This window comes from Schistocerca gregaria, chromosome 1 (assembly GCF_023897955.1).
Source record: "Schistocerca gregaria isolate iqSchGreg1 chromosome 1, iqSchGreg1.2, whole genome shotgun sequence".
NCBI lineage: Eukaryota > Metazoa > Arthropoda > Insecta > Orthoptera > Acrididae > Schistocerca > Schistocerca gregaria.
In genome coordinates, this window is record NC_064920.1 from 189,504,713 (window position 1) to 189,973,652 (window position 468,940).

Sequence of the window (468,940 nt, forward strand, 5' to 3'; positions counted from 1 at the left end):
AAACAATGAAGATGCAACATTTCTTTGCACAATTCTACCACCTGCTTTAGTCCCTCTAGGAACACACACATTTGGTTAAATAAAAAGTTCATTTGCTATATCAAACCCTAGATAGCCGAGACTCATCATGAAGTATTATGGAAAAGTCATAGAGCCAAAGTAAAATCACATACAAACAAAATTTAAAAATGTCTATTGTGGAATCTTTAATTTTAGTGTGGTAGAATCTAAACAGAATGTAGGTGGTTTGTGAAGTGAAGCTGCTGACTGTTCAAACTTGAGTAGCTGCCATTACCATCTCCCCAAAGCATTTTCTTGCATGAGATTTGTCATTACCATATAATAGTTAGACTAGTTTTTCCTATTGCAAACTGCAGATTGAAATGCCAGTATCCAAGAGAGAAAAATTGGTGTGAATATATGATGTGAGGGCATTCTATACAATGCTAAGCCCCCCCCCCCCCCCCCACACACACAGTGTCAGTTAAGTAAAAGCTCCAGAAATGTCAGAAATTAGACATTTTTTCTGAACACAAAGTAGTCTTCATCAGTACGATAATGTGTTTATGAGAGAAGACATTCATCATGGGAAAAGTACAATTGTAATGTACAGAGAATTGATGTAGCCAGTGGAAAAAAAATATGAAAATAAGTGTCATTGGAAATTTATTCATAGCCTGATGAGCAACACAACACACACACTATAGAAAAGTTCACAAGAATAACAAATAAGTACACCGGAAGTGGTATAAATATCGTACCACAGAAGGTTACATGTAAAGCTGCAACCAGTTTTCACAATAGCTGATTAATATGTACATGGCCATAAATTATAACACATTTAAACACACACTGAGAAGTTTAATACCACGTCAGTATGTGATACATTGAAAAATATATAAATTTTAGTAGGTTTTTCGAGGCCTATTGGTGCAACTGAAACTCTCACTGAAGCTACTGCTTCTGTCTTACACACACACACACACACACACACACACACACACACACACTCACACACTCACTTCCTTTTCTTCTTTCTGAAATGGTAAAGAAAACAAACTTAACAATCAAATACCTATATGAAGCAAATAACCTTGCATTTCTTGTTGCTTAACAACACAAAATTATCTAACATCTCAATTACATACCAAACATTGGCTGTGGGCTATTTCAAACCAGCTCTGATTGTTGCTGGGCATTCCTTAGTTCACATAAAAAGCCGCAACAATTTGTTTTTACATTTACATTTGAAGGCACACAAAGCACAATACAGTAAAACAGGAATCATTAAAGAGAAAAAAATCTATGACAAATATAGACATTTGCTCTTTTTCATAAACATATAGCTCAGGAAATGCTCAGACAGACTGTAGACAAAAATATAACAATAAACAAACAGCAACTCCAGTTATACTTTGGCATCAAACACTATTACTAGAAGAACACTGTCAAGAAAATACAAATCTCTGAGGGCTGGGACAAGTATTGCCCCATTTAAAAAAGTGCAGGGATAAAACAAATTTTATGTTAATGTAGTTGAACTTAATGCATATGTACCACTCGTTTCTTAACATAACAATGACAATGTTTCATGAGAAGACACACACATTAAGAAATCTGTCACATTACTAATCAATAACTTACTGAGGTAAGATTCAAGAAGAATCTAGTGACAAATTAGTTCCTATTTTCGATAAATTACAGTTGATACTACCTATACATAAGCTACAATGACTACGTTACCAAACAATTTTTTGCTCTTTCCAACAGTGACTGTAAATTTTATAGAAACACACAATTCATTACAAACATTTCTTTGAATAACCACATGAATTCTTGAACAGCAGAAATCACTGGTGACAAAACAGTGTTCTCAAATGGAAAAATATAACTGGGTTCTTTGAGCTTCTCATTCAAGGACAAACAAGAACAGTTCTATATTTGATTTTCTGGCTGTATGTGGGCAATACTTCAGCAACAATTTACACTTAAAAAGGCACAACACTCATTAATTGTAACTGTACTGTGTATATACTGAATGGATGAGAATCAATTCTTCAAAAGACAGATTCAACAAACGCACACACATTAATCATACATTCCATATTCTGACTCAGGCTCAGAAATTTCTGCAATATCACTATCATCTATCTGTATAATCTTTTTTCTACGAATTACTTTTATATCACCTGCTACTTTTGGAACTGTACATATATTTTCATTCAACTTCACAACTTCAACATAATTGCCACTTTTTGTCTTGAGTTCATATTTATGATTGTCAACTAACCTAACTTGTGGTTCGTAGTTAACAAGTTCTATATCTGAATCACTTGAGCTCACTACTACACTTATATTTTCTTCAATATCCGTAATAGTATTATATGTAATGGCAGGCTGTTCTTTGGGCATTTGCAAAGATGCTGATTCTGTTTGAAGTGGGGACTGCTGCTCTTGTTGTGGAGCTGTTTCTGCAGATGTTACACTACTTACACTTCTGGTGGTGTCGCTGAGATGCAAACCGGTGACCTCTGAGGGCTGGTCTGGTATGCTCTCAATATCAACTGAAATCTCCTCGTCTTCATCATCTTCATCAGAACCTTTGTTCACAACTGTACTGCATGTTGAGCATTCCCAAACAGGCCTTTTTGTCTTAAGATTACCACAGATTTTGTGTGTTCCTTGAGAGCCACAGTATCTGCACAATATTATTTCCCACATTTTTCCTTTCACATTAACTGAACGTGACTTTGCCCTACATATCTTAGCATCACAACGAGCATAAGTCTGAAGCAGCTCTTCATAAGCATTTGGAACTAGTTCCCAAGAGGCATCTCGTTCCGGGACAAATATGCCATATAATTTCATTGTTTCTTCAAAAATTGGCTTATTACAACACAACGGACATTTAAAAAAGTAGCCACTACTGAGAGCTAGTTTCTGTAAACAGTTTTTGTGAAACCACATATTGCAGCAAGGAGCCCAAATTGTTTCTGGGGACGGTTTTGGTATCAAATCATCAGAACATATAGAACAGGTGACATTATCAGTTTGAAATTTCTTCAAAGCCAATGCATCAACTTTCTGAACGATTCTGTGCTTGTCACAAAAGGATCTGAATGCTCCAAAGAATTGGTGAAATGACGACTGTTTCAATCCACAAGGTAGGTGAAAAACTTTGTGGCATTTTGGCGTCCCACAGTATATCGAGGCACCTCTTTTTTTACAATAGCTGCAAGTAACGTTTTTCACACGTCGCACTTCTTTCTTAATGTCATCTAGCAAGAAACCCCGAATGCCTTCATCGTCTTCTCCATTCTGCCGTATGTGCGTGGTCAGTAGCAAACAGAAGTAATGCGTGGCGACAGTTTCCATTTCAAGAAACTCACCGTAACGAATTTCGTCATCAACTACGGAATTGCAAAAGCAACATCTCTCTTTTCTTATCTTGCCCATTGTTCTTACAAACTGTCACATTGATACTACATTTACGCACTTCGCGGTTACCCCATTCACATGCTTACTTTTGTAAACAACAACAAAACGTCTGACAGTGCAACCACCAATGGCAACCAGTTGTTCCCGATCACGTAAGAGCTGACTGTAGCATAAATACGTACTTCCCGTAAACAAAATTTAGAACGACAGTCTTAAATTGCATAATTTGCAAATTTAGGATCAGTATACGATAATTTTGTGTGATTAACAGAATATGGAGAACTTCATAAAACAACTAGACCAACAAAATCGTGACGAGTTAAGCCCTTCTTCCACAGGCAACGAAAACTTGCACAGAAGCGACCAGTCAACTGGCGTGCGGAAACACACTACTGGATTCACTTTCATACCACATGCCCAGACAGAATAGTTAATAAACTTACTGGCCACATGCACCTCCCTCACCATCACGTAATTGTGACCTCACACGTTGAATAACATTGTCAAGTCGTTGCTATAGTTCAATTTCTGAAATAATATCAAAATTGATTTCCAGTCAGCAATGTTTCTACAATCAACCCTACGTGCACTAAATAATTATATTCGGGAAAATTATGTATACTCACAGGTAGAAATCTGTATATGCTTTTATTCATAACTTAGCATTAATTAAGTTTTTAAAAAAATCTTTCTTCGCGGCCGTTCCCATATTTTCTGAGCAACATAATTCTTCTTAACATTTCTGTTTTTGTAGTAATTTACTGAAACATCCCTAAGTGATGGCAACGATTTACATATTTCTGTGCACTGTAATAATAATGCTCTTTTGTCTTGTTTTGAACTCATTTTCCACACAACAACAACAAAAGTACCGGTAAGCTAACCTACGTCCTTGGTCTGTCACGGATATTGTCGGTACTGCCCACAGACGCCTCAATATTATCAGGCAGCACATTATATTTCCAAAAGTTTTGATATTTTCAATTTCACTAATAGAAGGTCAATATTATTACGCATACTAGAAATATTGTCGCAATTATTGATCGTTTATGGGCCGCTTACAACGAGTATAATACAACTGGCGTTCGCCACAAATAAAGCGATGAAATACGGCGTGAACGTAAACATAAGGCTACTCTACAGGTCACTCTATTAACACAAACTTTATTTGTCACTCTTATTAATTAACTTAACCAACTCACCACCAAATCATCACCTCTCAATCTAACCTATACTACAGCTCTATTTGTCATGTCAACGATATCGACCAGTTTCAGCCAAACGCCAGTTAAACTGGAGTGACTTTAGCGATCAATTTGTCTAGGAGCAAGTGGTGGGCGGTGGATCTGGCGTTATTCTACTTTTGTTCGTTCGACAACATAGGTCGCGAAAAGTGGGTTTGTGTGTATGAATAGGTAATGTCATCTCAAGGAAACAGGATTTTATCTTTAACTATTAAGAAAATGTATTGAAAGTGGGATAACTTCGTTAATCCTTAGCATAGAAATCTCATTATAGCCTTCAGTAATTTCTTGTAACTACTTATTTGTAATAAAGTTACACAGTATGGTTCAAAGCAACATAATATACTACAGAAGTATTATAACTAAGCACAGGCACTTGCTGAATTTTATGTTATTGGTGAACAGTTTAGATTGTAAAGTTAGGCTTATTTTAATTTCATAACACAATGATAATAACTATTTCCTTTAGTGGAAATATAATAATTATTTGTGCTTCTAAAGTGTAAGAGCTAATTTTCATCTAATTAAAAGCCCACGTAGAACACTCATCATTCAGTGATTGTGCCAGTTAGAACACTATCATATTTAAATGGGATTTTCAGTAGGTCAAGAGTAGCTTTAAATATCTGAAGACACTAGTGAATTACTTATTTCAACTTTGTGGTAATAGTTAGACTCAGTGACTCAACCAAAAATATATTATAATTGTACTTAAATAAAATACCTTTGCAATATTGACTGGTTTGCAGGAATGTGAACCACAGCAAGTCTATTGCCTTGGTTACAATGCTATTGGGATACAATGAAGCAGAATGAGAACAGATCTATCTAGTGACAGTTGCTGTAGTTCTTGGATGATAGTGCAAGAGGTTCAGATGGCCAATAAGTTAAACAGCTTTTAACTTTTCTGCTCATCAAGGGATCTGGCATGATAGTGAGCCAGCAGAATGTATCCGCAGGCTAGTCGAATGGCTGGTGTGTAGGTTGGCAGATGAATGTGCAACTTTTCATTGCCACTTGAAATGGTAATTAAAGGTAATATTTACAACAGATTTGCCTGTCATCTGAAAAACTGGAAGATGTAGGTAACAGTACACTAATAAATAGGAGATCCTCTCATGAAACTAAAAACATGTCTTGAACTTGATACTTACAACAGTAAGTTTATGTAAGTCTGCATGATTTCGTGGCCATTGTCACTGAAGTTAAAATCTTCTGGGTTATTAGGCTGCGTCAGGTGAAACACGACACTGCCTAATAAACCGAGAAGATTTTAACTGCAGTCAACAGCAAGTTTGTCAGTTACAGTTTATTATTCCTATAATTTTTAGGACTATTGGATATCAGTACTGAATATGACCTATGCTCAATAAACCACGCTGAGGAAGTCATTACAGCTGATGAAATATCACATTCTTTATAGTATCACTATTCGAATTCTAATTGTGTTTCTAAGACAGGAGTAGTAGTTTAACTGTTTCAGATCATTGTGTGAGAGGAAGGAATCATATTTTCGATTCAATATTATCCAAAGTAAATATAAAATATTTTTATGGTTACATTCACATTTTATGATTTTTACTTGCTTGTGTCTGATGCTCACACAGAAAATGTTAGTCCAAAAATACAATACAAATCTAAGCACAGTCAACAATGCCCTTGCAATCAGTTTGCAGTAAGTCTGTTAATGATTTACGTAGGGCTAGTATTACAGTGTCATGTTTCTTTGTCAAACAAAGTTGACATGTCTAATACTGATGTAAAAGAAATTCGATAGAGAAATAGGGAACTTCTTCAAATATTGCCTTTCATGAAGGAAATGTCATCAAATCCAGGGGATTGCTGTGAATTTAATCATAAATTCTTTCGTCTTCTATTCATTGCACTGTTAAATTAACAGCTCGGAGTGCTGGCACTGCTACAGGTATTTGATGCCTGCAGTGTGTTTGTAAATATAGCTACAAAATGTAGTTGACATGTTCCTTCGACTCTTGCTTTGACTTGGGAAGCGGGTAAGTAAGGGGCACAACACATGCCATTGATCATATGCTGGTAGGCAGATGGAAAACGCTGCAGGCATCTTCAAATCAACACTCGCAGCTACAACCATCTACCTCTACATTTGGAACCATCTAGACAACTTTACAGCAAGCCAGAGTAGAGGAGAAGTAAATACTCTCAAATAAAAAGAAGAATTTTAGCTTTCCATTCTACTTTATCTATTTTTGAACTTTGGATGCCACAAGTTAAAATGTGGTTACATTTGTGGTTGTTGGAACAATAATTCTATTAGTTAAATTATTCAAAAATGAAAACAGTTCTTATTGCCCATATTGTGTGTGCTAAACATTTATTTACCTTGAGGTATTCCTCCTTCATTGCTTTATAAATCTCTTCACACATTTCTTGAATTATTTTGGTCTGTGGTATTGGAGTGCTGTATTTTAAGCTAGAATAGCTCTCTCCTGTAGTAAGAAATCATAGTGTTGTGGTGAGCCTGTCTTGTTCACATGTAGCATTTCTGAACTGAGTATTCTGTTTTGTACTATGAGGAGCCCCTTCGCTGGGCAAATATTGAAATACACTTTCATCCATTTGTAAGTAATTCATATACTTACATCTCCCAAAAAAAATGCTGAATACTTTTCTTCTCTCGACATAAAACTAACGACTTCGCCCAAGTATGTTTCCTTTTTTTCTGCTGTTTCTCTTCCAAATGCACACACAATGCCATTGTGATACAAGCAACTGCAGTGCATAGTAACGAAGTGTTGTTGTCCACCACCTTGAACATTAAAGAAACATATGATGACAGTGTTATACCTCTTTTTAACGACATATCGAAGATCTTTGTCAAACTATTTTGACAAATATTTGTTCATAATTCATTGTTGTTGTTGTGCTCTTCAGTCCTGAGACTGGTTTGATGAAGCTCTCCATGCTGTTCTATCCTGCTACAACCAACATCCTTCTGAATCTGCTTAGTGTATTCATCTAATGGTGTCCCTCTGCGATTTTTACCCTCCACGCTGCCCTCCAATACTAAACTGGTGATCCCTTGGTGCCTCAGAACATGTCCTACGAACAGATCCCTTCTTCTAGTCAAGTTGTGCTACAAACTTCTTTCTCCCCAATCCTATTCAATACTTCCTCATTAGTTGTGTGATTTACCCATCTAATCTTCAACATTCTTCTGTAGCACCACATTTCGAAAGTTTCTATTCTCTTCTTGTCCAAACTATTTATCGTCCATGTTTCACTTCCATACATGGCTACATGCCATACAAATACTTTCAGAAACGACTTCCTGACACTTAAACCTATACTCGATGTTAACAAATTTCTCTTCTTCAGAAATGCTTTCCTTGTCGTTGTCAGTCTACATTTTATATCCTCTCTACTTCGACCAACATCCGTTATTTTGCTCCCCACATAGCAAAACTCCTTTACTACTTTAAGTGTCTCACTTCCTAATCTAATTCCCTCAGCATCACCCGACTTTATTCGACTACATTCCATTACCCTCGTTTCGCTTTTGTTGATGTTCATCTTACATCCTCCTATCAAGACACTATCCATTCCGTTCAACTGCTCTTCCAAGTCCTTTGCTGTTTCTGACATAATTACAATGTCATCGGCGAACCTCAAAGTTTTTATTTCTTCTCCTTGGATTTTAATACCTACTCCGAATTTTTCTTTTGTTTCCTTTACTGCTTGCTCAATATACAGGTTGAATAACATCGGGGAGAGACTACAACCCTGTCTCACTCCCTTCCCAACCACTGCTTCCCTTTCATGTCCCTCGACTCTTATAACTGCCATCTGGTTTCTGTACAAATTGTAAATAGCCTTTCGCTCCCTGTATTTTACCCCTGCCACCTACAGAATTTGAAAGAGAGTATTCCAGTCAACATTGTCAAAAGCTTTCTCTAAGTCTACAAATGCTAGAAACGTAGGATTGGCTTTCCTTAATCTAGCTTCTAAGATAAGTCGTAGGGTCAGTATTGCCTCACGTGTTCCAATATTTCCACGGAATCCAAACTGATCTTCCCCAAGGTCAGCTTTGACTAGTTTTTCCATTCGTGTGTAAAGAATTCACGTTGGTATTTTGCAGCCGTGACTTATTAAACTGATAGTTCAGTAATTTTCACATCTGTCAACACCTGCTTTCTTTGGGATTGTAATTATTATATTCTTCTTGAAATCTGAGGGTACTTCGCATGTCTTATACACCTTGCTCACCAGATGGTAGAGTTTTGTCAGGACTAGCTATCCCAAGGCTGTCAGTAGTTATAATGAAATGTTGTCTAATCCTGGAGCTTTGTTTCGACTCATCTTCATCTACATCCTCTTCCATTTCCATAATATTGTCCTCAAGTATATCGCCCTTGTATAGACCCTCTCTATACTCCTTCCACCTTTCTGCTTGCCCTTCTTTGCTTAGAACTGGGTTTCCATCTGAGCTCTTGATATTCATACAAGTGGCGCTCTTTTCTCCAAAGGTCTCTTTAATTTTCCTGAAGGCAGTACCTATCTTACCCCTAGGTAGATAAGCCTCTACATTCTTACATTTGTCCTCTAGCCATCCCTGCTTAGCCATTTTGCACTTCCTGTCGATCTCATTTTTGAGATTTCTGTATTCCTTTTAGCCTGCTTCATTTACTGCATTTTTATATTTTCTCCTTTCATCAATTAAATTCGACATTTTTTCTGTTGCCCACGGATTTCTACTAGCCCTCGTATTTTTAACTTTCATTGTCAAGGAAATATGATAATGTAATACCAGCCTAAGTAATACTTTTCTGTAACAATATATGGTTGCATGAGTAGTCTGCATTTACTTGCACAGTATTCTCAATATGTACTTCACTCTGTTATCTGAAACACAAACACAAATATTTTGCATTAAAAAAAATTCTCGTCCGAATAGATAGTAATTTTCAACTACAAAGTTCTGACGGTTGAAGGTGAAAACTGTAGTTATATGCAGAGCTATGACAAAACTCAGCCATTGTCAAAGAGAAATTGTTTTATGTTGTTGGTTGAGGTAGGCCAATGAAGTTTATGCGTCCAGACCATACCAATTGTCAGGGATCATCTTATGCCGACTCAACTATAGCCCAGTTGAGATTTGTACCTCTTCTCTTCCCCCTCTTCTCCCCCTGTGCCTCCAGTAAGTCTCTGCATAGTATAAAACTAAAAAAGTATATGCCCTTCCCTTGAGCTTACCTCATTTTTGAAAATATTTGCACAAAATTTCTGAATGATAGAGAGAGAGAGAGAGAGAGAGAGAGAGAGAGAGAGAGAGAGAGAGAGAGAGAGAGAGAGAGAGAGAGATTGACAACTTGTGGCTAGTGTGAGAGTGATAGCCTGTACATCAGTGTAAGGTGTTTGACACCTACTCCATCTACTGTCACTGCTTCTGCTCCTGCAGAGATTGAAACCAGGACACAAATGTACTCTCGCTCTCTCTTTCCCTCCATTTCTCTTTCTAACAAAGTTATCCAGGAACTGTTTTATTAAAAGGCAGTCACCTTACAAATGCTTTGTTTCCTTAGTTTGTATGAATTTTCCACTAGATATGGGGACAAACATCTGTTTTTTTTTGTAGTTTTGTGCTGTGGAAACCTCCTGTCACACACCATGACATGTAATCTTGCAGCAGGCATGTTCTTTGATTGGTCTCATGAAATGCTTTAATTTTGAGTATCTCAGTAGACAAACTAGGAGTGTAGCCTTTCTCAAAATTGCCCCGTGTTTACTAATTTCAACAAAACCACTAACTTTGGCTTCAGCTTCTTGTGGATATGTCGTCTTGATTTTATTATACACAGTGCACAAAATACTATTATTTTCCATGTTAACAGGTCTTACATGAATTGATGTGGGTTGTATGTAAATTTGCACCATATCAATCCATTTGAAACAACCCTGAGCAGCGAAACATTTGAAGACGTTTCTTTAAGGTTTCTCTTGAATCGTTCGACAAATGAAGCATTCATGATCGAAAATGCTGAGTGGTGATTCATCTTTTGTTTATTCCGTCGCTTCATTGAATGAGTATTGTAAAATTAATTACCTGTCTTCTTGTAAATGATTTGGAATGTTATTACTTCCTTGTAAATTTTTCTAAGTGCATCTGCAACCTCAGCACCACTTTCAGTCGTTAGAGCAGTGACATATGCATATCTGAAATACACATCAATGACTGTTAATAAACATTTGTAACCTGAACCGTATTTGGCATATGGAATGTGGTAAACCATACTGTTGTGATAAAGGTCATCAGTTCCTTGAAGATAACGATTCTGCTTGGATAAAGTTCTCATGCTGAAGATGCAGTTCCCCTTAAGCTATTTCAGCTTTAATACTGATTATAATAAAGTCAGTTACAAGATCAAGCTATCATAGGAATGAAGTAGTTCTTTATGAAATACGTTACAGATAGAGAATAAACAAAAAACAGTTAAAAATACTCTAGTTACAAATATTATTGTTAAAACATTAGATTCTTTTCAGTGTTAAAAACATTATATTTCTTTCATTATTTAACAACAGGTTTCACTCCTCTCATAGACATAAAAATAAAAATTTTATGAAACCAGTGTTACATTTCTTTCATTGTTCGACAACAAGCTCAGTTTGCTCATTGGCACAAAAACAGTTAAATTTCTTTTATTGCTCAACAAAAAGTTCCTTTGCAATCATTGGGATCATATAGCAAATCTCACAAGTGACAATCATGTCACCGCCATTCCAACAACTTCACATTTAACTCACCGATCACTGCTTTGTATCTGTCAACACACATTTTTGATCTGAATGCAGAAAGTGAGGGGCAGCCCTCGTCCTTAGTATTACACACATCATATTCTGGCCACCCATATACAATAAACTTCACTTTCTTGAAACCCTTCATGTAGACAAGCGACTAAGGGGGAATAAATGTTTGTACACCATTCAGCACAGTTGAGTCCATACTATGATGATGGTGATTTTTCAATAACTAATTTGCACAAGTTTGAAACCGCCAGAAGCAACCATGCTACTACGAGCACCACCGAACATTCGAAATGCATTTCGCTTCTCAAGAAATCGATTGTTTGTGGTATGGAATCCTTGGAAATAAAGAAGACTTGTTACATGGTTCTGGAAAACAAAGAAAATGTAGCATTGAGCAATTTCAAGCTAAAAAAATCCCAAGTGTGATAGATGTTTCTCTCTAACCTTGTGTAAAAAGTCTGCATCCTGCGATATGGTCACAACTGCAATCTGACTATCAGCTTATATATAGAGTCCAAATGCATCCACAGTCAAGAAGTGTATTACCCTTGGGAATCAAATAAGTTTCTGGCAGAAAAGAAAAAATACCAGTGAGCAACTCATCCAAAATGAGACACTCTTCCTAAGCATGAGAGAAGTGTCTCCTCTCACATTGAGTAATGTATCTGACAAATCACTGATCAGTTGTGGTTGCCAAGGGTTGTTACATTGTCTAAAGATCCAAGATGGCCACATGTCCAACCACATGATTATGAAGTCACTTCCAATCAAGTAACTGCAAGACACCTTCCATATATAAAGCATTAAATCCCCCTGTTTCCCAGTTGGTTGAAGGGGTCCTATCTATAACAGAATTATGAACAACCAGGTGCTATGTTAACGGATTTTTTGAGAATGGTGTTGTTGCATGCATTTCAGTTCTTATGTCAATGACAGGCGATTTCAGTAGTTCGTTATCTTTTTGTGAAAGAACGATGCTTGTGGAACTCTGTATGGCTCATGAACGAATTTCTTCTTAGTTCTCTCTCTCTCTCTCTCTCTCTCTCTCTCCCTCTCTCTCTCTCTCTCTCTCTCTCTCTCTCTCTCTCTCTCTCTCTCTCTCTCTCTCTCTCTCTCTCTCTCTCTCTCTCTCTCTCCAGAAAACAGTGATTGAAAGCTGCAGTATATTTCATACACTTTTTCAGTGTTCTTTGTGCTAAAATCGACTAAATAGTTATCTTCAGGATATATAGATGAAGTCAGATATACCTTAAACTCATTCGTGTCTATTTTTGTGATGACAGTTAAATTTCTGTTTGTTTGAAAAATTAAAATTATGTATTTTCCAGCCTTGAATGTGGCATTGAATTTAACTTTCCATTACCACGCAGGAATCCCTGGTGCAACAAATTCAGTTAAATCCCAATGATGATTTCTTAAGATATTCCATAATGTCGTTCGCTCTTCCTCAGACACTTACGTTTCTGGCATTCCCCAGTAAATTAATTCATATCAAATTTTCAAATTTTCTGTGACAATACATTAATTGTTTTTTGGTGCAAATTGGTACAAGTTCATGGCAAGTATTGAAAGTAATTTTCAGTTAATTCTGTGATATCCAAGTGCCATACTGAGCAGGATACAGAAATCGAAACATCCATCACCAGCAACTAATTCTTTTAGTTCATTTCTTGTTCCATACCCAGCACTCTTAATAGTGATTCACATATTGGGGTAAAAGAATAATATCCTTTCATTAGCACTACAATTTCTGGATTGTACATATGATCAATTGTGTAGCTTTTCAGATGATAGAGTATTTTCGAAAATGAGCGAAGAGCGAAATTTTTACACAAGTGAATGTCTGCTGTTCTGATTCTTTGACATATCTTTCTTCGATATGCGGACGATTCTTGCATGGGAATAGGTTGCAAATGGTTTTTACTATTGATATTTGAATTGAATTATAAAGTCGTCAGTGAGTTTTTTTTCTCTCTCATTCAGTATGTAATTAATATCGTTTTAGTTTTTTTGTTCTTCACCTTCTTCATTTAACACAATGTCGAACTAAAGGTCGCACCAAATGATGCTAATATTTAGAACACTATGTGTCCAAGTGATATAGTGTTTGACGATTTAGAGGAGTCAAGATATCATCCATATTCTTCTCGTCTTCTTCGTTCTGATCATTTTTTCTCTGTGGATACAACATGCTGTCTGAATATGATGCCCATTACGTTTCCTTAAATTTAATCAAAGAATTGTTTCTTCACTATCGACATTCATAAGCTATCTATCTTGTTTGTTATACTTAACTCTGAAACATATTTTACCATGAATATCAGTCCACAATCTTATATCCAGGTGGCGCTGGATGTCAAAACTGATGTAAGTGGTGTGCAGAAGCAGCGTTGTTTAACGAACTTCCAGAAATGTTTCAGTGAATGTTTACAATGTAAACATTCTCAATGTTTATTAGATCTTCTACTGTTGTATGTTTTTATTCTCAATGAAATGTAATAGTGAGCCTATGATATTATTCAGCTTAAAGTCAACATGTAAATCACTCCACATCTCACATCATTTGAGAGTTTTATTTTAACTAACGTTTTATGTGACATAGCTTTCTTTCTTTGTCTCCACATCACCCTATCAGTCTATGATTCTGTCTCCTGCAACAAGACGAAAATAATGTCAATAAGATCATAAGTTTCATGTTTCAAAGTAATTTTGTCGAGAATATTCACATCATCTGTCTTATTACAATAGTAAAAATCACCGTTTCTTGATTTAATAGCATGCAGATGAGTAAGGTAATTTCATAAGTATAATGATACAGATTTAGCGTGGAGATAAAGACAACAGTTACAGTTGAGCATTTACCAGATAGGTTAAATGTTAGACCAAGCTTGATGATATCACTTGTGATACCACGAGTATGAGTTTCCTGATTTATCTACAGTTCTATAACTATACACAAAAGTGAGCAGATCTCGAAATTTTAGATAAATGAGGCACTTTTCAGTTATAAACTGTTGTATGGTTTTGAAATACTTCACTATTGTGAAAAGAGGCAGTAAAGTGTCGAAGACATAGAAGTAATATACAACATTACCTTTCATCTTCTAACATTTCCTATATGAACCAGGTTCATTTTCTGTCTGGTATATAACAATGAAATTCTCACATTTGTTTGTGATTCTGGCTAACATATAACTCATTCTCACATAAAGACATCTAAAAAATGGTATTTCGAATTTTTAACATAATATTCTAAGTCAATATTCGTAAGAACTTTTGTTGGAAGAATGTTCAAGGAAAACGTTTTGTTTCCATCGAATTCAGTCAATTTTTCATATACTGTCCCCTTCAAGGCAAAATATGTAAATGACATTTTTATGCTTACAGAGCTTATGATAAATCATTAGGAATTTGTATCAACTGATAAAAATTTCAACAGCATAGACCATTATTTGGTTTGAACTGGACTACCATATACACCATGATGTTGGACAAGAATTTTAGCTGCCCATTGAAAATGTCATGTGAACTTTGATAATATTGTAATTGACAGTACTACTGCTTAACAATGAATCAGTTTACATGTCTAGAGCATTAAAGATGTTACAAAAGTGTGGTGTGAAATATCAAAATGTTCTGAAAGTGAACAGAGTTCAGAGCATAAGAACATATATAATATAAGTACTAGAGCAATGGGAAAGAGCTGTGATTATGCAAACTTAGAGGAGAATGTCTTTATGATTTTCATGCTCGATAATGAACTGCTGAATATTATACTGAATACCAAAATTATCTACAGTAACCAGCAACAATTGTTAATACAACATTGAAGCTATCCAGTGGCGATTAAGAAGGAGAAATAATGGTGCTACTCAAGTTACAATCCTGTAGAACTGTTATGAGGAAGTACAACATTTTCCAGTCGCCACATCAATAATTTTCCTTGAAGATAGACAAGAAGGCAGTTATACTCCAGCGTACAGTATTGATAATCTGATCTGGATACTACCCAGTGACAAGAGAGATGAGGAAAGCAGTGAAACAAAAACAATATTACAACCCAGTTATGAGGGAATACAGGTGATCAACATGTTCTAGCCTTCACAAACAACAAACCTGCGAGAATGTGGACCAAGAGGAGAGAAGTGTAAACAAGACATAGTTAACAATAACAGAATGTCATAATTTAAACGAAAGAAGTTAAGCAAATGAAGTGTATAGAAAGAAGAAAAACAAATGGGAAAACAACTCCTTGTTATGGGAGAAGATGCCAAAATGATAGGCATATCAGTTAGCGATGAAAGCAGAAAATTATTCTTTAATGAGTAGCTATTATAAACTTATGTTTTATGAACTAAAGAAAAACTGGCTGTTAAACTGCATGGCTATGGGAAAAGGTCAAAGAAAAAAACTAAAGCTCAAATAAGGAGTACAACAGTGTATAAAGTTATGGTAAATAAGATACAAGAATAGGTGTGCCAGCAGGTTTTGGTGAAAAGCTTATACATTAGCTAGACGACTTTCAGAAATACTATTAAAAACGCTGTGAGTACACATGAGGTAAAACTAGATGGTCAGGGAGGCATATACCTGAAAATAGGACCGCGAAGGCTGAATATAAACAAGTAAAAATCTTTTATTGATAGCTTTCCTGTGGTACTCTCTCATTACTGCAGAAAAAGTCTACAATATTGTACTTATCTTTTGAAATTGGCAATTTTACTTATCTTGAAAGACTTTACATTGCTGATTGTAAGGAAAAGAACATTCAACCATCCAAGCAAGGTATTTCTCGTAGTACCTTCACAAAATATGATTTCGGTTTTCATATACCACGAAAGATAAATGCAACCTTTCTGAGAAAGTCAAACCAAATCGAAATAAACATTTGGAACGAAATTTGAGATTAAACAATGATATGCATAGAGAAGAAGTTTAAGAATATCAACATATGTCTGTGACCGATAAAAAAAGGAGATAAAAATTTTCTCTGTGCATCAGTTAACTTTCAGCGAGTGTTGAATGTACACCATGGCAGAAGCATACTGCCTTAATTTTCGAGAAAAATATCTGTACGCAATTTTACTGCGTATAAAAGTAGTACAAGGGATGGATTATATTATATTTGGGATGAAAAGCAAAGGAAAAAAGAGTAAAATGAATTCAGCATAGCCTTCATGCTTTATCCAGAACTTATTGACTGTAATATGCCGCATACTGTAACCATTTCTCTTCATTGTGACAATGGCATCAAACAGACCAAAACCAAGCGAGTCCTTGTCATATAGCATACATTTCTAAAATAGTGTAAACATGTAAAACAAATCAATACAATCTATGTTATTAGTGAGTATACTTAAATACTTGCATTTTCCATTGTGGCACAGGTTTCCCTGCACCGTCACTAGTAATTTCCTTTCCTGTTCCACTCATAAATATTGCGAGAGAAAAACGACTTTCTATATGCTTCCATACGAGTCCCAGTTTGTCACCTTTCTTTGTGGTCCTTATGGGCAGTGTATGTTGGTGGCTGTAGAATTGTGTGGCAGTCTGCTTCAAATGCCGGTTCTCTAAATTTTCTCGATAGTATTTCTCGAAAAGAATGTCGCCTTTCCTCCAGGGATCCTATTTGAGTTCCCAAATCATCTCCATAACACTTATGTTTGAGCCTACCGGGAACAAATGTAGCAGTCCACCTCTACATTGTTTAGTCTTCTTCGATCTGACCTGGTTCAGAACGAGCGAGTTGGCGTAGTGATTAACACACTAGACTGGTATTCGGGAGGACGACGGTTCAGAGCCGCGTTCGGCCATCCTTATTTAGGTTTTCAGTGATTTCCCTAAATCACTTCAGGCAAATGCTGGGATAGTTCCTTTGCAAAGGCACTACCGATTTTCTTCCCCATCCTTCCCTAATCTGATGGGACCGATGACTTCGTTGTTTGCTCGCCGCCTCCAAACCAGCCAACCAACCGACCTGGTACAGATCCCGAAAATTCGAGCAGTATTTAAGAATAGGTCGCACCAGCGTCCTATATATGGTCTCCTTTACAAGCGAACCACTATTTGCTAAAATTCTCCCGATATATCAAACTTGACCATTCGCTTTCCCATCACAGTTTTCACATGTTCGTTCAATTTCATACCACTTTGCAACTTTATGGTCAGATATTTAAATGAGTTGACTATGTCAAGTAGGACACTGATAATACTGGATCCGAAAATTACAGTTTCTTCTTCATACTCATCTGCATCAACTTACATTTTTCCACATTTAGAGCTAGCTGCATTAATCGTACCAACTAACAATTTTGTCTAAGTCGTCTTGTACTTTCCTACAGGCACTCGACTTCGACACATTAACGTACACCACAGCATCGTCAGCAAACAACCGCAGATTACTGCCCACGCTGTCTGGCAAAACATTTATGTATATGGAGAACAACAGCGGTCCTATCACACTTTGTTTCTGATGAACACTCGCCATCGAGGACAACATCCTGAGTTCTATTACTTAAGAAGTCTTGGAGACACTCAGATATTTGTGAACTTATTCCATATGCCCATACCTTCTTTAACAGCCTGCAAGGAGCCCGTATCAAATGCTTTCTGGAAATATAGAAATATGGAATCTGCGTGTTGTCCTTGATCTAAAGTTCGCAGTATATCATGTGAGAAGAGTGCAAGCTGAGTTTCACGTGAGCGATGCTTTCTAAAACCATGCTGATTCGTGAACATAAGCTTCTCAGTTTCAAGAAAGTCTAATATTCTCGAACTGAGAATATGTTCAAGGATTATGCAACAGACAGAAATTAGGTAGATTGGCCTGTAATTTTGAGGGTCCGTTATTTTGGCCTTCTTATACGTTGGAGTCACCTGCGCCTTTTGACAGCTAATTGGGACTTCGTGTTGGGCGAGATTCACAATAAATACAGGGTAGGTAAGGGGACAATTTCATAGGGCACTCTTTGTAGAACCTGGTGAATTATGTGCTTTCAAATCTTTAAGTTGTTTCCCTACACCAGGGATGCTTGTTACTACACTACTGGCCATTGAAATTGCTACACCACGATGAAGACGTGCTACAGACGCGAAATTTAACCGATAGGAAGAAGATGCAGTGACATGCAAATGATTAGCTTTTCAGAACATTCACACAAGTTGGACTCCGGTGGCGACACCTACAACGTGCTGTCATGAGGAAAGTTTCCAACCGATTTCTCATACACAAATTGTTGTGTTGGCAGAAGAGCCAACACGGTGTTACAAGAGGAGGCCGAAATGTACGCATTTTAGCTCACGCAGGCTGGCGTGAGGAGGGAAGAACTATACTGACATGAAGGTCTGGAACATGAGAAGGAATGAGAATTCAGAAAGCGGACGTAATTAGTTTCATACTTAACTTTAATCCATTAATGATGAACGTCGCTCTTGACGGTACATGATTCACAATTGTGTTATAGTAACTGAATATGGCGCTCTTGCTAGATCGTAGCAAGTGACGTAGCTGAGAGCTATGCTAAACTGTCGTCTCGGCAAATGATAGCGTATGTAGACAGTGATCTATAGCTAGCAAAGTCGGTTGTACAACTGGGGCGAGTGCTAGGGAGTCTCTCTAGACTAGACCCGCCGTGTGACGGCGCTCGGTCTGCAATCACTGATAGTGGCGACACGCGGGTCAGACGTATACTAACGGACTGCGGCCGATTTAAAGGCTACCACCTAGCAAGTGTGGTGTCTGGCGGTGACACCACACAAACAGCACTTGACCGGCGTTGCCTGGTGAAACGGTGTTGTGATGCCTCGTGTAAGGAGGAGAAATGCGTACCATCACGTTTCCGACTCTGATAAAGGTCGGATTATAGCCTGTCTCGATTGCGGTTTATCGTATCGCGACATTGCTGCTCGCGTTGGTCGAGATCCAATGACTGTTAGCAGAATATGGAATCCGTGGGTTCAGGAGGGTAATACGGAACGCCGTGTCGGATCCCAACGGCCTCGTATCACTAACAGTCGAGATGACAGGCATCTTATCTGCATGGCTGTAACGGATCGTGCAGCCACGTCTCGATCCCTGAGTCAACAGATGGGGACGTTTGCAAGACAACAACCATCTGCACGAACAGTTCGACGACGTTTGCAGCAGCATGGACTATCATCTCGGAGACCATGGCTGTGGTTACTCTTGACGCTGCATCACAGACAGGAGCGCCTGCGATGGTGTACTCAACGACGAACCTCGGTGCACGAATGGCAAAACGTCATTTTTTCGGATGAATCCAGGTTCTGTTTACAGCATCATGATGGTCGCATCCGTGTTTGGCGACATCTCGTTGAACGCGCATTGCAAGCGTGTATTCGTCATCGCCATACTGGCGTATCACCCGGCGTGGTGGTACGGGGTGCCATTGGTTACAAGTCTCGGTCACCTCTTGTTCACATTTACGGCAGTTTGAACAGTGGACGTTACATTTCAGATGTGTTCGACCCGTGGCTCCACCCTTCACTCGATCCCTGCGATACCCTACATTTCAGCAGGATAATTCATGAGCACATGTTGCAGGTCGTGTACGGGCCTTTCTGGACACAGAAAATGTTCGAATGCTGCCCTGGCCAGCACATTCTCCAGACCTCTCACCAACTGAGAACGTCTGCTCAATGGTGGCCGAGCAACTGGCTCGACACAATACGCCAGTCACTACTCTTGATGATCTGTGGTATCGTGTTGAAGCTGCATGGCCAGCTGTACCTGTACACGCCATCCTAGTTCTTTTTGACTCAATGCCCAGGCGTAACAAGGCCGTTATTCGGCCAGAGGTGGTTGTTCTGGGTACTGATTTCTAAGGATCTATGCACCCAAATTAAGTGAAAATGTAATCACATGTCAGTTCTGGTATAATAAATTTGTCCAATGAATACCCGTTTATCATCTGCATTTCTTTTTGGTGTAGCAATTTTAATGGCCAGTTGTGTATGTTGTCCACATAGAAGTCTTTGCTATGGTCAATTGACGATACGTTTGCACGATTATTGCGTGTGAATGATTTCCTGAACATAAAACTTAAAACTTCATCTTTCGTTTCACTGTACTCAACTACCACATCAGAGTAGACAACTAAAAACTGAATGGAAGCCTTAGACTAGCTTAGCGATTAGGCGCAGAATTTTCTCAGATTCTTTGCCAGACCTTTTACTAAGGTGTGACGTTGGTAGATGTAATATGCTTCACACACAGATCTTTCACAAACTTACGAATCTCTACTAACCTCTGTTTGTTGTCATTCGTGGCTTCCCTCTTGAACTTCTCATCATCTTTCGAATTTCTTTATTAAAGTATGGTCGTTTTTTTCCACGCTTTATCCACTTACTAGGCACATAACTCTCCAGACCACGATTTACTTTCAGCTTAAACTTTGCCCATAATTCCTCTACATCTACCTAGCTTGAACTAGGTGATGCCCATTCACTAAATGAGATGAGACAATTGCTTATCTGCTTTGTCTAGCACGAACACTCTCCTAATATTGTTGCTGATTTATTAAATTTTGGAAGTATAGTTGCTATAGCGACGTCATGGTCGCTAATCCGAGTTTCTATAATGAAATCGTCGACAGAGACTGGCCTATTTGTAGCTGCAAGTTCTAAGATATTTCCACTGCACATGGGCTGCTGAGCTAACTGCTCAGTACATGTTTCAGAAAATGTGTTCAAAAGTCTGTACCCCCCACAATGAATCCATAGACATCTCAGTCTATATTCAGTAGGTCAAAGTAGCTTCCAACTTACACTCCTGGAAATTGAAATAAGAACACCGTGAACTGATTGTCCCAGGAAGGGGAAACTTTATTGACACATTCCTGGGGTCAGATACGTCACATGATCACACTGACAGAACCACAGGCACATAGACACAGGCAACAGAGCATGCACAATGTCGGCACTAGTATAGTGAATATCCACCTTTCGCAGCAATGCAGGCTGCTATTCTCCCATGGAGACGAACGTAGAGATGCTGGAGGTAGTCCTGTGGAACGGCTTGCCATGCCATTTCCACCTGGCGCCTCAGTTGGACCAGCGTTCGTGCTGGACGTGCAGACCGCGTGAGACGACGCTTCATCCAGTCCCAAACATGCTCAATGGGGGACAGATCCGGAGATCTTGCTGGCCAGGGTAGTTGACTTACACCTTCTAGAGCACGTTGGGTGGCACGAGATACATGCGGACGTGCATTGTCCTGTTGGAACAGCAAGTTCCCTTGCCGGTCTAGGAATGGTAGAATGATGGGTTCGATGACGGTTTGGATGTATCGTGCACTATTCAGTGTCCCCTCGACGATCACCAGAGGTGTACGGCCAGTGTAGTAGATCGCTCCCCACACCATGATGTCGGGTGTTGGCCCTGTGTGCCTCGGTCGTATGCAGTCCTGATTGTGGCGCTCACCTGCACGGCGCCAAACACGCATACGAGCATCATTGGCACCAAGGCAGAAGCTACTCTCATCGCTGAAGACGACACGTCTCCATTCGTCCCTCCATTCACGCCTGTCACGACACCACTGGAGGCGGGCTGTACGATGTTGGGGCGTGAGCGGAAGACGGCCTAACGGTGTGCGGAACCGTAGCCCAGCTTCATGGAGACGGTTGCGAATGGTCCTCGCCGATACCCCAGGAGCAACAGTGTCCCTAATTTGCTGGGAAGTGGCGGTGCGGTCCCCTACGGCACTGCATAGGATCCTGCGGTCTTGGCGTGCATCCGTGCGTCGCTGCGGTCCGGTCCCAGGTTGACGGGCACGTGCACCTTCCGCCGACCACTGGCGACAACATCGATGTACTGTGGAGACCTCACGCCCCACGTGTTGAGCAATTCGGCGGTACGTCCACCCGGCCTCCCGCATGCCCACTATACGCCCTCGCTCAAAGTCCGTCAACTGCACATACGGTTCACGTCCACGCTGTCGCGCCATGCTACCAGTGTTAAAGACTGCGATGGAGGTCCGTATGCCACGGCAAACTGGCTGACACTGACGGCGGCAGTGCACAAATGCTGCGCAGCTAGCGCCATTCGACGGCCAACACCGCGGTTCCTGGTGAGTCCGCTGTGCCGTGCGTGTGATCATTGCTTGTACAGCCCTCTCGCAGTGTCCGGAGCAAGTATGGTGGGTCTGACACACCGGTGTCAGTGTGTTCTTTTTTCCATTTCCAGGAGTGTATATCGTAAGGTGTCAGACAAATCAAACACCTTCTATGAAAACCCTGACATGGTAAGCAAATCCAACAGTATGTCACATAGCTCTGGATAAATCCTGACATTAAATGAACCAAAGTAATACGATCAACGAGTGAGCAAATGGAATACCACAGACTAACACAAGAACGTCTAAATGCATGTCATACCTTTCCACTGTGAAACAGACGCAGTTCTGAGGGGAGAAACAAGAACAGAAGCCGAGAGCAGAATCGTGTAAGGGACGGACACCCACGTCGCTAACTGACCGCCAAAACCAAGCCCCAGCCCATGCACCTCGCCTTCCGAGATGGCGAGGTGCATGGAGCTGTGCCTCCTGCCGCCTCCTGACGCTACCTAAACACCGACAAGGTAATGAACGCACGCGATGCTGCATTTTTGAGTGCATAAGGCTTCACTCAGAACTGCAGAAGTCTCATCTGTTACATCCCCTTTTTACGTAATACTAGTGTCGATCATCAATTAAATCTCATGGTGTTCACATTTGCTACTTGAAGTAAAAATCTGAAACGCGATGATTTTTCTGTTCTATAGTTATTGAGAAGCCACATCAGCCACTGTAATTTACGACAAGTTATATAAGTAATTAAAGATAACTGAGGGTCACTGTAGACCATTTTGATAGTGTTCGCATTTATGAAACTTAAGTTAAATCTAGTTTATAGATGTGATATGGCATAGGTCATCCTTCGATCCATTGTAGAACTTGGAAACCCATTCAGTGAATAATGTTCACATTTTTGTTGAACGCAGTTGATTTTTATCATCCTGTATAAAAATATTTCCTTTTATCAATAGTACAACTTATAAACAATGTTTTGTGAGTAGAATAAAATTTCCAATGGTAAACTTAACTGATTTTTCGACATTGTTTTACCAGCTAACTAACAATAGGAGAGCCTTCAACCACCCCTTCTACTAAATTTAGTAGTGTTAAGATTCTTTTATAGGAAGTGCAGTGGAGCTGACGCTGAAATCATTAACAGGTCCGAGGTTCAAATTAGTCAATTCCCTAATAAACACGCTCAGAGCGTCGTTGCGCGAAAGTGGTAAGGAGACACGACTTAGAACAGACACCACCCAGAATGTTAGAATTGGGTGTGTACGCACTAATGACGATTGATATTCTTTGAATGACTCTAAAATTGTCACAGCGGAATTGAGTGGCTGGTAAAAACTTCCAGTAATTAACTCTGTTTCATCTACACCTGTTATGCATGACTAGATAACTTCACTGTCACACTCAACTTCGACCTCAGTAGAGACAACACTTTTGTCAGCTGCAATGAACACTCTCTCTCCTATGGCCTCTAATACATCTTTCGATGTATGTTCCATGACTCACTAAATATCTCAGAGCTTTTAACCTTGGGTTTCAGCCAGCTCTCTGTCCCAAAAAAAGTCTAAATTCGAGAACTTTCCTGAAGGACAGTAAATTCGAGACCTTAATTAAGAATACTTCATCAGTTTACTGATAAAATTATGGCAGTCGAAATTTCTTTATTCTAAACGTCGTTCGATTTCCCTCGCTGTATATGGACTGGCAAGTGTTCATCAGAGCACCTCAAGCTAACGTATGGCCCAAAAAACCCTCATGTGCACTCCACAAGTACTCTGCTACCTAAGTAGCCACTTCCCCTGACCGATCAAGGGGAGTCCTACAAATCCCAGCACAATAACACAGTCCTAGAGATCTGCAGCCAAGGCCATGACAGAATCGACGAAGCCTTTGGCTGAGATGCTCCACTCAGATCCAAACTGAAGGACCCCGATCAATTCTGGAAACAGTACTACTTGCACTCCAAGTGCAAGGAGAGCAATCTTCACCACCTCTGCCAGCAGCCTGTGTGAACCGAGGATGGCTGAACACTATGTGCCTAAGGGGCTCCATAATGTGCCTATTATTGGAGCTCCCAATAACTAATAAATTCCTCCCCCCCCCCCATGTGCCTGCTCTGTCTCTGCTGAAGGAGCGGCCACCTGTCCACACAGAGGCTGAATGAGTGAGGCCAGGCAGCCAAACGCCACATTGGCGCTCTGCCTCGAGCGACGCAAATCCCTTATCACCCACCACTAACCCTGCTGTGAGGGCAGAACAATCAAGTCGGGTGCATTAGGAGGTGTCTTGGAAGCCAAGCCTGCCACCGCTACACCCTCAGACAGGAGCCTGAAGGTTACTGACTGTAGCCAAAAGTGCATTCAGCTATTGGTGAACAGCAGCCAGCTCCTTCTGCATCTGCACACAATTTACACACATCCAACCATCCGAGGAAGACTAAGTGAAGAGGTAAACTATAAGAGAAAACAGAATCCTAAATATGCAACTTGCTACCCTCCTGATGTATCACCAATGGACACTGGTGCGATAATGAGCTATGTAGCTGGCTGCTCAGTAAGCAACTACTGCGCTACAGTGTGAATGAATTTACACTTACAAAAACGCGAGATTAAAAGTCTTAAGCAAAAAACAAACATGAAATTTAATAAATACGACATCTCGAAAACACAGAAAAATGTAAACACTTAACTTACTTCTCTGTAGATGTGTATCAACCGAGGGTTGGAGACTGACCCTCTACAACTGATTCGTTTATCTTTAAGAAGATAATTTATGCACCATCTCCATGGCCAGTGGTTATCTCTTTGTCAAGACATGCAGCTAAACCATACAAGGTCACCTCTCTCTCTTACAATGATATTGATGACTGAGCTACATTTGAAGGAGAATGTAAGTGCATATCAAACGATTCAATATCTGCCTGTAGAAGATGATAAGTCTGTTGGTGAAGAAGTGGCTGTAAGTCATCATCTAAATGGAGGCAGAAATTTGAATACCTTTGCCTGTTTCAGGCATAAGTAGTCTCAATGAGCAAAAACTCCAAATCATTGTTTGTCAAATAAAGTTATGTAAATGGATTAGTAAGTGAATTTATTGTTGGAGTGTGTAAAGCTGTTAGAGTGAAGAAATGTTAGTCTTCAAGACTTTTTGCAATAGTTTCTACGGATATCCTAAAATTCATTGACTTCAGTAAACTGTATCTTAAACATAAATGGCTGTTGATTCTAAGGTCATTTAATAAAATAGTAACCATCAGTTTACTACACTTTTAACCAATTTAAACTGTTGTATCAAAAGATTTGTGCACATTTACTTCAAACATGCAAACACACATATTATACAAGTGTATCAGCACTTATTTGATGATATGGAGACATATTGTTTGGTTTTCATTGCTTTCTTAGTTTACGCTACTCTGCCTAGATATAATTCGTTCATTTCATATAGGGCTGTTGTTTCGATTGTGTGATTATGTCCTTGCATCTCAACTGACTGTTTGTGAGTAGCTTCTGCACTATTAACTGCCTTAGCAGCGACCACTACTCCACCATATAATCCTCCAAGTGCTGATAAGGCAGCAAATATTGGAACCAGAGGTAATAGTCAATAGGGAGTTGGGTATCATATGCTCTCTGGAAATCAATTTTGCTTTTTGAAGAACACATCAAGCGATTTCACAATCCATTCATACAGCTGCTTGGACCCTACTATCTGCCTTCATACACTTTAGACTACTTTGAACTGTTTTAATTTTTCTGTTCACTTTATTCTCTGCAGGCTTCCCTGTCTCCATCTTTTTCATACGCATGTGCATTTTAACTTCAGTTTTAATTGCACAAGTCCCTGCTCAAACAGCAATTTTTTCACTGAATGTTGTGTCTATTGTCTTTATGCCACTCTCTTTCAGTCAGAATCTGATCTGCTTGCTGTCTGTCCGACGAACTGTCTGGAGGATTGCATAACCAACGTCATGTTCCTTGCTCAGCGCTTCTAATGGGTTGATTGCAGCATCACGCCTTTTAAGGAGAACTCCACCTTGCTTCCTGTTCTTTTTGGTCATTGTGCGAATCCCACCTCACAAGTGATGTTCAAGAATTTAGACAGTGCTTTTATGTATTCGTTAGTGGAAGTCAGAAGAACCCTCAGTGCGCCTGAAGATGTGATTCAAGAAGCATGCACTTCAGGTGTCCATTAGTCCTATTACTGAAGAAATCACACAATCACAAACATCGCGATCTATTTTCATATACAGTTAGGTGCAATTAAGAATGTGTAGATATATATTTCAAATCGCTTCAGCAATGTGAGTATAAATTTCTAGAATGTGTCTAAAAATTTGAATGGAGTTCTATATTTTACAATTTCAAGTAAGGAGCAGGTAATATCATCCGATGGAGTGTTGCCACTTTCGATTTTATTTTCGATGATATTGATTGTGATAAGCAATATCTCATGAAGGCATAGTTGTCTATGGGTCACCATAATGGGATAGACAGCTTTTATCTATGTCAGACATATTTAAAAATTTCAAAACAATTAATAAGAGGCAGCACTAATGTAATTATCCTTTTTCAAACAAGATGAACATAATCTGTAATCTGTTAATGAAGATATGACTTTTAATGCATTGCTCAAAATGTGTAAGTGAGCATGGAATGACAATGCATGTAATTTTCTGCTTATAGGCAGAAATGGTTACTTAGGGTTGGGAACTATTGTATGAATTTTGGAAACTATAGTTGTATTTCAGATCATCTGCTAGACATGGACTGAGGTATAAATAGAGATATTTGCTTATATTCAGTTCAGATTTTAATTGGACATTGTGGCTGTCGACATGTCTCTCAGTCCATTAGACGAAAGATTAGTGTTACAACTCAGATGTTGCTGCAAAAAAGGCAAGCTGAAGCTGAGTCCATACTGGAAACATAATATAGACCTGTTTTTCATCCATTAGAGAGATTGTGGCAGCTATTCTGAAAGGAGAAGACAACCTAGAACAAGAAAATGGGTTCAAAAACAAACAAAATATTTATGGAAGCAAAAAAGAATGAATAAGAAGAAGGTGAAGGAAATTGGTTCGAAAACATAACAAAAGGTTTATGGAAGCAAAAAAGAAATAATAAGAAGAAGGTGACTACAATGGGGAAGTTGGTGGTGTAAATGAAGAAAAACCATGAAAGGAAATTATACCAAAGGTATGGCAGCACAATTTTTAATAAACGAATAGACAAAACACATTATATTCTACATGCCATCAATTTTGATCCAATAGCAAAAGTTGTGATAATCTGTGACTCACAGACAGACATCAGACGAGATTTGCAATATAATATATTGAGGAATGAGGGTATGGCATAATCCTTTATTTAAAATTTGACCTTGTGAAAGGAGCTACACGGCACAAGATCTCGAAAAATTGTGGTAGAATTCCAAGGACTTCTAATGCCCTTAAACAAAACTTTTTTTCTCCTTCAGAGGTCATAAATATCTCAATAACATTGATTGCTTTAGAAAAAAGTGGTGGTGAATTATTATTGACAGGTGACAATGATATATTGTTTTGGCAAATAAAATGGACTTGAAATTTGTGATTAGAAGACAGCTTCCTCTGATTCATCAGTTCATATTGATTTTAATTACTGTTATGATCCATTTGAATTGGTGGAATAATTAGTATTATTGCTAGCTTCAAAAGCAGCAGGTAATAATTTAAGCAATGATGAAATAATCTCTATTGTAGAAGAGCTTTGATAAGCATAGATTATTGCTTGAAGTCTATGGTAGCTGTAGAAAATACGGTAAAGACATCGAATGAAGAATGAGAACAGTCGGCCGGTGTGGCCGAGTGATTCTAGGTGCTTCATCTGGAACCACTCGACCGCTATGGCCCAGGTTCGAATCCTGCTATCATAGCTACTCTTCATGTGCATCGATACCAAATAGGGATGTGAAAACTCTTGCGAGTGAGAGAATACCCGGCGGAGTCAAGGATTTTCTCTGCCTCGTGATGACTGGGTGTTGTGTCATGTCCTTAGGTTAGTTAGGTTAAGTAGTTTTGAGTTTTAGATGTTAAGCCCCATAGTGCCTAGAGCCATTTGAACCATTTTAAATGAGAAAAGTCAATGAGTTGAAAGATATACAGGAAAAGTACGTTTTATGGATTTGGAAGCAGTTCACACAACTATTGCATGAGATTTCACATACCGAATAGCACCCAATGGATGTTGGGAAAAGATAGCGAGAAATTGTATTTGATTTCAGAGGAGAACTGAAGATATAGACCTTATTGTAGAGCTAATGTTACATCTGCATAACAGTTTGCAACGTCTGAGGTAACATCCTGCTGCACATTTGTCTTATTGCAGAGCAGGCTGTCAAATGCTGACATGTGTTGTGTCATGTGGGACATGCGGTGGCTTGGATTATTACATATGACATAGCAAAGAACAACTTTTTATCCCCAAAATTGCGCTGAGCCACATCACAGCGATGTAGATTTCCTTGAGTATGAATATCTATTTTCTGTTGCGGAGATATAACACTCACTTCTGAGATTAAGTTTCCTTGATTATGCAAGTGTCAGACATTACATTCGTCCAAGGTTATGTTCCACGAGTAATCTGACTAATTACTTTTTTTTGGTCCATTGGAAATTGCTGACTCAGTGTGATGGTGTGTTATATAATAGGACACACAACCCAGATTAGAAAATACGATAGTTTCAACATTACTATAACTACATACAACACAGATATTCTTTTCATATATGAATTCTTAGATAACTTGCATTATTCTATTATTATTGGCAATCCTTAAAAACACATGCAGCAAATATTGTTTTCACCTGTTTGTTTTCAATAAATCTAAATAATAAGTTTCAGAATTTCATTTAATCACACTGTAAATAGCTGTAACGTAATATTTTTCTAAAGCAAATCAGTTATGGTTATTGTTTCAGAATAGCAAATAGCGTTTCTAAATTTCTCAAACATTGATCTTTGGAGAGTTTTGGACAGTATGTCTACTAATTGTTCTTCTGTGCTAAAATACTTTATCCCAAACAAACTTTTTCTTTACTGTTCACTAACACAGTGAAATTTCAAATCTATATGTGTGTTTCATCTAATTAACTGTCCTTGTTCAGTTAGTTGGATATCACTTTGATTATCTACAGGAAGAATGATGTCCAGTTCTCTTCTGGATACCTCTTGTTTTGAGGTCTTGATGTGCTTTATTTCTCTGATGCGTTTGGCTGCTAAAATGTATTCTGCTTCAATTGAAGAAGTAGCTGTCACACTTCGCTTCTTGGAACATCAGCTATTGGGAGCGCCGCTATAAAGAACAATGTATGCATTATACTTCCTGTCTCTTAAATCTTGTGCATGACTGACATCACAAGAGACACTTAGATGAATAGTGTCATCTTCTTCTTCTTTCTTCTTACAGAAAAGGCCATAGTTCTTAATATCTTGTACATTTCAGTAATTCCTTTTCTTAGGGTCTTCCATGAAGTGGCACTCATAATTGACTATAAATGCAAGAACTGGTCTGATTTTACATGACAAATACAGAAGACTTACCATTCCTTCATGATACGGGAATGTGATGTGTTCATCTTCCTGATTTTCTTCAGTTGTCTTCCCTCTGGAACTAATGGAGCTTTCATGGCCTTACAGTCAGTGATATTGTATTTTTCTATTACTTTCTTCCCATATAGTTCTTGATGTAGAAATATTCCATCCTCCACCTCCAACATTTGTATTCCTATGTACATATCCAGATTTTTTAGCACAACCACTTTAAAATTATTCTACAGTTTCTTCAGCATACTTTCGATTCTCTCCAAGTCTTTTCCTATTATAATTCCATTATCAGCATGTATAGCTATGTACATTTCTTCACTTACATTTTATGCACTGATCTGACTTGAAATGAATTAATCCTTCTATTAGAAAATCTGTCAGAGCTTTATTCCATCTGGATGAAGCTTGTTGAAGTCCATTCAGAGCTATCCTCAAAACAATAATTTTCTCCAGCTTCTTTGTCACCTTTATGTGTATTTGTCAAAATCTCTTCATCAGTTTGCCATACAGAAACGCTGTTTTTAAGTCAAACACACTGATATGGAAATTTTTCTCTACTGCCAGAGCTACCAACCGCCTTAATGAACGTATTTTCGCTACTAAGCTGAACAATTCCTTGAAATGTATACCCTTTTCTTGTTGGCGATCTCTGGTATCCAGTATGACGTTATATCAGCCATCACCATCTTTGATTTTAAAGAGCCATCTACTTTTTATGATCTTTTTCCCTTTTGCCTCCTCTGGATTGACCAACCTTGATGTGTCATTCTTTTCAAGAGATTTATTTTCTTCTCCTATGGCTTTTAGCCAATTTTCTGTCACTGGGCCATTAATATATTCTTCATATGCAAGTAAAACTATTTTATAATCATTATATTTTAATTCTATCCCAAAGGCTGTAGTTTCTTGTGCCTTAGTTGCATGCTCTTTTTCTGGATTTTCTGCTCCTTTATTTTCTTAGTCTTGAATTTCATTTACTTGATGGTTAGTGTCATTTGATAGTTCACCAATAAGGATTCTCTGTAGAGTTTCTTTTGTCATTCTCTGTTCAAATTCTTCTCTTTGCATCAAATAGTATGTAGCCATTTGGAACATTACCTCTTTCATTTAGTTTCTTCAAGCAGTGTTAGTGTCATTTGATAGTTCACCAATAAGGAATCTCTGTAGAGTTTCTTTTGTCATTCTCTGTTCAAATTCTTCTCTCTGCATCAAATAGTATGTAGCCATTTGGAGCATTACCGACAAAAATGTATGGATTACCTCTTTCATTTAGTTTCTTCAAGCAGCCCAGACTTCTGGTAAAAATTCTTAATCCAAAACTTTGAAATCTTGACAGATGTGGTCTTTTACAAAACCACTTTTCTGCACATGCAGTACTTTGATTGATAGTTGGTCACTTGTTGTTCAAGTATTTATCTGTTAGCATTACCTGTCCCCAGAGTTCTTTCTTCAGTTTGCTATATAGTATCATAACTGTTGCCTTATTCCTTATTTTCAGATTTATTCCCTCTTCTTTTTCACTGATTTGAGAACTATAAGGAACACTGTAGTATGGCACAATTTCTTTTCCTTCACACCAGTTCTTTAAATCATGGCTGCTCTGTTCACCACCTTTATCACATATTATTTTTATACACTTCCAGATTGAACTGATTTTCAGTTTCTAATTTATATATTCTTATGAATCTCTGACTAGTATCTTAAGAAAAAGACTACACAAAAATCAGTGAAATGATCTAATACTGTCATGTAGTATATGTATACAGTACATTTTGGGGGGTTCTACCTCTCTACAGATGCCAGCATGTAGTATTTCAAAGGGTCTTCTAGCTCTATGTCTCACAGCAGAAAATGACATCATTGTTAGTTTAGTCCTCACACAAGCTTCACACAATTTTCCTGCTGATCATAAACTGTTAGGAACGTCAACACACATTCTCATGATCTTTGATGTGCAGCTTATGCCTAGATGATCTAGTTTCTCATGCCATTCTTGTTTTTCTTCTTGTTCCAGTAGATGTGTTGTGTTGGGGCTTACGGGCGCTCAACATCGAGGTCATCAGCGCCCTTTGTGCCAGTAGAGATTGCCTTCCTAATGTAATGTTCACTTCATATAATCCATTTCTTGTTTTGTGTCCTTTCAAAACGAGTACTTTGTCTTTATAGATTTGAACAGAATATTTAATAAATGCAACTGTACAATCATTTCTAGTGATAGCGTTCACAGACCTCAGATTTCTACTCACTTGAGAGACATATATAAAAATCTCTAAGACAACAATTACCACCTGCAACAGTGCCTGTTGCTACTACATTCACTGACCTACCTTGTTTGGCGACTTTCACAACACTATCATAATCCTTTAAATTTGTTAATTCATCCACTTCGTTAGACATATTTGCTGTGCCTCCACATTCAACAACCATGACTGTATTTTCTTTCTTATTGGTTTCTTGTGAAACCTTTTGTTTGTATCTGTACTGATGTGTTGTTTACTATTTTCTTGAGTGACTAAATGTTCTTTAAGGATTGCAGAAGTGAAAAATAATATTTTTATGTTATATTTGTTCTTAAGATACAATTTTATTCTTTGTGGTTTGCTATTTTGCAGTGGGGACATGGCTTGAAACATTTCGATTTCGATTCTTGAATTTGATTTTTATTTTCAAATTAGGAATCTTCTTCTTTGTGATTATTTTTCTTTTATACAGAAGAGTGTTTTTTTCTCAGGCTTGTTGCATTCTCTTGCAAAACGTCCATGTCCTCCACTCTTGTTACAAATTAGACCATTTCTTTAATTTTTGTGACAACGAACATCAAGGGAAATACTCTCTTCTTGATTATGATAATGTAGTCGTTCCTTTTCTCTTATGAGTCTTACAATTACATTTTCCATACTCTCCTCACCACCAGGAGACGAGTCCCATCCTAGAGAAAAATGTTTGAATCCATCTGGCAAAATATACAGTATCTTCGGTATTATCATACTATCTGTCATCTTCTCTCACTGAAGTTGATTCGGTTCAAATGTTATATTCTTCACTGCAGTTACATTACTAGCCATGTCTCTAGTTTCATCATACTAGAAACTATAAAATTCTTGGAGCAACTGCTGAGTGTTTTGAGAAGTGTCTCTCTTATATATTGCTTTAAGTTTGTCATACATAGATTTGGAAGTTTTACAACATGGTACATGTGGCATTATCTCTTTATCAGTTGTGTTCATTATATAACGTTTCGTCTTGGTGTCCCATTGCTGCCATTTGTTTTTGTTTTCTATAGTTTCCGAATTTTCTAGTGCTTCAGTTCTGTCCAAAATTTCACAGAGATCTTGTTTATGAAATAATATTCCAATTCCAACATCACACAAGCTGAATATACTGCTGTCTTTAGCACTTATACATTGTGAAGATCTTCGTTTTCTTTAAATATCTTGTAAGTGAATTTTATTTTATCTTATTTTTATTTTATTGCTTTTCATTCAGAACATGAGGCCCATAATTTGCTGAGTTTTTTAGTATTTTGGGTTCACTTTATTGGAAACATGGTAAGACACACTACACAGATTACAAACTACATAAGCTACTACATTGCTATAACAATCAACCACACAGATATTCTTTTCCCATACAAACTCTTAAATAATGCATGTTATTATTTTTATCATTGCCAACCCTTAAAAACACACCCAAAAATTGTTTTTTACTCGTTCTTCAACACTTCCAGTAGCACTGGAGAAGAGACCATCCATTATTGAATGCAATAAGTGTCAAGAATAAATGTGAAGTGATGTTGCTGGTAAATCTGAAAGAGCATAAAATATAACTCCATTAAGATTCTTTGTTATGAAGGCTAGGGAACTTCACTTTCTCAATAGTGGTGCTGTGTGCATGATTTATCATGGAAGAGTCGACCACATGGGCACAGTTAATTTCATAACTATTGATAACTGTTTTGTTCATATGTGCCTGGTAGAAAAGAAGCTATTTTTGTAAAAAATGTCAGTTTCTATGCACAAAGTATCAGAAGTGGAACTATAAGGAATATTAATTTTTTGATTTCTAAAAGAAGATCGCTGTGGCTAATTGCTTAATTTGCAACAGTGTTTAGTTCTCACATGTAAAGTAGTTGGTTTTGGTTGTGGTGTAATTGCATGATCAGAAATGATTGTAAGGATAATACACTTGCTTAAGGGAGAGATCTTTACAGATACAGAGTACTTTGTTGCTTATGAAGCATAGGATAGGTATACAAGTATTTATAACACTGAGTTGTCTCTATTTCAGTATGAGTAACTGATTAATTGTTACAATAAGGATATATTGTTAATATTTGGATACAGTTTGTCTGAAAAATATGATTTAGGGCCACTTAAGTTTTATTAAGGGATATACTGCAGTCAAAAGTTATCTATCTAATGGAGATAAGTCAAATATTTCCTCAAATTCTAACAACCTACTATTTACAGTAGATGATATACTAAAAGTTATTAAGACGATGATTTGCATTATTATGTTTTCATTGTGTGTGAGCCAGTATAATATGTCGAATGATATGTGTTACGAGTTCAAGTTAACTACTGAGTGAGGTGGCACAGTGATTAGTACGCTGGATTCGCATTTTGGAGGACAACAGATCAAATTCACATTCAACCATCCTGATTTAGGCGTTTAGTGGTTTCTCAAGCCGCTTTAAACAAGTGATGTGACAGTTCCTCTGAAAGGGCATAATTGATTTCTTCCCTGTCCTTGAAATATTTTGAGCTTGTACTCCATGTCTAACAATATCAATACTGACGGGACAATAAATCCTAATATTTCTTTCTTCGAAGCTGACTGTTATTTATTGCATCAAAAATTTTTGCAATAAAATTTTTATCTTGATTATTCTTTGTTTGGTGTTTTTTTGCTTCAATCTCTCTGTAGTATATTATATTGGTGGTGATGATGTGGAAGTCATTATTTGATGTGTGGCCACACGTATGAAATACAATTTTATGACGAGACAGACATGAAATGAGAGCGACTGAAAGAGATATCAAATTTACTGTGATGTGTAACTTATAGAGATGACAATGAGACAGATGTGGAAGTATTTTGTGTACATATGTGGGATGAAATTTAATGATGAAACAGAAGTGGAAAAAGGGAGATAGATAGATAAACAGACAGATAGATAGACAGACAGACAGACAGACAGAAAGATAGATAGATAGATAGAGAGAGAGAGAGAGAGAGAGAGAGAGAGAGAGAGAGAGAGAGAGAGAGACAGAAAGAGTGACAGGGACAGGAAACTTACAGAGCTGTGTAAATCAGAGAGATGATGATGGGACAGATATCGCAACGTTTTGTGCACACATATAGGAAGAAATGTAATGACAAGACGACACAGTATTTACAGACATGGAACTTTATGCAATGTGTGTGTACGATGACACAATTTCTTGGAAATTTCTTTGAATACTTCGGCAGTTCTAGGGAAACTTTCATCACTCAATCGGAACTACTACACATTTTCGAGCTATACACCACATTAAAGTATTTGCGGGATTGGCTGCCACATTTTAATATGACACTTAGGTTTATGAGAGAGGAGGAAAGAGAAAGGGGGAGAGGACATACTATGAAGCGCAACTAAGATAGTTTCACTATCTAGGATCTTTAAATTTCCTAATAACACCACCATCTAGCATTTTCCAAGTTTCCCCCCATGATCATCTTGGATTTTTTGGTGTCTGCAGCGCCAACTAGCAGGAGAAATTTGAACTGTGACCAAGAGGGTCCCTGAAAATGTACTACTGATATAAAATGAAAAATTATGATGGTGACTCACTCAACAGTCTGTTAACAGTATTTTTGTATGAGTCATAGAAAAAGCTTGTCTCAGTACCTCTTTAGTAACAAAAGGTATTTCTGTGGTGTCTAAATCACTACCTCCATAAGAATTGACTACTGGAAACGAACTTTAAATTGTTTCAGAAGTGCACATTCATGACCTATGAAAGATTTAGCAGTATGCTTCATTAATCTGTTTGCATGTCAAATCATAGAATCTTGCAATTATTGAAAAACTGTAAAATACATTGAATTTAAGTAATTTTATTTTGGAAGGTTAAGAAAATATTTACGAAAGGCCAGAATGATAGCCTAAGAGATTCAAACTGTGAGAAGGCACAGGGCAGCAAATGTAGCTTGGTTGAAGTGTAAAACTTTCGTGTGTAGGAAACATGATACATTTCAGCATGTTGTTTGCAAACCATCATTTGCGGTAAAGTAGTGATTGAGACTCCACACCATGCCACAGAGTCAATATGGAGTTTGATATGCTCAGGCTGGCAAATAGACAGTTCCCTGTGGTTACACAGATGGTGGAATCAGAGTGAACAATGGGTGTGCCCACCAGTAGGATCCTCCACTTAAATATGTGCATGCTCTCACTTACTGAAACTTTCCTACTTTCACTCGATGTGTTCAGACCATGGCTGCAGATATAGTGTTTGATAATTGCTTGTTTTACACATTCTCTTTCAGTATTCATTCTGGACTGATCTCAGACACTGAGGAAGAGTTTGTTGTGTGTTGGACTTTGTTTCTATAGAGCCTTTCACTAAGTGTACTTAATTATCACTGAACACTCGGAACTTCTATTTTTTTCATAGTCACTCCATCAACATGTGTTGAGTGATATAGTACTTTTGTTACAGAGCAAAGAATGAAAAAGTTATAAATTATTAGTACAGACCACTGAAGGATGGATGAGGTAATGTTTGTGCAATGCAGACAGAAATTTGTTGAAGCATTTAAGTCGATTTGAAGTCATTGCAGTGGATATTTTGAATGGCTGGAGGTGGAGAATGGACACAACATAGCAAAACATAAACCTATTGGAATCATTGTGCATAACATAAGTTGAAATGATGTTTATGTTGGCACCAACCCATCCACAAGCGCAGGGCATGAATGATATACTGGTGAAGCTGTATAGTTGTAGAAGTCCACAAGCACAGGACATAGATGACTTACTGATGAGGCTATATATCGAATGTCATATAGTTATAGAAGGGATTGTGATTTCAATGTCAGCACTGACCCACAAGATCCAGCTGATGACATGCTGGTGAAACTGCATATGAGCTATTGCTGTATGATTGGAGATGCGAGTATTGAAATTTATAAGACATTTCTAGAAAGACAGTATTTACTCACTGTATTTACAGTAAAGGTGGCATCTTGGTTTACACAGAGACAAGTTCTCTCACTGTAAGAGACTTCTTGCTGGTCACAGGTCGGTTGGCGTTATGATGTTCTATCTGCATACAGGAACCTCATTCAGATGTACTGAAAATCACACACCATGGTAGGCATTGCCTTTTTTAGATTATAAAAAATCCTGTGATGAAATAAGAATAAACTATTTACAGTGACATTATTGGAAGATGCATTCAGAGAAACCTTACACTGGTGAAGGTAAAATATACCTTCATGCAGTAAATTGCCATTTGAAGAATGCTGCAACAGGTGTGCTCATTATCACTCATTTTATTCGCTTACAGAAGGAGTGCAAAGAAATATCCACTCTACCTCACACCTTTCTTTTTTAAGAATTAATATAGTTGTCCACGCATTTGCAGATGATACGCATGTCACAGTTAACAATGTGTAAGATGTAGGATACCATTCAAAATTATGAGAAAAGTTGTGTGATGTGACTCAGTACGAAAAAATCCATAGTAATAACTATGAGAGAAGATGAACTTATTAGACAAGATCGTTTGTAAACAAACTTTACTGACGATTGCAGGGTTTTATAAGTATGGTTATCATCTTCAGATGTATGAATACATTCATACACAGTGAATTTATTCAGAGACAAAATTAAGTATAACAGCAGGTGCATTACAGTAGCAAAGTTGTGTTACAACACATCTCACTAAAAGGTTATCACATGTCTCCTAGGCCAACAAGTATTCTTTCAAAAACATTGCTGGGTATGTGAGGGAAGAGTTGAACGACCCATTGGCGAGTCAGAGTTGAAATTATAATATACAGAGCAATATGCCAAATGCTGATATCCCATGCCACACATTACTGTTTTCTTTATTGCAGCAATGGCAGTGCTAGCCTGGCAGGTGCAGGCTGCTACTGGCCAGAAAACTGACAGGTGTCACTGATAGGTGTCACTAGTGTATTCATGTACTTCTTACTAAAAGTTATACATGTATTTTAAGCTCAACATGGTTTCTGTTAAGCATCGATAAAAGATTGATAAGCACATTTTCTTTAATATTAATACAAAATAGTTATTAAAGTGGAAGCTAACAATTATTCATATTACATTAACATGCACAAGTGCACTTGAGTAGAATCTGCTTTACAACTTGGTGCAGTTTTGAGAAATAGATATACAATAAATTTCTCTATGTAGTTTATAATTTATAAAAATCTGCAGATATAATTGTAAAATTATTAAAATTATGAAAGAATGTGGAAGTAAAGCTTCAAGAGGGGCTTCTGCTGTGTCACCTGGATATCAGTCTATGTTGTGGATGACAAAGTATGTAATTATCATGTATGCAAATAATAAAACAATCACTATGATAGTCGGCCACACACTTATTTCATATAGCAACAAGAGTTAGACGATGTGATCACCTACATCAGAGTCTCAATGTGTCGCTGCAGTGTGTTGTTAGTGCTCAACTACTAAAAATATAGGCTTACTATGATTATATGATTGGATAGGATAAAGTCAGTGAGTTAAGAACATGTTAAACAAGCATGAAAAACAAAAACTCTAAGTAGTGACACTGTGACACTGTGACACTGTGACACTGTGACAAAATGCTTGTTTATTGTGTCCTGTTAAGGTATTCTTCTATGAGCTGTATTTATCTTCATTGCCCACAATTTCCATCACTATTAGTTGGCACAGAAGAAAATCCAATGTCCAAAAAATGCTGAGTGTGGAGAATGTGTCACTTGATGTCTACATATGTAAAGATACCTCCATACCTTGTGAGAGCACATTATCTTGATAGAGTAGTAAATGTTCTTTGCAATTTAGTTACATATTCCCACCACTAATGATTTCAGGCCACAGATCAGGCCACAGATTTGACTCTGATATTGGTGGTCACATCATCTAATTGTTGTTACAATGTGAATTAAGTTTGTTATGCACTATCACTGTAATTATTTTATTATTTTCAAGGATAGTAATTAATTAGGTTGTCATCTGCAGTGTAAATTTCTATCCATGTGTCATAGTGGATGCCCACCTTGTACCTTGTGCATATTTTTATACTTTTAATAATTTTACAAGTATGTCCATAGATTTTTATATATTACAAAATCTTGTCCTACAGCAATTTATTGTAGATATGTTTCTGGAAATTGCACCAACTTGTAAAGCAGCGTCTACATAGGTACACTTGTGCAAATGGACATAAGAAGAATAATTTTTAGCTTCTGTTTTAATAACTATTTTACAATAATGGGAAAAAGAGTGTCTTCTAATCTTTTTTGACACTAAGAGAAATCATGGTGTAATTAAAATACATAAATAATTTTTAGTAAGAAGTTCATGAATACACTAGCACCATGTGTTAGTATCAAGTGTCAGTTTTCCTGGCATTTGGCAAATTACTCAGTATGTTGTGGTTTTACTCTTCACTTGTTGATGCACTTTTCATTTCATCCCTCACATACCTAGCAAGACTATCTATACAGCTGGTATAGGGGGACATGTAATAACATTTTAGTGAGGTATGTTGTAATAGATCTTGTCTCTTGTAATGGACCTGCTATTGTACTTAATTTTATTTCTATATAAACTCACAATGTTTGAATGCATTCACAGATCTGAAGATGGTGACCATTCTTATTGAAACCAGTAATTGACAACAAAGGTTGTTTACAAACAACCTTGGCTAAGAATATCACCTTCTCTCAAGTAATTGATAGAGATTTCCCCTTACAAAATGAGTAAACTAATTTAATATTAAATTTGGTCATGTGTCCTGATGCTATAACCTCCTTGGAGCTACATCACATTACTGTACAAAAGCAGATAATGCTAAATATCAGTCTGCATACACAGTGTACATGGTTAATGAACTGGATGGATGGACCAGGTTAGTTCAAGCAGTAAACAGGTAAAATCAGACAAGGACAATAATTGGGGCATTTCTCACATTTGTATTTCATAATAAATTTTGTTTTGGTTGTAATATGTTATGCACATGTAAGACAGGTCAACAGTACATTCAGATATAAACACTACATATATATGATAATATTAATAGAATTTATCACAAGTGATTGCAGTGAACAGTACATGGTAAGTTAATATGACTGCTAGTTTTACTTTACAAAATTCCACTTTCCTCAGTAAAGATTTCATTTACAGAATAGAAATTGCGAACCAGAAATAATTGTGAACCAGATATAATGTTAGCTTTTCATTAAATAAACTTTCTTTCTTTACAAGCTTTATGTTGCTAGAAAACTGATTGTATAATAGTTCACCTTTATGAAGGAACTCTTCTGACAGGCAAATGTTGTGACATGGGGGACATGAATGTTTTAGCAGTTTCTTGCTTCATGATTATACACAGAGCTGTTTTGCAAATATGAATTGTAGGTTACTAAGTATTCTGTTAGATAGACTGTTGTCATTTATGTACATATGTATGGAAGGTTCAGTGTCTTTTGTGTAGAGTAAAAAAAAATCAATATAAATCTTGTCTCTTTATATTCTGTATGATTCTGATAGCTCAATTCTAGATTTTGAATATGGTTCAAGTAGACAGTGCATTCCCCTAGAATGTTGTTAATTATCTGATATGTGACTGGAGATTTGCATGATATGCCTGTACTCTTTTACCGATTGTATTCAGTATCTGTAGTACTGAACGCATAGATGGACGATTAGCTATAAGAACTTGAACATGCTAGATTTTAGGTAACTTTGCATATATATTTCTAGGAATTTTACCCCAACAACTTATAAAGTTTTGTTATTTAATATCAATGTCGCTTTTTGTGGGATATTTGAAAGTTATGGTTACATTTTTTCAGTGTTAATTATAACTTAGTTTTTGAAACAAGTATGTCAGATCTGTCAGTGGTGTGTCCACTGGTAACAGAAAGTGTTTAGATCTAATCATATAATTAAAATGCTGTTGTCATGTGCAAATAGAACTTTCTGTTTGGCATTAACACTGTGACTGATATAATGTGCAAACAAGGGAATACATGTTGGACCTGATGTCGACCTGTGAGGACACTATATTTGATTATAGTTTTTATTGTGAATATGTCGTTTTTCTTAAACTATTTCTAGTGATTACGCCTTGCTCAAGAACAATGTTTTCTTGCCAGTTAGTAAGAAATGATTTTCCATTCCTTTGGAGTACTTCTAACTCCGTTTATCCCCCAATTTATTTAGTAAAGTACCATGACATGTTATTTCATATGCTTTGAACAGTTTCAAAATTATTCCAGTACCCATTACATTTTCATCTATAGCTTTTAGGATAGTATGCAGGTATTCATAAACAGCAAAAATAGTTGACAACTTCTTTGATGAGCTCCTTGTAAATATGAGCTACTTATATGTCATCTGTTCCAGAAACATAGACACTCTGTCAGGTTTGCAGCTTGCATTGGTGTGTGTATTTGGAGATTGAAACCTGTTTTGGATATAATCATTTACTCTTTTGATAAAGTACTCATTAAAATATTAACTACTGAATTCCATCAGATATTTGTCCATTTTGCGATTTAGGATATTACATTTTGCCATAGGCTTTGTGCTTATGTCTCACCTGGTATGTTCAATGTGACATACATCTCTTGTGATTTGTAGATGTGCTCGTCTTGTGACGTTACATATGTGTAGACGAGCTATTTGGCTGTTTAGAGTTGGTACTGAGGAGAGGTGAATTTGCATACTTGGCTGGGTGTGAGCTGATTGGACAATGATGCCATGTAGCTGTTGCAGGTGATCTCAGGTACAAAGGTAGTCAGTGCAGGACAGATATGAATAATCTCATACCATGAGGACAGTGGTTGCATACATGGCATACGTTCAGCAAGTATAGCAATAATGGAAGCATTTACAACAGTCTAAAACATGGCTCACATATAACAGTTAGAAACCCAATAATAAATGACAGTGCCATAGTAGAGCAAATATGAATATACTTGGAGTTTGAGGGAAATCAGGCACTTCCAATGAAATAACAATATTCCCAATAATTTATAGGAATGAATATTTTCACTGTGAATATTAAAATTAGTAACTTTTAAATGTTTGATGTGATTTCAATAAACAACATATTAGATGATACACTGCACGATAGCTTATCATCTTAGAAGGCTATACACCTCTATCTCTTCTCTATGTTTTGAGATCTTCTTCATTATGCAAAAGTTTGTCAGAACATCTTATTCTCTGCAATAACACTGTAACTGAATGCTTATTATCTTGTTCTACTCATGTAGTAATTTATGGAATATATCATTATGTTGCCAGTAACTTTATTGAAATGTAGAATAAAGGCGATAGTAAAAACCGTTGTATTTTAAAAATGGTTAATGACATGTACAAGCTGGCACCCCCAATCAACAGAGCTCTAAAAGACGCTTCTATCAAGCACCACCAATCAACAGAGCGCCGAAAGACGTTTCTATGAAGCAAGCTACAGCTATTGTCTAACAAATATTTAACAACATTTTCCTATCATGTAATCTAATCACAAGTGTGGGAAAAATATTTATTTGTGGCCAAACTATTATTTATACTTATTGTAAATGATCTGAATGAGACCAAATATTAATAACATTCCATTTATTACATTTTGTTATAATATGTTAGTTTAATGCAGAATGTGGTGAAAGTAAATCAAAGCAAGTCTTTAGAATCTGAGATACTAGTAGCCAACAGAATGAAGGCAGTAAAGGATCATATGGAGAAGATGGCAGGAGAAAGGAAAATGTTGCATCATGGTTAATATAGGACAATTAAGCAAAAAATTGATGAGCACATTTTGGTGAAGGCCAAGGAAAAATTAAGGGAGATAGCTAGAGAAATTAGAAAGCTATTTGTCCTATGTTTTTGAGCATTTTTTTGTCACAGAATAGGTTCAGGTACCATGTATCTCAAAAATCTTTGGGGTTACGAAATGTGTCAGGGCTGAGATTGTACATAGGGTAATGAAAGTGATGATTTGTGTATATAAGTGTATTTTCTGTTTAGTATTTAAGAATTGTGGGGTTATTTCTATGTAGTTTATGGATAATTAATGTTGATTTCAAGATGCGTATGGTGATATATTGAGGTAAGATTTTAGTGCAAGGCATGAGTAACTATTGGCTGCATGAATCTGAAGTGCAAAGGTCTGCAGACCCTAAGTACTTCATTATTTGCAAAAGTGAGAAATATAATTTTGTAGTTTATATGACAAGATTTGAAGGAGGTGGAAATTTCAAGACGTTATTTTAAAGTTTTACACAAGTTTTGGATGGGTTTCTGAGGTAATGTATGTAGTTTATTAAAATAACTGTTCTCACAAACTTTGGTGCATAGAGGTCATGAGATTTCATTAAAGTGTAATTGTTTGTAGTACAGGAAAATGTAGTTATGTGCAAAGTATAAGCAGTCTTTACTGGGGTATATTTCAGTGATTTTATTTTATAATATATGTTATTTTGAAAGAATCTTAAGTAGGTTAATATTTGTAAAATTTTGTGGGAATAAGTTCTGTGCAAATTTCGTGAGGATAAATTTTGTGGATAAATAATTTACTTGTGCAAATAGGAATGAATTACTGATGATTCTGACGTGTAGCTTATCTGCTGGCTGAAAAAGAAAGTAAAATGGGAGACTTTGTTACAGAATTGTTTCAGTTTAAAAGTTTTTTGACTAGATGCTGGAAAAATTTTGGGATTAAAAAGTGTTAGTTGATGTTTCTGTTGTTGAACAAATTTCCTGTCACAAAAGACAGGTTTTCTAGATGGAACATAGACAGAGTATGAAAAATGTCGAATAAATCAAGTGTATATTGTCAAAGCTATAAATTAGTGTTTGCACTGCTACCCTGTTTAGTAAATGTATGGATTCCATTGGAGAGGGCGGTCACTGCTTGAACTATTGGGTGTTAGGAAGTCATATGGCTACTGGTAACTATACCACAGGCATATTTATACAGCTGTTGTCCTTCAACCATGACAGTGGTGCAGATTCATCTATTTTTTGATCGCAGTATGAGATTAAGCAGAGGCAGCTGGCTTGTAAGTGATTAAAAAATCGCTGCCAGAAGATCAGTCACATCCTATGTAAAAAAAAGAAAGAAAGGATGCTATAGTGAAGTGCAACAACAAAACTGCAAAAGTTAAAGTTATTTTCAAATGAGCATAACAGGATTAAAATCTCGTTTTTGAAATTTTCTTAAAGCTTTCTGTTTGATGTTTAGTTGGGCATTTAATTAATATAAATAATTTTTGTTACATTTAGATTCAAATATGGTCAAAATATGTATGAAAACATATCCTATGAGATTCATACTTCTTCATACACCATCTCAAAGTTAGATTATTGATATGGCATGTATGTAGTGTATACTATTTGTTATGTCGTGTATAATATGCAAAATTTTGGTGCAACTTAATGTGCCAAGTTACCAAGCTAATGTGGCAAATTAATTGAAAATGTGTAATGTTTCTTACATTTAGTCAAGCAATTTTGCTGTCTCAAGTTGGTATTGAGGAGAGGTGAGTTAGTGTGCTTGACAGAATGCAATTGGTGGGACAGGGCTGACTTAGACAACAGTTAATTCCATGACTTGAAAGAGGATATCACATCAAAGGCAGCATTTTAGGCGTCTATAATATGGCTATGCAAAACACTTACAAACCCAATAATAAATCACAAAGCCATAGTAGAACAAATCTGAATACACACGCAGTCTCAGAGAAACGAGGTATATCCAATGAAACAATAAAATTTTCAATATCTCAAAAGATACAAAAGTTAATAATTTATAGTGACTGAATATTTTTACAGTGGATCTTAATATTAATAACCTCTAAATGGTACATCCGGTTTCAACAAACAATATCTCAAATCATAGCATTGAACTATAGTTTATCATCCTTGAAATGTAAACATTTGTTCTGTTTTGTTTATTGACTTATTATGATTTGATATCTTCTTCATTTCACAAAAGTTTGGAAAATAGCTTATTCTCTGCAATAACACAGTAAGTGAATGCAGGATGACATGCTTCATATCTTGTACTACCTGTGCAGTAATTTATGGAGTGTTTCATTATTTTGCCAGTACTTTATTTAAATGTTACTTACAGCTGATATTAAAAACCATTGCAAATTAAAAGTGATCAATCACATGCACAAGATGGCACCACTAGTCAACAGAACACCAAAATTTGTTTCTACAAGCCAGCTGAAGCTTATTGTCTAACTAATATTTATCAACATTTGACAATTATTTCATTTAAACGCACAAATGAGAGAATTTCTTGTTTATTTATTTTCAAAGTATTATTTATCCTATTGTAAATGGTATGAGTGAGACCAAATGTTAATAAATTTCCATTTATTAAATATTGTAACAACATGCTAGTTTAATGCATATGTCAGTCTGGTTAAGACAAAGCAAGTCTTTAGATCTTACAAATACTGTTTATTTTAGTGCAGAAGACCTTGAGCCAATAAGAAATCTGCAGTGGCAGAATGCAGAACTGAGCAGGGTGCTGGAGATGGTCACCCAGTTCTGAGAGCTGGAAAAACGCAGGCCTGCCTGAGGTAACTTGCGGTATTCATTTAAAAGGTAATATATTTGGATGAGAAATGGCTGCTCGAGTACTTTATCTTTCAAGGGGACTTTCACAACTTCTAAACGTGTTCCAGTTTGAACTCCGATCTTTTCCACTAGGATTATGGAACTAAGAATTGTCAGGACATGCGTTTCTACTCTTTATCTCATGTCTGTAGATATGTAGGTTGTGAAGTCTATATTATTTTGAGCTGACGAATATTTCGTGTTTTGTGATCATGGTATGGGTCTTAGTTTTTGATTGAATAAACTAAACATTATTCTATATAATCGTCTAGTGTCGTCATATCAGTTGAGAGAAGAAAATTATTTTATTAATCTTTCACATTCAATACATCAGATTATTTTATTAATTCGCAATTCTAGCCAATACATAGACAATTTGATTGCTGGATTACAGGTACAAATATTTTCGACACATTCCCCTACACAAACGAAGATTTATATGATGTACTCCATTCCCCTGTCGCATCTTGGGTATGAAATAGAGATTTCATTTTCATAACTAAGGTGATTCTAAGTATGGAAAGCACTGCAATCCCAGTGTATACATATGCTTGACAGATGTCCTGTTTACAGAGTTAGTGGCGCCGTGACATGTAATTTCACATGTCAGACGCTGCTGCTATACGTTTATCTGTTTCCTTGTAAGAAGTATTCTCAGTTACTAACGATCCTTTTATAAGGTACTGATGCGAGCACAGTATAATTTCTGAAAAATGATCAGATGTGAACAGTGGACACTATATATCTCTGGAAAGCAAGTATCACACATAATCGATATTTTAAGGAAGCAGTTTTTTATTTTACAATTTCTTCCACAGTTTATCGTAGAGAAACCTACAAGAAGGATGTATGTTATGCGCTGGAAATATATTTTTTAAATTGGAAAATTAACAGCGCTGTATTCCACACAACTGATGGGGAGGAAACTCAAGCGATCCAACATTATAGCTAGTTTTAAGTGCGGAACTGTGTAGCCTTAGGACTGTGTGTGTTTATGTTCTCTCTAACCAGTACCTTCACAGTACTAATCCCAAACACGAGAACAATACATTAGAATTAATAGCATAGTTGATTTACATAAAAATACTTCGAACTCCATCTACCTGGAGCTCCAACATGCATAAAAAGCAGACGTTCCTTGTTCTTCTTAACTGTCTGCTATTACATCACAACACTTTCAAATATGTTACTATACACCGATAAGGGGTGCTAACCTCCTCGACAGGGGCGCATGAGGAGAAACCTTGTGTACTTGGATGGGCGATGACTCGGCTAGCTCCATTCATTCATGAGACGCGGAATGTAGCGGTCTACTTCTTGTCTGCTACAGATTAGATCGGAAACGGTGCTGCAGGATGGCCTGGTTAAAGGCAGTTATAGGGTCTTTCAGTCTCTAATTTTATCCCAAGACTGCGAGAATGCTCTATGACTTCTACCTGCATAGAAATAGATCGTAAATTATGCTAGAAATTTGTAGAGCACTTTCTGGTACACGTCAATGATGTATGTGTTAAAGAATTAACAATGAATGGACATACTGCATTGTCATCTATCTACATCCGCAATGGTGCTAGCAAAGTAAAAGTAGAGGAGGGGCGTTTTAGCGATGACACTGAAATTGGGAAACATGCCTTCACATCACTAGTCGGTGATGAAATCACTGTAAAATTGTTGAAATTGTTCGCACTGTCAACTTTAATGCTTATTACTACAGTACATGATGGCGTTTTTTCCATCCCATCCATCCACTGGTACACTGTTGATTACCACATAATGACTGACTGATATCGTTCGTTTGAGATGGAGAAGGATTCTTGGTTTAGGATAGTACCTTTTGGGGATGAGTAGAACCGATACAGTGATCACATACATGACTGCAATATGAGGAATCAATCGAAATGGAACACAGTGATCAGCTTCCCGTACCTGTGACAAATGAATTTAAGGGTAGAGGCCGTCGATCACCTTCGGACAGCAGTTTGGAAACGCTCCACAAAACCGCCAAAATCTTCTAGTTTCCTTATGTTGTGACTGTCTTCTATTTTAAATCATCCAGTATAAGTTCGTGTGTTGTGGTAGCAACAGCAACAACATGATTTACACCACACGATGTCATGGTCTAAGGCGCTGCAGTCATGGACTGTGCGGCTGGACAAATGTATGGCAGCGTACAAGGTGTGTTACTTCACGAAAAAAACGACACAGGGTCACAGGGAGCTCTCATGCAACTAATAGTATAGTTTGTGGAATATGGTTCAAATGGTTCAAATGGCCCTGAGCACTATGGGACTTAACATCTGAGGTCATCAGACCCCTAAACTTAGAACTACTTAAACCTAACTAACCTAAGGACATCACACACATCCATGCCCGAGGCAGGACTCGAACCTGCGACCGTAGCGGTAGCGCGGATCCAGATTGAAGCGCCTAGAACCGCTAGGCCACAACGGCCGGCGTGGAATATGGTCAACCTCCTACAGTACAGTCGTTGACACTTAAAACTGATCTGTGCAATCGACTTCGGTCACAGGCCACCTGCTGAAATATTTGTTTTCGATATATGGGAAGAGAGAGATGCGGTAAAAATCTTGTTGAGTTCTCTATCAGATGAAGTTAGCAGAGCTTTTATAGTTCGTAATTTTTCTCTGTTGGATGGTACGGAAGAACGATGATAGAATGTTGGGGTGATAGGCATGAATGGACCGTGAGGGATGTGGATCTGCTTTGGACTGCAGTACCTGTGTGATGTTGAGTCTTCCTAATTTTTGCCTGTAACTGTTCACACTGTCTTTATACTACCTCTTGTTGCAGGAGTGGATTTAGTTCTGCACCGACCTTACACACCATACATGGTTGGCGGAACTACAACAACATGTTACCATGGCCCTGTCGTACTAACTCATTTTAGCCTGTTTCTATATGGACTGCAGAATGTGGTAGATATAGCTTTCTCTGGCTTCTACTCAGTTCCGACTTAAATTGGAACAATCAGATGCGCAAAGCTGCAGGTATGGTAGCGCAGAGTCTGAGGGGCATTTGAAAGATGCATAGGGACTATCTAAAATTTTACTGTAGCAGATAGGTTCGAAAAGGTGACTCGTTGCAAGGTATGAGAGTGCCAGAAATATGATTCACTAGTGGCTGTAACGCTTAAAAGACTTATCCATAGGATCCAGCGCAGGTATGTGGCTGAACAGAAAGAGTTGATTGCAAATTGCAGATAGAATTTCTATCGGAAAGTGTAGCACTAGCGATCTGAAAAGCCTGAGTACATTTCTGGCGACCTCAATCAGCACACCATCTGCTATTTGTGATCCTTCTCAATCAACCATCGCCTATAAGCTGCTGGCTATATCGCAGAACTTCTTACATGGCATCAAGACTGAATGAGTTAGAAGTAGTGGAGAAATATCTAGTGGTGGCATGAGGGAGTTGCAAATACCGGCTTCATACCGCGTTCCTTAGCCGAATCACTTTCTAAATTATGTGATTTTATTACGAGCTTGCACCGTCTGTCACGTGTAACCACACTTTAGATCTGTTAATATACAATCCGGCGATCACCGTCCATATTGAGTGCCACAGTTCTTGTTTGGGAAAACCGCTTCATTCGGTGGTAATGCCATACAATGATTTATAAGGCTTGTATAGTTTTTAATGTGGATGTCATTAGCGATACTTGTGAGCATCTGTAGAACCAAGACCGCTTGTCACAGTAACATAGTCGTTGCGATCGTGTTTTTAGCATCTGGTGGCTTGTAAGACGATTACGTCTCTCTTTCTAAGACCCTGTGGTACTACTCGGCAGAAAAACTTATAAGACATGTTCACCCTTCGCTGATTTCCGCTCAGTATTTTTTCGTATAACCAGCAGTCAGTTATTGGCTAAGTATTATACTTAGTAGCAGTGGGTGCGTGATAGGTTCACCTTGAGCATTGAGCTTATGACGTATTTGTGTGTTCCGTCTTGTGCAAAGAAAATGATTAAGTCCTGTTGTAAGGATAGGTATGGATTTTACATGGAATACTGCGATAGCCACAAAAGGAATGAAAGATTTTTCTGTTTACTTGGAAATTATGTAAATCATAAGAATGGTACACATATCTCTGTTTCCAGAGCCACATTCGTCAGCAGGTGATATTTTTGATACTTCACTCATTGTCGAATGCCATCTAATCGAGGTCGCAATCGTAATATTTAATTGTAAGTATAGCTATCAAATATGTATGTATCTGGTCACCTAGTATGATTCTGTCTAGGGGTGTGTAGCGCGCAGCGATTGTGGCCTGTGGCGGGAATGCTTAACTTTTCTGGCTAATGGCAGGAGCTGTCCGAATGTGGAGACCTGTTGGGGTGTAGGAATGTACCTGACCTAATTGTGACGTCCTTTAGACAGCTGAATGGCGAACTAATACTCAGTATGTGCTGGGGAGCCTTCGTGATCACATGTGTTCTTCGTGGAAATTTGAGAAGAATCAATATGTACCTGTTTGCGCTTTACCATTATTCCTTCCCATGTAAATTGTCTGACTGCTTCTGCACATTTCCTGTCTTTATTTGGTTGAGTGAACTTCGATTATGATATGCGCATCTAGCAGATGAAAGATGGTGGAAGACACATTTGCTGGTTCTCTAGATATGAGAGACCTTAGTTGACTTTGTAAGTTATAAGGATGATTTGGAAATATCAGTTACCTCTATTTTTTTTCGAGTTTGCAAGTACAGATCTTAACAGACAGGGTAAGTTTCTAGTTACTCTGTGCTTTACAGCATGCTCCACCTCGCTAAAGTTTCAGGTTTCTAAAGTAATAATTTCCAGTCTATACCTTCGGATTATACTGTGCAAGCAATCGGTACCATACTGCTATGTGCTTGATATCGAAAAGTATCGCGAAAATGGTTTGATATTTTGGTAAACCATATGAAAATACATACGTTATTGTAGTCCCAGAGTCTGGAGATGGGTGTAGCAAGCAAGCAGATAGGTGCCAGAAAGAGAAACACGTTTGTGCCGATTGGGAACCGACCCAGCCCTTCTACAACAGTCGTTGCGGTATATGTACGATTGGTAAATGGTCGATAGCTATATGCAGGATGCAGAAGTGGTGATTTTGTATGGCACAGGATATGAATTGTGTTTATAATACATTGATGTGATACGTGGAGATCGCTTTCTCGCTGAAATATTCAAGCTTCCGTCATCAGTGGCAGAGCATTGTAATTGAAGAAGTGTCTTTCTGTATTTGACAATCTGAGGGCCACTTTTGGAAGGTTAACTGTCAGTGCAATATAGCGATCTGTACAAAATAATTTTGCCTCTGAAAGTCATGTCTGCAGGAAAAAAAGGCGGACAGTGCTTACACACCGGGGCAGCATCAGTAATTTGGCGGGTAAATTCAGTAAGAGACAATCAGAATGCTCCATTCATTCACAAGACATTCTTTGTGCTGGGACATAAGAGCCTCTATGTAGCAGTGAGAACGTTTGGCATTTTGGTGATGTTTGTTGAAAGCAGGACTTCACGATCTGCAGGAAGGGTAACATGCGATGGACAGGGTGCCACGTTAGGACCATCAGGATAAATGCATTCGGGGTTACTGTGGGCTATTTTCGTAAACAGGTTCTGTTAGGACAAGAATTTCCATGCATACAAGCTGCGATATCACGAAGGCTCCTACTAAAGCGACCGATGACTGTTTCTGTGACACTTTATGAATTCCAAGAAGGGGCTGATATTTAATGGATGGGCTCTGTCGTTAGGAGTTTCAGGAAGAATGCAGCCCCTATTATTATGGGCTAAACAGTTCCTGAGAGCGTTGCAAAAGGTTTCTGTAGCGTGACCAGAGTGAGACATGGCTGTTATTTACATAGACATGTGATGTCAGTAAACCACTGACAGCCTTTTGTCTGCACTTGCGATGGAGAGTAGTTAGTCACAAATCTCTCACTTGGCAAATACGCCTTTGCTGGACCACAGGTACAAAAGCTGTGTGTCAGCCGTGGTAAACACGTGCATCGCTAGACGCATCTCATGTGTCCTGTTAGGATCACTAGGAACAATGCATCCTGTGCTATTCTCGGAACCACTGCAAAAGATTTCTATAGCTCATCCAGAGGGAGGCTTGGCTGTTATTTACATAGACATGTGACGCCACTATACCACTAACAACGTTTTAGTTGCACTTGATGTGGTGAGTTTCTTAGCAATTAGGTCTTCACTGGACCACAGGCACAAAAGCATCGCCCCAGCAACGGCAAACACGTGTGTGTGGCCCAGAGGTGTCTCGCAGGCTGGACTGATGTGAATGCCTTGGGGCTCTGTACAGAACAGTACGCTGATATGTCGTGGTTGACGATAGTTCGAAAGCATTTTTGCGTGCAATGAGTGTGCACTGCACTATTTTGGGTTGTTTAGGTGTTGTTAGCGTGTTTGCAGAGCGTTATACATGCATTATTTTTTGACAATTTTGCGTGAGTGAAAGTGTCTGTTGCATTATTATGTGATCATGTCTGTAGGCTGTACAATGCATTATTTCTACAGTTTATAATTTGTGAATGTTTTGGCAGAGCCTTTTACAAACATTATTTTGACAATTTACGAGTTGTTTTCGTGTCTGTACATCAGTGTACTCCTTTTTTTTCTTAATCTACGAGTAGTTTGCAGGTCTGTAGGGTGTGCAATGAATTATTTCGACAGTAAACGATTGGAAAGCGTGTTTGCAAAGCATTATACATGCATTATTTTTTACAAATTACGAGATGCTTTCGTGTCTGCATGTCAGTGTACTGCATCATTTCGGTGATTTGCGAGTAGTTTGCGGGTATGTAGGCTATTTACTTTGAATCCAAGCATGCCATGGCGAGTGTATTGTATCAGCATAATATATATATATATATATATATATATATATATATATAGTATGAGAAATCTATCCCTAATAAATTGTTCCAACTTCCCACTGAAAAAATAAATAAAAGTACACTCCTTCCTGTCTCCGGCAGCTGGACACAGACAGTCCTTTTCCCGCCAAATTCCCCAGACCATCATGGGACGACATTGCCCTCTGGTGGCAGTACTATGTACCACGTCAGTTGGACTCTGGACCTCGAAGTGAACACACTGCATGGAGCTACTGCCTATGACAACTTAAATTGTTTAAATAAATACTGCATGCAAAATAATGACCATGTCCATCCTATCCAGCAGCCCAGCACAGGCTGAATCCTTTTCTCATCAGTTCCAAGGAAGTGGTGGTGCTCAGATGACTTAGGTTAGTGGAAGTAGCCCAAGCGACCTACTTTCCCTCCATTTTCTTAGGTTAGTGGAGGTAGCCCAAGTGACCTTTCTTCTGCCAAAATTTGAACTTCCCGCCATTTTCTTGGGAAGGGGTGAGAAGGGAGGGGGAAGGAGGAGGGAGGGGGATAGGTTAGTGGAGGTAGCTCAGTTGACCTATTTTCCTGCAAAAATTTGAAATTCCCACCATGACTTCATTGTGACACTGTCACTTCTATCGCTACCATCTAGGATCCGCCATTTTAAATAAATTCGGCAACAATGCAGATTCGGGGCGCTCCGCCCTTGCCACCCTACTCCTGTTTACCCGAGTTCCTGTCAAAGACTGTATAGATCTGCTCTCCCAGTTATTTGATAGTGCAGTTGTCGAACTGTTTAAGCCCACACTAACACTGTCGTATTTCATGTATGGCGGGCAGTATTTCGCGCAGTTGAACAGCATGGCGAAGGGAAGTCCGTTAGCTCGTTCTATAGCCAGCCTTTTATGGACAAATCTGAAGACATCGCCTTGAACACAGCTCTAGCTAAGCCAAGTTGATTTTATCATTACATTGACGACACATTTTCATCTGGCCCCATGGAAACTGGGAGAACTATTAGAACACCTTAACGCCATACACGACCTCATCAGCTTTACGATAGAGGTAGAGGCAGATGATGCATTGCCCTTCCTTGATGTCCTCGTTCGTCGAAAGCCCAATAGGTACTTGAGCCATAGTGTCTACGGTACACGAAACCTTCACACACGGATCAGTTTCTGCACACCCCCAGCCACTACCATCCACCACAAAAACATAGCGCACTGAAAAGCTTCGTCCATTGTACTAAAGTAGTGTTAGATGGCAAAAACCTGCCACTAGTACTAAGCCACCTTGGAAGAGTCTTCCAGGAAATTGGCTACAACCACCGCCATGTTAACAGTCCATTGCTGGTAAGACGCTCGGAGAAAACCCCACAGCCTTTCTGTTGCGCAGAGTTGGGAAAGATTAGGCATTTCGTCAGTGTCCGAGCCCCCATCAATGATACGTCAGCTTACGAGTCTTATGATGGTCTATCTAGGGCTCAGAACGCCTGGAGTGCACAAGATGCCATGCCAGTGTGCTGCTGCTATGTAGGGCAAAAGGTATGCGCTGTGGAGCAATGCCAGACGGGACACGAGAGGTGCTTATATCTACGATATCCTGAAAAATCTATCGTGCCAGAACATGCTTTAGAAAATCGACACCGTTTTATATTCGAAGAAACATCTGTCATTATGTTGGAATAGCGTTGTAAGGGAGGCTATAAAAATAAAAACATCTGAAAAACCGTCAATAAAAGCGGCGGTTTGCAGCTTAGAACATTCTGGGACCCGGTATCACGAGGCTGAAGCTCGCGCGATGGACACAGGCCTAAAACTTTGCCTTATATGGCGAGGAAGCGAGCGTCAGTGATGTCACAGCCAGCAGCGCGGCTGTGTAGAAGTGAAGTCATGCCGACACGGCAGAACGGCAGTCGTTTACGAATTGATAATGGTAGAGGAGAGCTCTGCCGAAAGCATGTGGGATTTTAACCATATGACGCAGCTGGAAGCCCGAGAAGATTTTATCAAGGTCCATTATTTTCAGTAACTAATATCTAATGGTTTATTTTCTCCCAAAAAACTGAACAGTGCTTCTGAAAGGGTAGTGCCCAGAGCATGTGTTACATGGTTAAATTGCCTCTGGCAGTACCAACGGAGAGCTCAGGAAGCTGAAAAAGTGTTTGATTCCAGACACGAACTTAGTATTTCATATGAATAAAAGAGCTATTTACTTGAACTTTCTTTTCATTTGGAGTATTTGAAACTGATGATACAGCTTTCACATGCAGACCTGAAATGCTGATGTACTGGAAGGAGGATTACCTCATATTTCTAAACAGAATCTGTCAGCTCGGGAGAAGACATTCTTTCCTGTATACTCAAAACCATGAACAACACTTGGTGAGATTTCCACTGTCATAAAAAGATTTCTGTGAAGCCGTAAAGTGACTGAGTCTGGTTGGTACCTTCAGAACATATAACATTCTTCCGCTGTTCTGTCAAATACAGTTTTCACACAATGCTATTAATCTGGTAAATCAGAGAAGCGTTGGGCGTTGTCACATTCTTAAATAAAGGCAACTGTAACATTTATGACCATTTTATTGGTATACATGCTAAATGGTTTTGCAGCTAAATATTTCACTGCTATTTTGTTTAAATGATTCAAATCTATTTCTGAGTTATTTATTGTGAATTGTAGTTGTTTTCTGAATATCCATAGTTGCAATCGACATCGTCTTCAGATCTAATTACATAAAAGAAAAAGCAAGAAATAGCGAAATTTTTGTTCTTAACCACCTGAATATAGAGAAGGTACTTTTCCAGACCTAAGACGTAGAACGCTTTTCCAATAAAAAGCTGAGCATTTTCACCATTTTGTTAAATTAACAGCATCTGCAATGACGTGGTTGAATGTTTTGTTTATTGTCATAACACGTTGGAATCACTTTCAGCTATTCACATACTGAAAATTCTTGAACCTTTTCTCTTTGCTCTATATTTTCTGTGCTATATGATACGTGCTAAAAGATAATTTGCGTGTTAAATTTACATATCGCGTACATGAAGAACTTAACAATATACTCAAACTCCACAAAACCTTTGTTGCCAAGAACTGGTCTGGAGCACTGAACTACCTTGTGCCAAGGCAGCAGAGAGGTCCTTCACTACAACGACCACGAACTATGAAGTAAGAAGACTTGTTACAAAGGCGAGTGTACTTGTACAGTACACAGACATTGCAAAATACAGCTGCCGCTACTTCTGAAGAGCGAAGTTGAGGCACCTTTCAGCTATGGCAGAATAACCAGAAAAGCTGGTTGCACGGAGAAAGCAGGCGAAGTGAAGACACTATTGCTTCATGGTGGAAAGTGAGCACTTCGACGTCGATCATGGTGGGTGCTACGGTCTGAATACGGTCCCTCCTGTGCCGTATTCCGCAGTTGAATGTGGGCAACTTACCTGGACGTGACGGTCCCTGTCAGCTATTGCCTTCCTGCTGTCATCAACGTGTGACGCTGCCCACGTGTTCTGATGCACTATGGGACTTAACTACTGTGGTCATCAGTCCCCTAGAACTTAGAACTACTTAAAGCTAACTAACCTAAGGACATCACACATCACCCAACCATCACGAGGCAGAGATAATCCCTGCCCCCGCCGGGAATCGAACCCGGGAACCCGGGCGAGGGAAGCGAGAACGCTACCGCACGACCACGAGATGCGGGCTTGCAATGTCAGTTGCTGCCATTCATTGAAAGATCCTTTGTCTGCAACATTACTGCCATCTCTGGCTTCTGATTTGAAGTTTGGTGAGGGTTTTTTATATTTGTGGTGGTATTTTTGTTCGTGCTTGTGTACGACCATGGTGCCTAAGAATTTGCGGTCATGGTCTGAGATACCATATGGACCTGTAAACTTGACGTATTTTGGAGGGAATTATTCAGAGTACTGTTTATGACTAGTGAGATGTCAGCATTGTAATTTGCTGGGACAAAAATTGTTACGTTTACAGGTAGTGCAAGCTATGTGTGAGACTTGCTGATATTATTGGCATGAGGCACCAATGCTCACAGTGCCGGTGGGCTATAATCCGTCACAACAATTAGTGTCGTTTTATTATACCTTTTTCGAAGTGTTCGTTGTAGCCGTCTTAGCTTTGTTTTTGTGTGATGTATTTTAAGTATACAGTATTTTTAGACAGGGGTTGAAGGAACGCCAGAAACACAAGCAATGACGACGTAGGAAGCAGCTCAAATTTTTGTGAAACAGATGACTGAACTGCCGAAGAAGAACGCCATGTAACAAAGGCAGGTAGCCACTTTAATGTCGTCTCAGTGTTCCTTGTTGCTGTCCTTGCTTTGTTGTTGTGTGATGTATTTTAAGTATAATGTTTTGAGACGGAGTTTGCAGAAATACCAGCAAAAAATGGTTCAAATGGCTCTAAGCACTATGGGACTTAACATCTGAGGTCATCAGTCCCCAACTGTCTCGGATGATAGAGGCAAAAGCTTCATCCAGTGTGCTCGTCTCTTCTGTGGATCCCACTGCAGCTAGTCTCATGACACTTTTTTCAGCGTAAAACTACTGAGGATGTGTGTGTGTGAAATCTTATGGCAAATTAACTGCTAAGGTCTGCAGTCCCTAAGCTTACACACTACTTAACCTAAATCATCCTAAGCACAAACACACACATCCGTGCCCGAGGGAGGACTCGAACCTCCGCCGGGATCAGCCGCAAAGTCCATAACTGCAGCGCCCTAGTCCGCTCGGCTAATCCCGCGCGGCTACTGAGGACGTGTCAACCCTTATTAACAACCTGGAAGCTGCTGCTTTCGGGGTAGCTTGTCAGATGAAGTACTTTGGCGCATGACCAAATTTCGCTTAGCGAGTGAGGCAAAGGCGTATAAGTGTCATGGGGGCTGAAGAAATAGCTCACATTTGAACAGCTTAAGAAGGAATTCGGTACTGCAAATAGAATAGTGCTACATTATTCAGAGAACAACTTACCGGGATGTCCAAGAAAAGAAACGATTCGGTGGAAGGATTCTTATATAGCATGATAGTAGGGCAAGGAGAGTTCTGGCTAGAAAATTGTTAATTTTAGCACTTTTTTTCCTGTGTCAGCACCCGATGTCAGATTAAAGTCGAGGCAACTTCAAAAGTTATATTCGAGGTCACCTCCCCTCCTATCCTCCCCTCCTACAGTCCATTCCTTCCCTTCTTCTCCCCTTCTGTTTCACCCATTTTGTTCTTGGCAAATTGCATATCAATGTCATCATGCTCTTGGTCAGTCACCACAGGTCCCCACCGCTCTCGGACAAGTTGTTCTCAGCCAGTAGGAATCAAGTCCCTTCTCCGCGCCCCCTTTGCTATCATAAAAATTTAGGTGCCTCTCATTCTAGGTCTACACATTACAGTTAAAGGATAACCATGAAGTCTCAATATCAGGGACTAGCCTACTGCCTACAGCCAGAATAAGAAGCAGAAGAAGACTGTTAGATATGAAAGCAATTATTTGCCCATCAATTATGCATTATACTATTAGTATCATTGATAATAACCATTTATTAATATATTCGTTTATACTTACTTTTCATTAATTTCTTTTCAGCAGCGTAATGGTCCTTGATCTGATACTAGCAGAATTGTAGGACCAGGACATTTTGGTGTTCGATGTACAACCGTGTGCATTGCTGCAGTAGCAGCAGTCCACAGGCCGTCCTCTTGATTTATCGTGCCCGGTACGGCCACCACAGCAGTCGCTGCCGAAGTCGTCAGCTAACCGAACCTCAGTTGAATGCCAACATAATACTGCTATTCACCAATACATATAATTTGACTGGCAGTGGGTATAAACATGTAAATACTGGCTTAGTACTCGACAGTTACTTGAAGTGGGAAATGTTCAATAAGTTGGGGTTAGAGTACAGTATTCATGGCAGGAATGGGATTATCTATGGAGCTGGAAGGGGTATGAAGTGAAGGAAATGACAGAATACCAACTATTCAATACATCTATTAACATCCACACGTTTGAACAAAAAGTTTCAATAGTCAGTATGAGCGGTGGTTGACTTACATTCAGGGTACAAACATATTTTCATAAAAAATTCAAGTTCTGTGAATGTGGGTGATCTACACTGTAGACCCAAAGAAACTGGTACATCTGCCTAATATCGTGTAGACCCCTGAAAACACGCAGAGGTGCCGAAACACGATTTGGCATGGACTCGAATAACTTCTGAAGTAGTGCTGGAAGGAACTGATACGGTGAATCCCGCAGGGCTGCCCAGAAATCCGTAAGAGGGGGTGGAGATCTATTCTGAACAGCACGTTGCAAGGCATCCCAGATATGCTCAGTAATATGTCTTGGAAGTTTGGTGGCCAGAGGAAGTGTTTAAACTTAGGAAAGTGTTACTGGAGCTACTCCTGGACGTATGGGGCGACGCGTTGTCCTGATGGAATGTCCCAAGTCCGTCGGAATGCACAATGGACGTGAATGGATGCAGGTGGTCAGACAGGATGCTTACGTACGTGTCACCTGTCAGAGTCGTCTCTAGATGTATCAGGAGTCCCATATCACTCCAACTGCACACGCCCCACACCATTACAGAGTCCCCACCAGCTTGAACAGTCTTCCTCTGACATGCAGAGTCAATGGATTCATAGGCTGTGTCCATACCCGTACACGTTCGTTCGCTCCATACAATTTGAAGAGAGACTCGTCCAACCAGGCAATATGTTTCCAGTCATTGACAACCCAATGTCGGAGTTGACGGGCCCAGTTGTGCAGTCATAAAGGGTATACGAGTGGGCCTTCGGCTCCGAAAGGCCATATAGCTGATGTTTCTTTGAATGGTTCGCACGCTGACACTTGTTGATGGCCCGGCACTGAAATCTGTAGCAATTTGCGCAAGGGTTGCACTTCTGTCACGTTGAACGATTCTCATCAGTCATCGATGGTCCCGTTCTTGCAGGATCTTTTTCCGGCCGCAGCGATGCAGGAGATTTGGTGTTTAATCGGGTTCCTGATATTCACGGTACACTCGTGAAATGGTCGTACAGGAAAATCCCCACTTCAGATCCCTACCTCGGACATGCTGTGTCCCATCGTTCGTGCGTCTACTATAGCACCACGTTCAGTTTCACTTAAAACTTGATAACCTGCCGTTGTAGCAGCAGTAATCGATCTAACAACTGCGCCAGACACTTGTTGTCGTATATAGACGTTGCCTACCGCAGCGCCGTGTTCTGGCTCTTTACATGTCTCTGCATTTGAATACACATGCCTATACCAGTTTCTTTGGCGCTTCAGTGTATAATGTACTGTACATTAGTGATAGCGACGGAAAGGCTGTGACGTTGGTGTCCTCTCGCTTCCCACGCCCGGGTTCCCTGTTTCGATTCCCGGCGGGGTCAGGGATTTTCTCTGCCTCGTGATGACTGGGTGTTGTGTGATGTCCTTAGGTTAGTTAGGTTTAAGTAGTTCTAAGTTCCAGGGGACTGATGACCATAGATGTTAAGTCCCATAGAGCTCAGAGCCATTTGAACCATTTTGAACGTTGGTGTCTGTATGTCAGAGGTACATACTGTGACTTTTTGAATTATTTGCCGCGAATAGTTTTGTACAAATCAATTAGAACAGTGCGTAAAAGCTTGTGTTCACCATGTGCCAAGTGTACAAGTGTAGATCTAGTAGGAATAACGTCCGTAGAATTTCAAATCATGGACAGAGTACCTATGTATGTTATTGCACCTATAGGTTTACATGTTATACAGGCAGAACAGAAGGCCTGTAGAAAAGAGCTGTTCACTAAATATTGGAGAATATGATGACTGGAAAGGAACTGGCCAGTGTATGTATATAAATGAAACAAAGCATTTTCTATAAAACTGTAAGGAGTAAAAAAAAAGTTCATCATGGTTAGTAAGGTATTTGATTCCCAACCAACCAACTTACTCAGCTGTGGTGATTACAAATATTACTATTATTATTAAGAAAGAAATAACATATTTTGAAAAAATAATTTATTTATTTTGTCTTACGTTTTAAAACCCTCCTAATGTAGTTTAGGAGGAGGAGGAGCATCAATCAGACTTTATGCAATAATATCATAATTTTCATTGCAGGACTCGTATTAGAAAGAAGCGCATCACTCTTAAACAGTAGAGGCAGTCAGCTTAATCTGTATGAAATACCAGATAATAAAAATAAAATATGTGTGAGAAACACATAATAGTCAATAGCATTTGAACTATGACACCTTTTGTAAGATTCCTATACATAACTAAAAGTACTTTACCCACTTATCTATATTTCAGCCACTTGAACAGGTAATAAGCAGTAATATGGTCCTCTCTTTCTTTTTCCTTGTCGAAACCATAATTGTTCAGCTGAATCACCATGACGTGCTTGGGTATAACTAATTTCAGAGTATCGAAGAGCGAGTTAATTGATATGTTCACTTGTCTTACGCTACAAATCAGTAATTTAATGCTCTCTTTTTGAAAGCTAAGTATCTTCCAGCAAAAGGAACCATCACACTATGGGCAATCCAAATACCTAATCTGCAACACACGCAAATTATTTGTTTGGCCTTTTGATCCTTGGTAACGGGAGTGGGATAGGTGGCTAGGTACATAAAGTGTTTTGTTAAGAATTTTTTCCCGGAAACCGTGTTCATGACGGGGAAATAGTCAAAAATTTCTTGCCTATTTTGCATTTCTTCATAGTGGCAACACTCACAGCAACCACAAGTGCGGCCTCTAATGAAACACTTCGTAACTGAGTAATTCTGCAACAACACACTGATAGGTGGCAGTGAAGTTAACATGTACGAGACTTCAGCTACAGCCGATGATTGGCCGCAGCAAGAGGCTCACATTATTCACATGCACCACATTCCAGGTGAAACTGGCCTTGTTAACGAAGAGTAGAATTATTTGGAGAAACACATTATATTTGTACGCTATCACGCAATGACATAACGTAGAAGCAGAGTGAAAAAGAATTCTATAATAAGCGAAAATTTCCTAATTTGATTTACTTATTAGAAACATGTTGCGACTGAAGCAACTTCCGATGCAAGCTCTAAAGTCTTTCATCAGAAACAGAACAACGAGAGATTTATTGCAGCTGATGTCTGCTTGTTCAAAATGGTTCAAATGTCTCTGAGCACTATGGGACTTAACATCTGTGGTTATCAGTCCCCTTGAACTTAAAACTACTTAAACCTAACTAACCTAAGGACATCACACACATCCATGCCCGAGGCAGGATTCGAACCTGCGACCGTAGCAGTCGCACGGTTCCGGACTGCGCGCCTAGAACCGCACGGCCACACTGGCCGGCGCCTGCATGTTCATACATACTGTGCCAGCCACTGTACCGTGTACAGCGTAGGGTACCATGTGCCACTACTAGTTATTTCCTTTCCTAATCCACCCGCAAATGGAGAAAGGGTGCAAAACCAGTCTATACGCCTCCATATGATACGAAGTGTTCTGCAGTCAGTCACAGACAGGTGTTTTACAATTTTTTTCAATAGTCTTTTACGGAAAGAAAGTAATGTTCCCCTAGGAATTCCCATTTGAGTTCTCGGATCTACTGGTAACGGATCTAACAGCAAGCCTCTGAACTGCTTTGATGTCTTGCTGTAATCTGACCTCGTGGGGATCCCAAACACTCCAACAGTACTCGAGAATGGATCACCAACAAGTGTTCTATATGTAGTCTCCTTTGTATATGAACTACACTTTCCTAAGACCCTTCCAATAAATCAAAGCCATCATTCTATAGTAGTGGAGTTATGATGCTATGATGACAAAATGAGCCGGCCGCGGTGGTCTAGCGGTTCTAAGCGCGCAGTCCGGAACCGCGCGACTGCTACGGTCGCAGGTTCGAATCCTGCCTCGGGCACGGATGTGTGTGATGTCCTTAGGTTAGTCAGGTTTAAGTAGTTCTAAGTTCTAGGGGACTGATGACCACAGATGTTAAGTCCCATAGTGCTCAAAGCCATTTGAACCATTTGATGACGAAATGACAAAGGACCCATTGTTCTGCTTATGTAAACAGATCGGAAACTTTCCTAGGTGTCCATATGTAAACAAACTGCTCACTTTGTCCCTTGTTTTGTTTTTTTAGGGTGTAATTAATGGGCTATAACAGTCACTATAATTACCAAAATTTATAATGAAGGAGGTGACCTAGTAGTGCGCTTGCACTCATGTTTACCCAAATGTTTAGTTTTACACTAAAATGATAATTGTCGTCATAATGATGATAATTTATGAGCTAAAAATGGTGTAGAGTGCTCCTATTGGTCCTTCCCCACCACCACATTGGCTACATAGTCCATATCTCACGGGAGCGGTCGTAACAATAGCAGCAGCAGCAGCAATTAATTCCAGCGATACTCGCAAATTTCCAACAGGGTATTGCACCCAATGGTATTTGCAGTTTTGAGGATTCGTTTTTACAGTTTCTGGCAGAATATTGCGTCCAAGCGTATTTTCTCTAAGGTACGATTTCGTTGCTGTTCCTACAGCTTTTTCCAGTTTTTTTAAGAAGATGCACTTAAACACGGTTTTCGTGGCTACTTTGCCGATTTTCCCCACTTTTTGAGTAGAAACATGTAACTATGTTTTTCGTGATTATTTTACCGATTTTCTCCACTTTTCAAGAAGACACACATAAATACGGTCTGGAATTGTTTAACAGCTACCTTCGCTGTGTATATGGTGCAAGCGCACTAACGTATGACGCTGTTTACAGATATAGAGCCATTCGTAGCTATTCTATCGATTTTCGCACTCTTTTCAAGACGATGCATACACACAAAGGACATCAGCAGATTGCCCCTACGTTTGTGCTGCTGCTAGAACCACAACCAAGGATAGGAAATAGAGAGTTACACAGTGTATTTCTTAGTCCAGTCAAAGTAGACAAAGCAGTAACGTTCGCGACGTTATGCGTGAAAAATACGAAAACATCGTGCATAAAAATACAAAGACATTAAGAAAAAATCAATGTATATCTAAGTAATTTTGTAAGTACTGAAATGCTAAGTAAATTACGTCACAGACTCTAGATACGAAGCCATACTTATAGAAACGAAAAGAACTCCACGTATCTTTTTGTTTTAACAGAAGAAAACTATTTCACCTTTTCTTGCAATACTTTTGCACCTTTTTTTCGACCTGCTATTGTACAATGAGCATGTTGCATTTCACTGTGTTCACACTTGTCTTGAATATGTCTACGTCTACGTCTATGTCTACGTCTAATACGTCTACAGTATTTATTTCATAATACTTGACCTGTTTAATTTCTGTATCGGTGAAAATAATTTTTTAATGATCTCTGGTTTTTTTTTTCTGAGAGCGTAAAGAAAAGATTGAGGCAAATTGTTTGGTGGTACACCAACTGGACACGCTATTCGTTCTTTCGTTATTTGTCTTCTATGTAAGAATTTTGTTAGGTTGATCAGTCAATTACCAATTAGCAGTAACCTCATCAATCGCTTGATGTCTGTGGCCCAATGAGATAATACAGACGGTGAACAGAAATTCTATGTTAGTGTCTATTATAAGGTATTTAATCACCATTTACCTTTATCTAAATATTTGGATCTGATTCATTGATATTGGTGGTTTCTCTTTCTAGTTGCAATATTGTGGTTCTAAGAAACTTCTTTGGATTCATTTCTGCTTCCTGCCGTTATTTACTGAGAAAACTTTGATTTCATACATCTAGATTCTTAAATAAGAGAGAAAGAAAAATGCTTCAAATGGTACAACGTTTGAATTTTCACTGTATATGACTACAAAAAGTATTTTTTGGTTGCTAGTAACATGGATGACGCGCATGCATCGAAGCAATAAAATTGATTTGAAGCCAATTGTAGTTGATGTACAATCAGCGTTATGGAAAAAACGAATCCGCAGAACATCGCAATAGGGTAAGGACACCATCGTTCTATGCTTACATTTTACGTCGCAGTTCATGGTTTCTTTTACATTTATAAGTTTCAGATTATTTAAATGTAAAAGATTAGTATCTGTAAAGTCCTAAGAAGAGTAGCACGTTTGGTATTATCCAGAAATAGGTGAGAGAGCGTCACGGATATAATAAGGGATTTGGGGCGGACATCATTAAAACAACGGCGTTTTGCGTTGCAGCACGATCTTCTCACGAAATTTCATTCACCAGCTTTCTACTCCGAATACGAAAATATTTAATTAATGCTGACCTACATACGGAGAATCCATCATCATAGTAAAATAACAGAAACCAGAATTCGCGTAGAAAGATATAGGTGTTTGTTTTCACTGCGCACTGTTAGAGAGTGGAATAATAGAGGATTACTGTGAAGGTGGTTCGATGAACCCTTTGACAGACACTTAAGTTTGCTTTGCAGAGTATCCATGTAGATGTAGATGTGTTGTAAAATGGAAGTCGTATGCAACATGACATCTATTAACCAGTGTGCGAAAAAGATCGATGGAAGTTGTCTGTCTCAAGTTTCAACTAGAGGAATAAGTTAATTTTGCTGCACACTGTAATACTGAAGTTTATGAATGTGGCATATGACAACCGATTTTAATAATCTCTCTCTTTCATAGTATGATTACATTTGGAAAATAATAAGAATGAATAAGAAGGAGAATATAAATATTGATGTGAATGACGATGCAACAAACTTGACGATCCAGCAATTCAAAATGTGGATTCTGATTATGTAGAGACTGAGTCAAATATGCAATTAGAATCAGCTGAGCAGATTCCACAAACGAATGCTTCTCATAGACACATTTAAAGAACTATTTACCAAATTTGGTAACATAATGCTTGACAGTTTTCAGAACTTGGGAAAGAAACAGATCGATCACATGAAAGCTAATTTTAATGAGTTAATAACAAATTTTGATCTGATAGCCCAGGAAAATAAAAATGAAAATTTTGTCATAAAAGTTGAATAAAATACGATTTCACTTGTTCTGATTGTTCTTTAGACACTCCTTCTAAAGTTGTATTAACCTGAATGTCGGAATTACAGATCACATTACTAAATACCACTGACCATTGATCACTTATCAGTGTTATTTAATATCGTGACCCCAAAACAAAGCATCAAAGTGCGGAATTCTGTTCACCAGAAAATTCCAGACTCGCTTCCTGTCTCGGTCTTTCTCAAGGGCCCACTCCCAGATCATCTCTGTGAACCAACGTCCCGAGAGATGTGGACAGAGGTTTGAGTTCCTCCTCAGAATACAGTATTCCTATTGGCTAATGCTGGAGACAAAGAGAGAGCTGATGCACTTTTGATATTAAAAGTAGAGTGATATAAGCCATATACATTGCCGTTTCAAATTAATAGTTTAACAATTTACAGGAGTCAAACTGATCACTTAAGACACTCACCTCGACCGTGATCCTTCTTCGTGTGTATGTGTGTGTGTGTGTGTGTGTGTGTGTGTGTGTGTGTTGACTCCTAAGGGACCAAACTGCTGAGGGCATCAGTCCACAGACTTTCACACTACATAAACAAATTTAACTAACTTATGCAAAGAACAACACATACAACCAAGCCCAAAAGAGGACTGGAACCTTTGGTGGGAGGGGACGCGGAATCTGTGACATGGCGCCTCAAACCGATCGGCCAATCTGCGCAGCAGTCCTTCTTCGTAGTGAAATGTACTTTCAACGTTTGAGTATCACACACAAGCGTTATGCAAAGCAAGTAGTGAAATTTCCAACACAAACAGATCGTAGTGCTAAACATATCCGATGACATTGATGCATCAATGTTTGAAAGCATCAACACCCTACTTCACCTCAATGTTCTAGTAAAAATATTAGATGAAAAAAAATCCGATGACATGGATGCACCAACGTTTGAAAGCATCAACACCCTACTCCACCTCAATGTTCCAGTAAACATATTTGATGAAAAAAATCCTTCTGGTCACACAAACTAGCGACCACTGTCTACCACACAGCCCCCGTCTGCGCAGGGTGGGAGAAAGACCCATACTTGAATGCATGCGTGCACACAATACAGCTATAGATAACAGTAAGTTGATCAATCACGAGCTAGACGTCGCCATTGGGGCTTTTAAAAGTAATGCAGGATTCCTAAATTGTGTCTCTCTGCTACATTCGGAAGGAGGGAGGAAGTGTACAATACAACAGAGACAACAGCAAATACCACTGCAAGACTGGGGCCACAGCAATGTACTGATAAACACTAAACATGACGGACATAAACCACGATCCACTCCATAGCAATAGGCTGTCAAGGCTAAATGTCAGAGATCGCCATTAGTCACGAATCTGATGTCATGATAGGGTTTTTTCAAGCACAATAGAATTTCTAAATTGGTTATCTCCATTCAGAAGAAGGGAGGAAGGTTCTGCTGCATGACAGGATAGAGACAACAGCAAATGCTACTGCAAGGCAGAATCCACTGCAATGTATTGAGAAGAACTAAACACAATACACTTAAACCACGATCCAATCCATAATAGTAGAATTTCATGACTAGATGTCAGAGATAGCTGAAAACACTCACACAGCCCACGCGCTCTTGACTCGAGATCCACATGCAGTATGCCTGCCCCATGAACATCGCCAGTACTACGTAAAGAGGTTGGTGAAAATTACTACCATGGCCAGCCACAGCCGCAGTTGTGGACACATGCACATGCCAGAGTACAGGTGTCCTTGAGCTCAGGAGACTAAAACTGGTATTCATGTAGGGTACCTTCCATAGGATCATATTCAAATCATCAAACTTGTTTGTTACCAGTGGCATGCTGAAGGCCTGAGATGATGTTGTCAGTGTGGACACAACTGGGTGAAGGAAGCCCTAGGTTATCTCCAATGGAGTAGACTGCCTGGAATTTCCCTGCTATAGGCGTTGTCCTGTAAGTGCTAAAAAAAGATTTTAAGTGCATCATTATTTGAGACACGTTTTATGATTGCCTTCACTTTCTCTTTAAATGCTTATACCATTTGTTCTAGATCTCCGTTGGACTGCAGATGGAATGGTACTGTGAAAAGATGCTGTACCACATTATGTTCAAAGAACTAAGAGTGAACTGTAGACCATTATTTGATATTTTTCCTTTGGAAACCATGAACGGCAAAAATTTGTATGAGATCTATGGGTATTCCATCTGCAGTTGTGGAATACATTGACACATATACTACAAATTAGAATATGTGCCAACTACTGAATATCAGTTTCAAAAATGACCCTGTGCAATTTGTATGTTTATGTTTCCATAGTCCTGATGATGGCTGTGAGGAGAATACGTTGTGTGATACTCAGCTCATTCATTTCATGAGCATACTAAGTGTTAAGTACCTGCATTGACAGCTGACAAATATATATGGTGTCTCACTAGCATTTTCATTTTGGTTATTTCCCAATGTGCCACAAGGACAGCTCTTTTATCTGGAATGCTCTAGGTATTTCGACTTGTAGATATATTTGCTCAGTTTGTAAAAGCTTTACACCATGTTGTCTAAACAGTCTTTTCTTTAGGGAGTCTGTTACTACAGGCCATCTATGTAGCCACCTTTTATTTACCATTACAAAATTTTGCATTCATTAGGATCTGACTTTGCGTGAACTGCAACAGTGGCTACAGTGAATAAAAATTGTCTTATGGCAATGACTAATTCTGAGTCTAGTTTGAAAGCTATTACTTTTTGTTAATCAGATCTCATGTGTGGACTGCTGGGAGTCAAATTAAAGTGTTGGCGTTTGCATAGTGGGTTGTATATTATATCATACTAGATATTTCCCTGTGACTTGGCCCACATATGCATTCAACAAATATATTGAACACACCCATGCGTCCCCTTATCTGTGAGCACCTCTTCCTCCCTCTGTCTGCACACCTCAGCCTCACCATTCAGGGTAGCCACACAGTGTGAGGCATCTCGCCATGGTTCATCCAGTTCCCCCCATCGGAGGTTCGAATCCTCTCTCGGGCAAAGGGGTGTGTGTTGTTCTTAGCGTAAGTTAGATTAAGTAATGTGTAAGGGACCGATAACATCAGCAGTTTGGTTCCATAGGAACTTACCACAAATTTCCAATTATCTCAGTCTCCTATCTCTATCTGTCTCACAAATATCTCTTCAACTCCTCCCCCAACCCCACATTTGACCATTTCCACATTTCCACCACTCTCCTCTCTACCATACATTCCTCCCTCTCCCTCTGACCATATGCTCCATTTTCATCTATACTTCCCCCTCTTCCTTTCCTATCTGCCAAGTACCCCTCTGTCAGCTGCTGTGCCCGAGCTGTTCTAGGCGCTTCAGACCAAAACCATGGGGCTGCTATGGTCACAGGCTCGGATCCTGCCTTGGGCATGGGTGTGTGTGATGTCCTTACGTTAGGTTTAGTTAGTTCTTAGTCTAGGGGACTGATGACCTCAGGTGTTAAGTCTATAGTGCTTAGAGCCAATTGAAACGTTTCTTTGAACTACCCCACTACACCTGTCACCTGCCTCATGTGTCTCCATCTCCTCCCATATCTCTACCTATTTTCTCCTCCCTCTTGTTCTGCTCATCCCTTCATCTACTTATCTCAACCTGTGCTTAATCATGCTCATCGCTTCTTGCCCCTGACATGTAGGCTGTCCTGCAAAGCAGATTGACTTGGGATGCCAATACTGTTCCCACACAACATACCTGTTGTGCAGGACAGCCTGTATGTCAGAAGCTGGAGAATAACGTGTTTGTGCCTGCTCGAGCTAGGAGGCCACAAGCCCCATAGTGCTAATACTCATGAGGGCTATTGTCTCTGTGACAAGTTTGGGTTTAATCAATCCAGGGGTTTGGGAGGAGATTCCAACATTCTGCTATAGGGCAAGAAGAACAATGTCCTTCATTGGAGACTTTTGCCAGTCTTGTTTAAGCAGTGGGCTACAGGAGCCAAACAGCGGTAGCCAGGGTTATTGTTCGATTACTAGCTGAAATTTCACATTACACAAATATGTGTGGAATTTACTTAATTTTGTTTTGTGCATGCATCTGTTACGTGAGCTTAACGTCTTTCAGATAAATGCTTTGGGTGTTCTGAACTACAGCGTCTCTGTGGGATAGAACAGCATCAATTTTGTATTGTGAAGCACCCACAGCTACGTATAATAAATGTACTGGGCATGACGCCAATTGAAGGATGTGCTTCAAATTGTGCAACACCTTTCCTCATTCCATTTTGCTTCTCTCTTTGTAAGTCCGTCTAGTTGGTGCACACTTTCAGCAAGGGTTTATTATTTAAATTTCATCCCATAACATATTTTTCCTTTCTCTCTTTCCAGCTCTGTCTTGTCATTAAATTTCGTTAACACGTGGCCTACATTGCTTTGTGCTACATAGCTGTTCTCAGGGCCTACACTATTCAGCTATCTGTTAGCATTGTGGTATCAGAGGTCACATTAGCAGTGTTTGCAAGTCATGCTCCACACAGCAGAACAGACATCCAGTTGACATCAAATATGCAACGCTTAATAGCATAGCCACATATTGTTCATCCTACAAGTACCGTCAGTATTGTAGTGGAGAAGCAGTGCATTAAATTACGACTACAGTAGATCCGGAAATTACTAATTCACTTAAATTAGGACACTAAATATTCCCACATTTCTATGATTTATGCATTAGTAATACATTAGTAATTAATTTATGGATGCTTGCAATATAATCATGTTTAAACTAGATACTAGTTTCCATCATGTTTAATAAATCGTAATACCCATATTTCTTTACGGTGTCTACTATTTCGATGGGTTTTCACGAAAGTAACAGCGTACAGTGGAAATTAAATGTGTGTAAAAAAGGTCTAACAATCGAAGTATTTTATAAGATTGTATCCAGAAAAATTTCAGCCTTGGTCAGTAATTCAACTAAAGCAGAGTATATTGGTATTTGGATTAAATGCATTCAAGCAGTTTGTCTTTTCAATCACTAAGAATATCCGGTTGGCATCATTGAAATTCCTTTCCAAGGAATCAAAGTGTTATATACAAAATACTCAGAATCATTTTCTCCAGATTGGAAGTATGCAGCAGACACTGAAGTGAAACCCACTTGCAACAAGATGTGATACTTTATTTCATAGGAGCCTTCACTTTTCAAATGTGCTATGAGAAGCAGTTGTCACCCCTGTTTCTGAAAGCCACTGGGTTACAATAGATATCATAAGGAAACCATACTGTTTCCTAAGATTATGTAGTAATTTCAGAGCTCTAGCTATTCATACATTTCTAATTAATCACACAGAAGATCTCTTTCCAGCTCTGTCTTGTCATTAAATTTCGTTAACACGTGGCCTACATTGCTTTGTGCTACATAGCTGTTCTCAGGGCCTACACTATTCAGCTATCTGTTAGCATTGTGGTATCAGAGGTCATATTAGCAGTGTTTGCAAGTCATGCTCCACACAGCAGAACAGACATCCAGTTGACATCAAATATGCAACGCTTAATAGCATAGCCACAAATTGTTCATCCTACAAGTACCGTCAGTATTGTAGTGGAGAAGTAGTGCATTAAATTAAGACTACAGTAGATCCGGAAATTACTAATTCACTTAAATTAGGACACTAAATATTCCCACATTTCTATGATTCATGCATTAGTAATACATTAGTAATTAATTTATGGATGCTTGCAATATAATCATGTTTAAACTAGATAATGAGGTGGTACAGTGTTCACAGAGTTACATGCAGTGCGTGTGTGTCATTACAACAATAGCATACCATGTAATGGCACTCAGACTGTTAATTGACCATCGCTCCCACTGGCACTCATTCTCCACTGTGAGTATCATTGTCCATTGACCATAGTTGTCCACTGACCATTACTGTGGGTCACTTTGTTACAATTTCGTGTAACCTGAGTGAGTTTGTCACAGTTTTGTCTGATGCCTATCTGGTACTGGATACAGTATGGAAGGCATTTTGTTGCAATCTGGGACAATTTATTACAGTTATGGCAGAATTTTTTACAGTTTCTATGGCATTTTGATACAGTTTGGCGAGCAAGTTGACGTAGTTATGGGGCAAGGGAAGTTAATACAGGTTCAGGGGGACAAGTTGATACAGTTTTGAGGGAATGTTCATACAGTTTAGGGGCAGTGAGACACTTTTAGGGGTAAGTCACACAGATTTGTCGGAGGCAAGTTGATACTGATATAGCTCTAGGGGCCAAATTGATCCAGTTTTGGAGGATTGGAGGGGGGGGGGAGAGGGGAAATGTATACATTTTGTGTATTGTTTCTGCAAAGGCAAATAAGTCTAGATCATTAGCTTTCATCAGTCCTGTGCAACGGCCTTGCCATAGTGGTAACACCGGTTCCCGTCAGATCATTGAAGTTAAGCGTTGTCGGGCTGGGCTAACACTTGGATGAGTGACCATCCAGTCTGCTGGGCGCTGTTGGCAAGCAGGGTGCACTCAGCCCTTGTGAGACAAACTGAGGAGCTACTTGATTGAGAAGTAGCGGCTCTGGTCTTGGAAACTGAAATACGGCCGGGAGAGTGGTGCTGACCACATGCTCCTCCATATCTGCATCCAGTGGCGCCTATTGGCTGAGGATGACATGGCGGCAGGTCTGTACCATTGGGCCTTCGTGGCCTGTTCGTCAAGAGTTTAGTTTTAGTTTTAGTCCCCTGCAGCTATTTGTATGCTTCTATATATATATATATATATATATATATATATATATATATATATATATATATATATATATATATATGTGTGTGTGTGCAAATCGGTATGCCATTTTACACAAATATCGTTTTCTTCTTTTTCAAGTAGAGGTTACACAGTCTCAAACTAGTGACCATTTTTGCACATAATTGTAATATTATGCTGAATAAATACATAGGTATATATGTGTATTTAATTTTACGAAAGTATGTTTGACTTCCACAGAAATAATGCATAACTGACTTTCAGCTGAGGTCTGCGTAAATTTTTACTACATATTTCCGAACTTGGCGTCATTTTCATATAACTGATCGTCTCATTGTATACCACATTGTGACCGGTTGGATGGGAGAATAAGTCGCTGGAAAGGGAATACAAAGAACAACTGAGCTTGTTCTGTGATCTTGGATTTCTTTTTAAATTTTAGCTTTTACAATTGGGTTAGTTTTCCCACTTTGGATTTTGATTGGCTGTTTAGCTTTAATGGCTCTAAAATGCTACGACGTGACTGCCTGAAGAGAGGACTACTGGGTTAGCTCCATTGTACTGGATTTTGACTGGCTGTTTCATTTTAACACATCCTAAGAGAGTAGGCTGTGATTGGCTACAAATGGTAAGGGAGGAGAAAGGAGAGGGAACATATCTTAACTATGTATTTGATTAGGAAGATGTCATCGCTGATAAGAAGAGCCTGACTCGTCTCAACATAAGTAGGTCAATGACCAAGGTCAGGTGAAATCACTAAATATATTGCTATTACGGCGGGAAAATCTACATAGTATTTGCTAGGTTAGAATTTTAACGGTGTTAGAAAAGAGAATATGACTCATGTAATGCAGATTTAAAAGGTCTCACTTGCCATTCTGAATTTGTTTGCTTGAATGACAAGTGTAAAACACATATTCAGACTTATTAATTAGAGACTGAATCATTAGATATTCACAAGCTAAGGAGGTCAATTGTGAACTCTGAAACGTTATGGTCCCACATTAGACATTAGAGTAAGTGCTTAAAATAGATGAGACTTTCGATGCAACACCGGAGGCAGACAGATATTGGCACACATATTTCGACTTGTCAACACCGACCTCACATAAGGAATAAAGCAAAACTAGTGCGAAAAGAAGGAAACATTAGGTGACTCGGTCTCCTCCAGTAAACATGGCAGTGCCTGGTGAACAGGCCTCCTCAAACAAAAGCACTCTGAGTACGGCTCCACCTCCACTGATTCCGAACGATTGCTGAGAGTTCATAATGTGGCTTAAGAATAAAGTAGCTTAGGAGTCACACTGTCGTCATTAACGTATGTGTCTGCATTGTTTTGTGCAACATGGCTGTTCTCAGTGCCCACATTGTTCAGGTAACTGTTACCATTGCAGTATCAGAGGTCATATTAACAGTGGTTGTAAGTCACCTCTCACACAGTGGAATAGATATAAACAGGCGTACACGGCAAATCTGCAACAATACATAGCTTAGCCTTATGTCGCTCGTTTAACAAGAATAGTCAACGTCGCAGCAGCGAAGCTTTTAATTAATACTATAGTGCATCCGAAAATTGGAAACCATTTACGTTGGAGGACAAAATATTTCAACGTCTCTATGATTTATACACTACAATAAGTCACACATCTTCCTGCTGACATCCAAGGAACTGTAGGAGTTGTTGGACAATGTCCCTTCCATAGAATGGTATGTACAGGATTGTCGAACATGATGATTTTGTTGGTACTGATGGGGGAAGCATAATGTTGCATCAACATACAGACGCAAATGTTTCAACACGGTACTCTAACTGGTCAACGTTGTTGTGACACTGTACTCCTTCTCCGTGTGCATCTATTTAGGACTACGTGCGACCCTGAGTTCATTTTTATGGATGACATAGCCGGACCTCATTGAACAGCGCTAGTGGAGGAGAGCTTGGAACGAGTGGATATTTGACGAATAGACTGCCTTGTCTGTTCCCCCAGCTTAAGTCCCACTGAGCGTGTGGGAGCTGTGTTGCAGCACATCCCCACGCTCCAGTGACCGTCCAGTGGTTGTCAACTGCACTGGTGGACGAATGGAATGCCCCATCACAACAACTCCTTGTGGTCAACACGGGAGCTCATGGACCACTATCATTCGAGGTATTCCGAACTTCAATATTCAATTGTTTACTAGGGCCTGCGCCGTTGTTACTAACTGTTGGTCGGGACATACGATTATTTCCACGTATCTTGAAAAATTCCCTGCAGGTCCAGCAGGCGTTTTCCTGAAAGAACCTTAGACATCAGTCCCGAGCAAGTGAAACCGAGCTTATTCTTTAGGTAACTTCGGCTTTGTTCAAGGAATTGTGTAAGCTGTTATGTGCGAAGAAACTGAGGACGTGTTCTCTACATCCTCAAGATAATGGGAGAGTGAAAGGATATATAGAACTACAGGGGAGATGATAGGACACTATGTGGGCGCACACCATGCCAATTGTGATGTTTATTTAAGGTAGGTGATCTCAGTGTAAAACTCAAGACAGAAAATGCATATAGGATTGTCACCATATGAGGTAGTACATGATCGTAAGATGCCGTTGCTATTCTATATTTAAAAAACAATTAGACAGGAGAATCGATTAAAGAATTTTCGAGAGTGATAAAGTTGATAAGGAACAGGGTTCACAAGGCTAACACAAGGGCTCTGGAAAAGCAAGAGGAAGCCATGAACCGCACAGAAAGGATACGGTACTGCAAGGTTGGTCAATAAGTTATGTTATCAACTTATTATGCTCTGAAGTGAAAGATGAAGAAGTTTTTTGCAAGGTATCAAGGGGCATAGGAAGTTGTTTTAACTTTTTAGCCAGTGAATGGTAAGATTCAGTTGCTGACTGGGACGAAAACTACACACGTGGAACGTTTGAAACCGTGTCAGGCAGTCCGTAAGTTATCACCAAGAATTAGGGAGACATACCGGAAAAGAAAAGCGAAAGCGATGGTGCGGAGGAGCGAACGAGAGGTTGTAGACGAACCAATGATAAGAAGTCCATTTGGGTTAAGACTCAGAAGGTAAGCGAAGAATTATGTTTTAAGTGTGTTAGGTATAAGTATGGCAGGTTGTATAGTGTAGGTGATAAGAGCTGCTGCAGGACAGCAGGGGATTTTAGGGGAAGGAAAGGGTAATAGCTATCCCTGTCCTCAGAAGACTAGATGATGCGGGTCAAAGCCATGCTACTGGTTGTCATCGGAGTACAAGCAATGTGAAATATGCACCTGGAAGGGGGAATGCTGTTCATAAAACAAGAAAATGTGGTGATAACCAGAGACTGGTGAGTGATGCAGATGGTGTTTAAAGCATGGGAGATGCGGAACGAGTCGAGACGACTAGAGGAATCGTTAGGCAGTTTCCGACAGAGAATTATGGAATTCTTAAAGGAGATACAGAAGCATGTATGAGCATACTTGGGACTTACGAGAAGTTGAGAGAATGGATGAAACCGGTTCTGGGGATTATACTGCATACAAAAAGGAGGAGAGTTTGCGTCGATAAGGAAGGGGGGGCGACTTCTGAATACTGTGTTTGGGATGGTTAACGAAGAGGACTCTAGGAAGGATGAATGATACGGTCGAAGTAGAGAAACAATGGATAAAAGGCAACAACGTAGCGAATGCGTGGCAACCCACGCAAATCACAAGTTTGGAGAAGGTTGTTTTAAACAATACTCGGTTACTACGCCAGCTGACTGGGGAGTAATGAACTACGCGAAAACTGGGGAGGAAACGATGAACCAGAACATTAGAGGTTAGAAACTGAAGGAAAAGTATTGGATAAGGAAACAGTGGTAACGAAGTGGCTACAGTCTTTCGAAAATATGAACGGGAAACACGCAGAGAGGTATCAGAGTTGAGGGAAGCTAAGCAGAAAACAGTGCGAGAACGACTAGAGTAAAAGTGTGTCATTGGATCAGTACCTAGAGGGACTACGTAAAATAAGAAATGAACTAGGGTTGGTTTTTGAACCTAGTAATAAACATTTACCTTTTTTATTTTAAGATCGCCACGGTAGAGGCAAGAACTGTTGGAGAAAAGGTGTACATTTCAGTTCCCTTTTCAGTAGCAGGGAAGCAGGCATATACCAATGTTACGTAGTCCATGAGTATCCCATTAAGCAGGAGATGCTGAAATCGTTCGTCAGGGTAAATATGCAGCGGCCGTTGTTAATTGCAGAAAAGAGCAGGCATTCTGAAATGGACGAAGCGGAGTCGCAGAAGTGCTGCAGTAGTGAAGTTTTGGTTTGTTGGAACAGGGTGGTTAGAAAAAGTCAGAACTCCTCTGCAGTGAAGTTGCTACAGGATTAGAAAACGGAAAACGTTTGCAGGACAGAGGTGATTAGTTATGAGTTGTACTTCTAGCAGGTTGAGACACACTGACTGTACTGAAGTTTCAATGAAGTAATACTAGTATTCAATTGTTTCGAAAAGGAGTCACTCACGACGGCGGCGAGGTTAGAACTGTATAGCAGTGTTATGTTAAGGAACGGGACATCGTGTGAAATAGTGGGACCTACTTTATATCTATATATCTCAATTTCAGGAATAACCTATCTAAGCAATTCGCAGCCTCGATTGTGTTGGCCAGAGGAACCCATGGAGTGTTAACAGCTACAATTGGACTATATTGAAGCATACTTTAGGACCCAAGTTAAGTAAGTCCAGTGACAAAAATCATTAAAGAATAGGACGGGGGAATCTCTGTGGTGGCGTTGGTACAGCATATGAGTCGGTAAGGGGAGAATCAGTTCCAGAGGGAAGCAACATAGACATTACAAGGTGCCACAGCGACACTTAGTCTGCTAAGCGTAATCCTTGTTTGGATGTACAAGAAACCAAACAAAATACGAAGTTCAGATCCAGCCGCTGTTCAAATCCCAGTGGACTGGATTCCTTGAGCCTAGGAGGCAGAACAGGAAACTGTAAGTTGAGCTAAAAGTAACTAACGGAACCTAGGATAAGTAGCGCTTAAGACAACTTGATGTTAAAAGTAAAATGAACAGGGAACGGACCGGAGCCAATTAGGCAAGCCGACAAGGAACTTGTCACTCTAGATAAGGATAATCTAGTTTAAGGGGGGTAGGACGTCAAACGGCCGACTTGGAGCAGGAGAGGCACCACAAGACATTTAATTTCCACTATCTATACTTTTACAAGTAAATTCATAAAATTTTTTCAACATGACCAGGAAGGATTCAGGATTCACACTCGTAGGAGCGGAAGTTCAAAAACATCACAAAATATGTTTTTTACATGTGAAATTTCATCATTTTTTTACTTACTATTGGTTGCATTTGTTGCTATAGGTACACTTTTCTTCATAAGTAAGAGAGACTGTTCGATGAATTTTGCACAGCATAAAAACCATACTCACAGGTATCTGAAACTCTAGAATTTATTTAATTTATGGAAAAATGAATGAGCTGTTACGTTTTAAACTTTATGTTTAGAAAAAAATCAAATTTTGTAGTTAATTATCTCAATTTTTACCACAGTTTTTAATAGATTTGGAAAATTCTAGAGTTTCATGCACCTGTACGTATGGTTTGTATGCTGTGCAAAATTCATCAAAGAATCTCTCTTACTTGTGATGAAAAATGTACCTGTAGCAACAAATGCAGCCAACAGTAAGTGAAAAAATGATGAAATTTCATATCTAAAAAAAAATTATTTCGTTATGTTTTTGCAGTTCCACTGCTATGAGCGTGAATCCTGAATCCTTTGTAGAATTATTTGTAAAAGTATAGACAGTAGAAAATAAAATGTCCTGTGGTGCCTCTCCTGCTCCAAGTCGACCCATTTGAAGTCCTAACCCCTTAAGGCCACCCGACGGACCAGATCTTGTTACGGAGGGAGGCACTGTAATACATTGGCCGTATTCAGCGAGAAAGATGCAAAGTAGGAAGCAGGTTGCAGTAGCACCAGCTGCTGAATATTGCCTTGAAAAATATAACACAGACATCGTTGCGGGCGAGATGGCCTGGCGAGAAGGGAAACTGCTGACCCGCGTTGCCTAGGAGGAAAAAGATGGAAGCCTTCCCACACCGGCAGCTATAGAAGTGTTTCGTTTACGTCCGTAAGGCGTAGCAAAGCTAAAAAAAGCGCAGACCGAAAGCATATAAATACCTTGCCATTTTGTACTAAAGTCTTTTGAAAGTAAATGTAGCTTCATATTGGGTTTAGCAGCATGGGACAGCGGCTGGTTGATGTAGTATTGTACCAACAGCCCGTATTTGGGTACGGTTTTAGTAGGAACTTCTCTCTTTAGTTCGGATATCTGCTGAACCAGGTACGAATATTGGTGCCTTGTCTTACACACGCTTGAGTGGTGCTTGGTACCACTCATGAGACAGTTCTGAAGATGATCTGACTGGAATATCAAAACTGGTTGCCTAATAAAACACTCAAAATAACGGCTGTTGGTACAAGTACTATTAAATTTTTAGAGTCACTTGTGTTAGTATCGCAGCTGTACCGCTACAGGACTTGCTGTCGCCTGGTGTGCAACACGAGGGATGCAAGATGCACCACCGCACACGTGGCGACAACCAGCCGTAGCCGCTGGAACCCGGAGTTATCGTTGGCGGAAGCAGTCACGCGTCACTGCTCAGCCTACGCCGCGCTGTGTCAGCATTGCTGGAGGACACACACACACACACACACACACACAGGAGGCTACGTAATGCCGCAGACGCACTGTCGCCTCTCATGAAGCACTGCGGGAAGTCGCAATGAAGTAGTTTGGAATTCCTGGCTTTTTTGATTGGCGCTGCGTGGTACCTCTTGCACCTTCCTGAATCCAGATCTCTTCTATTAAAAGAAATTATTTTATATTAGCATCTTTATGCTCCCACTTTCAAGAAAATAGTACCTTTAAATAAATGTAAAGATCCTCAATTAAAGGAGCACTATTGCTGGTGGCACATGGTCTGTATTGATATGGACAAAAAAGAAATCATGTTCAAACACAACAAGCGAAAACTAATAGAGAAACTCCACCACTCGAAATAAGAAACACTCCTGAACATTTAGTGAAATTACTGAAACGATTTCCTAACAAAAGATAAGTATCTGCCCTTAATAACCAAAATTGAAATAATATTATAGCATGTTCCAAGGAACATTCATGCTGAGCCACAGAAACTATAATGTCATCTGCCATTATAAAAAGCCAACCATTAGCAGTTCTTTTTGCTAAGGGAGTAATGGAGGACCTCTTGCCAGTAGTTTGGTGGGGAAAAGTTCTGACTCGCAAAGAAACAATTTTGCCAGAATTCTCTGAGAAGATTAATAAGATTGGCACTACACTTCCAGAAAGCACAAGAAATCCTCTGTTCCCCTCACTGGAGTGTTCGTATACACACACCAACACATTAATAAGTGCAGAGATTATTCTTGGGTGTGGCATAAATGACGAGAGGATGACGATTATTACACAAAATAAAAATATTACGCACCACGTGTATTCACTGTCTAAGGGACTACGCTACACACAAAAATCATCTATTCAATATACAGGATGACAATTATTGAACTATATGAACTAAATCGTCATAACTTCTGAAAGGTTTGCTCTAGCACATTCAAACTGCACGGTTGGCCAACCACGGAGCATGGTGGGAATTAGTATGGTTTGGTTTAGCGACGAAATTCAAATTTATTTGGATTGGTTCTTCAATAAGTAAAATTGGCACTTCTGGGGAACTGAGAATCCGCATTTCGCGGTCGGGAAGTCTCTTCACGCCGGCCGGTGTGGCCGTACGGTTCTAAGCGCTTCAGTCTGCAACCGCGTGACCGCTACGGTCGCAGGTTCGAATCCTGCCTCGGGCATGGATGTGTGTGATGTCCTTAGGTTAGTTAGGTTTAAGTAGTTCTAAGTTCTAGGGGACTGATGACCACAGATGTTAAGTCCCATTGTGCTCAGAGCCATTTGAACCATTTGAGGTCTCTTCACCCTCAACGGGTGACTATGTGGTGTGCAATATCCAGTCACAGAATAATCGGTGAGATATTCCTTGATAGCACTGTGACTACCGAACGGTAAGTGAAAGTTTTGAAAGATGATTTCATCCACATTATCCAAAGTGACACTGATTTCGACAAGATGTGGTTTATGCAAGACGGAGGTTGACCCTATCGAAGCAGGAGAGTGTTTGATGTCCTGGAGGAGCATTTCGGGGGGCAACATTAAAGACAGGTGTACAGCAATAACCCACAAACCATTGCTGAGCAGAAAACAGCCATTCAGGAGGTCATCGACAGCAGCGATGTTTCGACGTTGCAGCAGGTCAAGCACAATTTCGCCATTCGTTTGCGCTATGTCTTCGCCAATGGCGGCAGGCATATCGAACGTGTCATAACATAAATCTGAATGTCTGTAGTGACGTTTACATGTTGAATAAAGTGTGCTCACGCCATAGTTTGCAACTAATTTACTTTTTTTCATATAGAACATAGTTCAATAAATGTCATTCTGTAATATCGAAGTTACCTGCCAATATATTACGATAAAAAATGAAAGGGGGCTTAGTTAGCCACCTATCAATACATCTAATAGAGTCTGTTATACGTATTTTGCTTCACGTTACCTTCCATTAAGAAGGCTGTTGCACTCAGCGACTGTTATATTGACTTGTAAATAGTAGATTTCAGCTATCAGTCGTCCTTTTTAAATTTCATTGGCAGATCTAGATTTCAGCTAGAAACTAGCCACCCTCAAAGCACTATAATTTTTGATCATTGTTTGTAATGCCTGTTGGTCGGGCTTCATCCACAGTTCATTGAATACTAGTATTTAGTGAACTGTGGATGAAGCATCCATAAGACTCTTAAGACCTACCGTAGATGTCGTTAAATTTAGAAAGAATCAACCTATTTGCTCCATTTGCCTAAGCACTAATTAGAAATACAAGGAAAATGGTTATAATCAAAAGTTGAAAAAATATCCCTTTACAACAGTGGTTCTTAACCTTTCTGAAACCATTACCCTGAGTACAGTCAGTTATTAGGCATTGTCGCCGTCCCCATCCAGCCATCGTCATCAACATTAGAGCCTAACTAAACATCTGAATAAAAAATAATTTTCTTTCAAGACTTCAGAACGACGGAAGGTAAATAAAATTTAGTTTGTAAGTGTTGTGTTAAACTACGAACTAATGAGTCAGTAAGATAATTTCAACTGCTTATTTCAGAAAACATGTTTTTATAAAACCGATGAAGCACTTCTCAACGCTTATAAGTGCTTCCTTCAACTTAATGTCAGAGACGAAACCTAGCAATCCACGTAGATGGTTCATGTTGTTGTTGTTGTGGTCTTCAGTCCTGTGACTGGTCTGATGCAGCTCTCCGTGCTAATCTATCCTGTGCAAGCTTGTACCTACTGCAACCTACATCCTTCTGAATCTGTTTAGTGTATTCATCTCTCGGTCTCCCTCAACGATTTTTACCCTCCACGCTGCCCTCCAATGCTAAATATGTGATCCCTTGATGCCTCATGACATTTCCTACCATCCGATCCCTTCTTCTAGTCAAGTTGTGCCACAAACTTCTCTTCTCCACAATTCTATCCAATACCTCATCATTAGTTACGTGATCTACCCACCTAATCTTCAATATTCTTCTGTAGCACCACATTTCGAAAGCTTCTATTCTCTTCTTGTCCAAACTATTTATTGTCCATGTTTCACTTCCATACATGGCTACACTCCATACAAATACTTTTCAGAAACGACGTCCTGACACTTAAATCTATACTCGATGTTAACAAATTTCTCTTCTTCAGAAACGCTTTCCTTGCCATTGCCAGACTAAATTTTATGTCCTCTCTACTTCGGCCATCATCAGTTAATTTGCTCCCCAAATAGCAAACCTCCTTTACTACTTTAAGTGTCTCAGTTCCTAATCTAATTCCCTCAGCATCACCCGACTTAATTCGACTACATTCCATTATCCTCGTTTTGCATTTGTTGATGTTCATCTTATATCCTCCTTTCAAGAGACTGTCCATTCCATTCATCTGCTCTTCCAAGTCCTTTGCTGTCTCTGACAGAATTACAATGTCATCGGCGAACCTCAAAGTTTTTATTTCTTCTCCATGGGTTTTAATACCTACTCCAAATTTTTCCTTTGTTTCCTTCACTGCTTGCTCAATATACAGATTGAATAACATCGGGGACAGGCTACAACCCTGTCTCACTCCCTTCCCAACCACTGCTTCCCTTTCATGCCCCTCGACTCTTATAACTGCCATCTGGTTTCAGTACAAATTGTAAATAGCCTATCGCTACCTGTATTTTACCCCTGCCACCTTTAGAATTTGAAAGAGAGTATTCCAGTCAACATTGTCGAAAGCTTTCTCTAAGTCTACAAATGCTAGAAACGTAGGTTTGCCTTTCCTTAATCTTTCTTCTAAGATAAGTTGTAAGGTCAGTATTGCCTCACGTGTTCCACCATTTCTACGGTATCCAAACGGATCTTCCCCGAGGTCGGCTTTTACTAGTTTTTCCATTCGTCTGTAAAGAACTCGCGTTAGTATTTTGCAGCTGTGACTTATTAAACTGATAGTTCGGTAATTTTCACATCTGTCAACACCTGATTTCTTTGGGATTGGAATTATTATATTCTTCTTGAAGTCTGAGGGTATTTCGCCTGTCTCACACATCTTGCTCACCAGATGGTAGAGTTTTGTTAGGACTGGCTCTCCCAAGGCCGTCAGTAGTTCTAATGGAATGTTATCTACTCCCGGGGCCTTGTTTCGACTCAGGTCTTTCAGTGCTCTGTCAAACTCTTCACGCAGTATCGTAGCTCCCATTTCATCTTCATCTACATTCTCTTCCATTTCCATAATATTGTCCTCAAGTACATCGCCCTTGTATAGACCCTCTATATACTCCTTTCACCTTTCTGCTTTCTGCTCTTTGCTTAGAACTGGGTTTCCATCTGAGCTCTTGATATTCATACAAGTGGCTCTCTTTTCTCCAAAGGTCTCTTTAATTTTCCTGTAGGCAGTATCTATCTTACCCCTAGTGAGATAAGCCTCCACATCCTTACATTTGTCCTCTAGCCATGGTTAATACTAGCTACAAAATATTGTTCCCCCGTCCCACTTCTCTCCCTAGCGACACTTGCATCACCCACACCCACCACAGCCATGTTAAAACGTGTGCATTTGTACTTATTGTTTGTAAATCACTCGGTTGCTGGACTTCTTGCTTCTGAAGCGGCTGAAATTGGAAGGCTTCAGCTTGCCATTGCTTCCTGTCTGACTACTGTCGCAAGTAAGAATAATAAAACTGAGTGGCTCCTACGTCAGTATAGTAACCATTACATATTTACTGTTGTGTTGTGCTGTCAATCAGTTCGTTAATCTGTTGCGAAGTGAATTACGAAGCAAATTACAGTACATTGCGGGAACTGTCTGCAATTCGGGGAAGGCATTTTCATTATACACTGAAGAGCCAAAGAAACTGGTACACCTGGCTAATAGAGCCCGTGCGAGCACGCAGAAATGCCGCAACACGACGTGGGATGGACTCGACTAATGTCTGAAGTAGTGCTGGAGGGATCTGACACCATGAATCCTGCAAGGCTGTCCATAAATTTGTAAGAGTGCGTGGGGATGGAGATCTCTTCTGAACAGCACTTTGTACGGCATCCCAAATTTGCTCAATAATGTTCATGTCTGGCGAGTTTGGTGGCCATCGAAAGTGTTTAAACTCAGAAGAGTGGAATATTCTGTAGCAATTCTGGACGTGTCGCATTGTTCCGGTGGAATTACGCAAGTCCGTTGGAATGCACAGTGGACATGAATCGATGCAGATGATCAGACAGAATGCTTACGTACGTGTCACCTGTCAGAGTCGTATCTTGACGTATCAGGGTTCCCATATCACTCCAGCTGCACACGCTCCACACCATTACAGAGCCTCCACCAATTTTAACTGTCCCCTCGTGACATGCAGGGTCCATCGAGTCATGCTGTTGTCTCCTTACCCGTACACGTCCATTCGCTCGATACAATTTGAAACGTGACTCGTCCGACCAGGTAACATGTTTCCAGTCATCAACAGTCCAATGCCTAAACCTTTCTGTCGTGCAGTCATCGACGGTACACGAGTGGGTCTTCGACTCCGAAATCCAATTTCGATGATGTTTCATTGAATCGTTCGCACTCTTGATACTTGTTGACGGCCCAGCACTGAAATTTGCGGCATTTTGCGGAAGGGTTGCACTTTTGTCACATTGAACGATTCTCTTCTGTTATCGTTTGACCCGTTCTTGCAGGATGTTTTTGCGGCTGCAGCGATGTCGGAGATTTGACGTTTTAGCGGATTCCTGATATTCACGGTACTCTCGTGAAATGGTCGTATGGGAAAATCGCCACGTCAGCGCTACCTCGGAGAAGCTGTGTCCCATCGTTCACGCACCAACTACAAATCGACATTCAAGCGTACTCAGATCTTGATAACCTGCCATTGTAGCAGCAGTAACCGATCTAACAACTGCGACAGACACTTCTTGTCTTATGTATAGGCGTTGCCGACTTCAGCGCCGTATTATGCCTGTTTCCATATTTATGTATGCGCAGGCGTGTACCAGTTTCTTTGGCGCTTTAGTGTATATTCAAGCATTTGCAGATAAATCAGGCGTTGCCCAGGTATGTATTTACGGTTTTCATGGAACTTCGTAGACAATGAATTTATTTTGTTGACTTATAAAGCTTCTGTGCACACAACGATTGAAGTAGTATGAGTAGGGACATGAAGGAAGACCCTGTTTGCTTCACTAACATTAGACAGAGCCACGTAGAGCTGACTGTATCAAAAGCAACTAACACTAAGATCCATGCCCCATAACATGAAGCGTCCGACGTGCTTTGTTTATGGCCTTGGCGTAATACACTGAGGTGACAAAAGTCATGAGGTAGTGATATGCAAATATACAGATGGCACTGGTATTGCGTACACAAGGCGAAAAATGGTAGCGCATTTATACTCAGGTGATTAATGTGAAATGATTCCGATGTGATTATAGTCGCACGGTGGCAATTAACAGACTTTAAATGCGAAGCGGTAGTTGGAGCAGGACGCATGGGGCATTCCGTTTCGAAATTCGTTATGGAAGTCAATATTGCGAAATCCTCAGTATCAAGAGGTGCCGAAAATACCAAATTTCAGATATTGCCTCTCACCGTGGATAATGCAGTGATCGACGGCCTTCAGCTTACGACCGAGAGCAGCGGCATTTCAAAAAATGGTTCAAATGGCTCTGAGCACTATGGGACGTAACATCTGAGGTCATCAGTCCCCTAGAACGTAGAACTGCTTAAACCTAACAAACCTAAGGACATCACACACATCCATTCTCGAGGCAGGATTTGAACCTGCGACCGTAGCGGTCGCGCGGTTCCACACTGAAACGTCTAGAACCGTTCGGCCACAGCGGCCGGCGCTCCATAATGGTGTGAGCTGTGTTTACATGGACCGGTTTCTATCTTCGAGCTGAATCGATCATTGACTGGAAATGGACGCCTGTAAAGGCAACATGGCTCAATATTTTTGCGGGGAACTTCCAACTACTTGTTGAGTCCACGGCACGTCGAGTTGCTGCACTACGCCGGAAAAAAGAAGGTCTGACACGATATTAGGAGGTATCTCATGACTTCCGTCATCTGAATGTGTAAGCTCACAAAGAAATTGAAATCGTAAATGGTTTTGAATAATCAGGATTCGGATTATACAAACTCGCTAACCTGCGCCGCTTCTCGTCAGAATTTCCACTTCTATGATGTTATGTGGGAAAGATGTAACTTCGAGCCTCTGTCCGTAAAGAGTTGTGAGGAACGATATAAAACTCTCGAACAGAGTCAAGACGCACCTTTCTTTTAGATACAGTTTCCAAAGAAGGAGATAAAGTTGGATGTTGTCAAACCGCAGCAAGTCTCGCGTCACGATCGTCATTGGACTCTTGGAGACCACATAGTCAAAAATGGCTCTGAGCACTATGGGACTTAACTACTGTGGTCATCAGTCCCCTAGAACTTAGAACTACTTAAAGCTAACTAACCTCAGGACATCACACACATCCATGCCCAAGGCAGGATTCGAACCTGCGACCGTAGCAGTCGCGTGGTTCTGGACTGCGCGCCTAGAACCGCTAGACCACCGCGGCCGGCACCACATAGTCCTCAGTCTTTTAGCCGTTCTGATGTACTACAAAGTACTCGACCGTTTTCTAGGATTTTTTGTTCGTAAACAAAATGAAATCAAAATGTAACGAGCAGATATCCAAATCACAAATGAATCTTAATAAATTAGTTTTACCTAGCGAAGTATAAAAATAAAAACCTGTCAAAAGAAGTAAAGCAATGTCATGAAATTGAAAATACGCAGAGAAAAATGAATAAATCTGTCTACCCCAGCCAAGTAAATTTGCTACTGGTTTGTATTTGTAAAGGTAAGATTATGGCACTTAATTCGGTCACTGGCGTAAACTTCCGAAAATACATCTGTCAATTCTTAAAAAGTTTCAGCTCCATGTACTGGTTCTTTGGTGTACTACGAAAGAAACCTCACCATCCACTGGTTCTTTGGTGTACTGCGCCGTGATGATTAAACATCCGAACTATTAGCTGAGGAGACGATTTTAGTAAAATCTGTAAATTACGATATATATATTTTTGTGTTACGATTTTGGTAAAATAAATCCTATACGTTGTCCCAAACTACTCTCAAGTTACCCGTGAAACCCCACGAAAATTTGTGTGGTAGATTTTAAGATTAGCATGTTCGAGCAGACAAACAGACAGACATGACGGTCTTAGATAAAACTCGAAATCTTTTTTCCTTATCCTATTTGTATGAAATAAAACCTAAATGTTGGCCTAGACTACATTTAAGTTTCCTGTAAGAGGACCAAGAAAATTTGTGTAGTATTTCTAGAGATTAGCATGCTCAAAGAGACAGATATGACAATTCTGCAGTTTCAGTATTAACCTCATTTTTTTATACAGTGACACAAATGTTTGCATATATGTAATTGGCTATTGTATTTAGATTTCAAGATAATTTACTTGTATTTACTCATTTTGTATGTTGTCTAGATTGTATATCTTGAGGATTTACAACTCTGTACTTTCATGTAATCGTACATCACCAAAAGTGTGATACAATTTGCTGCCATTATATTTTATTTCTCATGTACTTATACTTCCATAACTATCTGCTGGTGTTCATACTTACTTTTCTAAGTTCTTTTTTAAAACCACTAACCATTTTCCCAGTCATTGGCTGTATCCTCGGTGTAATTTCATGCTATCGTGTGCCCACCCACCTGTGCCAAGGCTAGGCTTCATCGTTACAGTCTTTTTGTCCACTTATTCAGTGTTTACATACTGAATTCTATGGGTCATTAATTTGTTTGATGTTTTATGGTGATAAACCTAATTGTTTTAGTGATTATAAGTTTATTCTGTAGTTAGATCAACCCTTTCATTAATATATGAGGTGTGGTAGCCTTGCTTCATACTTAATTTAGTTTTCCTTGAATAAGATGTTTCTTCTGTGTTATACTGTTTTTCTCAAATTTGCATTGATTCGCTTCCCTGTAGGTCACCAAGGATCATACTTATAGCATCTTAGGAAATGCTAAACTGCTCAACCGAAACATCACATCCAAAAATCCTGTGAATTTCGTCTTCATTAATCTTTCATAAAAATACGTTTCCATTGGAATTTTACAACAGAATTCCTACAATTGTATTGAAAAATTTTTTATACTAATAGACATTTTCGTTTTTTCTTTTCTTTTCTCTCTCAAAAACTTGAATTAAATCTTCCCGGTTTTCAAGCTTCATCAAATCGAACAAAAATCTCAAGCCTTTGATTTCCACCTCTGGCATCGTCGTCAGGAGTAAAACCACTGACTGTTGGGGTCATTGTTTTTCTTTAGTGTAATTTCACTCCCCTGCAGGAGAAAGGCAGGGCGGGAGATGAAGAGGGAAGGCAAGGCAGGAAGGAGTGCCAGGAGGGGGAAAGCTGCTCAGGGGAAAGGAGGGGGAGGAGAGGCAGGCAGGAGGAAGGTGGGGTTAGAGGGCTGGCAGCGGGACAATCCACCACTCTTCAACCAATTGGCTTCAAAAAATACAGAAGGGTGAATACATAAAAAGGGGGATAAAAAGGGGGATCTAAAAAACACAGTAAATGGAGATGATGGGAGTTAAAATATACACTAAGCTGGGAGCATACACTGGGGGACAGTTAAAGAGTCGACATAAAATTAAAAGAACACAGCTGGCAAATCAAAGTGCACTTAAAAATCACTGGAGGCAAACACAAGTTAAAAGTTGAAACTGGAAACGACAGAGCACTCATGAAGAATAAAAACCCGCTGGTAGGGACCTGCAGAGGGACTGGAGGCTGGAGAAGAGGGAAAAAGAGGGGAGGAAGGTGTGGTGGGAGGCTGGATGGTGGGAGGAAGAGGAAAAGAGGGGGCAATAGGCAGGAGACATGCAGGGTGGGAGATGAAGAGGGAAGGGAAGGCAGGAGGGAGTGCAGTACACTCTACTGAGTGTATACCCCTGGTTCCTGTTAAAATTGTTGCTGTTCATTCTGATCTCGGCCGCCTCTTTCGAAAAGGAAACCCGCTACGTTGACGCATGAGCCAAGACTCTCGTGTTTTCAAACGGTATTTAGTGTTTGTTTTTCAGGCAGTGCTCGGTACAACGCTCTGAAACTGTGTGAATTGCCTGACCTACATAAATGCTGCCGCATTCTCAAGGAACACTATACACCCAGTGAACACGAAGAGATACATCGTCTTTAACAGGGGGCAACATATCTTATATCTTGGGGGCGGGCCACAACACTCCTCTCAGTCCATGTCTCTGTTGTACGTATCCTAAGTTGCTGCCCGTTGCCCCAAAGCAGCTGGTTTGGCCTCTTCAACCGATTCGCAAGGCCCCTTCTTCGCTGGCAACTGAAAGCGTCTGCAATGTTTCTATTGCTGTAACTGTTCTCTCTGAACATTTGTTTCAAGTGCTCCATTTAAGACTGTAGATGGTCGTCGTCAGAAACAACTTTTCCTCTGTGTATTAACATGTTAAGGACCGCTTTCTTGTGTACAGGCCGGTGAAAAGTATAACCGTTCAAGTACCGATCAGTGTGCATTGGTTGCCTGTATACTGAATGACCAAGCTGGCCTCTTGGCATCCAGAAACGGTAGCTTGGCATCCTTCTCCATCTCGAAGGTTAATTTAATGTTGGGAATCACGCAATTCATGTGATCGATGAACTGCTGCAGTGCGTTTTCACCGTGAGGCCGTATCAAGAAGCTGTCATCGATGTACCTTGTCAACGCCGCCAAGTTCAGAACTGCTCCTCAAAGAAATTCGCGACAGCCGGAGACGGAGGTGAGTCCATCGCCGTGCTATCCCTCATTTCATAATATTCGTCATGGTACAAGAAGAACGTTGCTGTTAGAACACGACGGCACAATTTGACGATTCCAAGTGGGAACTGCTGGTCTAAAGATTCACATGCCTTGTACTGGCACTATTACGTCGTTTCGGCCTGTTGCCATTTTCTTCAGTGTTTCAGCAAATGTCTGCGAGTTTACAACATGGTGTGTTCACAATGTTCCAGTTTTGGTGGTAACAATTCTACGAGATGTTTTGCCTGTCTGTAGGTGGGCGAGCTGATTGTACTCAACTCTCGAAGACATCTCTCTCAGCAGTGTTCCACCTTATTACTGTATCCACATAAAATTTTATCGCTTTTACTTTCTACTAGAAACTATACATAAACAATATTAAAGAACTCTTATTGTCGCAGCTTTGGCGTTCTTTTTCACAAAAAACTAAACTACACAAAAATATTATAATAGACATGGAGATGAAGGATTTCCTTATCTCGACGGCGACTGGAGCATTCGAAGGTTAGTAACATATGGAAGTGATTCAGCCATCAATAGCCTGACCGTGCACTGTGTGACATCAGACTTCCCCAGGTTGCTTATATCAGTGAATTCTGATTCTCCTTCTCTTATCTCTACCAACAGCATACAGGACAGGTACATATTCCAAGAAATAGCACTGACTAGTAATCCAGTTTTACATAATAAAAACCTGAAAGGAATAACAACGCCTAACTAGACTTATTACTTGGCAATTTTTCCATAAACATGCTACTTTATTTTCGTAATACGTCACCTTATCTGCGACAGTATATAATAAATCCTAACTACATTCAGAGGTTGTCAGCATTTCCATAGATAGGTACGTTATTTTTATATGTCATATTACGGAGACAATCACTGAGCTTCACTGAAACTCTAATACATATTGTATACGTGTTTTGCTCTGACAATGGCTGGGTGTCTTACGAACTATGCAGACTTACTGAGAGGACACGGGAGTTTATTGGTTAAATATTTTTTTACAGGAAAGGAAAAGAATTCACCAATAAAAGATATCATTGCCCTCTCTTGGCGGTCGGAGACAAATTCGATTATGCTTCAGTATAATGTGTTAGCTACAATTATTTTCAATAACCTATAACTTACTTGTCATCATGATTTACTTTCACGAAGTGTGGAACAATGTTTGTGAATAATGTGCATATGCGTGTACACATAGATCAATAGTTAAAAACATTCATCATCGCTATGCTATTGCTTTTCATTTGGAATAAAATGTTTCCACATTTAAGATGTGTTACGTCTCAGAAGGCTAAGTAAAGATTCTGCCGCCTGTTTAATCGTTTGTATTACGTAAGCGTGTATTTCTGAAAGTGCATGACCTCTCTTATAGTCGTCATATATTATGGTATAAATCTTGAAATTGTACGAAATATTTCATGCCTCATTTGTGATCTTTGTATCGCTAATGCTGTATTTTTACTTACCAGCTGTGTATATTCTCCCTATTACTTGACTTCGGAAGCCACATCAATGTAGACCTCAATCTCCATCACGTAACTGGCCGATTTATACATAACCAGAAAAAATCTCCACAATGACAGCTTCTGTCTCTATGGCTGACTTATCTGCGCCTAATAAATCTCCTAAACGCTATAAACATCATAGGCAGGACCATCCCTCGCCTATGAATATCACCAGAACTCAAATGGGTGAAATACACTTCGCCTGATAAACTCTCGTTATACAGCATACCATTGCTCGCATCTAATACAACCTTCACTTTACTATGACTACAAGATGTAACACTCTTTGTCACGATCTCTGTAAATTATTATTACTTCGTGGTTTCTTTATGACGCCCTGACCACTTACCTTCTTTGTTATCCACCACTTCTGCTGATATGAACTTATAGAAGACTGTACAATACTGCGTGTAGTCAGTGTAGTTTGTTTGTTAAAAGTCTTCATGACCATGAATTGTCCGCGAACGGGGTCCCGGATTCGATTCCCTGCGGGGTCAGGGATTTTCTCTGCCTCGAGATGACTGGGCGTTGTGTGTCTTTCATCATTATTTCATCCTCATTCACTCGCAAGTCGCCGTAGTGGCGTTAAAGAACTTGTGGAGCGGCGGCCGAATCGCCCCGCGAGGGATCTCCCGGCCACCGATGAGATCAGCTCATTATTACCATGAATTAAATTTCTTAACGTGCTAGTTTGCTAACATATTGTTTCAACTGAAGCATTTGTATAACTGTTAACTATGAAAAGATTGTTTCATTGTATTGTCTGACTCATAAATATATCAACTTCACTTCAGTCTATTGATGGTTGTATTTGCTACTAATACGAAGTTAATGTGTGTTCTCCTAACCAAAAAGTTCATTTGCTAGTTGCATTTCAGTAGTATCTGGTCTAGAACTACAACTTGTTTCAAACCTTTGTGTACATTTCATTTGGTCACTGCAGGACATCTTTATTTATTAACATAATATTGTCACATATCAATAATGTTACACCATGTTCATGTAATATTTACTTTGGCAAATCATATAATGTCATATCAGGTGAACATTTCGTACTGTTTACTCACCACGACTTATCTTGGTTATTTCTTTTAAACTTATTGTAGAGTTCATTACTCCCTTTCTCATCGCTAATAGACAATAATAACGAAGAAGATAAGTTTTGTCCTGAGTGCAAGAAGAGGAAGAACCAGTAATATGAAACGAAAATAAAATAACATTGTCTGTTAACCTGGGCACCTGATATCTGTCGGTTACATGGAATTACAATGATTATGTGTCTTCTGAGATTATTATTCATGATACTTAAATATCAAATTTACTATGTATACTTGTTTCCATGAGCTGCTCTAGTAATCCTGTTAGGCCCTTCATATTTTTCATAATTGTTTAAAATTTCTGTGTTGAATTTAGATGACCTATGTTTTGACCTAATAAGAACCAGATCACCAAATTGATCTTTTATTTTTTTAATCCTCTTATTATGTTGATCCCTTCTCTTTGTAGCCTAGTCTTTTACTCTGATTAACGCTAATACATTCTCTCTTTCCATTCAGTTACATGTCTTCTCTACTCAGAAAATGTACTAACAGTTCAATTCCTGTGGTGCTATATGTGTGGTAGAATGTAGACCACCATGTATGATGTTTCTTCACGCAATAACTTTTAAATAACTTGTTCAGTTCACTCATTATCCTTGCCAATGGACTGTGGGTGATATTTGGGAAGTAAATTGGTTTTATATCTAATTCTTGCAACATGTTCTTCGAGCACTATGAAGTAAACTCTGTTATTAAACTCTCTAGTTTTTCAGTTTTCGTAATATAATCTTTCTCAGTGGTTTTGGGATCCGCATTTCCAGTGCATCTTCTAGTCCATATAATTTCACATGCTTTGACAACAAGTCCAAAACTACAAAAACATACTTGTACTCCCCTTGTTACACACTTTACAGCAGTTAAAGTGCATTCTCTTTTCCAAATTGAATTTAACAGCCTTCTTTAAGTTGATCCATACATTTTTTGGTAGCAAAATGTGCGTGAATCTTACAGATTTTTCAACTGTTTGTTCTGACCACTACACTTCCCACTGCTGTTTACTGGGATTTGCTCTACGATATAGTAGTCCTTCAGGTTTAACATTATATTTTCTAACTTTTTCATTAGTCACGCTATTCCATTCTGCTTTAAACATTTTTATTATGTCATCTCTATTCTGGTCCCTCCTCATGTTCTTTAGCGAATTCTTTAACCTATCTTCATATTTTACTTTTGTGTCCTGTCTCACTGAATTCCACGTTATCAATGCCCATCGACGGTCTGGAACAAGTGTTTGCTACCTTGTCATTTTCTCCTGGTAGATACTTAGTTGTAAAGTCATATTCCTGTAGATATCCATCACATTAATCAACTGTCCGTTGCTTGACTACTTGCAAATTTGTGATAGAAACTGATTAAACAGAAAATTGCTTTTATTTGATTTTTCCTAGGGAGGGAAGAACCCCAGACTGCTTCTAACTTTTCTGGGTCTGAGCTGATGAAATCAACCTACATGATGTATCAAAGAAATTAACTTTCTCTCTTTCCAAATTCTGAGTTGTCAGTCTTTCAAGTTCTTCACATGAATTAATATGCTATTTATATACACTATAATTTCGTTGAAAAGTTCATCTCCTAATACCTGATCCAACATACAAAAGAAAACTCCTGTAGAAATTTTAAGGCAAATGACATGATCGTAAAATGATAATTTCTTCCTTCATAAACAAATGCAGTGAGTGCACTTTCTGCAACTTTCAGCTGGAGTAACTTGCTAGGAAATGCCATTTAAGTCTATGTTGCTTAAAATTTCAGTGACATTAAACTTATTACACAAGATCATCTAACGCTTCTGGTGCGTCCATCTACAATATTATTAATTGGTTAATGGTTCTAGTATTAAATATAACATACACTGATTCATCTTTCTTCTGTACTATGATGGTATGGTTGCAGTACTTACTCCATGAATGCTCAATAACTCTCCATTCTACCATTCTTTTTATTTCTTTGCCCGCTGCATCCCTCCTATTGATTGGCGACTCCATGGAGTGCTGTGTGCACAACGACCATATACGTGAAATTAGAAGGAACGTCAGCTTTGGCGGTAATATTGATGGTTTGTTGATAGAAAAATCGATTTTCAATCACATAGTGATCATCTTTAGTGCTGTGATGTACAAATTAAACTCACAGGCACTGATATCAAGCTATTATCAGTAACCAAAGCTAAGAAACGATCACAATAACTCGTTTCTTAGCTTTGGTTACTGATAACAACTTGATACCAGTACCTACGAGTTTAATTTGTACACCACAGCACTGAAGATGATCACTATGTGATTGAAAATCGATTTTTCTATCAATAAATCATCAATATTACCGCCAAAGCTGACCTTTCTTCTAATAGCATCCCTCATTGTTAATGGCGTGATGTAAAGTTTAATTTTGAATGCATCATTGTACTTAACTTGAAAACAATACATCTTCATGCAGCATCTGGTTTATCTGAAAATGGTTTATGATATTTAAGCACCATCTCTTCCAACTCGCTGGCTTCATCTTTACTTACTTTTTCGATGCTTCCGACACTTTCTTCAATATTTACGTCTATTCTGACTTCTTGGCTTGTGCCGTCCTCTCATGCATGTTCACGTTTTCGTCCAAACCAAGATTGAAACACATTTGTTCTCTCATAACACTATTGGTATTACCTTGCATGGTCACATTTCGTTCGAATCTGAACACATTTTCATTCTCACTTTCTATTATTGTCTTTTATGCTCTCAGTGAAATCTATCGTTGCCCTGTTTGCTATTAGCCGCATTCCTCAAATTAAACTGACACATAGAATTTATAGAAACTATTTTGTCTTGCAGTTCAAACTGTAAAGAAATTTTGCTTTTTTATAACACTTACTTTAGGTCACAGACACTGTAATTACTTTAAATACTTGTACCAATACTTATGTAATCTTCACACCCTTCTTTATTACTCACCTTTGATAAGCATTTTTTGTTTTCCCTCTGCCCTTCTAATAACGATATCAAAATTAACATCACTTCTGGTGCTAGATTTTGATTATGTTCCTCAACATTTTTCGCTTCTGGCAAAGTATCACCTGGTAAAGTATTATAACAATCTGTGCATATCTCCTGCCAATTCATTTGAAATGTCGATGTCAGATTCTGTGTCTTCAGCGTTTTCATTTAAATCGACCATCTCAATGTGGTCAGGTAAAACAGTATCTTCATTGTCTTTGCTGCCAGCTATAACAGTATACATTTTAATGCATATTATGTCTAACTTCGTTATTTGTTTCGTAGCTGATGCAAAGGATCTTCTCCGATACAGTTTTCATCCACTTCTTCCCTATTTCTACGACGATACCTTCCTTCCCCTTCACTTACGATTTTTAATAACCTAAACGATCAGTAGAGGCCCTGCACCTCTTGAAAGGCCATCCTAGCTAGTGCTGTCTTTCCTGCGGTCAGTGGAACTGTGATATCATCCTGTATTGTCTGAAGAGCTTTTAGTAAAGGTCGAAAATGTGAAGTACTAATGACGTGGCTACCATGTGTTACACAGCAAGAGAGGCAGTGTTTGGTTTGGGTCTGATCGCAGGGAGTCTGCTCTGGAGTTCAATACAGGACTATTCCTGGATGTGTCCGAGCTTAACTTACCTAGTAACAAAAGACATAGCCTCCTTCGCTGACAAGAAGGACCCCATGATGTTTCGTCAAACATACTTGAAAGGTATTGACTGGGACAGCATATTTATTTAATGGAATAGATGACGGTTGCCTATTATAACATGCCAACACTTAACCTCAGATGGTTCATTTTTTGGACAAGTATGGTGAAAAGCAAACATTTCGGAATATGGGTAAGGCACCTCATATCCGACCAGAATCTCAGACAAAATATCCTCATGAAAAAAATGGTTTAAATGGCTCTAAGTACTATGGGACTTAGCATCTGAGGTCATCAGTCCGCTAGACTTAGAACTACTTAAACCTAACTAAGGACATCACTCACATCCATGCCAGAGGCAGGATTCGAACCTGCGATCACAGCAGCAGCGCGGTTCTGGAGTGAAGCACCTAGAACCGCTCGGCCACAGCGGCCGGCTTATCCTCATGAGCCAAATATCTCTGACCATCTGGTTAATAGCGTGTTGGTAGTGGATTCGAAAAGTGCTTGGTAAGTTTCTGCACGTAGCTGACACCAGATGTCTACGCACAGGTACCGCAATTCCCGTAAATTAGGTGGCTTTGTCGGCGCGGATGTACACCCGATAACGTCCCGGAAGTGTTTTATTGGTTCGAATCATACAAATTTGGTGGCCAAGACGTGAGTTCACTGTCAAGCTCCTCAAGTCACTGTAACACGATTCTCACCTTATGCTACGCACAGTTGTTATGCTGAAAGATGCCATCGCTGGCGGGGAAGACATGAAGCATGAACGGATGCAGGTGATCTGCAATAATATTCACATAATCCACGGCTGTCTGATGCCCTCGATTGCGACCGCCAGTCTCATGGAATCCCAGATGAATGTCCCCCTTAGCATAGTACTGCGCCGCGCGGGATTAGCCGAGCGGTCTGTGGCGCTGTAATCATGGACTGTGCGGCTGGCTCCGGCGGAAGTTCGAGTCCTCCCTCGGGCATGGGCGTGTGTGTTTGTCCTTAGGATAATTGAGGTTAAGTAGTGTGTAAGCTTAGGGACTGATGACCTTAGTAGTTAAGTCACATAAGATTTCACACATTTTCACACATCATACTGCTCCATCAGGATGCGTGCGTGGCGTAGTGCATGTTTCGATCACCTGTTCACCTTGATGACCATCAACCTGTTTCCATTGTTTCACGGTTCTATCTCGAAGATACCGTGGCCACTGGAATCGTAATTGACTATGTATTTGGGTCACATAGAAAACTGCATGGGTCGTCTACTTTCTCAGCAATGTGTCCTGGAGCCTTGCGTTTCCATCAGCCTTATAGCCTCTTGTCAGGTCAGGCGACAGATCACCGACAATGCGGGCAAGATCCGAGCTCCACGTTCTGTCGACATAGAACATCGTCTCGCGTTTTCGTTGTTCCCCCGCCCTTCGACCACTTTCCATAGATGTTCAAGGCAGGAGTACGCGAATAGCTGACGAGCTTTGTCGTTCCGAGATGCTCATTCCAAGGCGCCTCTCGATAAAAATCTGTAGTTTGTCAGAGTTGCTTTTGTCAACGGGTTTCCCCTTTCGCGTAGCGTACCTTCGCTAGAATGTGTCCCCATTCCCTTGTCTTCCGCCTGGACACAGTCATTACTTGTTGCATCTCGTGCTGTTGACGCCACCGGGCGGTATTCAATCATGGTCTCACAGTCGGCTGTGGTCATAATGTTTTCGATCGTCAGTACTCTTCGAATGCTGCCTGATGGCTCGTTGCTCCTCGTTCTGCTGATAGCAACTTTAGAAGAAAAAAGCAGTTCATCTCATTTGTACCTGATAAGACACCGTCGTTTACCAAATAACAAACCGTTGGATGTGCCGTATTGCTCCTTAGGGTAATGCCTTCCTTGTGATATTAATTATTCCAAATGATGATGCTCCTTTTAGTACTTTTCAAACTATTATTTAAGGCAGAAAATGCATTCACTGTCCAGAACTAGGTCTCAATTAATAAATGGGGTGACGTTTCGACGGTGTCACTCTCTGGTGAAAAAGATGAGAAGGCTCTCATAGAAACGTTACGTAATTTGACGAACTCAATCGGCTGGCAATCCAAATTTAGCTCAGCTCCCTGAGAAACATTGTGGGATCATATCCACTTTTTAATGTTTTTAATGCAGGATATAAGGGGTAAAAGGACAGTTATGTTTATTTGTGGTACCTTAACGTATACACACATTAGTGTCTGCTTGTATTTTCTATGCATCGAACAGTCAACCCACAAACACGCCACAAACTTCCTGGCGTGCTGTTTTCTGCTTGGCTGTAAATGCACCATTAAGTGGATTGTGCTGGTCAGTGTAGACTTACCGTTTTGCGTTCACCTGTTCACACTTCAACAGCTGGCAGCTGCTCAGAGGAAAATAAGCGTTAAAGGCTTGCTCTTGAAACATTTACGGGGGTACTAACCGACCTAAAAACATAGTACTCCTAATTATTAGATTGCAAACGAAGTAAATTCGGACGTAATGTTGTTCAGTAGACCGCCCTAATTCACCAACAGAAATATCAGCACTTATACCTATTACACGCTGTATATTCCACATTACGTCTAGTTTCCACCACACCGTATGCATAACTGATGCTTTTGTGAGATTTTCCCTCGATTTATGACTCTATTGTTAAAAACACCATGTCAGTTCACTTGAACGTTTTATGTCAGGTGTGCTGGTATTTCTCATCACGGTTACGGTTACGGTGGACTGCATTAAAAGAAGGTTTGCATGTTCGACTTCTGAATTTACTACGATGGAATGATGCCTTCGTATGCAGTGTAGTTGGTTTCAAGTTACCGATCTGTCATAAATATGCGCAAGTTTGAAGTTGCAGCACATCGGGATGCTTTTTAAGGCAAGGAGTGGTCACCACACAGCAATGGAAAGGACAGTGGAAAGGATGATAATAAATCTCGAGATACGATGAATACACCGATAAGAAGCAGTTTTTCTTTAATAAAAGCTATGAATGGTGGCTTACAAGAAAAATTAGTTGGCGTACGATGTAAGGAAGTCCTTGTAGATGGTTACATTCGTCAGCACTAATACAGGTTCTTTTTCTGCCATGTGAAGCCATGAGACTATTCCTGTGAGGGAATCGCCGATCATAGCACCGCTGCCGTGATCGCCCTGCAAGTGAAATAAGGGTTTAGCCAATATTATTTCAGTCGCACAGATCGGAGCAGCAGTTAATGGATAGTCATAACAAACGTATTATCGTATGCTTAGTATGCTTCGGTGAAAATTCTTATATTTTACGAAGTCGTTACCAGCCGTAGCAACAGGAAGTACTATGCAGCACTCAATATACTTGACGAAGTGATATATAAGCAGTCGAATCCAAAGTACTAGCGACTTTTTGTACGATGAATGACTTTCAGTTTGAAAACGGAGTAAAACAGCGGTTTTTAGAAACGCTAAGGAGGTAAGAAGATTCTCATTCAAATTTTGAAGGACGTTCTTCTCTAGTGGAAGAACTTGTAGGGTGTGTGTGGAACGTATCGCTGCTTAGTTGGAAACACTCCCAAACTTCAGTTTTAATCTAAAACAACAACAGGCATAATAAAGGACAGTTTGTTTAGAGAAGTTTTTCAGCGCGTTCTTTTATTCTGTCATCTATTCGCACTGTGATCAGCTTTCTGACCTGTTCCTGGAAATTCCTGATCTTGTCTCGAGAAATTGGCCTGCCTACAATTTCTACTTCAGTGGCGTTAATTTGTTCTAGGTCATTTTTCACTTTCGTTAACCAGCTGATTTACGTTTTGGCATTTCTGTCGAGGTAGTCAAATATTGTTTTTATTCAGTATTTTCGGTTTCGTCCGGACCAAGTGACTATCAGAAAACTAGATTTTCCTTTTACTGAGAGTATCAGATAGTTTTTTAATATGGGTGTAGATTTAGTAATTATTTCTTCTCAACCACGCACTCCGAACTTTTCTTGGACTGCGTATTTTCCGTAGGACCTTCCTTTCCTTTCTTTCCAACTTTTTAACTTTTCCCTTTTTGTTGAGGATTGAAAATTCCGCTGCATAAAGCCACTCCGGTTTCACGGCAGCGTTGTAGTGTTGGATTGTTGTTTTTACTGAGAGTGGTTTTTACTGTAAAAGTCCTTCGTGAATTGACAAGCGATTTTCCTTTTTTTGTGGTGTGTATTTGTTTACTTCTTTATCTTGGCCGTTTGGCTAAGAAGCCCCCTGAGTACTTCAATTTATTCACTCTGGTGAGTCTACCTTATCTTGTGGTTAGGAATTTTGAAGCATTTTTAATGTTGTTGTGAATTCTGTCTCTCGAAAGAATACGGTAATCCAGCCTTTTCCGCTGTCTCCTTCAACAGGTTGATTTTCTCAGTTGCTGTATCGGCGATTCCGGAAAATACTCCTGACATCTCCAAAATCTAGACAGTTGGGTTTGGCGTTGGCATTCGAGTTTTTATATCCCAGTCTGTGTTTTTTGACTCCTTCCTGTTCACACTTCAACAGCTGGCAGCTGCTCAGAGGAAAATAAGCGTTAAAGGCTTGCTATTGAAACATTTACGGGGGTACTAACCGACCTAAAAGCATAGTACTCCTAATTATTAGATTGCAAACGAAGTAAATTCGGACCTAATGTTGTTCAGTAGACCACCCTAATTCACCAACCGAAGTCTAAGATTCCATTCCTTATATCTGATCCAAAATGCAGTTAAAGAACAATGGGGAGAGGCGGTTACCTCGAATTAAACCAGTTCTTAGTTCGTATAGTACCGAAATTTCTCCATGGAATTTTATTCTGAACTTCGTTCTGTCAGTGTTTCTATAATTATTTCCAATGCTTTTTATTTGCGGCGAATCTTTGTAGTGTGTCGAAGAGTCTTGTTTGTCTACTGAGTTGCAGCATTTCTTGAAGTCTACAAACGTCCTAACAGCATTTTTGCTTCTTAGGCAATGAACGATGGACTCTGCTGTTGGTGGGGAGGCGTTCTTGCCTCAGCACCAATACAGGTAGCAGTACCGTAGGTGTAACCACGTAGCAAGGTGTCTGTTGAGAGGACAGAGAAACGTATGGTCCTTGACGAGGGACAGCAGCCTTTTCAGCAGCTGAAAGGGCAACAATCTTGGTGATTGTCTAATCTGGCCTTGTAACTACAATCAAAACGGCCTTGCAGCTCTGGTACTGCGGGCGGCTGAAAGCAAAGGGAAACTACAGCGATATTTTTTTCAATTGGGCATGCAGTTCTACTGTATAGTTAAATCATGATGGAATCCTCTTGGAAACTATGTTCCGAAGGTAAAGTGGTCCCCTGTTCGGATCTCCGGGCAGGACTATTCAAGACGATTTAGTCATAAGGATAAAAAGCTGTTGTTTTATGGATCGGAGAGTGGAAAGTTAGATCCCTTAATCGGTCGGGTAAGTTGGAAAAATTTAAAAAGGGAAACACAGGAGATAGGCGAAATAATGTGAACAGTGGTATTAACGGGACGGTTGTGTTTGACGGTCAACAATGCAGGTAAGTCGGGCTGGACTCTGCGTGTCCAGTACGCACTAGGCATCAATGCATGTTGTTTACGAGTATTTGCATTCAGAGGCTGAGGTCGACGTGCAATGAAAGACCTAACAGAGTTCCAAAGAGGAGAAGTTTGTGAGGTCCGATTAGCTGGAGCATAAGTAACAAAGACAGCCAACTTATTGAATGTTTCAAGAGCAACTGTTCAAACAAGGACAGACATCATCTTGTAAACGTAATAGTGGGCGCAGATCAAATCTAAATGACAGCGATCGTCGTGCGCTAACACGAATTATGACAAAACAACACATAACTACGGTGGCTAAAGTGTCTGCAGAGCTCAATAGCCATCTTTGAGACCCCGTATCTATCGAAACAGTCCACCGAAAACTGCATAAAGCGAATATTAATGGACGAGCTCCTATACCGAAACCATTAGTGATGTTAACCAACGCAAAGAAGCGTAAAACATGGTGTTAGGAGCATAAATCCTGGACGGATGATGGAAACAAGTCATAATGTCCGACCAGTCAACGTTTTCGTTACTTCCAACATCGGACCGGGTTTACGTCTGGAGAACGCTAAACGAAGCCTCCAGTCCTGAGAGTTTGATTACAACAATTAAGCATGGAGGTGGAAGTGCGATGGTGTGGGCAGCCATGTCATGGTATTTTGCTGGTTCCATCATTACTGTCAAAGGCCATGTCACAGATAATGATTATGTGAACGTCTTAGGTGATCAGGTACTCCCCACGTTTCAAATGTTGTTCGCCAACAATGATGCTACATTTCAGGACGATAATACGCCCATTCACACAGCCAGGGCAGTACAATCGTTGTATAAGGAGCATGAAACTAAACTCAAGCGACTTCCCTGACCAGCACAGACCCCGGATTTGAACATCATGGAACCCTTTTGGGCGGTATTGGAGTGCAGACTACATAGCAGATTTCTGCTTCCCTCGTCACTACAGCATTTATGAGAGGCTCTGATAGAAGAGTGGCGTAACATTCCACTGGACGATTGTACAATGATTATATGCCAGTACTCTAAGAAGAATCGCAGCTGTATTACGGGCAAACGGGGGTCCAACCCCTTATTAACAAACCATTCCCAACTAAGTACAAGTGTTCAGATTATTTTGTCTATCTCCTGTAGAAAGGTTAAAGTTCAATAGAGTGAGAATTAGTGAAGTTCGGTGATAAGAGGAAGAGGACGTCTGGTCAGGTGAATACAGGATTATAAATACAAAATCACATAGGAATAATGCAGGAGTAGATTTAATAATGAATAAGAAAATAGGAATGCGGGTAAGTTACTATGAACAGCATAATGAACGCATTATCGTAGCAGAGATATATACGAAACTCGCACCCACCACTGTAGTGCAAGTTCATTCGTCCACTAGCTTCGCAGATAATGAAGAAATTAAAGAAACTTATGATGAGATAAAAGAAATTATTCAGAGAATTAAGTGAGACGAAAATTTAACTGTGATGGGGTAGTAAAAAGAGAAGAAGGAAAAATCGTAGGTGAATATGGACTGGGCAGGAAGGAATTAAAGAGGAAGCCGCCTAGTAGAATCCTGCACAGAGCATAATTTAATAATCGCTAATGCTTGCTTTAAGAAGTATGAAACGAAGCTATATACTTAGAAGAGATGTGAACGCACTAAAAGATTTCAGATTGATTACGAAATAGTAAGACAGAAATTTCGGAAACTGATTGTAAATTGTAAGATATGTCCAGGCCAGTGGTGGACTCTGTTAGGAACTGAAGATTAAAAGTGAAGAAATTGCAAAAAGATAGGAAATGAAGGAAATGGGGCTTGGATAAGTTTGGAGAACTTGAGATTGTGGAGAGTTACAGAGGGAGAATTAGGAAACGACTGATACGAAAATGGGTAGCTTTAGGGGATAAAATCGACAAGACAGCAGATGATCAAATAGGTAAAGGACAAGACCATTATAAATCATTGGATGACACATGGATTATTGAATTTAATTGATGAAAGTAGAAAATTTTAAAATGCAGTAAATGAAACTGATGAAAGGGAATAGAAACATCTAAAAATGAGATTGACCGGAAGTATAAAATGGCTAAGCAAGAATGTCTAGAGGAAAGCTGTAAGGATTTAGAAGTATATATCACTAGGGGGAAGATCGCCTCCAGAAAAATTAGAGAGGCCTTTCTAAAAAAGAGAAGCAGTTGTATGAACATCAAGAGCTCAGATGGAAATCAGTCCTAAGCAAAGAAGGGAAATTGGTAGATGGAGATCCGTAGGAAGATACGATACTGTGAGAAGACTTTGACGAAGTTTGGATGTGGTTTTCTGATGACTTTGTAATTCCATCAGCAAGGGACTTGAAAAAGCAGTTGAACGAAATGGACAGTGTCTTGAGAGGTACATATAAGATGAACAAGAATAATGGAATGTAGACGAATTAAATCAGGTGATGCTGAGAGAATTAAGTTAGGAAACGAGACACATGAAGTAGTAGATGAATTTTGCTATTTGAGCAGCAAAGTAACTGATGATGGAAGAAGTAGAGAGGATATAAAATGATATAATGTAGGCTATCAGTGGGAGGAAAAGCAGTTCTGAAGAATAGAATGTTGTTGATATCGAATGCACCAGAGTGTCCTGAAAAATGTAGACACTCTTTGATAGTTAATATTTTTGGAACAAAATGACATATCATTGCAGTTCTGCGAGCTATTGTAGTCCATTGTTCTCTCAGCACTTCTTGGCCTGCGTTTTCGAGCAGTTGACATTGTATTGATGAATAAAGTAATATTGTTGTCAGAGCAATGTAGGGCCTTATTGAAGTGGCACCGGAAGTACTCAAACGTGATGGACGTACAACGGCAACTGCGTAATTTGTGCAGAACTCAGCTACCAAGGCGTATAACAATTTATAGTGTTCTGCATAAATTTGAAACTGACGATACTGTTCACACTGTGCATAAGGAAAGGTTTGGTCGACCAAAAACATCAACAAGTCCAGCTTCCAGCGATAGTTTGTCGCACTTTAGGAATCTATGATGCTGGGTGCACGTGAAAGCAGCGTTAGCCAACAAAGAATATTACGAGTTCTGAAAGCTGCGAAATGAAAAGTGTACATTCCAAGATCGCTGCACGCTATGAACGAAGACAACCCGGACTGAAGGATGGAGTACTGCGTATGGCTTGAAGGCATGCTTCGCGAACGATTTGCAGGGAGGGTGGTTATCTGGTCTGACGGTTCGCAATTCAAACTAAACGGTACTGCGTGTACTGGGCTTCTGAAAATCCACACGGTCACCTGGACAAGCACGTTAAACTACCGGTTGTTAACATGTGGTGTGGTCTGTCATTGCCCTGTTTGATTGGCCCATTCTTCTCTGAAGATACCGTACCGTAACTGGTGAAGTGTGTATTCACATGCTGCAAACATCGATTTTACCTGCCACCCGAGAGATACTTGAGACTGAAAGTTTTTACCTACAAGAAGATGGCGCTCCGCCTCGCTACCACAGATTTGTCAGAGCGTACTTGGATGAAAATATGTCTGGACGATGGATAGGTCGAAGACGAGCTGCTGAGTACCCACCCAACACTAACATCCATAGTTCTGTCAGCGGTTCACCGACGTCGACATTGTTTGGCTACTAATGGGGCTCCCTTTGAACCTTTCCATCTGTGCAAGAACTGCAAAGGTATGTCATTACGTTCCATGAATATTGATTCTCAAAGAGAGTCTACATTTCTTTGGACCTCTCTGAAGATTTAAGTGTTCGGAAGTCTTCTCTGAAAGTATCTGTCTGGACTGTAGTCATGTTGGTAAGTGAAACATAGAGGTAAAATATTTAAACAAGAAGAGGATTCAAGCTTCTGAAAGTTGATGCTACAGAATAATGCTAAAGATTAGATAGGTAGATCACATGGCTAATAAGGAGGTAATGTGTAGAACTGGAGAAAAAAGAAATTTGTGGGACAATCTGAGAAGAAGGAGGTATCCGTTGATTGGACACTTCCTGAGACGTCAAGGGTTCACCAGCTCAGTATTGGAAGAAAGTATGTGTGTGTGTGTGTGAGTGTGTGTGTGTGTGTGTGTGTGTGTGTGTGTGTGTGTGGGTGGGTGGGTGGGTGGGCGGAGGGGAGGGGGGTGTGCTGTGGTAGGGGGCGAATTATAGTCGTAGAGGGAGACCAAGGGGTCAATACAGTAAACAGATCAAGAAGAATGTAGACAGCAGTACTTATATAGAGATGAAGAGGCTTGCACAGGGCAGAGTAGCACGGAGAGGTGCATCAAACCAGTCTTCGGACTGAAGGCCACACAAAAGGCAATAATTCTCTACGATCAGATTGAAATTCATTACCCATTCTATACAGGACTGGCTATTTCTAAATCCCCCGTTGCGTTCACCGAGCTGGTGGTCTAATTGTTCTTCCAAATACTTTAGAGAGGATTGGATAAGATTCTGAACGTAACAGCTACCATGGAGATTTGTCTGTAGTTTTCAAAATCTGCCTTACTTATTCTTTTTCTGTAAAAGATGTGTCAAAGCGAATTTCCATTGCTCTGGAATTTTTTTAATCTCCTAGATTTCGCCCAAAGGTTTCTGAAGTTTTTTCGTCATGTCGTCACTGGCATTTTTACACATTTCCACCACAGTTGAGTCTTCTCCAGAAGACTTGCTATTTTTGAGTTCTTAGACTACATTCTGAATTTCAGATTTATCCGGAAACCTGGAAAAACGTCGTAAGATTCTACTTCGTCTAAGCTGAGGTACTGACGGGGTCTCTGTCGTCCGCACAGGGAAAGAAGATGCCAGACGGAGATTCATCAGAAGAATCTTCAGGGAATTAGTCCGCCAACAAAGGAAGTAGCTTACATAAATCTCTTTCCACCAATACTTGACTATTGCTAGTCAGTATGGAATCTGTACCAAAAATGATTCACAGGGGAAACAGAAAAGATCCAAAGAGGCGTGGCACGCTTCTCTGCAAATGTTCAAATGTGTGTGAGCTCCTAAGGGACCAAACGTTTCATTACAATTTCATTTAGTAACAAAGAAATGGTCGCGGAGATTATCGACCAAGTAGAGTGGCAGACGTAGCAGGACACGTTATGGGTCACAGCGTGGTTTACTCTTAAAGTTGCGACAACGTACGTTCCTAGAAGAGTCAATAAATGTGTTGCTTCCCCCTACGTATGTCTAAAGAAAAGTCCGCGAAGATAAAATCAGTGAGATTCGAGTCCACTTGCACTCGTTCTTCGTGCAGGTCTTTCACGAAAGGAACAGGAAATGGGAGACGTGACAGAGATACACATTTATCCTCCGCCACACACCACAAGCTGAGGAAACCGCTACAACGGTTCCCGTGCTGACAGACTGTGCTGCTCCAAACGCCATCCACACAGGTAGTGTGGATACGTTTCGTACAGTAAACAAACCCATTTACCCATTTCATCATTCAAGGTTCGGCATTATTGTGCGATACCGCATGGTCGAGCAGCTGTCATTGTCGAGTTCTGACTCGTGTTGGTAAACTTTTCTCGCTCTTACACGATGGTTAACATGATATTTTAGTGAACAACCAACATTCAGATGCCTTATCTCAATGAGAAACACACCGCGCTATCATCAAAACGAACTCCTTATCTGCTTTGTGCAGTTGCTCTGAAATCGTTTTGGCCTGCAACCGTTTGCGCCTCGCAGTTGAAAGCTGGCAACTATTTTGCGATACCTGCAAATCTGCGATGAGGAGGGGAGCGAAGAATGAGGGAAAAGCCTATAGGAAATCAAAAGAGACCTCACTGCGAGACGGAACAAAACGGTAAGCAAAATAAAGGCAGTCTGTTCGAAACTTCTCATGTGTGACATTGACACCTGCTGCAAAGTGACATTCGGTATCATATAGCTCAACTCTTTGGCATGTTGTCCACGACATGGTCGAAACATTGCTGTTTAAGTGTTTCGCATCGCCTCCCTGTGGTTATCCAGGGCGTTAAGAGCATTCCTACGATGACGTACTGCATGTTTTAACAAATGTCAAACACACTCAATCCGCCTGATGTCAGTAAATATCGCAGCCCATTCCATTCAGTTAATTTTGCTTTTCGGAGGAAGTTGTACACGAGACGGGAATAGCTTACTGGTGCACTATCGTCCTGAAAGATGAACCCATCGCCGAAATGTTAGGGCTGGAGAATAGTTTGGAGGATCCTGTCCCAATGCTATACAGCCATTAAATTACTCTTGATTTCGATAAGCGGTGAGAGACGTTGATAAAAGGTTCTCGCCCAAAACATGATTGGCCCATCTCCATATTGAAACACTGTGGTCGCCTCCACACTCTCCGAAGATATTAAATGTGAGACATATCTTGTCATCATCGATGAAGAGAAACCATGGCCACTGATACATGTTCTATTCCAGGTGCTATTCAGTCCACCATCTTCACAGGTCACAGTGTTGGCGGAACTCTACCGCTGGAGATGGTAATGATCTGTATGGATCGTCACAGGTCTCCCAATTACATCCAGAAAAGCGGTGTACAGTTCTATTGCATTGTCCTTTGTGCACCTGTGAGCCGCAAGTTACAGACAGTATTCATGAGCTGGAAATGTTTTCTCTGGGCTACATAAACGGCTCTTCTTCAACGTGTTCTGCGGCATCTTGTCTTGCTTCCCACTGAACACAGGGAGCTCCATAATGTGGAGCACGTACTTTGTTTTGCACCACAGTTTAAAATGTTATTATTAGTATAACTGACACTACACTGTTCACTGTTAGCACACTAGTAGCGATGGTTTCACAAAACCATCTAAGTGTAAAATGCCTGCATTTCGCACATTTATTCATGTGTGAGATTAATTCGTTTCGAAAATTTATATCTTAACATTTTATATAGAATTTAAACGTGCTGTTCGTGCTGCTTCCCAGTTATCTGAGTGACTGTGAGCTGTGTGTTGATTAGAATCGATACCTGCGCTCATAAAATTTTTCTGCTCTTCGTATCTTACCGACCCGTTGGTTGGTTGGTTGGTTTTTGGGGAAGGAGACCAGACAGCGAGGTCATCGGTCTCATCGGATTGGAAAACGACGGGGAAGGAAGTCGGCCGTGTCCTTTGAAAGGAACCATCTCGGCATTTGCCTGGAGCGATTTAGGGAAATCACGGAAAACCTAAATCAGGATGGCTGGACGCGGGATTGAACCGTCGTTCTCCCGAAAGCGAGTCCAGTGTCTAACCACTACTCCACCTCGGTCGGTCCCGTTCGTTGACGTCACGCGAGAGACCACATACCGAGATGTTGTGCGTGCATGTGTGCTCCCTCCTAACCTTAGTGTTTGTTCACTGTTTTGTATAGCATACCTGACAGTTGCAGTGGGTTGGACGTGGCAGCTCGGCGGGACTACCTCAACCTATAACATAACCGTGATTTCTCTACGGGAACCCCTCAGTATTCTCAGAGCTCTATAGACGACCAGTGTTTCGGCTTGCAGCCGTTAGCGCTTCGTTGCTCACAGCTAGCTGCAAGCTATCAGTGGTCGTCTTAGATCGTCTCGACTACAGGGATTCTCAATGAGAAAGGAGGAATTATGGATGGCTATGGAAATTGTGCCTACTTTGTCTTCGTGGTCGCGGGTTTGTGTCTTCAGAGTCGGCACGTCTCCTGTTTCTACGGTTTTGTTTTATTAGGCTTGACATGGTCAAGAATATGGAATAGCGATGTTAATTTTTAATATGGCTTTTATTTGTCTAGATCGAGAGTTTATAAAATGATGTTAACGGTTTCGAATGTGCTAGCACGCGTCTTTAAATGTAAATCAGACAGAAAAAATATTGTTCATAAAAAGTTCTATCTGCTTACAGTTGTTGTTGTTGTCTTCAGTCCTGAGACTGGTTTGATTCAGCTCTCCATGCTACTCTATCCTATACAAGCTTCTTCATGTCCCAGTACTTACTGCACCTACATCCTTCCGAATCTGCTTAGTGTATTCATCTCTTGGTCCCCCTCTACGATTTTTGCCCTCCACGCTGCCCTCCAATGCTAAATTTGTGATCCCATCATCTCCTACCAACCTGTCCCTTCTTCTTGTCAAGTTCTGCCACAAACTCCTCTTCTTCCCAATTCTATTCAATTCCTCCTCATTAGTTATGTGATCTACCCATCTAATCTTCAGCATTCTTCTGTAGCACCACATTTCAAAAGCTTCAATTCTCTTCTTGTCCAAAATATTTATCGTCCATGTTTCACTTCCATACATAGCTACACGCATACAAATACTTTCAGAAACAACTTCCTTACACTTTAATCTATACTCGATGTTAACAAATTTCTCTTCTTCAGAAACGCTTTTCTTGGCATTGCCAGTCTACATTTTATATCCTCTCTACTTCGGCCATCATCAGTTATTTTGCTCTCCAAATAGCAGAACTCCTTTACTACTTTAAGTGTCTCATTTCCTAATCTAATTTCACATCTGTCAACACCTGCTTTCTTTGGGATTGGAATTATTATATTCTTCTTGAAGTCTGAGGGTACTTCACCTGTCTCATACATCTTGCTCACCAGATGGTAGAGTTTTGTCAAGACTGTTTCTTCCAAAGGCCATCAGTAGTTCCAATGGAATGTTGTCTATTCCCGGGACCTTGTTTCGACTCAGGTCTTTTAGTGCTCTGTCAAACTCTTCACACAGTATCGTGTTTCCCATTTCATCTTCATCTACATCCTCTTCAGTTTCCATAATATTGCCCTCAAGTACATCGCCCTTGTACAGACCCTCTATATACTCCTTCCACCTTTCTGCTTTCCGTTCTTTGCTTGGAACTGGGTTTCCATCTGAGCTCTTGATATTCATACAAGTGGCTCTCTTTTCTCCAAAGGTCTCTTTAATTTTCCTGTAGGCAGTATCTATATTAGCCCTAGTGAGATAAGCCTCTACATCCTAACATTTGTCCTCTAGCTATCCCTGCTTAGCCATTTTGCACTTCCTGTCGATGTCATTTTTGAGACGTTTGTATTCCTTTTTGCCTTGTTCATTTACTGCGTTTTATACTTTCTCCTTTCACCAATTAAATTCAATATTTCTTCTGTCACCCAAGGATTTCTACTAGCCTGCGTCTTTTTACCTACTTGATCCTCTGCTGCCTTCACTACTTCATCCCTGACAGCTACCCATTCGTCTTCTACTGTATTTCTTTCCCCCATTCCTTTCAAATGTTCCCTCATGCTCTCCCTGAAACTCTGTACAACCTCTGGTTTAGTCAGATTATCCAGGTCCCATCTCCTTAAATTCCCACCTTTTTGCGTTTCTTCAGTTTTAATCTACAGTTCATAACCAATAGATTGTGGTCAGAGTCCACACCTGCCCCTGGAAATGTCTTACAATTTAAAATCTGGTTCCTAAATCTCTGTCTTACCATTATATAATGTATCTGATACCTTCTAGTATCTCCAGGATTCTTCCATGTATACAACCTTCTTTTATGATTCTTGCAACAAGTGTTAGCTATGATTAAGTTATGCTCTGTGCAAAATTCCACCAGATGGCTTCCTCTTTCATTTCTCTCCCCCAATCCTTATTTATCCACTATGTTTCCTTCTCTCCTTTTTCCTATTTTCGAATTCAAGTCACCCATGACTATTAAATTTTCGTCTCCTTTCACTACCTGAATAATTTCTTTTATCTCATCATACATTTCTTCAATTTCTTCATCATCTGCAGAGCCAGTTGGCATATAAACTTGTACCACTGTAGTAGGCATGGGCTTCGTGTCTATCTTGGCCACAATAATGCGTTCACTATGCTGTTTGTAGTAGCTGACAAGCACTCCTATTTTTTTTATTCATTATTAATGCTACTCCTGCGTTAACCCTATTTGGTTTTGTATTTATCACCCTGTATTCACCTGACCAAAAGTCTTGTTCCTCGTGCCACCGAACTTTACTAATTCCCACTATAGCTGACTTTGACCTATCCATTTCCCTTTCTAAATTTTCTAATCTACCTGCCCGATTAAGGGATCTGACATTCCACGCTCTGATCCGTAGAACGCCAGTTTTCTTTCTCCTGATAACGACGTCCTCCTGAGTAGTCCCCGCCCGGAGATCCGAATGGGGGACTATTTTACCTCCGGAATATTTTACCCAAGAGGACGCCATCATCATTTAATCATACAGTAAGCTGCATGTCCTCGGGAAAAAATTACGGCTGTAGTTTCCCCTTGCTTTCAGCCATTCGCAGTACCAGCACAGCAAGGCCGTTATGGTTAGTGTTACAAGGCCAGATCAGTCAATCATCCGGACTGTTGCCCCTGCAACTACTGAAAAGGATGCTGCTCCTCTTCAGGAACTACACGTTTGTCTGACCTCTCAACAGATACCCGTCCGTTGTGGTTGCACCTACGATACGGCCATCTGTATCGCTGAGGCACACAAGCCTCCCCACCAACGGCATGGTCCGTGGTTCATGGGGGTAGGCTACTTGAAATACAATATACAAAAAAAAAAGGAAAGCGACAAAGGATATACCATCAAGTATTGTTACAGGGTGTAGCCTGCCACATGTTCATTCAAGTACTTTTTCATAAAAGTTGTTTTTTTACTCAGGTAATGAAATGTGTTTGGTTGTTGCAAGTGGAATGTATGAAGCCTTCAACAGTCTTATACAAAAACCACTTCACAACACCCAAAGAAATTCTGCTTATAAGGTTGATAGTGGCACCAAAGTTAGTATCCTGATGCTCATTGATGACTCATGATTGGATCTGAGGATAGGAAAGCAAAAGATGGTAAGCTGAATTTTATTTCCAAATTATTCTTTACTAATAATGATTCAAGAGTACTGTCACAGAATAATTCTTGTACTACGGCAAAGATGAGACATATAAGCCTTTTACAGTGGTTTTGCTTCCGTAGGTGTTGGACACAAATACTGAATGCGCCTCCTACACCCCATTTCTGTTGTCCACTTCTTCCTCCCTCTGTCTGTCCACTTCATCATCCCGCCTCTACTGTCTACTTCCTCCTTACCACTCTCCCTGTCTCTTCATCTCCTCCTCTCCCTCTGATTGTCCATTTTCTTCAAACTCCCCTCTATAACTCTATCTTGCTGCAACTTCCTTTTGACCATATTCTCTACTTCCACTTCCTCCTGTTTCTTTTCCATCTGCGCACTACCCCACTAAACCTTCTGCACACCTCAAACATCTCCCACATCTCCTTCTCCGCCCCTCACTCTGTCCACATGCTCCTCTCCTCACTCTATCATCCCCTATATCCTTCTCAACATCCACCCAGCCATGCTCATCGTCACATGGAGCCTCTGTAGCCCTTGCAGTACAGTTCAATAAAGCAATCTGATATTCCTCCAACAACACACCTGTAATGCAGGTCAGGCTATCTACCATGGGCTTGAAACTAATTTATTCGTTCCTGGCATACAGACATCCATGTAAAACAGGCTGATAAAGAGGGCCGATACTACTTCAACACAAAATGCATATCATGCAGGCTTCCTACATCTTAGGGTTCAGAAAAAAACTTTCTTGTCCCTTAGCCCTGCAGAGCAGGTAGAGTTGGAAGGTCGATACTGTTCTCACAAGCATGCCTGTCATACAGGGCAGCCTACAGCCCAGGGGCTGGAAAAAACCCATTGTTGCTTGTATGTTCACTTGTATTGGAGGTAGGAGGATATAATTCCACAGTCCTGACTGATATCCTGGAGGCCTGCTGTTTCTGTGTAAAATTTGCTTGAAAATGGTTCACGGGCTTGGGAAATATCCACGTAATTCACATATACAATCTGCTTTATACAGGGTGGTCCGTTGATAGTGACTGGGCCAAATATCTCACGAAATAAGCATCAAACGAAAAATTACAAAGATCGAAACTCGTCTAGCTTGAAGGGGGAAGGAAACCAGATGGCGCTATGGTTGGCCCGCTAGATGGCGCTGCCACAGGTAAAACGGATATCAACTGTGTTTTTTAAATAGGAACCCCTATTTTGTATTACATATTCGTGTAGTACGTAAAGAAATATGAACGTATAAGTTGGACCACTTTTTTCGTTTTGTGGTAGATGGCGCTGTAATAGGCACAAACATGGCTCACAATTTTAGACGAACCGTTGTTAACAGGTAGGTTTTTAAAATTAAAATACAGAATGTAGGTACGTTTGAAAATTTTATTTCGGTTGTTCCAATGTGATACATGTACCTTTGTGAATTTTCCATTTCTGAGAACATATGCTGTTACAGCGTGATTACCTGTAAATACCACATTAATGCAATAAATGCTCAAAATGGTTTCCGTCAACCTGAATGCATTTGGCAATACGTGTAACGACATTCCTCTCAACAGCGAGTAGTTCGCCTTCCGTAATGTTCGCACATGCATTGACAATGCGCTGACGCATGTTGTCAGGCGTTGTCGGTGGATCACGATAGCAAATATCCTTCAACTTTCCCCACAGAAAGAAACTCGGGGACGTCAGATCCGCTGAACGTGCGGGCCATGGTATGGTGCTTCGATGACCAATCCACCTGTCATGAAATATGGTATTCAATACCGCTACAATCGCACACGAGCTATGTGCCGGACATCCATCATGTTGGAAGTACATCGCCATTCTATCATGCAGTGAAACATCTTGTAGTAACATCGGCAGAACATTACTTAGGAAATCAGCATGCATTGCACCATTTAGATTGCCACCAATAAAATGGGGGCCAATTATAGTTCCTCCCATAATGCCTCACCATACATTAACCCGCCAAGGTCGCTGATGTTCCACTTGTCGCAGCCATCGTGGATTTTCCGTTGCCCAATAGTGCATTTACGTTAGCGCTGTTGGTGAATGACGCTTCGTCGCTAAATAGAACGCGTGCAAAAAATCTATCATCGTCCCGTGATTTCTCTTGTGCGAACTGTACACGACCTCTCAAAGTCGTTGCCATGCAATTCCTGGTGCATAGAAATATGGTACGGGTGCAATCGAAGTGGATGTAGCATTCTCAATAACGACGTTTTTGAGATTCCCGATTCTCGCGCAATTTGTCTGCTACTGATATGCAGATTAGCAGCAACAGTAGCTACAACACCTACTTGGGCACCGGCATTTGTTGAAGATCGTGGTTGACGTTTCACATGTGGCTGTACACTTTCTGTTTCCTTAAATAACGTAACTATCCGGGATACCGAGCAGCATACATAGCACACGTCCGTAAGGCATTTTGATCACAATAGCCATACATCAACACGATATCGACCTTTTCCGCAATTGATAAACGGTCCATTTTAACACGGTTAATGTATCACGAAGCAAATTTCGTCCGCTAGATGGTGCTGCCATAGGTCAAACGGATATGAAATGCGTTTTTTAAAAATAGGAACCCCCATTTTTTATTACCTATTCGTGTAGTACGTAAAGAGATATGAATGTCTTAGTTGGACCATATTTTTCACTTTGTGATAAATGGCGCTGTAAGACATGTGATAGGCACTGTGGTCGGAGAAACTAACTGACCATATTTCTCAACTAGTAACTTGACTTATAAAGTCCTTATGTTCATGTTCGTAATTCTGGGAAAAATAGGGTAAGCTATAGGGAAATATGAGTAATATGCAATATGTATAAGAACCCATAGGGAATAGTGTGACTGGAAGACCAAGAACGTAGGGCTCAGATTAAAAAGGGTGTAAGACAGGGATGTAATCGTTCGTCCCTGCCTTTCATCTATACATCAAATAAGTAATGATGGCAATAAAAGAACGGTTGTGGAGCGGGATTAAAATTAAAGGTGAAAGGATATCGGTTATAAGATTCGCTGATGATATTTCTATTCTCAATGGAAGTGAAGAATAATTACGGGATGCGTTGAAGGGAATCATCAGTCTAATTAGTACAGAATACTGACGGAGAGTAAACCAAAGAGAGGAAGATAAAGAAAAAGAGCAAAACAGACAACAGCGAGAAACTTAACGTCAGAATTGGGGATCATAAAGTAGCGAAGTTAAGGAATTCTGTTATCTAGGCAGAGCAAGGAGAACATAAAAAGGAGGCTAGTACTGACAGAAAGTGCATTTCTGGCAAGGGAAGTCTACTAGTATGAAACATAGGCCTTAATTTGAGGAAGAAATTTCTGAGAATGAACGTAGGGGAGTGAAACACGGAATGTGTGAAAACCGGAACGTAAGAGAATCGAAGCATTTGGGACGTGGTGCTACAGACGACTGTTGAAAATTAGGTGGACTGCTAAGGTCAGGAATGATGAGGTTCTCAGCAGAATCGGAAAGGAAAGGAATCCATTGAAAACATAGACAAAGGGAAAGGATTATAGGACATCTGTTAAGGTATCAGGAAATAACTACCATGGAACTAGAGAGAGCTGTAGAGCATATAAACTGTAGAGGAAGACGGAGAAGACAGCGATTGGAATATATCGAGCAAATAGTTGAGGACGTAGGTTGCAGAGCTACTCTGAGATGAAAATAAGGGTTGACACAGGGGAGAAACTTGTGGCGGGCCGCATCGAACCAGTCACAAAAAAAAAAGACCTGCTGAGAAAATCAAGATAACGATCACATTGATGTGAAATATTATCAATTTTTTGTAGTTGTGAATGACTATTATAGATAATGCTCCTTGAGTTAACATCTGACTGGCATGGAGTCTTTAAAGCTACCATTACCTCCATCATGTTAAAGTAAATCAACACTGATAGTTATAATATTCACGACATTGATATCTTGCTTTCTTCTTAAACTTATCATCCTAACAAGGCAATAACCACTCCGTCTCCTTTAGTTGCCTTTTCCAGTCAACATGAATTGAAGCAGGACTGCTGAAAGTGATGTGTTCTGATAGTTACCCGTAGAACTATTACAAATTTGTGGCTTTTCTTTCTTTCTTTCCCTTAAAATAATCATATGTTTTAAACTTATGTTGAAATTTTTGTGTAAAAATTAAATTATCTTCATCTATTATCTTAATTTTTTTTCTTTTCCTTTATATAATGGCGTTTCTCCTTGATATGACAATAGGGATTTCACAATTCAGTTTTTTTTCTACGCACTCTAAGATTTCATTTTCATTATCTTCATCACCATCCTAGTCATCATTAGCCATTTGACATCCACTGCTGGATAAAGGGCTGCTACGTACATTTCCGTACATTGTGTTCTTCAGTGTTGTACATTCACGTTTTTCAACCATCTTCTGTGTGATCATGTCCTCACTTTTTTCTTATTTCCTTGAATATGATAACATCCTTGGTCTATCTTCTGTCTATTTTTCTGGCTACATGTCCTGCCAGTCTCTATATAATTTCCGTCACATTCATAAAAAAGTAGTCCATTCCAGACTTTTCCCAGATCGCTCTGTTTGTTCTCCTGTCTTTCCAGCAACTCTCCACATTTAGTTTTCAGTCATCATGAATTGAAATTGGATTGCTAACAGTGGTGAAAAAACATCTGCACAGTATCTTTCATTTGGTAGCTTTACGTACAACTTTCTGCTTATTAATGATTCAGTAAATATGGCAGTGTGACGCAACTAGGTTAGAGCGTTCTGACAATCAGTTGTCTGTGACTATTAGACATTTGTGGCTTTTCTTCCTTTCTCTCCTTTGAAATTGTCCATGTCTTTCAAACAACTGTTAAAAGTTTTGTACAAAAATTTCAACAAACTTCATGTTTTAGTTTAGTTTTTCTTCTTTTTCACTTGGTCCAACAATAGGAAAGTTCACAACTAATTTATTTTAGTATGCGCTGCAGGCCTGCCACATTCATCCTAGTCATCACCATCATAGTCATTGTGGTGTCACCGGCAGACACCACACTTGCTAGGTGGTAGCCTTTAAATCGGCCGCGGTCCGGTAGTATACGTCGGACCCGCGTGTCACCACTATCAGTGATTGCAGACCGAGCGCCGCCACACGGCAGGTCTAGAGAGACTTCCTAGCACTCGCCCCAGTTGTACAGCCGACTTTGCTAGCGATGGTTCACTGTCTACATACGCTCTCATTTGCAGAGATGACAGTTTAGCATAGCCTTCAGCTACGTCATTTGGAACGACCTAGCAAGGCGCCATATTCAGTTACTATAAGAATGTATTCTGAACAGATGTTGTGAATCATGTACCGTCAAGGGCGACGTTCATCATTAATGGATTAAAGTTAAGTATCAAACTAATTTCGTCCGCTTTCTGAATTCTCATTCCTTGTCATGTTCCAGACCTGACGTCAGTATAGTACTTCCCGCCTCACGCCAGCCTGCTGAGCTAAAACGCGTGCATTTCGGCCTCGAATCGTAACACAGTGTTGGCTCTTCTGCCAACACAACAGTCGTCCTTGGACATTTGACATCCACTACTCGATAAAAGTCTCCTTTGCACACTATCGTACGCAGTGGTCTTCAGTTCTTTACATCCATAGTACGCTTTCTACTGTTCTTCTTTTTGATCATCTTCTCGGTTTTCTTCTTGTCTCTCCTACCCATTTGCCTGGGTACATGTCTTGCTCGCTTGCATATAATTTTCGTTGCGCAGTTGTCCGCTCCAGTCTTTACCCAGGTCTCTCAGTTTGTTCTCCTGTCCCAGTAATTCCCCACATTCAGGTTTCTATTGTTCACTGGACAACCACAACTTCAAACATGCCATTTCATTCATGTAAATATGTTACCTTTGAAAACACTCTTTAGTCGACCTCTCCCGTTTACTGTTTTCTTTAAATATTTATACAGGTATTGCTATCAGCTCTTCTAAATGCACATACGATATTTCATAATAGTTTATGTTCTCAATACATATGATTACGTTGTTAATACATATGAATACAATGTTAATACCTGTTATTTTACTTTCAGTGTGCAGAGAATGCGTTATTTTAACCTTAATACAACTGACTTTCAATGCTGTTTTATTAGATTTGTTCCTTAGCTGTTGCTATTTGTCTGAACTAGAAAAAGGGCAGTACACTTCCGTCAGAAAACGTAGGTGGTTCTGATACGTACCATTAACTTATATTCATTATTTTTTCCCTCTTTTAGGTCTGAAACTCCTGATAAAGTCCAATGGAAGCTGTAACAGTGATGTATATATTCATCGGCAGTGACTGTCGTTTTTCCCAGGCGTTATTAATACGGAATATGTTGGCAGTGAGTCCAAAGCTTTCACTGAAACCTATGAATTCTAAACAAAGTGGTGTTGCTAATTCGTGTTCATTGATCAGTTTCGTTCACGACTTCGAAATGTGGCACTGTGCTTATCCAATTCGGAAACCTACTTGTTGCTTCGGTTGACCAAAGCCCAAAGTTTTTGATTCTATGCGGCAGGTGATAATTTTAATAAATATATTGTGTGTGTAGAAGAAATACAGTTCTATAGCTTTTGGGCCTTGCCTGCCTCCTTTCTCGTGAAGCGGAATGGTTACAACGTTGCGCTGTTTTAGGGTATTGACGTAGTCTCACAGCTCTCTGCATGGGTGCCTACACGATAGTTTGTACAGAGGGGGAGTGGAGGAGGGTGCAAGAGCTGGGGATATAGAGTGTTTTGAATGTTTTGGAAGACGGATGGCGTCTTATAAGTAACTGTAAAAATCTTCTAGTTCCGAGTCCTTTGAAAACCTGTGTAATATCGGCTTTTAAATGATTTTCTTGAAAGAAAGGCACCTCACTACATTTTCTTCGTTTCACTGAGGGCTGGATGGGTAGAGGAAAAGAGGGTGGTCCCTTCTTACCCCAATGATTTCCACAGAACTGATTGCACTCCAAACTGTGACCTTATAACGTGACGTTATAATAGTGGAGTGGTCTCTCGTGGATTTCCCCAGGATTCACATAATTCTAATAACGCAAATTCCGTTTATTAGCACATCCAGAAATTTAAGGTCGAGAACACTGTTTAGAGGGGGGATTTGATTTGGAGTACGCTTAGCACACTGTACTGCCACTACACACTGGTTTTCGGAAAAATAAGTTTCGACAGCAAAAGCACGTTGTTCGTTCGACCACGCCATGTTTGCAACTAATGACGATATCAACATAAACATCCACTGCCACTTTGAGCTTGGAGCTCATCCACCCTCTTCCACTGCTCCCTCTTTTTTCGCAGTAACAGCTTAAAATTAGGGGTAATTCTTTGCACCAACCTGTACAATACTGAAGCACTCTCGTGGCCGTTCTAATTCGCAGAGAGAAATGCAGATCTAATTATTTACATATCCACAGATGGTAGGTAAGTGCACGAAGTTACATTGACATCCGTCAATGTGTTCTGGGTCCTTAATTTTTTGTCAGACAGTGTATGTAAAATAGTTTCACTCCAACTATGATGATCAGTCAAACAGATTATCCAGTATAGGAAGAATTAAACACCAGTCAGACCTTAGCCCTGAATATTTTCTTCGAGAAACAGTTTTGAGCCACAATGACGTGACAACCGTTTCATGATTGTGACTCTTCAGACTTTCCCGGCTGATATGTTGTAAATAGTCTTCACGGGTGTGCCGCCGGATGAAGTTGTGCAAATCCCACACTATTTCTTCGGAGCAACTGTCCGACATCATCTGGTTGTTGAACCTCGCTGGTGGCTAGGTACGACTGACAAGATCCGCATGTCGACGCCGCTGTATGTAGAGCACGCGCGTGAAGATTGCGCAGGCGCGGAAACCACTCATGCGCAAAAATTTTCTGATAAATGGCGCCAGACTCAAACGCCCTCTGCCGGGAGACGCAGAGCGGCCGTTCTGCGCGTGCGCTGACGTTGTGTTTACTAACAGTTATGACGGGTCTACTCTCGAAAGCTCTTTGCTTTCTCGTCGTGATTTAACAGCAGCCAATGCAGCGTTCCAGGCTGTACTCAATTGAAATCCCGCATAAGGTTATCAGCTGTACGGTTATGTATTGCCTCCTTAACGACGCAATCCCAGAGAGAGGATGCTGGGGATAAAACTTCCGTCTTTTCATAAATCATGTAATGTCCTGTGTTCAGACAGTGTTCTGCAATTGCCGACTTCTCCAGTAAGCGTAGGCGTGTATGACGCTGATGTTCATCGCAACGTTCTTGTACTGTGCGACATGTCTGACCTATATATGCCGCCCCACACTGACAAGGAATCTCGTACACACCACGTTTCCTCAGACCGAGACCATCCTTACCCGAACCTAACAGGTTCCTCAGTTTTGCAGATGGTCGGAAAACACACCTGATGTCATATCTTTCGAGGACTCTTCCGATTCTTGACGACATTGCACCAAAGTACGGCAAGAAGGCCAAGGTGGTGGGTGTCTTCGTATCTTCATTCCGCTCCATAGATTGAACTCGCTTGGGCCTGAATGCATTACGTATTTGTCTCTCAGAAAAACCGTTTTGACGGAAGACTGTCTCACTCGGCAGGCTTTCAGAGTCAGATGCCACACGGGCTCTATGAACTAGCGTACGTAATGCACTACCGCACTGTGCTGGATGGTGGCAGCCTGTGGCCTACAAATATAGATCTGTATGCGTTGGCTTCCGGTATACGCTGTGTCCCAAGGTTCCATCTGCTTTCCTTCGTACCAAAACATCAAGAAAAGGTTGAGTGCCATCTTTTTCCACTTCCATAGTGAAGTTAATATTCGGATGGAGCGAATTTAAATGTTGAAGAAGCGTAAGTAGAGTATCCAGTCCATGTGGCCACACCACAAACGTATCGTCAACATACCGCAGAAAACAAGAGGGTTTGAGGGTGGCTGACTGTAGTGCTTTATCTTCAAAGTCCTCCATAAAATAATTTGCACACCACAGGAGAAAGAGGGCTCCCATGGCGACACCGTCCACTTGTTCAAAATATTGGTGTTGAAATAAGAAGTATGTTGAAGTAAGCACATGTTTAAATAGTGCCACTACGTCCTCCTCAAACTTGTTACTGATGAACTCTAAAGAGTTTCATGATTTCATGTAAATTCTTCGAACACTAAGTTTATACGACATTACTTACCAGACAACTACGACCTTCTCCTTCCACTAGAGTGGCACATATGCAGCGGCTGTCGAGGTCGGGGATATAGTCGAGACATTGACTATGAGGAATGATTTTTGCCGTTGCATAATGCAGAACGTCTCCAGCAGGAAGATGGTCTTGAAGTGTCCCCCACCCGGTGACGAAGACAATGAGGTCGTCTGCAGAAAACAGACGTTCAGTGACATATGTTTTACTTGTCTCTTGCTACTTAACTAAAAATAATTACACCTACCCGTTGGTGTGATCTCCAAGTTAATTGGCTGAATATACACGTTCATAACAAAAGGAGAATACACAATGAACACTGCTACATCGTTGCGAGGAATATTGCTGTAAAAAAGATGAAAAGAAATTTATTTATTTATTGTCGTCCTCATTTTTGTATCAAGAAAGCTGTCTTTATGCTACACTAACGAAGGACAGTATTCTTATGTTCCTTGTTCTTTCTCTCTCCTGTTACTCATTTGTTACAGATGACATCAATGAAAAACTTTTACACGTTTCACTTCTAAAAGTTTAGATGATGATGTGTGCTATAAATTATATTATTTTTAAGAGTCACAGAGTATATTTCAGAGGAGCTATTCCACTAAGACGGGTATAGTGCTCCTGTATGCCATATAATACTATTTCAAAATATAAAATGCGTAAAAGTCCCCTTGCACAGTTTATACACTCCTGGAAATTGAAATAAGAACACCGTGAATTCATTGTCCCACGAAGGGGAAACTTTATTGACACATTCCTGGGGTCAGATACATCACATGATCACACTGACAGAACCACAGGCACAGACACAGGCAACAGAGCATGCACAATGTCGGCACTAGTACAGTGTATATCCAAATTTCGCAGCAATGCAGGTTGCTATTCTCCCATGGAGACGATCGTAGAGATGCTGGATGTAGTCCTGTGGAACGGCTTGCCATGCCATTTCCACCTGGCGCTTCAGTAGGACCAGCGTTCTTGCTGGACGTGCAGACCGCGTGAGACGACGCTTCATCCAGTCCCAAACATGCTCAATGGGGGACAGATCCGGAGATCTTGCTGGCCAGGGTAGTTGACTTACACCTTCTAGAGCACTTTGGGTGGCACGGGATACATGCGGACGTGCATTGTCCTGTTGGAACAGCAAGTTCCCTTGCCGGTCTAGGAATGGTAGAACGATGGGTTCGATGACGGTTTGGATGTACCGTGCACTATTCAGTGTCCCCTCGACGATCACCAGAGGTGAACGGCCAGTGTAGGAGATCACTCCCCACACCATGATGCCGGGTGTTGGCCCTGTGTGCCTCGGTCGTATGCAGTCCTGATTGTGACGCTCATCTGCACGGCGCCAAACACGCATACGACCATCATTGGCACCAAGGCAGAAGCGACTCTCATCGCTGAAGACGACACGTCTCCATTCGTCCCTCCATTCACGCCTGTCGCGACACCACTGGAGGCGGGCTGCACGATGTTGGGGCGTGAGCGGAAGACGGCCTAACGGTGTGCGGGACCGTAGCCCAACTTCATGGAGACGGTTGCGAATGGTCTTCGCCGATACCCCAGGAGCAACAGTGTCCCTAATTTGCTGGGAAGTGGCGGTGCGGTCCCCTACGGCACTGCATAGGATCCTACGGTCTTGGCGTGCATCCGTGCATCGCTGCGGTCCGGTCCCAGGTCGACGGGCACGTGCACCTTCCGCCGACCACTAGCGACAACATCGATGTACTGTGGAGACCTCACGCCCCACGTGTTGAGCAATTCGGCGGTACGTCCAACCGGCCTCCCGCATGCCCACTATACGCCCTCGCTCAAAGTCCTTCAACTGCACATACGGTTCACGTCCACGCTGTCGCGGCATGCTACCAGTGTTAAAGACTGCGATGGAGCTCCGTATGCCACGGCAAACTGGCTGACACTGACGGCGGCGGTGCACAAATGCTGCGCAGCTAGCGCCATTCGACGGCCAACACCGCGGTTCCTGGTGTGTCCGCTGTGCCGTGCGTGTGATCATTGCTTGTACAGCCCTCTCGCAGCGTCCGGAGCAAGTATGGTGGGTCTGACACACCGGTATCAATGTGTTCTTTTTTCCATTTCCAGGAGTGTATATCTGTGATATTTGATGTTACTTTGTAAGTGGAAAGTGAAGGTTAGAAAAACTTACTGTCTTCTCAGACAGAAACTTCTAATAAGGTACAATTCTGGACCATTGAATAATAACCTGCCACTTACGCAATTGCGTTAAATAGAAATGGCACTTCAAACAGAAAATATTAAACGGAACCTAAAGCAAAATACGAGGGCGTGATGAAAAGTAATGCTACTGAATTTTTTATGTGAAAACTCTTAAATTATTTTAATTAAAATGCTATTAACACTCTACATCTTTATTCTTCATGCCTACATATTTATTTTTCAACATAGTTACCCTGGCAATGTACACATTTCTTCTATCGATGCATCAGCGCCGCGCGGGATTAGCCGAGCGGTTTCAGGGGCTGCAGTCATGGACTGTGCGGCTGGTCCCGGCGGAGGTTCGAGTCCTCCCTAGGGCATGGGTGTGTGTGTTTGTCTTTAGGATAATTTAGGTTAAGTAGTGTGTAAGCTTAGGGGCTGATGACGTTAGCAGTTAAGTCTCATAAGATTTCACACACATTTGAACATTTGATAGACCAGCTTGGTGATACCGTCACTGTAGGATATTTGATTTTGTTGACGGAGCACAACCTAACCTCTGCGTGCAGCGCTTCATCACTATCTAAGTGAAGTCCTCTGAGGTGCTCTTCAAGTTTTTGAAACAGATGAAATGCGGATGGGACCAAGTCGGGACTGAATGGAGGATGATCGATCACAATGAACTGACCAGTCAGACAGGATATCCGACGTAGGAATCGTTACACACCAGTCAAACCTTAACCCTTACTGTTCCAGCCCTCGTGTGTAGTCTTCCTTTGTCATGCTGAAGGAGAAGATGCTCCATGTGTGGACGAATTCTTCGGTCTCTAAACTCGATTACAGCATGTTGTTGCTTACGCACCAACATAATTACGTTACACACCGCCGTATTACATGCAAACATGCAGACGTGGAGAATAAAGATGTGAAATTTCAATGACGTTAGTTTTATTTAAAACCCCTTAAGACTTTTCACATATAAACTTTGGAGACATTACTTTTCAGCATAGTCTTGTAATAATTGCCAGAAAATTTTGTAATTAATGACTCGATAATCTGAACACTTTATTTCCAGGCATTAAGAGTATTCAGGTATCTTGTATTATAAGTACCATGTTGAGCCTGTACGACTCGCTATTTAAATTCTTTGAAGACATTTTGACTATTTTTAGACCGTGACTGTCTCAAGAAATATGTAAAGGTTTTTTATTTTAAATTACCGCTACCAGTCACAAACTTTGTCAACTATTGTATTACTTATTTATTTAGTGACATGTTTCGAGGGTTAAACCTCATTTTCAGGATAAATGGCATTACTTGTCCACTGCACTACAGAACTGTTTGTGATCGTCTTTCCAAGTTACTGCTATATTAGTGACAATTTGTGAACAGTGACCAAGAGAGCCACGGAAATGGATACAGCGCAACACATCACAGCGAGACTGCCACGCCAGAAGAACAACGATGACCACAGCATTTACGAAAAGAATATGTAATATCAGTATGACCTTACTATAAAGTTGTATTGTAATGCCATTTAACCTGAAGATGAGGTTTAACCCTCGAAACATGACGCTAAGTAAATAGGTAATGCAATAGTTGACAAAGTTTGTGACTGTTAGCGGTAATTAAAAAAAAAAACTTTATAAATTTAAATTTTTGTTTTTGTTTGTTGAAACCACTCGCCTTCTCAGTACTCGCCGCGGTGTCAGTATCGATATCGGATTGGAGTCTCTGGTCGCAGCATATCTTTGGGGAGCTGCTTCCCGCGCGCCGCAAGGCGGAGAGAACGAGGAAGAAGGGGCTTGCTGTGAGTTAGCTCTGAACTGTGCGTGAGGAGCGACGTCCGTGTCAGAGGGCAGGGCCGCTAGGTCGGTGGTCCCCGCAGAAACAGTGAGAACCCAATACGTTGACCTCGATGGTGAGTGTTCATCGGAGGTGAGGGTTTCATCTGGAGTGCCCCAGGGAAGTGTGGTAGGTCCGCTGTTGTTTTCTATCTACATAAATGATCTTTTGGATATGGTGGATAGGAATGTGCAACTGTTTGCTGATGATGCTGTGGTGTACGGGAAGGTGTCGTCGTTGAGGGACTGTAGGAGGACACAAAATGACTTGGACAGTATTTGTGATTGGTGTAAAGAGTGGCAGCTAATTCTAAATATAGATAAATTTAAATTAATGCAGATGAATAGGAAAAAGAATCCTGTAATGTTTGAATACTCCATTAGTAGTGTAGCGCTTGGCACAGTCACGTCGATTAAATATTTGGGCGTAACATTGCAAAGCGATATGAAGTGGGACAAGCATGTAATGCAAGTTGTGGGGAAAGCGGATGGTCGTCTTTGGTTCATTGGTAGAATTTTCGGAAGATGTGGTTCATCTGTAAAGGAGACCACTTATAAAACACTAATACGATCTATTCTTGAGTACTGATCGAGCGTTTGGGATCCCTATCCGGTCGGATTGAGGGAGGACACAGAAATAATTCAGAGGTGGGCTGCTAGATTTGTTACTGGTAGGTTTGATAATCACGCGAGTGTTACGGAAATGCTTCAGGAACTCGGGTGGGAGTCTCTAGAAGAAAGGAGGCGTTCTTTTCGTGAATCGCTACTGAGGAAATTTAGAGAACCAGCATTTGAGCCTGACTGCAGTACAGTTTTACTGCCGCCAACTAACATTTCGTGGAAAGACCACAAAGATAAGATAAGAGAGATTAGGGTTTGTACAGAGGCATATAGGCAGTCATTTTTCCCTCGTTCTGTTTGGGAGTGGAACAGGGAGGAAATATGATAATTGTGGTGCGAGGTACCCTTCACCACGCACCGTATGGTGGATCGCGGAGTATGTATGTATATATAGATGTAGAACGCCGTGGGCTCGAAGATCCTAGTGTGGAGGGCCGGCGTCGTCCCGATGGCGATCATCGTGTGGTCATTCAAGGGCTGAAAAGTGATTTCTTGGTTCTGCCCTTGGATGCCGACGTAGAATTAGGGCAAGTCTGGTGTACGAGGTGCACATAAGAATTCTAAAAAGGTGCCCGTTGGTGGCGCGTCTATAAGACTTGTGAGTGGTGTAAGCTTTGCTTCGGTACTGCACTCTCCAGTTAGAACGCTGCTTGGGAGGAGAGCGTTGATATCGGCATTGTCATCTATTTAGCTGCTTTAAAGTAAATGACAGGTTTGGATCGAAGGTGGAACCAAGTGAAGGACCGAATCATTGCTTGTCTTATTAAGAAACCTAAGTCGGCCCCAGCGTGTTAAACTCTGTTATCTACAGTTTTAACGAGTAATTGACACTCTTTTAGTGTCCACGTGTGGACTTTGGAAGTACTGTTAAGTATTTGTAGTAGGGGAATGATTGACTGTGGAGCTTCTCTGACGCTTATGGACCTTGTTAGTTGCAGATCACGTCTTATGGTCACCGATAATATTTTCGTAATTTAGCTTGGGATGTCGCTCTGTGGTTTGGTGTGGCCCTCCAAACAGCTTAAAGTCCCAAATATTTTCTTACTGCCTCGCTGAGATTGCCTTGCAACAGTTGTTGACTTGTCTCTTGTGTACTCCACCGTACTGGTTGTTGGTGCGGTGCGGTACAGTCGAAGTGTTCAGTAGAACCGCATCTATTCTCTCCCCCGTTTGAAGATTGCGAGCCGCATCCACATCGACGTATAATCCCAGTATGCAATTTGTGTAAGTTGGTTGCGCCCTGTTAACGTTTTGTACGTCGTAGAAGATCTTTCCCGTGCGGCATGTGTTCCTGAAGGAGAGCATGGTGCACAACAGCGCATGGCCACGACGAAATATAAAGTTATGTACTATACATTTTTTTAACGGATGTAGGCACTGAGATTAAGAGTTGATTTTTGTGTCTTTTTACTTATTTTGAAAGGAAAATATTACATACCTGTTTAATTATAACACCTATGCTTAGTTGTCATAATGCTAGGTGTAGTATGCATCACATGTAGGGATGGTTTATGGTGTAAAGTGTTTAAAATGAAGGAAAATATTTTGTGATGCGGTGCGCATCGTAGGGACTACGGGGTTTAAGTGTACGTTAATAGTAATCACATTTTTTTGCATTTAAGGTATTTTTGCGAAAAATTTTGTGATCAATATTTCAGTGCCTTTAGAGATCACATGTGATGTCTAGGAAAATTTTGGTACTGCCATGTGGCGTTAGAATCTTTTATTTAACCTTGAATTATGCAATTTGCATTTTTTTCCGTTGCTTGGAAAGGGATTTTGAGTTTTAAGCGTTCTAAATTGATTCTGAGAGCTGTTCTTTGATCGGTTAAAATAATACTTCAGGAAAATTCATTAACAAATTATAATGGGTATCTTGTTGTTAATGATCACGAGTGTTCACTTACTATTTTAAAAACAGGTTATGAAGTTAATAAAGTTGCAAAATTTTACAAGTAAAAAAAAGGCTTTTATTCGAGACAGGGTGCCTGCCTGTACCCCCTCCACCCCCCCCCCCCCCCACTCCTCCTCCACACACACACACACACACACACACACACACACACACAGACAACTTCCATGTATTCAAGGCATTAGCCTTCAGGCGTTGTCTGATGTTTTCCCCCGTATCTATCCCAGCTAATCCCCGCAGGGCCATGTCACATGTTACTAATAAACGTAACATATCAACAAACGTCACCTTGTGTAGTAGGCGTTCTGTAATTTTGGGAATTTTATTTCCAAGAACGTATATGAAATGATACTCCTTCATGACGAACCCATCAAATTTTGGAAATTTGTGGTTAAGTTCTATGGGACCAAACTCGTGAGGGCATCTGTCCCTAAGTTTACACACTACTTAATCTAACTAAAACTATCTTACGCTAAGGACTAAACACACACACCCATGCCCGAGGGAGGACTCGAACTTCCGATAGGGGGAGCCGCGCAAACCGTGACAAGGTGACCTACACCACAGCTTCCACCCCGCGGCGTATCCAACAAAAATAAATACCATAAAGACTTTTAAAGACAGGTTAATATGTCACGTATTATATTCTGGGCCCAATATTGGTGAAGTGAAAGGAATTTTCTAAGCGTTACGGACGTAGGAATATCGATATTATTGTGAAAAAAAAATTCCAGAAGAAAACTTAGCTTTGGGATGTTGAGATCGTGTGATAGAACCTTTATTGTTAATGAGATAAATAAATCGCTTTCACAAATCAAACATTTGATTTTTTAAATTTTTTGCTCCTACAAGTGAGTCTCTTGGAATATTGATCTTAAGTACAGAAAGAGTTCTGTAAAATTGTTGCAGAATTCAAAGACTAACAAGTAGCAACTGACCATTAGTATACGGAGCCGGGAGAGATGTAATTTACTGGAAGAGAGCTGACGTCGTTCGATTATAATCTGGCCCTGAACCACTTTAGTCAATCTGTTCGACTAAAGTCACTAAAAGAGATTTAAGACTGAGCTATCATACAAATTCAGAAGGAGTTAAAGTTTACGCAGAACTGCGATTCGACGCAAACAATGTTGAGGAGATGTAACCATTTCATAGAGAAAACATTCGTCAGATCCATTATAGAATGTTGGTTGTTACTTAGTCTCCAAACCTGATAGAACTGTCATAAGAAGTAAGGTAAAGCAAGACAGTAATTTATTTCCTATAGACGGCAGAAATGTTAGAGGCGGATCTTTAGCTTGAATTGGACAAGGGTGATTAAGGAAATCGGCCATTCCCTTTTTAGAGAAAAAACTCTGCTTTTGGGTTACGCATTTAGGAAAATCATGTAAATACAAAATCTGGATGACTGGACAGAGGTTTGCACCTCATTCATCGCGAAAGAGATCTGACGTCGTAAGTACAGCGCCACGTCTACACGTGGAACAGCACATTGCATTTGTTTAGATTTCACGATGCAGTGGAATTTTCTATTTGGTTTGACACAACGTTGCTGTGCTGTAGTTTCACATTTTTTGCACATGAATAGCTTCCAGAAACGTCAGATGCATTTTTACGATAGAATTTACGTTCATCCCAGTACTGTATTATCTCTCTCTGTTGCCCTCTCCCTTATGTGTTGGCTCCTTTCACTCTTCTAGCATCTCGTTGGTATCATACTACGTAACATGCACAGTGAAACTCACTTGAGTACGTAATAATTTCGATGTGGAATTTGGTCAACCACTCTTCGTTTCTGCTGTGCTGGTTCAGGGACGTTTCGGTTCACGACTCCGGCGATGGCCTGGAAAATATAATTAAATTACTGAATGGAAATACCCAAAGAAATATTAACATTGCTTAGCGCGGCAAATTCTAAAATTATCTTTCTTCTCCTTAAACGGATTTAGATTTGCAGAAGGATATGTGAAAAAAGCTAGTTTTTGTTCAAAGCAAAATTTGAGTGAGCGAGGGAATAAGCGAATGTATCTTTGTTACCGATGTTTGCATAAATGCATTGTCAATAATTGCTGATAAAAATAATCAGCCTTGCGCGGGGTACCAAGGCAGATGATAGCAAGAGGAGAAACCGCAACAACGTCACTGACGGTGAAACACTTACTTGACAGTCACATGGCGAATGGTAACGTTTCTCAAACAGCAATGAAGTTAGGCTGAGATATCAATGAAGACGCTAACAGGTATTAGTCAGAGATATAGTGATCTCAATTGATCGGTGGAAAACTACATTACTTTGCAATTAATAACTGGACTCATGGCCATTGCTGACGCACAAAACATGTTACATGAGTATGTACGAATAATGAGTCTGTATTGCACTGTTCATGTTGTTAATATCTTGAACTAGAAAAATGAGTCGATAGGTATTTAGAACAGAAAGGAGTGCATCTGTAAGATTGATTATCCTGTCTCCCTATTAGATAAAGCCATAGAAACATGACGTTATGATACAGAGAGTACCGCTGACATATGAAGATAAAAGAGAGGGCTTAGTGCTGATCCCTGAGGTACTCCTCAGAGATTTCGCTTCCAAAGCAATGTTTCGTTTCCCATTGGTTCCTGTTCTTTGTAAAAATCGAATCACACGATATGGAAAATGAAATTTCAAAGCTGACAGTATAGAGCCTTCAACAAGTGTAAATGTCTCTCTTAGCTGTTGCAGTTGTTTATAGCTTGCTTTCTGTCGCCTGTTACCGTAACTGCTCTGCTTTTAAGACTATGTTCCTAATGAAAGCGCGATTAATAACTGTCATTGATGTTTCTGCTCACGAACAAAGTTACATTAGATAACGTTTTATTATCAAATTGTAATGAAGTTCAGTACTATTTTGTGACGTATTCTTAATAAATTTCAATGGTTCTTTCTTACTGTGTTTCCAAATTTCTGTTTCAGTTTCAGCGTAAATGGCAACCTCTACTGAACTGTAAGTGTTCTGTTGTACCATGGGTGTCTGAGTTGGTTTAGTAGTAACATTCAGTTATTACAATAGCAGCATTTTTCATTAGTGTTTCTTTCGGTATTGTCTCATCTCGATGTACAGGTTTGTCGTAAAGTGTAGGTGCGATTATCAGTATTTATTTTACAAAACTATAGAACGTACGTATTTGTGGTTTGTGACAAATGAAAGTGGAAGTCATCAAGTTTGTTTGGATATAGTTGTTGCTGTTAGAAGCTGAGTAGGAAGTACTACATTCCCTGTTTTTGTGATAAAAGCGTCATACGAGGAGAAGGCGCAGTGTGATCTGCGGCATCACATGGCAGAATCTCCAATTACTGATCAGCGAAATTTTCGAGGACAATACGGAAAAGAAGCACCTGACGGAAGGTGTGTTGTTGCGTGGTACATGAAGTTTAGACAGACCGGCAGTACGTTAGATTTTCCATGAACACGGCGTCTTTCAGTCAGTGATCAAAGTGTCGGAGCTGCGTAACACGCTTCCTTACGAAGCCCTTCCAAACCCACTAGACACGCGTCTCGTGAATTAGGGATTCCTAGAGCCCAGAATGCAAAGAAAGCCACACAACTGGCTACACCTGCATGCACATAAGATCCAGATAAGGCACACGTTACAACTAGACAATGGTACTAGTCGAGCATCTTTTGCGACTGAGATATTGGCTCGAATAAACAGCAGCAACAAGTATCTTCAAAAAATTTGTTTTTCAGACAAGGCTACTTTCCATATATCAGGTTAACAAGTTCAGTGTGAGGATACGGGAAAGACCACACGTCATAAATTACCCAACAATGGATGCATAGTGCGGTGCGGTGAAATTTACAACAGAATCATTAGCCCTTTCTTTTTTGTAGACAAGTTGCTAACAGCTAATATCTATCTGGATACTATAGAACTGAGGGACTTGAAGCTTGATGTAATTTTTCAAGTAGATGGTGCACCATCGCATTGGTGACTGCATGTTAGTAATTTTCGTAGTGAAACATTTCCTGACAGATGATTTGGGCGCGATGGTCTCACTGCTTGGCCTGCTAGATCACCAGAGATGACGCCTTTAGATTACCTTTCGTGGAACTTAGTGTAGGACGGGGTTTGTGCAACATTAATACCTGATATGGATGCTTTAAAAAGAAGGATAGACAGGTGGTGTTGCTGGTGTACATAAGGAACTTTGTGGACTTTTGGCCGTTACCAAATCAACCTATAGAACAAAGTGTACGTGTTACAATTAACATACACAATACATAAGGTAAGTCAAAGTACAAGTACGTTTGACAAGACGATTACACATCACGTAAGACCCACGATAACACCATGATGTATGTACGCTGGTCACATTGCTTGTATGAGTATCTAAATGCAATTTACTATTTTCTCACGACTGTCCAGTGTTGTTTGCAGCAAGACAGTGTTACGTGAGCATAGAACATAATTAGGTAAACTGAGGTAGTGAGCGCTGAAGGGAGTGCGGTACGCGACGGTTTTTTGTTTTATTTTACAAAACTACAAAATAACGGTTACATACAAAATTAAGTAATATTTGTTTCAGGTTGATGTTAAAATAAACACACTATAAAAGACGCACGTACGAAAGAAATCTTGTGAACACGTACGCATCACATCTCATAGCACTGCCAGTGGTCAGTCAATATAACACAAAAATTATTGTAGCTTACATATGGGGTACACAGTTCCAATCTTCTGTCGAAAAAACTGAAATATCTAAGTCACAATACAAAAGACAGCATGTACAAAAATAATTTTAGGAACGCTTCCGCGTTATACATTGTAGCGCCACCAGTGGCCAAGTAATACAACAATAAATGAAACTAATATCATGGTACACAGTCCAACGTCTTTAATAAGATGTCCAAGATCACTTAAGCAAGAGCACAATAAAGCTCCATTATATTTTTTTACTAAAAATAGAACATTACAATGCTTACAGTACCGTACGAACCTAAATTAATTAAACACCTATAAAAATATAGCAAAATAGCTTACGAACCTTACACTAGCACTGGAACATATTTAAATGGCAGCGCGCCACTCTCCAGTCTGTTAGAAAAACTCTGCTATTCCCTGCATTCGTCCAGAATTTTGTGAGAGGTTCACCGAAAAGACGTTGAAATCTTCGTCCCTTAACAGCAAAATACCTTCCATTAACTGAGGGTGGTGTTGTAGTGATTAGACACTAGAGTTATATTCGTGAGGACGGCTGTTTAGATTTTCCTTTTACAGCCATTTAGGTTTTTCCTTGATTTTCCTTAATCGTTTAAAGTAAATACAGACGATTTCCTTCCCAAATCCGACCTTCTAAGCCGTCTATAACGATCTATTCTTCGACGACATGTTAAACCTTAATGATCCATTGTTAATTTAACATTCCATTCAGCATCTCTCTGTGTATAGTCCTTTGGTTCGTTTTAACCCTATCGTGCAGTATTTGTGGTTTGTTTGGAAGTTTCTTTTCAGAGACTGCATTCCGTGTTCTGAAATTTAGAAATCTATAAAGTTCTTGGCCAACTATTCCCCTAAATCTAACCCACAATTACTCTAAATGCTCAAGCACGGAGCTCAGCGCTCCGAAATATTTCTTGGGATGTAACTTGCTGAAAAATGGTTTGCACTGTCGTCATTATTTCCATAGTTTTGGTTGGAAAATAGCTGCATACAGTAACATGTGTAATGGAGGTAGAAGTAAACATATTTTTGTGTGTTTCTGCAGTGACCCCAATCGGATCATTTCCAGCAAACGTAGTGGCGGAATTGTCACCTTATGGTATAAAGGATTGCCAGCATCAAAAGTTGGACACCGATTTGACGAAAAACAGAATCCCAAAGACAATGCAACGTAACGGAAAGCTGTAATTTAGCAGGCAGCTGACATGGCTCTGTCAACCCAGGCAGTATGCAACCGTCTGGATACGATCATTTGACTTCTACAAGTACAGTACGGAGAGCAGCACAAACCGACATGGCCCGCGGTACGAGAATATGGGCAAAACGTAACCTGTAAAGGAACCTGGATCAGTGGTTTTCAGTTCGTCAATGAAGAAGTCAGGATTTTTCGGACATTTGATTGCAACCTTAGAAAAGTGCGGACGTAGCACATCATTGCACTTCTCAGGCATCCAGTCCCACGGGTTTAGTGGAGAGGTGGGTCAATCAAATTTTGGGTCAGTATTATGCATGAATGTTGGACGTTGTGGTGGTAATTTGTGGTCTGTGCAGAGCAATAAGAGGACCATCGCTTTTCAAAACGATTATGAGCCAGTATATAGCACCCACATTATGGTCAACACCATCCAGCAAGGAGGAATCAACCCCAAGTGGTATCTGATAACACGAACCACACCTAGTACGCTTGAGACCAGTTGAAGCTCGGTGTATCGCCACAGTGACCATTTTCACACACTGGGTGACCTCAGGAAGGCAGCAGTCGAAGAGAGAGACAGGCTGCAGTAGCAACGTCCAGACAAATTCGTGGACAGCATACCAAGGAGGATCTACGCATTTTACAATGCGGGTGGACCAACACTATACTGAATGTCGCCCAGCATCACATTGTGTACTATCGAACAGACTGCCTTTATGGTCATTGTTCGCACTCACACGCACTTGGTGCCAATCTTATTTAAGCAGTTTAGTCACCATCGTGGACGTTTACCACGAAATGAAGGTCTGAGTGAGCGTATAAGGGAAAAACTGACAAATGAAAAAACACGAATCAGTGCTGGAAAAATGGCTATATTCAGCTATGTTGCATACATCTGTGCATTTCAACGCTTAATATTGTTGCCCTTTCTTTTGCATGTTCAGCACGCAACATTTTGCATTCGGTGGTTGGTAGTTGCTGGTTTCTTTTTTCCTTTCCTTTTTGTCTTTTTTTTTTTTTGACTCTTCAACCTTTTGACTGGATTGATTCGGCCCGCCACAAATTCCTCTGCTGTGTAAACCTCTTTATCTCAGAGTAACACTTGCAGTCTACGTTCTCAATTATTTGCTGGATGTATTATAATCCCTGTCTTTCTCTACTGTTTTTACCCTCTACATCTCTATCTACTACTATGGAAGTTACTCCTTGATGTCTCAACAATGTCTAACCATACTGTCGCTTTTTCTTGTCACTGTCTTCACTATATTCCTTTCCTCGCCGATTGTCCTGAGAACCTCCTCATTTCTTACCTAATCAGTCCACCTAATTTTCGACATTCGTCTGTAATTCCACATCCCAAATGCTTCGATTCTCTTCTTTTCTGTTTTTCCCACAGTCCATGTTTCACTATCATACAACGCTGTGCTCCAAACGCACATTCTCAGAAATTTCTTCCGCAAATTAAGGCCATGTTTGTACCAGTAGACTTCGCATGGCCAGGAACGCCCTCTTTGCCAGTGCTAGTGTCCTTTTTATGTCCTCCTTAGTGCGACAGCCGCCCGTTATTTTGCTGCCTAGGTAGCAGAATTCGTTATACTTCGTGACCATTAATCTTGATGTTGAGTTTCTCGCTGTTCTCGTTTCTGCTACTCGTCATTACACTCGCGTTTCTTCAATTTATTCTCAATCCATATTCTCTTCTCAGTAGACTTTTCAAACGATTTAGCACATCCTGCAATTATTCTTCACTTTCACTAGGGATAGAAATGCCGTCAGCGAATCTTATCATTGATCCTTTCACCTTAATTTTAATCCCTCCCTTGAACCTTCTTTTATAATCGTCATTGGTTCTTCTATTTATACAGGGTGGTCCATTGATTGTGACCGGGCCATATATCTCACGAAATAAGCGACAAACGAAAAAACTACAAAGAACTAGTCTAGCTTGAAGGGGGAAACCAGATGGCGCTATGGTTGGCCCGCTAGATGGCGCTGCCATAGGTCAAACGCATATCAACTGCGTTTTATTAAATAGGAACCCCCATTTTTTATTACATATTCGTGTAGTATGTTTTAGTTGAACCACATTTTTCGCTTTGTGATAGATGGCGCTGTAATAGTCACAAACGTATGGCTCACAATTTTACACGAACGGTTGGTAACAGGTAGGTTTTTAAAATTAAAATTCAGAACGTAGGTACGTTTGAACATTTTATTTCTGTTGTTCCAATGTGATACATGTACCTTTGTGAATTTATCATTTCTGAGAACACATGATGTTACAGCGTGATTACTTGTAAATACCACATTAATGCAATAAATCCTCAAAATCATGTCCGTCAACTTCAATGTATTTGGTAATACGTGTAACGACATTCCTCTCAACAGCGAATAGTTGGCCTTCCGTAATGTTCGCACATGCATTGACGATGCGCAGGCGCATGTTGTCAGGCGTTGTCGATGGCTCACGATAGCAAATATCCTTCAACTTTCCCCACAGAAAGGAATCCGGGGCGTCATATCCGGTGAACGTGCGGGCCATGGTAAGGTGCTTCGACGATCAATCCACCTGTCAAGGAAATATGCTATTCAATAGCGCTTTAACCGCCCAGGAGCTATGTGGCGGACATACATCATGTTGGAAGTACATCGCCATTCTGTCATGCAGTGAAACATGACGTAGGAAATCAGCATACATTGCACGATTTAGATTGCCATCGATAAAATGGGGGCCAATTATCCTTCCTACCATAATGCCGCACCATACATTAACCCGCCTAAGTCGCGGATGTTCCACTTGTCGCAGTCGTCGTGGATTTTCCGTTGCCCAGTAGTGAATATTATGCCGGTTTAGGTTACCACTGTTGGTGAATGGCACTTCGTCACTAAATACAAGGCGTGCAAAAAATATGTCATCGTCCCGTAATTTCTCCTGTGTCCAGTGCTAGAATTGTACACGACGTTCAGAGTCGTCGCCATGTAATTCCTGGTGCATAAGAAATATGGTACGGGCGCAATCGATGTTGATGTAGCATTCTCAACACCGATGTTTTTGAGAATCCCGATTCTCGCGCAATTTGTCTGCTGCTGGTGTGCGGATTGGCCGCGACAGCAGCTAAAACACCTACTTGGGCATCATCATTTGTTGCAGGTCGTGGTTGACATTTCACACGTGTCTGAACACTTCCTGTTTCCTTAAATAACGTAACTATCCGGCAAACGTTCCGACCACATGGATGATGTCCAGGATACCGAGTAGCATACATAACACAAACCCGTTGGGCATTTTGATCACAATAGCCATACATCAACACGATATCGACCTTTTCCGCAATTGATAAAAGAGCCATTTTAACAAGGGTAATGTATTACGCAGCAAATACCGTCCGCACTGGCGGAATGTTGCGTCATACCACGTACTTATGCGTTTGTGACTATTACAGCGCCATCTATCACAAAGCGAAAAAAGTGGTCCAACTAAAACATTGATATTTATTTACGTACTACAAGAATATGTAATAAAAATGGGGGTTCCTATTTAAAAATCGCAGTTGATATCCGTTTGACCTTTGGCAGCGCCATGTAGCGGGTCAACCATAGCGCCATCTGCTTTCCCCCTTCAAGCTAGACAAGTTTCGTTCTTTGTAGTTTTTTCGTTTGATGCTTATTTCGTGAGATATTTGGCCCGGTCACGATCAATGGACCACCCTGTATACTGAACAGTGGCGATGACAGACTACATCCCTGGCTTACACTCTTTTTAATTAGAGCACTTCGTTCTTCGTCTCCCATTCTGATTGTTCGCTGTCGGTTCTAATACAAATTGTGTATTACCCCGCTATTCCGATACCTTACACCTATTTTTCTCAGAAATTCGGACTTACTGCACCATTTTACATTGCCCTATGAACATGTCTTGATTTTTCTTTAGACTTGCTTCCATTCTCAACTGCAACGTCATCTGATCGTCGTCGAACACATCCTCAGTTTTTACCATTCCTCTGAATATTGCTCTTGTCCGCAACTTGGACGCATGAGTGTTAAGCTAATTGTACGACAATTCTCGCACTTGTCAGCTCTTGCAGTCTTCGAAAATTATGGGGATGACGTTTTTCCGAAAGTTAGATGGTATATCGCCAGACTCATACATTCTACACACCAACGTGAATAGTCGTTTTGTTGCCACTACCCTCAATTATTTTAGAAATTCTAGGAATGTTACCTATCCCGTCAGTGTTATAAATCTTCCAAAGCTCTTTTAAATTCAGATTCTGGTACTGAATCCCCTGTTTCCTCCATGTCCATTGCTGTTTCTTCTCCTATCACGTCATCAGACATGTCTTTCCTCTCATAGAGGCCTACAATGTACTCTTTCCACCAATCCGCTCTCTCCATTGTATTTAACTGTTGGATTCCCAGTGAACTTTTAATGTTACCGGCCTTGCTTTTAATTTCGCCCCAGGTAGTTTTGAGTTTCCTATATGCTGGATCAGTCCTTCCGTCAATAATTACTTTTCGATATCTTCACATTTTTCCTGCAGCCATTTCACCTTAGCTTCCCTGCGCTTTCTATTTATTGCATTCCTAAGTGACTTGTATATCCATAATTCCGAATTTACCTGTACATTTTTGTACTTTCTTCTTTCATCGATCAGCTGAAGCTTTTCTTGTGTATCTTCGCAGTTACCTTCTTTGTACTTAGGTTTTTCTTTCAAATTTGTGTGACTGCCCTTTTTAGAGATTTTCATTCCTCTTCAACTGATCTTCCTACTGAGCTATTCTTTATCGCAGTATCCAAAATCTTAGAGAATTTCAAGCCTGTCCTTATTACTTCCCTAACCCACTTCTTTGCGCGTTGATCTTTCCTGACAAGTTTTTTAAACTTGAAATCTTCATCACTACTGAATTGTGATCTGAGTCCATATCTGCTCATAGCTACGGCTTACAATCCAATATCTGCTTCTGGAATCTCTGCCTGATTGAAATGGCTCTAAGCACTATAGGACTTAACATCTGAGGTCATCAGTCCCCAAACTTAGAACTACTTAAATCTAACTAACCTAAGGATATCTCAAACATCCATGCCCGAGGCGGGATTCAAACCTGCGACAGTAAGAGCAGCAATTCCTTTATTCCACAACCTACTTCGTCCTTCACAACCGAAGCTATTTCGGAATGAACCAAGTCAATTTTTGAATTCACGCTCCCCACATCGGTATTAACAGAATAGGTTTTGGATCCCCTATCGCTTTTAACAAATCAAATTTGGATCCCAATCATCTTATCATTTGTATTAATTGCGACAACATGTCTCCCCCAAATTCATCTCCCTTGCCTGCTTTCGGACTATTTGCCCTAGTAAATTCACCGCCGATCATGCTCTCCCGCTCCGACTTCGGCCTAAGCTGCTCGCTAGTATTTTCGGACCGACACAAACTGGCCGACTGCTTAATATAAGAGACGTCTAATATTGGCGATTGAACTACAGAATCATGCATAATCTCGCTATCAGCGCAGGTACTTAGCTTTGTCGTGCTGGACCCTTTTGCCATGATATCACCCCGGCCGGGGTGGCCAAGCGGTTCTAGGCGCTACAGTCTGTAACCGCGCGACCGCTACGGTCGCAGGTTCGAATCCTGCCTAGGGCATGGATGTGTGTGATATGCATGGAGTTGTGTGATATCCTTAGGTTAGTTAGGTTGAAGTAGTTCTGAGTTCTAGGGGACTGATGACCTTAGAAGTTAAGTCTCACAGTGCTCAGAGCCATGATATTGCTGCCGATGTTTCAGTTGAAGCCGATGGTGAAGATCTCGTAGCCTCTGCTGTGGCACTGCAACCGCCGCTGAGCAATGAATCGCCGTTGAAGATGCCGCTGCTGGCTGGAACCACTTACGTTCAATGTTGCCCCTTCTTCCGCGTTATTATAATTTTTTTGTCACTCCTAACCAGTCATAAGCTTGGTGCAGACAACTGCTGCTAAATTCGTAGCTCAGAGCTCCCACGGGAACTGAATAAACTCCCACAGACTTGGGACCTAGATCACAGAATATCGTTAACTGTGAGAATTACAATTGTAATTTCACAACTGTTAAAGAAGCCTAATATTCAGTCCTCAACCGTTTCCACATTTAACTTTTGCGAGAGGTCCTGCCTATCGAAGTTCAGATAATATTTTGGAAACACTTTGCAGAATTCAAGTCCAATTCTAAACTTTCCACAGATCATATTCCGCAACTAACACTTTCCAAAATCCAGTCCTGTTCCAACACTTTGCGAGATTCTTATCCCTCAACTAACACTTTCCAAATCCCCATCCCAGGCGAACCCTCATCTGCGAGCTAACATCCCAACAATGTTCAGGCTGACATATAGTTCCTCTTCGTTGAAATGTCTTGGCTCGAACTCGTCTAGGGGTTGAACCGCAAGTGCCTCATTACACGCCCTAAATTAGACAGTTGTGACCCTGGCCGATGACATGTTTGCGAAACACAAGGTTAATATAACATATAACAACAGTAATAATAATATCGGGAACTAAATTAACGACGCATAAATAATGTAGGCCACACAGTTGCGATCTGGTTAGAGAAAGCAAACTAATAGTGAGAGTGGTCGTGTTTAGAATTACTATTACACTCGGGCACACATCCATTTCACACAGTTCGATCATTCACAGTCTCGTCGCAAATTACAAGTCCAATACTCCACAAGTTAACCGCGCGAAAAGTTAGAGTTCACACCAGGTGAGATGCTACTCACTGCTCAGAGACTAAGTTCTGCTATACTACACAATGCGAAATTATCTGAGTCGTTTCAGTTCCTTACTGCCTAAAACCGACCGTCCGGTTTCACTTCTACACCAGCACTTTACTGTCTACTTTCACATCTGCACCAGCTCTGTACTGTCCGCTTTCACATCTGCACCAGAACTGAGCTGTCCACTTTCACATCTGCACCAGCTCTGTACTGTCCGCTTTCACATCTGCACCAGAACTGAGCTGTCCACTTTCACATCTGCACCAGCTCTGTACGGTCCGCTTTCATATCTGCACCAGCTCTGTACTGTCCACTTTCACATCAGCACCAGCTCTGTACTCTTCGCTTTCACATCTGCGCCAGCTCTGTACTGTCCGCTTTCACATCTGCACCAGAATTGAGCTGTCCACTTTCACATCTGCACCAGCTCTGTACTGTCCACTTTCACATCTGCACCAGCTCTGTACTGTCCACTTTCACATCTGCACCAGCACTTTACTGTCCGCTTTCACATCTGCATCAGAATTGAGCTGTCCACTTTCACATCTGTACCAGCTCTGTACTGTCTACTTTCACATCTGCACCAGCTCTGTACTGTCCACTTTCACATCTGCACCAGCTCTGTACTGTCCACTTTCACATCTGCACCAGCTCTGTACTGTCCACTTTCACATCTGCACCAGCTCTGTACTGTCCACTTTCACATCTACACCAGCTCTGTACTGTCCGCTTTCACATCTTCACCAGAATTGAGCTGTCCACTTTCACATCTGCACCAGCTCTGTACTGTCCGCTTTCACATCTGCACCAGAATTGAGCTGTCCACTTTCGCGTCCACACCAGCTCTGTCTCTCTACCTGCCCCCGGCAGCGTTTCCCGCGCGCCGAATATCTTCGCTTAACTGACTAGTGCAGTTCCCTTTACTGAAGCCGTCCATCTGCTATAGTTAATTCTACATTATTTTACATTTTAACATATTTAAATAATCAGTTTGACCCACTTTCATGTTCTAAATAAAGTAACAATAACATTCATTACATAATAAACGTTAAATTCTTTTACACAAAACCGAGACAATTTCCTTCTTAGCTCTGAATGTCAGAGCCAGTAGCCTTGCACGGTTGTGGTTTCTGATAAATAAATAAAGATCCAAAGTAATTATTATGCACTAAACTTTACAACAAATATTCTATTACCTTATGATTCCGTAATGTTTCATGCTGCCATCGTTCGATGTATTTTGTGTGTAGGAAATGATAATCTGATTCTTAACTGAGAATACTTATGATTTAAATTTACTATATCTTTCCAACAAATAAAGTTACAGAGTTGATATTTACAACATTTGTCATTTTAATGATGCGCTTCTATATGGAATGTCGATCGCTAAGATCGACCAGTGCGTTTCTATTTTAGCATTCAGGTCTTTGTTTCAAAACTTAATAATTTCACTTTAACAGTAAATCCTAAACTATTGTAGATATGATCAATATTCAAGTTTTATTGGGATCACCAGGAAAATTTATAAAGGATGGTAGATTAAAATTACTGTGGCAGCATTCCCTGAAGTACCACAGAATTGAATGGTTTTCATAAATGCCTTTATGGCCTATCTTAGGTCCGCCGTATTTAACACTGCTGCGTCTCTCTGGCCACAAACAGGTTCTACGGGATTTCTCTATGACGTAGGTTCTCGTCTGTCTCACACGCACACTACAGCGTTAGGCCTTAATCAGCGTAATAGACGCCTTTGAATTTTCCGATCTCGTGGCTAATCTGCGCTCTTTGTGGCACACGGTCCTGGACGACAGGGCTCTGTTCACAATTCCTGAAGGCTGACTCTTTCGGCCATATATTTAAATGAGAGCGAAATGCTTGTTAACTCACAATGTGTGAGGAGCTCATAGTGCCTTCCCTTCTATGGTTTCTGTTTCAAAAACTATGTGAGTAAAGCTTTATCGTTTGATATTTATTCTATACGTCACACGCTAGTTTGAATGATTTACTTCTGATGAAGGCACTCATAGCAGTGCCCAAACCTAGATCAAAATACTAGTTTTTTGCTACCGAGGGCTGTTTATGATTTAATTTTACTTTGTAAATGGTCACTGACCGTGCAGCCATGTTCAAAGTTTTCTAAATCGTATTGCAATTTGTTTTGATCTTCGATTGATTTTACTAGACGATGAACGACAGCATCATCCGGAAACAACCTAAGACGGCTGCTCGGATTGTCTCCTACATCGTTTATATCAATAACGAACAGCAGAGGACCTTTTGGGGAACACCAGAAATCACTTCTGTTTTACTCGATGATTTATCGTCAGTTACTACAAACCATGACCTCTCTGGCAGGAAATAACGAATCCAATCACATAACTCAGACAGTCTTTCATAAGCACGCAATTTTAAGCCGCTTGTGTGGTACAGTGTCAAAAGCCTTCTGGAAATCCAGAAATACGGAACAATTTGAAATCCTTGTCAATAGCACTCAGAGTTTGGTGTGAGTAAAGAGACAGTTACGTTTCACAAGAACGATGTTTCCTAAATCCTTGTTGAGGTGTGTCAATGGACAGTTCACCTCGACGTACAGTTCACGTCGAGGTAATTCATGATTTTCGAACACAATAAATGTTCCACAATCCCGCTGCATATTGATGTTAATGATATGGACCTATAATTTGGTAAATTACTCCTACTACTTTTCTTGAATACTGGTGTGACCTGTGCAACTCTCCAGTCTTTGGGTATGGATCTTTCGACGAGGGGGAGGTTGAATGTAATTGTTAAGTATCAAGTTATTGGATCAGCACACTCTGAAAGGAACCTAATTGGTATACTGTTTGGACCGGAAGACTTGATTTTATTAAGTGATTTAATTTGCTTCACGACTCCGAGGATATCTACTTCTAAGTTATTCAAATCGGTAGCTGTCCTTCATTCGAATTCTGAAATGTTTACTTCGTCTTACTTAAGTACCGTAGATGTTATGAAGCTACTTTCGAGAGTGTTGTTTAATTGAGTTTTTATAATCACAGGGAAAGAAACACCGGTAGGATGTCTGTTTTACGTCAGATGTATCCGAAAAGTAGGGACCGTTTTCTTATATTTAGATGTTGGACTTTCAGAACGAAGTTGCATAAATGCAGCGCCATCTTTTGGTTATTTATGAAGCCACAGAAGTCATTGCTTTGTTTCGGAGGTCGTTAATCCGTGGCGAAAAGCAAACCAGAATTGCGGTGAAAATCGGTTTCTCTCGCCAGTTGCAAATTGTATGCTGTAATTCGAATTCTGTGAGCAGCTGCTCAGATTCGTGAGTTGCGTCTGTCAACTTTACGAGAGTTGTGAGCGAAGGAAAGGTTAGGCTTGGTGTTGACACTTTAAGAATGGCAGAAGTTTGCGAATGACGAAGAAGGGAGTGGCATACCTAGTATCCAGAGCAATAAAACGCTGCAACCAATGGGCTAAAAACGGTGATCTGCCTTACAATTGACGACTGTTGATCTCATAGGTTTTCTCGTGTTGGGACGCACCACTATTCACATGATAATCATGGAAAAGCTCAGATCTCGCAAACTGCGTGCAAGGAATACCCAGGAAACGCTTACTGGTTGTCACAACGAACAATGTAAAGCGGATTAGCGTTTTTGTAGGGCTAAGATGGAGATCATTTGTTGTCCCAATTTGTTGCTATCAAAGAAACAGTGATACCTTACACCAACGCAGAATCCAAACAACATTCGATGCAGTAGCGTCATTCTGATTCCGAAAACCTACAACATTCAAGCAAACTGCTTACTATAGTCGAAAAAATGATGGCTACCGTTATCAAGAGCGGTCGTTCTTTAGCATTACGTATTAAGCTAATCACAGAAGCTTATGAGTAATTTCGAAGTGGAGCAGAAAGCTGTAATACGATCTGGCGTATGTGTTGATCCGATTCTTGTACTCACCCAGTAGCGGCCGTGCGACTGCCTCATACAGTGCGCTGCAGTCACTATGATTTGAGACGCGATAAGCGAACCACTGCAGACAAATTGTTTGTTGTCTTTCTCAATCAACTCCAAGGATACTACGTACCGGTACCTCCCTAAAGGAAAATAGAAATAATTCTTAGGAATTGCATAGAGTTGTGGAACTATTATAAATCGAATACCTACTAGCCTAATTACAGGTTAGACTTAGTGGAAACATCACAGCGACACAAAAATTATCTATTTTTGGAGATTTTGTCTCATCCTGTATAAAAAAGAACATCATTCAAGAAAAAATGTGTCATACTTACTGTATATTCCGAACTTCTGGGAATGCTTTAAGTAGTGATATAAAGTATTTTGGTGGATCAATACGAGGTGTGGTCGTATCAACGATATACGTTGGGTCACAACACTTGCTTTTTAGTTTTAATGCTAGGTAATAAGCTTATATTAAATGAAGCCTAATTTTACAAAAAAAAAAAAAAATATATAAAGCGCGAGCGGGCTCGCGCGTGCGTGTGTGTGTGTGTTTTTGTGTGTTTGTTGTTACACGAGGGACACAGCAACTAAGCGACACCCGATGTGTGCTCCATGCCGCCGTTGGATAAGCAGCTGCCTGCAGAAAGTCGTATACTCCTAGCTCACTTACTTGTTACATAGTTTAATTCTTAATTTATTTGGGTGTTTTTGGTACTTGCATTGTTAATTCATAAATTTCGGGCGTATTATAGTATTTGAGAGTTGTAGCATCGCGTTTTAGTACCTGAATAGTGTAAAATCGCGTAGTCTCCTTCCGTCGCCGAGCAGTGTGTTAGCAGTGCGCAAGTAGCAGCATTACTGCATTTACTAGGCAATCTTGTATTTTAATAACCGTTTAAATTTTGTGACGAATTGTTTGTACTCTCTGCAGATGAGTTCAGACGTTCTTTGCACAACAGTTTTTAGGATGAATAGGGACTGCAACTGCTGTGTTCGGATGCAGGTTGAGTTGGCATCCCTTCGCTCCCAGCTTCAGGCAGTGTTGGCTTCGGTCACACAGCTTGAGGCTGTTGCCAATGGGCATCACTGTGGGGGTCCGGATGGGGGTTTGTCGGGGACGGCCAGCTCGTCCCACGCATCCCCCGATCGGACTACGACTTGGCTACCCGGGATACTGCCCACATTGAGACTGATCCCTCACCTGTTGTAGAGTGGGAGGTCGTCTCGAGGTGTGGCAGGGGGCGAAAGACATTCCGGAGGACAGAACGGAAGGCCTCTCCAGTTTGTCTGACGAACAGGTTTCAGGCTCTGTCTCCTGCTGATACTGATGTTCGGCTGGAGATGTCTGCTTGTCCTGTTCCAGAGGTTGCCCCTCAGTCTGCAAGATCCGGGCAGTCGCAGAGGGTAGTTGGGAGCTCCAATGTCAGGCGCGTAATGGGGCCCCTTAGGGATATAGCAGCAAGAGAGGGGAAGAAAACCAATGTGCACTCCGTGTGCATACTGGGGGGAGTCATTCCAGATGTGGAAAGGGTCCTTCCGGTTGCCATGAAGGGTACAGGGTGCACCCATCTGCAGATGGTCGCTCATGTCGGCACCAATGATGTGTATCGCTATGGATCGGAGGAAATCCTCTCTGGCTTCCGGAAGCTATCTCATTTGCTGAAGACTGCCAGTCTCGCTAGCGGGATGAAAGCAGAGCTCACCATCTGCAACATCGTCGACAGGACTGACTGCGGACCTATGGTACAGAGCCGAGTGGAGAGTCTGAATCAGAGGCTGAGACGGTTCTACGACCGTGTGGGCTGCAGATTCCTCGACTTGCGCCATAGGGTGGTGTGGTTTTGGGTTCCACTGGATAGGTCGGGAGTCCACTACACGCAGCAAGCGGCTACACGGGTAGCAGGGGTTGTGTGGCGTGGACTGGGCGGTTTTTTAGGTTAGATGGCCTCGGGCAAGTACAGAATGGGCAACAGCTTCAAAGGGTGTGGGGCAAAGTCAGGACATGTGGGGACGAAGCAGCAATCGGTATTGTAATTGTTAACTGTCGAAGCTGCATTGGTAAAGTACCGGAACTTCAAGCGCTGATAGAAAGCACCGAAGCTGAAATCGTTATAGGTACAGAAAGCTGGCTGAAGCCAGAGATAAATTCTGCCGAAATTTTTACAAAGGCACAGACGGTGTTTAGAAAGGATAGACTGCATGCAACCGGTGATGACGTGTTTGTCGCTGTTGGTAGTAGTTTATCCTGTAGTGAAGTAGAAGTGGATAGTTCCTGTGAATTATTATGGGTGGAAGTTACACTCAACAACCGAGCTAGGTTAATAAGTGGCTCCTTTTACCGACCTCCCGACTCAGCAGCATTAGTGGCAGAACAACTGAGAGAAAATTTGGAATACATTTCACATAAATGTTCTCAGCATGTTATAGTCTTAGGTGGAGATTTCAATTTACCAGATATAGACTGGGACACTCAGATATTTAGGATGGGTGGTAGGGACAGAGCATCGAGTGACATTATACGAGTGCACTATCCGAAAATTACCTCGAGCAATTAAACAGAGAACCGACTCGTGGAGATAACATCTTGGACCTACTGATAACAGACAGTCCCGAACTTTTCGACTCTATAAGTGCAGAACAGGGAATCAGTGATCATAAGGCCGTTGCAGCATCCCTGAATATGGAAGTTAATAGGAATATAAAAAAGGGAGGAAGGTTTATCTGTTCAGCAAGAGTAATAGAAGGCAGATTTCAGACTACCTAACAGATCGAAACGAAAATTTCTGTTCCGACACTGACAATGCTGAGTGTTTATGGAAAAAGTTCAATGCAATCGTAAAATGCGTTTTAGACAGGTAAGTGCCGAATAAAACTGTGAGGGACGGGAAAAACCCACCGTGGTTCAACAACAGAGTTAGGAAACTACTGCGAAAGCAAGTTTAAACGCAGCCAAAACCTCTTAGACATACAGAAGCTAAACGATGACAAAGTTAGCGTAAGGAGGGCTAAGCGTGAAGCGTTCAGTGAATTCTAAAGTAAAATTGTATGTACCGACTTGACAGAAAATCCTAGGAAGTTCTAGTCTGACGAAACAGCATATCCAGACACTCCGGGATGATGATGCCATTGAAACAGAGGATGACACGCGTAAAGCTGAAATACTAAACACTTTTTTCCATAGCTGTTTCACAGAGGAAGACCGCACTGCAAGTTCCTTCTCTAAATCCTCGCACAAACGAAAAAATGGCTGACATCGAAATAAGTGTCGAAGAAATAGAAAAACAACTGGAATCAGTCAACAGAGGAAAGTCCACAGAGTACGCTAAAGACCTTGCCCCCTTCTAACAGCCGTGTACCGCAAGTCTCTAGAGGAACGGAAGGTTCCAAATGATTGGAAAAGAGCGTAGGTAGTTCCACTCTTCAAGAAGGGTCGTCGAGCACATGCGCAAAACTACAGACCTATATCTCTGACGTCGATCTGTTGCAGAATTTTAGCACATATCTTTTGCTCGAGTATCATGTCGTTTTTGGAAACCCAGAATCTACTCTGTAGGAATCAACATGGGTTCCGGAAACAGCGATCGTGTGAGACCCAACTCGCTTTATTTGTTAATGAAACCCAGAAAATATTAGATACAGGTAGATGCTATTTTCCTTGACTTCCGGAAGGCGTTCGATAGAGTTCCGCACTGTCGCCTGATAAACAAAGTAAGAGCCTACGGTATATCAGACCAGTTGTGTGGCTGGATTGAAGAGTTTTTAGCAAACAGAACACAGTATGGTGTTATCAATGGAGATACGTCTACAGACGTTAAAGAAACCTCTGGCGTGCCACAGGGGAGTGTTATGGGACCATTGCTTTTCACAATATATATAAATGACCTAGTAGATAGTGTCGGAAGTTCCATGCGGCTTTTCGCGGATGATGCTGTAGTATACAGAGAAGTTGCAACATTAGAAAATTGTAGCGAAATGCAGGAAGATCTGCAGCGGATAGGCATTTGGTGCAGGGAGTGGCAACTGACCCTTAACATAGACATATGTAATGTATTGCGAATACATAGAAAGAAGGATCCTTTATTGTATGATTATATGATAGCGGAACATACACTGGTAGCAGTTACTTCTGTAAAATATCTGGGAGTATGCGTGTGGAACGATTTTAAGCGGAATGATCATATAAAATTAATTGTTGGTAAGGCGGGTACCAGGTTGAGATTCATTGGGAGAGTCTTAGAAAATGTAGTCCATCAACAAAGGAGGTGGCTTACAAAACACTCGTTCAACCTATGCTTGAGTATTGCTCATCAGTGTGGGATCCAAACCAGATCGGGTTGACGGAGGAGATAGAGAAGATCCAAAGAAGAGCGGCGCGTTGCTAAGCGTGATAGCGTTTCGGAGATGTTTAGTAAACTCAAGTGGCAGACTCTGCAAGAGAGGCGCTCTGCATCGCGGTGTAGCTTGCTGTCCAGGTTTCGAGAGGGTGCGTTTCTGGATGAGGTATCGAATATATTGCTTCCCCCGACTTATACCTCCCGAGGAGATCACGAATGTAAAATTAGAGAGATTCGAGCGCGCACGGAGGCTTTCAGACAGTCGTTCTTCCCGCGAACCATACGCGACTGGAACAGAAAAGGGAGGTAATTACAGTGGCACATAAAGTGCCCTCCGCCACACACCGTTGGGTGGCTTGCGGAGTATAAATGTAGATGTAGATGTAACCTTCACCAGTGCGCCTGGGTTGACGTCGCCAGGGATAATCTTGATCGAATCGACGGCCGAGCATATGAGGACGTTGCACAAAGCTAATGTTCTTAAACAACGTAAAATGAAAAAAAAGTGCGTATAGTAAGTTGGACTGGTCAAGATCTATATTAGCCACCATGCCTTTAATATACCAAATGATTAATTTCCAATTCTTGCACTGCGAAATAATGTACAATACTCTGTGCAATAAAACCGCTTGAAGAGTTCACGCGAAGGAAATATATTGTTGTAATGAATTTCGTCTCCTACTCGAAGACATTTGGAGAACTTTTTATTAAACGGATCATGATAATGACTGGAAATATAAGAGTTAAAATCGCAACTGATTACGATACTAAAAAGTTGATATACAATCGTCTCTACCGTTCCAGTGTAGGGACTGCAAGAATTTAACTATGAATATTGTTATTTGGGAATTACAGGAACACGAAAGGAACTGATAAGGTGATGATATTGAGCATGAAATCAAAATTATGTAAGTCATCTATATAAATAGACGTGTTTTTCTTATGAGAGAGGCATCGCAGTTAGAAGTTATCTTTAACTTCCAAACATGAGTTTAGCAATAAATATTTGGAAGTTTATGAAAAGATGTGTCAACGTATTGCATTTTTGTGAACGTTAATCTCATTTATCAAATCTAAAGAATTCGTCCGGTGTACGTTGTTGGAATAATAATCTGGATTGACTGGAATGTACTGTAAGTAGTTCCTGTATCAGCTAGTAATTGTACGCTAAGAGGCGGTAGTTGCTGGTTGACATAATAACGAAAACAACTAACCGAACTAGACGCCGCTTTTTGGATGACAAAATTGTATTAAACATGTATAGTATCCCGAGCTACTTGCGTGAACGTGCAGACATAGTGATGCAAAGTACATAAACCGTTAAATATTCTTTGACGTTACTTTTTCTGTGACTGCTTCTTGCTTCTTATTGACTAATGTAACTAGCGGTGCCAATAGCACACATCTTGTAATTAATATATACGCGGAGTAAATCCGTATTTGAGCAGACTACCTCAAATGTTTATTGCCCACGGTTCGGCCGCAAGAGCGGGAAAGAGCCTGCCTGAAATTCTTGGTGTGTCAGTGCCTTACGGTCTTCAGAGCGGAGTAGCAAATTAATAAAGTTGAGAGGCGATACCAATCTCACGCTCTCACAGCTAACTCAAAAATGCGACTGCTCATGAAAAAAGTTAAAAGAACTGTAGAATTAAATTGGCGGCGTGGCAGTGTGTATGTGTAAATAATTTCCGAGATCTCTTCTTTCATTCGAGTCACCGGCGCTTCTGCAGTCACCGCAGCCGCCTATTGGCACGGCCATCACGAATGACATTCGCGACTGACATCTGCAGTGCTGTTGTCGACTAATGGCACATTCTGTTTCATGGGCTAGCTTCACAGAACTCTGCAACAGCGTATACGATGTTGTTTTTGTTGTTGTGGTCTTCAGTCCTAAGACTGGTTTGATGCAGCTCTCCATGCTACTCTATCCTGTGCTAGCTTCTTCATCTTCCAGTACCTACTGCAACCTACATCCTTCTGAATCTGCTTAGTGTAGTCATCTCTTGGTCTCCCTCTACGATTTTTACCCTCAACGCTGCCCTCCAATACTAAATGGGTGATCTCTTGATGCCGCAGAACATGTCCTACCAACCATTCTCTTCTTCTGGTCAAGTTGTGCCAGAAACTTCTCTTCTCCCCAATCCTATTCAATACCTCCTGATCAGTAATGTGATTTACCCATCTAATTTTCAGCATTCTTCTGTAGCACCACATTTCGAAAGCTTCTATTCGCTTCTTGTCCAAACTATTTATCGTCCATGTTTCACTTCCATACATGGCTACACTCCATACAAATACTTTCAGAAATGACTTCCTGACACTTAAATCTATACTCGATGTTAACAAATTTACCTTCTTCAGAAACGCTTTCCTTGCCATTGCCAGTCTACATTTTATATCCTCTCAAACTTCGACCATCATCAGTTATTGTGCTCCCCACAAAGCAGAACCCCTTTACTACTTTAAGTGTCTCATTTCCTAATCTAATTCCCTCAGCATCACCCCATTTAATTCGACTACATTCCATTATCCTCGTTTTGCTTTTGTTGATGTTCATCCTTTCAAGACACTGTCCATTCCGTTCAACAGCTCTTCCAAGTCCTTTGCTGTCTCTGACAGAATTACAATGTCATCGGCGAACCTCAAAGTTTTTATTTCTTCTCCATGGATTTTAATACCTACTCCGAATTTTTCTTTTGTTCCCTTCACTGCTTGCTCAATATACAGATTGAATAACATCGAGGAGAGACTACAACCCTGTCTCACTCCCTTCCCAACCACTGCTTCCCTTTCATGTCCCTCTACTCTTATAACTGCCATCTGGTTTCTGTACTAATTGTAAATAGCCTTTCGCTCCCTGTATTTTACCCCTGCCACCTTCAGAATTTAAAAGAGAGTATTCCAGTCAACATTGTGAAAAGCTTTCTCTAAGTCTACAAATTCTAGAAACGTAGGTTCGCCCTTCCTTAATCTAGCTTCTAAGATAAGTCGTAGGGTCAGTATTGCCTCACGTGTTCCAACATTTCTACGGAATCCAAACTGATCTGCCCCGAGGTCGGCTTCTACTAGTTTTTCCATTCGTCTGTAAAGAATTTGCGTTAGTATTTTGCAGCTGTGACTTATTAAACTGATAGTTCGGTAATTTTCACATCTGTCATCACCTGCTTTCTTTGAGATTGGAATTCTTATATTCTTCTTGAAGTCTGAGGGTATTTCGCTTGTCTCGTACATCTTGCTCACCAGATGGTAGAGTTTTGTCAGGACTAGCTCTCCCAAGGCCGTCAGTAGTTCCAATGGAATGTTGTCTACTCTGAGGACCTTATTTCGACTCAGGTCTGCCAAACTCTTCACGCAGTATCGTATCTCCCATTTCATCTTCATCTATATCCTCTTCCATTTCCATAATATTGTCCTCAAGTACATCGCCCTTGTATAGACCCTCTATATACTCCTTCCACCTTTCTGTTTTCCCTTCTTTGCTTAGAACTGGGTTTCCATCTGAGTTCTTGATGTTCATACAAGTGGTTCTCTTATCTCCAAAGGTGTCTTTAATTTTCCTGTAGGCAGTATCTATCTTACCCCTAGTGAGATAAGCTTCTACATCCTTACATTTGTCCTCTTGCCATCCCTGCTTAGGCATTTTGCACTTCCTGTCGATCTCATTTTTGAGACGTCTGTATTCATTTTTGCCTGCTTCATTTACTGCATTTTTATATTTTCTCCTTTCATCAATTATATCCAGTATTTCTTTTGTTACCCAAGGATTTCTACTAGCCCTCGTCTTTATACCTACTTGATCCTCTGCTGCATTCACTACTTCATCTCTCAAAGCCTATACGATAGACAACTAAAAAAAGGTGTATGGGAATCGATTTTCCTAATTTCTACATTATAATGACTTTTTATTTTTTCATACTTGATGTCCACTGTATAAAGAAACTTGTAAGGCGTGAGACGCCTACACTTCAAGTAACTTTGTAACTGGCGCTTCTGCGAACAGAGAGTTAGGGGCCAGGTGGCAGCGAAGAGTAGTTCTTCCTCGGGCCCGACGTGGTTGCTGCGCTGTTCGTTCATCAGGTACTATGCGCGGGCCAGGAGAAATAGCAGTAGTTCGTAGGCCCGTTAGCTGCCGGCGGCGTTATACCCTGAACAGCCAGTACTGGTCTGCTTCCCGCACCAAACCTGTGACGGCTGATGCGTCTCGCTAGAGCCTGGTTAACATTAGGCCAGTAATGTAGTCAGTAGCAATTGATTCAGTAGCTCTACTTAACAGCTGGCAAGATTTGGTGGCAGTCAAGCGTTGGCTGTTGTCGACTGTGCACTGCAACGTGATTCAGAGAGCGAGAGTTATCAAGCTGTACATAATAGACTGAGCCAAACTGTATTAGCAGGCTAATGGAGTTTACTGTGGACACGGGAAACATCCAGACAGGAACAATCGTTAATGACAATTGGAGGAACCAGCCGCAGCCCCGTGGAGTTCAGTCAGTATCAAGAACTTTACTCCACCATGGATTAGAAAGCTCCCGTACTATTCGGGAACTGTACGCTGATTACTTTGAGGGAGAAGGATCGATCCCTAAGCTATCACGCATCATTTCCTAGCAGACAACGTGTAGACAATTTCAATGAATACTGAAGTAGGTTTCCAACTCCTTGCACACTTATTTTAAAGCCTAAACAATAAAAATGCATGCTAAATAATGTTTTACTAAATTGTCTTCACTTTATGTAATTTCCGTATTCAAGTTTCTGAGACGCTTATCCAGTCTCTTAACCTATTTAACATTTGGCACAAACACTGCTTCAGCGTCTATCCCAACCGATTTTGGTCGTGCACTGTTTTCAATTCTTGGAATTGGGTGGCTCTGTCAGGAATATGCAATGTGATAATTAGCTTGTTGTTCAGAATCTAAAAATAGACAATAATGCTGACCTGATGCTTTCAATTTTCTGTTCTGTGACTGCGGATGGTTTGGTTCCTTCATTTTTGCACTGTGAATATTTCACGTCCCGCAAGCGCTCCTGTTCTACATAATGAGAAGTAAACATAATCGCTGTATCGCCACTTTAACGAGCCATGTTGCTGCTGCACAAGAAACAGGTGATCCAATCGAGAGAGCATAATGAATACAGATAACGACGCGCGCAACTACACAGGTGTTCACACGTGTCCAGTGGCGCGCCAGTGCTAGGTGATCTGGGGTGGGGTAGCCACTTGATCGTCTACTATCCTCCTTACTGGTGCGGGTCGACTAAACTTTAAACCAAATTCACTAAATCACTCACCAATTGACTAAATTAATAGAATTACTGGCGTAATGTGAACCAGCCTGCTAGTAGAGGCAGCGTAAGAAAATCCCTGAAAACTCGCAACGCTGATGTCAGTAACCATCTACAGAGCAGTAACAACGCGGAGACATTGCCATAGAGATATTTACAAAATCGCGTTACGTTACCGATCTGCAAAGCTACCGTGCCCAGCCGACTGCAACTGTCGTGGATCGACTTACGCCGACTCAACTGAAGTACTTGGTTACTTGTCTGCACACGCGTGTGTACAGCCGCTGTTCCGTCACTTCCTCTTACATCTCTGACAGAGGCACCTCGTGGCGCTAACATTCGAAATAAAACTGACCCAGGCGATATTTATAAGACTGACACGTAAGTGATCCTTGTTAATGAATCTGCTGACTGACTAACCATAAGAGCCTCTGACTAGCAATTGATTCTATGAAAACCGCACGTCAATAGCACTTCTGTTTCCGGAACATTTGGGGTCAAGTCTTAGGTGATTCACTCTGTACATTCTTCAATCGGATACATCGTCTGGAAAACTTACAGAAATAAAGACGAAATTAGCATTAATTATAAAATGGGATTAAAATGTAACTAGATACTGTGATGTTTAGCGCATTTGGGAAAATCTAGAAGGATAAAGGAATATAGGATGAGTGATGTAGCGGAATGTGAAGAGCAAAGGTTTGCAGAAACTGTAAGCTCAAAAGGCAGCATTGCTGAAACAAGTACTCAGGTAGTAAGTAACGGAGGTAAAACTACCGAAATTGAAAATGCAAACTGATATATGCACGAGATGTTCCAGGCTCTTAAGAACAAATGAGAAGCACTTAACCGGTGTCCTAAGATAAGGGAAACTGACGATTCAATAAACAGTAAACTTGAAGGAGAAGAACAAAGCTTGTTATGGGGCTACTAAAAGTAGGATTGGTGAAATAAGTAATGATATGAAGGAGACTAACCAAGCTTCTAGCAACAGATTTGATGAAATTCTGAAGGATATCAAGGTGAATGACGAAACATTTTGTTGGAATATTAACATTAAATTTGAAAAATTGGAGACTGTTATTACTGCCGGCCGCGGTGGTCTCGCGGTTCTAGGGGCGCAGTCTGGAACCACGCGACTGCTACGGTCGCAGGTTCGAATCCTGCCTCGGGCATGGATGTGTGAGATGTCCTTAGGTTAGTTAGGTTTAAGTAGTTCTAAGTTCTAGGGGACTGATGACTACAGCTGTTAAGTCCCATAGTGCTCAGAGCCATTTGTTATTACTGAACAATTACATGAATGTGCCAAGGTTATTACCAAAAATTTTAAACAATTAAATGGAAGTATTACTGTTTTCATGGAAGGACAGAAGTTAATAAACAAAATATTGGTAAATAGAATGTGTGGGAATGAAAATCTTCAGGTAGAACATGATAAAGATACCAATGAAAATGAGACTCATGAATACTTTGTAAACTACCGTTAGTGAGTAGACTGAACACTATTGAAAGACGTGTCCGGACATTTGCCACACCGGACATTTGCCACGATTTTACCTGCTCCGAAGGGTTGGGTCTCTTGTCTCCTCCCCCGTCCCCCCCTTCTCCTCCTCCTCCTCCTTCTCCTCCTCACCCCCCCCCCCCCCCCTGCCCCAATTTACTTTCGACGTTCCTAACGTGACCATCAGTATGGAAGTAATTACAACGAACAAGGGCAGGCCTCCTGCTCATTACAAAGGTTACGCGTATGTTAAACAGAGGGAATCTGAAGAAGGCGTTGTTACATGGATGTGCTTACGCCGAAAAGTGGATCATTGCAAGGGAATGCTGCTTTCGAGGATCGGAGAAGTGTTGAACGTATTAGAACATCTCTGTGGACCACCTGACGATGCGGCTCTGAAAGTGAGAAAGCAAGTGGAAATGGCGAAGAGAAGGTCTCGAGAAGAAACTACACAGTTATTGGAGATATTCGCGGATGAAATAAGAAATCTACATAATAAAGTATATGACTTTGTTTCAGTGATGCCTAATTCAGAACCTATGAAGAGAACCATGCGTAGTCGATGGTGTTAAGAGCGGGGGAACCAACAAGAGCCTAAAAACTCTTATGAAATTGATCTTCATGAAGATCTATTAAAAATGGGAGATGGCAGTAGTTTCCTTCTGGAAGACGATAGATTAGAGGTGGGAATAATGATTTTTAGTGGAAGCAAAGGAAAAGAAACTTTAAAAACATGTTCCCATTTTTTTATGGATGGAACATTTAAGAGATGCAACAAGCATACACGTAGACTTAGGAGGCTCCTATTGAAGAAACAAACATTTTTCCTACTGTATTTGCACTGCTCCGTAATAAGAAGAAAGACATATATGTTCGTCTGTTTCGTCTGATAAAACAGGCAGTCTCTGAACGGTGCCCTAAACAAGTAAAGGCAGCTGCGATATCGGCCATTCGTCAAGTTTTTCCCACAACTGAAATAAATGGATTATATTTCCATATGAAGAAGAGTTTATGGAGAAGAATTCGAGCTCTCGGTCTAACTGAGGAGTTCCGCTAGAACAAGGATTTAAGACTTCGCGTCAGCATGTGTGCAGCGTTGGCAGTTGTAAACCTGGAGGACGTAAGCAAAGGTTGGATTGAGATTCATGCAGAAGCTCCTGATAACGGAAGGTTCTCTCAATTTTTTGACTACTTTGTGGATAACTGGCTAGAGAATGAGGATATCGCAATAGAAATGTGTGACTGTTACGGAAAAAGGGGCCGAATGACGAATGCTGTTGAAGGGTGGCACAACAAAATAAATAGTATTATTGGAAACCCTCACTCTAGAATCATCTATTTGGTGGGGTGCTTGAAAAAGAAAGCAGAGCTCACAAACTGAATGTACATGAAATTGGAAATGAACCTTGAATGTAAGAAGAGGGAGAGAATTGTAAAGAATTGTGAAGGGATTGGCAGCATTAGGCGTTGCTTGAAAGCCATTGAACATATTCAGAAACTGGACTGAAATACGTTAAAAATAATGTATTAAAAACAATGAAGACTACTGAGTCCTCGCAGATTACTGAGATAAAATTATTAAAACATTGAAGCAGCATTATCAGACCTAATATTAAGTTGTAATTGTAAACAGAGTGTACATTAGTTCAGCGTGTTTAGGCTTATTTTACACACGCCAGAATGGTAAATGATCATTTATTATTTTCACGGTCCAAAGGCTGTGCAAAGTGTGGTGAGAATCAGCCTTTATGTAAAAATTAAAAAGTGTTTCAAGCCTCTCAAAAGTATCCCTATTACTGTCACGTTAAGATAACTTTTTTCTACCTTCCAATATTGTGGCCATACTATTAAATAATTGTGACTTCTAAAATAATTTTCTGAAGCTTCAGAATCGCAACTATCACCTAAAATGTCATGGTTTGTTAAACTGATAGTATACGCTTTTGTAAAAAAAAAAATGGGAACTGAACCTTTGAATTTCACCTAAATTGACATCCCAAAACTGATCTGATCCTAAGGTTGACAGTTTTGACACCTCAAATATTTTTTTAATCTAAGTTTAGCTGCAAACATTTATAGTAGATGTAAATCTACTTATGTACATTTAGGTATAGTCCTTCAAAAATTAAAATTTCTTACTAAATTGTTGATTATCTTTAAACAGGTCAATAAAAGCAAGTGGCTTACTACTGAAAATTAATTGTTACTAAAGAACATCAGAAACAAATGTATTAGACCTACTTTTTTTATACATTAGAGACTATTTGATCATTTCCTCTGTCACTGACAGTGTAATTCCAGTTGCTTTGCAACACCAGGGATATCTACTTCTAAATTATGTTTTCAGCTGTTCTCATTTCGAATTCTGGAGTATTTACTTCGTCTTCTTTGGTGAAGGAATTTCGGAAAATGCATTTACTAACTCCACTTTAGTGGCACTGTCATCAGTAACATTACCGTCGCTGTCGCGCAGTAAAGGTACTTACGGAGTCTTTCCGCTGGTTTACTTAAAATGGGAGCAGTATCTCTTTGGATTTTCCGCCATATTTCTAGAGCGAGTTTCGTTGTGGTAACTATTAAATGCATCTCGCATTGAAATCCGCACCAAATTTCGAGCTTCAGTAAAACTTCACCAATCTTCGAGATTTTGCGTTCGTCTAAATTATACGTGCCTTTTGCCGTGCTCCTGCAACAGCTTTCGGTCGTGTTTTGTGTACCATGGGGAATCAGTTCCGTCTCTTATTAATTTATTTGGTATGAATATCTCTAGTGCTGTTGATACTATTTCTTTGAACTTAAGCCACATATGGTCTTCATTTACATAGTTTGGAAGGATTGGAGACTATCTCTTAGAAAGACGTCACCCGAATTTTTAGCTGCTTTTATAAATAGATATATTTCGCGTTTAGTTTTGGTGAATTTCTTTGTTTAGGAACTGAACTTCGCTACGACTGCGTGTTCACTAATGCCTGTATCCGTCGTGATGCTCAGGATTATTTGTGGCTGAGAGGTCAAGTGTGTTTTCGTAACCATTTACAATTTGAATGGCCTCTTCAACTAATTGTTAAAAATTATTTACAGTAGGGTATGAAAATGTATTTTTGTCAACATGCGGAAGGTAGATTGAAGTAAATGCCAACTATAATTGTATGAGTAGGGTACCTATTTGTGATGAGACTCAAGTTTTCTTGGAACTGTTCAGCAACTGTTTCATATGAGACAGGGGATCGGTAAAAGGAGCCAGTTATTAATTTATTCCGGTTGTCGAATATAACCTTTGCCCATACTAAGTCACAGGAACTATCTGCTTCAAAGTCGATTGTGAGCTTACATTATTTTTCCTTAAGTTGTCCTTCTTGTTTCTGTTGCAGTGCAGATAATTAAAATTACGGCTTTTCCCTCCAGAATCTAAGATGCTTCCTCTGTGACTCTCTAAATGACAGAGCTAAACAATGTAGAACAACAACATACGTTACAATCTTAGCATTCTGTATTACTTCATTTCCTTATTTGTAACATTTTAAAATTGTAAGTCGACTTTAGATGACATGTCAATCATAGATGTTCTTATCTCTATTCAGTGAACGTGTTTTCAGTTACGTTTTGAACATTGTACCGCTACACTTTATTAACTAATGTTTTTAGAGAGTAAATTAATATGGAGTATGTTGTTCTTCTTTTCAAACATTCACACACCCCTTTATTTTTCCCTATTGTCTTTTGGATATGCAGTTGTAGTAATAAAAGTAGGCACAAATGCAGTGATCAAAAAGAGATGACTGGCGTACATTCGCATTCGCATTACGTCGTTCCTTTTTTGTTGCTCCCATGCCGATGGACTGTTCCTATCCCAATTAGTAAGCGTGAAAGGAAGCTACCTTACAGACAGAGGAATCTATATGTAAACTTGGCAGAACTAATGACATACTGACATAATCGTCGGTATTACTTTCGTTTCGCAAAAGTTATAAATATTTCGATTCCCGAAAAGAAGCTCTGTATTTGGCCAAGATGTCGAAGAAGAAGGTCCCTTACATACTGGTTGTATCGAGTAAGATGTGGAGACGGCGGTTTGAAAGCGGACAGAGGTAGTTCGGGGAAGGCCATCCCTTACCTGAGGGATCGCTACTCAAGCTACCTGGTCAAGGGGCAAGTGTGGCAAATGTCCGGGGTGGCAAATGTCCGGCGTGGCAAATGTCCGGCGTGGCAAATGTCCGGCGTGGCAAATGTCCGGCGTGGCAAATGTCCGGCGTGGCAAATGTCCGGCGTGGCAAATGTCCGGCGTGGCAAATGTCCGGCGTGGCAAATGTCCGGCGTGGCAAATGTCCGGCGTGGCAAATGTCCGGCGTGGCAAATGTCCGGCGTGGCAAATGTCCGGCGTGGCAAATGTCCGGCGTGGCAAATGTCCAGCATTCATTGAAAGGTAGTCTCTAATGTAAATAATGCATTAGTCCTAGATAAAACAGTTCAGCACACGTTATCTGTAAAAGCAGATCGTGCTAAGAGATTTGTTGGTAATGCAAAGGAAGGGTTTGAGAAGATAAATGACGTTGAGCATGCGATCAGTGATTTTAATAACATAGACAAGGTAAATAAACAGCTAAATTCAAAGCTGAAATATAGGACTGCAGGAAATAATAGCGGAAATGTTATCAATAAAGACAATTGTCTGAAACTAGGTATTCATTACTAAACGGGAAGTACCCAACACTGCAAATCATAGAAAGAAAATTGGTGATAGTTAGAAACCCTGCTTCAAGTGGTTTTCATGGTAGTAGATAAAACAGTGTTTACGGCCGAGCTAAAATGCGTGGTAATTCACGTCTGCATGATAATTATATAATGATTGTGATAGTGAGAACCTTATTTGGTGTTAAAAATTTCACCATGATGATGAAAAATGAAATGTTGTGTGGGTAGGGCCTCCCGTCGGGTAGTCCGGTCGACTTGTGCAGGTCTTTTTCGTTAAGGCCAATTCGGCGACCCGCGTGTCGATGAGGATGAATTGATGACGAAGACAACACGACACCTATTCCCCGAGCGGAGAAAATTTCCGACCCTGCGAGGAATCGAACCCGAGCCCTCGCATGGCATTCTGCCGCCCTAACCACTTTTTCTTTTTTCTCTTTCCTTTGTTAATCTCGTTTTGTTCTATATTGCTCGTTGAATCATTGAATTTATTCGGAGTGGACGTCTGATGACTGAGTATTTTTTAATTACAGAGGGCAGGTAACCCTCTGACCGAACACCCTGAGACGCCGTACCGGCACTGCTCAGCTATGGAGGCGTACACCAGAATAGATGATGTAATGATGGTAAATGAGACAAAGATTAAAATAAAGTTTGCAGTTCTTATTAGTTTAGCAAAGAATCACGAATTGACGCTATGTGAAACTGATGGGTGAATGTTTCCAATGGGAAAGAAAACAAATAGGAGAGAAAAAATATGAGAATAAAGAGAATTATCAGCTTGTAATTAATGTTGAAGATTACGCTTTCAGATAATAGCCATCCTTGAACTAGAGCAAATTATACGCCATTTTAGGAGGAATTTATGGGCAAATAATAGAAAGAAAGAGAAAAAGAAAGAAAGAAAGAGAGAGAGAGAGAGAGATAGAGAGAGAGTACCTGTATTACCAGTATAGACGTTTGAGGCCGTATGTGGCGTTGGAGGTAACAGTGGAAAAAAAAAAAAAAGTGCTATTAGAAATGAGGAATCAAGAAAAAGTGTTGAGAGTTAGTGACATAACGGTGGAAGATCGATGTATAAGTTATGTAGGTTGGTAGGCCAAGCTGATGCCGGAGGTTCTGAGAAAGGTATTATGACCACGACGGTAAGTGGTACAAAGGCTAAAATGAAGTTTGCAGTTACTATCAGTTTCGCAAAGAATCATAGAACTGATGCTACACAAAACTGATGCGTGGATGTTTCCAGAGGGAAACCAACAAGCATGGCATTACCTTACAGAAAAGAAACAATAGTCAGATAAATAGTGGAACAACAGTGTCCAAGTGTCAGCAAGGTTTGAAGTAAAGGAAAAAAAGTAATAGCAAAGCTGTAAAATTAGAAGTAAAGAATTTTCTTTTGAGATGTAAGAGCGTATTTTGGAAGAAAATAAGTTTAATTAAAGATGATGAAAAGCCACCCAATAGTAATGACGGGATAGAGAATTGTCACGAGATTTTTAAAGGCCAATGAGTAGTAATTAGAAGTGTAACATCATAATTTTAGTCGGTAAAAAGTGTATAACGTTGCAGATAATAAACAATATTGCGGTCATTAGCGGAAAGCCGCTTGGCTATGATGACACGAATATCATGTAATGGAAGAAGCACCTGATTTGTGGACAAGTAAATGTTAGAGAATCTGTAATGATGCGTGTTTTTAAATGTTCGTAAATACGCACAAAAGACTGCCACTATTCAGTGGGCATATTACTATGAATGAACTGTCGGAGTATAGCATAGATTACACTACTTGAAGAAGTGGTAGTGGACGAATTAAATATTCCATGTGTACTGTACATATGTGTCAGGATCAGCGATGAGTCGAAATAATAGGCATCATAAGCCATATTTTGTGTTCCTGTAATGGTAGGTAGCTAAACAGTGTTCGTAAGGATTCCTGTCAAGCGGTACCTGGTTCACATAAAAACGTGACTGCACTGTTTTTCTTCGAATGTGTAGAGTAATGTAAAAATTGAAATTTAATTAATGATAATTATCAAAAATTTAGCAAACTAGAGTTACTGCAATTTTGTGTAATATACAAATCGAAAAAAAAATTAAATAATTTTCTGTGCTGAAAGAGCAGCTCCTTTTGGTACTGTCTTAGAGAATTGGTTTAAAACAGTGGATAGCGTATGTTGATCCCAATGTATTTGTTGTTTATTAAACTAAAACTGTTAATGAATGTTAGTATTGCGAGAGCATGGCAAGTAGCATCTTTTTATGAAATGAATTTTACCATCAGCTGCTCAGTTGTCCCATTATTCATCTACCGGTTCGGTTGTTAACCATCACCCAGGATTTAGGGTACAACAGATTAGTTTAAAGCATCCCATATTCCTTTGAAGGTGAACAATATCGTAATTACCCAGTGAAATTGTACAAGCACCTGACATAATTTGTTTGAGGATACTCACAGTTATATCTCATGTCGAACAGAAAGACATCACAGCCAGGATCTGAATATTGTCTAAGTGTCATAAAAGATGTTCTACTACATTTCTACTATGCACTGAACTATTTATATCAGAAAGCGAATGAAGATTATTATTCTACTGACAACGTATCAATAGTTCCTGCAGCTGTACGAAGTGTCCTACAGATTTCTCTTCGCTCGGCATTTGGATGCAATCTAGATCTGTCCTCCGCCTAACCAATACTCTCGATTTCTCGTATTTTTTAGGTTTCATGTACCCAACTGTCATCCGGAATCATTTTATGGTGTTTATTAACAAATGCACCGTAACAGCATCCCAAAATTTATTTAAAGTATTAGAGATGATCAAAAAGCGTCCGTTTGAGGGCATTGTTGCTGCATTTATGCAACCCAGCGCCACTCCAGTGCGTACATACAGGGCGGCTGAAGAACTTGCATGGGTGTTGTGGGGTAGGTTATGCCGATAAATAATTATTAAGAAAAAATTCGATACATGGCAACGTTCCGAGTTAATTAGCATTGGGGTCAGCCAATCAGATCGTTGTGCTCAAATTCAAGCCGCCCACCAGATACAGTTACTGTCAGTTGTTCTCATAGCGAAGATAATAGCGCACGAGACTGTTCAGCCTTTGGCAAGGGTTCGATCCTTACTACCTTCCTAAGTCAAATTTTTGTATCGCTTTCTTGTTCGGTTTTAGGAATCCAAACGAAGGAAAACGTTTGGTGTCAACATCTCAGGCGGATAACTTGAATTTTAACGCGCAACGGCATGATAGGCTAACTGCAGTGTTAATTAACTCGAAATCGGCGCAACTTATCGAATTGTTTCCTTAGCAATTATTTCTCAGCACAAACTATCCTGCAATAGCCTCGCACGCTTTTCGTGGCTATCTAAGCGTCGATTCGCGAAGTGGATCCAGAAAAGGGTTAACTTTTTCAGTCTCAAGAGGGAAGAAGCGATCAGTTGTACTGTACGTCCCCTACGGACTTGGGGCTAGATTGAGAAATATCTGTGAAGATCCAGTACCACAGAGGTATCTTGCTTAGTGTCGTATCAGTAATGACTTCAACAGGTTCCTATTGTAGTGGATGTGTTCTGTTGAAACGATGAGGATGTTCCGTTATTCAGTATTCCTTTTCTCATATTCCGTTTATGAGTATGCAAGTCCCCCCTAAGACTACTGAGACCAGTTTTAGTCACGTGGAGCCATAATACCCGACTCATCTCTCAGTTTTAAGTATACCACTATCCTAATAAAGTCTCAAAGAAACTGTACTACTATAGTAAGAATCCTGTAATTCCCGGCATGAAAACAAAATTTTCTCACTGAAAAATCGTTCTTTAGTCTTTTTAGTACATTTGCATTAAAAGTCCCAGTATCACCTTGTATTGGGATTTGCCGTTACTTATCAAACTTCATAATTGTTCTTAGATGTATTTTATCTCTTCATCAGAGCATGAACGTATTTTTGAACTGACATGAATATTTTTGTCTGGGATTCCATCAGTATGTGCATTTTTAAAAATTTTCTTTTTAACAAGTAGGCATATGATGAATTTCTTCCGTCTTCTGTTCCTTTGCAATAACGTACATGACGCGAATTTAAATCTATTTAGTTTCTGTTTTCTTGCCTTTCGCTGCTCTTTTGTTGCTTCTGCAATGTACCATATGCTGTTCTCGAAGGCTTCTTCCAGCTCCATTAGCATGTATTAACATGTGGTACGTATATGAAAGTTCTGCTGTTGAGGTGAGAGTGCAGATGTGGAAGTATTATACTGAGAGCCACTAAGAAAGAAAGAAACTGCCAGTAAATATGGAACAAGAAGAAATGAGTCTTAGTTTGGGGACACTAGGGATACAATACTGAAATCATAGTTGGAGAAGGATTAGAAAAACTTTCTATCAAACTAGGCAGAAGGGAGACATAATATTGCAACATAATTTATTAAGCTATTCGTGGAAGTGACAGTCAAATGATTAATCGAATTAGTGTATATAATCTGTGAGACCGGTGACTTACTACTGAACTTTCGGCGGAACATCGTTCACACAATCCTAAAGATAGTAAGCGTATAAAAATGAAAGAACTATGATCTGTCGTCTCGATAGTTTGTGCGTTGAAGTTTCGGACCAGATAAATACAGAAAATAGTGAAAAATGAATCACAGAGTATCCGTTATATGATTTTCAGTTAGATTAAAAAAATTTGAGGACACATAAAATCAAGACTTAAGAAAACTACAGATACGTCCACAGGGATTGTTGACTTGTAAAAACTCTTTTTGAAAATGTAGAATGGCACAACGTGTTCGATATCCCCAGAAAAATACGGTGTAGGAAAAGACGGGTAGCACAGAATAGTCATAAGGATCAATAGGGAACAGTTAGAATTGAAGAGCAAGAGAGAATTAGTCAGATTAAAAAAAATGTTACGGCAGTGAAGGATATAAAAGTAAGTTTCTGGGATCCATGGATTATAATTCGTTGAGACATGATGTTAACAATAAGATTCGTTGATGACGTTGCACTTCTCTATGAAATTGACTTTTACAGGGTACGATGAAATGAACAATCTACTGAACACAGAATATGAAATGAGACAAAATCATAGAAAGATGGACGTATTAAACAGTACTGGAAAAGAGAGAAGCATCAAACTTAGTATCAAAGCTGGAGAGCACGAAGTAGACAAGGCGAAGGAGTTCAACCAACTTGGACACATGATAACGCTCGAAGCACTAGGCAAGGAGAACATAAGAAGCAGATTAGTGGTAGCAAAGGGATCATTCTTTGCCTAAAATTGTGTTACTATAAAAAATAGACCACAGTTTGAGAGATAAATGTCTACTAAAGGTAACACAGTTCCTGTAAATTATGGGCTGATGTTTCGTGGGTCCGGAGATGGCGCTCGATAGTGTCCAAGATGCGATCCATCAGGTTTGGTGGAGAAGACATCAATGTGAGTTTACCATCATGTTCACCATAATGTTCCTCCATTCTGGCCTTGTGGAATATGCAGTCGCCATTGAGGAAGACATGAAAATGGTTCACCTTAGTAGTCTAAAGCTATTATGACGCCTTAGCGTACTATCATAGGTCTCATGGAAATCCAGCTGAATGTTACTCACAGCACAGTACTGTCTCCACCGGCGTGTGTCAATAGTAGGCTGCATATCTCAGGCAGCCGTTCACATGGATGATGGCACATCTGGACACGACCATAGCTCTGATGTAACAAGAAAGGTGATTCATCCGACCAAGGGACACATTTCCATTGATGCGAGGTTCAATCTCACACCCGATGCAGTCTGGCTGTGTTGAAGAGGCAACATTGTAGCACATAGGAGAAGTCTGTTGCGGAGAACCAAGTTCAACAACGTATGGTGACCCATGTGCTTTATTCACTTGTACCCCCAGCCAGTCGTCTTATCTGCCACAGATCACCACTGCCCTACTCGTAGTTTACAGATCAGGCAAGTCTCAGACCACTATGTTCTGTGATGAAGCTTGCGCGTCCAACACAGTATCGCGTGCATGTGGCTTTGCTGTCTTTGATCCACTTTCTGTGTTGACGAAAGTAGACAGTGGATAGCTGACCAACTGTTTTTCCTCATTTATCGCATCATTGATAGAATGCTAGCTCATTCGTTTCTGCTCAGATATTTTGATTGGTAGCTGAGGGCAGTGTACTGAACAACTTTCTATCAGTACTTCATGTACAGACTAATAACTGTGGATATTAGGAGTAGTATGTTTTTAGGTTGGTTAGCGCTTCCGAGTACAAAATGGTTCAAATGGCTCTGAACACTATGGGACTTAACATCTGAGGTCCTCAGTCCCCTAGAACTTAGAACTAGAACTACTTAAACCTAACTAACCTAAGGACATCACTCACATCCATGCCCGAGGCAGGATTCGAACCTGCGACCGTAGCAGTCGCGCGGTTCTGGACTGCGCGCCTTTGTGGGCGAGCGGTTCTAGGCACTACAGTCTGGAACCGCGCGACCGCTACGGTGGGTTCCACGAATGCTCACAGCGGACCACAAGATTCAAAGAAAGGCCATTTCATATGAACTGTTGGAGAGTTTTGAGACTGAAGGAGAGGCCCTCCTGTCATGAATCGTCACGGGGGGACTAAAGCTGCGTGCACCACTTTGCACTGGAAACCAAAACGCAGGCCCTGGAGTGGCGTCATCCTCATCCACCACAAAAGAAGAAATTCAAGACAAGTCATGATGACGATTTTCTGGGATTGTGATGACGTAACTCTCGTGGATGTGATTCCAAGAGGGTCAATCATCAGTTCAGAGGCATAAGTGGAGACTAAATAAACTGATGAATCGTTTCCAACGTGTTCCATCGGACAGGAATCAAGTGGAAATCTTGCTCCAACACGATAATGCAAGCCCACACACAAGTCTGAGAACGAAATTGGGCCGGACTTCATGCCTCATCCGCCATACAGTCCAGATCTGGCACCCTGAGACTTTCATCACTTTGGACCGCTTAAAGACTCTCTGCAGGGAACAGACTTTGAAGATGACGAGAGTGTCAGTCATGCCGTGAAAATATGTCCACGCCTACTGGACAAAAGCTTTTACCAGCACGTAATACATGCTCTTCCAAAACGTTGGCGTACGGCTATAGAACTTGATGGAGACTACGTAAAAAAAATAGGACTTGGACAAGACATAATGATGTATAGTGTAACATAAAATGTTCTGAGAAAAAATGTGTGATATTACTTATTGAACGAGCCACGCATGTGAGGTGCTTGTGGAAAGACTGTTCGACGCAGAGAAAAAACAATCTACACACAGAAGTTAACGCCGATGATCACAATATCTGCACTTACACCTCTAACATCCTTTATACTTTCCTAGCTGCGTCGCATGTCTACGATCAAAATGTTTTCGCTCGTGTTCGGATAGAAGTGCTAATGATCACAAATTTACTTCATCTCTCTTTAGCAACTGCTTACGGCAAAATAACTACCGGTGTAGTTTTGAAGAGTTACAGTTCGAAGTGTTTCTTAGTTCTGAGCGACTGAGAGGACTCATGATGAACAGGTAAACCCGATTGCTCGCAAAAACTTACCCGGTCGCGCAGGCTGACCTCCGATTTCTTCACACTTTGTCTGCGATTGCAGCTGCTGCTGACCGGACGTATTACCCGCTGTTGTGAAGAAAGGCCAAAGTTAGTCTCCTGTTTCTGAAAACACTTTAGAATGTAAGATTACTATCGTGTAAATGGATTTAACTTTAGTGAACAGGAAATGAAGGCACGAGCTCAGATCAGGAAAAAACTCAATGTAATTGGGAAATACCATCACGAGATGACAGCTCTTGGCATCTGCGGACATAACGCCATGTTAACTTCGATTTTATTTTAAAATGTGGTTTCTGTTGGCGGTGTTATACTCCAGTGATCCAATGAGATTATTCTGAACAGGCGTTTTGTGGCTAAGGCACCGGCAATCCAAGTCCTAAGACTCGGGGTCTTCCGTTTAAAATATTTGCCAGCGCCATAATCGTTAGGAGGAGCTGACGCCACTGTTGCTCGTCAGCTTGCCCGACATTGGTTACGCTACGCATCCGTTAGTTATGAAGTCATATATTTTTACACGACAAATTGCACTTGTGTTGCTACATGTTTTGTCTCTCTAATAAAGACATTCTATTGAACGTCAGCTATGAAAATCTTCATACATTTATATACACGTATACTACAAGGCAATGGGTAATTCGGGTGTATCGAATTAAGTGGAAACTAATTGAATGCGGACGAAATAATTGTCTAAACATAACTTATATGAAAAGAATTAGTTGGGTTTCAAACGTGTTTCAGGCAACGTACTGTGGATGGCAGTGTTTAGATTAATCAGTTAGGCATTCGTTGACTTATTTGTACGACATATCGTAAGTAGGTGGAGAATACAGGCTAATTTTACCCACTTCATATGTAAAACTGTGCCATGGACTAAGGAGGAAAAACTTACGCAGCGGGCAACGTCAGCCTACTGTTGCGTCCATTCACCACAGACGTGGCGCTACATCGGGGCTCACAGCAGTGTCTGGTGCTGCCACACTGGACTGACTACGATAATGACCATTGGCTTTGACATAACGACCATTGGCTTTTACATGGCATCGAGCTTCATGACACCTACTGCAAACGTATCCCATCCTTGCCTGATCTCTAAAAGATAGCAAGGAATCCATTACTGCTCTTACTACCCCTCTAGACTATAGAAGAGGCTTTTTCCTGTAGCACTTGCCTTGGAACGTTTCTCCCCTTGGCCTTAAACCCACTGGGCTACCTTTGCTTTTTGGCAACTTCTATATTCTACATGGGTGCGCATTAATGGGTAATCCTACTCAAATGTACAGACAAACAGCCTCACATCCTGTGACATTCTCAATTTGAAAATAACAATATGCAAGTGACAGTAGATCTATTGAGATGGTCACGTTGTTGATGTAGATGTGAAGGAGCTCCACCCACAAAAAACTATCGTCATCAGCAAAGCTGGGCCCTACTATGATTTCCAACCTGTACCAGTCATCGCCATACTTACGACGTAGGTACGTTTGCTGTCTCTGGGCCGTGAAACATAGACCACCATCTGGCTGCCTGAGTCCTGAGTTGCCAGCACGTGCTGACGCCTCCTTGGACTGGATCAAGCCACGAGTTCCAATCGGCCCAGCAGCAGCCACCGTCCATCGAAACTTTCCAACTTGCAGTACTGTACTTATTGCCCACACACTCCTTGCTAGACTTTGTTGCCTAGTCCCAACTACCAACCGGCTAGCCATCGCTCACCATTTACTGTCTGCCTGTTGCAGATACACTGATCTACGTTCATGTATCATTGTCAGTAAAGAGGTTAGCAACAAAATAGCTGCCTACGTTGTTGGCACCTCCAGCAGAGAACAGCTCACTCACACTTTCCTGTAGCAACAGCCCATTTCAATTCGTAGCTAGTGGTCACCACTATGACGCAGACATTCAATGTCTGGCGCCTCATGACAGTGATTGAATGTTCAAATGTCGTTGCTGTGTTGTACACCAACTGGGAGAGCGAACACTGAGGTGAAAAATGTCATCAGATACCTCTTAATATCGTGTCAGACCTCCTTTTACCTGGTGTAGTGCAGCAACTAGATGTGGAATTGACTGAGCAAGTTATTGTAAGTGCCCTGCAGAAATATTGAGCCACGCTGTCCTACAGCGGTCCATCATTGCGAAAGTGTTGCCGGTGCAGGATTTTGTGCACGAAGTGACCTCATGATTATGTCCCTTAAATGTACGATGGGATTCGTACCGGGTGATCCTGGTGGTTAAATCAGTGGCTTTAACTGTCCAGAATGTTCTTCAAACCAATCGTGAGCAATTGTGACCTAGTAACGTTGCACATTGTCATCCACAGAAGTTCCTTTGTTATTTTGGAACGTGAAGTCCATGAATGGCTGCAAATGCTCTCTAAGTAACCCAACAAGCATTTCCAGTCAACGGTAAGTTTTACTGCTGGATCCAGTACAGTCCATGTAAACACAGCCCACACCATTACGGAGCTACCACCACCTTGCACAGTGCCTTGTTAACAACCGCATCAATGGGTCTGTAGGTTCTACGCCACGCTCTGTCTTTCGAATCAGCTCTTACCAGTAGAAATCGGGACTCATATGACCAGGCCACTGTTTTACAGTCTTCTGGGGTCCAACCGATACGGTCAAGAGCCCAGGAGAGGCACTGCAGGTGACCTGTACCTGCTGTTTTGCCATTTTTCATTGCAGCTATGGCAGGCTTAACTTCTTCGATTATAATGGTTGGTCCTTTCTCGTCGTCACATACAGTGTTGAGTGATTCAAGTTACAGAGTTTCTGGTTTGCGATCTGTGGTGTCACCGCCAGACACCACACTTGCTAGGTGGTAGTCTTTAAATCGGCCACGGTCCGGTAGTATACGTCGGACCCACGTGTCGCCATTATCAGTGATTGCAGACCGAGCGCCGCCACACGGCAGGTATGGTGTAGAGACTCCTTAGCACTCACCCCAGTTGGAAAGCCTACTTTGCTAGCGATGGTTCACTGTCTACATACGCTCTCATTTGCCGAGACGACAGTTTAGCACAGCCTTCAACTACGTCATTTGCTACGACCTAGCAAGGCGCCATATTCAGTTACTATTCTGAACAGATAATATTGTGAATCATGTACTGTCAAGAGCGGCATTCATCATTAATGGATTAAAGTTAAGTACCAAACTAATTACGTCCGCTTTCTGAATTCTAATTCCTTGTCATGTTCCAGACCTCACGCTAGACTGCGTGAGATAAAACGCGTGCATTTCGGCCTCCTTATTAACACGGTTGGCTCTCTTGCCAAACACTACATTGGCGACGAGGCAAAACCGCGTTCTTATCGATATTGCACTGGTTTACTTGTGTAATGGCTTCGCCACAATCTCCAGATGTACTGTCCGAATTTTATCGCTTACAGAATCAGCAGACGCAGGCCTTACTGGATGCCCTTGGACAGCTCCTCCAGGGTCAACGTGCGATGCAGCCGCTTCACCGCTAACGCAGCCACAACACGCTGTTGCACCCACTTTTCGACCTTTTGATGCTGCACTGGAAAGCTGGACGGAGTGGTCACGCCAATTTGGTTTCCATCTCGCCGCCTACAGAATTCAAGGTAATGAGCGGCAGCCTTTTCTGCTTTCATCCGTCGGAGTGACCACGTACCGTGTGATAGTCAAATTATTTCCCCGACGCGACGTAGCAACTCTGCCCTACGAAGAAATTTTGTCTGCATTATATGCATATTTCAAGGAATCAGTCAATGTACACTCCTGGAAATGGAAAAAAGAACACATTGACACCGGTGTGTCAGACCCACCATACTTGCTCCGGACACTGCGAGAGGGCTGTACAAGCAATGATCACACGCACGGCACAGCGGACACACTAGGAACCGCGGTGTTGGCCGTCGAATGGCGCTAGCTGCGCAGCATTTGTGCACCGCCGCCGTCAGTGTCAGCCAGTTTGCCGTGGCATACGGAACTCCATCGCAGTCTTTAACACTGGTAGCATGCCGCGACAGCGTGGACGTGAACCGTATGTGCAGTTGACGGACTTTGAGCGAGGGCGTATAGTGGGCATGTGGGAGGCTGGGTGGACGTACCGCTGAATTGCTCAACACGTGAGGCGTGAGGTCTCCACAGTACATCGATGTTGTCGCCAGTGGTCGGCGGAAGGTGCACGTGCCCGTCGACCTGGGACCGGACCGCAGCGACGCACGGATGCACGCCAAGACCGTAGGATCCTACGCAGTGCCGTAGGAGACCGCACCGCCACTTCCCAGCAAATTAGGGACACTGTTGCTCCTGGGGTATCGGCGAGGACCATTCGCAACCGTCTCCATGAAGCTGGGCTACGGTCCCGCACACCGTTAGGCCGTCTTTCGCTCACGCCCCAACATCGTGCAGCCCGCCTCTAGTGGTGTTGCGACAGGCGTGAATGGAGGGACGAATGGAGACGTGTCGTCTTCAGCGATGAGAGTCGCTTCTGCCTTGGTGCCAATGATGGTCGTATGCGTGTTTGGCGCCGTGCAGGTGAGCGCCACAATCAGGACTGCATACGACCGAGGAACACAGGGCCAACACCCGGCATCATGGTGTGGGGAGCGATCTCCTACACTGGCCGTACACCTCTGGTGATCGTCGAGGGGACACTGAATAGTGCACGGTACATCCAAACCGTCATCGAACCCATCGTTCTACCATTCCTAGACCGGCAAGGGAACTTGCTGTTCCAACAGGACAATGCACGTCCGCCTGTATCCCGTGCCACCCAACGTGCTCTAGAAGGTGTAAGTCAACTACCCTGGCCAGCAAGATCTCCGGATCTGTCCCCCATTGAGCATGTTTGGGACTGGATGAAGCGTCGTCTCACGCGGTCTGCACGTCCAGCACGAACGCTGGTCCAACTGAGGCGCCAGGTGGAAATGGCATGGCAAGCCGTTCCACAGGGCTACATCCAGCATCTCTACGATCGTCTCCATGGGAGAATAGCAGCCTGCATTGCTGCGAAAGGTGGATATACACTGTACTTGTGCCGACATTGTGCATGCTCTGTTGCCTGTGTCTATGTGCCTGTGGTTCTGTCAGTGTGATCATGTGATGTATCTGACCCCAGGAATGTGTCAATAAAGTTTCCCCTTCCTGGGACAATGAATTCACGGTGTTCTTATTTCAATTTCCAGGAGTGTTGTTGCGAAAAGGTATACATTCTTTCGTACAAAACGTACGGCAGGTCAGACTAATCGGGAGTGGGTTGCAACCTTGCAAGGCCTTACTAGGGATTGTGCTTTTGAGTGTCAATGTGGACTCCCTTATTCAGATACTATGGCACGTGATGCAATTGCACAGAACGTTTCTGGTGTTCGTATAAGGGAACAGATTTTGAAATTAGTAAATCCCTCGCTTCAACAAGTGATGGACATATTGGATCGGCAGGACACACTTGACTTTGCTCAGGAATCATTTGAAACTTCGCCAGCAGTGCGTCAGGTTAACCGGCCCGCCGGGCGAGCTACACGGAGCAGTAAACAGCCCTCGCGCCCGGCCGCGCCGCTGCCGCCAGGCTCTCAGCCACGTGTGCCGCGCAGGCAAGCAAATGCAGTGATCAAATCATGCCCGCGGTGTGCTACTAAACATTCGCGTGAGAATTGCCCATCACGCCAAGCTATTTGCTTTTATTGTAATAAAAAAGGACATGTTCAGAGTGTTTGCCAGAAAAAGCTCAGATCGGAAGCTCAAAACCGTTCCAGGCCCTTTGCTTCGCGCCGGAATCGGAATCGAAACAAGCATACTCAGGCTCGCGAAACTTCGCCCATGGAAATTCATGTAGTTCATTCCACTCCACCCAGTGCCACACTCTCTAACAGTGACTGTGTTCGTCCCAAAAATAATGTGCGTCGACATCGCCGGAACTCCCGTCAATTCGCAAGTGATTATGTACCAGTGTCAGTTCACGTTGCACGAGACAGTCGCTCTTGTCGTCAGCAGGACAAACTTTTTGTAGACTTGGACATTAACGCCAAAGTGATACCATTCCTGCTCGATACAGGAGCTGCAGTTTCACTGATCAATCAAGACACTTACAAACTGCTGGGCACACCTCCTTTGCGCGCCGCAAATGTTAAATTACGTAGCTATTCAGGACAAAAGATCCCTGTGTTAGGACAGTGCAGCCTTCTTGCAACATAAAAAGGACAAGCAAAACTTGTCATTTTACGTCCTTCGTTCTTCTTCTGCAGTGAACTTGTTTGGTTTCGATTTATTTCAGTTGTTTAACTTGTCTATAGTAAATCAGGTCGTATCAGTGAACCAGACTGTGCCTTCAGACAGTGTTTCTCGTCTATGTGAAGAATTTGCAGACATCTTTGCACCGGGCCTCGGTTGCGCTAAGAACTATAAAGCACATTTGGAACTGAAAGAAAACGCGCAACCGAAATTTTTCAGAGCGCGCAATGTTCCCCACGCATTGCGTGATGAGGTCGCAAAAACATTACATGATTTGGAATCACAAGGTGTAATTGAACGTGTGCAGGCTTCTCTCTGGGCATCACCCTTAGTAATTTTGCCAAAATCTTCCGGAAAATTGAGACTTTGTGCGGACTTCAATGCAACAGTGAATCCGCAACTAGTGATTGCAACTTTTCCTTTACCCCGCCCGGAAGATCTTTTTGACAAACTGTGTCCGGGTAAATATTTTTCGAAGTTGGACCTAGCAGATGCCTACTTGCAAATACCGGTGGACGAAGAATCCCAGCTCGTTTTGGTGGTTAACACGCATCTTGGGTTATATCGATTCAAACGACTGCCATTCGAGTGTGCATCCGCCCCTGCATTGTTTCAGCAATATCTACAAACTGTTTGTGCGTCGGTCCCTACCGCAGCAAATTATCTGGACGATATTTTGATCTCCGGAAAGACGGAAGAAGAACATTTGGCCAATCTCAGAACATTATTTCAGGTCTTGCGACAAAATGGTCTTCGCTTGCGAAAGGACAAATGTGTGTTTTTTGCTCGGGACTTACCATACCTGGGACATGTACTCAATGACCAAGGCATACATCCCAGTCCCACGCACCTTCGTGCCATACACGACATGCCGTCGCCGCAGAATTTGAAGCAGCTACAGAGTGTGCTGGGAAAAATCAACTATTATAATAAATACGTGCCGCATGCCTCTTCCATTTCAGCTCCGCTTCATCGCTTACGCCGTAAGGGTGTTCCGTTCGTCTGGACGACGGAATGCGAACGCGCCTTTCGCCAGTTGAAATCGGCGTTGCTTTCCAATACTTGCCTTACGCCATTCGATCCCCAGAAGCTCCTTTTGTTGATGGTGGATGCATCGGATTTCGGGATCGGTGCTGTGCTTGCGCACAAAGATGGATCACACGACCGCCCTATTGCCTTTGCGTCCAAATTGCTCTCGTCTGCGCAAAGAAATTATTCACAGATCGAGAAAGAAGCATTGGCTCTCGTATTTGGTGTTACAAAGTTTCATGATTTCTTGTACGGTCGTCACTTTACCATAATCACAGACCACAAACCTTTGACATCGCTTTTTCATCCGACCAAGCCTGTACCTCCACGTACAGCGCAGAAATTCATTCGCTGGTCTATTTTCCTCTCGCAGTACCGCTACGACATCTTGTATCGGTCCACTGTTAAGCACGGAAACGCCGATGCGTTGTCCCGCTTGCCTGTTGCTGAGGATAGGGCATTCGATTCCTCCGAACTTGCTTGCATGTTCATTGATGCGGAAACCGATGACGTGGTCGAATCGTTTCCGATTGATTTTCGTCGTATAGCTACAGCCACAGCTACCGACCCTGTCCTTGCTCCCTTTCTGCGATTTGTTGCTACGCAATGGCCCTTGTCAAAGTCACGGATTGGGGACCCGTTGGTTCACCGATATTTTGCTCACAACGAGGGACTTTTTGTACGGCGTGGTGATTAGCTGTTGCGTTCTGATAATGATCAGTCCAGGGTCGTGGTACCACGTTCGTTACAGTCCTGTCTTACAGCTTCGCCACCAAGGACATTAGGGTATAGTGAGAAAGAAACAACTTGCTCGTCAGCACTGTACTTGGTTCGGAATCGATGCTGCGATTACGAATATGTGCCCTTCTTGCAGGGTGTGTGCCGAACAACAATCAGCACCACAGCGGAAATTCTTTGCATAGCCAAAAGCCACTTCCCCTTGACAACGCTTACACATCGATTTTGCTGGTCCATTCTGGAATGCTCGATGGTTGGTTGTGGTAGATTCATTCAGAAATTTTCCTTTTGTTGTCCGGATGTCTTCCACGACGTCATCTGCCACCATCCAAGCGTTAACTGCTATCTTTTGCATTGAAGGTCTTCCACAGACTATTGTTTCCGACAATGGCCCACAATTCATGTCCGCAGAATTTCAGTCATTCTGCAAGGCCAATGGCATTCAACATCTGACGTCCGCGCCGTTTTCGCCACAGTCAAACGGTGCCGCTGAACGATTGGTCAGTACTTTCAAGTCACAGATGTTGAAGTTGAAAGAGTCGCATTCTCGGGAGGACGCGTTATTGCTCTTTTTGTCCTCGTATCCATCTCAGCCCCGAGACGGTCGCTCGCCGGCTGAGTTGCTCCACGGTCGTCATCATCGAACCTTGATGTCTTTGCTACATCAACCGCATCAGGTTCCTGTGCCGCGGCAGACATCTGCTTTTGCTCCAGGCGACGTTGTCTACTATCGCCACTATCGAGGTTCACGGCGTTGGCTCGAAGGGCACATACTTCGCTGCCTCGGCCGCGCTATGTATCTGGTTTTGGGGGCCTCTGGTGAGGTGCGTCGGCATCTCAATCAGCTGCTCCTCTGTCGTCACACGGGATCTGCCGCTCGCCGTCTGCTTTCAGCGACGGTGCCGTCCGGTCAGCGCCCCGGGGACCCATCTACTGGCTCGCCTCAGCCCAAGGTGTTACCGACGCTACCTTCCATTTTGCCCCTATGGCGGCGCGCCGCCGCCGCCGTCGCCGCCGCCGCCTGTTCTCCCGCCGGCGACGCCCGCGGTGGACGCACCGCTGCAGCCGTCGGGCGGCTCCCTGGGTCACGCGCCGCCGATCGCTTCCCGGGACCAGTTGCCCTCCGACACGGAACTCCTGCCCGCTCCGGACCATATGTCGTCTTCGCCCGTCAGGTGCCCCGGCCCGATGGAGGTCGACCCTTCGGCCCCTCCTGTCTCTCTACGGGCGCATACATCTACATCTACATGACTACTCTGCAATTCACATTTAAGTGCTTGGCAGAGGGTTCATCGAACCACAATCATACTATCTCTCTACTATTCCACTCCCGAATAGCGAGCGGGAAAAACGAACACCTAAACCTTTCTGTTCGAGCTCTGATTTCTCTTATTTTATTTTGATGATCATTCCTACCTATGTAGGTTGGGCTCAACAAAATATTTTCGCATTCGGAAGAGAAAGTTGGTGACTGAAATTTCGTAAAAAGGTCTCGCCGCGACGAAAAACGTCTATGCTGTAATGACTTCCATCCCAACTCGTGTATCATATCTGCCACACTCTCTCCCCTATAACGTGATAATACAAAACGAGCTGCCCTTTTTTGCACCCTTTCGATGTCCTCCGTCAATCCCACCTGGTAAAGGATCCCACACCGCGCAGCAATATTCTAACAGAGGACGAACGAGTGTAGTGTAAGCTGTCTCTTTAGTGGACTTGTTGCATCTTCTAAGTGTCCTGCCAATGAAACGCAACCTTTGGCTCGCCTTCCCGACAATATTATCTATGTGGTCCTTCCAACTGAAGTTGTTCGTAATTTTAACACCCAGGTACTTAGTTGAATTGACAGCCTTGAGGATTGTACTATTTATCGAGTAATCGAATTCCAACGGATTTCTTTTGGAACTCATGTGGATCATCTCACACTTTTCGTTATTTAGCGTCAACTGCCACCTGACACACCATACAGCAATCTTTTCTAAATCGCTTTGCAACTGATACTGGTCTTCGGTTGACCTTACTAGACGGTAAATTACAGCATCATCTGCGAACAGTCTAAGAGAACTGCCCAGGTTGTCACCCAGGTCATTTATGTAGATCAGGAACAGTAGAGGTCCCAGGACGCTTCCCTGGGGAACACCTGATACACCGCATGTTGGCGTGCACCCTGGAGCAGGTTTTCAGGCGTTTCCTAGCTCCCCGCGGTTCGAATGGCAGGGTGCGGGTGGCACAGCCTCGCCTGTTGTTAGGTTCCCCACCTCGTCGCATACATCAACATGCGGTCCTCCCCACGGCGGGCGGAAGACTTATGCCACAACCGTACGCCGATTTGCGGGGGAGGAATGTGGTGTCACCGCCAGACACCACACTTGCTAGGTGGTAGCCTTTAAATCGGCCGTGGTCCGGCAGTAGACGTCGGACCAGCTTGTCACCACTATCAGTGATTGCAGACCGAGCGCCTCCACACGGCAGGTCTAGAGAGACTTCCTAGCACTCGACCGAGTTGGAGAGCTGACTTTGCTAGCTATGGTTCACTGACTTCTACGCTCTCATTTGCCGAGACGATAGTTAGCATAGCCTTCAGCTACATCATTTGCTACGACCTAGCAAGGCGCCAGTATCCGTACTATTGATATTGTGAATCATGTACCATAAAGACCGACGTTCGTCATTAAAGGATTAAAGTTAAGTAGTCCTCCAGTTAAGTCCGTTTTTCTCAATTCTAATTCCCTTGTCATGTTCCAGACCTCACGCTAGCCTGCGTGAGATTAAACGCGTGCATTTCGGCCTCCTTTACTAACACGGTTGGCTCTCCTGCCAACCACAACACGATCTGTGTCATGTACCTCTTTTAGATATTCTTCCCATCTCTGGAGGACATCGTCACACTACCTCTTCGTCTTTACTCAAAATTTCCATAGCAACACTTCTTGCTCTTTTTTCATCCCATGTCATAGTCTTTACTCTGTTGTAAGTAAGTCTTCCCTTCCTGCCCAGTTCTTCAATTGCATCAAATTACTCTTTTAGCCATTTTTTCCTAGCCTGCTCTGTTTCTCTTCACAGTTCATTATTTAACCTTCGGTACATCTTTCTTGCATCTTGAGTGTTCTTGTTTCTAAATTCTCTTCTCTCCCCTATCTTCGAAATCGTTTCTTGTGTGACCCATGGTTTTTTTGCCCTTTTCACTTTTACTAATCCTTTTTTTTTTGCTATCCTGCTTTAATGATTCCTTCTTTCATCATATTCCAGTACTCACTGAATTATCAGGTGGTTTTTTGTCTCTTAATGTGTTTAGAAACTCAAGTGAGAGCATTTATGTAATTTTTTCTTTGTGGGATTTTATCTTCTCTAGATCCCCCTTCTTCACCATGGTCGCTTTCTTCAGTTTTTTCATTCTTATTTCTATGCCCCACCATATGAACCATAGACCTTGCCATTAGTGGGGAGGCTTGCGTGAGTCAGCGATACAGATAACCGTACCGTAGGTGCAACCACAACGGAGGGGTATCTGTAGAGAGGCCAGACAAACGTGTGGTTTCTGAAGAGGGGCAGCAGCCTTTTCAGTAGTTGCAGGGGCGACAGTCTGGATGATTGACTGATCGGGCCTTGTAACAATAACCAAAACAGCCTTGCTGTGCTGGTACTGCGAACGGCTGAAAGCAAGGGGAAACTACAGCCATAATTTTTCCCAAGGGCATGCAGCTTTACCGTATGGTTAAATGAAGATGGTGTCCTCTTGGGTAAAATATTCCGGAGGTAAAATAGTCCCCCATTAGGATGTCCGGGCGAGGACTACTCAGGAGGACGTTGTTATCGGGAGAAAGAAAACTGGCGTTCTACGGATCAGAGCGTGGAATGTCTGATCCCTTAATCGGGCAGGTAGGATAGAAAATTTAAAAAGGGAAATGGATAGGTTAATGTTAGATATAGTGGGAATTAGCGAAGTTCGGTGGCCTGAAGAACAAGACTTTTGATCAGGTGAGTACAGGGTTACAAATACAAAATCAAATAGGGGCAATGTAGGAGTAGGTTTAATAATAAGATAAAAAAGTAGGAATGCGGGCAAGCTACTACAAACAGCATAGTGAACGCATTATTGTGGCCAAGATAGATACGAAGCCCACACCTACTACAGTAGTACAAGTTTATATGCCAACTAGCTCTGCAGATGACGAAGAAATTGAAGAAATGTATGATCAAATAAAAGAAATTATTCAGATAGTGAAGGGTGATGATAATTTATTAGTCATGGGTGACTGGAATTCGATAGTAGGAAAACGGAGAGAAGGAAACGTAGTAGGTGAATACGTATTGGGGGGAAAAATGAAAGAGAAAACCGCCTGGTAGAATTTTGCACAGAGCATAACTTAATCATAGCTACCACTTGGTTCAAGAGTCATAAAAAGAAAATTGTATACATGGAAGAAGCCTGGAGATACTGACAGGTTTCAGATAGGTTACATAATGGTAAGACAGAGATTTAGGAACGAGGTTTTAAATTGTAAGAGACTTCCAGGGGCAGATGTGGACTCTGACCACAATCTATTGGTTATGGATTGTAGATTAAAACTGAAGAAACTGCAAAAACGTGGGGATTTAATGAGATGGGACCTGGATAAACTGAAAGAACCAGAGGTTTTAGAGAGTTTCAGAGAGAACATTAGGGAACGATTGACAACAATGGGGGAAAGAAATACAGTAGAAGAAGAATGGGTAGCTGTGAGGGATGAAGTAGTGAAGGCAGCAGAGGATCAAAGACGAGGGCTAGTAGAAATCCTTGGGTGACAGAAGAAATGTTGAATTTAATTAATGAAAGAAAAAATATAATAATGCAGTAAATGAAGCAGGCAAAAAGGAATACAAACGTCTCAAAAGTGAGATCGACAGGAAGTGCAAAATGGATGAGCAGGCATGGCTAGAGGACAATTGTAAGGATGTAGAGGCTTATCTCACTAGGGGTAAGATAGATACTACCAACAGGAAAATTAAAGAGACCTTCAGAGAAAAGGGAACCACCCTTATCAATATCAAGAGCTCAAATGGGAACGCGGTTCTCACCAAAGAAGGGGCAGCAGAAAGGTGGAAGGAGTATATAGAGTGTCCATACAAGGGCGATGTACTTCAGGGCAATATTACGGAAATGGAAGAGGATGTATATGAAGATGAAATTCGAGATATGATACGGCGCGAAGAGTTTGGCAGAGCACTGAAAGATCTAAGTCGAAATAAGGCTCCGGGAGTCGACAACATCCCATTAGAACTTCTGACAGCCTTGGAAGAGCCAGTCCTGACAAAACTCTACCATCTGGTAAGCAAAATGTATGAGACAAGCGAAATACCCTCAGACTTCAAGAAGAATATAATAATTCCAATCCCAAAGAAAGCAGGTGACGACAGATGTAAAAATTACCGAACTATCAGGTTAATAAGCCACGGCTGCAAAATACTAACACGAATTCTTTACAGACGATTTGAAAAACTGGTAGAAGCCGACCTCGGGGAAGATCAGTTTGGATTGCGTAGAAATGTTGGACCACGTGAGGCAATACTGACCTACGACTTATCTTAGAGAATAGATTAAAGAAAGGAAAACCTACGTTTCTAGCATTTGTAGACTTGGAGAAAGCTTGTGACAATGTTGACTGGAATACTCTCTTTCAAATTCTGAAGGCGGCAGGGGTAAAATACAGGGAGCGAAAAGCTATTTACAATTTGTATAGAAACCAGATGGCAGTTATAAAGAGTCGAGGGACATGAAAGGGAGGCGGTGGTTGGGAAGGGAGTGAGACAGGGTTATAGCCTCTCCCCAATGTTATTCAATCTGTATATTGAGCAAGCAGTAAAGGAAAGAAAAGAAAAATTCGGAGTTGGAATTAAAATCCATGGAGAAGAAATAAAAACTTTGAGGTTCGCCGATTACATTGTAGTTCTGTCAGAGACAGCAAAGGACTTGGAAGAACAGTAGAACGGAATGGACCGTATCATGAAAGGAGGGTGTAAGATGAGCCTCGACAAAAGAAAAACGAGGATAATGGAATGTAGTCTAATTAAGTTGGGTGATGCTGAGGGAATTAGGTTAGGAAATGAGACACTTAAAGTAGTAAACGACTTATGCTATTTGAGGAGGAAATAACTGATGGTGGTCGAAGTAGAGAGGATATAAAATGTAGACTGGCAATGGTAAGGAAAGCGTTTCTGAAGAAGAGAATCTTGTTAACATCGAGTATAGATTTAAGTATGAGGAAGTCGTTTCTGAAATTATATGTATGGAGTGTAGCCATGTATGGAAGTGAAACGTGGACGATAACTAGTTTGGACAAGAAGAGAATAGAAGCTTTCGAAATGTGGTTCTACAGAAGAAAGCTGAAGATTAGGTGGTTAGATCACATAACTAATGAGGAGGTATTGAATATAATTGGAGAGAAGAGAAGTCTGTGGCACAACTTGACTAGAAGAAGGGATCGGTTGGTAGGACATGGTCTGATGCATCAAGGGATCACCAATTTAGTATTGGAGGGCAGCGTAGAGGGTAAAAATCGTAGATGGAGACCTCGAGATGAATACACTAAGCAGTTTCAGAAGGATGTAGGCTGCAGTACGTACTGGGAGATGAAGCAGCTTGCACAGAATAGAGTGGCATGGAGAGCTGCATCAAACCAGTCTCAGAAACGAAGACCACAACGACAATTCCTATGTCTGCCATAAGTAAGTTGTGGTCGCTATTAATATCTGCATCTGGTAATGTGTGCAGTTTCTTGATTCCATTCCTGTATCTTTCTTCTATCAGTATAAAATCGATTTGGTTTCTGTGTTTATCCCCTGATGATTTCCATATGTAGAGCCTCCTATTGTGGTTCTTGAACCTTGTATTTGCAACTATCAGCTGCCTTTCCTTGCAGAAATCAATTAGTCATTCACCTCTATCATTTCTGTCTCCAAGACCATGACTGCCTACTACGTTCCCCTCTTTCCCTTTTCCCACAATGGCGTTCCTGTCTCCCATTACTATTTTGCAGCATTTTTTATTTTCGTCCATTAGTCTCTCTATTACATCGTACGTTTCCTCTACAATTTGGTCATCATTTTCTGAAGTTGGCATATATACCTGGACAATCAGTAAATCTTTTTCTGTGCCTTTCAGCCATACACAAATAACCCAGTCATTTGCATAGTCCACATATTCCACACTTCAGCCAATTCCTTTGTCATAGTCATTCTTACTCCATTCATTCCTTTTACTTCTCCTACTGAGAAGTACAATACATATTCATCTGACTGTAACTATCCACATCCATTCCATTTTACTTCAGCGACTCCTACGAGGTCCATATGATTCTTTTCCATCCCTCTTTTAAGGTTTTCTAATTTTCCTGCTTGTAGTAGAGTTCTAACATTCCAGGTATAAATTCTCGTTTTGATTTTTTGCCTCCTTTCAAGTTGTTTGTCCCCCCCCCCCCCTGTCCTGGGAGGTCCGAATGGGGAACTATTTTACCTCCGGATACTAATTTAAATTAGTAGGAAGCCATTTTTGTGCATAAAAATGAGACTAGATTATGCAGGGACTATGCAGGGAAGATTGTCTGTGGTGGTACTCCGTTGCCTTCATCAGTTCTGGAGGCGGCCCGTAACATGGGATACAGACACCTTTCGCAGCCGCCCACTCTGGGTCAGACTCTGCATGAGAAGTATAGGTTGCAAAATGAAAGACCCCTAGCCCTCGAAACCTAATAGCGTCAGGGTCGGAAAAGAACAAGAGCTGGCCGAGGGTGGCCAGATAGGAAAGGTAAAACTGAGGAGCCTGCCATAAGTAAGTGGAAGCAATGCGAGGACTCAGAAAGGGGCTCCGTGGTCGCCAGCCACGTACTCACTAGGTGTGAGTCACATCAGATGATGTGCAATACTAATGCAAATTTCTACAACGTGTGAGGGAATTGCAACACAAAAATGAGAACAAATGCCCTGAAATTTCACAGATTATGTACGTGACAATGTTCAGATGATTGCACACCTGTACATTGTCTTTCGCTGCTAGAGTTGCAATATGCTGTAGGAGTAATAGTAGTGATTACACTTGTTGACTGGAGATGTTTCTGGGAATAAATTTCTCTTACTTCCGACAGTGAACAAAAATTTTTTGGTTCCACAAGTTTGAGTCGATGAAGACTACCTTGAGGTATTCAGAAAAAAATTGAGAGCCAAATACATCTAATGGAAAGTCTACATTTTAAAACAATAACAAATGCCATAATGAAATGTACTTCTCACATACAAGTGAAAAAATTGAGAATAGCGGCCGAGCGCTTCTAGGCGCTACAATCAGGAATGGTGCAACCGCTAGGGTCCTACGAGTGGGTGATGTGGCTTCTCAATAACTATATAACAGAAAAATCCTCGCGTTTCAGATTTTTACTTCAAGTGGCAAATGTTCGAGTTTTGCCTCGGGCATGGATGATGTTTGTGATGTCCTTAGGTTAGTTGTAAGGTGTCAGGCAAATCCAACACCTGCCATGAAAACGTTGACATGATAAGCAAATCCAGTAGTATGTCACATAGATCCGAATAAATCGTGCCATTAAATTAAACAAAGTAATACGAGTAACGAATGAGCAAATGGAATACCACAGACTAACACAAGAATGCCTACATGCATGTCATACCTTCCCACCGTGAGACAGACGCAGTTCTGAGGGCAGAAACGAGAACAGAAGCCGAGAGCAGAACCGTGTTAAGCGAGAAGGCCCTACGATAAGGGACGGACACCCACGTGCCAGCTAATCGCTATGACCGCCCCAGACGCAAGTTTTAGTGTGAGACTTTTTCGCGTCTCTGTTACGTCAAGGACCACAACCCAGCTTAAGGTTAACATTGAGACCCTGATTGGTCAGATGAAAACACAGCCAGATAGTATTTTTAAACCAACTTCGGTAAATTGTAGTAAGGAGAAGTTAAGAGAGAGTTGCTTTCGAGACGGCAAGGTGAGCGGAGCTGTGCTGCCCGCCGCTCCCTGACGAACACCGTCAAGGTAATGAACACACGTGATGCTGCATAACAGCGCATAAAGCTTCACTCAGAACTGCAGAAGTCTCATCTGTTACACCCCCTTTTTGCGTAATTCTAGTGTCGATCGTGAATTAAAGCTCATGGTGTTCACATTTGCCACTTGAAGTAAAAATCTGAAACGTGATGATTTTTCTGTTATATAGTTATTGAGAAGACACATCAGCCACTGCAATTTACGACAAGTTAGATAAGTAATTAAAGATAATTGAGGGTCACTGTTGACCATTTTGATAGTTTTCTCTTTTGTGAAACTTAATTTAAACCTAGATTATAGATGTGATATGGCATAAGTCATCCTTCGATCCATTGTAGAACTTGGAAACCCACTCAGGGAATATTCGTTCACATTTTTGTTGAACGTAATTTGGTTTTTACCATCCTGTATTAAAACATTTCCTTTTATCAATAGTGCAATTTATAAATAATGTTTTGTGAGTAGAATAAAATTTCCAGTGGTAAACTTAACTGCTTTTTTGACGTTATTTTACCAGCTAACTAAAAATAGGAAGGCCTTGAACCCCTTCCACTAAATTTAGTTAGTATTAAGGTACTGTTACAGGGAGTGCAGTGGAGCTGACGCTGAAATCATTAAGTATTTGGTTATATCATCGCTAGTCTCACTGAACTCTTCTGAATTCTACATGTCATGTGTGGTCTGTCGTCTCCTTACCAGCAACAGGTCCCAGGTTCAAACTAGTCAATTCCCTAAAAAACACGCTCAGAGCGTCGTTGCGCGAAAGTGGTAGGGAGACACGATATAGAACAAACAGACACCACACAGAATGTTAGATAGTTAGGGGACTGATGACCTCAGAAGTCCCATAGTGCTCAGAGCCATTTGAACCACTGAGAATGTGACGTGGCATGCCTATTTTAAAACTTGTCCTAATACAATAAAGCCATAGTGGCATCGTGAGACACACATAACACAATACACAGTATCAACTTACCAGCGCCTCAGATATTTAAAATATAGAGTACACTAGGCCACAGGGGCAATGGGGTCACCCTGTTAAGAGCGCTACTGTTCACAACTAACTGAGTTATCGTAGCTACAAAAATACGTCAGTTCCATAATCTCGTCAAATATCGCTACTGCATATCTCCACAAGTTCGGCAGTTATGCTGAAATGGAGCAACAGAATCCATTTCATAAGCATTAAGTCTGTCTGGAGCTTTAGCGTGCTGGCAGCACCTGGTCTTCCTGCTATTTTACGCTACCAGAGCAACATAGAGCCTCCAGAGAAGAGAAGAGCACCTGTGTCTTTTTATTTTCCCTTGCACAGGCCTTTCTTTTCCTACCTTACACTGTGTGAGTGAGTAAATGGTAGAATTCGACTGTTTTGAAATTCGCTCCAGTAGGTCCAGATCTATCATTGCGCAGTGACTCGTAGTGCCAACTTAACTTGTTGGTGGGCAATGCTGAAACCAGAAAGGTTGGTCAGCGGTCTAGGACGATAGTTCGTTTTTGCATGCCACACGTGGACAGCGGGAATGGGAATTTCACTTTCCCCTGCAAGAGAAGAGAACACTATCAGTCAAGGGAAGTGTAGATTACTCTACCGTTGGGCCTCGTAAGATGCAGACACTTAAAGTGCTTCCCTGGTATCGTGAAATAGGTATTCGGTTAATTTAAATTGAGATTACAGTTAATTATTTTCATTTCTTTGCAAAGACTGGGCAACTGTTCTGCGTTCCTTTTTATTTCAATTTTCTCGTGTAAATTTGTGCTGAATGTAATTTTGTGTGACCCACTTTCTATTGTTAGGGAAGCTGTTGAGCTAGTACTCTCGTAGATATGATGTTAGAGGATAATGAGCAGCTATATTTGCAGTGCATTGTATCTCCGCGGGTTTCGAGGGAATCTTCTTTGTGACTTGTTGACATAATTTGGCCTTCAGCCGATCAGTCGCCTTTAATTTAAGATTCTTGATCAATAGCCTTGCTTAAACGATAGAATTTTAAGCCCTGAGTATAGTGAGTACTTACAAGCATGTGTAATTTTTACTTGTTTCGCGTTTTCTAAATTTACTGGAGTTTGGCTAATTCTGGCTTTCAGCTGATAATGCGGTATTTACATAAAGATCCTTACTTAAATGATAGAATTTTAAGTCCTGAGTGCTTCACTCTTGAATGGTTTCCGACATTAGATGGGACGCAGAGGATGTCGGCAGCGATGAAATTGTGTACCAAAATTGTATATGTACAAAAGTACACGGCTTATCTGGATGCCACAAATGAATACCATCTATGTGCACAGATTAAACAGTTTGAGCATGCAGCACTACTCTTGTGGGAACGGCAATTGAAGATGCAGTTTGTTTGTAGCCATTTACGTGACGAGGTTGCTGAACAAATGAGATTACTTATGCGTGATTGTACTTCCTACTAGAAGATCTACATTGCGATTTTAGCTGAGCTTTAGCCAAGACATCATGTCGAACTAAGCATATTACAGATGCGAAGTTATTATGTGACTGACTACCGTGATTCCATCTTATTGTATAAAGAGGTGGTGAAAACGAACCAATAGTTACGATGCTTAGTATCATCCATCAGAATTAATTGTAAATGTCTGACGAAACTGGCAAATTGCGCAAGGAGATTATCATCGAGGATCAGCACATTCAAGATGTTAATTTATTCTAATCACTGCTACAGGAGTTTGGCTATGACAGAAAAGTCCATGGGGGACAAAAGGGTTTAGATGCCCCTCAATAGCGACATAATTAAGAATGGGATAATCAGTGGCAGTACTCAGATTATGAAAGGGATAATGGGTGGAAATACTCTCCATCCAACCAGCACAAAGCATGTGGGGATGGAGCATTGGGCACAATGAGCGGTGTATGCATCAGAAATACAGTAAGCGTTGCCAGAGTTAACAGAACTCGAGACCTTCAAATGATGATGTACGCCCACATGACATGGAAATTGATGGCCCAGATCTGCATAACAACGGACATCATTAAGCGAGGAACAAAAGTAATAAGGAATGACTAGCCATAGAGGTGACAAATCATGAAGATAATGTGGAGCCGAATGTAAAAGGCGCGACGACATTTTATATCATCTTTGAGGAGATTTGGGAGATCTTGTTGAAGGAGAATGAGGAAGTGAGCACTAATACGTAAGTCATTGTAAATGTAAGTATTGAAAGTGTAATAGTTCAATGTATCTTAGACATGGGGCGGCAAGCCTCTGTGATAAGAGAAGATGTATTTCTTAAGTGGGTGTAAAAGAAGTTTGGCTGGTTTTGCGATACAGAAGACTGATACATCCGAGCAACTCCAGGGAAAAGGGTGGATGTTAAAAGTGAGACGCGGATTGAATTTTAGTGCCAGTCGTATGTTCAAAGTACAAACATTCTTGTGGCGCCAGAAGACGTGAGGAAAGCGGAGAAGCCACAAGGAAGTCGTCCAAATTGCGATTGTACACAAACAGGCAGAAAACTGAAGATGGGGACAAAGGGACCAGTTTCCAAAAAATCTGACAGTCTGTTTTATTGAAAGTACACTGAGTGCCAATGAAACACAAATATTTGTGTAATAATTTTGTTCTGTATCTACTGCTGGTCCTTTGAGTGTGTGTCAGAATGCGGTCGAATTGTAAACGCTCCAGTCAACAACATTTCGTGGTCCGTCACCTTGAACATAGCCCATGAAGCCTGCAATATTTCTGTATAATGTGTGTGATTGCTTGTGTGTTCGATCACCTCTACGTGAGTATAAGAGTCCATCATATTACCTCTAGTATTACGTGCATATCGTCATTGGATAAATCCTCCCCGGTAGGGGGATAAGTGGTTCTGGTTATTATGGCTTAAAATAACGTTGAAGAATATGTGGAAATAATCCATTCCAAAGACAGTGAGTTTGGTCGAGGCTGAATGTTGTGCTGTGGAAGACTTCTGAGCGATATGGATGCAGCATTATTTCTCACAGAACATTGAAGATCCTCTGGTTATTACGAGTGTCGACGTCGATGAATTAGAAGAAGTAAGAAAAATGGGTCCTACGAAAGGTAGAGGCTGTAGGCTCCCAGAGAGCACCATGCTGATGTAGACGTAGGAAGCGAAAGTTTTTTATTGGAGCTTTATTTGCCGACCGCTAGCGAAAGCTCTATGCTTGCCATGCTGTTCATACTCTGAGGGAGACGCAACAAGAAAAATGGTTAAAATGGCTCTGAGCACTATTGGACTTAACTTCTGAGGTCATCAGTCCCCTAGAACTTAGAACTACTTAAACCTAACTAATCTAAGGACAGCACACACATCCATGCCCGAGGAAGGATTCGAACCTGCGACCGTAGTGGTCGCGCGGTTCCAGACTGTAGCGTCTAGAACCGCTCTGCCACTCCAGCCGGCCAAACAAGAAAATAAGATTGAAATGCAAGTATGTGGGATGAGGAGAATTAATTTTACAGAGAGAATACTTTAAATTAAATCTATTGTTGTTGATGATGTAGATTAATAGTGTGTTGTGATTTTGTTTTTCCACGTTTTTCTGCTATAGAACTCGAGATACAGGGAAACCACTGAGCAATATTATTGAGAAGAACGATGTAGATGATGATGATGATGGCGATCGTGAATAAGAATTTTCTGTATGATGGTGTAGAAACAAGGAGAATACTCAAATTGGTAAGAGGGACTCTGATGCAAGAGGTAATGATACGGAGATCCACTACAATCCTGGTGTAAAGTAATCAGCTTTATGTGCTGAATTTCACTGGCAAGAAGAAAAAACCACTAGAAGTGTTGAAACTGAAGTAAATAATATGCATGTGAGATTTTTCACCATGTCCATTTATATTTAAACTGTGAACTGTATACTAATGTTTAGATTATAGCTGATCTTACACTGTGGCGAGAAGTAAGGTATCTGTTCCTTGGCCCATGAAGACCGACATGTCATGAAGATCTATGACGTCACAAGTCTTTATGAGGAAGAAGTAGCAACTGAAAAGAGAAAATTTGGGCGTGGCAGAAGGTTTGGTACAGGAGCCGCATGTGATAAAATAGTGTGGGGCAGACTAATCAGTTACGAATAGTTTCTGGCACAATAGGTTTCATGTGGTTCAGTACTTGAGCAAATGTCAACAGTGGTGAGTAGAGGGACTTCCACAGTTGCAGTGGTGATGTAGTTTGATAAAATAGCGGTAGCAGGAGTTGGGACCTACCCCTTCCTCAGTCCTCGTTCTATTAATTGAAGACAACTTGCTGACAACCACATCGACCTACCAATTGTAGCGTCCTTTTCATATACACTTGGCCAATGACTAGATATTATAGTGTTTATGTATTTATCGAGGAGTATGGAAGGTTTTTATAAAAAGAGCGGCAGTGTGCGGGTGTCGGAGAGGCGAAGGACCTCCTGTGACGATGACCGACTATAATAACTTGGGCGTGAAAAATGCATGGGCCACTCCTCTTCGCAGTCTGGGGACATATATAGCCAGCGGATTCTCTGGCCGTCTTTCGTTAGCTAACGTCAGTGCCTGCCGCAGATGGGGAGTGGGTCACGTCACATTCCGGGGAGACGCGCTGACGTCACGCACGTGCGGTCAGTGGTGCTGTGGCTGCAACAGATGGGGAACCGTCGCAACAGACGAGCTGTCATCAGACGAGTAGCGGACCCCACGGCGAAGCCCTACCCTCTCGTTGGTTTTGGAACGAGTGTCGTCGTATGTACTGACAGTATCTGAGACTGCACACGCTACTCTCGTATCATTTGGTGGGTGCGATGATCAGTGGCAGCCTTGTGTCCAAAAAAGACAAGTTGCTTGCCTGGCGTGCTCAGCACTATGTCCATCAATGAGAGGTTAGTAAGTCTTTACCTTGCCATCTACACTACTGGCCATTAAAAGTCGCTACATCACGAAGATGACGTGCTACAGACGCGAAATTTAACCGACAAGAAGAAGATGCTGTGATATGCAAATGACAACCTTTTCAGAGCATTCACACAGGGTTGGCGCCGGTGATGACACCTACAATGTGCTGACATGAGGAAAGTTTCAAACCGATTTCTCATACAAAAACAGCAGTTGACCGATGTTGTCTGGTGAAACGTTGTTGTGATGCCTCGTGTAAGGAGGAGAAATGCGTGCGTCGGATTGCAGACTATCGCGATTGCGGTTTATCGTATCGCGACATAGCTGCTCTCGTTGGTCGAGATCCAATGACTGTTAGCAGAATATGGAATCGGTGGGTTCAGGAGGGTAATACGGAACGCCGTGCTGGATCCCAACGGCCTCGTATACTATCAGTCAAGATGACAAGCATCTTATCCGCATGGCAGTAACGGATCGTCCAGCCACGTCTCGATCCCTAAGTCAACAGATGGGGACGTTTTCAAGACAAAAACCATCTGCACGAACAGTTAGACGACGTTTGCAGCAGCATGGACTATCTGCTCGGAGACCATGGCTGCGTTTACCCTTGACGCTGTATCACAGACAGGAGCGCCTGCGATGGTGTACTCAACGACGAACCTGGGTGTACGAATGGCAAAACGTCATTTTTTGGTTACACATATCGGTCACCTCTTTTTCGCATTGACGGCACTTCTAACAATGGACGTTACATTTCAGATGTGTTACGACCCGTGGTCCTACCCTTCATTCGATCCCTGCGAAACCCTACACTTCAGCAGGATAATGTACGACCGCATATTGCAGGTCCTGTACGGGCCTTTCTGCATACAGAAAATGTTCGTCTGCTGCCCTGGCCAGCACATTCTCCAGATCTCTCACCAACTGAAAACGTCTGGTCAATGGTAGCTGAGCGACTGGCTCGTCACGATACTACTCTTGATGAACTGTGGTATCGTGTTGAAGCTGCATGGGTAGCTGTACCTGTATACACCATCCAAGCTCTGCTTGACTCAATGCCCAGGCGTATCAAGGGCGTTATTACGGTCTGAAATGGTTGTTCTGGGTACTGATTTCTCAGGATCTATGCATCCAAATTGCGTGAAAATGTAATCACATGTCAGTTCTAGTATAATATATTGGTCCAATGAATACCCGTTTATCATCTGCATTTCTGCTTGGTGTAGCAATTTTAATGGCCAGTAGTGTACGTCGAGCGGTAGGTGTTAACTGATATGTGTTACACTGTCAGCTGACTTCATGATGGCCAAGTTTTGCCTGTCACAATCATTTCCGAGTTTTGACAAGCCCATGTAATGCTTCTTGGAGCCACACTGCGACAAGATCCCAGAGCCCCATCGACGTTATGGTCCACCGGAGCACTAAGGAAAGCCACACGCCAAAAATGTTGATATAAAGAGGTCAGTGCAAGGTGCTATGCAGTCTTCGAGATGACACTTGAAACCTGAAGCGAGAGGCAGAGGCGACTTATGCTGCCAAGGACTACTACTGGGTCACCATAGGAAACATAATGTGAAGTGTTCCTTTCCCTCAGACCCAGCCGCCCAGAAAATAGTGCTCGCTTTACCGAAATAATGTGAAATCAGCCGTAACATCGTGTGGAGGTTGTTTTTGCACATATAGGAGTATGAAATAACTTATTCTGGAAATATTATTGTCCAGCAAGTGGTGTACTAAATGTGTAAGTATCTTTCATTGCTATCATGTGGATTTGTAATTGAAATGTATTATAGATATTTAAGTACTTTTGAACGTCTATTATACGCAAATTATTGTCATTGAGATCTAGCTGGCACTGTATTTCAAATAAGTAACACTCTGTCTCGTGCCAAATTGTAAGTGGGTGCCAGCAGAAGGGCTAAACTTGTCAGCTATGCATTTAGCAAATGTTTTGATAATATTTTTTGACTATAGCACTATAACGGTGAGTCATTCGAATCTTTTGATATACGCATTTCTTTTAAATATTGAAGTTTATTGTGTATATCTCAGCTAAACAACTGACACTACCACAATACAATTTTTCCTCATAGAGTGGTGTAGAAATTTTTGTATTATTTCTTTATGTCATTTCAGCAGGATAATGCACGACCTGTACGGGGCTTTCTGGATACAGAAAATGTTCGACTGCTGCCCCGGCCAGCACATTCTCCAGACCTCTCACCAACTAAAAACCTCTGGTCAATGGGGGGCGAGCAACTGGCTCGTCACAATACGCCAGTCACTACTGATGAACTGTGGTATCGTGCTGAAGGTGAATGGGCAGCTGTACCTGTACACGCCATCCAAGCTCTGTTTGAGTCAATGCCCAGGCGTATCAAGGTCGTTATTACAGCCAGAGGTAGTTGTTCTGGGAACTGATTTCTCAGGATATATGCACACAAATTGCGTGAAAATGTAATCACATGTCAGTTCTAGTAATATATATTTGTCCAATGAATACCCGTTTGTCATCTGCATTTCTTCTTGGTGTAGCAATTTTAATGGCCAGTAATGTATTACAGTGATTACTCGATGTTCAGTGTATTACCAACGTTCTGCAGAAAGCCATTGCGCTGATTTTCTACCTGCTACAAAAATTTAATGATTTGTGAAACATGAAGGCACCATGAGAATATTGCAGTGCATGTTGACAGGAACTAAACAACTCATTTGATTACAGGTGAACCTTTCAGAATGTGAATGTTTAATCCAGAACAGTGTGCGGTGAATATCAGAATATATCAAAAATATTACAAGAATAAGAGACTGTCAATTCAAATGCACCACTCCTATGTAGTACAGACGTGTAAAGGTTGGCAATGTATCGAGAGGACGACCATAGTGCGGGAACACAGGTGGAACGTGGTCATACTTCAGTAGCTGCATACATATTAGATGCAACGGTTTTACAACAGGCAACAAGAAATAAGTTTTCTTACTCCTCAGGTGCCTGCTATCTCTTTGATACCGGCCGACACAGTCAGCCAGCGTTGTGAGTCGTAGCGTTCAATCACAGTCTGGGTGTTCTTCAAAAGTTCACTTTCAAATCCGAAAGGATTTGAACCATTCGTAAGTACGTCATATGCGTATTGCTTCTGTTTCATTCGTTTGTATTGCTATTGAAGACAGTCCTCTGAAGGCTGGCGCGCCGACGTACGTAATGGTGCCCTAACAAGGGAACCTCCACATCGCACCCCCCTCAGATTTAGTTATAAGTTGGCACAGTGGATAGGCCTTGAGAAACTGAACACAGATCAATCGAGAAAACAGGAAGAAGTTGTGTGGAACTATGAAAAAAAAGCAAAATATACAAACTGAGTAGTCCATGTGCAAGGTAGGCAACATCAAGGAGGACGTGAGCTCAGAAGCGCCATGGTCTCGCGGTTAGCTTGAGCAGCTGTGTAACGAGAGGTCCTTGGTTCAAGTCTTCCCTCGAGTGAAAAGTTTACGTTCTTTATTTTCGCAAAGGTATGATCTGTCCGTTCGTTCATTGACGTCTCTGTTCACTGTAAGTTTAGGGTCTGTGTTTTGCGACCGCACTGCAAAACTGTGCGATTAGTAGACGAAAGGACATGCCCCTCCAATGGGAACCGAAAACATTTCGTCGCAAGGTCATAGGGTAACCGATTCCTCAACAGGAAAATACGTCTGATATATTCTATACGACACAGGTGACGGCATGTCCGTCTCATGACAGGAATATGTTGTCGACCAACGTAACTTGTACACTAGGCGAATGGGTAAATAGATTCTTCTACCTTGCCCGATTTAGCTTTTCTTGTGGATGTGATAATCACTTCCAAAAAAGTAATGAAAACATAAGAGTTTGTCACGTAAACTGCAACAAATGACTGCAACAGTTTCACAGTCGCAGTTTTCCCTGTGCTCTGTCAAAACATATGTTTTTAACGTTTTCAAATTTTTCTTTATGTAGACCGTCAAGTGCTGCATATGTCGAAGCAAATCTCAATATGTCCTGGAATTTTGGAGAGAGAGGTTGATTATGTTTGAGTGCCTGAACTTTTCACTCGAGGGAAGACTCGAACCAAGGACCTCTCGTTCAGCAGCTGCTCACGCTAACCACGGAACCACGCCGCTCCTGAGCTGACAGTATGCTTGATTTGCCTATCTTGCGCATGTACTACTCAGTTTATATGTTTTGCTTATTTTTTCATAGTTCCATACAACTTCTTCCTCTTTTCTCAATTGATCTGTGTTCAGTTTTTCAAGGCCTATTCACTGTGCCAAATTATAACTAAATCTGAGGGGGGTGCGATGGGGAGGTTCCCTTGTAAGAAGTGCGCGTCATGACAAAAGCACCACCACCCAGACGACGGCGTACGCCACATACACATTACAGCTAATGAACATAAATACAGTTAAGTATTAATCCTCTTATCCTCCATTGCTTCAGTATATTTAATTAAACTCTTGTATTGTTTTCCTCGTTAAAAGAATCAATAGAATCATACGCCTGTCTACTACTCTTCCCCCATACTCCATCCATCCATCCATCTCACATCTTTTCAAATACTGAATGTAGAAGTTATGTTACTCTAATGAATGTAACTATAAAATGTGCTTAAACACCAGTGAATAGACAGAAGGAGAAGGAATACTTCACTCCGGCTGCAGATTCCCGATCTCTACCTGTTACTGGCCTTAGTGCAGTTAACAACACGACGAAACAGCTGGCATAAAGCTCCTTTCGTTTTGTCATTGCGCAGGTATTTACTGTTGTGGTTGGCAAGAGAACCAACACCGTTACCACAGGAGGCCGAAATGCACGCGTGTTAGCTCACGCAGGCTGGCGTGAGGTCTGGAACATGGCAAGGGAATTAGCTGGTGGAATACTGAACTTTAATCCATTAATGACGAACGTCGCTCTTGACGATACATGGTTTACAATATCAATAGTAACTGATAATGGCGCCTTGCTAGGACGTAGCAAATGACGTAGCTGAAGGCTATGCTAACTATCGTCTCGGAAAATGAGAGCGTAGAAGTCAGTGAACCATCGCTAGCAAAGTCGGCTGTACTACTGAGGCGAGTGCTAGGAAGTCTCTCTAGACCTGCCGTGTGGCGGCGCTCGGTCTGCAATCACTGATAGTGGCGACACGCGGGTCCGACGTATACTAACAGACCGCAGCCGATTTAAAGGCTACCACCTAGCAAGTGTGGTGTCTGGCTGTTAAACCACATTTACTTGGCAGTTTTTATAGATTATCCAATTATTCTTGATTGATCTTTTCATCTGTTAGCAGCCCGACTGGTGGAATCCAGTTATGGTATTATGAAATACTTATGTGATTGTACTGTCAAAATCGTATATATATTTTAATCTCCGTGGGCAGATAATATTATTTTTCTAAAATATCCTTGGCCGATGACCAGATATCTTATCAGCTCTGTATGTACAACGCCTTATGGCTCCTCTCAACAGCTCTCTTCGTAGATGCACATGATCGCCCTTTTTATCACGGCCTATCAGATAGGTGTCGAACCATTCATCTAAATTTGGAGGTGCATAATGTATTAACGTGTGTTCTGCTAATTGTCTACAATAGAATACCAACGATTGGTGGTTATAGTAGTTGCAGCTGACGGATGGTGTAAACAGATGTTCAAATGGTTCAAATGGCTCGGAGCACTATGGCACTTAACATATGAGGTCATCAGTCCTCTAGAACTTAGAACTACTTAATTCTAATTAACCTAACGACATCACGCACATCCATGCCCGAGGCAGGATTCGAACCTGTGACCGTAGCAGTCGCGCAGTTCCGGACTGAAGCGCCTAGAACGGCTCGGCCACCACTGCCGGCCTAAACAGATGTACAGTGAAATAAGAGCTCACGTGATTCTTACCTCTTTCAGCATCACCGTCTTCTTCAGATGACACTACAGACGGGACACATTCCATGCCATTTTCTGTGTGAAAGCAAATCTCGCCGCTTTTCTTTTTCCTTCCGAACGGGCAGACGCACAGTTCGTTTGAACAGCTGCAGCTTTTAGCATCTGCGTTGAAGAAAATGCATTACTTCTCTTGGTGAGTCGTAAAAAATACAGCTAAACTCAATCACCACTGTTCTATGGCAGTACAGGATACTTGCAAATTATTTCTATGCCTATTTTACAATAAAGCTTAGCATAAAGGGGTCTACAGAGGGTAGCGTATGATTGTAGGTTTCAATCACAGGAAAGCCTCAGCACATTTTGAAAACCCCCTTTGCTAAGCTCTTAAAATAGACACAAATTATCTTATGAAACCTTTCAGGGTGTGAGTACCCCAGCGCGAACTGTATATAACTCAATGTTCGGACCAATTACTGACGTGCTGGATCCCTGTGATGCTGGCGCTCCCACGAAATGTAGCGCTCGCTAGGTCTGTGCGCGTCAGGGAAAGGTTACTAAGAGGTTATTTGTAGTCTAATCTGCAATTAGCAACAGTCGTAACGCTAAGCTGTGGATGCAGGATCATAATAGCATCAACTTTTCTAATAACTTACATAACTATCAAATGAAGGATGCGAGTAAAAATGTGTCATTAATTGAGAACAAAAATAAAATTCGAGTCACCACAGGTGGGTTACACACCTGAAAAAGATTTGGTCTTGGTCAATCTTTCGTGCTATAAAAAATTACATTAAGTTAGTACAGAATGAAACTTGGAAAAACTGCGCAGTATCACGTATAATTCCAAATTAGGAGGCTAGAATAAGGGCACAAGTGCCATAACTTCCCTTGTCAAGTTATAACGAAAATTACATTACGCCGGACCAAGGAATGAGTGAATATTTTTTCCTGTATTGTTGTAAAAAGTGAAGAGTATGTTTCCCGCCACAGGCCTATGTTCTATTTTAATCTACAGACATCTTACTGTTTACTGAACCCCACGTGATTACACTGAAATTTAACTACCCTGAAGTGCCAAAGAGTGTAACCACTAGAATTCAAAACGAGAGATATGTGAACAGACAGAACACAGCGCTGCTGTCAGCAACACCTATATAAGACAACAAGTGTTTGGCGCAGTTGTTAGATCAGTTTCTACTGCTACAATGACAGGTTATCAACATTTAACTTAGTTTGAACGTGGTGTGATAGTCGGCACACGAGCGACGGGACACAGCATCTACGAGGTAGCGATGAAGTGGCGATTTTTCAGTACGACCATTTCACGAGGGTACCGGTACAGGAATCCGAATCGTTCAACGTGACAGAAGTACAACCCTTCCGTACATTGCTGCAGATTTCAGTGCTGGGCCATCAACAAATGTGAGCGTGCGAACCATTCAACGAAACACCGTCGTTGCGGGCTTTCGGAGCCGAAGGACCACTCTTGTACCCTTCATGACTGCACGACACAAAGCTTTACTCCTCGCCTGAGCCCGTCAACACCGACATTGGACTATTGATGACTGGAAAGATGTTGCGTGGTCCAACGAGCCTCGTTTCAGATTGTATCTAGCAGATGGGCGTGTATGTGTATGGAGACAACCTCATGAACCAATGGACCCTGCATGTCAGCATGGGACTGTTCAAGCTGGTGGAGACTCTGTAATGGTATGGGGCGTGGTGCAGTTGGAGTGATTTGGGACCCCTGATACGTCTAGATACGACTCTGACTGGTGACACGTACGTAAGCATCCCGTATGATCACCGGCATAAATTAACGTCCATTGTGAATTGCCACGCGCTCGGACAATTCCAACAGGATAGTGCGACACGCCATACGTCTGGAATTGCTACAGAGTGGCTCCAGGAAGACTCTTCTGAGTTTCAAAGCATCCGCTGGCCACCAAACTCCCCAGATATGAACATCATTTAGCATGTCTGGAATGCCCTGCAACGCGCTGTTCAGAAGAGATCACCCCCCTTACGGATTTATGGACAGCCCTGCAGGATTCATGCACTACTTCACACGTTAGTCCAGTCCATGCAACCTCGCCGTGCGGCGCTTTTGCGTGCTCGCTGGGACCCTACACGACATTAGGCAGGTGTACCAGTTTCTTTGGCTCTTCAGTGCGTATCTTCCAAACTCTCACGCGACAGCCTCCTTACCATACCTGAATCCGTGTCTGCAGCAGCAGGAAACGTACAGCGACAGCAGGCTTGCCCGCTGCTGATCAGCAAGCAACGTATCGAAGCCACTTCCTAAATGACGTCCGCCTACGCACGCCCTCTATGCGGTCAGTTGGATTCGGCAGTTCTTCCCAGCAAAACGGCTGAGTACGACTTTAAACTTGATGAACTAAGGCTCATCGAAAACTCTGTCATCCAAAGAAACGAGTGAACATGAAGTGTTGGCGCCAAGTGTTAACTTTTGGAATCGGAGTTGGAGAGTTTTCACTAGTTGGACAAGAGTGTGAAGTTGTCTAAGTCTCGGACCACAGTGTCCTTCCTGCCCATGTCACCAACAGATACGCAGATGGCAAATGTGGTTCCCAATTAAAATGTCCATAAAACTGTTTTATCTTCCACCAGTGTGGCAACCGTATGGGGACCAATCAGACGAGTTCTTACAAAAAAGCATATTCGCTCCCAAAATTTTCCACTATTCCATTTAAACACACAGTCGCAAGTACGCTTCACCTCTTCCTAAGTGGTGTAAGTGGTGTCCTATTTCCACGAGGGTGAGGAATTTTGGTAGACAGCAGCCACTCGCGCCAGGGTGCCGGCTTTACTGCACTTAGGATCCCCATCTGTTTATCTCGAACTCAGGACTGCACTGTACTCCCCTATCTTCCAAACACAGATGCCAAAGTGCGGCTATTGTATTCGTCGATGAGGTCCTCACAAATAAAACGAAAACAAATTGTGACTGCCTGTTTCCGTACGGCTACCTACGGGCCTTCTACCTCAATGGTCAGGACACTCACAAGGAGCTCGGAACATACGCCATTTACTTCAGCTCAGGAGACGAACACTACTTCTGCCAAGAATACCAGGAACTCACGCAGCTCAGTAAAATAAAGAAATTAAAGGGAAAGATGAAATGAAAACTAAATTAAAACCAATTTCTTCAGTTTCTAAGACAGTCATTATGGGATGGAATAACGAATTTGGTATCAGAGTTACCATAGTATAATTCGAATTTACTGTCCTATTGCGTGAAAGGACGAAGTTTCAAGTGACCGACGCCTTACAAGTTTTGTTTATAATCACCTACAGAGTTTTAGAAGACGTCTGCACGATAATACAAGATATGCAGGAAAATTATACTTATCGATGAACAGACCATTCCTGCAAGTTTCGATTCGTTATACGTGTCAGGGTATAGATGAACTAGGGGACAAGCGTGTCAGAACTTGTACATAAATCGTTCGCTCCATATTGGTGCATCGAAATAATTTGTGCCTGCAGGCAGCCAAATCAATGAAGAGATTTCCAAAGCGGCACGCACATATTAACTTTTGCCGCAGCACATGGATGCCAGTTTGAGAGGTGATCTATCCACTGATATGTACCTATTTTCTGTATGTCTTTTAGGCTTTGCTCGATCGTCTTCTGAATCCCCTGAGTTCCTTTGGAATAACCCTGTACTTACAATCAGCATTAATAATCTGGAAATGCACTTCATTCCGCTCCCTACTATTGCACTAGCGAACGTCAAGACAAAATTGGACCAAATATAGCATGTACGGAAGCATTTAAGCAGTAATTTTCCTCCAATACCATGTGAGATGGTACAGGAGAGAAACCATTAAGTACCTTACTATGTTCCCTCCGCCATGAACTTCAAAGAAGTTTGCAGAATACGTACGTAGATGTAGAGTTGTAGCAGATAACCCTTGCTTCCTTCCCCGCACAAGGCCAGCCTCTATGTGAGTTAAAGCAACAAACGACAGATAACGCCACTTTCAGATGACAAAATATTGCCACGGATATAGGTGCAGAAAAATTTATAGTCCTATAAGAAAAGCTTTTCACGTTGCCAGCCTAGATACTTTTCCATATCTTATAGTCATCGGTTCTTTTTCCAGCTAGTAGAGTGTGGCGTTACAGACTCGTAACTCGTAACTTTCATTAAATCTATAGGCATTGTTTGAGGAGCTTCAAGCCCATGGTCTGCGTTTCTGGACCAATAAGAGATTTTTCGAACAAGTTGTAAAACACCTGGGGCAGATACTGAAGTACGCCTCTGAAAGACTGTGACGAATGGAATTAATAACTAGCTAGTCCACAAGCAATTACAAAATTTACAATCCTTCTTAGGCAAAATTAGTTATTATGCAAAACTAATACCTCGGGCTCAAACCTCCTATCTGCTTAATAAATTAAGAAAACTGACATTACATTTTTATTGTCAAAAGCGTACTAGAATGTCTTTCTTAGGCTTGAAAGTGCCTTACAATAGACTCTGTCCTGTGATGTTCACATTTTAACAGAATTCACATCTCTTATTGTCACGTAAGAATCCCGACAGGAGAGAGTGGGTTAATGGGTTTTCGTTCGAAATATCAATGGTGTAACGACGAAACTACTAACAAACTGAGAAGGACTCAATGTCCGCCATACATCGTGTTAGATAATTCCGTCTTCATTTGTATGAAACCATCTTTATTTTGAACATCGATCATAAATCGCTAATTTCACAGTTTGATCCCCATTGTAAGCTTCTTCATAACACAAGACTATATTTCTCCTTAGACTCCAGTTAGTGACACAGCCTCTATACATCTACATACTACTCCGCAATCCACCATACGGTTGGTGGCGGAGGGTACCTCGTACCACAACTAGCATTTTCTCTGCCTGTTCCACTCCCAAACAGAACGAGGGAAAAATGACTGCCTATATGCCTCTGTACGAGTCCTAATCTCTCTTATCTTATATTTGGGGTCTTTCCGTGAAATGTAAGTTGGCGGCAGTAAAATTGTACTGCAGTCAGTCTCAAATGCTGGCTCTCTAAATTTCCTCAGTAGCGATTCATGAAAAGAACGCCTCCTTTCCTCTAGAGACTCCCACACGAGTTCCTGAAGCATTTCCGTAACACTCGCGTGATGATCAAACTTACCAGTAACAAATCTAGCAGCCCGCCTCTGAATTGCTTCTATGTCCTCCCTCAATTCGACCTGATAGGGATCCCAAACGCTCGAACAGTACTCAAGAATATGTCGTATTAGTGTTTTATAAGCGATCTTCTTTATAGATGAACCACATCTTCCCAAAATTTTACCAATGTACCGAAGACGACTATCCGCCTTCCCCACAACTTCCATTACATACCTGTCCCACTTCATATCGCTCTGCAGTTTTACGCCCAAATATGTAATCGATATGACTGTGTCAAGCGCTATAGTACTAATGGAGTATTCAAACATTACAGGATTCTTTTTCCTATTCATCTGCATTAATTTACGTTTATCTATATTTAGAGTTAGCTGCCATTCTTTACACCAATCACAAATCCTGTCCAAGTCATCTTGTATCCTCCTACAGTCACTCAACGACGACACTTTCCCGTACAGCACAGCATTATCAGCAAACAGCCGCACATTGCTATCCACCCTATCCAAAAGACCATTTAGGTAGACAGAAAACAACAGTGGACCTACCACACTTACCCCGGAGGAACTCCAGATGATACCCTCACCTCCGATGAACACTCGCCATCGAGGACAATGTACTGGGTTCTATTACTTAAGAAGTCTTCGGGCCACTCACACATTTGGGAACCAATCCCATATGCTCGTACCTTACTTAGGAGTCTGCAGTGGGGCATCGAGTCAAACGCTTTCCGGAAGGCTAGGAATATGGCATTCATCTGATACCCTTCATCTACGGATCGCAAGTTATCATGTGAAAAAATGGCGAGTAGCGTTTCGCAGGAGCGATGCTTCCTAAAGCCGTGCTGATGGATGGACAGCAACTTCTCTGTCTCAAGGAAATTCATTATATTCGAACTGAGAGTATGTTCGAGAATCCTGCAACAAACCCATGTTATGGAAGAGTTCTTAATCACAATACGCAGAGTATTGACAGGAAAGAGGCCATGAATTGCTGCTTTGTAGGGTAATGTCTGCTGTGTAGTGAAGTTGGCCAGAATCTTTGTCAATGAGCTGACATGGCGTAGACACCGCCTTAAAGTAACGGACTGTGTCCTTTTGTTAGCTACAGACAACTCTCGACGCCAGGAAGTGACTCTGCTCATGCTCTGAACTTGGTGCATTCAAAAGATTGGAGGATGTGCGGGAACAAGACTAGTCCGATGTCACGTTCATTGGCTCCGAGTTGGCGCCACCATAGAGAACATGGCTCAGAAGTGCCAAGCCTACGTCCACAGCCAGGCGGTCTCTGTGTACCGTCTCAACTCCTGTCTTTGCCTTTAGTAGTCCTGACCAGAAATGTGCGTCGATTTCGCTGTGATATTCCAGAGAGTAACTTTATTTGCTAGTTGCCGAGGCCCTTCCCAACTTTCTAAATATGACAGGATGGTACTACAACAATGTCAGTTATCATTCATGCTCTGTCCGCCATATTCGCAATAGAAAGAGCGCATGCAACGATATATTCTGACAATGGCCGTCAATTGAAGACATCTGCGCTACTGGACGTCGTCAGAACTAACGAAACAGCAGAGTTCGCCGTTGCTCCCACTCTGCGTAAAAGTGTGATGTGGAGTGGCTAGTCAGAACATTCAAACCGCAGGTGCACAACTCTGGGAAATGGGTCACCAACATTCCTCACAATATACCAACTCAACTGAGTAAACGTACAAGGTATGATCGAAGTATTACAAGGACACTGACCACGTACCGCCTTCTGTCTGTTGCGTCAGATTCAGCGCGCCCACTGTCTATGAACACAGTCTTCTTATCACGTCGCCCCACTTGTATGAGCTCGAACTTTCGATCGGATCAGCAAGGAGGACGAAGCCGTCTTAATCAGCAACAGGGGACGACAGTTATTTGAAATGACGGCCAATCATGAGCAGCTCTAGCTACAGCAAGCAGCCAGTCTCCCTTGACGCCCTCTCCCATCTACCACAGCTCACTGAGCTCCAAAACCACGACAACACAGCTGGACAACTAGTCTACCTACCACCGTTATGGGTTCTGCCTCCGCTTTGGGCTAAAACATGGAGTTGACAAGCAGCAGTGGAACTGCTGTCAAGCCCTAAGCCTCTTCTGGCTCTCACCAACAGAAGTAATGATAAGCCCATGAAGATGCCACAATTGCCTCTTCTGGTGCACTTCTAGTCTCCACTCCCCTGTGGGTAGGCGTTAATAGCGCACCGTAGACATATGAAGACATGGTACTGCCAACCACGGGATTACCACACAAACTGGACAATAACTGCAACGATATCTCACGGGAGCTTTCACAGATGAAGTGCGAAACTGGCCAGCTTCAGTCCCACGGGCCAACCAACGCGGCAAGGTATTTGCAATCTAAATTCAAATGGCTCTGAGCACTATGAGACCTGAGGTCATCAGTCCCCTAGAACTTAGAACTACTTAAACCTAACTAACCTAAGGACATCACACACATCCATGTCCTAGGCAGGATTCGCACCTGCGACCGTAGCGGTCGAGCGGTTCTAGACTGAAGCGCCCAGAACCGCTCGGTCACACCGGCCTCCCACTTGCAATCTAACAGTGATTCAGATTCTCTACCCATTCTGAGTATCGGTTCGGACGGCTTCGGTCTGGATATACATCAAGATGATAGACAGTTCCGTGTAATACGCAGGTGTCACAGTCGGTGATATACAGCTGCTAATACCAGCACTCTCTTATTTAAGAAGTCTTCGTCTGCATGCTATATGATTAATTTAGTTTTTCAGATTGGATTACTCTCTCAATGGTTTTATCACGCTTTATGAGAATCTTTGATGAATTATGTACTTCGTTTGTGCTCATCTATTCGTCATGTGAAGGCTGTTGTATCTGACCACAAGAAAATGCCTGTTTGTTACACCAGTATCTGTGTCACCATCTCAGAGTTCAAATGGTTCAAATGGCTCTGAGCACTATGGGACTTAACATCAGTGGCCATCAGTCCCCTAGAACTTAGAACTACTTAAATCTAACTAACCTAAGGACATCACACACATCCATGCCCGAGGCAGGATTCGAACTTGCGACCGTAGCAGTCGCGCGGTTCCGGACTGAGCGCCTAGAACAGCTCTGCCATCGCGGCCGGCCATCTCAGAGTGTCTTAGTGAACTTCGTGCATGGTATTATTATAATGTTATGTCCGAATAGGACAGGAGAATTATAAAGGCTACATCTACATCCACATTTTCATTTACATACTCTACAATCCACAATACCGTGGATAGTCATTTCCTTTCCTTTTCCACTCAGAAAGAAAGCGAGGGAAAAATGGCTGTCTGTATGCATCTGTATGATTCATTTTCTTTCGTCTTTGTGGTCTTTACACGATATGTACATTGACGGCAGTAGAGTTTATATCTACATCTACATCATACTCCGCAATCCATCTAAAAGTGTTTGGCGGAGGCTACTTTTTGTACTACCAACTGAGCCCTCCAGTCCTGTTCTTCTCGCGAATAGCATGTGGGAAAAACGATTGGCGGTAAGCCTCTGTATTGGCTCTAATTTCTAAAATTTTCTCCTCATGGCCTATACGAGAGACGTATGTAGGGGGAATTAAAATGTTGTCTGACTCTTCCCGGAAAGTGCTCAATCGAAATTTCAGTAGTAAATCTCTCCGTGATGCAAAACGCCTCTCTTGTAACGTCGCCGCATGGTTTGAGGCGCCATGTGACTGATTGTGCGACCTCTCCCGCCGGAGGTTCGAGTCCTCCCTCAGGCATGGGTGTTTGTGTTGTTCTTCGGATAGTTTAGGTTAAGTTAGTTTAACTAGCGTTTAAGTCTAGGGACCGATGACCTCAGTAGTTTGGTCCCTTAGGATTTCACACACATTTCTTGTAACATCTGAAAACTGAGTTTGATGAGCATTTCCGCAACGCTCTCGGGCCGACTAAACCATCCCGAGACGAAACGTGCAGCTCTTCGTTTGATCTTCCTTGTCAATTCTATCGGTCCTATCTGGTAGGCATCCCAGATGGATGAACAATGATGAAGAATGGGTCTAACAAGGGCCTTATAAGCCACTTCCTTCGCGGATGAGTTACATTTCCTTAAGATTCTTCCTATGAATATGAGTCTGGCATCTGCTTTTCATGCTATTAGTCTTATTTGGTCATTCCACGTAAGGCCAGCCCGGATATTTACTCCTAGATATTTTACGGCAGATACTGTTCGCAGCTGTTTGTCATCAATAGTGTAGGTATATAGCAGTGGATTTCTTTTCCTGTATGTGGACAACGTGTTACATTTATTTACGGCCAGGGTCAACTGCCACAGCCTGCACCATTTTTAAATTCACTGGGGATCCTTCTGGAGATCGTTACCATTTTCCGGCGTTGCTACTTTGTTACAGAAAACCGCATCATCTCCATACAGCCTTAGGGAGCACCCGACGCTCCATAATAGATCATTTCTATGTATTGTAAGCAGTAATGGTCTTATCAGACTTCCTTGGGATACACCGAAAATTACCTTTACATCTGTCGATTTTGTTCCGTTAAGAGCGACGTATTGAATTCTGTCTGCAAAGAACTGTTGAATCCAGTCGCAAATCTGTTCCCATACTCGATAATCTCGCTTTTTCAGTAAACGGCAGTGCAAGACTGTGTCAAATATCTTTCTGAAGTCAAGAAACACGGCATCAACCTGAGCGCCATTGTCTACATCACTGTGGATCTTATGGAACAGAGCGAGCTGAGAGTCGCAAGATCTCTGTGTGTGGAACCCATGTTGATTTTAATAGAGGAGATTTTCCTTCTACAAAAACGTCATAATTTTTGAGGATAAAACATTCTCCATAATTTTACAAAAAATTGGCGCCAACGAAATAGGTCCTACGGCACTTCTTAAAGAATGGGCATGACGTGCATTTTCATCCAGTCGCTAGGTATCCTTTGTCGCCCAAGCAATCTTCGATAAATTCTACATGAGGAACAAGTTCTCTCACATAATCTTTGTAGAATCTTATTGGTATCTCGTCAGGTCCTGACGCCTTTCCACTGAATTCAGAATTTCGTCCTTCTCTCTGTCATCTTCCGTTTCGGTGCCAGTATGATCACTGAGTGAACGAATAGATGATTGTGACCCACTTACTGATATTACATACGACCAAAATATCATAGGGTTTTTACTCAGAACGGTTGACAAAGTTTTAGTCTCAAAGTCATTGAACTCTTCTCTCATTGACCTCCGTAACCTTATTTTCGTTTCGTTCAGCTTTTGTTTGTTGCCTACGTTTTTATTTCTCTTGAGTCTGAGGTGAATTTTTCTTTGTTTACGTAGCAGTTTTCTAACGCGGCTACTATATCATAGTGCCTGTTTCCCATCCCTTAAGATCTTGCTCGGAACATATCTGTCTAGGGCATATTACACGATTCCTTCGAATTTTTTTTCCACATCCTCGTCCTGATCAGGAATATTTGATGCTAACCGCTCAGATATTCTGAAATTTGTGTCCTTTCACCTTCGCTAAGCAAAAATATTTTTCTGCATTTCTTAACATACTTTGTCAGACCCGTTATCCTAAATGCTATCACAGTCTAATGATCACTGATACCTTCCTCTAAGTTAACTGATTCGATAATTTCAGGTCTTTTTGTTGCCAGTGAGTCTAAGACGTTACCCTCACGAGTTGATTCTCCAACTACCTGCTCAAAGTATCGTCGGTATGATGACATCATGATCACTAATACGTGTCTCTATACTGGCACCGTCGATAAAATGAGGCCAATTTGGAGCAATAAAGTCTAAAATATTTCCATTGCGTGTGGTCTCACGAACATGCTCTCACGAAAGTTTTCAGAGAATTTGTACAAAAGCACTCCACAAGACTGCCTGTCCGTGCACCGTGCAATGAATCCATAGACGTCCCAGTCTATAGACGATAGGCCTACGTCGCCTCCAACTAATATTGAATTATCTGATTATTTCTGCGCTACTGAACGAAAGCTCTCTTTGTTACTTGTGAAAGCCGCAGGATCGATAGTTCCTTAAGTCGTCGACACAGGACGAATTAGCTAACGTTGACGTGGCTTTCTATGAGTCTTGTCACTTCCTGCTATTTCATGTTGAGGAGCTATTCCATCACGTGGAACACAAAATGAGTAATGAGATACTGCGACAACGTGCCACGTAAGGCAACAATAGGGAACAAGAACGCCCCCTACGTCATAATCAGAAAGGAAGACGCTAACTGCATTTGTCGTGTTCAGTAGAAGTCTACTTTCGCTGGGTTTTATGTTATATGTTACACCCAGGAATTTAAGCTGTTCCTAAGCACCAGCACATTGAATGTCTCGAGGACAAATCGTCGCTGGTAAGATTTCTTGTAATAAGATGACGGGAAACATTATGTTGCTGGTTAAAGAGTTCTTGTATTTAGTTATTTTCGCATTGTAACTCGCATTTAATATGAGAATAAACGGTTTTAAGGGGACAACCCATTGAAGATTCGTGAAAACGTGTCGTTCTTGTTAGGATTTGTCGTAATTAAATGTCAGTTAATAACATTTTGGCAGTTAAAGCCTTTAGAAGACTGTAACATAAATTAGGAGGCTAATGGTATCAAAGTTACAGCGTAGCCTAGTTGGATGAGGCGTCACATTACGGAATCGTTCTTTTCCACCACATATTTTCTAAAATACTGTGGGACTTTGCTCTGTGAGATTTGAGTTTGTTCGATTTGGTAATCTTTTATAAGCTGATGTCCTTACAGAGTGTGCAAGTATCTTTGATTATTGTCTTATTATGCATTGACAGATATTGTAGTTTTTATTTATGTGTACCACAGACAGAAAAAATATAACTAATGTATGTTCAAGAGAGGGAATGTGCGTTTTAGTAAAGCTAATGTAGGAATTTTCACGCGTCCATTTTCGGGAACCAACCAAATGGTTTGCGAACCAAATAAAGCCGACAACTGCTGCTGGGGTTCTCTGAAAGCTCAAAATTGCGTTAACCAAATCGTCCCGTGTGCCGGCGACACTGTGTCGCGTGTTGTAGGATAGCCCGTCTGCGTGCAAGTCAACGTTAGCTGCCTCGTGTCGCGTGACGACGACTTTATCTTTGTCTAACTCCACCGAACGTGTTTACGTTCTGCACCCGCAGGAGGCAGCCGGCGCTTTGCTTCAGCGGGTCAGACTCTCGTGGCGAGCCGTGTGTGGGAGTTTGTCCAGAAACCAGTAAAGGGCTAGAAGCGCTACACTGTCACATGATCCTTTGTTCTAGTCGAATGGGAAAGTTATAACTTCAAAATTTCTTCCAGACCTGGCGGTTAACTTTGAGAAGCACCTTAAGAAGGAATTTAACCAAAGGGGATCAATTTTGGGCGTACAAAATCGAGCGTTGTGAAACCGTTACTCTATGAAGATCACGGATTAAAGGATTATTTCGTGAGGGTTTCATGCTAGAACGCTTTCTGCAGGGCTCACTGGAAAATTGTTACTGGACATTCAATTATTATTGTTTTCCATGGGTAAGATTTCATATGATGAATTGTGTTATTATTTTTGAAATTACCTCACCTGCGGACCTTTTATAATCATTTTGTTTTTCTTGAGTTATATGACAATTTCGGAAGTGTCAACGCAGAGCAGCGTTTCTATAATGCTTAACCATATCTCTTGTGTACAAATGTTTCAAGGCATATACTAGAGCCTGTTGAAAAGCAATGCTTCCGAATTCTGCACTTTGAACTAATACACATTCAGGTATCACTTGTCATCCGAATTACTCGGTAGACTTTCCCACTTCGCTGACGAAAGTTGCAAACCTCTGCCGCTAGAGGGCTCCAAATGTAACATGACGGTGTGTAATGTAACTATACTGTGGAGTCGCATTAACGTGACCACCTGTCGAAAACCTGAATAACTACCTCAGTCAGTGTGGTTCTGGGTGGTACCGACAGGGATGATGCGGAGTCATGCCGACTGCAGTGATCTGGCCAGATGCGTTAAGTGCCTTGGTTGAGGATTCACCGCGCGAAGAGCCCGATCGAAGTGGTCCCGCATTCTCGATTGGGCTTAAATCCTGGGAGTTTGATAGCCAGGGGAGTACAGTAAATGCCTCTTGGTGCTCTTCAAAGGCCGGCCAGGGTGGCCGAGCGGTTCTAGGCACCACAGTCTGGAACCGCGCGACCGCTACGGTCGCAGGTTCGAATCCTACCTCGGGCATGGATGTGTGTGATGTCCTTAGGTTAGTTAGGTTTAAGAAGGCCAAAGTTCTAGGGGGTTGATGACCTCAGAAGTTAAGTCTCATAGTGCTCAGGGCCATGTTTTGCTCTTCAAAGCACAGAGATACGATGCAAGCTGTGTGACACGTTTCATTTTCCTAGTGGTAGATACCTTCGTGTCAAGGGAAAGCAAACCGATGATAGGGGTGGACGTGATCCCTAACCTGTGTTTATCCACTGTGCCTTCCAGAATGCGAGATCACTAAGACGGTGCCACGAAAACATTGTCCAGACTATAACAATCCCTTCTCCGGCCTGGACAGTTCCGACCAACCTTGCTGGGTGTTTGCTTTTGGATGATGGTTCAAATGGCTCTGAGCACCATGGGGCTTAACTTCTGAGGTCATCAGTCCCCTAGAACTTAGAACTACTTAAACCTAACTAACCTAAGGACATCACACACATCCATGCCCGAGGCAGGATTCGAACCTGTGACCGTAGTGGTCGCGCGGTTCCAGATTGTAGCTCCTAGAACAGCTCGGCCACCCCGGCCAGCTTTTAGATGCCTCACTATGTAAATGTCAATCATCTGAGAAAGCCATCTGCTGCCACTCAGCGGTCATTCAGTTGCGGTATTGGCGTGCAAATTCCAGCCTTCTTCTCCTATGAACAGCAGTCAGCGTGGCCGCATGAACAAGGTGCCTCCGCTAGTGGCCCATACGCTGAACGCTAGTTGAGGAAACACTGTTGGTAGTCCTTTGGTTCATCTGGTGATGAGTTGCTCAACAGCTGTACGTCTATTTGCCTCTACACATCTCCACGGCCTTCGTTCACCCCTGTCATCAGAGCCCATGGTGCATCAAAGTTGCCTCAGCGCAGATTTTGAATAGATTCATTTTGCCAAGCAAGGTGCACTTTAACCGCAGCGGCAGATTAACATCTTACAAACTCAGCCGTTTCGAAAATGCCCCAGTCTTGGCCCAAAAGTCGACGATCAGGCCCTTCTGGACATCAGGTAACCGTTTCCGCTGCATTACGACAGTGTCTGCACCGTTTCCGCTCCCCCCTCCCACCCCCCCCCCCACCCCCGCCCGCCACCGCATGCTTTATATACCCTGCACGGCTGGTGCTGCCATCTTGCCGTCCGTGAGTGGTTAGTTGCACGTTGAGGTCGAACATGGGAGATGGTCATATTGATCTAACCGGGCCGTATACGTCGGTGCTCAAGAAACAGCGTGCTGTAGTCGAGTTTCGAATTCGAAGATTCCCTCCAAACTTGGAACATCATCTTCTTCAGCATGACAATGCCAGACCATACCTGAGCGCTGCGATATCTGAGTCAATCCGACTCCTTAGGTTCACTGACACCGACCATCCCCTAATATAGTCTAGAATTTGGCCCATCCCAAACTTAAAGAAAGTCTCTGAGGACTTCACTTTGATAATCATGAAGCGGTGCAAGCAGAGGAAAGGTAGTGTCTAAGTCAACAATTAAACAATCTACAGTGATGGTATCAACGAACCGGTCTTTCGTCACTTGAAATATGTCTCAACTGTGTGGAGAAAAAAAATGTAGATATGTAGAATAAGGCGGTATCATTTTAATGTTTTTCCTTAAAAAGCTTTAAGAGTTTCCACACAAGAAATTAAGCGACATTACTTTTCCGCACGCCCTCGTAATTGGTACATCCTTTGTTTTGGTAACCACATTTTATCAGCTCTTTAAGCTGGAGTTTTAACGTTCTAAGCGTCCATTTTTAATTGTGTTCTTTTTTCTCTCTCTTATGCTTCTGCATTACCTGTTAGTTATTAATATTTTTCCAAGACTCCGCTGGGCTGGTTATGTAAATGCCAGTGAACCAGAAGTATATCTTCAGTTTTATGAAGTAAAAGTTGTTAAATACAGCACTAACTAAAAACCTTTTTATTGTTTCTTAAGCTTACACATACCGATTAACTTGAATGAAGTGAATGTTGTTTTGTGACTCAATATGTGCGATTGTTTTCCAATCGATTGTATTCTTGTTGTCTTGGGTCCAAGCCTAAGGTAATAAAACCTTGCGCTAACATCCCCGCCAAGATTATTCCTAGCACCTTACCCTATACTAGCTTCATAATTATCATTTTGAATGACCCTAAGACTGTCACGGCGGACTAGAGAGGCCCCTAAAAACATCTAACAATTAACTTGATTTCACCTACACCTGTTATATTCATCCAGATAACATCACTGTCAAACGCAAATTCGACCTCTACAGACACAATATTTTTGTAATCTGCAATCAACGCTCCTCGTAGCTTGTCGTCCGCCTTTCCGATATACGCTCAATGATTCGCTGAATATTTCAGAACTTATACTTCTGGTTTCAGCCAGCTGTCGGTTCCGATAATGATCTGAGCGCGACAAATATCCATAGTGGTATGGATTTCCTTCCTCTTTCGTGCTTCTCCTCTTCATTTGAGTGACGTAGTTTGTTTGCTGATCGCTTCCTCCACTGAACTGTGGCATCCTTCATACTCCATAGACGCAGAGCCACGTAGTGAATTAATATCAGAAATCTCCCTCCACACTTCTATCCATGAAGCCACAAGAGTACAATAATTTGTGACTTATTACTCTATTCTTAGATTTGTAAGAGATCATTCTCCGACACTGTATGTTCGCTGAAGTCAGTCGAAACCATAAATCATGAAACGGAATTGGTATTTTGCTCATCATTCTGATGATTAATCTACATCTATTTTAGTTCGTCTTTAGTTTCTTTGTGCAGTTCTGAGTAACTATTGTGAATCTAACAACCCACTGGGCACTTGTAGCTAGTGAGATGGCATAAGACTGGCAAATTATGATCAATTAAATAGATGCAGTTACATTTTGGCCAAGCAAAGAAAAATATGTTTTAATCACCTTCTTAAATTAAGATTTTGTCATTGCTGTTCTTAACGACTTTTGTACACAAACAAAAACTTTGAAATCAGAAAGGATGTGGGTAGAAGCTAATGGAGGAAATAGTAATTTCTGCGTTTATGGAGTTCAGAGCAGTGTAGGATAGATATGATTGTCCTCTGTTCAGAGAACGAGAAAGGTGAACTGGGGCTCTAACAAATATTGATCTATAGCGGCAGAAATAAGGATTAGGTCTGATTTTATCCGTATTGGTTGATGGCTAAGGGTTATAAATGCATAGCCGCATGTTCTCCGTTCACTTCCACAGATTGGTGGTCAGCTTGTTTGGTTCCTGTGAGGAGGAGCAAGGTTCGATTCCCGGTACTGCCTGGGATATTTCCTTGGACTGGAACGCGGTGCACTCAGCCTCTTCATGACAGGTGAATGACAGGAATCAGCTCCAAGGTAAAGAAAGCCGACAACCGCCAGGAGAGAGGTGTGTGATCCCATGCACCTCCATAATGCACCCCCTAAGGCCTTTTTAAGAGGATGACATGGTGGCCGGTCTGTATCGATTGGCAAAACTGGAATTTTATTTTCTTGCCATTGTTCTCCAGTTTTTGTCAAGACCGGTGTAAGGAGTACGTCAGAACTCTCCATTACATTGAAAACAATATAGCCATTTTCACAGACGAACATGGGTTATATTTGTTGTAGCTACGTTACACCGGTTTTACATACACTCCTGGAAATTGAAATAAGAAGACCGTGAATTCATTGTCCCAGGAAGGGGAAACTTTATTGACACATTCCTGGGGTCAGATACATCACATGATCACACTGACAGAACCAAAGGCACATAGACACAGGCAACAGAGCATGCACAATGTCGGCACTAGTACAGTGTATATCCACCTTTCGCAGCAATGAAGGCTGCTATTTTCCCATGGAGACGATAGTAGAGATGCTGGATGTTGTCCTGTGGAACGGCTTGCCATGCCATTTCCACCTGGCGCCTCAGTTGGACCAGCGTTCGTGCTGGACGTGCAGACCGCGTGAGACGACGCTTCATCCAGTCCCAAACATGCTCAATGGGGGACAGATCCGGAGATCTTGCTGGCCAGGATAGGTGACTTACACCTTCTAGAGCACATTGGGTGGCACGGGATACATGCGGACGTGCATTGTCCTGTTGGAACAGCAAGTTCCCTTGCCGGTCTAGGAATGGTAGAACGATGGGTTCGATGACGGTTTGGATGTACCGTGCACTATTCAGTGTCCCCTCGACGATCACCAGAGGTGTACGGTCAGTGTAGGAGATCGCTCCCCACACCATGATGCCGTGTGTTGGCCCTGTGTGCCTCGGTCGTATGCAGTCCGGATTGTGGCGCTCACCTGCACGGCGCCAAACACGCATACGACCATCATTGGCACCAAGGCAGAAGCGACTCTCATCGCTGAAGACGACACGTCTCCATTCGTCCCTCCATTCACGCCTGTCGCGACACCACTGGAGGCGGGCTGCACGAAGTGGGGGCGTGAGAGGAAGACGGCCTAACGGTGTGCGGGACCGTAGCCCAGACGGTTGCGAATGGTCCTCGCCGATACCCCAGGAGCAACAGTGTCCCTAATTTGCTGGGAAGTGGCGGTGCGGTCCCCTACGGCACTGCGTAGGATCCTACGGTCTTGGCGTGCGTCGCCGCTGTCCGGTCCCAGGTCGACGGGCACGTGCACCTTCCGCCGGCCACTGGCGACAACATCGATGTACTGTGGACACCTTACGCCCCACGTGTTGAGCAATTGGGCGGTACGTCCACCCGGCCTCCCGCATGCCCACTATACGCCCTCGCTCAAAGTCCGTCAGCTGCACATACGGTTCACGTCCACGCTGTCGCGGCATGCTACCAGTGTTAAAGACTGCGATGGAGCTCCGTATGCCATGGCAAACTGGCTGACACTGACGGCGGCGGTGCACAAATGCTGCGCAGCTAGCACCATTCGACGGCCAACACCGCGGTTCCTGGTGTGCCCGCTATGCCGTGCGTGTGATCATTGCTTGTACAGCCCTCTCGCAGTGTCCGGAGCAAGTATGGTGGGTCTGACACACCGGTGTCAATGTGTTCTTTTTTCCATTTCCAGGAGTGTATAGACTAATAGGAGCGGGCTTAGGGTGCCGAGAAGAAGGGCGTAATGTGTCAACTCCCGGCCTTTCCTGGCGTCTCGTGCCGGTCGCTTTTCCGGCATTTGGAGGATGGGTTCTGTTCTGCAGAGTGGCAATAATGGTTCGGTCTCTATCCGGTCTGGCTTAATTGGTGGTGGTCTGGACCGACTGTGCTGTTTCGAAGGGCGATTTCCATAGGACAGTCCGTGCTTTTTTACGCCTTTTAGGAAAGAAACCTGAGAAAGTCCGGGCATTAAGCAGCATCTTACAGCAAGTACTACGAGCGTTAGCAGGAAATAATCAGCTGAAATGCCTTAAACCTGCTTTGGAGACTGAGTAGTTGAAATGCCACAAGTTTAAAACAAATTCGTGGAGTGATTATGCAGCTCGCGAGAACTGGAGTAAGTTAGAAATCTCTCGAAGGTAGGATGGAAGTCATGTGTGATGGAGCTGAGCTTTTAAAAGTGTTACGTATATGATAATGGCCAAAGGAGAAGGATATATAATGAAGATTGTCAATGACAAGAAACGCGTTTCTGAAGAGAAATTTGTCAACATAGTACATACATTTAAGTGTTTGGAAGTCTCTTTTGAAGATATATGTCATAGCCTTCTTGGATACTATGTTGGCCACACCAATCGCAATCTGACTTTGGCTTTGCCAGTCAGCGTTCTCTGTCTTCCTCGCTCCATTTAATCTTCTCCAGTTAGTCCCATCTCACACATGTTGTCTCTGATCTCGTCAATCCATCTTAGCCGTGGTCTTCCCCTTGGTCTGTTACCTCTAGTGTTCTGGTGACCTGGCGCATTGGGGTCCATACCATTTCAGTCTCCTCTCTTTAATCACAGCCACAATGTCCAGTTATTTACACAGTTTCTGCAATTTGCAGTTTCTCTTTTTCCTCCAGTCGTCCCCACCCTTCACCGATCCAAAAATCTCTCTCAGAACAGCATTCTCAAATGTAAGGAGTTTTCTTTCTATCCTCTGTGACGGAGTCCAGGTCTCTGATCCATATACTATGACAGGTTGTATTATTGTCCTGTAGATCCTAATATTCATTGATTTCGATAGAAGCTGCAACTTCAATAGCTTTCCTTGTGCAAACCATGACGTGTTTTCTGCTTCAATTCTTGCCATTATTTCCAGGTCTATCTCATTCCTTGCACTGAGTAATGTCTCATAATATTTGAACTTTTACCCTTCAAAGATTTCATCATCCACATCTAAAAGTCAGTCATCGTTCCTCTCTCAGCTCACTTATTCACATTCATCTTCAAGCCTGCTCTCATTTCCCCTTCTATTAACACTCCTGCAATCCGAACCAGATCTTGTTTATTTTGTGGAAGCGAAATGTGCACGATATGAGTGTTGAGAAGAGCTGAACAGAATATTTTGAGATGTAGTGCTACAGAAGAATGCTGAATATTGTGGGGTTAGATCGTGTAACTATTGGGGAGGCAAAAAATAGAACTGAGGAGAAAACAAATTTGTCGCACAGCATGACTGAAAGAAGCGGACGGTTGATAGGGTACCTTTTGAGACATCAAGGGATCATCAGTTTAGTGCTCGTAGTACTGGAGGGAAGTGGGGAGCGGTGTTGGTAAAAATTGTAGAGGGAGACCGAGAGACGAATACAGTAAGCAGCTTCAGATGAATGTAGTTTGCATTACTTAATTTCAGATGGAAGCTTGTTCCAACAACAACGTGTATGAATTCGGGGTTGACTGATCCTCATTGATCAACAAGTTGTTCTTCTGCTACGGAAAACTGAGAAAGTTGGCAAGTGCGTGTTCTGTGCACCTGTTTTCTGGTTTTTGTGAGAAAGAGTGCAATTTAATGGCCGAGCATATGGTAAGTGGATAGAGGCTTCATGTGTGAGCATGGAGACATCGGACAGCTGGAGATAGTATTCGATAACAACGAGGTAAACTTGGCAATTTCTTTCTAGCACACTTTCTGTGTCCTCCTCTTTAAATGTAGGCTGTTATCCTGTATTATTTCTGGAAGACATGCTACCAAGTGGTTGGAGAGGTATGGTGATAGATGGCGGTGCTAGTTTTACTGCGCGACGAACCGATCTGAGAGATTTTTGAAGTCAGTTGCTTTACGCAGTCCATTGAGTGATTGTACAGGAGGAGTGACAATTTTAAAACTGCAGCGCAGGTGAAAGCTAGGTTGGTGACCTTTAATTGAACTTGTTTTTCATTTGTAGCGAGGCAAAGAATTAATCGAGTCCGTCGACAAACGTTCCGGCGGAAGTCTATGGAGTAACTCGTCCCATAATTTGTTTCGAGCACCGCTTGGAGCTTAGAGTGCTTCGTTTGAGGCCGCCAGACACTGTGAAGAGAGGACAAAAAGCAGATTTATAAAACTGAGACGAGAAACCTCGAGCTTTACATAAAAATGAAGAAAAGGATGGAGAACCTGATCTACAGTAGACGAAGTTGGACAACAAGCTAAAAACCCTCAATCTATTTACGCAGGCGATCTGGAAATACACACAGAAAACCATTATATCGACCTTGAGTTGTATTTTGAATGTACTGTGTACGAAGACGGAAAGCTAAGTCTACTGAAGCTTTTGTTGTTATGATCGCTCTCAGAATGCACGTGTCAGTCGTATCTAATTGTGCAGCGGAAAGATTTTTTTAAAGAGATTAAGAGCCACGTCCGAACTACTGCCTTGCAAGGAACACACAAAAACATTATGAAAGCGAAGTTGTATGCAAGATTAATTATGATGACACGGCTGTTGACATTTCTGAAATCAAGAGTAGATGAATGGATTTATACACGTAATCCTAACTTTCTAAGCTAAAGTTAATATCCGTGATTTCACAGCCATATATGTTTACTTCCTTCAGTTTCAGGGAATAAACCGCACCGGTCTCATTTCTTTAGTTACTATTCTAAGGCGAAAATGGTTATTTCGGTTCTTTCCTACGTATTCCACGTGAAACCACGTAATTCGAATTCGTTACTTCCATCGGTCTGATATACTTTTAGTTTCCACAAAAGGAAGATAATTCTAGGCAGAAAAATAACTTTCCAGCATGGAGTCCATGATTTGTTACTTTTAATTAATTACTTTCTCATTACTTTTTTCGAAATATGCAATCTTAAATATGTAGGGCAGAGAAAAACGTGAGAGAACTAAAAAAGTACGTCTGTCCCTCATTGTTGCTGCTCTCGGGCAGAGCTTCGCAAGAGATAAACATGAAAGCTGACAGGGACTCTGGACAAGGAAACGTTTCGGAATGTAAGATTTTCAAGCATAATTGCGAGTAAGATCAGAAAAAAATGTGTCAGATAAATTTTATTGGTGATGCGAAGAAATAGCTTCCTCTTGCTGAACTTTCTGTTGAAGTTACCCGTAGGCGTGGCAACTGCGCTGGGGAAAACAAAAACCACTTTGTTGATAGTTTCGGCAGTGGGTTGTGAACAGTAGTGGAACTAACAGTGTTAATCACAAGCATTGGCTAAGTGGACATGCTTTTAACGAATGTAATCAAGTTTTTGGGTAATTTAGAAAGTGAAATTGACTCTGCCCGACAAATTTATGTCACAGGACATTGGTGACAGATAATTCCTTAAGCTTTCAAAAATTGTTTTGTCGTGGGAACGGAAAAGGCAGACTTTAAAACATGTGAAACTGTAAAATCGTACATTAAGAGCACACTGAAAGGCAGACATAACAAACATTGGATGCTTTTCAACAAAGGAGAACAAACCCGTTTTATTTATTCCGTGAACACAACACTCATTTTAAGAACATCTGCCAGCTAGCAGAGTATGACAGAAAGTCGTGAATTGTTTTCGAGGCACACTGAGTCGGAAAGGTCGGTTCTTCACGGATGTAACGTTTCGTATTATTGTACTAATTTTTGTGATAATATTTAAGAAATCTGGTTTTCCTTTGTATTGTTGTATTATCTGAGCCGTGGTAAACAGCTTGAAGTGCGCGCCGCAGTGCGTAGTGTGAAGCAGTCGCCCTCAATTTCGGACGGTGGCGCCGCTGCGGCAATCGTAGCTTTGGTGTCTCCCTCTGGTGGGAAAAGGGAAAGGTTGTCTGCTCACGCGCATTTAAGGGGCGCTATGAGCTCGCCAGTCGGTCAGTCTGGGCCAGTCTGTCGTCCACAGCTTGCTAGTCTGTCTCTCATCCGCATTTGTTAGGCAGTTAGTGTCTGTCTGTCGTTCGCATCAACCTCTAAAGCCGGCAAAATGAGAGTCTTTCCACTCCGCCTGTAAGAGAACTCAGCGAGTGGTCGCCCGGTCGGGGCTGAGTTCCTGCATCTGAGTCTGCGCGCCAGGTCGACAGTCTGCTCGAGTTTGCTCAGGCAATGGTCTTGGTGGTTGGATCGATCGGTTGGTCGGTCGCGCACTGAGACACAAGATGACTTGTCCGTCTTGAGCGTCAGCGCATGTGAGGTCGCCACGTGAGTCCAGTGGGCCGCGGCGTATAGCGAGGGGTAGTGGCTTCGCGGTCGACACGAGAGCAACAGGAGTCAAACCACGACATCAGTCTGGCCGGTGCGAGCTGCGACGCCGTGAGACGGGAAATCGGCGCGCCTTCCTGCGTCCGTTGAAGCGGCTGGCAGCGGACCGTTCCGGAGAGCGATTTGGGGGGTGCTGCGCCAGGTCTTTTCGAGAAATCGCTGTTTATTAGAAGTTAAATGATTCGTGATATGTTGTTTGATTTACTCTTGTCAAATTCTACTTGTTTTCTTGGTGAGGTCACCAGCCTTTTGCTTTGGGGTCGTCCCACCATTCTTTCTCCATTTGCCCACCTGCGGGAAGGTAGTTGTATAAAAATTGGGTGGCCCGTTTTTCCCTTGTGGAGTAGGGCGGGTTAGAGCAACCTGCGGCTCGGTTTGTTCGGTAATCTCCCCTATCAATCTACCGTACTTTAGTAGCTGTCTCTGTCATGTTTGGCTACGGTCGCAGGTTCGAATCCTGCCTCGGGCATGGATGTGTGTGATGTCCTTAGGTTAGTTCGGTTTAAGTAGTTCTAAGTTCTAGGGGACTTATGACCACAGCAGTTGAGTCCCATAGTGCTCAGAGCCATTTTTTGTCATGTTTGTCGGATTTGCTGTGTTAACGAATTTATTGCTTGGAGTGTAACGGCCTAATACCTGAAATATGTTGTGATCTTTGGAAACTTTGATATTACTGCCTATGATCTTGAGAGGCGGTATCTGTGTACTGTAGAGCATCTTATATAGTGTTTGGCCAACCTTGTAGAATTTTATATAAGATTGCATTTCATGGGCTTTTATTTAAATGATCATTTTAGTATATAAAGTTGCCACCGTTTCACCGTAAGACTTTTATTTGAAGTTAAAATCAAGGTGCACCTTCGGTGGCAAGGTGAATATTTTAATTGTTAATGTTTGTAGCATTTCCACCCCTCCTGCAGGGGGTACATAGTTTGTGTGCTTGTGTAAATTATTAAAACTATTAGTTTAAAGTCATCTGGTGTGTTGCAGATTTGCACCAGTGTAGTCTTTCAGAGGCTGTTGTGAGCACTCGTAACTACGGCCGTGTCAAAAGGGAGCGGCAAGGTTCTCTGACTGAAAGCTCATACAGTCAAAACTTGTTTCTTTCTGCCTCTGAATAAATTTTCACTTTGATATTTACAGGGTGCTTTTGATTATAATTTTAAATCTGTTTCTTTTAAAAACTGCTTGTAGGTACTATTTAAGTGAATAAACTTCCCATTTGTTAAATGGAATTTGGTTATGACTTCATCAGGTACTCCCTGGCAACTACTTCCATGCTTACATAGTGTGATTAGTGTGATTTAATGTGTTAATGTTCTTGATGATTCGCTAATAAATAAAATAAATTCTTAAGAATATTCCTCGAAAATAAATCACGGTTCATTATCATTTAGAACATAGGTGAAGGTAAATGCAACACCTTAATTAGAAAGCCCCTGTGTAGTACACGTCTAGTGAAAATGTCTTACAATCAGTCATCGAATAAGTACAGTGGAAACTGCATTACATAGATCAGTCAGTCAGCATGTCTCTCACTCAACTTTGCTCCTAATTTTCTCAAAACGCCGTGGAGGGCAGTTACCTCCCTTGATTTCTACGTGCCTCTATTAATACTGTAAGTTTGTTACTTCATTTTATGAATTAATGTACTAACATTCTAATACACAACTAGACCTGGCGCAATTTTCAAAATGTAACTTCTGTACATGAACCTTCTGTCGGATCATAATAGCTGGATTATAAGACTTGCACGAGTTTCAGCTTATCTTCATTTATTTACCGACACCAGCCTGGCGGCTACTTCATTCTGACTAACGTCACGTTACTTCAGCTGGGATATTTTACAACAGTTTCGACAAGATCCATGTATTTCAGTTTTTATGAAATTAGTAATGTGGAATGTGAGGTGCATGTGTTTTTCAAATATAACAAAATTAAAATCACCAAAAATTCATGTACCAACAAATATATGGTGCAACTGCGAACATGAACACTGTAAGTATCTGTTTATGCGTGTGAAGCAGAATGTAGTTTCGAAAGGTGGTATTTTCCGCAGTTGCACCTAGCATCTGTGAATACCTGCCAGCATTGTTAAAATTATTCAAAACAGCTGGCAACAATCTGTTTGAACATGTAGTTCTAGTCCCACACCCAAAAATCCGATCCATTTTCTCTATTCTGAAGTTGTGAAAAAGCGCCTTCTGGATTCAGGATGTCTATGCTCTAATTTCATCATCTAGTAGATCCACCTCAACTATGAAATATAATACGTATACCATTCAGTAAGTTACATTTCGTTAGGCATGTGACAAGCAAATTCTCACTTCAAAATATGTCTTGCTTCGGTACTGGCTAAGTCTCTTACACTAAGGACAGTAAGATAGCAAAAGTGGAGGAAGAAGCTAGCAGCAGTAGAAGAAAAACGTTACACAATGAAGCAGCAACGGAGTATCGCGAAAAGAAGAAAAGTGGAGCAACACTGGCTGAAAAGGAAGAGCAATGGAAAAAGCACTACACAAGAGAAACGTTGTCAGTGAGAAGGAGAAAAACCTAAAAAGCAGCAACAAGACACTGATGTTCTTAAAATTTCTCCTCAAACTTTCGGAAAATGAGTTTGCAGAGCTAAGAATGTCCATCAATAAACAAGCAGTGGTCCTACAGAAAATTTAAGCAAATTGTCAACATCAACAAAAAGAAAGAAATGGTTGTCGGTGAAACGAGGCTGAAAGAAAGATGCGACAAGACTGTTCATGGTATCTGCGATCTGATTAAGATCTTACACTGAAGCGCCAAATAAACTGGTACAGGCATATATGTTCAAATGCAGGTGCATGTAAACAGGCAGAATACGGTGCTGCGGTCGGCAACGCCTATGTAAGACGACATGTGTCTGTCGCAGTTATTAGTTCGGTTACTGCTGCTACAGTGGCAGGTTATCAAGATTTAAGTGAGCTTGAACGTGGTGTTATAGTTGATGCACAAGCGATTCGACACAGCATCTCTGAGGTAGCGATGATGTGGGGATTTTTCCCGTACGACCAATTCACGAAAGTACCGTCAATATTAGATATCTGGTGAATGATCAAATATCAGTCATCGATGCGACCGGAAAAAAATCCTGCAAGAACGGGACCAACGACGACTGACGAGAATCGTTCAACGTGACAGAAGTGTAACCCACCCCCACCATGCCACAGATTTTAATGCTGGGCCATCAACAAGTGTCAGCATGCGAACCATTCAACGAAACATCATCGATAAGGGCTTCTAGAGCCGAAGAGCCTCTCATGTATCATTGATGACTGCACGACACGAAGCTTTATACCTTGATTGGTCACGTCAACGCCAACATTGGACTGTTGATGACTGGGATCTCGACCCTTCATACTGTTATGGATTTATGGACAGTTCTGCGGATTCATGGTCTCAATACCCTCCAGCACTCCTTCAAGATGTTCATCGAGTCCATGCCAAGCCGTGTTGTGGCACTTTTGTGTGCTCGGGGAGCCCTTACCAATATTAGGAAGGTGTGCCAGTTTCTTTGCCTCTGCAGTGTATATGATCATGATGATCATAGCATGATCATGACGATGATAACTGGATGTTCCCTGGCAGGAAGGATGCCAAATACATAGAAGATTGTAATGCAGGAAGCGTACATCAACATGATGTAACTGTGTAGACAGGAGTAGCTACACATATGCAGATATAGGACTTTTGTTCTTATCGACCACCTGACGTACTTCATACAAAAGAGAAAGATTCAAATGGCTCTGAGCACTATGGGACTTAACTTCTGAGGTCATAAGAACCCTATAACTTAGAACTACTTAAACCTAACTAACCTAAGGACATCACACACATCCATGCCTGAAGCAGGATTCGAACCTGCGGCCATAGCGGTCGCGCGGTTCCAGACTGAAGCGCCTAGAACCGATCGGCCTCACCGGCCGGCAAAAGAGAAAAATCCGGAGGTTTGCGTGTGCTTAGCTCATGAAAATGTGCAGTTATTTGGGAATAAACTTTCTTGCAAGTACTATCATTTGCTAGCCGCGCGGTCTAACGCGCTGCTTCCCGAGCGGGAAGGCGTGCTGGCCCTCGGCACGATTAGTGTCGAGGTCCGGTGTGCCGGCCAGCCTGTGGATGGTTTTTAAGGTGGTTTTCCATTGGCCTCGGCGAATGCGGGCTGTTTCCCCTTATTCAGCCTCAGTTACATTATGTCGGCGATTGCTACGCAAACACTGGCTCCACGTATGCATACACCATAATTATTCTACCATGTAAACATTTCGGGTTACACTCGTCACAATAACCCTTAGTTCGGTGTAGGGCGGCGGTGGGGTGGGTGGACTGCTGTGGCCTGTTGTGGGGTTGTGAACCACTGAGGGCTACGGCGGGACGAAGCCTCTCCGTCGTTTGTAGGTCCCCAGTTCAATGTAAACGCACAATACACACTATCATTTACACGCATTGCAGATGCACTGTTTGCTGAAACATTTTACGTATCAGATATGAACTACACAGAGCGCGAATGCCAAACTGCGGAGTAGACAAATTTCTTTCTGAAGGTGATGTTACCAAAGACAGTGGGTCTGTGGAAAATAGGCTGCAACAAAAAATAACTCAGTTCATGATCACCACAGAAACATGTGCACTTTTAAAAAGGATGACACATTTCCCTGGCCATGCCTTTAGCAGCGTTGAAACCATAGAAAACTTTGTGTACTGAACAAAAATCTGAAGGTTGGTGAAATATTATGCATTCTGATTTATCAGATAATTATGTCATCAGGTTTCTCAAGGAAATAATGCCAGCCCACTAAGATTCTGAAACTATCATATTATTTACATCTGTGGTATACTGTATAGACTGCAACATGTTTGGAGTAATAACCGGGACTGCTTTATTGTTGATTTATTGGCAATTGTATATTTTTTTTTAGAAGTATCGTCCATTCACGGTACTGTTCCCACTGCCGACGTGCCACAGCCGGCCTGTGTTCCTTGTCATAAGTGGTTAACATCAGTGAAGATCTGATAACAGGCCACGCCTGCAGCGACGACATGAAGTGTGGAGAAAAAGCCACACGCACGATATTTCAGTGTCTCTGTTGGTTGGAATTACGATGCAATGCTCCTTTAGTCATGCATGCATGACGTAGGAGGAGCATCGTGGCGACTATAGCCAATATGAAATACATTAAATGTATTCGCAGTTGCGGATATGGACAACCATCAGCTGTGTAATGGAATGACGACAATGAAAATTTATGCCGTACCAGGACTCAAAATCCTTATTTCCTGCTTATCGCGAGCAGTCGCATTACCATTTTTTAATTTTTTCTTTATTTTTTTCAGGATTTTGCGCTTTACCCGAGCGGATGCCTTAATCGTTTACTTTTATTTTTTATTTATTTATTTTTCAGGCAAGTGCTCTTAATAGGAACAATAGAAAACAAAAATAAAACCACCTTTTGTTGGTATTACAAAATGAGATTAACAGTTTCTTTGTATATATATATATATATATAACCTGAAAGGATAACTACACTCATGCTCATAAATTAAGGATAATGCTGATACATGGTGAAACAACACTCTGGTGGGCGGATTGCGGGTTTAAATCATCTCGAGGTATGACCATGCGGTGCATTTGACCCGCGGTCGTCGCACGGTGGCGCTGGCAGCAGTCCACATACACAGAGGTGTGATGCTGCATGTCAAAGTACGGTGCAGCGAGTAAGTGTGCAGACGTTTCCAGACGTGCTAATGGTGACTGTGTGTTGAAAATGGCCCAAAGAACACATATTGATGACGTTATGAGGGGTAGAATAAAAGGGCGACTGGAGGCTGCTCAGACACAGCAGGTCGTAGCACGGGCCCTCCGTGTGCCCCAAAGTGTAATCTCAGGATTATGGCAACGATTCCAGCAGACTGGAAACGTGTCCAGGCGCTACAGTACGGGACGTCCACGGTGTGCAGCATCACAATAAGACCGATATCTCACCATCAGTGCCCGCAGACTGACACGGAGTACTGCAGGTAGCCTTGCTCGGGACGTAACCGCAGTTTTGAACAACACAATCACTGCAATATCGTATTTGCTCGCCGACACTGGAACAACGGCTTTCAATTGAAATGTCTTCCCGCTAAGGGAATATACATAACGTATGTACAAATACAAGTTGCAGATAAATAGTTACCGAGTAATGGAAGTTTGGTCTGGACTGGAGCGAGAATTTTGGGTTCGAGTCCCAGAATTTTCATTGTCATCTCACTATACAGCTGATGGTGCCAACCTCGTGTGAATGCTCTGTAAAGCACATCACAGCATCTTCTTCCTGTCGGTTAAATTTCGCGTCTGTAGCACGTCATCTTCATGGTATAACATTTTTAATGGCCAGTAGTGTAGTTTTGGTACATGTGCGGTCCACCTAATGAAGGCAGACCAATTCATTAACCTCCACGCTCTCTTGACCTCAACCCTCTTGACTTTCATTTATTGGGGCATTTGAAAGCTCTTGTCTATGCAACCCCGGTACCAAATGTAGAGACTCTTCGTGCTCGTATTGTGGACGGCTGTGATACGATACGCCATTCTCCAGGGCTGCATCAGCGCATCAGGGTTTCCATGCGGCGGAGGGTGGATGCATGTATCCTCGCTAACGGAGGACATTTTGAACGTTTCCTGTAACAAAGTGTTTGAAGTCACGCTGGTACGTTCTGTTGCTGTGTGTTTCCATTCCATGATTAAAGTGATTTGAAGAGAAGTAATAAAACACGCAAAGTAAGCGTTTCGGATACATGTCCACATAAGATATTTCCTTTCTTTGTGCGTGAGGAATGTTTCCTGAAAGTCTGGCCGAACCTTTTTGTAACACCCTGTAGATGTGGCCACTAGACAAGAGACGATTTGCAATGTATGTTGAGTACCAAGCAAGAGACACACAACAGATGCCACGAGAGGTCAGCAGGCTCCAGATGGTGCTCACAAAGCCAGACCTCTTCTGCTTCAGCGTCCTTCCTACAGTGCGTCTTACATATCCGCCGATAGCGTGGACAGCTACCATAGGGAGCACTGTCAACTGCAGATGTCATTGCTTCCACCTTGTGCTGGCAGACATGGAAATCCTTCTGTTGAGAGACACCAAAACAGGACATTCCATGGACACTGACAACTCTGCACCAGCAATTCCAGTTCAGTGAGTGCATTCAGGTCAGTACTGTAGAGACTACCTTCTGACTTGGCAGTCGTTATTTATGGAGAACTAAGATCGTTAACAGAATGTCTGCACATGTCATACAGTTAGTGACAACAACGTAGACTGCCAAGATGAGCAACGTTATTTAGATATCATCGTACTAGGTTTGGGACGTAAAGTGCCGTACATTAAACTGTACCAAAAGTAAGTACTCTTTTGTTAATGTACTCCTAATAAATATTCTTATGTATTAATGTACTGCCACGTTTCTGGCATAGTGCACACAGCCAGACAAGTGATTATAGCTATTTAATACAATGGCAACCCTTAAGGAATTATAGCGGGCAATCATTTTTCTTCTAGTGTAGATATTTGGGAGGAGTGGATAGTAGCACTCAGTTGCAACATTCACAACATAAGGACAAAACTTTCGTATTATTGACAATTTTCGACAGTCATCATTTTGATGATGAAGAAAAACTTTAAAGACTGTGTTGAATAAAAAGAAAGAATACTGGAGACACAAAAAATGCTAATCAGGACAAATGTTTATTTTACTTTTTTGTTATAATGCTTGAGTTTTTACATTCATTTTTGTAGCAATACTGCGTGTCTTTATTCTATGACTGCTATAGTGTATGATTGCTAATCCGTTTCCTTTCCAGGAAGATATCTGTGAAAGTTGTACTCTGTTTTGAGCATATTTTTTCAGACGTAGCCCATCTCGAGCACGTCCTACAACTAACGCTGAATTCACTAAAATAACAGCCAACAAACCAGGAGCTGTTGGTGATCCACTCCGCCCGACTTGAACACGAGAACGATCGCCATCGGAAACAACCACTGCAGTTACAGATAGCGCCCCCGCCGATTCCGTCATTCAGTTGAAAAGTAGAGTCCTGGAACAACCATAACCAGTGGCGGGAGCTGTTTTACCTCATGCAACAGAGTTCAGGTGATGTGGAACGAAAATAAAAAATTGAAGAATCTTAGGAAATGTAACTCATCCACGAAGGAAGTGGTTTATAAGGCGCTTGTTCGCCCCATTCTTAAGTATTGTTCATCTATCTGGGATCTCTATCAGCTAGGGCTGATAGAGGAGATAGAGAAAATCCAACGAAGAGCGGCGCGTTTCGTCACGGGATCGTTTAGCTGACAAGAGAGCGTTACGGAGATGCTAAACAAACTCCACTGGGAGACGTTTTAAAAGAGACGTAGTGCATCACAAAGAGATTTACTACTGAAATTTCGGGGCAACACTTTTCAGGAGGAGTCAGAGAACATATTACTTCCCCAAGCATACATCTCGCTTATTTACCACGAGGAGAGAATTCGAGAAATTACAGCCTATACAGAGGGTTATCGACAATCATTCTTCCCACGCAATATTCTCGAGTGGAACAGGGTTGGAGGGATCAGATAGTGGTCCCTAAAGTACCCTCCGCCACACACCATTAGGTGGCTTGTGGAGTATGATGTAGATGTGGATACGTTTTACATATGCAGATTGCATTGTTCTGAAACGTCTTCAAAAACTGTCACCTACTTGTGAACCAGTGACTCTCTCAGATTCTGATGTTAAAGAATTGCTTGACGAATATTTCGAATCACAAGTTCATGTTACTGCTGCCCGACAGAGATTTCTTCAGTGTTTCAGGAAGTCAAATCAAAGCTATACAGCGTGATTCAAAAATGGTTCAAATGGCTCTGAGCACTATGGAACTTAACATTTGAGGTCATCAGTCCCCTAGAACTTAAAACTACTTAAACTAACCTAAGGACATCACATACATCAATGCCAGAGGCAGGATTCGAACCTGCGACCGTGGTGGTCGCGCGGTTCCAGACTGAAGCGCCTAGAACCACTCGCCCACATTGGCCGACTATACAGGGGGACTCACTATTGCCCCTTGAATAACGCTGAAAGTATGATACTAGCTGAGAAGTTTATGGGACAAATGTTGAATGGGACAACGGGGGCCATAATATCACGTTGGTATTTTGTTGCTAGGTGGGTTTGTGTCAGATATATGAAGGTCAACTTTGTGTTCTTGAATGGGATGCTATAGTTTGCTACTTATTTTCTGATGCCGGCTGTCGAGACATTACAGCCCCCGTTGTCCCATGCAACTTCCGTCCCTCAAACCTTTCAGCTATCATACTTTCGGAGTTATGCTGGGAGGCAATAGTTAGTGACTCACCCTGTACATGAGCGAATTACTCCGTTACAGGGCCTAACTCGAAAATGTAAATTTTACTGTCAAACTTATCAACTTTTCAAATCTTATGCATTCTCAATAATTCGTAACATGCTTTTCATGCACTCTCCTAACTATTAAAGAAGAACCTGCTCACTCTAACAAAGCCGTCTTTAGAAGATTGTTTGCCACTGATTTGGACATACACTGAAGCAATACAGTGGGACGATGCTGAGGCATTGATTATATGTCACCAGTGGCATGGCCAAGAGACCAGCGTTGCCAGACTCAGTAAAAACAGGGTGCGAACGCTGCTTGACTGAAACAGTGGGAAAACAGGTTTAAAGTTCTCAACTACAATCTCGTTCACGTCGTGGCGTAAACCACTAAAGAGATGATTAGTTCTATCACAACGCACGTTACAATTACTCCAAAAAGAAAAAAAAGCAGCAGGTACTGAAGCATATGACAACGGTTAACAGTAAAAAGTCACGTACTCCCCATAGCGAATAAATGCAAATTCAAAATTTTTCAAAGACGAAACATCACATTAATGCCATCTTTGCTGGTAATAACAAGTCGTTAACTATTACTATGACTCTTAGACTTAAGAAAGTGCCGGTCTATTTTGAAACTAACAGTGGCTCTTCAATTCCGCTCGTCAACATGCAGACGTATCGAAATCTAAAAATGCCAAAGTTAACAGACTTTCCAAGTTCGCGGTTCATTTATAGCAGTCGGGAGATTGTAAAAAAAGGACAATTCTTAATGAATGTTGGGTTGTAACATTTTAAAAAGTAGGTTATATTCATTCCAGTGAAGCAGCGAATTTATTACGACATTATGTCTTCTATGCTTCAGACTTCAGCATTGACGATGGAACAAATAAAATTCAAACTTATATTCTGAATGGAAAGTAAAATCATCTGTTGAAAAAATGTATCTTTCCCGAAGGAAACGCAGTGTCAGAGACTAAAAGGCACACATTACACTGAAGCTGAATGCAGTACCGATATTTTTCAAAGTGTACAACATATTTTTGTGTTCAGCGATACAGTGAAGCAGGAACTCGACCATCTTGAATAGAACGAGATTAACGAAGGCACAACCAGGAGCAAATGACAAATGCCCGCCATAGTCGTACAGAAAACCAATGGCTCACTTCAGATCTGCGGAGATTTCAAAGGGATGGTTAGTTCTCAATTTATTTATTAATATTCTATTCCCAGGCCGGAACTGATGTCAAAATTAACTGGTGATGTGTACTTTGCTAAGCTGGATCGTAAGAAGCATAAGTTCAAATCCATTTGGACGAAGGCACACGATTTATAGTGATAAATGCTCCGTTTAATCTATACCAGCGATACTCAAAGTGAAGACCTGGGACACCCGACGCCTCTGCGAGGACTCCTCCAAAATTTCGACTTATGGAACAAAGCACATCAAGGCTTGTCAAATACTGAAACAAATAACTCTTATAAATATCAAGTGAACGCTGGTTTTATAAAACGTATTCTTTCCCCCCAGTGTGTAACAGTGGTGACACAATACTTGTCACTGCTCACGCCCCCTCAGGTGGCTCAGCATTTAGTTGCTGGGTACGGGCTTGGCGACCCCGGAGTCCCTGCGCTGGGGACTGGGAAGCGCCACCAGTCCTCAATACCGTAAGCTCTGACCGTGCTTCAACGACCACCGTAAGGCACGAGAGTGGAACGTTGTACAGTAAAGAGCCCGGGGATCTTGGCTTAACTGCCTGGGTCGTGAGGAAAAAAAAAACCTCAATCTCAAGGTGTGCTCCGCGCCAAGGAGACGCACGGGTGTTGAGGTAGAACAGTTGCTAGTGGGCGACTGGCGACCTCTGGGGAACCTGCCGCCCCCCGCCCCCCCCCCCCGGTTGTATTAGGCTTACCCAGGCAAGCGGGGCTCTATCTGGGTGGACATTCCTTCTCCTAGCTACTCGTGGGACCATCATGAAACGAAATATGAATAGTGCGCAAGCACGAATCTCTAAGAAAGGAAAGTTCAATGCTTCAGAGTATGACCCCCAATCGTTCCCTTCAATGTCCACACCAGGGAAGGAACGGCAGTCTAAATTACCTGGTGAGACATATTATCCTCGATTTCTGGTTTGCAGCCGAACAGATGCAGACTCATTACTGACCACAAAGACTCAGTTTTTTTGTGGAAAATTTAAAGGACAAGTTTGGAGAAGTTGAGGGCATTCCTAAAATGTGGTCTGGAGCAGTCCTCACACAGACAGCATCCCCAGCACAGTCACGAGCATTGCTTGCTTCTGACAAGCTCGGTGATGTTGCAGTCTCCATTATGTCGCATAAGAGCCTCAATATGGTTTAGGGACTTATATTTCATCGTGACCTGTTGTTGCAGTCTGACGACGAGCGTCGTGCAAATCTGGAACGCCGCAGTGTCCACTTTGTACGACGTGTCTTCAGGGGCTTAAAGATAGTAGGGTCACCACCAGAGCGTTCATCTTGGTTTTCGAGGGAGACACCCTGCCCGAGAAGGTCAAGGTGATGAAATATCGATGTGATGTTAAGCCTTACGTCCCTCCACCCATGTGCTGCTTTAAGTGCTGGAGGTTTGGACATATGTCATCGAGATGTGACGCCAACCCTACCTGTCGGGATTGCGGACGTGCCACTCACCCCAACGTACCGTGTTTGCCGCTCCCTGTTTGTGCCAACTGCAGGCAGAAACATTCACCTTGCTCCTCAGACTGCACGGTTTATCAAAAAGAACGGAAGATTATTGAATATAAGACCTTGGACAGGCTCACTTACACAGAGGGTAAATGCAAGTACGACCGACTTCACCCTCTGCGCATTTCATCGATGTTTGTTGCAGCAGCTTCGATGTCGCCGTCCCTGGTGACGAGCCCCCAAGCTCAGCTGCTTTTTGTGGGCCCTCTAGCCCATCCGTCTATTCCTGCCCCCCAGGTAGTTGCCGGCCGGAGTGGCCGAGCGGTTCTAGGCGCTACAGTCTGGAACCGCGCAACCTCTATGGTCGCAGGTTCGAATCCTGGCTCAGGCAAGGATGTGTGTGATGTCCTTAGGTTAGTTAGGTTTAAGTAGTTCTAAGCTCTAGGGGACTAATGACCACAGAAGTTAAGTCCCATAGCGCTCAGAGCCATTTTGAACCCAGGTAGTTATCAACTTCAGGAGTAACAAACAACCGTTCCTTCTTTGGGGACTTCAGTCCCCACCTCTGCACTGGAGGAGTACCCCCCTCGCGTGGAAGGTATCGCTTGGTGCCCTCACTTCCACGGTTACTGCCCCTCCAGACGTCAGCCAGTGGCTGAAAAAGCCACCACAGGCCCGTAGGGCTTCCAGGTCTTCCTCGGTCCATGAGACTTGGTCGGAAAAGCCCACCCAGCCTGATAAACCGAGGGACAAACGGGACCCTACCAAAAAGAAGAAAAAGCAAAAGGAGAAGGGAATAGAGACAGAAAAGGAGTTCACCAGTACACCTGAAGATGATGTGGAGCATCTAGCGTCCCCTCAGGAGCTAGATGTTGCTCGACCCACAGTTCTTATGGAAGCTGATCAGGCTACTTCTCAATCGGTGGCGGCGAGTGCTTCTAAGGCGTAACCTATACCCCCCCCCCCATCTTTTTTCATGTCTTCACAGTCGGATATCATTATCCTTCAATGGAATTGCCGTGGTTTTTTCCACCATCTTGCTGAGTTGAAACAGCTTTTGTGACTTTTCCCTGCCACTTGTCTGGCCCTACAGGAAACCTGGTTTCCTGTTAGGCGGACCCCCTGCTCTGTGGCAACTGGGGTTACTATAAGAACCATGTAGAATACCACAGGGTGTCTGGCGGTGTCTGTGTTTATGTTCTTGCCACTGTTCCTAGTGCCTCAGTGCAACTTCACACGGCTCTCGAGGCTATGGCTGTTAGAATTCGGGCAGGAATTTAGCTTACCATCTGTTCACTCTACCTTCCCCCAGATGAGGTTGTCCCTCTTGCCGACCTAGCTGACTTGTTTTCCCAGCTCCCCCTGCCAATCACCTTTTGAGGAACTTTAATGCCTACCACCTTTTTATGGGGTGGGGCCTAGATCTCGGGCCAGGGTAGGAACGTTGAGGTTCAAAAATGGCTCTGAGTACTATGGGACTTAACTGCTGAGGTCATCAGTCCCTTGGAACTTAGAACTAATTAAATCTAACTAACCTATGGACATCACACACATCCATGCCCGAGGCAGGATTCGAACCTGCGACCGTAGCGGTCGCACAGTTCCAGAATGTAGCACCTAGAACTGCTTGGCCACTCCGGCTGGCGGAACATTGAGGCTCTCTTGGCACAGCAGGACATTTTCCTTCTTAACACTGGTGCTCCCACATATTTTAGCTTGACTCATGGCACATACTCGGCCATTGACCTCTCTCTTAGTAGCCCAGGTCTTCTTCCATACCTCATCTGGAGGGTCCACGAAGACCTTTCTATCCTGGTTTCTCTTTTTTAATCCCAACCCCCTGACCAGCTGCCACAATGGTCTTTGCGTGGAGCTGATTGGGCAGCCTACACCTCAGCTACTATGACCATTGCTCCACTTCCTGGTGACATTGATTTGGCTGCGGACCAGGTCACTATGGCCATTGTTTCTGCTGCCGAGGCAACTGTCCCCTGTTCATCAAGTATCCTAAGGTGTAAATCAGCCCCTTGATGGATACCAGGGATTGCAGAAGCGATCTGGGACCACCAGCGAGCCCTACAACGACACCGGTATCATTCTTCCCTAGAGAACCTGGTTGCCTTTAAATGGCTGTCGGCCTGGGCTCAGCGGATAATCTGGCGGAGCAAACAGGACTGTTGAGAACGATATGTTACCACCTTAGGTTCTCGCACCTCCCTATCTCAGGTGTGGTTACAGGTTCGGGGCATTTTTGGCATTCGCCCTCCTTTGTCTGCCCCTTGCCCTTCTCTTCGGGGTACACTTTGTACTGACCTAATCACCATCGCTGAACAGCTGGCAGAGTACTTTGCTCATATTCCCGCGACAGCAGCCTACAACGCAGAATTACGCGCCATTAAAGAGCAGGCTGAGCGTACGCTGTTGTCGTTTCGCATGCACCGTTGGGAAAGATACAACACCCCGCTTAGTGAATGGGAGTTCCAAAGTGCCCTTACAGCTTGCCCCGATACCTCTCCAGGTCCAGACCGAATTCAGAACCAGTTCCTTCGCCATCTTTTGGTGCACTGTCAGGGTGAATTACTCGCCCTGTTTAACTGCATCTGGATGGAGAGCGTTTTCCCAACTCGTTGGCAGGATAGCGTTACCATCTCGATGGTGAAACCTGGTGCAGATCCGCTGATGGTTGATAGCTATCGCCCTATCAGCGTTACCAATGTTATGTGCAAACTCCTAGAACGGATGGTGAGTCAGCGGCTCATGTGGATCCTTGAAGCTCAGGGCCTCCTAGCCTAGCAACAGGGGGGCTCCGATCAGGGCCACTCAGCGATGTACAATTTAGTCTCTCTAGAGTCGGCAATTCGTGCAGCTTTTACTCGGCGAGAACATCTAGTGGCTGTTTTCTTTGATATTCTGAAGGTGTACGATACCACCTGGCCCCATCATATCCTTGCTACGCTGCACGAATGGGACTTACGGGGTACACTTCCGATTTTTCTACGGAATTTCCTCTCCAATCGCTCCTTTCGGGTACGAGTTGGTACATATTTTAGCTCTGCTCATATTCAGGAGAACGGCGTCCCGCAGGGCTCAGTTCTCAGTGTTCCCCTCTTTTTGGTGGCGATTAATGGTCTGTTCCTCTCTATATACTGATGACTTTTGTCTTTATTACAGTTCCCCAAGCATCAGTGCCCCTGTGTGGCAGCTGTAGGGAGCTATCCGCAAGGCACATTTTTGGGCATCCAATCATGGTTTTCAGTTCAAGACCTGAGTGATGCATTTCTGTCATCGTCGCATGGTTCACCTCCATCCAGAACTCTAACTTGCCAATGAACTCCTTCACATTGAGGAGATGCATCACTTCCTTGGCATGCTCTTTGATGCTCAGCTCACTTGGACACCTTATCATCATGAGGTTAAAGAATGCTGCTGGCGGCACCTCAACATCTTTCGGTGCCTCAGCCACACCGTTTGGGGGGCTGTACGAACAAACCTTGTACAGCTCTACGAGACGGAGCTCGACTACGGGAGCGTGGTGTACGACTCAGCACCACCTTCAACGTTGCAGACCTTCGACCCGATTCCAAATTGTGGCGTCAGACTGGCGACAGGTGCCTTCCACACTAGTCCGGTGACTAGCCTTCTTGTAGAAGATGGAATCCCTCCCCTACGATTCCGCTGACAACAGTTGATTGCGTCATACATCACCCACGTCCATGCCTCGCCCTACCACCCAAACTGCAGGCTTCTTTTTCCATTTTCTGCACTCCTCACAACAGCGGCCTAGGTCGGGTCTCCCGATCGCGGTCCGCATTCATCCCCTTCTCTCGAGTCCTTTCCTCTTCCTCCATCCTTCTGGCCCTCTTCTACCCCTTTTTGGTCCCTCCCTCGCTTGTGGCTTTGCTTGGATTTGTCCTGCGACTCCAAGTCCTCCGTTCCACCCGCCAGTCTTCGTCAACAATTCCTGGCTCTTCTTGCCTCATTTCGCGATGCAGATGCAGTCTACACCGATTGTTCTGTGGGCAATGGAAGAACTGGGTTTGCTTTCATCCACGACGACTACGTTGAGCAGCATTCCCTACATTGTGGAAACAGTGTTTTCACTGCGGAGCTGGTTGCTCTTTATCGTGCACTCACTCACCTTTCCTCCTGCCGTGGGGAGTCATTTGTCATATGCAGTGACTCCCTGAGTGGATTGCAAGCACTCGACCAGTGTTTATCTTGGGACCCTATGGCTCGCGATTTTCAAGATGCTAATTTTTGCTCTCGCTTAGTGTGGTCGTTCAGCGACATTTGCGTGGATCCCGGGCCACATTGGCATTCCAGGAAACGAACGTGTCGATCGGTTGGCCAAGCAGGTCACCATTTAGCCACTCCTGGAGCTTGGTCTCGTGGAAAGAGACCTACATCGATAGGTCCGTGATGTCTGGAGCTCTGAATGATCTGTCTTGAACACGCCAAATAAGCTCTGCATGGTCAAGTCGTCCACGGCCGTATTGAACTCATCTTTGAGGGGCACGTGTAGAGACTCAGTTGTTCTCTGCTGTCTCCGAATTGGACATATGTGGTTGACCCACAGCTATCTCCTTCGTCGTGAGAACTCACCCAAGTGTCACTGTGATGCAGGGCTGACAGTGGTCCATCTTCTGGAGTACTGCTCCCTTTTAGCCCCCTTGCGGCAGTCTTTTAGTTTACCAGCTGCACTTCCTTTAACTCTAGGTGACGATGTCTCTATAGCTGACTCAGTTTTACGTTTTATCCGTGCAGCTGGGTTTTATCACTCGCTCTAGTGTGGGTGCTCTTACATGATTTCTCAGGCTACACCCACTCCAGCGACTTTTAATTGTGACGTAGATACCAACATAGTGTCTTTTGTGGTAACACAGTTGTGTTGGTTCCTCTACCAACGCTTTCCAGCTGGAGGTGCTTCATTTGTAGTTGAGAGGTTGACCTTTTATCTGATCCATCAACCACTATAGTCTGTTTTACTTTAGTCAACTATTTGCTCTGCTCCTTTTATGTGTCCTCTATTTTGTGTTATTCCGGTGTTCATTTTAGCTCTGTACCCGTTGGTGTTCCCTCCCTCTGAGTGCAGAGGTTACGCTTTTCCTGTATAGGCCTTTTACAAGTATGTCTGTCTGGAACTGGGGACTGATGACCTCGATGTTTAGCCTCCATCAAATCCAAAACCAACCACCCCACTACTCTCACATGCAGGGGACGTGCGAATGCTCTCTCTCTATCTCTATCTCTATCTCTATCTCTGTCTCTTTGTGTGTGTGTGTGTGTGTGTGTGTGTGTGTTTGAATGATGAAGGAATTTTCGCTGCTTCTCATGTGCTACCTGCTTCTCAGTTAAGAAAGCTAACTATCCACAGTAAGGGTGGACACTTGTTACGAAACATACTTCCCCCACATTACTCCTCTCCATTGTGGCACTTGCTTTACCTGCGCACTGTAATTACATTTAAAATCAACAAAGTGCAAATGTAAGCAATATATTTGTTGTTCACAAATCATTTGATTGCTGTACTCCTAACTTATAAACTGGCAGAAATTGGAAAAGTTCAGGCTGTTAATGCTTTATGTCTGAACACAGCCAATGATACTAATACTAATAATAACAATACTATGTACAACATTATAGTAGCCCTTATGTAGTTACTGCAGTGTCATACTGTCAATTAATTCATTTGTCTGTCTCGAAGCGAGTAATGAAGCAATTTATGAACTACAGCAGCTACTATCTACAACTTCCAACTTGGAGAAGACATATTCTTGAGATATGTAACATTTGTTACGAATCTTCAGTGATGTACGGGACAGAGCATAATATATGCACATAGTGGATGGACTTTGTGAGGAACCTCTAATCCCTGTTGCATTAATGCTACTATTTGAGGAACATAAATTATTCATAATTTATGTAACCAGTATTAGAATCTTACAAAACTGTGACAATAGTATTTACCTTCTGAAAATAATTTACTGACTGAAACAGAATCAAATCGTTTAGTTTTTACCCCACAGAACATTTCATTTTACCTCTCAGTGGGTAACTATCCACTGGTTGGGAACCACTGCCTTAAAGCCTTTGTAACAAACTCTTGGGTGAGAAACTCAAAGGTTGTTCATCTAACTCGAAAAGTTCCTCTAAATATTTCCAGGCACAGACATCTATGTAATAAAACTCTCGGAGACCTGGTTCATGCCAAGAATTCCTACCAGTTCCGTAAATCTAGACATCAACTTCTTTTCAAGACACGACAGATATAACAGATGAGGGACACACATAAACATTAATGAAGATAAACAAGAGAAATACATGTTCAGAGAGAGCAAATCTGTTAACAAAAAGTAAATAATCTGTGGTTTTTACAAACTTCGTATAGGAGGCAAGTTGGACTTTTTCAAAACTCCGCTCTTCTCTCTCGGACCAATATACACTCCTGGAAATGGAAAAAAGAACACATTGACACCGGTGTGTCAGACCCACCATACTTGCTCCGGACACTGCGAGAGGGCTGTACAAGCAATGATCACACGCACAGCACAGCGGACACACCAGGAACCGCGGTGTTGACCGTCGAATGGCGCTAGCTGCGCAGCATTTGTGCACCGCCGCCGTCAGTGTCAGCCAGTTTGCCGTGGCATACGGAGCTCCATCGCAGTCTTTAACACTGGTAGCATGCCGCGACAGCGTGGACGTGAACCATATGTGCAGTTGACGGACTTTGAGCGAGGGCGTATAGTGGGGATGCGGGAGGCCGGGTGGACGTACCGCCGAATTGCTCAACACGTGGGGCATGAGGTCTCCACAGAACATCGATGTTGTCGCCAGTGGTCGGCGGAAGGTGCACGTGCCCGTCGACCTGGTTCCGGACCGCAGCGACGCACGGATGCACGCCAAGACAGTAGGATCCTACGCAGTGCCGTAGGGGACCGCACCGCCACTTCCCAGCAAATTAGGGACACTGTTTCTCCTGGTGTATCGGCGAGGACCATTCGCAACCGTCTCTATGAAGCTGGGCTACGGTCCCGCACACCGTTAGGCCGTCTTCCGCTCACGCCCCAACATCGTGCAGCCCGCCTCCAGTGGTGTCGCGGCAGGCGTGAATGGAGGGACGAATGAAGACGTGTCGTCTTCAGCGATGAGAGTCGCTTCTGCCTTGGTGCCAATGATGGCCGTATGCGTGTTTGGCGCCATGCAGGTGAGCGCCACAATCAGGACTGCATACGACCGAGGCACACAGGGCCAACACCCGGCATCATGGTGTGGTCAGCGATCTCCTACACTGGCCGTACACCTCTGGTGATCGTCGAGGGAACACTGAATAGTGCACGGTACATCCAAACCGTCATTGAACCCATCGTTCTACCATTCCTAGACCGGCAAGGGAACTTGCTGTCCCAACAGGACAATGCACGTCCGCATGTATCCCGTGCCACCCAACGTGCTCTAGAAGGTGTAAGTCAACTAGCCTGGCCAGCAAGATCTCCGGATCTGTCCCCCATTGAGCATGTTTGGGACTGGATGAAGCGTCGTCTCACGCGGTCTGCACGTCCAGCAGGAACGCTGGTCCAACTGAGGCGCCTGGTGGAAATGGCATGGCAAGCCGTTCCACAGGAATACATCCAGCATCTCTACGATCATCTCCATGGGAGAATAGCAGCCTGCATTGCTGCGAAAGGTGGATATACACTGTACTAGTGCCGACATTGTGCATGCTCTGTTGCCTGTGTCTATGTGCCTGTGGTTCTGTCAGTGTGATCATGTGATGTATCTGACCCCAGGAATGTGTCAATAAAGTTTCCCCTTCCTGGGACAATGAATTCACGGTGTTCTTATTTCAATTTCCAAAAGTGTAATTATAGCCAGTGACACTAATATAACTTATTCTGTACAACACTCCCTGCAGTGTGAAATCTAGGTGACTTCTTTCTACTCCAAATTTTATCTTACTTCAGCCTACACTTACTTTTCACATGGCTATTAGTCACACTATTAAAGATATATTTGCAAACAAACACCCAATCAGAGTAATTCGTACTTCTCAGATATCGGCGCCTGGTGCGTCTGCCCCCAGCATAGTTTTCATGACATAATTACTAGAATATACGAGAAAGAAACCTCAATCGAGTACATACAGAAACGTTGAACGCAAAAACATATCTGAACTGACAGCTGAGGCTCAGCAAATAGTTAGGGAGACGACCTCCACTCCTTTGCTGCAAATAAGTGACAAACTTTGTGAATTTACCCACAAACTGACTCAACTTTACGACATATAAACTCCCCTAAAGACCGAAAAAGCGAATAGGAAACATACACCTTGGCTGAATATCAGAGATACTGTGCCTCGGGAATTCAGATTATGCCCTATAACAGAAAATCATGGTGCTTACCAGCAGAAGTGAAATAGAGGCTGATAAGCTGTGGGAAATGCTGAACTGACAACAGATAAAGGTCACCTATCCTATAAAAAACCCTCGTATTCTTGGTATACGTAATTGCTGTAGCATATGTCATTGTCCCAACCGATGATTTGAACTGGTACTTCTCATCACCTACAACCACAATTAAACCTAAAACGAAACAATGATTTGTTGATCGCTACACGGATATTAGCGACGGTAGGAGAGAACAATTCTGTCTTAAGCATGCATATCAAATCACAGTCCAAATGATGAAGCGTATCATTGGCCCACTCCTGACCAATATAACAGATATCTTCAATCACTCCTCGACCACAAGCATTTTTCCCGGTACTTGGAAACAAGGGTTTATCGAACTACTACCCAAAAACAATGTTACTACAGCACCCTCTGATTACCGACCTATATGCATTCTTCCAGCTCAGTCCAAAGCCTTAGAATATATAGTACGCTGTCAGAAAATCGAACATTTAACTGATAATCAGCATTCCGAAAACATAACAATAAAATATCTGCTTTACTAAAAGTGACAGATACGACGTTGCAGGTTGATTGGTGTGAAAAACGTACAACTTAAGTTTAATTTTAATGTTGATAAATTTAATTCGAAGTAATTTTTTCAAGATGACTGTCTTAAAAAAATGGTTCAAATGGCCCTAAGCACTATGGGACTTCACATCTGTGGTCATAAGTCCCCTAGACTTAGAACTACTTAAACCTAACTTAGGACATCACACACAGCCATGCCCGAGGCAGGATTCGAACCTGCGACCGTGGTAGCATCGCTGTTCAAGACTCAAGCGACTAGAACCGCTCGGCCACAGCGGCCGGGGACTGTATTCACATAATGTGTGTGTGCCGGGTATGGATATGAGTGGTCGCCTTAACATTTTTTTTACTTGTACAGTTTCGCGCTTCGAGGGGTAAAGAAAATCCCTAAACAACAAAAACAAAATTAAAGCATAAATACAACGCAAAAGCCCCCTACTAGCGGAACAAACATTAGACATTACGCCCGTGGCTATTAGTGAAAAGGTGTCTGCAGATCCTTCTAACATACCATTGGGGCCAGATTCTTCTCCACGAACAAAATATCTGCATGATTCTGTCATTTGTTATGGTCCATAAAATTGAGACACAGATAGTTCGCTGTCAGAAAATCAAACATTTAACTAATATCAATCAGCTTCTCGTAATCGGCACACCCCAATTGTAAGGAGCGTCCAAGAAGATGTTACTCAGATGACTACCGAAATGTTCGGACTAGCATTTGTGGCGTTGGAGAGGAATGAATCATTGCAATAGGAAGGTCCAAAAATCAAGCAAGTATTTGTCACCACCCCAGTAGCGGTGCAGTATGATCAGACCCTTGAACCACATCACTACATGCATCTTAGTATGTCGATAAAATGTCATATCTGGGATAAGGAAGAATGTGAGGATCTCTGCAGTTGGGATCATGCACTAAATGAGGGCCAACACCAGTCTTATCAACCTCCACAACCCCACGACAGACCAAAATTCCATACGATGTTCATTCATATTAACCAAATGGTATTGGAGATACAAAGGAGAATATGCCCTATATATGGAATGGAGTCTCTGGCGATTCATATATTTGTAGTTTACCAAATATCAGGCAACTTTAGCGTCTGAACCGAGCAGAGTGTCATACAATAAACGTCAGACCACCAGCCAAGTAACTATGTGCAGCTTTCTATAGGATTTTGGGGATGGCCTCTCATCACATGACAATAAAAATCATTGGCCCTCTGCAGCTGCTCACTCAGCATTCAGCGCCGACGTAACTGAAGCCCATAATAAAACTCCTTAAGGTGACATAGTGTCGGCGAAATATGCGCCAAAGTAACTGGTGGTTTGTGAGAGGTGGCAGCCAATTCTTCAATCAGATTTCGCAGAGGCTGCGCTGGCAGTGAGTCCACATCATCATTGTGGCGACATATACAGCAGCTGCTATAACTCACTCATTGACCATTCCGAGACCGCCCGCTATAGTAGGGGGGGGGGGGGGGGTGAGTGTATCATATCACATTTTGATGATCATTCCCCATTGGTGATGTAACCAAAGACTGCTTGTAAACTGCATGCTGTTGTCTTTGGCACTGGGAGGACCATAGCCACATGGGAAATCCTAGGTGCCAGGTAGACACTGACATAATCAGACCACTGGATCATGTTCAAATACCACAGCAAGTTGCTACAGACATCCGTATGTAAGCCTGTTAGAAAATGATTATAGGAAAGGTGTGTCATACATCAACCACTACATCTAAAGATGACCCACAAACATTAGACGATATCCCAGACATATCATCATATTGCAGAAGGCGTATGACGGTGTTAATGAAGGACGGAAGGAGGGCCAGCTGCCGCAATACCTTCTCGAGATAATCGTCATGGCCTATCCTATCATTCTTTGACATTGGGGGCCCATACACACTACATGCCTCTGCCAGTGTGATGACTGCAGTTGCTAACAAGATAGGTCTGGTCCACGGAGACTGCTTGGGACCGGCCACTCTGAATTTTTCAGTTCAATAAACTTTACCGACAGCCGTAACCTTTAAGATGTTTTATTTTATTTCATTTCGAAACCAACCAGTTTAGGCAATTCATTTTGCGATCTCGAAGCCCCTGCATAATAAAAGAGTATACATGTAGCAATATAAGTGTGTAAAAATCAAGTTTAGAAGTGACAGGTAATCATAACACCGCTTAAGCTTAAAAATGAGAAAAGTATAGGCGTTAAGTCAATGTCTACATCCAGCACAATAAACTAAAATATGTGTATATACTTGTTCGCAGCATTAAACCGAACCTCAATGTATATCCGGCAAAAAAACTAAAACATATGTACATGCGAAGGGCTTATTTTAATAGTGTTACAAGTCCATTACCTCCACTGTTCTGCCTATAATTCTTCTGAAATTAATGATCCAAACAAACAGAAACAGAGGTTCATTTCTAGCGAGAAGCCATATGCTTGAATATTTCTGGTATCTCAACTGCAGATTTTTCAGCGCTCATTTAACTTTAGGACTCTGTATCTCAAAATGAACAAAAATGGACTTGTAGTACTATTAAAATAAGCCCTTCATAATTGTCAGGCATACAACTATTTAACATCACAGATTTTCTAGGAAACAAGTCAATTCTTTAAGAAGATCAGCACAAGACAGCGAACAAGGAAGAGCTCTGTAGAAACTAAGCTCATCTTTTTTTTAATAATAAAATCCTATCAAATTCTTTTAGATGAGGAATCGACTAGTATATATAATCTTCATTTAAAGTTAAATGTTACACAGTAAGCTACGAAATACAATAGTATGGATATTTACAGCCTATCCAATGTCACGCATGGTAAGACAAGTAGTTGGCACAGCATCAAAAATAAAATGACGCAAAACCCAACGGCAGTCGGTATATTAAGAGAAAATATCATGCATAGCGAACACTAAGAATATTCACAACTATCTTGTGGCCTAGGTTGTGCAGTAAATCGGAATAAAACACATGATTGGTTGCCTTTATATCAATTAACATGTCAACATTACCACAGCGAAATAAATCAACAAGAAAGTGAAATCCAACTTAAGCAAGCCGAGTCCTCTAAGTTCACAACCGAGAGTATCATACAATTTCACTGGGTGTATAAGGAAATGCCTAACATGACCTATCTATAGATGCCAAACCATCTAAATACTAAGCAAGTTTTGTCGCATTAGGGAATGTGGGTACGGAAAAATAATAAAAGGTAAATGAGTGTGCGAAGACCCCCATATTGTCATAGTTGAACCCCATAAAGCGAGCATCATAATCTTTTTCCATGAACACCAAAATTCATCTCTAGTTAGAACATCATAATATTATCCCTAAACTGTAAGGAGAAGTAAGGACAACACTGAGATGCTGATACACTAACACGGTCCTAATCATACTCATCAGGTGTAGTCAAGACATACCGAATTCCCACAAGTGAATTGGGGAATGTGTCGGTTTGGGTCTAAAAAAACAACTGGCTTAAACGTGGTAGCTGACAGTAGGTAACACTAGTTCCCATTCTAAGGAAGCATTAAATGCTTCATTGCCCTAAGTATAAAAGTAGCGTATCAGATACCAATAAACTAAGAACTTGGTCACTAATAAACATATGCTTCCTGCCACAGGAGTAGACTGCTATACCGGATACAAAAAGTTGCAGAAAACAAAATCTACGATTTTATAGGAAGGTAACGTGTACTAAGCTTCAGGTAAACAATCAATGCGTTATAGTAAGGTTGAACAATTATATTCATGCTAGGAATCTTCGACAACAAAATATAGGACACGAACTGTATATTGTCTTAAACATAATGATGAAACTTGTAAGAGCTTAAAAAATGTAGAGGTACATAAATAATACTAAGCAAAATTTACTGCAATAGGCCAAAAATTAGGTATGACTTGACCCTGCCGTGCCAAAATCAGTATGGGTTATTCTAGCTGAAATGGTATTATAGTTATGACAGAGATCGGCCCACTGGAATCCAGTGGGTCGCTATCAAACTATATATCTCACTCGAATTGCCGAAACTGCTTGCTTTCGAAATAAAATAAAATATCTTAAAGCGTACAGCTGTTGGTAAAGTTTATTGAATTGAAAAGTACGTACTAGTCGCTGTACCCAGACCAACAGAGACACTGAATGTGGGCAGCCAAAATCCTCATAGATATCTTGAAGTCGTTGTTGAGCAACATAAGGGGTTGGTAATGGTGAACCCTTCTTCTGGCAGATGGTTTGGGAAGCAATATAGGGAAGCCATTAACAAAGGTGGGTGGAATCTGCATTGCAGGGATCATCAGTTCTTGGTACATCATAGCCCACTGGGGCATCACAACATCGTGGAATGTAGAAGAATATCAGGACACCATCTGGCGATTTGTTCACTGCCCATTGTGGAGGGTGTCACCGATGTTCTCCATCATTATGGGGTCGAAGAGGGTTGCTGCATCTCTATCGAGAGCATGAGGCACAAGCAGAAGACTTCATGGATCTCTGCAGCTGTGTGGTCTTCTGTGACACGGAACAGCCAGTAATGATCGTAGAAGGCGTTGGAAGCATCCTTTTGGACTGACAGGCGCCAGCCATCTGACATATCCAGCCTGAGGATCAATGCTCTTCGAAGTATGTAATATGATGCAGGGCTGGTGGTTTACCTCCAATCCAGTCCTGACTATGTATGCGCGCTAGTGTCCCCTCGAGATGGCATCGCGTAATCATAGTGATTCTGTTGCAATTTTTCAACCTCAGCCTGGGGTCCTGGTGATAGCAGATGGACATATATCTCGCATAGTAGCATAAGATGATATGCTATGTTTGGTTTTGCCAACACATATCCTCTTGACTACAGTGTATCATTAAGCACGACAGAGCCTTTTGTGCAATCGAGCTACCACTACATCATGGAAAGAAACATCAGATACCACCTCTCACAGCTACATCTCCCTTATCTTCTCCCGACACTATGAACCCTCAAAGAGGCTGCCATTCAGCTTCCATGAGCTCCTACTCCGGTATATCCTCAGTATTGGGAGGGAGGTCGTGCAAAGGTAGGTATCATGGCAAGTAAAGAACGCTGGCCGTATCTCAGCTTCAAGCGTCTTTGCCGTTAATCCCTGTGAGATGTAGACATAGTCAAGACGACCCGCTGACTGTCCAGTTATATATGTGTGTCCTTGTCTGGTACTGTGAATAGTCTGTCAGGTATCGATGAAGCAAGGATCTTGCACCACCCGTTGCAGTTCCTGGCACGTGTTAAGGTGTGGCATTCGATCCTGTGCCGAAAAGACACAACTGAAGTCGCGCCCTAGGATGATATGATTGTAGTGTACCTTTAATAAGAGCGTGACATGATCCACATGAAACTTTGAATGGTCTCTCCTCATTCCATTCTGGAGGGAGATGTACACATTCCTAATGCCCTGATATATGACAGAAAGTCCCCTTAGTGACTGGAGGTAGGTCATATCATCGATCATGATCTTTTCCTTCACAAGAGTGACTGTACTTCTGTCCACAACGTATTGTGAAACATCTGCAGCTAGACCTTGGAAATGACGGTATTGAGGCTGACGGTGGCAATCCAGTAGGCCTGTCTAGAAGAACGGGACAGAGGGCAGCATTGCTGGTGCCTTTTGGGAGAGGTTGAAGTAAGAAGCCTGAAGAAGATCACAGTTCGAAAACGGTTCCCGCTTATATACTTCAGCATTTAATGGGCGTGATGTGAAGCAACTGAAACTGCTCTAGCTACGGCAGCAGATGTCACGTCTTCGACATCATCAAAGCACACAGTCGGATTTGTGCAATAATCATCCTTCCGAATTAATGGGGTGGCACAAGGCTGCAGCACGTCTGTAAAGCGTTATGAAACTGAATCAGTCTGCTTTACACTATTCGGAAGCATCCCGCTGTGTCATGCCACTTGCAAATCCACTACCGGTCGAATCCATTCAGGGGGACCGACGATCATTCGTCGTGCCGGCAAAGGTCACCACTGTCGAGATCTTAATCCTCTGCATACGTCATCCGGCAGTTATCGGACAGAGCCAAGTCGTCTTCATCAGAGACAAAAGCGTCAGTCCTCACCACCAAGTCTGCAGTGGCTGACCTCTCCTGTGGGGCTCTTCCCCCTTTGTGGTGCAAGACCAGTGCTTGGGGGGTGATTTGCAGTGTGTATTGTCCATGTATAGTGCTCTGCTCCCACATTGGGGGACACTCATTCTTGATTGGAAATGAAGTTCTGTCGAGAGCCGGACGTCAGATGGTACAGATTCAATGATTCCCACATATGTCAATGGGAGCACCATTGGACTGGATGACATCTCCTCCTCCACCAGCGGCGGTTGCGTGATCTGATATTGTATACAGCTTGATCTACTGATTCAGTTTCATAACGCTTTACAGGCGTGCTGCAGCCTTGTGCCACCCCATTAATTCGGACAGTTGTAAATTATGATGGCACAGCATCCGCCGACATTCAGTAGGGGGAGACATGTTAAGTAAGTTCTATTCACACGTGGTTCACCCTGTTCAGATCTGCATACATGGTGAAGTGTATCGATTTTTCCGCCAAATGGCTTATCTCACTGCCATAGTGTTTCAACGCTGCTATCACCATCTCTGCTGTCACTTTAGACGGCAGCTCGCACACACAAGCCATCCTCTGGCCGAGACCTACATTTACCACTTCCACGGGGCCAATGCGTCCATCAGACTGTCTCAATTAAAGATCGCTCATCCTTTCACAAGCTGCGTCGCTCACCAGTTTCGAGGCGACCATGCCACTCACGATGGAGAGGTGATTATTCTAGTTCATGATAATCGACGCGAATGTCGTCTCGAAGAAGCTGTTCAATTTCCAACGCTTTTGTTCGCCCGTATTGAAATCCTTTTAAAGCCATTGTCCTATTTAAAGCCAATTTTGACTTCTTTCTTCTTCCCCATCAAAATTTAAAACTAACCAGTCAAGCTGATGGTCGTCTTCTTGGAGATTTATTCTAATAAGCAAAGCTTTGGAGGAATTTTTGATATTAACGTAGATCTATTTATCCTTCGGTTCCGCCTTCCAGAAACATTGTTAGTGCGGTGGTTCCTTCCACTGCAGTTCCTTATATCACTTGGCTTACTCTTCTCAGAAATAACCGCGTACGTCGTGATGCTTTTGGTTGTCAGACGTGTCTTCCTGAATAGACAGCCAACCGTCATCCAGTATTCCAGAAGAAAATATGCTAGAACTTAACACATTCTTATGTAACAGTGAGGTTCTTTGCTTTCCTCATAAGGAGGAACAAGTCAGCAACACTGAACTTGTGTTCCACAAACGAAAATGGCAACTAATGATCTTCGTTTCAGGTGATACAGACGATAGCAGTTTCGAAGTTCATCATGACAGAAGCAGGGTTCGAAGCATGCATGTAGGTTTTAATAGTTAAATAAAAGGATTATCTGTTCCTCTTTTTCTTCGGTGCCACATGATTTACAGCTGGAATAATATTTGTTTCCTCCCAAGAAGTGGTTAGATGGGTGTAAAGTATAAACGCATAAACAGAAATCCAAACTCTTTGTTCGAGCTTTTGAACGTTCCATCCGCAAAGAATTATTCACAGCTTGATGGACATTAAAAAAATAAAAAAGTAAATGTTGCCATCATTAAACAGTAAATTGATTTCTTCAAAAAACATTCCTCCAAAATCAGTCGGAACTTGCCCAGGTCCCATGTGTTTTCTCATAATGCGATGCACTTATTATGCATGCATGACCAAAGGAACAGGCACTGCGGTGACTACAGCTGTTATAAATAAATGAAATGTAATAACATTTGCTAATCCGAACAAACATCAGATGTTTAACGGAATGGTGACAGCGAAAATTTTTGCCGACGCAGATTTGCCGCTATATCCGAGTCGCCACCTTAATCGATTTGCATATCCCTGCGTGACTCACAGCTTGCGTCACAATCTCTTCTCGTAAAAACATTACGTACTACCTGTATAGGGCCGACCGATGTGGCCGAGCGGTTCTAGGCGCTTCAGGCTGGAGTCGCACGACCGCTACGGACACAGGTTCGTGTATGTGATGTGTGTGTGACATCGTGTATGTGATGCCCTTAGGTTAGTTAGGTTTAAGTAGTTCTAAGTACTATGGGACTGATGACCTCAGATTTTAAGTCGCATAGTGGTAGGACCCATATGAACCACCTATACAGGGGAGGGCATGTTAACTGAATTCGCTGCCTGGTATTGGCGGATAGATTGCAGTACCTGTGTCATGAATAAGAACAATGCTATTTCCTTCAGAGATGCGTACATGCAGTTGACGAATTCGTTAGTTGGTCAACAGCTCCCATTTCGGCAGCACCCCATCAGAGCACTGTGTTTCGTTTGTGAGTTGTAACTACCGTCTAATACACTACCGGCCATTAAAATTTCTACACCAAGAAGAAATGCAGAAGATAAACGGGTATTCATTGGGCAAATATATTATACTAGAACTGATATGTGATTACATTATCACACAATTTGGGTGCATAGATTCTGTAAAATCAGTATCCAGAACAACCACCTCTGGCCATAATAACGGCCTTGATACGCCTGGGCATAGAGTCGAACAGAACTTGGATGGCGGGTACAGGTACAGCTTGCCCATGCAGCTTCAACACGGTACCACAGATCAAGAGTAGTGACTGGCGTATTGCGACGAGCCAGTTGCTCGGCCACCATTTACCAGACGTTTTCAATTGGTGATAGATCTGGAGAATGTGCTGGCCAGGGCAGCAGTCGAACATTTTCTGTATCCAGAAAGGCTCGTACAAGACCTGCAACCTGCGGTCGGGAATTGTCCTGCTGAAATGTAGGGTTTTCGCCGGGATCGAATGAAGGGTAGAGACACGGGTCGTAACACATCTGAAATGTAACGGCCACTGCTCAAAGTGCCATCAATACCAACAAGAGGTGACCGAGACGTGTAACCAATGGCAACCCATACCACCACGCTGGGAGATACGCCAGTATGGCGATGACGAATACACGCTTTCAATGCGCGTTCACCGCGATGTCACCAAACACGGATACGACCATCCTGATGCTGCGAACAGAACCTGGATTCATCCGAAAAAATGACGTTTTGCCAATCGTGCACCCAGGTTCGTCGTTAAGTACACCATCGCAGGCGATCCTGTCTGTGATGCAGAGTCAGGGGTAACCGCAGCCATGGTCTCCGAGCTGATAGTCCATGCTGCTGCTAACGTCACGAACTGTTCGTTCAGATAGTTGTTGTCTTCCAAACGTCCCCATCTGTTGACTCAGGGATCGAGACATGGTTGCACGATCCGTTACAGCCATGTGGATAAGATGCCTGTCATCTCGACTGCTAGTGATACGAGGCCGTTGGGATCCAGCACGGCGTTCCGTATTACCCGCCTGAACCCACCGATTAAATATTCTGCTGACAGTCATCGGATCTCGACCAACGTGAGCAGCAATGTCCACGATGGGCTACAATCCGACCTTTATCAAAGGCGGAAACGTGATGGTACGCACTTCCCCTCCTTACACGAGGCATCCCAACGTATCACCAGGCAACGCCGGTCAACTGCTGTTTGTGTATGAGAAATCGGTTGGAAACTTTCCTCATGTCAGCACGTTTTAGGTGTCGCCACCGGCGCCAACCGTGTGTGAATGCTCTAAAAAGCGAACCATTTAAATATCACAGCATCTTCTTCCTGTCCGTTAAATTTCGCGTCTGTAGCACGTCATCTTCGTGGTGTAGTAATTTTAATGGCCAGTAGTGTAAGTAGAAGCGAATTAATTTTTATTTACTGTGTGCACTATAGTCTAAATTCTTAAATTTCTTGCATGTTTGTATATTTAGTACCCAGCGTTTTCATAGCACTGTAGTGTATATTTCCGTATTTTGTATCACGATCGGCTTTTGTTATCGTGTGAACAACCAGCTACAGCTACAGAAGTCGTCAGTTGGGTGGCAGCTCCAGTTTCTGCAAATGCAACATGTATGTACCTATAGCTCTGCAATTCAGTAACTATCTAATCTAAGGATCCTCGTCTTTAGTATGAATATGGACTGTGATTGCTGTGTTCATTGTGAGCTATTTGGTGATCCTACACTCGGAACTCCAGGTGGTGTTGACTTCGATCACACCGCTTGAGGCTGTTGCTGAAGGGCATCGCTGTGGGGGTTGGACATGGGGATGCAAGGTATGCGTAGCACGTACATCGTGTCTACTGATCGGTCCACCTCTCACCTGTAGTCAAGTGTGAGGCTGTTTCTGCCTGTGTCAGGCAGTGAGAGATTTCCCAAGGGGCCCATGAAGAAGCCTCTCCGTCTAACGAACAGGTGTCAGGCGCTATTTGTGGCTGACACTGATGCTGAGCCAGATGCAGTCGCTTGCCCTGTTTCACAGGAAGTGTCACAGCATATAAGGTTTGAATACGTCCAGGAATTAGGATAACTCGTAGCTGGGAACTTCTGCAAGGCTCTATAGACATGTGACTGCCAAGGAGGGGACGAAACCCAATGTGAAATCTGTGTACATGTTGGGTGGAATGATTTCAGATGTGGAACAGGTGTTTCCAGATGCCAAGCCATGCCCTGCAGCAACCAACTGCAGGTGGTGGTTCATGTTGATGTTTACAGTGTGTTTCACTTTGTACTGGAAGAGATTCCCTTTGGTTTCGGGAGACTAGCTGAACTGGTAAGGACCGCCACTTCTGCTTGCGTGATGAAGGCATTGTTGACAGGACCGACTGCAGATCCTTGGTGCAAAGTTTAAGTAAGGGATCTGAATCAGCGGTTCAGACGAGTCTGTGACAGTCTGGTTGAAAATTTCGTGTTCCGTTTAACAGGGATCCACTACACACAGGAAGCGCCTACATGGGTGGTGGAGGTTTTATGGCGTCGATAGGGCGGTAATTTAGGTTAGAGGATCTCGGTAAAGTAGAGAAACTGCTTCAGTCTCAAAGGGCGTAAGACATTCAAAGGAGGAGTATAGACATACGAACCGCCAGTATTGTGGCTACAAATTGTCGCAGCTGAAAGCCCCACGCGCTAATAGAACTTACGCTTAAATCGTTGTAAGTACCGAAAGCTGACTAAAGCTGGAGACAAATTCAGCCGAAATTTTTACCAAGAACTTAACAGCATTCAGAAATGATAGATTAAATACAGTGGGTCGCAGCGTGTTTGCACTCTGTTAGAAGTAGTTTATCTTCTAGCGAAATTGATGTAGATACTTCTTGTAAATTACTATGGGTAGACAACCAGAATAAAATTAATAATTGGTTCCTTTTACCACACCACCAACTCAGATGATTCAGTTGCTGTACCGTTCAAAGTGAACTTGTATCATTCCAAATAGATACTTCACTCATACAGCTATAGCTGGTGCTGACTTCAATCTACCCTCAATATTACGTCCAAATTACACGTTCAAATCCGGTGGTAGGTACAAAATATTGTCAGAAACTGTTCTAAATGTTTTCTCCGTAAATTATTTTGACCATTTAGTTCAGGAGTCCGCTGGAAGAGCAAATAGTTGCGAACACATCCTTGACCTCTTAAAAAATAATCTTAGAAAAATAGATGATGTCGTGACGGATAGAGGGATTATTATCCACAAGATCGTTGTAGCGAGACTGACCACCACAACATCGAACTCCACCAAAAATAAACGGAAAATCTATGTATTTGAAAAAAGCAGGTAAAAATTTGCTTGTCGCTGTGTAAGAGGTAGTCCTTCCCCACTATGTGAGTGCAAACCAAGTCTGGCTTGAGCTGAAGCAAACAGTATCGGCGGAAATTGATAGACTTACACCGAATAAGTCAATAAATGATGATACTGATCACCCATGGTACACGAAACAGATCAAGAACTCTGTTGTAGAAACAACGAAAAACGTGTCAAATTTAAAAAACCATAAAAGTTGGTGATATTTTACCGAAGCTCGAAACTTAAGGCGGACGTCAATGCGAGATGCTTTTAATAGCCTCCACAACGAAATTCTCCCTCAAAATCTGACAGAAAATCCATACATATTGCTGTCGTACGTAAAGCACACACGCGGCAAGACACAGCTCACTGTACGATACCAATGGTAAAATTATTTATGATAGGGCACTGTAGCTGAGTTATTAAACACAGTTTTACGAAATTCCTTCACCAATGAATGCAAAGTCAATATTCCAGAATTCGAATCAAGAACAGCTGCCGACTTGAGTAACTTAAGAGCAGATAACCCAGATGTAACGAAGCAGTTTAAATCATTTAACAAAGGTAAGTGTTCTGGTCCACACAGTATACCAATGAGGTTCGTTTCAGAGTATGTTGATAACTCCATGCTTGGCAATCGTATATGTATTAGGAGTGATAAACAAGTGTTCGTTCGAAGGGTGTACAGTCCAGAATCGGTATACCTACCAGGCAGAATCACCGTGAAGATTGAGGCATTCATCCCACCGGTAAATCAAGTTGAAGATACCCCTTAGGTAAAACACTGTGTCCTACTGAGTGCAGAAGTCCGTAACTGTCTGGTGTACATTCTTGTCCGACAGGAATCGTCGACCACTCAAGGTCTGTTTTAAGGAACAAAAGGTGTGATAATCTTATGAGAAGAGATCAAGACTTTGAGGGGAATTCTAAGTGTCTCCAAGTTGAGCTGACGTTTACTTCCGCGTTGCATTTAAGGTATGGGGTGTCTTTTGCGGATCGCGATCAGTCCGGAGTTGGCGCACCGTTCGTCAAAGGTGGTTTACGACAGACATTCTGCACTCGTACACAATCTTCGTTCTCTGATGGATGTCTACCATTGTTTTTCCTCTTGCAGCCAAGAAAATAACAGCACTTGGGTCCTGATTGGACACATTTGGTAATAACGTCGCCGTAGTTCACGTTTAGCACACGCCTGTCGGAAAGACACGAATGTCACACTGATACCATGGCTACATGTCGGTGCTTACATGCCGTCAACAGAGTCGCTCTACGTTGCATATACGCTACAGCAATGCCCTCAAATGTAGACCTTTTGTTCACCTCGTATACAACCACCCCCTTTGATGCGAACGAAAAGCCTCATTATTAACACGAAATAGTGAGTCATATAAACAGAAGATCTCAAATTGATTCATTATTACAGAGATATAGAAGACTTCTAATTCTGTTCCTTCCAACTTTTAACCTAAGGGTCTAGACAAAATCGCTGAACAGTTGTGAGGCACTGCAGCAGAACACTGAGTAATGTTTATGAACCAAGATTAGACTGAGGATAGAAGTGAATGAACACAGTGTAAATAGTGAATCAGTCGCATTTTGTGGTGTTTGTGAAGTGAACTGTATTTTTGACCTCTTGGTTGAATTCGGGGGTGAATTCTTTTTCTACGAGGGAGGAATTGTAAAGGACAAAGGGTTATTGTTAGGAAATATGGTGCGAAATTGTGATTCAGGACGTTCCAGTGCGCGATGCGCCAGCCTCACGGCAGAAGGCGGACGAAGGCTGGCGGGCGCGTTATGAGGGTGACACAGTTTTGCAACGAGCGTCGGTATGTGTGTTCGTGCACGGGCAGCCATCAACAGCCAGAACGCAGCATTATCAGAATTACGCAGGCGCGGGCCACGTGTGGCGCGGTTGCGTTAGCCAACTCATCGAGAACGTTCTAATAAACACGGCGCCACGTAACCGGCGGATTCAGCAGCGGTCTGCATCAGAGGTGGGCGTCGGCATTCGGTTCGACAGATAGGGGGTTCGGTCGTTGGGCGTCGTCGTCATCAGTGACGCTGTCTCCGAGGACCGGCCGGCGGAGGGCGTTGCCCGCTGGTGCACCGGCGGCTCCCGGAGTCGTCACGAGCCGCTGCGTCTGCAGGAGGCGCGCTAGGCCGGGCCTCGTGCTGCTAACCTCCTACCGCCTGCGCAGCCGCCGACCGAGCACGGCGTCGCGTTCCCCAGGCTGCGTACATCAGCTCGTGTCCACCACGACACGAGCGGTGGGGCTGAGCTACCGGAAAATGTATTGGAAGAACCAACTATAACGAGGAAGATTGCTGAAAACAGCCACCTGCTTCTACTCAGCCACGCCCTGCAACCCCAACCACGTCACCCGCTCCGGCCATCCTATTACACAACTAATGAAATGGCGTGCCTATGGAGTATTGCCTCAGTTGTGCAACGGGATTCGTGACATCGTCAGAAAGATCACAGTATATAGTAATCGTCCGATAATCATCGAGTGAAACAGAAGTGATATCTGGCATTCCTCAAGCAAGTCTTATATTCTCTGCTGTTTCTGATTTATATAAGCTATTTAGAACAAAACGTGTGGAGCCCTCTAGACTGTTTGAAGAGGATGCTGTCATTTTCCACCTAGTAAAGTCATCAGAAGATCAAATTCAACTGAAAAAAGTCTTAGATACGATATGTGTATGTTGGGAAAATTGCAGTTATCTCTGAGTAAGGATTAGTGTGAGATCATCCACATGACTACTAAAAGATATCCGTTAAATTTCGATTACACAACGAACCAGACAAATCTACAGGCTGTCAGCTCATCAGAATACACAGGAATTACAATTTCTAACAATTATCATAGAGCCAAGTTGCGGGGATTCGTGTAGGAATCCGATGTTGTATCACAGGTTTTGCAACGAGCCCTGAGAAAATAACAAATCCCAAAAGTCCAGTGACAACTTCCCCATTTACACTCTTTCTGTTCCTTCTAGATGCTCCATCTTTGCATGTAATGCAGTTTCAACCGTGACCAGAGTCTGATCAGTACGCACAATTGCCATTTACCAGTCAGCCCCTCTGGTTTATCCAGATTAGCTACTAACAATCCACTGGTCAACTTCACCTTATCGGTGCCAAAGTTATCTTTATTTATGGGCACCACTTTCTGATCACATCTTCCTTGTACTTGTACAATGCTTCTACTCATAAAGAATCATGTTCTGTCCAATACGTCATGTTCTGTAAGTGGTCTGCCACATATAACTTACCTCTGCCTTGCGATACATTATTATGGGAATTAAGCCTTAGCAATGTTCGTAGTTCAAGATTTTCACACTTGAGACAAAGAAATATTGCGACAGTACTTCTCTGTAGAAAGCTTCCCCTAGCTGGAATGTTGTCCCTCTGGGGGTAACCGTATGTTGCCTGAGGCCAGTTATGGAATCAGAAAGTAGAAACATAGGATCTTATAGTAACTTCCTCTTACACGAGGCAAGACTTCTACATTTTTCTTAAAATGCTTTGCCCCAACATGAGAAACTGCTATTGCCGAACCCAAAGTTTTCACATTACAACAGCAACACCACGCAAACTATAGTGTGGCCGCCTTTGTGGTTGCCTCTCATGTTTAGCACTTGTCTACTTCCCACTTGCTTGCTCTTATGTCCCCTAAAATCGCGTTGCTGGCATCTGTCACATCATACCACCTATTACATTAAAGCTGTTGACATTGTCTCTGAACATGCTCTGTTCGTCAACAACTATAGCACTCTACGCTAACAGAAAAGAAACTCGCCTTTTACGTATTCCTGTTGTATATTAATTTCCTCAAATTCTGTAGCCAGCTGGGCAGTAGAGTCTAAATTCATTCGTACAGGTGTCATAACCATTCTGGACATATGCAGTTGCATGTCCCTTCAAACGGCATCCAGTTTCGTATGTTTGGCTTCCTGGAGCATGACTATATTCACTGCATCAGGAGACCTTGCTCGAACTCCTTAAAGGTTAAACGTCTGTGTGTTTATTAACTCCCAACCCCCGGAATACCTGACATAGATTTTTGCGTCTACTAAGAACGGTAAGTTTGCTATTTACAGTAACTGCTCTTGCGTCCAATCTCCAATCTTAGCTTTTAGTTGTAGATCATATAGCTGTAGAGCTATAAACCATTCTCAGTTGCTTAACCACGATCATTCCTTCTAGAACAACCATCAAGAACATTCCTTACCAAAATTTGGTTCCAGCATCTTTAACCGCAAACACGAAACTTTTTTCTGTGTTGATGTGAAACTGAAAAACAGCCCAAGTATTCTCACACTGTTATGACATAAAGCTTTTTTAGTGACTATTTTCGCTCTTAAGTTTATGAGTTTCGTTCAATAAACTAAATCAGACCATTATAAACGGGAAATATTCTAATGCAAATGAAATATAACTTATAACACTGCGATGGAAGTCTGTCTTAAAAACACAAATACTATTCATAATGCGACCACCCCCCCACTCCACATGGCCTGTGTCTATATAAAGAATGAGTCATATGCAAGGAACATGTCAGAACTACCATATAAGTGCGAGAACCTGCTGTGAGTGTACACACATAAGAAACCCGCTTCGCAAAGAACCAAGTCTGTATTAAAAAAAAAAAAGATACAAAAGAAGGACTTCCACAATTATTTCCATCGGATAATGAACCAGTGTTGCTAGAAGCCTGATGATGCAGAAGATTTCTTTATTGACTGTCAGCCTGGAAGGGTGATCAGAGATGTAATAAAAAGCTGCTGGTGAAGTATCTGCGTCACTGGTGATATTCGAGAAAACAGCTACGGCAGATTCCAATTCATATATGCTACCTTGATATCGCACCTTAGGTGAGAATCATTCAGAATATTTAATGACATGAAAATAACAATCAATTTAGCATGAAAGCACTGTGCCACTCTAGGAAGTAACTCAACAGTTATAAAGTTGCCAGACATGCTCTGTGGAGCTGGAGAGTCTCAATTACACAGGAGCTTGAAGAATACATTTATACAGGCGAAATATTTGCGGAGCTTGCTTGCACCTGAGCAAAAATTGTATTTAAAACATATGGAACATGCAGCAATCGAACAGGGGTCCGAAGAACAGGCCAATGAGTTTTATTCTTATTTTGGTAACAAGGGTTATTGCTAGAACTTTGCTCTTTTTATGATAATGGCCTTTTGCCCTCCATGAGCCATGGATCCTGCCAAGGTGGCGAGGACTACATGTATCAGTGAGGCGGACAGCCAAGCTGTAGGTACAAACACAATGGATAAGTATCTTTGGAGAGGACACACTATCCTACACTTTCCGAAGAGGGGCAACATCCTATTCAGTAGTTGCATGAGTAACAGCACGGATGAATGACTGATCTCGCTTGTAAATTAGCCAACACACATAATCTACTCTGTAGGAATCACCATGGGTTTCGAAAAAGACGGTCGTGTGAAACCCAGCTCGCGCTATTCGTCCACGAGACTCAGAGGGCCATAGACACGGGTTCACAGGTAGATGCCGTGTTTCTTGACTTCCGCAAGTCGTTTGACACAGTTCCCCACAGTCGTTTAATGAACAAAGTAAGAGCATATGGACTATCAGAGCAATTGTGTGATTGGATTGAGGAGTTCCTAGATAACAGAACGCAGCATGTCATTCTCAATGGAGAGAAGTCTTCCGAAGTAAGAGTGATTTCAGGTGTGACGCAGGGGAGTGTCATAGGACCGTTGCTATTCACAATATACATAAATGACCTTGTGGATGACATCGGAAGTTCACTGAGGCTTTTTGCAGATGATGCTGTGGTGTATCGAGAGGTTGCAACAATGGAAAATTGTACTGAAATGCAGGAGGAACTGTAGAGAATTGACGCATGGTGCAGGGAATGGCGACTGAATCTCAAAGTAGACAAGTGTAATGTGCTGCGAATAAATAGAAAGAAAGATCCCTTATCATTTAGCTACAAAATAGCAGGTCAGCAACTGGAAGCAAGTAATTCCATAAATTACCTGGGAGTACGCATTAGGAGTGATTTAAAATGGAATGATCATATAAAGTTGATCGTCGGTAAAGCAGATGCCAGATTGAGATTCATTGGAAGAATCCTGAGGAAATGCAATCCGAAAACAAAGGAAGTAGGTTACAGTACGCTTGTTCGCCCACTGTTTGAATACTACTCAACAGTGTAGGATCCGTACCAGATAGGGTTGATAGAAGAGATAGAGAAGATCCAATGGAAAGCAGCGTGCTTCGTTACAGGATCATTTAGTAATCGCGAAAGCGTCACGGAGATGTAGATAAACTCCAGTGGAAGACTCTGCAGGAGAGACGCTCAGTAGCTCGGTACGGGCTTTTGTTAAAGTTTCGAGAACATACCTTTACCGAAGAGTCAAGCAGTATATTGCTCCCTTCTACGTATATTTCGCGAAGAGACCATGAAGATAAAATCAGAGAGATTAGAGCCCACACAGAAGCATACCGACAATCCTTCTTTCCACGAACAATACGAGACTGGAATAGAAGGGAGAACCAATAGAGGTACTCAGGGTACCCTCCGCCACACACCGTCAGGTGGCTTGCGGAGTATGGATGTAGATGTAGATGTAGATGTAGAACGTGGTCTAACTCTGCTGGTAGTGTGCATGGAAACAAGATGGAATTGCAGCCATTATATTTTCTGAAGGCATACAGCTATCCTGTATGGCTTAATGGTGATGGAGTCCTTTCGGGTAAAATATTGTCCAAGTAAAATAGTCCCCCATTTGGATCTTTTGTTGGGGACTACTCAGGATGAATTCGCCACCTGGAATAACAAAACTGGTATTCTAAACTTCAGAGTGTGGAATAGGCATCCTTTTATTGAGTAGGTAGGTTAGAGAATATAAGAAAGGAAATGGGTAAGCTGAAGTTAGGTACAGTGGAATTAACGAATGGCTTTGGTAGGAAGAACAGCAGACGATTAAGCTGTAAAAAAAAAGTGGTTGTAGACACTGAAGGGTTTCAGAATGATTCTATAATGGTAAGAAACGGATTTCGAAAAGAGATTTTAAACTGTAAGACATTTCCAGGGGCAGATGTGGACTCTGTCACCGGCTGGCCCTGGTAGATCGCATTGGGCCCCATAGAAGATACTGAATTTAAATAACTAAAGGGGAAAATATAAAAATGAAGGAAATGAATCAGGCGAAAGAAACAGGCGTCCAAAAATGAGACTGACAAAAAGTGCAAAAGAGCGAAACAGGAAAAGCTAGAGGCTGTTGAAGAATGCGTTATTAGGCTGAAAATAGATTAAAAACACCTTGTAGAAAAGAGAAGCGCCATATGAATATCAAAAGTTTGGATGACAACCCAGCATTAAACAACGAAGGGAAAGCTTACAAGTGGATGGAATGCGCAGAAGGTCTATACAAGGAAAAATGAAGGCAATATTAAACAAAGGCAGGAGGAAATAAATGAAGGTGAATAGGAGATATGACACAGTGGGGGGAATTAGACAGAACACTGAAAGGCTTAACTAGAAACCAGGCTGCTGTAATAGATAACATTCACTCAGATTTAATGAGTTCCTTGGGAAAGACAGACATGAAAAAATTCTTCCGCCTTGTTTGCGTTATTTATTAGACAGGCAAAATACCCTCAGACTTCAAGAAGAAAAATATGGGAGGTGATACCAACAGTAAAACTATCAGACGATCAGTTTAGTAAGCTATGGTTGTAAAATATTAACAAGAATAATATACACAAGAACGGAAAAAAACTAGTTTTAGCCGATATCAGGGAAGATCAGTTTTCGCTCCAGAGAAATGTAGGAACACGCAAATTAGTACTGACCCTATGAAATATTTTAGAAGACTGATTAAACAAAGACAAACATGCTTTTAATATCTTTTGTAGATTTTGCGACTGCTTTTATGAACATTGACTGGACTACAGTTTTTCAACTACTACAGTAGGGATAAAATAAAGAGAGCAAAAGTGGAGTTGCAAGAATTGAAGGATATGAAAGTTAAACAATTGTTGAGAAGGCAGTGAGATAGGGTTGCAGCCTTACCCCAATGTTATTCAATCTGTATGTTGAGCAAGTAATAGAGAGAACTGAGGACAGATCTGGAAATTAAAGGTCAGCGAGAAGAAATAAAAACTTTAAGTTTTGCGAAAGACATTGTTATTCTGTCAGAGACAGCAAACGACTTAGAAATTTAGTTGACCGTAATGGATAGTGTCTTGAATAAAAAGTGTAATATGAATATTAAAAAAAGTCAAACGAAGTTAATGGAATGTAGTCAGACTTTGTTAGATGATGGTAAGGCAGCAGAATAGCAAATATAAATTTAATTGTTACTAAATATTTTCAAGGTGTGGAAATGTTCCTTCTGTTTAGTTATGCATCGTTATCTTATTGTATCTCTCTTCCTCTGTTTCCTTCTATCTATGCTAGAGCGTGCCGGACTTGTGTGTGTGGCCAAGTCGCGTCATTGACATGTGTTTGCCTGCTTGATACATTGCTCAGAAGGATTGAATTTAAGTGGCCAGCCCAACGTTTAGTTAAATGATCTAATGATTATCATGTTAATATTGGGCAACGGATAATGTGGGGGAGGGCTCAAACAACCAAATGGGTAAGTCAGTAAAGACCACGCTCTATCAAGATCTGTAAGGACACCAATTTGTTGGCAACATTGCTCTCTCATAGGACTGGGGTTTTTAATGGTCATTAAATTCATAACATTGCTCTCGATACAGGACTGGGTTTGTAATGACCATTAAATCCATGACATCCAGTTTATAGATCATTTATTGTCTAGATCCCAGAAATTTTACAAACTTAATAGGACATTTATTGTCTATATTCCCCAAAACATTACAAATTTAATTATTGCAGCAAACAAGATCAAGTCAAATATCTTCTATTTTTGTCTCACACTGAATGTGCTTAAACTAACAGGCATTTCGTTTCTGCTTAAGCTCTGGGAAAGAGGATGGGACTACGTTGCTGCCCTTGTGGTCCATCTACTAGACAGCGATCGAAATTCGCACCCAAGATTACTACTAGGACCGAATAACAAAAATCCTCTTTGGCGGAAAAACGGGGAACAAAGCAGACACAAACATCTCCCATATTCACAAAAGAACGCAAATTCTTAAAAATAAAACATCCTGTCAAATATCGCACTCGCAAATAATCAATTAACAGCACACATAAGCATCTTCACCTTAATTAATTTCCAAGAACGAACTGTAGCTCGCTATTAGTGCAATTCAGCACCATGTGGGTGACCGACACCAACAGTTAATTTCTTTGTACTCACTCTTCTGTTTGTTCCTTGCTTTCCGTACTATACAATCACTGACACTCTCAACCTATTCTTTATCAAAGTAGTTAGGATGTGCTGCTTGCAAATGGGGGTTAAGGAGGAACCGTGAACAAAATTTATGAGACAGCCTAGAAAAATTTTACGTCACACGCTTAGAACCTTAAGTATGTCACACACGCATCTTCCACCAGGTTTCACACGGAATCGTCATCCAAAATTACTCATCAGCCGTTACGACCACGTGTTAACTAGGTGGGGTGAGGCCCCATGTTACTTTAACATTGCAAAAAAAGTGCTGCTTCTGAAAGTGAAACTATACGATTTTTTTTAGAGCTATTGCTGCTCTTGTGTGCTGAAAGCACCAAGTGATTTCAGCGCTATAAAGGGATAACGCAAGCCCCATGCTCGCCTCTGCAAAAAGAAACCCTAACTGAAAACTTCAACTGTAAAGGCAAAATTTCTAAAAAAAAATGAATGAATAGTCGGTACGACACGCTAACCGTTTCAATCCTGAAAAAGAGCCGATTAGTAACAATGTAAAACATAATACCTCGTCCCAAGATGAAACTGGCGGCAAAGACGGAGATTGCCCTCGATTCCGTCCGCTCAGTTCAGCCGCTACCCCAAGAGTGACCATCATGGCGGCCCTCAACGGCCGTTCCCATACATGGAGGGGAGGGGTACGTGTTACCAACCTCAGACTGCCCCATGGCAAACAGGTGCATCATCTCTGTCTTTACTCCACGCTTAGGTTGCCCAAACTTAATCAACCCAAGGCAACGTAGTAGGATTAGGGAAAGGAAGTGCTTTTATGTAATTATGAACTGAATTAAATAAACAGGTAGTGTACTTCTTCACTCGAGATATCATACTATTTAAACTAAAAAGAATGTTGAACGTATATTCAATATAATGCAACAAAAAACTAATTGTAAGAAGATGGAACAAACTGTTCCCTCTCAGTGTTTGTCTGGAATGCAGCCTTTTGTGGAAGTGAAACGTGGACAATGAGCACTTCAGACAAGAAGATTGTAGCTTATGAAATGTTGTGCTACAGAAGAATGCCACGGATAGGATTAGTAGATATAGTAACTAAGGCGGAGATAAAGAATCGAACTGGGAAAAAAGATCACAAAAAGTAACTAAAAGAAACGACAAAAAAACACACCCAGAAGCAACAGGAAATAGTCAAATCGGATAATGGAGGGAAGTGTGGAGGGTAAGAATTGTAGACGGTGACCAAAACATGAACTCAGGAAGCAGATCCGATGGATACAGATTGCAGTAGTTACGCAGAGATGAAGAGGCTTGCATAGGATAATCTAGTGATGAGAGCTACATCAAACCAGTCTTAAGACTGAGGTCCAAAAGAACAACAAAACAAACAATGGGGTTTGGTCAGTGAAGAAAATGCACATAACACAGGCACATGTATACATAGGCGACATAGAAGGAATGACTATTTTACCCAAGTTGACTCTGTGTGACATTTGTGCTGTTTGTGGTCGAATGGTTCATTATATGCGATCCTCTTTTAATGCAACTGTTGACATATCGTTAGCAACGACCTGTCAGGGAAAGTATTTTGAATACTCTTATGTAATTTATCTCTATGTGGAGTACTTTTATAACAAATGGTTGAACAGTTAAAATCACTTACAATTAAAATTAAAGAAACGAAATTAATAAGTAGGCAAATGAGCTGTGTAGTAAAAATTCCGATGACATGAAGCATTACTTACCTGGTTGACGGTGAACGACTGAATCGTCCCCTTCCTTGACTGGCAAACATGACTTGAGTTCACCGTTGACCCAACAGGCTTTTATTATTCGGCTGCTGGAGAAAAACGATGGGAAAGGACAGGTGCAGACGCCGCCACCACATACGCACTCAAGCCGTACATTACCTGTAGATATCATTATAGCGGTTAACATATTACGTAAGTTTGAGGATCAGTGGTTGGTGCTTGGAAACTGAAAGACGCAACAAGAGCTGGGACGTGACAAGTACATGTATGATTTACTAGAAGAAAATTCAATGTGACAAAAAAATTAATTCCAGTAAGTCCAACTAAGTTTTCTTGTAAAGCGCTATGTCAGAGGGGAAATGAAAGTGAGACGGAGAGGAAAAGAGAGGTGAACAGGAAAAGAAAGAGAATAGTGAGGGATAGGAGAAGAAAGAGAGAAAGTCTTTATCCTCACCGTCAAGAGATGTTATCGACAGCGGATTTGAGGCACTGCAAATGGCTTAAGTCAAGCGCCGCCAGGAGCACGACCGCTGGGTCTCGTAGTCTCGGCCGACACCCGCTTGGCGCTAGGCGAGTGGCTGCAGTACCGCCTTGTGTAGTGCAGAAAATTCGTAGTTACAAACCATGTCTAGCTTCCATACGTACACCGACCCTGTCCGCCACCTTGAATTGCTGGCAGTCGCTCTGCTCCCGACGAACAGCTTATGTGTTCGTATCAAGAACGGACCCTTTAGTGGCCACGAGAGATTACTCAGTCGTCTTTGCAGTCCAGATTATAACAACCAATTATGGATCGCATGGTTATAGATCTGCACCAACAGCTCTTCACTCCAGTAACAACAGTTTGCGGCCCAAGAGCAGCAGCACAATGAACGGCAGACCATTCTCCTCCAGCTCCTTTCTCAGCAGCAACAATCACATCACTTGGTAGCCACAGCTACGTTTCCATTGCGGTTACCTGCCTTCAACCAGTAGTCATAGAGCTGGGAAGCATATCTCCGCCGTTTCGAAATGTACTGTTTTGCTTATAGCGTTGCTGCTTTGCTTTTATTTTCTAGTCGTCGTTTGTACAAAGTGGTTCAGAAATAGCAGACGCTCTCGTACGCTATTGATTTGTATTTGGGTCTGTTAACCCAATACCACCGTCAGCAGATACACTTGTCACGACAAGGGTCTACTCTAGTCTTCACCGTGTGTGGAATTTCACGAGCCAGAACTATAAAGTTTCGTATGGGCAACCATTGCTTCGAGATATGGCGCTCTGTTGACAGGGAGGCCCCCACCTACGGCTTTGAAAACGATGGTAATGTTTGTTAAGAGCTCTTTTTTCTTTTTTAGTCGTCAGTCTTGTGACTAGTTTGATGCGGCCCGTTGCGTTTCCCTCTCCTGTGCCATCCTCTTCATCTCAGAGTACCACTTGCAACCCTCTTCCACAGTTATGTGCTTGACGTATTCCAATCTCTGTCTTCCTCTACCGTTTTTATTCCCTTCCGCTCTCTCTTGTACCAAGGAAGCTATTCCCTGATGTATTAACAGATGTCATATGATCTGTGCCTTCTTCTTGTCAACGATTTCCATATATTCCTTTCCTCTCCAGCAACAGCCTGGCAGCAGTGGATACAGCGTTTCCCGTCAGATCAAGGAAGTTAAGCGCTGTCGGGCGTGGCCGGCACTTGGATGGGTGACCATCCGGGCCGCCATGTGCTGTTGCCATTTTTCGGGGTACACTCAGCCTCGTGATGCCAATTGAGGAGCTACTCGGCCCAATAGTAGCGGCTCCGGTCAAAGAAAACCATCGTAGCGACCGGGAGAACGGTGTGCTGACCTCACGCCCCTCCTGTCCGCATCCTCAGCGGAGGATGACATGGCGGTCGGATGGTCCCCATGGGCCACTTGTTGCCTGAAGAAGGAGTGCTTTCCTCTCCGATTCTGCGGAGAATCTCCTCATTCCTCCCCTTATCAGTCCACCTAACATTCGTCTGTAGCACCATAACTCAAATGCTTCTTCGATTCTCTTCGTTTCCTGTTCTCGCACTGTCCATGTTTCACTACCATACGATGTTGAGCTTCAAACTTATATTCTCAGATATTTCTTCCTCAAAATAAGGCTTATGGACTTCCTGGAATTTTTTTTTGGCACATTTATTTTCCTTCTAGTGAATCGTACATGTACTTCTCACGTCACAACACTTGTCACGTACATCCCCAGAAATTTATTCCTCAAATTAAGGCTTATGTTTGATAATAGTAGACTTCTCATGGCCAGGAATGCCCTTTTGACATCGATTATTTTTGATGTCCTTCTCGCTCTGTGTGTCATAGGTTATTTTGCTGCCTAGGTAGCAGAATTCCTTAAGTTCATCTACTTCGTGACCGTCAATCTTGATATCAAGTGTCTCGCTTCTCTCATTTATGTTACTTCTCATTACTTTCATCTTTCTTCGATTTACTCTCAATTTATATTCTTTACTCATTACACTGTTCATTCCAATCAGCAGATCCTGCAATTCTTATTCGCCAACAATGAGGATAGCAATGTCATCAGCGAATCTTTTCATAGAAATCCTCTCACACTGAATATTTAATTCCAGTCTGAACCCTTCCTTTATTTCCATCATTACTTCTTCTATGTATAGAGTGGACAGTTCCAGTGAGAGACTACGTCCCTGTCTTACACCCTCTTCAATCCGATCACTTCGCTCTTGTTCTTCCACCTTTATTATTCCCTCATACTTGAATATTAGCCGTCTCTCCCTGTAGCTTACCCCTATTTTCCTCAGAATTTCGAACACCTTGCACTATTTGACACTGGCCAGTAAATCCTATGAAAGTGTTTTGATTTTTCTTTAGTCTTGCTGCAAATATCAACCTCAATGTCAGAACTGCTGCTCTGCCGCTTTTACCTTTTCTAAAGCCAAATTGATCGTTATCTGGCAATCCTCAATTTTATTTTCTATTCTTCTGTGTATTATTCTTGTCAGCAACTTGAATGCATGAGCTGCTAAGTTCACTGTGCGATAATTCTCACACTTTCCGGCTCTTGCAGTCTTCGGCAGTTTGTCGATGAAGCCTTTCCGTCAGTCAGATGGTGTATCGCCAGTTCCATGTATTCTACACACCTACGTGAATAGTCGTTTTGTTGCCACTTCCCCTAATGATTTTAGAAATTCTGATGGCATTATATCTGTCACTTCTGCCTTATTTGATCATAAGTCTTCCGAAGCTCTTTTAAATTCCGATTCTAGTACTGGATCCTCTGTCTGTTCTACAGGGTGTTACAAAAAGGTACTGCCAAACTTTCAGGAAACATTCCTCACACACAAATAAATAAAAGATGTTATGTGGACATGTGTCCGGAAACGCTTAATTTACATGTTAGAGCTCATTTTAGTTTTGTCAGTATGTACAGTACCTCCTCGATTCACCGCCAGTTGGCCCAATTGAAGGAAGGTAATGTTGACTTCGGTGCTTGTGTTGACATGCGACTCATTGCTCTACAGTACTAGCATCAAGCACATCAGTACGTAGCATCAACAGGTTAGTGTTCATCACGAACGTGCTATTGCACTCAGTGCAATGTTTACAAATGCGGAGTTGGCAGATGCCCATTTGATGTTTGGATTAGCACGGGGCAATAGCCGTGGCGCGGTACGTTTGTATCGAGACAGATTTCCAGAACGAAGGTGTCCCGACAGGAAGACGTTCGAAGTAATTGATCGGCGTCTTAGGGAGCACTGAACATTCCAGCCTATGACTCGCGACTGGGGAAGACCTAGAACGACGAGGACACCTGCAATGGACCAGACAATTCTTCTTCCAGTTGACGATAACCCTAATGTCAGTGTCAGAGAAGTTGCTGCTGTACAAGGTAACGTTGACCACGTCACTGTACGGAGAGTACTACGGGAGAACCAGTTGTTTCCGTACCATGTACAGCGTGTGGAGGCACTATCAGCAGCTGATTGGCCTCCACGGGTACACTTCTGCGAATAGTTCATCCAACAATGTGTCAATCCTCATTTCAGTGCAAATGTTCTCTTTGCGGATGAGGCTTCATTCCAACGTGATCAGATTGTAAATTTTCACAATCAACATGTGTGGGCTGACGAGAATCCGCAAGCAATTGTCCAATCACGTCATCAACACAGATTTTCTGTGAACGTTTGGGCAGGCATTGTTGGTGATGTCTTGATTGAGTTCCATGTTCTTCCACATACGTTCAATGGAGCACGTTATCATGATTTCATACGGGATCCTCTACCTGTGCAGCTAGAACATGCGCCTTTACAAGTACGACACATCATGTGGTTCATGCACGATGGAGTTCCTGCCCATTTCAGTCGAAGTGTTCATACGCTTCTCAAGAACAGATTCGGTGACCGATGGATTGGTAGAGATGGACCAATTCCATGGCCTCCACGCTCTCCTGACTACAACCCTCTTGACTTTCATTTATGGGGGCATTTGAAAGCTCTTGTCTACGCAATCCCGGTACCAAATGTAGAGACTCTTCGTGCTCGTACTGTGGACGGCTGTGATACAATACGCCATTCTCCAGGGCTGCATCAGCGCATCAGGGGTTCCATGTGACGGAGGGTGGATGCATGTACCCTCGATAACGGAGGACATTTTGAACATTTCCTGTATCAAAGTGTTTGTAGTCACGCTGGTACATTCTGTTGCTGTGTGTTTGTATTCCATGATTATTGTGATTTGTAATAAAATGAGCTCTAACATGGAATGTAAGCGTTTCCGGACACATGTCCACATAACATATTTTCTTTCTTTGTGTGTGACGAATGTTTCCTGAAAATTTGGCCGTATCTTTTTGTAACACCCTGTATGTCGATTCCTGTCTCTTCTTCTATAACTTCATACAGGCCTTCCCCTCAAAGAGGCCTTCAATGTACTCTTTCCGCCTATCCGTTCTCTCTCCTCTGCATTTAACATTGGAATTCCCATTGTGCTTGTAATGTTATTACCATTGCTTTTAATTTCACCTAAGGTTGTTTTATCTTTTCTGTACATTGAGTGAGTCCTTCCCACAACCATTCGGTTTCGATTTCTTCACATTTTTCATGCAGGCGTTTCACCTTAGCATCCCTGCACTTCCTATTTACTACATTATTATGCGACTCGTATTTCTGTGTTCCCGAATTTCCCTTAACATTTTTTTACTTCCTTCTTTCACAGAACAACTGAAGTATTTCTTCTGTTACCAGTGGTTTCTTGGTATTTACCTTCTTTGTAAATACATTTTTTTTCAACTTCTGAGATTGCCGTTTTTCCAGATATGTCCATTCCTCCTCAACTCAGCTACTTACTGAGCTATTCGATATAGCAGTATCTACAGCCTTAGAGAACTTCAAGCGATTCAGTGCACAAAGAAGTGGGATACGGAAGGCCCGAAGAATGAAGAGTTACGCTTTCTGACTAGTCTCTTAAATTTCATCCTACTCTTCATCGCTACTAATTTGCCATCTGAGTCTGTGTCTGCTCCTGGGTAAGCCTTACAATACAGTATATGAGTTTGGAATATGTGCCTGACCATGAAGTAAACTAAGTGAAATATTCCCGTATTTCCCGGCCTTGTCCAAGTATAGTTTCTCCTCTTCTGATGCTTGCACAGAGCATTTCTCATTACTATCTGAAATTTATTGCGTAATTCAATTAGTCTTTCTCCTCTCTCGTTCCTAGTTGCTGCTGTTGTGGTCTTCAGTCCAGAGACTGGTTTGATGCAGCTCTCCATGCTACTCTATCCTGTGCAAGCTTCTTCATCTCTCAGTACCTACCGCAACCTACATCCTTCTGAATCTGTTTAGTGTATTCCTCTCTTGGTCTCCCTCTACGATTTTTACCCTCCACACTGCCCTCCAATGCTAAATTGGTGATCACTTGAAGCCTCAGAATATGCCCTACCAACCGATCCCTTCTTCTGGTCAAGTTGTGCCACAAACTCCTCTTCTCCCTAATTCTATTCAATACCTCCTCATTAGTTTTTTGATCTACCCATCTAATCTTCAGCATTCTTCTGTAGCACCACATTTCAAAGGCTTCTATCCTCTTCTTGTCTAAACTATTTATCGTCCTCGTTTTACTTCCATACATGGCTACATTCCATACAAATACTTTAAGAAAAGACTTGCTGACCCTTAAATCTATACTCGATGTTAACAAATTTCTCTTCTTTAGAAACACTTTCCTTGCCATTGCCAGTTTACATTTTATATCCTCTCTACTTCGACCATCATCAATTATTTTGCTACCCAAATAGCAAACGTCATTTACTACTTTCAGCGTCTCAGTTCCTAATCACCCGATTGAATTCGACTACATTCCATTATTCGCGTTTTGCTTTTGTTGATGTTTACCTTATATCCTTCTTTCAAGACACTGACCATTCCGTTCAGCTGTTCTTCCAGGTCCTTTGCTGTCTCTGACAGAATTACAATGTCATCGGCGAACCTCAAAGTTTTTATTTTTTCTCCATGGATTTTAATTCCAACTCCGAATTTTTCTTTTCTTTCCTTTACTGCTTGCTCAATATACAGATTGAATAACATCAGGGAGAGGCTACAACCCTGTCTCACTCCCTTCCCAACCACTGCTTCCCTTTCATGTCCCTCGACTCTTATAACTGCCATCTGGTATCTGTAAAAATTGTAAATAGCCTTTCGCTCCCTGCGTTTTACCCCTGCCACCTTCAGGATTTGAAAGAGTGTATTCCAGTCAACATTGTCAAAAGCTTTCTCTGAGTCTACAAATGCTAGAAACGTAGGTTTGCCTTTCCTTAATCTATTTTCTAAGATAAGTCGTAAGGTCAGTATTGCCTCACGTGTTCGAACATTTCTAATGAATCCAAACTGATCTTCCCCGAGGTCGGCTTCTACCAGTTTTTCCATTCCAATGTAAAGAATTCGTGTTAGTATTTTTCAGCCATGGCTTATTAAACTGATAGTTAGGTAATTTTCACATCTGTGACCATCTGATTTCTTTGGGATTGGAATTATTATATTCTTGTTGAAGTCTGAGGGTATTTCACCTATCTCATACATCTTGCTCACTAGATGGTATGGTTTTGTTAGGCCTGGCTCTCCCAAGGCTGTCAGTAGTTGTAATGGAAAGTTGTCTACTCCTGGGGCCTTGTTTCGATTTAGGTCTTTCAGTGCTCTGTCAAACTCTTCACGCAGTATCATATCTTCTAATTCCTCTTCATCTCCTTAAATCACTAGGTTACACACTGGTGAGGTGGCGCAGTTGTTAGCACACTGGACTCGCATTCACGACGACAGTTCAATGGGGCATCCGACCATCCTGATTTAGGTTTTCCACGGTTTCCCTAAATCGCTTCAGGCAAATGCTAGGATGGTTTCTTTGATAGGGCACAGCTGACTTACTTTCCCATCGTTTCCTAACCTGATGAGACCAATGACCTAGCAGTTTGGTCTCCTCCCCCAAATCAACCCCAACCCCAACTAGAGTACAGCAAAAATTGCAACAAATTGCCCTATCACCATTCCACAAAACTGTAACATATAGCCACTGTCAAAGCAAAAATGTGAAAAATTACACCACACACTGCTATATTACATCAAAATAACTCTGCATCGCCATTGTTGCACAAGATTTTTAAAAAAACTGGCCCTTATATCACTGAATAACCAGTTAAGACTTGTGCTGGCTAACTGTGACTTACTCCAGCAAGTATAAGTGAATAGTCAGGAAGTTGAGGCTTCATTAGGTTTGATTCCATTCGAATAATTGTGTCCCTTGACTACGATTTAATACAAGAAAAAAAGAGTTAAGTACCGGTCGTACTACGATTTGTATTTTATTGCATATCTAGATTTTAACTAACAGCATAGCTATGATCCCTGCTACAAATTCAAAAATAACATAGGAATTAAACATTGCAAAACCTCACTAACCAAGAACCATGTGACTGTTGTATAAAACGCAAATTGCATAATTACATTCCATTATAGGCAGTCATGGAGATTCAATATTGTTGTAACGACAGATATGCCAATATAACTTTGGAATGCACAAGTATCAGTCAAACTGAGGCTGCTCTTTACAGACCCATAAATCTCAGTTACACCATGTTTCATTGCATGCACCCTCTATTTCCATAATCCATATATAAAAGTAAGGTGAGCTAATATTTTTTATAAATAAGAATAATATGTATTCACATATTACTTACAGTGAAATATAATTTTGTCTGGAGACATATGTATTAAAACAAGTATTGTGAGAAATATTTCACTGCATTCAGTCCATTATTATGAAGTACATTAAAATATATAAAAAAGCTTTGTATTCCACAAAATATTGAAACAGGAGAAACAAACTGGCATAAACATGAAAACTGTTTATTCCTTACTTTACTTTATTATTTAAAATATAATATATAATCACCAATAAGAATGTATGCAGACACTATTTAATGAAATTCTGAATAAGTGTCACTGCTGTTAAGCAGGCGAGAAATACAACAAAATGTTTTAATATGTCTTTTTAGCAAATTTTAAAAAACACAAACAGGCTACATTGACTTAAGAAGCTACATTATAATGTGTACAGACTGTAAATATTGCAAAGACAACTTACATTTTTAGTTGTAAAGATGATATTACGACTGATGCTGATCTTCTTTCTGTCTTAAGTAGATACATGTCAAGATAAGTTTCAACAAGCAAAACACTTCAGTGATATCCATTAAGTCATATGCACACGTCAGTACTCTATTTGTGATGTCACATGTAACACTCACTTTACTATGATGTGATTATAATGTCACATACAGGTCACTGACCATATCCATGTGATGTCACAATCCAAGTGGAACATTACATATTGACTGGCTGTTTCATTTTAATTTCTGGTCACCTACTGCATTGATTGTGATGTCATGTGGGTAAGGTCAGTGAACTGTGAGATATGATACTATGATGTCATAATACAGGGGACTTAACATTTACTACTGACATACGCAAGTGATGCCACAAATCTGACTAAGAATGTTGAAACAGATATAGACTTGCTGGTATTAGTAATTCTCATCTTGTTGACCAATCGCTTTTCTTTGGAACAAGTCACAGCTTTCCAGAGGATGTATCAACTAGCTTATTTGGCGATGTTTCAGACAATTTCTTATAATTTTGTGCAACAGTGGTGACATATGGGAAACGTTTCTGTATTCTAGCGATATATGGGGTAATTTCTTACAACTTTTTTTCAGTTTCATGTGACCATGATGCTTTATGGGCAATTTGTTGGAATTTTGCTGTAACATATTAATGTATGCAATAATTTGTTGTCATTTTAACTGTAATACAGGGATGTATGCACAAACTGGTACGTTTCTATTGTAGCATTGACGATGTATGAGAAAATATCTTACAATTTTATTTGATGCATATCTGTAACCAAATATGTATTGAGGGCTATCCAGTAGCTGATACCCACTGGAAAGTGATGACACATTCACTGTCAGCTTCTGATATGATCACCCTACTTGATATCCAGTAGCTCACTCACACTGTCAGGTTGTGGTACATATGCTGTCAGTTTCTAGTGTTATAGCACACTTACAACATTCAGGGTGTTAAAATAAAGTTTTAAAATGCGGTAGCTGACATCCACTGCTGTCAGTTTCTGGTGTTACAATACTGTTTTAGGATATCAAGATATTACTCATAAAATTCTAGAGACAATGACTTCATTAAGATGTAGTGTAACTGGTAAAAGGCCAAGGAGAGTGCATCTAACATATCTCATTATATCAAAAACTGTCATGAAAAAAGATATTATACTACTATTACTTCTACTATTAGCGCTTCTATCACTCTAGCGTTTGATAAAAATTCAGAATGTGCGAAAAATGGTAAAAACCAAATGATTTTCCCATCCATTGAGAAAAGAACAAGGCAGGCCTACAAAAGTGTGGAACCCACATGGTTTTGGAAACATAGTGATATATAGCGCATTTTGTCACGTTTTCATATAACATGAGGTAGTTTGATACGGTTTTTCTATTACATGGTGATGTATGGAGGGCAAGATGCCAGGTACCCTCTACTGTCTATAATATGGTATAACTGACATAGTAGAAGGATGTTTCTAAGTTGCAGGACTCAGAGATTTTACAGGCAATGTGTCCATGTGCTAGGGATATTTTGGGTGATAGGATAGCAAGAGCCTTAGTGTAAGTGTGTATGTTAGCGAGACTTCACCAATAACTGTGTAAAAGAGCGGTGTTTACTCATGAAGTGGAAAGTTAATAGTGTCATATTTCTGGCTTGAATAAACAAGAATTGAACAATTTGGAGAAGATAACAGATTTCATATTGCAATGTACTCATTTTGTGTACTGGTTATAGAAGTAGAGGTGGCAGCTTCAATTTTTGTAAAAGGCATTAAACTAGATGATAGGTCATGAATAACATTCATGTGGACTTCTTGTGCCTTTGGGATTTAGAAGATGAAATGTATCAGACTGTGGGATTTTGGTATGTAGACTAAGGTAGAGTGTGTGATCCTCTTATGAATGGGTGTCTTTACGTTAGCATGACACCAAGTGTTTCCCTGTCACAAGTGTTTTAGTATGTATTATATACTGTATGTCCAAAAGGGAAATGGATAGCTTAAAGTTAGGTGTAGTGACGATTAGTTGGGTGGCAGGTGGGAACAGAACTTCTGGTCAAGGGATGTAAGTACAAATCAAAAAGGGGTAATGCAGGAGTAGGTTTAATAATGAATAAAAGATAGGAATGGAGATAAGCTTCTGTGAACGGCATAGCGAACGCATTATTACAGTCAAGATAGACACGAAGACCACAACACTACAATAGTTCAACATTATATGCCAAATGGCTCCGCAGCTGAGGAGGAGGTTGAGGAAATGTCTGATGAGATAAAAGAAATTATTCAGGTAGTTAAGGGAGACGAGAATTTAATAGTTATGGGTGGCTGGAATTCGACAATAGGAAAAGGTAGAGAAGGAAAAGTATTAGATGGATATGGTCTGGGGGAAAGGAATGAAGCCTGCTAGTAGAATTTTGCACAAAGCTTAATTTAATCATAGATAACACTTGGTTTACGAATCATAAAAGATGGTCATGCATGTGGAAGAGACCAGGAGACACCTGAAGTTTTCAGATTGATTATACAATGGTAAGACAGAGATTCCGGAACCAGGTTTTAAACTGTAAGACATTTCCAGGGGAATATGTGGACTCTGACCACAATTTATTGATTATGAATTCCAGATCAAAGCTGAAATACTGCAAAAAGGCAGGATTTCAAAGAGATGGGACCTGAATAAACTGAAAGAACCAGAGGTTGTAGAGAGTTTCAGAGAGAGCATTGAGAACCACTTACAAGAACAGGGGAAATAAATACAGTAGAAGAAGGATGGGTAGCTTTGAGAGATGAAATAGTGAAGGCAGCAGAGGATCAAGTGGTTAAAAAGACGAAAGCTAGTAGAAATTCTTGGGTAACACAAGAGATATTGAATTTAATCGATGAAAGGAGAAATTACAGAAATGCAAGAAATGAAGCAGGTGAAAGGCAATATAAACGTCCAAAAATGAGATCAACAGGAAGTGCAAAATGGCTAAGCAGTAATGGCTAGAGAACAAATGTAAGGATGTAGAAGCATATATCACTAGCGGTAAGGTGTATTCCGTCTACAGGAAAATGAAAGAGACCTTTGGAAAAAAGAGAACCACCTGTATGAATATCAAGAGCTCTGATGGAACACTAGTCCTAAGCAAAGAAGGGAAAGTAGAAAGGTGGAATGAGTATATAGAGGCTATATACAAGGGCGATGTACCTGATGGCAATATTATTTAAGTGGAAGACGACATAGATGAAGATGAGAAGGGAGATAAGATACTGTGCGAAGAATTTGTCAAAGAACCGAAAGACCAAAGTCGAAACAAGGCCACAGGAATAGACAACATTCCGTTGGAGCTACTGATAGACTTGGGAGAGCCAGCTATGACAAAACTCTTCCTCTTCGTGAGCAACATGTATGAGACAGGCGAAGAATCCTCACACTTCGAGAAGAATATAATAATTCCAAATCCAAAACTAAGTCACAGTTTCAAAATACTAAACGAATCATTTACAGAAGAATGGAAAACCTGGTAGAAGCCTACCTCAGGGAAGATCAGTTTTGATTCTCGAGAAATGTAGGAACACACGAAGCAATATCGACTCCGTGACTTCTCACAGCAGATAGGTTAAGGAAAGGCAAACCTACAGGGAGAGAAAGACTATTTACAATTTGTGCAAAAACCAGATGGGTGTTGTAAGAACTGAGAGGCACGAAAAGGGAAGGAATGGTTGAGAAGGGAGTGAGACAGGAAGACAGCCTATCCCCAGTGTTATTCAGTCTGTATACTCAGAAAGCAGTGAAGAAAGTGAAAGAAAAATTTGAATTAATAATTAAAACCCAGGGAGAAAAAATAAAACCTTTGAGGTTTCCTGATGACGTTGTAAATCTTCCAGAGACACCAAAGGACTTGGAAGAGCAGTTGAACGGAATGCAACGTGTCTTGAAAAAGAGGATATAAAATGAACATCAACAAAAGCAAAACGATTGTAATGGAATGTAGTAGAATTAAGGACACAGGAATTAGATTAGGAAATGAGACACTTAAAGTAGTAGATGAGGTTAGCTACCTGGGAAGCAAAATAACTCATGATGGTCGAAGTAGGGAGGATATAAAATGTCGACTGGCAATGGGAAGACAAACGTTTCAGTACAAGAGAAATTTGTTAACATAGAGTGTAGATTAAAGTGTGAGGAAGTCCTTTCTGAAAGATTTTTGTTCGGAGTGTAGCCATCCATGTAAGTGAAAGGCGGACAGCAAATGTCATTCTCAATGTAGAGAAGTCTTCCGAAGTAAGAGTGATTTCACGTGTGCACGCAGGGGAGTGTCGCAGGACCGATGCTATTAACAATATATATACATGACCTTGTGGATAACATCAGAAGTTCACTGAGGCTTTTTGCGGATGATGCTGCTGTATATCGAGACGTTGTAACAATAGAAAATTGTACTGAAATGCAGCAGGATCTGCAATGAATTGACTAATGGTGCAGGGAATGGCAATCGAATCTCAATATAGACAAGTGTAATGTGCTGCGAATACATAGAAAGAAAGATCCTTTATCATTTAGCTACAATATAGCAGGTCAGCAACTGGAAGCAGTTCATTCCATAAATTATCTGGGAGTAGGCATTAGGAGTGATTTAAAATAGAATGACCATATAATTGAAGCTGGTCTACGAAAACTGGTATTTGCTTTCTCAGTCAGAAATTAAAAAAAAAATTTTCCAGCAATTTTTGAAATTCAGTCCCTGAGGAGATAAAATGGAGAATTTTTTTGAAAATAAATCATTATTAAAGAACTACTAAAGCGGTTTCAAAACCACAGCAATGAAAATTAGTACCTGACTTTTCGGACTTTTACGTATTTTTGGAAATTCAACCCCTTCAGTGAGTGAAATAAGGGATGGAACGTTTTGTGAAATTATTCATTGCAATAGCGTTTACGAAGCTAAATCTATGAAAATTGGTATTTGGCATCTCTGGTAAAAATAAAAAAATACGTGTTCTGTTGTTTTCGTAAATTCAAATCCCAAGAGCGTGAAACAGGCGATTAAAAATTTTAAGAAAATATTCACTATACTAAAAAAAGTTAAATCCATGAACGTTGGTATTTCAATTCTTGGTTAGATGTAAGAAATGTGTGTTAGAGGTTGGAAGTTTCTATGGAAATTTTACCGCAGAAACGCAAAAGGCATGATTAACAAAAATATTGGACTCCAATTACCAGAATCGCATTGTAGTTACAAGTATATTCGGAAAAGACCATACTTTAGAAACCATAATTAGCGTGAAAAGTTTACAAGATGTTGCAATTTATGAACTAAACCAAAGAAATCTATTTAAAAATGACCACGACAATCTTTGTCAGAATTGCATGGAAAGGAATGGCTCAACGATAAATTTTCAGTAGGCTATGATTATAAAATTATTTGTGACGTAATTGCCACACAAACGTGACCGAAGCAGCAGGCGCTAAGCTGGTACTCTATACCTGAACAAGCGGTACAGTACACGTGTTTTTAGCAGAAAAATATTTTCGATCATGCAAGTGATTTCACAGCGGTTGTAATTTCCTCAGTCTCATGATTTATTTTTAATTGTCTTTTTTTAAAATGATTATACAGTGGGGATGCTGCCTTCCTAACTCGCCCTCTCGTTCTTCTCGTATTAATGGTAGTGGTGGTGGTTATGGTGGTTAGTGTTTAACGTCCCGTCGACAACGAGATCATTAGAGACGGAGCGCAAGCTCGGGTTAGGGAAGGATGGGGAAGGAAATCGGCCGTGCCCTTTCAGAGGAACCATCCCGGCATTTGCATGAAACGAGTTAGGGAAATCACAGAAAACGTAAATCAGGATGGCTTGAGACGGGATTGACACGTCGTCCTCCCGAATGCGGGTCCAGTGTGCTAACCACTGCGCCACCTCGCTCGGTCTCTCGTATTAGGTAAGGAAACTTAACACGGTGTTGTGTTAAGTATACAATAAACATTACAACTTCCGTCTAAGAAGATGAACGTCGTATTTAGTTATTTGAATCCCATAATGAAGGGCCCTTTGAACAACTTCTGTAACTTGACTCATTTTTCTTGATGTACTAATATTTTGTAAAAACCCTGTATTGTAAAACAAACGAAAAAGTTGTAAACTCAGAGCCCTTATTCGCCTTCAGAATGAATTCCATTGGCTACAATTGTCTTATGGTAATGTTCAGAGATTTGGTGCATCTTATTAGTGAAAGCTTGGGAAAGGATGATGTGTTAGCGGCATTCAAGATTTTCTGTATAGGGAAATATGAAGCAGACAGCTGTAAATGCGACCGCAATGGGTGCCTACCATACTGCTGGTGGAAAACTGGCAAATGGTCTCAAGTTTATTTACGACCATAATACACTACTGGCCATTAAAATTGCTACACCACGAAGATGACGTGCTACAGTTGCAAAATGTAACCAACAGGAAGAAGATGCTGTGATATGCAAATGATTAGCTTTTCAGAGCATTCACACAAGGTTGGCGCTGGTGCGATACCTAAAACGTGCTGACATGAGGAAAGTTTCCAACCGATTTCTCGTACACAAACAGCAGTTAACCGGTGTTGCCTGGTGAAACGTTGTTGTGATGCCTCCTGTAAGGAGGGGAAATGCGTACCATCACGTTTCCGAGTTTGATATTTGATAAAGGTCGGATTGTAGACTATCGCGATTGCGGTTTATCGTATCGCGACGTTGCTGCTCGGCTTGGTCGAGATCCAATGACAACAGAATATGAAATCGGTGGTTTCAGGAGGGTAATACGGAAAGAAGTGCTGGAACCCAACGGCTTCGTATCACTAGCAGTTGAGATGACAGGCACCTTATCCGCATGGCTGTAACGGATCGTGCAGCCACGTCTCGATCCTTGAGGCAACAGATGGGGACGTTTGCAAGACAACAACCATCTGCACGAACAGTTTGACGACGTTTACAGCAGCATGGACTATCAATCAGCTCCCAGATCATAGCTTCGGTTACCCTTGACGCTGCATCACAGACAGAAACGCCTGTGATGTTGTACTCAACGACGAACCTGGGTGCTCAAATAAGAAAGCCATTTTTTCGGATTAATCCAGGTTCTGTTTACAGCATCATGATGGTCGCATCCGTGTTTGGCGACATTGGGGTTGAACGCACATTGGAAGCGTGTATTCGTCTTCGCCATACTGGTGTATCACCCGGCGTGGTGGTCTGGGGTGCTATTTGTTACATGTCTCGGTCACCTCTTGTTGGCATTGACGTCACCTTGAAGGGTGGACGCTACATTTCAGATGTGTTGCGACCAGTGGCTATACCCTTCATTTAAGCATTTCAGCATGATAATGCACGACCGCATGTTCCATGTCCTGTACGGGCCTCTCTGGATACAGAAAATGTTCGACTGCTGCCCTGGCCAGCACATTCTCCAGATCTCTCACCAAATGGAAAAGTCTGGCGAATGATGGCCGAGAAACTGGCTCGTCACAATACGACAGTCACTACGCTTGATGAACTGTGGTATCGTGTTTCAAGCTGCATGGGCAGCTGTACCTGTACACACCATCCAAGCTCTGTCTGACTCAATGCCCAGGCGCATCAAGGCCGTTATTACGGCGAGAGGTGGTTGTTCTGGGTACTGATTTCTCAGGACATATGCACCCAAATTGTGTGAAAATGTGATCACATGTCAATTCTAGTATAATATATTTGTCCAATGAGTAACCGTTTATCATCTACATTTCTCCTTGGTGTAGCAATTTTAATGGCCAGTAGTGTAGGTAGTTTGCTGATGTGGACATCTTTGTCATCAAGTATGCTGATGTGACAAACTTAATGACGGAAGTAAGATCCGCATGATGTGTCACTACCAAATAACATAGCTCGATCTTGGCCCATACACTGAAAGAACTGCTACAATGTACTGCAAAAGGTTACCGAAAAAATATATAAAAAGACGAACAGGAATGACACTTTTATTCAAAGATAATAATTACATTAACGTCACCACGGTTTATGATGATCCACTGGAAATAAGAAATGCGGGACATGGATGTGTTTTTTTTTTCACGGACACAATAGCATGCTCTGTAACGTGCTCCCATACTGGCCACAAGTTTGGTAGGATTTCTTATGGTAGGACAGTTGGCAAGTCCTGGATGGTCGTTGGTGCATGTGGATGCGCTGTAGTACGTGTCGCTAACACATTCTACACATGCTCGATGAGATTTAAGTCGGGAGGAAGGGCAGGGCAGGCCATTCGCTGGGTGTCCTTTTGATTCCAAGAGCTCGTCCACCTGCACTTTTCGATTCTGTCATCCTTAAAAAATGAAGTAAAGGCCGAATCCTACCTTGAAAGGCACTCACCTGGAAGGCATAGTGTCACAATAACTTTGACTGGCGCATGTACCGAGTTCAAAGATCTGGACGTCAGTTCGCCCATTCAGTATTGTGCCTCCCCACATCATAGCACCTGCACCACGAAAACGATCATGTTCGACAGTGTTCAGGGTTCATCACGTATTCTCACGGCTCGACGTATGAGAGTACGTCCAGAATCAATACTCACACTCAATCTGATCATCCGAGATCATTTCGCGACCCCAACTGTCGTTGGGCGAGTCCTGATGCTGTCAGCACTATCACGGCAAACGGTGCAGTCGATGTGCAGGTGTCAACGGACAACCATCCCCACGCTGTCTCTGTCCCATTGTGGAGGGTGAAATTGCTTGCCTTGGTGTCCTGTTAAAAGTGGTTAAAACTGGAGGCCTGTTTGATGTGACTCCCTTCATGCCTGTAGCACAGTGTAGCCCTCTTTTACTGCCGCAGTTCACCGTCATGAACGATCTCCTAACCTCCGGGAAACGTGCTCTGGGTTTGGAACGCTCCCAATGAACGTGGAACAATGCTATGAGGAGTAGGAAACTCCTGGGCCCTGCAGTCGTCGCACTTCGTCCTCTTTCCAGTTTTCCGATGCTTCCTTCCCGTGTGAGGTCATACAGATGTGTTGTAACGAGAATATCGCTACAATGCACCACATCTGCTCACAGATTGACGCACACCTTCGATTCACGCTGACGTCGCACTATCTGACGTCCAACTTTCTGTGCAAGGTTGGAAAACCTCCTGCAACATGCTCCCACATTTTGTTGATCCCAACGAGTAGTCAGAGTTTAAAAGAGCTTTGGAGGATTTCAGATAAGATCAGGCAGAAAGGACAGATAACATTCCATGACAATTTCCAAAATTGGCAACAAAACGACAACTCACGTTGGTGTGTTGAATATATGAGTCTGGCGACATACCATCTGACTTTGTGAAAAGTATCATCTACACGATTACGAAGACTGCAAGAGCTGACAAGTGCGCGAATTATCGCACAATCAGCTTAACAGCTCAAGCATCCACGTTGCTGACGAGAATAATATACACAAGAATGGAAAGGAAAATTGAGGATGTGTTAGATGCTGATCAGTTTGGGTTTAGGAAAGATAAAGGCACAAGGGAGTCAATTCTGACGTCGCGGTTGATAATGGAAGCAAGAATAAAGAAAAATCAAGACACATTCAAAGAGTTTGTTGGCCTGGAAAAAGCGTTCGACAATGTAAAATTGTGAAAGATGTTCGAAATTCTGAGAAAAATAGGGGTAATTTATAGGGAGAGACAGGTAACACAATATGTACAAGAACCAAGAGGGAATGTGAGCCGTGTTCATTCCGTTTATTGTCTGTCATCTTCTCTTACGGTACTGCCGCCTTGTTTTCTTATTCCATTTACTGTCGTCGCTATCTTCCTGTCTGACCTGCCCGTGAGTGACAGCAGCAGCCCTTGTCGATAAGTGCACTGTCGCACCATCTCTGGAGCGACCAATAGTACCTCCGGGTCGTCGTGTGTTTGGAGTTGAGTTGGTAGCTCAGTCGGGGCACAACAGCAGTGTGTCGGCGGCGGAGCGCCACTGAGGTGCGGACAGCAGTGCTCGCCGACCGCTGGCGACACACATGAACTGTCCGACGGAAGGAGATTGGAGCGGGACGAGCGTTGGTTGGTCGTTCGTTTGGTCGTTTCATCGGGTGACGTGTATTTGGTCTTTTGACCGTTTTTGGGCCTCGTCACTTGGTCAACCTGCCGGACGTGGATCGGTTCCTTCCTTGCGCAGAGATGTCGTGGTCAACGGGCAAGAGTTACCTCTATATGGATGGGTCCAAGGCAGGGTTCCCGGGTTGCCATGTCTCCGAGTTCCGAACGGACATGGAGTTGAGTCGGGTTGGAGCTGAAGTCAGCTTAGAACAGCCAAGACTCGCCCGACCGTTGCTGACACAAGTAACTCAAGTGGAAACCACCTGGGTTGGTCGTTTGGTCGGTTGTCTCATCGGACAACGTATATTTGATCGCCGACCGCTCGTGGAAACTCTCTTCGTCTTTGTTGTTCCACAGTGATTGCTTTCACGATTGTTCGGGTTCTTGTGCAAGTGTGTTTACGTGGGACCGTGTGTAGTTTCTGTGATTTCCACTGAGCAGATGAATGCTGCCTGTGTACTGGAGTAGTCAGTCAGTCAGTTGAAGTAGAGAAGCGAGGAAGCGAGTGTATCGGGTGGAAGGGAATTGATTAGGCAGTTGGTTGGTTCCTCAGCCTTCCCTAGGTCGTGTTGCCACACGATTGTTCAGTGTTATGCTTGGCTGCCTATGTCATGTAAACTATGGTTAGGGGTCCCCCCCCCCCCCCCCCCCAGGGCGACCCTCTGAACACTTCTGAGCACCACTGTTTGTTTGTGATTGTCATTTTATTTGGTCGCAGGTACTGTGCCAGACCTTCAGCCGTGTATTAATATTGTCTGCTTTATGTTTAGTATATGGCCTTCAGCTGAACTTCATAACTTTAATATTAGGACCTCAGCCGTGTTTCACTTAAAATTGTTGTTGCTCTGTATTTAGGCCTCCAGCCGCGTTTGTTTTAGAATATGTGGTTTCAGTATGTAAATCCTTGGCTGTAAGGTTTCTCTTTAATTATCTTGAATTCTTGAAATGGCCTTCAGTCATGTTCTGTAAATGTTTATCTTAAGGTTTGTAACACCACAATAGGTGTCGTTACATGACTAAAAATGAGTGCAAAAACAAATCTCCATACTACCTGACATACAATATTGTAAAATTAAATGAATCTTTATGCAACTAATTGAAATGGTTCAAATGGCTCTGAGCACTATGGGACTTAACTTCTAAGGACATCTCTCCCCTAGAAGTTGTTCTTGTTGTTGTCTTCAGTTCTGAGACTGGTTTGATGCAGCTCTCCATGCTACTCTATCCTGTGCAAGCTTTTTCATCTCCCAGTACCTACTGCAACCTACATCCTTCTGAATCTGCTTAGTGTATTCATCTCTTAGTCCCTCTACGATTTTTACCCTCCATGCTGCCCTCCAATGCTACATTTGTGATCCCTTGATGCCTCAGAACATGTCCTACCAACCGGTCCCTTCTTCTTGTCAAGTTGTGCCACAAACTCCTCCCCAATTTTATTCAGTACCTTCTCATTAGTTATGTGATTTAACCATCATCATTCCTCTGTAGTACCACATTTCGAAAGTTTCTGTTCTCTTCTCTCCAAACTATTTATCGTCCATGTTTCACTTCCATACATGGCTACACTCCATACAAATACTTTCAGAAACGACTTCCTGACACTTAAATCTATACTCGATGTTAACAAATTTCTCTTCTTCAGAAACGCTTTCCTTGCCATTACCAGTCTTCATTTTATATTCTCTCTACTTCGATCATCATCAGTTATTTTGCTCCCCAAATAACAAAACTCCTTTACTACTTTAAGTGTCTCATTTCCTAATCTAATTCCCTCAGCATCACCTGACTTAATTCGACTACATTCCATTATCCTCGTTTTTCTTTTGTTGATGTTCATCTTATATACTACTTTCAAGACACTGTCCATTCCGTTCAACAGCTCTTCCAAGTCCTTTGCTGTCTCTGACAGAATTACAATGTCATCGGCGAACCTTAACGTTTTTATTCCTTCTCCATGGACTTTAATACCTACTCCGAATTTTTCTTTTGTTTCTTTTACTGCTTGCTCAATATACAGATTGAATAACATCGGGGAGAGACTACAACCCTGTCTCACTCCCTTCCCAACCGCTGCTTCCCTTTCATGCCCCTCGACTCTTATAACTCCCATCTGGATTCTGTACAAACTGTAAATAGCCTTTCGCTCCCTGTATTTTACAGCTGCCACCTTAAGAATTTGAAAGAGAGTAGTCCACTCAACATTGTCAAAAGCTTTCTCTAAGTCTACAAATGCTAGAAATGTAGGTTTACCTTTCCTTAGTCTATTTTCCAAGATAAGTCGTAAGGTCAGTATTGCCTCAAGTGTTCCAACATTTCTACGGAATGCAAACTGATCTTCGCCGAGGTCGGCTTCTACCAGTTTTTCCATTCGTCTGTAAAGAATTCGCGTTAGTATTTTGTAGCTGTGACTTATTAAACTGATAGTTCGGTAATTTTCACATCTGTCAACACCTGCTTTCTTTGGGATTAGAACCGAGAACTTAGAACTACTTAAACCTAACTAACCTAAGGACATCACACACATCCATGCCCGAGGCAGGATTCGAACCTGCGACCGTAGCAGTCGCGCGGTTCCAGACTGTAGCGCCTAGAACCACTCGGCCACCCCGGCCGGCGCAACTAATTAATCTCTGCTCCGACAAGTGCATGCCTGTGAAAACAATATTGGTCGACATATTTCTTTTCAGTCTTATGAGCACGTCCCGTATCCTGATTTCCATTTCTCACACTTCCTGAAAGTATGTGGACAAGTGTGAATGAATTAAATGAAGTAGCAGACGGACCAGAGAAGTGATGAGGTTCCTAATCTTCTACCAGATTAAACGGAGTCGGTGGAAGGCAGAGAGCTGGAACAGGAGGGCTTGGCCAAAGATGAGTATAGAAGAAACGTTTTTCGTAGTAGAGGTTGGTCATGGGCCTCCCCCACCACCTCGGGCAGTTCGAATAAGGCTCCACGCGAGGGTTAGAAGTATGGGTTCGGAAGACAGGTAAGCGATCAGAAGTTCCTTCAGAACGTCTGCGTCGAACGAAGTACGTAAACGTATTTGAATGTGTTAATAATTTTTAATTTCAACAATTGCTTCTCCTAGCTATTTTGAATTACCATTTAGGTTCTGGTTATAATTTTGGGTCAGTTAATCAGTGGCGTAATAAAATGATTTTTGTGAGTCACGACCACGCGGTCCCTAGATTCAAATCGTAGCCCAAGCCTTAACAATTTCGGCTTGCCATGTTATTTCATTTGTGGTGGACTTTTAAATTATCAGTAAAATTGTATCGAGCGTAGATATGGCAAAGAATTAATCGATTTGATTCGAAGCTCTTCACGTAAAGGTATGCAGCCACCAAAAACCTGCTTGATACCAACCACGAGGTACATACAACACTTCTTACAAAAATGCTGTTAACATTTTGTTCGGCATGTGGATTTAATGCACGTGTTTGTGTTTAGAAACTGAGCAATGACCATTTGCTCTCCAGATCTCCCCCACCCACAGGACTCGCTAGATTAAGGCGAACGAGAGGTCATAGGTTCGTTTATATAAATGTGTCAATAATGTATTGTCTATCTATTAAATACAAAAGACTACTGTTATCATGCGAAATATTAGCCAAAATAAATATTTCGTCATTTGAAGCTATTTCTGTGCTCGTTTAATCTATCCATCTTCAATAAGTCTGAAAATAGAGTCACATTTGCTTCATTGATGATTATGCTACTAAAATACGTAGTTCTTGGCACAAGTGTAGCTAACGGGATGTAGTTTTCTCTGACTTCCCCATAATAATTCATATTGTTATCCGTTGCTCCCTTTACAAGACTTAATCTGTGAAGGGATTGTTCCGTAAAATTTAGATGGGCCTAAACCTCTCTTCAAACAACGGGCAAAGCTATTCAGAATACCTTACGTTACGTTACAGGTTGTATTTAATTATACTTGAGTAATTGTTTAGGCTTTCAGCCGACGAGATACTTTAAGTTTTCTTAACATATTTTCTGTTGTATTGTGTAAAAGCGTATTTTTAAAGCATCTCTTTTATTATATAAAGAAAAATTTTTTATTCGTCCTTCAGCCGATGAATTAACTTGAATTTTCCTTAATATGGCCTTTAGCCGGAATTTGTAAATGCTTGGCTTTTAAAGAATTCCTTAGCCGATCTGAAATATTATTTCGGCCTCTATCCAAGAAGATACTGTAATTTTGCTTAAGTAAGGCCTTCAGCCGTTACTTTAAATCCTGCTGTCTTAAAAGCAATCGTTCAAACTTATTCTGAAGAAGTTACTTGGGCCCTCAGCCGTGAACTGATCTTTGTTGTTTTAAGGAGAAAACTGTGCATTGGTCTGAGCAATAAAGTTGTGTGTGTTCTTGTATAACTATCAGTAATTAAAGTTGGCCCCTTTCCACAACCTGATCCGCTTTATCTTGCGAAAGCAGATTTTAGAATTGCAAGCGTGGACGACCAATTTAAAAGTGCGTAAGAGAAGGTTGTAGTCTTTCACCCCTACTGTTCAATCTGTACATCGAAGAAGCAAAGAAAGTTTTAGGCGTGGAATAAATATTCAAGGTGAAAGGATATCAATGATACGATTCGTTGATGACATTGCTAATTTGAGTGAAAGTGAAGAAGAATTACATGATATGCTGAATGGAATGAACAGTCCAATAAATCAGAATATGGCTTGAGAGTAAATAGAAGAAAGGGTAAGGTAATGAGAAGTAGACGAATGAGACCATCGGGAAACTTAACAACAGGACTGATGGTCACGAAATAGACAAAATTAAGGAATTCTGCTACCTAGGCAGTAAAGTAACCCATGACGGGCCGAGCAAGGAGGACATAAAATGGGACCAGCACTGAAAAAAAGGACATTTCTGGCCAAGAGTCCACTACTACCAAACATAGGTCTCAATTTAAGGAAGAAATTTCTGAGAACTTACAGTTGGAGCACAGCATTGTTTGGTATTGAAACATGGACTGTGGGAAACCCGGAACAGAAGATGATCTAAGCATATGAGATGAGATGCTGCAGACGATCATTAGGTGGACTTATAAGATATGAGGAGGCTCTGCGCAGAATCAGGGAAGAAATAACTGTGTGGAAAACATGGACAAGGAGAAGGGACGGGTTGATAGGACATCTGTTAAGACATCAGGGAGTTACTTTCATGGTGATAGAGGGAACTGGAGAGGGAAAAATCTCTAGAGAGAGACAGAGATTGGAATACATCCGCAAATAATTGAGGGTGTAGATTGCAAGTGCTGCTCTGAGATGAAGAGTTTCGCACAGGAGAGGAACTTGTGGCCGGCCACATCAGACCAGTCAGAAGACTGATGTCTCAAAAAAAACGAAGGTGAGTATGTTACGTATCTAGCTTGTCCTTAAGTTTTACAGAGCAGTGTATGTAAGTAATCATTTGTAAATTCAAAACATTTTTCTTCCTGTAGCATTGCAGATAGAAAAACGCATTTCGTTTAGTGAAGAATTTTAATTATGATAGTATATACAGGGTGTTACAAAAAGGTACGGCCAAACTTTCAGGAAACATTCCCCACACACAAAGACAAAAAATATGTTATGTGGACATGTGTACAGAAACGCTTACATTCCATGTTAGAGCTTTACTTCTCTTCAAATCACATTAATCATGGAATGGAAACACATGGCAACAGAACTTACCAGCGTGACTTCAAACACTTTGTTACAGGAAATGTTCAAAATGTCCTCCGTTAGCGAGGATACATGCATCCACCCTCCGTCGCATGGAATCCCTGATGCGCTGATGCAGCCCTCCAGAATGGCGTATTGTATCACAGTCGTCCACAATACGAGCACGAAGAGTCTCTACATTTGGTACCGGGGCTACGTAGACAAGAACTTTCAAATGCCCCCATAAATGAAGGTCAAGAGGGTTGAGTCAGGAGAGCGCGGAGGCCATGGAATTGGTCCGCCTCTACCAATCCATCGGTCACCGAACCTTTTGTTGAGAAGCGTACGAACACTTCGACTGAATGTGCAGGAGCTCCATCGTGCATGAACCAAATGTTGTGTCGTACTTTTAAAGCACATGTTCTAGCAGCAGTATGAAATCATGATAACGTGCTCCATTGAGCGTAGGTGGATGAACATGGGGCCCAATCAAGACATCACCAACAATGCCTGCTCAAACGTTCACAGAAACTCTGTACTGATGACGTGATTGCGCAATTACGCTCGGATTCTCGTCAGCCCACACATGTTGATTATGAAAATTTACAATTTTATCACGTTGGAACGATGCCTCATCCGTAAAGAGAACATTTGCACTGAAATCAGGATTGTCACATTGTTGGATGAACCATTCGCAGAAGTGTACCCGTTAAGGCCAATCAGCTGCTGATAGTGCCTCCACACGCTGTACATGGTACGGAAACAACTGGTTCTCCCGTAACACTCTCCATACAGTGACGTGGTCAACGTTACCTTGTACAGCAGCAACTTCTCTGACGCTGACATCAGGGTCATCGTCAACTGCACGAAGAATTGCCTGGTCCATTGCACGTGTTCTCGTCGTTCTACGTCTTCCCCAGTCACGAGTCATAGGCTGGAATATTCCGTGCTCCCTAAGACGCCGATCAATTGCTTCGAGCGTCTTCCTGTTGGGACACCTTTGTTCTGGAAATCTGTCTCGATACAAACGTGCCGCGCCACGGCTATTGCCCCGTGCTAATCCATACATCAAATCGACATCTGCCAACTCCGCATTTGTAAACATTGCACTGACTGCAAAACTACGTTCGTGATGAACACTAACCTGTTGATGCTACGTACTGATGTGCTTGATGCTAGTACCGTAGAGAAATGAGTCGCACATCAACACAAGCACCGAAGTCAACATTACCTTCCTTCAATTTGGCCAACTGGCGGTGAATCGAGGAAGTACAGTACATACTGACGAAACTAAAATGAGCTCTAACATGGAAATTAAGCGTTCTGAACACATGTCCACATAACCTCTTTTCTTTATTTGTATGTGAGGAATATTTCCTGAAAGTTTGGCCGTACCTTTTTGTAACACCCTTGATAGAATGAATAACAAATTCCTGTTGTAAAAGTTGTTGCTACTTTAACGTATATGTAAATCGCCACCTCCGTTGTTTTTCATAAAATAGTTAGTGCGTCATAAATTACGTATTTTTGTACGTAATTTATTCAGAATTAGGCAGATTGTAAAATATTCTCTCATGTTAAGTACATCTTTTCCATAAGCAAGGAGAGCATGTAAATCGATACATTACACTGGATAATAATATATTTTCTTGTTTACTTCTCCTGTCGAGTGTCGCTGTACATCCAGGTGAGTTTACCGCTGTCTGATGCCGCAGCACTTGCGTACAAGGCGCGGCTTTGCGGTTTCTGGTGTACTCGTGCCATGAGTGGTCATTTCCTTCGGCTCGGCTTTTCTTGTAGCGTTTGTGTGTAGTTACTGGCGATAAATCACGAAGCCCGGTACAAACTTACGTTCTACGAAAGCGGTTTTGATAAGTGTCAATGCACTCTATAAAGGCTCAGGCACTTGTGGTCATTGAAATTTGAAGAAAGATATTTCAGTATTCTACACTCCTGGAAATGGAAAGAAGAACACATTGACACCGGTGTGTCAGACCCACCATACTTGCTCCGGACACTGCGAGAGGGCTGTACAAGCAATGATCACACGCACGGCACAGCGGACACACCAGGAACCGCGGTGTTGGCTGTCGAATGGCGCTAGCTGCGCAGCATTTGTGCACCGCCGCCATCAGTGTCAGCCAGTTTGCCGTGGCATACGGAGCTCCATCGCAGTCTTTAACACTGGTAGCATGCCGCGACAGCGTGGACGTGAACCGTATGTGCAGTTGACGGACTTTGAGCCAGGGCGTATAGTGGGCATGCGGGAGGCCGGGTGGACGTACCGCCGAATTGCTCAACACGTGGGGCGTGAGATCTCCACAGTACATCGATGTTGTCGCCAGTGGTCGGCGGAAGGTGCACGTGCCCGTCGACCTGGGACCGGACCGCAGCGACGCACGGATGCACGCCAAGACCGTAGGATCCTACGCAGTGCCGTAGGGGACCGCACCGCCACTTCCCAGCAAATTAGGGACACTGTTGCTCCTGGGGTATCGGCGAGGACCATTCGCAACCGTCTCCATGAAGCTGGGCTACGGTCCCGCACACCGTTAGGCCGTCTTCCGCTCACGCCCCAACATCGTGCAGCCCGCCTCCAGTGGTGTCGCGACAGGCGTGAATGGAGGGACGAATGGAGACGTGTCGTCTTCAGCGATGAGAGTCGCTTCTGCCTTGGTGCCAATGATGGTCGTATGCGTGTTTGGCGCCGTGCAGGTGAGCGCCACAATCAGGACTGCAAACGACCGAGGCACACAGGGCCAACACCCGGCATCGTGGTGTGGGGAGCGATCTCCTACACTGGCCGTACACCTCTGGTGATCGTCGAGGGGACACTGAATAGTGCACGGTACATCCAAACCGTCATCGAACCCATCGTTCTACCATTCCTAGACCGGTAAGGGAACTTGCCTTTCCAACAGGACAATGCACGTCCGCATGTATCCCGTGCCACCCAACGTGCTCTAGAAGGTGTAAGTCAACTACCCTGGCCAGCAAGATCTCCGGATCTGTCCCCCATTGAGCATGTTTGGGACTGGATGAAGCGTCGTCTCACGCGGTCTGCACGTCCAGCACGAACGCTGGTCCAACTGAGGCGCCAGATGGAAATGGCATGGCATGCCGTTCCACAGGACTACATCCAGCATCTCTACGATCGTCTCCATGGGAGAATAGCAGCCTGCATTGCTGCGAAAGATGGATATACACTGTACTAGTGCCGACATTGTGCATCATCTATTGCCTGTGTCTATGTGCCTGTGGTTCTGTCAGTGTGATCATGTGATGTATCTGACCCCAGGAATGTGTCAATAAAGTTTCCCCTTCCTGGGACAATGAATTCAAGGTGTTCTTATTTCAATTTCCAGGAGTGAATTTTACAGTGATACCTACGTAAGTTAACATGTCATTGTTATACGTTATTCTACAGTCACCTGATCATGTTCAACAGATGCAACTGGTAGTGAAAAATAAAGCACTTTCTAAACAATTTCAATGGTGGTGATTTACATGTATGTTACTGATCAAACATTTTTATGAAATAATCGGCATATCGAAGTTTCCTTGTGCATGCTAGTCAATCTGTGCGAATAAATCAGAAACAGATTACGCTCCAGTTCTAATTTTCGTAAAGAATGACGTCTCTACTATTGTTAATCGTAGTCCGTGTATTATGGAAAAATGTGGGCAAACTGTCATGGTACTCACGATTCTTATCGTCCTTGCGCAGAATTTCGGCATTAGCGCAGGCGGTGCCGTCGTTTGATTTCAGGCAGATCTGTGTGCCTTCCTCTATATCTCGAAAGTGGCAGATGAACCGTGTTCTCGAGCTGGTGCATCCTTGTTGTCTGGCTGTGGGGATGTAAACCTATTAATTGGTGGAGTGGACGCAACGACTCGTTAATAACTAAGGTTAAACTAAATTTCACGGTGCTTAGGTACTAGAGGATACTGTCCTGCCCACAAACCCGATGCTGTCGTCACTGCATCAGGAATATGTCCTGTGACAGCACTTTAAGACATGTAGCCATCTTCCTGGTCGAAAGGCCGTTAGTTGTTCTTTCTAATACGCAACTTCTTTAATTATTTATTTAGCGTATCGTATAAATTACACAACACAAATACGTAAAAATAACATGAATATCGACACATGAGAGAGTTAAAATAGAAAGATAAAAGTATTAAGATTAGAACTTAGTTTACAAACAAATAAGTTGCATAACTAGAAATCCCAATTTAGATCTGTCTGTAGCTTCTAAAACGACACTTAACTCCAGTAGATAACCTCGACGTGCGCACTTGTGCACAGCTTTTTGGAAGTGGAACAGTTACATGAAATATTCTCCACAGAGCTCCACTTACGAAAACGTCCCCTTATATCCCATGACACCTTAAGCGGTAGTTGTGACATACTGTTAGAGTTCCATGGCTAAACATTTCTTGGGGTTCTCCAAAACTTTTTCTCCAGTTGCCATCTTCTGGTAAACTGTAGAAGTTCTGGTTGTTTCTGCTTCCCTCATTGGTGATCGTCTTGATTTGAGCTGTTACTTCAGAATGATAGTTTCCCTCGATCAGTAGGAAGTTGCAGGTTACTGGAAATTCTTTTGTGCTGTCTAACGAAGACACCTGTTCTTCCGAGTTGTGGTGGAGTGATTGCAGACAGTGTAGATGCCGCTGAATTGGCTTGGATTTGATCGTTCCCGTCATCACCCTCATTGTCCCATTGAGATGAACGTTAGTCAGTGTGGGTTAGTGGCTACTTAACCAGACTATCGTAGTGGAGTAGATGAGGCCAAGAAAGTGGATGTACAGAAGTTGAGCCGCATATTTTCTGTGTAATTTCTCACTCGTAATCAGACTTAAGTTCAAATCCGAAAGCATTATCGTAAATGAAATGTAACGCTTATCACTGCAAGAACCTTTTTTTTTTTTTTACTAACGTTAACTTACACCAACAACAGAGCTGACTTCTTGGCTGGAGGGTGCAGCTATTCATACAAACATCGAATATTTCAGAAAGCTAGTATTTAAACAGACATCGAGTATTACAGAATATACAGATATTACAAATATAAAACATTTCAAGAACCTTTCAGAAATCATAAATACCTAACATCAAGTAACTGAGGGTGGTTGAGTTCAACTGGCGAACCATCACACGCCAGCCACTCTTCCACCCTACACGCAGCATAGCTGGCGACATTGCCCCCTCTGCGGGAGACAGCGGTCCGTTTTTACAGTTCTCACTGGAGGCAAATATAGCACCTTAAATCTACATTTTGTCAATGTATCGCGACCTGGTCGTGTTATTACACACTCTTCACTATGAGGAGCATCGAAGGTAGTCACTACAGTCGTGGCTTCGCTATCGTCGAGAGGGTCTTCAGTTTTCTTGAAGCCCCCACCCCCTCTCCATCGTCCAGCTGGGCCTCTGGTCTGTAATAAGGTTTCACGCGGAGGACATGGACGACTTTTTGCCAGTTTTACTGCTAAAGGTCATAATCCTCGGCTTCATCTTCAGCTCCAACAAGCAACAAAAGATATCATACGGCCCCACGTATCATTGTAATAACTTTCCCGCACAGGCGTAAAAATTCATACTAGGTCTCCCAGGCTGTGTCTCACTGGCCGGTCCTCAGCATTACTGCGCTTTCTGCCTCTCTCTTCGGCGTCCAGGGTCTGTACGCGAGCCAGCTCACTTGCTACTTCGGTCCGGGCGAATAGGTGTTTCACATAGTCACACTGAGCCTGGTTGAAATGGGAACAGTGCATTCGTTGTCGTTTCTGCCTTACCACCGTGGAATAGGAACTGCGTAAAAAGGGGAATACGTCTGATGTCAACAACTACCGCCTAATCTCTCTTCTTACTGCCTTATAAAAAAAAAAAGTAATGTATCATAGAGTAGCTTCACACCTTTGTAAAAATAAAGTTTTAACAAAATGTCAGTTTGGTTTCCAGAAAGGGTTTTCAACGGAAAATGCTATATATACTTTCACTAATGAAATATTAAATGCTCTGAGTAAGTGGAAGTCACACATTTGGATTTTTGTGATCTCTCAAAGCCTTTTGATTGTGTAAACCGAGGAATACTTCTAGATAAGCTCAAGTACTGTGGTATGAATGGGACAGCGCTAAAATGGTTTAAATCATACCTAACTGGAAGAGTGCAGAAAGTTGAAATAAGCAGTTCACATAACATGCAAAAAAAAAACCTGGTGATTTCTCAAACAGGAGAACAATCAAGAATGGGGTGCCGCAAATTTCGGTCTTGGGTCCTCTGCTGTTCTTAATATATATTGACTTGCCATTCTATATTCAGGAAGATGCAAAGCTGGTACTTCTTGCCGGTGATACGAGTATAGCTATCACACCCAACAGACAAGAATTAACTGGTGAAATTGTAAACAATGTTTTTCAGAAAATCATTAAGTGGTTCTCTGCAAATGGGCTCTCATTAAACTTTGACAAAACACAGTGTATACAGTTCCACACAGTAAATGGAATGGCGCCATTAATAAATATAGAATTAGATCAGAAATTGGTACCTAAGGTAGAATATTCAAAATTTCTAGGTGTATGCATTGATGATCTGATGAAACGTTTGAGTTCAGCTACTTATGCTATTAGGGTCATTGCAAATTTTGGCGATATACCTCTCAGTAAATTCGCTTAGCACGCCTATTTTCATCCCCTGATTTCATATGGCATCATATTCTGGGGTAAGTCATCATTGAGTAAAAGAGTGTTCATTGCACAAAAGCGTGTAATCAGAATATTTGCTGGAGCTCATCCAAGATCATCCTGCAGACACTTATAGAAAGAGCTAGGGATCTTCACTGTAGCCTCACAGTATATATATATATATATATATATATATATATATATATATATATATATATATATATAATTATTCACTTATGAAATTTGTTATTAACAATCCGAACGAATTCAAAAGTAATATCAGTGCACATGACTACAACACTAGGAGAAAGGATGATCTTCACTACTCAAGGTTAAATCTAACTTTGGCTCAGAAGGGAGTAAATTATGCTGCCACAAAAGTCTTTGGTCACTTACCTAATAGCTTCAAAAGTCTGACAGACAGCCATATAGCATTTAAAAGGAAATGAAAATAATTTATTAATGGCAACTCCTTCTACTCATAAGATGAATTTTTGGATATAGTGAGTGGGTAATTTCCCCAACCCCCACAAAAAAATTAAAAAAAAGTATTGTCATGTAATATTTTGTGTAATGTAATATCTTGTATAGACACCTTTTATTAACCTGACACATTCCACTCATTACGAAGTGTCGTATTCATGATCTATGGAACAAGTAAGATCCTTCGTCTGTGGAGAGCACGCAGTCATCGTCTTGTGGTTGACGTCGCAAAGTGAAGTTACCTCTGCTTGATATGGGGTGCTCTGTTGTTCAAAATGATGTAACTTTACATTTCCGAAGATTTGACAGTCGACAGAGACTTTTATAACAGCATGGCAGGTGAGGTATTTCTTTTTATTACATTATAGGCTACTTAAACACACCGTCTCAAACAAATTATTCAAATCAACGGCAGTCTTGTACCTACATGTTGGCAGCTTGCGGTACGAAACTGTTGTGGTTGCATCTGTATTTTGCGATGTGTCATCTCCGTCGTTGCGGGGACGTCTACCATGTTCCGATGGAGCATCGTTACTGCCGGTGTGGACTGCAGCAATACGCCGGCCCACGTCATTCTATTTCTCATTCCTTGGTTGGCAAGCCACAACATAAGGTCGCTTTTTCCATTCTGGTGCTCCTGTTACGATCGACATGCACGCGTATTGGCTGTTCGTCTGAGGTAACTGTCGATCTCAGTTTCCTTCGCTGCGTTGCTTCTATAACTTCTGTCACAACCGTTCGTAGTGCATTAGACCAGGGTTAACTGGAAAAGTAAAGCGCTAATCCAAGCCTGTTCAAATGGTTCAAATGGCTCTAAGCAATGTGGGACTTAACATCTGAGGTCATCAGTCCCCTAGACTAAGAACTACTTAAACCTAACTGACCTAAGAAGATCACACACATCCATGCCCGAGGCGGGATTCGAACCTGCGACCGTAGATGCAGCGCGGTCCCGGACTGAAGCGCTTAGAACCGCTCGGCCACAGCGGCCGGCCCCAATCCTGTGTTGAAAGGGCGTCGGCGGTATTTCCCAGGATTTGCCACTCTGTTTCACAATGCAGTATCTCCTTGACACTGAGTTGTCCGCAGCGATTCAGCTGCTGACGATCAGTATGAGTAACATCGGCATGCAGTGAACCTCCCAGATGTATTCTTGCGCGCCTGCTTCACCACAGGCATTATCAGTTTCTCTTTGACCAATGCGATGGCAGTAGATGACGTAGGGCCTACAACCTATCGAGAAATGGGTCAGACTTCTGGGGGACTTAAGGTCCGTCATTCCCAAGCTCTGTTTTATATTTTGGAGAAAACTATTCTTGTGCCTCGCTGTTTTGGCATCATCCCATTGTTACTGCCACAGGAGGAAGCGGTCGTGAATTTGTTGCTTGTGGCTAGTATTCCTCTTAAATTCAGTACTCATTAATGTTGTTTTCTCTTCATCCAAGTCTTCGTCAGATTTTTTTTCTCCTCTGGAGGTTGACTGGATATATTCCAAGTATTCCCCGTAGCACAACGCACAAGACAGTACGAGAAGCTCCCGTCAGTCGAAGAAGTAGTATGCGTTGGAACCTGTTAACTGTACATTCTGGTGTTGTGAACAGACGTCTGTGTGCCCAAAATCTCCCTCTGTATTCCATGATAGAAGTTAAGGATGGCGTTCTGATACGTTCTTATTGATTGCATTCTTAGTTTATAGTCGCAAATGGTTAGAGTAATACTTCCTTTCATCACGTTCCTACTCTTTTCCTTGTATCTTAAACGTATGCAACATAATTTTGTTTCTCGTACAAGAGGACGCGAAGGTAGCTAGTGACGAATTTTCTATTTCTGAAACTGTTGTTTACTTTCATAAATGTGTGTCTTTAAAGTTTCCGTTTTAACAAAATATACGTGGTCTTTTTAGGTACAATAGATAATTTAACGCCTTGGCACTACTGATGTAATTATTGTATGTCTGTGCAACATCCTTCTTCAAGGTCACTTCTGGAGCTTTACTTCACATCGTTCTTCAAGTCGTCGGTATACACAGTTATCCTACGCCGCTTCGTTATCCTTCAGCATCCCTAATATCGGGTCGAATACCGGAACCCAAAAGGCGAGGCCACTTATGGGTCCTTGTAGGCAGCCTTTCGACATTACTTTTGTAACCGTCTCTCCTGGGAACGGTGGAGTTGCTCCTCTGTTTTCACAGTAATTCTGAAAAACAGTTGTACAGCGCTCGAGGGCAAGCCCTGGCGATTTTCATCATTATGGCTACAACATAGCCGGCCGGTGTGGCCGTGCAGTTCTAGACGCTACAGTCTGGAACCGGGCGACCGCTACGGTCGCAGGTTCGTATCCTGCCTCGGGCATGGATCTGTGTGATGTCCTTAGGTTAGTCAGGTTTAATTAGTTCTAAGATCTAGGCGACTGATGACCTCAGAGGTTAAGTCGCATAGTGCTCAGAACCATTTGCTACAACATATTTTTGCAGAGTGTTTTTTTACTACTCTCATTACCCCATTTACAGCACCTTCTGTTGGCTTCCCATACCTGAATCCATATTTTGTGGAATTCATTCCAAGAATAAGTCTCCTGTAGTCTATCGCATAGCAGCTTCTCCCTCACTTTACCTAAGGTAATGAAAGCCATATTGGTCTGTAGGATTTTTCAGTTAGGTGATCCTCAGCTTCACCCAGTGATACCATGTACAAATTACCAAGGACGACAAAATTGGCAACTGAATTATAAGTTCTGTCAGTCACTGGTGAAGGTTGTGAAGGAGTCAGTGAACCCAATGGAGCATGCTTGCTGAGGCACGCCTCCAACAACTCGGCAGCACGAGCACTCTCTACCGTTGCAGTATGGGATGGCTGGCAGCCGCCATTCAACCCACTAGTATTTGCTGCATCTTTGCTTCATGACAACGTGCAGGCGAGGCCCCATCGCAGCTTTGACACTATCGTTCATGCTGTGATACAGGTAGCCTTATCCTTGTTGCTATTGTATGATCTTTTTTTCGCTGCATTGTTTGTAATGAGCCATTGTATGCTTACAGAAAAACAAGTTAGGTCAGTCTTCTGTTTATCACGTTAACTTGTTAGCTAAATATTTCTGCTCCTGCCCAGCTTCCCTACAACAAAGGTGATTGGACCAATCTATAGCTCACCTCTCCTTACCGTTGTTTACGAATTCGGACACAACACCCGCTTTTTCGAAATAATCACATTTGCTTCTGGCATATATTTATTCTTCCTCCCTGCAAAACACGTGTTATAGAATTGGCATTAACATAAAATTACGTGCAAATGAAGGGACATAGAACCTCGGTAGGGATGCAATCAGGGTCAGTTGACTTATTTCTTTCAAGTTTCAAGATTTCTTTCCTCACCGTCACTCCCGAAAATGAAAAAAAAGAAAAGGAAATCCCATCTCAACTGTATGATTCCCTACTTTCGTTCTGCAATTCTCTGTGTTCAAAAAGATCATTCCCTGCAGTGTCGTATGGAAAGAGAGTGTCCATCATAAATTGTGCAGATTGTTGTCAGGTTCTGTCATGCTGCCGTTAGCTCAGTTTACAGTTGATGAAACGTCGGAGATGTAAAATTTTGATAGAAGATCTTATATGGTGTTCCTCGCGAGTCAAGATATAGTTTCTGTGCAATGAATTGGTTCCAGAGCTGTGTCATGCCTGCAGCAGGCTTGCTTTAAATTTCTGATTAAGGTCTCTATATCTCCTATATGGTGTTCCTCGCGAGTCAAGACATAGTTTCTGTGCAATGAATTGGTTCCAGAGCTGTGTCATGCCTGCAGCAGGCTTGCTTTAAATTTCTGATTAAGGTCTCTATATCTGCCCTGCCTGCGAGATCTTTTTTCCAGGATATGGGCTTTCTGGTAGAATTTTCTTGATCTTCTAACTTCTGTTGTCACTGTTTGGAGATCTTCGTTCCATGGTACTTGCGAACTTCTGCCCATTTGCCTTAAGTGCAGTGTTTCATCTTTTATGGCTCCTTCTAATACAGTGACAAGTTCCTGAGCTATTATGCCCACATTGTCATCTGCTTCCACCATGTCCATATACCGGAAAATGCTTCTCAGATGGTTCCAAACTGTATTCCTTATATTTTATCATGTCCTTAATTTGTTTAATGCATCGGCATCTCTGAGTCCAGTTTTGCAAGAGTCAAGTATAAAGACTAGAACGTTGTGGTAACTTGTAGTGAGATCTGTTCCATGAGTTAGTCAGCGAAATTATCCATTGACTACCGTTTGAAGATTTCAGGGAACCTCACGAAGAGGTCAGTTTCAGCTCGGTGAAATGGCGCTGTTACTTGTGGGATTGGTACCAGATGCTCTGGAGGTAAATGAGGCATGTACTTCCACAGATGCCCCTTGTGTACAATCACTTTTGCATATCATGGTGTCTTCTGAGCCTCAGTGGCCATCTTGCCAATCGACACAATTGATCGATCGTTCAGGCTAATCAACCAGCATGGTCGTCCATCACAATAGTGAATGGTTTGCAAAATAAATAAGCGCTGAACTTTTTGATGACAGGAAAAACAGTAAGGCATTCTTTGATGCTCTTGAGTAGTTCATCTCGGACTTGGAGAGAACTCTGGAAACATTAGCAGTCACCTTTTCAGCATCTCACTGCATGTAGATGAGAACTGCACCTATACCGTAACTGCTAGAATTTGTGTGAACTGTCTCTTTGTAGAATGCTAGGGCTCGATAAGCTGTTAGCACCTCCTTAAGGAGAATGAAAGATCTTCCCTACATCTCGATCTAGTAAAATTTGATGCATTCCTGCACTAGTCCTTTCCAGGGACGTTCCTTGGTACAGACAGTCTTAGTTATTTCTTCCGATTCTTTTCTATTGAACGATGCCGTGAAACTGTTAGAACACTGGACTCGTATTCGGGTGGATGACCGTTTAAGTCCGTGTCCAGCCATTCAGATTTAGAGTTTCCTGACTTCACTAAATCCTTAAGGTAAATAATGGGGGCACGGCCTATTTCCTTCTCAGTCCCGCCCCGATAAGAACCTGAGCTGCGTCTGTAGTTACCTCGCTGTCGATGGGACGTAAAACCCGATGTTCCGATTTTTCTTTGTTGTATTTCTTCGATGCGATGGCGCAACTCGATAAATTTAGAGGTTATTGTGACATCCTTTACCAGAAGGGCTTGGTACATGTGTTAGTCACTAGTACCGAGCGAGATAGCGCAGTGGTTAGTAAACTGGACTCGCATCTGGCAGGACGACGCTTCACATCCCCGTCGGGTCAGATAGATTCACGTTTTCCGTGGTTTCCCTAAATCGCTTAAGGCAAATGTCGGCTTGGTTCCTGTAAAAGTGCTCGGCCGCTTCTCCTTCTACGTCCTTCCCTAATACGAGCTTGTACTCCGTCTCTAATGACCTCATTGTCGGCGGGACGTTAAACACTAACCTCCTTCTCCTACTACTCCTACTCCAGCCCTTTCTTGAAGTGTAAAATTTGTTAGCCTCTGTCATATTTGGATTCATAAGATGGCGAAGGGCTGAAACATTCCATATGTAAGACTGTGGTGTTTTCGCACGACGCTGGGACAAGTTCTCCGATTGTACACACATCAAAAAAAGTTTTGCATCACCCTGGTTGCCAGAACTCCTGAAGATAGACGTTGAATGTGGATATTGTATCACAGACACAGTCCCTTAGACTGTTCAGAGATGTCACTAAACCCGCCAAAAGATGTAAACAACCATGTATGAGCAGAGCCTATTAGACAGAGAGAGTCCGACAGCCGAACATTTCCAGTCATTCCACCAGGAAGGAGGTACACGGCTCGTGTTGTCTGTAGTTCAGCCATGCCTAGACGGTCAATACCGCGGTGCGAGGGTGTGCGCATTGTTATTTTGTGCCAGGAAAGTCTCTCAACAAGGGAAGCATCCAGGTGTCTTGGAGTGAACCAAAGCGATGTTGTCCGGAAATGGAGCAGATACAGAGAGAGAGAGAGGAAATGTCGATGAAATGCCTCGCACAGGCCGCCCAAGGGCTATTACTGCAGTGGATGACCGCTACCTAAGGATTATGGCTCGGAAGAACCCTGACAGTAACGCCACCATGTTGAATAATCCTTTTCGTGCAGCCATAGAACGTCGTGTTACGACTCAAACTGTGAGCAGTAGGCTGCATGATGCGCAACTTCACTTTCGACGTCCTTGCCGAGGTCCATCTTTCCAACCACGACACCATGCAGTGCGGTGCAGATGGGCCCAACAACATCCCGAATGGACCGCTCAGGATTGGCATCACGCCCTCTTCACCGATGAGTGTCGCATCTACCTTCAACCAGACAATTGTCGGAGACGTGTTTGGAGGCAACCCGGTCAGGCCTTACACACACTGTCCAGCGGTTGCAGCAATGTGGAGGTTGCCTGCTGTTTTGAGGTGGTTTTATCTGGGGCATATGTACGCTGCTGGTGGACATGGAAGCCACCGTAACGGCTGTGCAATACGAGTATGCCATCCTCCGACCTATAGTGACACCATATCTTCAGAATATTGGCGAGGTATTCGTATTCATGGACGACAATTCGCGCATATTGTGAATGACTTCCTTCAGGATAACGACATCGCTCGGGTACAGTGGCGAGCATGTTCTCCAGACATGAACCTGTCGAACAGGCCTCGGATGGATTGAAAAGGGCTGTTTACGGACGACGTGACTGACCAACCACTCTGAGGGATCTACCCCCAATCGCCGTTGAGGACTGGGACAATCTGGACTAACAGTGCCTTGATGAACTTGTGGATAGTAAGCCCGACGAATACAGGCATGCATCAAGAGGACGTGCTACTGGACCACCACCTCTGTAAGTCTCACTGTATGGTGGTACAACATGCAATGTGTGGTTTCATGAGCAATAAAAAGGGTGGATAGGATGTTTATGTTGATCTCTATGCCAATTTTCTGTACAGGTTCCGGAACTCTTGGAACCAAGGTGGTGCAAGACTTTTTTTTGATGTGTGTACTTGCGCCAAGCTGACTTTCTGCTGACTGTCGCCATATATTTTCTTCAGTCCGGCACAGAATTTATCCCACCAATTGAACTTGTCTTCATTGTTCTCGAACCTCTACTGGGCTGTGTCGTCCTAGTAAAATAACACATTTTCCAACCACATGACATCTCGCTTATATTTTGCGATTCGGTCGAATAGTTTCATTCGATACTGAACAACATCTCCGCAGAACACTGATGGATGCCTGATTTGCAGCTTACTTACTGTTTGCTCCTGAATATGCGGACCGTGGGAACGATGTACTGCTTGTATTTCGGTTACTGGGCGTATAGGCGATGGGTTTTAAGTTGTCAAATTCGGGCCGCGTTGCTATATGTTTCGGAGTGCCCGCCGTCTCCACCAAACAAGGTCACATCGTAATCGTTCTCAACGCAAATTCGAAAGCAGGACCAAGAGCGAAATATAACGCTTAGCACTGAAAGCGTATTTACTGGAAACACCAACTTACAGGCAGAACAGGAAGAGTGTTACTATATACAGGAATATCGAATATTCCATAATTCTAGTATTTACAAAAATAGCGAATATATAAAAACTTACAAACATTACGAACGTAAGATGTCTCGAAGCAAAATGTGCTATCTAGAGTAGCTTCAATGTTCTTGTGCTTCGATAATATGGTCTGACAGCGGCAGATTTCGACTGACATGTGGCATTGGCGGTCAGCTGGCCTTTCGTGAAGGGAGGAAAGAGAGACTTCACTTTTACTGACCCTGGTGGTTGGTGGGTTTCCCCGTGTGTATTTCAGAACTAAATGGTCTCATAAGATCCTTTGCCGTTTTATTTACAAATGTTTGAACATCTTACCCCTTCCCTTCCCCCGCCCCCCTCCCCGGGATCACGTCACAGGGGGGCTGAAAAAGCATAAGCACCCTTTCTTGATTCGAATCATGTTTAGATTTCGTCGAATGGCTTCGAACAATCTCTAGTGTTTCAACATTGCACACGAGAGCAAAAACTGTGATCGAGCTGTCCTCGTAAGGCATGCGATCACATTCAATGGTGTTGCATCCCAAGTACGTCCTTATAGAACACTTCGAGTTGCATGGGGCGGGTGGGGGGGAGGGGAGGGGTGTCAGCAGCGTCAATGATTATTAGGAACATCTGGACTATCCCCCTAATACATTAACATGTTTTACTTTTTTTGAAGTTGTATGTCCAGAAGTACCAGCTTACCCGTTCCACTGATTGATGTTATACGTTGCGGACTTTTCTGGGCTACTGAAGTGTCTTCTTTGCATACAGATCACTTGTACGATGTCTGATGCTCCGCCATGAATACCTCGTTAGTGCAGTTGCCGCCACAGCATTTTCGTTGACAGCATGTTCTCGAGATGAATATTAAGTACACAAGTTATATATCGCCACACTGGTGATGGTGATTTTAGAAGAAATTATGGTCCTCTTCCATCCCCCCTCCCCCCCCCCCCCTCCAACCACTTCCTCTTTATATTCTCCATTTATCTTTCTCCCACTGTTATGTTCGCCAGGCTACGATTCAGCATCTCCGTTGCACGCTACAAAGACATTGTGCAGGGTGTCCCTTAGCTACGTGGTGTAAACAATACAGATGACAAATGAGCGCTCTGAAGTAAGGAACTAACAGACAGAAATAAGTATTTATATTTTTATTCACATAAAAATCATACTTCGTAATAATTAATTAATTTGCTGAAACATGCCGATAAAACCGGTTGAACCGTATTTGGCAATACAAAACTGTATAGCATTAATTTTAAGCGCAGATGCTATGAACGTCATAGTATGGCATGATTGGAATCTTTAAAACTAGTCTTAAAAGGTTCGGGTGCTAAGAACCCCGACTTTGCGCGCCCTAAAGCTGAACTAAAGCAAAATGCATCTATCAGTTTTGCACAATATATTTTTATTTATTTATTTATTTTTTTTTGGGTCCTCAGTCTACTGACTGGTTTGATGCGGCCCGCCACGAATTCCTTTCCTGTGCTAACCTCTTCATCTCAGAGTAGCACTTGCAACCTACGTCCTCAATTATTTGCTTGACGTGTTCCAGTCTCTGTCTTCCTCTACAGTTTTTGCCCTCTACAGCTCCCTCTAGTACCATGGAAGTCATTCCCTCATGTCTTAGCAGATGTCCTATCATCCTGTCCCTTCTCCTTATCAGTGTTTTCCACATATTCTTTCCTCTCCGATTCTGCGTAGAATCTCCTCATTCCTTATCTTATCAGTCCACCTAAATTTCAACATTCGTCTATAGCACCACATCTCAAATGCTTCGATTCTCTTCTGTTCCGGTTTTCCCACAGTCCATGTTTCACTACCATACAATGCTGTACTCCAGACGTACATCCTCAGAAATTTCTTCCTCAAATTAAGGCCGGTATTTGATATTAGTAGACTTCTCTTGGCCAGAAATGCCTTTTTTGCCATAGCGAGTCTGCTTTTGATGTCCTCCTTGCTCCGTCCGTCATTGGTTATTTTACTGCCTAGGTAGCAGAATTCCTTAACTTCATCGACTTTGTGACCATCAATCCTGATGTTCAGTTTCTCGCTGTTCGCATTTCTACTACTTCTCATTACCTTCGTCTTTCTCCGATTTACTCTCAAACCATACTGTCTACTCATTAGACTGTTCATTCCGTTCAGCAGATCATTTAATTCTTCTTCACTTTCACTCAGGATAGCAATGTCATCAGCGAATCGTATCATTGATATCCTTTCACCTTGTATTTTAATTCCACTCCTGAACCTTTCTTTTATTTCCATCATTGCTTCCTCGATGTACAGATTGAAGAGTAGGGGTGAAAGGCTACAGTCTTGTCTTACACCCTTCTTAATACGAGCACTTCGTTCTTGATCATCCACTCTTATTATTCCCTCTTGGTTGTTGTACATATTGTATATGACCGTCTCTCCCCTACTTTTTTCAGAATCTCGAACCCTTTTATATTGTCGAACGCATATTCCAGGTCGACAAATCCTATGAACGTGTCTTGATTTTTCTTTAGCCTTGCTTCCATTATTAGCCGTAACGTCAGAATTGCCTCTCTCGTGCCTTTACTTTTTCTAAAGCCAAACTGATCGTCACCTAGCGCTTTCTCAATTTTCTTTTCCATTCTTCTGTATATTATTCTTGTAATCAGCTTCGATGCATGAGCTGTTAAGCTGACTGTGCGGTAATTCTCGCACTTGTTATATCTTGCCGTCTTCGGAATTGTGTGGATGATGCTTTTCCGAAAGTCAGATGGTATGTCGCCAGACTCATATATTCTACACACCAACGTGAATAGTCGTTTTGTTGCAACTTCCCCTAATGATTTTAGAAATTCTGATGGAATGGTATCTATCCCTTCTGCCTTATTTGACCGTAAGTCCTCCAAAGTTCTTTTAAATTCCGATTCTAGTACTGGATCCCCTATCTCTTCGAAATCGACTCCTGTTTCTTCTTCTATCACATCAGACAAATCTTCACCCTCATAGACCCTTTCAATGTATTCTTTCCACCTATCTGCTCTCTCCTCTGCATTTAACAGTGGAATTCCTATTGCACTCTTAATGTTACCACCGTTGCTTTTAATGTCACCAAAGGTTGTTTTGACTTTCCTGTATGCTGAGTCTGTCCTTCCGACAATCATATCTTTTTAGATGTCTTCACATTTTTCCTGCAGCCATTTCGTCTTAGCTTCCCTGCACTTCCTATTTATTTCATTCCTCAGCGACTTGTATTTCTGTATTCCTGATTTTCCCGGAACATGTTTGTACTTCCCCCTTTCATCAATCAACTGAAGTATTTCTTCTGTTACCCATGGTTTCTTCGCAGCTCCTTCTTTCAACCTCTGTTTTCCTTCCCAACTTCTGTGATGGCCCTTTTTAGAGATGTCCATTCCTCTTCAACTGTGATGCCTACTGCGCTATTCCGTATGCTGTAACTATAGCGTTAGAGAACTTCAAACGTATCTCGTCATTCCTTAGAACTTCCGTATCCCACTTCTTAGCGTATTGATTCTTCCTGACTAATGTCTTGAAATTCAGCCTACTCTTCGTCACTACTATATTGTGATATGAGTCTGTATCTGCTCCTGGGTACGCCTTACCATCCAATCTCTGATTTCGGATTCTCTGTCAGACCAAAATGTAATCTAATTGAAATCTTCCCCTATCTCCCGGCCTTTTCCAAGTATACCTCCTCCTCTTGTGATTCTTGAACAGGGTATTCGCTATTACTAGCTGAAACGTGTTACAGAACTCAATTAGTCTTTCTCCTCTTTCATTCCTTGTCCCAAGCCCATATTCTCCTGTAACCTTTTCTTCTACTCCTTCCCCTACAACTGCATTCCAGTCGCCCATGACTATTAGATTTTCGTCCTCTTTTACATACTGCATTACCCTTTCAATATCCTCATACACTTTCTCTATCTGTTCATCTTCAGCTTGCGACGTCGGCATGTATACCTGAACTATCGTTGTCGGTGTTGGTCTGCTGTCGATTCTGATTACAACAACGCGGTCACTGAACTGTTCACAGTAACACACCCTCTGCCCTACCTTCCTATTCATAACGAATCCTACACCTGTTATACCATTTTCTGCTGCTGTTGATATTACCCGATACTCATCTGACCAGAAATCCTTGTCTTCCTTCCACTTCACTTCTCTGACCCCTACTATATCTAGATTGAGCCTTTGCATTTCCCTTTTCAGATTTTCTAGTTTCCCTACCACGTTCAAGCTTCTGACATTCCACGCCCCGACTCGTAGAACATTATCCTTTCGTTGATTATTCATTCTTTTTCTCATTGTAACCTCCCCCTCGGCAGTCCCCTTCCGGAGATCCGAATGGGGGACTATTCCGGAATCTTTTGCCAATGGAGAGATCATCATGACACTTCTTCAACTACAGGCCACATGTCCTGTGGATACACGTTACGTGTCTTTAATGCAGTGGTTTCCATTGCCTTCTGAATCCTCATGTCGTTGATCAATGCTGATTCTTCCGCCTTTAGGGGCAATTTCTCACCCCTAGGACAAGAGAGTGCCCTGAACCTCTATCCGCTCCTCCGCTCTCTTTGACAAGGCCGTTGGCAGAATGAGACTGACTTCTTATGCCGGAAGTCTTCGGCCGCCAATGTTGATTATTTATCAAAATTTAGGCAGTGGCGGGGATCGAACCCGGGACCGAAGAAGTTTTGAATATGAATCAAAGACGCTACCCCTAGACCATGGGTACCCTAAAAAACATTAATGAATTTATTTTTAAAAGCCAAAAATGCAAGCATAACATTAACAGATGTCCTCCAGAACTGAGAAGACTAAATTTCAATAGCAGAACTGATAGTAAACACCTCAAAACGGCCACAATATAAAATCACTTCCTTTTAGTAAAGAGTATAACATGACGTAAAAATACATTTGCATTACAAAAAGCAAAACTTATTATCTAATGAATATATCACCAATATCAAGAATCGGCTATTGGCAGGAATTACCTAAACGCCATTGCCTTCGAAGTAGCCAACATGAGTCACAAATGTGGTTTAACTATATTATGATAGAGGAGGTGACAGAGGCAACGCCAGTAGCAATAATTCCTCCTTATCTACTAACATAGGACCGTGGTTGCCGCTATCACAGAACTAGAAACCTACATTAAAAATTTCAAACATGGTACACAGACATCTTTAACTAGACCACAGTTAACAAGAGATACAATCACCTATCCTGTAACACAGCCACAACTCGTTAATTATTTAGTAAAAATTAAACATACCACAAATGCAGGAAAGTACGAATGTTATGCAGGAAACTTTGACTTAACTACTGGGGCATAAAATTTTCCTTTAGGTTTTTATTATTAGTAGATGCTCGAGCTGAAGCTCGTGATATTAGCCAGCAGGTAACTAAAGACATGCCCCAGAAGTAAGATAGATGAAACAATTTTCACTGTCTATATGCCATTTGCTACTGGCCATTAAAATTGCTACGCCACGAAGATGTGCTACAGACGCGAAATTGAACCGACAGAATGAAGATGCTGTGATATGCAAATAATTAGCTTTTCAGAGCATTCACACAAGGTTGGCGCCGGTGGCGACACCTACAACATGCTGATATGGGGAACGTTTCCAACCGATTTCTCATACAAAAACAGCATTTGACTGGCGTTTGATAAAAGTCGGATTGTCGCCTGTCGCGATTGCGGTTTATCGTATCGCGACATTACTGCTCGCGTTGGTCGAGATCCGATGACTGTTAGAAGAATATGGAATCGGTGGGTTCAGGAGGGTAATATGGAACGCCGTGCTGGATTCGAACGGCCTCGTATCACTAGCAGTTGAGAGGACAGGCATCTTATCCGCATGGTTGTAACGAATCGTGCAGCCACGTGTCGATCCCTGAGCCAAAAGATGGGGACGTTTGCAAGACAACTACCATCTGCACGAACAGTTCGACGATGTTTGCAGCAGCATGGACTATCAGCTCGGAGACATGACTGCGGTTACTCGCGACGCTGCATCACAGACAGGAGCGCCGGCGATGGTGTACTCAAGGACAAACCTGGGTGCACGAATGGCAAAACTTCATTTTTTCGGATGAATCCAGGTTCTGTTTACAGCATCATGATGGTCGCATCGGTGTTCGGTGACATCGCGGTGAATGCACATTGGAAGCGTGTATTCGTCATCGCTATATTGGCGTATCACTCGGCGTGATGGTATGGGGTGCCATTGGTTACACGTCTCGGTCACCTCTTGTTCACATTGACGGTGCTTTGACAGTGGACGTTACTTTTCAGATGTGTTACGACCCGTGGCTCTACCCTTCATTCGATCCCTGCGAAACCCTTGTGTTCAGCAGGATAATGCACGACCGCATGTTGCAGGTCCTGTACGGGCCTTTCTGGATACTGAAAATGTTCGACTGCTGCCCTGGCCCGCACATTCTCCATATCTCTCACCAACTGAAAACGTCTGGTCAATGGGGGTCAAGCAACTGGCTCGTCACAATAAGCGGGTCACTACTCTTGAACTTCGGTATGTTGTTGAAGCTGCATGGGCAGCTGTACCTGTACACGCCATCCAAGCTCTGTTTGACTCAATGCCCAGGCCGTTATTATGGCCAGAGGTGTTCGTTCTGGGTACTGATTTATCAGGATCTATGCACCCAAATTGTGTGAAAATGTAATCACATGTCAGTTCTAGTATAATATATTTGTCCAATGAATACCCATTTAACATCTGCATTTCTTCTCGGTGTAGCAATTTTAATGGCGAGTACTGTAAAATCCGTTTGGAATTTTGATAGCCACAACCCAGAAACACTGATGGATCTGAACTCATGTAGTACCAGGCAAAACCTTCGAAAGTAACACATTTATATGTTTAATAACGGGCAACCAAGATACGGATTCCAAATAGCCACAACGCGACACCAAGTGATGTGCACACTAATCGGACGCTCACCGTTATTGCTCATTAAATCCAGCGCCCACTGACAAACGCTCGCTTAGAGAGCGCCGAGAGAAAGGTGTAGAGAAGATTACTCGTAGTCGGAAATCCAAGGGTATCGTCCAGCAGATACCACCGCGTCCAGTACTTACAAATGTCAGACCAGACTACAACTCAGTATCACAGTGGACACAAATTGGTTGCAACTTCAGTAGAAGAGAACACGCCGAATACTGTGCGTTCTGCCGACGTAGCTTTTAACGAGCCACGTTCACGGCAGCGACCAACACTCGGCCCCGCCAGACCCGCAGTGGTCAAAGGCACCACTTTTGCCAACGAGCCACGGCAGACGCTTGTCGACAACTCGCCGCCTCACTTGCGCTCTTAGTCGCTCGTGTCACCCTCTCTTCTTCTCCAGGTCGCTACAGCCCTTCACTACCCTCTACTCCGACCTGCCCTCTACCGACGACAGTAGCGGAAATTACGCGAAATTAAACGCGGGCGCACAGCATACTAACCATAAGACCTACGACACGTTAATGTTACATTTTTAGTGTTAAAATGTTAATAACATGTGTGTTCTAGTATCTACATAATGTAAATACATTCTTTGTAACCATGGACATCTTATCTCACTAACGTTATAAAAGACTTGGTTCATAGATCGATAACCACCCCCACCGTCACCTAACTTGGCCTCACCATTGACCGTCACCTCACCTGGATCCCTCATCTGCGCTCCATCCAATCCAAAGCCCACAACCACCTCCGACTCCTCAAACTCCTCTCTGGCCGGACATGAGGGTTGCACCCCTCTACCATCCTCCACACCTACAAATCATTAATCTGTCCCATCCTCTGTTATGCCAGTCCTGCCTAGATATCTGCCCCCCCCCCCCCCCCCAAATTCTGTAAGTCCCTCCAGATCTTTGAGCGTCATGCACTCCGCCTCGCCTTCCGTATACGCTTCCCGTCCCCCATGCGGATCCTCTATGATCTCATTCCTTTCCTCCATCTGCTCCTATTCCTCGAACATATCCACATCCTCTACACCTCCCGCCGCCTTGATCCCCCTCACCTGCTGGTTGCTCCTCTTATCTCCCATCCCTGCCCCCTGCCACATCTTTACTGTTGTGTCCCCCCTACCCTCCATCTCTACACCCTACATCTCCTTTCCCAAGGTGGCTCCCATCAACTCCCCCTCCCGGATGATGCCCTATCTCCCTCCATTTATCCCTCCTATCAACTCTGATCCTCACTCCCCCTCCTTTCCTCTGTCCTTTTCCTGGGCTACTTCTCCCCCCTCCCATCATTCTTTTTCTCCACCTCCCCTCTCTCTGCCCCCTTCTCTCCCCCAAGTCCTTTTGCATTTCCCTCCTCTCATTCGCTCTCGCGTCTGCCCTGTCCCTCCCCCCCTTTATGAGTCCTCTCCCTCCTTGGTTCACCCCCTTTTCGTTTTTTTTCCTTCCTCCCTCCTTGTTCTTCCCCCTCCTCCAGCCCCCCCCCCCCCCCCCCCATCTGCCTTTGGCTCGGAAATGTCATCTTTTTGCCGCCATTTTCGTGCAGTGTTTTACAGTGAGTGTTTCGCAGTGAGTGGTTCGTGTTGTGTTTTTTTTTTTTTTTGGGAAGTGTTGCGAGCGGACATCATACTGTCGTTGGGTGTGCTTTTTATCTCTTGCAAACAGAAACCAGACTGTCGCACAAGGTTTTTTTTTAAATTGTGTTTGTACTATGTTACTTGTCTGTTTCCTGTGTCTTTTATTAACACTGCCAACCCCTTTTGCATTCCGTTTCAACTTCCCGCATTTTTCCGCCATTTTACACTTTAAGTCACCGTTTTATCGTCTGTTTTTTGTTTCTTTTCCTCTTCCGTTTTTAAAAAGAAATCTGTAGGGTGTAGAGCAGCGTACTAAGCTGCTGCCAGCCCGCCCCTTTGGGGGGAATTGAAAATCAATAAAGAGAAAAAAAAGATCTACTACCACAGCAACCCCCTTCCCCCTCTCTTACAGGTCCTCTTCCTCCATTGGCTCTTACCCCCTCTCTTCGTTTTTCCTGCCCTTCACCCCTTTTTATTTTCCCATCATCTGCCCAGCTTCCCCCAACCTGCCCTCGGCTGTGGTATGTCATATTTGCCAACTTTTTAGTGCAGTGTTCATGTGAATGTTCAATGTTGTTCGTCTTTCCAAAGTGTTGTGAACAAAAATCATGTTCTCGCTGGGTCTGAATTTTATGTCTCTTGCGAACAGAAACCAGATTGTCGCCGTGTTTTTTAATTGTCAGTCTATTATTTTACCTGTCTGCTTCATATGTATATTATTAGCATCATCATCCCTTTGTTTCTATGTTTCAGTTCCACGATTCTTTCCGCCATGTTAACATTTAAGTCTCCGATTTTATCGCCTGTTTTTATTATTTATTATCTTCCTCTTTTTAAAACAAATTGTGTAGGCTGAAGAGCGACATACTAAGCTGCCGCCAGCCCGGCAATAGAAACGCAATAAAGGAAAAAATAAAAAAAATTGACTACCACATACGTCTCTGCTGTTGAAGAATAAAGCTTCTTGGCTGTTCTGCCTCTCTAAGTATTTCATAAACGCAATTTTCTGTTACAATGTGAGGTAAAAAGTATATTCTTAATCAAAATCTCTCCAACACTATGGAAACATTTAAGTAAACGTAATTGTTTCAAGCGAGTTGTGTGGAAGACAGCCGTCTAGCTTTTTTTTGTCCTGATGGCATACAGGTGACCATTACCTAGGATTAAATAAAATACGCTACTGGCCATTAAAATTGCTACACCAAGAAGAACTGCAGATGATAAACGGGTATTCATTGGACAAATATATTATACTAGAACTGACATGTGATTACATTTTCACGCAATTTGGGTGCATAGATCCTGAGAAATCAATACCCAGAACAACTACCTCCAGCCGTGATAACGGCCTTGATACGCCTGGGCATTCAGTCAATGGCGCGTACAGGTACAGCTTCAATACGATACCACAGTTCATCAAGAGTAGTGACTGGCGTATTGTGAAGAGCCAGTTGCTCGGCCACCATGGACCAGACGTTTTCAGTTGGTGAGAGATATGGAGAATGGTCTGACCAGGGCAGCACTCGAATTTTTTCTGCATCCAGAAAGGCCCGTACAGGACCTGCAACATGCGGTCGTGCATTATCCTGCTGAAATGTAGGGTTTCGCAAAGATCGAATGAAGGGTAGAGCCATGGGTCGTAACACATCTGAAATGTAGCGTCCACTGTTCAAAGTGCCGTCAATGTGAACAAGAGGTGACCGAGACGTGTAACCAATGGCACCCCATACCATCACGCCGGGTGATACGCCAGTATGGCGATGACGAATACACGCTTCGAATGTGCTTTCACCGCGATGTCATCGAACGCGGATGCGACCATCATGATGCTGTGAACAGAACCTGGATTAGCTGAAAAAAACGACGTTTTGGCATTCATGCGCCCAGGTTCGTCGTTGAGTACACCATCGTAGGCGCTCCTGTTTGTGATGCAGCGTCAAGGGTAACCGCATCCATGGCCTCCGAGCTAATAGTCCATGCTGCTGCAAACGTCGTCGAACTGTTCGTGCAGATGGTAGTTGTCTTGCAAACGTCCCCATCTTTTGACTCAGGGATCGAGACGTGGCTTAACGATCCGTTACAGCCATGCGGATAAGATGCCTTTCATCTCGACTGCTAGTGACACGAGGCCGTTGGGATCCAGCATGGCGTTCCATATTACCCTCCTGAATCCACCGATTCCATATTCTGCTAACAGTCATTGGATCTCTACTAACGCGAGCAGCAATGTCGCGATACGATAAATCGCAATCGCGATAGGCTACAATCCGACCTTTATCAAAAACGGAAAAGTTATGGTACGCGTTTCTTCTCCTTACACGAGGCATGACAACAACGTTTCACCAGGCAACGGCGGTCAACTGCTGTTTGTGTATGAGCAATCGGTTGGAAACTTTCCTCATGTCAGAACGTTGTAGGTGACGCCACCGCCGCCAACCTTGTGTGAAAGCTCTGAAAAGCTAATCATTTGCATATCACAGCATCTTCTTCCTGTCGGTTAAATTTCGCGTCTGTAGCACGTCATCTTTGTGGTGTAGCAATTTTAATGGGCAGTAGTGTATTAAACATTGGGCTTCGCTCTAAAATTAACATAATAAATATTTTGAATATTGATAACAATTTTCACAGGTTAATATCTGTAAAGTTCATTTTATCAGAATTGATATTCAGAGGAAAGTGCGAGTATTAGTTGAGAACCAACTGGATGAAAATCAGTGTGGGTTTAGGCCTCTTAGAGGTTGTCAGGACCAGATCTTTAGCTTACGGCAAATTATGGAGAAGTGTTATGAGGGGAACAGGGAATTGTTTCTATGCTTTATAGATCTAGAAAAGGCATATGACCGGTTTCCTAGAAGGAAGTTATTGTCTGTTCTACGAGATTATGGAATAGGAGGCAAACTTTTGCAAGCAATTAAGGTCTTTACATGGATAGTCAGGCAGCAGTGAGAGTTGCCGGTAAACTGAGTTCATGGTTGAGAGTAGTTTCAGGGGTAAGACAAGGTTGCAACCTTTCTCCACTGTTGTTCATATTATTTATGGATCATATGTTGAAAACAATAGACTGGCTGGGTGAGATTAAGATATGTGAACACCAAATAAGCAGTCTTGCATATGCAGATGACTTAGTTGTGATGGCAGATTCGATTGAAAGTTTGCAAAGTAATATTTCAGAGCTATATCAGAAATGTAAGGACTATGGTATGAAGATTAGCATTTCCAAAACGAAAATAAAGTCAGTGGGAAAGAAATATAAACGGATTGAGTGCCAGATAGGAGGAACAAAGGTATAACAGGTGGACGGTTTCAAGTAATTAGGATGCATATTCTCACATGATGGCAACATAGTGAAAGAACTGGAAGCGAGGTGTAGCAAAGCTAATGCAGTGAGCGCTCAGCTACGAACTACTCTCTTCTGCAAGAAAGAAGTCAGTACCAAGACTAAGTTATCTGTGCAGCGTTCAATCTGTCGACCAATTTTGTTGTATGGGAGTGAAAGCTGGGTGGATTCAGGTTACCTTATCAACAAGGTTGAGGTTGCGGATATGAAAGTAGCTAGGATGATTGCAGATACTAGTAGATGGGAACAATGGCAGGAGGGTGTCCACAATGAGGAAATCAAAGAAAAACTGGGAATGAACTCTATAGATGTAGCAGTCAGGGCGAACAGGCTTAGATGGTAGGGTCATGTTACACGCATGGGAGAAGCAAGATTACCCAAGAGGCTCATGAGGTCAGCAGTAGAGAGTACGAGGAGTCGGGACAGACCAAGGAGAAGGCACCTGGATTCGATTAAGAATGATTTTGAAGTAATAGGCTTAACATCAAAAGAGGCACCAATGTTAGTAATGAATAGGGGATCATGGAGGAATTTTATAAGGGAGAATATGTTCCAGACTGAACGCTGAAAGGCATAATCAGTCTTAAATGATGATTATGATGATGATCAGAGTTTTTACGGGATTGCAATGATAGATTTACCTGCAGTAGGCAACAAGGCTTTGGTTTTCTTCTCGTTAACTCTGAGTTTGCTATTAAATTTATTTCCTTCAAGAAAATGTGTGTCCAAAATTAAGCCACTGTGATACCAATGAAATTATTTATCGTGAGTACAAAGCTTTACGCTACGTCGTTGGTTATATCATCTCTCTCTCTTTGCAACAAATAATTTAATGGGCAGTAACAGTAGTAGTTTCAAGCTGCTCTGACTTTCTTTGAGCTAGCAGCGAATTTGGGCAACGTAATTAAACCATCAGAAGCAAAATTGTACCCATTTTATCATACTCTGTTCATCATAAGAACTATCCTCTGCGTGTATGAAAGCATCTCTTACGAGCGTACATAATATACGCGATGCCAACAGTGTATTAAATATCCTTTACCTTTTTCCCAACAATTCCGACCACATCTTACATGAAAATTAAAACCTTTTATTGCGAAAGATGAGGGAGAGAAGATAGAAACAGTGGCGTGCCTCACTACTTCCACTACCGAAAATAAAAACCAGTGCCCTTTGAACCAGTGAGTACCTAAATTAAAGAAGTAACATTTTGTTTTGGAAATAAAATAGTACATTTTTAAAAAGGGAATTCGTCATGAGGCTCCAGCAGATAGTTAGTAATATGGATCTCGCGCAACCTTAAAGCAGCCCTGACTCTGTAAAGAGCAGTGGTGCCATCGGATTTCGGAAAGAATTGTCAACTGATTAAACTATAGTCACTTCTACAAATGAAATATTAGAATCAATAAATCAAAAGTTCTTACCACTTGGCATATTCTGTGATCTCGCTAAAGCTTTTGATTGTATTAGGATGGATCCTTATACAAAAGTGAAAATATTATGGGATTACAGTAATAGTAGGCTAATGGTTCTCATCCTATACTTTTAATAGAAAACTGTGTGTGTCTGTATCAGGCTTACCACGTAACAATAGTCATTTAAAATATGAAACTATCAGACAAGGGGTGCCCGAGGGCTCTATTTTAGGTCCCTTGTTGTTTCTATTATATATTAATGACCTTCAATACGCAGTGTCTCAAAATGCAAATTTTGTCTTATTTGCAGATGATACAAATACTGGTATAAAAAACAGTACCCGTTATCTCACTGAGGAATCAGCTAATGAAATATTTGTAATTATCAATGGGAGGTTCACGCCAAATGGATTGTCACTGAATTCTGACATGACCCAGCACATGCAGTTCAGTACCTCACAAAGAATACCTGACCAAATAAGTATAGTGTACGCAAACAATGAAATTAAAGCTGTAGACAGAGTCAAATTTTTAGGGTTACAAATTGACCACAACCTAAATTGGAAAACTCACTCACTAGACTTAATGAAACGCCTTAGTTCAGCTACATTTTCAGTGCGCATCATAGCAGAAACAGGTGATTTAACAATGAAGAAGTTAGGTTATTCGGCCTACTTCCATTCACTAATGAGTTATGGAGTCATCTTTTCGGGAAACTTTTCTTATAAAGAGAAAATTTTCAAATTTCAGAAACGAGTCATTAGAATTACATCTGGTGTCTATTCAATAACTTATCAGAGCACATCAAAGGTCTTGTAGGTGATACAGATAGATTTCAGAGTGAATTAAATAACTTCCTGTTGGCCAACTCCTTCTACTCCATCGATGAATATCTTCACAAGGATTGTAACTCATAATTCTGTCTGCTTTAGAATTGTACAACATCCATGTACCTGAGGAAAAAAAAGCCTTTGACTCTCTCCACATCCAAAGACTCCTCAATAACTCATAATTCTGTCTGAATTAGAATTGTACAACATCTATGTACCTGAGGGAAAAGAAAAACCTTTGGCTCTCTCCACAACCAAAGACTCCTCTCCGAAGGATCCATGGAAAACGATAAATGTAATGTAGATGGAATTGTTTGGTGGTCTGTATCATACCTGCTTTATGTCACTTGCCGCTGTTAGGAATCCGCAATTTGGTCGCACTTACCTCAATATTAAACAGATTGTAGAGCTTGAAAAGGCAAGCGATAATTACGTAAGCATTTGAATTCTCACCTAGCGACCTTGATACTCACGTCTTATATTTGGAGAGCTGGAAACCTTGAGACACGTGTTTTGTTCCTGCCGCGACAAGCAAACTTCGTCGTTGGCGCTAATGCGAGCTGCTTGACATGTGCAGATACCGGCAGCACAGTAGCAGTTGGCCACTGTCCCTGCACACAACCAAATATGACATGTCATCTTAATGCAAAGAAATAAAGAGTTTAAAAGGTTAATCAACTGAAATAAATAGCCACTTAGTCATAGACATGTGTAGCCGACAAAGGACCTACGTTGGGTACACTGGCTATTTGAGTATGCATATTTTTAAACAAGTTTACTAATAATCACAATAATTTCTAGTGGTGCACTATTTATTCTTTATTCATATTATGATATATACTCTCTCTCAAAATACCATTAAGAGTAATATTCGAATAAGAAACCTACACTCCTGGAAATTGAAATAAGAACACCGTGAATTCATTGTCCCAGGAAGGGGAAACTTTATTGACACATTCCTGGGGTCAGATACATCACATGATCACACTGACAGAACCACAGGCACATAGACACAGGCAACAGAGCATGCACAATGTCGGCACTAGTACAGTGTATATCCACCTTTCGCAGCAATGCAGGCTGCTATTCTCCCATGGAGACGATCGTAGAGATGCTGGATGTAGTCCTGTGGAACGGCTTGCCATGCCATTTCCACCTGGCGCCTCAGTTGGACCAGCGTTCGTGCTGGACGTGCAGACCGCGTGAGACGACGCTTCATCCAGTCCCAAACACGCTCAATGGGGGACAGATCCGGAGATCTTGCTGGCCAGGGTAGTTGACTTACACCTTCTAGAGCACGTTGGGTGGCACGGGATACATGCGGACGTGCATTATCCTGTTGGAACAGCAAGTTTCCTTTCTGGTCTAGGAATGGTAGAAGGATGGGTTCGATGACGGTTTGGATGTACCGTGCACTATTCAGTGTCCCCTCGACGATTAACAGAGGTGTACGGCCAGTGTAGGAGATCGCTCCCCACACCATGATGCCGGGTGTTGGCCCTGTGTGCCTCGGTCGTATGCAGTCCTGATTGTGGTGCTCACCTGCACGGCGCCAAACACGCATACGACCATCATTGGCACCAAGGCAGAAGCGACTCTCATCGCTGAAGACGACATATCTCCATTCGTCCCTCCATTCACGCCTGTCGCGACACCACTGGAGGCGGGCTGCACGTTGTTGGGGCGTGAGCGGAAGACGGCCTAACGGTGTGCGGGACCGTAGCCCAGCTTCATGGAGACGGTTGCGAATGGTCCTCGCCGATACCCCAGGAGCAACAGTGTCCCTAATTTGCTGGGAAGTGGCGGTGCGGTCCCCTACGGCACTGCGTAGGATCCTACGGTCTTGGCGTGCATCCGTGCTTCGCTGCGGTCCGGTCCCAAGTCGACGGGCACGTGCACCTTCCGCCGACCACTGGCGACAACATCGATGTACTGTGGAGACCTCACGCCCCACGTGTTGAGCAATTGGGCGGTACGTCCACCCGGCCTCCCGCATGCCCACTACACGCCCTCGCTCAAAGTCCGTCAATTGCACATACGGTTCACGTCCACGCTGTCGCGGCATGCTACCAGTGTTAAAGACTGCGATGGAGCTCCGTATGCCACGGCAAACTGGCTGACACTGACGGCGGCGGTGCACAAATGCTGCGCAGCTAGCGCCATTCGACGGCCAACACCGCGGTTCCTGGTGTGTCCGCTGTGCCGTGCGTGTGATCATTGCTTGTACAGCCCTCTCGCAGTGGCCGGAGCAAGTATGGTCGGTCTGACACACCGGTGTCAATGTGTTCTTTTTTCCATTTCCAGGAGTGTATAATCTACCATTTATGGATTATTTATTAATGGTATAAAATTTCAGTATAAAACTGTCGTTTTATACAAATTTGACAGTTGAGATGCTTTCTTTACCAGGATGCAGATTATCTGGTTCTTTTCCAAGGAGTTCCTTGCAGGGTGGGGGAGTGGCTATGTATTTAAATCCCAGTATTCCATTTGAGACCATAGACGTATAACGGCACTGCACGGAACAGATATTTGAATGAAACTTCCTGGCAGATTAAAACAGTGTGCCGGACCGCGACTCGAACTCGGAACCTTTGCCTAGCGCGGGCAAGTGCTCTATCAGCTGAGCTACCTAAGCACGACTCACGCCCCGTCCTCACAGCCTTAATTCCGCCAGTACCTCGTCTCTTACCTTCCAAACTTCACAGAAGCTCTCCTGTGAACCTTGCAGAACCACTCCTGGAAGAAAGGATATTGGGAGACATGGCTTAGCCACAGCCAGGGGGATATTTCATTGTACATGTTTGAATGTTTTGCTGGGGCAGTAGAATTTAGTGAATTGTTGTTGTTGTTTATTGATCTCTAACTGTTACTTCAGAGCATTTCTGCTCAAGCCAGAGAGGGTTCTTGATTCACTTTGTAGGAAGTACCAGAAATTAGTTATATGTGGTGACTTCAATATAAATTTTGTATATTATGGTGTAAGAGAAAGGATGTTAGTAGATCTCCTAAATTCATATGATATGACGCAGACTGTGTTTTTCCAACTAGAGTGCAAGGAAACAGTAGCACAGCCATAGACAATATTTTTTATTCATTCTTCTTTACTAGATGGGCATTCTGTTAGTAAAAGGGTGAGGGTGAATGGTCTTTCAGATCATGATGCACAAATTTTAACACTAAAAAGCTTTTGTATTTAAAAAAATGTCACATATAATTACAAACTATATAGGAAAGTTAATCCAACAGCAATAGAGAGTTTTTTAAACCTTTTCAAGGAAGAAGCGTGGCAGGATGTTTATAGTGCCGATAACATAGGTGACAAATATAATGTTTTCCTTAACACATTTCTCATGCTCTTTGAGAGTTGCTTTCCATTAGGATGTTCTAAACGTGTATTAGCAGTAATAGGCAGCCCAGGTGGCTGACTAGAGGGATAAGGATATCATGTAGAACAAAGCTGGAATTATATCAAAATGTTAGAAGTAGTCACAATCAAACTACAGTAGCCCATTACAAACAGTGCTGTAAAGTGCTTAATATGTTATTGGGAAGGCAAAGAGTTTGTGGTATGCAAATAGAATAGCTAATTCACAGGTTAAAATTAGAACCATATGGTCAATTGTGAAGGAAGTGTCTGGTCAGCAGTACAAGGTCGACGATATAAACACAGTTCGTAGTAAACATGTTTTTGTTACTGATATATCGGACATATGTACAGTATTTAACAATGATTTTCTGAGCATTGATGGTGAATTAAATAAAAATTTAGTTCTACAGGGAGTCATATAACGTTCATGGCAAATGTCCTCCCGATATTGATGTCTGAAATACTCCTCTGTGATACAGACAAGTGGAAGACTGAGTCCATAACTACATCACTGAAGGATAAAAACTCTCATGGTTATGATGGAGTGCCTAGCAGAATATTAAAGTACTGTGCTGCACATGTTAGCCCTGTATTTAGCCATATTTGTAATTTTTCGTTTAGGAATGGTCAGTTTCCTAAACGATTAAAGTACTCGGTAGAAAAGCCGCTTTATAAAAAGGCAGAAAGGGTAAATGTAGATAGTTTTAGACCTATTTCTATGCCATCAGTGTTTGTTAAAGTTATTGAAAAGGCTGTGTATGTCAGGAGAATTGATCATTTTATATGACACGATCTGCTATCAAATGTACAGTTTGCCTTTAGAAGTCGCTTAACAACTGAAAACGCTATACTCTCTTTTATTTGTGAAGTACTGGATGGGTTAAACAAAAGGTTTCGAACGCTAAGCATATTTTTTGATTTAACTAAGGCGTTTGATTGTGTTGATCACAAAATATTGCTCCACAACTTGGAACATTAGGCACCACAGGGAGTAGCTCAAAAGTGGTTCATCTTTTACTTTAGCAATGGACAGCAAAAGGTCATTATTCACAATGTCCAGAATGGCTGTGATGTGGGATCTGAGTAGGGAGGGTAGAGTCAAATGGGGAGGGGGGGGGGGATGGGGGTGCCCCAGGGATCAGTGCCAGTCCTATTCTACATCTATCTACATCTACATCCATACTCCGCAAGCCACCTGACGGTGTGTAGCGGAGGGTACCCTGAGTACCTCTATCAGTTCTCCCTTCTATTCCAGTCTCGTATTGTACGTGGAAAGAAGGATTGTCGGTATGCTTCTGTGTGGGCTCTAATCTCTCTGATTTTATCCTCATGGTCTCTTCGCGAGATATACGTAGGAGGGAGCAATATACTGCTTGACTCTTCGGTGAAGGTATGTTCTCGAAACTTTAACAAAAGCCCGTACCGAGCTACTGAGCGTCTCTCCTTCAGAGTCTTCCACTGGAGTTTAACTATCATCTCCGTAACGCTTTCGCAATTACTAAATGATCCTGTAACGAAGCGCGCTGCTCTCCGTTGGATCTTCTCTATCTCTTCTATCCACCCTACCTGGTGCGGATCCCACACTGCTGAGCAGTATTCAAGCATTGGGCGAACAAGCGTACTGTAACCTACTTCCTTTGTTGTCGGATTGCATTTCCTTAGGATTCTTCCAATGAATCTCAGTCTGGCATCTGCTTTACCGACGATCAACTTTATATGATAATTCCATTTTAAATCACTCCTAATGAGTACTCCCAGATAATTTATGGAATTAACTGCTTCCAGTTGCTGACCTGCTATTTTGTAGCTAAATGATAAGGGACCTATCTTTCTATGTATTCGCATCACATTACACTTGTCTACATTGAGATTCAATTGCCATTCCGTGACCCATGCGTCAATTCGCTGCAGATCCTCCTGCATTTCAGTACAATTTTCCATTGTTACAACCTCTCGATACACCACAGCATCATCTGCAAAAAGCCTCAGTGAACTCCCGATGTCATCCACCAGGTCATTTATGTATATTGTGAATAGCAACGGTCCTATGACACTCCCCTGCGGCACACCTGAAATCACTCTTACTTCGGAAGACTTCTCTCCATTGAGAATGACATGCTGCGTTCTGTTATCTAGGAACTCCTCAATCCAATCACACAATTGATCTGATAGTCCGTATGCTCTTACTTTGTTCATTAAACGACTGTGGGAAACTGTGTCAAACGCCTTGCGGAAGTCAAGAAACACGGCATCTACCTGTGAACCCGTGTCTAAGGCCCTCTGAGTCTCGTGGACGAATAGAGCGAGCTGGGTTTCACACGACCGTCTTTTTCGAAACCCATGCTGATTCCTACAGAGTAGATTACTAGTCTCCAGAAAAGACATTATACTCGAACATAATACGTGTTCCAAAATTCTACAACTGATCGACGTTAGAGATATAGGTCTATAGTTCTGCACATCAGTTCGACGTCCCTTCTTGAAAACGGGGATGACCTGTGCCCTTTTCCAATCCTTTGGATCGCTTCGCTCTTATTTATATAAATGACATGTCCTCAAGTATTACGGGCAACTCAAAAATATATCTGTTTGGTGATGATACTAGCTTGGTAGTAAAGAATATTGGGTGCAACATTGGCTCGGCTTCGAATAGTCCTCTTCATGACCTAAGTTCATGGCTTGTAGAAAATAAACTAACACTAAATCGAAATAATACTCAGTTTTTACAGTTCGTAACACACAATTCAACAAAACCTGACGCTTTAATTTCACAGAATGGGCATATGGTTAGTGAAACTAAACATTTCAAATTTCTAGGTGTTCAGATAGATAGTAACCTGTCGTGGAAAGCCCACGTTCAGGAACTTGTTCAAAGACTTAATGCTGCCATTTTTACTGCTCAAACAGTACCTGAAAATTAATCTACACTCCTGGAAATGGAAAAAAGAACACATTGACACCGGTGTGTCAGACCCACCATACTTGCTCCGGACACTGCGAGAGGGCTGTACAAGCAATGATCACACGCACGGCACAGCGGACACACCAGAAACCGCGGTGTTGGCCGTCGAATGGCGCTAGCTGCGCAGCATTTGTGCACCGCCGCCGTCAGTGTCAGCCAGTTTGCCGTGGCATACGGGAGCTCCATCGCAGTCTTTAACACTGGTAGCATGCCGCGCCAGCGAGGATGTGAACCGTATGTGCAGTTGACGGACTTTGAGCGAGGGCGTATAGTGGGCATGCGGGAGTCCGGGTGGACGTACCGCCGAATTGCTCAACACATGGGGCGTGAGGTCTCCACAGTACATCGATGTTGTCGCCAGTGGTCGGCGGAAGGTGCACGTGCCCGTCGACCTGGGACCGGACCGCAGCGACGCACGGATGCACGCCAAGACCGTAGGATCCTACGCAGTGCCGTAAGGGACCGCACCGCCACTTCCCAGCAAATTAGGGACACTGTTGCTCCTGGGGTATCGGCGAGGACTATTCGCAACCGTCTCCATGAATCTGGGCTACGGTCCTGCACACCGTTAGGCAGTCTTCCGCTCACGCCCCCACATCGTGCAGCCCGCCTCCAGTGGTGTCGCGACAGGCGTGAATGGAGGGACGAATGGAGACGTGTCGTCTTCAGCGATGAGAGTCGCTTCTGCCTTGGTGCCAATGATGGTCGTATGCGTGTTTGGCGCCGTGCAGGTGAGCGCCACAATCAGGACTGCATACGACCGAGGGACACTGGGCCAACACCCGGCATCATGGTGTGGGGAGCGATCTCCTACACTGGCCGTACACCTCTGGTGATCGTCGAGGGGACACTGAATAGTTCACGGTACGTCCAAACCGTCATCGAACCCATTCCAAGACCGGCAAGGGAACTTGCTGTTCCAACAGGACAATGCACGTCCGCATATATCCCGTGCCACCCAACGTGCTCTAGAAGGTGTAAGTCAACTACCCTGGCCAGCAAGATCTCCGGATCTGTCCCCCATTGAGCATATTTGGGACTGGATGAGGCGTCGTCTCACGCGGTCCGCACGTCCAGCACGAACGCTGGTCCAACTGAGGCGCCAGGTGGAAATGGCATGGCAAACCGTTCCACAGGACTACATCCAGCATCTCTACGATCGTCTCCATGGGAAAATAGCAGCCTGCATTGCTGCGAAAGGTGGATATACACTGTACTAGTGCCGAAATTGTGCATGCTCTGTTGCCAGTGTCTATGTGCCTGTGGTTCTGTCAGTGTGATCATGTGATGTATCTGACCCCAGGAATGTGTCAATAAAATTTCCCCTTCCTGGGACAATGAATTAACGGTGTTCTTATTTCAATTTCCAGGAGTGTACTTTGCTTATTTTCATTCGCTTATGTCATATGTTATTATATTTTGGTGTAACTCTTCCCATTCTAATCGAAAATTTTTAGTTCAGAAACGGGCGATTTGGACAATAAGTGGTGTCGAGCCCTGTTCACTACTCTGCGTATTTTGACATTGGTTCAAATGGCTCTCAGCACTATGGGACTTAACATCTGAGGCCATCAGTCCCCTAGAACATAGAACTACTTAAACCTAGCTAACCTAAGGACACCACACACATCCATGCGCGATGCAGGATTCGAACCTGTGACCGTAGCGATCGCACGGTTCCAGACTGAAGCGCCTAGGAACCGCTCGGCCACACCGGCCGCCTTTGACATTGGTCTCTCAATATATACGTTCCTTACTGTCATCTCTTGTTAACAATATTAGCTTATTGCCAAGAATAAGCAACTTTCACTCAGTTAATACTCGGCATAAATAAAACCTGCATTTGGACTGAACTTCCTTAACTCTAGTGCAGCAAGGTGTGCAGTATACTGCTGCATCCATTTTCAGTAAGCTACCACTCTGATTCAAAAATCTTAGCAGTAATCCACGCGGTTTCAAAACTAAACTGAAGAGACTCCTCATGCGTCACTCCTTCTATTCTGTCGAGGTGATCCTTGAAAAATTAAGCTGATTCTTGTTATATTGTTGATTTCGTTTACTTAAACTTATGGACTGACTTTTTTGGGTTCATAAACATTTTATTTTTATGTTTTATTACTTTTATATTGTACTAACATGTACTGACGCGTTCCATGACCTTAGGGATTTGATCCTCAGTTTGGTCCTACTGAACTTGACGTGTAAATAAATAAATAATCAATTTGTACGATTTAAAAAGTTAAAGGAATTGGAATCTCTGAGGTATTTAACACTGCTCATGAACATTGTTATGAACAACCCCAATTTTTTAATCAGGACGAAGAGTTGATACATGTTCTCACAAAATCAGTATTTTAGATTTAGAAATAACATATTGTAAGTATAAGTAAATACAGTTATTAGATAAGTACAACATAAGGAAGGGAATGTATCGAGGAAGATAATTTTCCCTGTGTTAGATTCAAATACGATACATCCCCCATTAAGCAACATCGAAGTAAAATTAGGAATAATCTTTTTGACTAAATGTATCGAACTGACTCTTATTACTAAAAATCCCTTTAATTCACTTGCCTAAAATTCCAATTTCAGTACTGAACGAAGCCAAGACATTGAGCTTGTCTTTTAAAATGGAGGTTGGACGCTTGTTTTTTTTATCGACTTCAGTTTTAATAATGACCTTTCTCCACTGCTGTTTGTGGGCATACTGATTCGTATATTCAAAAATTGAGATTGTATGTTTCCTTACTTTGATGAAACGGGAGATGGAACACGTTTTAAACTGCCAAACTACCATGAACAATTATCTTAAAAGTCTTAGCGGTTTTGCTAACTGAAGCGTCCCGCGTCTGACTGGGGGTCATTGGGAATGTGAACTGACAGAGCGTGAGGCTTCAGAGGTGAAACCTGATTTAATTTAGCAGCTGTCTCTGAAAAGTTCAGCCGAACAAGCCCATACCAATTAATTGCACCTACTTCTTTTACAAACTTGTTACAACAATGCCAATTTTATTTTGGGCCTTCTCAATGGCATGAGGCAATAGATTGGTAGTAGACAGCCACATCTAAGTGCGGCTCTGTTTACACACACACACACACACACACACACACACACACACACACACAAGCAAACAAATTTGTGGCGAAACAGCGATCTACTTTCTTTCTTTTATATACTTGGTGGTTTTCCAGTTGTCTATCAGCATCTCTCAACAGGTGTTGAGGGACCAGAATTTTTGTTTAATATTTTTGCATTTCCTTAGACATCACGAATGCTGCCCAATGAAAGAGTCATGAATAATTGTACTAACACTCCGTAACTGTACACATTACGTTAAATGAAAGAAAATTAAACAATATGCTATCTATATCCAACCCAAAGAAAGCAGGTGTTGACATATGTGAAAACTAGCGAACTATCAATTTAATAAGTCAGAGCTGCAAAATACTAATGCGAATTCCTTACACACGAATGGAAAAACTGATAGAAATCGACCTGGGGGAAGATCAGTTTGGATTCCGTAGAAATGTTGGAACACGTGAGGCAATATTGACCCTAAGACTTATCTTAGAAGAAAGATTAAGGAAAGGCAAACCTACGTTTCTAGCATTTGTAGACTTAGAGAAAGCTTTTGACAATGTTGATTGGAATACTCTCTTTCAAATTCTTAAGGTGGCAGCGGTAAAATGCAGGCAGCGGAAGGCTATTTACAATTTGTACAGAAAGCAGATGGCAGTTATAAGAGTTGAGGGGTATGAAAGGGAAACAGTGGTTGGGAAGGGAGTGAGACAGGGTTGTACCCTATCCCCGATGTTATTCAATCTGTATATTGAGCAAGCAATAAAGGAAACAAAAGGAAAGTTCGGAGTAGGTATTAAAATCCATGGAGAAGAAATAAAAACTTTGAGGTTCGCCGATGACATTGTAATTCTATCAGAGACAGCAAAGGACCTGGAAGAGCAGTTGAACGGAATGGACAGTGTCTTGAAAGGAGGGTATAAGATGAACATCAACAAAAGCAAAACGAGGATAATGGAATATAGTCGAATTCAGTCGGGTGATGCTGAGGGAATTAGATTAGGAAATGAGACACTTAAAGTAGTAAAGGAGTTGTGCTCTTTGGGGAGAAAAATAACTGATGGTGGTCGAAGTAGAGAGGATATAAAATATAGACTGGCAATGGTAAGGAAAGCGTTTCTGAAGAAGAAAAGTTTGTTAACATCGAGTATAGATTTAAATGTCAGAAAGTCGTTTCTGAAAGTATTTGTATGGAGTGTAGCCATGTATGGAAGTGAAACGTGGACGATAAATAGTTTAGACAAGACGAAAATAGAAGCTTTCGAAATGTGGTGCTACAGAAGAATGCTGAAGATTAGATGGGTAGCTCACATAACTAATGTGGAGGTATTGAATAGAATTGGGAAGAAGAGGATTTTGGGGCACAACTTGACTAGAAGAAGGGATCGGCTGGTAAGACATGTTCTGAGATATCGACGGATCACCAATTTTGTATTGGAGGTCAGCGTGGAGGGTAAAAATCGTAGGGAGAGACCAAGAGATGAATACACTAAGCAGATTCAGAAGGATATAGGCTGCAGTAGGTACTGGGAGATGAAGAAGCTTGCACAGAATAGAATAGCATGGAGACCTGCGTCAAACCAGTCTCAGGACTGAAGACCACCTCACAATCTATACATACATTCTCCGCAAGCCACTGTACTGTGAGTGGTGAAGGGTTCCCTGAACCACTACTTGTCATTTCTTTCCCTCTTCCACTCGCCAATAGAGCGAGCGAAAAACGACTTTCTATCCGCCTCCCCATGAGCCCAAATTTCTCGTATCTTACCTTCTTGGTCCTTAGGCGCGATGTATGTTGGCGGTAATAGAATCGTTCGGCAGTCAGCTTCAGTTGCCGGTTCTCTAAATTTTCTCAGTAGTGTTTCTGTAAAAGAATGTCACCCTTCCGTCCACGGATTCCCATTTGAGTTCACGAAGCATCTCCATAACACTTACGTGTTGTTCGAATCTATGGTAACAAATCCAGCAGCCCATCTCTGAATTGCTTCGGTGTCTTCCCTCAGTCCTCACCTCGTACGGATCCCAAACACTCCAGCAGTACTCAAGAATATTTCGCACCAGCGTCCTACCTGCGGTCTCCTTTACAGGTGAACAACTCTTCCCTAAAATTCTCCCAATATATCGAAGTTGGCCAATCGCCGTCCCTACCACAGTTCTCACATGCTCGCTCCACCTCAGTTTATGTTTCATTGACTATTGTTATAGTTAATGAGTTTAGACAATCTTGTGTGCAAATTTTTTTTCCATGCAATCTACGTAAACTGTCTCTGGCCGAGCGAGTTCTGATGAAACAACTGGTGGCGCTCTCTCCAGAAGGAATCGGAATTTACCGTGGTTTGAGTATCAGTGTACAGAAAAAGATGGCAGAATGTTTTCGAGGCAGAAATTACCGAAAAACCAGTCATCACCTGCAAGTTATATGTGTTGCTTATTAACTAAAAATCTTTGTAAGCCACAAATATAGATAATAAAAAACTGATTGTCCGTCTCAAACAACTGCCTGTGCAGAGAGTTACTCGACAACAGCTATCAGAACGATGTGGGCCACCCAGCCTCGACTACAGTTAGCCGTCACCTCCGACAAGATCTCGTGTATGGGCTGTATCTAATGGTGCCCGTATTTGAATGGACTCCATCCCGATGGCGTCTCCTTCAGCGCACTCAGCAACGGCTTCCTGGGCGCCTCCAAGGGGTCCAGGGGTCGAAGTCCATACTTGAGCACGCCTTGCTCCTGACCCTCTGTAAAAATGCTGTCAGTGTGATGCATATCGAGCTTGCTTTTGGGGGAACGCATGGCGCAGCCAAGTGCTGCAAGGCCACTCTGAGAGGCCACTTCTCCGCCTGGTGTTCTCATGCCAACCGCTGGCAAACTCAATACCACGTTTTTACTGAAAGCTGGCAGGCTGATAGGCGTGGTCAATGCACAAAACTTTCTCCTAACGTTTCAACTGTGGGAGACACCTTCAGAGGTAAAACGGCCAATTGCAGCTCGAGAGAGCGCCAACACATGATGTCCATCACAGTCCATCACATGACGTAGGCTACGAGATTCTTTGCTAATTCCAACATTCTTTTCAACAAATATAGTGTAGTTATGCAGACACTGCCTAGCCACAGCCTATTCCCAATACAATAATGACTTTTATGAACAGATTGATGGGATGGCTATGGGAAACATCTTAGTGTGGCTATGGGGACCTGTTTATAGAGACCTTTGAACAGTGGGTGTTCCAGTCTGCCAGTAAAACACCCGTAAATTGGTACCGCTATGTCGATGACATTTTCGTGGTATGCACACTGGTGCGGAGGAGTTAGATGCCTTCCTGATACATCTGAACACAATGAAGCAAAAAATCCAATTTACTACGGAGACGGAGAATAATGGCCAACTGAATTTTTTCGATGAGTCTTTTATCAAGCGAGGGGACAGGACGTTCGGCCATAGCCTATATAGAAAAGCCATGCGCGCTGAACGTTACCTTCATAGAAATTCTAACCACCAATCTTGACAAAAAAAAGAGGTGTAGTTAAAACTTTGGTAGATAGGGTGTACCAAATTTCTGACGTGACTTATTTAAACGATGAAGTTGAACATCTACGTGACATTCAAGAAGGGTGCCTATTCTAACAGATAGCTCGAGCACGTCACCCTAGGGAGAGTCAGTGTCAACGGGGAACGATGGCCGCCCAAGGGGAAAGTTTTCCTTCGATTCATTAGTAAGACTGCAGAACACATTGGGAAAGCGATGAGGAAGTATGGTTGGAAACTAATTCAGGCCCACCAAGAAGATAAAATAAGATCAGCAAAAGATAAACGACATCCTTTGGTCACATGGGGTGTATATAAAATTCCTTGTAGTTGTGGCCTGGCTTATATTGGTGCCACAAATAGAAGTGTTATCACATGTGTGGTTGAGCAAAAGAAGAATTGACGCCTAGGACATACGGGGCAATCGGCCGTAGTGGAACATATTTACCAAATGGATGACCATGATATAAAATTCAGTGAGACAAGCGTCATATTGGAAACATAGCATTATCACGTGAACATGTATAGGCAGGATATTGACGTTTATAAACACCGTAATAATTGTAAGAGAAAAGAAGATGTTAAATGAGATAAAATTTAGATGTGAACGTTGCACCATATGAATAACGATCGATTACTTTCAATCGAGAACTTTGGCATTCGCAGAGATAATCTCGTTTGCGGCGTCAGGTGATGGACTGTGACGCCTTCTGCATTGCCTATATTTTCGGCTCTCCCCGAGTTCTGGTTGCACTTGGCCGCTTTATCTCTGAAGATATCTGCCACAGTCGGAGATTAAACGTTAGGGGAAAGTTTCATGTATCGATCACTGCCTTCAGCCCGGAAGTTTTAAATGAAGTCATTACCGGTCGTTAAAGCCTACAATGTGTTTTGAACAGGCGTACTTTACCACCTGGGGTCAACGCACGCCATAGAGACGCCACCTGCATTGATGGTACACTTTCTTGCTACGTGAAGTATAATATTGATATCGATGCATTTCTGATTCCATGACCGCACCGTTCTTTGTACCCAACGTCGCCCTCCCCATCCACGCTCGGCATCCTAGCAGTGTCAATGAGCAATGGGCCATTCTCGACTGTAACAGTTACTGGTGTCAGAAGTAGCCAGTAACATTGAGCAATGTCGTGGGTCAGTACAAAGTAGTGTCTTAACAGTATGGTGACTGAAGACGAAGTTTTCTTGTGTTTCCATCTGTGTGACTTCGAGTGATGGAACACATAGACGTAGAGCTGGTTTTAAAGCGCTGTTCATGAAACAAGCCTCAGCTGTAGATATGGGCGAATCTGGATTGAACACTAGAAAAACATTTACCTGTATATGCCCAGTTATGTGTACAGAATATAATTTGCTAGGGCATAGTGCCTCTTGTGCTCAGTTGTCGCCATCAGTTTGTTTTCAATGTAGCAGTCCTGGGCATTGCGCCAGAAAATTTAAAGAGTGCGTGTGGTTTTAATTCAGATGTAAAGATTAAGTATGTTGTAGTATTGTTGTTAATGTTATGTAGTTTCTACTGTTTGTGCTATAACAATTTACTCTACTGTTACACACTTCACAATGAGTAAATCATGGAACAGGTGTTTAACATGCTGGGAATGGTTAATTCGTTTCTGGATCAAGAGGGCAGAAAAAGTAGATTTGCATAGGTAGTTGAACGCTTTCAGAAAGGACAGCGCCTTGTCCTGTTTATCGGTAACCATCCCAGATGTTACCCTAGTCATTTTTTAGATAAAGGTAGAGAGGATGTTTTAGCACTTTTGGAGAATCTGTTGACAGCCACAAAGTTGGGCTGCTGGTTAAAGGTGCAACTTACATACGGCCAAGTCATATTCGCTAATAGATGTGATTTACCATGAGGATCTAAGAAATAAAACATTTGAAGTGTTGAGGAAAGGCTTAGCATTCTGCTGTGATTCAGAAAGTAAAATAGTTGTAGGTATTATTGGACGTCAAATACAGAGGGAACCCACTGCAAGTTTCGTGGGCAGAATGAGGACACTTAATGTCAATACGTATGAGTTAACGGACAGTGATGACGTACATAGGATCCTTTTGGAAGGAGAATAACAAGGGTCACTAGATGCGTTTTTGTGGGGATTACCATTCGATGTGTAATGAAAAGGAGGTGCACAAATTCGTATGGGTGCGGTAACCCGAGACTGTGGTAGAAGAGGTACTTTTTCTGCTGATACCAAATGTTAAAATTGTGGACGTTTCGATCACATATGACAAGTCTGCCGTCAGCCACCTGGAGACAATGTAGAAATGCAGGTCATCATGAAAGGGACTATAGCCGGAATAGGGGGTTTGCTAGGAAAAGTAAGAATAAACAGTTCAGTGGCCATGGAAACTCCAAGAATGCCGAGCAACACTCCCAATAAATTTTAGTGTAATTGAAATGTGTGCAGAGGAGGAATTTTGCTTAGTTATCCTGGTGGAGGGAAGGAAACAAATATTCTTATTGGACAATAGTGTACACATATCTGGAGCAAATTTGGACCCCAAAGGAAAGATGCATGGCGTAAGTTTTGTGAAGCTGGTGGGAAAGACATATATTTCCAGGGATAGCGATATTAAGTTTTGTAAGTGCAGGCACACATTCCTAGGAATGTGTGGAAGTTTTACCTTGTATAGGTGTTGGCTACTATGCTATATTAGCATCAGATTATCTACATAAGAATCATGCTATACTGTACCTTGCCAAATAAGTAATGGAACTCTTTTGGACATTATTTCATTTGGGGGAAGCTGTTGTGTATGGCATTCTGCCATAAGATTCGTAACTCAAGAAAGGTGAGCCATTAAAACTGTGTGAAATTGCACTTAGAGTCAACCCACACGATGAAATGCCACAAAGCGTAGGGAAACTGCTATGAGTATGTGTAGGAACATACTTGCTGATATGCATGTTTTGCATAATTGAGCCTCTGGAAAAAAAATGATTAATCACATAGAGCATACTGTTTTGTGTGCAGGAACATTGTTCCAGTGTGGGAAATAGACAGGAGCAGCTCCTGCTGTCAGTATAGATAATTTTGGGACTGAAGACATGGATTTGTCTGTTGTGTTGTTGGTCACCAGTTTGAATATGTTAGCTGAAGATGATCTGGATAGAATGAATTTGAACTCTAGCCACAAGGAATCGAAAAGTAGTTACATTATGCAAGAATGTCAAGTATTTATAAGGAATGAAGAAATTAGTAATGAAGAATTTAAAGATCTGTTTAATCCCTGTAAGTCTTTACCAACAACCCTAGTGATCTAACACAGAATCCCAACTGGGAATGAATTACAATAGTCATATGAGTACAGACATATACCCAACCTAAAAAATAATGGAAACCAAGGACAATCTGGAGTAGTATACAGTTTTACCCATTATAGATCTATGGATTGGCTATTATTAGAAGTAGCACTTCAGGATTAGCTGAAAACGGTATCTATATTTCCTTGGGACTCTACCAAAAGCAGACATATGCTCTTTAGGTTAAAGAGTGCACCACCCACATTTCAGCATTTGTTGGATGGGATTCTAAGAGGATCAAAACCAATGAAATGTATGATATATTGGGATAAGTTAATTATTTTGGTGAAAAATGTGGAAGATCATGTGTGACAAGTTCCAGTACAGAGAAGTGTTACATTGTGCTACAGGATTTACATTACTCAGGCCATGTAATTATTCATATTGTGGTATGAAACTGTATATTGGTTGAGGCCATAAACGTTTTTCAACATCTCAGATAGTGAAGGCATTATAATCATTCTTGTGGTTAGCAAATTGTTACACAAAATTCATCAAAAGTTTGAAGAAGAAGCGTTGCCATCCATGTTTCCATGTATTTATTGAAAAGTACTGAAGGTGTAAAATTTCATTGGAAATCAGAATATGATGATGTATGTGGTAAACTGAAAGAGTTTGTGACAACTAGTCAGGTACTGGTGTTTCAGAATTATGAAGAGGAATTCTTACTATAGTGTGATACAAGTAATCATGTGCTGGTGTATGTGCTAATCCACGAAATACAGGCAACATCTGGTCCCCAATGCATTGTGCCGATTGAGTAAAGTTGATAAAAACTGTTCTACCAAAACGAAGGAAATTCTGAGTCTCATTACGACATCACATATTTTCAGTATTATGTGCATGGTAAGATATCTAAGGTGACAACAGATCACATAACGTTGAAATAGTTATTAGGGCTGAACTGTTCATTTAGTAGATTAATGTAGTGAACGCTAAAGAAAATGCTGTTTTCCATAAACCTAGTAGGAATCATGCGAATGCAGATGGTTTCAAAAGAAAAGTTAATTTGTTACAGGCATTTAGTAATACCATTGTAGAATGGAAAAAACACAAGCTGCTGGTAAGGATTGTAATCTATTAGCAACACGCCCCCTACCCCTGCACTTCACTGTGCATGATGATGTCTTATGTGAGATGACAAAGTTTGGACTATTTCTTGTAGTCCCAATCATGTCATGAGAGGATGTATTAAAACAGACACATGACCATGTGTTTGAGTGTCAAAGAACCACAAAAGACGTATAGCTAAGCTTAATTGTAGTCTACGCATGAACTGGATGTGGACCAGTATGTGAAATACTCTGAGCCATATAGACAGTGCGCTAAGCTGAGCCATCAGCTTATTCCACTACAAAGGTTTACGATAGCTAGTAAGCTTTGCGTTGATAGGTACGGTAATTTTTGGACCTTTTTGGCAAATTATGTTAGGAATTGCTATGTTCTGAACACAATATATACTTTTTCGTGCCTCTATACCTAATCAGCAGTGGCATAGTGGTAATACGTTGTTGAATTTTTGTATTCCAGAAACGTTAGTTTCACAACTGCAGTTTTTCTCACAATTAACGAAATATCTCCGTTGTCTACTATGTACTCATAAGTAAAGGACAAGTGTGTAGTGTCTACAGGTGAATAGAGAGGGTGCTCTGGAAAATAACCATCACAATGAATGGAATACTCCGTTGTCTTATGTTGTCACAGCTTATAATTCTAAGATTCATGAAAATGTATGCCTGTCACCGTATAAAGTAGTAAGGCTGGAAAGTGCCGCCATCATCAGGAATAATCACATTTAAAGTGTGGAAAAATGGAGAGCAAGTACAAAATTTCGTAAGGACTTAGCTGTGGAAGCAGGTACAGAAAGCCTCTACGAAGGCCCTTGAACATAAGGAATGTGTGGGATAAAACAACTAAAAGCTACCTTTGTAGCATGCAAGACAGTGGGTGATGTTAGCAAGCCTGCACTCCCAAAAACGAAAACGAGAAATTTGTCAGCTGTTATCAAGCTCCATATCAGCTGGTGTGTACAATGGTTAGACGTGTCAGACGAATTGGACCTTTTTGGCAGGGAACATCAGATTCGTTATCGCCTTTACCCACACCAGTCCAGAAAAATGGTGCAGGCGATATTAAGAGGAAGGAGGGCGAGCTATGTGCACATTGTTGTAGGTCTTATGGCCGAGGAGGGTGTAGAGATTAAGGGTTGTCTGCTTCAAGTGGCACTGCCAGTGAAGATATTCTAGATGGTGTATCATGTTACTGGTGCTGCTATACCTTGACAGCTTACATGGACGGCCACTAGACAGTGGGGTGCTTTTGACCTGAGATAAGACCATTGTCTTGAGAAATCATCAGTGGATACAAGAACTGACATATAATGCATGGAGAGTAAGAAATGAAGTGCAGAGACTGGAGTGACATCCAGAAGCCAGAAGCCAGATAACACATATTTCTAATGAGTACCTGTGAGAGCAGATGGACCATTCCATGGATGTAGTTTCACACATTTAGAAATGAGGGAGTTGAGGATGGATCGATTCAGGAAGTAGATGTTTGAGAAATATGCTTAGATCAGCAGATGCTAGTGCCATATGACAGATAAATGAAACATTAGTTATAGAAGGAGGCAGAAGTACTAGAATCATAGCAGAATGGCACTACTCGCTGACTTGTTTGGAGCAAGTAGTTTTGAATATTATCAGAGTGTTGAGGGGGATAGTTGCAGATGGCAGTCAGTTCTATGAACCAACACTTAAGTATAGCACCCTCTCAAACTTCCCTGACAAAGTGAGTGACTCCCAGAGTTTAATTAGTCATGAGTATAAACTGTAATCTTAGGTTCATTGTGAGCTGGACTGGACTAACGGATAGGTAGCATGGAAGGCGTAAATACGTGTGGAACGAAAGATGTGAAATTTAGCAGCAAACTGAGATTCAGTGGACCGAATCTTCTTAAAGGGGTAATGGTTTTGCACCAACACTCTTTCTAGCAGACTTCGCAATCCATGTAAAGTAGGCTACAATTTTTCCTTCGAAATTCCACCATCGTGGCCAGGTGGCTTGGTGCAAGATAACAGTCCACTGCAATGATGGATGGAGTTACTTCGTGACATTCTCTGATATTGCATCACTTCTGGCCCGCAATGTGAAAGGACGCGATGTAGTCATAACAAAGCTGGGCAGTTCTAGCATAAATACTCTCCACTCAGACGGTATCTGTATTCGACTACTTCCTGTGTCGAGAACTTCTCCTCATCAACTTTCAGGCTGATGAGTATCACCCAGCCTCATCTATAACTAGCTGTTTGTCTATGAGTTGCTCCTTGACATGATGCTGAGGGTGTCTGAACGGGCGGCACCCAGCTGTGCTCTCCTCCAGGCTGTCATTAGCCGACTCTTGGGTGCCACAGAGCGTCTCGGGATTACAGTTTGTGCGTCAGTGCATCTCACATCTGATCTACAGGCTGTCAGACGCGTATGCGTCTTGCTGCTTGGGGAACGCCTGACTCAGCCACGCTCTGACAGGCCGCTGACTCAGCGCTTCTGCCGAGGCCGCCTTTGTGCCCGGCGTTCTCGCGCAGGTCCGCCTCCAAACACGCCGCCTTGCATTTTGCTGAGGCGTACTCTGCCATACGGGGGCCATATAACGCCATGGAGACGCCACAGGCGACAACTGTACGAGTTCTTGGTAAATAAAGTACACTACTGGCCATTAAAACTGCTACACCAAGAAGAAATGCAGATGATAAACGGGTATTCATTGGACAAATATATTATCCTAGAACTGGCATGTGATTACATTTTTACGCAATTTGGGTGAATATATCCTGAGAAATCAGTACCCAGAACAACCCGTAATAGCGGGCTTGATACACCTGAGCATTGAGTCAGACAGAGCTTGGAAGGAATGTACAGGTACAGCTGCCCATGCAGCTTCAACACAATACCAAAGTTCATCAAGAGTAGTTTCTGGCGTATTGCGACGAGCCAGTTGCTCGGCCACCACTGACCAGACTTTTTAAATAGGTGAGAGATCTTTAGAATGTGCTGGCCAGTGCAGCAGTCGAACATTTTCTGTATCCAGAAAGGCCCGTACAGGACCTGCAACATACGGTTGTGAATTATCCAGCTGAATTGTAGGTTTTCGCAGGGTTGGAATGCAGGGTAGAGCCACGGGTCGTAATACATCTGAAATGTAACGTCCACTGTTCAAAGTGCCGTCAGTGCGAACAAGAGGTGACCGAGAAGTGTAACCAATGGCACCCCATACCATCATGCCAGGTGATATGCCAGTATGGCGATGGCGAATACACTCTTCCAATGCGCGTTCACCCCGATGTCGGCAAGCACGGATGCGACCATCATGACGCTGTAAACTGAACCTGAATTCATCCGATAAAATGTTTTGCCATTCGTGCACCCAGTTTCGTCGTTGAGTACACCATCGCAGGCGTTCCTGTCTGTGATGGAGCGTCAAGGGTAACCGCAGCCATGGTCTCCTAGCTGATAGTCCATGCTGCTGCAAACGTCGTCGAACTGTTGGTAAAGATGGCTGTTGCCTTGCAAACTTCCCCATCTGTTGACCCAGGGATCGAGAGTGGCTGCACGATCCGTTACAGCCATGCGGATAAGATGCCTGTCATCTCGACTGCTAGTGATACGAGGCCGTTGGGATCCAGCACTTCTTTCCGTATTACCCTCCTGAACCCACCGATTTCATATTCTGCTAACAGTCATTGGATCTCGACCAACGCGAGCAGCAACGTCGCGATACGATAAACCGAAATCGCTATAGTCTGCAATCCGACCTTTATCAAATATCAAAGTCGGAAACGTGATGGTACGCATTTCTCCTCCTTACACGAGGCATCACAACAACGTTTCACCAGGCAACACCGGTTAACTGCTGTTTGTGTATGAGAAGTCGGTTGGCTACTTTCCTCATGTCAGCACGTTTTAGGTATCGCACCGGCGCCAACCTTGTGTGAATGCTCTGGAAAGCTAATCATTTGCATATCACAGCATCTTCTTCCTGTCGGTTAAATTTCTCGTCTGTAGCACGTCATCTTCGTGGTGTAGCAATTTTAATGGCCAGTAGTGTATTATCTTGGAGTCGATGCATATCTTATTCCACAACTGCTGAGGAACTATTTTTTTGGCACCCAAAGCCATCCACACCAACTGGGAGCGGGGTCACGGCATTTAAAAATGTGTCAATTCCCAATGGACTATACTGGCTCTGTAACAGGTGACACTGCCGCTGCTGTTAAGCTGACCAGCGATATATCGCCCAAATGTAGGGACCTCAAAATCTACATTTATTAGTCTGAGATATACAGCCTTTTTGGTTGTATAGTTTCTTACGTTGAAAGATACAAACTATGAACAGTATCATGTCGTTATAAATAAATGTAACCATTATTTGACGAATTGTAGTTTATACTGTGTTGAAGAAGCAATGACTTTGGCTGTGAATCAGTACATAAATTTGAATATGAGCCGGAAATGTCCTAGCTAAGACACAGATACAACTGAATTATAACTGGCGGAATAAGAGTAACACAAAGTACTTTTTTTTTAAAAAAAAAAAGTACTGCTAGGTTCTAGTAGTAGCGCCGTAGTTTGTTTCACACTGAATAAAAGTGTTGCGTACTACGCAAGTAGCCACAGGACCCTAGAACATTTTTCAGACTTTCGTGTCTGGTAAAAGATGGTGAATATATTTTTGTATTTCAGATTGAAATGACAGTATTCACTTTATACACTCCTGGAAATGGAAAAAGGAACACATTGACACCGGTGTGTCAGACCCGCCGTACTTGCGAGAGGGCTGTACAAGCAATGATCACACGCACGGCACAGCGGACACACCAGGAACCGCGGTGTTGGCCGTCGAATGGCGCTAGCTGCGCAGCATTTGTGCACCGCCGCCGTCAGTGTCAGCCAGTTTGCCGTGGCATACGGAGCTCCATCGCAGTCTTTAACACTGGTAGCATGCCGCGACAGCGTGGACGTGAACCGTATGTGCAGTTGACGGACTTTGAGCGAGGGCGTATGGTGGGCATGCGGGAGGCCGGGTGGACGTACCGCCGAATTGCTCAACACGTGGGGCGTGAGGTCTCCACAGGACATCGATGTTGTCGCCAGTGGTCGGCGGAAGGTGCACGTGCCCGTCGACCTGGGACCGGACCGCAGCGACGCACGGATGCACGCCAGGACCGTAGGATCCTACGCAGTGCCGTAGGGGACCGCACCGCAACTTCCCAGCAAATTAGGACACTGTTGCTCCTGGGGGATCGGCGAGGACCATTCGCAACCGTCTCCATGAAGCTGGGCTACGGTCCCGCACACCGTTAGGCCGTCTTCCGCTCACGCCCCAACATCGTGCAGCCCGCCTCCAGTGGTGTCGCGACAGGCGTGAATGGAGGGACGAATGGAGACGTGTCGTCTTCAGCGATGAGAGTCGCTTCTGCCTTGGTGCCAATGATGGTCGTTTGCGTGTTTGGCGCCGTGCAGGTGAGCGCCACAATCAGGACTGCATACGACCAAGGCACACAGGGCCAACACCCGGCATCATGGTGTGGGGAGCGATCTCCTACAATGGCCGTACACCTCTGGTGATAGTCGAGGGGACACTGAATAGTGCACGGTACATCCAAACCGTCATCGAACCCATCGTTCTACCATTCCTAGACCGGCAAGGGAACTTGCTGTTCCAACAGGACAATGCACATTCGCATGTATCCCTTGCCACCCAACGTGCTCTAGAAGGTGTAAGTCAACTACCCTGGCCAGCAAGATCTCCGTATCTGTCTCCCATTGAGCATGTTTGGGACTGGATGAAGCGTCGTCTCACGCGGTCTGCACGTCCAGCACGAACGCTGGTCCAACTGAGGCGCCAGGTGGAAATGGCATGGCAAGCCGTTCCACAGGACTACATCCAGCATCTCTACGATCGTCTCCATGGGAGAATAGCAGCCTGCATTGCTGCGAAAGGTGGATATACACTGTACTAGTGCCGACATTGTGCATGCTCTGTTGCCTGTGTCTATGTGCCTGTGGTTCTGTCAGTGCGATCATGTGATGTATCTGACCCCAGGAATGTGTCAATAAAGTTTCCCTTTCCTGGGACAATGAATTCACGGTGTTCTTATTTCAATTTCCAGGAGTGTATGTGCTGCAGCGTTTTCCTCAAATTACAAAAATTACTTCAGAAAAAGTAAGATTATCCCAAATGTGAAAAACTTTGTCAAGATATAACACTGTCATTTACCTAGGAACAAAAAGTCTATTCAGACTTGAAAATGTTGCAGTCGAGAAAACCTGACCAGAACTGTGGTTAATGGGTGTCATAAATTATTATTCTCTCCATCTCTCTCTCTGTCTTAATTCGTTTACTCGATTCTGACTCTCAATGTTCTCACGAACTGGGGCACGACAATTTCTTCGGTCCCGCGCTTTCCTGGTTGTCGCATTCGGGAGGACGGCGGTTGAATCCCGTCTCCAGCCATCCTGATTTAGGTTTTCCGTGATTTCCATAAATCGTTTCGGGCAAATGCCGGGATGGTTCCTTTGAAAGGCCACGGCCGATTTCCTTCCCAATCCTTCCCTAACCCGAGCTTGCGCTCCGTCTCTAATGACCTCGTTGTCGACTGGACGTTAAACACTAACCTAACATAACCTAACCTTTCCTGGTTGTAACCTATGAATTTAGCGAGGCTATCGATCCTTGTCATCACATGTGATATTTGCAAATACTCTGATTTACTTTAATCTCTTAAAAATTTTAACCCACTTGGAAATGAAAATTTGTGTGGGTTTCCAGTAGTTACTATCTCAAAATGTTTAAACTTATAACTGGTTTTGGTAATACGTCTTTTTATTTTGATTTCACTTACCAAACTGATTATTAATGTGTAGTAGAATAATAATGCGTTAATGCTGGGGAAGATCGAAGGCACAACGAGAAGAGGTCCGCAAACGTTGAGACCTTGCCCCATTTCAAGGTACAAGGTGTTGCACAACCCACGAACTGTGGCTTAACCATCCACAACTTACTGAAATGTAATGAATTTTACTTGCCATAAAACACTGTAAACAATATCTTTCAAATAACTTTAATATATTGTACAGTACTTATATATGTAGAACTCATAATATTTACAAATGCTGCACGAAACGCAACCTCATGTCTCACTACAACAAAAACAGTAGCAAATTCCGGACACTGCCTTTGGTGAGATCTAGTGCACATTCCTTCATGTGATTCTAAAATCAGTCTGTAAATTGAAACACCGACCTCTAAACATCGTGTACCCCTATCATCCAGGTACAGCTCTCTTCCCTATAGAAAAAAAGGGAATAGACAGTTTTTAGTTTTCGAAAGCAAATCAATTTTCTTGAAATTTACATGTTTAGTTCGTAATATTGAGGTTCGACAATATTGTCTGTTAGTCACTGATCAAGACACTAAATGCAATTTGAGGATTATAGCTTCATACTATGAAAGCACGCAGTTATATTAATACATTTTTTCTTGGTTAACATGAAAATAAAGAGAACTTTTTTAAAAATTAATTTATTTCTTCGTTTACATCAGTATTATCCGTTTCAACGTAATTCACATTAGATACTACACAATTTTGCAGCCCTTTTCCTGTCCCTCAAAAGCTTTTGGAACTTTGCCTTGGAAACACTTTCAACTCCCTCAGCGATTCACTTACAATCGTTTTTAACCAAATACTCACGAACAAGTAACATAATTTGGACAGATGCATTATCCTAGTGAAAAACCATAAACTGCTTCGTATCAAATCCAGGCGGTTTTTTCCGGATTGCTTCATTCAAACAGTGGTGAATTTGTAAGTAGTGTTCCTCATTAATCCATTTTGCGCCAAGAACTCATGATATACTATGTCGTTGAAGTAGAGGAGCATACTAAGCACTAAATTCACATTCATCTCACTTGTTGATTTTCTTCCGGTATTGTCGCTCCAGAATGTTCCTACTTGTATGGCTTAGTCATAGTTTTGATGACATATAGTTAAACCCATGTGATAATAATTTTCAGTAGTTCTGCGTCGTTGTTGACTTCATCTAGGACTCATGGCCAATTTGTATCCGCCGCTGTTTTTGTTCAAAATTTAACAATTCTTGAACAAAATTTTTCCGTCAAACATTTCATACCAGAACACCAAAAAAATTTTATAGGAAGTGCCAACTGATATGTAAGATCATCAGCAATATACCTGAGTGTGATTCAAATATAATTCATAAACGTTTCTTTTCTTTTCTCACAGGTTCATCGGTTGATGATAAGCTGGTGCATCCAGGGTGCTCGTAATCTTCTAGGTCATCACGAACTTCTCCTAAAAGCTTGAACCACTCGAAAATCCCTGTTTTGCTTATATAAAACGCACTAGAAGTTGTATTTAATGTTAGCAAAACACTGTTTTTGTTTATTCCATTCCCACACAAACATTTAGCACAAATGCTCTGATTGATTCTTGCACAAAATAAAAAACTGCGGATACTACCAAAGCATTTGCATCCTTTTTGCAGCTGACCACAGATTAAATATCGCATACGACTAACTTTGTACAGATACTTCTCAGGCATGTTTATCAACACTATAACAAAAAGTCGTGAAAATCGAACTAATTCAACAAGTGACATTACTTAATTCCCGTTACTTTTTGAATACATCTAGTCTTTCATTTTAACTAGTAAATAAAAAAAAATCAGCAGCCCCTTTTCACACTGTAAATCTCTGGTGAAGAATGGCAGTTAAGGCCAAGATTAATTAAGTGACAATAGATTGTCTTACACTGTCAGCAAATGTTACTAATAACACTGACCTTTTTACAGTGATAAATGAAGTAAATGTCCACATATTATTGCAATGATAAAAAGATATACCTGTTTGTGTTATTTCTCCATTTTCATTGAGGTGACTACTGCATGCGGTGTATGTCGCCCACTTTTGGTTTACATGCTGTTCGGTAGTCTGTTATCCAGGCGACATATTTTTGGAATGAAATCTTCAGCGCAGTGTACGAGCTACTGTGACAGAACTATCAGTGACAGCGAGAATGAAAAGTTGAGCTCAAGAAAATGATATAAGACAGTTAGTGTATATATATCTTAGAAGGAAGCCGCATGGGGTAGCCGTGCGGTCTCAAGTGCCTTGCCATGGTTCACGCGGCTCCCCCCAACGGAGGTTCCGGTCCTCTCTCGGGCTGTGTATGTGTGTTGTTCTTAGCATAAGTTAGTTTAAGTTAGATTAAGTAGTGTGTAAGCATAGGGACCGATGACCTCAGCAGTTTGGTCCCATAGGAACTTAACGCAAATTTCCTTTCTTAGAAGTAACGATTTACTGAAAGATACACTATATTTTGGCTGTAGATTTTAGGGTCTTTCAGATTTTTGCAAATGATATATTTTAATTTTTTACTGGTCCCTCCTGCTTGTCCGCTAAATAATCTTATGTACTAAGTCATATTTAAGAATTACCCTTTAACGAACGTTTCAGGTGTCGGAATTAGGATGTCCCCCTGGCCAATTATTGCAGGATTTTATTCTCTAGTAGAGAATGATTGTAACGTGTGAGTTAAGTCAGTCTCTTCTTCCATGAGAATGACAGCTGCTGTTATTGTTCTAATTACTCATGTTCCCCTTAGTATGCCCTTGGCATTTCTATCTGTACGGGTAGCCGAATTTTTATTTTCAGTCATTATTTTTATGATCCTGAGCTTTAGTTTTAAAATTATGTCCATGTTTTGTCTGTTGCATCTCCATAAAATGATTTTATACCGCAGTTGCCCTCTAGTGTCCAGCCAGCTCAGTAGCCTCAGTATACTCTGGCGTTTCCGTGTGAGGGATGTCAGGTGGACGCCTGTCGATGAGCGACCGAGTTACCGATTATCCACACCAGACCATCAACCCCATTCCAGATATTTCAACGCGACCTCGGAGCAGGGTGCCTTCCGCAGCAGTCAGCTCATGGAAGCGGGATTTAAAATAGCAGGGCCAGTCCATCAGAAAGTCGGCACACCTGGGCTGCCCGATGACGCAGTCTGTGTCGATGGTCGCCACGCCTGTGTCGCTGCCTCCGTCGGGCATCGAACCAACGACTGCTGCCTGCGTGTTCTACTTGGGCACAGGGGCGCCACCTTGCTGTAGCAGCACCAGTCCACAGCCGTGAGACGCCGTCCACCAACATACCGCGGTAGCCGGGCCGCCGCTACCGTCCACGTTGGCAAGCCAGAACCAGTGTGCTGGGGTGCGAGGATCATTTACTTTCGCCTACAGTCTGCTGAAGAACGTCTGTTCGTGTTCGTCAATTCATCAATAAAGTGTTCGACCAACTGGTTGGCTGCCTATTTCGTCTGTTCCATTACCAACTTCCTGCACCGAAGCACTCACCCGCCCCTATCCTGCAAAAAAGTCAGCAGTCTGTTTCATGTGTGCTCAACCATGTCTTTTCGTGTTCATCAATAAGGCGTTCTGCCACCTGATTGTTGCATAGCGGTCATCGAGCAGAGAACGACTCGCTCACTCCTACTCTTCAGAAAAGACAGTTGGAATATCGGTGCCAGGATACGTGCTGGAGCAGGAAATGGTCGTCCAACGGAGCTTTGAAGAGAAGGAGGTGTAACAGTACTGACATCCAGAGGAAGTTTTCAAGTAAATGTCGGCAACATGCGTTTTATTTTAGGCCTGTTTCGTTGTGTTTGTAAAGCCATTTCTATTCTGAGTAAAATATACACTTGCGCTGGTGATTGTGAGTGAGAAATGTATCGTCTGAAAGGTGAAGGAAGTGGTACTTTGATTGCTGGTACAGCCTCATTGGTGGGGAAGATATTTTTGTATTCATGGATAATTTACAAAAAGGCAGTAGAATTAGGAAACTGGAGTGATGAACAGTTGTTCAGCGTAGTTCGTCGGAAGCTGGTAGGGGATGTCAGGAGATACGTGATGTCCAATGAGACACTACGGGACGCTTAGTCAAAAAAATAAAAAAAATGGTTCAAATGGCTCTGAGCACTATGGAACTCAACATCTTAGGTCATAAGTCCCCTGGAACTACTTAAACCTAACTAACCTAAGGACATCACACAAACCCATGCCCGAGGCAGGATTCAAACCTGTGACCGTAGCAGGCCCGCGGTTCCGGACTGCAGCGCCAGAACCGCACGGCCACCGCGGCCGGTGACGCTTAGTCCTTCGCCTACTTTGAGGAGGGTATAAGGAAGAAGAATACCTTCCGGTACTATCGTGAAGAATTGAATGGTGTAGCGCAGAAGCGGGGAGAATCAGTGAGAGATTTTGTGGATCTCATCAGGAAAATCATTGTCAGTACCTATGGGTGAATGAATGATGAACATGCCAATAAAGCCATTTAGTAGGAGGCAGAACAATGGGCGCTTGATGCGTTTCTGCAGGAACTGATGTCCGAAATGTCATGGAAAGTGCATTCGGAGTTTCGGAGAATCCTGGACGAAGCAGTGGCAGGGCGGTAGCTTTGACTGAAATAGATTCTGCAACTAGACCAAGGGAGAATAGGGCAGTACTTAACGCCAATATTGTGTGTTACAGGTGTGGTACTCCGGGCCACATTCAACGCATCTGTACGACAGAGTTTCGAGCAAGTGGGGTCCTCTGTCCAAAAATGTTTATAAGCGCATAAACAATGGAATCAACGTAAAACTCACATCTCTGCGTTAAAAGGTACACGAGGTGTAGTCGATCGGGAATAACACACAGTAGAGCTGGACAGTACATTGTTCCGTCTCGGTTTACTGCTGATAAAGCCGAAATGTCGCAAAAAACACCCGAGTCGTCGGCTAAACCGGTTAAAGTGCGCGCACGGTCTTTCAGATTCAATTCGCGGCTTCGACACCGAAAAGGGACAGGAAGACGTGTCTGGTGAACGCAGGTGCTGATCTGCCAGTTGACTGGGCGTGCGGGGTAGAGCTCTTGCCAGAGAATTAGGCGCTGGAACAGTAGCAATGTTTTGTACGGCCAAGTTTGTTATAGGTGCAAGAGTTAGACGATAGCCGGGTAGTACCAATGAGTTTAGAAGATTTTGGTTCCGAGTAGACGAGGCTATCAAAAGGAAACCCGATCGCTAACTTGGAGGTTTTTGAGGCTGAGTTAGAAAGGGAGTTCGATGCAGAACACCAAAGGCCGGAACGATTTAACTGAAGGGAAAAGTATCGCAGCTAAAAGGAAATATGCAGAAACTATTAGAAGAATATGCAACATTGTTCAACCCAGCTTGACACCTACCAAGTACACCTCTGAAACAACAAAGAATTCGTACTGAGAACGAGCTACCAATATACAAGAAACCATACTGTGTTCCCCACCACTTGCAACCGGTAATGGAGGAGTTAGTAGATCAACAACTTTGGGATGGAATCATAGGAGAGAGTATTAGATCTTGGTCAGCCCCGCGATGTAATTGTGGCTGATAAGTTCTCAGACGGGAGAAACGCTTAAAGGTTTTGTTGCGATTACGGATTTCTAAATCATCGAATAGTCGCCGATTCGCACCCCATTCCTAATATCACAGAGACATTAGACAGTCTGGGGCACTTCATCAGCTTAGATTTACGCAGCGGCTATCACCATTTAGGGATGGTACTGGAGGATCGCCCTAGACAGCATTTTCGGTCTCATTTGGACACTTACAGTATCGTCGGATGTCTTTTGGTCTGATAAACGTGCTGGTGACTTTTCAGTGATTATTAGACATAGTTCCAAGAGTCCTGAAACTAGAGAACTGTCTGGTATTTGTGGATGACGTTACAGTGCACTACAAGAGCATTCAGGAGCACCAGCTGTTTCAGTAAAATGCTTAAAGTTAACCAACGTAGAATATTTACACTCCAAAACTTCTGCCAAGTGCATCGAGCTCATCGTCTTAAATCTCGACAATAATTAAAGTGGGGACACTGTTCAATAGGATGCGGAACACAGTTAAAATCATCACCCCACGACAGACTCCGAGGACTCCTACGTAAAAGATAAATAGTCTCCTCTTTGTAAAAATGCGAATGTTTCACTGTGTGACCAGAACCAAACGGAGCATATAAGGCAACCAAGGTGAGGTAAAAAATTCTACAGTATATTTCTCTGTCAGTTTCAAGAACCTCTACCTCATCAATGGGAATGCGTTTCCTAAAGAATAAGGAGGCAGTTCCCTTCGAAAATTCAGGCGCCACATTCAAAACAGAGCGAAATACAGGAAGACCGTGACCGGTATTATAGCCTCTTCCAGGAACACTATATGTGCACAAGAGTCATACATAAACTGAGACAACGAAGCTAGACGCAGATCTGAAACCGCTGTGTTAACATTAATGTCACAATGTATGCACATGAGCCATCAGCCGAAGGAGAAAACACAGACAGAACAAAAGAGCAGCACGATTATTCCACCAATCTCCCGGCAGAGTCCATTGAAGAAGCCAATAATTAATCCGAGACCGTGGAGTTAGTACCGGCTCTAACTGAATCTTTACCCTTGGTTGTTTTTCGAGCCGATGCACGTTCCGCCTGTATACGTTGTTTAAGCCGGCTACGAATCGTAATAACCTCTGCAATAAGCGGCGTAGGTGGGTCTTGCATGACATCAATTACAGGGTACTAGACCTGTCCTGTAGGACAGGGTCACGCTGAAAGGCGTGTCGACTCCCTAAGGGAGGCAATCAGAGTGAATCTTAGAGACAGCACGAGGCAACTCTGGGATAACAGCTTCCTCAACGGGAGTCGCAATAAGCAGCAAATCACGATCTCCATCGCAGAAAGCAGAGGAACAAGAGGGCATTGCTGTATTATCGGTGGAGGCTGCGGAGACGACGACTCCGACACACTCGCTCCGGGACTGTGCCATAGGAGCCTCCCCTGCCTGGATCAGCAGGAATACCTACCCCCTCTCCATTTCGCCAAGACCAAGTGGTACCGCACTACTGGTAGGAGTGACAGACAAACCTGTCTCAGGAGAAGATGGGGCAGGGAAAGACACACCTGCTTCATCACTGAGTGCGGCTCAGCTTTTTTTGAACAGCACTCGACGCCGTCCAAGCAGTAGCAGGAAGGGGGTCAGGCTTTGTTTGCTACGGCACAAAATCACCAACAGTTACAGTGGGAGCTGTCGGATGATCTCAAGAAATCAGAGAAGATGTAGCCCAAAATCCGTTACTGGGGTGGACAAGGACAACACTCGTTAACTTATGGAGCTGTTCCATGGAAGACCGTTAGTTCGGAGACGGCCACTCTCGTTGCACAGAAAACAGGTCCCCACCTTTCCACCGTACGTAACATGAAGACGATAGTACAAATTTGCAAGTAAGACTCAATGTCTTTTATTATTTATTTATTTTTTTATCTTTCCATGCCCATCGTAAATATGACACTGTACAAATATATATTTTGTTGACTTGAACAAGGCTCACGGCGAATGCCCCTCAGGTTATTATATGCGCCAAAACTTCCTTAAGAAAATTATCCTCTACCTCCAAAGGAATGCTGAGTATTGGAGCGTTCATCATTTGGATTTGCTGCTCCTTGTGTTTCCCGTGTTTGCAGTTAAAATTGTAGGATGTGAGGTCCGCCAGTCATGCAAAACACCGTTTTTTCCAAGTACCCAAACATGTTTCAGCACCACTGTGCCATCATCAGGGGGTTTCCGTTTTATTTAATCTGTATTGTGAACAATTTTGCTAAATGATTACAAAATAATGTGGATTTTTAGTTCAAACAATAGTTCGTTTCTTTTTGTTAATATCTTTACACTTGGCGAGCATGAGTTTTAGGGCCACTTGTGTGTTATTTATTACAGGTAGTTTGTCATCTGCAAACAAACAATGTTGATGAGAAGGTTTGTTAAGAGTTAACCTATCATCTAAAATTAATTTTTTTCTCGTGATATTTCACGTCTATATTCATTTTTTCTTGCGCTTTCGTGTGGCAAGCCCTTTTATTCTCAGCGTCGTGGTGTATAACACGTATTTTAAAAATAAGGTCCTAAAAGCACTCTGCACTTCGTCAAAACACAGCGTAATTGTGGTTGTTGTGTTTCCCAGCCCACTCAGTGTTCATTTCTCCACCAGATAGTGGGCGCCAAGTTTGAATGTTGTTTACATTTTATTTTTGTTTGTGTGTTGTCTGTACGCTTCTTAGCTGTTTGTGTTGTCTTTTTACATGATGTTCCCTCTGTGTGTCAATGGTAAGTCTTCGCAGAATGTAGTGTATCCATTCTCTGTGTGTCTGTGTATGTCTGTGTATGAGTGTGTGTGTGCTCTTTTAAAATTTTTGAGAACAGTAGCCCTCTCCTCTTTCAAAACAATCGTTCCCTATTTTCATTGTACAATTACATGAGAAATATGTTATTTTTGAGAATTTTCTGGCGTTTATAGTACTATAGTTTCGTAAGTTACCGGTGTTTTTGAGAATTTTCGGAAGCTACCTTTGCCCTTTGCATATTCTACGAGCAGTTTGCATAGAATCGACGTTTGTGTTGAGGTTACTGTAGCAGATATTCAAACATATTGCATTACATATACTTTTCGCTTAAAGAGTAGTAGGCCTATACATCATCCGCTTTTTTCGTAAATTAACCCTGGTTTCGAGTTTGCTAACATCTACAATTAGCCTCAAAACGTTTTAGGAAACTAGTAATTTTTAGCACAAATTTTTGTACTGCCTTGATAGAAATCTCCTTTTGCATATTTGCTACAATTCTTACAAAAATAAGCCACTTATTAGCTCAACAGATGAAAAGACAATCAATGGGCTTACTTTAAAATTATTCACTGCCTTGAAATACAATGCTCCAGCCAAAAAGCAGCCCCACTGAAAATGCTATTCTCAAACTCGGGATGAATCAATTAACGTTCGTAAGCAGCTGGAAATCGCCCTGACGACTGTCGGATGTTTGGCAGCTGATACGAATCGCTGTGTTGGAAGAGCTCCTGAGAGTTGTGTAACTATGATACCGGAACCAGACATATCTGGACTACTATCCTCTCCTATGTATCCTGCCTCCTCCGCAGAAAGTATGGGATCTGTCGCTACCCATCCATTTGACTGCGACTGGCGTCTCAGTGGTAGATTTAATTGTCCTGTACAGGGTAGACGAGGACCAGGGGGACTTAGGCAGTTGTACCGATTCCCCAAACCAAAAAGTCTAAAGTGCTGTCTCTTACTGAAACTGAGACAGAGTCAAATGGCTCTGAGCACTATGGGACAACATCTGAGGTCATCAGTCCCCTAGAACTTAGAACTACTTAAACCTAACTAACCTAAGAACATCACTCACATCCATGCCCGAGGCAGGATTCGAACCTGCGACCGTAGTGGTCGCGCGGTTCCAGACTGTAGCATCTAGAACCGCTCGGCCACCCCGTCCGGCACCTGTTTTGGGGAAACGTGTTTCGTCCACTGTTAAGAGAACGAGAACCCATAAGGGTACGGGTCTATTAATCACCAACAGTTCAAATTTATGGCGAGTGCTGGTTCCTTATAGGGAAATGATAGCATGGGACAGGAAAGGATATCGAATCTGCTCAGTGTGTATGCCTGGGGGCGTCATTCAACGTGTGGAAGAAGCTATACCAGCCGCTATTGAGGGTACAAGGTGCGACCAATAACAGATTGTGGCACACATCTGAACAAATGATGCCTGTCATACTTGGTCATTCCAGCGACTGGCGGAGAAGGTTAAGAAGACCAATCTTACGCATGGAGTTTCAATGAAGCTCACAATTTGCAGCATTGTCCCAAGAACTGATCCTGTTTCTTTGGTTTCATGTGGAAGACTCAACCAGAGACTTCGAAGTTTCTATGAGAAGATAGGCTGCGGCTTCCCGAAATTGGGCGATACAGTTGAGAATGGCAGGGTCCCCCTTAATGGATCAGGTGTGCACTACGCATCAGGATCTGTAACTCAGACATCTTACTGTGTGTAGGGTGCACACAAGGGCTTTTTAGATTAGCGACTCTCCATACAATCCACATAATGATATCTACAGGAAACCCGCAAGAGTCAGTGTAAGATCGAAAGAAACGCCTCCCATATGTGAGAGTACTTAAATGTTAGTGGTTAACTGCCGAGGCATTGGCAAAAAGTGCTAGAGTTTGAAGCGCTCCTGAAAAGCAGTGGGGGTCATATGATACTAGCTACAGAAAGCTGACTGAAACGTGAAATTGATTGCACTGAAATTTTTAGGGAAAATTTAAGTATTTGTCGAAACGATAGACAAATGGCAAGTGGAGATGGCGTATTTCTCGCAGTAGACAAGAAACTCGAATCCACTGAGATGGAAATTGGAGCTGCACGTGAGATTGTTTTTGTAAGACTCATTATCAAGGTCAGGCATAAAATGATAACTGAATCCTTGTATCGTGCATCAGACTCATCTCCTGATGTAACCGAAAATTTTTGAGAAAATCTCAGTTCACTTGTACATAAGTTCCCCAGTAATATTGTAATCATTGATAGAGACAATTAATTTGAAAAATTATTGTTATTTTTTTTAGTGGTGGGTATGATAAGACATCCTGTGAAACATTACTAAATGACTTCTCTGAAAATTATCAAAACAAATAGTTTGAAACACCTCTAATGATGGAAATATATTGGATCTAATGGCAGCCAATAGATCTGGCCTCTCTGAGGACGTCGACATCGAAACTGGTATCAGTGACCACGACACGGTTGTGGCGGTAATGATTACCAAAATACAAAGGACAACAAAAAGAAGCAGATATATATATATATATATATATATATATATATATATATATATATATATATATCCATACAAACCACATAATGATACCTACAGGAAACCCGCAAGAGTCAGTGTAAGATCGAGAGAAACGCCTCCCATATGTGAGAGTATTTCAATTTTAGAGGTTAACTGCCGAGGCATTGGCAAAAAGTTCTAGAGTTTGAAGCGCTCCTGAAAAGCAGATATATTCTGTAAACTAGATAAAAATCTGCAATGTCTTATCTCAACGAGGAACTTGAAACTTTGAGCACAGGGCAGGAGCGCGTTGAGGAACTATGGCTGAAGTTTAAAAGGATAGTTGGCTACACATTGGATTATATGTAACATGTCGAAAAGCCCATAATAGGAGAGAACTTTCATGTATTACTGCAAAGTTTGTGTCCATCTCCCAGCGAACAAGACAGGAACTGAAATTGAGAGTAATAAAATCTAATTTGAAATGCTTAATTCTATTTTCAAGTGTCCTTTACACAGGAAAATCCTGCAGAATTGCTTCAATTTAATCATTGTACCACAGGAAAGATGAATGAAATAGGTATTAACGTCAGTGGAATTGAGAAACAGCTGAAATGGTTAAAACTGAACAAAGTTCCAACGCCCGATGGATTCTATACCGAATTTGGGGATGAGTTAGCCCCTCTTCTAATTATAATCCGCGGCAAGTCGCTGCAACAAAACCCTGTGCTCAGTATTTGGAAAAAAGAACAGGTCAAACTCGTCTACAAAAAAAGATAGTAGAAGTGACCCACAAAACTACCGTCCATCATCATTGACATCGATTTATTGTAGAATCTGAGAACATATTTTGAGCTGAAACATAGTGAGGTATCTTGAACAGAATGACCTCCTCAGTGCTAACTAGCACGGATTCCATAAATATCGATCATGTGAAACTCAACTTGCACTTTTCTCACATTACATAATGAATGCTTAGGATCAAAGCAGTCAAGTGGATGCAATGTTCAGGATTTCCGAAAAGCGTTTCACTCAGTGTCACACCTACGCTTATTGTCAAAAGTACGATGATACAGGGTATCAAATGAAACCTGTGACTGGGCTGGGGACTTTTTGGTAGGGAGGACACAGCATGTGATCTTGGATGGAGAGTCATCGTTAGATGTAGAAGTAACGTCAGGTGTGCCCCAGGGAAGTGTGTTGGGACACTGGCTGTCATATTTTATACTAATGACCTTGCAGACCATGTTAATAGTAACATCAGGCTTTTTGCAGGAGATGGAGTTATTTATATGGAAGTACTATCTGCAAGAAGCTGCATAAATATTCAATCTGGTCTTGATAAGATTTTAATCTGATACAAAGATTGGCAGCTTGCTTTAAATCGTCAAAAATGTGAATCTGTGCACTTCGCAAAGCAAAAAAAGTGTAATAGCCTATGGCTATGGTATCAACGAGTCACTGTTGGACTCTGCCAACTCATACAAATGCCCAAGTGTAATAATTTGTAGAGGGAATGGAATGATAACATAAGCTCAGTCGTGGGTAAAGCACATGGTAGACTTCGGTGTTTTGGCAGAATACTGGGGAAGTACAATCAGCATACAAAGGAGATTGCTTAACCACCCTATAATACTGCTCAAGTGTGTGTGAATTGTACTGAATAGGACTAACAGGGGATATTGAATGTATAAGGGCAGCATAAATGGTCACAGGTTTATTTAATCCGTGAGACAGTGTTATTGTGATACAAGATGAACTGAACTGGAAGACTCTAGATGACAGACATGAACTTTCGGGAGAAAGTCTATTACCACAGTTTCAAGAACCCGCTCTAAATGATGACTCTAGGAATATACTACAAACTCCCACATATCGCCCACATAAAGACTGTGAATAAGATTAGAATAATTACTTCAGACACAGAGGCATTCTGACAATCATTATTCCTGTGCGCCATATGTAAGTGGAATGGGAAGCAACCCTAATGACTCGTAGTGTTGGAATTATCCTCTGCCAGCAACAATGGCAGCAATGCCAGAAGTTACCTCCTTGGGCTCAGTAGTCTGATGTATGGGTAAGTGATCATTTTGACGCAGTTGCTCAATCAAGTCACAAAAAGTAGCTTTGAGTTGTATCTTTCATCTCTGTAATTCATAGTCCAGCTCACACCTCCTCAGGAAGGCCTGAATTTTTGCATCGGTGGCCACTCTGAAAACTTTGACACTGTATCAGTGAAAAAGCTAGCGTAATTAGACATATATCCGTGGACACTGTCACCCGGTCATTCGAGCTCGCTTTCATACGACTTGTGTAGCGTTGACTGGGACCATAGGGCAAGAAATGGTGGAAGCGATTGACTACGTCCTAGCTACATTAACACATCCCACATTTATTGATATTTCTTCTGTTCAAACAAGTTTACAACCTACTCTCTGTACAAAAATTTCTATTAAAATTCACACGCAGTCCAAGCAATTAACAACTTAATAGAGCAGAAGAATGATAAAAATACCCAAACACGACAGTTACTTATTCTGGAATATAACAGATCTACAGAAATTAAAATGTATTTAAAATACTGTAAGGGAATAAGAATTATTAAGCAGGTTATGCATTTACTCTGTGAAAAACCTTAATCTTGCTGAAAGTCCAAAATGCAGAAATAAAAGGATAGAATGATTAATACTACGAGTTCTTATACATGTCCCAGACAATTGTGGAAGATTTCCTCTTAGCTAAAACACAATTAATGTAGTAAGTTGTACAGTGCTCTTCCGATTTTACTTAGCTAGTTTATAAATACTCGAAATATCTGGGTATAGCATCAATTGGTGGACAAAGAATAGAAGTGATGTTTAGAGCGATTCCTTCCATGTTTGTGTAGCTTGCCTAAGTTAGAGGTGGTACAGCGTTACATGCAGTGTTTATATCGTCAAACTTCGAGTTCCTTCATATGACAAATAGAATATCTCACAATGTACCTGAAACAGGCTCGCGTTAGTAACAAGGACTACAAAGCTGCACTGACATATGCGCCCTGCAGAAGCGTATTATTAACTAAGGAGTAAGCAAGCATACATTGTAAATTGTTCAGTGAAATATCTACAATAACACACATAGAAGGCAGATACCAATGAATGCTTTAAATCTGGCGAACGTCTGTGTAATGACGTGTGTATTTGAAAGTGTTGAATCTCTACAGCTCATGTAGCAAATGAAATACATTCAAATAGTTTCTACTCAAATAACAGTATACAATAAGAATGGGAAATCAGGAAATGATGACACAACCATCAGTGCACAATACCTGAAGAAACTTAACATCTGTCATGGTGAGGACATACAATTTCTGAGTCCAGCTAATTTACATTTCATAAGCGCACCCCACATTGAAGCCAAGCATGCACAGTGACAGTTCTCTGCACGATGGACCATGGTCCCTTCCACTTAGGCACAGCCAAGTAAGCACACCGTCAGTCGATGATGGGCATTTCTTCAGAGTCAGCGCAACTTCCTGCTTACTAGCAGTATTGAGTCTACCTTTCTGTCGCTGTCACCATCCTTTTTCAAGCAGCACTAGCGAAGGTAAATACTTCCATCTGCTAGGGAGGCCACAGCAGTAGGGACTGTGACCAATATAAGATAAAAGTTCTGGTGTTGCCAAACATAGCACAGTGTATAACAATTGTTGTAACCCGACACCTCCTCTCAAAGTTAAGAGTAGCCGGACACTGGAGGGGTAGCCCAATCCTCAAGTTCAAGGTCATTTAGAATGCTCACTCATACCCTACTTGTTATCCACATTTTCATAGATCTTACTTCTTTTTTCTGAGAATTTCGAACCTGTGCACCCATCTACATTCTCAAATGCTTTTTCCAGGTGGATAAAACCTGTTTTTCCTTTTTAAATGTTGCTTCCATTATCAGCTAATACGTCAGAACTGCCTGCCTCATGCCCATCCCTTTCCAAAAGCCAAAGTGAATGACATATAACACATTCATAATTTTCTTTTCTATTTTCAGTATGTTATTCTTGTCATGAAGTTGGGTGCATGAGTCATTAGGCTGACTGTCTGTATCCATTTCCAAATTACTATCTGTGTTTTTGTACAGATACCGTTATAATTTTCATGTTCCCTGAGATTTTTGGCTCAATTTCTGGTGACCAAACATTTAGACCTCTCGTTTGAGGTCTTGACTTGGTATCAGCTTTTGTTATTATTTTCCCAATGATACTGCCCTCTGAATATCGGTATGGCACTTATTTTGTAAATATGTCTTAGTACACTCCTTCAATGCTTCCTTGTTCCCATAAATAAAGTTTATAGACCACTTTTGTTTTCAGTGTCATTATCCGTTTGGTTTTCTTACTTGCCTTTTATTTTCGTATTTACCGTAATGTTGCGTATAACTAATCCATAGCTTTGAGATGTCCTGGTATATTTGTGATTATCCTTTTTCCTACAGACTGTATTAGTTATTATCCGGATATACAAGGTGGCAAGTTCTCTCAGCAGTTGTAGAACCAGGTTACATGGCATTTCCTTTAAACTAGTGGACCCTTGTATTTCATATCCAATTACATCGTACCCTTGCACGTGGACCTCTCAACAAGATTACTAGGTCACTTTGATGGCAATACGATGGTTTTTAAGTTTCTATAGAGTGCTAAGGAGTCAATGTGTCTGCCTGCTTCTGATATGTCAGTAGCAATTGAATTGTGACTTCCTGTTTTGACTGTGATTCTTACAGTTCATTCAATAACACGTTAATACTCTGTGAGTTAGTTTACTTTTTATTATATACTGCAGAAAATTAATTTCTCAGTGCAATTGACATAGTACAATTATAACCAAAACAAATCAATCCAAATGGAAGGGAGTGATACCGGATTGTAAGCAAGACTTGATTGCAGCTCTTGAGTGCAGCTCTTTGATACTCTGAAAAAGTTCTTCTTTTATTATGTGTGCAGTAAAAATATTGAATATAATAAGAAAAATAGCCTTAGGTAAAGAAGGAAACCTTCTGTCTATGTTAAATGTAATCTGACACTAGAAGAGTTACCTAATATTTAGAGTCAACGTCATCTAGAATGCCCTGTAGTGTACTGCTAATTATAGCCTATATATAATATGTACAGGAATCAAGAAGGTATGATAAAAATGGATGATCAAGGATGGGGTATTCAGATTAGGGAGGGTGTAAAACGGGCATGTAGTCTTTTACTTCTTTTACTTTTATCATTCAATCTATTCACCGGAGAAGCAATGACAGAAATAAAAGAAAATTCAGAATTGGGATTAAAGTTCACAGTGAAAGGATATGAATGAAAAACTGTCATTGCTGTTTTCAGTGAAAATGGTGAAGAATAACTGCAGGAAGTGTTTAATCAAATAAACAGTCTAATGTTTACACAATGAGTATAAATAGAAGAAAGGAAGAAGCAATGAGGATTAGTAAAAATTATGTTAGCAGTATCAATAGTAGGGAAAATGAAGTAAACAAAAATTGAGGAATTCTGCTACATCAGTAGCAAAATAACACATGATGGATCAAGCAAGGATGACATAAAAAGAAAGAGAAGCACAGGCGTTTAGGGCATTCTTGGCCAAAATGAGTCGGCTAATAACAAGCACCACAATTAATATGAGGGAGAAATTTCTGAGTAAATGAAGCGTTTGAGATGTGGTGCTATAGAAGGACGATGAAAATTACGTGTAGTCTGATAATAGGATGTTCTCTGCAGAACTAGCAAAGAATGTAACATTATGGAGAACACTGACGGAAACAAAGGATGATTGGAGATATAAAGACATCAGGGAGTAACTTTCAAGGTACCATAGGGTGCTGTACAGGATAAGAGCTATAGGGGAAGCCGAAGTGTACTGCTCTACCACCTACACCTTTAGGTTATTGCTCTCTATCGGTATGTAGATGCCCAATGAAGATGTAAACTATCTTTCATTACATAACGATTTTTTAATAAAAAAAAATTAAAGCTAAATTATGGCTTTACGGACTTCAAAAGGGTGGTGGAATAGCGACACTGTTATTCAATTTTGTGACCAGATGAGACACATATGTAATGAAAGTCTCAGTTCCTATGTTCTAATGTTTATTACAGATCCTCACACAAAACGAGCACAGTAGTTGCACTGAAGAATAATACGAACATGTTTGATAACATCCTATTCACTGAAAAATTTTCACAGAATCATGAAACAGTTGCAAGTAACGAAGGTTGGCGGAGGTTCAAGACAACGAGCCGATGGGTAGGTAACTACATTATTAGCAACTGATCCGTTTCTGCGATATGACTACAGTGATTACCAAAATTTGAGTTCGTAAAATTATGCATGCCAGAAGAGCGTCTTCCTCCATTTCATTAACACGCTAACGTTTACAGAGTACATCGTGTCATACGGATTCACCCAGAAAAATATATACACAAAGAAACGAAAAGTATTACTTATGTGTTTATTTTACATTTAATAAATGATCACACATATTGTACAACCTTCAGTTAAGCACATGGTTAATTTAAATGTTCAAAATCTTCACCATTGGTGGCTATACACATAACAGAAAGATGAGCGGTCGCCTAAACTACGTCAGTCAATGTTGCATTGGAGATCGCTGCACATATCACTGTAATCTCCTGGCGAAGTTACTCCAGCGTGCGTGGCGTACGTTGATAGGCGTTATTATTCACAAATCCCCACAAGTAAAAGTCCATAGGTGTTAGATCTGGCGACCGTGGAGGGAGCTCAATTGGTCCTCTTCGTCCAGTTCAATGTCCCGGAAAGTTGCCATGCAGGAAAGCTTGTGCTCCTAGGTGGTAGTGTGGTGGCGCCACGTCCTGTTGGTAGAAGACCTCTTCATCAGCTCCATAAAGCGCACGTATACCTGGCAAAAACTGATGTGTGTAACATTCCCAGGTACACTTCTCCAGTGACAGTAGCATCAAAGAAAGAGGGTCCTACTAAGCCCCTAGATGATAGTCCACACCACACAACAACCCCTCACCGGCTTATCCACATAAACATGCAGATTTTTCGGTGTCCAGTAGACACTTTTATACCGATATTATGTTTAAATTTTTCCTCGTCACTCCATACTACCTTCGTCACAAATCGTTCGTCATCCGTTACCATTTGCTGATACAATTCGCAAAATTGCATTCGGATATCAGGATCGTCATCATTAATTGTGTGCCGTAATCTTCCCACTTCGCAGCTTTCAGAATCTTCGTACACTTGTACTGCTAACCCCCACTTCACGTGCACCATGCGCAGCAGACTTCTGTGGTGAATTAACAAATGTATCCAACACGAGAGCCGACAAAGCAGAACTTGTAGCTCTACGCTGTCTTCCTGATCTTCCTTTGTGAATATCACAAATCGTTCCATGCAATTTAGACTTGTCAATGATGCGTTTAATTATTAGGTGGGTTGGCGGTTCTGTTTCAAAAACTCGCCTCCACTGATGTTGCACTTCAACGGCATTATCAAACTTGAAAAACCACTACACAATACATGTTCGTGCTCGAATGTCAAGCGTGCTCCAGCCATCTTCTTTTCTCAATACCGAGATAAAAGTACTAACATCTGTTGAGACAAAGACCATACTACAACAAACTCTTGATTCAAATCGATCGACAATATGGATATCTCAGTAGAGCCTGACAAAGTGTGTACACATTTTTCTGGTGGACTCTTCTATAAATGCCTAACCTGATTGCACTCTTTTTTTTCCAGCTTCATTCTGTAGTCTGTCAGTGATGCTGTCGTTAGCCACAGTGTCGGACAATGATTGTGAATCTCGAAGAGCTGCCTAACGCAAACTTTACATCATGCTCTAGACGCACATGCAAAGTGAAATGACTGCTAATCGCACCGTATGCAGAATTCGAAGTTATTCTCTCACCAGCAGGGAACCAAGAGTAACCTTAGCTCCTGTCCTCTTCCATTGCAATATTCGTCTCTTCTTCAAGTGCCAATCCTAGCTTCTCACGAACAGTCATCCAATGACAAGTGCCGATTCTCCTGGAGCGTCCTCCAGTTTCTCAATAATTTTCCAAAACTACTACATCAGAGCATGCTGACGAATCAAATTTCCCCATTTTCGTGCCATTTGTAAATAAGTGAATGTGTTGTGGCTTTGTCCTATCGCTGCCTCAAAGGAGCGCGTTAGCATGCTGTTTTGTACAACCCCCCTGAGACTCCCATCTGCTTTATATATAAGATAGGTCAGCTGCAGGTATTTGTGGGATGAGAAAATCGCAGTCTCACACCTACAGACTCCTCTGACTCGCCTGCCATGTTCTGCCTTGTGGACAGAGCTATAGATACCGGTAGCTTTCACAGAGCCTGCATGGTGTCCACTGGTACATTGCCCTCCTGTTGGCAGACTGGTGCTGTCTTCTCCGCCGAAGGCTCATTGTTGCCCACCATCTAGGATCATAACTGTACATTACCACGCCCTCACAGCAGAAAAACGCTTTAGGAATATGGGAGTGGCGGTCATCTCGTGCAGAATCCCGACGACTCCTCTGCGGCCGTTGGGCGTTACCTGCTGTCTGTATTGCGTCGTCTAGCACGGGGCGCCCCTTCCTCCTGTACACACAACAGCTTTCGGCGAACACTGACCTACCTGGCGTCGGAGTCACCTTTTACAATCTGCGTTAAGTTGCGTTAAGTTAACGGTGCCCTCCAGCCTACTTCGGTCTACTGTCGCTCTGTGCAATTGTCAGCCCAGCCAAACGTATTATTCAAGAAATAAAACGCCTACTAGTAATTCATGAACTGGATTCAATATCGGACAATCTTTAATAAAAAGAAAAAAAATACATTAATTTCAACTCAAATTCATAGGATCTACGTATCACTCTACAGGGTGGTCCATTGATCGTGACCGGGCCAAATATCTTCCGAAATAAGCATCAAACGAAGAAACTACAAAGAACGAAACTTGTCTAGCTTGAAGGGGGAAACCAGATGGCGCTATGGTTGGCCCTCTAGTTGGTACTGCCATAGGTCAAACGGATATCAACTGCATTTTTAAAAATAGTAACCCTCATTTTTATTACATATTTGTGTAGTACATAAAGAAATATGAATGTTTTAGTTGGACCACGCTTTGTGATAGATGGTACTGTGGTAGTCACAAACACATGGCTCACAATTTTAGACTAACAGTTGGTAACAGGTAGGTTTTTAAAAGTAAAATGCAGAACGTAGGTAAGTTTGAACATTTTATTTCGGTTGTTCCAATGTGATACATGTACCATTGTGAACTTATCATTTCTGAGAACGCATGCTATTACAGCGTGATTACCTGTAAATACCACATTAAGTCAATAATTGCTCAAAACGATGTCCGTCAACCTCAATGCATTTGGCAATACGTGTAACGACATTCCTCTCAACAGCGAGTAATTAGCCTTCCGTAATGTTCACGAATCCATTGACAATGCGCTGACGCATATTGTCAGGCGTTGTCGGTGGATCACGATAGAAAGTATCCTTCTACTTTCCCCACAAAAAGAAATCCGGGGGCATCATATCCGGAGAACGTGCGGACCATGGTATGGTGCTTCGGTGACCAATCCACGTGTCATGAAAGATGGTATTCAATACCGCTTCAACCGCACGCGAGCTATGTGCAGGACATCCATCATGTTGGAAGTACATAGCCATTCTGTCATGCAGTGAAAAATCTTGTAGCAACATCGGTTGAACATTACCTAGGAAAACAGCATACATTGCACCATTTAGATTGCCATCGATAAAATGGGGGCCAATTATCCTTCCTCCCATAATGGCGCACCATACATTAATTCGCCAAGGTTGCCGATGTTCCACTTTGTCGCAGCCATTGTGGATTTTCCGTTACCCAGTACTGCAAATTATAGCGGTTTACGTTACCGCTGTTGGTGGCTGACGCTTCGTCACTAAATCTGTCATCGTCCCATAATTTCTCTTGTGCCCAATGACTTTCAAAGTCGTCGCCATGCAATTCCTGGTGCATAGCAATATGGTACCGGTGTAATCGATGTTGATGTAGCATTCTCAACACCAACGTTTTTGTGAATCCCGATTCTCGCGCAATTTGTCTGCTACCGATGTGCGGATTAGCCGCGACAGCAGCTAAAACATCTACTTGGGCATTATCATTTGTTGCAGGTCGTGGTTGACATTTACGTGGCTGAACACTTCCTGTTTCCTTAAATAACGTAACTATCCGGCAAACGGTCCGGACACTTGTATGGTGTTGTCCAGGATACCGAGCAACATATATAGCACACGCCCGTTGAACATTTTGATCACAATAGCCATACATCAACACGATATCGACCTTCTCCGCAATTGGTAAACGGTCCATTTTAACACGGGAAATGTATTACGAAGCAAATCCCGTCCGCACTGGCGGAATGTTAGGTGATACCACGTACTTATACGTTTGTGACCATTACAGCGCATCTATCACAAAGCGAAAAAAGTGGCCCAACTAAAACATTCATATGATTTTACGTACTACACGAATACGTAAAAAATAGGGGGGTTCCTATTGTAAAAAAAAAAACGCATTTGATATCCGTTTGACCTATTGCAGCGCCATCTAGCGGGCCAACCATAGCGCCATCTGGTCTGCCCCTTCAAGCTAGACGAGTTTCGTTCTTTGTAGTTTTCCGTCTGACGCTTATTTCGTGAGATATTTGGCCCGCTCACGATCAATGGACCACCCTGTATATAATTTGCATCTAAAATATGGGTAATGTGAAAGTCAACGAAACGACTAGTGTCGGCGTCTTTCGGAAGACTGGAAGGTATACAACGAGTGACTGAGGAAGGGATAAAGGGGAGATTCATACGAGGCTCTATAGAACCTGTCAGAGGACAGTGACAACCGAAAAAAGTTAAAAAAAGTAATTAGAAGAATCTTCAAAAGCAACTGAGGGTGATATGTTGGTCAGTTTAAAAATTATATCAATCATGTTAATAAAGGATTTGCCTTTCATACACACCTCTTTCTTGTCTAATCTGATGCTTCTCCTAATTCGAGAATGGATTATTTATATAGATGTAGGGAACTGGTGGAATCTGCACATCCCAGGACCACATAGTGCCATACAATTATAATTTGTACAATAATTTTTGATACAACTGCGGAACTACGACTATTGTTGTAACTGTTTTAATAAAAATCGGTCAAAATTACAATAAGTTATATACACTCCTGGAAATTGAAATAAGAACACCGTGAATTCATTGTCCCAGGAAGGGGAAACTTTATTGACACATTCCTGGGGTCAGATACATCACATGATCACACTGACAGAACCACAGGCACATAGACACAGGCAACAGAGCATGCACAATGTCGGCACTAGTACAGTGTATATCCACCTTTCGCAGCAATGCAGGCTGCTACTCTCCCATGGAGACGATCGTAGAGATGCTGGATGTAGTCCTGTGGAACGGCTTACCATGCCATTTCCACCTGGCGCCTCAGTTGGACCAGCGTTCGTGCTGGACGTGCAGACCGCGTTAGACGACGCTTCATCCAGTCCCAAACATGCTCAATGGGGGACAGATCCGGAGATCTTGCTGGCTAGGGTAGTTCACTTACACCTTCTAGAGCACGTTGGGTGGCACGGGATACATGCGGACGTGCATTGTCCTGTTGGAACAGCAAGTTCCCTTGCCGGTCTAGGAATGGTAGAACGATGGGTTCGATGACGGTTTGGATGTACTGTGCACTATTCAGTGTCCCCTCGACGATCACCAGAGGTGTACGGCCAGTGTAGGAGATCGCTCCCCACACCATGATGCCGGGTGTTGGCCCTGTGTGCCTCGGTCGTATGCGGTCCTGATTGTGGCGCTCACCTGCACGGCGCCAAACACGCATACGACCATCATTGGCACCAAGGCAGAAGCGACTCTCATCGCTGAAGACGACACGTCTACATTCGTCCCTCCATTCACGCCTGTCGCGACACCACTGGAGGCGGGCTGCACGATGTTGGGGCGTGAGCGGAAGACGGCCTAACGGTGTGCGGAACCGTAGCCCAGCTTCATGGAGACGGTTGCGAATGGTCCTCGCCGATACCCCAGGAGCAACAGTGTCCCTAATTTGCTGGGAAGTGGCGGTGCGGTCCCCTACGGCACTGCGTAGGATCCTACGGTCTTGGCGTGCATCCGTGCGTCGCTGCGGTCCGGTCCCAGGTCGACGGACACGTGCACCTTCCGCCGACCACTGGCGACAACATCGATGTACTGTGGAGACCTCACGCCCCACGTGTTGAGCAATTCGGCGGTACGTCCACCCTGCCTCCCGCATGCCCACTATACGCCCTCGCTCAAAGTCCGTCAACTGCAGATACGGTTCACGTCCACTCTGTCGCGGCATGCTACCAGTGTTAAAGACTGCGATGGAGCTCCGTATGCCACGGCAAACTGGCTGACACTGACGGCGGCGGTGCACAAATGCTGCGCAGCTAGCGCCATTCGACGGCCAACACCGCGGTTCCTGGTGTGTCCGCTGTGTCATGCGTGTGATCATTGCTTGCACAGCCCTCTCGCAGTGTCCGGAGCAAGTATGGTGGGTCTGACACACCGGTGTCAATGTGTTCCTTTTTCCATTTCCAGGAGTGTATTTTCGATTACGGTAATCGGTTTTGGTACATAAGATCATCTTCATACCATGACGTGTGGAGCTGTGTCACGAAGATGCTGATTAGTCTGTCCCGGTACCTGTCGCAGCTGTTGAAGCAGTTGTATTTGCAGTTCCACAGTTAGATGTAAGTGGTACTTAGAAGCTCCTCATGTCGTCTAGAATATGTATTCTGTGGACGGTCGTATAGACCAAAATCAGTTACCATAATAAAAAAAAGAAAGTTATTTCGATTAGGACTGCTTTTCATTAAAAAATATGGATTAAGTGGTTGTGATCGGGTAGATTAATAGATTATGCATCGTTATTTTCTTGTCTCTGTCTTTTTCTTCAACAATATGTGCTGTTATGACATTATTGTACGTGCTAAATAATACTACAATTTAAGGGGTAAGAAATAACTTAGAATGGCTAAGTGATCTGCAAAGTTGATATTTATTGCGGTGAATACTTACTAAGTAGAGAGACCTTACGTGAATAACAATCTAAACAAAGAAGTAGCAAAAATATTTAAAAACCGACAACTTGAGTTAACCTGTGAAATATACTTACCCCACGCCCTCCTGTCACGTGCCAGGCTCCTACGTGGGAGGCCGCGGCGTCTGGGAACTGATAACCGGCCACAGTATAGGGTGCCCGTAGAGAAAGTACACACCTCGTCGTCTGGTCCAATGTCCCACCACCTGCAGTAGCAGTTGCCACCGTAGCAGTCGCATACTGGAACAAGGTGGCGAAAGTTGTCCCACACGCTAGTGTCAAAGCTTGATATAACAAGAACTGATGGATTAAAGAAAAAAGAAAAACATAGTTCACAATAATCAGTCAGCACTTGTCGGTAGATTACTACACTACTGGCCATTAAAATTGCTACACCACGAAGATGACGGGCTACAGACGCGAAATTTAACCGACAGGAAGAAGATGCTGTAATATGCAAATGATTAGCTTATCAGAGGATTTACACGAGTTTGGCGCCGGTGGCGACACCTACAACGTACTGACATGACTAAAGTTTCCAATCGATTTCTCATACACAAATAGCAGTTGACCGGCGTTGCCTGGTGCAACGTTGTTGTGATGCCTCGTGTAAGGAGGAGAAATGTGTACCATCATGTTTCCGACTTTGATAAAGGTAAATTTGTAGCCTATCGTGATTGCGGTTTGTCGTATCGCGAATTGCTGGTCGCGTTGGTCGAGATCCAGCAGAATATGGAATCGGTGGGTACAGGAGACTAATACGGAACGCCGCGCTTTATCCCAACGGCCTCGTATCACTAGCAGTCGAGATGAAAGGCATCTTATCCGCATGGCTGCAACGGATCGTGCAGCCACGTCTCGGTCCCTGAGTCAACAGATGGGGTCGTTTGCAAGACAACAACCATCTGCACGGACAGTTCGACGACGTTTGCAGCAGCATGGACTATCAGCTCGGAGACCATGGCTGCGGTTACCCTTGACGCTGCATGACAGATAGGAGCGCCTGCGATGGCTTACTCAACGACGAACTTGGCTGCAAGAATGGTGAAACGTCATTTTTTTCGGGTGAATCCAGGTTATGTTTACAGCATCGTGATGGTCTCACCGTGTTTGGCGACATCGCGGTGAACACACACTGGAAGCGCGTATTCGTCATCGACATACTGGTGTATCAGCCAGCGTGATGGTATGGGGTGCCATTGGTTACACGTCTCGGTCACTTCTTGTTCGCATTGACGGCACTTTGAACAATCGACGTTACATTTCAGATGTGTTACGACCCGTGACTCTAGCCTTCATTCGATACCTGCGAAAACCTACATTTCAGCTGGATAATGCACGACCGCATGTTGTAGATCCCGTACGTGTCTTTCTGGATACAGAAAATGTTCGACTGCTGTCCTGGCCAACACGTTCTCCAGATCTCTCGCCAACTGAAAATGTCTGGTCAATGGTGGTCGAGCAACTGGCTCGTCGCAATACGCCAGTCAGTACTCTTGATGAACTGTGGTATCGTGTTGAAGCTGCATGGGCAGCTGTACCTGTACACGCTATCCAAGCTCTGTTTGACTCAAGGCCCAGGCGTATCAAGGCCGTTATTACGGCAAGAGGTTTCTGTTCTGGGTACTGATTTCTCAGGATCTATGCACCCAAATTGCGTGAAAATGTAATCACATGTCAGTTCTAGTATAATATATCTGTCCAATGAGTACCCGTTTATCATCTGCATTTCTTCTTGGTGTAGCAATTTTAATGGCCAGTAGTGTAGTTTTATGCATATTACTTTCCTATAGCTAACAATGGCTTGCTGCCACAGTGCAATTGCAAAACGAAATACTAGTTAAGTAACTTCATTTCTTCTGAGAATAAATAAACATTGGATATATTTTTTTTTTAAACATGGCTGATTGGTTCAGTGACCGTTTATAAATTAAAGTTGAAACAAATGAGCTCTCGGCCACAATTTTTAGTCTTATTAACCAGGTTTTAACACTTCAAAAAATGCCTTCATCAGAATTTAAATGTTTAAAGTTACATATGACATAATTACCAATTTATGGAAATAAATTTTTTTATAAAAAATTGTAAATACTGACTAACAATACAAGAGAGAGACAGTACTTACATGTCACGCATAAAATAAACAACAGGCCATAAGAGCTTTAGTCACTTTAGTACTGTTAATCAGTTTTCAGTTTTCAAACTGTATTTCTATGCTTTTATATAAGCAAAACTTTACCATGTGTGCAGTTGTCATATAAAACTTTGTCTGTGAGTTCAAGTACTAAATACTGTTCATTTTAACATCAGCTCTCTGTATTTTAAATGTAAAGTAGCCTGCTTACATTTATTGCTACCAGATGGCACTCTTGGTGTGAAATTAAGTAGCTGCCCGCACTTGTTCAGCTGCCCACGCCAGAAACTGTTGCTACCTGTGGCTTTACAGATATGACCAGCCAATAGTGGCTCACGTTCAAGCATTCTTTTTAAGAAAATTGTGACTAAAGGCCTTCTGGCCCGTTATTTATTTTATACGTTACATGTAATTACTGTCTCTGTCTAGTATTGTTAGTCAGTACTTTCACTTTTATATAAAAAAATTTATTTTCTCATAAATTTGTAATTATGTTACAGGCCACTTTAAACTTTAAAAATTCTGACGAAGGCACTCTTAGAAGTGTTGAAACCTAGTTAATAAGACTAAAAATTGTGACCAAGGGCTCATTTGTTTCAACTTTAATTTATAAACGGTAACTGAACCAAGCAGCCATGTTTAAAACATTGCGATTTTTGCCTGCCCAAGCATCTAAGACTGTCTCTAAATATAAAGATCTGAAGAAGGAACTTATATGTACAAGTATGGCCATTCAGTTTAATAAGCAATGTGAAAAAAGGAGACTAGTCCCTACTTACGCGAAACCTTATAGTAATTTTGCTACTTGTGTCAAAGATCCCAAGTTCTCAAACAAATCTCATTTCTGATAATGTTAAAAAGCTATATGCTAAAAAAGACCTTTTAATGAAGAGGCATATTATATGTGTTTAGAACTCACAAATATCTTTGTATTAATTATAATTTTAACGATGACGATTTCTGGATACAGATTAATGAAAATTTAGAAATCTGTAAACAAGGCATAATGCTTAAGCACGAAAAGAAATTAAGTAGCTTGTTTGTTTCGTGGTTAAAAATGCCCACAAAATGCTTTTTAAAAACAAGCAGTTGCGTGTTTTATAAAAGAATTCTAAATGAAACTAACATCACTTTCACACAGAAAAACTGTCTTACTTGGGAAAGGGCTGAAGTACAACGTCATGCCCTCCTTGTCAGACAAAAATGTGATAGAAGAAATGCTTGTCGATATAAAAATTGGTTTCAATTATAACAATATGGATAATTCAGGTCAAACTAGAATTGCTTATGAAGTAGCAAACATTCTCAGTAAAAATACAGCCTCTCTTCATAATGTTACTCATAACAATAGAAAATTGGTAAATTACATTAGCAATAAACTTAAAGAAGCAGATGCTCTAATAACTAAGTCTGACAACGGTTGCTCTTTAGTTATTGCCTTCAAGTCTGAATATATTTCCAAAACCTTTGATTTTTTTAGTGAAAATAATATTTCGAAACTGCATGAGGATCCGACTGCAGAATTACAAAATAGACTCAGGTCAGCCACCGAAAACGCAAAATTTCTAATCAAACCTTTCAGAAGATTATTCTTATTAACATGAACCCTCAGCCCCCAAAACTTCCGTCTCAAGTTAAAATCCACAAACCTTGCCATCCGTAACGCCGATATGTAAGAGTATGAATAGCGGGTACCATTATTTGACCAGATTTCTATATGAAACTCTGAAAAAAATCTTTCGTTTTCGAGAACAATTATTCCATCCCCAATAGTCATGTCTTAGTTCGTAAAATAAAAGATTTAGAATGCACTTCAGACACCAAGTTGTTTTCATTATACATCAATATCTTTATACTAATGTCGCTGTACAGGAACCGCTTACAATCGTAGAAAAAAAATTACGTCATTTTAAAAAAGATTTTTCAGATGAACAGATCACTGGTTTCATGAATCTCATCACAGTCATAGTCAAGTAAAACTATTTTGAATTTAATAAACAATTGTACCCATTTCCTGATGTTCTCTGTGGTATTAAAGACAAAAATAAATAAGTAAATAAATAAAAAATAATGAAAAGAAAAATCAATAAACAAACTATGTTCATCGTACCTCTTCTCCACGTTCCCCATGCTTTCCTTGGTTGCTGGAGAGTGGGGACGGGACGTGGCGGCCAGGCCTCAGTTTGCGACTTGTGGCCACTTTGCCCCCCACCCCTCTCTTTCGGCGCTGGGAAGCGTCTTTCATTAGTAATCAAAACGTTCTCGGTCCCGGGTTCGAATCCCGCCACTGCTTAAGTTTTGGTTAATAATCAGCTTTGGCGGTCCAAGACTTCCGGGATAAGAAGTCACCCTCATTCCGCCAACGGAGGAGCGGACAGATGTTCTGGGCACTCTATTGCCCTAGGGGTGGGACACTGCCCCTACAGGAGGAAGACTCAGCAATGACCAACGGGATGAGGATGCAGAAGACAATGGAAACCACTGCATTAACGACATATTGCCTATAATTGAAAAACTGTCACGATGGCCTCTCCATTGGCCAAAGATTCCGGGATAATCCCCAATTCGGATGTCTGGGAGAAGATACCAAGGGGGAGGCGACTGTGAGGCAGAGACTGAAGAATCAGCGAAAGGATAATGTTCTACGAGTATGGGTATGGAATGTCAGAAGCTTTAACTTGACAGGGAAACTAGAAAATCTGAAAACGGAAACGCAAAGGCTCAGTCTAGAAATAGCAGCAGTCAGTGAAGTGAAATGGAAACCCGCCAGGATAGCCGAGAGCGCTAACGCGCTGTTTCCTGGACTCGAGTAGACGGGCCGGCATCGGATCGAATCCTCCTGGAGGATTAACGACGAGGGCCCAGCCTGGAGGTGGTTCTTCGGCGGTTTTCCACATCCCGCTGGGCGAACACCGGGGTGGTCCCCACGTTCCGCCTCAGTTAGACGACTCGCCAACATCTGAACACGTTCGCACTATTCCATGAATTACACTATACGCAGACAGCTGGGGTACACTAGTTCTGTCCCAGGGGGTACGGGGTGGCGGCAGTAAGGGCATCCGGCCACCCCTTCATCCTAACCTTGCCAAATCCGTTCCTAACAATGGCGACCCTGCGTCAGTGCAGGACATGGCACCAGTGAAAGAAAGAAAGAAAGAAAGTGAAGTGAAATGAAAAGAAGACAAAGAATTTGGTCGGATGAGTATAGGGTAATATCAAGAGCAGCAGAAAGTGGTAGAACGGGAGTTGGATTCGCTATGATCAGGAAGGTAGGACAGAAAGTATGTTACTGCGAACAGTTCAGTGAAAGAGCTGTTCTTATCAGAATCGACAGCAAATCGACGACGATAGTTCAGGTATATACTGGCCAGTACATTCTCCATATCTCTCACCAACTGAAAACGTCTGGTCAATGCTGGCCGAGCAACTGGCTCGACACAATACGCCAGTCATTATTCTTGATGAAGTGTGGTATCGTGTTGAAGCTGCATGGGCAGCTCTACCTGTACACGCCATCCAAGATCTGTTTGACTCAATGCCCAGGCGTATCAAGGCCGTTATTACGGCCATTGGTGGTTGTTCTGGGTACTGATTTCTCAGGATGAAAATGTAAAAATGTGAAAATGTAATCACATGTCAGTTGTAGTATAATATATTTGTCCAATGAATACCCGTTTACCATCTGCATTTCTTCTTGGTGTAGCAATTTTAAAGGCCAGTAGTGTACTTACTAGTTTTTCATCCACTGTAATACTTCCCTTTCGTAACATAGCTACCAGCTGGAGCTAACAAGATTAATTCGTGCTTATAGGTACTCAAGCCTGACCACGTGTACTCTGTGCTGCCACCTTTCGCCCAACTATAGAGAAGCGCCATTTAAGTTTGTCGACATCACATGCAAATCTCTCCTTCCTCACCGGACAAGCCATGTGCTCTTCTCCCGTCAGTCAGAAGTTTGTTTACAAACAGTGCGTGTACTTCTGTCGCGCAGAACCACGTTCTAGCTGTGAATCTTTTCGTATTTTATAATCTGATTATAAACTCGGTGCATTCTTTCCCTTTTTTAGGTGATGTTTTATGACTAGGTCGAAAATAATGCTAGCTGTTTTGTCACTTAGGACATGCATTTTAATTATCTTTTGTAGAATATTGCCTGTGTGCTTCTCCATGTCTACGGCTTTGTTTTACAAGTTTATTTTATGCCATATGACAGTACCCTGATAATCTCAAAACTGTACGTAAACTCTACGAGCAGTTGACGAGACATGTATTTTTCTTAAACTTTGTCATTTTAGAGGAAAAAATAAGGCTGTAACCGATCTTCACTGTCAACTGATAGTCCAAAATGTGTTGTTTTGGTCCTGTCCTTGTTAATAATTATTGTAACATGTTTGCATAATATTAGGACTGAGTGGCACTATTGTGAAAGCATTAAATCCGTGTGTTCCCTGTTGAGCATTAACTTACGACAAATATTGATTATAGCATCCCATTACGACACCTAGAGTATTTGTTGTGAAAACCGGAAACCATTTAGACCACAATGTGGTCACATTTCAACCTTGTTCATTTTTATTTGCGTTACTTTTAACTAATTAATTTGCATGTAAAACTAAATGATGTGCCTGAGCTGTATTGTCCCATGAGGTAATTTAAAATGGTTTGTAAATGAATAGTTGTGTCTTATCTTGTGCTTTTCTGCGATTTTCACAACTGTTTTGCCGTATTGGCAATTTAGAATTATGTATCCAAGTTGAGGTAGTGACTGCACATCAAATGCTCTCACTACTTTATGTTAAAATTTTTATAGTTCAAACTACTGAGTAATTTTGACCTAGGTGTAATATTTCACTGTCTTCTTCTCCTACTGCGTGTTCGTATGTATTCCAGTATGCTATGTTTTGAAGGACGATTGCTCTATGAAGTGATTGAAGGTACTTTAAAGTGAGAAGGTAGCATTTTGGTATTAGATATTCATGGGTTTTGATGTGTAGCCTTTGTTATCCCCTCAATTCATCCATAGTTCCAGTATTTTACAGGAAAACTTTTGTACCTTGTATTTTAACGTAAGTTAATGTGGTTAAAGTTTTTCATGTGATTTATGGAACATCACCTATTCAGCTTGCTAACTGCGTCCTGCATCCTACTGAAATGTGCTAATATTTTGTAGCCTGTGAAACTATTTGCAACTATTACACATAATTAATATGTAGAGGACACAGCACAATTTTACACTTGTTATCACTGTTTTTAAATGTACTTCACCCAGTTCTTACCCAAGTCAGATGTAAACGATTGCATTAAGCTATTAAGCTGATTAATTATGTTTTCTATCCAAATTCTTTGATTATCCTAGAACAGAGTATTCTGTCATGTTGATGCATTTTATTTGTGGTATTAGTTCCACTATCTAACAATGAGAATGATATTTGCCACATAATACAAACAATGCCTGTAAATCATTAAAAATCGGTCATGATTCAATTCGACCACCATCTACTCCCTATAACAAAGAGTTTGTACCGCAACAGCAGATTAATAGCGCTTTTTTTTCTGAGCCTGACAGAAGCCAAAATAGTTTATTGCTCTTTTGTGAAACTTTCTGGTATGATTTTACCATCGTATGTTTTAAGATCTGATGATATGGACAGTGATGATTTCAACTACACTCCTGGAAATTGAAATAAGAACACCGTGAATTCATTGTCCCAGGAAGGGGAAACTTTATCGACACATTCCTGGGGTCAGATACATCAGATGATCACACAGAACCACAGGCACATAGACACAGGCAACAGAGCATGCACAATGTCGGCACTAGTACAGTGTATATCCACCTTTCGCAGCAATGCAGGCTGCTATTCTCCCATGGAGACGATCGTAGAGATGCTGGATGCAGTCCTGTGGAACGGCTTGCCATGCCATTTCCATATCTGGTGCCTCAGTTGGACCAGCGTTCGTGCTGGACGTGCAGACCGCGTGAGACGACGCTTCATCCAGTCCCAAACATGCTCAATGGGGGACAGATCCGGAGATCTTGCTGGCCAGGGTAGTTCACTTACACCTTCTAGAGCACGTTGGGTGGCACGGGATACATGCGGACGTGCATTGTCCTGTTGGAACAGCAAGTTCCCTTGCCGGTCTAGGAATGGTAGAACGATGGGTTCGATGACGGTTCGTGTAGGAGATCGCTCCCCACACCATGACGCCGGGTGTTGGCCCTGTGTGCCTCGGTCGTATACAGTCCTGATTGTGGCGCTCACCTGCACGGCGCCAAACACGCATACGACCATCATTGGTACCAAGGCAGAAGCGACTCTCATCGCTGAAGACGACACGTCCCCATTCGTTCCTCCATTCACGCCTGTCGCGACACCACTGGAGGCGGGCTGCACGATGTTGGGGCGTGAGCGGAAGACGGCCTAACGGTGTGCGGGACCGTAGCCCAGCTTCATGGAGACGGTTGCGAATGGTCCTCGACGATACCCCAGGAGCAACAGTGTCCCTAATTTGCTGGGAAGTGGCGGTGCGGTCCCCTACAGCACTGCGTAGGATCCTACGGTCTTGGCGTGCATCCGTACGTCGCTGCGGTCCGGTCCCAGGTCGACGGGCACGTGCACCTTCCGCCGACCACTGGCGACAACATCGATGTACTGTGGAGACCTCACGCTCCACGTGTTGAGCAATTCGGCGGTACGTCCATCCGGCCTCCCGCATGCCCACTATACGCCCTCGCTCAAAGTCCGTCAACTGCACATACGGTTCACGTCCACGCTGTCGCGGCTTGCTACCAGTGTTAAAGACTGCGATGGAGCTCCGTATGCCACGGCAAACTGGCTGACACTGACGGCGGCGGTGCACAAATGCTGCGCAGCTAGCGCCATTCGACGGCCAACACCGCGGTTCCTGGTGTGTCCGCTGTGCCGTGCGTGTGATCATTGCTTGTACAGCCCTCTCGCAGTGTCCGGAGCAAGTATGGTGGGTCTGACACACCGGTGTCAATGTGTTCTTTTTTCCATTTCCAGGAGTGTAGTACAGGAGATATTTTATTGTAGTTTGAATAGTTGATATTTTACTGTTTTCTTAAGTCATGAAATTTGATAAACTTGAGTATATGTTGGTCACTTCCCACTTAAATACACCAAATGAAATACTGTAACAGATCCCCCCCATAGTATGAAGGCGGCTACAAGGCCAAACTGTCTTTCCAGAGAGTGCCTGACACCGTTTTTTAAACAATGGTTGTCATCACTTCTCTAGAAGGAGAAGGAATGTACATTGTGGCAACCAGGAAAGGAATATTTTAGGGAATTGCTTTAACAAATTTATTTCAACGGACCAGTGAAATCCTTACAAGTTTTCTCCCAGAGTATCTTACACTGCACCTTCGTGACACAAGTCGCTTGTCTTGTAAGACCGAGGCAGTTCTTTCCATTTAAAGCTGTTGACAAGAGACGGCCTGGGACCTCCGTTGAAACTGCTAGTGAATTCACGCCATTGCTTTTAGCCAATAGCGTCCGTGAGATAAAGGTCACGTGTGTGGACACTGGAGTGTTCTGCGGAGCGGAACACAGTTGCCTCTCTGTCTCGTAATGCAGACCTCGAGCAGAACAGACGTCTTTTCGGAAGGCAGAGCCTCTGGCTCTGTTTTCCACGACCGGCCACCAACGTAAGTTAACATGAACCGCTTCCCCTTCCGTTGCCCATTTCAGTTAATTGTTCGACTTCCTAGACTGGTCTAAACCTGGTAACTTCCGTCCGTAGGCGTGCCCATTGCACACTGTACATTGTAATATATCCCCTTTATTCTGCCTGATTTCCTGTCCTGTCGTTTAACGGCAGCCCCGGATGGCCACTGTCAAATCGTGACCACTCAGCCTCCTACACACTGCCGCCACGAGGCATATCTAGCAGCCTTCTCCCCACATCCCTCACCATATTCATTAACACTGGTGACCAGAAGTGAGATCATATACATTAACAGCTAATTGAGTTCTGTAATTAATGTTCAACTAGTTATAGCGAATACTCTGTTCAAGGATCACAAGAGGAAGAAGTATACTTGGAAAGGGCCACGTCATACGGGAAGGTTTCATTCAGTTTACATCATGGTCAGACAGAGATTCCGAAATCGGATATGGGATATGGAAGGAATGACGAGATACGCTTCAAATTCTCTAAGGCTATAGATACAGCAATAAAGAATGGCTCAGTATGCAGTACAGTGGTGATGGTGGTGGTTAGTGTTTAACGTCTCGTCGAGAACGAGGTCATTAGAGACGGAGCGCAAGCTCGGGTTAGGGAAGGATTGGAAAGGAAATCGGCCGTGTCCTTTCGAAGGAACCATCCCGGCATTTGCCTGAAACGATTTAGGGAAATCACGGAAAACCTAAATCAGGATGGCCGGAGACGGGATTGAACCGTCGTCCTCCCGAATGCGAGTCCAGTGTGCTAACCACTGCGCCACCTCGCTCGGTATGCAGTACAGTTTAAGGGGAATGAACATATCTAAAAAGGGCCATCAGAGTTGTTGGAAAGAAGAACATAGGTACAAAGAAGGTAACCGCGAAGATACCATGGGTATCAGAAGAAATACTTCGGTTGATCGATGAAAGGAGAAATTGCAAAAATGTTCCGGGAAACTCAGGAATACAGAAATAAAAGTCGCTGAGGAATGAAACAAATAGATGCTAAGACGAAATGGCTGCATGAAAAATGTGAAGAAATAGAAAATGAAATGATTGTCTGAAGGACAGAAACAGCATAGAGGAAAGGCAAAACAACTTTCGGTGGCATTGAAAGCAATATCAGTAACATTAAGAGTGCAACGAGAATTCCACTGTTAAATGCAGAGGAGACAGCGGATAGATGGAAAGAATACATTGAAAGCCACTATGAGGGGGAAGATTTGTCTGATGTAACTGAAGAACAAGCAGGAGTCCATTTAGAAATGTTACGCAATCCAGTACTGGAATCAGAATTAAAAGAGCTTTGGAGGAGTTAATATCGAATAAGGCAGGAAGGATAGGTAACATTCCACCACAATTTCTAAAATCATTAGGGGAAGTGGCAACAAAACGACTATTCACGTTGGTGTGCAGAATGTATGAGTCTGGCTACATGCCATCAGACTTTCGGAAAAATATGACCTCACGATTGTGAAGACTGCGAGAGCTGACAAGTGCGCGAATTGTCGCACAATTAGCTTAACAGTTCATGCACTAAAGTTGCTGACGAGAATAATATACAGAATAATGGAAAAGAAAACTGAGGATATGCTAGATGACGATCAGATTGGCTTTAGAAAAGGTGAAGGCACAAGAAGGGCAATTCTAACGTTGCGGTTGATAATGGAAGCAAGACTAAAGGAAAATCAAGACACGTTCAAATAACTTGTCGACATGGAAAAGCGTTTGACAACGTAAAAATGGTGATAGACGTTCGAAATTCTGAGAATCACAGGGGTAGACTGTATGGAGAGACGGGTAATTTAGAATATGTACAAGAGCCAAGAGGGAATAATAAGAGAGGACGACCAAGAACGAGTTGCTCGGATTAAGAAGTGTGTAAGACAAGGTTGCAGTCTTTCGCCACTACTCTTCAATCTGTACATCAAAGACGCAATGATGGAAATAAAAGAAAAGTTTAGGAGTGGAATTAAAATTCAAGATGAAACGGTATCAATGATATGATTCGCTGATGCCATTGCTACCCTCCCCCCCCCCCCCCCCCCCCCCTCAACCATGGACCTAGCCGTTGGTGCGGAGGCTTGCGTGCCTCAGCGATACAGATGGCCGTTCTGTAGGTACAACCACAACGGAGGGGTATCTGTTGAGAGGCCAGACAAACGTGTGGTTCCTGAAGAGGGGCAGCAGCATTTTCAGTAGTTGCAAAGGCAACAGTCTGGATGATTGACTGATCTGGCCTTGTAACAATAACCAAAACAGCCTTGCTGTGCTGGTACTGCGAACGGCTGAAAGCAAGGGGAAACTACAGCCGTAATTTCTCCCGAGGGCATGCAGCTTTACTGTATGATTAAATGATGATGGCGTCCTCTTGGGTAAAATATTCCGGAGGTAAAATAGTCCCCCATTTGGATCTCCGGGCGGGGACTACTCAGGAGGACGTCGTTATCAGGAGAAAGAAAACTGGCGTTCTACGGATCAGAGCGTGGAATGTCAGATCCCTTAATCGGGCGGGTAGATTAGAAAATTTAAAAAGGGATATGGATAGGTTAAAGTTAGATATAGTGGGAATTAGTGAAGTTCGGTGGCAGGAGGAACAAGACTTTTGGTCAGGTGAATACAGGGTGATAAATACAAAACCAAATAGGGTTAATGCAGGAGTAGCATTAATAATGAATAAAAAAATAGGAGTGCGGGTAAGCTACTACAAACAGCATAGTAAACGCATTATTGTGGCCAAGATAGACACGAAGTCCATGCCTACTACAGTGGTACAAGTTTATATGCCAACTGGCTCTGCAGATGATGAAGAAATTGAAGAAATGTATGATGAGATAGAAGAAATTATTCAGGTAGTGAAAGGAGATGAAATTTTAATAGTCATGGGTGACTGGAATTCGTGTGTAGGAAAAGGGAGAGAAGGAAACGTAGTAGGTGAATAAGGATTGGGGCTAAGAAATGAAAGAGGAAGCCGCCTGGTAGAAGTTTGCACAGAGCACAACTTAATCATAGCTAACACTTGGTTTAAGAACCATGAAAGAAGGTTGTATACATGGAAGAACCCTGGAGATACTAAAAGGTATCAGATAGATTATATAATGGTAAGACTGAGATTTAGGAACCAGGTTTTAAATTGTAAGAGATTTCCAGGGGCAGATGTGGACTCTGACCACAATCTATTGGTTATGACCTGTAGATTAAAACTGAAGAAACTGCAAAAAGGTGGGAATTTAAGGAGATGGGACCTGGATGAACTGAAAGAACCAGTGGTTGTACAGAGTTTCAGGGAGAGCATAAGGGAACAATTGACAGGAATGTGGGAAAGAAATACAGTAGAAGAAGAATGGGTAGCTTTGAGGGATGAAGTAGTAAGGCAGCAGAGGATCAAGTAGGTAAAAAGACGAGGGCTAGTAGAAATCCTTTGGTAACAGAAGAAATATTGAATTTAATTGATGAAAGGAGAAAATATAAAAATGCAGTGAATGAAGCAGGCAAAAAGGAATACAAACGTCTCAAAAATGAGATCGATAGGAAGTGCAAAATGGCTAAGTAGGGATGGCTAGAGGACAAATGTAAGGATGTAGAGGCTTATCTCACTAGGGGTAAGATACATACTGCCTACAGGAAAATTAAAGAGACCTTTGGAGAAAAGAGAACCACTTGTATGAATATCAAGAGCTCAGACGGAAACCCAGTTATAACCAACGAAGGGAAGGCAGAAAGGTGGAAGGAGTATATAGAGGGTCTATACAGGAGCAATGTTCTTGAGGACAATATTATGGAAATTGAAGAGGATGTAGATGAAGATGAAATGGGAGATACGATACTGCGTGAAGAGTTTGACAGAGCACTGAAAGACCTGGGTCGAAACAAGGCCCCAGCAGTAGACAACATTCCATTAGAACTACTGACGGCCTTGGGAGAGCCAGTACTGACAAAACTCTACAATCTGGTGAGCAAGATGTATGAGACAGGCGAAATACCCTTAGACTTCAAGAAGAATATAATAATTCCCATCCCAAAGAAAGCAGGTGTTGACAGATGTGAAAATTACCGAACAATCAGTTTAATAAGCCATAGCTGCAAAATACTAACACGAATTCTTTACAGACAAATGAAGAAACTAGTAGAAGCCGACCTCGGGGAAGATCAGTTTGGATTCCGTAGAAATACTGGAACACGTGAGGCAATACTGACCTTACGACTTATCTTAGAAGCTAGATTAAGGAAAGGCGAACCTACGTTTCTAGCATTTGTAGACTTAGAGAAAGCTTTTGACAATATTGACTGGAATACTCTCTTTCAAATTCTAAAGGTGGCAGAGGTAAAATACAGGGAGCGGAAGGCTATTTACAATTTGTACAGAAACCAGATGGCAGTTATAAGGGTCGAGGGACATTAAAGAGAGGCAGTGGTTGGGAAGGGAGTAAGACAGGGTTGTAGCCTCTCCCTGATGTTATTCAATCGGTATATTGGGCAAGCAGTAAAGTAAAGAAAAATTCGGAGTAGGTATTAAAATCCATGTAGAAGAAATTAAAACTTTGAGGTTCGCCGATGACATTGTAATTCTCTCAAAGACAGCAAAGGACATGGAAGAACAGCTGAACGGAATGGACAGTGTCTTGAAAGGAGGATATAAGATGAACATCATCAAAAGCATAACGCGATAATGGAATGTAGTCGAATTAAATCGGGTGATTAGGAAATGATATGTTTAAGTAGTAAATGCGGTTTGCTATTTGGGGAGCAAAATAACTGATGATGGTCGAAGTATAGAGGATATAAAATGTAAACTGGCAATGGCAAGGAAAGCGTTTCTGAAGAAGAGAAATTTGTTAACATCGAGTATAGATTTAGGTGTCAGGAAATCATTTCTGAAAGTATTTGTATGGAGTGCAGCCATGTATGGATGTGAAACATGGACAATAAATAGTTTAGACAAGAAGAGAATAGAAGCTTTCCAAATGTGGTGCTACAGAAGAATGCTGAAGGTTAGATGGGTAGATCACATAACTAATGAGGAAGTATTGAATAGGATTGAGGAGAAGAGAAGTTTGTGGCACAACTTGACCAGAAGAAGGGATCGGTTGGTAGGACATGTTCTGAGGCATCAAGGGATCACCAATTTAGCATTGGAGGGCAGTGTGGAGGGTAGAAATCGTAGAGGGAGACCAAGAGATGAATACACTAACCAGATTCAGAAGGATGTAGGTTGCAGTAGGTACTGGGAGATGAAGAAGCTTGCACAGGATAGAGTAGCATGGAGAGCTGCATCAAACCAGTCTCAGGACTGAAGACCACAACAACAACATTGCTACCCTGAATTAAAGTGAAGAAGAATTACATGATTTGTTGAATGGAATGAACAATCTAAGATGAAGTTATGGTATTCTGCTAGCTAGGCCGTAAAGTAAACAATGACGGACGGAATAAGGGGGACATCAAAAGCAGACTGACAATGGCAAAAGGGTCATTCCTGGTCAAGAGAAGTCTACTAGTATCAAACATAGTCCTTAATTTGAGGACGATATTTCTGAGAATGTACGTCTGGAGTACAGCATTGTGTGGTAGAAAAACATAGGGTGTGAAAACCGGAACAGAAGAGAATCGTAGCGTTTGAGATGTGTTGCTACAGATGAATGATCAAAATTAGGTGGACTGATAATGTAAGGAATGATGTGGTTCTACGCAGAATCGGAGAGGAAAGGAATATGTGGAAAACACTGATAAGGAGAAGGGACAGAATGATAGGAAATTTGTTAAGATATGAGGAACTGACTTGCATGGTAACAGAAGAAGGTGTAGAAGGCAAAAACTGTAGAGGAAGACTGAGATTGGAATTCATCCAACAAATAATAGTGGAAGTAGGTTGTAAGTGCTACTCTGAGATGAAAAGATTAGAACAGGAGAGGAATTCGTGGCGGACCGCATTAAACCATTTAGAAGACTGATGACACCCTCCAAAAAATCTACTTTGTTTATCTTACATTCTTGGTCTCAGACTATGCTAAATGACATTTCTTGACTCGAAAGCTGAAACGTAGCGTCCTACTAGCTTAGTACACTCGAGAAAAAAGGAGTTAAGGTAAGATAACTTTTTATCACAGAACATTAAGAACAATTTGTGTTTAATAAAGCAAGCAAAGATGAAAAAATTGTGTATTATGGAGAAAAAGGTAATTGAATATCTGTATTTCGGTGGTGTTATTGCATCCTTCGAGAATCACGTATCGACTTGTCTCGTCTGCGCTGTTTTCAAACTCCACGTCATTCAGATGCTTGCGACAATAGCACATTCAATGTCATTTCACATATTAGAGCTACAAAAATATTTAAATCACTGAATTTGTTTCACAAGGATGTGCTATATCACCGCCAAAATGTATCATAGTTCCACAGAAAGCAGTTATACCTGTGTCTCAATGATTAATGAAATTACGAGAAAGCATTGGTGTTCGTTTCAGGAGCCCTTGTCAATATTTACCTAAGCGATAACAAATCGCAAATGTCTTCAACTAGTCAGATGTTATATGTGGTGAAACCATTGGGTGCCTCACACTATATAAAGTGGGCTGATTTTGCCATAAGTATTATGTAAGAAATATTGATCTCTTTGCTGTAAAGGTTTTCGTATGCAGGGTGGTCCATTGATCGTGACCGGGCCAAATATCTCACGAAATAAGCGTCAAACGGAAAACTACAAAGAACGAAACTTGTCTAACTTGAAAGGGGAAACCAGATGGAGCTATGGTTGGCCCACTAGATAGCACTGCCATAAGTCAAAAGGATATCAACAGAGTTTTTTTTAAAAATAGGAACCCCCATTGTGAATTACATATTCGTGTAGTACGTAAAGAAATACGAATGTTTTAGTTGGATCACTTTTTTCGTATCATGATAGATGGCGCTGTAATAGTAACACACCCATGGCTCACAATTGTAGACGAACAGTTAGCAGGAAGTGTTTGGTACTGAAATTATTAATGTATATGAGCATAACACTACCAGATGTAGAACATTCCCATGCCTTAACGAATTTCCTCAAATATACCAAGAAAGCTTCGCTACAATTGCAAGAATACGCACAGTACTAAACACTTCCTGCTATATTGTACTAGTGCGTTTGTGAAATTATAATTTCTGAGAAAGCATGCTGTTACAGTGTGATTACCTGCAAATACCACATTAATACAATAAATGCTCAGAATGATGCATTTAGCAATACGTGTAACGACACTCCTCTCAACAGTGAGTAGTTCGCCTTCCGTAATTTTCGCACATGCATTGACAATGCCCTTCAACTTTCCTTACAGAAAGAAATCCGGGGACGTCAGATCCGATTACCGTGCGGGCCATGATGATCAATCCTTCTGTCATGAAGTATGCTATTCAGTAACGCAAGCGAGCTATGTGCAGGACATCCATCATGTTGGAAGTACATCGCCATTCTGTCATGCAGTGAAACATCTTGTAATAACATCGGCATAACATTGCTTAGGAAATCCGCGTACATTGCACCATTTAGATTGCCACCGATAAAATGGGGGCCAATTATCCTTCCTCCCATAATGCCGCACAATACATTAACCCGCCAAGGTCGCTGATGTTCCACTTGTCGCAGCCATCGTGGATTTTACGTTGCCCAATAGAGCACATTATGCCGGTTTATGTTACCGCTGTAGGCGAATGACGCTTCGCCGCTAAATAGAACGCGTGCAAAAAGAATCTGTCATCGTCCCGTAATTTCTCTTGTGGCAAGTGACAGAACTGTACACGACGTCCAAAGTCGTCTCCATGCAATTCCTGGTGCACTGAAATATAATACGGGTGCAATTGATATTGATGTAGTAATCTCAACTCCGACGTTTTTGAGATTCCCGATTCTTGCGCAATTTGTCTGCTACTGAGGTGTGGATTGGCAGCGACAGCAACTTAAACACCTACCTGGCCATCATAATTTGTTGCAGGTCGTGGTTGACGTTTCACATATGTCTGAAAATTTCCTGTTTCCTTAAATAACTTAAGTATCCGGCGAACGGTCCGGACACTTTGATGATGTCGTCCAGGATACCGAGCAGGATACATAGCACACGGGGGTTGGGCATTTTGGTCACAAAAGCCATACATGAACACGATATCGACCTTTTTCGCAATTGGTAAACGGTCCATTTTAACACTGGTAATGTATCACGAAGCAAATACCGTCAGCACTGGCGGTATGTTACGTGATACCACGTACTTATACGTTTGTGAGTATTACAGCGCCATCTGTCACAAGGAGAAAAAAGTGGTCCAACTAAAACCATCATATTTCTTTACGTACTACACGAATATGTAATAAAAATGGGGGTTCCTAATATAAAAAAGCAGTTGATATCCGTTTGACCTTTGGCAGCGCCATCTAGCGGGCCGACCATAGCACCATCTGGTTTCCCCTTCAAGCTACGCGAGTTTCGATGTTTGTAGATTTTTCGTTTGATGCTTATTCCGTGAGATATTTGGCCCTGTCACTACCAATGGACCACCATTTATATGATGCCCTGAGAAAGGGGTTTGCATTAGAAGGTCCTCAAGGCAACTTCAGTCTTACATTGAAGGCTTCTCGATAATAACTTCCGCACTGCTGACAGTGTTTATGTGGTGTTGTAATGTGCTGGATGTGGATTACGCTGCTGAGGAATGTCTAATCTTAAACGATATGAAGATTGCATGAGCGGCCAAGAGCAGCCATCTCGAGAGAATACTTGACAACGTAGACTCTGCGTGGTATACTCACTGTCTCTGTGTTGGGGGTCTGTACGAAATGAAGGGTCGTGATCCATCTTGACAACGCGGCACTGGACGCCCACTGCAGAGGTCAGGCAGACCAAGTGTCCGGGGCGCAGCCACGGCCACGTGCAAGAGCAGGGGCCGTCGATGTCGCCGTCACCGCAGTCGCACGAGACATGTCCCTCAGCTGCAGTATAACGTTAGCGCATCTCTGAGAGGGCAAGTTGTTGGTTACCGTCTTCGCGATTGTAAAGAGTGAAGAGTACACAGATAAAACGCCGGCCGGAGTGGCCGAGCCGTTCTAGGCACTACAGTCTGGAACCGCGCGACTGCTACGGCCGCAGGTTAAAATCCTGCCTCGGGCATGGATGTGTGTGATGTCCTTAGGTTAGTTAGGTTTAAGTAGTTCTAAGTTCTAAGGGACTGATGACCACAGCAGTTAAGTCTCATAGTGCTGAGAGCCTTTTGAACCATCTGAACAGATCAAACGTATGAGTTCATGTACCGGAAAAAAAAACAAAAAACAAAAAAAGGGTTCAAATGCCTCTAAGCACTAAGGGACTTTACATCTGAGGTCATCAGTCCCCTAGAACTTAGAACTACTTAAACCTAACTAACCTAAGGACATCACACACATCCATGCACGAGGTAGGATTCGAACCTGGGACCGTAGCAGCAGCGCGGTTCCGAACTGAAGCTCTTAGAACCGCTCAGCCACAGCGGCTGGCTACCGAAAACAAACAAAAGCAGATGGAATATATGCTAAACATTCAGAAAAATAAAATATTTGTTCTACAGGAAATATAATATACAAAAAGTGATACAATTCATTTATAAGCTGAACAATGTAAGTTATTATCTTTTCGTCACATGATCAGCATAAACATGATCAACTATCAGAGTTGATGGATGCCGTTTTCACTACTATTTTATTTAACCCGTGGGTTCATAAGGCACAATAATTTGCCTTTTATGCCCTGAAGCGGTATTCTATATATAAATTTAATCCGTATGTAAATAACCAAAATAACTTTAAAATGAAGTTGCATAGTGGCAAGAACTTTCACAAGTTACAATAATTAAATGAGATTTAAAAAACTCTGACCAAGACGAAACAATAATCTTTGCTATAGGCATCACGCAGCAACTCAATATGGGTATGTTGTAGATAGAATTCATGCAGTGCAAATATACTTTTCAGCTCTTTGTAGAAGACCCGAGATATTGTGCAATCAGAAATTATTTCTTCACTACTGGCCATTAAAATGGCTACACCAAGAAGAAATGCAGATGATAAACGGGTATTCATTGGACAAATATGTTATAATAGAACTGATATGTGATTGCATTTTCACGCAATTTGGGTGCATAGATCCTGAGAAATCAGTACCCAGAACAACCACCTCTGGCCATAATAACGGCCTTGGTACGCCTGGGCATTGAGTCAAACAGAGCTTGGATGGCGTATACAGGTACAGCTGCCCATGCAGCTTCAACAAGATACCACAATTCATCAAGAGTAGTGACTGGCGTATTGTCACGAGCCAGTTGCTCGGCCACCATTGACCATACGTTTTAGGTTGGTGAGAGATCTGGAGAATGTGCTGGCCAGGGCAGCAGTCGACCATTTTCTGTATGCAGAAAGGCCCGTACAGGACCTGCAACATGCGGTCGAGCATTATCCTGCTGAAATGTACGGTTTCGCAGGGATCGAATGAAGGGTAGAGCCACGGGTCGTAACATCTGAAATGTACCGTCCCTTTTTCGAAGTGCCGTCCATGCGAACAAGAGGTGACCGAGACGTGCAACCTAAGACAGCACATACCATCACATCGGGTTATACGTTCACCGCGATGTCGCCACACACGGATGCGACCATCGTGATGCTGTAAACAGAACCTGTATTCGTCCGAAAAAATGACGTTTTGGCATTAGTGCACTCAGGTTCGTCGTTGAGTACACCATCGCAGGCACTCCTGTCTGTGATGCAGCGTCTAGGGTAACCAGAGCCATGGTCTCCGAGCTGATAGTCCATACTGCTGCAAACGTCGTCGAACTGTTCGTACAGATGGTTGTTGTCATGCAAACGTCCCCATCTGTTAACTCAGGGATCGAGAGTGGCTGCACGATCCGTTACTGCCATGCGGTTAAGATGCCTGTCATCTCGACTGCTAGTGATACGAGGCCGTTGGGATCCATCACGGCCTTCGGTATTACCCTCCTGAACCCACCGATTCCATATTCTGCTAAGTCATTGGATCTTGACCAACGCGAGCAGCAATGTCGCGATACGATAAACCGCAATCGCGATAGGCTACAATCCGACCTTTATCAAAGTCGGAAACGTGATGTTACGCATTTCTCATCCCTAGACGAAGCATCACAACAACGTTTCACCAGGCAACGCCGGTCGACGGCTGTTTGTGTATGAGAAATCGGTTGTAAACTTTCCTCATGTCAGCACGTTATAGGTGTTGCTACCGGCGCCAACCTTGTGTGAATGCTCTGAAAAGCTAATCATTTGCATATCACAGCATCTTCTTCCTGTCGGTTAAATTTCGGGTCTGTAGCACGAAATCTTTGTGGTGCAGCAATTTTAATGGCCAGTAGTGTATCTCACTATTATCGCTGCCTTCTGATTTGATGTTCAACAACATCACGAGCTCATCTGTACAGCTGGAAACTTTATTTAATAAAACTGTCATCCTCACTTAAGGCATTTTACTAGGTGGCCTTAAATGCAATTAAAGTGAATATGGAACATTCGAAAATATTGTTCTTACACGTCACTTACGAAACTGTGGAACACATGATATATTAATTTGAACAAAGACCAGGTAAAATGGAAATAAACATGTAAGAATCGCAAATTATGTTTACACTTAATATCACGTTCAAGACCTGATCACAGGATCTCATATTAGTAGTGTAGCTGAGATAGTTCACGCAGAGCGAACGCGTTGTTGAATGTCTCGCTAGAAAATTGGATGTTTGTGCATTCTGATGGAACAATATAGGTCAGAAATATCATAAGTGCTTTCTCATGTTGGAATGTTATGTAGAAATAGAATTTGGAATATGTAGTGCATTTTCGTGTTATGAGTCCGCAGCTCGTGGTCGTGCGGTAGCGTTCACGCTTCCCACGCCCGGGTTCCCGGGTTCGATCCCCGGCGGGGTCAGGGAATTTCTCTGCCTCTTGATGACTGGGTGTTGTGTTCTGTCCTTAGGTTAGTTAGGTTTAAGTAATTCTAAGTTCAAGGGGACTGATGACCATAGATGTTAAGTCCCAGAGCCATTTTACTCATTTTTTTTCGTGTTACGAAATTCGACTGCTTTGCTGTGTGATGTTTTGTGACAAAAGCTTTTAACAGGATCGTAGCAGCCAGAGCGTTTCATAGTTAGACTTACTTATGGTTCCATGAAGTAAGGGCATACAGTATGTGCATTGTGGCCAGATCTGCTCCAAAGATCCTGGTTGTCACATGTGTTTCTAAGAACATGTTATAAGCTTTCACTCTAATGGTGAGCAGATCGATTTATAAATTTGAAGCGAAGTGTACCAAAGGGATGAACGCAGTTGATTCGACAAATGTCAAAGACGTGGGCACAGCATTCCAGGAGGGGTCAAGCGGAGGTGTGGAAACATGCAGTGTACGAGGAACTGCCCGAAAGTTTAGCATGCCTTCCAGCACAGTGCATGAAATCCTACTAAACATCCTGCATTGCTACCCATACAAAATGACGTACGTTCAGATGTTGCTTCCTGCTGACCTACCAGCAAGACAAAGATTTGCTCTGGAAGTTCTCGCTCGCATGGAAGTGGACACTGTATAGCAAGGGAACATTCTGTGGACAGACGAAATCATTTTGATCTCCAAGGACATGTCAGTATGCAGAAATGAAGAATCCACAGAAACATCAACCATTACCACTTCATTCTTCAGAGGTGACTTTGTTTTGTAGGTTGATAGAATCGTTTATTGCAGGGCTGTAGTTTTTCGAGGAGACGAGTGCTGCTATTCCTATTGTTTGTGCTTCTAAACGATGTGAGAGTTCTTTGTACAACAACATTATTCCAACGATTCATCAGCATGAATGTGTTGGTGGGATCATATTTGCACAATATGGCGTTCCTCTGCTCATTCCAAAACCTATGGCTACTCAGCAAACATCTCCTGATCATCGAAGATAAGTTATTATACGAGACTCTACTCGCAAGTAGTAAAGCCATACAACATATTTTAATATGAATATACGAAGAACTTATTATTGTAACTTCAATAGCATACCACTTTATGTATCTGATAATAGTGGCCATAACACTAATATAAGATACAGTAATAATATTTTTGTAATAATTTATAGAAGGTATTTATATGGATTTTTTATACACAAAAAAGTAAAACAATTTTCATTGTATTTCGAAGACTTAATCTTATGTCGTAAATGATTGCTGCCGTCTGGCGGCACATCAAAACTCGATGTATTCAGTTGACTGCCTCGTAAGTTTCCTATCAGATAGTTACCAACCGTGCACAGGTAGGGTGACGACTCAAGCGAGCGACCAAATGGTGTAAATTTCCGTGAAGATGACACCATCGCAGGTTGAAACCAGTTGGCGGCAAATAAATAATGCGATTGTGACTGTCAATTTGAATAATTGACAGAATTATGTTCCCGATTTCACACTGTTTCTTGTCCACCTGCCTCACGGACATGTAGTCCAAATTAATCTCTGAATTCTTTTATGTACTATTTTCAGTTACTTGAGTAATCTACAATTTAATTTATGTTGCAGTCTGTTTCCTTACACAAATTTAGGCTAAATAACTTCGTTCGCTGTATCACAACTACCAAATTTATAATTTTTAAGTGCAATTTCTGTTAGTTTTGGTGTGGTTTACTAATTCGAAATATTCTCTATACATAATTATTTGTTTTACAAAGTATCAATTTCGATTTGACGTTATGGTTGTGGGAGAATGGTACGACAATCGTTTTGCTGCTAAAAAGGAAGGAACCTCAAATTCCTTTGTAATTTCTCCCAAGGAAAAATCGGTTAGTCACTGCTGCTCTGTATGGGTTTTACGAACTCACACTCCTGTCCTGAGTTCCCAAGAAATCCAGAGCCGTTATTGTCTTGCTATGGATGTTTCATAGTAAATATACGGATTGAGTGAGTGGGAAGCCTGAAGTAATTTCAATGTATAACGCAACAAAGGCAGGCGTTGATATACTAGATATGGAGAACGGCAGCTAGTATCTCGCAGATGGCCATAGGCAACATTATTGACGAACTGACTAAAGTAATCAGTTTGTTTATGGGAGAAGAAACTACTTCCAGATCGACCTGTTCTACCGACACAAGTACGCCAGCATCTCTTAGTATATCCACAACAAGAAGCGATTAACTAAAAATTTCAACAAGTTGCCGTTACTATCCTTACCTGAAGGATAGGATCAGAAGACATCTCACAATTGTAACTCTTCAAAGTGCCTGCAGTGCTCAAAGAAATTGAGGAAAGCTTGTGCTGTGATACTCTGCGCATCTAAATCTAATATTTAGTTCTTTTATTTCGTTTTATGAGTAGATTAGTGTTACGAAGTTTGGACTACGGTATTTTCTTAGTCAACTGTACAGACTATATAATGTGCTTCTTGTGACGGGGCACTTTTGTTTCCTTGTAAATTTCCTGAGATTGGAAATTCCTACACAAATCTGTATAACTCGAATATTGGTAAACATTGATAAAATCTTATTTTGAGACGTGGATTTTCTTTCTGAAACATAACAAGAATCATAATCTTTGTATTTCAACACTTTATTCAGTTTAAATTTTCAGATGAATTCTAATATTAAACAATGGTCTAATACATGTCAGGGAACAGCGATGTTCGCCCCATAAGCCGACGTGCCTATTCCCTACCCACCTCTCAGATGCATGTTCCCAAAACGCATAGTCAAACAGTGGTCCTAGTTAACTGTTCAACAATACATCTACATCTACATGACTACTCTGCAATTCACATTTAAGTGCTTGGCAGAGGGTTCATCGAACCACAATCATACTATCTCTCTACTATTCCACTCTCGAACAGCGAGCGGGAAAAACGAACACCTAAACCTTTCTGTTCGAGCTCTGATTTCTCTTATTTTATTTTGATGATCATTCCTACCTATGTAGGTTGGGCTCAACAAAATATTTTCGCATTCGGAAGAGAAAGTTGGTGACTGAAATTTCGTAAAAAGGTCTCGCCGCGACGAAAAACGTCTATGCTGTAATGACTTCCATCCCAACTCGTGTATCATATCTGCCACACTCTCTCCCCTATAATGCGATAATACAAAACGAGCTGCCCTTCTTTGCACCCTCTCGATGTCCTCCGTCAATCCCACCTGGTAAGGATCCCACACCGCGCAGCAATATTCTAACAGAGGACGAACGAGTGTAGTGTAAGCTGTCTCTTTAGTGGACTTGTTGCATCTTCTAAGTGTCCTGCCAATGAAACGCAACCTTTGGCTCGCCTTCCCGACAATATTATCTATGTGGTCCTTCCAACTGAAGTTGTTTGTTATTTTAACACCCAGGTACTTAGTTGAATTGACAGCCTTGAGAATTGTACTATTTATCGAGTAATCGAATTCCAACGGATTTCTTTTGGAACTCATGTGGATCATCTCACACTTTTCGTTATTTAGCGTCAACTGCCACCTGACACACCATACAGCAATCTTTTCTAAATCGCTTTGCAACTGATACTGGTCTTCGGATGACCTTACTAGACGGTAAATTACAGCATCATCTGCGAACAACCTAAGAGAACTGCTCAGATTGTCACCCAGGTCATTTATATAGATCAGGAACAGTAGAGGTCCCAGGACGCTTCCCTGGGGAACACCTGATATCACTTCAGTTTTACTCGATGATTTGCCGTCTATTACTACGAACTGCGACCTTCCTGACAGGAAATCACGAATCCAGTCGCACAACTGAGACGATACCCCATAGCTCCGCAGCTTGATTAGAAGTCGCTTGTGAGGAACGGTGTCAAAAGCTTTCCGGAAATCTAGAAATACGGAATCAACTTGAGATCCTCTGTCGATAGCGGCCATTACTTCGTGCGAATAAAGAGCTAGCTGCGTTGCACAAGAGCGATGTTTTCTGAAGCCATGCTGATTACGTGTCAATAGATCGTTCCCTTCGAGGTGATTCATAATGTTTGAATACAGTATATGCTCCAAAACCCTACTGCAAACCGACGTCAATGATATAGGTCTGTAGTTAAATGGATTACTCCTACTACCCTTCTTGAACACTGGTGCGACCTGCGCAATTTTCCAATCTGTAGGTACAGATCTATCGGTGAGCGAGCGGTTGTATATGAGTGCTAAGTAGGGAGCTATAGTATCAGCGTAATCTGAAAGGAACCTAATCGGTATACAATCTGGACCTGAAGACTTGCCCGTATCAAGCGATTTGAGTTGCTTCGCAACCCCTAAGGTATCTACTTCTAAGAAACTCATGCTAGCAGATGTTCGTGTTTCAAATTCTGGAATATTCCATTCGTCTTCCCTGGTGAAGGAATTTCGGAAAAATGCGTTCAATAACTCCGCTTTAGCGGCGCAGTCGTCGATAACAGTACCATCGGCACTGCGCAGCGAAGGTATTGACTGCGTCTTGCCGCTTGTGTACTTTACATACGACCAGAATTTCTTCGGATTTTCTACCAAATTTCGAGACAATGTTTCGTTGTGGAACCTATTAAAGGCATCTCGCATCGAAGTACGTGCCAAATTTCGCGCGTCTGTAAATTTTAGCCCATCTTCAGGATTTCGCGTTCTTCTGAACTTCGCATGCTTTTTCCGTTGCCTCTGCAACAGCGTTCGGACCTTTTTTGTGTACCACGGGGGATCCGTTCCATCTCTTACCAATTTATGAGGTATGAATATCTCAATTGCTGTTGCTACTATATCTTTGAATTTGAGCCACATCTCGTCTACATTCGCATAGTCAGTTCGGAAGGAATGGAAATTGTCTTTTAGGAAGGCTTCTAGTGGCACTTTATCCGCTTTTTTAAATAAAATTATTTTGCGTTTGTTTCTGATGGAATTGGAAGAAATGGTATTGAGCCTAGCTACAATGACCTTGTGATCACTAATCCCTGTATCAGTCATGATGCTCTCTATCAGCTCTGGATTGTTTGTGGCCAAGAGGTCAAGTGCGTTTTCGCAACCATTTACAATTCGCGTGGGTTCGTGGACTAACTGCTCTAAATAATTTTCGGAGAATGCATTTAGGACAATCTCGGAAGACGTTTTGTGCCTACCACCGGTTTTGAACAAGTATTTTTGCCAACATACCGAGGGTAGGTTGAAGTCCCCACCAACTATAACCGTATGAGTTGGGTATTTATTTGTTACGAGACTCAAACTTTCCCTGAACTGTTCCGCAACTGTATCATCGGAGTCTGGGGGTCGGTAGAAGGAGCCAATTATTAACTTAATTCGGCTGTTAAGTATAACCTCCACCCACACCAATTCGCACAGAGTATCTACTTCGACTTCACTAGAAGATAAACAGCTACTGACAGACACCAACACTCCACCACCAATTCTGCCTAATCTATCTTTCCTGAACACCGTCTGAGACTTCGTAAAAATTTCTGCAGAACTTATTTCAGGCTTTAGCCAGCTTTCTGTACCTATAACGATATCAGATTCTGTGCTTTCTATTAGCGCTTGAAGCTCAGGGACTTTTCCAGCGCAACTACAACAGTTTACAACTATAATTCCGACTGTTCCTTGATCCAAAGCACGTCCTGTAATTGCCAAGCACCCTTTGACATTGCAGCCCATCCCGCACTTTCCCGAGGCCTTCTAACCTAAAAAACCGCCCAGTCCACGCCACACAGCCTCCGCTACCCGTGTAGCCGCCAGCTGAGTGTAGTGAACTCCTGACCTATTCAGCGGAACCCGAAACCCCACCACCCTATGGCGCAAGTCAAGGAATCTGCAGCCAATACGGTCGCAAAACCGTCTGAGCCTCTGATTCAGACCCTCCACCCGGCTCTGCACCAAAGGTCCGCAGTCGGTTCTGTCAACGATGCTGCAGATGGTGAGCTCTGCCTTCATCTCGTAAGCAAGACCGGCAGCCTTCACCAAATCAGATAGCCGCTGGAATCCAGAGAGAATTTCCTCAGATCCAAAGCGACACACGTCATTAGTGCCGACATGTGCCACCACCTGCAGCTGGCTGCACCCTGTGCTCTTCATGGCATCCGGAAGGACCCTTTCCACATCAGGAATGACTCCTCCCGGAATGCACAGGGAGTGCACACTGGATTTCTTCCCCTCCTTAGCCGCCATATCCCTAAGGGGCCCCATTACGCACCTAACATTGGAGCTCCCAACTACCAGTAAGCCCAACCTCTGCGATTGCCCGGACCTTGAAGGCTGAGAATGATCCTCTGAAACAGGGCAGGCAGCTGCATCTGGCTCAGCCAGAGACAGTGCCTGAAACCGGTTTGTCAGACGCACCGGGGAGGCTTTCTGATCAGCTTCCGGGGACGCCTTTCGCTGCCTGCCACGCCTTGGAACGACCTCCCAATCAACCACAGGCGAGGGCTCAGCCCCACTGCGGGCAGCAACCGGGGCAACCACAGCGGCAGACCGATCTGGGGACAGACGGGATGAGGTTTACATCCCCGTGATACCCGAGTCCGGCTCCCCACAGTGGTGCCCATTGGCAACAGCCTCAAGCTGCGCGACCGAAGTCAGCGCCGATTGCAGCTGTGAGCGAAGGGATGCCAAGTCAGCCCTCATCCGAACACAGCAATCGCAGTCCCTGTCCATTCTAATCTATGTTTAACAACAGTTACTGAAACACGAGTCGGTGCCTAGATAACGCAAGCGGAACACGCAAAGAATGTATCAACTAACCTGTACAAATGCCTAACGACTGCGCTACAATCTGCTGAATTTACGATTACAGTAACTAAAACTCGAAATTGCACCTCCTATACGAAACTCACACGCAATTTAAATAAGAATCTACGTAGTAAACACTAAAGCGCGATGCTACAACTGTCAAATACTATAATACGCCCGAAATATATGAATTAAACAATGCAAGTACCCAAAAACACGCAAAGAAATTAATTAAACTATGTAACAAATAAGTAAGCTAGGGTTATACGACTTGCTGCTGCAGCTGCTTATCCAACGGCGGCAGGGGGCACACTGCCTCTCCTTTTCCAGTCCTATCCTACCCCTACTCCACACACTAGTGACAAGCGTTCTGTAACCATATGTGAGTTATGAAGTTTAAAGTTTTTGTGTTCAAAAACAGGACAGGACTCTACGCTTAGAATATATGAAATCTGACAACCATGCAGGCTGAACCAGTATCCCCATGTCTTCTATATTGAATTATGACATCATACGAGTGGCAAGTATCGCAGAAATTCCATCTTGGATTGCCATCTTGAATTTTCTGGCAATTTAATGCAACAGCTGTAGTTCGACTGTCACATCAGAGGATGGGGAAAAATATGTAGCCTAATTGGTCTATCTTCGATTTCCTACCGCTTTCAGCTTTTTTTTTTTTTTTTTTTTAAATTCCCTCCATGTTATGCGTATGGATACTGGCTTAGATGAGAGGGTTTGGGGAGGGGAGAAATCTGACAAGAATACGGAACATCAACAGTGATGTCATAGGGGGACTGGGAAGTGGGAGATGTGGGGGGAGACAAGGGGATCTAGAAAAAACACAACCTGGGCCAAAAATCGCCTACGTATAACACTGACATTTTCTGCAACTCGGTTGTGGATTTGCTGGAACAGTAAATCACATAAATTTCTCTTGGAGTTGGTTAGCCACAGACAGCAACTATCTCGCAGGATTTTCCCCAATGTGCAATTCAAAATGATTATAACTCCAGTCGCACTGATAGTCTTCCACATATGTGTCATTCTGTGAAGTTAGTAAGCGAGTCAGTGAGGTCATCGTTACAATTTGCCACAGCTAATACAACGGACGGGACAAGTTCCTGGCTGTGGAATTTCTTAAACTTTAAGAACTTATTCATCTTGATCGGCACACCTATGTACTGGATCCTACATGGAGCAATGCAGTAGACGCTTTGCTGTACACTTCCTCATAGAAAAACATTCATGCATGTAGCACAAATATGCTCTGTAGCACAATGTTTTGACAATTGGTAGGGCATGTGTTTTACGCAGCAATAGTGTTCTTTCCATCCCTGAGAGAATAGCATTAAACTTACATGTTTCTCAGAAACTATTTTATATACAGTGCATCCGTAGGTCCTAAAGGTCATGATGAATGAAAACACCGCTGACAGCTTGTAAAACTTGGTTTTAATTTATCACATTACCGATTTCAAGTGTTACAATTGCATTTTCAGGTGTAGCCTACATATGTAAGAAGTGGTATATAATTATAAACTGTGTAGTATATTTTTGCTATTATAAAAATGTTATTTGAAAAATTATACTCACAAAATTATTACATTAATCCATCATAGGTGAACCCAAAATGGACCACCTTTCAATTGTAATACGTTTTTAAAATACTGATTACATTATCAGAGTGACTATACGTTGACTAACATCTCTGGGATCGCCTATGATGGATTAATGAATTAATTTTGTATGTATAAGTCTTCAAATAAACTTTCTACAATACCATAGATTTGCATTACAGTTCATACTCCTTCACTGTACATTCCTTAATGACATGAAAGTGAATAGATAGACCAGGATTTTGTCTCTCTAACTTACGTATATCCTGAAGTTTCATGAGGAAGTCAGTACTATCAAAGTTATAATATCCACAAATATTATCATTCACGTGGTTTTTCTTTGTACGTTCAGTAGCTATCATCTAAATTCTTACGCAAGCGATGAATAACTATGCAGAACAAAAGTTATCGTTCTTACGATGTACTCGACTCGGGACATATCTTGTGATCAAGGAGGCGAAGGCGGCATGCCGACACTCCATAGATCATGATGAGTTACAACAGCGATACGTCGGTTAGAGTAATCCTCTTGGAAAATACTCCCTGTAATGCTGTTCATGAATGGCAGCAAAACAGATCGAATCACCAGATTGCCGTACATTTCGCAGTCAGATGCGTGGAATAAACACGGAAGTGCTCCTGCTGTCATACGAAATCGCAACCCAGACCAGGACTCCAGGTGTGGATCGAGTTTGTCTAGCACACATACAGGCTGGATGCACGCTCTTAACTGGCCTTCTTCTAGCCATCACACGGCCATCACTGACACTGACGCAGAACCACCTTTCATCAGAAAACACAAAATAGCTTCACCCTGCCCTCCAAAGGGAACTCGCTTGACACCACTAAAGTCGTAAATGTGGGTCAGTGGAATGCACGCTACATGGCGTCTGGTTCGGAGCTGTCTTGTAAGTAACCGATTTGTAACAGATCGTTGTGTCACTGTGGCGCCAGCTGCTGTTCAAGTTGCTGCTACAGATGCAGTACGATGCGACAGATCCATACACTAAAAATGATTGACTTCCCTCTCGGTAGCGCCACGTGGACGTTCGGAATCCGGTCTCTTTGCGACCGTACGTTCTCGTGCCCGCTGCTGCCAGCAATCATGTACAGTGGCTACATTCCTGCAACGTCTTTCTGCAGTATCACAGAAGGAACATCCAGCTTCTCGTAGCCCTACTACGCCGCCAGGTTCAAACTCAATGAGGTGTTGATAATGGCTTCTTTGTCGCCTGAAAGGAATTCATGACTAACATAAACTCACCGCGTCCAATCTCAAAAGTAACTAACGGTCATGGACGTTATAGCGTGTATTTAACGCAAACGTGATCTGTATTCCCACAGTAGCTCTACTAGCGGCACTCTTACGCGACTGGCATGAAATTTGAAAAGGCATCACATTTCAGATGTAGAAACACTCTGCAACCTCCGTTTTTGTGTTGTGATTTTGTTTCAATGAACATGAACTGAACAATATTTTGGAATGGATTGAAACGTATGGTTTTGGAAGATTAGCGTGATGTCAGCCATATGACCACACCACCGCCTAAGAGATCGAACCACCAGATGCGATTCTCTCGATAAACGGAACATAGGAGAACGGCTGTGGTCGCCAAGGAGTACACAGCCAGTCGCAGTATTTATTCTCGCCGCGAGACGCCGCTAGGCCACTTCATGTGTAGCAGGACCGTAGTGCAGTTGTTGCAGTCTACAGTTAGTATGTGTGTGTGTGGTGTGTCAATATGTATGAGGGCTATTCGGAAAGTAAGGAACAATAGGTCACCAAATGGAAACAACAGTGAAAAATCAAAACTGTTTTATTTTCAACAGTTAGCTACGGCTTCCAGCTACTTAACTCCATATTTGCTGATGCGACTTAGATGTTTGTCGTAGCGTTGTGCCAAGTTTCAAATACCCTCGTTATAGGAGGCAGCCGCCAGTGTTTTCCGACAATTCTCTATTCTGGCCTACAGCTCGTTGTCTGTGCCAAAATGTTGTCTTCATAGCCACTGGCTCATGTGAGTACAGATGAAACTCAGAGGGAGACAATTACGGACTGTATTGTGGGTAACAAACATTTCCAATTGAAAACGATGTGGGAGCATCTTAATTGCCCCTGCAGAATGCGGCTGGGAATTTTCTTCTAGAGGAAAATGCACGACTGTTGTGTAATGTTGGCTGCATAGCTTCAGGCGAAATTCTTCACCAGGCTCTCGTACTTGGTGGGAGACACTATTGTTCTAGGTATATTTTTGTGCTCAGTGTGTGCTCAGGAAAAGAACGACGTAACGCGATCGATGGGCATACTAGAGACACTGCCCAATGCACCTGTGCAAAACTTCATCGGATTTTCACTGTGGTTCCATTTCACGACCGACCGTCCCTTACTTTCCCGTATAACCCTGTCAAAAAGTTTTAATATCAGTCTGTACCAAAGTATGATGGTTGTGAAAGCCTCGCGTTTAGGACAACAGATCAAGAGAAACTACTTGTTTTCGAACGAAAAATCCTCTGAAAAAATATATGGTCCTGTTATAGATTCACAAACAGGGAAATGGGGAATTCGGAAACACCAAGAATTAAAAGAGCTTTACGCACATCCTGACATTATACAAAGAATAAGATGGAGGTTGACCTGAGGTGGATACGAATGAAGGGAGGGTACCCCGTGATGCGTTCCTGGAAGCTGTAGCTGGAACGAGGTACTGGGGACGACTGCAGACAAGATGGAAGGACAGTATTGACAAGGACACAGAGGACATGGGACTAGGAATGGGTGAGTGGTGGCAGAAGGCTCGCAACTGGGAACAATGGAGGAGGAGTGCAGAGCAGGCATATGGTCACTAAGGCCCAAGCCACGGATAAGTAAGTAAAATAAGCAGTCAATTTCCCAACTAATTGTTTAAATAAACAATATTCCACACCCTGCAATCGGTTTCCTGCCAATCAATCAGTATTTACAGATGGAGCTGTCCACCAAGAACCACACACCTATGCAGAAGGGATATCGATTTAATTAATCAGTCAGTCATATTGAGTAGGAGATTGACTATTCAAATAACTCATAGCTGAAGCAACTCGTGTTCAATGACAGAATATTGAAAGTGGTACAATAAGTTAAGGAGAAGTACCTCAGTTGAGCTATTTCTGACCAATTTTTCACGATCAATTTAATTATTTAATCCATTAATTTCATATCAAAGGTAATGACTTGGAACAGAACTTTAGGTTAAGGGGAGTGACAAAGAAAGTGCACCAGTCACCCCCTACAAAATTGTGCAAATCCAAAATGTGTGCTTGTATTTTATGTGAGCAGGGGGAAGTGGAGTGGGGAGGGGTGGAGGAGAAGGCTGAGCTTTTCCTGCGAACTGTCAACAGGACAGCAGCCAATATAAAGAAAATAAACTATCCTATGTCCTTACTATCCAGCAGCTCAGCACAGACCAAGTCTCTCTCCTGCCAGTTCCCAGAAGGAGGGTGGAGTGGAGAGGATCTGGGATATTTCTCAGTAGGGGTAATTATTTGATCAATTTAATTAATTAGTCAATTAATTTGGTATAATAAGTGTGCTTGTGTTGGTGAGGGGTGGGTTGGGTATTTAACAGAGAGGTGGGGAGGAGGAGGGGGAGATGGGGGGATGGATTTCCTCGGAAGGTCGAATTATCCGCAAGGAGTCATAAATCGACCCCCTGTGGGGTAGCAAATCAATTAGCGTAACAATAGGTTTACCCCTGAATATGAGCCATGCAGAAACAAAGTGTGCTTATGCCAGCTGTGGCCTACTCCTTACGCTGCTATATGGTACACTGAATTAACTGTCTACGCCATTCGGTTCATAGCTCCTCCACAACGAGGTTCTAACTGCCGAGGTGTCGATATGATAAGTGGTGTGTCATTTTGGTGAGACTATGGACTTGCATTTGCTGGATTGGCGGTCCAAATCGCTGGCCGATCGCCCAAACTAAGGTTCCCTGTGGTTCTGCTGAATCCCAAACTAAGATTTAGCACGATCTCCCTAAATCGCTTAACGCAAATGCGGGCATGCTCAAACGGAAACTTCATGGTCTATTTCCTTCCACCAACTCGAGCTTGCGCTCCGTCCCTAATGACCGCTTCATCGACGGGGCGTTAATCCTTCACCTTCCTTTCTTGTCTGGTGTAAAGCATCTATGAGTAACAACGTGTACGTGGAAGAACGGGCGGTACTGGATGGTAGGTGTTACTTTGTATGCCGTGATTAATTAAATCAAAATAACAGCCGTGGTGCTTGAGAACGATCGACAGAAAGCCTGCTAATATCTAGACGACATTCTACGGAGTCCTTTTCGTCCGTTCAACTACACGTATGGTAGAGCACTCGCTAGAATGCCGACTTATAAAAATGGTTCAAATGGCTCTGAGCAGTATGCGACTTAACATCTGAGGGCATCAGTACCCTAGAACTTAGAACTACTTAAACCTAACTAACCTAAGGAGATCACGCACATCCATGCCCGAGGCAGGATTCGAACCTGCAACCGTAGGGGTCGCGCGGTTCCAGACTGTAGCGCCTAGAACCGCTCGGCCACCCAGGCCGGCGCCGACATTATAGCCTACAGTAAATGATTCTACGTTAAATTCCCTGCGTCTTTAATGAACATCTAAAAATAAAACGATTTTGCTGTGCTTATAGGGTCGGTGGATACTTCAGCAATGACGTCCAGGAAACAAGTTCACTAAACTTGGTTGACAGTTGAAAAAGAGACGACGGATATTTCCCGAGATGACATACGACACCATCATGTCAAAATGACGATAAACTTTCTAACGTAAACTTCGTAACAGGCCGATAATTCTTCGTAGTCTTTAATTCAGATTTTTTTTTTTACACGTATTATATCACAGTTGCTCATATTGAAAAAATAACTTGTTTGCCAAGTTTCATTTTCATAAATATGAATTTAATGGCATTGCTGCATTCCAAACAGTTCTTCATTTTTCTTTCCCAATGATGTATCTACTGAAGGAAATGCGTTTCATTCACTAGACGTAAGTGATAAACCCCTGTCAACCACTATAATATTATTGCATTGTATTTTACCCCATTATGTACATGAAACTGTTCAAATTGTTATATGTTGTAGTGTCTGGAAATTTCTCAGTCTCGCTGGTATTACGTATTTCAGTTTTTAGTTAACAATAGGAGAAGATATTATGGAACTTACTTTGACGACTCAAATTGCTGTTTGTTGGCTGGAGTGGATTGCAGACTGTGTTTTTGGAAGAGTGCAGACATATCTGGTCGTACTTTGTCGGTTGCATCCCAATGCAAGCGCAGAATTCCATATGGCACAAACAGTCCGGCTGAAAACCTACGAATAACAAAGGATAAAAGCATGAATAATGTTCATATTTCCGTAATACCTTTTTCTGCACTTGCTGCATGACAGCTTTGATAATAATTATTTAGTTTCAAGTCAGGTTACTCAAGAAAACTTTGGCTCATAATGTGTATAAAGTACTGACGAAAGTAAAACTGTGAGGGCTGGTCATGAGTTTTGCTTGGTAGAACACCTTCTCGTGGAAGAAAAGGTCATAAGCTCGAGTCTCCAACACTAAGTTTTAATTTGCGTCGTAGTATAAAGTTAATGTACATTACTGGCAATTAAAACTGCAATATCATGAGATATAATACAAACTTAATAAAATATATAAAAGAGTAAAAATCACCGTCCAAAAAATTAAAGCCAACAACATTCGCATGAAAAGAATTCAAGTGTATCTGGCAAAAAAATCTAACCACCTAACAGTATGCAACATACGTCAAATACACTCCTGGAAATGGAAAAAAGAACACATTGACACCGATGTGTCAGATCCACCATACTTGCTCCGGACACTGCGAGAGGGCTGTACAAGCAATGATCACACGCACGGCACAGCGGACACACCAGGAACCGCGGTGTTGGCCGTCGAATGGCGCTAGCTGCGCAGCATTTGTGCACCGCCGCCGTCAGTGTCAGCCAGTTTGCCGTGGCATACGGAGCTCCATCGCAGTCTTTAACACTGGTAGCATGCCGCAACAGCGTGGACGTGAACCGTATGTGCAGTTGACGGACTTTGGGCGAGGGCGTATAGTGGGCATGCGGGATGCAGGATGGACGTACCGCCGAATTGCTCAACACGTGGGGCGTGAGGTCTCCACAGTACATCGATGTTGTCGCCAGTGGTCGGCGGAAGGTGCACGTGCCCGTCGACCTGGGACCGGACCGCAGCGACGCATGGATGCACGCCAAGACCGTAGGATCCTACGCAGTGCCGTAGGGGACCACACCGCCACTTCCCAGCAAATTAGGGACACTGTTGCCCCTGGGGTTACTGCGAGGACCACTCGCAACCGTCTCCATGAAGCTGGGCTATGGTCCCGCACACCGTTAGGCCGTCTTCCGCTCACGCCCCAACATCGTGCAGCCCGCCTCCAGTGGTGTTGCGACAGGCGTGAATGGAGGGACGAATGGAGACGTGTCGTCTTCAGCGATGAGAGTCGCTTCTGCCTTGGTGCCAATGATGGTCGTATGCGTGTTTGGCGCCGTGCAGGTGAGCGCCACAATCAGGACTGCATACGACCGAGGCACACAGGGCCAACACCCAGCATCATGGTGTGGGGAGCGATCTCCTACACTGGCCGTACACCTCTGGTGATCGTCGAGGGGACACTGAATAGTGCACGGTACATCCAAACCGTCATCGAACCCATCGTTCTACCATTCCTAGACCGGCAAGGGAACTTGCTGTTCCAACAGGACAATGCACGTCCGCATGCATCCCGTGCTACCCAACGTGCTCTAGAAGGTGTAAGTCAACTACCCTGGCCAGCAAGATCTCCGGATCTGTCCCCCATTGAGCATGTTTGGGACTGGATGAAGCGTCGTCTCACGCAGTCTGCACGTCCAGCACGAACGCTGGTCCAACTGACGCGCCAGGTGGAAATGGCATGGCAAGCCGTTCCACAGGACTACATCCAGCATCTCTACGATCGTCTCCATGGGAGAGTAGCAGCCTGCATTGCTGCGAAAGGTGGATATACACTGTACTAGTGCCGACATTGTGCATGCTCTGTAGCCTGTGTCTATGTTCCTGTGGTTCTGTCAGTGTGATCATGTGATGTATCTGACCCCAGGAATGTGTCAATAAAGTTTCCCCTTCCTGGGACAATGACTTCACGGTTTTCTTATTTCAATTTCCAGGAGTGTATTTATGAAGTGTGGTTGTGCCCCGTCATTGAGGTCGAGTGAATGTACGTGACCTCAAACGAATTCGAGCGCAATTCACAAAAGAAACTAAAGGGCTGCATGTACGAGTAATTTCCATTTGTTGTCATGTATCTAGCAGAATGCCATTGTTCACAGTGGCACATTTTGGTGAAGCAACAAGTCTTCAGAGGGCCAAACAACACTGAAACTGGGAAGTAGCAGACTGGAGGCGTCTATACGCTCCGACGAATCGCGATTTTTCACTTTTCCAATGTTACAAGGCGTCGAGTGTCAATGAAGCGTTTAACACACACCATACTGTTGATTTACTTTGTGCTGTAGGTAGTTCTGTGATCTTTTAGTCATTTTTGCGTATCATGTCTCGATTCCACGTATTTACGTTACCGTGAAGGTAAACCTGGATGTTTATTTCAATGCTAGTTGAGTACATAGCTTTTCCCGCTTATGAAATTATTTCAATCTTCTCTTAGTCCAACTCGCGTTCTCCCTCTCTTGGTCCAACTCCTCTGTCCCCTGTCTGCCCATCTCTTCCTTCCCTTTCTATCTCGGTCCATCTCCTCTTTTCCCCATCCTCTCTATCCATCTCCTCCTCCCCCTCTATCTACTCCTCCTTCCTTTCGCTACCTTTCTCTCCTCCCTCTGTCCATCAACTCTTTCCTTTATCAGTCCCCTCCACTCTCTTCTCTCTGTCCATCTCCTCCTCTCCTGTTGCTGTGTCCATTTCCCCCTCCCATTCTGTCTGTCCATTTCCGTAATCTCCCCTCTTTGCCCACCTTCTCCCCTCTCTTTGTCCTCCTTGCACCATCTCTGTTTATTTCCCTCCCCTACCCCATCTCTCTCCATCCCCTCCTATTCCCTCTATCTGTTCATCTCCTCTATGCTGTTGCTGTCCATCTCCTTCCTCCCTCTCTCTGTTCATATCCTCTTCCCCCTCTTACTATCCACCTCATCCTGCTCCTTCAATCTTCATATCTTCTCTACTTTCCGTTCTCTGTACCTCTTCCCTCTTTCTGTCCATCTGGCTCTCTTCTTTCTCTCCATCTCCTCATCTTCCATTTCTGTGCATGCCCCCCTCTCTATTACCGCCTCCCCCCTACTGTGTTCATGTCCTCGTCTACGCTCTTTCTGCTCCCAATCTCCTATTAACTTCCTTTGCTCATCTTCTCGTTCCCCCCTTTCTGCCCATTTCTTCCTCTCTCCCCTCTCTGCCCATATCTTTCTCTTCTCTCGCTGCCCATATCTTCCGTTGATGTATATTTCCCTTTCCCATCTCTGCCTGTCCACTCCCTTCTCTTTTCACTTTATTACCCTCACCTCAGTAGATGGTTGCTGCTTCTTTATTTCTTTCCAGATAAAAAGTGATATGTGTACCAAGTATGGCTGCAATCGGTACAGGGAATTAGGGGGACCTTTTTGGGCATGTATTTGCCTCTGTACACAGGTTATATGTATTACACATATATTTAACATATTTCACACACATTTTTCATCTGTATCTCTAGCGAATTTAACCAGCACTTTCATTTTCACACAACTCTATGTTTGTGAAGTCATTCATCCTAAACTACACTTTGTGCAAACGACATGATTTTGCTTGCACATGAAGTGGTATGTATGGGCACTGTCTGCTAACTGTATTGGAAGTGGAGTCGGTATTAAAGAAGGAATAAATTTAAACGTCATGCATGATGCGGCAGTTTGTCATGCATCTCAGTGCTTATGGCGTCATATCTCCTGAACTATCCGTCCTACAACCATACATTTTTCCAAGGAGATTCAGTGGTATATGAGAATACTGTCAGTAAAATTTGTTGCAAACAGTGTTAGTGGTAAATAAGTAAGAAGTTAAAATGTCAAGCCTAATACGGACTTTTACTGCGTGAACAGCAAAAATGTAGTAAGTGATAAACTCGTTTCCTTTCTACTTTTTGTGGGAGTATTAGCTAGAAGAAGTCTCGCAAAGGTTTGAAATTATATAGAAAGTTTGTTCTAAGCACCAAGTGCTCTCATTCAGAAATTCTGGGTGAATATAGTCTGGCTATTTGGACGTCTTCTTCCCCCTCCCCCCCTCCCCTCCCCTGCCAACACCTGTTTGAGGAGTAGATGGTTCTTACTGGCACTGTGGTTCTTTCCAGACAATAAGTTATATGTATACCAAATTTAGATGAAATTGATGTAGTGGTTTGGGAGGAACATACACAGATACTCGTACACGCATCCACTTTTTATGAGAAATTTCTTAAACTTTTTTTAGATAAAACACACTTTTTAATGTGAAATATCTTAAAACTTTTTAAATTTCTGATGTGATATCAAAACGTTTTAAGTAAAGTAAACATTAGTAATAACCTACATCTTTATTCTTCGCACCTACATATTTATTTATGAACACAGTCACCCTGGCAACGAACACACTTCTCCCAACGATATCGTCGCTGTAGAATGTTTGATTTTGTTGACGGAGCCACAGTCTAACCTCTGCTTGCACCGCTTCATCAGTATAAAAGTAAAGTCCCCGAAGGTGTTTTTTATGTTTTGTAAGTAGTCGAAAATCGGATGGGGCCAAGACGGGACAATATGGAGGATGGATGGCAGCAGCGAACACATTGCGTCGGGGTGATACAGACGTCGCAGCGGTGATGTGTGTCCTAGCATTTTCATGCTTAAAAAGAGGGTGCTGCATGTGCGGACGAACTCTCAGAGTGCAGAACTCGATTACAGCATCCTGTTTCCCAAGCAACGACATAGTTAACGTTACACACCGCCATTTTTTACGCTACAATTCGGAGCCTTCTACCATCAGAGGGCTGCGTATCTTTAGACGTGAATAATAAAGTTGTATAATGATCATGACGTTTGTTTTATTTAAAAAGCTTTAACAGTTTTCGCATAAAAATTTGGAGGCATTACTTCTCAGCACACCCTCGTATTATGTGTTGCTCTTTTCTCCACATTTTCACCCCCGCCTTCCAATGTGACCTCAGCTGTCTTCACAAGGCTGCGCACAGGTGTTCCTAGTTTAATGCAAGGAAGTACATCGGCTACTACGCTGCATCACTAAATTTTAATTCCATCTAAAATATCTGGCCTATCGTAGCAGACAACATCTGAGAAATATGACAACTTTAGAGGATCTAATCATCAATGAGTGGCTTCAGCTGGATGTGAAGTACCTGAAGAAACGTTTCGATTCTGTTCCTCTTCGAACTGATGTCACTATCGAGCTTACAGACAGTCATCAGCGGTATTATCATGCAGTTCCCTGGCGTCTCTAACTTCCTGCCGAACATGAAATAAAATAGGAACCTAGAATTCATTAGTAATTCACTATAACAAATGTGTTCGACCTACAAGTTACGAGCTCGAGAATATGTTTAAAATAGAATAAAACATAAATTTTGTAATGGATTACAAATTTTGTTGGTAACTACAATACACTGCGCCAACTACGATCTACGTTTAATATTATCCCTTTATTTGAAGAAAATATATTAAGTTACTTAACTTAGATGAATGCGGTCATGTGAACACTTTTACATGCACTTTTTCAGAATGCAGTCACCTGTCAGTACAGTTTCCCACGAAAAGTGCATGAATGCTAGAACGTAAATAATACAATTTTGTTCCTGCGACTAAAAATTGTATCATTTTGCACTATTTCGTGTGACATATCTTAAAACTATCCTTTTTTGGTACAAAGCACAGAACAGTTCCACATTCAGCATAATTTATAGTGGTATATCCCTGGGCACAAAGCTCATAATTTTGTTTGTGACACATACTCAGGGCAGTGACATATCATACGTCATTTTCGGGCACTGAAGCTGCAGTTTTATTCCTTCGTTTGACGATTTGGCCATCCAAGAGTCCAAACCAGGTTTCCTTTCCTCAGAAAAGATCAGCGCTTTTGCGCTGTCCTCGGTAACAATTCGCTTACACATTTGTGTAGTAACTCACCTTCAAGACTTCCACTTTCCGTTTATATGCAGTTTACACTGCACAAGGAAAACAGCGCAACAAAAACGATAGAAACTACTGGATCGGTAACTGACACTCATGTAACCTTTCACGGTGTTTTATAAAGATTCACGCATTTCAGAAACTTTTCACAAAAGAACAGTATACCAACATATATGAGAACTTAATAGTTGCTTTCAAATACCACTGCCCATCCACGTACAAAACCTGAAACATGTTGCAGAAAACAGTGTGCAATTCTGATGTTTCAGAGAAACATTGCCACATAACGCGTTAAATTCAATATGAGTTTGAAATATAGGCGAAAGGGCTTAAATGTTGCTTCGGTGATCTTAAGAGGTAAGTTCGAATGTTTCATATGACTTTCCAATAAGTAAAAGTGTCATTATCACCGATTGACGTAAAAATATCGTATACAAATTTAGCAGCGTAAACATCTGCTTTTGCACTTTCTGTTTTGTGATAATTGGATGCTTGACTTACCGCTACTTTTGTTAAGACGGATGATGTCGTCACCTTCGCCTGCCAGACGGACTTCGCTGCAGTGAGAGGCCTCTGGAGAGTGGCTGCAGATGTTGTCCCCGCTGCTGGCACCATCCACAAGGCATGCACACAGTGTCGCACTGCAGTTGCATTCCACGTGGCCTCCTGTGCGTAACAGCCATCATTACATGATAGTGCGACCCAGGTGAGGACAACAGCATCTTTTCATATAATCTGGTGTTCGAGCAAAGCAATACACGCGAGCGGTGAAGGAGAGAGTATGAACATTATGGAATACTGTTGCTGTTCAAAACTCACTTTTTAATGGAAAAAAGTAGCGTCGATGTTGTGGGTGTTAGAAACAAAAAACGAGCTGCAATAAGATACTAATTTACTTTCGCAATAGCACCGAAACCGATTTTGCTCGATCCCAATAGTGGACTGCCCGATAACGGCCGGACCAACCCGAACCGGGCTGTGACCCCATACGAGAATCTTACACGGCTCCGACGGACAGCAGTCGCCTACCGCTACTGCCGAGGTTGTTGCCCCTAGCTGGCCACCGGTCCGACACTTGTGTTTAAACAAACCGCGCCGACCAAGTGTATCGCCTGCTTCCACGTCCACCACACATCAACGCTACTGCTGGTTTCAGACCAGATTCGAGCAGGATACACAGCGCTGCAGACCACCCTGCGCCTACCAAAACTAAACTGGCGCCCGGACTTAGGCGCACCAGGCTACTCTGCTTTAACAGCACGCCTCTGCCCACCAGAACAACGCAGCACCGATGCAACGTTTCAATGGGCAGACAGGTCCCGACTATTCGTCCATGACAGGCGCCTCCACACCTAATTTCCCCGTTGATACTGCGGCTGATGTGAGCACACTACCACCTACTCTCGGGCCCGCTACTCTGTCGCCGTCACCGCTGCAACCGTGCGCTGGCAATGACACCATAATCTCAGTTGCTGGGACTGCATTCATGATGCTTGACCTCGGAACAGGTACACAAATACCTTGCACGTTCCTAGTGGCAGAGACAGTTGAATCAGTCCTGGGAGCAGACTTCCCTGGCACTATCAGCTACTGCCGGATATAAATCGAGCCTTCCTAGTACGACGGGATGGCCAGCAGTCGATTCCTGGTGTGGTGAGCGACACACTACCTCTCGGCACAGCAATGCCTTCGGTCACAGTGCTGCCCGCTCGACACACTACTCGATCTTAAGCTACACTACTGGCCATTAAAATTGCTACACCACGAAGATAACGTGCTACAGAAGCGAAATTTAACCGACAGGAAGAAGATGCTGTGGTACGCAATGATTAATTTTTCAGAGCATTCACACAAGGATGGCGCCGGTGGCAACACCTACAACGTGCTGACATGATGAAAGTTTCCAACAGATTTCTCATACACAAACAGCAATTGACAGGCGTTGCCTTGTCAAACGTTGTTGTGATGCCTCGTGTAAGGAGGATAAATGCGTACCATCACGTTTCGGACTTTGATAAAGGTCGGATTGTAGCCTATCCCGATTGCGGTTTATCGTATCGCGACATTGATGCTAGAGTTGGTCGAGATCCAATTACTGTTAGCAGAATATGGAATCGGTGGGTTCAGGAGGGTAATACGGAATGCCGTGCTGGATCCCAACGGCCTCGTATCACTAGTAGTCGAGATGACAGGCGTCGTATCCGCATGGTTGTAACGGATCGCGCAGCCACGTCTCGATCCCTGAGTCAACAGATGGGGACGTTTGCAAGACAACAACCATTTGAACGAACAGTTCGACGACGTTTGCAGCAGCATGGACTGTCAGCTCGGAGGCCATGGCTGCGGTTACCCTTGACGCTGCATGACAGATAGGAGCGTCTGCGATGGTGTACTCAACGACGAACCTGGGTGCACGAATGGCAAAACGTCATGAATCCAGGTTCTCTTTACAGCATCATGATGGTCGCATCCGTGTTTGGCGACATCGCGGTGGACGCACATTGGAAGCGTGTATTCGTCATCGGCATACTGGCGTATCACCCGGCGTGATGGTATGTGGTGCCATTGGTTACACGTCTCGGTCACCTCTTGTTCGCAGTGACGGCACTTGGAACAGAGGACTTTACATTTCAGATGTGTTACGACCCGTGGCTCTACCCTTCATTCGATCTTTGCGAAACCTTACATTTCAGCAGGATAATGCACGACCGAATGTTGCAGGTCCTGTACGGGCCTTTTTGGATACAGAAAATGTTCGACCGCTGCCCTGGCTAGCACATTCTCCAGATCTCTCACCAACTGAAAACGTCTGGTCAATGGTGGCTGAGCAACTGGCTCGTTGCAATACGCCAGTCACTACTCTTGTTGAACTGTGGTATCGTGTTGAAGCTGCATGGGCAGCTGTACCTGTACCCGCCATCCAAGCTCCGTTTGACTCAATGCCCTGGAGTATCAAGGCCGTTATTATGGCCAGAGAGGGTTGTTCTGGGTACTGATTTCTCAGAATCTATGCACCCAAATTGCGTGAAAATGTAATCACAGTTGTAGTGTAATATATTTCTCCAAAGAATAGCCATTTATCATCTGCATTTCTTCTTGGTGTAGCAATTGTAATGGCTAGTAGTGTACAAAGCGAAGCACTTTTCTACCAGCTACGCTTAAAGGCAGTCGACTACCCATCATTACGTCATGATAATGTCTCAGCAACAGTCAGTGCTTGGGACTGCGTGCTGTAGCTGGGCGGTCAGAGGAGCCTTGCCACGGTTCGCGCGGCTCCCTCCGTCGGAAATTCGAGTCCTCCCTCGGGCATGGCTGTGTGTGTTGTTCTGAGCGTAAATTGGTTTAAGTTAGATTAAGTGTGCTGCGGCGTCACATTGAGTTAACAGACTGTTCTGTCTGGCGCCACTGGCTCAGGTGTAGTATTGACTATCCCTCTTGCGGCCCAATTGCCATCATCTATGATGAAGAGGTGGTATCTGCGGGTTGTGTTCTTAGAAGGCCTTTGCTTGCCGATATATGTACCGGGTTCGCAGGCCCGAGAGGGAGGCATGAAGTGTAGCGTCGCTACAACAGGTGGTCACGAGGTCTGAGTGACCGAAGCCACGAGCTGCGCAAGAATGGCCTGCGTAGAGCGAAGACACCGGAGTACTTCACCGGGGTCAGCAGCGACTACAAGCAGCAGGCCGACATCCCGTCGGTTGGTTGGCAACATTCGTGTCGGACGAACGCTCGTGGCCTGGCTGCCCTCTTCTACCTGGCTTTCATCGGCAACACTCAGTAATGGCTGTGGTGCACCGTGGATCCATTGAACTGCTTGCTGATAAAGGGGAGTAACATTCTGTAATCCTCGTAGTGATTTGTGTCATTGTCTACCTGCCCTCCTTATTTTCTCTGGTTTGTGCCAGACCCTCAGAGTTTTACTCGGTCCGCTCTTTGGTCGTAAATGTGGGTCGTAGTATTGTACTTAGACACTAGTTGTAGTTTGAAAATTTGTCCCACTATTATATTACCTTTCCTTTCTGGTTTGTACCCGATCATTAATGTTCTAATTAATCGGCTCCTGCTAGTAAGTACAGCCGGAACAATTTTACTAAGGCACAGTTGTTAAAGAAAGAGGGCCCTTGTGTTTAGATTTAGATGTTAGCCGATTCAATTCATTGATTGCAATTGCATTTCTCAGTCATTAGTTATAATCTAAACAACCTGTTGTACTAAGCTGTTCGTTACTGTTTTTGAAAGACCGGGTGATTGTTGTTGTATTTTATCTCTATCTTGTGATTCAGCCGAGTGAGTTCTCTTGTAATAAGTGTTCTCAGGTAATGTTTGAAGACGTTCCTTCAGAGTGGTATTAACAACTGACAATTAGTTTAACTTTGAAAATATTAACAGCCTCTGTCACCAAGACTTTAGTCAAAATAAGAGTGTGAGGAAGGACGGGTTGCGATCCAGTCGCACCTTGTTTGCCGATTGAAATTAAGAGGTTGGTTGCTTTTAAGTAAGCCTTATCATTGTCATATTGTTTCCCAATCTGTTTGACATTTAAGCACAGGTGCGCATTTAACCACAAACCTTTCGACATTCACCTTTCAAATTAAATATTATGTCAACTGTTTTGAGTAACTGAATCGCTCTTGTCATCAATGATGGTTATATAGTTTCCATGTGTTGCAGAAGGACATTTAATAAGACAGATTGTGTCCAGTGCGGTAGTAAATACCGCTGTTTCACCCTAGAACGGGCGGGATGCAGGTCCGGCCGTCTTCTAGTCTTGGTCATATTGTCTGCGGTTTTGATTTCTGTTGCAAAAGCTTAACAATTTTAACGTATAATGTGAAAAGAATTTGGCAAATTTGTTTATTTTGTAAAGAGAATGTTTTATATATTGCTAAATAAACAGGTTGTGTGAAAGTAACGTTATAGTGGTGGGGTCTCCCTTCCACGTTTTCTCTAATTCCAGTAAGTACCAAGTATCATTAAGTAGTGTGTAAGCCTAGGGACCGATGACCTCAGCAGTTTGGTCCCATATGAAATAACGAGTACAATGCTTGTGCTTACCCAGTTTAATTAGTTCCTAAAAGGAATGGTGCTCGACGCCTATGCAGCGACTACCACTACCTGGGCGCCCGTACAATCATTGACAGCTACCCTGCTCTGAACTTGTACAATTTCTCCCACAGCTTGGCTGCGGTAAAAGTTTCTAGTGTCCTCGATTAGAAAACAGCATATCTGCAAATTTCGATGGCTGCCGAAGACGTACCAAAAACTGTGATAAACAGGTTATTGAGTCTCTATGATTTTCTCTACACGCCGTACGGACTAAAAAGCGCGGCAGAAACACGGCAAAGATTTATTGACAGCGCAGTGTTCAATTTGCCTTTTTGTTACGAATACCTACATGACATCTGAGCCGTGGCGCGGCTCTCGGGCGCAAGACGCCATCAATTACTCCTCTGGTTGAGGTTGGCACTATGAGCGATCGCGAGCGCCTCCTGTCGGAGCGGGTCCTAACGAGAGAGTGAGTACGGGAGTCTGGGGCGGACAGCAGGGGAGAACGGACATCGCGGCCGCACTCTGAGGCGACGAGAGAAGAGTTGTTGTGCACGGCCGAGAAGGGAGCGTTGAGCAAGGCGGCAGTCAGCATCGCTTTCCGGGAGACAGAGAGTTGCGGCAGTCCAGCGAGCAGACACCAGCTCCGGGAGCAGTGCTCCAGTTTGTGGACGTGACGTGGGTCGTATTTTGGCGCAGTATGGTTTGCTTGGTACGCATCTCCTGCTCCCCTTATGCCCACGTGTATTGTTCAGTCCGTATGTGCATTGAAAATGTTGCGTTCCGGCTGGAACAGTGGCCTGTGCTTTACATTCATGCAACCTGACTCATTTGTTTTGCTGCAGGCAGCTGTAATTTCAGAGATTTTTTTTTTCGTCGCTATTGTCTTAGCCTGGTGATGCCTAGTATCCGAGAACAAGACAGCTAACGTGTGACATGTTGTTTTGGGTTTTGGAGTCCTGTTTGGGCAACCTAGTTATCACGCACACAAATCTATTGCTGCCGAGTGAGGTTAGTCCTAATCTTGTGGAACTGAACTTTCAGTGACTGGCTCGTCTGCAAATTAATAGATTGAACCTTCGTGCGTTTATTTTTTTTCTTTCAATGGTGAATTTCTTGTCATTCGTGTGTTTCGCCGTTAATGATAACTGTGAGTAAGATAGCAAGGTCTTGAAGGGCTAGCGTATCGTGACTGTATTTTTGACGACTGTTTAATTTGATTTCTTGTTTATCGGTCTGGTGAAAACTTATACCAAGTTTACTAATTTCCGCCTGTGGTCCGGAAGTTAGTTTGAAGGGAAATCCGTTGGTAAATCTTTACTGGACCTGTTAACTGATCTTGCGTCGACTAATGCCATTATTAAATCGTTTTTTGTGTGCTATAAATTGTATTATCATAGACAAGGAGGCAGGGCACATTCCGTGGTCGAGGGGTGGGCACGGTTGCTGCTTTGCGCGTGGCGTCTTGTCGCTCGCTATCATTTCCCGCGTTAGTACGGGAGGCGTGAGATTTGTTTGCTCGCGGTTGTATGGCCGCTAGTCAGCTGTGCCTGCTCCCGCTTCAGGGTGTGCCGTGCTTCGTAAGGCGTACGCAGACTTTGTCACTGTTACTCCTGTGTTGCTGTCGGTCGCTTACCGAAACGTTAGTCTGTTTTTGCACGGTGGCCACTGGGACGTGACGATGTCGGCTGACGACCAGCGTTGGGGCGGTCGTCGGCTCTGAGTGGCTTCGGTCGCTTGGACTTGGACTTGGCAGTTACCTTCTGGTTTGAACACAGCAAACTTGTTTATTTGCTGTAAATTCCTAAGTAGTTTGTGAGAAAAGTTGTAACTCAGCTTTTCATGATTTTACACAATTCAAGCATTTTGGTAAGACATTTTACTATGTTTTATTTAAATGAGAATTCTTTATTGGGGTTATTCACCTGTTGAAGCTTAACATAAAATCTGTACCTTAGCTTTCATGATTTTACTTAATTTAAGCATTCTTGTAAAGCAGTCCTTTTTTTACGTTTTATTGATTGGTAATTCTTTATTTGGGTTATTCACTGGTTGAAGGTTAACATGTGTAACCAAGTTTATGTCCTTGCTTAATTGTGATTTGTTAAGTCTTTATTGCTGGAAGATCATTAAAGCTTGGGTGCTTGTAATTGCGAATACTGTTGTCTATGTTGGGGGCTACTCTTCCACTTCCACAGCCAAGCTGTCCTATATACCAGTACAACATCATAATCTTTTTGGAAACTGACCTCGACCACTTGCGTATCGTCCTTGATAAGCTGGTCACTCACGGAGTTGTGATGTTGTTGTTGTCTTCAGTCCTGAGACTGGTGTGATGCAGCTCTTCATGCTACTCTATCCTGTGCAAGCTTCTTCACCTCCCAGTACCTACTGCAACCTACATCCTTCTGAATCTGCATGGTGTATTCATCTCTTGGTCTCCCTCTACGTTTTTACCCTCCACGCTGCCCACCAATACTAACTTGGTGATCCCTTGATGCCTCAGAACATGTCCTACAAACCGATCCCTTCTTCTGGTCAAGTTGTGCCACAAACTTGTTTTCCCCAATCCTATTCAATACTTCCACATTAGTTATGTGATCTACCCATCTAATCTTCAGCATTCTTCTGTAGCACCACATTTCGAAAGCTTCTATTCTCTTCTTGTCCAAACTATTTATCGTCCATGTTTCACTTCCATACATGGCTACACTCCATACAAATACTTTCAGAAAAGACTTCCTGACACTTAAATCTATAGTCGATGTTAACAAATTTCTCTTCTTCAGAAACGCTTTCCTTGCCATTGCCAGTCTACATTTTATATCCTCTCTACTTCGACCATCATCAGTTATTTTGCTCCCCAAGTAGCAAAACTCCTTTATTACTGTCTCATTTCCTAATCTAATTCCCTCAGCATTACCCAACTTAATTCTACTACATTCCATTATCCTCGTTTTTGGTTGTGATGAACGATGACAAATACCAACTTCGGCGATTACGTACTACCTTTGTCGGACACCACAGCGACTCGTTTGGGGTGCGTTATCCTTCTGAGAAAACTGAACAAATACGCCTCCTCCCATCTTCCAACATCTACCAAGAGCTGTGTAGATTTTTAACTGTCATGAATTTCCCCACAATTTCACCCCCCTTATCCTCAACGATTAACAAGATTCGTTAGTGATTTGTCATATCTCAGAGCAAAACATCGACAATAATTGTGGTTCACTATAGGCAGAGCTTAGTGTGATTAGTGTGTTCCGAAGTGTTATATCCAAAATATTTTGTGTGCCTTTAATGGTTTGTGTATTTCTTAATCTGTGAACACAGTCTTCGAATAAGTGATTGTTTTATTATGTATATCGTAAAGTTAGGTGGAAATATTCTTAGAATATGTGATAAATACAAGATATACACTCCTGGAAATTGAAGTAAGAATACCGTGAATTCATTGTCCCAGGAAGGGGAAACTTTATGACACATTCCTGGGGTCAGATACATCACATGATCACACTGACAGAACCACAGGCACATAGACACAGGCAACAGAGCATGCACAATGTCGGCACTAGTACAGTGTATATCCACCTTTCGCAGCAATGCAGGCTGCTATTCTCCCATGGAGATGATCGTAGAGATGCTGGATGTAGTCCTGTGGAACGGCTTGCCATGCCATTTCCACCTGGCGCCTCAGTTGGACCAGCGTTCGTGCTGGACGTGCAGACCGCGTGAGACGACGCTTCATCCAGTTCCAAACATGCTCAATGGGGGACAGATCCGGAGATCTTGCTGGCCAGGGTAGTTGACTTACACCTTCTGGAGCACGTTGGGTGGCACAGGATACATGCGGACGTGCATTGTTCTGCTGGTACAGCAAGTTCCCTTGCCGGTCTAGGAATGGTAGAACGATGGGTTCGATGACGGTTTGGATGTACCGTGCACTATTCAGTGTCCCCTCGACGATCACCAGAGGTGTACGGCCAGTGTAGGAGATCGCTCCCCACACCATGATGCCGGGTGTTGGCCCTGTGTGCCTCGGTCGTATGCAGTCCTGATTGTGGCGCTCACCTGCACGGCGCCAAACACGCATACGACCATCATTGGCACCAAGGCAGAAGCGACTCTCATCGCTGAAGACGACACGTCTCCATTCGTCCCTCTATTCACTCCTGTCGCGACACCACTGGAGGCGGGCAGCACGATGTTGGGGCGTGAGCGGAAGACGGCCTAACGGTGTGCGGGACCGTAGCCCAGCTTCATGGAGACGGTTGCGAATGGTCCTTGCCGATACCCCAGGAGCAACAGTGTCCCTAATTTGCTGGGAAGTGGCGGTGCGGTCCCCTACGGCACTGCGCAGGATCCTACGGTCTTGGCGTGCATCCGTGCGTCGCTGCGGTCCGGTCCCAGGTCGACGGGCATGTGCACCTTCCGCCGACCACTGGCGACAACATCGATGTACTGTGGAGACCTCACGCCCCACTTGTTGAGCAATTCGGCGGTACGTCTACCCGGCCTCCCTCATGCCCACTATACTCCCTCGCTCAAATTCCGTCAACTGCACATACGGTTCACGTCCACGCTGTCGCGGCATGCTACCAGTGTTAAAGACTGCGATGGAGTTCCGTATGCCACGGCAAACTGGCTGACACTGACGGCGGCGGTGCACAAATGCTGCGCAGCTAGTGCCATTCGACGGCCAACACCGCGGTTCCTGGTGTGTCCGCTGTGTCGTACGTGTGATCATTGCTTGTACAGCCCTCTCGCAGTGTCCGGAGCAAGTATGGTGGGTCTGACACACCGGTGTCAATGTGTTCTTTTTTCCATTTCCAGGAGTGCATTTTAAATTTACATGATACATTGGTTTAATAGTTTCAGGAAAGTTTAGAAATAATAACCTCATCATTTCTCAGTTTTCACTCACTTCCCATGTTCAAATAATTTTATTTACATTTATTACCTATTCCGTAGGTTATTGGTAAAATTTTATACATCATGAAGGTAACATGCACAACACTGGTGTAAAATGCTACACTATTTATCGTTTATTTCACAAACCGGTTTGTGGCTGTCAAACTATCATCAAGTACAGAGATAAGTGCAGTGGAATTTTGTTAGGTGAAAGGGTTTAAACTAGTACATCTACAGAGTATCTGAATTCACAGACATGAAAAATGTTGATATTAGATTTAGAAACAAAACAAGAGGGATTATTTATTGTTAACAATAAGATTAAATTATTTCACCTCTGAAAATGGAGATACTGTCAAAATCTAGAAGTTTAAAATGTTTGATCCAACGAAAGCTTCAGTACATTCAATACTTATCTTTGTACCTGATTATAGCATAGCAGTCGAAACCAGTTTGTGAAATAAATAATAAATATTGCCGACTATTACACTGGTTCTGTGCGTGTTTCATTCATAATCAATTATTTACATTTACACTTCCGATCAAGTTTAGTGATAATCCATTAGGGAACATTCTCTGAGCTCTACGTGAATTAGAGTACAGTATATCTACTTTATCATCTCCAAACCACTCAGTTTTCACAAGCTGTATTAAAGTTCAGTGTTAAAATCACATTCACCATATACTCGTCATTTTTTGAACGCTTCTGACAAATGTAATAATTACAGGGACAATGAGAGAACTAGATAATCCTCAAATGTCCTTCGGTGTTATCTTACATCTGACTGCGCTTGTCACTATAGACCCTTAGCAAGGTCACACAGAGGAGGGTAACACAAAAGAGGGGGAGGGAGGTTGTAGGGGGAATCTAGCTCCCTCCCAGCCCCTCATTTGTTCTCATGCTTAGGAATCAGGCAAGTTCCGTACCTACACTGAAAAGATCCTTTGACCAATTTGTATTGTTGTACCACATTATTGTAGTTACGAGATGGCAGCTTTGCAACGATGTGATGCCAGTAACGTCGACGTCACACTCACGCTGCATGTGTAGTCGACATAGCACCAACACGACGCCAGCGTGCCATTTTACCAAGGCAACGAGAGGAAGCGCTGTGTGCATCTGTTTTATATCACAATTGCGACATTTAGTTGCCGTTACAGGATGCACTTTGCGATTTTCCTGTAAGCAGTACGGCGCAGCACTCCTGTAACACGATGCACGATGTCCGATGTCCTTTTCGCGATTTTTCAGTAAGCCTAGAGTTGCATACCTGAGACGTCGATTTTTCGAACACAGTGAGACGATGTCATTGGCGTGATTTTTCAGCAATCACACCTGAGGCGCCGGTAGCATGCACCATATATGAGCAGACACTTCCAGTTCTACTCAGAGAAATATGAAAAAAAAAAAAAAAAATCCTGTAGTCTCAATATTCACATCTTCTTACTGTATCATAGTGAAGTGCGTGAATACAGGATAGTTACAATTAATCTTTCATGCATTTTAATTAAGTTGTCTGGGACTTGTGGAATGTTCATAGCTTGAAGATAACGTTTTCTCCATAATCTGCAGCACCAAATCATGTTTTTCACCCCCTGGTTTGGAAAGGGCACCAGTACTACTGCTGTTGTTTCACCATATGACAAACGTCTGAACATCAGCATTATAAAGTGTTCTGCCTATTATTAACTGCATTAGAACCTACTCATGTTCCTTTCCTAGTTCTGAGATATACTGCGGTAAGAAATGTCGATGGCATGTGTAAGTACACACACATACGGCGAACGTTCAAACACGTCTCCAGTATGATGACGTGCGTACCTGTGTAGTCCATGATACTAGCCCATATGTGTATCACTTCTACAAAAGAATGTGGGGCGAACTGCCACACAGTAAAACAGATTTATGAGCGAAGCCATGCTTACTTTGTGTAGATCCATGTTGACTGTCTGCTCACGGGTTACTGTGTTTCAACCTACGTGCTGTATCAGTACTGGGGCCGAACAGTGAGGCATAACACTAACAACACAAATCGTACAGTGTACAGTAAAGGATGTATAAACACAATGTCGAAAGGACATAATTATATTTCCACAGCAGAGCAGTTGTCAAGTCATCGAATCCAGAACCATCAAACTTCTTTTTTTTTATAAAAACTGCAGTGATTTGCCTGTAGGCAGCATTACAATCGTTACTGTTGTAAAATGGCACAGTGTGTGTTCTCGTGGTGTGAATTGACAATATCGAGGAGAAGCAACAGCATTGTTGCTTGGTGCATGAAATTTAAACAGAATACAAGTATTCTGCATCCTCAGCAAGCAAGGGTCAGAGTTGTGCAACAGGCATCTTTCCAAATATCCTCAGCATTCATCTCGTGTATTAGGGATTCCCAGAACGAAAGTGCGAAGCATTCCACATATAAAGTTCAGATGACTGGACTCGCTGAACAGCATTTGCAGTTGAGGTATTAACATCAGAAGTGAGTATTTTGCACTGTGGACTTGATTAGGACATACACACACCACTGACATCTGAACCACACATCTAGCAAGTGTTCAATCTTCCGACAGCAGCAACGCAATGATCCAGAGTAAATTTAGTTCAAAATAAAGTCACTGTATCCAATAATCCCCTGTGGTGGGACACTGTCAAATGTAATTTTGTTAACTCATGATGATAATAATAGTAATAAAAACGGTACTACTACTACTACTACTACTACTACTACTACTACTAATAATAATAATAATAATAATAGGCCCGGCAAAAGAATAGGCCTCTGGTACGTTCTGCCACTCGCAAAAGGCGACGAAAAGAACAAACCACTAATAGGGTGTGATTAGTTGGTTCAGGACACAACTAAAGAAGCCTCGGACAAGCGCCGTCATGGTCGGGGACGACGCTTGAACCCTATGCTAGCCCACAATGGTAACGACACTGCTAGCCAACTGGAAAATGATTAAAATCCAATTAGAGGTGTTTTGCAGGATATGCTTCTTGCAACCACCCTAGAGGGAAAACAGAGGATGAGATGGTCAGATGAAGTTAATCGACACCTCATGTTCTGTTATTACCAAGCAACAAACCTCGGAACCAACACAACTGGATACAGATCACAAGTATACACAACATTTATTACCAGATACCCAGAATTAAAATTTTTAACAGAACAACGACTAGCTGATCAGATCCATGTAATAATCAAAAATACAGGATACCTCAGTCAGAATTAGAAAACATCAAACAACAAGTACAACAAATACTAGTGCAAAATAATGTGCAATCGGAAGAAGAAGAAAGTACAGTAATGGACTCAAACATCCCAGAGCAAACAAACAAAGAACAACACACATCAATTAAACAATCAGAGGAAAACGAAATCTTAAGACTGCCACCAGAACAAGTGCAAATAGAACATGAAGTGACACACATGTTAGATATAGAAGAAAAATTTCAGCTGACATATATAGAATACAAAGACACAAATACAGACATTAGACCATTCTTGCATAGACAGCCAAATAGTCGAAACAATAAAAACTATCAACACAATCACACACAACAAAATAAATGAAAACACAACTATGGAAGAGTTACAACTAATGGTTTATATAGGAGCACTCACTACTCTAAATATACACACCAGGCAGAGATCAGAACCAGCCAACACACAGAAGAAACCCACAAAATCAGCATGGCAACACAGGCTACAGATCAGAATAGAAAAACTGAGAAAAGACATTGGACAGCGAACACAATTTATAAGACATCAAATGTCAGAAAAAAGAAAAAGGTTAGGTAAAATCTCACAACAAGAAGTGATAGAGCAATCAGATGAAAAGAAGCAGAAATTACAAGCATTGGCCAAACGACGTAGAAGATACAAAAAAAGTGAAAATAGAAGGAAACAAAACCAAACATTCAACACAAACGAAAAGAAATTTTACCAGACAATGGATAAAACACACATTAAAATAGACAATCCACCAAACATAACAGACATGGAGGAAACAAAACCAAACATTCAACACAAACGAAAAGAAATTTTACCAGACAATGGATAAAACACACATTAAAATAGACAATCCACCAAACATAACAGACATGGAACGCTTCTGGAGCAACATATGGTCAAGCCCAATACAACATAAGAGACATGCCCAGTGCATACAATCAGAAGCAGACACATACAAGATGATACCACATATGCCTGAAGTGATAATTTTGCAACTTGAAGTCACCCAAGCAATTAATTCTATGCGCAATTGGAAAGCTCCTGGAAAAGAATAAATAGTAAATTTCTGGCTAAAGAAGTTCACCTCAACACATTCACATCTAACTAAATTATTTAACAGTTACATTGAAGACCCACACACAGTCCCTGATACAGTTACACAAGGAATAGCTTATCTGAAACCTAAAGATCAAGCAGACACAGCAAACCCAGCAAAATATCTCCCCATAACATGCCTACCAACAATATACAAAATATTAACTTCAGTCATTACACAGAAATTAATGACACACACAACACAGAACAAAATTATAAATGAAGAACAAAAAGACTTTTGCAAAGGAGCACAAAGATGTAAAGAGCAACTGACAATAGATGCAGAGGTGACATATCAAGCTAAAACCAAAGGTCGCTACACTACGCATACATTGATAACTGAAAAGCTTTTGATAGTGTACCCCACTCATGGTTACTACAAATATTGTAAATATACAAAGTAGATCCTAAATTGATACAGTTCCTAAACATAGTAATGAAAAATTGGAAAACCACTCTTAATATCCAAACAAATTCAAATATCACATCACAGCCAATACAGATTAAGAGTAGAATATACCAAGGAGACTCATTAAGTCCTTTCTGGTTCTGCCTTGCTCTGAACCCACTATCCAACATGCTGAATAATACAAATTATGGATACAATATTACTGGAACGTACCAACACAAAATCACACATTTGCTATAGATGGATGATCTAAAACTACTGCCAGCAACAAATCAGCAACTCAACCAATTACTATAGATGACAGAAGTATTCAACAATGATATAAATATGGCTTTTGGAACAGACAAATGTAAGAAAAATAGCATAGTCAAGGGAAAACATACTGAACAAGAAGATTACATATAGGATAACCACAGTGACTGCATAGAAGCGATGGATAAAACAGATGCCTATAAATATCTAGGATACAGACAAAAAATAGGAATAGAGAATACAAATATAAAAGAAGAACTAAAAGAAAAATATAGGCAAACACTAACAAAAATACTGAAAACAGAATTGACAGCAAGAAACAAAACAAAAGCTATAAATACTTATGCTATACCAATATTGACCTACTCATTTGGAGTAGTGAAATGGAGTAACACAGACCTAGAAGCACTCAATACATTTACATGATCACAATGCCACAAATATAGAATACATCACATACATTCAGCAACAGAAAGATTCACATTAAGCAGAAAGGAAGGAGGAAGGGGATTTATCGACATAAAAAAACCTACATTATGGACAGGAAGACAATTTAAGAAAATTCTTTTTAGAACGAGCAGAAATTAGTAAAATACACAAAGCAATCACTCATATAAATACCTCATCTACACCACTGTAATTTCATAACCACTTCCACAACCCTTTAGACCACATAACATCAGCAGATACGAAGAAAGTAAATTGGAAAACGAAAACACTATATGGCAAGCACCCATATCATCTAACACAGCCACACATCGATCAAGACGCATCCAACACATGGCTAAGAAAAGGCAATAAATACAGTGAGACGGAAGGATTCATGATTGCAATACAGGATCAAACAATAAACACCAGATATTACAGCAAACATATTATTAAAGATCCCAATACCATAACAGATAAATGCAGACTTTGCAAACAACAAATAGAAACAGTAGATCACATCACAAGCGGATGTACAATACTAGCAAATACAGAATACCCCAGAAGACATGACAATGTAGCAAAAATAATACATCAACAGCTTGCCTTACAACAAACTTATAAAACAACACGTTCCCACATACAAGTATGCACCACAAAATGTACTAGAGAATGATGAATACAAATTATACTGGAACAGAACCATTATAACAGATAAAACAACGCCACATAACAAACCTGACATCATAATCACCAATAAAAAGAAGAAATTAACACAACTAATCGAAATATCCGTACCCAATACAACAAATATACAAAAGGAGAAAAAACTGAAAAATACATCCAACTGGCTGAGGAAGTGAAGGATATGTGGCATCAGCATAGTTTTTTTATTTATATTACTAAGCCACTCATGTGTGTTTTGATATTCCATGGAAGAGTGTCAATGTAATTCTCACTATAATTGTACCCTCAACATCGCGTATCTTTCACAAACACTACACTGTTGCCACACCTAATGTTCAGTACACTACACAAGGTAAGGTTTACAGCACATCATGTGCACTATTACTAAGAGCGATCTGAGGAAGAACTACATCCATACAAAAAACTCACAAGCCACTGTATAGAGCACAGGGGAGGGTATATCATATCCTCTTCTCAGAGACATCTGAGGACCTGTGAATCCAATGTCGAGGCTAGATACGGCACATGCACATAAATCGACCAGCACTTTCGTCCACAGACACTGTAGAAATGAGGAGTTACAACTCATATCACAATATTAACTTTCATTATTTAGTTTTATATATTAAAAATAATTCGTCATGGAGAACGATCGTAGGCAAATTAGACACGCTAAAGCATGCTTTAGGTAGGTGGGGGGAGGCGATTGGTAAACAACACTAGGGTAGGGATGACAACTACACACCTAAATATCAGCTCACCTATTCATTAGTGTGATGCTGCTATTCACGAGAATGTTTTATTTCAGTGACTGCTGTTCACAGAGTGTCAGAGTTGGCACCTCACCTGAGATTGATTTCTGGCACATGGTAGTTGAAATAGAGGATGCAGGAAGGTCCAGCTCACATAAATACATCGATATCAACTGTGCAATAGCCTACTGCACATTAAGAGCCAATTAGTCAATGAATGCAGGCCTGACAACACCAACGATGACATCAATGTTTCCACCAGCAGTGAGCGTCTTAGTGGCCCAATTGTAAGGGTTTTCAGAGGGATGCAAACTGTTGAATTATGTGATGATGTGTTGCAAACATGCGGGTTTTATATGATGCAATATGAGTCGGCCATGACCAAATACATTCACTAAGTGACGATGTAAAGAATGTATTCTATGCCATTCTGTGAAGTATTATACATCATCACCTGTGTGCTGGCCCTGTTCTGAGTGATTCCATAGTAGCCCTCAACTGGGATTAGACACATAGTTAATTTAGAGCACGTAAAAAAATTATTTGGTAAATACTGTAGCTTGTGGTTTTGACACAGAAAAAATGACATGTATATAGAGGATGTAATAAAAGTCAGTATTTATTTTAAGAGTTACAATACTTGTACAATTTACTTCGGTATAAATTAACATGTGTTCATAACTGAGAAATATGCTGTCTGAGTTTGACTCTGAGGAGAGTGGTCTAAATGTATATACTTAAAACATGAATTTATAATAAATCAGTTTTTGCTACAGCTTGTAACATGTGCATTTAATTCATACCATTTTACAACAACAAAAATTGTAGTGCTCTCTACATGCAAACCACTAATTTGTAAGTTCTACAGTTTCTGTAACAAATAAAATTTGATTGATGATTGGAGATTCGGTGACCTGACAACTGGTCTGTTATGGAAATATAACTATGTTACTTTGACATTATAAAAATGGTTCAAATGGCTCTGAGAGGTATGGGACTTAACATCTATGGTCATCAGTCCCCAAGAACTAATAACCGCTTAAACATAGCTAACCTAAGGACATCACACAACACCCCTTCATCACGAGGCAGAGAAAATCCCTGACCCCGCCGGGAATCGAACCCGAGAACACGGGCGGGGGAAGCGATAATGCTACCGCACGACCACGAGCTACGGACTTGACATTATATTTACACATCTTCTACAAGTTCTACAACAGGTAGAGACAATGGACCATACATATAACACACACTAGATTTGATTCATGAATGTGAGTGTGCTCCTCAGCATTCGAGTTGCTTTACATACTTAGTTTCCGCGTAAACTAGTAGCACAGGGCATATAAAATCACTGTTCGTTTTGTGGAACCATCGCATTTTCAATGGTCATCACTATATGGAACACTCTACCTGACGAGCAGGTGATAGTGGGGATCCTCACAGAATAATCTGATAATTCAGATATTTATTTTCAGTTTTGTTCTGCTGATAGTGTTTCATAGTGGTCCTATATGGCGGTTATACGATAATTAAACTTTCACTACTTGAGCCAGTGCAAAAGAAAACAATCTTTTGTATGGGTATGAAACTTCATGTGAAAGATGTTCAAACTGTGCACTGCAGGATCTGTGTTCTTAGTATTATGACTTACTGTTGGGCTCCAGCAATGGTAGAGTGACATAGATTGAAACACAAGCATCAGCGTACAGACAGTCAACATGGGCCTGGACAAGATGAGCATAGCTTTACTAATATCGCTAACATTTTTCTCCACATTCTTTTGTAGCATTGATATACATACGGGCTGGCATCATGGATTATACAGGTATGCACGTAATCATATTGGAAGTGTGTTTGAATGCTCACCATATGTGGGTATATTCACGCATCTCAAAAAATTGTTTACTGCAATATATCTCAGAACTAGGAGAGAAACATCAGTTGGCTCTAATACAAATACTTACTGTACGACATGGGTACCAAAGTATATAGGGCTTGTATTTAAACTGATTGTTGTTCAGCGAAACGACAGCAATGATACTGCTCCTCTCCAAACCAGGGGTTGGAAAACGTGATTTGGAGCTACAGATTGTTGACAAAGTGTGACATTCAAGCAGTGAATGATCCACAGCTACCAGCAACATAATTTAAATATGAGATAGTTTATTGATTGGCACCAAATTAATACTTCCGTGCGACGTCGACAATGCTGGCATCGCATCGGTGCGACGGTGGCACTGTTCACTCGTCCATTTGCAACAATTTTAATAGCAATAAATTGTTAATGAAATGGTCTTCTCACTTCAGAGCACAGAAAACGACTGATTGTCGTTGGATGAGAACAAAGTGGGAGGAACTGGGATGGGTGAAAGCTTGATTCACATTGAACGACTTGTCTCCCACCTACCACTCCATCTCCCCTCTCCTCCCTTCCTTGGGTGACCTTTCCACGTGCCGATTGTGACGTATGACATGTGTAATTGCTTCACCTGTAACATGACACTATAGGTCATTTTGAGGTTACCTAGTTCTTTCCTTGACCCTCTACTGCAAGAGTGCTGGAGGATTATTGTTACCATCAGTGACTCCATGTTGCACAAGGTTTTGTGTAGTTTCATTGTTAAAACTGGAACACGATTAATTGAGTTTTAAATAGCACTCACAGTAAAGCAGGTTTAGTTGAGTGCTATGGTTATATAATAAAAGAATTCATTTGTCTGACTCATTTCGACAAGTTTTCAGCACTGTTGGGAAGTCATCAGCCTGGATAATGACAAAGCTGGGTGACTGCTGATATAAACTGGGTAACTTGATTTTTTGTCCATGGAACTAATAACAAATAACTTTGAAAATCTGTTTGATATAATATAAAAATTTCAGTCGTGGTTAATTATTGTTTAGCTGACAGTTGTAATAATAATCTACTTTTATATGAAGTTTGTAATGTTTACAGAAAAGTACTGCCGATTTTAACATATTTATACCTGTAAATGATGACTATTGTACGAGGACGAACAACTGTAAATTAGCTGTAAGAATCAATCCAGACGAGATAAACCATCTCTGACATTTAGAGGACGGGACCGACAACTTGAGTGCAGTAAAGTAAGATAAAACTATAACTAAAATTTAGTAACTGCAGTTGTTCATCAAAGCTTATTAATTGAAGGAAAAAAATTGAGAGTAAGAATCATTACTTGCAGATGGTGACAGACAACTGTGCCTGTGAAGTTTGTTGTAACAGATTACAATCAGGCTATCTGTTCTGCCAGAGAACATAAATGTCGTGAATTATAAATTCTCACAATAACCTGCAATAAGTCTGTAGGATACTTACGTTTAGCCTGTGATGGTTGAGAGTAACATTACATCTTTTTGTGATTTCCAACGAACAAAAGGGAAAGGGTCACAACTAAAGAAATCATTTTTACCACTTTAATTTGTAAATAATTATTTCGATGATATTTGCAAAAATGAAACAGTAGGTAAGAAGAATAAGGGTCTAGAGAATTCAACGACGTTCTACAGCTAGTTTCATTGAACAAATACAACAAAACCAGTAAGCTAGTACAGGAAAAAATAAGACGCACAGTAACTGGTTTCTCTGGGATAAAGGTTGTAGTGTAAATTTAATATGTGAACACATTTATAAATAAAAGCACGTAAGATTATGTTTATCCGGTTATTGGCCCGTGCACCAACTATGAAATTGGCAAAGACAGTACAAGCATCAGAAAGGAGATTAACTTCCCATACAGATACGTACTCTTGCATGAAGAGGTCGAAATTCCTTTGACAATAATCCTTTGATACTACTTGCTGCCGTATTATTTGATATGTTGTTCGACATTAATGCGGCTATGCATTAATGAGGCTATGAGGTCATTTAGAGAACTGAGTACTGTTGTATCTAGAATATTAATCAGATACTTCAGGTTTCTTGTTGGCAGAATTTCTAAAGGCCTGTTATTGTTCCTAAAAACCGAAAAGTCGGTCTCGAGATGTCATAATGAGTTCTGTTCAGTACAACCCGTTGGTCTACAGTTCTAATCGTTCTGTTCGCCTTGAGCGTCTCCTAGCTCGTAGCAGAGAGTGATACTGACAACTGGGTGAAACACACACAGAAAATCCAGTAATGCCTTGCCTGATCAATACATGGCTGTGTAGCGAGACTATTCTGATGGAATGCCCGCGGCTATGCCTGTCTCACCAGAAATAGATCAATCTCATTCATCTCCGCGACAGTTTGGATCACAGTTCCTGGGCATACCACGACCTGCATTTCTCACCTGGCAACATCACTTGGCTCTATCAACAACCATACAATGGCATAGCCACCCCAACGCTCCCAGACATTGCTAGATTCTCAAGGAAAATATACACACATTTGAATAAAAACAAAAATCCTAATTAAAAGAAAGCACCTTATAAGGTCCTAAAATTTTAATACGCCATACCTCCCTCTTTACACTGATTTAACTCTAGGTCCTAAGGCTAAGGCAACTTTCTGCGCGGTTTTTCCCTTCTTACCTCTTCCCCCCTTCCATGGGAACGATGCCAATAATGGTGGTAAGGATTCTGGTGTGCCCTGAAACAGTCGGATGCGCTCAACGCCGACAACTATTGTTTGAGTATGGAGCAGCAGTTAACACGCTCACGGGCAAGGTCATTTAAGCTACTTGGTACCGACCCCGACAATGGGCAAAGAAATTGTTCGTCTTTCGCTTCTGGGTGTAAGGGTTCGTCGACATCATCCGTTGCCGTGCATGTTGTTTAGATGACTCGGCATTCCGTTGCCTCATCTGTTCCTAACTTTCTAATGCCTTTGTATCTGCCTTTTGCATATGACTACATACCCTCCCTAAAGTCCAAGCGAAATTCTGTAACGACTCCGTAATTTTTCCCTACTTTATGAGTCACTTCTTGAAATAGCTGTGGGCTCTTCCAGTCATATACTCGTACCACCTCGTACGTTGGTAAATACGTACCCATTCCGTTTTGCCTTACGCATGATGGTATAAAATGAGTTTTCCTCATTTTTATGAATTTGTATTAAATGAGAAAGTTTATCAACGGTGGTGTGAAGTTAGTAGCCTAGTCAGAGATTAATGTCTGTGGAAAACTGATCTCCAACAACCACCATGGCTTGAGACACTGTGTCAGCTGCTGATTTGGAACAGCCTCTATTTCCTTGTGATCTGCACTGAACGAAAGGAAGTTCCCCATGATACGTCCCTGCCAAGTAACATACACTCATGCTCATAAATTAAGGATACTTGCAGAATGTGTCACTACACAAAACTGACGCTAATAGCATAGGCACATAGGGAACACACACGACACAGATCTGTAAGTCCACGGTATCGGTGATAAGTTGAGAAAACCGTCCAGAAACACATGTGCTACAAAACGCCACTGTTTCCTGCGCATGTATCCCGATACCAATATGGGATACGATCACCATGCACACGTACATAAGCCGCACAAGGGGTTGGCAGACTCTGGATACGTCGACCAAGAGCATCCCAGACGTGGTCGATGGGGCTTAGGTTTGGAGAAGACGCAGTCCACTCCATTCACCTGATATCTTCTGTTTCAAGGTGCCCCTCCACGATGGCAGCTCAATGTGGCCATGCGTTATCATCCATCAGGAGGAAGGTGGGACCCACTGCACCCCTGAAAAGGCGGACATACTGGTGCAAAATGAAGTCCCGATACACCCGACCTGTTACAGTTCCTCCGTCAAAGACGTGCACTAATCATAATCCCATCCCACACTATCAAACCACGACCTCCATACAGGCCCCTTTCAAGGTCATTAAGGGGTCGGTATCTGGTTCCTGGTTCACGCCAGATGAAATCCCAGCGAGAATCACTGTTCAGACTTTACCTGGACTCGTCTGTGAACATAACCTGGGACCACTGTTCCAATGACCAAGTACTGTGTTCTTGACACCTGGCTTTACGGGCTCTCCTGTGACCAGGGGTCAGTGGAATGCACCTTGCAGGCCTCCGGGCGAATAAAGCATGTCTGTTTAGTCGTCTGTAGACTGTGTGTCGGGAGACAACTGTCCGAGTGGCTGCCGTAAGGTCCCGAGCAAGGCTCCCTGCAATATTCCGTGGCCGTCTGCGGGCACTGATGGTGGGATATCGGTCTTCGTGTGATGTTGTACACTGTGGACGTCCCGTAATGTAGCGCCTGGACACATTTCTTGATTGCCGAAATCGTTGCCATAATCATGAGATCATGGCAAACGGAGGGCCCATGCTACGACCTGCTGTGTTTGACCAGCCTCCAGTCGCCCTATTATTCCACCCCTCATAACGTCATCAATATGTGTTCTTGTCATTTTCAACACACAGTCACAATAAGCATGTCTGGAAACATCTGCACACTTACTCGCAGCACCCTATTTTCACGTGCACAATACACCTCTGCGTATGTGGACTGCTGCAGCGCCACCGTGCGACGACCACAGGTCAAATGCACAGCATGGTCATACCCCAATGTGATTTAAACCCGCAAACCGCCCACCAGAGCGTTGTTTCACCATGTATCAGCATTATCCTTAATTTATGAGCATGAGTGTAGTTTGATGAAACTTGGACCATACATTGTTTTAGTATAGTGCAGTACAGAAGGTAACTGAAAGAAATACGCAATGAGACCAGCAGTAAGGACACTTTTTTTTCAAAAATAGTTACACTGACGTCACTGTGGTTCATGATGATCTCCTAGACTTTACACGAAGCAAGAGACGGTTCTTAATATGGCGTGTGATCACCTCGGACTTCAGTGCATGTTCTTCAACGTGCTCCCGTGATGGCCACAAGGCTAGTAAGGAGTTTTGTGGTAGGGCCTTCCATTCCTCCGCCATATTCGATAATGTTGGGTGTGTTACGTGTTTCCAGCACTCGCCATATAAGGGTGTGTCCAGCAACGTCAGCCCACGCACAACAGCATGTTTAGCTGCTCCGACTAGTCACCACAGCGCTTCCATACTACCTGTCCTGAAGAAACGGACGTACTGTTCCAGGTCGACGCAACACGAAAAGATGCAGAGTCCCCGACAAAGTTCAGGTTGACCTGACTAGCTACAACCCAAAACACTAGATGCCAGTACCAGTAACAAAACTGAGAGAAAACGCAGCAGTCGACTCTTTGAACAGACCACCACGGACCCACAGCTGAAAGCGAGTAAAATTCTGGGCGTGGAACTCACCTGTCGCCAGTAGAGGAGTACAGAGCAGTGCAGAGAGCAGCAGCATCGTGAGTTCTCAGTTATAGCCAGTGTGCTCCGCGCTCTGCCTTTCAGTACTCTTTTCTACTGATCGCCACTTTCATTGCGCGTGTTTAACTTACCGCACTTCCACGGTGGAAACATAATGGCCGCTGCAGATATCAATAAATGAAAGCTTTCTCTTGCTACTTTAATGAACTTCTTCACGTACTCGATTTACGGCACTTTAAGAAGAAATGTGTGGAGGTTCATGAGCCATTAATGTTCAGACGTATTTATAAATATTTTACGACTGACCTTAATTTCACTAGGGTCAATACGTATCTCTAATGAGATACCCTTCCACCACAAAAGTGGTAGCATATGCCTTAATAGTTGGAGTAAAGCGTATGTTGGTTTACTGGAACTGACAAGACAATATTTCGGCTTTGAATCCTTTCCATGAAGCGTGGAAGCGATTTTATTATTAACCTGATTGATATCATTTTTATTTAACAATTCATTCTACTTTGTGCAGAAATTTTTATTGTGTATTGCAATTAATGAACTAAACATTTATTAATTTTAATTGTTACGCACAAATAGCTCATACAAATACTCAGCATATTGCCTTATATTAACCGAATGTGTATTGAAATTAATGAACTAAACATTTATTAATTTTAATTCTTACGCACAAATAGCTCATACAAATACTCAGCATATTGCCTTATATTAACCGAATGTGTATTGCAATTAATGAACTAAACATTTATTAATTTTAATTCTTACGCACAAACAGTTCATACAAATACTCAGAATATTACCTTATATTAACCGAACAAGTACGAGGGCGTGATAAACAATACCTCCAAATTTTTATGTGAAAACTGTTAAAGATATTTGAATAAAACAAACATTATTAAGGTTCACATCTTCATTCTTGGTTTATACATGTTTGCAGCCTTCTGCCGCTAGAAACCTCCGAATTTTAGTGTGTAAAGTTACGATGTGTAACGTGACCACATGAGTGCGTGAGAAACAGCGAGCTGTAATCGAGTTTCGAATTCGAAGAGCTCATCCATACATGGAGCACCAGATCCTTCACCAAGACAATGGCAGACCACATACGAGCGCTACGATATCTCCAACAATCTGACGACTTGGGTTCACTGTCGTTCATTGTTCTCCACGCCGTACCGACATGACCCCACGCGATTCTCATCCGTTTCCAAAACTTAAAGATTACCCTTAAGAATTTCACTTTGATAGTGATGAAGCGGTGTAAGGAGAGGTGAGGCTGTGCCACCGTCAACAATCAAACAGTTCACAGTGACGGTATCAACAAAGCGGTCTTTCGTTGGGAGATATATGTTCGCTGCCAGGGTGTATACGTTGAGAAAGGTACATGGTGACCCGAAAGTCCGATAACATCTGAAAATGTTCTAATTCAGGGAAATATGTAGGTAGATAGGTAAAACTTAACAAACACTCCTTAAATGACATTAGGTCTTACTGAAACCAAAAACGAGTACAAAAACAGGTCAGCAGATGGTGCTGGGCAGCAACACGTCAGTGACGCCACGTCAGCAATCAAAATGGTTCAAATGGCTCTGAGCACTATGGGACTTAACATCTATGGTCATCAGTCACCAAGAACTAATAACCGCTTAAACATAGCTAACCTAAGGACATCACACAACACCCCTTCATCACGAGGCAGAGAAAATCCCTGACCCCGCCGGGAATCGAACCCGGGCATGGGAAGCCAGAACGCTACCGCACGACCACGAGATGCGGGAGCGCCAGCAATCGGAGCGTGTTGACATTACGAGAAAAGGCAATGTTAGTGAAGCTCTGCTATCAGAATGGAGAATCTCATACTGCAGATTTACGATGCTTTCGGTATAGGAAGCTATCCGATCTGGTAAAGTTCCTCGCACAAGTATTACTCTGAAGAAAATGATAACGAAGTTTGAAGCTACGGGTTATTTAGAGGATCGTTCCGGTAGTGGACGACCACAAGCAAGTGCTACGGTTGCTAGTACAGTTCAGGAAGAAATGGAGACTTCAGCGGCTTCTTCTTCGAAAGGTGAAGTCAGCTCTCGTGAAGTCGCATTCCACGCACCGCTGTATGGAGAGCACTGAGGTGTACTGTACAATGTTATCCAAACAAAATCCAGCGTCATCATAAACAGTCACGCTGTGAGCATTTGTTGTGCAAGCACTTCAAAAAATGTGGGAAGATGACCATTGGTGGTCAGGCTTGTTGTGGATCGATGTCCGTTTCATACTTTCAGATTCTGTCAACACTCGTAATTGCAGAATTTCGGCTACCGAAAACCGCATTGAGTGATGAGAAAGTCAGGGTGTGTTGCGATGCATCACATGAATCGTGATCGGAACCTTTTCCTTCGAGAAAATGTGGGGCGCTGCTTTTCAATCTGTCAGCGTGATGGCAGCGAAGTATACCGACATGTTCCAGAATCGCCTCATCCCTAGGCTGGATGATAAATGCCTGCAGGAGGGTACGACTTTTATGCAGGATAGCGCTCCACCGTATGTGACTACATATGTTAAAGATCTCTCCACACATTATTGGTGAAGATCGCACCATAAGCCACCAATTGCGTGTATTTCGCCTTCCGGGTGCCCAGATCTCAATCCGTGTGATAATTGGTTGTGAGGTTAACTGAATTCTCAAGAGTACCGCAATCGTCCTACCTCATTAGGCACGCTAAAAGACAACATCCGACGGCAATTTCTCACCGTATCTACTGATACGCTGTACAGTGCTGTTCACAACGTTGTCCCTCGACTGCAGGTAATGTTGAGAAAGGCGGCCGACACGCTGAGTATTTGTTATAAAGATCATATTCTTTGCTGAAAATTAAGCTTTATGATATATATTGCTGTTGTGCCATATGAAGCGCGGTCTGTTGGTCATTTTCTACACTTTTTCTGGTTTCAATTGAAACCGCATGTCATTTCAAGCACACTGGTCAATTTTTCCTTTTCTACCTGCATTATTCCGTGAAGTATTCGATTTTAAAATATTCTGTCACCCGTTGAGAATAAAGATGTAGAATGTTACTAAACTTTTTAATTCAAAAAAGCTTAAAAAGTTTTCACATAAGACACTCTGAGTCATAATTTTTCTGCAAGCTCTTGTACTCGTATGTTAGCCTATACATCACTCCTCACGATACATTGTTATACGTATTATCAAAAATGTAAAAAATAGCATTAATTAACTAACCACTTACATTTCAACTGAAAACAATTACTATTCGAAAATACTTAGCCTATATAACAAAAAATGTTCTTGGTAATAAGGGAATATAGGATTATCTGTCTCCTATACTGCTAATTTGCTAATTTCGAAAGCCTCATAACATCTTTGTGGGGCTCACCAAAGCCAGACACAGCTTATGAACGTAAACAGAGAAAAGTCCTAGATTCTTTATTTTTATTTCTAACTCTAATTCCGCGCGGGATTAGCCGAGCGGTCTTTGGGCGCTGCAGTCATGGACTGTGCGGCTGGTCCTGGCGGAGGTTCGAGTCCTCCCTCGGGCTTGGGTGTGTGTGTGTGTTTGTCCGTAGGATAATTTAGGTTAAGTAGTGTGTAAGCTTAAGGACTGATGACCTGAGCAGTTAAGTCCCATTACATTTCACACACATTTGAACATTTTTTTCTGACTCTAATATTAGGGAAACAGTTAGTGAATCACCGATTATCCTGATCCATATTTCGCAATTGTGACTAATAAATGATGTTATAATTACCAATGTCTCTCCAGAATCCCTCTATCTAGACCGTGGAAAGGCTAAACTTTTGTTGACACCGTCGTGTAAGTGCTAGATCATCACAATGGTGACCCTGATTACCCTATAACGGAGTCTGGCGATGCTCCTCCCTCGTCGCCTATGTTACTAAGAGCGGGCGGCCGCTGCTGCCGACTGGTTCTAGGTGCTTCAGTTTGGAACCGCGCGACCGCTATGGACGCAGGTTCGAATCCTGCCTCGGGAATGGATGTGTTTGATGTCATTAGGTTAGTTAGTTTTAAGTAGTTCTAAGCTCTAGAGGACTGATGACCTAAGATGTTAAGTCCCATAGTAATCAGAGCTACATTGATTTTTTTTTGAACCCTGACATGATAATATTTCGGCTCTGAATCGTTTCCATGAAACATGGAAGCAATTTTATTATTAATCTGATTGATGAACCGGGTGACAATAAGTACTAGTCGATTGAACATAGCAGTATCTTGTTTTCGACTGCTACCTAGGCTGACAAGAAACCTAGTGAGTGCGAGGTCGCAAGAGGCCAATGATGTTTAAGGCATTCGACGCCCCTCATATTGTCCACCGTGTATCCACAATAGTCATTGCTAATGGCAACAGGGGCGGGACTGGAAGTATACAATGGTTAGCACATCAAGAGGCTACGGAGCGTAACTGAACGGCTTACTCGATAAGTAACTTAAAACAGTGCAACAGTGTTAGTGGTGTTGATACAAAGCAGAATAATGACAACAATAAACAAAGCACACTTTGCGTATTATCTCAAAGTTGCCGAAGGTGACATTTCGTCAGAGAGGAACCCAAGAAATTTCGCAGAGTGGTAAAGAAGTGGCAAACAAAATATTAGCCCTTGTGCAGCGTCAGTCAATGGAATGTGTGGTGTCATATACGCTCGACCGCGCGGACAGTGTACAAGAGGAGTACAATGATGACGAATACTTGCTTAACAAGTGAAAATCATTCTGAAACAGGTGGCGGGCCACATAGTACATCATCGTTGTCGGACAGGGAGCCACAAACCCCGTCTCCAAGGCAACGTAGTAAAGGGAGAGGACTAAACGTCATTATGCTCGTGGAAGATTATATGCAGGATAGTAAAAAAGGCAATTATGGTTACTTAAGGTAGAAGGAGAGAGAATTTCGTTTTAATAGGTTATTGCGGTGGAGAGAGAGCGTAAGATCTGCTGTCTGTTGTATCTTGTTTTATGTGCCACGATTAGTGGTGACCGTCGAATGAGAAATTTACCAAATCCTGGACGTCGGCCGCGTCCTCTCCTTCTTCCTTAAGTGACCAATGAAACGAACTATCTTTTTAAATTATGACGTAATGGCAAACGCAGTGAACAATAGCAACAAAATATAAGTGACACTGCATAGCTAGAATGCACCAGTAGACCCAGAAGAAGGCCGCTGCAACCGTGGCCGAAACGTTGGTTTTTCTGCAGCAGCAGTAGTTTTATACGGTGTGACGCGGTACAATACCCAGAAAACTTTTATTTCCATCGAAAGCTTGTTGGATAGAACAAGGAAACAAAGTGCCAATGCATTTGAGTTAACGGAGCGTGATGCCACGAATTAGGCTTCTCTGCAAGAAGGAGTGCGAAAGGCGTTAGATATATATTTGTGTGTGTTGCCACCTGATGTGTCAAGCAAGGTGCAGGGAGAATTTGACGGGAGGCACAGGAATAACGACAGCTTTGTAAGAGATGGAACAGTGACCTGAGTCGGCGATGAAAGGCTGTTTTTTCAACTGATACGTTATGGCTGACCCGAAGTCAAAGACGTCGATATTAGCGTCAGCCACAGTGTAGGAACTATGGAAAAGTAAGAAATTTTGGACACAACTGTATGCAGAATAGAGTGCAGTATAGGAAGCTAAGGTATGAGAGTAGCCAAACGGTAAACCGCTATGGGGGCACCAGGACTGTTGAGAGGCACATACATTAAATTGTAGCATGACTGAAACAAATTTAGAAACATAATTTTATTCACAAGGATTTGTGGATGAAAGAGAACACAAGTTTTTGTTGGACACAGATTTGCACGGGTGTGCCAAATTTGCACCTCGTAGGAAAGAGGCAGTTTAACATGACATGACATGAATTGTGGGGAGTCTGTGGTACTTCCCTAGGACTGGTGACACTGTTTTTTCAGGTGGGGCCAAACATTTCTCGAAATGTATGGATGTTTCGCCTTACCGTTACTGCGTGATCTGACGGTCAAGTTTCTCGTACTAAACTTGACGCTAAAATTTATTTTGGACAACACATAGTCATCACACTGGCAACATATAACAGATCTCAGTGAGACAGCATTTCATTTGGGGAACCACTTTGTCAGCACCAAAATTCCACGATGTTCATCTCACGCGAAAGAAAGCCAATGTCACTGCACTAGGCCACAATAAGGTAACTGAAGGTACGGAAAAACTGCAGTGGGTGAAATTAAGAACCAAGCAGTGAACGTGTTCTGTGTGGTCGAGCCACTTCAAGATAACTATGGATTAGTTAAAGCAATGTGTTTTGTAGAAAGGCATGTTATACACACACGAGAGAGTTGTAGTAGTAGGGCTACCAACTACCTGTACCGCAGTCCAAGTCTGCAGCATTAGTTGGCGCTGCAGTTGCAAAGGAAATTCAAAACTCCACAACGGTGGATGGCGAGAAATTAAAAAAAGAATTGATAGAAAATTTAAAAATTAAAGATGGTACTAGCCGAAATTTTAAAATGCAAGAAGGTGTGAAATTCAAAATAAATTTTAGAAGTTCAGGACTGCCGAATAAGTCTAGTTGTGCTCTGTATCCCCCCCCCCCCCCCCCCCCCCCCCCAGCTCGCTCCCCATCCCACCTCTCTGTCGGCCTACCACAACTCCTCTCCATCCAGTAACAGAGTAGTATGAAAACGACGTGTAAAAATGGCAGCTTCACGTAAAATGGCAAAGCATCACAAATTACTGTATTTTCACACCTGTATTATCATTTTACCAAAAATACATAAGCACCTAATATTCTGCTTCAGTAGTAACTTTCTCTGTGACATCTGTTTAATAGTCCACTAAAATAAATGTCTGAGCGAAATACTTTACTGTCTCATCAGTAAATTTCATTTTTCACTAAAAACTGTTTACGTTAAATTCATTTCTCTCTATCTCCCTCTAGTGGGTAACAGAATGAGGCATCTCCATTAGCCATTAAAAAATAGTTTCGGTATAAATTTCATTTGCATTTTCACACATGTCTTCGCTCGTACACTAAAATCACAGTTAACGTGCCAGCACACATTCTCAGTTGGAGCGCGGATAAATTTCGACTTTTTTTAAAGACGTTAAATATCTTTCATTGTCGAACAACAAGGCTCGTTCCGCTCATGATGGTCATGTGAAAAATCCCTTAATTAGAACCTTGCCCCCACTGCTCCAACAACATCACATTTATTTGTCAACGCTCATTTTCTATCAAAGTGCTGGAAGTGAGGCCCAATCCTTCAAAATCCTTCTCAAAGATTCACGGTTCAGGTTGAATAAGTGAGTTTATCCATTCAGCGCTGTCTCCAACGATATACCAGTTGAGCCCATACTGTGATGATGGTGATGTTCCGTTAACCATTTTACAAAACTTATATGGATCTCAGTTTACTGATGTTGACTGCACAAATTTCCAGAAGCAACTTTGCTACTTTGAACCCCACACGACGTCCACACGATTGTCTGTGGTGTAAAATCCTCGACAATGAAAGGGGACGTCGTGTAAGGTACTGGAAAAAAAAAAACCAGAGCACTGAACAGTCTCACGCCACAAAAACGCGTGTTTCTTCGACTGTAACTAGTAACTGATAGGCAAAAGACAAATTTTATTAGTAGCAGTAGTACTAGTAAGAGGCTCTGATTGGTCTCAAAATGGAAACCACAGTGAAAATAAAAGACGTTTTATTAGCAACATCTAAGTACACCTTCCACTTACTTCTCTATATAGTCGCCGCTGAGACTCAGACATTTGCGTGACATGGTGTCATCTTCCAACACCCTCGTCACAGAAGCCAGTCACATATGATTTCCGCCAATTCCCTACTCGGGTCTGCAAATCGATATCTCTTACAAAGTACTATCCTCACACACTCAGGTTCATGTTAGTGAAGAGAGGAAAATCAGAGGAAGTACAACTGGGCTGCATGGTGGGTCATCAAACACTTCCCATCGAAAACGTTGCGTCAACTTCTGGTTGTACCTGCAGTATGCAGTTAAGAAGGGTAATGAAGGAGGAAATGCATGAGAGTTGCTTTATGTCGGATGCATGGCATCAGGCGAAACGCCTCAGCAGGACTTCACACAACGCGGGAGACACTACTTTCTAGGCGTCTGTACGTGCTGAAAAGTGCGATGTGATGCTATAGGCGAACATACTACGGACACTGCCCAACACATCTGTGCAAAGCTTTTCACTGCGTTTTTAATCGGAAGCTGAAAAAAAAAAACCTATAGGAGTAGCGCCAACCACAACATGAACGACACTTGCCACGTATTTATTCACATTTTCTTGCTCGGGCAGCAAATGATAACAAGTTCCGACAAGTGGAAGTAAGTAGCCAGCGAGTCATTACTTCCGCAATCTCCAACTACATTACGTACTCTGAAGAGCCAGCGAGCGCCGGCCTGTGTGGCCGTGCGGTTCTAGGTGCTTCAGTCTGGAACAGCATGACTGCTACGGTCGCAGGTTCGAATCCTGTCTCGGGCATGGATGTGAGTGATATCCTTAGGTTGTTAGGTTTAAGTAGTTCTAAGTTCTAGGGGACTGATGACAACAGATGTTAAACCCTTTAGTGCTCAGAGCCATTTGAACCTTTGAACCCCAGCGAGCACGCAGAAGTGAGGCAACACGACTTGGCATGAACTCGACTGATGTCTGAAGTAGTGTGAAAGTGTTTAAACTCAGAAGAGTGTTCCTCGAGCCAGTCTGTAGGAATTATGGATGTGTGGTGCGTTGCATTGTCGTGCTGGAACCTGGCCAAGTGCGTCACAATGCGCAATGGACATGAGTGGATGCAGGTGTTCAGACAGGATGCTAACGAACATGTCACCTGTCAGAGTCTTATCTAGACGCATCAGGGGTCCCATATCACTCCAACAGCACACGCGCCACACAAATACCCAGCCTCTACCAGCTTGAACAGTCCCCTGCTGATATGAAGCTCCGTGGATTCATGAGTTTGTCTCCGTACCCGTAACGTCCATCCACTCGATACAATTTGGAACGAGACTCGTCCGGCCAGGCAAATGTTACCCGTCATTAGCAGCCCAACGTTGGTGCTGACGGCCCCAAGTGAAGTGTAAAGCTGTGTGTTGTGCAGTCATCAAGGGTACACGAGTGGGCCTTGGGAATCCCATATCGATGATGTTTCATTGAATGGTTTGTACGCTTACACTTGTTGATAGCCCAGCACTGAAATCTACAGCAATTTGTGGAAGGGTTGCACTTCTGTCACTTTGAACGATTCCCTCCAGTCGCTGTTGGTCCCGTTCTTGCAGGATCTTCTTCCGGCCGCAGCAATGTCGGAGATTTGATGTTTTATCGGATTCGTCATTCTCACGGTACACTCGTGAAATGGTCGTACGGGAAAATTTCCACTTCATCGCTGCTTCTGATATGCCATGTCCCATCGCTTGTGCGCCTTCTATACCACGCTTAAACCCATTTGCTCTTGATAATCTGCCATTGTAGCAGCAGTAACCTATTAAACAACTGCACCAGAGATTTGTTTTCTTAATTAGGCGTCAGCGACCGCACTGCCGTATTCTGCCTGTTTACAGATTTCTGTATTTGAATACGCATGACTATACCAGTTTCTTTGATGCATCAGTGTATCACCGACTCGACAAAAGTACATGTGTGCTTTTCTCAGAAAAGTTGACGCATGCAAAAATTCATTGTTGGCGCGTTGACACTTACTGGCTTCTAACTGCCACGCATATCATATTACACAAAATCAAGGGTGAAATGCAATGGTCTCCATCACCCGAACATATGGTTAACTCTGACATTATGTGATGAATGCGTTGTAATGTTGGTGCTATAATTCTGCCTGTATTTTCAATTCTTCTCTGAAATCTAACATGATCTCTAACCACTCGCTACCAAATCGAATGTGTGATGTTCGGCACGCAATATCCCGAGCAATAATTAGACTACGTGTGCAGTTTCAAAATCCTTACATAATATTTTGTTGAGTTGTTGAGCTCTTTCAATTGATGGAATGTTCTCATATGAATCATCCCACTCACCTTCTGAGTCTTTCACTGTAGCATTCTCTCTGTTGTTGTAAATTTCAAGCGATAACTGATTCTTCTCGAAGCTATTCTCGAATAGATATTATTTGATTAACATGTGAACTACTTCATAGTTAGCCAAGTTTTAACAGTTGCATCTACCTTTAAAATATTGAAGTGACACTGAAGTCAATTTTGTTGACAGTCACACCTTCAAACACGTTGTAGCTTCTTCGTGTGCAGGAGGAAAGTTTCATCTCTTTCATAAGCTCTAGTTCGATTAATTTCCATTTTTTAATCTAATTTGTAGCATACCGCGAGATATTTTAAAATTTTCTATATCTTATTTCACTTTTTTCATATCTTCTATAGATCATTTTCTACCCATCTGAAACATAGAAATGGATAAGATTAGCTTACAGGATGATGACATGGTTTTACTCAAGAGCCACGTGATACAAGTACAGCTTACCTTTGCGTCCCATTTATTACCACTCTTTACTCAGTTTTGCAGTGCTCTATGAAATATTTTAAAATTATCAGCAGGCTCTGTAATTGGTAAATCTGCGGCAACATCTTATTTGGCCTTTTTCTAATCTTGTTCACCCAATTTGCCTGCCTTCCACTTTTTTTTGTCATCATTCGTTTGACTGGTTTGATGCGACCCACCACGAATTCCTTTCCTGTGCTAACCTCTTCATTTCAGAGTACCACTTGCAACCTACGTCCTCAATTATTTGCTGGATGTATTCCAGTCTCTGTCTTCCCCTACAGTGTTTTCCCTCTACAGCTCCCTCTATTACCATGGAAGTCAGTTCCTCATGTCTTAACAGATGTCATATCATCCTGTCCCTTCGGCTTGTCAGTGTTTTCCATACATTACTTTCCTCTCTGATTCTGCGTACAACCTCCTCATCCCTTACCTTATCAGTCCACCTAATTTTCAATATTCGACTGTAGCAGCACATCTAAAATGCTTCGATTCTCTTCTGTTCCGATTCTCCCACAGTCCATTTTTCACTACCATACAATGCTGTACTCCAGACGTACATTCTCAGAAATTTCTTCCTCAAATTAAGGCCGATATTTGATATTAGTAGACATCTACCGGCCACGAATGCTTTTTTTGTCATAGCTAGTCTGCTTTTGATGTTCTCCTTGCTCCTTCCGCCATTGGTTATTTTACTGACTGGGTAGTAGAATTCCTTAACTTCATCTACTTCGTGACCATCAATACTGATGTTAAGTTTCTCGCTGTTCTCATTTCTACTACTTCTCATTACCTTCGTCTTTCTCCGATTTACTCTCAAACCATACTGTGCACTCATTAGACTGTTCATTCCGTTCAGCACATCATATAATTCTTCTTCACTTTCACTCAGGATAGCAATGTCATCAACGAATCGTATCACTGATATCCTTTCACCTTGAATTTTAATTCCACTCCTGAACCTTTCTTTTATTTCCATCATTGCTTCCTCAATGAACAGATTGAACAGTAGGGGTGAAAGGCTAAATCCTTGTCTTACACCCTTTATAATACGAGCACTTCGTTCTTGGTCGTCACTCTTACTATTCCATCTTGGCTGTTGTACCTATTGCATATGAATCGGCTCTCCCTATAGCTTACACCTACTTTTTCCAGAATTTCGAACATCTTGCACCATTTTACATTGTCGAACGCTTTTTCCAGGTCGACAAATCCTATGAAGATGTCTTGATTTTTCTTTAGCCTTGCTTCTATTATTAATCGCAACGTCAGAATTGCCTCCCTCGTGCCTTTGCTTTTCCTAATGACAGACTGATCGTAATCTAGGGCATCCTCAATTTTCTTTTCCAATCTTCTGTATATTATTCTTGTAAGCAACTTGGATGCATGAGCTGTTAAGCTGATTGTTCGATAATTCTCGCACTTGTCAGCTCTTCTGAATTGTGTGGATGTTGCTTTTTTGAAAGTCAGATGGTATACCGCCAGACACACACATTCTACATACGAACGGCAACAGCCGTTTTGTTGCCACTTCCCCCATTGATTTTAGAAGTTCTGATGGAATGTAATCTGTTCCTTCTCCCTTATTTGACCTTAAGTCCTCCAAACCTCTTTTAAATCTAGTACTGGATTCCCTATCTCTTCTAAATCGACTCCTGTCTCTTCTTCTATCACTTCAGACAAATCTTACCCTTTATAGAGGCTTTCAATGTATTCTTTCCACCTATCCGCTCCCTCGTCTGCGTTTAACAGTGGAATTCCCGTTGCACTCTTAATGTTACCACCTTTGCTTTTAATGTCACCGAAGGTTGTTTTGGCCTTCCTGTATGCTGAGTCTGTCCATCTGACAATCATTTCTCTTTTTCGAGTCTTCTCTTTTCTTCTACAGCCATTTCGTCTTAGCTTCCCTGCACCCCCTATTTATTTCATTCTTCAGCGACTAGTATTTCTGTATTCCTGAGTATCCCGGAACATTTTTGTTCTTCCTCCATTCATCAATCAATTGAAGTATTTCTTCTGTTACTCATGGTTTCTTCGCAGATATCTTCTTAATACTTCTGCTTTCCTTCGCAACTTCTGTGATGGCCCTTATTAGAGATGTCCAGTTCTCTTCAACTGTACTGCCTACTAAGCTATTCCGTACTGCTGTATCTATAGCCCTAGAGAACTTCAAGCGTATCTCGTCATTCCTTAGTACTTCCATACCCCACTTCTTTGCGTATTGATTCTTCCTGACCAATGTCTTGAACTTCAGCCTACTCTTCATCACTACTATATTGTGATCTGAGTCTGTATCTGCTCCTGGGTGCGCTTTACAATCCAGGATGATTTCGGAATCTCTGTCTGACCATGATGTAATCTAACCGAAATCTTCCCCTATCAACTGGCCTTTTCCAATTATACCTTCTCCTCTTGTGATTATTGAACACGGTATTCGCTATTACTAGCTGAAACTTGTTACAGGACTCAATTAGTCTTTCTCCTCTCTCATTCCTTGTCCCAAGCGCATATTCTGCTGAAACCTTCTCTTCTACTCTTTCCCCTACAACTGCATTCCAGTCCCCCATGACTATTAGAATGTCATCCCCCTTTACATACTGTATAACCCTTTCAAAATCCCTATACACTTTCTCTATCTCGTCATCTTCAGTTTGCGACGCCGCTATGTGTACCTGAACTATCGTTGTCGCTGTTAGTTTGCTGGCGAATCTGATAAGAACCACCCTGTCACTAAACTGTTGCCGGTCGGGGTGGCCGAGCGGTTATAGGCGCTACAGTCGAATCCAGCCTCGGGCATGGATTTGTGTGATGTCCTTAGGTTAGTTAGGTTTAAGTAGTTCTAAGTTCTAGGGGACTGATGACCTCACCTGTTAAGTCCCATAGTGCTCAGAACCATTTGAACCATTTGTAAATAAGATAAACGTCACTTGGAATAGACATGCGGAATTCAAGTCATAGCATATCGTTTTCTTTCGCGAGATTACAAGTCCGGGTGTAAAATGCGACCACGGCGGAAGCAGCAAGGAAGAAGACTGAACTGAAAATCACAGCATTCCGATGTGGCTGGAAGACATTTTGCGCTTCAAGAACTCTTTTAGTGGTTGGGGCGACATTGACGTTAACGCCCGGAATAAACTGATGACCTCATCTGCTAAGTCCCATAATGCTCAGAGCCATTTGAACCATTTTTTCACAGAAACACACTCTCTGCCCTACGATCCTATTCACAAAGAATCCTACTCCTTTTATACCATTTTCTGCCGCTGTTGATGTTACTCTATACTCATCTGACCAGAAATCCTTGTCTTCTTTACACTTCACTTCTCTGACCCTACTGTATCTGTACTGAGCCTTCGCATTTCCCTTTTCAGTATTACTAGTTTCCCTGTCACGTTCAAGCTTCTGCATTCCACGCCCAGACTCGTAGAACGTTAACCTTTCGTTGGTTATTCAATTTTTTTCTGCTGGTAACCTCCCCCTTTTCATTCCCCTCCCAGAGATCCGAGTGGGGGATTATTCCGGAATCTTCTGCCAATGGAGAGATCATGATGACACTTCTTCAAGTACAGGCCACATGTCCTGTGGATACACATTACGTGTTTTTAATGCAGTGGTTTCCATTGCCTTCTGCATCCTCATGCCGTTGATAACTGCTGATCTTTCGCCTTTAGGGGCAGTTTCCCACACCTTCGATAAGAGAGTGCCCTGAACCTCTGCCCGCTCCAACGCCCTCTTCGACAAGGCCGTTGGCAGAATGAGGATGACTTCTTATGCGGGGAGTCTTCGGTCGCCAAAGCTGATTATTAATCAAAATGTAGGCAGCGGCGGAATTAGAACTCGCGACCGAAGACGTTTTGATTTTGAATCAAATCCACCATGAGCATTCCAACCTCCACTGTCATCTTCACCTCCTCCTCCCCTCTTCTATCACTTCTTGTAGTGCCGCCCCAGGCCTGTCTCCTCACATCTCTCCTGCCCTTCCTCCACTTACCCATTCCCCCATTTCCTCCCCTGCTGTGTATCCCCACATCTACACTCTTCCTCCAGCCTCCACACCACCATAAGCAACCTCTCCGCCCCCCAACCCTAATATATGCTTCCATTGTCATCTGAGCTGCCACCCCTCAGATGGCTGGCTTACCTTCTCTGCATCCTCTGCATCCCAAGCACGCATAACATCACGCCAGTCCACCATTGTCACCACTCAACCAGCTGCTGCTCCTGGCACCTACACCACGCCAAGGGGATCTGCCACCCGCCACCTCCCTCTCCTCCCTGCCCCACTCCACCCAGCCTACAGCCTCCAAAAAACCCCAAAGGCGCGTCATTGGCGACTCTGCCCCACCATTTCCCACAACCTACTCCCCTCCCCCTGTTGTCCCCATGGACACCACCCCTCCAACTGCCACCAATACCCCAGCCTCCATCCTCCATACCTTTATCCTGTGAACCCCAGACCCGAAGTTCCTTGATGCTTATACCCTCACCAAGGAGATACGAAAATCAGGTGTGCAGTGGCCGTGCGGTTCTAGGCGCTGATGTCCGGAACTGCGGGACTGCTACTTTCGCAGGTTCGAATCCTGCCTTGGGCATGGATGTGTGTGATGTCCTTAGGTTAGTTAGGTTTACGTAGTTCTAAGTTCTAGGGGACTGATGACCTAAGATGTTAAGTCCCATAGTGCTCAGAGCCAAATCCTGGTGCTCCCATCTCTCATCTGATTCCTCACAGGGACTTAGTCCTCATAAAGTCTCCCTTCTCCTCCTTTCACACAGACCTCCTCCATAAACTCCTATGCATTATGTTTGGCCCTCATGCATCCTTGACTCCCTTTCTCTCCTATTCCTCTTCCAGTCAATCCCAGCCTCCCCATCGTACTCCCATCTACAGCGCCATGATCACCAAGCTCAGCCCAGTGATCACAGAGGATGAGGTGTAGACGAAACTCAACTCCCACTCTGACTTGGAAATCCGCTCTGCCTGCCATATTAACAATGCCTCTGGTCCCATATACCTCATGCAGGTCTTTTTGGAGTCCATTGACCATCTCACCCATGGTTCCCCCTGCCTGCCATATTCACAATGCCTCTCGTCCCATATACCTCATGCAGGTCTTTTTGGAGTCCATTGACCATCTCACCCATGGTTCCCTGATTTACCTCCAAATCCCCTCCCCAATCCTACCTCTGCCAGCAATGCCTCATGTACAATGATCACCTGACCCCCAACTGCAGAAACCCCCCACCTGTCCCCATTGCAAGGTTTCCCGATTTCTTGAAAACTGCAACATCGTTGCTCCTCCTTCTCGTAACACCTGCAATGGCCCCCATCCCATCTACTCCCACAAGTGTAAAGCTAGTTTCCCCTCCTGCCACCCCCTGAGCTTACGGTCCCTGTCCGTCCCATTGATACCCTCATCCACCCCAACAATTCCATCCATCCACCCCCCATGGCTGAGGAAATCTAATGGTTTGTTACCATTGTCCTCCAAAACATTCCAAGTTTCCAGCTTCCCCCCCCCCCCCGCCTTCCCACACCTTCCAACATATCTTCCTTGCTGTCCATTCCATCTTCCACCTGAACACCTTAGACACTTACTCCCACAACCAAGCCCACTTCACCTTCACCTGCCTTGACATCCTAGTTTAAACCTCTTCCATTCCCTCTCCCCCCCCTCAAGTGTCGCATCCCCTTCCAGAACATCCAGTCCTTCAGCATCTACTCATGAACACCCACTCCCACACCAGGTCGACACCTTCCTCTTAAACAAAACCTTTCTCCAGCCCAACCATTCTGTCCCCACCTCGCCCTATATCCTCCACTGCCCTGACGCTCCTAGTCCTTGAGCCAAGAGTGGAGTCACAATTGGCCACCTTAATCATATCCCTGTCTGGCCACAACCCCTCCTCAACGACCCAACCGAACACCTTATCCTCAGCGTCTTCTTCCCCTTCCTCATCATTACCTGGACCACTGCTCCTCTTCCTTATGATTTCATCTCTCACACTGACCACACCTTCTCCACCTGTGTGATTGCTGCTGGCATCAACGTCCATATCCGCTCCCCTGCCACCCTTTGGTGGTGTCATCAGTTTCTCTCCACAATCCAATGTGACCTTGTTCCTCTTCCCCAGCTCACCCATTGCCTCTGTCTACCTCTTTGGGTGTCTTGCTGTCGCCATCCTTGACCCCACAGGTCGTGACCACCTCCCCATCCTTCTCACCATGATGTCTGCTCACCACCCCCTCCAGCTTCCCACCCTGGACCCCCTCCCAAGATCGTCCATGACTACCACTGTGCCAACAGGGACGTGTACTGGGAATCCATCGCCACCCAGGTCGAAAGCCATGCTCTTGCCTATCACCATTCTGATAACATCATCCACGCCTCTTCCTTTTTAATTACTGATGTCGTGGAGGCCCAAGTTTCCATTAAAACCAGCCACCAATACCGTCCCACTCTCCCTCCACAGGCTGTCCTACTCCTTCGTGAATACCACCATCTCTATCGCTGCTTCCTGTGTACTCATGACAGGGATACACTCCAACACCACTGGTAAATACAGCGACACGTATGGAACCTTATTACAGCAAAGAAATGCGGGAACTGGCGCCAGATGTGCACACGACTCAACGCCACCCTCGCTATCAACTCCTCCAAGTACTGGCCCACCTTCCATCGCCTTACTGGTTCCCATTCTGCATCCTGTTACCCCCTTCTCCATTCGACCACCATCTTCCTGACAACCTCAGTAAGGCCAACGACTTCACTTGCCACCTTCCTGAGGTCTTCTCCATCCCTGATGATCCCCACAATAATTGTTCTCCCCACCGATAGCTCAGTTGCTCCATTTGCTCCAAGTCTCCAGTGCTTGGGTAGTTTCTCCCTCTGACATCAACACTCCAATCACTGCAAAAGACATTACACTTATTCTTCAGTCCAAATGCAACACACCATCCTTTGTCACATATGTTTCACCTACCACCAGCTTATAAAAAGCCCCTTCTCCTTCTTGAGTGCCATTGCCCATCTCTTTAACATTATCCTCCCTACCGGCTTCTACCTCGATCTGTGGAAAACTTCCCGCATCCTCTTATTCCTCAAACCCACCAAATTACCGTCCGTCGTCTCCTTCTATCGTTCCATCTGCCTCACTTCAGTCTTCAATAAGATCTTCGAATCCATCCTCTCCCGTCATCTCCATCAGCCCTTAATCAACACCACATCCTCACTCTTACCTCATTCATCTTCTCTCCCTCCAGCTTAACTCTCAAAGGTCCGCCATTTTTGTTTCTCTTAACCTTCAAATTTTTATGACCGTACATAGCATCCCTGTTTCCTCTTTTACCTCCAAACCTAATCCCTGCCTATCAATTTAGTCCATCAGGTCGCTTCCTTCCTCTCACACCAGCCTTTGCTACGTCACCCTCCACAACACCAAATCCCGTATCTTTCATCTCACTGCTGGATTCCCCCAGGGCTCCATCCTCTCCCCTCTCCTCTATCTCCTGTACACCACTGATATGCCCAAGCCACTGCTATATGTCCACCTTCCCCAATATGCTGATGACACCGCCTCTCTATCCTACCCTTCTCCGGTCACAACGCCCCCTCCAAACACACCTTGACCAGTTTACCACTAGGTGTAACCAAATGGTTTCTTTGTCTCAACCCCTCCAAACCCAGGCAATCATCACAGGTCGCACCACCCACTTCTTCTGTCTCCATGACTTCTACCTCGCCATTTGTGGTCACCCCATCCAGCTCATCCTCACCCTGAGATATCTTGGCCTCACCCTCGACTGTCACCTCACCTGGACCCCTCACCTCCTGACCATCCAGCAGAAAGGCAATTCCCACCTCCACCTCCTGAAACTCCTGTCTGGCTGGACATGGGGATTGCATCCTTCCACCATCCTTCACACCTACAAATCCCTCGTCCGTCCTATCCTATGTTATGCCAGCGTAGTATGGATCTCTGCACCCACTTGCTTTTACAAGGCCCTCCAAACCCTATAACGCCATGTCCTCTGGCGTGCCTTCCATATCCGTCTTCCTTCCTCCGGACAGCTCCTGTCTGACCTCATCTCATTCCTCCACAGCCTCCTTTTCCTCCACCATTTCTGCATCCATTACCTTTTCCACAGGCTTGATCCCCCCACCCCCTGAGTTCCTCCTTCCTCTCCACCTCCTGCCTGTTGCCACGCCTCTATTGCTCTATCCCTCCCTCTGTCCACCTCCACACTCTCCATCTCCTTCGTCAGGGGAATTTCTATCACCTCCTCCTTCTGGATGTTGAACTTTGACATGACATCTACTCTTCCTCTCCAGGGCCCCTTTCCCCTCCTTCTCCTTTCCCCCACTGAGTCCTTGCACCCCCTCCTGAAGTGTGTCCCTCCTACATCCTTCCCTCCCCAGCCGTCTTCGTTGGGTAAATGAACAGATTATATCAGTTAAGTGATGAGTCATATATTCTCAAACGAAATTGACTGTGTCTATATGAGACAGTTTTAAGAATGTTGCACAGCTTGGTTTTTATTCAACTTTCTTAACTCTGAAAATTAGATCGAAAAATAATAACCTTTGCTTAAATGGAGAAACAATAGAAGTTCCTGTTGGTCAATATAGTTCGAAAAATTTAGAAAAATTTATTCAGTGGAAAAAACCAAACATTCAAATTAAAGAAGATTAAATTTTAAGTGAGTTGTCATCAACAGTGATATAAATTGTTTATAGATTAGAAGAAGAAAATATCAAGAGTCTTCTGGGACTTAATAATCATATTATTAATGCAAATGGAAATCGTGTTGCTAAAGATGTTCCTAAAACTATTTAATTAATATAAATTTTAATTTGTCTGATGTAATGTTTGTGAAGCACGCTGAACATTTTCATAGAGGAAATAACATTATCTGTTCATTCAAGCCTAATGTTGATTTTAGTGCACCTATAATTCATGAACCACATTATCCTGTATATATCCCAATTTTTTAATCTATTTAAGATTTAGAAAGTACTGTAACTGATGAAAACGATAATTTGATTGGCTTTAATGGTGCTTATACAACAGTAACTTTAGGAATGTCTTAGAAAATTTTATGCTTATTAAATCATGAATAAAATCGAGAGTTTTTTGTTTTATTCATTCCTAGTGAATGAGAAGATTAAACACAATCTAAATCTCCACAACAAGAATTCATAGATTAATATAAACATTGGATATGGTTGTCTTCATCCTAGTGAAGCTCTGTTGTGCATGAGTTTTAGTATTATTAGAGTTGATTGTACGATTTTCCATCATATAATGCATATAATGGAGAATCCAATAAAAAAATTAATTGGTAAGTATGTGGCATTGTTATTGAGGCCATCACTATAAAGAAAGGAAACAATATTTTGTCTAGAATAAAACATCCATTCATTTCTTCATCTGTCCTTACGCAATTAACAATGCATATAAATTCTGAGTTAACCATGAAATTTTTTCACTATATTTGTTTGATGTATTTTTCAGAGATTATAAAGAAGTGATGTGGGAAGAAGAGTTAACAGTAACTTTTGTTTGGAGTTCAAGTGCTGGAGATGCTGTTCTTAGATGCTGGAATTGAAATAAAAGATACACATCCAAAAGAAGGTAAAATTGTTATAGAACCTATGGAAATTCATGTTCTTCTCATAAAATATGAACCATAATCCTCACTAGAGTGAGATAAAGAAAGACTAAAATTTACAGTTTCTTTCTTTGAGTCACAAACAGTTGAAATAGTCAGATTAGAAGGAAAAACAAATTTTGAACGAGAAATTACTAATTATTATTTTTACATGCCTTACTTTCATTGATTTCCAAACTAATCAAAAAATAATGAACTAATTAATTCTTCTTTATTCGATCATGTTAAATTACAAAATATCTACATGAAAATGGAAGAAATGAAGTTTTTCCTCAAGAATAATGGAATCTTGATCCACCGAATAATTATATGAAAGCATATGGTGTTTTCCTCAATTGTAAGAGCGACTCACAGTTGACTGATGATATCAATGTAATTCTCTCCAGTTTTATTGAAAATTACCCTTTTTGTTATAAATATGTCTAGGAGAATGAATGTGATGGTCACACAGAGATCTACAATGAAATTAGTTGCCACTTTAATGATAAAATTCCGAGGGATACTGTTATGTATGAGGCGGAACTATGTACACGATTTGTCACACGATTTGACTCTTAGTCTGATCACCACGGTGGGCATTAATAGCATGTTCAAAAATGTTCAAATGTGTGTGAAATTTAATGGGACCTTACTGCTAAGGTCATCAGTCCCTAAGCTTTACACTACTTAACCTAAATTATCCTAGGGATAAACACACACACCCATGCCTGAGGTAGGACTCGAACCACCACTGGGACCAACCACACAGTCCATGACTGCAGCACCTTAGACCACTTGGCTAATCCCATGTGGCATTTTTGACAGGTGTTGAACACGTAGGCTGATGAGAGCATCAATGAACTACATTTGATGGAATGTATCTGGAACATCTTAGGTGATTAGAAAGTTAGTAGAGAGGAATACAATTAAATACTTAGCTTTAATTCAGCATTAGTGGTGAACGTCGATCTTGACTTTGTACAATAATATTTACAAGTGCAGTTATGGACTGAACTGCGAATACTTCTTTACAATTCTTATTGCTTCACATATAGATATCAATTGTCGATGCATTAACTGTATGGGGCGCCTGGCCAGGTCGTAGCTACTGACTTAGCTGAAGGCTATGCTGACTAGGGACTCTGCAAATGAGAACTCTGAAGCTATAACAAGCAAACCATTCCTATTAAAGTTGGCTGTAGAACTGGGCAGTGCACTAGTTTGTCTTGTAAGGCCAGCTGAGTGGCAGCGCTCACTACACTAACGTCGACAGTGGCGACTTGCAGACTGTGGCCAATTTGAAGCCTACAACATAGCCAGTGTGGTGCCTTGTGGTGACATCACAGATACAATTGTCTAAATAGTTGTGTATGATAAGAAAAATTTAGTATATGATGTTTACCATAGAATTGTGGGTGAAAATTTTTAATACTATTTTTTGTACTCTATATAGGGATACTCTATTGGAAAGCTTAATAATGCAAGCAATTCTAATTTCTTTAAAAGGTTAATGAGCTAGAAGTAAATGATTTGTATTACATTATGGGAAGTGAATATTTAAAGAGTAGATAAGGTGAGAAAATTTGTATGGAGCTTGATAATAAATTTGAAATTGTTTTGCCAGACAGATTTAATAAAATAATAACTGACAGACATTCAATTTTTTAAAGGTGGTAATATTAAGCTAAGGTATGAAGGAATGAAGAAAACTAAAAATTAATGATAATGAATTTCGAGAACTAGACTTCATTATATGACTAATTTTTTATTTATTTAATTTTTTATATTTTATTTTTGTGGATGGGTGGCTTTGATCTTTAATATTTGATGATCCCTTAGAGAGATCAACCTATCCACTTTCTATTCATGAGTATATATGCAAAAAATTTGACACACCAAAATCGCCATTTTTTAAAATCAGTTGATGTGTTAACTCGCCAATGAAATTCGCTTTTACATCGTTTCGTTCGTAGATTACAAGCTGGCAACGCAGGATACCAGACAGTTGGTCCTGAAATACCATGTAAAGTAAAATCACAGTAATAAGCAAATGGAAGATAAAGTTTCCTTAGGTCAGACTTTGTTAGATCAGTTTTTACAGTCTTCAATAAACAGAAGTCACTTGATGATGGCACAGAGATGCTAAAACATGTTTGGGTAAAACGAAAAGATAATGTGTCAGCAGAAAGGCGGAACCTATGTAGTAGAAGTCATTATTGCCGTTGTTTATATGACTGTTAGAAGTCAGTTATTCTACACTGTTGCTCAACAGCGGCTATTCTTTCCACTCTTCAGATACTCAGTGAAACTACCCACGTTATTTCTATGTGCGGAAATGATTGTTTTTCTGCTAATACCAAGATCAAATGATCATCAGTTTGGATTTCATATTTTCTGACAAATTTAGAAACTGTCAAATCCACATTCTAGAAAATTCTTTAACTGTTTCACGATCTGGATTAATCTTTTTACCACTCCAAAATTCCCCTAAAACATCGTTCTGATTGTTGTGAGACCAATACTCATTAAAAAAGCAGTTTTAAATTCAGACAGCTTTTTGCATCTAATCATTACATCAGCTGACCATCACAAAGCGCGTCGTGACAGATCATTTCTTATGAAAGAAATTTTCTCACTTTTTGACCATGCATCTGGTAAAACATCGTCAAAATCATTCCAGAACGCTAGTAGGTGAACTTTCCCAGCTGGATCAAAACGTAAGAATTGACGTCGACTGAATCGGCATGTTGCACTGTAGTATTGTAAGAACAGCCAGAGGATATGTTGATAATACTAGTATTTAGCTCTTCTTCTTCTAGTTCAGCTGCCTCTAATACGACACAAATTTTTTTGTCAACATCCACATTTAATTTCACACAGTCGGAGTTAACTTTCTAAATATCATTTTGACAAGCATTTACTTTATTAATTACTTCCTCAAATCGATTATACCAGGGTTTGGATTCACTGCCTATTCTTTATGACAACCTACCTTTTTTAAGATCACCTGCATCTATAAAATCTTTGAAAACTTCACCAATTTCGATTTAGAAAATACTACGCAATTTAGTTCGTTGTTGCCCCACTTTGACTTGCAGGTAGCGATGGTCAGATTCGAACTTATTCAGTTTTGAGGTAATTATTTACTACTAGATTCAGACTTACTGTTCAGTTGCTTATGATGTGATTCAATTTTACAAAACAGTAATTGTATCCAGTTCGGTGAGTCTACCTTCCATTGCCATTTCCACTCGTTTTAAAAGAGTGTCTAGCATTTATGACTTAGCTGAATATACGAAATATCGAACTCAGTTTCATTATCTGATGACTGAATTAATTCTACTTTTTTTCTGACTTCAACTTCAATTACCTCATCATCAGAAAGTGGTTCTAACTTCAGAGTAACACTGAATTTTCCTCCGATTCTACTTTACACAAATCGCCTTCAGATTTTTGGATGTCTTATTTTGACTGAACCAACCTAGTTAACTTCAGTTTAGGGTTATGAGTTAACATCGTCAGATACAGGTTCCATCTTAACTTTCACGTCGTCCTTTATCATTATAATCCGTTTTTAAGAGCCTGTAAGAAGCAATTAACAAATACTTTAAATATTCTTGACTTAACTGTTACTTGACCTCTACGAGTGATACCAGCACAGTGTAACAGCAAACGTGATGCAACGCGTTGCGACGTAATGCAGACAGCAGTAGCAGTAGCTGGTGGCGGTAAGAATGGTGGTCGGTATTGCTGCTGTAGCTCCGGTGGGTGGGGGGTGGATGAGGGGAGTAAGGGCGGGCAATGGTGAGCGCGCGCTGCTGCCTGCAGGTCACCTGTAGCTATGCGCAGCTCCGTAATGATACACTGTCCTCTTCTAATCCGAACGCCTGTGAAAGTCGGGATTTAGTGTCGTCATCTTAACTCATTGGCTACGCTCACGTTCTGTGCATTGTTCTCATCCAAGTTGCTTGCTCAAATGATAAGATTCGATTAATCTTCTTAAAACCAACTTATTTTGTAAAAACTGTTTCAAATTTCTGTGATGAATAAGATAGATTTGTGACGTCATATTAGCTCCTTGTCCGTCATACTTCACGAAAACTCGGCTCCGCGCAGGTCCCACGGGAAAACAATACATCAATGGAAAAGTACCTCCTAAATGTCTTAATGAGGAACTTGCACGCATTTAAATGCACGGTTAAGAATTATAACACTCGTCTGACATACACTGCCGCAAAAAAATTGGTATACTTAGTATACCTGGAAGACGACGTCGATTTTGATCCGATGACGGCATGTGCCACCTGTGGGAAAGTAAATGTACTGACAATGCCTTAAGTGTCATCCGCCAACAAACACGGTAGTGGCCACGCTACCAAATCGCTATATGTGTCTATCCTTTAATATGGAACGCTTGCAGCTAGAAGGTTCGCTGTAGTGCAGACATGTGAAACAGTCAATCATGCCACGAAGAAGCATTCATGCTTTCTATAGCTAACTGAGCGAGTTTGAAAGGGTTCAAATTGTGGCCCTCCGATTGCCACGATGGACCTTTCGTAGTACTGACACACAAGTTGGTCATGCTGAGTCAGTTGTGCAACGACGCTGATATCAGTGGTCATGTGACTAGGTTCTGGAGGGCCACACAGCACAAACGACGGCCAGTATCGTCGTATTGTAAGGGCAACAGTAGCAGATCATACACCTACCACACCGTAGATAAGAGAGCTAGTGAGATCAGACGTGTCAACAAGAACTTTTGCGAACCGGTCGTTGGAAGTGAAACTACTGCCACACATCCCGTCTTCCTGGCACGCGCCGCAACATCGGTGTGCGTGGGATACCGTCAGAAGTTCACTTGGAAGACAAAGTGGTGCGCCGTGGTCTTCAGCGATAAAAGATGATTCTGCCTGCATGCAGTTGATGTTCGTTTGAGCGTACGACGTAGACCTGGTGGCTGCTGTTTTGTAGAGTGCATTCCTCCAAGGGACACTGCCTTCACCCCAGGGCTTATGGGGGTGCGATACACATTTGGTATTTCCAGAAGGGATGTTAACCAGCACTCGGTACGTGCAGAATGCTGTTAGACCTGTTCTTTTGCCGTTCTTTTAACTGGAAGGTGATGTGTTCTTCCAGTAGGATAATGTCCACCCACGCACTGCGCGCAGCTTTCAATATGCTTCGCAAGACTTCAATATCTTCCCTAGGAAGCAAGCTGTCTGGGCTTACATCCAATCGACAACGTGTGGGATATGATGGAACAAGAAGTGACTTGTGCAACACTTCACCCAACAATGAGCAACACTTCACCCAACAACGCCTAAAGAAGTATGTGAACAAGTCGAGCAGGCGTGGCATAACATATCGCAGGACAGTATTCGCAATGTGTATGATCGACTGCATGCCTGAGTCATCGCCTGCATTGCCGCCAGTGGAGGCTACACCCCTTACTAATATTTGTGTTTCAGCTTGGGTCGATACCTGACACCTTAGAACCGATTGTGATATTGATCTGTAAATGTACTCCTTTCGTGTACTAGACACGCCCTGATGCCACAACAAATTTTAACTGAAGTGGAAATCTCTAATAAGGTGTACTATTCTTTTCCGGCAGTGTAGTTACTCTCTCCCCCGCACACGGCTGTGGGCACTCGTAAGACATGCAGTGCCACGTGCTGTGATGTACGGGACACTGGCTGTCTTCCTAGTTGGCCTTGGCTGGTGGCGCGTGACACGCTGGCGGCTGCCACTGCAGCCTGCTCTGCTGACGGCAGACAGCCGCATCCATTCAGCGGGCCTCGTGTCTGCTGTCGCAGCGGAGGAGCCGCTGTTCTCGCGGTGTCCCCAGTTGCTAAACCCGCTACAGGGAAAAAGTTGTTAATATCAAAACTTCGTATCGAATCAGACACTCTGAGATGACGTTGTATGACTAACTACGGATCAATGGCTCTTAGACAGTTGTACATACTAGGATTTTAATAGAACACTGCCTTATTCACTACGAAGTCAACACTTAAATAGGAACCAAAGTTACTGCATGTTCAACACGGCAACCATTTTGACAGAGAGCAAGTTTCAATTCCCTATGTAAGTGCAAAATGAACTAGAGTCGGCTCAAATGAAATGTAATACTTATGGGTACAGAAATTTTGCAATAACAGTGACGCTAGCCACTACACTAGCTACAGTGCACAAGAACAATTACAGCAAACCAGGCAGAAACGATATGTGGCGATGGGCGTTCCATGATATCGCTCCAGCACGATCATAAGATGCAGTACTTGATCTTCGCTGCAGCCGGCGGCGAGTTCAGCAGCATTTACAGCAGGAGTTTATGTAGAGTTGCAGAAAATGTGTAGATGATTTACAGAGAATTGTGAATGCTATGGATTGAAATTTCTGTTGTCACATATACTTAAGAACTGTTAGATATTGCTTATTGAATGTTATTTTGAGATGTCTGATATATAGTGAAAATACAAGTGTCATCGAGGTTGCTTGATTGGTTGGCTGATTTGGGGGAGGTGGCAGAACAGTTAAGTCATCTGTCTCATCGGATTAGGGAAGGAGATCGGCCGTGCCCTTTCAAAGGAACCAAAGCAAGGTATTTGTCTGAAACGATTTACGGTAATCATGGAAAACCTAAATCAGAATGGCCGACGCCGGTATGAACCGTCGTCCTCACGATTGTGAGTTGTCACCGACGAACTAAGATGGGTTGTGGTCAACATTGGGATCGTTGATACTGTAATTTTTGGGAATTTCTAGTAGTAATCCTTCAAAAATTCGTGAAACCTAAAATTCAATGTTAATCTCAACAATGGAAACTGCCACCCCACTGTGGAGACAAGGTCTAAGGACGCATTACCATTATCTCAATTTCTGGAAGATATGAACAAAAATTTTCAAAATACTGTGGATAATTTTTTTAAAAAGATAAACTTATGAAAATGTATTCTTTAGGTATGAAATTTGAACGAAGTCATCATGTATAGTGCGACATGATCAATGATGAGCAAAATAGCTGAATGGATTCAAAAGAAAGTGAACTGCTCGCAGAAACACAGAGTAAGCTGTGGAGCTGGAATAACAAGAAAAGTTACCAGTTTTTCCTGTGAATAGTGTCAGTGAAGTCAGTGCTGTTGGTAACAAGAGCAACCTAATTTGAAGACAAGTTCTGTTGAAGTTCAAGATTCAGATGTAAGACGTACATGTTGCCTTTTAATGGTAAAATATGGAAGTTTGCTTGTGATATTCGATCTTGATTGGCTGACACAAGTGAGGTGAAAGATAGGTTTCAACCACAGATAATTTATAAATGGAATAAGAAAACTTGTTTTAAGTGATCTTCTACAGGAGTGACTAATGTTTTGTCCAGTAAGCTCACGTATACTACAAAGCAATAATAATGGAAGGTACGTGTACCAAATAAGGCCTACCTAACGTTTAGGAATTTTATGTGGTAAGATTCCGAGATCATACGTGCAACGTCCTACAACTACATTCAGTTCAAAAATAAATGAGCATTGAAAGTTTATTTAATATCATCACTTTAAAGGAAATGTTTAACTCTTGCAAGTGGGTCTTGTATGGAGACCTTGTTCCTAATACAGCCCGTAGCCACATCTTGTACACATTAACATTCTGGGGCTTGTAAACGACAGGAAAAGTGTTTGAATACACTGTAAGAGTTGTAATTTTATTTTAGAAATAAGTGGAATGAGATGATACATAGACTTTTATAATTAATTGTTTTTAGAAATGCTTCATACGGAACTGTTGGTACTCACTACTAATTAACTCTTCAGATTATTAAATTAAATCAGCAATCAACATTGTTCTGACAGTAATAAGTTTCTTTACCGTAATAGGAGCAATAATTCCAACCGTTACATTTTCAATGAACACATGAATAATGGTTCAGGAAACTGGTTCGTGTCATTTAAATGATTTTTTACACAAGGTGCACAGGAAATTTCGCACTTTATCTTTCAGTGTCAGCCCTACAAAATCTTCATGCACATATTTCATATATTTTTTGCAAAGTCTCATGTCGAATATCTTGTCTTCACAGCACATGGGACACTACCAGCCAACCTCTTGCAACACTTTCTTAGAGGCAGAGCTACTGCTTGCTTCAGCGGAGTCTTTATTTTTGAATTTTTTCTTCCGAATATCCTTTACCAACAGTGAATTATTTTGCAATGTGTGTCTTCCTTAGACCCAGTGCTTTCGTTGGTACCATTTTTCTTTGGATTCTGCGTGAACAGTGCCTTACATACAACTTGAGCCTTGTAATTTAATGCCTGTTTTCTCTTCAGCTCTGGGGTTTGTAAAATTTCCTTGAAAGAATAATCGAGATCTTCAGTTGTCTCACTATCTTCAAGGCTGAAGTCATTTGAACTGTCCTTTAATGAATATGTCTCACTGAACTGGAGTCAATGGACTGGCGTCTCTTTTTTTCGGGAAGCCCTTGGGACTGATTGAGTCTCTGGCGGTTTCCCTGTTTCATGGGCAATTGTCATGTCTTCTTCTGGGTCAGGACGGTCTGATAGACGAGAGGGAGCAAATTCAGAGTCTGGAATAACATCTGGGTCAAAAGAATAAATACTGGGGATGCTGCTTTTGGTCATACCTTGCTGAAGATTTTTCAAAACACATGTCTATTAATTGCTCTGTTTTCTTCCCTTTCGTGTGTAGAACTGTACAGCTGAACTTCGTTATCCCAGTAAGACTCAAACGGTTTTATCCATGGGTTGCAGCTCATGTGTTGTGTTGCTGGGTAAGCAGTAAAGTCTGATATTGTGCTTTTCAGCAGCGTCGCAAATTTCAGGGTCCAAACGTGACGATGCTCCATCAAATATCAAAATAACATCTTTTGCAGGCTTGTATTTGGCAAAATGAGGTATCTATTTGAAGACTGTCGCAGAATTCTTTGAGCCCTTATCTGTCATTTCTGCTGCTGTCCCAGGTGGCTTGCACCGCTTTCCTTTGAAAAGCATCATAGGAGGAATAACCTGTCCAATTGCATTCCCACATGAGACAATGGTAACTTTTTCTCCAATGTTCTGGGGCAACAAAGTGCAAGCGTTTTTCACCTTTCATCGCTAAAACTTCAGGAGACTTGCGGAGTGAGAGGCGGCACCCCTTTCTGTCCATATTGTAGATAAGGTGGGGTTTGTCAAATTACTCTGATTCGGACAAGACCATTTTCAGTTTCTGAAAATGATCATTTACGGTAATATTGTTTAGCTTTGTAGCTCTTCCTCGATTCAGGTGTTGTGTCTTCCTTCTTGCAGTGTCTGGGTATCTTTATAGGAAGAGCTTGAGCCATTTGCATCCAGCCAATCTCTTCGTCTCATTAAATGGGTTCTGCACACTATTCTTTTCACAATATACATTATACACATTTTCTGAGCACTTTTGCTGTAGTTGGATACCCATTTTCAGCGAGTCGAAAACTTCTTTGGCAAAGTTCTCTTTCCAAACATGTTTTTCATCTCAAACGTTTTTTGTTGTTGTCCAGAACTTACGTGGTTGCGTAACGTACATCAAGGAATCCTGTTTGTTTTCGAAGCGACACTGACGGCATTATTTTTAAATTATCTGCATCTCATGTTGCTCCTTTTTTCTGTGGCTCCATCTAAAAACAGACATTTCCAGTAAGCCTGACGTTCCTGAATTAGGGCTGGAAAACTGTGATTAGATATATTTCTTTTAAAGTACCGTACTTCAATTATAGCTACTAAAAATTGTTGATCTAAATGCAGAACGCCCTGTCACGAAGATTAGCAAGAATGAATTAAAATATTTTCTTTTGACGTTTCTTGCCACGACCAACTAATAGTTCAGTAAAAACGTGTAAAATAATTTAGATTCAATTTAGTGATCATAAATACGTGTTACATGGGGTTTCGCAGTATACGATAAATTAAATTTGTATTGCCGTTATGCATGGCTCTATACAACACAGTGCATAATGAGGACTGCTGGGCCTCGTTTGGAGCGCCACGGATGGGCTTTATTGGGAACAATCAGTTTAAAAATGTAGAAAGTAAAAAGATAGTGCCACTATCTTAATAGAGTAGAATTTTCTGTTCATAAATACATGTTTACTAGTAAAATGCTTCATAATCGAAACGATTGCATTAGATGAAACGTACCGCGAATATAAGAAGCAGCCCTCCATCTTTGAAGGCCATAGCACAACTGAAAGTAAAATGGCCGGTACGAGAGCGGGTGCGGAAATACTTGTTGCCTTGCCCACTAGATGTACAAGCTATCACTGCCGAACACATACATTTAGCACTGTTTTCAAACTTTCTATGATACAAAATGAGAGTGGACCTTATTAGGAACCATGTCTTATTTCGTAGATGTATCTTAGGAGCAGAACTAATACATAAACCATTAATGCTACTTCAGTAGCAACATCTCTAATCTGTACATTACAGTGAAATGTATTTCATGTGATGGTTTATACTGCATTAAGGTTTCAGTCTGTTTTATTTGTTGATCAAACGAAGCGGGAATGTGTGTTGATTACCTTGCTGTACTCAAATATAAAATTTTCATGTAAGAATGTTTGCTTGTGTGCATGTGTGAAAGATGTTTGGCTTTATTTCAAATTCTCACCGGGAGGCATTAAAGGACGCTGGGACGAGTCACCGGTCCCTCCCTGAAAACTACTTCCCACATTTTTGTAAGTCGATGTGTTCCTTGAAGTTCCCGCCAGTTCACATTTTGCAGCAACTATTATTACACCTTGTCATGGATCAGTCAAGATTTAATTAGTGAAGCTCTTATTTGTGTAAGTTCGTTATACCCTTTCAGTCCTCACACGTTTATTAAATTGTTGAGTGCTGCAGTTCAGGCTATATAAACGCATAATTATCAATATCTTCTCAGAAAGATTGTGGGGTTCTCTGTGCCCCTACCAACGTTTCATACCCTACCATCTACTTAATGTGTGTTAACGTAATGCCCATATTGTGATCAGATTAAAGTGGAATCTAACTCCCATGAATTTAACACTTGTTGATACATGGAGGGTGGACTAAAACTCCAGCAACTAAATGAATACTTTGGAAGAGTGGCGCAAAGACACTATGCTGCACTGTGCCCTGACCGACTTTAACAGCATCACAGCGTCTTTGCACACGAGGGCTGTTGTAGTACTCCCTCTTTCGAGTTGCACGTTTTGGATATTGCATATTGCCGTCTTCTTCACTTCTGTGAAACTACTGTCACAGAAAAAAAGTTGACTTCAAAAACAAACCAGATAAACTGTAATTACATTATCATTCTGTAACGAGCTGCTAGCACCAAATATAAAGTGAAATGTAGGTGACGAAACGAGTCTAAAAATTAAGTAAATTTCAATTTTTCTCGTTGGTGTTAATGATTGTCTTGATGACAGGAAAACTTAACACTGTAGTCAAGTTATAAAACCATTTCTTGTTTCGTATACCCAAGAGAAGATCAATCTCCACTGTCTGCTAGACGTAAAATTGTTTAATCCACAAAATGAAAGGAACTAGAACTGACAAAAATTCGTGACCTACGCCGCGCTGGAGCATCTGTAATGAGTGGAGCTCATAGTGATTTGCTAAGTGGGTAAGGAATTTCACATATCACGCCTATTTCGTCCCTTGTGCAAATCACATTTTAAATGTTGCCCTCAGAAGTGATGTAGATGCTGATCATCGCGAAAGAACCACTCTAAAAAGAACCAAAATGTATTGAAATTTTTTGCTGTGTCGGTGGCAATAGTTAAAGCGTCGATCTGCGATGTGCTGGGTTGTCTATCTGCTTAAGAAATCTAACGAAGGAAGTGAACCAATGTATATTTGGGGAAAAAACAGTTTCTTGCAGCTTTGTTCCTTATTTTGTGACTCGGTGCAAAATAAAAGAGCAAACGTGAACATACTTCAGAACTATACATTCTGACATGATGGACATTGCAGATGAAAATTATTCACTAGAAATGAATGTCTATCTCAAAAAGATAATTCGAAAAACTGCTAGACGAAGAGTTCAACATTTATGACAGACAGGAAACCGAGTCTAGAACACCAATACAAGCCTTCAACAAGCGTTTGGGTTAGGTTTGGGGGATAACATGCGCAAAGGACCAGAAACAAGATTTTCAGTGATTTTATATAAGAGACGGTACCATTTACAGGCAATTATATACGTAGTTTCTAGAAATGAAGAAAGTTGAAGATGCACGCAGAGTAACACAGCCTTCGTCCATACCTACCATGGATGGTGAACATCTGGAAAGTGATGCACTTATGTTTACAGTGATATGTGCTCACGACATTTGCTAACTGTTTCCCATATAGAAGACGTCGATAGCAAAATCATTGTAAGTTTCGTTACTGTCTCCTGTGGAAGAGTTATCAATGCTATCCGTGACAAAACGTTGGTAACTGGTGTCAAGTCACCATGATGTGCGTACAGCTGCTACAGTGGATGAAAACACAATAGTATGGGGAAAAGAAGAACCTACCTTCAATAGGGGAGCCCGTAAACACGAAGTGAAAAAGACGCATAACGTGAAGAACCACCTGTCCATTTGAAGCTTCAGCGCAATGGCTATGCTCATCAGATAATGTGACAGCCAGTATAGGCGCAATGTAAGGAAAATTAACAGCTCCAAAAAGAGTCTAAAACGACACATTATATTTACAAGTACACCTCTGCACCGACTGAAACAGTTCATACCAAACTGGTCACACGTACCACTTAGAAAAAACATTACTATGACAATAAAACGCCTCTGTCTCCCTTTTGGGTGAGGGTGGGAATGAAAAGGGGTGATATAAAATCATCACTCACGGATGTCTGGAGCAATTTCAACCAAATTTGATGTATACATAATTCATTTTACTGCGTTAATAGATTAGTTCGTTTGTCTTGTTTGTCTGTTCGGTACAAATTTTGCAGTTAATATCAAACTAACTTTCCTTTGAGCAAGAGATTTGAAACTTTCAAAATATTTCAGTACCCCAGGACACTGCAATATTAATGCGTTTCGTGGTGTGGTCTACGGCGGAAACTTTCAACATAGCTCAAAAATGGACGACAATGAAGTATTAAATCGCTGTCTTCCCTGGTGTGTGGACAGGGCACATTCTATATCACTGCCAGTTCCACCTTCTCCCATTCCAGTCGAGAATGATTGCTGGGAAGGACGGTTGGTGCTAAGCCTCCATGTGGACTCGAATCTCTCTAATGTATATATTCACTGAAATAAACTTAAAGTTTACCATGTATCTCTGATATATTCTCATTAAGGTGTTTGAAATCGATTGAAAAATTTCACACACACAAGACGAAAAAGCTGAAAATTATTATTTAAATTAAAATACGTTGTTAATATAACATGTTTTTAAATCGGCCTAAAAGGTAAAAAAAAAAGATATTTCCTAACCCCATACTGTTTCCCAACCACTTACACAAAGTTCTGAAAACTTTTGATTGTTATTTTTTGATACTTATGAAAATACTTATAAGATCTATAACGAAAAACATTGGGCACATACAGTACGTAATTGATGCATGAGTAATTCACTTCCAAACCATTATATGTCGCATGCTTCTCATGCTTTTTGTTGTAAATGTTATAAGACGCTTTTTATTGAAATTTATACTGAGTACTGACCAGGATGCGTTGCGAACAGCTCTGTCCAGCACAGACATGCGCTATGGCGACAAAAGTCGTGGCATTCCTCAAAATACCGTTTCGGATCTTCTTTTGCTCAGAGTAATACAGCAACTCGATGTTGCTTGGACTCAATCAGTCATTGGACGTCACCTGCACAAAAATTGAGCCATGCTGCCTCTACAGCCAACCATAATTGCGAAAGCGTTGGCAGCGCAGAATTTTGTGCACGACCTGTCCTCTCGATTATGTTTCATAAATACTCGATGGATTTCATTTACGTGATCCGGGTTGCCGGATCATTCGCTAAAAATGTCCAGAATTTTCTCCAAACCTATCACGAATACGGTGCCCCTGCGGCATGGTGCCATGTCATTCATAAACATTTAATCGTTGTTTGGGAATATGATCTCCATGAATGGCTGCAAATGGTCTCCAGATAGCCGAACGTAACCATTTACGGTCAATGATCGGTTCGACCAGAGGAACCAGTCCATTCCATGTACACACGGCCCACACCATTATGGAGCCGCCACCAGCTAAGAAAGTGCCCTGTTGACAACTGGGTCCATGGCTTCGTGGGGTTTGCGCTACTCTCGAACTCTGCCATCAGCTATTAACAACTGAAATCGGGACTCCTCTGACCAGGCCACGGGTTTTCAGTCGTCTAGGGACCAAGTCATATGGTCACGAACCCAAGAGAGACGGTGCGAGCGATGCTGTGCTATTAGCGAAGGCACTCGCTTCTGTCGTCTGCTGCCATAACCCATTAACGCCAGATTTCGTCGCACTGCAGGAATAGATACGTTCGTCTTACATTGACTTCTCCTGTTATTTCAGGCTGTGATGCCTGTCTGTCAGCACTGACTATTCTATGCAATCGCCACGCAATTCGATCCTTAAGTGAAGGTCGTCGGCCAGTGCGTTGCGTGTGGTAAAGGGTAACGCCTGAAATTTGGTATTCTCTGCACGCTTTTGACAGTGTGGGTCTCGGAATATTGAATCTCTAACGATTTCCGAAATGGAATGTCCCATGCGCCTAGCTCCAGCTACCATGCTGCATCCAAAGTCTGTCAATTCCTGCCTGTGGCCATAATCACGTCGGAAACCTTTTCACATGAATCACCTAAGTACAAATGACAGCTCTACCAATGGACTGCCCTTCTATAGACTCTGTACGAGACACTACAGCTATCTGCATATGTTCCTATCGCTATCTCATGTCACCTCAATGTAGTGTTCGCCCCCGGTAGCTGACTGGTCAGCGCGACAGCATGTCAATCCTAAGGGCCCGTGTTCGATTCCCGGCTGGGTTGGAGATTTTCTCCGCTCAGGGACTGGGTGTTGTGTTGTCATAATCATAATCATTTCATCCTCATCGACGGGCAAGTCGATGAATCGGCGTCAGATTGAAAGACTTGCACCTGGCTAGCGGTCTACCCGACGGCAGGCCCTTGTCAGATGACATTTACCTCAGTGTAGTGTGAGGCAAGGGTTGGCCCAAAAATACCTACTGTCATGTGCGGTTGCCATCTGGATAGTCGTTGCTGTGGACAGATTTTCACATACTTCGTAGCCTACAGTCAGTACGGCGTAACACACTACACGTAGGAGTAAACAAAGTAGTAATAAACACATACAGCTGCAGGTCAGCCCTCCAACTGAATCCACAGGTTCGTCCAACTTGTCCAGGTTATCCACACGTTCTATACATGGTGGAATATACTCACTGGATTGCCCAGGCAATTGTTACCTTAGCTTACGTTAGCTTACCTTTCACAACTGGGTTCTGTCAGCAGCCCTCGACGCTCTGCACTGGGAATATGGTACACAACGCAAATGTAGCGTGCTAGCCATATCATCACGTTTGTTTTCTCCCTCCTCATTTTAAGTGAAGAGGAAGTTTCAACGAAAACCATGGATGAGAAAATTCTTGTCTTGCATACTACCTACCACTCTTAGGCATGGTGTGTTGTCAATCAACTTTACACTAAATCGTACTTGTTAGTCATGTTATACATCATATATACGAGGGTTGGCACTTAAATAGTGGCAACTATTTATTCACATCCGCTACAAAAGAGTTACATGTTTGCACTTGTTAGTGTCCTTCAAAGTAGTCCTCAGCGTTGTGTAGAACCCGTTGCCAGCGATGTGAAAGGTGCAGTATACCGTTAGCAGAGCCTGTTCTGTTGATGGTGCGAATGGAGCAGTCTACTGCCTATCGAATCTCTGGAACAGTTCGAAGCGAATGCCACGAAGCCAAAACTGAAACGCCAATGCCACGAAAGGCGTCAGCATGGGTCGCCGCGAAAGTCGAAAGTGCGTCAGAGCCCCAGCAGGGTGAAAGTCATGGTGCTTCTCTTGTACGACTGTGATGGTGTTATCCAAACACATTACGTTCCTCCACGGCAGACTGTCAATGCACAAATTACTGTTCTTTTTCGAAGCATCACCTGCGACCAGCGATGCGAAAGAGCCGGTAACTCTTTCTGCGCAACCCACCCATCATTTTGCGCGACAATGCGCCGGAGCATACAGCGCAAGCTGTGGATGCTATGTTCGGTCGATGGGACTGGGAAGTAGGCCTACTGTACCATTCACCATTTTCCCCGGACTTGTGACTGTGATTTTATTCCCAAGGTGAAGGAACCACTTTGCGGCAGGCGCTTCAGAATTGTTCCAGAGATTCGACAGGCAATAGTCTGCTCCAATCGTACCATCAACAGAACAGGCTTTGCTAACGGTATACTACGCCTTCCACATCGCTGCCAACGAGTTCTACACACCGCTGGTCACTACTTTGAATGACAGTAACAGTTGCAAACAAGTAACTCTTTGGTATCGGTTGTGAATAAATAGTTTCCACTATTTAAGTTCCAGCCCTCGTATATTTGTCAACACCAGTTTAGTTCTTCCTTAAATTTAATCACACTAAGTGTTGTGGTTGGCAGGAGAGCCAACCGTGTAAGTAAAGGAGGCCGATATGCACGCGTTTTAGCTCACGCAGGCTGGCTTGAGGTCTGAAACATGACAAGGGAATTAGAAGTGAGAAAAACGGACGTAGCTGGTGGAATACTTAACTTTAATGCATTAATGACGAACGTCGCTCTTTATGGTACATGATTCACAACATCAATAGTACGGATACTGGCGCCTTGCTAGGTCGTAGCAAATAACGTAGCTGAAGGCTATGCTAACTATCGTCTCGGCAAATGAGAGCGTAGAAGTCAGTGAACCATCGCTAGCAAAGTCGTCTGTACAACTGGGGCGAGTGCTAGGAAGTCTCTCTAGACCTGCCGTGTGGCGGCGCTAGGTCTGCAATCACTGATAGTGGGGACAAGCGGGTCCGACGTATACTACCGGACCGCGGCTGATTTAAAGGCTACCACCTAGCAAGTGTCGTGTCTGGCGGTGACACCACACTAAGATTCGGCCACAGCTGTGGAATTGCTTGCAGAGTGTACTAAGCATTTTGACTGACTCCGTCAACGCAGTGCTTACCCCTCTTTGATGACATTCACCTTGTGTATTGTGTGAGACTGCATCTTGTAAAAAAAAAAAGAGAGAGAGAGAGAGAGAGATACGTTTCATCTCAATTTCTTCAATTTCAGGGAGAAGTTCCTACATCCACCCCGTTCCATATTATTTAACGGAGTGTGGTTTTCGGAAGTTCCCTTTATTTCTGTACTGCACGTTACAGGAAGTTACACCTGTGTGCTGCATTACTGCACTGACAACACCCATAAGCCACCGGCACGCGGACCGTGCATTCGAGCGTCAAAGTGTCGAGTTCAGCGCGCTACTGAATGCTCAGAAACGATGCGGCTTGTGCATACGGGAAGCGTGTCTCAACGTAGTATGCGCGAGGACAGCGCGTTTCAGCGTCAGTTCTCGACTCTATCTTTCTCGCAAATCAGTGTTTGTTTACGAAATGGACGGACGTACAATTCGTACGTTAGCACTGTCAAAATGCACATTCCCTCCATTGTACACACGCTAGTCGTGGACAATGCTAGTTGCTGTACCTGTAGCTCACGTAAATCAGATCTTCAGTATCCACGAACATACCCCGCCCGGTCACCATTCGGTCTAACGCACTGCTTTCTGGGCGGGAAGGAGCGCCTGATCCCCGGCACGAATCCGCCTGGCCGGTTAGTGTGGACGTGTGGTGTGTCGTCCAGTCTGTGGACGGTTTCTAAGGCGGTTTTACATCTTCCTCGGCGAATGCGGGCTGGTTCCCCTTATTCCGCCTCAGTTACACTATGTCGGCGACAGCTACGCAAACATTTTCTCCACGTACGCGTACACTGTAATTACTCTACCACGCAAACATTAGGGGTTACACTCGTCTGGTGTGAGACGTTTGAGACGTTCCCGGAGGGGGGAAGGGGGGGTGGGCGGTTCCACTGGGGGTCGAACCGCACAATAACCCTGGGTTCGGTGTGGGGCGGCGGTGGG

The 468,940-nt window shown here is 42.2% G+C and overlaps 2 protein-coding genes across 2 annotated transcripts; both read right to left on the reverse strand.

Moving 5' to 3' along the window:
- Window positions 1-649: 649 nt before the first annotated feature.
- On the reverse strand, window positions 650-4,525 carry LOC126336501 (PHD finger protein 7-like). The gene is made up of 2 exons (XM_050000265.1): window positions 4,065-4,525; window positions 650-3,966 (listed from the first exon to the last, which is right to left on the reverse strand). Exon 2 carries the CDS (start codon window positions 3,454-3,456, stop codon window positions 2,089-2,091), a length of 1,368 nt encoding a protein of 455 aa, XP_049856222.1. The 5' UTR covers window positions 3,457-3,966; window positions 4,065-4,525; the 3' UTR covers window positions 650-2,088.
- Window positions 4,526-99,245: 94,720 nt separating this feature from the next.
- Window positions 99,246-383,882, reverse strand: LOC126285058 (coagulation factor IX-like). The gene is made up of 12 exons (XM_049984381.1): window positions 383,825-383,882; window positions 365,305-365,469; window positions 317,525-317,662; window positions 291,947-292,090; window positions 263,873-264,037; window positions 197,100-197,249; window positions 168,318-168,395; window positions 144,933-145,069; window positions 130,073-130,170; window positions 122,020-122,117; window positions 121,764-121,945; window positions 99,246-99,436 (listed from the first exon to the last, which is right to left on the reverse strand). The coding sequence occupies exons 1-12, from the start codon at window positions 383,868-383,870 to the stop codon at window positions 99,296-99,298; spliced, it is 1,542 nt and encodes a 513-aa protein (XP_049840338.1). The 5' UTR covers window positions 383,871-383,882; the 3' UTR covers window positions 99,246-99,295.
- Window positions 383,883-468,940: the final 85,058 nt, after the last annotated feature.

Bases quoted from the DNA above. Each gene is read 5' to 3' on its own strand.
- LOC126336501 (XM_050000265.1), bottom strand. From the start codon at position 3,456: ATGGGCAAGATAAGAAAAGAGAGATGTTGCTTTTGCAATTCCGTAGTT.
- LOC126285058 (XM_049984381.1), bottom strand. From the start codon at position 383,870: ATGGATCACGACCCTTCATTTCGTACAGACCCCCAACACAGAGACA. The intron at 365,470-383,824 runs GTGAGTATACCA...ACCTTGTTCCAG, and splicing joins AGACCCCCAACACAGAGACA to TATGCGACTGCTACGGTGGC. The intron at 99,437-121,763 runs GTAAGTAATGTC...TTTCACTTGCAG, and splicing joins GAGAAGGTCGTAGTTGTCTG to GGCGATCACGGCAGCGGTGC.